This window comes from Lissotriton vulgaris, chromosome 2_1 (genome assembly GCF_964263255.1).
Source record: "Lissotriton vulgaris chromosome 2_1, aLisVul1.2, whole genome shotgun sequence".
NCBI lineage: Eukaryota > Metazoa > Chordata > Amphibia > Caudata > Salamandridae > Lissotriton > Lissotriton vulgaris.
Window position 1 is genome coordinate 421192831 of NC_141687.1, and position 576716 is coordinate 421769546.

Sequence of the window (576716 nt, forward strand, 5' to 3'; positions counted from 1 at the left end):
GTGCACAGATCTGGGTTTAATCCATCACTGTTCTTCAGCCCACTCTGCCACCCCAGTTAAGACATGGCCATATGCAAATCAGTCTGACCCTGAGCCTCATGGGAACAGTCCAGCTCGAACTGCCAAGCCATGCCTTCCCTGGACCGGATTCAAGCTTCCTAGGACCGGTTTCTGGCATTACAGCCGTCTTCAGCCAGGCTTGCTTGAATGCCACATTTCTAATAGCATCAGAGGGAAATGACATAACCACTGCCCCCGGAAATGAAATAGTACCCCAACTCTTGATTGGGGAGGGTAGGAGAGAAAAGGGGGAAATGGTGCAACAGCTGGGAGCTTGTACCCCCACTATGGCCGTATCTAGCATGGAGACAAGGGAAGGGAAAACTCAGTCAGGGACCACCACTAGGGATAGCGGCCCGCCACAGGAAAAGGGAAATCACCAGCTAAAGCTGGGTTAGTCGATGGAAGTATAAAAATCCTCTCTTGGAACATAGCCGGGTTAAAAAATAAATTGCTCACGCCTGAGTGGGGTTCCTTTATGGCATTACATGACATCTGCCTGATGCAGGAAACTTGGGCACTGGAGGAGAGAGTAAGTCCAGGTTACGCAACCTTTAACATCTTGGCAACAACCAGGGGTAGAGGAAAACCATCGGGTGGCCTATCGATTTGGGTGGGTACGCATCTGGGCGTACAGGCAGCCCAAATATCAACGAATTCCCCAGATGTTCAATGCGTGCTATTGACCCCTCGAAGTATGCCCCAAGTAGCTATAATAAATATCTATTCTAGGCCAGTTAGGAACGGGCAGGAATCGGACACAATCAATGCATTAAAACATTTCATCCAGGCACTTGACCCCTCGATGGTTATAGTCCTTGGTGGTGATTTCAATTGCCAGTTCGAGCCTCTGATCAGCCCAGAGTTGGGCGAACAGGATGATGAGGACTTGTTTTGGCATATCCCTGAGCTTAAGATCCCCGCTGTCAGGGCATGGACGCCGTTGGTGCTGCAAATTAAATCATTCTCCCTTGCAACGTCTCTGCGGGCGTGCAATGGGAGGCTGGATCCTGACCGACCGGGGTCAGCCACGTTTAATAGGGCAGAGAAAACCTCCCTCATTGATTTTATAATGATGGAAGTAAAACACTGGGATAGATTGATGGAATTTAGGGTCCTACCGAGGCAAAATAGCGATTATAATGCTCTTGTTTTAACACTTAAGCCAGGGAGCTTCGGGTTGATAAACCCTGATGCCGAATCTAATACACTTATCTTGCCCCTTATGGTAGCCAATAATAGGCGTCGGGTTAAATGGCCTTATTTCCAGGACTCCCCCAGCAGGCTCGCTAAAATATACCAGATTGCTGTACAGCTGATCACTGAGATGGGAGACTTGGGCTCCCACGGTCAAGCCGTGGAAATCCATAGGCAGATTGCTCTCGCACTGGTGGAGGTGTTTTGTCCGGAAGGAGGGAATAAAACACATCGGGCTAGGACACACCCCTGGTATGATGCCACCTGCAGGAAAGTAAAAAAAGACCTCCTCTTGGCAATTAAATCTAAAGATAGTGTAGGAATTGGGCTATCTCGATTGCTTTATAAAAAGGCAATTGTCAGGGGAAAGAGGGACTGGGAGGAAACGAGGTGGGAGGAGTTGAGATCTGCGCTCCTTTGCAAGGATGCTAGGTCGTTCTGGGCCATTGTCAGCTCAGGTGTGAATGGGGGAGGTGAGGCCGTTTCCCCGAATATTTGCGCCTTCAGTGTGGAAGGCACATTTTGGAGCGCTATACACAATTTGGAGCGAGGCGATGTGCCTCGTTCAGGTTCCAAACCCCCCCAAGAGCATAGTATGCCAGGGATGATGGACTAGTCCCTGGAGGGAGCTGTGGTCCCCCCTTTGTCCCCCGACCCAAACCCCCGCCATGAGTATCGACTGGTGGGGGCCTCGGCCGAGGGACAGTGGTTGGATCGCCGGGATGTCCCGTACGAGTGCCATTCTGCAACACCAGAGACCATCGCCCTGAGGGGGATAGAGCCTGCCACAGTAGGGGTGCTGGACTTGTCCCCGGGGGAAGCAATGGTGCCCCCTCCGCCCACCGCCCCAGACCCCCGCCATGAGTATCGATTGGTGGGGGCCTCGGGCGCGGGGCGGCGGTCGGATCACCAGGACGTCCTGGACGTGTACCATTCTGTAACGCCGGAGATCATCACCCTGAAGGAGGTAGAGTCTGCCATAGCAAGGCTGCTCCCCAATAAAGCCCCTGGCCTTGATAAATTGCCTGGGGACTTATTTCGTTCCTAACCTAAAATATGGCCACCATACGTGGTTATCCTGTTTAATGCGGTCCTTAAGGGATCCGATCCACCAGACACCTGGTTGGGAGCTGAGATCGTCCCCATTTACAAGAAGGGTTGTCCGCTAACCCCATCACACTATAGGCCCATTAGCCTTATAGATACAACACAAAAACTAATGGGCAGGATCATACTGGACAGGATCCAATGGTGGATGGAGGAATACGAAATATTGACTACACTTCAGGCCGGGTTTAGGTCAGGCATTTCAACCCTGGATCAAATATTTCGGCTCCAGGTCCTATTCTGGAAAACGGCAAGAGTGGAGTGTGGCAGCCTCTACCTTGTCTTTGTGGACCTGCGGGCCGCTTTTGATCTTGTCCCCAGGGAAAAATTGTGGAAAGGGTTGGCAGATCTGGGTCTCCCGTCCTATCTACTGAATATCTTGATTAGATTTCATGTTGGCAATTATGCCCAGGTTAGGTGTGGGAGAAATGGGGATCTCTCAGCTTGTTTCCCTGTCTCCAAGGGTGTGCGACAGGGGTGCGTCCTGGCTCCTACGTTATTTTGCCTTTACATTAATGGCCTCGTGGACGTCTTAAATGGTGTAAAAGACAATGATGCTCCTAGGTTGGCCACTGGGCGGGTGCCTGCTCTGATGTTTGCGGATGACACTTTGCTGTTATCCAAAACATCATCGGGCATCCAGCGCATTCTGGACGGGTTTGCAACATTCTGTGACTCGCGTGGATTGGAGGTTAACTTGGATAAAACCAAGTATATGATCTTCAACCCGCCGAGGCAGACCCGTCCAAATCCCGTCCTGAACATTATCCCCCTAGAACGGGTCAAGACTTTTGTCTATCTTGGAGTTACCTTGACTGAAGATTTTGACTGGGGCCACCAAATCACTAAATCACCCTTAGACTATCGCAAATAGTAGGGGGTATAAGCAAGCATCATAGAACATCAGATTTCAAACCGGTTGCCCCGGTTCTTGAAATCTATGGACTTCAGGCCAGGACAGCCGCAATGTATGGCACTGAACTCTGGGGACATAAGAACACATCCAGCCTCCTGAGGGTCGAGCAGTCCTTTATGAGGAATCTGGTGGGCTTCCCACAGAGCACACCAGTTCTCCCCTTGCGACTGGATCTGGGGCTGGAGTCCATAGAGGAATTGGTAGCTGCTCGGCCTTTGCTCTACTGGAAGAGGTTCTGGTCAGTACCGGAACTGGCCCCCTATAGAGCGGAATTTTTGGAGGTTTGGGGACAAATAAAAAACAAAAATATCCCCTGGCTATTCCACATCAAGATCCTCACCACCCAGATAGTCTTGCCCCAGCTATGGGAGACCCCCGAGCTGAGCTGTCCGAGGATGCCCAGGTCGGAGCTGCTAACCCTGATGAGGCGACAAAATTTACTTGCCCTACAGTGATCAACAACCCAGGCAGGTTGTCTGTAGAGTTCCTCTTAGTAAAATCTGAATCACGACTAGAGGAATTCCTAGACGTAATCCAACCTCCTCTTGCAAGGAAATTATATACCCAACTGAGGCATGGCTGCTTGCCAATCAGGGCTTTACCTCGAAATGGGCTAAAACAGAAAATGGAACCTGCCCGGCATGTAATTATATGCGAGAAGATGTTCCACATGTTATGTTTATTTGTCCAGCGTATGCAACAATAAGAAAATGCTGGTTGATTCTATTATGTAGGAATTTGGGCTTCAGACATTGCATGCAGGCGTGTAGAGTTTTAATGTATGATACCTTGCCTCCCATAGTTTTTGCTGTATCCCGTTTTATACATGGTATGTGGCGCAGAAGGAAAGGCTATGTTTAATACCAATGTTAATATCTTTGATCAATTTTTTAAAAATCTTATGCTACTAGGTTCAAGATAACTTCTTAGTTTAATCTATTTTTATGACCAATATTACCTGCTTACTATTTATTGTTTTAATCAATTGTGCTTTGTATGTATTTTATCTGCACTTTTATGGTCTCCGACCGAAATAAAGTTATCACTGACTGACTGACTAATGGAAATTCAAGGATTATCTTCTCAAAACCTATATGTGCATCAACAGCACACTTTCCTCACATTTAATATTACACCATCATGGTGTAATACTATGTCGGAGTAAATCTGGTCACATGGGTCGCAAGTGAATTATCAATGGTGGGGATGCCTTGTGATGATGGTGAAGACCAAGGGTATGTTCATAAAGTGTTGCTTATCTCTGTATTGTAAAGATAAGCCATGTTTTCAGGGCTTTAGGCATGTAATGAGCACAGTAATCAAGATGATCAACATCTGTATAAGACTGTGTTTATCCTCTACCCAATAAGATACTCTGTATGATACAGGCACATATTCTAAGCTAGGCTGTAAACTATTACATGTCTCCTTTGTTTCAGTGACTTCAAGCGATAGCGGCACATGAAATGGATCCAGAAAAAGAAGGTAAGTGGCACATATGTCAGGAAGTATGTGGCATCCTTCTGTGATGCCAGTGAGCACCTTCCATGAACACCTTTCACGTTTAGTTAGCTGTAGTGACTAATCTGTAACTTTTTCCCGACATATGTGTAGTGTGCCACCACACAATTCAGATAAACCGTTTGTATTTCAGCAGTGAAGTTGTGAAACGGTGTTGGGAGTCCAAGGCACCAGGTCAAGTCCTCAAGCATCGTGTGTTTAGGAGGATAAAACAGCGACTGCCATTCAAAGCCTCGCTGACTAGGCAATGGTTATGAATCCAATCCTTAGTTTGTCCCGCAGCCCGTGAAGTCATTTTAATGAAGTGGATGCGACCTTCCAATCCGGGTTTAACCAGAAGGCAAGGTTTGCGCTCTAGTTTGTCTATGTACTTTGGGGCCATATGTATCAAGCCTTTTGCGAATCGCAAAAGGCCTTTTTGCATGTTTTGGTATGTATGAAATATTCGCAAAATAAGGAAGAGCAAAGATTTGCGATTCCTTATTTTGCCATAGCATTTAAGGAATCACAATTTTCCGATTCCTTAAATGCTATGTATGTAGCATTTTTGTGCTGCAAATTATGGTTAAGAATTCACAAATTACCACCAACTTGTAGTTGATGGTAACTTGCGAATTCTTCAAAAAATGCACAAATTGGCATTTTTGAAGGTGGCATGTGATGCACACACATGCCCATAGGACATGTATGTGCGCCATATGCACACTCATGTACATTTCAGGGGTGCAGCAGGGTGTCTTTGAGACACCCCTGCACCCTTGAAATAATTCTCAAATTGAGATTAGCAAATTGCGAATTCGCAATTTGAGAATTATTTTGCAATCAATCCTATGGGCCTCCTCGCCCATAGGAATGCATTGGAAATTATTCCTTAATTGCGAATTCGCAAAATGCGAATTCGCAAATAAGGAAGATTAAGGAATCGCTAAAAAAAAGCGATTTTCTTCATATATACCATTTTGCGATTCCTAAATAGCTACTCCTTAAAAATCGCTATTGAGGAATCGCAAAAGGGTTTGTTGATACATATGGCCCTTAGTTCTGCTTCTGCGGAGAGCCCTTTGCGCGCCCCATTGTAGTAGATAATGTATGACAAGGCCCCAGTTAAGATAAGTGTGATTCAGCCTAGAGTTTGCAGGAGAGTAACATTATTTTTGTTGATGAAAATTAGTTCCATTTCAAACTGAACTCCAATATTTCTGATTGAGTTTCATGAGCGGAGGACCATGTCAAGTGTTTAACCGTGGGGTACTGTTGCAAGTCACGCTATCTCCTGAGTGACCAGGACCAACATTTTTTCTTCTCAACTCCATGTGTGGTTGTGTTGTGGATATTTCCTGAGTGACCTCAGTGGGAACAGTCAACTTTAAACCCACATTCAAGTAGCCAGAAAGTTGTTCGTTCATCTAGTGGAAATCTTTCAGCCAGGGTACCATCTTTTCAAAGTATTTATAAGAGAAGCTGCTAGATTACCCCATCTCTTCCTCAATGTGGACAACGGAATCCCACGACCGTACGTTAACGGCCAGGTTTTCAAATCCTCAAGAATCTTTGCACTTTGTCTGCTGGAAAAAGTGCCAAGAAAAGAAATATGGACTTGTTTACATTTGTTTGTTTTTAAGCTGTTTTGTGAAGTGCGCATGCCTCCTGAGAGCACCTTCTTCTACCAAATCCTGGTGGTCTCCTCTGCACTTGAAACGTGTGGGTGGTGTAAGTGCCTATGTCCCATCATTTTGGTACCAAAAGCCACTTGAAAAAGAATCATCTTTTATTCATACCTGAATATCAAGTAGTTATTTTCTAGTTCTAACTTGCCTGCAACTTTAGTCAACATTTCTTATTTTGCCAAAGGAAATGTGTTTTTTTCTGTTCTTTTCTAGTTTCCAAACATCACCTGAATGTGTCTTTACCATCCAAAATGACCATCTGAAATTTCAGAATGATAATTTAGTGCTTTAAAAAAAATCCCAAAATGGCTGTCCGTGGGTGCACAGGGCCAGTGATCCACTGGTGGCCATCTTAGAATAGTTTTTCTCATGAAGAAAAAACATTTTCATATTGCTGCCCATGAATGCACATGTATCGTAATGTACCAGTTGTCATTTGGAGTTTTCTTTCTTTTGGTAAGGCCACTGGTTTTTATGCTTACTGTCCTCCTGGTTCACAAAGAACCATTTGCACATTCATGGTCAAACGATTCCTGACCGTTCGGACATTCACTTTTGCTTTTGTCAATAACTCCTTTAAATAGCGCATCAACTGACCTGGTGCTGCCAATATCCTAAATGGTTCCAATTTCAATGCCCAGGTTTGTGGCCTTTGGTGAGAAATTAACTATATCTGTGTGTGTGCAAACCTCTTCCTCACATTGCCTAAGGCATGGATTTTCCTCATCTCTAAGGCCAACAAGTAATCTCTTTGACCAACAAAACGTCAGAGCCAAACAAAAAAACTATTGAGTGCCCACCCACAGAAGAGGTTCAGAGAACTTTGCCCCAACATCCGCTACCACTCCCTGAGTACTACAAAACGACATCAACAATAAAGAACGTTTACACCTAATCAGATAGCACCAATCACAATCATAATTAGAGATATAATTCCAGAGAAACAACGTCATCATTTACACACACATTCAAAAAAGGGATCAAGCATCAAAAACATTTGTAGGAGGTGAAGAAAGAAAACTGTGATAGGAGTGAATTGTAGGCTAACTTTTTTGGGTAGTTATTATTCCTAGCAAGGCTGACTGTGTTTGTCAGCAGCTTTTACAAGAGTAGAGATTTTACTCACAGCATGCACAGATGAAGAAGTGGAAATTTACAATGATCTTGAAACATTTCTTGGGGTTACCACCACTGTGCATATGTGAGTTTTTGTAAGTGCAAATTGTGCTTATAAATTCCATTATCTTCTTTAATTCGAAACCTAATTCCACCAAAGTTGTCTTGATGCATTTGTTGCTTGTTTTCGCCAACTGGTTATATGCTTCAGCGTGGTTCTCAAAAGTCCTTCAGACAAGAAGGACTACGGCACATTAAATTCTTCCTCTGATATGATCGAATGCCCATACAATGACTAAAGTAACAGGTGCCTGAACTGGCCAGTCTCCTTTTAAAGATCTTTGACAAATCTCATTACCAGAGTCACACAACTTCCAGAGTAAAAAGATGACCAGAATCAACTCTAGCTTTATAAGTCGTTGGCAGTGTACCGCACTGACACAAAAACATCTCAAGAGACGCAGGGCTGTCAACAGTGCACTTCCAAAGTAAGGTGCTGGGTCAGGGATCGTTTGTTAAGTGTAATGTAGAATGTTATCCTAGTAAAAGCACTCCGGAATTAGGTTCATCCGTATTTTTGCTGTTTTATTTATATATAATTCAATGTAGAGGCATCAACCGAGAGTCTACCAACTAAATGAATGAGTGTTGCCTCAGTGCGGTATGCAGAGCATAGGTTAACTATGGCCCGCAGTTACAGGCCAGCTTGTATTAAAACTGTTTTAAAAGCCCAATAACAGCTAGTTGCAGTAATCAAGCCAGGGCGGGAGTGCCACATTGGCTATCCTTTTAGGTTGAGCTTTGAAGACCTGTTGTATTCTCTTCTGTTGGCTTTTGGAGCACCCACTAATTGCCATTGGTAGTTGTATGTGGCATTCAAAAATGCTGGCATGTAGTTGGTGTTTGTCAGTGTTGGTCCCTCCTTTATCTGTCTGTTCCCACCCCATGGCAATTTCACTAATGGTTTATTTTGTTCAGTCTGGCCATTTCAGCCTTAGTATTCTTTTGGGTGTCCATAGCTGGTGCTTAGCTGGCACCGAAAACAAATCAAGCAACAGTAACGAAAGCGGCCCTTGACGGTCCTTTTACATGAAGGCTCAACAGAGTACTATCAGGTGTCTCCGTGCTTGCTGCGGACAGTTCCTCCTGTTCAGCCATTCATTTGCAAAGCAGGCAATAAAAGACGGGTGAAACTATTGTATAATTTTGCTGATCATAAGAGCAATACAAATTATGGCCGCTAGAGAACAGTATGCCCTTAACCCCTTCGCTGCGGGGTGTTTTCCCCCCGCTGTGCAGGGGGGCGGGGGGCCGTACATTGCCGCTGTGCTTATGACGAGCTCGGCTCGTCATGAGGCACAGCGGAGCTGCACTCGTGATGAGTGGAGCTCGTCACAGCCACACCCGTTTTTGATCGTTCAGCACAGCGGAATAATTATCCCCGCGTGTGAACGTTTCAACGGCTGTAACGAGCTCAGCTCGTCATGAGTGCAGCTGAACCGTGCCTCATGATGAGCTGAGCTCATCATGAGCACCCAACAGGTTAAAGATTATTGTAGAATTTCCAGATTACACCTCTGCATCTTTCTCTTGGAACTGCATTCCTTCTTCTTTTCATAGCATTTGACTTTGATAGATCCAATCCTGAACCTTATTTTTAAGGGATTGTTAGAACTGGGGGTCTCTAGTTGGAAGAGGTAGGTACCACTGTCCAAATAGGGACCCTTGCTTCTAGTCAGGGTAAGTAGGAAACACTCTTCAGATAGCCCCTGCTCACCCCCTTGGTAGCTTGGCACGGGCAGTCAGGCTTAATGAAGGCAATGTGCAAAGTATTTATACCAACACTCACAATAACACAGTATAAACTCCACAAATTGACTTCTTCAACAGTTTAGAAAAAATAAAGGTATTTAATCTAAACTACACAAGACCAAAACAACAAAAATCCAACATACACAGTTCAAGAATATGGTTTCAAAAGAGTTCTTAAGGTTGCGTTAAAATAATCCACAGTTACGTCACGTTTTAGCCAACAGTACCTTTAGATGCGACAAAAGTTCCAAGTGAAAGCTGTAGCGTAGAAAAGCAAGCGATGTGTCACTCCTGAGACCCTGGGGAGGTGTTGCGACAACCCCGCTGGACGCAGCGGGCGTGTTGCGATGACTCTGGTGTGTATGGGGAGAGATGCAATACCTTGCGTGGATTCCAGTGCACAGGTTTTGGTGGAAGCGGCTCGCAAAAGGTAGGATGCGACGATCTTCGGGCAGCGACGATCTTCGGTTCGGCGACGATGCGCGGCTCAGCTTCGATCTTCTCCTCTCACGGCCCCTCGATGCAATGGCTCTGCGACGACTCTCACAGCGATGTGATGCGGTCCGCAAGCGCGGTGCGACGATCAAACCCAGTGACGACAGGCTCTGCGACGATACTCGCAGCGATGGTAATCTTCCCGCACCTGCCTGGTGCCTCCCGCAAGCGAAGGATGCGATGACTCTGGCAGCGGCAACAGGCCGTGCGACGAGCTCGGCCTTCGCGGCGGCTCGAATTTCCTCGCAATGATGGGGTTGTGCTCCGCAAGCGAGCAATGCATTAAAACTTGCAGAAAGTCTTTAAAATCTTGGTTTCCAGCTTCCCAACACAGGTACAACTTCCAGAGGCACCACAACTGGCCCAAACACTCTAGGAAGGACAGAACTCTCTCAGCAGAGTTCAGGGAAGCTGGGAGTGAAGTCCTTTTGTTCCTGGGACTTCTTAACAGGGAGCCAGCTCTTCTTCAGGCCCTTGGAGATTCCTTCAAGCAAGGGAACACAGCACAAAGCAATGTCCTTCCCCTCTCTTTTGCAGCAAAGCAACTACAGGTCAGTCCAGCAAAGCAACAGCAGGACAGTCTTCCTTCTTCAGTCTTCCAGCTTTCTCCTTGGCAGAGGTTCCTTCTTGGTTCCAGGATGATCTAATTTTCTGTAGTAGGGGTCCTGACTTATACCCCTAAATGTCCTTGTTCCCTTTGTGCAGGAGGGCTCTGAGCCCGGTCTGAACCAGTTCTGGGTATTCCTTGAGCACTTTGTTTTCCTGGCCTCTCCTTTCCTTTCAGAGAGAGGGGCAGGGTCGTCAGCCACCCAGCAGGAGATGGAGCCAGCATTGTGGAGGGAAAGCACAGCCCTGGAGCACTTTGTTGACCTGATTCCTTCTCTCCTTTCACAGTGCAGGGCAGAGACATCAGACCCGCCAAAGGGGGTGGAGCCAACACTGTGGGGGGTGGGCACAGTCATATTCAGGTCCCAGGTGCAACTCCTCCCTCCCATCCAGATGCAGATCTCTCTATTCACCACTGGGTGGACTCATTCTGTCTCCTGGAATCCCCTAGCCTTGTCACTCGCAAACCAGACAGTCAATTCACAAACAGCCAAAGCACACAGAAAGGTCAGACAAGAGAACAGCCATTTTCTAAAAAATGCTGTTCTCAAACACAGGATTTAAAAAACACCCTTCCTAAAAGATGTGGTATTAAATTCTGAGTTCCATGATACCAGACTTTTATGTCCTATCTTGCTCCTATGGAAAGATATACTGGTAGCCACTGTAGCCAGCATTCCCCATGATAGCCTATGGGCAAGATAGCCTTACAATAGTAAAAAACACAAATGGCTGTAATTCACTACCAGAACATGTCACCTGCACCAGTACATGCTCTACCTTTCACATACACTGCACCCTGCCCAAGGGGGTACCTTGGGCCTTCCATAGGGGCGACCAATGTGCACAGAAAGGGAAGGGTAAGGCCTGGTCAGTGGGGACACTGACCAGGAGGACATGGCAGTTCACAGACTGCACACAGGCACTGCGGTGGCAGGCCTGAGACACCCTTTTAGGCTACTCATGTAGGTGGCACAATCAGTGCTGCAGGCCCACTAGTAGCATTTGAATCACCAGCCCTGGCACACTTGGTGCACTTTGCTAGGGACTTCTTGGTAATACAAATATGCCAATCATGGATAACCAATCACAATAACAATTTACACAGAGAGCATATGCACTTTAGCACTGATCAGCAGTGGTAAAGTGCCCACCACCAAGGGTCAGGAAAAATGAGGAGGAAGAAGCAAACAGTTTGGGGATAACCCTGCAAAAATGGCCATTTCCAACAGTGAGCAACTGCACCCACGCACTATAATAGAGCTACACAGTTTAAAGGTTGCGAAGTGAAAGTTAGAAATACATTATGTCCTGTTTAAAATAAAATTTGGGCAAGATTAAACCGACACGAGGAAGCACTAAAAAGAAGATTGTTATGAAAAGTGCTGGTACTGAAAAAATAAAGCGGTTCAAGCGAAGTGAATAACCTCTAGGTGCTCTACATCTTCACGCCGCCTTGTTCCTCTGAAGTTTTATAGCACTGCACTTCCCCTGAGTACTGGGGTGCAAAGCATTTACAGTGATGAATAGCAGAGAGGTATATTGCCTGGACCTCTTGTATCAGCTGTTGTAGTCCCAGTTGGGTTTATTGTGTTCAAACGTTTCCCGGCAGCTCGTACACCCGTCATCATGGGTGGGGAGGGGCAGTGCACGGCATGTGGTCCTCCGCCAGCATCCCCAGAGGTGGTCTTTTGTCAGCCACAGTAATGGCACTTATAGAGAATCTGAGCCAACGTGACATGAACCATAGTGCAAGAAAGAAAACTAGTCCCCCAGCTGCTCTTTAAATCATAAAATCAGCAATAATCAGGGTTCAGTTGGCCCCTCAGATTCTTTTGTTTTTTTGTCCTCATTTGCCACAATGGTTTTGTTTCCATGATGAAGTCGAGTGGTATACGAGCGGGATGCTGTCTCAGCTGATAATTAGCTGGTAGGGCTCAACTTTAACCCTTGATACTTAACCTTCAGCTCCTCCTTCTCAAACAAACTCTATTTCACCAGACAAAAACCAATCAAGAAATGAGTGGATATTTCCACAATGATATCGGGCCCTGGGTTGGGTCTAAGTGGCTTAATCATTGGACACGGGGAAAAAAAAATACAAAAAAAAAAAACCCCGGACATTCAATGCGCCCAATTTAATAGATGCCAAAACGCCTTTTTGTTTGAATTACCAGACCTACCCAGGTCTAATCTGGAGACAGTAAAGATAGAGGTGTACCAATCTTTGATTGTAGGGAACAAAGAGTCTTTCCATCTTCTGCATATCTCCCTCCTGGCAAGCAAGATAGAGTAAAAAACTAGCTTCTTCTCTGAACTTTGGAGACCCTCCAAAATACCAAAGATAATCAGTGGGAGATCGAGGACTATGTTCAAGTTCAAAGATAAAGAAAGAGTTCTTTTAATGTCATCCCAAAAAGTTGACAAAACGGGGCACTCAAAAAACATGTGACAGTCCGAAGCAGCTACCACACCACATTTAGGGCATGTTACCGGGCTCCCCTGGGTAAATTTCGAAAGCTTTAATGAAGAGTAGTAGGCCCTGTGGATGGTAAAGATGTGATTTCTACGGAGCCACGATGGTTTCACTACGTCCCACAACATTCCACAGGATAGGCTCCAGAGCACTTGCAGATTACACCCCATTATGGTAGATGACCAAAGGTCTTCTGGTAATGAGAAAGTGCCATCCCTTTCTTCCATAATCAGGTTATACCATGATGAGATTTCCTTTTTAACTGGAGGTTCATCGACTAAGGATGATATTAATTGGCTGTGACCTCCTAGGGGGAATTTATTTCCACGCTTTGTCCGAGAAACATATGCGTGGGACCAACTAGCTATTTGCATATACTTAAATCTAGCAAAGTTGGAGCCAATGGTGTTTCTAAGACACTCCCACGAGAGCAGCTCCCCTTCTGTGAACAAATCACCCCAAACAGCCAACCCAGCTTCCTTAATCGGTATTGCTAGACTGTCTCTCAACCAAGCGGGACTCTCGGGAAGATCCCAAAGCGGAGTCCTGCTATTGTAGTACCCTACCTTAATGGTTTTAGTTATCTGTGCCCACATTTTGGCCATTCCTTTCCAGAATCTTCAACTTAATTTTTTTTTAAACTTGGGGTCCCCAAACTTGAACAAAAACACTGATTGGCTAACACCTTCTCCTGAAAGCAGGGTGGAATACAAAGAACCAGCCCCATTCCCAGATGGATTTTTAAGAACACTCTAACATGGGATAGTTTAAATCTGATATTAACTCCTTTATTTGGAGTAAGCGCCTCTCGAGGATCTCCTGGAAAAAGTTGAGGAGGCGCAGAGAAAAGGGTGGAATCGCGGCCCCTCAGATTCTTGTGCCCCAGTTGGGATTTGCCACTGTTCCAGGTACTGGTCCCTGTGCTATTCGAAGCTGATTATGAGATGGAAATCTTCTTATAATATTTAGGGTTCCTATGTCCTCAAACGTTGAATGCGTGGTAGGAGGCATTATGGTAACATTTCTTTGATAATCAAGAGGGATTTATTCAATATCCTCTCCAAACTTACAAGCAGGCTGAGGCTTGTTTCCTTCACTAAGGGGCACTTTGCTGCAGGCAGGCCACCTCCTGTAGCTAAGAAGTTTGCTGGTCTTTGTTACACTCACTCAGGTGGCCTGCTTCTCTCCCTCTTTGCTGAACAGATCTCCGTACCTACAGGAGCATGTAAGAACCATAATGCTGGAGACTGAACCTGCCCCACGCTTCTCAAGGACGACAGCAGCTACTCAGCACTTCATGTACTCCCCAGGGGTGTACGATTTTACTTTATATTAGCCACCAAACTACCCCATGGTGTAGAATTTTAGAGGGGGCAGCATCTGATTATTTTTTGACGGAGCGCTTACACAGTGATACATTTATAGCCACGGAAATCTACAATGCACTAATGTGTGATATGCTGAATCAATAAACACTTATAAGGTCCCAAATGCGAGATAGATTGCATTCCAAAGGCTTGTTTGAAGAAGTTTTAGGGAAGCTGTGGCTTTGTTTCCACATGTGGCTTTGGGTCAACATGCTCTAGGGACTAGTTTTGAATTTTGTAGTGTTGGGGTTTGTGAGTTAATCGAGGATGTCCGGACATTTAAGGGGTTTGGCTCATTTCTATGGCTGATGACGATTGGAAGAAGGGGACTGCTCATTGGTGGCGAGGCTCAGAGGCCGGGCATGTGTTGTGTTATATGGGACCTTTGCATCATACAGAGAATAGCAGGCTACGTTACTGGCCTTAGCTAGGGGCACACAGGGATGCGTTCACAGGCAGAAGTGAGGCACAGGAGTCTATTGGAGCTCTTTGGGTAGGACAGCTGCAAGGAAAAATACTTCTGACATCGAGTTTGACAAAGAGCCTAATGACAACTGCTCCAGAGCAGTGGCTGTAATGCTGACTCCATCTCCGGGTTACTAATACAGAGGGACTCAGGAAATGGAGAGGTGGGGAAGCTGCCACGCGTCACATGTTGATCTCTGAGGATCAACTAGGAAATGGGCAATTTACTAGTGAGTATGAAACTGCTATCCCGGTATTTCTAATTTCCTACTCGTTTTTTTTCTCCTCGAGACCTCAGCTGCTGCTGCTGCTGGGTGAAATACTCTGGGTCCGTGGTGTTCCAATGGTCAGGGATTAGGCCTAGAAGAAAGCAAACACAAATCAAAACCTTTCCGGATCCGCAACCAATGATCTCAAACCCCTAAAGAACAGAAGAAGCCCTTAAAAGAAGGCATGGCCGTCTAAGAGAATGTTCAACTTTCCTGATCAGTACTTCTTTCCTTTCTTCTTTACAGGGCCTCTCGGTGAAATTGAGAATTCTGTGTACAGAACTGCTATGAAGCTGCGCGCAACTCAGACGGTCTGCCAGCGTGAGTACTACAAATGCTATATTAGTAACAAGACTAAACAAGCATTTGCAACGCAATAGCACTCCCATTACTTAAAGTTTGAGCTATTAGTGTTGCAAGTAAAAATGCAACTGCAAACTTTCAGTAATGCGGGACCTATTGCATTGCAAAGGCTTGTTATATGCATGAATGGATGATGTAACTCTGTAATGCCGGTCTCTTTTAAATTAAAAGTGTTTCATCTGATGATGAGAACAAATAATGCGCCTCGTGGAACGTTTTTTTAACATAAAAATATAACGAACTTTATTTTGAGTTCCCAGAGTTCTGTAAATTACTGAATCAAACAGGAAGTTAGTCAGTAGTAAAAGTGCAGCAGAAGGAGGACTAAAACGGTGCGAATCCATAGCATCGTTTTAAACTTAGCAGCCATGTAATATTTAAAGGCCTATAATATGAAGTAACTGTAAATAATGTTCTTTCTAAAACAAGTGAAATGTAATGTTATGTGATGTGAGGATCATTTATATAGCGCACTACCACTCCAAGGAGCATCTTGGCGCTTTGACTCGTACTGCTGAAAGATGGTAACAGCTTAACCGTCCTCAAACAGCAGGCAGAAGTTAAACAAGTGTTTTACAGACTGAGCCCGCCAGGCTAAGTTTTAAGAGATTTCCTAAACTTCTGTTCAGAAGTGATTGCGCGGAGTTGCTGGGGCAGTTTATTCAATGCCTTTGCAACAATTACTGCCAGTGTTTTTCCTCCCTTAGTTGCCAATCTGAATTTAGGGACAATCATCGATTGGCTGTTGCGGATCGGAGTTCTCGTATGGGATTGTATGCCTGACGTTTTTATACAGGTACCATGGACCATGCTTGTGAAAGGCCCAAAAAGCAATGTAATGTTAGTTATCAAATAGGTCCTGCAATTTAGGCTTGTGGAATAAGGCATAGAAACATGCATCATGCCCATGCGATCTCCTTTGCATTAGCCTTCTTGTCCCCAATACTGGTCCTTCCCCGCAAAACATTTTTAGCCATCATTCCCTCCCCGCCCCCGCCCCCCTACGAATTTTTGCCTACTCACCTTTCTTTAATCACTTGGTGGAGAAAAAAAAGGGAAAACGCCGAAGAAAAACAGAGATGAGACGCCTTTTCGCAGAGTGCTTTAAGTGCAGTAACATGAGTTACTGGCGTTGCAGTTTTTCAGGATTGGCATTCCCAGACCGCTCAGCAATAATTAGTCACGCTGCGCAAAATAAACAGTCAACACAAGATTTTATTGGAGAAAGTTTGCTGCAGGTTTATTACATACAAGGAGAATGCCAACTTGGTGGGCTAACTTACGGGTGATCCAAGGGCAGGCAGAGTGACTGGCCTAAGCTGCCCTGCGCACCTGATAAGCCAAAGTGTACCGTGGCCAAGCCATTCAGTGCTACCATTTGTGTGGGGGTTATCCCCTTTACATATCATAGACCACCAGTCCATTCCTTTTACTCACGCCTTTTTCGGGGGACAAAGAGGGTGGCCAGTGGGTAGGGGCAGGTATAAATACCTGTCCCCAGCCCACCGCGCACCAGAGGCGCCAAACCCGAGGGGGCACGCCCAGAAGAAGGGTTTCCAACGACAAGATACTAGGGGGCTGCCCTCTTAAGGGAACCACTGCGTGCACAGCGGGCAGCCGCATAGTACCTAATATTGCACCTCTCGCTACACACCATAGTGGGTTACTGAACGAAATATTTCCCTTTCCAGGACTGTTGGTCAAGAAGTTAGCTGCCTTGAGAGAACTCTATGCCACACATAAGGGACCAGGCCAGTATTGACTTTTGTCGGAACACTTAGGTGTGGCGGCCACTGGCACCAGTAGCAGTAGGGACGCAATATCATCTCCTGGTGACACCGTGAAGATCTGGTACTGACAGCGCAGTGTGACGGCCAAGTACCTGGGCAGCTCCCACCACGCACCAACCTGTGTACGAGGGCCAAAACCCAAAGCGGACATTGGACCCTGCAGCGCTATGGCGCCTGCTGTCAAACTGGACTTGGGGTTTGTGAAAGTTAACATCAGATACAGTGTTAAATAATCGGACAATCAAAACCCTTTTTTATATTTATGTTTGATATATTTGTTAGATAAATAAAAGTGGTGAAAAGAAATGTGATAATATGCAGACTAAAGATGGTGCCAGAGGGAGCCCCGTGGTAAGAGGTACACCCACCGCCTGCACCTTACAGCAAAACAGGGAAAGAGGCGCTATATCGCAGCATGCTGTAAGTGAAGGAGGTGCAGTACATGAGTCCTCGGCATCGCACAGTTTTCCCCGACCCCTACCCCTGACGAAAGCCACACCGTACAATTATATATCAAAAAAACCATCTTGCACTTTATTTATGTAGAGGGGGGGCGAATTAGATAGCGAAAATATGTAAAAGCAAGAAACAAAGGTGATATTGACACAGAAGAAGGGAAACAAACGTAAAAGATTTCCTCCAAACAACGGGTAAACACTGCAAGCGTAAGAAAACCGTACTTGGCCGGTGCTCCTCAGCTTGTAACGGAAGTGACGTTTCGGCTGCAGGAACCAGTTGGGAGGCAGTAATGAAAAATGACAGTGGAATAAATCTATGGTAAGCAGCAGGCAGGAGCAAAGTCATGTTATTGACTCCAAAAGGTCTTGCAAACAGCACATGCGCCCTTCCTGCGCTCAACCTAAAAAGCCTCATTTAGCAGAATTTAGGGCTATTATCATTGTTGGGAATAGTAACTCGCACCATTGGTCATGTGAAGTTTGATATGATTAAAATGACTTTCTGTGCTTCGATGCTCACTATTAAGCGCCAAACCTCTGGGATGTTAGTGATCTGAATGAGAAATCTTCAATAAAATCTGACCTTCTTCACAACCTTCTTTACATTATGGTCCTGTCTTTAAACCTATCCTAGCTGTTTACACAATTATGCCACTGTACTGTCCGTACATTGTGTCACATGTTGTGTCCCATTCCCAGGGGCCGAGTTAGTGAGGATATCGGTGCTGCAGGATTAAATAATACATAGATATCCTTGCTACAATTACATTATTATTTGGTTTCAAAGTTGTGCAGTACGCAACAGTGGGAAAACTTCAGGTACAGTATTTTGATTTTTTTAAACTTAAACGTTTTTTAAAACCTAAGCAGTAAGGATACAGTGTCAATAATGGGGCGCAAGTACATAAATTGCTCCCTGTGCATGTGTAAAATCCAAAAGAAGGACACTTTTGGCAATGGTTTTCTGGGCATGTTTTTTTTTCTTCCAATAGGGCAAGAATCTCCTTTTTAAATGACAGATGCACATTCACTGAATCGATGCTGGTGAATCTGTGGCCACAAGCTGAGTACATTTTCCAGAAGAAAAAAAATATATATATATATTGTTTTAATTAATTAATGACACGTTAAACAAGCGGAGTTCATTTTCATGGAATGAAGCTTCTCTCCCTCTGCTGCCGTTTCATTTCCTAATGCAGAAAATGCACCAGTGACCTGGAGCTTTGTCAAGGAGCATGAATCTTTAGGCCTCCATGCTGGGCTTGTAAAGGGACCTGTTCTCATGCCCGGTTTAAAGTGTAATTTTACTAACAGAACAACATACATGCAAATACGGTATTTGTCAGTGTGCCCTGACCCAGGGCAGTGATGCTACACATTGCATCTTACGTCTCAGTGTACAAACTTGGATTTGACAAGGGCATTTTGTTTTTCTTCCTTGCTCAGTACAATGCCTGGTGTAGGTTATGAAAGGTAAGTTGTTGACACATTTAGGGCCTCATGTTAGTCGGAAAGGCTCTGAACAGCATTTATATTTTCCTAACCCGCATCGGAACCCATGTGTCCGACCAATTCGGAAAAATTTCTGACCGACCGATTACAATAGAAGGTAACCGTTCGGTCTTTTCGGCTCGGTTCCGACCGGTATTTCAGAGTAGGTCAGAGCCAAATCATAGAGGTCTGTGGACCGTTTGTCCGACCGATGTATTACGATGTCGTATTTGGACAGCCTTTCCGAATCGGTCTGTCCGATACAAAACGGCTGTCAAAAACTGTCTTTGGGTGCCCGTAGCAGGCCCTCCTTCAGCAGGAGGTCTCCGGTTGGGGACCATGCGGGTACCCATGAGACCCCTCATTCCAGCCTTGCACAGATGGCAGGTACCATGGGGTGCCTGCGACAGGGTGCACGGTATTCCGCAACCACCACTTTTTTTAAATAGAAGCCTGTGTTTTTGTTGGAACACAGGCTCCCATTGAAGTCAATGGGAGAATTTACGAATGGTGTACAGAACCATTGTAATCGGTAGGACTCGCTGAACGCGAGTCGGTCGGAACCGATTCCGACAAGGAGTCGGTCGGAATGCTTTCTGACTGACATCGTAATGAGGCCTTAATGTATACTAAGCATCTTTAAATGATTAGTAAAGGAAGCTAGATAGGGGAGTCTGTAACATGATTCTGGTTGGGGGAGGAAAAAAATATAAATTCCTCACCAATGTGTGAGTCATGCATGCAGAAACGTTAAGTGAATTGAAAGGACCAGCACACCCCTGACATGCTGAAATGGGACTGTTTACACTAGTGCTTAATTTTTAAAATATTAAGTGCTAGAGCTCTGACCAGGAGGCCACTGCAGCTTGCATCACCCATCGCCCTTGTCCTTGCTGCCAAAACAACTACTAACCATCTCTCTTGCATGTAAATGCGACAGTTCAGATTATTCCAGGCCCCCAATGCTAAAGGAATGAATGGCTGGGGAGGCAGGTATTAGCAATTTTAATGTATATTATATTCCTAAACAACTGTTGTTCTGCTCATTTCTAAATTAGATGAGCAGCGCCACCATGTGGTAGACTGTTCAAAGTATGATGTTGACAGTTAGATGCAGAGCACCGGAAACCAATTAAGTGCCGGTGCGCAGCACCGGAAGGCACAAGTGCAAATTTAGCACTGCTTAACACCTAGAAATGTGTACCACAACACTGATGCATCTCTTGAGCTATTTTTTTAAACCAAAAACGGTAAAACTTATCTATTTTTTTGCAAAATTACCTTAGTGATGCAAAGTGGCACATAGATTTGATTTGGGATTTGCTTTCCAGTGCAAAACTTGTGCGATGGAAAGCAGCCTAAAGTAACCTGCAGCCTAAAGTAATCTTCATTGATTTATATCAAAGGGATGTCACATGGTGGCACATGGGTGTTCCTGTGCAACCACTCATGGTTTTTGATGCAAAACACTTTCTAGCATTTGTAGGCAAGGCCTTGCACCAAAAAGTATTCCTCCATGTGGCAGGTGCAATGTATAAGCAAAGTTTTTTTTTGGTCCAAATTTTGTCAACTTTTCATGTGTGCTGCACTCTACAGTACACATACAGTAGTACCCTCTCACTACAAAACCTATGCTAGACTCATGCACAGACCTTTACCGCATAGTACAAAGGTGTTTGTGCATGGTGCAAAGCAGCTATAAAGTGCACCAGTGCAAGGTAAGAGAGCAGCAGCACCATATCTTAGCAAATATGGCTTTGCATTGTTCTCTCTCTTTCACGCAATGGGCTGTGTTGTGTTAAAAATAGTACATTTGCCCCCAGATTTCCTTGTTACTGGCTTGTTCAGATTTACAAAGCACGGAAACCAGGAACTGACAGTCACTCTGGCCAATCACATAGGATGTTTCTTCAGACACTCTGAGAAACACAAGACTTTCAGGGGTCAAAGTGAGCCATGTACAGCTCCAGCCAGGTTACATGACTTCACCAGACATGACACGTGTCATTCATCACTCATAGATCCCCCTTGCAGTCAGTCTGTATAGGGTCAGTATGCAGGAGCCCTCTTGCGAGATTCAGCTGTTCTATTCAGAAATCTCTGGGTGTTATAGATCCATGCCCTTTGGCAAATTGACCAGATCGTTGTTGAGAGAAACAATTCGGAAGACAGTTTACTTTGGACACCAATTATACTTTACAAAAGTTCAGGCGTGAAATACAGCCTTACATATCCATTTATTAATTCCTAAGTTAGTGCACATTGCTTACACTGGGCTAACAACAATCATTTGTTTGTTCCTACTAATAGATCCTATTTTGAGTTTTAAGAAAGTCAGCAGAAGATCAGACGATGATCTGCTATGGTATGGCATGTATGTAACGTGAACTTAGCTGGGGGGTTGGGGGGGGGGGGTGGCACCAGAGCACAGTTCATATCATTGGAAGTAAGCAGTGATTCATTATTACATACAAACTCTAATGTGAAAGAGGTCTCATGTTGTTAGGCTTTATGCTGGTGATGAAGGATGTTCCTGACCAGAGGATGCTTTCTTTATTCTACAGTGCACTTGGTTGGGGTCCCACTCATTCAACTTGTCCTACAGAGTCACAGATCCCATGTGGAGAGGCAAGACTTCCTAGACATCCCACAGCTCACAGAGATGTTGATGGAGCTGTTCCACTGTGCAAAGTGGGAGAAGCCTGGACAGCTGGATGCCAGAGCCCCAGAACTCACCCTGAGCCTCCTGTTGGCCATGTATGACAAGTAAGATTGAAAACTACCTTGGCTTTGAGCCTTTATTTATTGATGCTGTGTTTGAAATATACCAATGGTTAGCCACAGACATTGCATGGAAATACATTTCTATCGCAAGGAGGATACATTTTCATAAGTGAAAAGGTTTATTTTGTTAAATTTTCTCTTTAGAAAACGCACACAACAGCTATGCAACACAGGCATTGAAGTCTCACACGGCATCAAGGAGACAAAGGCCACCTTGTGCATGAATTAATTTGCCAGTTGTGGCATTCCTCTGTTTGATGTTATACAATTGAAGATCTGTCTGAGTGCCAGCAAAAACAAGTACATTTGAGGCTCCTGATGCTTTTGCCAAACACAGTTCCTAATTTTGTGAGGGAAACAGGATGCACAAAAACAAGAAGCGGCAAAGTCAACAGGTCTCAGTTTAATCTGTAAAAGTGCAGCGGAAGCAGATTATCGAAGCCAGCCAAAGAAATACAAGATGTACTGTATTGATGGCTCCTTCCTCGATACAGTGCTGTTTTCGTTTATATGTCAAAAATTGCACGGAGGGCAAAAAGAACTTTTGTTATAGTCCTTCTTTAGTTTTTTTTTAAGTTTGATTTATTGAAAGATAACAAAAGAAACACATATCAATAAAAGTGACAAAATCCATCCTATTGAATAATAAAATGATTAATTAAAATAAGAAGACAATATAGGAATTAACTTTATATGTATATATAAATACGAGAAAAATATATTGGGAGAAACTAAAAAGGGGAGGAGGAAAGGGAGGAAGGAGGGAAAAAGGGAGAGGAGGAAACATAAAGTTGTCAATATAAAACAGTCAGAAATATCATATAAATACACAGAGAATATAACATTGTAAGCTTATTATTGAATGAAAAAGTGAAAAGAAAACTGTAATGAACTTTCATTAATTAAGAGGAATCAGGTAAACAGATAAGCATAAAAAAGGCAAAACGAGCAAAATTAAGGTGGTTCCCGAACTTCATCAGGTATATTTTTAAGGGCAGCAGAAGAGGAGGCAGAATGAGATGAATAAGTTGTTAAGGGGAGCCATAAAAGATCTCTTTCAATTGCCAGAGATGGGGGGAGCCATAATTAGTATCAAGTCTGTGGTGGAAACAAACAGTGTTCCACCATGCTCGAAAAGTGACTTTATCAGCTTGTTTCCAGTTAGAAGTTATTAAGTGGAAGGCAATAGCTATTAATAAATCCAAAAGTTTAAAACTTAGTGGTGTTAAGGCCATTGGGGAGATAGAGTGCCTACAAATATTTTAGTAAAGGAAATTCGGATTTGGTCCTTAAAAATTTTCAAGATTTGGGACCAGACTAATTGCCAAAACTGATGGATTGAGGGACACTCAAATAACATATGTTTTAAATCTTCAGTGGGACAGGGACATGACCAGCAAACAGAGGATGAGTCAGAGGAAAAAGAAGCTAAGGACATAGGGGAGAATAATAGTCTGTGGTAAATGAAAAAAGGCTTTGCATGGTATTTGCAGCTCAAGAGGTTTTATGGAGCTTAGACCAAATTTAACCCAAGTAGCAATTGGCCATTCTTGAGAAAGTCCTTTTCCTAATTGATGCGCTATTTCCCTTAGAAGTAACGTCTCCTCAATGCACTCGGGTTTAAGTTTCAAAAAATGTTCAATAAAGGTCCATATCTTTATCTTTGATCTTTTGGGTAATATCTTTATTTCATATCACTTTTTCATTCTTCATATTATTGTCGTCATAATATGTATTCATCATTTATGCCCAATGCATTTTGGGTTTATGCCCTTCATCAGGGGACTTAGTATCTGAAGACAAAACAAGTAAAGCAATATTTTAATACATCTAATGTTTCAAAGATTATTCTTATAATGCGAGTCTCTTAGATACATGTAGTTGAAATAACATGCTATTTAAGTGCATCTATATACTACACACAGGACTGAACCGGGGTAGTGAATGAACAAAACACATGATAAAACCTCTGGCGGCTACTTTAAATGAATCCCTTACCATCACAAAAGGGGATTCTGAAGTGTTATTGATGGTGAAGAATTCTACCAAAATTAGGGTCGAGTAATAGGGAATTGTTAAAACGCCATCTACCAGGGTGAGGGGGAAAGGGGATCAAGTCAATATCAACAAGAACAGGGGCATAGTCAGATATTAGAATTCAACCAATTTCTGAGTGAATGGCATGTTGTGACAGGGATTTACTTAAGAAAAGATAATTAATACGGGATTGTGAGAGGTGAGCAGCAGAATAGAAACTGGACTCCCTAAGGTCAGGATGGCATAATCTCCAAATATCAACTAATGCTTTACGTCGAATTGTTGAAATAAATTGAGCGTGCATTTTAGAAGGTGTAAACTTGGCAGTAGAGTGTCAGTCAAGAATGGGGTCTAAAATTTGATTGCAGTCTCCACCAAGTATAATGAAATCGTCGTCAAATGTAAGTAATTTGTCTGATAAGTTAGACCAAAAAATCTTGTCAATCGAAGTAAGACCATATACATTGAAAATAACAATAGGAATCTTATCAATAAGCAACTTAACAATAACCCAACGGCTCTCAGCATCAACTTATTGATGAACTACAGAAACATTCAATTGTGACATCGAATCAAAACACAATTTTTCTTACCTAGGGCAGGGGAATTAAACACATGGCCCACCCAGCATCTTTTTAACTTGGAAGCTTAATTATCAGAAATGTGAGATTCTTGAAGTAATGCAATGTCAGTTTTCAACTTTGCTAGGTGAAATAACACCTGTTGCCTTTTAATAGGATTGTTAAAAAAAATAGAGATAACAGACCAATTTCCATACCTTGGGATTTGTTTTCATAGGAAATCCACTTGGAAAAATGCTATTATAGCTAGAAAACTATCCTTTTCCAAAGCGATTGGAGCACTGCAGAATTTCACTATTAAAATTGGGGGTAGACCTGTCAAGGAGCTGACTGTTATCTATAAGGCTAAATGTGTGACCACGGCCATTTATGGCTCAGGGGTATGGGGGATCGACTCTGCACTCTGCATTCAACAAACTGAGAATCGTTTCCTCCGGTACCTCCTAGGGGTCCCAAAATCAACCCCTACCTACTTCATACATATAGAACTTGGTCTACCATATATCTCAGACATTATAATGACGGAACCCATTCTGCTATGGCACACGCTCTGGTTAACCCCTGAGACAACCTTTAATCGCAACACCATAACTGACTGTCTACAATTAGACGGTGTAAAGCTAATTAAATGGCTGTCTGTGGTAGAAAAAATGATGAATGACATTGGTCACCCGGAGTTTTTTAAAAACCTGCTTAGCATGGAATCAATCTCAAGGAAAGGGTTACGCAAAATGGTCATGGACCATCTAGAGAATAAAAGATGGAACATGGAGAAAATAAAAAAGTCTGTCCTAGCCTATCAACAGATTACTCCTGAACGGGGCCCCCGATTATATCTTATTAGTGATATTAATTGCTATGCTAGAATACTTTTAACTAGATTTAAAATGGGTACCTTTTTCCGATGAATCACATTCCCATCTTGTAACGATTGGTCGAGACAAATGTTGCCTTGTCCCTGTGACGATGTAGCCCCCCAATCAAATTTGCACTGCACTTTATTCTGTAAATGTTATCAAGTTCCCAGAAAAATTTTGCTTAGACCAATTCTTAAGGAGTGGGGTCTCTGTTCTTGTAGAGACGCATTTTTTAGACTACAAAGGATGGAAACCCCGGAAGTGATCTATACTCTAATCAAATTCTTGAAATTATTGGTAAAATTCAGAAACCCGATGTAACAAATAAACTGATTGTACATATTTTATAAACTGTTTTAATGCACAGGGTTCTGAGAACCGGATAATTTTTTAATATTACTCTATTTTTTTATCTATGAATGTGACCAATACTTTCCCTATTTTTATCCTAATTGAAATGGCACTGGCTCCTTGTGACTTACTTCTGTATGTGAATAGTGTTTTGTATGTATTTTAATAATTGTATGCTTTTATGATATGAAAAATGTATATCGAAATAAAGCTTATTTTGAATTTGAATTTGAATTTGACATCGAATCAAAACACAATTTTTCTTACCTAGGGCAGGGGAATTAAACACATGGCCCACCCAGCATCTTTTTAACTTGGAAGCTTAATTATCAGAAATGTGAGATTCTTGAAGTAATGCGATGTCAGTTTTCAACTTTGCTAGGTGAAATAACACCTGTTGCCTTTTAATAGGATTGTTCAATCCTTTAATATTCCAGGTAATAACCCGAAATGTAACTTACTAAGAAGAGTATGAATAAACATTATGCTTACAAGAAAGCAGTTAGATTGACTTTATAAGCGTAGAGGAAAATAAATGGAAGGGAAAAAAGTATTTACAAGATGAAAGAGAGTTTAGAAATATGTAAAGTATTAAGAAATGTATAGGATACTAAGTTTGAAAAAAAGAGCAGAGAAAGTGGAAGACATAGGTAAAAAAGATAAAGGGGAAAAGTAGAAGGGAAATCGGAACAGGTGAGAAGGGAGATACAAAAAAGAAACAGAAAAAAGAAGAGAATAGAGAACAAAGGGACAGTACATGTCTTACAAAGACGACTGAACATCATACCTACAAAACAGCACGACTTGGGGGAACTACACCAGGAGAAGACAACAACAGCTGTGAAGATCCATTGAATCTAGAAAGGACCACAATCAAAGATGTCAACGTTACAGGAGGATCAGGAGGGAACAAAATTGTTGAAGCAAAAACTCCTGTGAGTGAGATAAAAGAATTAATGAAAAGAAATATTCATAAGGTAAAAAATATAGGAAAATTATGAAGAGATAAAAGCGAAGAAAGAGAAATAACAGTATTACAATTATAGAGGTGTTACAAGTACATAAACAGAGCTAACAATCACTTAAACAATTTGAGAACAAGTTAAAAGAGAACAGTGTAACATGAAACATATATAATATTCAAGCAGGTCTTGAAGTGTCCATAGTATCAGCCCCATTAAGAGTAAGAAACTTCTGCTGTGCTGTGGGGTCATCAAAAGTTGTGGTTCCTTCTTTACACGTAACCTTGAAGATACATGGATGAAGGCGGACATATTTCGCATTGAGTGAATGCACTTGAGGACGAAGATCAAGACATTTTTTCTGTCGATCTGCTGTGATTTTAGCTACATCTTGAGAAAAGAAGAGACTATGACCTTCCCAAAAACCTGTTTCTTGGACTTGACCGCAGAAAGAACTTGAAGGAGATTGGTTTAGTTCAGAAAAAGCATGATCACACCACTAGGTTTTGCTGAGATTTTCGGAATAAGTCTGTGAGCTCTTTGAATATTGAGTGAATTGGTAGAATGTAAGTCCAAGAATTTGGGCAAGAAGGACTGAAAAAAGGGGGTGGGGTTGGAACCTTCAATGTTTTCAGGAAGTCCGTAAAGTTGGAGGTTGTTTCTACTATTCCTATTTTCCAAATCTTCTGCTTGTTTTTTAAGAAGAGACACTTCTTTGCAGTCCTGCATAGACACTTAAGAGAAAATCAAGACAAATAATGCAGCCTAACACTTACCAGGCTGCAATGGCCACCACTTAATCTAAACAGTGAAAAGGATAGCCAACAATGTCAAATTTTTTACACATTTTACCAAGTTTTCCTCATAGACAAAAACTCCCCCTCATCAAAATCCTTGAAATGATAGAGAGGAAGGGTTGTACAGACAAGCCCCCATAGGCTGCCATTATGTGTCCGGAAAAGGGATACCGTGCCTTTAAGAAACTTTCCAGAGACCCTCGGTATCCCAGCATGCACAGCCAAGCCCTTTTACTTTCAGTTCTTTTTTCCGGCTCCTGCTAGCAGGACCCTGGAGCATTAGATTTCAATTTTTTGAGTTTTTTTTATTCACTTTTAGTGATTATTTCTGGATTTTTACAGCTTCACTTGACGTCTTTGGCCTTTATGTACATTCTGCTGTGTTTTTTTTTGGCAGAATTTTCTGCAGTCTCCTTGTCTTTTATGCTAGTTCTAGCTCACATGTGACTGTGACTGCAGTTCAAATAAAGACCAACGCTGAAGCTCACAGAGTTGGTATTCTGTCTTTGCCTGTGTTTTGACACTTGTTTTCTCTGTCTATTCTTTTCCAGGAGGCTTCGGCTCCCAGGTTTGGAGCAGGGAAGTTTGAAGGCATTTTCTTCGGCCTCTGGGTAAGGAGAGGGTAGGTCCTCTACCGAGTCCTATGCTGTGACCTCTTGGGAACGCATCTGAAAAATGACGCGATTCCCGTCAGCGTCGAGGACTATGACGTCGAGAGCAGGATACTCTACGTCAACCCATAACTCCGGTCGACGCAACGTTATAGGTCGACGTCTAGGAGTGGGCCTGGAGGACCCCGAAGTTCTGGTGGTGATTGACGTCGACGTGAGGATCAACGTCGAGGTATGCTCGCCGTCATGGTATGCTCGACGTCAAAGTGCAGTGATGCTCGACGTCGAGGAGCAGTAATGCTCGACGTGGAGGGGGCAGTAATGCTTGACATCGAGGGCTCAACGTCGAGGAGCTGTAATGCTCGACATCGAGGAGCTGTAATGCTCGACATTGAGGAGTTGTAAGGCTTGGCGGTGATGCTCGGCTTCGAAGAGCAGTGATGCTCGGCACCTCAGTACAGTGCTGCTCGACGTCGAAGGGAAGTCGACGTCGAAGTGAAAGAGTGTTTGACGCTGTCGGGACGTTTCGACGTCGTGGTGGTCAATGTCGTAGAGACGGTCAATATCTTAGGGATTGTGATGTCGACATCATGGGTTACCGCCGCGGGGTCATTACCGCCGGCGCTTGACGCCGGTGTCCTGTTCCAGGCTTCGCTCCTCTGTGAGCCTTTCCTCGTCGGCGAGGATCTGGTGTTCCCGGCAACTTCGACTCTAGACGCCGAGCAGTGGATCAGCGTCAAGGAACTCTTCTCATGGGGAGTCTGAGGCTACTTACCAATCGTAAGCGAGGGACGTTGGTCCCTTTGCTTAGTTTTGAGTATTCGCATACCTACTCACTGTCTAGGTCGCCTCCTGCTCTGCCCCCACTGGTGATACCACCGGGGATGCCTAGAAATTCTCTCCGGCCCCTCTACCACCCACCGCTTCAGGGACTTTTTGCCCCTCAGTCTGCGACCCCCGTGGAACCTTGATGACCTAGAACGAGATCTGGAGGGATGCATCTTCAATGAGTGCGGGGAGGTGCTCTCCTACTCTTATATATTTCCCTCCTGGCGCGTTGTTCACTGGTTGGCGGTACTTCACTTTCGTCCACTGCCACCTGCCAGGAGGTTCTGGCTTCGAACCTACTCCTGACTTTGTCGCAGGGGTGGCGGCATGCAAACAGCATGTTGGGGCCTGCTCTTGCTGGGCCGTTGTGATAGATCCCTGTATGTGTGGGTTTCTTCACCAATTTGCGGATCTCCTGCCGAGAGACAGCAGAGACGCCTTACAAGAGATGGTCTAAAGGGCCTGATGGTTTCAGATCTACTCGTCAGCGCTGGAGCGGATATTTCTCTCCTGGCGACCCCCAGGTATTGCCATGGGTTTCGCTCTACAGGCACATACTTGTATCGTCTGCCATCTCTGCAGCCTGCGGCACAGCAGTGTGCTTCTAATCTCCCGTTCTTTGGGGCAAGTCCGGATGGCCGAGTGGTCTAAGGTGATGCGTTCTGGTCGCAGTCTCCTCGGGAGTCGTTGGTTCAAATCCCACTTCTGGACAACCCTTCGGATTCCATGCGGGTAGTGAGTAGTCCGCATGTGGTCTGAATTGAAGACAGTTGAAGGCTGTAGGTTTGGGAAAGCATGGAGAATGGCTTAAGGCCTTCCACCCTTTCTAGCGGCGTTTTTCCTTTCAGAATTTGTCTGTGGTCCCGGGCCGCCGATGGAATGATTCACAGGTATATTGTGCGCAGTGAGAGCTTGATGCTAACTCGGCGAACTAAGGCCCGGCCGGGTCTAAGCCCTGAGGGTTTACTTCCCCTCGTCCGTTACTCGCTCCGGTGGGGGGAACCATACACACTTACCGGGCAGAGTCAAGAACAAGTGGGTGCAGAATGTTGTTTGCGAGGGATACGTTTCGTTTTGTCAGCCCTCCTCCAGCAATTTCACCGGTTCGCTCACAGTTCCAGCTGCATGACCTCCAAGCAGAGGCTGTTACCCTGTTAAGGAAAAGGGCGATAGAAGACGCCCATCTGTCTCAAAGAGGAAAGGATCTTTCTTCATGGTTCTTTCCGGTGCGAAAGAAGGAAAAGAACGAGTTCAGGCCCATTCTGGGTTTGTGACAAGCGAACAAATGGATTTGCCGGGAGAAATTTTGCACGCTGTCTTTGCGCCAGATTTATCCTAAGCTGCACAGAGGAGACTGGCTTTGCGCTATAGATCTGCAGGATGCGTACTTCCATGTGCCCATTGCACCGACACACAGGAAGTTCCTGCATTTTCTAGTCAGCGCCAATCACTAGCAGTAGACTGTACTACCGTTTGGACTGGAGTCTGCACCCAGGACTTTTTCACAATGCACAGTGGTGGCTGCGCACCTGAGATAGTACAAGGTATTTCTCTACGACTGGTTGATCAACGCCTCCACCTTCCAGGAAGCGCAATTGCGCTTCAACAGAACAGTCGTTCTGCTGAACTAGCTGACGTTGCACATACACATGTCCAAATCTGTTCCAACTCCTGTCCAGTGCCTACAGTACTTGGGGGCCTCCATCGATGCTCTTTCAAAAGGTGTGCCTCCTTCGGAGGAGCGGCTCTTATCGATCCATCGGAAGGCTCAGCCTATCATGGCTGTTCCTTCTACAACAGTGAGGACGGTGTCTTCTCTACTGGGGTCGATGGCCTCTGGCATCTTCCTAACGCCACACGCATGCCTCCACAGGAGGCCACTGCAGGAATGTCTGGAGTATCAGTGAGACGGGAAGCGGGGGAGCTGGGACGGTAGGATCCCCTGTCCCTTCACGCTCCACAGTCCTTGAGATGGTGGTGCTCCGCAGAGAATCTCCTCCAGGGGATTCCATTCCACAAGGACATTCCCATTCAGAATATCGTCACGGATGCGTCTCTCCACGGCTGGGGAGCGCACTCAGATCATCTACAGATCCAGGGAATGTGGTCCCCGGCGGAATACACGTATCACATCTATTTCCTGGACCTTAGCGCTGTCCACTTGGCACTGCAGGCCTTTCATCTGTCCTTTCAGACCACCTCCTTGATTGTACAGACAGACAATACGACCACAAGGTATTACCTGAACAAGCAGGGGGGCTCGAGATCGCGCATAAGGCCACAGGCGATCTGGCACTGGCTGCTAGCCAGAGGACTGACGATAACTGCAACCCATCTGCCAGGTGGGCCGAATGCTCAGGTGGACTCACTCAGCAGGCTGGTACGAGTAAACCACGAGTGGGTCCTACACGAATAGGTTCTAGGAAACATCGTCGTTAGGAGGGGCACTCCAGATGTAGATCTGTTCGCCACCGCCTACAACAGAACATGCTGAGGCTTCGCCTCCAGGTCTTACCAACAGGGGAATATGGGGAGCGCGTTATGGATCAGCTGGTTGAACAGCTTTCTGTACGCCTTTCCACCCATTTCCCTGGTTTCGGTGGTAATCATCAAGCTGTCTCAGTCCAGAGCATGGATGATCCTCATTGCTCCGGAGTGGCCCCGGCAGTGGTGATTCACGGGCCTGCTTCACAGGGATTTCTTGCCTGTCCGGCTGTCACTGTGGGCCGTTTCTCTCTGCATTGGATTTCTTCTCTCCTCGTCCGCGGGTCCCGCTTCGTGAGGCGGGGAGAGGCGCCCTGTGACCGGAGGGGCTTTGCTGCCGGGCGCTTGTGCTGACTGAGGGAAGTGCAGGGCTGCGAGCGGACCCGCAGGGACTCAAACTTCCAGGAGTCCCTGCGTGAGGTCAACCCACAACACCTGGGTCCCTCTCCCTGCCTGCCCCACCCCCCGCCCAAGCACTAAAACCTGCCTTGATTCTGCACGTCGGGGGATTTCTTGCCTGTCCGGCTGTCACTGTGGGCCGTTTCTCTCTGCATTGGATTTCTTCTCTCCTCGTCAGCTTCTCGCCGGACCCGCTCCGCGGGTCCCGCTTCGTGAGGCGGGGAGAGGCGCCCTGTGACCGGAGGGGCTTTGCTGCCGGGCGCTTGTGCTGACTGAGGGAAGTGCAGGGCTGCGAGCGGACCCGCAGGGACTCAAACTTCCAGGAGTCCCTGCGTGAGGTCAACCCACAACACCTGGGTCGCTCTCCCTGCCTGCCCCGCCCCCCGCCCAAGCACTAAAACCTGCCTTGATTCTGCACGTCGGGGGATTTCTTGCCTGTCCGGCTGTCACTGTGGGCCGTTTCTCTCTGCATTGGATTTCTTCTCTCCTCGTCAGCTTCTCGACGGACCCGCTCCGCGGGTCCCGCTTCGTGAGGCGGGGAGAGGCGCCCTGTGACCGGAGTGGCTTTGCTGCCGGGCGCTTGTGCTGACTGAGGGAAGTGCAGGGCTGCGAGCGGACCCGCAGGGACTCAAATTTCCAGGAGTCCCTGCGTGAGGCCAACCCACAACACCTGGGTCGCTCTCCCTGCCTGCCCCGCCCCCCGCCCAAGCACTAAAACCTGCCTTGATTCTGCACGTCGGGGGATTTCTTGCCTGTCCGGCTGTCACTGTGGGCCGTTTCTCTCTGCATTGGATTTCTTCTCTCCTCGTCAGCTTCTCGCCGGACCCGCTCCGCGGGTCCCGCTTCGTGAGGCGGGGAGAGGCGCCCTGTGCCCGAGGGGGCTTTGCTGCCGGGCGCTTGTGCTGACTGAGGGAAGTGCAGGGCTGCGAGCGGACCCGTAGGGACTCAAACTTCCAGGAGTCCCTGCGTGAGGTCAACCCACAACACCTGGGTCGCTCTCCCTGGCTGCCCCGCCCCTCGCCCCACCTCTCCCTTCATTACTGTGCTTTGGTACCGCTGCGCGGGAGGGCGCCGGGAGAAGCCCGGGACAAGGGCGGGACCGTCTAAGGCCGTATAAGGACGGGCCGGGCCACCCCTCTTTCAGGTTGGAACTCAAGACTTGCTCATGATTATTAAGACATTTTTTGACATTCGTGTAACCTGGTACCATATTTAATTCTATTTTAAGTGGACATTCCTTAGATTATTGTGACCTGCATTGTATATATTTATTGTACATGATGTCCCTGAGATCTGGGAAGAGTAGACAAGTAACGGTGAAATCAAGCAGTGGTAAAGCTACAGGTACCCTAGACGATTTTATTATTAGGGCCACGGGGATTTTAGATAAAGAAATTGCATTAACAGAAAAACGCCTATCCTTAGACTTACTTACTGGGAGACGTTCCTCCTTGGGAAGGATTGCTTCATCAACCACCCCTGAAATTAGTATTACTGGTGACCTAGAATTCCCCGTTATTTCAGCAGTAATATTGGATACCCCGCCAACATTGATGGAGAATATAGCGGATTGTGTAACAGAAGATAATGCAAGTAGGAACGTTAAAAATCAGATCCCAAATACAGCCATCCCACAGTGTAGTCCTTCACCATCTCATGCTCAAGAACTTGATCCTATAGTCAACAAACAATGTAAACGTAAGAGAGGTGGGGGACACCTTAATGGAAATAGAACTAAAACGGCTAAGACTTCTGCCGTTAGAGGCGCTGCCAAATTTGCAAAACAAGGGGGGCCCATGTCGAAGGAATTTGGCTATTGGATACATTGCTGTGAAAATAATAATAAGGATCTCATGGCCAGTCTAGAGAAGCTGGTAAAAAGTCTGTTGACTCCCCTGGTGGAAAGAACCCAAATCATTAACTCAAAACTAGATCAATTAGAATTCTTAACATCTAAAAATACCCTTTTACTGGAGAGTCTTGTAGACAATAGCAAACAACTTGCTGCTACTGGGGGTAATATTATTACAGCAAAAAAGGGGGCCCAGAAAAGTCAGCTACAAGCTCAGCAAGCGAAAACTGCAGTATCTGCAGATTCAAACGGTATTACCCCTCGTATAGTGCCAGCTACTTTGTCTAAAACTACGCTGCCGACTACTGTGGGATCTCAGCAAAAGAACTCTTTGGCGGTAGCATCACCAGTGAACACAGTTGCCCCTGCCCTGTTAAATGCTACTGAGGGGAGAGAAACCCCAGTTAGCAAACCCTTAGCCCCCAGTAAAACACCCCTGCCTGGTAAACATATCTATGTAAATATACCCCCTGATGCTGCCCCCTACATGGCAATTTTGACAGGTGTTCCATTAATTGCAGCGAACAAATATGAGAAAATGGAGGACCTTTTAAATAAAACAAAATTCTGGCTAAATAATAACAGGCCCCTTTCCCAAGACACTGCTACAAAAATTTTAAGTGTGCGAAGGGTCCCCTGGGTTGGGCCAAGCAAGAAAGATCTGGAGGGGGATTGTATTCTGATTAATTTTAGAGACATCTGGGTGAAGGATATGATCTGCAGCAAAGCAAGGTTCGGTAGGATGGGGGACATCCAGTGTGTGGGACTTGAATATTTTTACCCAAATCTTTATCATACCATCTCAAATCCCAACCACCGCGGGCAAAGAACGCGCGGCAGTAATCATTCGGGTTGGGTACGTAGCTTGACCATGAACCAAGGCACACAAAATTATTGTGGTCCTTGGCATGAGATAAATGGCCCCTTTATGGGACCACCGAGTATGGGTCATTTCACACAAGCCCCGTATAACCCACGAAGACCAAGGTATCAAGGTGAGGAGTACCCAGGATGGATGTCAAATAATAATATCCCATTGAGAAACCGCTTTGACCCATTAATGGGTATGGAGGGTGTAGATTGACCATCAGCTAGGTCTGAGGACAACGCTCTACCCACGCTAGACTTGGGAAAGAGGAAAAACACAGGGATAGCCCGCAATGATAACCCAGTTGTGGTGACTGGTGATTGTGATATTGTGAGTATTGGCCCCCCATATGTAGAGAATGATGTTATTTATGGAGGAGATACCATCTTGGGTTGTGAGAATTACCCACTACTGTCTGGGCAAGACCCCTCAAGTATAAAAGACACTATGGGAAGCACTCATGGGAAACCGGGGCTGTCTCTAATATCTTGGAATATTGCTGGACTTATAGGCAGATTGGAGGATGATGCGTGGTTGGATTATGTAGGAGCCCAGGGAATCCTGTGTCTACAGGAGACTTGGACTAGGACTGCCTGTGACATTGAGGGCTTTCAATAATTTAATGTTTTGGCCGTTACATCGACATCTGGGAGGGCAAAGGGTGGCATAATAACAGCGTTGCCCATAAAACTACAGAAGTTGACAACTTCGAAACTAGTGGACACAAATTGGTATCAATTGTTGTTATTGGAGCATCTTTTCCCAGAACCTGTGTTGTTAGTCAACTGGTATCACAATATCTTTAATGGACGTGACACATCGATAATTCAAAGTCTGGAGGACGCAGTGGGCAAAGCACAAAGCGAGCATCCATTATCGTCTGTCATTTGGGTTGGCGATTTTAACTGTTCGTTGTGCAGTTTTGGAGGTTCGAATGTGTGCGGTCTGGAGGACTCAAACACACAGCCCTTGACTCACTTTAAACACACACCCCAGGGGGACGCCTTGAACAATATTATTATCCTGAATGACTTGTGTGTGGTGGAACCCTGGTCAGCCCCTAATATACCGCAAATACCAACTTTCCATGGTACAAGGGGAGAGATGAGCACCATTGATTTTGTCCTGGTGTCCAGTAGCTTTCTTAAATATGTTGACAAGCTCGAGGTGGTGGCCAATCCCGCAAGTGACCATAATCCCCTAATGTTGTCATTGTGCTTGCCCGTACAAGAATCATCAAATACTTGGGACCAGTCAATCAAGTACAGCAAGAATCAGGGTGTTAGTTTAAAATGTGGGAAGGTAGATACGATAAAATTGGAGTAAGATATCTTTGATAGTTGCAAAATGGAAATGTTATCATGTCTACTCCCAGTACCTGATCCTCACAAGGTTATTGAGAGTTTCGAGAAACTGTGTGGGCATGTAGCAAAGCACCTTAGGAAACCCAAGGGAAAGGGTGGCCAAAAGGCCTTTAGATGGTTTGATTCTGTGTGTTCTGCCACACATCAATCCCTAAAACTAGCCTTGCGCCAAAAACCAAGAAATAGAGAACTTGTAAGAACTAGCAGAAAGGCTTATAGGAAGGCTATTGTAAAAAGAAAGCAGGACCTAAAAAACATTGCTTGGGAAGACCTAGAAAAGGCTGCAGAACTAAGAAATAGTAGGCTCTTTTGGGAGGTCCTAAACCGCCCCCTTTTTAAGAATGACAATAAAGAAACTATAGTTATGCAGGTCACCGCTGATCAGTGGGAACTACATTTTAGTAAGATTTTTAACCCTAATTCTATTCCAATAATGGAAAGATCGGATAGCACAGGGGATCTGGCGATACCATCCTCGGCTTTGACCCTCAGCTCTTCACTTACACTGATAGAGATTGAGGAAGCTTTAGGGAAGGGTTTATCACTAAAAGCTCCAGGCCCAGATGCTGTCCCCTTGGACCTTTTTAAACATAACGTTAGTTTGTGGGCACCCTTATTATTGAATGTATTTAAGGCTGTTGTGGTCGGTCGCATCCCTGGTTCTTGGAAGGAGGCAATTGTAGTGCCGATCTTCAAGAAGGGTGATAGGTGCGATCCATGTTGCTATCGTCCTATATCCCTAATAGATGCCTCATGCAAAATCTTGGGCAGGGTTATCCTAGCCAGATTAGAAAGCTGGGCAGACTCAACAGGTCTTATAGTTGATTCCCAATATGGATTTAGGCGAGGAAAGGGGACTGTCGAGCAGTGTCTGAATCTGGCACTAATTATAGGCAAGTACATGAAGGCAAAAAAGTCTGCAATACATCTTGCCTTCATGGACTTGTCAAGTGCATTCGACACTGTTTGTAGACATAAGTTGTGGCAGATGATGGATGACATGGGCTTCGAGGAACCTTTGGTCACATTGCTTCGTAGGTTACATGCAGCAACAACTGTAGCAATTAGATTTGGTCCTGGAGGCGAAATGACAAAATCAATTCCATCAACTGAGGGTGTGCGTCAAGGATGCATTCTGGCGCCTTTTCTTTTTTTGGTATACACGAACGGGCTAGAAAAGTACTTATTAGACCAGGGTTGCGATTTTCCAAAAATGAATGGTAAAAGTATCCCCATGCTTTCCTACGCAGACGATACGGTCTTAATGACCCTAACTGGAAATAGCATGCAAGTATGTTTAGATGACTTTTATACTTTCATGCTGGACCTTGACTTAAAGGTAAACTTCACCAAATATTTTGTAATGTGTTGTGGTCCTAAAGGGTCAAACATCAGGAAGTTTGTGGTAAATAATCGCACAATTGGAAAGGTGGATAATTTTAACTATCTAGGTAATTTGTTTAATAACAAACTAAGCTGGACTCCACTTATGAAGGTTCGAGCCCAGAGTGCGACCCGGGCAATAGAGGGCATCTTCCGTTTTTGTAGCAAATTGGGCCAAAAACATGTTACGCACCTCAAAACCCTCTATACATCTAAATGTTTATCGGTGGCCACCTACGGGGCAGGGGTTTGGGGGACTGAAACACCAACTGTGATACAGGTGGTGGAAAATAATTTCACAGAAAGGGTTTTATCAGTCCCCAAAGGCTCCTCAAACATCTTTTGCCACAAAGAAATGGGAATGGTCAGCGTATCTGATACGATTCGTTTGTCCCCTTTATTGTTATGGGGCAAAATATGGCGATCTGAAGACTTGCAACTTACTAAAGACATCATTATGGATTGCATGGCCTTAGAAAATTCAAAACAGATCCCTTGGTTGTCCTATGTTTGCAATATGTTAAATAAGATTGGTTTGGGTTCCTTTTATGACAACCCAGAAAAAATAGAGAGAAACCAAAAGACAGACATAAAGACAATGTATTGGAAATCATTAAATTCACAACCTCTGGATGATGTTAATGTTCATGTTCGTAAGCCCCAACCTCAGTTCTATTTAACATTTACTCTCAATGTGCAATGGCGGTTCTTACTAACAAGGTTTAGATTGGATATTCTGCATTTTCTGCTTGCTTTTCCGAAACAAGGGGGGTGGTGTGAGAGGCTGCCCCCTTGCCCATGTAATAACAGGGTTAGCCAAAGCACCATACATGTGGTCCTTTTTTGCTCCTTATATGAAGAGCCAAGAATCCGGTTTATTAAACCAATTCTGAAGGGGCGTCAACCTTGTACTTATGAGGAAGGGTACGATTACCTGTCTTTACTATCCTCTGTTGAAACCTGCTGTGCCATGTTAAATTTTATTAGAGTTTCGCTAAAGATTAGGAAGGGCTATGGCTAGTACCAAAATGCATATAATGTTTTCTGGCCCAAAAATCTGCATATATGTTTACAATGGTCCTTTTATTATGTCTTTTATAAATTTGTGGAAATTGTGTATTTTTCTTTTATATGAGGTATGATGGTTTGTATGTTCAGCACTTTTATGATCCATTTTATGAATCGAATAAAGTTTTGAAACAAAATGAAACAAAACGTCTCCCCCACCCCACCTACGGATGCCGTGTCGGCCGGGCCTTCTTGCGAAGTTCGGGGGGCAGATGGTGCACCCCAACCTCTCATACTTGGGTTTGGCGGAGTGGCTCCTGAGATAGTGCAATATGGATACCTGACTGTGCCTGATGATTGCATTGGTATTCTCGAGGATGCTAAGCGACCTTCCACTAGGACTTCCTATACCTTTAAGTGGAAGAGGTTCTGCATCTGGTGTACGTCTGGGAACTATGTTCCGACGACCTGCCAGGAAGTTGTCATACTTCCATACCTTTGCATTTGGCTCAATCTGGACTTAATCTTCATTCTATTAAGGTCCACCTCGCAGTGTTAACTGCATATAGGAGATGCTTTTCACAGACATCATTCTGCAAGGTTCCTGTGATTAAAGATGTTTTGGAAGGATTGAAGAAAGTGTTTCCTCCTGTTCGGCATCCTTCACCTTTGGAGGAGCTGAATGTGGTGCTGTCAAGGTTGATGAGGGAACCTTTTGAACCTTTTCAGGAGGCTTCACTATAGCACTTATCATGGAAGGCGGCTTTCCTCGTGGCCATTACATCGGCCCGCAGGAAGGGGTGAAATTCAGGCATTGTGTTGCCTAAAACTGTATACTGTATTTTGTGCTGCTAAGGTTGTGATGCGTACTCACCCTTGGTTCCTTCCTAAGGCGTTTTCTGATTCCCATGCCTACCAAACTATAACTTTGCCTACGTTTTTCCAAAATCTTTCCACTCCAATTCAAAGGTTTCTTCATTCCTTGAATGTCAGAAGTTTGTTGAAATTCTGCTTAGACAAGATCAAGGTCATTCGTAGGTCAGACCAATTGTTTATCAATTATGGGTTGGTCAGGACTGGTCTTGCCACTTCAAAACAGTCCATCTTGGGTGGACTGTGCCCTGTATCCAGTTATGTTACCGAAAGGCTAATAAAAATTTATAGGTTCATTCCACCAGGGGCAAAGCGGCTACGACTGCTTTGCTACGTAATGTTCCCATTGCAGTCATCTGTAGGGCTGCCACGTGGAAGTCGGTCCATACCTTTGCTAAACACTACTGTCTGGACTCTGATGCCAGAGTGTATGCTCTGATCGGGCAGGCTTCGTTGAGAAATCTGTTTGCACAGTAGTGGTGTTGTCTTTTTTCTCCACCGCCAAATTGGTTTGTTGGGATGGGCTTGCCATTCTATTCACTAGATTATGACTATACATAGAGATCCCCTACTACAGAAGGAGTAGTTTCTTACCTGTAACTCCAGTTCTGTAGTAGGGGTATCTCTGTTATAGTCATAAGCACCCACCCTCCTCCCCGGTGGAGAAATTGATAATGTGCTGTATGCTACAGGCCTTGCTTTATACACCTTCAAAAAGAACTGAAAGTAAAAGGGCTTGGCTGTGCATGCTGGGATACCGAGGGTCTCTGGAACGTTCCTTGTTCTTGTCTGTCCAACCCTTCCTCTCTTTCATTTCAAGGATTTTGGTGAAGGGGAGTTTTTCTCTATGAGGAAAACTTGGTAAAATGTGTAATAAAATTGACATTGTTGGGTATTCTTTTCACTGTTTAGATGAAGTGGTGGCCATTGCAGCCTTGTAAGTGTTAGGCTGCATTATTTGTCTTGATTTTCTTCTAAGTGTCTATGCAGAACTGCAAAGAAGACAATTTAAGAGATTATTTTTGATTGCTCCGGAGTCCCGGCACATGGGCGAAACTATTCACTAGATTATGACTATAACAGAGATACCCCTACTACAGAACTGGAGTTACAGGTAAGGAACTACTCCTTTTGAAATAGCGCCTGAAGAAATATCAGGTTTTTGAAGGGGGAGGGTCTTCCATTTCAGAACCGTTAGGATTTGAGTCGAATCTGAACACTTAGACACCTTAGAAGCTTTAGATGACGCTGCTAGCTTAAGATTCCTCATCTTTCCCATAAAAGGTGCACTAAAATACAGTAAATATCTTTAAAGCAGTTGTGAGCGAGTGTAATAAGTCCATAAATAATTATCAGTGAAATAAATAAAACTAGTTGCAGGATGCAGGCTGTAAAATCCCAAAATATAAACTCAGCGGTGCACCGCGAAAAGCAGCAAGCAAATAAAAGTTACCATGGAGGTAGTGAAAATCAGCTCATGAAGAGAAAATATGCACGAGTGGAAATAAAGGCTGCTCTAAAACAAGGTACAAAGAGGAAAATATTTTCTATATTTTGAATCTAAGTGTAAAAAGGAAAGTTCCAATATTCATGAGAGTAGAAGCCTAACTGTGACAGGCATAATGACCCTCTGACTGAGAGGAACAAATATCAACAAAGTCTGTGTGAAAAAGATACCAACACTGATATCCTTAATTAGAAAATGAAAAAACAAGCAAATGGAGCTTGTAACAAAGTTCAGGGCATAACAGGGCAAAAAATGGCATAAAAAGAACCCTGACGCGCGTTTCCTGAGGCGTCATACAGGAATCTCCTCAGCGCTGCAGATCAAAGGAAATGGCGGCCATGTCTAAGACGGAGCCGCCTTGTAACGCATATCAGACATAATGCAGCTTATGAGTTGAACAAAAGACCGGAGAGTCACAACGTGTGCTGCCTCTCTTTACACGGCTATTCCCTCACACTGTGCCCACATGAAGGCTCATTGTCGTGTTAGGTATGTCGACAATTGCAGCCGTCCCCGCAGAGTCAGGGACCCGCCGCCATCTTCTCCGGGCCGTCCTTCTTTAGTTTTAACAACATAGAAAGAAAGGAGAGCTTATAATAAAGGTTCCAATGCCATTTGAGCTTCTTTTGATGTAGAACCAAAAAGAAACAAAAAGAAAATCCTATTTAAGCCATGGGAGCCTTCAGTATAGCCCGCCATTCTTTTAGCGAAATAGAGAAACACTGCAGAGATGGAATGGAGAGCAGGGGCAAACAGAGAGGGTGGCAGGCATGGGGAGCAATAATTTAATAGGGCTTAGAGAGGAGGAAGGAAGATACAAAAGTTTGACAGAAAGGGGGACCAAGGATTCCACACAGGAAGAAGAGAGAGGCGGGGGAGAAAATAGTAAGGAGTGGCAGGCAGGGAAGAGAGCACACTGGGAAGAGAAGCAGGGCCAGTAGGGAGGTGTGAGAGTGGGTGGCAGACAGGGAAGAGAGCACACTGGGAAGTGAAGCAGGGCCAGGAGGGAGGCGTGAGAGGGAAGGCTGGCAGGGAAGGGAGCACACTGGGAAGAGAAGCAGGGCCAGGAGGGAGGCATTAGAGGGAGTGGCTGGCCCTTGGTGTTACGAGGAGCAGCAAGAACACACACAAGAGGGAGCCAGCAGGAGTGGAGAGGGAGGGCTACCGTTATAAAGTAGTCTCTCTTCAATGCACCCACTGCAGTGGAGACGAAAAGATACATCCTAACAGCTAATGAATGAATGAAGTCATTAGTAAAGCGCTGGCTTTCACTCCAAAGGAGCATCTTGGCGCTGAAAGCGGGTAAGCTGAGTGTCAAGGAGTGAGGTCTCTGATAGCACAAATATCAGATGAGAGATAAAGCCAGACTGTCTGGTACTGCGAAGATCCAGGTTAGTCTTTTCTTAGACATGGAGTCCAGCTGTAAGAGTCTCAGTTGAGTGGGTAGATAGATCCATGCTTTTGTTCTCAGGACTGCCATAGACTTTCCTCCTCTGGACGTCAGATGGAAATGGGGGGGCACTAACAGATTTTCTATGGAGGATCTCAAATTGCGTGCATGTACATGAGCTTTTATTTTCATCCTGAGGTATTTGGGCCACTTTGTTTACAGCTCTGAGGGTTATTACCAGGATCTTAAAGAGAATCCTCTTGTGTATTGGCAACCAGTGGAGGATTTGGAGGACCTCTGAGGCAGATGACCCCCTTGGTAGTTTCAGTACCATTTGGGCTGCTGCATTTTGAGCAGTCTGCAGCTTTTTCAGAGTGCTCTTCTTTACTCCTGCATAGAGACTGTTACAATAGTCTAGGCATGATAAAATCAGAGCCACTCCCACGGTCTTACGAGCTGTAGCTGGAAGGAGGTCAAAGAATGTTTTAAGAGTTTTTATCCAATGGAAGCAGGCTTCTGCCACTGATAGGGCCAGCTGGTGAAAGGAGAGGGGGGTATCAAATCAAAACCCTAGGTTCTTAACAGTATCCACTGTATTAAGGGGGGACTGTATCATAGTATCAGATGGAAGAGATACACTACTTTATGCTGAGACAAGGTGTAATAGGAAAGTCTCAAGCCAGGAATGACAAGAAGAACATTAGCTATCAGCAAGGGTCAAGTCAAGTCAAGTCAAGAGATTTATATAGCGCGCTACATACCCAGAGGGTCTCAAGGCGCTTGAAGAAGGGTGGGGGATTACTTGTCGAATATCCACGTTTTAAGTTGCTTTCTGAATGCTAGGTGGTTCTGAGTAAGGCAAAGGTGAGTGGGAAGTGAGTTCCAGGTTTTAGCTGCCAGGTAGGAGAAGGATCTACCTCCCATTATGGTTTTGTTGATGCGAGGTACAGTGGCAAGGGCTTGGTTGGAGGATCGTAGCTGGCGGGAGGGGGTGTAGAAGGACAGTCGTGTGTTGAGGCATTCGGGTCCAAGTTCGTAAAGTGCTTTGTGTGCGTGGGTTAGGAGACGGAAAGTGATCCTCTTATTGACGGGGAGCCAGTGGAGGTTTTTCAGGTGACCAGAGATGTGTTCTTTACGCGGGACGTCTAATATGAGCCTGGCTGAAGCGTTCTGGATGCGTTGGAGTTTTTTCTGGAGTTTTGCAGTGGTACCGGCGTATAGGGTGTTTCCGTAGTCCAGGCGGCTCGTGAGTCGTGACCAGTGCGTGGGTGACCGTTTTTCTAGTTTCGGTGGGGATCCAATGAAATGTTTTTTTGAGCATGCGAAGAATGTTGAAGCAAGATGAAAAAACGGCGTTGACTTGTCTGTTCATCGAGAGAGAGGAATCCAGGATGACGCCCAGGTTCCGTGCGTGGTCCGTCGGGATGGGTGCTTTTCCAAGGGCCTCTGGCCACCAAGAGTCATCCCAGGCGGAGGGGGAGGTGCCTAGGATGAGGACTTCTGTTTTGTCTGAGTTCAGTTTCAGACGGCTGTGCTTCATCCATTCGGCTACTTCTTTCATTCCTTCATGCAGGTTGGTTTTGGCAGTGTTAGGGTCTCTGGTGAGTGATAGGATCAGTTGAGTGTCATCGGCGTAGGAGATGATGTTGAGGTTGTGTTGGCGTGCGATGACCGCGAGGGGGCTCATGTATACGTTGAAGAGGGTGGGGCTGAGTGAAGATCCTTGTGGTACGCGGCAGATGACTTCAGTGGCCTCTGACTTGAATGGTGGAAGGCGGACTCTCTGGGTTCTTCCGGTGAGGAACGAGGTGATCCATTCCAGTGCTTTTCCTTGGATTCCGACGTTTCTGAGGCGCTGTAAAAGGGTGCTATGACAGACTGTGTCGAAGGCTGCGGAGAGGTCGAGGAGGATGAGGGCGACTGTGTCTCCATTGTCCAGTAGAGTTCGAATGTCGTCTGTTGCTGCGATGAGGGCGGTTTCAGTGCTGTGTTTGGCTCGGAAGCCGGATTGTGAGGAGTCGAGGGATTTGTTGGTTTCGAGGAAGCCGGCGAGCTGGTTGTTGACCGCTTTCTCGATGACTTTGGCCGGGAATGGAAGGAGCGAGATAGGGCGGTAGTTTTTGAGTTCGGTGGGGTCAGCTGTGGGTTTCTTCAGAAGGGCGCTGAGTTCGGCATGTTCCCAACTTTCCGGGAAGGTTGCGGAGTTGAGGGAGCAATTGATGACGTCTCGGAGGTGTGGTGCTATAATGGAGTCTGCTTTGTTAAAGATGTGGTGAGGGCATGGGTCTGTGGGGGATCCTGAGTGGATAGAGTTCATCAGACGGATGGTGTCCTCAGTGGAGATTGGGTTCCAGTCATTGAGGATGTTCAAGGGGGGTGGGAGTCCTGCAGAGGGTTGGGTGGGTTGGTCTTCGGGTCGGTTGTCGAAGCTGTTGTGGATGTCTGCAATTTTGTTGTGGAAGAATGAGGCTAGGGAGTCGCAGAGGGCTTGAGAGGGGGTGATGTCGTTGGAGTTGGCTGAGGGGTTGGTAAATTCCTTGACGATGTTGAATAATTCCTTGCTGTTGTGGGCGTTGCTATCTAGTCGGTCCTTGAAAGCGGCTTTCTTGGCATTCCGGATCAGTTGGTGGTGTATGCGGGTGGCGTTTTTGAAGGCGTCCTTGGTGCTGGTGTTTGGGTCTTTTTTCCAGGCCTTCTCAAGGGAGGGACAGAGTTTCTTGGATTTCTTAAGATCATCGTTGAACCAGGAGGCCTTCTTGCTGCCTAGTTTGATTTGTCGTTTTTTCAGTGGTGCTAGGATGTCAGCGCTGTTGGATAACCATTGGGTGAAGTTAGTGGCTGCTTGGTCGGGGTTTGAGGAGTGGGCGGGGGGGTTTTGAAGAAGCGATGAAGGAGATCTGGTCGATGGTGATTTTGTTCCAGTTTCTTCGCAGAGTGGGTTGGGGATGGTTGTTGGATGTGGACTTGTTGTAGGTAAAGTGAACGCAGCTGTGGTCAGTCCAGAGGAGAGCTGTGGTGTGGCTGAAGGAGACATGTTTGCTGGAGGTGAAGATAGGGTCGAGTGTGTGACCTGCGATGTGGGTGGGGGTAGTGACAAGTTTAAGTCCGAGGTTGGCGAGGTTGTCCAAAAGGGTGGTGGTGTTGCGGTCGTTGTTCTTTTCAAGGTGAAAGTTGAGGTCTCCCAGAAGGATGTAATCCTCGGAGGGGAGCGCGTGTGGAGTGATGAAGTCTGTGATGTCTTCACTAAATTGTGCGCGGGGTCCTGGTGGCCTGTAGAGGAGGGTGCCTCTGAGTGTGGTCTTGAGGTCGATGTGGATCTGGAAGAGAAGGTGTTCAGTGTTGGCGAGATTGACGTCTGAGCTGGTTGAGATGCGGATGGAATTCTTATGGACGATAGCGATGCCTCCTCCTGTTTGGCCGGTACGGTCCTTGCGAATGATCTTATAGCCTTCCGGGATGGCAATGGTGATGTCTGGGGCTGATGTGGCGTTCATCCATGTTTCTGTTAGGAAGGCGACGTCCAGAGAAATGGTGTCTAGTAGATTCCAGAGGTCGATGGCGTGCCTGTGGACTGAGCGGGTGTTGAGCAGGATGCATTGTAGGTGGTTGGGGTCGGATATCTGTTGTGTGATCGTAGATGAGGAGTTGTTCTTGGTGCCGTTAAACTTGCAGGAGTTGCAAGAGAAGGGTCCATGGGTGTGTCCAGGAGCGGCTTGGACGCAGTTGGGGGAACGGCCGGGGTTAAGGGCTAGGAGGGTGGTGGCATCGTAAGTAATGCGGGAGGGGTGGGCATTACGAGGACCAGGGGGTCTGGCGCTGAGCGCGGTCCAGGCGCGGACGGGCGTAGACGGGCTTACCTTTGGCGCACCTTCGGCGCAACTGGGGCGCGGTCGCTGCGCGTGAACGCTGCGCGCAGAGGCATCTGTCATAGGTAGGTGGGTAGGGGGAGGGGCGAGGGAGGAGCAGCAGGGAGGCGGGTGCGTGGTGGAGGGGGCGGGCTCCGGGCACAACAACAACAATCAATAATGGCGGCTGGGGCTGAAACGCCGACCGGGATGGGGAAATGCCTCAATGGAATGAGTTGGTCAGCGAGGCGCCTGGGGAGCGGGGCACACTATGCAAAGGGTCATAGCAGCAGGTAATGAGGAAAAAAGGCGATCGGCAATGCGAGCGAGCACAGGCACTTGAGGTCGAACAAACAGTGCAGGCAAACAATGTAGGCGCGAAAAGTACACAAATCAGTACAGTTAATGCAGGCACGGAAAAGCGCTAGCGTTACCCAGGTAGAGTAGGTCCAGTGGGCAGAGGTAGAAGTGAGCGACCGTTTCTGACGGAGTCAGGACGGTCACAGTGCTTCGGAGGGCAGGTCGAGGAGGGTGACTTCCTTCTGCCAGCTCTAGGAGAGTCCGCTCAGCGCCTCCTAGAATGTGCTTATTCAGCCTGCCCCCACCTACAACCTTGACAGGCCTGACGTGCAGGAGCAACAGCTTGTTACATTTGTCAGACTATTTCTCAGGAGAACGGCTCTTACTAAGTGTAATGGTAGGTTTCTACTAATGCTGCAAGCGGACTAGGCCCCAAGATGGCGCCCGTCAGATCGTACTACTTTGTTAGTGAGAAGACGAAAAGCTAAATAATGTGTACGTTGATCCTAACGGCATTATATATGCAAGCTTATTATTAGTCGAACACTCACTTTAGTCTAGTAGGTACATCACGCTAATTTCTAACCATAATTATGCGTTTTACTAGGCCTCATTCAGATTTTGGTTCCTCAAACCCTCCTTTTAAGAGACATTTTAATCTTGGAAAAGGTCGTCATCAATGCCCATTAACTTACGAATCTCCTGTTGGAGCATCTGAGGCTTAGAAAGGGTAGTAGAGGGGACAAACATGGCTGTCAATTTGGTGGCACAGTAGGAGCAACAGGCTTGCCCACATTGCATGTAAAGGCAACAAGTGAAGAGGATACCTGGGGCTCCAGCAACTATCATCAATATTTTCCAACCCCAACTAGATAGAAGCCCCCAAAACCAACCAGAGAGTGACCAGGATCCATTCTCAGTGTGCATTTCTGCAGCAATGCGATGCAGTTTCTGAATAGCCAAATGAACCGTGGGGGCGGAGTCTGGAATGTAAACGCAGCAGGAGCTGCCGATCACCCTACATGCTCCTCCCCGATCAGCCAGGATAACGTCAAGAACCATCCGGTTCTGAAGAGAAACGAGCCTTGTCGCCTGAAGCTCTACTGTTATATTTGTCATAATGTCAGTAGTGATATTTATGACATTCTCCACTATCCTGGATAACCGTCTTATTTCTCTACTATTGAATATCGACCCCCAGAAAGGGACCAATCCTTTGGTAAAATCCGTAAACTGTTGCAAGGAAGTATCAGTTTGATCAACCTCAGTCATTCCGAGCTGCCTTCGTTGTCAATTGGAAACAATTTTCGTGTTATGCAGTTGATGAGTTTTGTGATAATCTGATGGTGCTATGTATACGGGAGGGTACAAGAAAGACAGGTAACATTGCCCAGCCCATCCCTGTGATAACCAGGTGTAAGCATTTTCCCCACATACAAAGTACACATTCGGTGGTGTCAACAGTGGAGCCCTGCTGAAAATGTTCATTCTATAGGTGTAATTACAGACACTATTCCCAACTTGCACATGCCCAATTCCTTGTACACAGAAAGCAGAGGAAGTATTCAAGATAGGGACGGGCATAATGCTTTCAAATGTAACGTTCCTTGTGACAAACTGCTGGAAATACTGAGAATGATTAAAATTAGCAAAATCATAAAGTTCATCTTTCAACCAAGTACTGTTTTCATTGGTAGTATACACATTCATACAAGCATCTGGGTCTAATGATCCCTCTCTCCCATTTCCCGTTGGATGGAACCCCTGGTGTGTTTCAATGTAAGCTAGAATCATGTTATAATCTTTTTCTGAGTACTGTTTGGGGTTTTCCACATAATGGTTATACATGGCGGAAAACATTTGGAACTATGCTTCACAGCTACCTAAGTAGGATAAGTGTTACATACATAGGGGTCCCAGTTGGAACAGAATTTAGTACACAAAGGAAATTACTTTTAAAGAAATCAAGAAAATCGGTATTGTATTTACAGAGAGATGTTTTTAATTCACATCCTCAGTTGTAGATTGGTTACACATACTTTTCTCAAAATAATACAAGTGCCCAAGGGGGGGCAAGGTGAAAGAGGGACAGAGGGGAAGGTAGTGCAGGTAGTGAGGATATAGACAAGTTGCAAAAGAAATCGTGGGTGGTCATTTATACATTTTAGAAATGATACCACAGAGGCATAATCATATTGCCATACAAATAATTACTCTCAGCCTTCATAATCCTATACCAACAAATTAACACAACCAAAAAATGAGCTGTTGTTATTGGCTAGGCGACAGTAGGATTGTGTCGACGTTTCGACCCCAAGGTTGTAGGCTGATTCTTGCCCTACTGCGGGGTCTTCATCAGGCCCAGTGGGGACAGGGTGGTGAAGGGTTAGGGCGGGTACCTGTGATTAAAAAACGTGATGTTTTAGACAGGGGGAGACATTATAGACTAATAAAAAGGTGCTACCTGTGTCCGAAATAATTACCTAAAAGCCACTTGAGTAGGCGTGGCCCCTTCTATGAACGTGCGGAGGGCCCGAAGGCTCCGGAGAACAAGGAGAGCGTCAACCTACAAAAGTTAGGTTATTGTCAATTGAGTTCTAGATTAGAATTTGGAATCACGTCACCCACAAATGTGAAGTACATATTATGTGCCAACGATGAAGATAGCATCCAAACATTACCCAGCCGGGTTAAAAACAACAAGGAGTTATAATCATATAACGAAGGGTGTCTCAACCAGAACACACAAAAGAGTTTGACCCACAAATTCAAGCTTAAGGGGTTAAATAGTCTTATCCTCTATCCATGCAAGTTAAGTCGGATCTAGGTTCAGAAGTCATATCTTAGTTTGTAGACACAAGATTACATTGGTAGAAAAAATCATTACCCGAGGGGACGACCCTGGATGTCCTCTTTATACTCTTAGATATATTCAAACGTTGAGTAGACCCACTCTATTAGCTGTTGGAACTATGGCCGGTATCCGAGCACAAATCTGTAATGAGCGGAGGGCCAGGCATTAAGTTTACAGTAATACGGGCGGAAAACCCTTATACCTATTCAGGAGAAAGTGGCGAGAGACTTACCACGGATTACTAGGCAGTATCATTCAATGCGCACCTCGTATGGAAAGGTCAGAACTGAGCATCTCGCTGTTATTTAAAGGAAATGACACGTGTCCCTGCAGCAGCTAAATGCCTGCTGCCGTGCTTTAGCAAGGCCAATAGAAGAAAGACTTAGCGTTTAAGAGCGGGCCGGTAGAAAATAGGCTCTTCTCTAAAAACACTATAACAGTTGTATTTGTTGCCCAGGGGTAACTCATAAATTGTAATCGACTATAGGGAATTCAATAAAAAGGGGGAGGAAGTTATTCTTGGGGGTGTTGGTGGGAAATCCTTATTGAGCGTGTCATCTGTAAAGAACCCATGGTTCCGAAATAACATAGGAGAGTCAAGGCCATAATAACGGCTTAGAAGACAAGTTGTTCACAATACTAATCATATAATACACATACATGAATACACATTACAATTGAAGACGGTGATGTTCATCTGTATTGGACCTGCAGGAAAATAAAAACAGCTCGAAAACAGAAGGAACTTCAGAAGTTTACAACGGTACACTCTTAGCATGTACCCCATCAGTTTAAACAAGCCAGTTGAGCATAACTAGTATCTTGTTCATTTAGTCCTTGTTGAATAGTATCCAAACGGGTCATCCATTTGCTTTCTCTAACATTAAGTACAGAAGCGATATTACCACCCCTAGGGCCCAGAGAGACTTTCTCTAGTACCACCCATTGGAGTTCTTCTACAGTGTGTCCTGCCCTTCTGTAGTGATCTACCAAGGGTGCTCCTGCCACTTCACACCTAATTCTGCTTTGGTGTTGGAGAATGCGTACTTTTACCTTCTGCTGAGTTTGTCCTATATATGCTAAGCCACATGGGCATGTGATGCAATATATTACACAGTTGGTATTGCAATTTGTGAACGTTTGAAGGTCTATTGTGAAATGTTTGTACTGAAACTGTTTGGTTTGTATGCAAAGTGGGCAAGCTTTGCAACTTCCACATTTAAAGTTGCCAACCATAGCAGGTAAATTCTACATAGCATGGATAGTGGGAGGCTCAGGGGTTTCGAGGAAGGAACGTACCACGTGATCTCTGATACTTTTCGATTTCTTGAAGGAATGCATCGGTAGTTGAGATTGTCCAATGTCATTAGCTACCAATAGCCAGTGTTTGTTGATTATTTTACGTATGTTGTTGCTTTGTGTGCAATACGTAGTTACACAGATCATCCTCTCCATATGATCCTCCTTTTTATCTTGTGGTGTGAAGGGGCCACGCCTACTCAAGTGGCTTTTAGGTAATTATTTCGGACACAGGTAGCACCTTTTTATTAGTCTATAATGTCTCCCCCTGTCTAAAACATCACGTTTTTTAATCACAGGTACCCGCCCTAACCCTTCACCATCCTGTCCCCACTGGTCCTGATGAAGACCCGCAGTAGGGCAAGAATCAGCCTACAACCTTGGGGTCGAAACGTCGACACAATCCTACTGTCGCCTAGCCAATAACAACAGCTCATTTTTTGGTTGTGTTAATTTGTTGGTATAGGATTATGAAGGCTGAGAGTAATTATTTGTATGGCAATATGATTATGCCTCTGTGGTATCATTTCTAAAATGTATAAATGACCACCCACGATTTCTTTTGCAACTTGTCTATATCCTCACTACCTGCACTACCTTCCCCTCTGTCCCTCTTTCACCTTGCCCCCCCTTGGGCACTTGTATTATTTTGAGAAAAGTATGTGTAACCAATCTACAACTGAGGATGTGAATTAAAAACATCTCTCTGTAAATACAATACCGATTTTCTTGATTTCTTTAAAAGTAATTTCCTTTGTGTACTAAATTCTGTTCCAACTGGGACCCCTATGTATGTAACACTTGACTACCCAGGTCCCAGTGCCGTTGGGTCAACCCTTTAAACATAACGTAAGTAGGATAAGGGCAGAGAGGAATAAGTCATGTTTATGCATATCTGACGGCAAGAGTCCACAAACCCAACAATCGGTCATATTAGTAGTACTATGGGTTTGGTGGAGCATTTCTACGAATACATTCTTAGCATAGGTCTGGCGGTGTCTCTCCTTAAGCGGTGCTAAAGTGAACATCAAATGCTCAGGCGGGGCAATGGTTGAAGGCATCATGGCTTGCATTGGATATCTATACTCTAAATATACGAATATGCTCATAAAAATGGCTAGTATAACCGTTATTACTAACACAAAAGCTACTTTTACACGTATGGTCCAGGCAGAAAACATTGGCTCATAAAATGGCAAATATCGTGGTGCAAAAGGACATTCTTCTTCAGGTATAATGCGACCAAAAGGGTACATTCCTAACTAAAAGTCCAAAACTAAACTCGGGCACAGCAGTCCGTCCTGCCAGAGAGGTTCTTCTCCCTGTGTCAATCTAGAGTCTCACAGGCAGACTCCTATTGTTCATCTCAAGAAAGCAAAACGTCGTCTTCAAGGAAATCCAATGTACAACCTGGCTGTTCACAAGTGACAGTCTTTCTTTCTGAACAGAGCGCAAGACCAAAGTTCCAGCTCTCAACTAGTTCAGTCCAGTGTCTCGCTCAGTACCTCAGACCAGAAATCTAGCGAACCCTGATTATTCAAGTCTTTCCTTATCTTCTAACCGTGGCATCTGAGGTACCGTGATGTTTTCTTGGCCGCAGGTTGTAACGTACATGACCCGAAACTTCCTGATCAGAGAACATCACAGAAGGTACGTTTCCTTCATCAGAGCCCCTGCTTACTGGAATATCGGTGACAGGTTGAAGGGCAATTGAGGATTCACTGGGGACCGTTCCGCCCGATCCAGTCACTCCTTCTTCTTGCCTTTGCTCTCTTTCACAGGCTTCGGAAAAAGGAACAAATGCAGTGGCTCTTTCACTTTCCTAGGTCAAAACTCCAGTCGGATGCTGCTGATCATAAGGGAGCGGGAGTGGTAACCGTTTGAGATGGGAAACGTGGATCCAGTGTTTCTTCCCCTCCACTTTTACAGCCGTCCACGGGGCAAGAAGGATTTGATATGGCTTAGACCATCTCGGAGCCAGGCTGGTGTCTCGTTCGTACTTTTTGACCATCGATTGGCCAGGTTCCAATCGATGTCCAGGACCCTCTGGCAGGGGCTGCAGTACAGATGCTATCTGCTGATGAATAGAACGGAGGTCTTTAGTCAAAGCATACAGATAATCAATTAGCATAGGATATTCAACATAAGTAAAGGACCGTGGTCTGGGCACCCCCATATATTGGCAGGTCGCCCAAAAATTACTTTGTAGGGAGAGAGACCAGAACGTGAATGAGGGGTAACTCGTAATGACATGAGGGCCAGGGGCAAGGTATCGGGCCACTTCAAACCAGTACTTTCCTGAATCTTAGCCATTTTTAGTTTCAAAATCCCATTATACTTTTCCACTAAACCTGCCGACTGAGGGTGTCGAGCTGCATGGAACTTCTGTCGTATCTGCAGTCCGTCACAGATATGTCTAACAAGAGCCCCAGGGAAATGTCCCCCGTTATCTGACCAAATCAAACGGGGCAGCCCGTATCTTGGGATAAAATCTTTGATAAGAGCTTTTGCTGTAGCCAAAGCAGTGTTCTCCTTAGTTGGGTAGGCCTCAACCCATTTACTAAAGGCACAAACCACTACCAGAACGTATTTTAAGCTGTTGACGCACTCCATACGGATGTAATCCATCTGGAGTACTTCAAACAGCAAAACAGGAGGTGCAAAATTCCCACTCAGAACATTTTCTCCTTTTCCTGGATTGTGTTGTAAACAGACCATACAGGATTGGACCAGATGGACAGCCGTCCTTTGGATGTTGGGATTATTCCATACTGGGTCCAACAAAGCACAAATACCTTTAGCTCCAATATGAGCTGGACCGTGAGCCATAGTTACGACAGTTTGAACCAAAGCATTGGGTAACAGCCATCTTTGTTTTTCCTTCAAATCAACCCAACCGTTATTTTCATCCAACCTTCCCACTTCCTGCTCTCATCGCACCAATTCAACTGGAGTGGCTTCCTTCTGTATTTCTTGCACACTCTCTATGGTATTATTGAACAAATCAGATTCTTCCACCCATCTTGCAGAAGAGGTTACAAACATAGCCGATAATGTGGACTCTGCCGTTTGCTTGGCAACCTGGGCAGCAAAGGCATTCCCCTCCCCTACTTCTTTTACCCCCGCCTTATGGGCACTGCATTTGATCATGGCTAGTTTCTTGGGTAAGGTTAGGGCAGCAAGTAATCGTAACACCAAGGGGCCATTCTGTATTTTCTGAGAGGTGAGGAAGCCCCATTCCCTCCACAGCGGCCCAAAACTATGGGCCACACCGAAGGCGTATTGGCTGTCTGTATAGATGTTAACCTCGAGTCCCTCACTTAATTCACAGGCTCTTAATAACACTACCAGTTCAGCAGCTTGGGCTGATCGATAGGGAACTCGAGAAGTCTCAACTACCGTTTTTAGTGTGGTGATTGCATATGCAGCTGTTGTTGTGCCATCTGCTAACTTGAAACAAGACCCGTCCACATATAATTCCCATTGGGGGTCATATAGAGGAATGTCAGTGAGGTCAATCCTCCCCTTCGTTTCTTCCTCAGTTCGAAATATGCAATCATGTACATTATTTGTAGTTTCACTTGAAGGGAGAGGTAAGAACGTGGCAGGGTTTAACGTGGCACATCGCATAATCGTAATATGCGGAGCAAATAGTGTCAATTCATAACCAGTGAGGCGAGCGCTTGTAAGATGCTGTGTTTTGGTTTTATTTAGCAATGCATCCACAGCGTGTGGCACCATCACTGTTAGGCTAGAATTTAGAACGAGCTCCTCCGACTGTCGGATGGCCATCGCAACAGCTGCAGTGGCCCTCAGACAGCTAGGAAGTGCTCTGCAACATTATCCAATGTGGCCGAAAAGTAAGCTCAGGGCTTTTGCTTACCACCAAATCCCAGCGTTAACACTGAAAGCGAGCAACCGTCGACCTCATGCACAAATAGTACAAAGGGTTTACGGTAATCAGGAGTACCCAAGACGGGTGCCGAACAAAGAGCAGATTTCAAAGAATCAAAAGAATGCTGACAATCATCAGTCCAAGGAAGAGGTTCATGCACATCTTTAGTGGTTAAATGCAACAAAGGTTTAGCAAGGAGAGAAAAATTAGGTATCCATTGGCGACAGTAGGAAGTGATGCCAAGAAAAGCACAAACTTCACGTTGGGTGCAAGGGACAGACATTTTAGAAATAGTAGTAATTCGTTCAGGAGTCAAACGCCTACCCTCCTTCGACAGTAGATGACCTAAGTAGGTCACCTCCTGTCAACAGTATTGAAACTTGGACAGGGACACCTTATTACCTTTCGCTGCCAGATGGTGCAATAATTTAACAGTGGCATCCTTACAACCCTCCTCAGTGTCGGACGCTATCAAGAGATCATCCACATATTGCAAGAGCACATTGCCTGAGGGCCAGATAACGGCCAGATAACGAGAAGCCGAAGATCTGCCGGCTGTCTAGATGAATCCAGATGCTGAAGAAAGCATTCTTCAGATCAATGACTGAGAAATATTGGGCAGTTGGTGGGATCATTGTCAGTATAGTGGTGATATCAGTTACTACAGGGTACTGTGGTACTACAATCATATTAACCTCCCGCAGGTCTATCACAAAACTATATGCATCGATATTCCCAGGAGATCCAGAATCAGAGCATTTCTTCAAAATCGGGAGGATAGGACTGGTACAAATATTAGCTGCTGTTTCCTCAACCACCCCTTTATCAATTAAGTATTGAATAATTGAGAGTAATGCCCGTTCGCCAGCCGGCGAAATTTTGTACTGGGGGATACGTGGCAATTTGGCACCAGGTTTCAACGTGATATGGACGGGAGGGATGTCTAATTTACCGACATCCGCGTCCCCAGTTGCCCATAAAGTAGTAGGGATGGCATCAAACTCAGGGGGAAGAGGTTCATTTTTGTCAAAGCACTGTTTCATATTATCAGGCTGGGGCTGTATCGTTAAGTAAACACCATCGGGGTAACATAAAATTTTCGCATTCAACTTCTTCAACATATCCAGACCTAACAAGTTCTCACCACAATGTGAGGTCAACAGGAAGGGGGAATCAATAGTTGCAGGACCAATAGTGAATGGGAGGCGTTTAGAGATGGGGCTCACCACCGATACTCCTGAAAATCCCACTGATAAATTATTTTGCCCGGACAGAGCCGCCCCTGGGACCAGTGATCGAGCAACAGTCTGGGCCGCCCTGCCCACGTCCCCGTCCCTGGACAGCTCCGTTCTGGGCAAGCAGTAACAGACACTGAGCTCTCGAATGTCCTTCCTGTTTACAATAAGTACACTGATTTATCCCTAACGGCGTGGCCGCGCCAGCACTTCTTCCTGTCCCCACCCCACGAGATGCTGGCCCTCGGACTCCTCTCCTTCCTCCTTGCCCTCAAATGACTTGCTGCAGCAATACTCTGGTCTTAAGATCCTTCGCCTTTTTCTCCACCTTATCCTTACTCTCATTTTCCCTATGCTCATAGTATTGGGCCATACTTAATATCACGGAAGGAGTAGAGGTAGTCTCAGTACTCTCGGCGCCTTGCAGTTGAGCAGAGATTTCAGGTATTAAGTTAGTCACGAAACGGTTCACAAACAACCGGACCCCACCTTCTGTGGCTAGGTCCTGCCCGCTAAAGTCAATGAAAGTACCTTCAAACCGAGTGAAGAAATTGGAGACACTTTCGTCTTCCTTCTGTTTGCAAGCAGTCAATTTATCTCAATCAACTTTGCGTGGAGGAATCAGGGTGTGCATGTAGGCAATTATTTTTGCGGGGAGGGCAGAAATTTCATCTCTGGCTTGTCCCCGGGTTTGCGGTCCCGGTCCCAGTCTTTCAACTGAGTCCAAGTCCCTCCTAGTTCCGCTGCGTGAATGGTGTCATGAACCTGTCGCCATATGTCTACAGGAACCAGCAATCCGAAAAACAGTTCGACATCAGCTAAGGTCATTACATCCAATGCTGCAGCTTCAGTTAGTTGTTTATAGTAAGCGGTGGGGTTCTTACGAGGGTCAGGCAGTTGTTATTTTAAAGCAAGAACCTTGCTTCGTTTCCATGGTGTATATACCCATTGTTCCTGAAACCGTGCATCCACTCGAGTTATGTAACTTGATTGTTAGCATCACGTGCTTCAGGCACTTCAGGATGGAAAATAGGATGCACTTCCCTCATGGGATGGTGAAAATCCCAGTTGGGACATTTCACGAACATTCTGCCCCGGTATTTCACCAAGGTTTCTACGTTTTTGTATACTTCCACCGTGCTCAGATCGAACTTAAGAGCTCGGTCCAGGATGTCATACAATATTTGAGGGGCTAATCTGTCCTGAAAGCATTGTTCCCAGGCGTCAATGAGATACCGGGACATTTTATGCAAAGCATGTTGTTGCATAACTGGTTCGAGGTCCTTTATGGTACTCCATAAATCGGCCACTGTATATACATCCTTCCGCATCCATTTGACTGCCTGGTCTGCTATAGCCTCCTTCTCACTGTAGCCCAGAGAGGCTCTTGTGAATAGTCGCCTAGCAGTCATTTCACCTCGATCCCCCAATGGAGTACGCTCCCTCTCCTCAGGGGTCGCACTAGCTGAATGAGACGTCCATATGGGACTCGGGTTGCCAGGACTATACGGGAAGTTTCCGGGGGTTGCCGTGTGTCAGGGATAAGGTTAGCCGTGTCTCTCACTGAGGTAGTGGTGACACAAGTAGTGCCTAGGAGGGTGAGAGACACCGCTGCCTCCGGAGCGGAGGCTAAAGAAGAAGTAGCTGGATGAAGAGGCATAGCGGGGTATATGCGCTGAGGCGCATTTGGTGGCGGGGCCGAACATTCAATAAATCCTCTATCTCATCTTCCGCCTCATTCCGAGTCACGTAACTCTTGTCTACCTGTAACCCGAACTGCCTATCTAAACATTCAATATTCTGCTCGGTCTGATTTTTATCGTAAGCAATGGCTTTCTGAGTCACAGTTTGTCCTTGCTTTATCTTTATCAATTTCTCTGCCCTGATACGTCTCCGCTTTGTCTCCTTCTGCCATTTATTGAGAGTATCGAACATGGCCTGCCTGCTGCCTTTAGCAAACAGACGGTCTTGCAAATACTGGATATTTTTCTCATCAAAAGATCCTGTCAAGGGCCACTGTAGTTCTACATTATCTTTGGTGTACTTATTCCATAAAGTATTAAATAGTAGTGGGCCAATCCCATGTTTACAATACATATCGTGACTGGGACTTCCCTCTGGAGGGGCTGGTTGGCTTTCGTCCAGTCTCGTTCCTCTCCGGCAAATACAGCCGAAGCATAACTTACTAAAACACGGCATTGCCCCCCCTCTAGAATCGAACTACTTCTAGCTGAAAAAGAAAAGGTTAGTTTACAACCCTCTCACACACATGGCCATGTTTTCAATCAAATTCAATTACACACAGATAGATCGACCACAACCTTTATATCGACATAAAACGACAAACAAACCTATATTCAGACAAAAGGTGGAGCCCCTCGACTCCCACCTATGGAGAACTCTTTCCAATATTTCCAACACAAAAAGACCCAAAATCAAGCATCAGAATCAAACAGTCTTGATAGCCACACAGGTTTCTGCAAACCACAGACCGACCTAAGGACCATCCAGCAACCTTCATGGTTCACCTCCCGGACTATTCTGGCTGAGCCCGCTTTTTCAAGCGCCGCTCCAAATCTGTCCGAGGGCTACCCAATCTCAGCTGCCAGCTTTTAAGAGAGCAGTCCGGCCGGGTGTACACTTCATAAGTTACACCACGGCGTCTGGTTCCAATCTCTATTACTCTCCAAAATATTCCAAGACAGGAGCGTCTGCCCGTGCAGCCTAAATACTGCCCCGTCAGACCCCCTTCTGAGTTCTCCGTGGCCTGAAACCACCAAATTCCAAATTCAAATCCAAAAGATATCCAACATAAAACAAAACAAAACAAGTCACTCACCTGGTGCATCTGATGCACTCAGGTTTGATTGCGCGTTCTTCACTGCCAACTTCTGTAGACCAACATGGTCTGTTCCTGGGTTACACCCATAGGACTCCGGCGTGAGGTCACTAGCAGCTGGGTCTCTCTCGATCGGGAGAGCGGAGTAACCCCCAAAGATTTTCGGTCAATCCCCCCCGATCAAGATCACCCTTCCCAATGTCCCGTTCCTTTCTGATTACGGAGGGACGACCCCAACGCGGAGTCCCGGCAGAGTCGCCAACTGAAGCACCGAAAATTTATCACAACCCAAATAGAGCTATACTTACAAATAGCCCTGATATCATTTACCAATAATCAGTCAGTTGGCAGTGCAGAAGGTCCAATTATTTATTATACAAACAAACTCTGCCAGAGGAGCTTCTCGCGACCTAACCCCTCGATGTCTGCCGAGAAGACTGCTGGCACATTATCAACAGATCACATATATACTGTTACATTTCGAAACCGTTACCTAAGAAGGAAAAATACAAGTTGGTACAGGTTGGTGCAAAGGAAAGACCATATATGGCACTCAAAGCATCCTTAGTTTTAGCTCAGCTCGTTATAGCAAGGTCGAGGAGGGTGACTCCCTTCTGCCAGCTCTATGAGAGTCCGCTCAGCGCCTCCTGGAATGTGCTTATCCAGCCTGCCCCCACCTACAACCTAGACAGGCCTGATGTGCAGGAGCAACAGCTTGTTACATTTGTCAGACTATTTCTCAGGAGAACGGCTCTTACTAAGTGTAATGGTAGGTTTCTACTAATGCTGCAAGCGGACTAGGCCCCAAGATGGCGCCCGTCAGATCAAACTACTTTGTTAGTGAGAAGACGAAAAGCTAAATAATGTGTACGTTGATCCTAACGGTATTATATATGCGAGCTTATTATTACTCGAACACTCATTTTAGTCTAGTAGGTCCATCACGCTAATTTCTAACCGTAATTATGCGTTTTACTAGGCCTCATTCAGATTTTGGTTCCTCAGTGGCCTAAACCTAGCTCCATGGTGTGCCCAATCAGGTTTTTGTGCAACAATTTTTTTATGCCAGCATGGCCAGTGCTTTCATTCTCAGCTTTATCACTGTGCCAAGTAAAACAGAGAAACAGGTTTGAGGAACCAGAAGTGCTTAATGCTTGAGCAAGTATACCTTATCACCCTTTAGTGATGTAGTGAGGCTGCAGGCTCAAGGTGTGTCATTGCAGTTGTTTCACTTGGGCTTGCTTTTCAAGCCTGAGGGCCTATCATGAAGGGTTGAGCTGGCTCAATACAGAGCAGAGCACCTGTTTTTATGTGCCTGCAGTGTGCGAAGTAAACTCATTTCTCAGAGGTAGGGCCTGATTTTTAGTCAGTAGAGCTTGAAAACAGCAAACGCTATTTGCCTCTTTCTGTTTCTGAGACATGATTTCTAAAATAATGCACTAAATTGTAAATTTTGAACAGCCTAAAGTAATAATGTTACTTATTCCTAAGTGTAAGAGTAAACTTTAAACATTAAAAGCATACTTTTTGGAATTTGTTGTAAATCAGTTCAGTATTTGTTTTTTAAATTAATGTTAAAAATTTAACGATTTCTGGACTGTTGGGCTAGAGCAACTAACTTATTATTCACTGCTTCCAGCTAGGAGCACCCCATAATGCCCTTCAAGGGGTAATTTTCTTTTTTGCATGCTTTGACTGGTGTTCAAATCTTGGCAGGGGCACCGTCAATATGCTACAAAAGTGTAGTGGGGGCTGCAGGGAGTGTAACAGCCCCCCAGAATTCATTTATTAAAAGTAACCCTAGGTTTCCTGGGGCATATACAATGTAACCCCCATAAATTATTATGATTACTTTAAGCATTTCTAGAGCTGGCGACTTTGCTCTTCATCTAAGGGCTGCATGGACTCCTTATGGTTGAATTTATGACTGTTGTATGTGGCTTCAAGTGTGTAAAGAAAAGACTCTGACAGTATTTACTGTTGTTGACAAAGCTAGTAGGATTTCCTTCACATACTGATATGGTAAACCCTTGACAAACAATGTTGTTACCTCTTGACAAAGCCAATATGCTTATTTTCATGCAATGACATGGTGACCCCTTGATAAAGCTCACAGGCTTGCCTGTGCTCACAATTTGACAAGGTCAATAGGCTTCTGGTCATATAATGATGTGGTGACCCCTTGATAAAGCAAATTGGCTTGCCTTACATATTGATGTGGCCTCCATTTGACAAGACCACCCCATTGGGCTTGGGTATTTTCACAAGCAATGAAGAAAAGACTGAAAGATAAGAACTTGGATGTGATCCTTGATATGTCCAGATGAAAGACAAATAACATGTTGAGGTGTTGCCTAAAACATTGCTGGCCCTGGGACACTAGAGATACTAAGGCTCTCACTAAATGACCCACTTGTTTTTAACATTGCTATGGTGTCCTTGAAATAAAACAAACGTATTTACATCTTAGACAATTTCAATTTTAGGGTACCCCCATAACTACCACATAGCTCTCTTGATTGTCAAGGTTGAGCCCATCCAGACACAGTAGGTATCTGGATGAAGATTATAAGATGAAGCATGCCACTAGTAACCCTAGTGGATGAGAGTCCTTGATAGACCTGGTACCATTGGTGTGAGTCTCCCTTCCATTTTTTTTGCAATGGTCTCCTTTGTTTTTTATATGTTTTGCTAGTTTACATGCTTTTGGCACTGTGCCACTGCTATCCCGTGCCACAGTGCAAGTGCTCCCTATTGTAAAATGATGTAATTGTAAATGTAAATGTATTGGCATTTATATAGCGCACTACTTACCCGTAGGGTCCCAAGGCGCTTCGACCGCTGCGAAACCCTTCCTGGCTTCCCTGAGAGATGGTCCCTTAATGGGTATCTCCAGGGTGAGACCAGGCATCCCCGGCGGTCTGGTGGGGCCGTTAGTGAAGATGAGGCAAGCTAATGCCCAGAGTTGCCGAGTGTGATCGCTGATCAGAGTGGGCACCGAGGCGAGAGAATTATCCAGTCCGCTGACCCTGGTCCAGAAACCTGCCGCGCCGGGAATCGAACCCTGGTCCCAGGCCGTCCTCTGCTCTCGGGTCTGCCGCCTCTAACCAGTGTGGCTAACCAGTGAGCCACACTACTTCACCATGTAATGAATTTGTGACTCCATGATTGGCTTGTTTAATGTTCTTGTCAGAACCTAGTACAGTGCACCATGTGTCCCCAGGGCCTGTAGATCAAATTCTGCTAGTGGGCTTGCTTTTTTTTTGGGAAAAACAGGTGATGACCATACAGAAAGTAATCTCCTTCTTTGGAGTGACAAATAAAGAATATTTCAGAATTTGTCTGGTATTATTTATTTTATACCCTTTTACTTTTTGTTTTTTAGATTTAGAAATTCATTTGTACGAAAAAGACATACCATATACATTTAACATACACTTATTCAAAAAACATATACAAAAGAATTTGCATGTGAAAAACAGAACATCAATCTGAACATTTCATATATACATTTGCACAAATGTTTGTGCATCAACATAAGTATTCATTGTTTGCACTATCTTTCTTTAGAAAGAAGTATATTAACATTCAAATAAAGAAGAAATCAGATGGAGACAACGGTAAATGTTCGAAATGATACAAGTAAGACTGAAGGACTTAATCTCAATATCAGTCAAACAAGGTGCAACTCATTGTTAGCTGCTGTCAGATACTTGTCTCCCTTTGGCCGACGCGTTTCGAACTCGCTATTTTACTTTGCGTGTTCTCGTCAAGGCTTTATGACTTTTTCCTTACAAAAATCGTCACCGGTAGATGGGGTTCAAATATTATCTATGGAGGTCCCCGTCGTAGTATCTTCTTTTGTGGTCCTTTCTTTGCCCATAAACTTAGTCTTAGAAACGTTTACCTCCAACTCATGTTCGTGACAGAATAGCTCGAACCTAGAGAGGGCCTGCTGGAGACCCTGTCTGGTTTTACATATTAAAAGGGTATCGTCAGCGAACATGAGTAGAGGTATTTTCATTCCCGCTAGTGACGGGGCATCTGTGGGGTGATTAGCAAAATAGTTGGCAACCCTATTAATATATAACGAAAATAGGGTAGGGGCTAAAACACAGCCTTGCCTTGCCTAACACCTTTGGCCTCAGTCACCTCCCCAGGTTTGCCCCAACGTACCTGGGCATAGGTATTCCTATGTAAGCTAATTATCAGACTAACAATAGGGGCTGGCATTCCCATGTCTAATAGGCACTTCCATAAACCAGCCCTCGGTACAAGGTTAAAAGCAGACCTGAGATCTACGAATGCTGCATATAGGTTGCCCTTGCCTAAAAAGACCGTCTTCCAGAAAAGTAGCATAAAACGATAGGCCTGGTCTAAGGTGCTTACATGGGACCTGAATCCCGCCTGTAATGGAGTTAGAATACTATGTGAATCTATCCATTCATGAATCCTAGCAAGGACAAGACAGACTATGATTTTTTGTACCGCGTCTATAAGGCTGATAGGCCGATAATTGGAGGGAACCGACCTATCACCTTTCTTATAAATAGGCAAAATTTCAGCCCCAGCCCAGGATTCAGGGACTCTGGCACCAGAGGCCAAGGCATTAACCAACTGAACCAGATATGGAACCCATTGATCTTGATCCCGAAGGAATAAATCGGCTGGGATGCAATCTGGACCAGGTGCCTTCCCTCTCGAGATAGAATTCAAGACAGATTTCACTTCTGTGGATGTAAACACTAGAGGATCAGCTGTTATAGGCCAACAAATATTCTCCAGTGAACTATCTGGACCCTTAAATTGATTCCCAAAGTAGCTCACCCAATGTTGTTGACCCACCGATGAAGGGCTCGGCCGATCATCCTGAGACAGGCCCCATCTAAGTAGATGCCAGAACTGCTGGAGATTCTTGGAGCTGCATGCATCAGCCAGAGTGGTCCACCTTTCTTCGTTCCATTTCACCCTAGCTCTATATTTCGCTACATTAAAAGCCTTCCTACATTCCCTTATGAGGCACAAATCCTTAAGTTTAAGGGCCTTAAACAATTCGGCATGGGTTCGACGACACTCATCATCGAACCAGTTTAACCTTTTCTTGCACCCCCTTCCCCCCCTTTTGGTGAGGGATTTAATGAAAAGTTTCTTTAAAGACCTAAACAGGAAAGTGTGAGTATCGGTGATCATAGAGTTAATTGCCTCCTGAGACTCACATTTAGAAATATTAACCAGGGAATCGGAAACCAAAGCTCTGATGGTCTTACAGGCTTCAGGATCCGCACTGATTTTTGGCCATCGTACTCTTCTTGTGTCATTAGTAAGAAGGACATTATCCAGTATGACGTTAGAAACATAATTATCTAGGCCTATGAAACTTGTGTCCCTTAGTTCCACCACTAGGGGGTCGTGATCACTTTCAGGGCGTGATGTTACCTCCATATCCACCAACAAGTGCCACAGTTTAACATCCAATAGTACATAGTCAATTCTACTACTATGTCTACCATTACTAAAGGTGTCTTTGCCTAACCTATCAGAGGCTGTTCTGCCGTTAAGGGCACGCAAGCCTTGGTCCAAACACATACCTTTAATGAAAATAGCCACCTGGGACCACCTTTTAATCGGAACTAAATCCAGTTGAGGGATCCCCCAGGCCTGGTCTTCAGACTCAGTGAGCGAGCCGTCATCCTGGCTTAGGGGTTCAAAACAAGAATTTAAATCTCCCATCACCACCTTCAGCCCTGAATTCGAAGCTTTACTTAGATAGTCATCCAGGGTGATAAGGGATGGAGATATCCTGCCGCCCTGAATACCCCTGGCATAAATATTAATCACTAAAATGTCCAAGCCACTTGTGGATTTTATGCTAACCAGTAGTATGTCCGGACTATCAATAAAAATTTCTTCAACTATGACACCCACTTGCTGCCTAACCCACACTGTCAGGCCCCCCTTGGCACGACCTTTTTGTCCCTTGACAGCCAATTTACTAAAGGACAAGTAGCCAGTAAGAAACAATGGTTGGAGTGCCCATGTCTCTTGGAAGGACCAGACATCCCCTCTGCGTATAAAACTAACCCAATCAGGTAAAGACAGTCTGGACTCCAGACCGGCAATATTCCAGCTAGCCAGAATGGTACCATGTCCACCTAATGAAGCTCTAGATATCCCTTCATCAGGAATACATTCAGCGTCAGTGGTTGGGATAGCAACTGTATGCAAAGGAACAGCTCCCATTTTAGCAACACTTTCACCCAATTCAACTATTGCACAAGAACCAGTGGGCTCACCCAATGTGCTTACTGCTAGGGTTTCAGACTCTATGGTTGCAACTGATGATAATACGGGTTCTAGCGCCAACATTGAATCCCCAGACCCATACAATTCGACAAAAACATCAATAACATTTTGAGCAGGTTGACCCCTGGGGTCTGAAACTTTACAGAAATCATTCAATTCGGAAACAGCAACCCCTGGGCAAACAAAGCTGCCCACTTCATCCCTCGTTGGCGAGGTTTGTCAATCATTATGATTCAAGTCTGATAGGGGCTCGTAAAGTTCAAAGTTTTATTATGTTTTGGCTCTCTGCGAGGGCCACATAAAAGTACATACAACAAATTCAAAAACAAATACAAATAAAATCATAATGTTCCATATACATATGTTACTCAAATCCATGAATCGTCCATTAACGGAGCTACAACAAAAAGCTGGCACAAATCAGTCAAGTGACGTATTAATAAATAGCTAAAAATCCTTTAAAAAAATTAAAAATGTAGAAGCAGAACATTTCATTTGGAGGCCAATATAAGGATTGTACAAAGATATTTACATTAGATATACCTAATCGAAGGCAAATTGGTTTTAGCCATTTAAGGCGCAAAGTGCGGAGTGCAGGGCAAATCAGCAGAACATGCATACGATCCTGTGTACTCAAATTACAAAAATTACACATTTTAGATGATCCATACCATTTGGATAGGAGTACATTTAAAGGTAATAGATCATAGCGAAGAAGAAACCATAGTCTTCTAATGCCATGGGGAATATTCCATAATACAGAGGGTTGGGCTTTCTTGGCAACATATGAGTTAAGGAGAAGATCACAACCCCCTTTTCCTTGTATTACATTTTTATCTGTTAGAAAGCATAGTTCCCACGATGCCTGTTTTAGCAGGATTTTTAGTTGAGATTGAGAATGCAGGAACAAAACACTTTCATCTAACTTCAGAAGAGTCACAGCTCTTCTAAAATTCTTTACAAGTTGTGAAAACTCTTTGAAGTTGCCTAATAATTCACTTTTGAGTAGGGCTCTCATCGTCCCCGGTTCTGCTCTGGCAAGAGAGGCCACCCATCGTACCAAGGCACATAATCCCTGCACCCAACTGCTCCTTAGCCCAAACTCGAGTCTGCAAGCAGCCAGAGAGCAATTAGTATTTAGGGAGGACAAGGATCTTAAAAGTTTCCCTTCAATTTTATGGCAGAAATCCCAAAGTTTTAGCTCTACAAGTTCAATACCATAAAGAAGGGTAGCGGGGATCTTAGCCCTATATACCTCAAGCATACAGGCAAAATGTCTTTTACCGGTCGCTGAGTATAGTGAATTTAAGCCTTTACCATGAGCGAGGGCTTTTCGAGAGCAATGTTCAATATGGGGCCTCTCGCTCAAATTAGCCGCGATGATTTTTCCCAAAAAGGTATAAGATTTGACTACCAAGCAAGAAAATAGACAATACCTCTGTGCGGGCCTATATTTCTTTTAACAATGAGTATATCAGAGCAATTTTTAAACAGATGCCAGCGAGAAACTATAAGGTATTATTCAAACATTTATTTAGCTATTTTTTCATTTTCAACATTTTTCAACATTTGACAAGTAGACATTTGTGCAAAAAGTACAGTACGTTATCATTATATGAAACACATTTTATATACAAATTTTAGTAATGGTTATCCTTTCGTTCATAAGGTGCCCTCTGGTAACAGTTTGTCCTGGTACCCATACAACACAGACTCATACATCATTCATACTAATTCTAAAAGGTAAAAGGTACAAATCTAACAACCTAGACACATAGACATAGTGGTGCAAGACATTGAATTAACATTGGTGTTGGCTCAGAGGTGTACTTAGTATGATACGTTTGAGAACCTAGATGGTATGGTTCTTGCTGGTTATGGTGGAATTAACCAGATGGTATCCTGGATTATAGATGGTAGGCCGACGTACGTTTCGGTGAAAGTCACCTTCCTCAGGGCCGAAGACAACGGACAGACAAATAACTAATACAATATATTTAAAAAAATTGAGGGCTTGGTACAAAATTCTATAGAGATTAAGATCTAGGCGTTTCATTGAAGACAACCTTGTTGGTTTCTATAAGGCGTTAGCTTAGTGTCCAAAATACGCTCATATTAGTTATCTTTAATTTATGAGCCAATTAGGGGACTTCTGTGTGGCGGTTATGGCTGAGGCATTCGTGTTGCACGATGATTTTATTTGCTCTGATATACTCATTGTTAAAAGAAATATAGGCCCGCACAGAGGTATTGTCTATTTTCTTGCTTGGTTTATCTCCCCCCTCTGGGCCTTAAAGTATTTGGGAGAACTCTCTTTTCTTATTATAAGATTTGACTACCTCCAGCTTTTGGCTGCCAATATTCCACCCAAAATTTTCAGAGCGGCACTTCTTTTTCCCCCCTATGCACATGATTTTACTTTTAGATATGTTAATCTTCATAGAGTGGGAAACTGCAAAAGCATGGAGTGCTTGCAACCTATTTGCCAGACCTTTAGGTGTTAAATCTAAAATAAGAATATCGTCGGCGTACATCAGACAGGAGATAGAGGCCCCCCTATCACTGGAGCGATACCATAGCAGACAGACACAGCTGCAGGTAAATCCTGCGTATATAGGGAGAACAAAAAAGGCGCCAAGAGACAGCCCTGTTTTAGGCCGTTAAGAGAGGGAATACGATCGGAGAGACCCCTTTCACCCCCCTGCAGCACCCTACACCAGGTTTCCGTATGTAACGTACGAACAAGATCTAGCAAGTACGGAGGTACTCCAAGGGATGTTAATTTTCTCCACAGCGTTCTACGATCCACTTTATCGAACGCTGTGGAGAAATCAATGAAGGCTGCATAGACAAACCCCCCTCTCACCTGCGTATACTTGTCCGATATCACGTGAAGGGTGGTTAAATTATCTAGGGTGCCATGCTCCCTACGAAATCCTGTTTGTTCGAGTGGCAAAATATTGTTCTCATCAACCCAGTCGGAAAGTAGATTTAAAAGACATTTCGCAAAAATCTTACCGACTAAGTCGAGGAGAGCAATCAGACGATAGTTACTAGGGATATCCCTTGCTCCCTTCTTAAAGATGGGGACCAAGATACTACCCCTCCAAGATGCTGGTACCTTTTTCGAATCAAAACAGGATTTAAACAGTGGATAAAGAATTTTACTCCAAAGGAGGGGCTCCTGCTTCAGGACCGTCATGGGGAGTTCGTCAGGGCCCATTGCGCCAGACGAGCGCATATTCTTTATGGCCGCTACTATTGTTTCCTCCGATGGATACTTAATTTCTCCTTCAGAAGTTAAATCCGGGCGACTAATATCCACTATGGTACCATTCCCTCCATAAAGCTCCCAAATGTAGGCAGACCAAACATCTTCGGCAATAGGAATTGGACAGGGGGTTAATCTATTGCCACATCCCTTCCCGATTATGGACCAAAATTCACGGATCTTACCATGCGCTACTGCTTCCCTTAGGTTAATCCAGACTAAGTCTTCCTTCTCCTTTTTTAGTTTCGCTTTTAATCTAACTCTCTTTCTTTTTAACCTCGATATTTCTTTTTCCCGTTCCCCAGATCTACTTAAAAATTGGGCTCGGACTAGTTTATTTATTTCTTTGTTCAGTGTGCACAAGGCACTGGGCATGAATACCCGCTTCGGGGGACAGCTAGCCTTTTTTACATCCAGGATAATGTTCCGCATAAAGTTTTCAAAACTAACAATTTCCGAACCATACCAAGCATTCAGATCTAATATAGTTTTACATAAGATAGTATGCACCCCCGATATTGCAGATGGGTTCCAAAAACATCTACCAGAGGATGCATGGAAAGCTGTATCTTTACTATTAATAGACCATGATGCCGTACTAGGAGGTTTTAAGGAAATAGTCAGGAGGATTATATTATGGTCACTCAATGTCGTGGGAACTATCATAAGGTCCAGGATGCGCGGGAACATGTCATAGTCCGAGATCGCATAATCAATAATAGAGGGCTTACAATGGGATTTATGCGTGAATTTCGCAGGTACGTCGGAGGGGAATCTCCCATTTAAGATAAGCCCCTCAACTGCCGATAATTCTTCAAGAAGAATCTTCCCTCTTTTACTAGTTACTATTTTATCGGGAAAGAGGGGTTGAGGTATAAAATGCGCCTCTTCTTTGGCTTTATTTCTAAAAAGGTTCATACTGGAGTTAGATATTTTGCAGTTTAAATCACCCACTAGTATGACTTCTGGAGAAGGTGATGTGTTTTTAATCTGGCCAATATATTGGAAAACCTGCTTCAATACACCATTAAAACACTCTTCTGGAGGAATATAAACATTGATAATTACAACCAACGACTTCTTTGGGAGTGTGGGAAGATTTGCTATGGTTATGGCTTGGAAAAGGTTACTAGGGTCAGTATACTGAGAGAATTTCCAGTGCAATTTATTCGATAACAGGCACGCGATTCCCCCTTTAGCATGCCCTTTCTTGGATGAGACAGCCGGGACTTCCAACACAAAGTAGTCATTTCTAACATCAATATTATTAATACACCAAGTTTCTTGAATACAAATCACGTTTGCTCCCAACGTGAATAGGAACTCGAATTTCTCTGGACTACTGTGTATCCCGGCTGCATTCCAAGAGATGATTTTCAGTTGGTTGTTAAAGGTGCTGAAACAATTTGGGATTATCTGTGGATTTAGATGATAGGGTGTTATGCAGCCAATTCCACCGATTAGAATCCTCTATTTGAGAGGAATTCTGAATCAGTGGAGGTGGTTTTACCTGGGAAACCAGACGTTTCCCTTTTGCAACCCAAATCTTTAGATCTTTAAGTGGTGAAACAACCCCAGTTTGTCTATCATCCTTTCGGGACATCCTATGAGAAGCATCTTTATATCCAAAATTCAATATAGGTAAGACATCAATACCTGTACGTTGGAAAATCTCTGCCTGTTGTAGAATCAAATTTACAATTATTTTAGAATAAAATTTGACCCTTATACGCAAAACACTATTTCCCTCTAACAAAGAGACTAGCTCAATATCACTTGATTGAATAAGATGTAGACTATCCATCTCACTAAAGCGTTTGAGTAACCATGCTCTATTTAGTGGTAAGTCAACATCAAATAGCGGAAGAAAATCCAACACACAAGTGTCCACATAAGATGTAACCTCTTTTCGCTCTGAAATGGGGAGTGGCGGCTCCCCTGCCCCAGCTGTGAAAGTAAAAGAAGAGGCCAGTGGGTTGAGTAACTCAAATTTAACTGGGTTTGCACTCCTTGTTTTCAATTCTGGGGAAGATTTTAAGCCCAAACAGTCCTTTTGTGTTAGATCTTCCCTAATCGTGGGTAGAGAATTTCCAGGAGTCTCAGGGGCACGATAGGGAAGACTGGATTCCAAAACCACCATTGCGGTCATTGGGATTGGTTCAGTGGCTTTGTCTTCCTTATCACTTAGGAATAAAGAGTTTTGGAAAATTATCCGCCTCTGTCTTTTCTTCTTATGTTTACGCACCGGTTTCCTTTTATTTCCTTTATACTTTTTGTATTTTCCATTTTTATCCTTTACTTCTAGGTTGTCCTCAGAAAGTACTTTTTTATTTTCCGAGCAGAAAATAGGAAATAGTTCTCGTGGTACTTGGCAGTCAGGGCTAGGCATAATTTCTTCCACTACCTCCAGATCCACATTCATGATACAATTGGGTGCAGCAGTTACAGGCAAACCCTTGACAATGTTGTCGTGTACTGGTACTAGTACTGGTTCAGGGACCTTTATCTTGGAGTTTTCTGTGCACACCTCAGTTTCCCCCTTGTTCAGATTAGTAGCATGCGTGAAGAGGGGGGTATTCCTCATTTCAGGTGCTTTTTGTACTAGGGTTTCCAAAATTTGTGTAACAGAGTCCAAGATACAGTCCGAGCTGCCTACAAATTTCCCCAGTAAAAATAATATAGAGGCTAACAGATGTTCCAATGCAATCAGGGATTCCGATAGAGGTTTATCTCCTGCCCCGACTGTAGGACAACTGCCGGAGAGATTGAGAATCGGACTCCTGGAAGTACTTAATAAGTCAGACATACCTTGCCTATTCACTGAGGGGGTACTACTATATAGTAGAAGCCCGGATGGAGTTGCCCCCCCAAAAGGTTTATTAGTTTCAGGAGCAACCGGGCTGACAGCCTTCACATAGCGACCACAGAGTTCGAGGTCAATGGAAAGCGGTGGTGAGGCTTGACCATCCATGCTGTTCAAGGGTGACTCTAAAAGGGGACCAGGAATATTTGCTTGTATGTCATTGATAGAAAGTGCGAGAGAATTAATAACCCCACCCTCCTCAGGATGCACAAGGGAGGGTGTGTCAATGATTTTCACTTGAGATGGCTCAGAAATCACAGGAAGAGTGTTGGTATCAACAACTTGGGTATAGTTCTCCTGGATGTCAGGGGCTATAATATCCTTTCCAGCAGCCATTAGGGGTTTATCCACCGGTTTTTCCCATAGTTCAAAGAGCTGACATTGACCCTTTAACAGCTGGTTATTCACGGATTTATTTCGCAAGGGATTAGAGGAGTGGCAGCAAATGGAAGAGCAATCTGCCGTGAAAGTGCTCGCAGTCCCCAGTCCTTGGCAGGTAACAGAAGGGGCTCGTACAAATTCCTCAACGGGATATTCCAATACTCATTCGGCTGGATGAATTTGCCAGGGTTATTAAAATTGGGAGGGTGGCTGTGATGTTGTCTAGAATTAGGGAAAACAGGTAATGCGGGGTAACCCGGGAACTGGGGGTTTGAATTATGGTTAGCCCAGGGCGGTGTATAAGTAGAGCTGTTATATGCTGATTGGGAATAAGCATGATACATGGCTTCTGGGTTTATCTGGGGCCCGTGGAATCTGGGGGTAAAGTTGGTCCATTTAAGGGGATAGGGGTTACTTGTCGGGTGTGGTTTTCCTTGTGAATGTCCTTGTGGTTTAACCAGGGACTCTGGGTAGAAATAACTTAGGTTCCTCGTGGATATTCCACCATCATAGTTTCCCACATACCAATCGGTCAGGTGGGAAACTACCCTGTGATCCCTGAAGTTAATAATCACAGTATCACCCTCAATATCTTTTGGGCGAGGACCCACCCACTTACATCTACGAACTGAAATAATGTCGCCATTGAGATGGGCCGGGAGTTGTCTGTTGGTCTTCAACCAAAAGATAACCTTGTTCTTTAAATTAACATTGCTTTCCCTATTGCCATTTAGTAGTGGAGGCACACCCGTCATAATAATAACGTAGTTAGCAGACTCGGGTGGAAGTTCTACTATATTCCTGCGATTTAAAATGGGTCTAGAGGTGGGATTGGCAGACCTGGCTACACCTATATTGGGAGTTGCCTTGCTTCCCACAGCTGATGGCTTAGTACTTGGTAGGCTGGACTTATCTTTAGCAATATTGGAAGCACTTTTTGGAGCGGTTGGCGCTTGCTGTGCTTTCAATATGCTATGTGTTATACTGTTACTGGAAACTCCTGATAGAGTGTTAGAAGGAGCAGCAGTAACGCTAGGCTTAGATGGGGGAGCAGGCTGGACGACCAGACTCGTTGGTAAAGATGTAACCCCAGTGAGTAAGAGCCGATCCATCTTTTCACCTAATAACCTTACTCGTTCCAGAAGGGGCAACATGTATGATTTCAGGAGTTTCTCAAAGATATCATTACAATCCTTGTTAAACCCAGTTGAGGTATCCACCGAGGGGGTTGGTAGCTGGGGAGACCCAGCGGGAACCTCAATTACAGGAAGTGCCGAAAAGTCAGTTAACTGAGTGATTGGGGTGGGGGGACAAGTTTGTTGAACTATACCTTTTCTTTTCACACCACCCTTTTTCCTTTTCTTCCTGGGTGGAGGGCAGGCAGCACGTACTTTTCTTGAAGAATTAGATTCAGGGACAAGATTAGAATGAATTAGCGAGTTCCCTCCCTGAACATCACTTAAACAAGATTGGTTGGTAAGGGTTGAATGTAACTCTGGGGCAGCAATCTGTTCAACACGATCAGTAAAATCAATGGAGCTAGACCGGGCAGGATTGGAACTATTAGTTTGACCCTCACTATTCATAAGGGAGCAAACAGGGGAACAAATAGGTGCACGAAAAATACTCGGAATTTGGTCAGTGCTTGTCAAATCCAAATCAATAATCGTTTTCCCTTGCACTGCCAGATCTTGGGAATCCGTGGATGCAGGCTGAGTAGTCAACAAAGTTTGTTTCAGGAGTTCAATAGAACGGCGACGCTCAGCCCGCTTTTCTGCTAGGAGAAGTTCTTTATCAATCTCCTTATTGACCTTATCAAAATATTTATCAAGGGGCCCCTGAAATAATGCACCCGCACTAAGTGGAAGGGAACTTGTCATATTTGCAGAATGGACAAAAAATAACCACAATGTACTAGACCCCCTGACGGCTTACACAGGAGGTATATATCAGGGGGAGATTAACACACAAATAATAGAAGGAAGATAGTTAGAGACCTGGCCCAGCCCGGCCTCCTTCGGCCCCTGACGGCCACAGACGGTCCCGCCCTTGTCCCGGGCTTCTCCCGGCGCGCTCCCGCGCAGCGGGATCACGTCTGCCTTTATTTAACAACAGATCTGATAGGCGGGTGGGCGGGGCCTGCAGGGAGAGCAGCCCAGCTGGTCTCGATAGGGCGCGCAGGGACTCCTGGTCCTCGGAGTCCCTGCTAGTGCTCGCAGCCCTGCCGATTGAAGGATACTGCCCCTTTATGGATGGTGAATCAGCGGTTGAAACCGCGCTGCGGGACCCGCGAAGCTGGTACGGCGAGGCGTTGCAGCAGTTGAATGCTGTTTCCACAAAAGGAAGGTGGGCCGTGTCAGCGTAGCATCCAGGTGAGAAACCCACTCGCTTACTAAGGAAGCAGCCTTTTAACACTGTTGGCGGGCGGGCGGGCCGGCAGGGAGAGCAGCCCAGCTGGTCTCGATAGGGCGCGCAGGGACTCCTGGTCCTCGGAGTCCCTGCTAGTGCTCGCAGCCCTGCCGGTTGAAGGATACTGCCCCTTTATGGATGGTGAATCAGCGGTTGAAACCGCGCTGCGGGACCCGAGAAGCGGGTCCGGCTAGGCGTTGCAGCAGTTGAATGCAGTCTCCACAAAAGGAAGGTAGGCCGTGTCAGCGTGGCGTCCAGGTGAGAAACCCACTCGCTTACTAAGGAAGCAGCCTTTTAACACTGTTGGCGGGCGGGCGGGCCGAAAGGGAGAGCAGCCCAGCTGGTCTCGATAGGGCGCGCAGGGACTCCTGGTCCTCGGAGTCCCTGCTAGTGCTCGCAGCCCTGCCGGTTGAAGGATACTGCCCCTTTATGGATGGTGAATCAGCGGTTGAAACCGCGCTGCGGGACCCGCGAAGCGGGTCCGGCGAGGCCTTGCAGCAGTTGAATGCTGTCTCCACAAAAGGAAGGTGGGCCGTGTCAGCGTAGCGTCCAGGTGAGAAACGCAACTGGAATGCAACCCGAGATCGATGCATCACCTCCTCTCCAGTAAGGTACAGACGCATCCCCTACTTTGCGCAAGCACTGAGGAACAGACGCACTGCCTCCCCCGATGCAAGGAACCAACGCATTGTTCTGCCTGCAAACCTTTTGTTTACCTTACGTGACGCATCCAAAGGTACTTTGTGAGAAACTTGTTGCATTTACCATCATCTTTGAACTAAGCTATTTCTCCCATCTAAGAGTCATTTTTCTTAATACTGTATTGTGGATTTTTGTCGTTTGAGTCTTGTGTTAAGTCTATATAAAGAATACTTATTTTTATAAATCCTGTGTGGTTTCCAGCTGTAGTATTGTCACTGTATTACTGTATGTGTTCACACATACAGGCTTACTGCCTCTAGGATAAGCCTTCCTGCTCGTGCCAAGCTACCACAGGGTTGAGAATGGGTTATTTTATGAGTGTAGCACCCTTACCCTGACTAGAAGCAAGGGTCCCTATTTGGACAAAGGTGCAAACCACTGACAACTAGAGATCCCCAGTTCTAACAGTTCTAATAAAAACATGGCCTGGTTTTGTTGGCTGGGTATAGAGAGATGAGGGACAAGCACTAAGGAGTTCTCTCCTGTTGATTTTTTTCCTTGATATGGGGGTGAGTAGACACCCTTGAATACTTCTCACTCCCTCGCTTTGGAGTAGTATCTAGTTAAATCCAAACAGACAGGGTCACAACATCAGGGATTGCAGCACTTCATTGGTTTTAGGAGACTGTGATTTTACAACTTTGTACATGTGTTTTACAACTAGAACCAGTGCAAAAATGATTCTTGATTTAAAAAGCATGACTTTACTGCATTTAAGTGTAGGAAATACCGTAAATAAGTCTAGATGTGAATATACCTTTAAAATGTGTGCCTTGGGCACAAGTGCGGCCAGATTGCGATCAGTGGCCATATTGAACCAGGAGCACAAGACGCAATTCGCTCCCTCTAATTGTGTCTGCATCATTTGGAGTGATTCTGCCTCCACCAGACCTGCTTAATCAGCATATGAGCCCAAAAGCTCCTGCCATTAAGTGCTTATGTCTCAATCTTGCCATCTTTTGGCAACACAATACCGCTCAAGTCCTCTGTGGCAGTGCCCCACTGTGCATTGCCAGTGCTGTTCCACACAGCATTCATTGAGAGAATCTCGGTTGCAGGACACTTCCTAACCTGTACCATCTTTGTCAAAGATCCTTAACAAATCCGGCCCTTAAGAAGTATTTGGGTCTAATCAATTAGTCTTTGCTACCATGGAGGGACAGATATTGATGTGACGGCTTCCTGATGAATGAACTTCTGCAGAAGCGTGCATAGTCTGTAAATTTTCAAGCTTTCCACAATATAACCTATGTTTGTGTTTAGGTACAGAATGACTAATTATGGTCTTTTGCCTTCAACTGCATATAACAAAAATTATTGTTGACAGTAGATGATGCTCTTTCTACTGTACTTACACTAAACGGCTTTTTCATATGCCCTACTGATATCCATTCATGTATTAAGGAATGTAAGGTCTATTTTTAAACAGCTGCTTATCAGATTTTCCAACTTTAGTATTTTTTTACATTGTATAAACAATAAAAAAACTATACTTTATACTTTAAATAGAAAATAAAAAAAACATGTTTATTAATTTGATCAGATTGTATTGTTTTGTTGTTGTATTGATATTTGTATGCCCGTTGAGTTATATAAAATATTCCTTGCTCAAGAATGTTTTCAAATTTGTAGTTGCCTTTGCTTTGCACCCTGTATTTTGTCTGAGTATTATACACTCTGTTCATTTATATTTTGATGTGCTCTCCTGTTTCAGGAAGGAGACAGGACGACTGATGCTGAAATCTGTTGGAGCTGCTCTGATAGCACTTGCAGGAGACAGCCTCACAACCAAATACAAAGGCAAGTCAGTGAAACATATGTGCAAACGTCCTTAAATCCTTAAACCTCTATGTAAATGTCTGACTTTCCTGAAAATGTTGTTTATTATAACAACAACAGAGTTGATTATAACAACAACAGAGTTGAGGTTCAGGAGTCTTATGTCACTAATATATTAACATATGCAGACACTCATGCACACAGACACACACACATACGCACACACACTTACGTTCTCTTTGTGTTTCTGTGTCCGTCTGTCTGTCTCTCTCTACCTCTCCACCCCACCATCCGTCATTATACATGAAGACCTGCCAATGATTGTAATTTGTATTTACTATTTGTTAGACCTGTCAGCCTTAGGTTGCTCTAACTCCAACCCTTTTGCCTTACTCCCCCAGTTTTTGCTGAAATGGTTTTGTTGGCCTTAGGACTCTGGACTATTCACCACTGCCAGGCAGTGCTAAAGTGCTTCTGATCTCTCCTTTAAGCATGGTGAAATTGGCTTACACCCAATTGGCGCATTTGAATTACCCTAATAAAGTGGTACTACAAGTATCAACTGCCTGTAAATTAAACGCTATTAGTGGGTCTGCCGCACTCATTGTGACACCCACTTAAGTGGCCCTTTAAACCTGTCTCAGGCCTATCATTGCAGCCTGCATGTGCAGTTTTATACTGTCACTTGACCTGGCAAAATAAACCTTTTGCTAGTACTAAACCTTCCTGTTTAGTATATTTAAGTCCCCCAAGGGAAGGTCCTAAACAGCACAGCGGGCAGGGTGCAGTGCATTTAAAAAGTTGGACATGTACTTTTAACTTTTTCATGTCCTGGTAGTGAAAACAGTTAAATTAATTTGTCACTTCTGCAGGGCCTGCCTCTCTCATATGCGATATGGTGCCTACAACCTGTATCCTAGGTCACATGACTAGGTGTAGCTGGCAGTTGGTCTTTACATATTACTTCTAGATAGTGAGACAAAGTGGGAATAGCTGTTGGCAGGATGGGCCATCTCTGACTTGATGAGGGGGAGGGGATGTCACCTACCACATTTGCACATTTCAAAGCTTTCCACCTTAGTCATGTGAACCCCCAGACAAGCTGGGGCCAGGGCAGAGAGAACTGGAAATTCCAGACATCTCTGTAGGGGGAGGACTCTAGAAGCTTCTCATACTTCAAAGTGGGTACCAGATATAAATATTGCACCCTCAGACCCAACTCTTTAGTACATCAATGGGCCTGTGGAAGATGCAGAAGGACAGCTGTGCTGCTGTGCTGCAAGTAGGACTGCTGCTCTGCTGTCCTACTACTCTGCTGCTCTGCTGCCTGAGTGAGAAGCGCTGGACCTCAGTGTTCAACCCAGGACCACCACACTGACTCCAAGTGCAAGTTGACTGGTCACCTGATCAGAGCCACATGGACAGAAATGGCTCCCTGAACCTGGACTCTGTCTGCTATGTGTCCTGCCCCCCCTAGTGGTGCGATTCCAGTCCTGGACCCTTTGAAGTCGGTCTGAAGGTCACAGCCCAGCTGTGAACTTGAGCAGAACCAACACAGTAATATTCACCTACTTGCGGCTTCGCATCAGAACCACTGCTGCGTGACACATCCCTGCTACAGGGCCCCACACCACCCTGTAACCACCGCTGCACGACACAACCTTGATGCAGGACTTTGCATTGCAGCCCTGCATTTCCTTGGAATAGCCACTTCGCCATGCATCCTCAATGCAGGACTTCGCATTGTAGCCCACAGGTCTTCGGAACCACCGTACACGATGCATCCTCTATGCACGACTTTGCATCTCAGTCCTGCAGCTCCTCTGAACCACTGCTGCACGATGCATCCTCAACATAAGATTTTGCAATGCTCTGTAACCAGGATTCAAGGTACTTTAGTCAGCAGGCCTAACTTGGTCCCTGTATCCAGCCAGTGATCCATTGCAGTCGGCCTGAACGTGTGACTAAGTACCCAGTCCGGTGCTATTTTTCTTTGAATCCTTAAAATTGCATATTTCTGGTTCTACTAATTGCATTTCTGTAGTTTTGATGTCAAATAATTTGTTACATTTTACTCTATTTTTGTTTTGTTGTGATTTAACTTTATTACTGTTTGATGTGTTGCATAAATATGTTACATATTGCCTTTAAGTTAAGCCTAACTGCTTTGTACCAAGCTACCAGAGGTTTGAGCGCAGGTTAATTTAGGGTTTTCTTGTGCTTTTGCCTTACAAGAACTGTGGTTGCTACTTGAGTATGGTTTCACCCCACCAACAAGTAACCCATTTTCCTACACTATTCTCACTCCAAGCGTACCTTGATACTGGGGTAGTTTGTTGAGTAGACCAAAGGAAATAACTACTCTTTTAGCATTTTGATGCACTCCCTCGAATCTACCTCAACACTCAATAGTGTCTGAAGCAGTAGTGGTGAAATAGGTGCAAAGACACTTTGTAACATTTGCTTTACCATTTGAAATCAGAATATCGCAACTGAAAGTAGCCTGGAGTAAAGCTGAATTAGGTATCTACAGGTAGCCTTGTTTTCAGCTGTCTATTTTTGTGTGTTTCCCAAGCAGGTCAGCTGCCTCCCTTCTTTCTGTATTCAGGGTGCAGGATTTGGCTGTGATATTATGCAGATTATTATCTTTGGTGTATCCCCACCAACAATGCTGACTGCTATATCTGGACCCACATTAAATGGTGCAGTGTGAAACAGAGTGAAACATATTTATTTTCTATTATAGGGATTCCCACCTCAAGGTGGGTCGTACGTTGAGCAGTAATTATATATATATATATATATATATATATATATATATATATATATATATATATATATATATATCTATCTATATATATAGATCTATATATATCTATCTATATATATATATATATATATATATATATATATATCTATATATATATATAGATATCTATATATATATAGATGTATATATATATATATATATATATTATTCACATAACTGTTTTAAATTGTTTTAAATCCGATTCGCCATTATGCAAATGGAAAAGGGTTGATAGATCTTCGCAAAACCCACTTGAGTTACTAGTACCTCTTCTGTTGATTCTGGTTGCTTTTTGATGAGGTTTGTACTACAGATGAGACCACCACGACTTGGGAATTAGTTACTTACTGATTATGATTTGAAATATTTTTTTTACTGGAAGCCAATGCACTTGGTGCAAAGCACCTTACACACAATCACATGTCACATGAAGACCCAAATACACGAAATTGACCAAGCCAGTTTAAAGGCATTCACAGACATGAGCCTCTGCGGAAAGGCCAACATGGAACAATTCTAAGAACTTGTAAATGTTAACACACATTTTGGTTGTAATTACAACACATGCCATTACCCTGCATGCCGTTGCAATTTCAAACTTTACCCCAACTTGCTGTCAGGGGTGCGCTGGAAGTTCAAATAGATTAATGTTCTATTCCAACTCCAGTGTGTGCAACAGTAGGGAAGGTGTTGGAGTTAAATCCAACACCTTCTACCCACTGCTACACACCTTTTTCGTAGCCTTCAGGGTAAATTCATGCATAGTAATGGTTGCAGTGTAAAGGCTGTTTCTCCTCTGGGCTGAGGTTGAGCGCCAAATCAAAAATTGTTCCAAGATTACTCACAGCGGGAACCTGCTGTGTGCGAATTCCAAGACTTGAAGACTACCAGTTAACCCGCGGTTAGGTTGGTTTTTGTGAGATAAGCTCCATTTTAGCCCAATTTACCCTGAATTGCCTCTAACACAAGGGATGTGTTACAACACCTCAGATTTCTCTCCCTGTAAATTGAACATCACCTGGCTGTATTTAGCTTTCAAATAAAATATAAGTCCAAACTCCAGAAGCCCCTTCTATGTAAATATATGTTAAAATGTAAACGGGACTCCATCAGAATCTGCACGACTCCTCACCACATCACTTTGAGTCCTGAAGTGCCTTTCATTGAAAACTCGCTGAGCTCTCAGATTAGTAGTTGCTTAGACAGATCTGCTAAAATGAATGTAACAGCACCACCGAAAGCCTCTGCAATTCATCTAGGCATGCTGCCATTTCAATGTAGCTTTGAGGCTGACCAAACACTGCTTTCGCTCAAGTTTAGGGGCCTAAGGTAGCTGTTAGAAATGGGGTCTCTAGTTGGCAGAGGTATCCACCCTGTCCAAGTAGGGACCACCATTCTAGTCAGGGTAAACTAGATATCCACTAAAAGATAACCTGGGCTCACCCTCTAGTACCCTGGGATTGAGCAGTCAGACTTATATAAAGAGGTAATGTGTAAAGTATTTTTGCAAAACACACACACATATAGTAGCACAATAAATACACCATAAAAAGGCTCCACACTTGGTTAACAAAATAGACAATTCTTTGAGTAAATCAAGACCAAAACAACAAAGATCCAATACGTAGAAGTTGAGTTATGAATTTTTATAGAATAAAAAGAGTTCTAGTGCTTAGAAGCAATAAGCATCTATTGGGGTTACCTGGTGGCGCTGGACCGAGGCAAGGTCAACAGTTCAAGCTGAATGCGAAGGAGTGCAGGCTGGGAACAGGAGCCACACAGGCCCGGTAAACAGAGTACTTTGATTCTGGTCGCAACAGCGAGAAGCGGAGTGCAAACAACCAATGCGCTGTGTCGAGCCCACAGTCCAGGTGATACGTCAATTTTTTCATGCAATGGTGGTGAGGCGTCAGGTCCAATGAGTAAGCCTGGGTGGTGAACTCCGCTCTGCTCGAGGTGTTTGCGGAGTTTTCCTCACTCCATGTTACACGGAGCTCGCAGAGTTCTGAAAAACTCTGTTCCGTGAAGCACAGCAGACTTTATTGACTTGCTTGCACTTGTCAACATCAAGTTGGCGAGCGCGAGCAAGAGAAATCATCCTCCTGGTGGGATTTCTCAACACGGGTGGTCAGATTGAGAAGACATCCGTTCTCGTTGAGAAAGCTGCAACTCGAGTAGAAAATCTACTTGAGTGGCAGAAAGGAAGCAGCACCCGCTTGACCCCACATGCTCTGTGCATGTTGCCGATCGCGAGATTTTCAAGGCACGGACAAACAACCGGCCCTGAACATTTCAGTGAATGGTATTTTTTGGAACACTCTCCGCCACTCGCGGAGCTCAGGGTAGCACGGCAGAGTTTTTTTGCACTTTAACTCCACAAACTCCATCATGGCTTACCGATGAGCAAAGCGCTGGTCCGAGTGTGGTGGTCCCAAAGGCAAAGCACCGGTTTAATGCACACTGGAAGGGCGATGCGTTGATCTTCTCCAAGCAGTGGCGGAGATGTGTTGGTTCCGAATTCCGGATGTGATGCAGCGGTTTTCAGTGCGGCGCACAGATTTTATTTCTGCAACCGGATCGATGCTCTGGTTCTGCTACACACAGACCTGAGATGCAACAAATTCTATGGTACAAGTATCTGGGTCCACTTCAGTGAACCAAGCACATGAGGAGGGGTAGAGACGTTGTTATCACTGAGTCTCACGCAACAGGAGGCAGGCAAACAAGCCCTTGGAGGGCACCTTGGTGCAAGGCAGAGGCCAGATATCCTAAGCATGGTCAGAGAGCAGCAGGGCAGCTCAAGAGAAAAGGAGGCCTTCCAGATCAGTAGTCCAGCAGAGTGTCAGTCCTTGATGCAACACAGAGTCCAGTTGTAGGTCCTGAAGTGTCTGACTTGGTGCAATCTAGGCCCCGGTACTTACAATGAGTGGTACCTTTGAAGCAGGAGAGACTTCAATAAAGGGACTTTGAAGTGCAGAGATGTCCTTTCTTCCCGGCTATCAGCGTGAGGACAGGGCATTGCCTATTCTGGTGTGTCAAACACTCCTTCCCTTCCTACCCAGGAAGAGCCATCAGAATGCAGATGAGTACTCAGACACACCTAACCTTCCTGTGTTTGTGGCTCTCTAGAGGGAATGCACAAAGTGTAGTTGTCACCCACCCCAGTGTATTGGAGACAGGCTGCAGGCGCACTGAGCTACAAAAGCAGGAAAAAGTCCACTTTCTAAAAGTGGCATTGCTAAAATAGTAAAGTCAAATCCAGCCTTACTAATACAGAGGATTTATTGTTACCATTCCATTGATATAAAACATGATAGAGCTACCCCTTTCTAATCCGGAATTACAACTTAAAAGTGTATTAAGGAATTTCCAATGTTAACCTCTGAGAAGAGTAGGCCTCACAGTAGTGTATACCCAATTTGGGTGCTGTCACTACAGGACATGCAAAAGTTAAAATTGCATGTCCTTCTTTTTATCTCACACAGCACCCTGTTCTATTGGCTACCCAGGGCCTACCTTATAGGCGACGTATGTGCAATAAAAGGGGAGTTTAGGCATGCCAAGTTGAAGTGGTAGTGAAATGCACATACAAGCCTTGCAGTGGCAGGCCTGAGATAGGTTTGAAAGGCTACTTGTGTGGTGGCACAATCAGTGCTGCAGTGATGCAGGCCAACTTGTAGCATTTAATTTAAAGGCCAAGGTATATGGTATTGGTGTACCACTTACAAGGGACTTACAAGTACATTAAATATACCAATTGTGTATACATCAATGTTATCATGTTTAGGGGAGAAGCACATGCACTTTAGCACAGGTCAGCAGTGGTAAAGTGCTCAGAGTCCTATGGCCAACAAAAAGAATTCAACAAGATAGGAAGAAAGAGGCAAAATGTTTAGAGTGACCCTTTAGAGGGGGCAATTTTCTAACAGTAGCAGAGACACTGGCCTCAAGTTAGACTGTTCGCTAGCATCCAATTATATTTTTTCACAGTTGAGGTGGAATTATTGAATTCAAGCTATCAACCAAGGATAGCGAGGTAACCATCTCCTTTGTTAATTCTTTAGGGCAGGCTAATCTGACTAAGGTTCAAAATAGTTCCTCTGAAGTTTCACACAATAAGCTATGTGTCTGAGAATAGAGCTGTTCAAGTCAAAATTGGGACACAAGGAGCATAGAATATGTGGGAGATACTATCCAACACACAGTCCCCAAAATGATGCTTCCCATATTCATCAGTTCTGCCACATACTAAAAACTTTAGCTCATCTCAAGCTCTCCCTGCTGCAGTTTTGTTTTTGCAAATCTTCTCTTGTTCACTACTCCTGCTTTGTAGGCTGGTCCTTTAAGATTCCATTAGACGCTCCCAGTAGCTTGCTGTCCTACCAGCTGCTGGTTTAGCTTAATCTTGAACAATACTTTCCAGAGCAATTGACTGTCTGACAAATCAATGTTGATGAAACAGACCTAATGAAATCTTCATTTTACACTACCTCTCAATTTTGTCAAATTATTTATGACATAGTATGTTTCTGATGTAGTGTATTGAGGTGGGAGACAAATTTATCACAGCTCTACTCTAACTCATACTCTTTGCACTTTTACCACAAAGCTACATGCCATCTCCTTTTTTGTGGACTTACTGTCTCCACTTATGTCTCCGCCTCCTGCTTCTCCTTTTCTTCCTATTCCTTTTGAACTTTAACTCTTATTTTTTGGTGGGGAGGGAGACTCCAAGAGTCCTTCATGCTTTGCATCATTCTCTCATCTCAGTTCATGACTAGCCTACTCTCTTCAACCATCCTTAATCGTTTTTTACATATCCGACCCTCAGATCCATCATGGACATCTATGAATCAAAATACCAAGGGAAGCAGACTAGAATTACATCACAGGATGGGACATCATAGGTCCCCGATATTAGCCCACGACAAGTGGTAGGGCTGGCATGGAGAGATGTTGATCCTAGGTCCTAATTCATGTTGTCATGTGTCTGTAACGTCTACATGGCACCGCTCGCCCACATCCCATGACGGCATGACCTCAACATCATCTCCTACGCCGATGACACCCAGATGATCCTCTTCCTCACCAAGGACCCCCATACCGCCAAAACCAACCTCCAAGAAGGAATGAAGGCAGTCGCCGACTGGATGAGGAACAGCCGACTGAAGCTGAACTCGGACAAGACAGAGGTCCTCATCCTCGGTCCCACCCCTCGGCCTGGGACGACTCCTGGTGGCCGACTGCACTAGGAACACCTACAACACCCACCGACCACGCACGCAACCTAGGGGTCATCCTCGACTTTATCCTCTCCATGATGAAGCAGGTCAACGCTGTCTCCTCCTCCTGCTTCAACACCCTCCTCCTGCTTCGCAGGATCTTCAAGTGGATTCCCACAGAAACGAGAAGGACGATGACCCAGGCCCTCGTCAGCAGTAGACTGGACTACAGAAACACACTCTACCCAGGAGCCCCGGCCAAACTCCTGAAACGGCTCCTTTGCATCCAGAATGCCTCCGCAAGCCTGATCTTCAACATCCCTCGCCGCAGCCACATCACACCCGACCTGAGAGACCTGCATTGGCTCCCTGTTAACAAGAGGATAACCGTCAAACTCCTCACCCACGCACACAAGGCACTCCACAACACCGGACCAGCGTATCTCAACAGCAGTCTCAGCCTCTACACCCCCACCCGCTAGCTCAGCTCCGCAGATCGCACCCTCACCACCATCCCCCCATCCGAATAGTGACGGCCTGCGGCAGATCATTCTCCCACCTCGCTGCCAAGACAAGGAAAACCCTCCCCCATCTGCATACGGCAGACCGAAGACCTTCTGATCTTCAGAAGACTTCTCAAGACCTGGCTCTTTGAACAGTAGTAGCGCCCCGCCCCCCAGTGCCTTGAGACCCTCACAGGTATGTACTGCGCTTTACAAATGCTATGATTGATTGATTGATTGATTGATTGATTGTAAACCAGTGAGGCACCCAACTGATATATTCCCCAGACCACTGTGTTTTGTACTAAATGTAGTTTTTTCAGTTGCTCTCTTAAGAAATTATTTTTGTAAAATGCTATCACAATTTTTGTATTAATATGGCCGCCTGTAGGTGGGCACATGTGGTCCGCTTCAATGCGTTTTGTAAAAACATTTGAAAATGGCAGCCTTTCCATGCACAAGTGTGTGCATGTACAGGGAGCAATTTGTTAATGTTTTTGAAATAAGAATTTATAAAAATCATTTCTAAATAAAACAAGCAGCGGCAAAACCAAAAGGGCAGCAGCCAAATCCCGACCTATTGGCTTTACCAATGCTCGTTGATTTTTGGGTCTCGCCTACAAGACAGTGCAAGGTGTCAGGCGGCGCATGACGTATTGTGAACTTACAGTGGTCTTCCAGTCGCCCAATGCTTATCATCAGTTGACTTTATGCCACTCTTATTTGCTTGCTTATTATTCAATGGCTTACCTTCCTTTTCTTATGTTTGTCTATTCGCTGGAGCATGGCCTCTTTGCAACCCTTTTGATTGGCTTATTTATATTCTTCCCCTGTTCATTTGTAGGGAACTACATTTTTTCTTTTTTATTCAGCACTGAATGATGATGCATGTGTTTGCTAGCTGTCTCCCTCGTGTGCTACTTCTCCCCTCATATACCGACCCAATCTGTGCTGTGTAGCTCCCCACCCTTACCAGCTAATCTGTAAAAGCACAACATAGATATTGTTTCTGGGGTAGGGCTGAAGAGCAGGCTGAAGGGTTGTTTTGCTTTTATCTCCTTCATTCCACATATTGCTTGAAAGCACACGTTTGGCACACAAAGACTTTTATGGTGCTGCAGGAAGGGAAATCTGCTGCACTTACCCTTCAGGTATCTGAGGCAGAAGGTGTACTTCGCATGAAACGTCTCCTAGAGGCTCCTACATCTGCTCCCTGGACTACTGCAGAAGACAAAATTGCTGAATTCTCTGGGAAGTAAAATAGGCCTTCAAAAGTGTTTCTCTTTACATTTTCCTTATTCTTTTTAAAATCTGTTCAGAAATTCTTTACTAAATAGTATTTGAAAAATGTACTATGCCATTTATGAAGATGGAAACATCGAATTAAATGTATAGATTTGCGACAAAAAAAAATACTTGATATACAATTATTGGCAAAGCCAACAGCTCAACACTTGCATTATAAACACATGAACATATAGGTTTTGCAATGCTTGCTGCAGTGGATATCAACAAGACCCAGGGCTCCAAACAAGGAATGTTCTTCCTGCCCTGCTAGAGTTATTTAAGTAGAGCAAATGAAACACATATATTCATCAGAAGGCACTTTGGTCTGGAGAAAAAAATCAGTCAGAGGTGCTCACTGCATTGCAAACCTTTGACAACAAACAGCAGGGCCTATTATCATCCTCTCTCCATGCCGGCCACATCCATTTTCGCAGGGAGGCCGCACACTCAGAGAGGTCTTCCTGGATTTGCTTTTCTACTCCTGTCATCACGAGAGAGAGAGAGGTCTAGCACTGCATTTAAAGTAGGCAGAGTTTCAAAACGAGGGTGTTTATTATGTCCCCTGCAGGATAACATTTAAAGTCATCAGTGTGCGCATCACATTTACTTCAGAATATGTTATGTTATGTTATGTTATTTAAGATTTCTATAGCGCACGGCTACTCCATTGTAGTATCCCGGCGCTTTAATTGGCGGCTCATAACAGCAGAAAAAGAACAACACAACACAGGTATCGAGAGAAAAGGAAAAGGGGAACAACCGAACAACGGAAAAAGCATCTTACAGGGTAAAGAGCATCTTACAGGGTAAAGAGCCACGTTTTAAGGTCTCTCCTAAAGGACAATAGGTCAGAGTTACCCCGTAGGGCCAATGGCAGAGCATTCCAAAACTGTGGTGCCCTTAACCCGAAAGAACGCCCCCCCCCAATACGGGCCTTCTTTATTCGGGGGACCTTCGCAAGAAACAAAGATTCAGAACGCAAAGCACGGGCCGGGCGATAGAAGCCTAGCCTGCGCTGAAGGTATTTTGCTCCTGAACCGAAGAGCGCCTTGTGTGTCAGTGCCAGCGTCTTAAAAACTATCCGTTTCCGGATAGGCAGCCAATGGAGGGACTGCAAAAGGCCGGACACAATGGCACGCCTATGAAGGCCAAAAATGGTGCGAGCAGCAAAATTCTGCACCACTTGTAACCGCTGTACAAGATAGTCTGGAAGGCCCAGATAAAGGACGTTGGAATAATCCAATCTGGAGCCAATTAGGGCTTGCACCGTAATCCTCCTATGTTCTTCCGACAGCAGGGGGAGAAACTTTCGGAGCATCTTGAGAATGCCAAAACATGTGCCCGTAAGACCGAGGATCTGAGATCTCATAGTCAAACCGTCGTCGATCTTAATACCCAGATTTTTTTCCAGCCGGGACGCATTAGCTGGGGGGAACATATTAGTCGGCCACCATGTCTGCCAATCAGGGTCCGAGGTACAGCCATATATTTACTATGGTAAACAAAAACATTCATAAGTGCGATGCAAATTCTAAAAAATGTATGTTTTCCGGTTAGAGTGTAGCAACAGAAAAATGTTGCTTCTATTCTTGGCACTGCCTTTGTTATTTAGAAGAGATGGGGTGGGAAGGGCGGGGCAGGATTGGCAAGGGAAAATGAGGCGACCCCTGGCAATGCCTAAATGACGCCCCTGAGCTCTATTTGTAGAATCCGCTCCATCACCATTTATAATCCTCCTCCTTGCTCTACTGGTTTTAGAAATGTAAACAACAAATGAACACATTATAGTTTTGTCTGGAGAAAGCTGCCATCTAAGGAAAGCACCAGTTGAAGATGACCGGCGTGTATCAAGTGGACTCACCTAGACATAAATATGCAACTACAATCGATACAACTAGTGGGGATACTGTATGAAGCAATTCGAGTTCTAACTTTTGAAGGATTTATTTAATATGATTAGCAATTGCTGTAGGTTGTTGGGTTTGAGCAGGTGCCAATAAAACATGTGGCTTACTCCCCAGTTTTCCATAGACAGACGTGGTTTGGGATGCGCATTTCTCCATGGTTTATCACATGGCTTGAAACCTAATCTATTCAAAGTAAGCTACAGGCACAGACTAGAAGAGTCATTGAGCACAACAAAACGGCATCCTGAAATTATAGTATTTTAACTCGTATTCTACAAGCGTGTAATGAGATTATATTTTACACTCAATATAATACTTAAAATGAATCCTGGTTACAACCAACCTGCCTAAGGTGCAAAATGGATCGTGCTGATTTGTAAGTGAATATTGATATATGTGGTTGGACTGTGGGGTGATTGCATCCTTTTGTGATGAAGGGGTTGCACACTTGATGAATTATGATTTACCTGGCAAAGGCCTTGCTATGAAAAGCGTACCTGCTGCTGGATAACCTGCTGGTGGTATTTGGGGCATGGACCCTCTGATCCAATAAATAGGTCTCGGCTAGAAGTGCTCATCTTGTGTATCACTGCCCCATGACAATCTCAATCCACAATGGTTAGTGAGACAATGCTACACGAGCATAACCTCACAATCTGGCATGCATGCAACATAGGGTTGCTGCTTTGCACTGAGGACCATTTTCAGCTCTTTGATATCCTGAAGCCTGAAGGCAAAAGCCTTTTCCTTTGTCCCCTGAGCTGCCTATGCCACTAGCACCTCTGCTACACCAGAAGGCAACACCATCTGCCCACCATTATATGCCCCTTTCTTTAGCAGAACCAGAAGTACTATGTGTTTGTGATTGCTGCATAGCGGGTTGATTTCCCGGGACAACCTTTACAAAAGTATATTCTTGTGGAAAGTTTTGCAGGTGTACGCCTGACAGTAGTTATAGCTTATGCCGATGGACTTTTCTGCTGTTTATATAATCCTGCCTCTGGTACACCTTCCAAAAGGAAGGTTCAGCCTCTGGCCTGAAAACATGTGTGCACAGAGAGAAGGTAGTGGATATCAGCTCTGTGATTGGTGGACTGACTCTGCCCCAAAAGTCACAGGAAATGATACAACTCATAAAGTACAGCCTAAAGGACGTCATGAGCTCCATTCCAGGACCACAATATTGACGACAAGATGGATGTGCAGATCATCAGCATCTGCAGCAAAATGATATGGAGTGTCTGTAGGGTCAATGACACTGAGAAATGGATAAGCAACCAGAAGACAATTTCACATACATTCCCAGTCATTTAAAGATTTGTCCAGAACCTGTGAATTCCAAAAGAATAATCTAAAAATCGCCTGAGTCATCATAATGTCCACCACACAGGCCTTCCTGAGAAGACTTAGGGCCTGATTTAGATATCAGCGGACAGGTTACTCCCTCGCAGTGGTGACGGATATCCCATCCGCCAAAATCTAAATCCCATAGGATATTACGGGATTTCGATTTTGGAGGACAGGATATCCGTCCCTGTTGTGACCCAGTAACCCGTCTGTCGATATCTAAATCAGCCCCTTAGTCTGGTAATAGGACCAACTTTATGAGCCATCTACCAAAGGAACTTTTAATGGGCCGAATACTTTATCCCTCAATGTCATTAATTGGATTAATTTGTCCATATATCAAATCCCAAACCTGGAGCTCCACCGCATGTGATTATGCATCACTATGCTTTTTACTACTACAATAAGAATATACACAGGCCGGCAATAGTTCAAAATATGTCTCCTCTAGATTCTCAATCATCTCAGATTTGAGCCAGTCCGTACAAAGAGAAGCCCACACTTTCCATTATGTAATGGTGGACATGAGGAAGCACAATTTCAAGTATGGCACACAGTTACCAGGTAATCTCAGGGTCTCAGTTGAGACCAGAGGGCATTTTTTCCTCTGCCCTTGCTGAGGCGCGCTCTTTAATAGATTCTCATCCCATCCTGATGAAACAGAGAATTACTACTCCCCAGACCAACTGGGGTTCGATGTGACTCTTGTTCTAGCTTTCTGTACCTAATCCAGTATGAAAGGGAGTTCAACAGGAAAGAAGACTTGGCTATCTCCTTCCTTTCTAAAATTTAAATGCAAGAGGGGGCGGACTCAATATGGAACATTTAATAGTGGGACATTCATCTCCTTGTCAAAGGTATGGGGTGTGCAATAAAATGCCTGCTATTAGGCTAGTTGCAAACACTCTATTGCTTTTTGTATGGTATGGTCCTGTTGTGTGGGAATGAAACCCTGGAGACTACATTCAGATCTTTCCTGCATCCTCAGGTCTCATCAAAGAATCAAATGAAAGACAGGCAGAATGAGATTCCTAAGATTCTATGAATAGCATGGTCGCAGGTAAGGAGTCATTGAAAATGGTAAACAAGCATTGGCATAGCCAATAGGTCTCGCCTTTGGGACCTTTATAAGTGTTAAACCATGCAACAGTTAATGTTGGTGCACCAAGGATATTGTGCAGCATAACTAAATACTTATAAGGTCCCAAAAGCAAGACCTATTGGCTATGCCAATGCTTGCTTCTTCTTCTTTTTAACAAGACCTTCAAATGGCCCCCCCGAATCCAAGAACACAGTCGCCAATGCTCTCTTCACCAGCAGGAGGGACTACGGACACACTCTCAACGCCGGAATCAATAAATCTCCCATCCACAAACTCCAGACTGTCCAGAATACTTCAGCCAGATTTGTCCTCAGCATCCCATGACATGACCACATCACCCAGCACCTCTGAGACCTCCACTGGCTCCCCGTCGAAAGAGAGTGACCTTCAAGCTGCTCACACATGCCTACAAAGCCCTCCACAACACCGGACCCCAATAAATCAACGAAAGAATCTCCTTCCACAACCCCAGGAGAAACCTCTGCTCCGCCGACCTAGCCCTGCCCAAAATCCTCTGCATCCACAGAGCAGGGACGGGGACAGATCCTTCTCATACATAGCGGCCAAGACCTGTAACAAACTCCCCCTGAGCATCAGACGAAGCCCTACACTGCAAGCTTTCAGGAAAGACCTCAAGACCTGGCTTTTTGGATGACCTCGGGCTGCCCTTCCCCAGCACCTTGAGACCCTTACGGGTGAGTACTGCGCTCTAAAAATTCCCTGATTGACTGAACATGTCCTATCTTAAAAGCACTTCATACCAGAACCCAAATTCAATAACTTATGAGAAGCTTTAACGAGGGAACTGTTAGTACTGTTCACTATATTTTCTTTGTGTAGGACTTCATTAGGATACATTGTGTAGTTTTTCCCTGCATTTTTATGTAGGTTTCAATCAATGAGTATTTATGTAGTGTCACAGTGTGGGTATCACATCCTAGACTCTACTCTTCACATGGGATCTCAAGTCCAGCATCCTGTGTTACCATCTCCTGCATTCTTTTACATGGGGTATCAGCAAAAGAAAGTTTGGCGACATTCTCTACATGCGGCTCTTTATGTGGGGTCTCAACATATGGTGGCTTGGCATGGTTCCCTACAGGGCTCATTCTGAGATGGCTAGTACCGCTTGACTGCATAACTGCCTATAACATGGCTATCAACCTGGAAGCTCTTATTACTGTTACCTCCATTTAAGTCTTGCATTTTCCTTACAGGGGGCATGCCCCGACATACTTTGAATTTGTTTGGGTCTATACACGACGTCTCATCCAAAGGCAGCCTAACACCCTATCTACATTTTTTACTTTATGCTAAGTTTCATACAGATACATTGTGGAAATATTTGCGTCCCAATCTAGAGGCTAAGAGCTCACCTCGAGGCAGCTTGTGATGGCTCTCTTCATTACTTTAGGAATGTTCACATTCAGAACCCCTGGCATGCTTATATATCGCTCTGCGCTTTAGATGTGCATTGTTGTATTCATTTGAATGTGGCTCACAACATGGAACGTCCTCCCAGTCAGCTAATCGAACGGCAACTGACTGATGCCATTCAAACCCCTTCCAGTGGACACTCCATGCGTGAGCCACATTCAAATTAATACAACAATGCACATCTAAAGCATCGCACACTTGCCACACGGTGTATAAGCATTAAACATAGCATTAGACATTATACCAACATTACAACACCTTAATTTAATAAGGTAAACAACAATAACAAGTCTGCCAGACTTATGAGACTAGTGTAAAAACTCCAAGAATATAATTTTGTGGTTAGACACATACACGGCGGGAAAAATTTCAGTGCAGACTGTTTGTCCAGATTGCTTATGCACAAGGATGATGAGTAAGATACCCTAATGGAGGACATTACATGCGTAGCTGTAGTGGACCCAGTACAAGAGTATGGTTCCGTGTTGTCCGAGGATGGTTGGAAGACAACTTGTGATGGTGATTCTGTTTTACAGAAGGTAGTTGAGTATACGACCAACAGCTGGCCTGAATCTAGATGTTTGAATGGTGATTTGCGTGTTTTTGCACAGGTGTCGTATTAAATGTCTATTAAAAATAATATGGTACGACGGGGTGACAGATTTGTGCCTCCCGCCAGTTTAAGCTCTTCAATCATTAACAAAGCACATCTTAGGCATCTGGGATCTACTAAGACTGGGATGAAGATTAAACAACATTATTGGTGGCCTTCCCTGGATTCCCAAGTTAAAAATACAATCGACAAGTGTCCTGAATGTCTTCTTTCCGATAAACATTGGCAGATGTTGAAAACCCCTTTATACCCAACATAGATCCCTAATGCCCCATGGGAAAAATAGGTTTCAATTTTTCAGGTTCATATTCTATACTCAACCAAGATATGAAATATGTCATCTTAGCTGTCGATTATTTTTCTAAATGGATGTATCACAGTTTTGTCGAGTCCCCTGATACAGAGTCCACCATTTCATTTTTTAACAAGATATTTTCGTTGAAAGGGACCCCAAAAGTTACAGTTACAGATAACGGAACACATTTTGTTTCTGAGAAGGTTTGTAAATTCTTAACATTCTAAAAGTGGCGTTATTCTCTCCCACATCAGCCGCGTAGTAGAGAGAGGGAAGTAAGTGGTGAAGGAAGGGATCCAGACAGCATTAGCATCCGGGTTGGATGTGAGAGAGTTTATCGATCAAAAAATTTGGAATTGGAACACGTCTCCTCACTTTCCTACGGGAATATCCCCTTTTACTTTGTTGCCGGGCAGAGAAGCACATACTCTTCTTTTTTTTTTGTTTAAGAGATTTTTATTGAAGTTTTACAAGAAATAGTACAATAGAATAGCAGTACAAAATGGAAATAGTAAACATAAAATATATGCAAAGATTAAATGAATACTAAAACAGATCAAATGAATACAAAAAATGATAAAATGAGAGAAGAAAGAGGAATATGTAAAAGAGAAGAGAGAGAAAGAGAGAGGGAGGAAAAGAAAAGAAGATAGAAAGAGGGAAAAGGCAGAAAGGAAGGGGGAGGGTAGATAACAGAAGAAAGGCAGCTAGGAATTAGAGGTAGAACCAGAAAGATAAGCAGTGAAAGGTAACCAAAGGAGATCAGATTTAATTTTGCTTGGGAGGGATAGGGAAGAGACAGTAGAAATCCTATGTTCGTCACAAACAAAATTCCACCAAGTTACTATAGAAACTTTTGATGTATCTTTCCAAGAAGATAAAATACCTTTAAAGGCAAGAGCAATAAAAAGGTCAAATAACAAGGAAATAGGAAAAGAAGCATTAATATCAGGTGATAGTGATCCTAAAAAACATTTTGAAAAGACAATGGCAAATCACAGTGAAAAACTTTCATACAAATTTCCCAAACTGATTTCCAAAACGAGAAAACATTAGAACAGTCATATAGTTGATGCAGTAATGTACCCCTAACGGTAGAGCATGGCCAGCACATCTGAGATAAAGATGGGAGGAATTTAGAAATGCAGACTGGAGTAATAACAGCTCTATTATAAATGAAATACATACACTGCGTAATACGTGCAGCAGGAGAAATGTTAAACAGCTTAGACCACAACTTATCCCAAATAAAAATAGAAAGGGAAACAGCTAAATCAGTTTCTCAGGCAAGTCCGTTCAGCAACAGTGGACAATAACAACTTATAAGCATGAGCCGCCTTAGGTCTGTGAGTAGGGAAAAGGGAGAACTAAGAATAAGAAGTAAGTGATGGTGTGTCTGCAGGCAAGTCAAAGGTGGCCAGATGAGACTGTAAAGCAGTGAAAATAATGGTATATTGAGCAAGAGAAGAGTCAGATAGAAGATAGGTAGACTGGAGGGTAGAAAAAGGGATAACAGAACCAAAATGCACCATTTGATGAACATACAGGATACCCTTTTCTTTCCAGTATTTGAAATAAAAAGATTTATCCTTGTATTTAAGGAATTTATTGAACCATAAAGAGGAAGATAAAAAACATTGTAGTGGTGATAAACCAACGGAAAAGCCATTGTATAATAAGTACTTAGAATATTTTAAGGTAGGAATTGTAGACAGAAAGGTACTGTTGGACATGAAAATCACATCCTGGAATGAGAATTCCTTAAGAAGGGAGCGTTCATACAGAATCCAGGTAGGGATAGGGTTATCTCCAAAATCATAAGCTAATGCAAAGGATAGTTTAAGTAGAAACGCAGAATGATACAATTTGAAATTAGGAAAACGCACCCCACTTTCTCCCTTAGGATGGATAAGCTTGTTAATGGCAATACATGGGTGTTTGTTGTTCCACAGGAATTTTGAGCATGGAGAGTGTGTACAGAACATGAGGGGAGATCATCATTTTAATGGTGTCGAGTCTACCTCACCAAGATAAAAATAAAGGAGAACAATTAAGTAAAAGAGATTTAAGTTTGGAGATTAGAGCAGTGAAAGTGAGTTTAAGGGTATCGTGTAGGGAGGGGGCAAGCCAGATGCCAAGATATTTAATTTTGGAGGGACACCAAGCAAATTCAGTATCGTCAAACATGAACTGGTAGCAAGAGGAGTTTAAAGGTAGTACTCTAGTTTTGGACAAATTTAATTTATAACCAGAAATACTGGAATAAAGTTGAACTTCATTCAAAAAAGGGGGGAGGGAGTCAGTAGGATTAGACATGTAAATAATATATCATCAGCATAGTCTGAGATTTTTGTGACATGGGAATTATGCTGAAAACCTTTAATTTGTGTGTTAACACGAATACGTTCTTAAAAGGGTTCAAGGCATAGAATAAAAAGCAAAGGGGGCAACCTTGTCTAGTACCTCTTGATAAAGGAAAGGATTTGGAAAAGTGGTTAATAACAAAAATACTAGCTCTGGGACAAGAGTATAATAGTTTAACAAGAGAAATGAAGGAGGGGCCGAAGCCAAACCACTGGACTGTTGCAAACATAAATTGCCAATTAATACAGTCAAAGGCCTTCTCGGCATCTAAGGAGAGGACAGCCAGGGGAAATTTATATTTTTTGGCAAAGGAAATAACATTTGCGAACATTCTAGCATTATCAGATGCCAGTCTACCCTTGACAAAGCCTACTTGATCAGTATTAATTAATAGGGGAATTATATTTTCAAGGCGGGTGGCGAGAATTTTTGCAAACATTTTACAATCATAATTTATTAGGGAAATGGGACGACAATTCTTACAATATGAGTGGTCTTTATCTGGTTTAGGGATGATAACAATTAGTGCGTCCATAAAGGAGCCAGAGGCCTTGGCATCAGCAATGAAAGAATTAAACACCTTAAGGAGCTGCGGGACAAAAATGGAGGAAAAAGTAGTGTAAAACTCAGCTGAAAGGCCATCAGGGCCCGGAGTTTGGGACTTTTTTAGTGATTTTATTGCATTAAGTATCCCTTGAGAGGAGATATCAAATTCTAAAGCATTGAATTCATCAGGCAAGGAGAGTGGAGAAGGACGGCCAGAAAAAAAATTATGTAAATTCTGAGAAGAGGGGAAGGTATCATCCAAATAAAGGGACTGGTAATATGTATGAAAAACATCAGCAATATCCTCATCAGATGAAACTAACTTATTAGAGGATTCATTCAGAATAGGCCCAATCGTTTTACATTCAAATTTGATCTTTAAATCGTTGGCTAACATACGACCGGCTTTGTTTTGACCGCCATGATATTTGGACTTAATTTTGAGAAGTACGTTGCAAGTTTCAGTTGTAGCCAGTTTATTGAGATCTGACTTAGCTTTGATCAATTGATGTAGGGCAGACGATGATTTAGAAGTAAAGTAAGAGTGTTCCAACTCCTTTATATGACAAAGATGATCCTCATATTTTTTCCGTGTTGCCTTCTTTTTATGGGACACAAAAGAAATGACAAAAGCACAAAAAGAAGCCTTGAAGGAGTCCCAATTATTAGGAATACTAGTATCCATAGGGTTGTTAAAGGTAAAAAATTCATTTATATGTGCAGTTGCCTTTTTAACAAAAACAGGATCAGATAATAAAGAAGTGTTTAATTTCCACCGGCTAAATTGGGAGGAAGTGAGGGAGAAATCAAATACAGCATGAACAGGGGCATGGTCGCAAATAAAAATAGAGCCTATATCAGAGGCTTGTATAGAGGGCAACAAAGATTTGCTGACAATAATATAATCAATTCGAGACCTCGTGCGATGCACATTAGAATAAAAGGTATATTCAAGCAAATCAGGATTACAGGTCTTCCAAACCTCATATAAAGGTCGAGAGGTGATGGCAGACTGAAAGGCTTAGTGAGTTTTGTCTGGGTTAAATTTAGATGTACATAGCCTGTCAGAAAAGGGGTCCAACCATTGATTAAAATCACCAGCAACAATCACATTGGGACAATCAAGTGAGGAAAGTAGAATTTTAATACTGTTCCAAAAATGAGGGTCAGGTTTGACCGGGCCATAAATAATCAATAGAACAAGGGTTTGTTTGTGTATAACAATTTTTGCCATCACCCATCGACCATTTTCATCAGCTTGAGTAGATAAAATTTGTACAGACAACGATTTATGAAATAATATAGCAACACCACCTTTTTTGTCAGAAGTGGAGGAATGAACAACCTGACCAACCCATTGTCTCTTCAATTTGAGAGATTCAGTATCAGAACAGTGTGTTTGTTGAAGGAAAACAATACAGGAATTAATTTTAGATAAATGAGACAGTTCCTTTTGACGCTTAACCGGGTTTCCAATACCACGAACCATCCACGAAACAAGCTTACACATGATGGAGGGTAATGGAGGTGGTACACGAAAGGGTGTGAAACACTTCAGGGAAACATCTGAAATAAAAAGCAAACCATGTGAGGGAAAGGTAGACAAAGAATACAAATAACATCTAAGCAAGATTGATAGTGCAGGACATGAAAAAAAAAATACACTTAAGAAAAGACCAACCAATAAAGAGACACACCAAATGAGGAAATGTACACATAGAGATACAAGGAATAGCGAAAGAGGCACAGAAGAAAGGGAGAAAGAAAAGACGAAGAAGTGAAAAGAAATAGAGGCGTAGCAAGACAGAAATGAACAGATCAAGGCAAGAGAGCCTGATCTGAGGAGAAAAGAAAAACCGAAGTAGCAGGAGCATGGATACGCCGAAGAGGAAGCGAACCCCTACGAGCAAGATAGAAGATGAAAGGGGAATCAGAACCTCGAGAGAACAGAGAACACAAATGGAGAAAGGAGTGTTAAGTAAAAACATCTAACACTGAACTCAACCGCCCAAGTCAAACAAAAAAAAAGGGGGTAAAAAAACAAAGAGAAAGGAATATTAATCATTAGTGTCCATGCCAGAAGGAGACGCAGACTGCAGGAACGAGTGGAGCTTCTGTGGTTCATTAAATGAACGAGTGCGACCATTGTGTGTGATTTTACAGAAGCATGGATGAAGGATACCATACTGGATATACAATTGTCTCATCAGAGGGTGAATATTCAAAAATTCTTTGCATCGAGCATTCGTAGCTCTAGAAAGGTCTTGAGAAATAAAAATATTGTGACCAGACCATATAAGACGTCTTTTAGTTTTAGCAGCCTTCAACACGGACATTAATTCAGTAAATTCAAGAAAAAGCACAATAATACCACGAGGTTTAGAAGCATGAGGTTGAAGACGGCCTAACCGATGGGCTCTTTGGATATTAAGAGGATGTGCTGAAGGTTGGAGTTCCAGAAGAGCCATCAGAAACTTCTGTAAAACAAAAAACACCATATCAGTCCCCCCGACATTTTCTGGAAGACCGCACAGGCGTAGGTTATTCCTCCGGATACGATTTTCAAGGTCCTCCGTGTGTAATTTCAATTTGTGAATTTCTTGTTCCAAAGAAGGGATCTTGTATATCTCTTACACATTGCTCCAACTCCAGGACTTTGCCATCCATAACCGCCAGTTTTGCTTCAATCTGAGAGAGTTTGACATTGTAGCCGACATGAATGGTTGAAGACTTCTTCTAGGATAGAGTCCAGGACGGGATTTGGCGAAGCAATGGGAGACGGCGGATCATTTTTTGGTCTTTTCACTTTAGTTCCAGTGGCAGAGTGTTTCGAATTTCCATGCTCAAGAGACTTGCAGCCTGATTCATCAAGCCGAAATCGGCTCGCAAAGGGCCAGATTCTGAGAATCTGGCCCTTTGCGAGCGCTATTTTTGCATTTGGGATTCATCATTCCCAAATGCAAAAATCGGTAATAGCGATTTCGCTATTTTGCGAGGAATTACATTTAAGGAATCTCTATTTGAGATTCCTTAAATGCAATTCATCATCCATTTAAAATTTGCGAATTCGCAATTTCGGCCCGCTATTTACCCCGAGGTCAAACCTCGTGGTAAATAGCGAAAACTCAGAAAAATGCTTTTAAAAGCATTTTTCTGAGTTGCATGTTGCACACACACATGTCCTTTGGACATGTGTGTGCGCAACACCTGTTTAAATTAGCATTTAAGGGGTGCTACAGGGTGTCCTCTGGACACCCCTGGCACCCTTAAAATCGCTATCTTATTTGCGATTAGCTAATTGCTAATCGCAAATAAGGAATACTCCCCATTCATTCCTATGGGCCTTTTGGCCCATAGGATGAATGGGGAGTTATTCCTTATTTGTGATTAGCAATTTGCTAATCGCAAATAAGGAATCTGTAGAAATCGCAAAAATGTTGGCTATTCCTACATGAATCCCGTTTTGTGAGTCTGGAATAGCGATTCCTTATGATTCGCTATTTCAGACTTGCAAAACCTCCCAATTATGAATCAGGCTGATATTGAAGCCTTCAATTGAGATAACAGGCACAGTCAAACAGGGGAAAAAAAAAATGGAAAAATGAAAAATAAAAAGAGTAGGCGTAGATATGAGACCAGGTCAGGCAGGGTCAGGAGGCAAAACAGGAACGGGCAGTTGAGAAATCCAATAGTATATTCCGACTGCTTAACTAAAGAAATAGAGAGGAGTCACGAATAGGTATGCATCTTCCAGGGTGAATTGGAGCAGTAGGTAGAAATAGGAAACAGTCAAAGCACGTTTCAAAACCAAATTGCGAAGTGTATTGAGCAATGGGCACTACAAAATGTGAAGAACAAGCATTAGTGCCAAGATTCAAGCAAGATATTGGTGACAACGCAATTTAGATGCAGAGTTGGTTGGTGACAGAATTTATCATTCAGCAGAGCTTCAGTGTATCACTATGTACACCACAATTCAGGTAATGAGAACCAAGTGGAGACGTGGTGTGATGAGTGAGTTAGAAATTAATTTAGTCCAACATTAGCCATTAAACCTAGCAAGCTTTTGAAGAAACCTTGGAAAAACATTGTTGCAGAAGCCCCAGAATAGGTTAAAAAAAAACGGGCATTCTCACCATAGCAACAAAATGGCGGCCGTTATCACCACATAGGTAAAAGTACAGGCAACAGAATAGGCAAATGCTCATATAGAGGAAAAAAAGGCATCAAAATTGCAATTTACACCACATTTAATCAAATGTAGGAAGCGGATACGCAATATGTCCAAAGCAGGAACAGCAGCATAGCTAAAAAAAAACAAAGATGCGGAATCTGGAGAAAGGACGCGGGCTCGGCGGCACAAAATGGCTGCCGCCCGTGTCCAAAGTCAAAGAAAGTTACCGGCTGGGATATTTGGATCCAGAGGCACAGCCGGTTGATTTCAAGTGCCTCGTCGGTCTCCCGACATCTTCACACAGCCGCAGGTATAAGCCGGAACCTCCACGAATCCCTCAGAGGTCCGCTAAAGTCACCGAAGGCTCGCCGTGACACGGAGCTCACAGGTGATGCGCCATCTCTAGCCGGCGCCTAAGCCACGCCCCCAGCACATACTCTTCTGTTCCCAACATGGTTGAAGGAGATGTCTGGTAGGAACACAATTAACTTTAAGGATGGGTCTGATAGGTGTACGTCAAACAGACTCATATGAAGGAAAGTGTTAATAAGAAATGCCGCTTAAATGGTGAGAACGTCATGGTTGGAGACTGGGTTCTGATTTAGAAACCGGTAAAAGTTAAGAAGGGAGAGTAAAAAATGGTGATGCTCGAACAGGTATACAAGGTCAGTCAAGGATCTGCTTTTGTAGGAAAAAAGGGGTGGCGGAACAAAAGACAACTTGCTAAAGTATCCCCTGAACAAGCCAAGATAATGTATCATAGATGGAAAAATATTGAGGACGATCTTGATTGGGGGCTCTCGTTGGATCCGGTTAGATCGGCGAGATCCCTTGTTCAATATACCCCACCTTAATTAGTTCCCCCACCTCAGATTGATGCTAGCTACCCAATCCAGGCTGATGTTAATTTGAGCATTAGTAGCTCGTCCAGGGGACGTGTCATTAAGGCACCAAAAAAGTTTGAGGATTTTATTAGATATTAAAATTCCCACTTTGTTTATGCCATTTTGTTTATTCAAGTTCTTTACTATGTAACTTTCCTTTTTGTTTTCTGTAAAGGGGGAAGGTGTTGTAATGTTGGTATAAAGTGCCTTCCTCTTTTAAAGATGCTCGGCTGATCCCCCTGCTAAAAAAACCGGGGGCTGACGCGAAATGTCTGAAAAATTTCAGACCAATTTCCCAGTTACAATTCTTGGCGAAAGTACTGGAGCAGCACGTCCTTACCACTCTGTCGGACCATCTGGAAAGCAACATGCTGCTAGAGCCGAATCAAGCAGGTTTCCGTGCTAACCATAGCACGGAGCTGGTTATGCTGTCAATCGTAGATGAGCTTAGGAACAGAGCAGACAAGAAAATCCCGGGGGCCCTGGTGCTGTTGGACCTCTCCGCGGCATTTGATACCGTGTGTCATGAACAACTATTGTCGCGGATGAGGGAATTCGGCATTCAGGGCACAGCACTTGCATGGTTCACATCCTTTCTTCAGGGGAGGATGCAGAGAGTGCAATTAGGTGATATGCTTTCTACTGCAACCTCGATCACCTGCGGAGTACCGCAAGGGTCTGCTCTGTCACCCCTATTGTTCAATATATACCTGCAGACTTTGATTCTAATGCTTAATCAAATGGACTGTCAGGTATATAACTACGCGGATGACACCCAGATTATCATCCAATTGGATGATAGCCAGGATGCTTTTGCTAGATTGCAAAACATCTTAAGAAGTACAGCGAACTGGATGTCCGGGAACTCCCTAAAAATTAATCCGGACAAGACCGAGGTGTTGCCAATTACCATCGCTGGCAACCCTTGGAGTGATCGTTTCTGGCCTGGGGAGTTGGGCATGCCTCCAGAACCGGCAGTAGTGGTCAAGAGCCTGGGCATCCAGGTGGACAGTAAGTTGTCCATGAAAAAGCAAGTTATAGTGGTGGTGGGCAGCTGTGTCGGCCTTCTCCGACAACTTAGGAAAATCTCCTTGCTGCTTTCTTTTTCTACTTTGAGGAGTGCGGTTTCTGCGATGATTCTAGCCAGGCTGGACTATGGCAATTCGTTGTACATAGGACTACCACAAAAACTTTTAAATAGAATGCAGACTGTCATGAATGACGCCGCCAAACTCATTTTGAAAAAGCCAAGGAATGCCCACGCATCCCCCCTCTTGCGGGAACTACACTGGTTGCCAGTTAAACAGAGGCTAATGTTTAAGGGGCTCTGCATTGTCCACAAGGCCCTCTATGGCAGGGCACCTACTTATCTGAAATCACGTTTGACCCTCTACAAACCAGGGAGGGTGCTCAGATCTTCCGAATCCAGTTTTCTTGTTCAGCCACGCTGTAGATTGACTACAGTGGGTGGGCGTGCCTTTTCACGCACTTTGCCAGCTATGTGGAACAAATTGCCGCTGGAACTTCGGAATGAGACTAATCTAATGTCCTTCCGTAAGAAATTAAAAACTGTTCTTTTCCAGCAAGCGTGGGGCGGCCTTTAATTGTAACCAGATGTATCCTTTATTTTGCCTAGCGGACCCTAACAAAGCGCTTAGAGACCTCTGGGTTAGAGTGCGCTATATAAATCAAATAAATAAATCAAATAAATAAATAAATAATGTCTAATGCTATGTTTAATGCTTATACATCGCGTGGCCAGCAAGCTATGCTTTAGATGTGCATTGTTGTATTCCTTTGAATGTGGCTCACGCATGGAGTGTCCACTGGAAGGGGTTCAAATGGCATCAGTCAGTTGCCGTTCAATAATCTTACTGGGCTTTGGGGGGGCTCCCTCATATGCCAATATCTATATGTCCAAATTTGAGACCGATCACATTTTGAACAATCCGACCTGGACAGTAGGCCTCCAGGTCTTTAAGCGTTACATTGATGACATATTTTTATTATGGAAAGGCGAGAAAGAAAAACTGGAAGAGAACATAGCTCTGTTGAACACACACAACGAACGGATCAAATTTACCCACACCATTGATAAGGAATCAATAGCTTTCCTGGACGTCATAGTGATGATGCATAACAATACTCTCAACACCAAAGTACACATAAAAAAGACTGATAGGAATTCTAACCTTTTGTTTCAAAGTTTTCACCCGGAGTCACTCAAGAAACATTTACCTACCTCCCAATACATCAGACTGAAAAGGATCACCACTCACAATATGGATTTACAAAAATTGTTTAAAGCACAAACTAACAAATATCGTCTAAGAGGATATCCTGAGGAAAATCTCAATGAATCCTTGAAAAAAGTAATGGCAAAACCAAGGGAGGCTTTACTCAAAGAAAAATTTCAGACCAACGAAAAGAAATCTGTATGTGTTCTTAAGCATTCCACTGAAGCAGCACGCATCAAACGTATTATCAACAATCACTGGTCACTGATCCAAACGGAAACAGATCTGAAAGGATTGTACAATGACAAGATAACGTTCGCTTTGCAGAGATCAAGAAACCTCAAAGAAATTTTGAGCTCACCCAAGAAAAAAAAACATAGCATAAGGGCATGTCAAGATGCCAAAATTGTATACATTGTAGTAATTTTATGGTAGGAAATCAATTTCCCCATCCTACCAAAGGCCACCAAATCGAACTGCATCACTTTAGCACCTGTGATACGAGAAACATCATATACGCCATCAAATGCCCCTGTGGCAAAATATATGTGGGTCAGACTGAGCGCAAAATAAAATTTTGAATTACCGAACACAAAAGCAACATAAGATCATCCAATATGAAATCTACCGTAGCCAGCCATTGGAAGGAACCTGCCATCAGTGGATTGGTGTGGCTCACTGGTTAGAGGCGGCAGACCCGGAAGCAGAGGACGGCCCGGGACCAGGGTTCAATTCACGACGCGGCAGGGTCGTGGACCAGGGTCAGCGGACTCAATAATTCTCGCCTCAGTGCCTACTCTAACCAGGGATCACACTCGGCAACTCTGGGCATTAGCTTGCCTCATCTCCACAACGGCCCCCCACATACGCCGGGGATGCCTGGTTTCACCTTGGAGATACCCAGCAGGGACCATCTCACAGGGAAAGCCAGGACGGGTTCCCCAGCGGTCCACAGCGCGGAGATACCCCATGTGGGGTGATTCATGCGCTTTACAAGACATCATTACAACATTACATCATTACATCATTACATCAGATATCCCATCTGAGATTTACGATTCTGGAGGTTATCCCACAGTGCCGGGATATGGATCCCGTGAAACAAAGACTGTAAGCTGAGTTTTTTTGGATCAAAAAACGTAATTCTCTACAACTAATGGGGATGAATGATCGTATTGAATATGCTTGTTTTCTGTAGTCATACATAAGATGAACTTCATTGGCTGATGAACTACTCTATGTCCCTGTCTTTAACACCATTTCCCATTCATGATATATTTACTTGCTGTTCAGGCATTATTAATTTCTGCAATAATGTATTCCCATGCTGATTAATGCATTAAGTTATCTTGTTTAGGTCTTTTCTTTGTATTTGTACATGCTGCACCCGCGGGTTCTATATTTTACACTGTGTGGTTATATTGTTTCTTTATAGCATGATTCACGCTGCAACTTTATTTATTTTTCTGTTCGTTAGATTTCCCACACTTCCTTGAAGCCTCTCTCCTCATATCACGTGATATGTGTCTGACGTGATTGCAGTTCTGCGGATTGGTTAAATCACGTTCACTTCCGGACGCTTGCACTCTGAATGTTTGTATTGAGACGCGGCTTGTTCGGTCCCATTGTAAGTCGTTCTGCCTTTCTTTCTATCATTTCACCCTGAGTTCCATGTTTGTTCTATAGGCACGTAACTATGGTTCGTATCTATTGCTTTCACGTTTGGGAGAAATCGCTATTTCATTTTCTGTATTTTGGTACTCGGCACCTCCAGTTTACTGCTGCACACGTTTCCTTGTATCAGCATTTTTGTTTCATTAAGTTGATACCGCACTTATGCACAGAAGTTTACGGTTTGTTTCGTTTGCTTTTCATCACCACTTGAGCATGTACACCTTTGAGCCACATGCAATTATGTATACTATTAATTAGCTTGAGGAGTATCTAAAGTGGTCCTGTATGACTTTTTTACAGACCCCTGATGAAGGGTCTTTGTCATAGACCAGAAATGCATTGGGTATTCTGAAGGACTGGAATTAAGGATGAAAGCATCATAAGATTGTCATTATGAAAGCTACCATCGTTTGAATAAAACCTGGATGTAATCACTGGAATTGAATTGATCAGAATTTGTGAACAAATGAGTTTGAACTGCTAAGAAACCACATGGTTTAATTTCTATGTGTGCGCACATCTCTGTGAGAAGGTAACCCTCCTCACTCCACGGCTAGACTACGTGCGTCAGATGTGGCGCCAACTGGATTGTGTTTAACTATTTAAGAGTACTTCACCGTAGAACCTCGAGTGCACAGGGATAACACAGCCTTGAATAAATGCCTTTAGCCACGTCAACCTCTGGCGAGTTACTGGCATTATCACTAGACGGAATCACCCTATGCTCCATTTTGGAAGCCTCCAGAGAACCTCCAGTGGCAACCTGTCTCCCTTGGTCACTGTCAACAATACATTTATCATAATGGTTGCTTATGGGTGCAGGCGCGGTATGTCGGTCGGCGTTTTCTGCAACATCGCTAATCTCCAGTCCAGCAGGTTGTTTACTTGCATCGAGAACTAGGGCACCCTCAGTAGATGAAACCTTTGTACTGCTGAAAGGAGGAGCAAAAACATCCTGAATGGACCCCGTGCTGTCACCCTGTGTAGCAAGCCCATCTTGTTCCAATGGCCTGTCTGGGTTGTTCTCTGCAAGTGTGCTGTTGTCCTCTTGAATGTTTCGTTCCCCGCTGGCCTCCCTTTCAACGCTATCCTCCTCTTTTTCTTGCTCTCGGGTGTCCCGGGATAGGCTACAATGTGGGTACACCCGGGTGGGAATTTAGTGCGGGCCCGCAGTTGGTATTCGCTCTTGTTGCCTCGAAGTCTCTTGAGATAGCGGCTCTTCATGGCCTGTGAGGTGTGTCTGGTGAGCTGCACACAGCTCATCTCCTTCCAGACCGCTGTGCCAGTGACAGCGGCACCGACAGGAGCATGGTCACGAAGGTACATGAGGAGGGCCATGTCTTCGGCATGGGTAAAGGAGCTGCGGCCGTTAGAGCGGCCCGGGACTAGCTCGTGAGAGCAGCATGGTTGTGTGGTGAGCGTTTCGGGGACCAAGCGGAAGGCATCAGGGTCTAGAAGTTCTCCGGCCCGCACACACTCTGCCACAAAGCGAACAGAGATGTAGACGTCAGGCCCGGCCTTGAAGCCTTACCCGTTTGGTGCCAGGAGCAGTGCCCTCGGCTGCTGCAGCCGGCACAATAACCCTCCCCTGTGCTATATGAGTGGGGACAGCAGCTGCTTCCAGGGCACCGGTGGCATGTAAAAATGCATAGGGCTACCATCCTCCTGAACAATTGGGTGCTGGAATGAGTGAGAGGTGCAGCAACTAGCTTTTCAAACTCTTTCAACGCCTCTGATGAGGAAGACTGCTTCGTAACTGGCCGGCCAAATGGGCGCGCCTGCCTGTCTCCAATTCAAACACAACCGTTAACGCTTGCGCTATGACCGAGCCACTACACTAATTACTGCAGGAGTTAATTGGAGACCAACAGAGTGCTGCCTGAAGAACAGAAGTGCTCCATCTCAGAATAAAACTCAAATCCCTTAATAAAAACTAAAAAAAACAGGACAGAGTAACTACTCTAACTACTAAAGGAGATGAATGGAGAGCTACAAAGTACAACTACCTGTAGAATAGAAGTGTCCCATCTCAGGAATAAAAACATCCTCAATGTCCTTAAAAATAGAAAAATCTCAAACTAAGTGGAAATTGAATCAAAAACAAACCAAAAACAAGCCAAACCCCTAAACGATGACAACCATTCTAAACAAGCGTGGCTGCGAATGCAGCTGCTTCGTCACACTGCTCTGGGCTAACAAGTGGGAGGGGTGGGGTGAGTGCAAGAGAACACACTGCGAATCCCTTGCGGGAGCGAGCACACATATGTTGCCAAAGCTCGCTCCTGCAAGGGAATCGCCAAACGTGCACGCATTGTCATTGAAAGTGATGCAATCCGTGCACGTTTTTGGCTGAAAAGCTGAAGTGATTTCTATAGATCTTTTTCCTATGCAGCGCATGCGCGCTGCGTAGGCGAGACCTACAAATGATGCACTATAGACAATGTTAAGTATGTTGGCAACTATGTGACAGTGGACCAAAGTAAGTAATATTTATAGAAGCATTGGCTACCAGATGCTGTACTAAATGGTGAAAGAGCTTGATGTTAGCTGAATACATAAAGAAAGAAATGCTAAAAAAGTGAAGTAGTGTGGCAAGAGATTGAAGATACATTTAAAAAAGAGTAGAATGTGGCGATGCCAGAGTCACATTCTTAAGAACACGTTGTGCTGAAGGCTGGAAGGTGGAAAAGCCATGTATTATTAGCCTCTGGAATGGCAAGTTCGAATCCAGGCAAAGCAAGCACTTGCTTGGAGATCATGAAAGTACCTTGGTGCTGGTGGAGAGTTGGTTAGTCAATGGTGTTAAAGTACAAAACCATATGTAAAAAGACAAACTCCTAAACATTAAATCATTGCCCTCAACCACGCCTTGTCCAGCACAAATGTACTTACAAAGTAAGTTCTCACCCTTTGTCTAAAACCGACAGAGTATTAGTCCAGAATGTCATTGGATTCGGTGTGAATTGTTTTCTTTTACAAGGATGTGACCGTTTTTTGTTTATGAATATTGCTAACAGACTTTTCTGCTGTTTTTAGCCTTCTATCAACTTTGCACTAACAGTGGTGCAGGAGGTTCCAGCCCTGCAGCACAGCTTACTCAAAGTGCACTTCGGAATTTGCTAATTGACCTTCAGCAGGTAAAGACAGCACCACTACCAGTACTACCTCCACCACCACTACTGTACATCATATTTACAGAGTTGCAGCCGTGCCTCTTTAGTTAAGATTGACACATAGATTCATAGTAAATCCAAAGTTTGCATCCATAATGACTTTGATTTTCCCTGACCCATCTGCACTACCCTTGGAGGAAAGAATGTATACAAGCATGTCTTACAGCGTGCCAGACTTTGTGACAAGGGCTCCAACAGTGCCGGGGGAAGGGGGGGGGGGGGGGATTTGTCCTACATTTGTTTTTCAGGATGCCGTACTAGAACATCACTGGCAGAATATTGTCTGCCACAAATATTCTTTTATAAATATCATCTATAAAAATGGTGTTCCATTGGAGTTAATATTAGCAAATCTCTACCCAATGGGGCAATACTTAGGGCACAATATTTACGAAAGCAGTGTTTCTATTCAATATTTTGACATACAATTGTTTTCCAATAACTAGTTTAATGACATTTCACATAGAAAACGTTTGTGCTATCATAATTGTGAAACTGCTGAACCAATGGTCACAAATCTTTTATCGCATTGAAGCCTCTCGATCATTTGCTAACTTAGGTGTGAGAGGCGTTTAGAAAGAACCCTCAATAGGTCTGATTTGCATTTTAAGTTACAAGTGAAGTCTATTGTCTTGCCAGTGTTGCAGCCTGGGAGAGGCGCACAGAGGGGCTACCAGGGCCTGACAGGTTGGATCACTGGGCATCATGAGAAGGCCAGCTGAGATGGGGCTCAGCGGCACACAGTGGCTGCACGGCAGGTGAGGGCACTTGAAGGGTCTACAGCGGATCAGGGCACATAGAAAAAAGTCCTCTAAAATAGAGTGCCTAGAGAGGGGTGGGTGCTCACATATACGGGCTGCATACACAAGGCGGGGTGGTCACGAATCGGACTGCGACGGGGGCACACGAGGACCACCAGGGGCAGGGCTGGGTAGTACACAGGGTCTGAAGGGGGACTGGTGCACACCGAGGGGATGCATGGGTAAGAAAGGATGGCACATGCGGGTGCAGGTATTTGTGAGGTGAGAGCATGTGTAGGGGCAGCATGGGCTGAACAATGTGTCTGTCATACAATCACTTCAGGATGGATAAGGGACTGCACAGGGTCTGCAGGAATCAGGGACACGGAGAGAGCTAGCCTTGGCACAGAGTGGCTACAGTGGAGAGCAGGGGATCACATAGAGTGGCTGCAGAGGTGAGGCCGGGTGGGAACACAGAGGGCCCGTGGAGGGGCAAATGAGTGCCAGTAGGGCCAGGGCTGAGAGGTACACGGGCTGCGTTTGTGACTGGGGCACACAGAGGGCAGGTTGGTGCACATGGACTGTAGGTAGGTGATTGTGTGGGGTGCACCAAGGTGCAGCCACGGTGGGATAGGGCATCATCCAGCAGCTGCAGGGCAGTTAAGGGTGTAGAGAGGCTATAGTGTAGGTGGGACATTTAAAGGGCAGGCCTGGGTACACACAACCGTTACTGTGGGACACAGGTAACACATAAAGATGCCGAAGGGGCGAGGCGGGGCAGGCAGTCAGAGGGGCAAGAGAGAGCCAGCTGAGGCATGGCTGGCTGATACAAACCGAGGGCCGGGGCACACCTAAAGGATACAGAGAAAGAATGGAAGAATGAGTGGATTCAGGGGAGGTTGATAACACACAAAAGAATGGCACAGGGTGGAAGGGCTCACAGAGGGACTGCAAGAGAAGGACACAGTGCTACATAGGGACTGCAATCAATAAATTTGAGCCCACTGCAGATTTATATGGGGCTGAGGGCACATAGAAGGGTGGTGGAGGCTAGCGGAGGGGCTGGAAGGGGCAGGCCAACAAAGAGGCGCTGTGGGGTGCAGGCACAATGGCACACAAAGGAGGTTGTACGGGGTTGGTGCTTCAGGACTGTCAGGGGGACACATATAGAGGTTACATGTAGTTAAAGAACACAAAAGTACAAGCAAGGCAGGGCAACACATAAGGCCTGCAGGGAAGACTGGAGCCCACAGAGGGATTTGAGGCGGTGGGGGCACAAAGAAGGGATGCAGGGGAGTCAGGTGACACACATAGAGGCTGCAGAAAGGGCGAAGGGGCTCAAGGGGCATATTGCCATATGGCACAATGGTGGCCCTTAACTGTTGTATTTCCTCACTTTTGGGGCTTGCGTTGTAGATATTTCTCCCATAAACTAAAACCTTTTAATACAATTTCAGTGCTTTTTTTGTTAACACAATAAAACAACAATTATATGTCATTCAAACATCTGGCAACATATAAACAAGACATAATATTAGTTACAGATATGATCAATTTGCAGCCACAATTGCATACAATCCATTTATTCCTGCATCCCTACGTGTACCAATAATCATAATAATAATATTAATATTAATAATAATCATCATGCTACTGGAAAATGCAAATAATATCAAAGCAGGATGAAAATCCACACAAATGCCACATCTGGGATATCAGCAACCAGGTCCCACATCCCTGAGCTTGTAGAAACGTGTTGCCTCTGTCAGTCAATGGAGCAGCGAGTATGATTCAGGTCTGTTAGCTAAGTACATTAATCACATAGAGGGAATGGCATCCGATTGTATGCATACTTCCGGCAGTGTAGATCCATGCCACCTTCTAGATTACACATGTGGCAGGCTCCAGAGTAAAGCCCATACATTTTGTGGTTCCAACCAGTGAATGTTGGACTTGGCCCTTTTTCCCCAAACATTTTCGCTTTTCACCCCCCTGTGTTAGGATGTCTCCCCACATGGTTGAAAACTGTATAGGTCATGTGTGGTGTGAGACGCCATGTTAAATGTAATGCGATGGTGTGCACTTGTTAACCCCCCCATTGTAAAAATGTACCATGGTAACATGCTGCGTTTAAAATGGATGCCATGGCTGTGTGTGATGCCACCTGACTGCAGTAGGTTAGCAATCTAGATGTTCGGTTCCCAGCCATCCCTGCTTAAGGAGGGGAAAGCCTGGCACCCAGGGTGCTCTACTCCTCCCTATGGACCAGTTAGAGCCAGTTCCCCAGAGGCTTCTAGAAGCTTCTGGCACTGCCTGGAAGGTGGGGTGAGGGGCGCATAAATAAGGAGGTTGTGCCACCATGTGCTCAAACAGTGCAGGGACATGAATGCGAGGGAACCTGCTGCCAGGGGTTTCCGCCACTTGGGCCTGTGTGCTGGACCCACCCAACTACAACCCCTCTGCTGTCCACAGGGCTAGTGGAAGCCCCACTGCAGGAGTACAGGCTGCTGTACAGGAGAAGTGCCACACTACAGTGGAGGATGGTTAAAGCCTACCGCCCTGTCTTGATGAGTACCCACTGACTGCTCTCCTTGCCCAGTAGTGCCTGCTGCTCTGCTCCCTGGCCCCGGAAGAAGCGCCATCCTAGGTCCCTGAGGCTGGCGGGAACTAGCGCCACGCGCCTGGAGAGAAGAGCGCTTTTCCTGACTGCCAAGGAGCACTTTTAACTGCGCCGAGAAGGACGTGAGGAGCGCTATAGGCTGAGGGCTAGTAAAGAAGAGTGCTACCTCCTGTCCCAAGCTTGCCTGCTGCCTAGCGCTGGGTGAGTGCAGCGCTATATTTCAAGCACCAGAGAAGAGGAGCTGGGGCCAAAAGCGTTGTAATCCTCTAAGCGATGTGCGGCCAGGAAGAACTGTTGGCTTAAAAGCGCCGCGGGTGCCTACACTGCGTTTTGGCGCTCTTGGACTACTTAATACTGGCGGGTGCCTACCCTGCTTCATGAATAATTTATAAGCGGGTGCCCACCCCGCAGGATTGCCACCTGGAAGCACCGCCACAGCCCGGGAGAACTGCCGACTTCCGAATTCCAGCGGGAGCCTACCCGGCGGGCCAGATGCCAGAGGAGCGAGTGCCTAGAAGCAGAATGCGGGATGCCACCCCGCATTTCTAGGATGCCTGAGCATAAGCACGTGTGAAGCGCTGATGAAGAACTCACCGCCACCCCTGGGGCGCGAAAGGTTCTGCCGCTGCTGTGTCTACGGATCACCGCTGCCTCCCAGGCTCACCCGAAGGAGGGGCGCGCTGGCAAGGAGGGCTGCAGTGGCGTTGCAGAGGCCCGCGCTGGGCATGTGAAGCCTAAAGTGCCGCCATCACGTGACGTGGCGCCGGCGACGTCATCGACCGCGCCCCCGCCCTGCCGCGCAGCCATTGGCTGCTGTGGGCCTGCCCCCAGAAAGTCACTCTCGATTTGGCTCCCGGGCCCAGGATCCAGCCAGGAGCCCGGAGCCGTCCAGACCGAGGAGGACGGGAGCCTACCCGTCTCTGTTTGTGGAGAAGTACCGTGAGGAATCTGAGGGGCCGCCCCCCCCTGGTGGAAGGGAGAGCCCCTCGTAAAGGCAGCGAAGTCCCGGGCCCCTTGGAGCGGGACCTGTGTGAAGAGGAGTGCCGCCGCCAAAGCCGGGAAGAACCCTGCCAGTGCCGTGCCTGTCGGGAAGGAGAGCGGAGGCGCGTGTCTCACTGAGGCACAGCCTCTGTGCCTGGGACCGCCGCAGGAGCTTCCCCGAAGAAGTGAACAGAGTCCAGGAGCAGCCGGTGAGTGGGGCTGTGTGAATGGGACTGTGTGGGGCCGTCCGAGGCACACTGTCGGTGCTTGAGGCCCCAGACGTACCGAGAGGACTTGCAATCATCCCTGGTTCCAGCGGCGCTGCAGTGCGGGCCGCTGCGACAGTTGTTGGCCACATCTGGGGCAGTGTTATATTGCTAGAGACCTGTGAGGGACTCCACCAGACCAGGGCTAATTTTACTTGTCACCACTGCCCCGCTGGACAGTGGGCAGGGGCCCCGATTGGGGCACCAGGTGTATGGGGGGGTCACAGATGACCAGTGGCACGAGGTGGTTGACTGCTGAGGTGAGTGCCCAGTGCCCCTGCACAGGGAAGGTTGTGCCTGACGCCTTTATGTTACACAGGTCGAGGAACTGGTCTGATGACCCCGTCCTGCCCCTAGGTAATGAAAGCCTATTGTTACGTGCCTTCTGCTAATGTTATGCATACGTTCGGTTAATTCTTTGATCCTCAAGCACAAGAGGGATTGTAAGGTTGAACCCAGACCTAGGAAATGTACACTCCCTGAGCCTACTGCATATCTGGGTTGGATATGTCCTCATGATGCCCAGACTGCCAGTGCGTTTATGCTAATGGAATGCCCTCATGTGGAAGGTGTTCATGCCAGGGAAGGTTTTTAGGCCCTGTGCCCTGCCTAAACTATTATGCCTGATGTTTTCCCCTAAGGGTGATGCCCACTGTTAATGTGGATTCTGCTAGAGCAAAGCCTATTAGGCTGTGTTAGGTTAGGCCTAGTGCTCCTGGGCCTCAATATCATTTATGTCTAAGCCTCATGATTGATGTCTACGGATGTTCTATGCCAAATGTTAATGCTTACATTTTAATTGCAACATTGGAACTGATGGACTTACTTTTTCCCCATTTTCCCCGTAAATAATCCCCCTGTATATATATTGCCCTGGCGCCACTTGGCGCCGTATGGTGACTACTATGTTTACGATTGCATATTGGACCCAATACAAAAGTTATTCTTTTCAATCAATCAATCAATCAAGAAATTTTGTATAGCGCGCTACTCACCCAGGGGGTCTCAAGGCGCTTGGGGGAGGGGGGTCCGCTACTGCTCGAACAGCCAGGTCTTGAGTTGCTTCCTGAAGAAGAGGTGGTCTTGGGTCAGACGGAGGTGGATGGGGAGGGAGTTCAAAGTCTTGGCTGCCAGGTAGGAGAAGGATCTTCCTCCCATGGTGGCTCTTCGAATGTGTGGAATGGCGGCGAGGGCGTGGTTGGTCGATCGCAGCTGTCAGGTGGGAGTGTAGAAGGTCAGGTGGTTGTTGAGGTACCTTTTCCATCTAAACTGGTGTGGAACAGTTAGAGCCAGTTCTAACTGTGGTGTGCCTTGTGTGTCGTCTTTGTGCACTGCGTGGATCCTTCACACATGTCCTTTGGAGTTTGGCCTGCCCGCTCTGCACCATGCTACCCCATTTCTAACAGTGATCATATAGGCGTAGAAAACGGAAATGTATTATTATTAGTTTAAACCACATGGTGCTGGACAATTTTGCACCAGAGACCAAAAAAGAAATGTAATTATCCATTTACTGTCACTTTGTACTTGCTGAAAACAGAAGCATGCATTTTAGTGGCAGACTACTTGTGGGACACCCCCGCGCCGCACGGCCACCAGCTGCTGCGTGTGTTCCCCCTCTGCCTGCCTTCTGCCTCGCCGCCGGCCTCGCTGACGCCGTGGTCGCTCCCCTCTGGTTTCCCAGTTGTTTTGCCCTAAATTTGTGCTTGTCTGTTTCTGCCGTCTGCTCGCGTATTTTGCTGTTTTTCCTTGTTTTGCCCTAAATTTGTGCTTGTCTGTTTCTGCCGTCTGCTCGCGTATTTTGCTGTTTTTCCTCGTTTTGCCCGTAATTTGTGCTTGTCTGTTTCTGCCGTCTGCTCGCGTATTTTGCTGTTTTTATTTGTTTTGCCCTAAATTTGTGCTTGTCTGTTTCTGCCGTCTGCTCGCGTATTTTGCCGTTTTTATTTGTTTTGCCCTAAATTTGTGCCTGTTAATTTCTTTGTATCCCCTGTGCCGTGTCCAGTTTCCTTCCTGATTGGCCGCCTACCTCGCCGCCCTCCGCTCTCGCTTCCCGCCACCGCCATTGGCCCCGCCCCTTTTTCTCTTCTGTTCCCTCCCCGCTCCCGCCTCCCAGCTGCTCCGCCCACCCGCGCACTTCGCCTTAAATGGCGACCGTGCGGACGCGCAGCGGTCACGCGCAGCGGGCGCGCCGATTGTGCGCCGAAGGCGCGCCAAAGGTAAGCCCGTCTATGCCCGTCCGCGACCGGATCGCGACCAGCGCCAGGACCCCTGGCCCACGAAGACCCCGACCGACCCGCCTGACGTACTCCGCCGCCACCCTCACCGCTCTCAACACCGGCCGACTCCCAGAATGCCATCAAGCCTCTCCACGACGTACCCACGGACCCTTCAGCTGCCACGCCTGCAAGTTCACCTGCATCCGGACCTGCCTCGCACCAGCACCCACCAAGCCGAACACCAGCAGTACCCACCTCAAGTGCATCCTGCTCAACACCCGCTCCATCCACAGACATGCCATCGAACTCTGGAACCTCCTCGACACCACAGCTCCAGACGTTGCCTTCCTCACGGAGACCTGGATGAACGCCTCTTCAGCTCCCGACATCGCCATCGCCATCCCAGAGGGATACAAGATCGTCCGGAGGGACCGAAACACCAACCAGATGGGAGGAGGCATCGCCATCATCCACAGGAGCACCATCCGTCTCACGACCAGCACCGACAACTCCCTGACCACCGCCGAACACCTGCATTTCCAGATCCACACCAACTCGAACACCACCCTCAGAGGCACCCTGATCTACCGACCCCCTGGACCACGCACACAATTCAGCGAGGACATCGCCGACTTCGTCAGCCCACATGCCCTCCCCTCCGCTGACTACATCCTCCTGGGAGACCTCAACTTCCATCTGGAGAACAACAACGACCGCAACACCAGCACCCTGCTCGACAACCTCACCAACCTGGGACTCAAGCAACTGGTGTCCACCCCCACCCACCTCGCCGGACACACACTCGACGCTGTCTTCTCATCCAGCAAGGACATCAACTTCAGCCACACCACAGAGCTTCAATGGACGGACCACAGCTGCGTCCACTTCACCTTCAAGAAAACAACGACCCACCACCACCAGCAACAGACCGCCCGCAGAAGCTGGAACAAGATCACAGCAGACCAGCTCGCCACCTCCCTGAGCCAGCACCCTCCTGCCAGCTCAGCGAACCCCAGCCAGGCCGCCGACAACCTCACGAAGTGGATCAGCAACTGCGCGGACGAACTCGCCCCACTGAGGACCCCGCCCAGCAGACCCGGCAGCAAGAAAGCCCCATGGTTCACCGACGAACTCAAGAGCTCCAAGAAGAACTGCCGAGCCCTCGAGAAAGTCTGGAGAAGGGAACCGACACCGGACAACAGGACCTCCTTCAAACTTGCCACCCGGAAACACCACCAGCTGATCCGCGCCGCCAAGAAAACAGCATTCAAGGACCGGTTGGACAACAACGCACACAACTGCAAGGAACTCTTCAACATAGTCAAAGAGCTTTCCAACCCCAGCGCAGGAAACAACGACATCACCCCATCGCAAGACCTCTGCAACTCCCTGGCTTCATACTTCCACAACAAGATCGCGGACATACACAACAGCTTCAACAACCAACCAACGCACACCATGACCAAACAACCACCCCCCACCACCACCCTCCACGCCTGGACCCCGATCAGCACCGAAGACACCATCCGCACGATGAACTCCATCCACTCCGGATCACCGACCGACCCCTGCCCTCACCACGTCTTCAACAAAGCCGACGCTGTCATCGCACCCCACCTGCGAGACATCATCAACACATCCCTCGACACCACCATCTTCCCCGAGAGCTGGAAACACGCCGAACTCAGCGCCCTACTCAAGAAACCAACAGCGGACCCCACCGACCTCAAGAATTCCCGCCCCATCTCGCTCCTCCCGTTTCCAGCCAAAGTCATCGAGAAGACCGTCAACAAGCAGATGGCCGCTTTCCTCGAGACGAACGGATCCCTCGACCCCTCACAGTCCGGCTTCCGAGCCAACCACAGCACCGAGACCGCCCTCATCGCCGCCACCGACGACATCCGAGCCCTGATGGACAATGGAGAAACAGCGGCCCTCATCCTCCTAGACCTCTCCGCGGCATTCGACACGGTCTGCCACCGCACCCTAGTACGGCGCCTCAGCAACGTCGGAATCCAGGACAAGGCGCTGGAGTGGATCACCTCCTTCCTCGACGGGAGAACACAGAGAGTCCGCCTACCACCGTACAAATCAGAGGCCACCGAAGTCATCTGCGGCGTCCCCCAAGGATCATCTCTGAGCCCCACCCTCTTCAACGTCTACATGAGCCCCCTCGCGGCCATCGTACGCAAACACAACCTCAGCATAATCTCCTACGCCGACGACACCCAGCTGATCCTCTCCCTGACCAACGACCCCGCCGCCGCCAGAGCCAACCTGCACGAAGGGATGAAAGAGGTAGCCGAGTGGATGACGACCAGCCGCCTGAAACTGAACTCGGACAAGACGGAGGTCCTCCTCCTGGGCTCCTCTCCCTCCGCCTGGGACGACTCCTGGTGGCCTCCCGCCCTGGGCACCGCACCCAAACCGACAGACCATGCACGCAACCTGGGCTTCATCCTGGACTCCTCCCTCTCCATGACCAGGCAAGTCAACAACGTCTCCTCGGCATGCTTCAACATCCTACGCATGCTACGGAAGATCTTCTGGTGGATCCCCACCGAGACCAGGAAGACCGTCACCCAGGCCCTCGTCACCAGCCGACTGGACTACGGCAACGCCCTCTACGCCGGGACCACCGCCAAGCTCCAGAAGAGACTCCAGCGGATCCAGAACGCCTCAGCCAGACTCATCCTCGACATCCCACGAACCAGCCACATCTCCGGACATCTGCGAGACCTTCACTGGCTCCCCGTCAACAAAAGAATCACCTTCCGCCTCCTCACCCACGCACACAAAGCCCTACACGACCAAGGCCCGAGCTACCTCAACAGCCGAGTCAACTTCTACGCTCCCAAACGCCACCTCCGATCAGCCAACCACGCCCTCGCCGCCGTCCCCCGCATCCGAAGAGCGACTACAGGAGGAAGGTCCTTCTCCCACCTGGCCGCCAAGACCTGGAACTCCCTCCCGACCGACCTGCGCCTGACCCAAGACCACCTCTCCTTCAGGAAGAAGCTGAAGACCTGGCTGTTCGAGCAGTAGCGGCCCCCCCCCCCCAGCGCCTTGAGACCCCACGGGTATGTAGCGCGCTTTATAAGTGTCACTGATTGATTGATTGATTGATTGACTACTTCATTTTGTCTTGACTTCAATGAACGACATCCTCTGGTGCATTACCTGTATACAGTCTGGGAAAAATGTCAATTTATTACAATCAGAACTCCTCCCGCCAGTCTGTGGCATTGCAGTGCATGATCCCAGTCTCTATAATTCAGCAGCTTTGCAGTTATGAGTTGGAAAGGAGCAATAGGAAACAGTGGAAATACAGAGTTCCTGTGGGCCTTTTTTACAGAGAAACCCTAAGAAAGCCCCTTATTTTCCACCTTCTTGGAAATCCAACTTGAGAGGATGCAACCAGTGTCAGGGCCTTTCACCAATTCAGGCAGACCCACTACCCTTAGGTTATTGCACCAGAACTGGTTCTCCCCATCTTCAACCTGAAATTCTAAGTGCTTGGTGCAGTCCCGCTACTTCCCTATCTGGTGTTTCTGTGTCTCAATTGCAGTTTGCATTTCTGCAATAGATAACACAGTGTTATTCTCCCTTTCTGAAACCTTCCACAGGTCTACATGCAGGAGGCCAACATCTATAGTGAAATAGTCCACTTTGTCCCCCTAAGCCATAGGTGTGTTCTGATAGGTAAAAGAAAGTCTCCCAGTTGGCTAGTACATATTGCCATAGCTAGCAGACAAACAGAGGATTCCAACAGACATTTTACCTTTATTGGCTTTGGTTGAGAGGCATTCATGAATTTTTCCAGTTTGTGTTGGGATGGTGGATTGGCTTATTCTTGTTAATCTCAAAGCAGGTCAGGTTAAGACACATGTTAATTTTAACTAAAGAAAGAAGTCACTTTCACTTGGTGTCAATATCCATTAGTGGTGCAGGTGCTACTCCTCAGGGCCATATGTGAGTCCTCCACTGTCAAGTGGTGCCACCAAGTCATGGACCCTTGAAGTCAACCTAAATGTGCTCGCTCTGCCAGCCCTTCTGTGGATCCGGCACAATGGACACATCTCCTCTGCTCCATGTGACAACCTCGAGCAGAGCCTCTGCTGAGATGGTTCTTCCATCGCAAAGGACTCTGCAGCGGCATCAGAACTTCTGCCAGTGTGAAGCTTTCGCAACGCAGGTCCCGGCATCTGTTGTCAACAGCAGCCTCGACAACATGGGTACTTGCATCGCAGCCTCACTGCTCCTCGGAACCAAGGCATCCTCTTGACTGCGGGGTGCACCCTTCCATTTTGAACTTTGCATTGGAAGCCCTCCTCGATGGGATCCTTGGCGACGATGTGGAACCTCGCATTGCAGCTCCTCAGCACATCGGGTCCACCTCAACGCCTCTGCTGCACTACGCATCCTGGCTGAAGACGGCTGATAGCCAGAAACCGGTCCTAGGATGCTTGATTCCGGTCCAGGAAAGACATGGCTTGGCAGTTCGGGCTGGACTGTTCCCATGAGGCACAGGGTCAAGGCTGATTTGCAAATGGCCATGTCTGAACTGGGGTGGTGTGGAGAGCAAAAAAAGATGGATTTAGGCCCAGATCTCTGTACTGGGGTGAATGTATGATATTGCTCTGCATCTGTCCATCAACTGTTGTTTTGCATTTCTCACCCTGAGTGGGATGGGTATGCTCAGACGTGAGTCCCATGCTCTCCACACCACTGGAGTCAAACTAGCCTGGCTGAAGACAGCTGATAGCCAGAAACCGGCCCAGGATGCTTGATTCCGGTCCAGGAAAGACATGGCTTGGCAGCTCGGGCTGGACTGTTCCCATGGGGCACAGGGTCAAGGCTGATTTGCATATGGCCATGTCTGAACTGGGGTGGTGTGGAGTGCAAAAAAACGATGGATTTAGGCCCAGATCTCTGTACTGGGGTGAATGTATGATATTGCTCTGCATTCTGTCCATCAACTGTTGTTTTGCATTTGTCACCGAGTGGGATGGGTATGCTCAGACGTGAGTCCCATGCTCTCCACACCACTGGAGTCAAGCTATCCTGGCTGAATACGGCTGATAGCCAAAAACCGGTCCTAGGATGCTTGATTCCGGTCCAGGAAAGACATAGCTTGGCAGTTCGGGCTTGACTGTTCCCATGTGGCACAGGGTCAAGGCTGATTTGCATATGGTCATGTCTGAACTGGAGTGCTGTGGAGTGCAAAAAAACGATAGATTTAGGCCCAGATCTCTGTACTGGGGCGAATGTATGACATTGCTCTGCATTCTGTCCATCAATTGTTGTTTTGCATTTGTCACCCTGAGTTGGATGGGTATGCTCAGACGTGAGTCCCATGCTTTCCACACCACTGGAGTCAAGCTATCCTGGCTGAAGACGGCTGATAGCCAGAAACCGGTCCTAGGATGCTTGATTCCGCTTCAGGAAGGACATGGCTTGGCAGTTCGGGTTGGACTGTTCCCATGAGGCACAGGGTCAAGGCTGATTTGCATATGGGCATGTCTGAACTGGGGTGGTGTGGAGTGCAAAAAAACGATGGATTTAGGCCCAGAACTATGTACTGGGGTGAATGTATGATATTGCTCTGCATTCTGTCCATCAACTGTTGTTTTGCACTACGCATCCTTGGCATGGAACCTCGCAGCACTCCGCACTCATTACTTAAGGTACGTTGTTCAGTAGGCCTAACTGGGACCCTGTACCCAACCCTCACTCCATTTTGGGTGGCCTGAACTTGTGACTGTGGTCCCGTTCGGCACAACGACACATCAACAGTTGGTGCTTTGTGCAATTTGGTGCTATTTTTAAAGAGATTTTATAACCTGCATAACTCTGGCTATACTGATTGAATTTGTGTTGTTATGGTCTTGTTTTATTTTTTAGAAATTACTATATTTTATTAAACCTGTTGTAGGATCCTTTTCTGGGGTGTTGTCACTGTGTTACTTTTTAAAATGCTGCACAAATACTTTGCACATTGCCTCTAAGTTACGCCTGACTGATCTGGGCTAAGCGACCCGAGGGTTGAGCATACGTTAATTTTGGGTTTGCTTGTGACTTCACCCTGAGAAAAATGGGGATTCTCCAATTAATGCAAAGAGAATCTTGATTTCATTAAAGACAACAGAGGCTAAAATTATGCAATAACCTTTTATTGCTGCCCCAACATGCAGCATTTAAAGAACAATAATACATCACACAGCATTAGAATGTCCAGACAATATATTGAGGGAACATATTCATCAGCCTCTTTAAACTGCGACGAAGCAATATAAAATATTCATCTTTTTCCAAACTTTATAATAAGTTGTCTGCAAATAAAAATTCAAAATTAATCCACAAGCACTTGACGATATTACCATTATGGTCTTTTTCTTCTTATTCTCTCCTCATAGAGTGAGAAGGATGGGACAATGTTAGCCTCCATTGTTTTCAATGAAATCAAGATCCTTCTTGCATGTTAATTGGATAACCTCCATTTCATTTCAAGACCGGAGGATCCCATTATGCATGTTTAAAGTCACCTAGGATCACACACCTCACATGCTCCATGGGTCTTAAATAACATTTTGCGAAAGTATTTGCAGTAGACCAATCTGCTGCTTTTAAAATTTCTATTAGCAAACCGCCTGCCGAGATAACCTTACTAGCCACTGCACCTCTTGTAGAATGGAAAGATATATTCCTGATTCACTCATTACTGCTTTCACCCATTTAGCTAAAGTAGCTGTTGAGACTGCTTTTTAAGGTGTGACATAAGACAGTAACAACTGTTGCTCACTGTTGGACTTGTGTCTTTTTGGCTAAAGTTCCTTAAACTTTTTGCCTTCCTCCTAGACCTTTTTCTGACATTGTGTTGCAGACTTAGATGCTTTGGGCACTTTGCCACTGCTGATCAGTGTCAAAGTGCAAGTGCTCCCTACATAAAGTGTTATGGTAATTGGTTGTCCATAATTGGTATGTTTGTCTTACTAGTAAAGTCCTGAGTAAAGTGCAATATGTGTGCTAGGGGTGGTAATGCAAATGCTACTAGTGGGCCTGCAGCACTAATTGTGCCACCCACACAATTAGCCCCGAAAAGAGATCTCAGGCCTGCAACTGCAGTGCCTGTGCACAGTTTGTTAACTGCCTTGTTGTCCTGACAAGTGCACCCACTTGCCAGGCCTTACCCTTCACTTTTTATGCACATCAGACACCCCGATAGTAGGCCCAAGTCAACTCCCTGGGCAGGGTGCAGTGTATGTGAAAGGTAGGAAATGTACTGAGGTGTGTATCATGTCATGACAGTGAAATACTGTCAAATTCGTTTTTCACTGTTGCAAGGCTATCTAGCCCATAGGACAGAATAGGGAATGCTGTGTCACATGTTTCCAGCATATATCCCCATAGGCATAAGATGGAGAGGTGGAGTTAGTGTGGCTGAACTCAGAATTTATTAACACATCTTTTTGTGAAGATGGTTTTTAAATTGTGGGTTTAGAAACCACGCATTTCTAAGTGGCTGGTTTCTTGTCCTAACAATCCTGTATGATTCTGCCTGGTTGTGTATTGAATGTCTGGGTTTGGATGTGCCAGGGTCTGGGGAGTGACCTGACACCAGGGAGGAGGAGGTGGGACAGCAACAGGCTGACCTGCATTTTGTGGGGTGGGAGGAGTAGCCCCTTGGATGCGAAGAGGGCTGTGCTGCTGGCACAAAAGAATCGCTCCACCTCCTCTGGAGCATCTGGGGCCCTGACCCTCACTAAAAAATAAAGAAGATGTGCACTGGCAGGAAGACACCCAGGTCTGGTTTAGACTGGGCTCAGAGCCCCCTGAACAGAAAGACTTCAAAGGCATTTAGGGGTATAAATGTGAGAGCTGAAACCCCTGAACTCAAGACTGAACTCAAGACTGAAAAAGGATTGAAATTACTCTGTGATCAAGAGGAACCTCTGCCAAAGAAGAACAGCGTAAGAGACTGAAGAGATGGACTGCCCTTGCTGTGTGTTCTGGGGCTGGCCTGCAGTTTGCTGATGTGACAAGGGAGAGGACAAGGGACTGTGCTGTGTCCCCCTGCTTTGCTGTGTGCTGTGTCCTGAAGTAACTTGTCTCCAAGGGCCCGAGGAGAGCTAGTCCCCTGTTGTGGAAACTCAGGAACATCAAAGTTTCCAACTGTGTCTCAGCGACGCTTGGCGTGTGTGCTTTTGCACGCCCGAGACTGCCTTATGGTCTGTGGTGCTGTTTACGAGGTGCCCCGTGACCGCATTTACCCCGCAGCGTGAAACATCATCTACGCTGCTGCATTGCTGTTTGTGGACCAAGCCGCAACGTGCTAAGAGATTTCTTGAAACTAAGGAAGCTGCAAGGTGAAAGGGATCATGTTCATTGGTCGCCAAGAGAAATCTGCCCAAGATCGCCAACGAAGGAGAAGGAAGCGCCGTAACCGGTCCAGCTACAGCGTCGCCTAGCAACGGATTCGCATTGTCATCGGGACCACCCAGCAGGACATCCGACGAGCAGGGAGACAAAGTGAGTGAGGCAGCACGCCCCCCAGGTAAGGCTTGGACTTCAGTCGGGAGCAGCCGGCATGTGTGGCCTGGGGAGGCGTGCAGGAGGAGTACAGGAGTGCTCCGATCTCTCTCCCGCTGCACCGTGTTAGACGTGCTGAGTCCCCAAGCGGATCGTACCTGCCCAGCAATACCGGGGCCGCCCCTTTAAGTTTACGACCATTGTCTCAGTTGTTGGGGCCTAGTGGTGCCAGAGCTGACTGTGCAGATTGGCTTATAGCATTATTCCTTCCATTACAAACTGCCTTATGCTTGCATAAAGAACTACCTTATTCTTGCATTAAGAACTGCATTATTCTTGCATTCCAACTGCATTATTCCTGTGTTACGACCTGCATTAGTACCTGCATTAAGGATTGTCGTATTTGTACGTTACGAACTGCATTAGTACTTGCATTAAGGACTGTCGTATTTCTACGTTACGAACTGCATTAGTACTTGCATTAAGCAGTCTTATTTCTACATTATGACATGCATTAGGACTAACCCTGGGCGTAGTTCACGTAGTAGCGCTACGCGTAGCTACGCAAAGTGCACTTAGCACTATGCGAGCTACGTGTAGCTTCGTGTACTGCATAGTGCACTATGCAAAATGCTGTTCGCACTGTTTGCACAGTGCCGGATGCTTGTCCGCACTGTGTAATCAGTGCAAACCACATTTTGCACAGTGCAAGCGGTCGTTTTCTGCCATTCAAGTAGATTTCTACTCGAGCGGCAGCTTTCTCAACGTGGACTGGTAGTTTCTCATCACGAGCGTTCGCGAGCATACGCGACCACTCGCAATGAGAAACCTGACCTCCCCACGTTGAGAATTCCACTGGGAGGTTTATTTTTCACGCTCGCGATCGCCAACTTGATGTTGCTGATCACGAACGAGGAAAAGTCACGCCGGGATTTTTATTTTGCTCGCTCGCTGCCGCCAACTTGACGTTGAGGACCGCGAGCAAGCAAAAAATGACTGCTACTCATGTTTGCACTGTGCTACGTGCAGTTCGCGTAGTGCGTAGTAGCGCAAACTTCGCAAACTATGCAAGCGTAGCATAGTACTTTGCCCAGGGTTAATTAGGACTGCTAACTTCAAAGAGATCTGTCTAAGAGAAAGATAATTATTACCTGGCCATGAAGTGAACAACCTGAACAGTAGACTAACGTCCCATAATGATTCTTAACTAGCCCTAAGAGGTCTCTTTCATCTTACATCTTTAATTACTCTCCTGATCAAAGGGTTATTCCCTGTTGCAAAATTATTACCTAACACATGTGCGGCAGAGACAGATGATTTATAACAGTTAACAGTCCCATATAAGAGGTCAAAGTTGAACAGATCCACTAGATACTTTGCCACCTCCGCTACAGGAGTTTCCACGGGATTGAAACCCCTTTCCATGCACCAACTACACCACTACATCGCACCACCTTCACCACTTCTTCCATACCCCCTTGTAGCTCTTTCTAGTTCCTGGGGCACATGATTCACCCAATAGATGTTTAGCCTTTCCTGAAAGCCTTGAAAATCCATTGGTACACCTGAAATCTCCCAGACAAGAAGGTTAATTTTCCCTTCTATAACCAAAGGTTGCTCCTCTCCTTCTGAATCCACCAAAAGTCCCAAAGAAACCGGAACCAGATGGAATATTGCTACAGCGAACTCCATCACCACTGGGAACCTAACTTGGGACTTCCAAAAGGGTGTCACTAGGATGATACCGCATCCATCCAATCTGACCTTCATCAACACTTTCACGATCATCAAGAAGGGGGTAAGGCATAGCCTCCCTCTCTTCCTCAACCTTAGTGAAAGGTGTCTACCATCATTGCACCGGGGTCTGGTCTCCAAATGAAGTAGTTGGGTACCTAATATGTTCAACTCCTTGCAAACAGATCCACCAGCACTGGACCCCATAGTCTCTGAATCAGACTGAAAACCTCTGGATTTAACTTCCAGCCGCTGAAGCACCTAAAGTACCTTTACATTCTGCTGACTGACTATGGGTGTATTTTGCTCTCATAAGTATCTTGTAATTCCAACAAAAATACCAAATTTGTTTTGCCAGATCTGCCAAAGGTTTTGATCTCGATCAGCCCAAGCAGTTTATATAGTAAAGAACTGTAAAATAGTCTAAACGTATCAGTGCCACTGTGTTCACCAAAAGGTCCTTGATGCTCATCAAAGCGTTCAGGCCTGCCAACATCTCAGAAAAATGTATGTGAAATGATTGTTCCTGCTTGGACCATCTTTCTCCTATCCCTAAACTATTCAAATGTGCTCCCCGGCCTAAATTGCTGGCATCCAATTCTAGAATCGATTCAGTAACATTCCCAAAGCCAGCCTTCCCATCCCAGGCCTCTATACTTTCAACCACCAGTCCAGATCCCCTTAGGCATCCACGGACAGGGAAAGTGAGTCTCCATACGTGAACCTATCCTCAGACCCAAAGCCTTCAGCCTCTGAAGGCCCCTGTAATGTAAGGGCCTGGGGGACTGGCCTGAGTGAAAGACGACAGTAGTCCCAAAACTCTTGCTAGGTCTCTCAAGGTGATCTCATGTCTCGATCCCTTACCAAGACCACCCTTATCTCTTTCCTTATCTTTGTTACCTTCTTCTGTGTAAGAAACAATTGGGATAAGAGATTATCCACCTAAAACCCCAGAAATACTATGTTATGTTTGGGGACAATAACAGACTTTTCTATATTTATTATAAATCCCAAACGCTCTAGGAGGTCACTTGCACAAGCCAAATGTTTCAGTAGTTCTAACCTGCCCTGGGACATTAGCAACATGTTGTCCAAATACATTATTAGTCCAACTTCTCTTTCTCTTAGGAAGGCTACAACCGAGTGCATCACCTTGGTGAAACACCACAAAGCTGAAGACAGCCCGAAGGTTAGGCAGAGGAACTGTTATAGGGAACCTCTCCATCTGAATCATAAACATCTCTGACTGTCCTTCGCCATAGGTAACATGAAGTATGAGTCCTTTAAATCCAATTTCAAATACCAATCTTTTGCCTGCAAGGTGCCTCCCAACAGGTGAATTACTTCCATCTTGAAATGTCTGTAAACGAGAAACTTGTTAACGCCCTTAAATTTTTTACAGGACGCCAACCCTTGTCTTTTTTCACAAGAAAAAATGCACTAATTGAAAATTCCATCTCTCCTGACTACAACTTGAAGCAAAGCCCCCTTGTCTAACATCGTGCCACCTCTGCATCTATCAGTTCCATTTTTTTGCATCTAAGGCCAACTCAGTTGGCTGTTTGTGTTGTACAGTTGTTCCCCAGAACTCTATCTTAAAATGGTCTCTAAATGCCCAACCTTCTCCTGGTATTTTCTCCCAATTGCGGGTGAAAAATCATAATATTCCCCCCAAATCTTGCATGAAAAGAAACAACTGTGGAATTTGATCCTACCTTGGAATCCTGCACCTTGAGGTCTTTATCTTCCACCAAGGGACCTTCAATTTCCCCCTCTCTGAGGATAGAAGCTTGAGTTGGGGCGGTAATCCCTGCCATAATTCCCATTGTTTTTTGGGATCATGGGAGTAATAATGGGACTTAAGTCTATGGCTGACAGCCAGTTCCCTCATGTCAGCCCTTCCAAAAACAGCCCTTGAGCCGGATATGCATCTCATATTATTCTGAGCCTTGCTAAAAGCTGTAAAGGTTGAGACATACTTCCCCAAAGATTTGACAAAACTCTCCCCAAACAGAAGTCCCTTTGGGCCCCCCATTTCTCTCTGGTGGTCACATCGGCTAATTTGGGGGGTTCATCCTCATTAGGACTACTTTCCTTTTCTCAGTAATCAGTCCTGTCTTTGCATTCCCTAGCATGCAAATGGTGCGCTGTGCCCAGACCCTCAAAAGGTCCATGTTGACCCTGTTACTTCTGCTTCTGACCTTCTCAGTCATATCAAGAATGAGAGTTAAAGGACTCAACATATCAAGGACTTAGTCCTGACAAAGCAAAACATTAATTCTTCTTCTAGGCAAAGATACCCACTTGTGGGGCGACCAGTGGTGGCCTCCTTCCCTTGGGTTTCCTTCTTGTCCCAAGTCAGTGTTTAAAAACCTAGGTGTCTGGGTGGACAGAACTTTAACTTTTGAAGCACAGGCAAAATCTGCGGTAGTCATTTGTATCAGGCTTTTATGTGGACTCAAACCCATTCTGGGCATTTTTGATCCCCATATTCGACAAGTCATCATTCAGGCAGCAAATCCTCCAGGTTGGACCATTGTAGCTTCTTATACCTGGGTACTAACAAGTCTGTGATTAGAAGACACCAGTTGTGGCTAGGCTGTTGTTTTCTCTCCTGAAGCATTGCTCAGTCTCTAGCCTTATTCGCAGATTGCATTAGCTCCCTGTGGATAAGCATGTTCAATTTAAGACCTTGTGCCCAGCTCATAAGATCATATTCTCCTAGTGGCCCCCATTTTTTCCAATCTGCTATTTCTGTAACTTACTTCTCAGCCACTGTGCTCTGCTGATCTAAACTTGGCTTCTGTTCCTTGTGTTAAGAGAGTAAGAGCAGGAGGTCACTCTCCCCTGTCCTTTGGAATGCACTCCCTTTATCAATTAGGATTATTCCTAACCACTGGTCCTTTTGGAAAATTCTGAAGACCTGGGTGTTTTCATCTTAAGTGTGCCTTTCAGGCACTTTTGTTTGGTCGTTCTGTGCAGACTATTCTTTATGAGACTATCACTGAGACGCCCCTTTGCTGGGACAGGCATGTACTCTCACACATTTTATAACACAACATAACATTGCTTAAGGCACTTCTCAGTCCCCTTCCTGGGTTCCTTTCCAAATCTGAACAGGAAGGTTATAAGTACAGGACTTAAATTGGGTGTACTATAGGTTTTATCTCCAGTGGATGGCCTTGGGTAGTTAACCTTCAACAAATTGTAGGTATCTTTATCCAAAGACTTCCTGACCCACAGTTTCAGAAATTTTGTTACTTGGTCCTTTGGTCACCACTCCACACTCCGCGGATGTTTTTATCATATTAGGATTAAACATAACCCCCCCGAAGGTGTCCTTTACCTCGCCAATGCAGATTCCTGGTCCAAATCATCATCCAGGCTCTAAAAGAGCTCTGACCTCATATGAAGGCCATCGACATGTTCATTCAAATCTAAGTCATGTAAATGTAAATGTAAATGTATATGTATTTATGTAGCGCAAATCACCGACCCCGTATCTAAGCGCTTGCTTAGGGAACCCGTCCTGGTATTCCCCTGTGAGATAGCCCCGGCAGGGTATCCACAAGGTGAAAGCCAGGAATCTCACCGCGAGGGGCCGTTGTGGAGATTAAGCAAGCTATTGCCCAGAGTCGCAGAGTGTGAACCCGTGAATCGAGTAGGCACCGGAGCGAGAATTGTCGAGTCCGTGGACATTTTAGGACTCAAGATCCCGCCGAGCCGGGAATTGAACCCTGGTCCCGGGCTTACCTCTGCTTCCAGGTCTGCCTCCTCTAACCCGTGAGCCACACTTCTTCACCAGACTTAATAGTTTCCTCCTCTATCACGGAACTCAGGGGCATATTATCAAGAACAGAGCTAAAATTATCTCCACTTTAGCGGCAGAATACTGCTTCTAAAGCGGCGATAATGGGCCTTGAGAATTCCCATAGAAGCCCATGTTCACACCAGAACATGGACTTCTATGGGAATTCACAACAGCATATTATCAATCCCATTATCGCCGCTTTAGCTGCACTTTTCTGCCACTAAAGAGGCGATAATTCTAATGCTGTTTCTTGATAATATGCCCCTCTGTCCATCCCACAACTCTTTGTGCCAATAAGGTCACTCTTTCTCATCCTGTTGCTATGGAGAAACTTTCCCAGTGCCCCAGCAAGGTGGCATTTTCTTCTTGTGCTGTTGCAAACACCATCATTTAATGTAGTGCTCAGGCTACCACTACCATAACAGTTGGTTTCTGCCTTCTGAAGGTGCTTCCTATTCTGGGAAGCTTTAACCCTCTTATGGGTATTAGAGGCGGAAGGGGAGTACCCCTCAGACAAGGACATTTCATTTTCATCCAAAAGGGGTGTCCCTCTCCCTCTTCACAAGTTGTGTGTCCAACACCTCTCTAACAGGGGATCATAGTTCTTCCTTCAGACATTTCTTGATAAAGTCCTCTGCTAGTTCAACCGCAGTGTGAACCAGAGAATTTGACACCTCTGGTTATGATCATAGTTCATTCAGACTCAGCTGAAAGAGTACCTTAACCAGGCCAGCAGGGGGAGCGTAGGCACTGCTGTAGACTTCATTTCGATATGAGCCCTCTGAAAAGCTCCTAGTTAGTATAATTAGGCCGGAGAGAGAAGGCCAAAATGCTGCCAGTCACTGCTCATCACCTCAAAGGGATCGTTACAATGTATTTAATCAAACACCGGCTGCTTGCCTGGCAACACACTCCTGCTTGTTTGTGCTGCCAAGTAACCTTTGTACCAAAACAATGGAAGATGCGTAGTTCCAATTGAGTGTCAGTGTGGTTACCTGGCAACGCACTCCTTCTCAAGATTGCTACCAGGCAACCTTCCCAAAATCACTGTGGAGGACACCTAGGGCCCGATGTAGGTAGGCCGTTACCGATCGGTAACGGCCGAAAATACCGATTTTGGGCCCTTACCGATCGGTATACTGCCATCGAGATGTAGGGAAAAAAAACGTCCAAATCGGTACAAATACCGAATCGGAATGACTACCGAATCGAAAATAATCCGATACGTACATACCGAAAATCGGAAATGTAACGATTCGGTAACACACCAAATCGGATTAAAATACCGATTCGGTCCATGTACCGATTCGGTAGTGACACTGAATCGGAAAATATCCGAATCGGTCCATATACCGAATCGGTAGTGACACCGATTCGGAAAAGATCCGATTCGGACCATGTACCGATTCGGTAGTGACACCGAATCGGACATAAGCCGAATCGGATAACCTACCGAATCGGTAGAATTACCGATCGGGAAAGTCCCCGATTCGGACAGATGGGGAGATGTAGGGAAGCACAGAAATACCGATTTTGCCTCAAAATCGGTATTATTCACTCGGTATTTACCATGGATTACAATCAGGTGGTAACCAACTCCAACCCATAAAAACAGACCCAAAATGCATTGCAACTTGCAGGATGGCAGCTTTTTATGTCATTGCGAGGCGGCTACGGCTACAGCAGGAAGGACAGAGACAATGGCAAAGAGAGGAACAGGTCTACAGACAGAGGATCACCCTGTTCATGCTCACTGAGGCAGAGATCCTACAGAGGTACAGGCTGGACTCAGACACCATTCTGGAGCTCATCAGGGACCTCAAACCACTGTTGAACCACCCCACCCCAAGGGCACACGCCATCCCAGCGCACGTCCAGGTGCTATGCAGCTTACACCTGCTTGCGTCTGGCGTCTATCAAAGTGGAGTTGCAGCGGTAGGAGGGGTGACCCAGAGCAGCCTGTCAAGGTTCTTCCACACATTTCTTGACGCCATGATACACAGGATGGACCAATACATCTCTTTCCCTGCAACCCACGCAGAACTGCTACAAACTAAAGCTGACTTCTACCAGATGGCACAATTTCCCCAAATCATTGGCTGCATAGATGGCACGCACATTCCGATTTGCCCCCCAGCTGACACAGAATACATATACCGCAATCAGAAGTCTACGCACACCATCAACGTGCAGGTGATCTGCAATGCGAAGTGCACCATCACAGACCTGGTAGCAAAATTCCCAGGGAGTACCCACAACTCCTACATTTTTCAACAGAGCGGCATCTATGCACGGCTGATGGCTGGCGAATTTGGTGAAGGATACCTCCTAGGTGAGACACATCATCAGACCCCCATAACACAAAGTAGCTAGGTGTAATAAATGTATGCATGTGAGTAATGTTACCCCTTTTCCTTCCAGGCGACAGTGCATATGCCCTCCGCTCTTTCATACTCACCCCCTACCTCAACCCCTCCACACCCAGCCAAAGGAGGTATAACCGGGCCCACAAAAGCACAAGGAATGTAGTTGAACGGACCTTTGGCATCTGGAAAAGTAGATTCAGATGCCTGCACAAGAGTGGAGGTGCAAGGCAGTATACCCCCATGACCCTGCTGCAAGATCATAGCTGTCTGTGCAATGTTGCACAACCTTGCGGTGAAGAAGGGCACTGAGGTCGAGTTGTCTGACTACGAGGACCATGACGACGACGATGCTGTGCCACTAACACAACCTGCTGGGGTGTCTACGCCAAGTGATGGCAGATACAGACGTGAGGAGATTACAGAAAACTATTTCTGAGTGAGTACAGATGCACAGACAGGTAAATGGTTGTGGTGAAAAGCAAATTTTAATAATGTTGCAACACCGTTACTGCACTGATGTGCAACAAAATAAAATGTCTAAGTAAAGAAAACAAATGTCAAAGGTCCGGGTTGCCTCACCCGCGTTGGCAAGCCTACTTTTTGGGGCGTTTGGAAGCCCCACTGGGGTGTGCCTCACCCCCTTCCGCATGTCCTGCGGCTTCTGCGGAGCGCCTGGTGCTCCGGCGCGGCTCCGACACAGCGCTGGCCGGGCTGCTGCGGCTGCTGCTGTCCCCAGCATCCCCCAGGTCCAGGGCTGGATTGGCCGCAGTGTTGGAGATTATCATTGCCTCATGGCTGTTGTGATGCGGGCCATTCCCCTGGTGACCTCAGCGGTGTTTTGTGTCAAACTTGCCTCCATATTAGCCCCACGTTGGCACAGCTGCGCGGTTGCAGCAGCAAGGCGGCTAATAGAACGGTTGTGCACGCGGGCATCCCGCCTGCGCGATAGCTCGTGCTCGTCTAGTCTTCCGCATAGCTGTGTTATGGCTGTGGTCAGCCTGCCAAGACCTGCAGCAACCTCCTTGTTTGTGTCCACAAAAGCTTTGAACCCTTGCACCATCTCGCCCATCTGCAGGTTGTGCTGGCGGAGCTGGCAGGCCATGATGGACTTTGCCTGCAAGCGTTGGATTTTGACCATGCTGCCTTCAAGCCCCTGGAAGACGCTGGCCTCCCGTGCCGGCGGTGCACTGCTGGAAATGGCACGCCTCCGGGTACTGCTGCTGCCGCCCTGCTGTGCGGGCTGGGGTGTCACTGGTGTCGTTGTGGTGGTGGCCGGGGCCTGACCCGCTGCTCCCTGGATAGGGTTGAGTGGAGCCACAGCCATACTCCCGGCAGGAGGTGTTGTAGGTGCAGGGTGGGCCGTTGTCGGAGAGTTCTCAGGGGAGGACCGCAAGGGGGGTGTGCCTGACATCTGTGGGGAGTGAAGGAATGTGTAGTCGATTACCAGGTCTCCCTCATTTCCCTGGCCAATGTTGTTGTCCTCCTCCTCCTCCTCCTCCTCCTCCAGGGCAGCCTGACTTGTGGTAGGCCCTGCCACGGCACTGGTAGTTGGTGCTGGTGCTGGTGCTTCTATAGCTTGTGGTTCTCCGCCTGATGGTGCCCCTATGTAAAAAGAAGCATTTGTGAATTGAGTGCCGATGTATTACAGTCACTACAATTAAAGCATTGCACATGTCCTTGCATCTCCTTTGAATGTGTTCTACTGTTTTCTATCTTGTGGTTCTGCACTGCCATATTTTGTTAACTTCTGCTGACTACATGTACCATGATGCTTTTCTCTTGTATGTTGGTTGCAGTACTGGGCTGGGGTTTGGCTGTGCATTGTGTCTAAAGGGGAGGTGTCTGGTAGGGTGTGTCATGATGCGCATGCTTCTTACCTGTAGCTGTAGCTCTGGCTGAGCTGTCCAGGGTCCCGATTCCTGTCACACACTCCCTCTCGATGGTGCTGGACACCAGTTCCTCCAGCTCAGTGAGGGGTGGCGCCGGGTTCCTGCCTCCACCTGTCAGTCCAGCTTGCCTCTGCAGCTCAGCCATCTTGCGTTTGGTCAGGCTTCGGATGTCGTAAAATCGTTTTTTTAGGTCATCAAGGGACCTGGGGGTGACACCTACTGCGTTGACCTTTTCACCTATCTCGCTCCAGAGCCTCCTCTTCGTGCTGTCCGGCACAGTGAGGGACAGCCTCCCAAAGAGCTGCCTGTGCACCGTCACCACCTCCTCCACCAACACCTGCAGCTCCATGCTACTAAACTTGGGCTTTCTCTTCTGGCCAGCCTTCTTGCTCTCACTGGTGCTTGCCATCTTGCTATCCACAGTTCTCTGGCTCCTGCTCCCACTGCTGCTCACTGTGAGTGTTCAGCTCAGGCTGGCTCTCCAGAAAGTTCTTAATGAGCTGCACCTGCCTGGGTAGCCACTCCCTGCTTGGGTGGGGGAGGGCGGATACACCTCATTGGCTATAGCGGATTTTACCGAATCGGATTTTACCGATTCGGATTTTCCCGAATCGGTTATTACCGATTCGGATCGTTCAATGCATTCCTATGGGCATTTTGGCCATGGGGGTGTATTCCAACCACCGAATCCGTAATTGCCGATTCGGTATTTGCCGAATCGGCATTTTCTGATTCGGTGGTAGCCGAATCGGTACATCCCGATTCGGTCCGTGCCGATTCAGTACGTATCGAATCACAATACCGATGCCGACCGAATCGTTTTTTTTTCGGTGTTTTTTTCCTACATCTCGTTTTCCGATTTCAGAATACCGATTCGGCCCGCCTCGGTATTTTGAAATCGGAAAAACCCATTTACCTACATCGGGCCCTCTGTCCTCTTTCTTCTACCACTAGTTGCTCAATCGCAGAGCTGATGCTTCTGCAATCGCGTGCTCCTTACTAAAGCAGAGGGGGAAGAAGATGCAGCGGAAAAAACAGCACTACTCCCAGATTCGCTGATGGGCCGTCTGAAGAAGCAGATCAGGGGTTAATGAAGCCGATGGCAGGCTGGACCCGTGCACTAATGAAAGCAACAATTTGCAAGATGACAAGCGGTCGTCTATGATACTAGGTTTTAAACCATAGCAAAAAAACAATTAAAGTTGAACGTGGTTTACACTTATCCCTAAATACTCACTGGGCTGAACCATAAATTGGAAGGGCAATCCCACACCCAATACACCAGGTACCAGGTCAAAAGCCAAACAATAATTTATTATCAGCAGACAAGAGAAATAGAAGAAATTCTTATCTGTAAGGGAGCAGCTAATAAACAAGGATGATGACTGCGTGACCTGGATATAAATATATATATATTCACTGTAAAAACCACAGGTTTCAGGAACATTACAGTTAGAAATGATCAATTAAAAAATCTTAGAAATTCACAGAGAAAAACACAGGTTTCAGGGACGTTACAGTTAGTTTGACATTTCACTCGTACAAAACTAGAGAAATTTGGCATTATAGTTAGTTAAGCCAACTATAACTCGCGCCCCCGCAATACTCTGCTGATGATGTCACATATTACATCATTCATGAGATGGACAGTGACATCACTGATGACATCTCAAATGACATCACTGATGACATCATCCAGTGACTGTGTCAAGGTGTATTGACGAATGAGTGGGTGTATAAGTGTCTTAATGGATTATTTAGAAGGTGCATGACTGACTGTACAAGTGAGCAATTGAACGTGTCTTACTGAATGCATGGGTTAGTGACTAAACTGTGTGAATGTCAGTCTGTCAGTTGGTGTGTAAGCAGCTGCTTGAGTTGGTGAGTAGCTACATGAGTGTCTATATGTTTATTGATTGGTTGTATGAGTATCTGTATGGGTCCTGAGTGTCTGTGTGGGTGGGTAGCGGGTGAGTGACTCTGTGCATAGATGTGTGAATGGGTGATTCACTGGGTGTATGGGTTTAAGAGTATATCTGGGAAGGGCTGAATGGGTGTGTGAGTGTGTTTATGGGTGTGTTGGTGAGTGAATGGATGTCTCAGTGGTACATGTGTTAGTAACTACGTATGTGAAAGGCAGTGTATGTGAGTGTTGGAGTATATAAATGACTGTATGTGAGAATGAGTGATTGTGAGAGTGGCTGTATGGATGAGTGTGTGCTTGTATCAGTGATTGTATAAGAGAGTAAGTATGTGTTAGTATCTGTATGAATAAGTGAAGTGGTGTATGTATAACTGTATAGGTGAGTAAATGGGAGTGTGATTGATTCTTTGCATGACTGACTAGATGTATGAGTAACTCTATGGATAAGTGACGGTGTATGAGTGTCTGTATAGGTGTATGAGTGCTGTATTGGTGAGTGACTGCATGGATGAGTGACTGTATGGGTGAATAAGTGGATGTGTGTGTAGACCTAGGAATCAGTGAGTGCGTATGGTATTGGTGTATCTATGATTTAAAAAATGGTAATCTGTATTTTAGAGTGGGTGTATCAAAAGTTATATTAGGGTGTGAGGAGGTAGATCAGATTATCACATGGATGATGTCATCAGTGATGTCATTTGAGATGTCATCCGTGATGTCATAAGTTATGTCACTGACCATGCCATGAATGATGTAATATGTGACACCATCAGCAGTGCATTGTGGGGTTGCGAGTGATAGTTAGCTTCACTAACTATAACGGCCGAATTTCTCTGGTTTGTAGGAGTGAAATGTCCAACTAACTTTAATGTCCCTGAAATCTGTCATTTTTTCAGTGAATTATTAAGGTTTTTTAAATGCTAATTTCTTACTATAACGTCCCTGAATCCTATGGTTTTTTAAATGCTAATGTCTGACGATGCCTACAGAGATAGGAAAGAAAGAAAGGCACAGAAAGAAGCAAGAGAAATAAAGAAAGAGGCAACAGAAGTCCGGAAAGATGAAGAAAAGTACAGAAAGAAGCAAGAGATATGCACAAAGAAACAACAGAGGTGCAGAAAGTGGCCTTGTTTCAAGGTCATCCTGTGCCCCCAACCTTTTGCTGATTGGTACTGGTGGTAACTGACTCTGACTAACCAGGCCCGGTGCCAGTACCATGCTGAAATACACCTAAAATACAATGAAAACACCTACAAATACTAGGGTACACTATGGGTTGGGGTGACCGTGTGATTGGCATGCCTTCCCCTGTAAGGCCCTAGTACATAATAGGGCAGGGGAATTAAAACTACCTCTAACTCAGAGGTGCAGAAGGAGGCAAGAGAAGTACAGAATAAAGCCACAGAGGGGCAGAAAGAGGCAAGAGAGGTTCAGAAAGAAGCAAGTGAAGTGCAGAAAGAGGCAAGAGAGGTGCAGAAAGAGGCAAGAGAGGTGCAGAAAGTTGCAAGAGAAGTGCCAAAACGAGCAAGAGAGGTGCAGAAAGAGGCAAGAGAATTGCTGAAAGAAGAAACAGAGGTGTAGAAAGAAGCAAGAGAAGTGCAGAAAAAGGCAAGTGAAGTAAAGAAAGAAGTAAGAGCAGTTTAGAAAGAATCAGCAGAGGTGCAAAAGAAGGCAAGAAGGGTACAGAAAGAGGTAGGAGAGGTGCACAAAGAGGGAAGAGAGGTACAGAAAGGGGTATCAGGAGTGCAGAAAGAAGGAAGAGAGGGGGAGAGAGATGCAAAATGGGTGCTGAAAAAGGTAGGAGTGGTGCACAAAGAGGCAAGAGAGATACAGAAAGAGGCAGGAGGGGTGCAGAAAGAAATAAGAGAAGTGCTGAAAGAAGTACCAGAGGTGCTGAAAGAGGACCAAAGGGTGCAGAAAGAGCAAGAGAAATGCAGAAAGAGGCAAAAGAGGTACAGAAAGAGGGAACAGAGGTGCAGATAGAGGCAAGAGAGATACAGATTGAGAAAAGAGGGGTGCAGAAAGAGCAAGAGATCTGCAGAAGAAAGCAGCAGAGGTGCTGAACGAGGCAATTGAGGTGCAGATAGAGGCAAGAGAGGTGCAGAAAGAGAAAAGAGGGGTGCAGAAAAAGAAAAGAGGCAAGAGATCTGCAGAAAAAAGCAACAGAGGTACTGAAAGAGGCAATTGAGGTGCAGAAAGAAACAAGAGAGGTGCAGAAAGAGGCAATAGAAGTGCAGAGAGAAGCAGCAGAGATGCAGAAAGAGGCAATTGAGGTACGGGAAGAGGCAATAAAAGTGCAGAAAGATGCAGCAGAGGTGTGGAAACAGGCAATTGAGGTGCAGAAAGAGGCAAGAAAAGTGCAGAAAGAGGCAACAGAGCTGCAGAAAGAGGCAGGAAAGCTGCAGAAATAGGGAACAGGTGTGCAGAAAGAGGTAAGAGATCTTCAGAAAAAAAGCAACAGAGGTGCTGAAAGAGGCAAGTGAGGTGCAGAAAGTAGCAAGAGAGATGCAGAAAGAAGGAAGAGAAGTGCAGAAAGAGGCAAGTGAAGTAAAGAAAGAAGTAAGAGCAGTTTAGAAAGAATCAGCAGAGGTGCAAAAGAAGGCAAGAGGGGTACAGAAAGAGGTAGGAGAGGTGCACAAAGAGGGAAGAGAGGTACAGAAAGGGGTATCAGGAGTGCAGAAAGAAGGAAGAGAGGGGGAGAGAGATGCAAAATGGGTGCTGAAAAAGGTAGGAGTGGTGAACAAAGAGGCAAGAGAGATACAGAAAGAGGCAGGAGGGGTGCAGAAAGAAATAAGAGAAGTGCTGAAAGAAGTACCAGAGGTGCTGAAAGAGGACCAAAGGGTGCAGAAAGAGCAAGAGAAATGCAGAAAGAGGCAAAAGAGGTACAGAAAGAGGGAACAGAGGTGCAGATAGAGGCAAGAGAGATACAGATTGAGAAAAGAGGGTGCAGAAAGAGGCAAGAGATCTGCAGAAACAAGCAGCAGAGAGTAACAGAGATACTGAAAGAGGCATGTCAGCTGTAGAAAGAAGCTGGAGAGGTGCAGTAAGAGGCAATAGAAGTTCAGAAAGAAGCATCACAGGTGCTGAAGGAGGCAACAGAACTACAGAAAGAGGAATAGAGTTGCAGAAACAGGCAAAAGAGGTGCAGAAAGAGGGAAAAGAGGTACAGACTAAGCATGGGCGAATTTTGCGAATTCGCAATCCGCGAATTTGTGGATTTGCGAATTCGCGATCCGCAAAATTCGCGAATTTTTGCGAATTGGCGGATTTTTGTTTTTTTGCGTCTTCGCGAGCCGCTTGCATAGCGAAGTTACCCATGCAGTCGTTTATGGGAGAGGGAGAGAGAGATAGATAGATAGATAGATAGATAGATAGATAGATAGATAGATAGATAGATAGATGGATAGATAGATAGATAGAAAGAAAGAGAGAGAAAGAGAGGGAAAGAGAGAGGGAGAGAGAGAACGACAGAAAGAAAGAGAGGCCGGATCTCTGAAGGGCCAGATTCCTGAGTTGCCCCTACAGAACATACAGCTTTTTATTTTTAGCAAAATGCATATGAAAATTGTGCTCCTAAAGTCTCTTTTAGTTTAACCCCTCCTGACAACTCAAAATGGGTGTATTTGCCATCCTCTCCCTACTTCCTGTTTTTTATATATGTAAGTGCTTCCTGATGAGGTTTAATTCCTTGGACAGGTGCCTCGTTGCCTACTTGTAACTATTCTCTGACCCTGCTTCAAGGGTCAGAGCAGGGTCAGAGAATAGTTGCAAGTAGGCAACGAGGCGCCAGGAAGCAATTAGCAGCATGTGTCCAAGTTGAAGTTAATTTGTTTGTAGCCCTTTTGTAAAAGGTTACAAAGAAATTAGGTTCAACTTTTGCACCTGCTGCTGTAACCCTTGCCTGGCTGAAAATTCGTCCCCGCTGATTCGCGGATTTTACCGCGATTTCGCGAGATTCGCGGATCGCGAAATCGCGGAAAATCCGCAAATTCGCCCGCGAAACGGATTTTACGCCCACCCTTAGTACAGACAGAGACAGAAGAGGTGTAGAAATACGTAAAAGGGGTGTAGAAAGAGGCAAGAGGGGAGCAGAAATTTGCAAGAGAGGTACAGAAAGAAGCAAAAGCAGTGTAAAATAACCAACAGAGGTTCATAAAGAGGCAAGTGAGATGCAGAAGGAGGCAAGAAAGCTGCAGAAAGAGGCAAGAGAGTTGCAGAAACAGGCAGAAGAGGTACAGAAAGAGGGTACAGGGGGGCAGACTGAGGCAAGAGAGGTGCAGAAAGAGGAAAGAGGGGTGCAGGAAAAGGCAAGAGTGATGCAGAAATTTGGAACAAAGGTGCAGGAAGAAGCCAGAGCAGTGCAGAAAGAACCAATAGAGTTGCTGAAAGAGGCAAGAAAACACAGAACGAAGCAAAAGAGGTGCAGAAAGAACCAACAGAGGTGGGAAAACAGGCAGGAGGGGCATAGAAAGGGGTAGGAGAGGTGCACATAGAGGCAAGAGGGGTACAGAAAGAGGCAGGAGGGTGCAAAAAGATAAAGAAAACAGCAAAACGAAGCATCAGAGGTGCTAAAAGAGGCATAAAGGGTATAGAAAGAGACAAGACAGGTGACGAAAGAAGGAACAGAGGTACAGAAAGAGGCAAGAGGGGTACAGAAAGAGGGAAGAGAGGTATAGAAAGAAGCAAGAGTTGCACAAAGAGGGAAGAGGGGTGCAGAAAGAGGCAAGAGAGGTGCACAAAGAGGAAAGAGAGTTACAGAAAGAGGCAAGTGAAGTGCAGAAGGAGGCAACAGAACTGCAGAAAGAGGCAATAGAGGTACAGAAAGAGGCAAGTGAGATGCAGAAAGAAGCAAGATAAGTGCAGAAAGAAGCAACAGAAGTGCAGAAAGAGGGAAGAGGGGTAGAGAGAGAGGCAAGAGGGGTGCCAAAAGAAGCAAGACAGGTGCAGAAAGAAATAAAAGAAGTATAGAAAGAAGGAACAGAAGTGCAGAAAGAGGCAAAAAGTGTACAGAAAGACATAAGAGGGGTACAGAAAGAAGCAAATGAGGTGCAGAAAGAGGCAACAGATGTGCAGAAAGAGGGAAGAGAGGTGCAGACAGAAGCAAGAGAAGTGCAGAAAAAGAAAGAAATGTGCAGAAAGAAGCAACAGAAATGCAGAAAGAGGCTAGAGGGGCGCAGAGGGAGGCAAGAGTGGCTTGCACACCATTAGTACCAATTTAAAACCCACATTTAGCAATAAGTAACATTTGACCATTCTAAGTTTGCGAAGGGCCTTCTACCATGCTGTAACAATTGTTGCTGCATTTTTGGTAACGTTTGAGCCATTTGGGCTAGAAACAAGGCTTTTTTTTGTGTACATCTGCAGATTAGGGAGCAGATGATGAATTATGTGGCTAATGCAGAAAATGTATAATTGTGTGAAAGTTGGTGCAGCCAAACAGTCACATAATTCCAGTGGACCTGCTGTTTCATTGAGTTCTTGAGTTCATAGTTGAGCTTCAATGGAAATGAGGAATACTAAACCTGAGGTTACCAATCCACAACACAGACTACCATACCACATAATTACTCTCCAAAACACATAATCCCACTCTTCATAATTCCTATACACTTAATACCACATACTTTCTATCCACATAAATTCATTGCACAACATACCACATAATTCCACTACACACAACGTACATCCACTCCACCACACTCCAAAAAACATTGGTAAAACAACTTTTGCATTTACAACGCCAATCGCTGTAATTCTCGCAAATGCAAAACCTATTATATTGCAAACACTTCTTTAACTAGTTGTTTCGTGTACAGAGTAGTGGAGAAAGGGTGCTGGGCCTCCGACCAGTGCTCAGGAATTCCGCTTGGTAGGACTTACAGGAGGTGCCAGGAGGGCTTCTTGGCCGCCATTGTCCCTCAGGAGTAAATTGAACTTCATCCCCATTCCTTAGTCTGCTAGGAGGCGCATATGCAGAGTGGAGAAGAAAGAGGGGCATGGTCTCCGAAGATGTCTTAGCATTCCCACTGTGTGGGACTTACTGGAGGTAACAAGAGGGGTAGTTGGCCCCCAAGGACATCTTCGGGGTCCAACTACCACTCCTGTTACCTCCAGTAAGTCCCACACAGCAGGATTGCTAAATTCTCATAGCAGGCCACACCCACTTTACCCACCACTCTGCAAACATGCTCCATGGCATGCTCTTGGAGGGGGATTGAAGTCCTCTTCGCTGATGGGGGTCGTTTAGGGGGCAACTAGCCTACCTCTTACCTCTAGTAAACCCCACACAGTGGGATTGCTGAGTAGTGGACAAAGGCCAAACCACCTTTCCCCACCACTCTGCAAACACACCTCCTGGCATGTTCTAAGTTGGGGTATTAAGTAGCCTTCATTCCTGAGCCCACCAGGTACCTCCAGTTAGCGCCACACACCTGGATTGCTGAGAGTGGTACAAGTCCATGCCCCCTTTTTTGACACCACTCTCCAAATGCGGTTCTTGGTGCACTGCTGCTCAAGGGATGAAGTTCACTTGTGTCCTGAGGTCACAAGTGGACCTCATCATCCCACCATCAGTGTGCCAAGAGCAGGGTGGTGGAAAAAGGGGCGTTGCCTCGGATCACTTCTCTGCAATTCAGCTGTGTGGCGCTTACTGGAGGTACCTGGTGGGCTAGTTGGCCCCCTGGGTCCCCCAGTATTCAAGGGGACTTAATTCCCCAACTTAGAACGTGCCAGGTGGCGCATTTGCAGAGCGGTGCAGGGAGGGGGCGTGGCCTCCAGCGAGATGGCAGCTTTTTTTTCATATATATTTTTAGAAAGGGGGCTGTGTCGACCTCTTCTACTATTTTTGAAGCCCTTGGGACCCCAATTCCGAGGGCCCGAGCCTTTTAGAAAAAAAAATATTTAAACAGGAAGGGGGCTGTGGGACTCTCCTCCCGAGGCCCTGGGGCATGGCATCCTTTAAAAAAAATATTATTAGGGAAGGGGGGCCGCTTGGCCCCCTTTGCTTAGGCCACTTTTGGGCCCGGGGACCACATCCCGATTTGTGTGTTGTGTGTTATAAAACAGAAACAGCATATTCCCTAACAAGCCTGTTACAAAGCACGCCCAAAAAGCAAGTGCTAATGATTAGGTGCCCAAGTGCACACTGGTAGACCTCGGTTCAAACTAAAGAGTAGTTTAAAGTCTAAAATTGCCAAACCGATGTAGCAGCATGGTTGCCCGCTCCTAAAAGATAAAAGGCAGAGCGCTAGAACACGTGGTGTCTGCAGATTGCTCTCTTCACACTGAGCTGTCCGTCCATGTGGGCTTGTGTCTTAGCAATATTAAATTTGCCGGTTTGTGTGTTGTGTGTTATTAAACAGAAACAGCATATTCCCTCACATGTCTGTTTCACAGCATGTCGCAAGTGCTAATGATTAAGTGCCCATGTGCAAATTGGTAGACCCCGGTGCAAATTAAGGAGTAGATTAAAGTCCAAAATTGCCAAACTGATGCAGCAGCATTGTTGCTTGCTCCTAAAAGATTAAAGCCTGAGCGCTAGAACACGTGGTCTCTGCAGCAAGCTCTCTTCACATTGAGCTGTCTGTCCATGTGGGCTTGTGCCTTAGCATCATCCCACTCACCGGTTTGTGTGTTGTGTGTTATAAAACAGAAACAGCATATTCCCTAATGAGTCAGTTAAACAGCAAGCCTAACAAGCAAGTGCTAATGATTAAGTACCCATGTGCGCACTGGTAGACCCCGGCGCAAATGAAGCAGTAGTTTAAAGTCTAAAATTTCTAAACTGATGTAGGAGCATGGTTGCCTGCTCCTGAAAGATGAAAGCGCTAGAGCATGTGTTCTCTGCAGCAGGCTCTCTTCACACTGAGCTGTTCGTCCATGTGGGCTTGTGTCATAGCATCATCACACCCGCCAGTTTGTGTGTTGTGTGTTATAAAACAGAAACAGCATATTCCCTAACAAGTCTGTTACACAGCATGCCCAAAAAGCAAGTGCTAATGATTAAGTGTACATGTATGCACTGGTTGACCCTGCTCAAATTAAGCAATAGTTTAAAGTCTGAAATTGCCAAACTGATGTAGCAGCATGGTTGCCTGCTCGCCTGCTCCTAAAAGATGAAAGGCTGAGCACTAGAACACGTGGTCTCTGCAGCAGGATCTCTTTACACTGAGCTGTCCGTCCATGTGGGCTTGTGCCTTAGCATCATTACACTCACTGATTTGTGTGTTGTGTGTTATAAAAGAGACAGCATATTCCCTAACGAGTCTGTTACATAGCACACCAAAAGAGCAAGTGCCCCCCTTCCCTAAATCACTTATGGCCCCAGGAATCCCATCCCCCAGTGCCGGCCCTTTGCATTGGGGACTGTGGGGGGAGCCCTAATGCCCCCACTCTCCCAGCTGGCTCCCCGCCTCCTGCCAGAGCCGGCATTGCTTTTGCACAAGGGCAGCTGCTAACATGCTCTGGGGTGTGGTGGTCCCCAGGGCCATCAAGGGCTCCAGGAGGACAAAGCCCGGGGTAGGTGGTGGTCCCCAGGGTCTGGGGGTCCATAACGCATCCCCGTATTTACATACAGAGTGCCCCGAGGAGGTGGTGGTGGGCTCAAGCCCCCCACACAATTATTTATTTATTACAGCCCCAGGGAGATGGCGGTCCCCGGGGCTTGCGGGGCCTGTAAGGCCCCAACCCTTATTTGTATAAAGCACGAGAAGGTGGCAGTCCCTGGGGCTTATGGAGGTCCGGAAGACCAGCCGCGCTTATTTTAATGATGCCCCGGGAGGTTGCTGTTCCTAGGGCTGCGGGGGCCCCTGTGGGCCCCCGCTACATACATCAAAACCCGGGAGCTTTTAAAAACAAAGTGCGGGAGCCTGTGCCCCTAAATCACAAAAAGAAATGCTTTTTTTGGGCCTGGGGGTCCCTGTTTGACCCCTTGAGCAGGCCTGGGGGTCTGGGTGTTTTTACCCTGCCCTCATTTGTTATTTTTTAATGTTTCTCTCACCATTATGATTTTCACTCAATGCGAGGCACAAGATGGCTGCCAACTTTTCCTGGTTTGGAGTGTTAGCAGCCAATTAGAATGAAGCTTGTGCTCGGGAGGAGATGTGTGGTTAGGCTCCGCCCACATATCTATATTTCTTTTTCCTTTAATATTTCAAAAACTACTGAACGGCTTTACACCATTTAAAAAAAAACAAGAGCTACATTTTTGCCAAATTTTCTGTAATTCCGTTCAGCAGTTCGGGCTATAGCTTATTCCAAAATTTCCTATGGAAATTAACATGGAGAAAACACGCTTTGGGACCCTTCTTTTTTCTCGACCCCCGCTTCACGAATCACCCCGAAACTTTCAACAGAGAAACTAAGAGGGCCGACCTATTCGTTTTGAAAATTTAACAAAGATTTGTCAAATGGCGCCAAAGATATTGGCTAATCAAAAAATGCGTTTCCTATGGAAACTAGGTTCTAACTACAACTACCCACTAGTGATCTCCAGTATATATATATATATATATATATATATATATATATATATATATATATATATATATATATATATATATATATATATATATAAATATTTATATATGTATATACATATATATATATATATATATATATATTACCAACTGGCGGTCGCCAGTAGGTAGTTATAGTTAGGACCTAGTTTCCATAGGAAATCCTCAACATTCTATTTGGAATAACTTTGGCCCTGGTTGAAGAATCTTAGCGAATTTCTCAAAGAAGATGGCTCAGTCCGCTGCGCTCCTTCCCTAAAAGTTTGGGGGGGATTGGTCAAGTGGGGGCTGAGATAAAAGGGGGGTCCCAAAACGTGTTTTCTCCATGTTATTTTCCATAGGACCTTTAGACTCGGCTACAGGTCGAACGGGTGAATGGATTTATAAGAAATTTGGCAAAACTGTACAGTCCGGCTCGCAGATTACGCTTTTTTTGGAATGGTGTAAATCCGTTCAGTAGTTGTTGAGAAAATTAAAGTTAAAGTCAATTATATATCTATAGGCGCGCACACGTGCGCACACTCAAGCGGCTGCGCGTGAGCGGTATTTTTTTTGGCTGCGTGACGTCTGTTAACGTTCGATTCGAAGGAAATCAGGAAGTTTTGTCCGCCATTTTGTCACTGCGAGTAACTATATTGTTCATTTCAAAGCGTTGAAACATGGAAAGGGGAGAAGGTAGAGATTGTCTTCCTGCGTAGGTTTTCTCAGGGTGTGCAATAAGGCCCTTAAACGCGAAAAGATATAATTTTTCTCTGAAAAAAAAATACGGGGTGCGCGCACTCGGTCGCGCACACCTATTTACAAGAGTGTGAAAATGGAGGTAAATCAGAAGTTTGAGTGCTTAGATATAAGGTGGCTCTGAAAAGAGCCCTTGTGTTAATTGAGTGTTTTCTGCATTTATAAGTAAGTACCGATGCAGAGCCTGATGTTGCAGAGGAAGATTCTGTTTCCCTCATTCGTGAAATGAACACCGTCTCTCCTATAGACGTCTTGCATGTGGTAGCGCAAGTTGTTGTGGTAAATAGAACCCATGCTATAATCTCTGAGGAACGCAGAAACAGATTTATTTACATGTCTCCTTGCTTTCTCAAATTGTGCACAATGGTGATTGGACCAATTCCATTTCTGTCTTTGGCATATATTGGAATATACCAAGGCAGATCGAGGAAAAAGTGTCATCAATTGTCGAAAGGTGTCTTTTAGAAGCATTTCCAGACCTACCCCAGTGATTGTGCCTAGATCGTTCCCACCACAGTGCACAATTATAAGGTCTGGTTCTGGGAGATGCATAAAAGTTTTCACCAATGGAATTAATTGGTGACATTTCAATCCTCTTTTGGAAATCCATGTTATGTGTACATTTGGTAAGCTGAGGTTGCAAATTCGTCTGCTTACTGCATATTTTTCACTCCAGTGAATATAACTGTGTCCTATTAGCCAGCCCTTCATTTTCAAGGGATTTGTAGTCGTCCTCCGATCGGTTCTGGAAGTGGAATGGTAGTTAGAAGTTGAAATTTTAAATAAAGAAAAAGGAAGAGGCTGGGTGTGGTTAAAAAAATAAAAATGATTGGTTGATTGTAACAAGTGGAGAGTGAACAGGTCAATGTTTATGTTAAACGAAAAGTACTATTGGGTGTGAAAAAACAAGACATGTAACAGAGTTGTGGATTGGCAGGTGTTTCTGGAGGGAAAATAGTGTTATTAGTTAGCTGTAGAACGTTGAGAGATGAACTTTTGACCTGTGCCTTCAGCAAGGTGCAGAATGAGGTGTAACCATGGAAACAGCCGGAGATGGCAGTTGGTGATGGGTTCACTCTTTGGTGCCTCTGCATCTGAGTCTTTTCTCTGGTGGCTGGAGGACAACTGTTTGTTATTGTGGAGATGAAAGGGTGATAAGGAGAGAAATACGACATAGCGTCTGGCCTGTAGAAGCGTGGGAGCAGTGATTAACTCTGAGTAAAGCGGAACTGTGTCGGTGCTTAGTAACAGTAAAAAAAAAAATGTTAACAGTGGTATAACTGTCTTTACGGTGCGCGACCTACTAAGAAAGAGTTCACGGGCCGTAATTGGCTTGGAGGTTCTAGTATCAGTAAGTGAGTTCAAGAAAAGAAAACATTCAGGACTTTATTTATGAAGGCCTTGCGCCACCGGTGCGTTACTTTTTCCCATTTTAAAAAATGAGGCCCCGGCGGCGGAAGGTCTTCATAAATAAGGTCCTCAGTGTCTACAGTTAACGTTATGTGGAACCCATGAATAGTTTTTCAATATGAAATCATTTCAGTTGAGATTATGGATTAAAAGAGAAACCGTGAATATTTGAAATGTTTATTTAGAAATGTACTATTTTAAAGGCAAATCATTATGTAATCTGAGTACAGAAATTGCAAAAAACACAGTAATTGGTATTGTCAGTAGTACATGGAATACAAACGCTATAGTTGAAGAAAAATGAATATAGTTGGAAAAAAACATTGTACAGTCTTATAAGGAAGTATATTATATTTTAATAAATGGAAGAAGGTTTGTGGCCTTTCAGTTTAGGAACGATATATGAAAATGCAAGTGGTTATACATCATTACTTTATGAATCAGCTGTCTAACAACATGAAATCATAATGTCCACTGTTAGTAAAGCAAATAGGTCTGTTCTTCAAAAGAAAATATGGAAAATAACGTGAAGAATATAGAAAACCAAAAGGAAATGAGGACGTCAATGGGTTGTTTGAGAGTTATTGAAGCATTGTTTAGGCAAAATAGGTAGTTTCTGCTTGTAACAGGAAATCAGTTTTATCATTTGAAATTATGTCAGCTATCCAATGGAAAAGAGTAAAGCAGTACTGATAATCTCTTATAATCGGAGCCTCTTTTACCATCAGAGTGCAGGTCGGTGGGTTTTCGATGTAGCTCGCTGTTAGGAAAGAGTTAATTGTCCATTGTGTAGGCAAAGTATGCAGCAAGTGCCTCTAACATGAAATCACTGTTATCATCTGAAAACATGTCAGCCATCCAATTGAGAAGATCAAAGGAGCATTCATGATCTGTCATTATTGGAGCGTCTTTTACCATTATTGGGCAGCTCGGTGGGTTTTCGATGTAGCTCTCTGTTAGGAAATCTTGCGCCGCTGCGAATATATTCCAATGACCCAGAACTCCTTGTATCGCTGCAAAGGCCATAAACCCTCCGTTGTAACAAAGCTGTTCATGATCAAGTAACGGATTCATGAGGTGATTGTAATTCGGTTCAGGAGGTACCAAATTGCAAAGACATAAATCCAGGGCCCACTTGAAATCACAGCTCAGGCAATGAAATACAGGCTGAACACAGGTGAAATACGAATATCGAAATGATAATCGATATGATGCATTCAAAGTCGAGAGTGGTAAGATGCCGTAGTAGTCAAGCATCCTCTGGCGAAATAGTTCTAAGTGGCCCGGCTCGTTTGCGAAGGCAGGATGGACATCCATTTTGAATTTCCCAAGATGGTAAAGGAAACGGCGCAGCACCGCTGGTTGTATAGCAACTCCACAGAATTAGGTCGCCGGCTATGCAGTGGAGAGAAGCAGAATGACTTGATACATTTTCTAAGAGTCTAGTCACTTATATATTGCTTAGTGGTTATTAAAAAAGTAGCTTTTTTTTAACTGGAGGATGCGTTAAAAAATAAGGGAGTGATTTGAGGGAGTTGTAAAGCAAGGTCAATTTTTTTTTACATCAATGCTGTTTTCTGTGAATGTTAGCTTAGTGAAAGATATGTGTGTGAGCAGATGCAACGTTCAGTTTTAAATGTGACAATGGCGGTCTTGTTCATGTCTTCCGATTCAAGGTTGGTATTCGCTGCCAAATACAAAGATTAAGAAACGCATGCATGGGGTACATAGTGTGCATTCTTAAAGGAAAGCAAATGAAGGGTTATTTTTACCGCGTTAGCATTGTCGTACAAAAAGTTATAGTGATTTCTATTATATGTGAAGAAAGTGTCACTGATGAAGACTGAAAATAAATCCTTATAAATGATACGGACTGGTGTATTTTAGAAAAGGTTTGTAACATTACATGAATTGTGTAAAAAAAATAATGTAATTGAAAGTGTATGGTTTGAAAATGAAAAGTAGAGGTTTATAGTTCATGTTTTGAAAGCAGTTCTAGAGGGTCAGAAGAAAGTGTATGGTTTGAAAATGAAAAGTAGAGGTTTATAGTTCACGTTTTGAAAGCAGTTCTAGAGGGTCAGATGCATGATAGATTTATTAAAAATAGAACATGTTTTTAAATAGTATTTTGGAAAAAATATGTGCCTTTATGTACTATTTACATTATGTGCCTGTTGCGTATTCTTTGAGTTTTAGTAATCCTGTGTCTTATAAGTTTTCTAGGGGCGGTTTGAGGTTCATGGTGGGTTTGGGCAGGGAGGGTAGGTTGGGGGTTTGTAATAGGGGGTTCGGCTGGGGTGGAGTGCGGAGTTTAGTGAAAAGTGAGGGGGGCGGGGAGTTACGGTGTTTGGTAATGGAGCAGAGTCAGAGGATGCCACATTTGTGTTATGGGCTGCCACGGAAATATGTATTTATTCTCAGAGGTTTATTATATTAAGGATATATATTAGCATGGTGGCTCTTGTCGTTTTGTGGTTCTGTGTATGTTTATAATGCTGGCTCTGTAGTTTTTGTTTATGGACCTTATTGCGACACACAGGGGACCTACGTTGCACAGTTGGAGATCAGAGACTTAGGAAATAAAACTTTATATTTGTAAGGGCTGTAAGCGATAGAAATCGCCCGTTCTCGGTGTAAAAAATATCACCGCTATTGGTGGTATTTTCTACGGTGTTAGTACTCGAAGGAGACTAGTAACATATATGTGAAAAAAAATTATGTAATAGGCTCAGCATTTTACATTATCTTGGAAAACAAAAGTTGCTTTTACATAGCAATAAGTCTCTTATAATTAAGGGACGGAGTGTATATAGTGCTATTTAGTACTCTGCTATGTGATTGATGTCGAATATTTCATAAGAGGAGGCTTTAAAAGTTTTACGATAAACTGGTTTTCTAGGGAAGTGGGTGGAGTGTTCCGTGTAAATTGCAGAATAGAAACTAGTAAGAACCAATTGGAAGTGTTGTTTTAAAGTCACATGACTGCACATGCGTGTCTCGACGCGATAGGTGGGTGCGCGCACCCGGTCGCACACTATAAGAAAGCGGCGAGAAAATATCAGCTAATATGCTCTTCAAGCTTGTTTTGGTACAAAGAGTTAGTTCTGAAAAGAACTTTTTTTTTATTTTTTTTTTTATTGGAAACAAGTGTTATGATGCTTTTGATTTCTTAAAGTTGCGACGACATTTTTCAGTATGTCATACTATCCAAATAAAGTGAAGAAATTTAACTTTTCTTGGAGCATTTATGACTCTCAATTATTTGTTTAATTAGAGTAAAGCTTTGCTCTCCGTATACAAGAAGTTCTCCACAGTTCGTGCATTTCATGTGCACGTTCGCCAGATATGGTCTCAAGTCCATCTCAGCACTCGATGGAGATACAGGTCGTCCACCGGAAGATGTGTTGATTACTTCTGATGGTAATAGCGTGGCCTCCGTTTTTCTTGTCAAAGGTGGTCGCTCATTTTCATCAGATTCGGAAGATGAATGCGGAACGGTAGCCATTGTACCGAAGTCTTCGGGAAGATGTTCGACGTTGTTGTCTTTTGAGAGTAGAAAAGAAAGTGATGGTAGTGGGTGGAGTGCTGCGTGTAAATTGCAGAATAGAAACTACCAAGAACCAATTAGAAGTGTTGTTTAGAAGTCACATGACTTCACATGGGAGTGTCAGGTCCTGTACGCGATAGGAGGGTGCGCGCACCCGGTCTCGCACTAAAATAAAGCGGCGAAAAAACATCTTATAATATGCTCTTCGAGCATGTTTTGGTGGAAAGAGTTAGTTCTGAAAATAACTTTTTTTTTTTTTTTTTTTTGGAAACAAGTGTTTTGATGCATTTGATTTCTTAAAGTTGCTATGATATTTTTCAGTATGTCATACTATCCAAATAAAGTGAAGAAATTTAACTTTTCTTGGAGCATTTATGACTCTCAATTTTGTGTTTAATTAGAGTAAAGCTTTGCTCTCCGTATACAAGAAGTTCTCCACAGTTGTTGCATTTTATGTGCACCTTTGCCAGACATGGTTTCAAGTCCATTTTAGCACTCGATGGAGATACAGGTCGTCCACCGGAAGATGTGCTGATTACTTCTGATGGTAATAGCGTGGCCTCCGTTTTTCTTGTCAAAGGTGGTCGCTCATTTTCATCTTATTCGGAAGATGAATGCGGAACGGTAGCCATTGTACCGAAGTCTTCGGGAAGATGTTCGACGTTGTTGTCTCTTGAGAGTAGAAAAGAAAGTGATGGAAGTGGGTGGAGTGCTGCGTGTAAATTCCAGAATAGAAACTACTAAGAACCAATTAGAAGTGTTGTTTGGAAGTCACATGGCTTCACATGGGACTGTCAGGTCCTGTATGCGATAGGAGGGTGCGCGCACCCGGTCTCGCACTAAAATAAAGCGGCGAAAAAATATCTCATAATATGCTCTTGGAGCACGTTTTGGTAGAAAGAGTTAGTTCTGAAAAGAACTTTTTTTTTTTTTTTTTTGGGGAAAGAAGTGTTATAATGCTTTCGATTTCTTAAAGTTGCTACTACATTTTTCAGTATGTAATAGTTTGAAAATGAAGTGAAGAAATTTATCTTTTCTTGGGGCATTCATGACTTTCAATTTTGAGTTTAATAAGAACGAGGCTCTGCTCTCCATACAAAAGAATTTTTCCACACTCGTTGCATTTCATGTGCACCTTCGCAAGATATGGTCTCAAGTCCATCTCAGCACTCGATGGAGATACAGGTCGTCCACCAGAAGATGTGCTGGCCACCTCTGATGGTAATAGCGTGGCCAGGGCTCTTGTCGATGCTTTTGCATAATGTTCAGGATGCCTTTGTTTAACATGCCGCTGCATAGTGTGTGCAGAAAAGGAATATTTTCTATTTGGATTTCCCCTTGAGAGCTCCGAATTGCATATCGTGCAGGTTACTTTTGGCGCATTCACTTTCTTTTGATCTTCAGGATAAGTGAAAAATTGCCAAATGAAAGATTCCTTTTTTCTTCTTAACGGTGGTCGCTCATTTCCTTCAGATTCGGAAGATGAATCTGGTAGGGCAGCCATTTCAGCAAAGTCTTCCGGAAGATGCTCGACGTTGTTGTCTCTTGAGAGTAGAAAAGATTGTGAGGAAAGTGGGTGGAGTGCTGCGTGTATATTCCAGAACAGAAACTACTAATAACCAATTGGAAGTTTTGTTTTCAAGTCACATGACTTTACATGCGCTTCTCAGGACGTGTAGGCGGTGACACTATCTAGTTACGAACGTGATTACATACTTAGGAACTAGCATTCAAAAAAACTATGAAATTCACTGAAAAAACCATAGGTTTTACACACGTTATAGTTAGGAAGTAGCATTTGAAAAACCTATGAAATTCACTGAAAAAACCATAGGTTTGACACCAGTTATAGTTAGCTGGAAATTTTACTGACATAAAACCAATGAAATTCCACGTTATAGTTAGTTGGACTCACTATAACTTGCGCGTGTAATGCACTGCTGATGACATTACATACTACATCACTCATGACATGGTCAGTGACATCACTTATGACACCATCCAGTGAATGTGTGTTTTTCTAAAAAATAAATATGTTTTATATATGTATATGTAAAGGTCGAGGGAAGAATAAATGTTTAAATTATTGTCTTAATGAATGTTTTTTTCAAAAAGAAATGATTGGATAACTGGCTTATTAAGTGTACCTTAGTGAATACATATATTAGCGAGTAATGTTTAAATATTTGATTATATGTATCAGTGTTTCACTTTGTGAATAACTGGTTGCATGGATTGATGAGTACCTACATGTGTAGGTATTTGGGTTCTTAGATGTTTTTTTAGTATCAGTATGAGTGTTTCTATGGTTTTATGGGGGTATTACTAATCACATAGATGCATGAATGACTAACTCTCTTTTTGTATGTGTTTAGAAGACACCATATGTGCAGGACTGTATGGGTGGTTGAGTGTGTATAGTTTTATATGCAAATAAATGGATGTTCAATAGTTTATTTGCATGTGTGAGTATGTGTGTGAGTAACTTTTGGATGATTGTCGGTGTGTTACAGGATGTATAGGTGTATCACTACATATGATGAGTGAGTATATGTATGAGTGACTATATAGAATTGTTGGTAAATGAGAGAATGTGTATATAGATGGTGGAATTACTGAATTGGTTGTTGTAACTGGTATGGGTATCTCCATTTTTTTGAAAATGTTAATTTCTATTTTCCAATATGTGTTTTAAGGGTTACCTTACACTGAAAGGAGGTCTGTCACTCTGTCACAAAGATGGTGTCATCAGTGATGTCATGAGTGATGTAATATGTAATGTCATCAGCAGTGCATTACACGCGCAAGTTATAGTGAGTCCAACTAACTATAACGTGGAATTTCATTGGTTTTATGTCAGTAAAATTTCCAGCTAACTATAACTGGTGTCAAACCTATGGTTTTTTCAGTGAATATATATATATATATATATATATATATATATATATATATATATATATATATATATATATATATATATATATATATATATATATATATATATATATATATATTCCAACGTAACCCAGTTTAGGAAAATAAATAAATCCACTGGTGCCGTGGCCACATTTCATGAACGGTTTTTATTTTAGGCTTTCGGGTGGACCCGACGCGTTTCGCAGTTACCTCACTGCTTTGTCATATTTGTGTGTGTGTATATACTGAATTTCTCTCACCTACGGCTTAGGTGAAGAAAGCAAGCCACTCCGGTTTGCAGTTTTTCATGAAGATATATTTACTCTGGACATTCTAATGCTTTATGATGTATTATTGTTCTTTAAAAGGCTGCATGTTGGGGCAGCATTGAAAGGTTACTACATAATGTTAGCCTCCAGTCTTGTAATGAAATTATAGTTGCTGCTTGAGAAGGTTTCACCCCCCACCAGCAACCCAATTTCTTACATTGACAACAATAGACATTAATACATACGCCAATAACACATATGAGTTGATTTATTAAGGAATCTGGAGCATCATCTTTGAGGACCTGATCAGTGTATTGAGGCAATCTGTGGTTGCATTGCTGACCACTGGTGGCAAATGTAAACAGTTTTAGGTGCAAATGTAAAAGTAATGACTCTTCAATGGGCATTTTTACAGGGATTGTTTAGTTTTTTTTTACAAATTGCTCTTTTCTCATCTACTTAACCATAGCTTTCCTTTAGTAAACCTTGTTCTGTATACATTTGGAGCTTTGTTATGATATTCATTGACCCTTGAAAAAAAAGCAAATAACCACCATTAGCATCCTTCTCCAGTGTAGATTGGAGATTAGTTGTGGGGAATGGACTACACCTTTGCCCACTCTCCTTTGAACCTAGCTCAGTGAGCAAAGGCATCGGCCTTGTGAAGGGCAGGCCCTGCGCTCAGCCCCTGGATTTACCATACAGTCTCCAGCCACACATCTGTTTTATTTTAATTAAATCTTTTCATTTTAATTGTAGGTTAATTAATGTGCAAGTAATAGATTATTGTACAATTGATGCAAGCACATTCACAGAAAGCTATAAAAGAAAGACATTGTTCTATTTTTTAACCAGACCAGACGGCTCTGGCAAGAACCTTTTCTATGTTCTGTGTTTTATATTTCTTCTGGTTTGGTTTTGTCCCACTAATAACATTGGTAGTAAACAACCACTGTTAACAACTGTAACAAAAATTATTGATGGAAGGTTTTCAGGTCTTCATCCTCAAACTGGGATTGTCTGCATGGCCCATTGTAGTTTCCCTCTGTTAGCATAACTGTGCATATTGTAGGCCACTTTCATTTTGCACACATTACTACATAACCAGTTCTTTTTGTGCCACATTGTATTTTCACACAGAATCTGCACACGTTTTCGTATTTTATTATTCTCCTGGGATGTAGTCTGAACACACTAGACAAGGTCAAACAACAATGCCCCTTGTTATTCTCTCTGGTCAGACACTAGCACTTATACATAACAAGAAGGTGCAGCTGCTGCTTGTAAACAAACACTTCTTGTCAGGATGATCCGCCCGCCATCCTTCCAGCAAAGACCCCACGCCATATTACTTGTCGACCGGGCGGAAAAGCGGCGGACGGTCTTTCCGTCGACTGGGTGGAAAAGGGTTCAATATGGTGGCGGTGTCTGTTAGACACCTCCAGCCATATTAGTATGTGTGCTGAGACATGCCTTCCGTGGGGCAGCGGAGTCTGCCTGCGGGGGCCCGTTGCGGGCCCCCAGGGACTCCGGGGGTTGGGGTGCACATGTGGGGTACCTATGGTACCACCCAGCAGTTCCATGCACAACATGGCAGGCACCGCGCGGTAGAATGGAAGAACACAACATGCCTTCCTTGCATTGTGGCGGGCGGTGCTGAGTGCACCACCCGCCACAATGTCAGGAATGCAGGATGCGCCCGCCACAGTGGCGGGCGCATCCTAATGGTCCCCACGGGACCCCCGACCTTATGGCGGGCGATCCCATTTCACGATAGGATGGTAGGCGGACAAAGTCCGCCAGCCATCCTAATGACCCACTAAGAGTGCTTTATTAGCTGAAATGTACAGCATCCTCCTATGAATGCTAAGGTACAGGGACCGCCACAAAACCCAGATATCTATAATATAAAATCATTTACCTCTAGTTAAAGGGTGGGTATATGCTGATCTTCTTATAATATGACAGAGATTTTTATGGTTATATGTTAACTTTGCTATTGATATTTTTGATATGCCTTTGTTTTCTAATTGTGGGGCAAATATAGCATCTTAGAGCATGATAGTTTAAGTAAACATTATAAAATTCCTTTGTGTCTCTTGCTTATCTTGCTGTGGACAAGTATGAGTGACAGAGCGAAAGGGATCGTCCTGTTAGGTTAGGAGGGCAAGTGAGGCACAATAACTAGTTGGACTCTGGCTCATAACTACTGCGGGGGTATGGAGACCTAATCCCTACATGCTGATGTTCTACGATCCCAAGCATAGTTCTGTTACTAATCTGAACCCCAGCAACAGTATGCAATGCTTCTCTTCTTTTCACCTCACCATGTTTTTAGGTCAAGCCTGGACAGCACATGCACTGTCCTGCGAGGCATGCTGTTCCTAGAATATGTCTTTCAAGCACTGCCGATCTTTTCAATTGGCTCCTCTTACTGTCCTTTATAAATGCAGGTTTGTGATTGGTGAATAGGTTTAGTAGTCTGTCCTTTTGAACTTTTGTACCCTCCCATGAAGAATGCCCAAGTTACAAGCTTTTACGCTTCATGTTATTTCCTGAACTTCAAGAGCACTCTTTTTTGATTGGCCTGCCTCTGCTCACCTGAAGTGTTTTGTTTGATTTACTTCCTACCATGACTCTTTCATGGCCGCTCAGTCTTTCAGCTTGGCCCACTACTTATTCTATTAATCTCCCCGTGCCATTCCCCACACCATTTGACCCCTCCAAAAACAGGGCATGACTGCCCTCACCACGCCTCCGAGGTCGCAGCTTGTTTCCTATCCATGATGGTGCTTCTTCAGCATGGGCGCCCGCTGTTTAAAAAGCCTTTAGTACTTTTGTTCAAACTCAACATAAATTGAAAAGGGTTTTGCTGTTCACAATTGGTGAGCTAGATATCATGCTTAAAGTATGTTTACATAGCAGAAGAGAGAGGTGAGAGAGCGGGAATTATTTGAGTTCGTACAGTGAAAGATGTTAAAAAGTCACGTCTTCACTTCAAGAGAATAAGGGATTATGTTACTAACATACTAAGGTATGGAAATGGAAATACTTTCTGGTGATGGTTGCATCAAGATTGGGGCACAAACACATCCGAAAAGTGGGGAAATTTTTACCTTGTGACAAAGTGTCGAAGGGTCGACAAAGGAGCGGTCTGTGGTGAGACAACAAACATGGACAATTTTACTCTGAAGCGTCTCTTTTGCAAAGTGTGTGTACAAAGGTGTGGTTTTTTATGCTGTGACATTACACGCATGTTGTCAAAGATGAAACAAAGACAGTGGGAGCAAGGAGCGTACTGAGATACAGATCATCTTATGGTCAGACAGTTTAATTCAACTTTAAGCATGTGGGTAACAACTGAACTGCTTGACCTTAAAATGGCAGGCAGCTACTCTCGAGAGCCTTTGAGCCCTATCCACATTCTCCCTCCCCCAGCAATACGGGAGATTCCTGTTTATGCTACCGTATGGACTGTAGTAATTGTAAACGGTAGCATGCCAGAATGCTTTTATAAAGAATAGAGCAAAACCAAAGGGGATGATGGACGGAGTGGTGAATATTGCAAGCACTCACCCCCAGTCAACTAATCTGGGTTTAATCCATCATCATTCTTTAGCTCCCGCCGCCACCCCAGTTCAGACATGACCAGATGCAAATCAGTCTGACCCTGTGCCTCATGGGAACAGTCCAGCCCGAACTGCCAAGCCATGTCTTCCCTGGACCGGAAACAAGCATCCTGTGACCGGTTTCTGGCTAATCAGCCGTCAACAGCCAGGCTAGCTTGAATCCAGTGGAAAAGTGAGCAAGGGACCCACGTCTGGGCATACCCTGCCAACTGAGCAAAACCAAAGGGGATGATGGACGGAGTGTTGAACATCGCAAGCACTCACTCCCAGTCAACTGAACTGGGTTTTTGCATTTTTTTGCATAAAGGGTACAGCATTGCTTCAATGCAGCATCATCTGTGGGTTGTTGCACTGGGGCTCCTTAATTCCATGCAATGCTGCTCCATATTTCACATGTATACATCATTTTCCATTATTTGTGTCTCTGTTATTTCCTGTGAAATGTGAGCTTCATCCTGCTCAAGATGGTGGCATGTGTGTCTTGTTGTTTTTGACAGTTCACCACTTCTCTCGAATACTTATTGACTTGTTATTCTGCAAGACGCATCCCCATGCTTAAGGTTCTTAACCAGTACATGCATGAATGCCCAAGGATGTGTGCCCGGCTACATAATTTATATGTGACTTTTCATGCAATCTTGTGTTTCTCCTTGAGATAATGCAAAAAGAAATGCCATAAAATTGACTACTTGGAAAGTTCTCATGATTTGTTCAAAGACTCATCCACAATGAACACATCTTTATCTACTTCTCATTGTACCACTGAAGACTGTAATGGTCCAGCGGTATCCTTCTCTGAAGGGAATTTGTCATTTTCACCAGTACTAGCCATAGAGTTCTCAAACTTCCAAAAAGGTGGCTTATCTCTCTCGTCTATAGCAGAGAATATTGATATTGCAAAAGGGGCAAGGACATTTTAAGAAAGACATTATTTTCTTAGATGGTGGGATATTTAACCTCTTAACCAATCATGTATTTAACTTTTAACTACCAGCAGATCCTTACAAAGATCCACAGGTATTGTTTGTGTACAGAGGCTAGGCATCTTGCCAAAGCATGCCGCACATATTTGTGAAGGTTTTAAAAAATGTTTTTTAATTGGGTAACATTCAGACTCATGAAATGCTGTGGGCTTCCAGCTTTTTTTCACATCTTTGTAGTTTAGCTATATGAACAAGGAGCCCTTTGCTCAGAAACGCATCAGGCTGTTTTCTGCCATTGTTTGGCGAACCATTAAAATCACGCTGATAGTTGCACAGGATTGGCGGCCTGTCTCCTTCTTTCGCCGCATATGTGGGGGATTCGGTTGAGGAGTGACTTCTGGAATATTTAGAGGCTCGTGACCCTGCCGTACACTCGCTGCATACATCCACACTCCACACTCCAAGAAAACATTGCTGGGCACTCACTTGGTTTTTTAAAGCCATATATTAAATACAGATGCATTTCGGTGAAAAACCACCTTTCTCAATGTATTAATATATTGTCCACTGCAAATTGCATCCTGGGTTCATTTAAATATTATTCCATCACTGGTGGATTCCCAAACATGATAACAAAGAAAAGACTTTAAAAGTTTCACCAGCATTGCGGCCGCCATGCTGGTGTAAAGAGTATACATTATACTGTTGCTTGGGCTTAGATGCTGCACTACCCTCACATCAATAGGTAAGTAAAAAGTCCTCATAATATTTGCCACGTTGTTAATTAGCAATATATGTATATATATATATATATATATAACCTACTGGCGTTTGCCAGTAGATAGTTATAGTTAGGACCTAGTTTCCATAGGAAAAGCATTTTTTCTTTATGTCAATATCTTTGGCGCCGGTTGACGAATGTTCGTTAAATTTGAAAAACAAATGGGGCGCTTCGATCAGCTCGTGTCTTAAAAGTTTCAGGGAGATTCGTCAAGCGGGGGACGAGAAAAAAGGGGGGTCCCAAAAGGCATTTTCTCCTTGTTAATTTCCATAGGAAACGTTTGTTGAGGCTACAGCCCAAACTGCTGAACGGAATTGCACCAGAGATAGCTCTTGGTCCAGAGGCACTCTTTCTTTAAAAATTACAAATATTGATATCTGGTGACCACAGTGGATCCGCAAACCCTCCCAATCACGAGCTTCATTCTGATTGGTTGCCAACACTTCAAACCAAGAAGTGTTGGCAGCCATCTTGTGACTCTGTAAAACTGAGTCCCAAGCAAAAAGGGAAAACAATGATTAAAAAAAAGAAATTGACAGTGGCATAGTAATGGGCTGCACAGATATGGGGGCGGTGGCACTTCACGTGAGGTGAGCAATTTCGACAAGCGCAAGGTAAATCGTTCTCTTTTAAAAAAATGTTATTTTCCCTCATCGTCGTCTGTCCCTCCCCCCGCTCCATACCAGACGTCACAGTGCGGCAAGCTCAGGGACCGCCCTGGGTAGCAAAAGCTCTAGCTATGCCACTGCTTATTGGAAAAGGACAATCACATTTGGGAACACAGAAGTCTTCAAAAGGATGTGGGGGTTCATCTCATATTGTTTTTCCTCAACCAGACCCTTAAGTATTGAATGAGCGTGGGGGGGGGGGGTGGGGGGGGGAGCCAAACACATAAGATTTCGCTGCCCAACCACAATGTCAGTTTTTTATACAAGAAAATATGGTTTGAAGGAAAGGATACAAGAAAGTTTATGAGTAGAGTATATTTAATTACCCTCTCCGAAGATAAACTCTTCTTAATGCATGTATCGCAATATATTTACAATGCACATAAACAATGTTACCTAATCAATGAAGAAGACAGAGAATGACATACATCACAACATTATATACATCAACAAAAACACAGTTATACATTACAAAAACCCTAGAATATAGTTCTAACTAGTGTCCACCCAGCAATTCTGGGCGAACCACTCAGAGGAAGTCCGGGTGAAACACCTAAGGCCTAGGAACTTATTTTCCTGGCTCTATTGTGTCACTACACAATTCCAAGGATAACCAAGGTTCCAGGGACTCCTCCTTAGAAGTGTCGGCGTGACCACGTTTCAGCCTTTTCTTCTTAGGCCTCCTCAGGACAAGGGTAATAAGGCATTAATCATTATAATGAGACCAGAAAACTAGGCTTGTAGCGCTACAATCTCGTCTCCAAGCTCGAGGCCCAGTTACCTCCCTCTCCGTGTAGTATAAAACAATCCCCACTCTATCTCGGATGTACGCCGTCCATCGTAGTCAGAACCAGTCTCCTTGTCTTCTTCTCTACATGTAAGGGATATAATCTCCTCACTACGCACGACCTGCTTATTCCTTAGTAGCCGCGGCCGCCCGAGTATGTCAGCTTCCACAAAGTCAGGCCATAGGGTTAGGAAGACCCTCCGGTGGGGGTGGTTCCTACGTTTGCCTGATTGGCTCCTAGCCCTTGGGAAAAGCTAGAACCATTATGAACATCCAAAGACCTAAATAGTAAGTGAGCAGACCTTTGCCTTTGTTTAAACAAACTCTGTCTCTATTTCTTGACCAAGTGTTCGGGAAATGTTTGCAAGATTTACGAATCCCTCAATAGTCCATTAATGCACAACACCAGAAACCAGTTCAATGTGTTTCTCAGGAACCTTGTTTTGTTTAACGTGATGGTACAGATGCTTTCTGTTTGTGTTTCAGATTCCAGCGGCAGTGGGGGAATGCTATGATCAGCACTGTATAGAAACTGCTGTCCGCAGTTGTTTCAATGGGGTAGGTTCTTAATATTGTGTTTTGATTTTTTGGCACTGGAGCATCATATTCTAAACAGAGTTAACCGTGTATTTATTTACAGGTGTATTAAACTTACATCACACTAGAACACATACAGTTGTATTATTTCGCAAAAATCACAAGCCCCTGATCGCACATCTCGTTAAATGTAGGAACAAGACAACCACTTACACCCCAGTGTAACTGTATTGAAAACCCAAGGTTGCTGGAGATTCAAAATAGCAGCGGCCAATATACCCGCAAGTTTCAAAGGATGTCCATCTTGGCTTACTCATCTCTGCTTCCTGAGTGAATTCTTCGGTCTGTCTAAAAGCTAGATATACTTAGTGAATCTGCAGGGTGGGTGCCTGTGGGCATGTACCATAGGAGGTACACACTTGTGTGTGATTGCTTTGCATTTTATTTAATGTGTTAGGCTTGACCATGTATGGCATGGTATTCCCTCATTTATTTTGCCTTCACTACCCTATGTTGTTGAACTTCAGTTTGGGAGCAGATAAAAAATGCTTCTTCCACTCATTTGAATTGTAATGTGTAATCGTCTTTAATGATAAAGTCATATTTTAAATGAATATTCTGAAAATACTACTTTTGAATAGTTAGCATATTTCTGCCTAAACCAAATGTGCTTTTCTGCCAGTATCCAGGGTCACATACTGTCAGTGGCTCACCTATAGTGTGATCTGTATTCCTTCCAGCCCTGGGTTATGACGTTACAGTTTAACTGACATTTTCATCCTTATGCAACATGGGTCCGTAATAAAAATGTCTGGGCTTTTGGTGGCCTGTGTTAGTATTACTGTGTCTGAGTGAGCTGTGGGGTTGCCTCGTGGTCTCAGTACAGCTTTAGGCAGGCCAGGTAGCTAAGTCCTGGAATTGCATTGTTGCTGTGGGCATGGATGGTGAATAGCAGTAATGTTCGTCTGCCACATAATTAATTCAACTGCACTATAAAAAAAGTGGGTTATTTGTTGCATAGGATGTGGGTCCTAACCAAATAATAATTACAAAATCTTGTTAGTCCAACACAAAAGTTCAATCAATAAACCTGTGGTCTCAACCTTGCTAGTAGTTATGGCGTAGACACAATGCAATAAAAATCCTTCAACCAATTTCTACCAATAAAGAAAACTTTTATCAATAAAAATTATACAAAAATGGCTAAAATCCAATTAAGGGTAGCAGACTTATGATTTTTAAACGTTTTAAGGTAAAAGGTGAAAGAAAAAGTAAAGCACTAATCAGAAGTCCCAATTTGTGACTGCTCAGAACCTGCATGTGAATTTAGGCTGATTGCAATGGAGCGGAGGTTGGATACACCCAGCGGCTCATTCCTGTCCAATACTTTACCTTCTGGCATATGAAGTGAAGCTTAAATGAAATTCCAAATCCTCCAGCAGGGCAAGGTTGAAAGCTGTATCTGGCTGGGTCCTCTCGAAGTTGGATAGGCACTGGAATAGGTCCTGCTGAAGCCATTTGTTTTTGTCAAGATATTCTCGGATTGAGAATAATCAAATTTTGTGCCTGTCAAACTCCTCTCATTGGTCCGATAGTTTTTGCATTTTTGCTCGTCAATATTTCTACCTTTGAACTTCGTCTTTCTAATTGAGGTCAAAATCCTGTAGGGGTCAAACCTGAAGCTGCATCTCACTAAGTCCTCTTGAAATCGGATACCTTGGCCCCGCGGCCCCACTGACTCTCAAGAGGTCTTGAAAGTCCGAAATGTTTCCAATTCCCAACTTTTCGGACTTTTCAGGGCAGCTCCTCTTTGTCTCTTCTGTGGCCCCCATGATATATGGGGCAGCACTTCGGACAAGGAATCACTTCAGCAGAAGTCCCCAACACCTTCCAGTCCAAGTCCAGTTTTTATTGGTCAGCTAGTCACTCCATGAAAAAGGCCTCTTGAGTTTGAGTTTAAAATATTTGTAGAGCGCACCTACACCTGGCGGTTTCATGGCGCTATGAAGTACTGAGCCCAAGAGGGCAGGAGCGTCGGGGAGGAGGGGAAGAGTAGGACGATTATGATGGGAAGGCCTGTGAGAAAAGCAAGGTTTTGAGCGCCTTGCGGAAGTGCGGGTATTGAGTGGAAGATCTATGGTGGGCGGGCAGAGAGTTCCAGAAGGCAGGGGCAAGTGTGGAAAATTTCGTGCCCCCCCACTTTCTACGCCTAAAGCGGGGAACTGGCAGCAATTGTTGAGAGGATAAGCTTAATTCCCTGACGGGGGCGTAGGTTTTGATTTCCGAGGAGATGAACGCAGGGGCTACGCCAGCCCGAGCTTGAAAGGTGATACATCCTATCTTGAACTGAACTCATTCTCGAATAGGGAGCCAGTGCAAGGACTTCAAGAGCGGAGTGACATGGTGGAATTCAGCCAGATTGTGAACCAGGCGGGCAGCCTGGTTTTGGACCAGTTGTAATCGGCGCATGCTGTAGGCGGGCATGCCGCAGTATAGGGCGTTGCCATAGTCTAGGCGGGAGATTACCATCGCCAGGACAATGAGTTTCAGGGCGGAAAAAGAAAAGAAACGGGAGACTTTGCGGATGGTTCGGAGTGAAAGAAAGGAAGAGGAAACCACGGAGCTCTGGGGGTACAGACTGAGTTGGTCGTTCAGTTTGATCCCTAGAGTTTTCACGGAGGAAGAGGGAGGAGGGGGGGACCTAGGGAGGGGGGCCAGAAGAGCGGGGTCCAGGGACTGGAGCAACCACCTGTCAGAACCAACTCAGTTTTGTCGGGGTTTAACTTCAGGTGGTTGTAATTCATCCAGTCCCGGATAAAGATCATAATAGACTGGAAATTCGCCATGGACTCAGGGGAGGGGGACAAAGTAAAAATAAGCTGGAGGTCATTTGCGTAATTGTAGACGGAGACCTCCATTTGCTGAAGAGCAAAGATGAGAGGGGCAATGTACAAATTAAATAGAAGAGGAGAGAGGGAAGAACCCTGGGGGACCCCGCATTGCACCTTCCGGAAGTCCGCCGAGTAGTCGCCCAAGCGGACAGCCTGGGTGCGGTCCGTCAGGAAGGAGGACTGCCAGACCAAAGCTGAGCCACCGACCCCCGCCGCTCCGACACGAGAGAGTAAGATGGAGTGATCAACCGTGTCAAAAGCGGCGGAGAAGGTCGAGGAGTACCAAGGCCTGGGGTGGTTAGTGTCCATGCCATCTCTGAGGTTGTCAAGGACCGATAGCACTATGGACTCCGTGGAGTGTGCGGGGCGAAACCCGGCCTGACGGGGGGCTAGCACTCCATTTTCCTCCACAAAGGAACTGAGAGCTCTGGTGACATGGCGCTCCAGCACCTTCCCTAGGAAGGGCAGCAATGAGATGGGGCGATAGTTAACGAGAGCGAAGGGGTCGGCGCCCGGTTTTTTGAGGATAGGGACAATGATGGCCGATTTAAGAGGTTGAATGACAGTGCCCTGGGACAGTGAGCTATTGAGAAATTTAAGAGGAGGCTGCGCACAGACCGAGTAAATGTGCCTCAGGATGTGGGCAGGGCAGGGGTCTAGAGGAGAGCCTGGTTTAATCAAAGGGAGAATGGAGAGAAAGGCTTCCTCAGTCAAGAGAGGGAAAGAATCAAGGCGTGCCGCGACTAATGGACACTGGGGGTTGACGAATGAAGGGGGGGGGAGAAGGGATATTAGCTTTGATGTTAGAGATTTTGTCCAGAAAGAAAGAGTTAAGAGAGTCACATAGATCCTGGGAGGGGGTGAGTTTGAGGGTGGCTCTGTCGGAGTAAGCAAGGTCATGAACAATAGAGAAAATTTCTCTAGGCTGGTTTTCAGCAGCCATGATTTTAGAGGAGAAGTAGGCTGTCTTCGTAGCCAAAATAGTTTTTTTATATTGAGACAGGAGGATGGTATACTGGATTATGCAGCTTATAGGGTTCATGTAGGCACAAAGGCGGTCAGCCAACAAAAACAGATCCTATCCTCTTCAGTTTATCCACAGATTCAGATAGCGCGTGATGAGATGGGGACAAGTGGACGCTTTTGTAGGATTTACTAGCCAGCGGGTGGAGGTGATTCCAGGACACTAATCAATGGGAAAAAATTTCCCAGTGGCACATTTTCTCCACTTTTCAGTACATCATGTTTGCCTTAATGTACACTATCCAACAGTGCACTATTCTAAGTGAAATCCAGAATGGCAGAAGCCTTCTGCCTTTGGTTTTGGCAGGTTCCCATCCAGGGGTGTGTATGGGGAGAAGAGGAGTCCCTTCTTCAACAATACCAAATTGGTTCTGGGACCAGCTCTCTATTGCATTAGGCTGGGGCCAAGCTAGATGTAGTTGGCCCAGGGAACAAAAGGCTTCTCTTCTCTCTTCTCATTGACTATGAATTGGCAGGCCTCACCCTGGTCTCTTTAAAGTTACTATAATTCCTGAAGCCTCCCACTTTCATAACTGAAATGAACCATGCACCTCACACCCAGGTTCAGGTTAAAAGGCATAAACCATTGTTTCTTTTCTGGGAGCTGTTTTCACACCTTAATAAGGCGAAAGACTACCAAGGCCAAGCTGCTGGCAGACTTCTGGGAAAGTCTAAATTTTAAAATGTACTTTTGCTGTATAAACAGCTTTTCATTGAATTGTATTTATAATAAATATTTAAAATAGTGGTTGAATCATTTCTATAGTTTCTTTCAAACAAGAGTTAAGAAAAAGGACAGACGGACCAGCGGTCGGTGGTCTCGACCGCCTGATTAGGATGCGACCGAACAGCACTGCCGTCCATTTGGATTACAGGCTGGTTCCGAAATGACCCACCAGTTTCAATTCCAACAGGCTGAATCAATATCAGCTGGTCGGAATTGAAACCGCCGATATCGGTCGTAAGGCTTCCGACCTGAAGTTGGAGGCCTTACGACCGACAACGAAATAAGCCCCAAAATGTATCCTGTGCAAACAAAAAGACTTCGTAACGGCTGCTTCTTTAGTCCCAAATATAGCTAGATGTTTTGTTCCATATTTTAAACAGAATGCCACCTACAACACCAAGAATCCCTAAAATAATTCCATGACATGAAATGTGCATTTTAATTACATTTTCTTAATGTGGGCAAGATCAATGTGCGCCTGCAGTGACTTTCACAAAAGGCTTATACATCAAAGTCCACATTTCTAAATGATCAAATACACAAACCCCAAGTAGATCAACTTTCTAGAAAGAATTTTAATTACCAAACTACTTGAAACCTTCTGACAGGAACACTTTAACAAATCTATATTTATTTTCTCACCTTTTTTTCCTTATATAATTTATTCACCTATAAATGTCTAGATTTACCGAAGTGGCCATATCCTTAATAGTAGGAAACATTTCCTGGCTGTGAAGGCAACATTTGCATCTGCTGTCAAATGTAATGTTTGTTTTCCATATATTTGCAGGATTTTATTTAATAAAATATTATTGGCAGAGGCCAAATTTGGAATCTTAACAAAACTCAAGAAATAGCTCTGGACTTATGTTGAAATGAAAGGATGCCACAAACTGAAAATGAAATATTTTTTTGATGTGTAATTAGGTAATTCTAATACGCACCTCTCCTCAGACCCGATGAACAAAGCATTTTTGTTATTACAAATGGACCAGTTTGCAGACTCTGCTGTGTGCAACCACAAAAATGCTTTTTGAAATGTGCAAACACCAAACCAAATTGAAATTTGTGTTTGGGAACAAATACAAATTCAGTCTTTGAAAGGGATGTCAATTCCAAATAATGAATCATTATGGTATGTATTACAGTTTTGTGACCTAATTCTGGTCGCAAAACAGTAATAATTTATCACCTCCTCAAAGAATGTGGTAACCCATTTGTAAACTGGAAATGGGGTCCCCCTGGAATCACCTCTCCTTTGAGAATGATAAAAACATATTTTTATGAGCCAGCAGTGGACCTAGGGACCACAGACTGCTCTTTAAAAATGAAACTTACAAGTTTCATTTTCAGTTTTTTAAACACTTCCCGTTTTCCTGTAAGTAAAACTGGTTGCATATAAAATATGGCCGAGATACCCGCCACCCCCTCTCAACACACTCCCCAAGGATGGGAAACCGGAAACAGTTCTGAACTTTTGGAAGACGGGAGGGAGTGACCCTCCCGGCCGTATTTATTAAAATATGAAACAAAATTAAAACATTAAAATAACAGTTTCATATTATGTACAATTTCATTACCACATTGCGATGTTTGGCTAACCTTAACATATTCTCTAATACAAAGGTTCTCCTAGCCGAACTAACATCCTACAAAACATTAACTTGAAATTTTGAAATTGTACATCCTAACGTTTAAGGGCCAACGGCAAGGTCGTAACCGGTGTCAAGATCCCTAAACCAGAAATATCCCCCTCACTTGTGAGGGGCGACCGCACAGAGGTGTACCTCAAGTGCAACTACCAATTTCCCTTGACTTGACGGGGGCCCCAATAAACTCGACGCCACTTAAAGGTCGTCCGAGGACTCGTGTGAGGTATCTAGAAGGTAGCGTAGACCCCCTCCCAAACCCCACACAACTTACCACATCTGCCGTCGCAGATATCCTGGCCCCGGGAAATTCCCCAGGAGGGGGCTGTAGCCCCTCCTACCCAGGAAGGGGCCTTGACCGCCTTTCCTTTCCTTTCGGCGTCCCAACCTTAGAAGGGACCGCCTACCCGTTGAGGGGCCAATGGCCACCTCCCTCGAGCGCTCCCATCCGTAATGGGTGACGCCCACTCATAGGGATCTGCCAATTAGTGCTCACCGATCATGACCTTACCGCCCGACCAAAAATAAATACGACAATTTAACTAAAATCACTCAATTACAAACAACCATAAACCATTTCACGTATGATTACTGATCAATACTAGTGCAGAATTACTTTATTTGAAAAACGTACTGTAGCTGACCATTCTTTATTGCATACTCAAAATAACACGACAATCACCACAACCTGCAAGAAATAGAATTACCACATCAAAACTTTATTCAAAACAACTGGCTGTCCTCAGGGGCTGGTGGGTGGGTCAAAATTGGCTCTTCGTTCCGTCTCAAGCTCACGTGCAGCGAGGGGGTGCAGCTTCAGAGCACAGGAACAAGAGGATGCGTTCTTGGCTTGTTGCTCCTTTTATCCGTCTTCAGGGCGGGCGTAAACCCGCCCCTTCCTGCCCCTAGGGCGTGGCCGGCCGCGTCAGTGTCTAGGCCAGCCCACTCTAGGGCGGGAAAAAACGCGCCCCGGCTACGCCGCTTCGGGCATACCAGCCGAGGCTCGCCTCCCGCCCAAAATTGGCTTCCCGGGGGGCTCGTGGTACTCAGCCATACGTTCGGGGGGACCGAATGGTCACCCCTTTCCATATGGCCGAGATACCCGCCACCCCCTCTCAACACACTCCCCAAGGATGGGAAACCGGAAACAGTTCTGAACTTTTGGAAGACGGGAGGGAGTGACCCTCCCGGCCGTATTTATTAAAATATGAAACAAAATTAAAACATTAAAATAACAGTTTCATATTATGTACAATTTCATTACCACATTGCGATGTTTGGCTAACCTTAACATATTCTCTAATACAAAGGTTCTCCTAGCCGAACTAACATCCTACAAAACATTAACTTGAAATTTTGAAATTGTACATCCTAACGTTTAAGGGCCAACGGCAAGGTCGTAACCGGTGTCAAGATCCCTAAACCAGAAATATCCCCCTCACTTGTGAGGGGCGACCGCACAGAGGTGTACCTCAAGTGCAACTACCAATTTCCCTTGACTTGACGGGGGCCCCAATAAACTCGACGCCACTTAAAGGTCGTCCGAGGACTCGTGTGAGGTATCTAGAAGGTAGCGTAGACCCCCTCCCAAACCCCACACAACTTACCACATCTGCCGTCGCAGATATCCTGGCCCCGGGAAATTCCCCAGGAGGGGGCTGTAGCCCCTCCTACCCAGGAAGGGGCCTTGACCGCCTTTCCTTTCCTTTCGGCGTCCCAACCTTAGAAGGGACCGCCTACCCGTTGAGGGGCCAATGGCCACCTCCCTCGAGCGCTCCCATCCGTAATGGGTGACGCCCACTCATAGGGATCTACCAATTAGTGCTCACCGATCATGACCTTACCGCCACAGGCCGGATAGTTGACCGGCTATCCGGACCCCCCACACACTCCTACCTAAAGGTCATGTCTTAGAATCCCCAGCCAAGCTATCAGGTCTCCTATGAGTAACTCGTTCCCCACCCGGGACAAATGAACACCATCACCCAAATACATACTGTCCCCTTTAATACAACCATGCGAAATAGAATGCAGTGTACTTGAACGGAACAATCGACTCACTTTATTATTAACCTTCCTTACTGAATGATTCAGAGCAGAAACTGAAAGAGCCCCCCGCCACACTTTTCGCGGGATCATATGGGACCATGCAATTGTGCACCCTGGAACTCTTCTCGCTAACCAACTTACAGTGGAAAGCATTGCCTCAAGAAGTAGTCGTCTACCAGTGGACACCAAATCGTTGCCCCCAAGATGTACTATGACTATAGCCGGCGGTGACCTCGTCCGCCCTAACAAACCCTCAAAAACTTATTGAAACTGGTCAATACAGAGCCCGCCCTTTCCGTAGAAGGACACACTGTACCCGTATTCCCCAGCCACGTGAATCATGTCACCTGCTTTGAATACGTCCGCGGCCCGCCTCACGTATGAGTGGCCCACGACCCACACCTCCTTTTTCACAGCCGGTGATGTCTGACCGCTGACCCGGTGTTGGGTCGACTGCACAGTCCGCCCCGCCTCGTAGGCTTGCGCAACTGAAAACCAAACAAAAACAAGAAGCGTGAGTACATCATTACAGCTTCACAACATGTGCAACCGCACATACCTTTTATAACAGTTCGAGGACCAACGCCCCACACGTTTAACTTGTTCGACATTCAGACCCCTGGCTGTAGCCTCCGTAGCAGCCCCTATCCGAAAGGAATGGGTCCCAAACTCGCCGGGGTTCAAGCCCGCAGCGGAAATTGACATGGCAAGCACCCGCTGAAACTGAAACCTCGTCAGTGGGGTGGTGTCAGCGTGTCTCAACAAGGTCCCCCCCCATGATGCCACCCTTTGCGCTAAATATTCCTCTACGCAACTTACCGGGCACATGGAGGACCCGGGAATCCTTTGTATGATTATGCAGTCCCCCATCGCACCCTGGTCGGTCTTGGACCTGACAAACGAGATGGACATTGTCTCCCCTCTGACCTGAACGTGCTCTCGGCACAGTCCCCCCGTCACATCCCGCTTGTTCCTCGCCACTAGTTCGCTTACCCGCATAGCCCCTTGGAATGCCAGCGCAAAAGCGGCTCGGAATAACACTGTTTCATACTGGGATGAACACGTTGAAGGGAGTACAGATAATAACAGGGCCAGCCTATCCAGACCTATCGGGCGCCTTTCATCTACTCTGCGACCCTCAAGGCGTTGCCACCCACGTAGTGCTTTTTGTACAACGAAAGACGCTGTCGGGTCCTGGATCCCATAAGCCCTCGCCACAAAGGAAATGGCTGCCCGATGCCTCTGGGCCGTAGCCGCAGATTTGCCTGCCTGATGTAAAGACAGCAGGAAATTTACTACCCACTCCTCCTGGCCCCAAAGCTCCCCTCCAGCAGTCCCCAAAAAGGCCAAATAGGAACGGAACGCCCCTTCATATGCCTTCCTTGTCCTGGGTGCTAAACTCTCTCCCACGAGGTTTCGTAGTTCGGGGCACCGAGAGACCAGAGAGCTTCGGGAAAGGGTGCCGCCACCGGGTCCGCTGTGGGCAGAAAACCCCAGAAGGCCTGCATACGGAAACGAGAAAGCGCATCAGCCGCTTGGTTCATCACCCCCGGCACATGTCTTGCCTTAAATAGGACATTCAATTGCATACACAACAAGACAATTTCTTTGAGCAGCCTCAGTATCCATTTGCATCGTGCCGCCTGGCTATTGATACACTCAACCACGGTCATGTTATCAGACCAGAATACCACAGAGTGATCTCTAAACCCCTCAGGCCAAGTTTTCAGGGCCACCAGAATGGGGAACAGTTCAAGAAAAGCAATGTTACTCGTCAGCCCACCCTCATGCCACCATGACGGCCATTGCTGAGCCGACCATTGTGTGCCAAATATGGCACCAAAACCAATGCTCCCTGCCGAATCTGTCCACAGCCCCAGCTCCTCGGAGGACACCGCCGGTTTGTTCCAGACAACTCGACCATTGAAATCCGCCAGAAATGCCAACCAAATGCGCATGTCCTGGCGAACCTCGGCCGAGAGCCTCGTGCGATGGTGACCCTCCTTCAGGCCGACCATGGCCTGAGCGATCGAGCGGGAGAAGGGGCGGGCCATCGGTATTACTCTCAGGGCAAAATTCAGCTGTCCCACCAATTGTTGTAATTGCTGCAGCTTAACCTTAGACTGACTAATACACGTTTCCAGGGATGCCCTGAACCTTAGCACTTTTTCTCTTGGTAAACGAAAACAACCCTCCTCCGAGTCGAGCTCGATCCCCAGAAACTCGAGGCAAGTCGAAGGACCCACAGTCTTACCTGGTGCCAATGGCACACCAAAATGATTCATTAAGACACAAAATTCATTCAAAGCCTGACCACATTCCGGATCCCCGGCTGCCCCTAGAAACAAAAAGTCATCGAGATAATGCATAACCTGTTGAAACCCCGTCTTCCTTGTGAAGACCCATTGCAAGAAACAACTGAACTGCTCAAAATAGGTACAAGATATAGAGCACCCCATTGGCATACATCTATCCATGTAATAGTGTCCCTGAAACATGAAACCAAGAAGACGCTGATCGTCTGGATGTACCGGGAGCAACCGGAACGCTGACTCGATATCAGATTTCGCCATCAGCGCACCGGGCCCTAGGCGATTCAATATGGCTACGGCCTCATCGAAAGATGCATACCGCACTGAACACACTTCCGGGTCTATCGCATCGTTTACGGAAAGACCGCGTGGGGCTGACAAATTATGTATCAGCCGAAACTCACCCGGGTCCTTCTTGGGGACCACCCCTAAAGGGGAACAAACAAAGTTAGCAACCGGTGGCACGTTAAACGGACCGGCGACTCGACCTCGAGCCACCTCTTTCCCAATCTTCTCTTGTACCACGGTCGTGTGCTGCAAGACTGATATTTGGTTTTTACATTTCGCTAAACCCTGAAATTCCCCCACTGGGATGCGGAAACCATATGAAAACCCGTTCCGCAACACCCCAGCGGAAGCGTGATCCGGGTATTCGCTGAGCCAAGGAATCATTGCCATGGTATCAATCGGAGTAGGTAAAGGCGCCCCTCGGACTATTTCAGACCTGTTTGGCGCCTCCTCTACCCCCGTTATCACCCGTTTTGGCTCTGCACATGGACTCAGGATGGGACGCTTGCCCACACCCACTACATTCGTGCCTAAATTTGCATGACCCCTGGGGCCTCGTACATTTACCCCTGTTAAAGTTCCAACAAATCCCCCTTTTACCTGTGGTGCCGTTCGGCCTGGAGTGGTAGTCGTTACTCGCACCTGATCGAAAGGGCGTCCCAGCATATTGGCGGGAGGACTCCCCCACACTACTCCCTACCAATGGCAAATTCAACATACCAGTATCCTCCATTTTCGACCATGACACAGAATCGTAACAATCCCACGTTAAGTTTTTATCATGTTCTTTCGCTTTTCTGAAAATATTATCGTAACAGAACCACTGATTGCCCCCATATGACACAGAATACCCCATGATCCGTGACTGATAAATCGGCAATTCAGACAGCAATTCGGGCCTACGTTCGCCCAGGATGGATGTAAAAATCCCCCACGCCTTGCCCCAATTGCCAATGTTTTCATTTACCTTGAAGGCGGCCATCTTTGCGCGCCAAACACTCGGATGCATGAGCTCCTTTTGGCTCTTAACATGCTCCATCTCATAATGATCGGTAAGCAATGAGAAGATGTTTACATACTCATCTGCCCATATCTTCTCCTTAATAGCTAGAGGGACATGTTGACCCAACTTTTCCCTTCGTGACGGGGCAGACTCATCCCTCGCAATCGGCAATGGCCGCTTACCTGAACCGGAAGCTGTATCTGCGGCTGAGCCTATCCCAGGTGGCTTTCCTCCTGCCGCAGCCGGCGTGATAACTGGCGATGCTGCCTTCGCCGCCTCCCTTGTTTCACGCAGTTGCCTCATCAAAACCCGTGCGTCGTCAGCCGTGGCGCCCTCGTTATTTTTACCCAACCACGCTGCTAATTGTGCTGCCAGCTCTGGCGGCATATCCTCCCCGGACACGGGGGTGACCATCACGGGAATCGGATTCCCCTCCGCCGGCACCGGAGTTGGCTCTTCGAGTGGGGTACAGGGAACCGGGATGTCCTCTCCAGCTGCTCCCCTTCTGGGCCTCTTGCCTTTTCCTCCCGGAGCTGCTCCAGCCAACGGACGTTTCGGTCCCTCTTTCTCCGCCATTCGCTTCTTTAGGTCGGTCACCTCCTTCATAAGAACACGCAGCATCTGGTCGGTAGTCATTCGCTTTCCAGCTTTCTTAGGCATTCCCCAACAGAGTATCTGTAAGACAAACAAGAAAGATTACCACACTCAAAATTGGCTCTTCGTTCCGTCTCGAGCTCACGTGCAGCGAGGGGGTGCAGCTTCAGAGCACAGGAACAAGAGGATGCGTTCTTGGCTTGTTGCTCCTTTTATCCGTCTTCAGGGCGGGCGTAAACCCGCCCCTGCCTGCCCCTAGGGCGTGGCCGGCCGCGTCAGTGTCTAGGCCAGCCCACTCTAGGGCGGGAAAAAACGCGCCCCGGCTACGCCGCTTCGGGCATACCAGCCGAGGCTCGCCTCCCGCCCAAAATTGGCTTCCCGGGGGGCTCGTGGTACTCAGCCATACGTTCGGGGGGACCGAATGGTCGCCCCTTTCCACAAGCATTGGCATAGCCAATAGATCTCGCTTTTGGACCCTTATAAGTGTTTAGTTATCGAGCACAATGTCCTTGGTGCAACAAAATCAACTGTTGCACGGCTAAACACTAATAAGATCCCAAAGGCGAGGCCTATTGACTATGTCAATGCTTGTTGTGAGATGTAGTGACCAACACACATCAGTAACTCACTCATACTTGCCAACACTCTGTGACCTCACTGATAGATCACCAGAAAGAACATCACATGACCTTTGGTATGATGACGACGTCACAGGAAGTGACACGACATGAAGATGAATGGAATGGACTATGCGCATATGACCTTTGGATTGATAACGACATCACAGTACATAAAATGACATGAAACTGAACCAAGATCAATGCAACGGTCTATGTGGTAGATCACACTTGATGTATATGGCATGACAAATGAGTGGGCGTCAATCACTACATGCGTTAACCACATTGATGGGGGAGTCAGTACCTCCATAAGCAGCAGGCATTTCCACTACACGGCCTTCAGAGGGTGTTGGTGATTTCATGACAGAAGAGATGGAGACCATTAGGTTTTGAGTAATCTACGCCATAATTTACCCCAATCTCTCATAAGCAGAACTTTCCCCTTGACACATTGGTGACCCAGCACTGGTCCAGCTGATCTATTTCCAGAAGCAGGAATCAATCCTGAGTGTAAGTGTTCGATCGAGCTGTTCCCTTGGACTGTATCCTCATGAGCTCCGACCAGTCCACCTCCCCAACATCTATCTTATGCCCAACCCATCTGGGCCTATACCAGCCATTGTCACTGAACATAAACAACCTATCACCAGTACTTAGCAGGACAAGAGCTTTTAAGAGGCCATATAAAAGTCAGATTATAGGCATATTTGCCAAACTTACCCTTGCTGGCAAAACTCCTGTAGCAATCGCCGGGAAAGTAAACAACCTCCTGGTGTCACTCTTAGGACCCTAGCAAGACAGACAGAATCAACATGACCATAATAATGGTGGGTTTAATATCTTGAAGGGTAGAGAGTTAACACAGGTGAAAAAGAGGTGCCCCCGCAAGTAGCATTTCTTGCTGGTCAGGGACCTTGCTATAAAGACCCCTGGACAGAGTACGGCCAGCGGTTGGGCTTGTTTAGGGTGTGATAAAAGAAGAGGCCCTACATTTTAAAAGGGCTGGCTGGCAGGGACAGCACCATGCCAAGGAGGATGCTGAGCAGAAGTACCATGCCTAAGAAAAGGATCATGTCAAGAACACAAAGAGAAATACTGTTCATCTCCAGATTCACCCTTCGACCTCAGCATCACTGCTCCTCTGTGCTTAGCATGAAGGGGGGGCCTCAAGGCAGTAGAAGCAGCTTTTTGCCAGTGAAATGATGCATTGTGGTCAAAGGAAAAGTGTGATCAGATTAAATTAAGGATTTCTGTGCTGGAAGGTGATAGATGGGGAGCACCCAGAGAGGGGTAAGGGGCCAAGAGCAAAACTTGGGGTGTAAGGGAGAGGTGCAAGTGACCCTTAGTAATGGAGACAGTAAGAATGAGCCAACGATGAATTAGAGGCGACAAAAGGACTTTGTGAATGGACCAGATCCATTTTCCTGATTGCCCTTTGTTGTTCGCTTGCATTACTTGCAGTCCATTTCAATAGTCAATAAAGACTGGAATGAGGCTTTCAAATGATGCTTCACCTGAGCGTCCTGCCGGCGGGCGGAAAGATGCTCCTAGAATCGATGCAGGAATATAGTGCTAAGAGGACAGATGGGTCTCCAAAGGGAACAGGAAGACGTGAAACAACCACTGTCTACCCCACCAAGATTTCACAGAGGCTTCTACAAAAGGGAGAAAGGGTAAACTGGGGGAACAGACTGTGGGAAGGGGTCTAACAGGAGTTGAAGGGACTGTCCTGCTAATCCCATTTCACCTCATACACTGGCCTCAAACAACGCCAACTGACAACATCACCCTTTCATTTGCATTGCGTTCACTGGGAAAAAATGTTTTTGTTTGAAGAGTGTCTGATGCAGCGATGAACTGCAGGGCCCATCCACAATCAGTGAGCGTGTGTCCACACTTGCCGTTTTCGGCTTAATTCCAGGGTTGTAGCGAACATGGCAAGAGTAAAAGTGTGTGGGGGGGCTTGAGGTAGGAGACAAAGTGAATGTCTTGGTACTTTGTGGGGTGGGGTAGGCATGACTTCTCAAAGGGGATTTAGGGAGATACTGCATTCGCACCAGATGCATTTGTAAGCACAGCAGGCCATTAACACAAGTCAAAGTGTAATGAGTTAAAAAAAATAAAAATACTGGGTATGACTGGTCACCAGATATGGTAAATGTCATCAGAAACACTATATTCCATTCTATCTTAACGCTCTACAAATCACTGTAGTTTAGTAATTTGATACAGCTGGCTCAGGTGAGTGGAAACTAGAAGTCAATTCCCCGAATGAATTGGGTGCCATATAAATACCTTTTACAATGGCCACAAGATGTCCCCAGAGCACTATCTTATTCTGTCAGTACCGTCCCATGTCAAAGTCCAAGAACCACGGCCTGCACAAGGGGGTAGAGACACTGTGTGGGAGACACGCGCAGTCACGCTAATTAAAACCAGATGGCATCCATGTGTGCCGCTGCTGGCTCGGGGAGTAACCATGTCACAAGAGGCTGGGACCATCACACGTCTTTGGCCAGTTGCGTACTAAAGCCAGACACAAAGGCCAATTGCGTGTGAGCACCACACGCATGAGCTTCCACACAAGCTGAAGTGGTTCCAAGAGGTCGATTTCCTAAGCAGCGCATGCACGCTGCCATAGGCTTAACATAAAAAAACAAAAGATTGCTTTAAAAAGCAATCACAGACATGATGGGTTGCTGACCCCATTAGGCCACCATCCCTGTGATGGCTGCGATTCCTAGTGGGTCAAGTTGCAACCTACTAGGAATCGCTATTTGGGAATAAAACAGTTCATATATTAGAAATACCGATTTCCTAATTGCGATTCTTAGAAAATTGCAATTAGCAAATAGGTAATGGTAGTACATATAACCCTTAGTTTTTAAATCTAAGAAATTAGAGTATTGTCCCTGTATTTAAATATTTTATAATTTATTTGTGAATATCAAAGGCCCCCTGAATTCTAAGTTAGAAAATTCCTAGGACAGGGAAAACAACAATGTGAAAAAATATATTTCCTAGGCAATTATGAATAATGATGACAGTGCTCCATGGACGGCTCAACAAAAAACATGAGAAAACAAATGTCTAAAAAGTACAGCGTGTTTTATTATATGTTCTGTACTAACTGTAGTATGTAGGATAGATAAAACAAAACAGATAAAATCTCATTTTCACATACAATAGATAATATCCACATAAATATTTTATAGACAGATTTAAAACAGCGATCAGGGTTTTCTATGGGTCTTGTGCTACTTGGCATGAAGACTGGTGCAATAGCTGGGAAAGCAGAAATCTGGTTTAACTAATTATTTGACTACAATAAATTACTACTTGTTTAGAAAGAAGAAATTGCCTGAGCCTTGATAAAGCAAATATTCAGGAAGGATCATGAATTCACCAGAGGACATCGCCTCCTTCCTTCCTGGCAGAATACCACCCGCCATACTTAGAAATCCCCACCAGCAAGGTGGGGATCTCTCTGCCTTCAGTAGAGCTGCTACTGTTGCTGCTCTATTAGAGGCAGTAAAATGTACTGAGTGGATATATTTGAAGCACTTGCTTTGCCAAGTTTTTTTGTTTTTCAAGAAGAAACTCCAACACAGTAGTTTTATCTTGAAAAATTAAAAAAAAACAATGATCTCCACAGACAGGGAATCTTCTCCCTCCACTTTTGGGCCATTTGCAATTTTCATGCCTCTCAGGTAGGGAAATCGAGTGTTGGTCGCCTAACCCTGCGGTAATTAAGCTGGAATGATTATCAGTATTACCTGACAGCCCTCTGTTAAAGTGACTGTCTGTTCAAAGGTTTTTGATGACACAGCTAACTTGGCTCCACTAATGGAGAACTAGCATTTCCCCAACACTGAATAAAGTGGGAGAACCAGTAGTATGGTGGGACAAGAGAATTGTCAATTATGGAGGTCCCTTGATGTATGTTCTATTATTTTGTCAGATCAGATGAAATATTGATCTACTTTGAGCAAATTAAACTGTGAATAGAGCCAAAGACATACAAGTCATGAGGTTCACTGACAGAATATCAGAATTAAAAATATCATGTGGACAGATTATTGTGTCCGAAATTATATATATATATAGTCATGGTACAAATATGTGGAGTTATATATATAGTAAAACTTTGCTCACCAATAGAAATTTACCTTTTTATAGTCTCAATATTCTTGACACAATATTTAGTTCCACTATATTTTTGGTTCCAATATTCTGTCTCAATGCCTTCTTAGGACTTGCCTTCTTATTATATAGCGTATAATCTAATAATGTTGCTTTATATATTTCAGGTGCTGGATCCAGGAATAAGTGAAGATACATTTTTGCTCTGGCTTCGTTCTGAACCCTACGTTCTCCTCTGGCTTTCTACCTGCCACAGACTGTCTATAACAGAAACTATCACTCACAACATCAGATGCGGTGTATGCAAGAATTTCCCCATCACTGGCTTAAGGTGTGTCCCACTTGCAGTGATTCACGGTGGAGTTTCCCTGTCACAGAATGTTAAGGACTTTGATTTCCTGGCTACAATGGGCTCATAGCCCTACTGCCTACTCATCCACGAGCATTAGTATTTATATATTGCCATTTTGGTTCGACACCTCAATGAAATACAGAGAATCAGAAAACCGATAAGATTGTCAAGGAGGTTTCCTCCTTTTCATTGCAAAGAGAGTCAGTGTGGTGGTTGAAAGAGGAAAAGATGTGTATTCTTAAAATAGACATTCTCCTTGCTAAAACACACTGGGGTATAGAGGCTACCGCATTCGGACAGTATACTAGAGCAGACATTTGAAATACATTACATTGGATCATACACTCATTGAAATGTTTAGGTTAAACTTGCCTGTAACCCAGAAACCTCCTCCATATGACAAGTCCTATGACCTCCCTTTCTGTAATGCAGTTGAGCGCAAGGTTTCTATGAAGAAGAGGAATGCTCATGAAATTCGCATCATTCACAGTGGGAGGCGGGGTGCAGTGCAGTTCCATGTTATTGCCTCATTTCCTTCCTGCTTAATAACCTAATTATCTTCAAAGTTGATCATCGCTGGTGCTTATGATCCTTTGAATTCTCTACATATTCGTGTCTGTGAGACTTTTTCTCAGGTAGTCTCGAAGGAGCGAGGAGACGCATCAGGTGTCCATGACACTCGACAGGAACAAGCATCAACCCTCCAATGCTAGAATATGTAGGAGCACTCGCTAGTGGCTGAGAATAATTCAACTATCTATTCCATCCACCAGCTGTAGTTTGTTGTTGTTCACTCCATGAGTGCGACGGGCATGCCCAGACGTGAGTGCCACAGGACTCAAGTTATATCTCACTGATGAGGTTTATTTATTTTTATTTATTTGACTGGCTAGACCCGGAAGTATCAGAGCGCTTTACATAAGGATCCACAAAGCTACAAAATTACATCAGTTACAAGTTACATTAGTTCACGATAAAATTTCCAGAGCGTCTGAAGACGAAGTAAAAGGAGCTGGAAGGGAAATGGGGTGGGGTGGGGTCTAAGAGGGGAAAAGGATGGAGATAGAAAGGATGGAGATAGGATGGATGGAGAGACGAAGGAAAGTCTGCCCAGAGTCCAGCTGGGTAGGTGACGGCTGAGGGGGAAGTCCACAGCCCATCTCCTCTATAGCTATCAGGTAGCTCCATCGGGCATCAGTCAAGCGGCTAGGTCTCAATGGGAAAACAGTTAGAGAGCAAAGAGGAGGAATAAATGGGGCATAAAGGAGAAAGTGAGTGGAGTAAAGGGGTAGGGGGAAGAGTACGATGGAGAGATGAAGTAAGGTCTGCCCAATGTCCGGCTGGGTAGGTGAGGGCCGAAGGGAAAGTCCACAGCCCATCTCCTCTATAGCTATCAAGTAGCTCCACCGGGCATCAGCCAAAAGGATAGGTCTCCACGGTCAGAGGTAGGTTCACAAATTTGGTATCCTGAAGGGTAGGACGGATGGGGGATGAGTTTGAGGACTGGTCGAAGTCCGGTTTATTGTCAGAGAAGTAGCACAACGTGGTAGGGAACACAATGACAGCCATTTTGGGGTCAGACAAGGGATCAACAGGTAGTGCCAGGGAGGGCAAAAAAAACTTGCTTGCCAAAAGATCATGGTGGTCCCCATGCCCTTCACCACTACCTGACTTTGGGGCACATCCACCGAAGAGCCAGAAGTATGCAGCAGCAGCACAGCGCGAGGAACACAGACATGCTTGAAACTTACAAAATAGATGGGATCCATCGTTACCTCAAGATCGAATGTGGGTATGAAGCACTCCGGGCCCCTTTTGTGCAGAGTCCGATGATCAGGCATGATTAGTCAACGGGCACCACTTCCAACATGGCAACCGGGATGACCGGGGTAGCAGCGTGCTTTCCACCAGTCATGGCCAGCGATCTCTGCTTCCGAGGGTCCTCAATGCCTCCCAGGGCTATCCCTAGAAATTCTTTTAGGGCCTTATCAGTAAATGCCTGCTGATTAAGTCTTCCTGAGCACTTGAATTTGGAGACTGGCAGAGGTGATAGTATTGCAATTTTCACTGCTGAGCGCTGTCGGTGCTTGTAGGTCTATGGGGAAGGCCCCTTCCACTTTAAACCCCTCTTGCTGTGCTGAGGTATTGGATGTTGCTGGGGCACCTAGTGCAAAGCCCCTTTCATTTATTCAGTCTTCTGCCTAGTGCCAGCCACCATTTTAGGGTCAGGCAAGGCTCCGGTTCGCTGCCGTTTTCTAGCCAGTCGGGTACTGAAATTGCTCCTGCTGCCATTAAACCACACCCAGTCATTTAGGTGCACCCCGCCTCACCAGATGTAAGTTGTACCTTCCAGGGGACCATTTGTCTGCAACGAGGGTCCCGACCGAGCTCCTCCGGTCGCGGTGTATAGCGTCCCGCTCACCGTTCATTCAGGGATCACGATGGGTGTGCAGCCACCACAAAATCTCTCAGTCCGCTCCGGCAAGGCGTATAGGGATCAGCGGCTCTTCCTCCCTCCGAGTGCTACGGTCGCCATTTTGTGCCAGCGAAACCCACTGCGGTGGTTGCGTTTCCATCTGGAGAGAACCTGGTGTGGCAGTTTGTGTTGGACTTTTTCAGGTTGAGAAGGATCATCATTCATTTGCATACGCCTGGTGTCTTCTAGACTGGCGAAGGGGGTAAAAAACAATGGTCTGGAATGTGTCCCGAAGCGATTCCTGAGATTGTCTTATACATTCCTCCTTCACTTTGTTCTTTATTGTCCTGATAGCAACATGCATCTTTAATAAGTTCCACCCCACCAGGAGCAGCTCCCTTGCTGCTCAGTCCACATACTCCAACTGTCTCTCTGTCACCCAGACCAGGCTCTCCAGCATTCCACTACCTCATCAAGCATTCCAGCATTCCACATGCATCACATTCATACTGGCTGAGCAGCAGGAAATAGGTAACCAAGAGAGAGGATGCATTAAGGAGATTTCGAGTATGACTGAGCGAGTGTTTGACAGCAAAAATTAATCTTCAGTACTGTTATCACAATAAACTTTTAACAATATTTAGTTTTGAGGGGAATAATGACTGAAAGGTTTTTGTCTCTTCTTACAAGAAACATGAAATATATGTATTAGAAAAATGTCAGATATTCTATGCTTGACTTCAAAAACAGGTGAGCCGACAGGATGGGTGCCGATTTCACTGAACGTGGGGGCAGGCTTTGTTGCTGGAGACCTGCTAGTTTTGTTCCTATTTTCAGCGCTTCTAAATAAACAATGCACAAAAACATGGTTTTAAAACATGCTTTAAGTACACTTTAAAACCATGGGGCATATTTCCAAGGAGGTAACGCCACCAGAACGTCACTTTTTCCAAGATTCTGGAGGCGGTTAGTCCGTCGTCTTATTTATAAATAAATAATGCCCCTATTCACACAGCACTTAGTGTGAAAGGGCGTGCAATAGGTGCTGCATTGGGCATTATGCTGCAACACCCATTGCTTTTTGATGCTGCCTCATATTTACAAGGTATGAGGCAGCACCAAAAATATTGCCAGGGAATACCTGGTCTTAAGCAGGCGATACGAGGAGAAATGGTTAATTTCTCCTCGTATTTTGCTCTTTCCATGCGTGCTGCCTGCATAGAAACAGCAAATCGCCTGTAAAGATTGATTATGTATAGGAAGGTGCAGTAAGGTGTCCCTTCCTGCATATAAACAATCACCCCTGCAGCACAGGCACCCTTGAAACATGGTGCATGGGTGCCTGCTCTCGGTGAGGCAGCTTCTATAGCACCAGCATTAAGGGCAACGGAGGGGTGCACCACATTCTTGTAAATGCTGGGCATCTTTGTGCTTTGAAACTGACTGAGCGCGGTGTTATCAATTTTGGTGTAACACTGCACTCCACCAGTTTCTAATAAATAGGCCCCCATTTGTCTCTGCTGTGTTTATATAGAGGTGCTGCAAGTAGGAAAAAAGCAGGTAGGCTCCAGCAACAAACACCTTTCCCTCCCCTGCAAGGAAGCTGGCTCTCATCTTGCTAGCACGCCAAAGTGCCCAGTAGCCAGTCCGGCCTGGTAGAATCAGGAAAAGAGCACATCCACCAACAGACAATACTATTCCATCCACCGCAACACTCAGCCAGGGCATAGGGCACACAGGATACTACACCATCCTATGAAATTAACATTCCTCTCCCACCAGTTTCTAAGTCAACGCACACGCTAATAAAAATAGACCCTTTGCTAAATGAATCCATTCAGCTAAAGAAATACCACTAGATGGAATGTCCTACCTGAACACTGAATGCACGAGCGCCAGCACTGCCAATTCCAACAAATCATAAATATGTGACTTTTCAAAAGCTCATTCTAGAACCAAGAAGAGTGTTTTAAATTTATCATATGTGCCACCGCCATTCCTCCACAGTTCCCCCTTCACTTAAGGACTCCACGCTCAACTACAAATTGACTGTGCTGTGAGACTTTGGTGGTACATTGGGGTGTGAAAACCCTGCCCAAATTATTACATACATGAAACTTTGAGATATTTTCAAGCCTGAGAGTTAATTCCATCTTTTTTGTTCTATGTAACAGGTATCGCTGTTTAAAATGTTTGAACTTTGACCTTTGCCAGGTCTGCTTCCTTACTGGCCGTGGTGGTAAGCAGCACAAGAGGACACATCCAGTTGTAGAGCACTGCCTGCAGGTACAGAAGCAACTGGCTGGACCTTCTCATCCCCTTTCCTCTTGCTGCTTTACTTATTTTATACAACAATGCCGGTCGGATGCCACATAATAGGGCCCCTTATCTACCTCTAACAGCTATATGTGAAATACTAGTGGGCGTATACCTATGAGCTTGGGTTGAGAAGGATGCTAAATTGCAGTATGTTCAAAAGACCATAATACTGTTGAAAATGAGGTAACACATAAAGGGACAGATGTAGGAGCCCTAATACCGGTCGGAAACGGCCGATTTCGGCCGTTTCCGACCGGTATTAGGCTTTTCAGATGTAGGGGACCTACTGAATCGGTAATTTTACCGATTCGGTAAAATACCGAATCGGTATATTTACCAAATCGGTAAATCCATATGTAGCTGACACTCCTAAGAGTGCCACAGGCCCTTAAGAGTCAGTATTTTACCACACAATCCTATTGTGTGGTAAAATACCGAATTCAGGTGTGCATGCACATCTGTGCATGCACACCTGTGCCATGTGACACACAGACATGCCCTTAGGGCATGTATGTGTGCCACATGTCACACAAGCCTGTACTTGGGGTGCTAGAGGGTGTCAAAGTGACACCCCCTGCACCCTTGCAGGATTCGGTATTTACCGATTCGATAAATACCGAATCGGTATTTCCCATTGATTGAATCAATGGGCAATACCGATTCGGTATTTACCGAATTGGTAAATACCGAATCTTACAGATTCGGTATTCCTAAATTCGGAATTACCTAAATCTGCCCCCTTCCCATTTACAAACTCTTAAATACCGATTCGGTAAAATTCGGTATTTAAGAGTCTGTAAATGGGAATTACCTACATCTAGCCTAAAGTGTTTGTTAGAAATGGGGGTCTCTCCAGTTGGAAGGTTGTTATCCTGTCCAAGAAGGGACCCTTCTTCACAGTTGGGGTAATGTAATATAACCCCGGCTCACTGCTTTGGTAGCTTGGCACAGACTGTCAGGCTTATCTCAGAGGCAGTGTGTTAAACATTTGCATATAACCAGCAGTAATACAGTGAAAACATAGCAAAAAGATACAACACCAGTTTTAGAAAAATATCCAATATTTTATCTATGCATAACAACACCAAAAAAATAAAAATCCACCATACAGTTCTTAGAAATTCTAATGAGAAAAATAGACTTAAAATTACAGTTCCTTGAAGTCAATTGCTCCGTCTGGGACTATCATGGCACCTTTAGAAATGCAGGGAGTCGGTGACCTCGCGATGACCCTCAAAAAGCTGGCGTCGTCAGGCGTCCGTTCCGGAGGACAGTGCAGGAGTCATCAGGCCCTTGAATTCACATGTGTTACAGATCGAACTCTTTGTGGTTGCAGTCAGGAGCCCTCAGGTTGCGGTGCATGCATTGGTGTGACCAGGACTGTGGTGTGAAGTGGGGCGATGCTCATTGCAGTGCTAGCAGGTCTCGGTGCAAGCAGTGGCATCATCATTGCTGAAGCGCTGTCGTCGGCTGAAGAACTGGAGTCAATGGCGCCGGTGTCAGTAGGCTAAGGTTTCAGTGTGGGGTGGGGTAGTGCGTCATGTATCTTACAAGCAGGGCCCTCAAACGACGGTGCAAGCAGGGGCGTCGCTATCAGCATGGATCATTATCGTCGGGGATACTAGGGCGGCGGTGGGAAGCGGGCAGTGTGCACTACTGTGTCCACAGTTCACAGTGCAGGCAGCAGTTCGGTAGCGGTGATGAGGATCGTTGTCGGTGAGACCAGGGTTGTAGTGCGAAGTGTGGCGGTGCCCTCTGTGGTGCTTTCAGTACACAGAGCTGGATGCGGGGTTGTTGATAGCGTCAGGTTACTTTTTCTTCTGTTGCAGCACAAAGTACACAGTTCCCAATGCTGGTAGCAGATAAACTTGAAGTCTTTGCTGTTCCTGAGACTTCTTGAACAGGGGCCAAGATCTACCTCAAGCCCTTGGAGAAACTCAAACAAAAAAGTTGCAGTAAGTTCAGTCCAGTCCTTTCTCTGCCCATGATAGAAGTAGCCACTGCAGACCAACACAGTAAAGTGGTAGTTCCTCCTCACAGATTCTACAGCTCTTCTTCTTGGCGGGTTCCTTGATACAAAAGAGTTCTAAAGTCCTGGGGCCAGGGCACCAATATTTATACCACATTCTCTCTTTGTTATTTTGCGGCAAGGGTTGCTGAGCCCAGGACAAACCATTTTTGCCCTCTATGGCCCAGCTTCACTACAGGAGGTGAATACAGCATTGTGAAGAGGAGACACTGCCTATTCAGGTGCTAGTGAGAACTCATTCCACCACTCTAAATGCAGACCAGGCCTAATCAGCCCACACAGGAAAGGCAGGACACACCTCAATCCCCCCCCCCCCCCCCTTGTGGCTGTCTACAGTGACTGCACTCCCAGCTTCTGTCACTCCAAAACCAGACAGTCTATACACAAACAAGCAAAGGCACAGAGAATGGTTAAATAAGAAAATATCTACTTTCTAAAAGTGCCATTTTCAAACACACAATTTAAAAACTATCTCCCTAAAAAGATGTGTTATTAATTTTTGAGTTCAGAGAGCTTAAACTCAATTTCTCTATCTTATCCCTATGGAAAGTTAAACATTCAAGATGTTATAAAGCAACTCCCATGTTAGCCTATGGGACAGATAGCCTTTCAATGGTGAAAAATTAAATTGGCTGTGTTTCACTATCAGGACATGTCACACACACCAGGACATGTCCTACCTTTCACGTACACTGCACCCTGCCCATGGGGGTACCTTGTGCCTCTCTAAGGGTTGCCTGACATGTAAAACAAAAAGGGAAGATTAGGGCTTGGCAAGTACGGGCACTTGCCGAGTCGACTTGGCAGTAAAAACTGCTTGCAGACACTGCAGTGGCACGTCTGAGAACCATATGAAAGGCTGCTTGTGTGGGTGGCATAATCAGTGCTGCAGGCCCAATACCAGCATTTGATTTACAATTCCTGCACATATACCGTGCACTGTACTAGGCACTTAGTAGTAATTTAAATAAGCTAAACATGGGGACACCAATCCATAAACACAATTTACAATAGGAACAATTGCACTTTAACACTGAACAGCAGAGCACTAAACCAGCAAAACGAAGTCCAACGTACCATTAAAAACAGAAGGCCAGAAAGCAAAAAGAGAGGGGAAACATGCCAAAACATGCCAGGTCTAAGACTGATTGTTTTTTCAGCTGCTGTGCACCAGTATGAAAATAGCATTAAATCAAACACTAATAATGAGAGAGGAATCTCAGTGCTTCCTTTGTAAATACAAAAATGAAAATATATAGTAACCAGTGCCAGGGTCCAATATTTTTCTCATGGAACCTCTGCAGCATTCACCTGCCCCCGTCATTACAAGGGCTGCCAAATGGCAGGAACAATGCTACATATTTACTATCACATTACTATAAATATATGACATTTTGAATTATTCCTGCCCCTCCAGAGCTGTTGGAATGGGCCTGATGTAATGGCATTATTATTTTCTATAATATGTATTGAATTGTTAAGCGATCTGCGAATGTTTAAATGTCAACAAACGTCACTACCATGGTATAGCCTCTTAAATTAAGCACTAGCACTGATATAATAAAAAGGAGTGAAAGTTGCTCCAAAAGTCACACTTTTGCACTATTTTCTTTTATCCCTTGCTCTAGATAAGGATTTTAGATGGAGTTTGTATATTTTTTTGTGAAGCCGCATTTCCGGTTTACCGATCTTGGCAGTTTAATCAATTAATGCTAGGTATGTACTGCACAATTGGTAATTTGGCAGTTTAAGAAGTGATGCTATATATGTACTGAGAGTGCATCTTGACAACAGGAGGGCTCTCTTCCCACATGCTATTTAAAGAATGTTATTTGGACATTGATTGGGCTGCCAGTCAAAGTACCTCAGACTGCCTAAATTATTTAGGGCTGACGTTCTGACATTATTTTTTCCTGTTCAGGACAGCTCAAGTATCTTGCATATATTACGAGGTAAACAAATTAATTACCAACACAAACTGAGAGACCATTCCCATGTTGTCAGATCATTTGTTTTTCAGTAAGCACTCGCGACTTTAGGACTTTGTTCTTGAAAACAAAAAAACTTTGCTGAGCAGGTGCATAGAATATGACAGGCGCATCTTCAGTGGTTGCAGCAGTGCTGCTTTGGTGGCAGCTCCTATAAAGACACCAAGATGCCCGCCTCCCTAGCAGAGATCTCTAAATATGGTGGGCAGTCTTCCACCAGGGGAGTGGAAGACGTCCTTGCACTGACCTGCCCACCAAACACAAATAAGCCACTAAATGGACTTCAAACGTGGCTTATAGTGAAGTAGTGTGGCTCACTGGTTAGAGGTGGCAGACCCGAGAGCAGAGGACGGCCCGGGACCAGGGTTCGATTCCCGGCGCGGCAGGTTTCTGGACCAGGGTCAGCGGACTCGATAATTCTCTCGCCTCGGTGCCCACTCTGATCAGCGATCACACTCGGCAACTCTGGGCATTAGCTTGCCTCATCTTCACTAACGGCCCCCCAGACCGCCGGGGATGCCTGGCCTCACCCTGGAGATACCCATTAAGGGACCATCTCTCAGGGAAGCCAGGAAGGGTTTCGCGGCGGTCGAAGCGCCAGGACGCCTACGGGTAGCAGTGCGCTATATAAATGCCTACACATTATAGATGCTACTGTGGTACTTACAGTTTGCATTAAGCACTTCACTCTAGATTTACTAAGATTTGGCGTTGGGGTTGCATAACTTATTTGGTTCAGCTTCGATGCAAAATACATTTTGGGATTTACAAAGCCATGCAAATCGCAATTTGTGTGACTTTAAAAAAAACTAAAACAATGCAGCGCAAAGTGCTGCCTTGTGTTACCTTGCGTTACATGGGTGGTGCATAAGCATTCCTATCTATGTATTCGGATGGAGACCCATATTTACATAGATTTATGAATATGAGCTTGCACCAAAATGGTGTGCCTACCTGAGACTAATTAAATGATTTTCCTCGATATTTCCCCCATGCATGGGTGCTGCATTCTGCAGCACACATAAAAAGAAGAAATAGCCTCAAAGGATAGTTTTTGTGCAGGTAGATCTGCCTTCCTGCACATAATCTATCTTGGCCACAACACATCTACCCTTACGCCATGAAGCAAGCATGCCTGCACTGGCACTAGGCAGCTACAAGTGCACCAGCACTGGAGAGAGCAGAAGTGTGCCATATCTTTGAATATATAAAGCTGCCCTGCCCTCTCTCTCATGCAGTGTAGTGTAGTGCAGTGCAGCAACATCTTTTGGTGTACTGCGTTGCTGGAAATGTAGTGAAAATATGACCCGTAGAACTGTTGAATACCAGCTGCTGTGGTGCAATGGAGGCATGGCCACCGCTTAGAGTCTATAAGAAGCTACTTGGCGGTGGGGCAAAAAGCCTGGTAGAGGGGTGAAGGAGGAGGGTGATTGGGGAGGATTCTTTGCTGCTTAACTAACTACTGAGACTCCTTACCCTTTACAGGGCCTCTGGTCTCTGAACTTACAGTAATTAGCCAGTGTGCCAGTGTGAAGGTGTTGGTTGACCCTTTTTGCAGGGTCATCCCTAAACTACTGTGTAGGCATTATGGCTTTTCCTACTGAAGATGCCAAGGCCCAACATCAGCCAGAGCACTACAAATTACAATACGATTCTGATAAATTGATTCACTGGAAGTTTGGACAGGGAAAGTCCTGAGATTTGTAGATGATCATGGGACTGAATACAGAGGAGAATCAAGTGTAGGAATGTCATCCATTAAACCATCCCTACGGCGAAGGAAATTCCATTAGTTAATTTCCCTACGGATCTAACACTTCCATCCACAAACTGGAGCAGTTTCGTTTACTACCCAACTCTGAATCAGATCTAGAAATGTGTATGTTTGTGATATCCTGTCACTACTCTGTCATTGTTCGTTTTTACATCTTCGTTCGTTACTGTATGTCACAGCATTGTTTGTCCGTGTCCTTCATTTTATATTTAAAAAAAATGATTAAGAAACCTGTAGCACAAAATAAGTAACATCCTTATATCTATCCAGCAGGTGTCAGCAAAGGAGCGCACTAAGCTTTTTCTCCGCACAGTGAAAAACAACCTCCTCAGAGGACGCTGCGAAGGAAAGGAAGCAGAGAGGAGGAAGCAATCATCACTCACAGAAAATAAGGCCAATGCTACAGCTCTTCAAGAAGTGTAAGATGCACGTGTGTGTTTGTGTGTGTTTACGCGTGTGTGCTCGCGTGTGTGCGAAGTATTTTATGAGACGTGTAGAATTTTAAATTGTGGAGGAGTGCCTGGTTGCACTGATCCTGTGTGGGAAGTATTTGGTGTCATGCATGAGCAAGCAGTATCTTTCTTTGGGTTGCAGCACCTCGCAGTGTTATGGAGGAGTAGGTGTAGGAGATAGATGTGCAAAGGGACCAGGAAAGGAGAAGAGAAGAGACAGGTGAAGGAGGCAGGGATCTTCCTCACACGCTCTGATCTGTACTTCCAAGGGCATCACCGACCTGTGATTGCTTGATCTCGTGTAGTTGCACCTACTTGTTCCTCTAAGAAGTTAAACACCAAGCACGGGGGGGGGGGGGGGGGGGCTGGTCACATACCTACTTAGCACTTGGGAATAGAGTCTAGGGTAGGGATGTGCCCAAATTGCGTCCTAATCAGTTTTCTCACTGACCACCAAGAGGGAACTGATTAGGATGCTATTTGGGCGCCTCCCTACCCTAGACTTTATTCCCAAGTGGCAGAAGGAGGCCCAATCCAAAGATGCACAGTGCTGCTTGTGTCGGCAGGCAAAATAAACATTTATCCTTGTGCTTTGTGTGTGCCCTAGTACACCGGATGTCACTGATGTGCAAGGAGTTTTTATCCTTGGATGTTAGAACCTGTAGGGCGGCACCCATAGAGGCTTTAAATTCAAAGACCTCATGTTGAACGCCCGCTTGGGGCAGTTTTTTTCAACTTTTATCAAACAGGCTAAAATGTTATCTTGGATGTCCTGCATGGGTTAGACAGGCATATATACCATATTCTCATTTTGCTATTTGCACGGTGTATGTTTTCGTCGCACTGCTATTTTTATGGATGCACCAGGCACTTTAGCCTCTTTGGCAGACAGGTGCACATTAACAAGTATGTCTTTTTCGCAACCCTGTCACTAACATTTTTTGCATTGCATTTGCCTTTTTGCACAGCAGCTACTAGATTCTTGCATGCTTCACAGGTAGCATGATCCCTATCAGCTCAGTTTCATATATAGTTACAAGTTATATAACATATTCATAGTAACTTTCTTGTACTTTCATGCACAATATAGGAAAGCCAATGGCTTTATACTTGTCCAAACTTCCATACTTTTACCTTGTTGTATGCTTGTTTCTTTAGACTAGAATCGCGATGGTTACACTGAAAGTGCAATCCTAGATACCAGTTGTCTCCTTTGTACATATGGACTGTATTTTTCTATTTTCATGTTTTCTTCAACTCACTTTTTGCAGACAGTACAGCAGCTCTCCCCTACTCGTCCATCGTGGCCCAGCTTCATCCTCCAGAATGGTTAATTCAGCCCCGAATACCCCAGCATACACCAAGAAGTCTAGAGCCCAGCAAACTGTGTCCAATGTGGACAATACACCAGTTCAGCTAACAGCCCCAAACCAGGTAAGGATAATATCTTGTTATATGCATACTCACTAAAGGAGGGAGAGTCCTTGAACCCCTAGCAATCATATGGGTATTGGAAAATAGCTCTATGGATCCATTGGATCATAATAAAGATTGTGCGGCGAAGAGGTCTGTCTTAGTCTCTGTGCTTCTATGCAGGTCATAACATGTTCATCCAATTTTCTCATTGCCTTGTTTGATTCTAGGCTGCTCAGGCCTTGACACAGACTTCATAGTGACCGGCAGACAAGGAAAACGATTTATTTTTTCATAGTTAATTCATCCCTGGAAGCAACATGGTGAGATACTCTTCCTTTGACCCTAAAGTAGCACAGTGGTGCTCGTCCAAAAAAATAGCAGCTCTGAGCTGATGTTTTGCATTTTTATTGTAAGGGAAATAAAGACACAGTTTGATTAGAGCAGGTTGAGGCCTTCCATGTTCCAACATGCTGTGCCGTAACCTGTGGGTACTAGCAGACTGCCTTAGCTGATGGAGCCAATGAAATGTTGAATATCCTCCACTCAAAGGGCAGTACTAGTTTAACATTATGCCTTCAGGTGAAAAGATGTCCCGTTAGCCTCTGACCACTCTACAAAGTTTGGTGATCCAAGCACTGGTTGGCAAAGATAAATTCTGACTTGCATAGTTGGGTCAATATGCATAACTTAGTACTGGCTGGGATGCCCATTTGGTATCAGAAAAATACCATAGGTGTTCCTGAGGACTCCCATCACTATCACTGCCAATTAGTGCCAGTGAGAGCCACCAAGTGGAGAAGGTAAAATCTGATATGCCTAGTCTAAAATTGGGGATGGGTGGTGTTTAGCGGTGGTGAGGGCTTGTAGGACTCAGGGTTGGGTGGAGTTTATGGGCAGAAAGAGTTTTAGGGTTCAAGAATCAGTGTAATTTAGGGCGGTGAATGATTTTAAGGTTCAGGGAAGGGTGTTGTTTAGATGCAGGCAAGGGCATTCTGTTAAAAGGACTCAGTAACACTAGATACATTCAGAAGTAGGTTTTAATGAAGACACATCACCAACAGCTCTCAACGACTCTGCCAGCTCCTCCAGGCTCCAAGACTCATCTGAGCATGGAATCACAAGGAGCAGAACAGAATGTACAAGGAAAAGGAATGGCAGCATGTCATAAGATAAAGAAGAAGAAACAAGCATATGTACATTACAACACATCCCCTATACTAAAGGAAATGAAGAAAAGAACAATAATAAGAAATAAAACAAAAGCACAATATTTCACCACAAGCAAGGAAAAATACCCAACAGGATAATAAGAGTAAAAGAAATGACCTAGACGTACTCTCTGTAGCGTACAGGAGCCTGATGAGTTCTCTGTGGAAACCTTCTAGAGGATACAGCACTTTGACCATCAGGAGGGGAGGAAGGGAGAGAACAATCCAAACTGGAAGAAGAAGAAGGAAACACAGGAGAGAACTTAACAAGCCTGGACATGCTCCATTTACATCCATTTTGCAAAGTAATCACATTACTGTAAATCTTGGTAATCTTGAATGGACCCATGAACTCAGAAGAACCTTTTTTAGAAAACCTTGGTTTTTTAACCAGAACCCATTCTCCCACACTCCACAACACAGGTTTGGTAGAATTCTTCACATCTTAACGTTCTTTATATTTTTGTTGATAAGAGAAAATTCTGTCCTCCACATTCCCCTTATCCAAAGGGAGAAGGGATTGAGAAGGAAGCCAAGGGGGATTCAATTTTGAACAAGCTTGCCTACCCCGTAACAAAAAAACGGGGAAGACTTGGAAATGTAGTTGATGGTGGTGCGATGTCCCCACCAGGTATCAAGTAATACATCTTTGAGAGAACTTTTCATCTCAATAGCCCTCTGCACGCACCCCTTGACAACACGATTCATCCGGTCCGCAAGACCATTGGCCTGGGGTGAATAAAGTGCAGTTTTAAGAGGAGATATACCATGGTCATTCAAGAAAACCTCCATATCAGTGGAGATAAACTGCACACCATTATCTGTAATGATGCACTTGGGAATGCCTTCAGACACAAATTCATCACGCAAGAAATCAATGACCACTTTAGAAGTGACTGAGGCTACACACTTAGTGGACACCCATTTTGAAGTATAATCAACAAGAAGAATCACAAATCTTTCAGAAGGCATCAACAAATCAAATGGACCCATGATGTCCAAACCCAATTTGAACCAAGGTTGGTCAGGAACCGTTACTGGTGATAATGGGGCCTTGCTTACTACCTTAGATTTGTCATTAATGGCACACTGATAACAATCTTTAACTACCAACTCAACCTCACTGTCCATATTGGGCCACCAATACCTTTCTCTAAGACGTGCTTTGGTAAAACTCCTACCCATGTGTCCATCATGAGCAAGATTGATAAGTTTCGATCTCATTACAGAAGGAGGAATTAACCTCTCACCACGCATCACAATGTCATCAACGATAGTAAGTTCATCTCGAACTGACCAAAAAGGCAAAAGCTCATTGCTAATATCTCTACTGTTACTGGGCCAACCTTTAACCACAAAATCCTTTACCAAAGGAAAAACTTGATCACCAGCTTGAGCAAGTACCCAATCTTCCAAAGAAATGGCAGTTTCACAAACCCAAGACACCTTGATAGTACCCAAGTCAAAATGTTCATCCTGATCTTGTAAGGGTAAACGTGAGAGACAATCCGCAGTCTTATTCAAAGACCCAGGAACATAATGCACAATGAAATTAAACTCTTCTAACCCCTCACTCCAACGTTTAAGTCTAGGGGTTAATCTCTCACTCTCCATGCAAGAAAACACCTGAATTAAGGGTTTATGATCAGATTTTACAATAAAAGGAATTCCCCACGAATAAAACTTAAAATGTTTAATAGCCCAAACCACAGCAAGAGCTTCTCTTTCGATGCAAGAATAATGTCCCTCAGCCTTTTTCAGGGCTCTAGAAGCAAATGCCACAACTCTTTCCTCACCATTGTCCACTTGAGAAAGAACAGCACCCAAACCGGATAGGCTGGCATCAGTGGAGAGAAATGTCTTTTTCTTGGTATCAAAATGACCCAAACTAGGCAGTTGACTGATAGTCTTCTTTACAACATGAAACGCATCATTGCAACCATCACTCCACTCAAAATGAACACCTTTTTTAAGAAGGTTCCTAATAGGCTCCACAACAGAGACAACATTTTTTATACATTTAGCATAAAACTCGGCTAGACCAAGAAATTATCTGACTTGATCCTTATCAGATGGGGTGGGAGCCTCTGCAATACTCTTTGCTAATTCCAACTTAGGCTGTATTCCTTCATCAGAAATTACATGACCAAGATAGGTAACAGAAGTTACACCAATCTTACACTTAGCTTTGTTAACCGTTAAACCCTTATCAGCCAATTTCAATAAAACTGCCCTCAAAACATTATCATGTTCAATATTGTCCTTGCCAAAAACCAAAATATCATCTTGGAAGAAAATGACATTAGAAACATCACCTACAACCAATTTCATAATTCTTTGAAAGCAAGCTGCTGCTGATGCCAAACCAAAAGGCATCCTGACAAAACGAAACACTCCAAGAGGTGTGACAAAAGAGGTAAGGTGTTTTGAATCATGATGAAGTGGGACCTGGTGGTAGGCTGAGGACAAGTCAAGAACAGAGAATATTTTAGCCCCAGCCAGCATAGTGATAGATTCAGGCATATTACGCAGAGGTTGTTGATCCACCCAAATACATTTGTTTAACCCCCTAAGGTCCACACACATGCGAATGTTCTTTCCACCATCCTTGGGGGCCAAAACCACTGGGGCCAACCACTCTGATGACTCAATTTCTTCAATCAATCAATCAATCAATCAAAGACATTTATAGATCGCGCTACATACCCGTAGGGTCTCAAGGCGCTTGGGGGAGGGGGGGTGCCGCTACTGCTCGAACAGCCAGGTCTTCAGCTTCTTCCTGAAGGAGAGGTGGTCTTGGGTCAGGCGCAGGTCGGTCGGGAGGGAGTTCCAGGTCTTGGCGGCCAGGTAGGAGAAGGACCTTCCTCCTGTAGTCGCTCTTCGGATGCGGGGGACGGCGGCGAGGGCGTGGTTGGCTGATCGGAGGTGGCGTTTGGGAGCGTAGAAGTTGATCCGGCTGTTGAGGTAGCTCGGGCCTTGGTCGTGTAGGGCTTTGTGTGCGTGGGTGAGGAGGCGGAAGGTGATTCTTTTGTTGACGGGGAGCCAGTGAAGGTCTCTCAGATGTCCGGAGATGTGGCTGGTTTGTGGGATGTCGAGGATGAGTCTGGCTGAGGCGTTCTGGATCCGCTGGAGTCTCTTCTGGAGCTTGGCGGTGGTACCGGCGTAGAGGGCGTTGCCGTAGTCCAGTCGGCTAGTGACGAGGGCCTGGGTGACGGTCTTCCTGGTCTCGGTGGGGATCCACCAGAAGATCTTCCGTAGCATGCGTAGGATGTTGAAGCACGCCGAGGAGACGTTGTTGACTTGCCTGGTCATGGAGAGGGAGGAGTCCAGGATGAAGCCCAGGTTGCGTGCATGGACTGTCAGTTTGGGTGCGGTGCCCAGGACGGGAGGCCACCAGGAGTCGTCCCAGGCGGAGGGTGAAGAGCCCAGGATGAGGACCTCCGTCTTGTCAGAGTTCAGTTTCAGGCGGCTGGTCGTCATCCACTCGGCTACCTCTTTCATCCCTTCGTGCAGGTTGGCTCTGGCGGTGGCGGGGTCGTTGGTCAGGGAGAGGATCAGCTGGGTGTCGTCGGCGTAGGAGATTATGCTGAGGTTGTGTTGGCGTGCGATGGCCGCGAGGGGGCTCATGTAGACGTTGAAGAGGGTGGGGCTCAGAGAGGATCCTTGAGGGACGCCGCAGATGACTTCGGAGGCCTCTGACTTGTACAGTGGTAGGCGGACTCTCTGTGTTCTTCCGTCGAGGAAGGAGATGATCCATTCCAGCGCCTTGTCCTGGATTCCAACGTTGCTGAGGCGCTGTACTAGGGTGCGGTGGCAGACAGTGTCGAATGCCGCGGAGAGGTCTAGGAGGATGAGGGCCGCTGTTTCTCCGTTGTCCATCAGGGCTCGGATGTCATCGGTGGCGGCGATGAGGGCGGTCTCGGTGCTGTGATTGGCTCGGAAGCCGGACTGTGAGGGGTCGAGGGATCCATTTGTCTCGCGGAAGGCGGCCATCTGCTTGTTGGCGGTCTTCTCGATGACTTTGGCTGGAAACGGGAGGAGCGAGATGGGGCGGTAGTTCTTGAGTTCGGTGGGGTCCGCTGTTGGTTTCTTGAGTAGAGCGCTGAGTTCGGCGTGCTTCCAGCTCTCAGGGAAGGTGGCGGTGTCGAAGGATGTGTTGATGATGTCTCGCAGGTGGGGTGCGATGACAGCGTCGGCCTTGTTGAAGACGTGGTGAGGGCAGGGGTCGGTCGGTGATCCGGAGTGGATGGAGTTCATCGTGCGGATGGTGTCTTCGGTGCTGATCGGGGTCCAGGCGTGGAGGGTGGTGGTGGGGGGTGGTTGTTCGGTCATGGTGTGCGTTGGTTGGTTGTTGAAGCTGTTGTGTATGTCCGCGATCTTGTTGTGGAAGTAAGAAGCGAGGGAGTCGCAGAGGTCTTGCGATGGGGTGATGTCGTTGTTTCCTGCGCTGGGGTTGGATAGCTCTTTCACGATGTTGAAGAGTTCCTTGGTGTTGTGTGCGTTGTTGTCCAGCCGGTCCTTGAATGCAGTTTTCTTGGCGGCGCGGATCAGCTGGTGGTGCTTCCGAGTGGCCAGCTTGAGGGTGGTCCTGTTGTCCGGTGTAGGTTCCCTTCTCCAGACTTTCTCGAGGGCTCTGCAGTTCTTCTTGGAGCTCTTGAGTTCGTCGGTGAACCACGGGGCTTTCTTGCTGCCGGGTCTGCTGGGCGGGGTCCTCAGTGGGGCGAGCTCGTCCGCGCAGATGCTGATCCACTTCGTGAGGTTGTCGGCGGCCTGGCTGGGGTTCGCTGAGCTGGCAGGAGGGTGCTGGCTCAGGGAGGTGGCGAGCTGGTCTGCTGTGATCTTGTTCCAGCTTCTGCGGGCGGCCTGTTGCTGGTGGTGGTGGGTCGTCGTTCTCTTGAAGGTGAAGTGGACGCAGCTGTGGTCCGTCCATTGAAGCTCTGTGGCGTGGCTGAAGTCGATGTCTGTGCTGGAGGAGAAGACTGCGTCGAGTGTGTGTCCGGCGAGGTGGGTGGGGGTGGACACCAGCTGCTTGAGTCCAAGATTGGCGAGGTTGTCGAGCAGGGTGCTGGTGTTGCGGTCGTTGTTGTTTTCCAGATGGAAGTTGAGGTCCCCCAGGAGGATGTAGTCAGCGGAGGGGAGGGCATGCGGGCTGACGAAGTCGGCGATGTCCTCGCTGAATTGTGTGCGTGGTCCCGGGGGTCGGTAGATCAGGGTGCCTCTGAGGGTGGTGTTCGGGTTGGTGTGGATCTGGAAATGCAGGTGTTCGGCGCTGGTCAGGGTGTTGTTGGTGCTGGTCGTGAGACGGATGGTGTTCCTGTGGATGATGGCGATGCCTCCTCCCATCTGGTTGGCGTTGCGGTCCCTCCGGACGATCTTGTAGCCCTCTGGGATGGCGATGGCGATGTCGGGGGCTGAAGAGGCGTTCATCCAGGTCTCCGTGAGGAAGGCAACGTCAGGGGCTGTGGCGTCTAGGAGATTCCAGAGTTCGATGGCGTGTCTGTGGACGGAGCGGGTGTTGAGCAGGATGCACTTGAGGTGGGTGCTGCTGGTGTTCGACTTGCGGGTGCTGGTGCGAGGCAGGTCCGGATGCAGGTGAACTTGCAGGCGTGGCAGCTGAAAGGTCCGTGGGTGCTTCGTGGTGTGGCTTGGTGGCATTCTGGGGGTCGGCCGGTGTTGAGTGCGATGAGGGTGGCGGCGGAGTACGTCAGGCGGGTAGGTCGGGGTCTTCGTGGGCCAGGGGTCCTGGCGCTGATCGCGATCCGGTCGCGGACGGGCGCAGACGGGCTTACCTTTGGCGCGCCTTCGGCGCACAAACGGCGCACCTGCTGCGCGTGACCGCTGCGCGTTCGCGCGGTCGCCATATAAGGCGAAGTGCGCGGGTGGGCGGGGCAGCTGGGAGGCGGGAGCGGGGAGGGATACAGAAGGCAAAAGGGGCAGGGCTTAGCGGCGGTGGCGGGAAGCGGGGAGGGAGAGCGGAGGTCGGCGAGGTAGGCGGGCAGACAGGAAGGAGAGAGCAAAAACACGGGCACAATTTACAACAGAGACAGGCAAAAAGGAGAAGCACAAGTCAAGGGAAACAATATAAATAAACAATCAGAGCAACCGGCAGGCAGGCACGGACCGCGCCTCTCGGAGGAGGGGGCGTGGTCAGCGGCAGCGCGACAGGCAGCGAGGCAGCTAGGCAGGGCAGAGGGGCACACGCAGCAGCTGGTGGCCGTGCGGCGCGGGGGTGTCCCACAAGTGTGTCTTCTATAACATTCAATTCAATAAGCCTAGAAAGGTCCTGTTTAAGAGGAGCAAGCATCATGTTAGGAACCTTTCTAACCTTATATACACACGGAACAGCATTTTTAAAAAAAATAATCCGATGTTCAAAGTCTTTCAGTAAATCCAATTTGTCAGAGAAAACATGGGGAAATTCATCAAAAAACATGTTGGAAGAAGAGATCTGATCAATAAGCATGACCTGGTCAGAGGGTTTGAGGGCATTAGGATTAACAATAATACCTAAATCCCTCTGGTGCCTCCAGCCTAAAAGATTGTCACCCCTGTAAGCAACATAAATCTTACCAACAGTTTCACGACCTTTGAAATGAATTCTCATAACAGTATAACCTGATACTTCAATACGGGAACCATTGTAACTGACAGCATTAATATCAGGCTTAAATAAGTCAACTTTAGGAAAAGTTTTGTTCCAATTCTCATTTCCAATTAGAGTGAAAGGCGAACCAGAGTCTGCTAAAACAATGAAGTCTTCTCCTCCAATTATTACATTACACTCAGGCATGAAGATAGGATCAGCATCAATGCTGCCATCACTTGTGACACTTGAAATTACCAATCTGGGAGCATCTAAAGAAGATACTGGACATTCAATAGAGTGTACTTTAGTAGTAAATTTGCAAACTCTGGCATAGTGTCCTTTTATACCACATTTGAGACAGGTGGAAGACTTGGCATAGCAGTTGGGAAAGGAAGAAGAATGATTGGAACTGCCACATCTGTAACACTTGATCTTACTACGATCAAAAGAAATTTTAGGCTTGGTGCTTTGCATAACCTTACAAACGCTATCATCTGAAGTGGAAGATTGAGTAGGGCTCGAGGATTGAGTAACCTCATGAATACTGCTGGAGGTGGAGGAACCGTCAGATGAAACTTTGTGTTCCTTCAACGCTTTAGCCCAACCAGAAGTGTTTTCTATACCTTCCACAATGGCTAACGCCTCCCTCAGAGAAGGATTTTTAGACAAGAGTTTCTCTTGTACCCTTGAACTATTCGTGCGTCTGACCAATTGATCACGAATCAAAGAGTCAGTGAGTTCGCCAAACTCACAAGTACGTGCCAATGTTTTTAAAGAAGCTATGCAATTTCCAACCTTTTCTTTAGATTCTTGTACTCTCATAAAGAACTTATGGCGTTCTAAAACTAGATTAATTATGGGACCAAAATAATCTTCTAACATTTTCAGAGACATGTGGAAAACATCTGTATGTGAATCACCAGAATCATCATTTATGGGTATTTCATCAATACTGTCATATATATTACGACCTTCAACTCCTAAGTTGTGTAGTAAAATTGCTTGTTTTCTTACAGCTGAAAATATTTCACCACCAATAGCCAGTAGATAAGAGTCAAAAAGATTTTTCCACCTTTTCCAAGGGAGAATGGGTTCACCCTTTTCGCAAAGAAAAGCAGGGGGCTGTGTCATGGAAGAAGATGAACTCATTTTGTGATATGAGAACAGTTTAACAACAACAAACACAACAAAACAAATGAAGAAGAAAAACAAAGTGTGTGTATCACTGAAGCAAGGATGATACACAGTCTCAAATTTAAGTCAAACCTGAAGAAATCGATGTAGAAATGTCAAAGTTAATCGTAAAAACAAAAATCCAAAGTGAAAATGCAAATTTCCCACAGTCCGGCGAAGACGCTGATGATTTGACTCCGGTAGGCAGTGTAACGAAGGGTAACCAGGCAACCAGTGAGGGCAAGATGGCGGCACGTATGCGTGTGACGTCACTACGTCTTCACATCACACGCAAAGCCAGCCGGGAATTCCACACGAAGAATGAAGAAGAAGAAGCGCTATGGCGGGTGAGCGAGTGGTCACCAATTGTAAACAAGGGCACCGTTTCCGACGAGTGAGAGGAAACAAACAGGGGAAAACGGCAAAACCACTTGAAAAAAAAAAAGGTTACCTAGAGTGGAAAATTAAACGCCAAGGCATGTAGAGCAAATAAAGTCCAATGTCAGTAAAGAAAGAACGAGTTTGTAGGTTAAGATCCAAAGAAGAATCGATCCAGAGAAAAACGATCCAGAATAGCAACAAAGTCTGAAAGTCTTAAAATCCTAGGAAATCTTCATAAAGAATCCACAAGGAAATAGTCAATAAATCCAAGAAAAACATATAAATCCAAAGTCCAAGAACAAAAATCCAAATAGGTGGGTTCAGGGTTAAGTGGTGATGTGGCTTGTCCCTTCCAAGCTGCCAATCGTCGCCAGTGTTAAAAGGACTCAGTAACACTAGATAAATTCAGAAATAGGTTTTAATGAAGATACATCACCAACACCTCTCAACGACTCTGCCAGCTCCTCCAGGCTCCAAGACTCATCTGAGCATGGAATCACAAGGAGTAGAACAGAATGTACAAGGAAAAGGAATGGCAGCATGTCATAAGATAAACCAGAAGAAACAAGCATATGCACATTACAACACATTCTTAAGGTACTTTTAGCAAGAGGCAGGGCTACCGAAATGTGATTTAGGCTATGGATTTCCGGAAGCTGCAGTGCTATGGCCAGGACTGTCTTCTTTTACCTGGTGCCACTGTGTTTCCATATGAAATTCCATTAGTGCTTTATTTGTAAACAAACAAGTACCAGGGTCCAAGGCCATTTTCAGGATGCCACCGTAACTGGCACCAACCACCTCCCAAACCAGAACAGACCGTTGTGTATGTCAGTGTTACCCAGAAACCATCCCACTCATATAAGTGAATAATTTTAGACTTTTGCTATAATGATGCAGTGAATTTGCTGATTTTATTATAACTGTTTAAAGTATGTGGAACTATTAAGTGCTTTGCCTTGTTCAAAAGTAGAAATGCATCACCACCATGTGGTGGACTGTTATTGTTACTTTTAACATCTTTATGACCCCTCTGGCGGCATCGGCGGAGTCTTTTGGGGCCAAGATCGTATCCTATGCCGACGATACCCAGCTCCTCTTTACGTGCAGGAAAGGAGAAGATTTTGATGGAGAGAGTATCCGTGAGTGCCTTGGGGCTGTTTTTAAATGGTTCCAGCTTAACAGCCTCAAGTGCAACTCAGACAAATCTGAGGTACTCTTCTTCGTTTGTCCATTTGACCCAGACTGGCAGGAATGGTGGCCTGTTAATATGTTTCCTCCAGTGCGCTCGTCCCAGCTAGCAAAGAATTTGGGGATCAAGATTGATAATGGTCTGACGTTAAGATCTCAGATCCTTGGTCTTACAGGAACATGTTTTGGCCTCCTCAGGATGCTCCGTAAGTTCCTTCCTTTGCTCTCAGAAGATCATAGGAAGACGACGGTGCAGGTCTTAATTTGTTCAAGACTGGACTATTCCAACGTCCTATACCTTGGCCTGCCGGAATATCTCCTACAACGGTTGCAGGTGGTCCAGAACTCGGCCGCGCAGGCCATTTTTGGCCTGTATAGGCGAGCCAGAGTCTCTGGCCTTTTGCAGTCGCCCCATTGGCTGCCTATCCGGAAGCGGATAGTTTTTAAGGCCTTGACCTTGGCCCACAAGGCTCTCCATGCCTCGGGAGCAAAATATCTCCAAAGGAGGCTTGCCTTTTACCATCCGGCCTGATCTCTGAGATCTGAATCATTGTTCCTTGCTGTGGTCCCTCGAGTAAAAAGGGCCCGCATTGGAGGTCGCTCTTTTAGGCTGTTGGCGCCACAGCTTTGAAATACTCTGCCTTTGGAATTACGCAGCACCTCTAATTTGCTGACTTTTAGGAAGGGCCTTAAAACTTGGCTTTTTGCCCTTTAGTTCGCTTTTCTCTCTTTCTGCTGGGTCCGTTTTATTTTACTGTGTTGTGTTATTCTGCTACAGGCTTTCAATAAAAGCGCCAGGACACTCTTTGGAGTAGCCGCGCGCTATAAAAGACTAAATTAACATAACATAACATAACATATGCATAGATGCCAGTGTTTAGAAATAGGTGTCAGTGCCGGGCACCACCAAACACTTGTACAGAGTAAGCCCTTGATTGCACCAGTAAAGCCCGTCTATTCCCAGCCCCTTAGTAAGCATGTCTCTCTAGCTCCTCCTATCGTTGCTTATGTTTTCAGTTGTTCACTTGTTGAAGGCATAGTTCATTCATCTTGAAAATATTGTTTAATTATGCTGCTCTTAAAGAAGCCGAATCCGAATCTAAACTCTGTGATGAAATATGAGGCATGCAGTGCTGTGAGTCAAGTTTGCTCTCTCCAATGTTGTTGACTTTAGGATCACCCGATCTAAATTGATTGGCTGTCCACACCTTTGAATAATGCGTCCCAAAACTTTTGCCTCCTCTGAGGCCAGTGGTCACAAAGGAATAGCCAGGAGTAACAAGAATCAATCTAGAGGTCACAGCTGCGACCCCTGACTACTCCTAAATGAATTCCATGCTGCACGCCCATCTCTATTATAGACTCGGGGTTAGTACATAGGGCCATCAATCACTGATTTTCAACAGACGAGGACAAGAAGCATAAAGTCCTGCCCAAATGCACTGATTTGACAACTCTAGTGTCAAGGCTTCTTGTAGCAGAGATGAAAAAGAGCGCACGCAGTGAAAATGCATTTAAAATAAGTGTCTCAGGACAGGGATTCCAGGCTATTGTGTTTATTTGACTGCATTCACAAGCTCCTAGTGAGAACTACCAGGCCCAGGTGGGACAGGCAGAAGCGTAGCCTCAGAGGGGGTGTTTGAGGTGTTGCACCCTTTGCATTCTTGGTTTGGTAATTGTGTCTTGGGGCCCTGAGTCAGGTTTACTATGTCTTTGTCATATTTTATCTTTGTTCGCATTTCACTAAGAGATTTTAACTTGTTCATTTTTTGGATGGGATCTTATGAATTTAAAGGGACTGGTTTACCAAACAGTAGCAAATCTGCACCCAAAGAAATACTTGGATGGGTTAAAAATGTACTATGTTTGGGAATTCACAAACATTTGCAGTAGTAGGCTTGGAAAGTTGTACCAGTTTCAAGTTTCCAGGCATGCTATTGGCAATCATCACCCAAATAGGGATGGTATGAATGCTTGCACATAATCCTATCATTGGCAATCAACTGGGGGTTTTCCACCCACTGTGTCTCTCTAGAGGTCCACCTAAAGCAAATCAGCACTGACCTTGTTACTCATGGAAACAGTCCATCCCAACCCTTGGTCATCTCACCCCACTACCCTGCAGCTCAATGCTTTTATTTTTTTGTGGAAATGTGAGATTCACATGCCGAACCTCATTGACTAAGCTACACCCAGCTAATTTATTTGAATTAATATTAGCTACTCTAAAGAAAGTATGGCATGTGGGACTATGCCAACGCCCTTTGCCTTGGTCTCCCAGCGTACCTCCTTGATAGGCTCTATATTGTAATTAATGTTACAATATCATAGGGCGGTAGTGATGGTTTAAACAGTTGCACATCCCAAAAAAGTGCCAATAACTCAACGTTGCCCATTTCCAATGTTTCTATGTTAAATAAATTACAGTGCCATTCGAGGTAACAGATGTATCACACCACCAATGGTGCCAGGTCAACAGAAATGGGGTACCTGTTATTGAATATCATGAAGATAGGTTGAACCTCGGCACTCTACAATGTAATTTTAGAAATATGCCATTTAGATTTAACTCAATGGACAATTACCAACGATTCTTGCAACAAAAATTGCTCCCGTTGTGGAAAACTCAACCACTTTGCCAAAGTGTATCGCAGTGGTAGAGCAAGAACCAACGCCTCAGGGCAGCGTGGAATGTCAACTGCAGATAGACAGCTGGTGCTGGAAGACCCACTGGAGCAGCCAGACTCCACCCTGCCAGGGTATGGCCTAGACGCAGATGATGATGACGTGTTCATTGTATCATTCGTAAGCCGAGATGGCCTGCAACCCACGCCCATGTGCTCCATCACAGTGGTAGGCTCCCCAGTCACCGAGGGGTAAAGGGGGACACTCCTCAGCTGCCATACTGTGAGGACCTGGAGCAGGTCTGTTTTGCCAACCAGATACATAACCTGCATGTCCACAACATTCTCAAGGAGTTCCCCATGCTGTTCGAAGGGCTCGGGTGCCTGAAAGGAAAGCTATTCTAACTTCACATTGACCCAACGGTCAAGCCCATGGCGCTGAGACACAGGAGGGTACCGTTCCACTTACGTACCCAAGTGGAGGAAGAACTACGAAAGCTGGAGGAACTGGAGGTGATTGAAAAGGAGTCGGACCCCATCTCGTGGGTGTCACCCTTGGTCCTCGCCCCCAAGCTGAAGCAACCCAGAGCTATTCGTCTAAGCATCGATATATGCCTTCCAAACCAAGCAGTGAAGCGGGAGCGGCATCTCACGCCCACCATGGACAACATTGTGGCGGACCTCAATGGGTCAAGTGGTTCACGAAACTCGACCTCACTGCCAGCTACCACCAGCTCGAAGCCCATCCATAGAGCAGGAATATCACAACATTCTCCACAAATGTGGGTCTGCGAAGATACAAGAGGTTGAGCTTTGGGGTATCGTCCGCCGCTGAAGCGTTCGAGAACGCTATTCGGGAAACACGCACAGGGCTACAGGGGTCATCAACTTGAGCAACAAAATCCTGGTCTTCTCGAAGATGCTGGAGGAACATCATATGCACCTGAGAAACACCCTTCAACGACTAGCGGAAAGTGGGCTGACCCTTCACAAAGCCAAATGCACATTCTATCAAGAGTTGGTGGAGTTCTTTGGCTACATCTTTTTGAGAAATGGCCTCCAGGTTGACCCAAAGAAGGCTGCTGCCATACGCTCCGCCCGAGGCCCACATCGCCTACTGACGTCCGCAGTTTCCTGGGCATGGCCACTTATTGTGGCTGATTCATTCTGACCTTGGCGTCGCTCTCAGAGCCTCTCCGGAACCTCTCAAAAAACAACAAAAGCGCGGAAATGGACCACGAAAGAAGACACTGCATTTCACGCCGTGAAAGAGGCACTCATGGACAAAAGAGTCATGGCATACTTCCAACCCAGCAGACGTACCGGAGTGGTGGTAGACGCTAGTCCGGTGGGCTTAGGGGCCATCCTCCTGCAAGAGACAACTGCGAAAGAATTGGTCCTATTCACCTTCGCCAGCAGGGCCCTAACAGAGACTGAAATGCGATATGCCCAGATAGAGCATGGAGCACCGGTCATCAAGTGGGCTTGTCATCACTTCCACCTCTATCTTTATGGACAGGAGTTTCATGTGGTCACGGACCACAAGCCATTGATTCCCCTCTTCGCCGGCACCACCAGTTTAGCACCATCTTGGATCAAGAGATGGGCGGTACAACTGCAAGCCTATCGCTTTGAGGTAGTCTTTCGCCACGGAGTAAACAACACAGCAGATTTTCTATCCTACCACCCTGCCAAGACTACCTGGACAGAACATCCCGCTGATGAGGACAACACGTAAGAGTTTGTCTGGATGATATCCCAGGAGGCATGTTGTAGAGTGCTCACACTGGAAGACATCTCAAAGTCCACTGCGGCCGATGACGGCCTGTCGAAGGTAAAGGCAAAGTTGGCTGATCGGAGCTGGCAACACTTCCTCAACGGGGCTCGGGCCCTAACTGAAGATGAAAGAATGTCACACCAGCAACTATGGAGAGCCTGCAGTGAGTTAAGTGAAGGGCTGCACGGTGTAATCCTCAGCGGCACAACCCTTGTGATACCTCACAGCCTCCAAAAGAGAGTGGTTGATCTGGCACATCAAGGGCATCAGGGGATCACCAAGACGAAGGCCTGTCTCCAGAACAAAGAACGGTTCCTGGGCATTGACACCATGGCTGAGGAAACCATCTGCACCTGCCACTCGTGCAACATCACCAGCAATGACCCGGCTCCCCAGCCAGTCATCACAGAAGCCTTGTGCCCGGAGCCATGGACCCAAGTTAGCTTCGACTTCTGGTCATTCCCGGATGGGTGAAATACACTCGTCCTCATAGACTCTCATTCCAAATTCCCTGTGAAGGAGGTAGTATCATCAACAGCATTTCCACAGGTCAAAGCTATACTGGACCGCGTTTTTGCAATGATAGGACTCCCGGAAGAAGTCAAATCAGATAATGGGCCACGCTTCCAAGGGAATTATGTTTTCCTGAAGAAGGTGATAGCTGTAGATTATTTGCCCACCGAAACGCGTCGATGCTTTTGAGAGTGGAAACTACTTTAAGTCTGAGGAGACAATTATATTGAATGAAGATTGGAATATAAATTATAATTGATCCATGTTTGACTACTGTAGCTTCTCTCCATAAATAGGAACTATTTCTTCCTTATTGTATTCCCAATTGTGTACAGTTTTTTATTATGGTTTCTTTGTGAATGTTATATTAATTAATTTTTCTGTTTGATCAATATTGTCACTGTTTTTTAATGATTAGAATTGTATCTATGCAAGGGAAAGTCCACAAGGACTTGATGATAACATTATACACTGTGCTCTATATGTTTTTAATGATTTTCAGAAAAAACCTGTATTTTTTATATTTTGTATTTTTACATTTCCTTCTTGTTCATCTTACTGGTGTATGAAGAGTGTCTGTGGCAAATTGATGCTTGGCGTGTGACATTTACCCAAAGGGGACCTCTTTTCAGACTTTCCCTTTTGCAAAACATGGCCCGGTCGGCAGGTGTTCTAGACCGCAGTTTCCGCATGCGCTCTTCTGCAGTGATCTCCCGCTTCCTCGTGCTGCTGCTGGCCCTCTTTGAATGACGTATACTTTCTCCTCCTTTATTGTTAGGGGTCGAGGAACTTCAGCGAGGTTTGGGTGGCGGTTGAGGGCCGCTTCCATTTCGTCAGCCTGAGCGTTCGATAACTCATGGGATCATGCGAGCACTAGGATCTCATCCAATTATATGCCCGGTTGCCTGAGTATCAGACGGCGCAGTGTTACCGACCGGAATCCTGGTATCACTTGCTCCCTGATTTCCTTCCTCTGATCCCAGTGGCACGAACTCGCCAGTTTTCTTAGTCTGGCATAGAAAACATCTATGGTCTCTGCCTCCTCTTGCCTCGCTTCACGGAGTTTAAACCGCTTGAAATCAGGATTGATTTGAGGGTCGAAGTGTCTGTTCAAGGCAGCCACTGCTTCGTCATAGTTGTCGTCAGCTCCTGTGTTCGGTAGGGTTTTAAACAGGTCATACAATTCACCTCCGTCCTTGGCACATGAGGAGTGACCGTTTCACTTTTCCGTCAGTCTCTCTCATCCCAACAAAGTAGTGATCTAGGTGACCAATCCATGACTTCCACAGGGCCGCTGCCATGGCCGGGTCCGCCAGTTTGCTAAACGGGGGCAGGGGGGCCGCCGTGGCATTTCCTGGCTGCAGTGGAGCATGCTCTGGTGCTTGTTGCAGGGCTTGCCGCGGAGGTGCTGGTGCAGCCGCACAACCTGGATTGGGGACGCTCATGTTTTCTGGTGAGGCCCATGCGCATGTCCGGCTGCCTTATTTCTGAGCCGTGCTCGCATGTCTGGCTCACCCTGATGACTGTTGAGGCGGTGTGTGGCGCGCTCTGTTGAGCGACAACATGCTGCTACTGCTGGGTATGCGGTGATGAGAGTGGTGTGCCTGTGTCCCCCTCCTCTCTTTATGTATTTTGTGTTTGATTGTCCGTGCCTTGCACTGTTCACCTTAAGTGCACTCGCCAATGCTTGTTGGAGTGGGGCCTGTGTGGATGGCCTGCCTGAGACTAGCTTCGTGCTCGAGTTTCCACAGTTGCACTTGCCAGTGCTTGTTTTTCTGGGGCCTGCACTGGATGTACTGTATGAGGCTGGCTCTGGGCCGTAGTGTGGGGGTGAGACAGGCATCATCTTACGATGCATCCCGGTCATGGCCACGTGTGGTTGTCATCGCTGCTGAGATCGGGGGTGGGCGTGGACATGCGAGCAGGCCTTCTTTCCTCAGCGTCACACTGCTGACCTTGCTTGCGTTACTTGCCTGGCACCTCCGGATGTTCCGCTGCGCGGGATGGGCACCTGCCATCCAGGCCTGCGCCAACACTTCTTCTTACCTGGGGCGTCACCGCTTATTCAGCGACGCACAGCGGCGGTTGCGCTCAGCACTCCTCATCCTCCGGCAAGGCGACAGATCAGGTGAGGTGCGGCAGAGGTGTGGGTAGGACCCACCTCATAACCAATGTAGAGTTCAGGCCTGGCCGAACCCAGATATCACTGGACACACTCTGCAAATACGATATACAATGAATGCACTCTCACACTGGTGTACCATGCATCAGCCGCAACATTGTATAGTGCGGGCCGGGTGGTATCGTCACTACACTGCGTATATAGTGCAAAGTTGTTTACCATGCAAAGATGTACATTATCTGGCTTCGGGAAATGTAAACATAGGGCATAATAGGCTAGGAGTATTATTCTGAATAGCACTGAAAAGAGAGTAACGTGATCACAAAAAATAAGTTAAAGACAAATAAATATACTGAGAAGAGTGTGTACGTGTGTGTGTGTGTGTGTGTTAGTGTGCGAGAGAGAGAAAGTGAGAAAGAGAGAGAGAGTGTGTGTGCGAGAGAGAGAGAGTATATGTGTGTGCGTGTGTGTGTGTGTATATATACACACACACACACTATCATGACTTCAATGTGGGTCTTATACATTTCATTAACATCTAAAGAGGGCGCATTTTGTGTACAATGCAGTACTTTCAGTTGCACTGAACTGAAGGTGGCTTTGTGGCCATTAATAGATTTCAAGGGTCTGCATACCTTTGCATGACATTCATGCTTAACCAGCTCACCTTACTAACTCGCCGTAGTGTCCACAGTATATTCTGTGGCGCCCGGAATTGGCAAAACGTGTGATCTGAAATTCAAAAACGTCAGCGCTCCCAAAGTACTATGTGACCAGTATTTATTTTCTTTAATCAAGGCCTACTTTTTCCACAAACCTTTTCCTTCGGTGTTGAATGTCTTATTCTATTTAATGCTAATGGCACTATTTGTTGTTTTTTGTAATGTTTCACAATGCCCCTTATTTGGTGTTAAGGAAGATGTGAGTCTAGAATGTAGTTGAAAAGTTAATCTTCTTGCTTCATTTCCCTAGGTGCTAATAAGCATTAAGGAAGAATTGCTAAAAACACGTGAATCAATCAAAGCCCTGCACAGTGATCGGAGGTCAGTCCCACTTTTCAAAACAAGTTTTATATTCTGATTTTACTTTGGGGTTTATTTGCTCTTTGGCCATTTTTTCCTCCCAATCTCTTGTCTCTGACTCTTCTCGTAATCTTTCCCTCATCACATCACACTAGATGCAGCTCAGTAGGGGTTGCCACGGCGTAGAATAAATTGTGTTTTGCTCTCTCGCTTTAATTTGACATATGCTTGCGGATCTTGAGAGAGATTCTAATAAATAACATTGCACGCCACTGTAGCCAAAGGACAGAGAGAACCAACGTTATGAAAATGGAAATGAAAAAAAGAAGCAAAAGAAACAAATGAAGAGAGAGAAAGAGAAAACAGTAAAAAGAAGAAAAGCAGAAAGAGAGGTAGACGTTAAGAGAAGAGAGGCAGGAAGGAAAACAACAGTAGAAAGAAAGAAGTAAGGCAGATGAAAGAATAGTAGAAAGAAAGAAGGAAGGAAGAGAGGAAAGGAATGGAAGAAGAAAGGAATGAAGGAAAGAAAGATGGAAAGAAGGAAATCGTTCAAGAATGCAAGGAGAAGGGACGAAGGAAGGGAAGGGTTGATATAAGGAAAAAGAGAAGAAGAAATAAAAGAAGGAACTGAAGATGGATTATATTTACCAATTAAACATTTATATAATTGATATAGTGATCATTTAATGCCAATTAACATATTTTGTACTTTAAAACTACCTACCCAATTCCTTTATAAATATATCAACTAAACATTTATTTTTGAAAAATATTTTTAAAATAATGAAATATGTAAACAAAAAAGAAAAACGAACAATTAAGACATACATAATTAACATATTATTCAATTAACACTAATTTATATTTCAAAAAGAAACATTAACCATCCAATGATCTAATCTGCCCATGGTCCACAAAAATGATCAACTATTGGACGTTAATTAATAATCAATTTAAAATAAAATGAATGTAAAAACAATTACTGAAATAAAAACATATAACAATTGTTAGAAATGGGATTTCTGGTTGGCTGAGGCTTGTGCCAAAGCCAGGCAGAAACCACCACTCTAGTCAGGGTAAGGGGGATACACACACTGTTGATAACCCCAGCTCACCCCCTTGGTAGCTTAGCACTAGCAGACAGGCTTATCCCCAATGCAATGTGTAAAGTATTTGCACCAACACTCACAGCAACCCAGTGAACACGACAAATGGACACTACACCAGTGATTATAACAATGTACATATCTTTATATAGCTTAGGAAAATCACAAACACCCAAAAATGCACATACATAAATTACTCATTCCTCAGAAATGGTCTTTTGAAAAACGTTTACTTTGGTAATGTTCTTTTAGTATTCTTATGCCTCTTTAATCAGTTCCTTGTTATGTTTCTAGACAAAAGAAAGGCTCACTTGAGTAATGCTCCTTGTGCTCACCCAGTTCCTCTTGGTAATGCTCTTTGTGCTCGCACAGTTCAATTCACTTTAGTAACACAAACTTGGGAAACAGATGCCACAAATCAACCCCGGGCTGAACAGGCACACGGGAGCCGTGATACTACAAAACTCGGGTTGCCAGAATGGGGAAAATCACTTCCCCACAAGGTACTCGACTAAGCAGTAATTGCTGGTATGATTCCTTCCCTTTCCAACTGGTATTCCCTTCTCACCACTGCCCCCACTGTCTCGTGCGCGCGTGCCGAACTACAGTAGCGCCACCTCTGAGCAATTTCCCCTGGGGCCGGCTAGCTATGCTGATGCGCTTCTTAATCGGCTAATTCCAGGGTCAGCACTGTCACACTATGTCCCCCAAACGGTGAAAAGCACATAAACTCCTTGGAGCGGCCCCGGTACCGCAGCTCTTCTGTGGTGCTAGTTCGTGCCACTCTGATGACCTAAGGAGGGAAGCGTAGTTACTGATTAACCTGTAGTTCCCCGGAGCTCCTCAACTTAATGGTGACCCCACACTGGCCCCGTTATCACACTCTACATATGGTGCGAATACGGGCCAGCTGACACAGCTCCGCAGCCAGCAAGACACAAGCCGCAGGTAACACTCCTGCCACCATCAGTCTCCGGCCACAGCCAGCAACCCGCCCCCAGGCAACACCACACACTGTGCGGTACCGGTTTTCGGTCCGGCTGTTACCTGGGGTGTTTGGCCTCTTCCTGGTAATCTTTCTTGGGACGGCCACCCGGACTCTCAACAGTTTCCTGTATGACACAGGTCTCGGCCTGCGAGAGAGAGCACACTCCGCTCTCAACTCTCCACAGTTACCGGGGCCTCGGACGGCCCCTTTCCAGCTCTTCCAGTCCTCACAACAATTCCCAAGGCCTAGGACGGCCTCTCCTCTCGCAATGCGCGCCGGCTTCCCCCACTGCAAGGAGTTCCCTCGTTGCCTGGCAACGCCTTGCTGTGGCTCCGGTCAGCGTGCAGCTGCATTCACCACAATGCCTCGCACCTGATCCCGTCACAGCGGGGCCTTTTTCCCGGACTCGGGCCATGAGCGGTGATCCAGCAGATGACTCCTCACACCAGCGCCGAATGTATGCAATACCCTGGGGAAATGTAGACTCCCCCCAGGTCTCCGACTACGCCAGTTTGCAGTTAATGTTGAAGGGATGACTCTGGGGCAGCACGACAGGCAACAGCTGTGTGCCGACATGCACACCGAGTCCCAGAGTCGATCCGAGGGGTGAATCACGCACAGTCCTGACAGACTTTTACAAAGGGCCCAGGCTGTGCGCAGGGGCAAGCACACAGCAAATAAAAACGATGATGTTGTGGAAACTGGTATGACCCTGTGTTTCCAATAACAGGAGGCCAGCTCTCTTCTGGCCCTTGGAGACTTTGTTCTTCTTTTAGGACACAGCTCACAGCAAAGTACTTGTTGCAAGATGGGGACACAGCACACAGCAAAGTCCTTTGTCCTCCCTTTATTGTAGAACAGCAACTGCTGGTCAGCCCCAGAGCCCACATCAAGGGCAGTCTTCATCCTCAGTCTCATTCACTGATCTTCTTCGGCAGGGATTCCTCTTGACTTCAGAAGTTGTCTAATTTACAGGGGTTTCAGGGGTTACTCTTATACCCCAAAAGTCTTTGTTCTACATGTGTGAGGGGCCCAGGATCCAGTCCCAACCAGTTCTGGTTGCCCTCTGCCAGGGCAGGTCTTCTTCCTTTGTGAGTGTGGGCCAGGGCTAATAGACGCGCTGCAGGAGGTGGAGCCAGCATTGTGGAAGGCAGGCACAGTTCTATTCAGGCCCAGGTGCAACTCCTCCCACTACTCTAAGTGTAGATAGGTCTATTCAGCCTAGGGCTGACCCCAGCCACCTGCAGCCACCCCCAGCCCCTGTCACTCACAAACCAGACAGTCAATACACAAACAGGCAGAGGCACACAGGAAAATAGCCACTTTCTAAAAGTGCTATTTTCAAGCACGAAATTTAAAAACCATCTTTCCTAAAAGATGCATTATCAAATTCTGAGTTCAGGGATACCGAACTTCAGCTTCCCATCTTGCTCCTATGGGGAGATATGCAGGTACACATGGGACACCGCATTCCCCATTCTATCCTTTGGGCAAGATGGCCGTTCAATAGTGAAAAACGAAATTGGCAGTATTTCACTAGCAGAACATGTGACCCACACTAGTACATGTCCTACCTATCACATACACTGCACCCTACCCAGGGGGGTACCTTGGGCCAACCATAGGGGTGTTCAATGTGTAAGAAAAGGGAAGGGTCAGGCTTGGTTAGTGTGTACACTGGCCAGGTCAACATGGCAGTTCACAGACTGTGCACAGGCACTGCGGTGGCAGGCCTGAGACACCATTTTAGGGCTACTCATGTGGGTGGCACAATCAGTGCTGCAGGCCCACTAGTAGCATTTGAATTACCAGCCCAGGCACACTCAGTGCCCTTTACTAGGGACTTTACCAGTAAAACAAATATGCCAATCATGGATAACCAATCACAGTAATAATTTACAGGGAGAGCATATGCACTTTAGCACTGATCAGCAGTGGTGAAGTGCTCAGAGTCCTATTGCCAACAACCACAGTTCAGGAAAAACAAGGGAGGAAGAAGCAAAAAGTTTGGGGATAACCCTGCAAAAAGGGCCATTTCACAACAACAATACATTCAAAATATTGTTAAACACCATGCTGTAGTGAATATTTGATACTTCGATATTATTGTGACTAACTAACAATTATATATTTCCATTTATTAGTTTGGACCACAGTATTTTTACTGCAATGTTATGCCCAGATGATATTTTTGAATCTATATTCTGTAGGAATACCCATCAATCGTGATACAGACGGCCACATCATGGGAGAGCGGAAAAACCAACATACTACCACAGTGTATATGGCAGTACAGTAATACGTTTTGTGGCAATTAGGAGTGCTGGGAAGTACCAGCTAATATTTGGGAGGGATGCAGTTTCCAGAGTCATCCTGATAGAGAGAATTCTTCTTCCGTTAAGAGGAGAAGTGGTGGCTGGTGGCATAATTGGATAACAATAGGATGTAGATGGCATGAAGTTATAAAGCTTTAGACAGAGGCCTGCCACAGGGATCTCTATGCCCTATTTTCATCAACTAATCTAGGTACAACTGTTAAATGGCCTAGCTCCCTGCATTGTTTTTATTTCAATAACTGACCTATTTGGATTTCATTTGTCCGCCAATTTTTGTAAGACCACCTCAGTATTATAAACATCTGCGACCTTCTAACACTTTACATGGTGAGAGTGTTGAGTATGGGATATGTAGTTGTTGAACTTCACTATGATGATGCCTATGGGTGTTCTTTTAGTTTTGATAGGCGGTTTACCAAGGGCAGGCCATGCTACGCAAGATGCCCTCTAATATCACAGTTGGCTGAGCAAGCTAAACACTTTATAATGGCTCCCAAGTGACTGGCAAATCCAAACCATTCGGTACTTGACAAACTTTGCATTCTTGCAGAATATTGCTGAGCTACACTGCCTAACATAGCTACTGAAAAACAAATGCTCACAACATGCAAACAACACACCTCTGCAATTAATACTCTGGTTGGCGCAAAACACAACTGTACGGAAACACAAATTCTAGCTGTGCCCTAACCCTAAGATGCCAGGACAGCGGCAAATGTGCACTGGAAAAGACAGCAGGTCTAAAAAAAACATAATGTCCAAGTAAAGAGCATGCGGTCATCCCTGGACGCAAAGGCAGTAGAAACAACCATTATTACTATATATGATTGCCCCTCAAGAAAACACAACCATCCATTATTATAGTTGCAAATGCTCCCGTATAACACTGTTCAAGTTTAACCATTAATCTACAGCGACCTGTCTCTTTATCAGGGTTTTAAGAAAGCAATTGAACAAGTGGACCGACAAGGTGCAGTTCCTGCATGAATCTCAGGAAGGAAGGAACAGCAGACTGGAGGCAAAGATGCGGGTCCTTATGCAGAACAATGAACGTCTGCAGACTGAGCTGCAGAGGCTGAGCCAAAGCATGCAGGTACAAGCCTCAATCCATGCTGGTTATTGAATGTGTGCTCATTTCAGTCTGTGTGGTTGGGTGTGATGTTGCTGCGTGTGCAGTCATTCATGAGGGTTCCTGTGCCATTTTTCTCTCTTACTCATTCATTCAGTCTCTCTCTAGTTGAGTTGCACAATGAAATTCATTAATTGCACCATGAAAGTATATTTAACTCACGGGCATACACTCACATTGACACTAACTTAACACTCTGGTTCATCATTACTCATTCACTCAAATTGTTTATTAATTCTTTTTATTTTCAATTATTAAAGAGTAATGAATGTTTCTTTTTTAATCTTTTGGAATGCTTTGATAAGTTACTAATTCTGTGTGCTGGTGCATTGTAATTAGAGTCCACCAGGTATATATAAGTGGGAACTCTCCCAACATTCTTCAATCACAACTCATTGTCTGTGGGTAGCCCAGTTAAAAGAAGCCTAAAAGAGTTCAGAATTGAGGTGTTTTATTAAGAGCCTATAGTTCTTTCTGTCCTGGGGCAAGGGTTTAGGGTATTCCACAAGTTTGTAGTCACAGGCTTACAGGTTTGCACTGTTTGCTTTTTCCTGCTTAGGTGCCACCCATTATTTTGCATTTCATTTATTCATCGATGTACATGCCTCATTGTTAGAAATTGGGTTTCTAAATGACTGGGGTGTGAGCCCTGGCCAAGCAGTAACCTCAAACCTAGTCAGGGTAAGACATCAACTAACCTCAAATTAACCTGCGCTCACACTATGGTAGCTTGGTACAGAGCAGCCAGGCTTAACTTGAAGGCAATGTGTAAAGTATTTGTGCAACACTTCAAACAGTAAAACAGTTTCCAGACAAAATGATTCCCACACCAAGTTAGCAAAACATAGCTTAATTTAATGAACAAAGCTAGACCAGAACGACAAAAATACAATCAGAAGAACCGGATTTAGGAACTTTTAAAGAATAAACTGCAATATATTGCTTACTTGCATAAAGCTCCAACTGGTGATATCTGGTCACACTGGCCCAGGTCAAGTTCAAACTTTCAGGCTGATCGAGATAAGCCCAGCTGAAAGTTTACCTTCTAAAGTTCTGTGCTGAGAGTCCCGTTAGTGTAGAAGAAAGTCACCGGGAGCAAGGAGAGTGTCGCTGGCAGTTGTCGGTGTGGCACGAGGAACAGGCCGGCTGTTGTGAACGGGTGGGTTTGAGCCTCGCGTTGGCGTTCCACACGAGCAGACGATGGATGCTGTGTGAAGAGAAGAACTTGCAACGACTCGCGTTGATATTACTTGTGAGCGGTGTGGTTCCAGTGTGAACGGACCCATTCACAGTTGGAAAGAGCCCAAAAGCCTGAATGAATTCAAGAGCTCAAGAGCCACATCACACAACCAGGACCTGAGAGATGCATCTTAGGGCATTAGGAAACTCATTAAAGACAGTCCAGGAGTTGTGAGGAGCCTGTTATGTTCCTGAGATTCATATCAGGAGGTCAGCAGACTAGCCCTTTGAGTCACTCTGGGGTGCTGGGTTTAGGATGGAGTTGCAGGTCCAGTTCTTCTTCTCAAGGCAAGAGAGCAGAAGGCAGCAAGTCAGCACAGGACAATCTTCAGAGTAGCAGCCCAGCTGAGTAACAGTCCGTTCAGCAGTACAGCAGTCCTTCTGCCTGGCAGAGTATCCACAGGTCCAGAAGTGTACAGAAGTGGTGGTGTCTGAGGTTCTTTTTTTATATACAGGTGTGCCTTTGAAGTGAGGAGAAGCTTCTAGAGGCATGCCTTTTAAGTGCACAGATGCCCTGCCTCCCCTTTCCTGGCTCCAAACTGGCTGGAGTGATAATGCAGGTGTGTTAAGCCCTATTGTGTGTGGACAGGACACAGCTTATTTATGTGTCAGCAAGGCTAGGTCTAGCTCCTCCCTCCCATCCTGCCTGGATGGCCCATTAAGTCAAACCTAAGCTTCATGTGACCAGAGACAGGCTGCAGGCTTCAAATAGCCAAGGCAAGAAAATGCCAACTTTCTAAAAGGCAAAGGCAGCGTTGTGATTGGTTGGGATGCTGAACAGCCAGGCGCCTATGGGGAGGCCGTTTTCTCCATGGAGAAAACACAGAGTGCACATGACTGGTTTAGTCGGCCCAAGAGGGCCAACCAAACAGTCAGTGTCCTCAGCAGTGGGTACGCAACTCCTCCCCTGCCCTGGAGCAGCCCCGCCCCCAACCAACACTTCTGCTTTCTCACAGTGCGAAAAGCAGAAACATAAAATGGTAGTTTTACCATTTTATGTTTCTGCTTCTCGCACTGCGAGAAAGCAGTTGGGCGATGCTCCTATGCCCTAGTCGAGGAGCCGCCTCTTCAAAGACATCTACAGTGAGAGACAATTTCAGATTTTACTGGGAGCTTCAAATGAGCTGCATGTTTACAGAACTCTTAGCTGAAGGCCACTGGCTGGTGCAGCCAGCTTTATCTGTGCTTTTCACAGCTCAGAAAGCCACAACAGAAACAAGCTAAGGTATTCCCAACGTGCAGTTGCTGATAAAAAAAAATACCTTAGTATGCACCAACGGTATGTGTGTTCGAGGTAGAGGTTAAAAAGGAGGTTTTTGTTCTTTGTTTCTATTGACTGGTTTCATCATGCAATGCTTTGATTTGATTAACACTGTCTACATACCATTAATATGTTGCCATTTTTTCATATATTGTTTTATCACATATTCTATTTTAGCCATTATGCTTATTTTTGCAATAATAATCTGCTCTAGGTTAGTGCAGTAATTATTAATAAACTATTTTTTAATATATACTGTGGATTTCTGCTGTTTGTTCATCCATGGAATAAGGGGTTCTCCAACTCACTAATAACTAATTCTATAGTTTCATAGGACTGACCATTATAGTAGAGACATGTGGGAGGTACTTAGATTACAGGCCTCTAACTTCCTGGCTTGAGGTTGTAAATTGGCTTCAATGTGTGCTTGCCAGAAACCTTTGGTGTCTAAAACTGGGCTGTATTTGCTTATGAACGTGCATATATGCACCATGGCATCCATTCATTGGCCAGAGCTTTGAGTACTTTTGGTTGAAACATACAATTGTACAAATTATTACATATGAGAAGATGTCCGCTGGTATCCTCCCTCTATTCAAACAGGAGCTCCGTACATGCTGAAGGGTTTTTCAGGTGCTAGGCTAGTAGATCATTTTCTCCCCAATTGATTGCATTTAGAATTTATTGCACTGGGCCCTTTCTGGAAGGTCACCCCAAAACTTTTTGTCTTCCTTTTTTCTGACCTCGTTTTTGTTGGCTTTAGGACTCTGGGCACTTTACCACTGCTAACCAGTGCTGAAGTGCATGTGGTCTCTCCCTAAAACATGGTAATTTTGGCATATCCACAGTTGGCATGTTTAATTTACTTGTAAGTTTCTAGTAAAGTGCACTATATGTGCCCAGGGCCTGTAAATAAAATGCTACTAGTGTGCTTGCAGCACTGATTGTGCCACTCACTTCAGTAGTGCTTAAACATGGCTTAGGCCTGCCACTGCAGAGCCTGTGTCTGCAGTTTTCAACTGAAATTTCGATCTGGCAAGTTAACCAACTTCCCAGGCCCAAACCTCCCCTTTCATCATATAGATGTCACCCCCAAGGCAGGCCCTAGGCAGCCCTATGGGCAGGGTGCAGTGTATTTAAAAGGTAGGACATGTACTCCTGAGTTTTACATGTCCTGGTAGTGAAAAACTGCTATTTTACAGTACTGCAAGGCCTATCTCTCTTATAGATTAACATTCTGGTTGCCTTAAGACATCTCTTAAGTGTAACTTGTAAAGTGTAATTGGTAAAAGATAGAGATTTGGAATTTGATGTCTCTAGACTAACAAATTAAAATCACAACTTATGGGGAAGTTAGATTTTAAATTGTATGTTTGAAAATGCCACTTTTAGAAAGTTGGCCTTTTCCTATTTTACCTATTCTGTACCTCTGCCTGTCGCTGAATGCATGTCTGGGTTGGGTGACAGCTGGGCCTTGTGCATTCCCTCTAGACAGTCACACAAATGGAACAGGGTGTGCATCCTGATGGCCCATCACCATGCTGATGGGCCTTCCTGAGGTAGAGTGGGAAAGAGGAGCAGACACTTGCAACTGAATAGGGCTAGGCCTGACCCCACACAAAGAGCTACATACTCCCCACATAGTGTGTCTGGAGCCACAGCAGGAAAATCAGGGACCCAGTGATCGTCAAAGGCCTCTTTGATATCTCCCCCACTTCAAAGGCACATTTAGGTGTAAGTACTGGACACCTGACACCACCAAATCAGAACTCTACTGGAACCAAGGACATTTTTCCTGGAAAAAGGGCTGCTGTGCTCTAGGAGGGACCACCACTTTGCTAGCTGCTCTGCTGTGTTGGCTACTGCCTGCTGCTTCTTGCCTGAGAGTGAGAAAGACTGGACCTGTTTTCTACGGTAGGGTGTTTAAATATCAATTACAAAAATGTAGTTGACAAAAATATAGTTGCATAAATATTGTTTACAAAAATATCGACACCCTATACCTAAACAGGTAAGTACATAAATATCTACTCAAAAATATCGATGTAATAAATATCGATGTTAAAAATATCGACTTTTTAAATTAATTAAAATTACATTAAATAATTAACAAATATAAGTACTATTAACATAATACATTACATTACTTTTATAATTTAACTATTTATAAGAAATTAACTACACTTTTTCATTATAAAGTTAATAATTGTGTACATATACATCTATTTAACACATAAAATTATATAACAACAATAATACATACATTTAATTAAAATATAAAAAATATTATTAGTTAAAACATTTGATAGCGAAGGAGTAAAAATTACTATTCCCACTCCAGAGGGTGCAACAGTAGGGAAACCGTTGGATAGCGTAGGGGTAAAAATTACTATTCCCACTCCAAAGGGTTCAACAGTAGGGAAAGCATTGGATAGTGTAGGGGTAAAAATTACTATTCCCACTACAAAGGGTGCAACAGTAGGGAAAGCGTTGGATAGTGTAGGGGTAAAAATGACTATTCCCACTCCAAAGGGTGCAACAGTAGGGAAAGCGCTGGATAGCGTAGGGGTAAAAATTACTATTCCCACGCCAGAGAGTGCAACAGTAGGGAAAGCGTTGGATAGCGTAGGGGTAAACATTACTATTCCCACTCCAAAGGTTGCAACAGTAGGGAAAGCGTTGGATAGCGTAGGGGTAAAAATTACTATTCTCACTCCAGCGGGTGCAACAGTGGGGAAAACGTTGGATAGCGTAGGGGTAAAAATTACTATTCCCACTCCAGAGGGTGCAACAGTAGGGAAAGCGTTGGATAGCGTAGTGGTAAAAATTACTATTCCCACTCCAAAGGGTGCAACAGTTGGGAAAGCACTGGATAGCGTAGGGGTAAAAATTACTATTCCCACTCCAGAGGGTGCAACAGTAGGGAAAGCGCTGGATAGCGTAGGGGTAAAAATTACTATTCCCACTCCAGAGGGTGCAACAGTAGGGAAAGCGTTGGATAGCGTAGGGGTAAAAATTACTATTCCCACTCCAAAGGGTGAAAAGGTGGGGAAAACGTTGGATAGCGTAGGGGTAAAAATTACTATTCCCACTCCAGAGGGTGCAACAGTAGGGAAAGCGCTGGATAGCGTAGGGGTAACCATTACTATTCCCACTCCAGAGGGTGCAACAGTAGGGAAAGCGTTGGATAGCGTAGGGGTAAAAATTACTATTCCCACTCCAAAGGGTGCAACAGTAGGGAAAGCGCTGGATAGCGTAGCGGTAAAAATTACTATTCCCACTCCAGAGGGTGCAACGGTAGGGAAAGCGTTGGATAGCGTAGGGGTAAAAATTACTGTTCCCACTCCAAAGGGTGCAACAGTAGGGAAAGCGTTGGATAGCGTAGGGGTAAAAATTACTATTCCCACTCCAGAGGGTGCAACAGTAGGGAAAGCGCTGGATAGCGTAGGGGTAAAAATTACTATTCCCACTCCAGAGGGAGCAACAGTAGGGAAAGCGTTGGATAGCGTAGGGGTAAAAATGACTATTCCCACTCCAGCGGGTGCAACAGTGGAGAAAACCTTGGATAGCGTAGTGGTAAAAATTACTATTCCCACTCCAGTGAGTACAACAGTAGGAAAAGTGCAGGAACTCAAAAAAACTAATAAACCATCTGTCAAATTTAGTATTAAATTTAATGTAGATTATACATTTTTTTAATATATACATTAAAATATATTACCTACACACCTATAATTAATTACTCAATTACATTTATTATTTACTAATTAATTATTGATTAGTATTGTATTTTCAAAATATTTACATAATTAATTATTTGACAACTTTCACACCATATACACTTATAAACACCACAACACAAACTTAAATTTATTTACTCGTTTAAAAATAAAAATTATTTAATTATAATTAATTAATCATTAATTAATAATTATTCAATTAAAATGTAATTACTTCACTACTTTTTCTAATTAAAATTCCAGGACACACACCTAAAATTAAAAAAACAATTAACATAATTAATTACCATAATTAATTATCAATTAACTAATTGAAATTAATTAACTAATAATTATTAAACTATTTATATTAAAATAACACATTAATTAATAAATTATTTTATTATATTTAAATTACTTCCCACCCTATTCCCTTATAAACCCACAACCCGCTACGGAACTTTTAACACAAAATTCTACTTAAAATACATTATTAACTATTAAAATGCTAACAAATATACTATTTTGACAATAAATACTCATTAAAAACACTAAATTACTATTCCCACTCCAGAGGGTGCAACAGTAGGGAAAGCGCTGGATAGCGTAGGGGTAAAAATTACTATTCCCACTCCAGAGGGTGCAACAGTAGGGAAAGCGTTGGATAGCGTAGGGGTAAAAATTACTATTCCCACTCCAAAGGGTGAAAAGGTGGGGAAAACGTTGGATAGCGTAGGGGTAAAAATTACTATTCCCACTCCAGAGGGTGCAACAGTAGGGAAAGCGCTGGATAGCGTAGGGGTAAACATTACTATTCCCACTCCAGATGGTGCAACAGTAGGGAAAGCGTTGGATAGCGTAGGGGTAAAAATTACTATTCCCACTCCAAAGGGTGCAACAGTAGGGAAAGCGTTGGATAGCGTAGGGGTAAAAATTACTATTCCCACTCCAGAGGGTGCAACGGTAGGGAAAGCGTTGGATAGCGTAGGGGTAAAAATTACTATTCCCACTCCAAAGGGTGCAACAGTAGGGAAAGCGTTGGATAGCGTAGGGGTAAAAATTACTATTCCCACTCCAGAGGGTGCAACAGTAGGGAAAGCGCTGGATAGCGTAGGGGTAAAAATTACTATTCCCACTCCAGAGGGAGCAACAGTAGGGAAAGGGTTGGATAGCGTAGGGGTAAAAATAACTATTCCCACTCCAGCGGGTGCAACAGTGGAGAAAACGTTGGATAGCGTAGGGGTAAAAATTACTATTCCCACTCCAGTGAGTACAACAGTAGGAAAAGCGCAGGAACTCAAAAAAACTAATAAACCATCTGTCAAATTTAGTATTAAATTTAATGTAGATTATACATTTTTTTAATATATACATTAAAATATATTACCTACACACCTATAATTAATTACTCAATTACATTTATTATTTACTAATTAATTATTGATTAGTATTGTATTTTCAAAATATTTACATAATTAATTATTTGACAACTTTCACACCATATACACTTATAAACACCACAACACAAACTTAAATTTATTTACTCGTTTAAAAATAAAAATTATTTAATTATAATTAATTAATCATTAATTAATTAATTATTCAATTAAAATGTAATTACTTCACTACTTTTTCTAATTAAAATTCCAGTACACACACCTAAAATTAATAAAACAATTAACATAATTAATTACCATAATTAATTATCAATTAACTAATTGAAATTAATTAACGAATAATTATTAAACTATTTATATTAAATTAACACATTAATTAATACATTATTTTATTATATTTAAATTACTTCCCACCCTATTCCCTTATAAACCCACAACCCGCTACGGAACTTTTAACACAAAATTCTACTTAAAATACATTATTAACTATTAAAATGCTAAAAAATATACTATTTTGACAATAAATACTCATTAAAAACACTAAATTACTATTCCCACTCCAGAGGGTGCAACAGTAGGGAAAGCGCTGGATAGCGTAGGGGTAAAAATTACTATTCCCACTCCAGAGGGTGCAACAGTAGGGAAAGCGTTGGATAGCGTAGGGGTAAAAATTACTATTCCCACTCCAAAGGGTGAAAAGGTGGGGAAAACGTTGGATAGCGTAGGGGTAAAAATTACTATTCCCACTCCAGAGGGTGCAACAGTAGGGAAAGCGCTGGATAGCGTAGGGGTAAACATTACTATTCCCACTCCAGAGGGTGCAACAGAAGGGAAAGCGTTGGATAGCGTAGGGGTAAAAATTACTATTCCCACTCCAAAGGGTGCAACAGTAGGGAAAGCGCTGGATAGCGTAGGGGTAAAAATTACTATTCCCACTCCAGAGGGTGCAACGGTAGGGAAAGCGTTGGTTAGCGTAGGGGTAAAAATCACTATTCCCACTCCAAAGGGTGCAACAGTAGGGAAAGCGTTGGATAGCGTAGGGGTAAAAATTACTATTCCCACTCCAGAGGGTGCAACAGTAGGGAAAGCGCTGGATAGCGTAGGGGTAAAAATTACTATTCCCACTCCAGAGGGAGCAACAGTAGGGAAAGCGTTGGATAGCGTAGGGATAAAAATGACTATTCCCACTCCAGCGGGTGCAACAGTGGAGAAAACGTTGGATAGCGTAGTGGTAAAAATTACTATTCCCACTCCAGTGAGTACAACAGTAGGAAAAGCGCAGGAACTCAAAAAAACTAATAAACCATCTGTCAAATTTAGTATTAAATTTAATGTAGATTATACATTTTTTTAATATATACATTAAAATATATTACCTACACACCTATAATTAATTACTCAATTACATTTATTATTTACTAATTAATTATTGATTAGTATTGTATTTTCAAAATATTTACATAATTAATTATTTGACAACTTTCACACCATATACACTTATAAACACCACAACACAAACTTAAATTTATTTACTCGTTTAAAAATAAAAATTATTTAATTACAATTAATTAATCATTAATTAATTAATTATTCAATTAAAATGTAATTACTTCACTACTTTTTCTAATTAAAATTCCAGTACACACACCTAAAATTAATAAAACAATTAACATAATTAATTACCATAATTAATTATCAATTAACTAATTGAAATTAATTAACTAATAATTATTAAACTATTTATATTAAATTAACACATTAATTAATAAATTATTTTATTATATTTAAATTACTTCCCACCCTATTTCCTTTTAAACCCACAACCCGCTACGGAACTTTTAACACAAAATTGTACTTAAAATACATTATTAACTATTAAAATGCTAAAAAATATACTATTTTGACAAAAAATACTAATTAAAAACACTAAATTACTTATAATTATTTAAAAGACGATATTTTTGTAAACTATGTTTTTGTAAACGATATTTATTACAACTATATTATTGTTATCGATATTACTTACCTGTCTGTCGATATTCTTGTCAAACTATATTTTTGACATCGATATTTCTTCTTGTAGATATTTTTGTGGCGATATTAAAGTTACTCGATATTTTCCCGTCGATATTCTCGCTCTACACCGTTTTCTACATCCTTGAACCTAAAATTCTCCAAGGGCTTGCTGGCTTGCCTGCTGTTTTCTAAAGTCTCAGGGACACAGAACACTTCTTGCAACTCTGCTGGTGCTGCTGGTTTCTGCCATCTGTGAGTCCTACCCTTGCCTGATGTGCGCCCTTCAGTCCCCAGCCTCAGAAGTGGGTTCTGCAAAAATCAACTCTGTGGCCCATTTGTGCCGATTGTAACTGACACAGTGCCCTCCGAAACAGTACCGATTCTGCTACAACGTGGGTTTCGACTGTAAGGTTTGCTGACGAGGCAGAGCTGATCATGAGACGCTGCCGAGAGGCTCAACTCCAACACAGCGCCAACCCTATGACACAGTCTGCGATGCTCGCCTTTGATGCATCAACCCGACTTGTGTGACTTGGAACCATTGCAGTGAAGTCCTCCACTCCGACTCTTGCTCCGTACAAGGTACTGCTGTGTAAAAGGTGCTTTTTCAGTGGGCCCTGCATGGGTTCTGTAGGTGTCCTGCCCTCCATCGTGGCCGGCCTGAACTTTGGACTTACCCCTGTCTAGTGTGACCTCAAGTAACCTTTTAGCACTATTGACTTCTAAGAACTATTTTGGGATTTCATCTTTAAAAATTCATATCTCGACTTCTACTTATTTTTGTTGTTTTGGTCTTTACTCAGATACATATTCCAAATTTTTCTAAACGGGTGTGGAGTCTTTTGTGTTTTCACTGTGTTACTGTAGTTAAGTGTTGCACAAATACTTTACACCTTGCCTCTTAAGTTAAGCCTGACTGCTTTGTGTCAAGTTACTAGAGAGTGAGCACAGGTCAATTAAGGTTGTGAATCTGACTTACCCTGACTAGAATTGTGGCTCCTGATTGGACAGGGTGTAAACCAGAAACCTCAATGTCTAACAGAATTTAATTCTGAATCTGTGAGAAAATGGCAGCTGGGCCTGCACTTATAAAGACACACTTTAGGGGTCTGTTGACACACTACCTAACAAGACCGAGGGAATTCATACTAATAGATACAGCCCATGCATCATGCCCTCTTGAAATATTTTACTCATGAGTAGAGTATGATCCTGTAAATCCAAGTATGAGGTTTTTAATATCTATTTGGGTTCCCCTATAATATATTGGAAATTCCTATAGGGTTTAAACAACATCAAACATTGTTTGAACAGCAACTACCACATGTAGTGGTACTTGGTTCCTTTGGTCTTCCAGGAGCATCAATCAATCAGTAGATTGCTAGAGAGCTTCTTGACACCCATAAGGATACAGGCACCGGCAGGGTCCAATTGATTAGGTGAATAGTCACGTCTTCAGGAACTTTCCAACCTGTGAGAGAGATGGGGAGGTCCATAGATGAAAGGGAAGCTCCTTTGATGTGTTTGCTGATATGTTGGAGAAGGAGCGACCTCCGCATCTGCCTCGTCAGTTGCGGGGGTGAGGATTAGCAAAAGGGACGCAGAATGGAGGTTTCTGGGGGGCTGATGGAAGTTCGGGCATTGGTTCAAGTAGCCAGGTCCACAGTTGTATAAAGCCTTGCATGCGTGGGTCAGAAGATTGAGCTGGTATTTTTTTGTACAGGGAGGCTTGGAGTTCCCTGAGGTAGGGGAAGATTTGGGTTCATTTAGGTTCTTGGTTGATATTGTGTGCATACCTAGTGCACCAGAACTATGACATTTCTGGAATGAATTTGTGAATACAACTTTGACAATATGTGCTAGTGATGATAGCAATTTGCATGTTGGTTCTTCCTGCTGCAATCATGACTGCTCTAGTTCAATCATACTGTAACTTCCAGAAAGCATTGTCAGACCTGCTGTTCAAACCCTTGCACTCTTACATTTAGATGATGGTTATGCCTAACACCATGGTCCACCATACTCCACTCTGACACCCCCTAGGGTTGTCCTACATGCGGCAGCACTTTTTATCCAGGGCCTTATGAAATATGATCACCTCAGCCCCATCCTGATTGAACTCTATTGACTCCCCTTGCCAGCCCCCACCATCCTCAAAACCAGCTCCATCATTTACAAGCCTCTTATGGTCAGCACCCCCGCTTATTTTGCAGGTAAGCTCACCATTTCTGATCTCTCTCTGCATGTCTGCAACTATATCACTATGAGACAGAAGACTTAGAACTGTAAAATGATAGGCCTTTTCTTTCTATGCACCCGGGATTCAGAACAACGTCCCCAAATCTGTCAGGACTGCTCCAATGCTGCTCTAATTTAATGAAGTCTGGAAACTCCCCTCTTTAAAGAACACAACATCACGATACTGTAACCTTCCACAAAGCAACTTTCTCTGCTATTACTTGTTCACTCTATACTTATCTTTGACCATGTACATGGCTCAACTGCCTTTTGGTTAGGCTTGCGCTATAGGAATATCATATGCATACATGCACGCAATTAGTCTACAGAATATATATGTGGTTATGGGCAAAACACTCATTAAGCCAGATTAAATCCTAAATACGATTATTCTCAAAATTAACAAATTGAAAGTGTCTGTCTTCACAAGACACCCCAGTTTAAGCATAAAATACTGACTAATTGTTTTTGTCTTAGTATGGCACCACCCTTAGAGGAAGGTATGACATGGGAAACTGTATATGCTATTATTTCCTACTACTTATGACACACCCTCTGAGGTGTTAGAGTTTTGAAATAAATACAAACAGAGCACGGAGTTGGCCCAAAGGTTGATTTGGGTATGTGGTTGATTAACAACTTTGAAACTGCCTCTTTGATAGTTGTCAATAACGTTCTGTGGGAGGTGGCTTGTGGGCTGTACACCAACATTTGGCTGCTGTTCCTGAACAAGATCATGAACATGAAGTACCTAAAATTAGGTATATACCTGTGTAGGTCGGGATACCTTGGGTACTCATGCTCAAAACCATAACTCAAACATTAAAATAAGTCTGAGGCAGACAAGCTCCAGAAATCACGAAAACGCAGGAAACTAAACAGAAAGCTAGGTCTGGATCTTATCCGCAGAAGTGGTCTGGAAGGGGTGGGTATAATATGAGAGACCATAAAAAATCTAAAATGCCAGATCGGTATCAGTATACTGATGGCTGTTTAAGATTCTGGAAAAAGTAAACAAATACAAAGGAGTGGAAGAACTGAGTATTGTAGGAAAGACAAATATGTCAGACTGAGGAGTGGAAAATAACAAATATGACATGGAGATTAATGTAAAGAAAGAAGAGAAAATTTAGGAATCAAAAGCCCATTTGAAGAAGAAGAAAGTAGCTGTTTTACAAAGAAAAATACGCATGCTTCAGAAACTACAAACACTCTGTGAGACAGGTCAGGGGCAATAGTGCTTCTGGACAGCACCTCAGAGGTAACTATAGTTTGCCAGAGTTTCATAGAGCATCTGTTGGTGACACAAACGAAAGAATACATTAATCTAGAAACACCAGATAGACATGTAAACTCTCCTGATAGGATTTATAATGTAGAAAGAACTACAAGTAGAGAAGGCTATATTGTGCTCAAACAAAGCAGTCTTCTGGTTATATTTATCGGATGCCTGTGACATCATCATTGCTGAGGATAATTGGCCCCCATCCTTTGAATGGAATGCACCTCGTGCAGAGGAGGTAATAATGGAAGCATGCTTGTCCTTTGTACTTGAGCATCTCAGGCTCAATATCCAATTGAAGGGCGTGAGAATGCTTTGTCGCTCAACAATGCTTCCTCCTCTTTTTCTTGTGCTAAAACCAGACAACTCCTACAGAATAGTTCTAGCCTTTAGATGTTTGAATGTCCATGCATGCATGTATGTGGTGCAAAACGCTCACAGTATGACGAATGTAATTATAAAGAAAAAGAAAACAACTGTAGACAGTTCAGATGTATTTTATAGTAAAATAAATAGTGCCTGAATCAAAGTAACGAGCCACTTTCTTGTTCAACGGAATACAATACGCCCACACCAGATTGCCACATTGGTATATGAGTAGCCCCGGACTGTTTGCAGATATGGAGATCTTAAAAAAACAATGCTGGTGTTGCTGTACATCGATGACATCTATTGTCACCGGTGATATCTTAAAAGAACACTTAGGGTGGACAAAATAGTGACTCTCTAAGCGTGATATCGGTATAAAATAAATTTTCACAAATCTAAGATTGCACATCCTAACCTGATTTTTAGTATCTGAATTATCGAGTGTGGGTAAAGTACTGGCATCTAAAGTCTTACAGAAGTGTGATACTTTACAGCCTCCAAATAAACTGAAAAAGTTGCTGGAGTTCTTAAACTTTGGACGAGCTTGCTTTCCACATTATGATGAGTGTGTAAACCTCTTTTTTTAATTAATGACTGTACACACATTCTTCTATTTTATGTGGACTATAGGTAGACACGTTAGAGAAGAAATATCTCCAGGCGCAAGACAACACCATAAACATAGTAATTAGGGTTGTTCTCAATATTTCTGGCGACACAGATGTAGTTTATAATGAGGAACATATGACTCCTATAGATTACACATCTCATTTGTATTTGACTGCTGATAAACAATTCAATTTGAATGACAGCATTCTCGTAGTTGTTCAGGAAGCCATTTTGAAGGGGCATCCTCTGGCACAGAGAAAAAACACTTGAGGTGGCTATGAAAGCCGGCATCCCACTTCAGCATGTTTGCACCTGCGCTGGGTGAAATGGGCATCGAGCTAAAATTCTGGTAATGTGGAATTTGAGTTTGATCCTACACTTAAAACACAGGAATTCATATAATATCAGCAAGTAATCCCTCAAGCTCATATGTATTACCATTACATGACAATAAGAGCAAGATATAGACAGTGGAACAGCATGCCATTGGCACTAAGCCAATGGCGCGAGAGAGAGAGAGAGGGAGACGGAGAGGGAGAGAGAGAGTCAGAATTGATGTAAAAGTATACTCTGGAGGAAGGACAAGTATGGAATAGAATAGAGTGTACATATGTCAAATAAGAAGGAGGAGACTGGGGTAGTCAATAAGCTATCTATTCACGAACATAAAGCTATTCTGCATACTTTATTGTAGACAAGATGGTGTTCGACTTCTTAGGTGAGTTTTAGGCGAGACCTAAAACGGCCCAGCTAGATTTCTCTTGTAACTCATTGCTTGCCTTTGAAGATGAGAGGTAACTACCATTCCAAGTTGATAGTCTGGATACTTTGAACTTCCTTCCATGGTCATATAGTCTCCGATACTCCATGCTTCCCATATACAGCCCACATGTTTCCTTGTGCCGTTAACATACACATTACTTTGCTAGCAAACTAAATTAAATCTGCGGTCTCTAATGCATACTTTTTAAGTAGCGGAAGGCTTCTGTTTCTTATGTACCTGATGGTAAAGGGTTGTATGATGGAATAACACATGCCAAAAAAAGCATGCTTTTAGAAACGCCGTAATTACAACGCATGCATCTTTAGCACCCATGCCTTTACAATAAAAAAGTTTAATGGTAAGTATATATTTATATATTTATATACATTGATTTCTGCTTCATGTTCCACCCGTGACCAAGGCTATGGCTGAAATGCATCGGGGAAGCCATTCAATAAACAACATATTTTGCATACAAGAGAGTCTGAGCAATTCTCCTCTTTATGGTGAGAAGTAATAGTTTTTTATGTTCAGGGCTTCCGGAGTACTGACCACTGCAATGTAAGCCTCGCAAACTCTGGGATTTGTTTATGCTTTTTAAAGCTACCTCAGATCATCGCATTCAAATTGAAATAAAATGCAATCAAATAAAATACAGTGAAATGCACATAGTCTTGATAGCAGGCCAAATGGTCTCGAAATACGGACTATTGCCAATCATAGCGTCTCTGCCAAGATCACAGTGATGCGGCTGTGGTTCCACTACAGAAATTTAATGTGGAACCTCAGGTCGATGTCTCTTTTTACCTGCTGGGAGAAACAATGCATCACTATTTAATTTCCCAAACCAATCAGGACTTAAGGACCACAGACTCCAACTTCAGTTTAGGGGCTTTATTAGAAAGCCAAAAACAACAGAATATATAAGCACCTCAACACAAGGTTGTAGAAATACATGGGAACTAATACAAAACCGAATCTCCTGATTATTCTGCTCCAATGGATCATGAAGAGAATAAAAAACTCCAAAAATAAAAAACAAGCAAGGACCGCTCCAACATTTAAGTCAGACTTCATCTGTCACTAATAGGAAGAAAGAATGTTTAGACTATCCCTACACTATCTCTAAGATGACATCCCTACATAGAATTTTTCAGGCAAAGTCAGTAAAAAAAGGTGTCAGCTTGTGAAGACTTCCTAAAAAGTACATTCAGAGAGTAAATCAGTAGCCAAAGCTACAGAGCTCGTTCTAAGATGCTCCTTAAGTTGATCTCCTAACACCTAACTCATCCTGTCTCCCTCTACCGCTCTGAACCTCTCTCTCTCTCTCTTTCTCTCTCTCTCTCTCTCTCTCTTTTTCTCTCTCCCTCTGCCTCTCTAATGCTCCTTCTTCTGCCTCTCCTCCCTCAGGGCGCTTGCCCTAATACAAAATACGAAAAATGTAGAACACGCCCACAGAGCACCTCACTAACGGACACCTCTCCTAGGTAGTTTTCCACCATCTTCTCCTCAGGGCTTCAGTTGACCTTGATTCTTAGGCCTCCTCAGTGAGAAACAACACTGGCTCCCAATTATCGACCTTCTGTTTACAATGCTGCACATCTCCTCCATGCCAAACTCCCCAACAAAAGGTGTTAGTTCTAACAAAGGCAGCTTCTTCCACCTGCAACTGAAATGCGAGAACAGAACATCCTTGCATACACATGAATATTGCTGACTACCTCTAAATGCGAGAGCACACCAGGGTAAATTACATTTTCAGGCCTACACTGTTTGGTCAATGTAAGACTAAACAAATAGGACTTTCATATTCCAAAGCAAACATTTAATTTAAGCCTTTACACATCAAATTATACACTTTAGTTAATAATGCTTTGCACTACAGCATCTACAGTCAATACACGTTAAACATTTCACAATATTTCTTCGTGCAATCTTCATCTTGGTGCACCTTTAAACCAAAATGCATTTCATTACACAGGAACTTTTCGTTAAACGACTACTGCACACTAAATGTTGCAATTTCCGTCATGATTGTCATTTCAGTTCTCTTTGCATAACACAAATAAATTTCTACTGTTTAACATCACATCATTATTACCCCACGATCTAATAATCACCCGCTAATACAAACATGAGTATATGTGGCTGCCGACTATGCATGATTATAATGCACCCCTACAATTTTACAACACCATCACGCTCTATCAACTGGTATTATCCACTCATATATATATACAGCACGCCAACCATGTATGCTTGTAACACAGAAGGCCAGTGAATGCGAGAAACATAAACATTTGCACCTAAACACCTGGTAGTGGTAGTAGAGGGCATTTATTGCCCCATTGCCAAGGCCATTGTCTACTTGTCTGACTAACATTATCATGGGTAACTGCGGGGACTTGACCCTCCATGTCATCCAGTGTGTTAAGTATTGTGCAAGCACTGTATTATCAGTAAAATACTGTACAGGTTGGAGGGGTCACAGATCTAACTCCACATAGTGAAAGTGCCCCCTTACACTTGCATGCAACTGAGCCTGCATGTAGTGCACATTAAATCATGCCCAGTTTGGTGAAATACGGTACAGGTCGTGGGGGTCTCAGATCTAACCACACATAGTAAAATACTCCCCTTCAACTTGTGCGCAACTGAGCCTGCAAAAAATGCATATGCCTTTACCAATTGATGCCTTTACAATGAAATTTGCGGTAAAGGCATGCAAAAGGCATATTCATTGTAAAATCCTGCGTAATAAAGGCTTGCGTTGTAAAGACACATTTGTGGTAAATCTTTTGTTGCAAAGGCATGCATGATTCATTCATCCTTTGCTTTAAAGGCTGTTTCCCATGGTAAAGTGAGTACAGAGGAAAGTGTCTTAATTGTTCTTCGTCCCTTAGGGCCCTACATTCTCGGAAGACCAGATCTAAATGAACTTTTGCTAAGGTGTCAATGTCTTGCGTGATTTTAACTCCGAGGTAGCGGATTGAGGGTGCCACCCCAACGCCCGGATTAGCAATATTCCACGTCATGAGCTCAGTCTTCTCAGCGTTGATATCGTAGCCCGATATGTTTCCAAATTCTTTAGCCTTTTCAACCACAATGGGGAAGGCATTTGCTGGGTCACTGGTGTAAATTACAATATCATCGGCGTAAAGCCCTACCCTTTTTTCCCAACCTCCGAATTCGAATGAGGAAATTCTTGGATCAGCCCTGAAGGATTGTGCAAGTGGTTCAATATACATGTTAAAAAGTAGCGGGGACAGGGGGCACCCCTGTCTTGTTCCCCTACTGATCTTAAAAGGCTGGGTACATGAACCATTGACCAAAATGCTTTCACTAGGGTTGGCATACAACAGACCTATTGATCTCCGAAAGTTTGGCCCAATTGCAAATTTCTTCATGACCTCAGCTAAATATGCCCAATTTACTCGATCGAACGCTTTTGTAGCGTCGAGGGTCATAATGGCCAGAGGAAGGGAGAACATTGAGGCGATATCCACTGCCCCAATTAGGTCATACGTAAGGTCTGAGAGTTGTCTACCCCGTATGAAGCCTTCTGGTCAGTGTGTATTATTGAGCCAACCTCGCGTCCCAACCGATTCGCCAACACAGCCGCAAAGAGCTTATAATCGCTATTTAAAAGCGAAATTGGCCTGTAAGAGCCACATTTGGCCGGGTCTTTCCCGGGTTTTGGGATCAAGACGATAGTTGCCTCCCCCCATGATTTAGGTGGGGTAGCACCATTGACTAAGATGTCATTAAAGAGTCTTGTAAGCATGAAGACTATTTCGGGTGCCAAGACCCGAAGTAATTCACCGGGAAGACCGTCAGGGCCCGCTGCCTTACCCCGTTTCACCTTTTTAATAGCTTCACTCACTTCTTCCTCTGAAATAGGTCTATCAAGCCGGTCACTTTGTTCCCAGGTGAGAGTGGGAAGAGTAATCTTCTCTAACCATCTAAGCTTAGACATCGGATCGTCCGAGTTCTCCTCCTTATAAATTTGCTGAAAGAACTCCAGACATGCTTCTCCGATATCTGTGATAGAAGATCTATCGTGAGTCTCCCCCTCTACGCTGATGTGCTTTATGTGTTTTTTGGCCTGGTCAGATTTAATTTTCCATGCGAGGACCTTACCCGCGGATTCACCATATTCAAAGTTTGAGAGCTTACTTGCTGCCCATCTCAATGCAACCCTCTCTTGAAGAATACTATCTAGCTTCTCCTTTAATTCCTTACGTTGTTCCTGCTCTTTATTAGTCCCATTTACGGAGCCAATACGTTGGTCAAGGAGGGCGATTTCCTTTTCAATGTTAGCAATCTTTGCCCTGTATAGTTTCCCTCGATAAGAGGCCCTGTTGGTTATATGGCCTCGCAAATTTGCTTTATAAGCCTCCCATACTATAGATAACTGAGTAGAATTTATGTTGGTGTCCATAAAGAATTTTGTTTCTTGGATGAGGAGGTCAGTTTCCTCTTCCTCTAAAAGAATCGTACGGTCAAATGACCAAGAGGTATGAGAGGATTGCTGAGCTAATTGTAAGGAAAAAGATATGGCCGAGTGATCTGATAAGTGCGAGGGCAAGTTCACTAAGTCCTTCATGGGGTCTCTTAATGAATAACTAAAAAGAGCGTAGTCAATTCTCGACTTATGATTGTATTTATGATTGTGATATGATACGCCAGATGCATTGCCTGCTCTCTCCCTCCATGGATCCGCCAATCCAAGCGTTGACATGACAACCCCCAGCGCCTGCCTGGATTTCTTATAGGTTAGTGCCCTTGAGTTGGGGGATTTGTCCAATTTTGGACTAAGTACTAAATTAAAATCTCCCATACAAATTATTGGATCGTGAGTTGTTAAGAGGTGGCTCTGAATTTTGTTCAAATATGAGGGGTCGTCCTGATTAGGTCCATAATAGCCTACCAGATTATATGGTCTGCCCTCTAGACTTACTTTGACATATAGCCACCTACCACTGAAGTCTTCTTCATAGGCAAGAATCTGTGCTCTAACTTGCCTTTTGAAGATAATAAGGATACCCCGGATATTCGCATTATGATTGGTACAAATAAAACAGTCTACCCATCTAATTTTCCTCAACATATCCTTCACTTCTTGTTGAAGAAGACATGTTTCCTGAATGACAATGACCTGCGCTGGAGAGTCCCTCAAATATTGTATTATTCTATACCTCCTACTCTTGACACGCAGGCCATTGACATTCCAGGACAAGAATTTTATTCCCATCATCTGATACCCTTACTCCTACACCGACTCATTGAGTCAATATAAAGAAAACAATTCCCAAGGCAGGTTAAACAAAACTGAGATGTGTTTAATGAGGTTTGTAAGTGTAAATCAGTGTCTGACATATGAGGATATTTTGCAATTGTTTTTTCATATCCTTAAGTGTGTTTCTACCATGCTAATCTATTAAGTAGATCTAATAGGTGAGGTTGTCCCCAAGAGGAGGGTGATATGGAGTGATATAGGGACCTAGAATATCTTTATCTCTTTATCTCTATATCTGCCTCCAGAGGGGAATGGAAGTTGTGCATTTTGTTATTATACATAACCCTCAGGAAGGCAGGAAACCTCATCTGGACAGTAGCTCCCAGAGCCCTGAACTTCTCCATTCTCTGGCCTAATTCCCATTGCCTATCAAGACACCCTAGCAAAAGTTAATTTAGATCTGGTCTTCCGAGAATGTAGGGCCCTATTGAAATCCTGGGCGGGTCTTCGATTATCAATTTTTGGGAAAGTCAACATTGTAAAAATGTCTATCCTTCCAAACTGACTTTTATTTTTAATTCTATTCCCTTGGCTTTTGACTCCAAGCAACTTCTTAAGTGCCAGCAAGAAATTAATTCTTTCATTTGGGGCAATAAAGCTACTAGGTTGGCCTGGAAAAAATTAAGGAGGAGGAGGGAAAAAGGTGGGCTGGCCCTCCCAGACTTGCAGTATTACTCTTGGGCATTCCAGCTCTCCCACTCAAGAATGCTCCTGAAGTCACCAGATCTCTCTTCAAATGGGAGATTGTTTAAGGCAATGCTGGTAGGGGCAAACCTCCTGCTAGATGGGTTTCTATTTAAGTTTGGAGACCGAAAGTACTTCAAGAAGGTGAGGCTCAAGACTCTTTTAACACTATTGAAGTCATGGGTGCAAATTAAACGTAGAGTGGGGCTGGCATACTTTTCTAACTACGCTCAGATATGGGACTCTCCTGGGCTCCCATTGGGCCTGCAAGACTCCCTGGCAACCCCCCTAATTACAGCTGGGTTCTCAAGATGGGGCGAATTGATATCTGGAGGCATCTTGATAGAGTGGGAGGAGCTTAGGGAGAAAGTAGGGCCGACTCTGTCAAGATTTAAGTACATACAAATCAGTAGTTGGGCCAGAGAATTAATTAGGAAAAATCCTAATATCGGGAGACTTAGCCACCTAGAACAACATCTAGTAGAAAAACAGACAGGAGGTAAGGAGGTGGCTTTTTGGTATTGGTCCATATTGGAAGAGATAGATGGGGATTTCAAGCTCCCAATAGAGCTATGGGGAAGAGAAATTGTGTCATTAGATGAGAATTTGTGGATAAAATCCTTTTCCCTTTTGTATAAACTAGTTAAACCCGCCTGGCTTAGACGAAATCATCTGTTTACCCTACACCGGGCGTATCTTTCCCCTTTACGTCTATCTAAATATCAGGACGGGAAATGCTGTAATAAATGCCAACTACCAGCAGCCTCAGATACACATATGTTTTGGGAATGCCCCCACATATCCGCTTTTTGGAAGGAGATTAAAGTCACTTTAGATTCAATTCTCAAGACCAACATTCCTTTAACCCTACCACTTGTCATCTTCGGGTTTGATCAGTACATCTCTGGGGCAGCGCAGTCCTTCCTTTTCTATTCTATCCTGTTGGCAAGACGGCAGGTATGTATGCAATGGGTGGATACCATCCCTCCCACTCACTCCGCTTGGCTAACCTCACTCTATGAAAAATCTAAGGTAGACTTGAAAAGAACGTGTAGAGTCCAGAGCCTCACATTTTGGAAACTTTTGATAGATTGGAAGTGAAGTTTTCTTCGCCTCCTTGGGGTTTTTTCTTTCCCCCAAAGATCCGATGATTATGCCCATTTACTCCATGGCTCAGTATTGTGGTCTGCCCCGACTCCGCCATTTTACATACTGGCCTTACAGGCACGAAGTTGCCTAGAGGAGCGTTAACAAGGTGCATTGTATCTCCTACCAACTCGTAATAACTTCTGCCTAGTTTGTGTAGCGGCTCAATTTACAGGGCCTTGCTCCCAATGGCAGTGAGGTGGTTGGGTTGTCTTCTTTGCATCTAAGGAACGTGTGTCGGGCAGATGAGGATTATAAAAAAAAAAATAAAAAAAAATTGTTCTTCGTCCCTCTTCGTACAAGTGTACCTTGAGTCCTTTGATGCTCTTGTAGAGACTGCTAGATGCCAGGGACAGAGAGTTTTTTCTAGTAAAAATAGTTTTTGTTGGTGCTCCTTAGGTGAGTTACCCGCAATATGCTTTTGCAATGATCAGATGCCGATAGGGATAGGTAAATACTTCATCCACTGTCCTGCAGAACTGAACTGACTCACCCTTCATATAAGGAAATCCACACCTGAGAATCCACACGAGACAAACTTCAAAGTATAAATCATGAAGGTGTATTTCAAATTTAAAAGAAGCCACTACAGAAGGGAAAAGATAATGAATTCAAAATACTCAAATGCAAATAAAGTTAAAATATCATTGGCATTGTCATTGGAAGCTAAGTCCTAATCAAATCAACATCCAGAACTGGTCATGGTCTAACACAAGACAAATGAGAACAAATTATCATAAGGACTGCTCAGTAAGGCAAGAGAGCGGAGAAATATGCAAAATACTCTTAAGTACTGATCACTAAAAAGTATTAATATGGAGTTTGTCTTTAAGGAGAGCAAGAGTAAATCCTGGCTCATGTTCTAAATGGAGAGATTTAATACACTTCTAGACAGGGAGATCATGCAGTCACCATTACATGACGTAAAAGTTACATTGAAATATCTAGTTATAAAATAGCAAACATCACATGGTAAAATTACAGGACATAAAGCTAACGTAATTATGTACAATTAATAAAGTACTGAAGGTCACATTTGAGTTTTTTTTACGTGCATTGGAAGAATGAAAGAAAACAAGACACTGCCTGATAGATAGATAGATTGATTTACAGGCACACAGACAGTCCAATACACCTTATTATCAATATTTAAGAGACACACTGTTCGATGTACGTTATTATCAATATTAAAGAGACATATTGGTAAGTAGGCAAACAAACAACTTGTCAGGATTCTGGCATCCTGCCACGAAATTCCACTCATATGGGCCCTTTGAGAAAAAGACTTACATCAGTATAGGAAAGAATACACATCTCCACTTAGCATACTTAGTTTCTCTTCTTACAGTACAGGTTTTCATCTCACTTCCCTGCTGCATTATGGTCACTGTGGTTCCCTCTATCTTCGAACCCCTCCTAGATCACATCCTAGTGGTGGATTCCTCTTCATTAAACGTGTTCCTGGAGCAATGGTTAATCTGACACCATTATTCTGGACCATTCTCTGCGTTTGCTCTGATCCACACTCCATACCAAGCTTTCCTATTCCCTTTCTGGGGTCTCATGTTCACCTGGTCTTCACTTCTCCTGGTCCCAGTTCAGCCTTCCCTTCATTGCTGGTTCCCTGATTCCTAGCACCTGGTTAGATCCTTGACATGGCTTTCTCCCTGCCCCTGTTCTCCTCCCCTGAGTCTACAAATAGGTCAGCCCTGTGAGAGCAGAGTGCAGTGGCTTGAAACTGACTTCCGTTCAGTCTCCTTGTGCGCTGTTGTGTTCCTGCTGCTGTTATTACAGGCGTGCTCGTTGATTCTGTTTCTCCTACCTCTACCCATTTTCCTGTTGTTGGCTATTTGTAGTATCTGTTTCTGTCCAGTGTTTTCCTGCATCTCTGTTCCTGTGTTAGCCATAGATCATAGTCTCCTGTCTGCACTCTTCTTAATCTGCCCTGTTATAAGCAGAGTCCTTGCCTTGTGTGCTGTGTTCCTGTTTGTCTGCATATTTCTGCCTTGCCTTGCTCGAGTGTAGATCTTTCCTTGCTTTGCTTTCAGTATTTCACCTCTGTGTTTTCCAATGCTGTTCCTGACCCTGATTCCAGTCCAACTTTTCGCTGAGTCCAGTTTCTGTTTTGGTGTTCCTTCTTCTGTTTCCTGTTGTTTGTGGTTATATTGTAATTTTGTTTGTACTAACTTTCAAGGGTGTTAGTTAAACTCCAAGGCTTGTGCCTTTGGCACTGAGGACCGTCATGCCCTCTTTCTGCGTAGGAGCTGCTGGGTGTCTCCCTTATCTATGTGAGATTAATCTGCTCGTTGCCTTCTTGAAAGATCTTTTTCATCTCACAGAGAGATTGCGTCCAAGGCGCCTACAAACCATTATTTATGATAGTGTGTCTATTGTATCCCTGATTTACCTTCCAATTGGGTTCACTTGTGTTTTCCCTGCAAACTTCCAGTGCCCTATTCACAGCCTGTTCCAACCTTCCTTTGTCCTCAGCTTCTGTCCTGTTTCCATTCTAGCCTTCAGGTATTGTTTTGTTTATATTATACCCCAGCTATCCAGGCCCCAGTCTCACCTGGATAGTCCCCTGTCACAGCTTGAAAAAGACAGGTAGAAGACTGATAGACGGGTAGAGATAAATAGATCTACAAAAATGATAAGGAACTAATACACAAATACAACCATTGGGAGTGACTATAAATGGACATATAGATATTACATTGTATGCTATCGTGTGGTTGTGAAAGGCATTATATGTATTCCTGCATTTGATAATGCAACCATTCATTTTTGTCCCAAACATCTTTTCAAGAAAATGTTTTTTGTAGATTGTCACGTTCTTTTTTGACTTGCTCTGTGATATACTGAAAAGTAGTATCAGACTAAAAAGGTGCTGAACAGAATGGATTGAAAACAGAACCCAATATAATTATACCACCTGCCTAATGAAATAATTCGTTTGTTGTTGGTGAGGTTTGGATTGTTTCCTAACTCTGCGATGCAATTCTATAAACTAGACAGCAATGCATCACAAAGGGCTCGTTTATTTAAATACTGCTGTATGACCGAGTGCATAGACTACACAGGGCACATGCATAGAAGAATATGAGAAACCTCATTAGAATACACAAGGTTTGGTTTCCTCTCCCCCCTCTTCACCACCCACCCATTGCTGCTTTCCTACATGTGCCGCTGGTGTAATTTGACTTTCTTTCCCCGTTCTGCTCTCATCTTTCACAGTGTGAGGTATTGTCATGTGATCGCCAACTCCCTATGAAGAGCATGTTTGCTGTGCCATGCTTGCTCTCTCTTCTCATGTACCTGACATCCTACCCCTCTGTCATTCTACTCCATTCATCTCTTTTTCAAACTCACTGAATCGAGTTGTGTGACTAAAGAGAGAATGTGGGTGTGTGTTGTGAGCAGACTCAATGATCCAGTCGACAAGGTTAGAAAGGAGTGGTGGTGTTGAGCACAGCATTTCTGCGATCTACACTCAGACTGGGTGAGGACTCTGGATCATCGTGATATATTGCATGAATCCCTGGCTAAGTTGGAAACCTCACACTCTCGCTGAAAGCCTGTGAAATGAGGCAAGTGGCAACAGAGGTCATGTGCAATTTATAGCAAACCTCATTGTGATACAGAGATGTGAAGGGGGGGGGGCAGTAAGATGGAGCTGCAGCAATGGTCTTTGCGAAGACCAGTTCTTCACCCTGGAGTTAAGACACCGAAGCTTTGTCTAAAGCCAGCCTACTCTGCTGCAGGCGCAGCAGTGGATATAATTATGTCGGTGATTCTAGTTTCACTCTTCTGCTGATCAAGGCAGCTTTCTTGATTTGCATTTTCTCCACTTCATGAATCATAACATTTCCATTTTACCTGCACGCTTGCTCCTTACTTGCTCTTTCTCCTCGTAAGTTGATGGGAATCATCCTGAACTTACCCGTGGTTCAAACCATGCATTACTACAATAGCCTTCCAGTATCTAAGCCCATCGCATGTTCATTCCTTATGGGCCCTTTAAGATAATATGTCATGACAGCATCCCTCACTAGGTTAATTAATATTCTAACCATTACACCATTTTGCAATTGTCTGCTTTGTTGCTTCATCATACACTGTAGACATTTGGACTTTGCTATTTGATTAGTTTTGCCACCGGTGACGCAGTGTCGCTATTTATCAATTGATTTGAATGACACATTAATTCATAACATGTATTACCATTGCTTTCCTATATTCACTAGAAATTTCACATTTAGGTTCCCATAATGTGTGTGTTTTGCAATGTTGCACGTATGTGCTGGACAAGAGCAGGGAGATCAGCAAGTATGTGAAAAATATCACAAGTCTGTCGAAAGACTTGAAAGAGCTGGGAAAGGATGTTCTGCTGTAGGTAAATTACTTAGCGGGATTGGTAGTGGACTTTTTGGTGGTATATGTAGGCCTGTTTTGATGAATGCAGTTTGTATGATTTGTTTGTGCTTTATGGTAAAGGGCTTCAAGCTGATGAATGGGAAGTAGGGTTCAGAACAGCGGGGAGGAGAGAAATGGAAAGGGAATGAAAAAACATTCAGTAATGCAAGACCTATTGCATTGCAAATGCTTGCTTATTTTGTATTGAATGATTACACTGGATGTTCGGTCAAATAGTAAGACCAAATATAGCAAAGAAAATCAAGCCCCATAGACCTCTGCACTTTTTTCCCCCTTTTGAATGAAGTTCAGTTTCTTATAAAAATTCGTAGGGAGAGTGCCACGGTCTTGGGTAAGCATGATTTTAAGTTAGTCTCTCTTTTTTCTTTGAACTTAGAGTGTAGCATATGGGCACAGGATAATCACACTTGGAACTTTTTGGAAAAGGTCTCATTTGGCCCTTACAAAGCCTCAATGTACAAACCCTGAGCTTATGGTACCTTTCTTCTTGGAAATAAATTAATATAATGGCGAAATTCAGCCATTGTTCTACAAGCATCATCTTATGAGATCTGAAGATACAATCAGAAGCAGGTAAGTGACTTATGACCAGAAAAATATCCAGTCAGGAGCAAAGGGCTGAATCAAAGACTGCTCTACATTCAGCAGATTATTAACTATTAAGGATAGCAAAAAAAAGGTACATGGGATACAAAAGTGTTACGACACGGACCTTAAATATTCAGAATCCCCAGGGACTTCTTCACATTTTCTGCTGATGCCCTAATAAAGTACTCTAGGTGTGCATTATACATTTTTCTGCAACGCAAAACCCTGGAACTAAAATCTACTCAAATCCTTACTTTCAGTTCATCCACTTGATTCTTTGAGCGGGGCTAGAATACATCTCGCAGAATGCCGTTTTGAGGATGATGAAAGTCCGGGGTGTAAACAAATTGAACAAAGGTGTCTGGTAACTATTTAACAAAGACCGAGAGGCCCATTACGATGGCTGGGGGCAATCCGCCCGACATCGTTCTACTAAAGACCCCCGCAATATTAGGATGGCGGGGGGACCGTCCGCCGCTTTTCCGCCCGTCGCCTTGTGGCTGGGGCGGAAAAGGAATAATATGGTGGCGGTGTCTATCAGACTCCGCCAGCCATATTAGGATGGGCTTCTCTGAATGCCTGGAAAGCCATGCGGAGAATCCCTGCGACTCCGGGGGCGTAGGGGGTGCACATGGGGGGTACCTATGGTACCCCCCAGCAGTTCCATGCACAGCATGGCAGGCACCGCGCGGTGCCTGCCATGCTGTGCATGGAGGTGGACAGCATGCTTTCCTGCCATTGTGGCGGGCGGTGCTGAGTGCAACGCCCTCCACAATGGTATGAATGCAGGATGCGCCCGCCACTGTGGCGGGCGCATCCTAATACTGGCGACGGGACCCCCGCCCTTAAAGCGGGCAGTCCATATTACCACAGGGATGGCGGGGGGGGCCAAGCCTGCCCGCCATCCTAATGAGGCCCCGAGTGTCTCTCTTGGTTTTTGACTCAAACTGCGTCAAGGGGCATAGAAAACATTCATCCCATTCTTTATAATAATGTAAATAAAAAATATTAAAAGATCACAAATAAATGTACGAATCTTAACTGAATGTTTAAATGGGAATCTAAAGGCCGTGGAGACCATGTGACACAAACAAGTTCTACCTCGATTCTGTGGAGATATTCTTCACTCCGAGGACTTCGGAATCGGGCGTGAGGTGCACACTTAAATGGACAATCACAATTTATTGGATACGATTAATCCACATCTTTCACTAGTGGATTTTACAATTTTTTTCTATTTAAAACAGTAAAATAAAATAAACGCATTGTTTGAGTATAAAGATAATGCGCCTCTGCAAACTTGTACAGCCAGAGATCGGTAAATAGTTGTTGGAGTGTATGAATTTACTGGGTGCGTGTCATTTTAAATGTTAAAACTCATTAGAAAAGTAAATAAATACATGATCACACCCACTACTAGAGTGGAAAGTAGTAAGCAAAAAAAAAAAAAGTAAACAGTTTGTAAACGGGGATTCGAGAAGAGTAAATGGGGAACCATTTCACAAACTAGGCGGCAAACGTTTCTACTACACACAAAGGCACGGGGAGGCACAAACAGCAACTACTGGAAAGGGGCGACCAATCGGTCCCCCCGAACGTATGGTCGAGTACCACGATCCCCCCGGGAAGCCATCTTGGGCGGGAGGCGAGTCTCGGCTGGTATGCCCGAAGCGGCGTAGCCGGAGCGCGCCTTTCTCCCGCCCTAGAGTGGGCTGGCCTAGACACCAACGCGGCCGGCCACGCCCTCGGAGGCAGGCGGGGGCGGGTTCACGCCCACCCTGAAGACGGATAAAAGGAGCGGAAGCCAAGAAAGCATCCTCTTGTTCCTGTGCTCTGAAGCTGCACCTCCCCGCTGCACGTGAGCTCGAGACGGAACGAAGAGCAATTTTGAGCGTCGTAATCTCTCTTTTTGTCTTACAGATATCCCGTCTAAGAATGCCCAAGAAGGTCGGAAAGCGGGTCGGTACCGAGGAGATGCTCCGCATACTCATGAAGGAGATAGCCGATCTGAAGAGAAAGGTTGAGGCTAAGGACGGGGAGGGAGGACCGAAACGGCCTTTACAGGGAACAATTCCCGGTGAAAAAAGCAAGAGGCCCAGAAGGGGAGCACTTGGGGGGAGACCCCGGTTCCCGAAACCCTACGAGAGGAGCCAACCCCGGCGCCGAAGGAGGGGAATCCAATCCCTGTGGTGGTCACCCCTGCGAACAGGGAGGATATGCCCCCTGAGTTAGCGGCGCAATTGGCAGCGTGGTTGGGAAACGATAGCGAGGGCGCCACGGCTGACGACGCCCGGGCAGTGATGAGGCAACTGCGGGAATCTAGGGAGGCTGCGAAGACGCCATCTTCTGTTCCCCCACAGGTCCCGGCGGTTGGAAGTACAGCAGGCCCAAGTTCGGCGACAAGCGTGGGGTCTACTTCAGGTAAGCGGCCATTGCCGATTGCGGGGGGGGAGTCTGCACCTTCCCGAAAGGAGAAGATTGCCCAGCACGTCCCACTAGAAATCAAGGAATTGATTTGGGCGGATAAATATGTAAATATGTTTTCATTGCTTACCGACCATTACGAGATCGAGCATGTGAAGAGTCAAAAGGAGCTCATGCATCCGAGTGTTTGGCGCGCAAAAATGGCCGCCTTTAAGGTCGACGAGACCATTGGTACTTGGGGCAGAGCGTGGGGAATTTTTACTTCCATCATGGGTGAGCGCAGGCCTGAGTTGTTGACCGAGTTACCCATTTATCAGTCACGTATTATGGAGTATTCTGTGGCATATGGGGGCAATCAGTGGTTCTGCTATGATAATCTGTTTAGAAAAGCTAAAGAACACAACCCGTTGTTGTCTTGGGATTGTTACGACTCTGTGTCTTGGCAAAAAATGGAGAGTACAGGGATGTTGAAGGTGCCATTAGTAGGGAGTAACGGGGGGGAATCCTCCCGCCAAAACTCTGGGACGCCCTTTCGGACGGGTGCAGGTAACGAGTTCCACACGAAGCCGAGTGGCAACACAGGTAAAAGGGGGATCTGTTGGAATTTTAACAGGGGCAAATGTACCAGGCCCCAGGGGTCATGCAAATTCAGACATGAGTGTGGGGGGTGCGGGCAGCCATCCCATCCTGAGTCCATGTGCAGAGCCAAAACGGGTGATAACGGTGGTAAGGGAGGCGCCAAACAAGTCTAATATAGTCCGAGGGGCGCCTTTAACGACCCCGATTGATACCATGGCAATGATTCCTTGGCTCAGCGAATACCCAGATCATGCTTCCGCTGGGGTGTTACGGAACGGGTTTTCATATGGTTTCCGCATCCCAGTGGGGGATTTTCAGGGGGTACCGGACTGTAATAATCAAATCTCGGTCTTACAGCACACGGCGGTGGTACAGGTAAAGATTGGGAAAGAGGTGACTCGAGGTCGGGTCGCCGGTCCATTCGATTTGCCACCAGTTGCTAATTTTGTGTGTTCTCCTCTAGGGGTGGTCCCCAAGAAGGACCCGGGTGAGTTTCGGCTGATACATAATTTGTCAGCCCCACGTGGTCTTTCCGTGAATGACGCGATAGACCCGGAAGTATGTTCGGTGCGGTACGCATCTTTCGATGAGGCCGTTGCCATGTTGAATCGCCTGGGGCCCGGGACGCTGATGGCCAAATCGGACATCGAGTCAGCGTTCCGGTTGCTCCCGGTACACCCAGACGATCAGCGTCTCCTTGGTTTTCAGTTTCAGGGTCGCTATTACATGGATAGATGTATGCCAATGGGATGCTCGATTTCATGTGCCTATTTCGAGAAATTCAGTTGTTTTCTGCAGTGGGTATTCACGAGGAAGACAGGTTTTCAACATGTTATGCACTATCTCGATGACTTTCTGTTTCTGGGGGCAGCCGGGGATTCTGAGTGTGGACAGGCCTTACATGAATTTTGTGTCCTAATGAATGAATTCGGTGTGCCATTGGCGCCAGGTAAGACGGTGGGTCCCTCGCCCTTGATCGAGTTTCTAGGGATCGAGCTCGACTCGGTGGAAGGTTGTTTTCGATTACCTAAGGAAAAAGTGTTAAAATTCAGGTTATACCTTGAGACATGTATTCGTGCAACGAAAGTGAACCTGCATCAATTGCAACAGGTGGTGGGTCAGTTGAATTTTGCCCTAAGAGTAATGCCGATGGCGCGCCCCTTTTCCCGCTCGATTGCACAGTCCATGGTCGGCTTGAAGGAAGGACATCATCGTACGAGACTCTCGGCAGAGGTTCGCCAGGACATGCGCATTTGGATTGCATTCCTGGCGGATTTCAATGGTCGAATTGTCTGGAATAAACCAGCAGTGTCTTCCGAGGAGTTGGGGCTATGGACAGACTCGGCGGGGAGTATGGGTTTTGGCGCCATATTGGGTACACAATGGTCGGCTCAAAAATGGCCGTCATGGTGGCATGAGTGCGGGTTGACGAGTAACATTGCTTTTCTCGAACTGTTCCCTATTCTGGTGGCTTTGAAAACATGGCCAGAAGGGTTTAGGGATCACTCTGTGGTGTTCTGGTGTGATAACATGACCGTGGTTGAGTGTATCAATAGTCAGGCAGCACGTTGCAAACTGATTCTGAGACTGCTCAAGGAAATTGTGTTGTTGTGCATGCAACTGAATGTACTGTTTAGGGCGCGCCACGTGCCGGGGGTGATGAACCAAGCGGCTGATGCGCTCTCTCGTTTCCGTATGCAGGCCTTCTGGGGTTTTCTGCCCACAGCGGACCCGGTGGCGGCACCCTTTCCCGAAGCTCTCTGGTCTCTCGGTGCCCCGAACTACAAGACCTCGTGGGAGAGAGTTTAGCACCCAGGACGAGGAAGGCATATGAAGGGGCGTTCCGTTCCTATTGGGCCTTTTTGGGTACTGCCGGGAGGGAGCTTTGGGGTCTGGAAGAGTGTGTAGTGAGATTCCTGCTCTCTTTGCGTCACGCAGGCAAGTCAGTAGCTACGGCCCAGAGGCATCGGGCCGCCATTTCCTTCATGGCAAGGGCTCATGGGATCCAGGACCCGACAGCGTCTTTCGTTGTGCAGAAAGCGCTACGTGGGTGGCAACGCCTTGAGGGTCGCAGAGTAGACGATAGGCACCCGATAGGTCTGGATAGGTTGGCCCTGTTATTTTCCGTGCTACCGGTAACATGTTCATCCCAGTACGAAGCAGTGTTGTTCCGAGCCGCATTTGCATTAGCATTCCATGGGGCTATGCGGGTAAGCGAATTAGTGGCAAAGAACAAGCAGGATACGATGGGGGGACTGTGCCGGGAACACATTCAGGTCAGGGAGGAGACAATGACGGTCTCGTTTGTCAGGTCCAAATCCGATCAGGATGCAATCGGGGACTGCGTAATCATCCAAAGGATCCCCGGGTCTGCCATGTGCCCTGTTGGGTGCGTAGAGGAATATTTAGCGCAGAGGGTGGCAGCATGGGGGGGGGTCCTTGTTAAGACACGCTGACGCCACCCCAATGACGAGGTTTCAGTTTCAGCGGGTGCTTGCGATGTCGATTTCTGCCGCGGGCTTGAACCCCGGCGACTTTGGGACCCATTCCTTTCGGATAGGGGCTGCTACGGAAGCTACAGCCAGGGGTCTGAATGTTGAACAAGTAAAACGTGTGGGGCGTTGGTCCTCGAACTGTTATAAGAGGTATGTGCAGTTGCACATGTTGTGAAGCTGTAATGATGTACTCACGCTTCTTGTTTTTGTTTGGTTTTCAGTTGCGCAAGCCTACGAGGCGGGGCGGACTGTCCAGTCGACCCGACACCGGGGGGCCAGCGGTCAGACATTGCCGGCTGTGAAAAAGGAGGTGTGGGTCGTGGGCCACTCATACATGAGGCGTGCCGCGGACGTATTCAAAGCAGGTGACATGATTCACGTGGCTGGGGAATACGGGTACAGTGTGTCCTTCCACGGAAAGGGCGGGCTCTGTATTGACCAGTTTCGATCATTTTTCGAGGGTTTGTTAGGGCGGACAAGGTCACCGCCGTCTGTAGTCATAGTCCATCTTGGGGGTAATGATTTGGTGACCACTGGTAGACGACTTCTTCTTGAGGCGATGCTTTCCACGGTAAGTTGGTTGGCGAGACGAGTTCCAGGGTGCACAATTGCATGGTCCCATATGATCCCACGGAAAGTGTGGCGGGGGGCTATTTCTGTTTCTGCTCTGAATCATTCAGTAAGGAAAATTAATTAATTTATTAATTAGTGAAGTAGTGTGGCTCACTGGTTAGAGGCGGCAGACCCGAGAGCAGAGGACGGCCCGGGACCAGGGTTCGATTCCCGACGCGGCAGGTTTCTGGACCAGGGTCAGCGGACTCGATAATTCTCTCGCCTCGGTGCCCACTCTGATCAGTGATCACACTCGGCAACTCTGGGCACTAGCTTGCCTCATCTTCACTAACGGCCCCACCAGACCGCCGGGGATGCCTGGTCTCACCCTGGAGATACCCATTAAGGGTCCATCTCTCAGGGAAGCCAGGAAGGGTTTCGCAGCGGTCGAAGCACGGAGGTACCCCTTCGGGAGTGATTCCAGCGCTATATAAGCACATAATTAATTAATTAATTAATTAATTAATAATAAAGTGAGTAGACTGTTCCGTTCAAGTACACTGCATTCTATTTCGCATGGTTGTATTAAAGGGGACAGTATGTATTCGGGGGATGGTGTTCATTTGTCCCGGATGGGGAACGAGTTACTCATAGGAGACCTGATAGCCTGGCTAAAGACTTTATGACATGACCTTTAGGCAGGAGTGTTGTGGGGGGTCCGGATAGCCGGTCAACTATCCGGCCTGTGGCGGTAAGGTCATGATCGGTGAGCAGTAATTCGAAGATCCCTATGAGGGGGCGTCACCCATTACGGATGGGAGCGCGCGGGGGAGGTGGCCAAATGGCCCCTCAACGGGGAGGCGGTCCTGTCTAAGGAGAGGCCGCCGGAAGGAAAGGAAAGGTGGTCAAGGCCCCTTCCTGGATAGGAGGGGCTACGGCCCCTCCTGGGGAATTTCCCGGGGCCAGGACATCTGCGACGGCAGATGGGTAAGTTGTGTGGGGTGCGGGAGGGGGTTTACGCTACCTTTTTAGACACCTCACACGAGTCCTCGAACGACCGTTAAATGGCGTCGAGTTTATTGGGGCCCCCGTCAAGTACAAAGGGAAATTGGTAGATGCACTTGAGGTACGCCTCTGTGCGGTCGCTCCTCTCACAAGTGAGGGGGGTATTTCTGGTTTAGGGATCTGACACCGGTTACGACCTTGCCGTTGGCCCTTAACGTTAGGATGTACAATTTCAAGTCAAATGTTTTGTAGGATGTTAGTTCGGCTAGGAGAACCTTTGTATTAGAGATCTGTTAAGGTTAGCCAAACATCGTAATGTGGAAATGAAATTGTACATTATATGAAACTGTTAATTTAATGTTTTCTTTTGTTTCATATTTTAATAAATACGGCCGGGAAGGGTGACTCCCTTCCCGCCTTCCAAAAGTTCAAGAACTGTTTCCGGTTTCCCAATTCTTGGGGATTGTGTTGAGAGGGGGTGGCGGGTATCTCGGCCATATGGAAAGGGGCGACCAATCGGTCCCCCCGAACGTATGGTCGAGTACCACGATCCCCCCGGGAAGCCATCTTGGGCGGGAGGCGAGTCTCGGCTGGTATGCCCGAAGCGGCGTAGCCGGGGCGCGCCTTTCTCCCGCCCTAGAGTGGGCTGGCCTAGACACCAACGCGGCCGGCCACGCCCTCGGAGGCAGGCGGGGGCGGGTTCACGCCCACCCTGAAGACGGATAAAAGGAGCGGAAGCCAAGAAAGCATCCTCTTGTTCCTGTGCTCTGAAGCTGCACCTCCCCGCTGCACGTGAGCTCGAGACGGAACGAAGAGCAATTTTGACCCACCCACCAGCCCCTGAGGACAGCGATTCGTTGTGAATACAGTCGATATAGTATCTTTTTGTTTTCTCTGTTTTCTTACAGGTTGTGATGATTGTCGTGAAATTTCTTAAAGATGCAATAAAGATTGGTTATTTTCAGTATGTTTGGTAAATAAAGTAATTTCGAACAAGGATTGATCAGTATTTACGCTTGATAATAAATGTTGTTTTGCTTTATAAATCTGAGTAACTTAGGTAGAACTGTCGTATTTATTTTGGTCGGGCGGTAAGGTCATGATCGGTGAGCAGTAATTCGAAGATCCCTATGAGGGGGCGTCACCCATTACGGATGGGAGCGCGCGGGGGAGGTGGCCAATTGGCCCCTCAACGGGGAGGCGGTCCTGTCTAAGGAGAGGCCGCCGGAAGGAAAGGAAAGGTGGTCAAGGCCCCTTCCTGGATAGGAGGGGCTACGGCCCCTCCTGGGGAATTTCCCGGGGCCAGGACATCTGCGACGGCAGATGGGTAAGTTGTGTGGGGTGCGGGAGGGGGTTTACGCTACCTTTTTAGACACCTCACACGAGTCCTCGAACGACCGTTAAATGGCGTCGAGTTTATTGGGGCCCCCGTCAAGTACAAAGGGAAATTGGTAGATGCACTTGAGGTACGCCTCTGTGCGGTCGCTCCTCTCACAAGTGAGGGGGGTATTTCTGGTTTAGGGATCTGACACCGGTTACGACCTTGCCGTTGGCCCTTAACGTTAGGATGTACAATTTCAAGTCAAATGTTTTGTAGGATGTTAGTTCGGCTAGGAGAACCTTTGTATTAGAGATCTGTTAAGGTTAGCCAAACATCGTAATGTGGAAATGAAATTGTACATTATATGAAACTGTTAATTTAATGTTTTCTTTTGTTTCATATTTTAATAAATACGGCCGGGAAGGGTGACTCCCTTCCCGCCTTCCAAAAGTTCAAGAACTGTTTCCGGTTTCCCAATTCTTGGGGATTGTGTTGAGAGGGGGTGGCGGGTATCTCGGCCATATGTATTTACAAATGATAATAAAATGAAATTCCCTGTTTTGGACAGCGTGGGCTTGGTTGGCCCATGCACCTCGCCTGGCTCAGAGACCTGAACATTAATCCATGAGTGTAGAGATTTTAAGATATCTCCCTCCAGTCGACGGATCTGAACGCTTTCTGTCGTGGAGATACATCCTGCGCCTGTCCTGTCTGACAGAAATCTGGGATTTCCCCAGGTACAGAGCGATCTGAGGTGAAACATAAAACGAATTTCGTTGCGTGCATGGCATCGCATTTGGTGGTGCAGTGCACGCAACGAAAATCATTATATTTATTTATATGTTTACTTACCTGTAAAACTCCGTAATCCATACATTACTACCCCCCACCCTGCCCCTCCCCCTCCCCATGTCACCGCCCTGCAGGTCATCCCACTACCGACCGCGGCTGGTGAGCAGTGCACTGCATCGCCAGGGGTGAGCCCTAAAAAAATGAGAGGAAATAGAACTGAACAAGAGGCAATTCTGTATTTATGATGGGTTAAACGAACTAGACGAGTCTAGACTTAAGCACAATAGGTCAACAAATGGTATCTGAAACAGGCATGGTGGGAAATTGTGAATGTTTTGTGTGATGACTCTGTGAGTGATTAGAGAGGGGAAATGGGTGGAAATTGTTAATTGAAACCATAGGGCTCTGCACACTTTATTCCTGCTAACCAAATGTAAAAGTGCCTTTACTCTCCTTTTCAAACATGTAAAACTTGGTATACACCTGACTGGCACATTTAATTTACTAGTAAATTCATCTGTTTTTAATGCAGTTTCAGAATAGAATTCCAGTGGAGTCACATATATGTGAAACCGATGTCCAGCGTAAAAATACATTGTGCACTTTGTGACGATTCTGTAGATATGCATATATCATAGTTCAATAAAAAATAATTGGACATTTTCAAATTTTATTGAAAGATTCAGCTTATGGTTGTTGTTATGACTGTTAGCTGTTGATATGAAAAAAATCAATCAGTGATGGTACATAACTAAACTTATTTTATTGTAGTTGATGCTGCAACCACCACAACATCCTTCAACTAGACTTCACCAAGCTATGGAACCAAATAACTACCCGACGCCACAAAAATATCTGTGTAAAGAAAGCGAATCTGCTGAAATTATCGGGAATCAACTTGCAGGCAGAAAAGACAACCAATGTATGACATCTATCAACAGTTCTCTCAATACGCTCTTGAACAGACATACGGGGCATAGCATCATCAATGCAGCACCAATAAGTGCCACGTCAATCCCGGCCTTTAAACAGGATCAAAGTCAGCCATTGGCCCAGCATGAGATGTCAGGGTCAAGAAACCATTTACATAAACACCAGTTGGTGAAATTGCACTCTCAGAAGGACCTTGCCAGTATAATTTGTCAGAAAAACCTTGCCGGTGTAACTTCCGAGAGGAACCTCGCCAGTGTAACGTCTGGGAAGATCCTTGCTGGTGTAACTTCTGATAAGAACCTTGAGAACAACTTTATCAGTGTAACCTCTGAGAAGAACCTTTCCTGTATACCTTCAGCTGCAGCCTCTGGACCAAGTGCAAACATGTCAATTTCCCAGGAAGAGGAAGCTGAGAAAAATGCTGAGGTAGCACTTCAGCAGCTCGTGGAGAAACTAAAGGATGCCTTGTCGGTTCAAGTACAAGCAGGTAAGGGGCACTCCATCAAAGATACCTCCAGCTAGCTATTCAATGTTACTTCTTCCAGTAACACCTATCTATTGTAGCATTAAAGGGACACACTAATACTGATCAGTATTAAATATGTTTTCAGCAAAATCAGTTTAAATACTTCATGTTCAGTCATTTATTGATTCTGTTGACAATCCGCTTGCTACCTGATTCAAAGACCAGGTATCACGTGATTATCTGTAAAGTCCTCCTAAAATCTTTTGAGAAATTTGCTTTGTCTTCAAAAGTGGCTCGAAGATTACCAGGCACCAGGATAAGTGCTCCTCTTATTGTTAGCCTTCACAGCGAGAGCCACCTCCTCCATCACTCTTAGGAAGTACTAACATTAGAACCTTTACACCTTCTTGGGTTTTGAAATGTGCTTTCAGCTAATCAGTGTAAAGAAATCGTTCACCTGCTTCTACCTTGTGCATTCTTAGATGGCTTAGAATGCATGATTCTTCCATAGTTTGTGTGCACTGAAGAGATTAGCTTGATGGACGGGCAATTGTAACATTGTACAGAATACTAATATAATTATATCCTACCAGAGATGTAATGAACTTTTCGTTCTCTCTAGGTAACCCTTCCCATATGACGCAGGACATGCTGTGTGCAGCGGAACATGTGAGCAGGACTTTCTCAGAACTCATCAACCAAGCAGTTCTGCCAGCTTGCAAATAAGAGGGTGTTATGCACTGTATTTGATTGTATCAACACTTCAGATTTTGTTTCAAGTTTTGCTTATTTTCTAACAATTTACTGATAGCCTGCCTCTGCAACAAAGATAGATGGATATTCCTGTCTACTTTGAGCCAATCATCTTGAAATACTGCGGCAAGACATCTACATGTTCATCAAAAGTGTGTGGAAGTCAACTATGCCTTCTTGGATCCATTACTCTATGCACTCACGTTTGTGATCCTGTGTGTTTGGTTATATCTACACTGTGCTCTTTCCTCCACAATAATTCTTCAACCCCATATCCCTTTTAACTTAGTGCCCATGTCTCCCGTGTATTATGCACGGGTTGCTACCTTAAGGATGTATTTCATTTCCTCCCAGCTTCTCAACATTACAGGTCGGATCTTGGTGTCACTGTGGAATGACCCCTGTACTTTTGTTTTGATCTGTTCTCTGACCCATTCTTGTGGCTTTAAAATATCTAGGGGCATATTATCAAGGGGGTTTATCTCCGCTTTTTTGGCTTTAAAAGCCAAGAAAGCGGAGATAAAATGATCTCCCTATTACCTAGCTGTCGCTAACACCAGTTAGCGCCAGCTAGTAGGAGATAGCGACCATCTTGGGCCCCACGTTGCATGTCAGTGATATTTATCACTAATGACATGCAAAGTGGGCGTGCCAAGATGTTAGCGACTGGAAACAGTCGCTATCATCGCTATCTCCTATTACCAACTTTTGGAGATATTCGCGCTAAGCGTGATTATCTCCAAAAGCTAACACCTGCCCCTGAGCAGTTCTTAGCCATGTTATCCAATGGAGGTGGATAACATGGCTAAGAGCATTAGCTCAGTAATGCATGAATATCGCTGACTTTTCAGCAATATTCATGCATCGCGGCCGTTTTTTATCGCATTTGCGATAAACCTTGGTAATACCAAGGTTTATCTGCGATAAAAATCGCTGCAGGTCAGCGATAAATTTTTGTCTCTAACCAAGCAATAGCGATAATTATCGCTATTGCTTGGTAATATGCCCCCTAGTCTTTACGACGTTGACTTTGCCTCTTCTTTGACACTGATAAAATAGTGCCCTCACTGACTTTCTTCATCTTTCTTGCTGCTATCTCCTAAAGTGCAATCAACCCAAGCTTTTGTTGCTCGTTATCTCTAATACCTCTGGTTAGCAACATCTGCCCAGTCTTTAGGCAGCTTTACAGCCTTATGATTGACACACACAACCTTTCGAGATGTCTGTGTCATGTTAATGTATCCCTTCTGCCTCCAACAGTGCCAAGGATACAGAAACATTTTCATATGGAATTATAGATTGGTAACAGTAGCTTACGAGGATATTTTTCACTGAGGGTCTCCAAGTGACATCAAATGGACGATGAGAGCAAAGCTGAGTTGACTATGATGTCATCCAGCACCTTGAAGTGAAAAACATCCCTATGATTCATTTTTACCCATCTATAATTTTAGGTCACGCATGGCCTCCAAAATCATCTGCTCCTGCTTTCAGCGGTTATGCAGGGAGCAGAGAAGTACCACGGGAGCCATACATTACATGACCTCTCCTTGCTGAGTAAAATGTAAAAAAATACAGTTCTGGCCTATCTCCACCGCCTACCCTGTCTACTTCCTCCTCCTGCAACTGTCCTATCTGCTTTTAGTCAAAGCATATGAGCAATGCTGTACTGACATGCTCTCGGTGAGCCCTATCAGTCTGGCCTGTAAGACCTTTATGATGTAGCAATAGTAGGTACATTTATTTTATTATCAACTGTTTCTGGGTCATAGCAGTAACTTATGAGGTTTAGAATCTGATGTAAATGATAGGGGCTTCTTATGCAAGCCATCCATATTATACAGAATTTCGGATGGATAACTGTGTTTTACAGGGATGTCTTTCACCAAGCGATTTCTAAGTGACATGAAATGGACAACAAGAGCAAATCTCGAGTTGTCGATGAGGCACTCAGAACCTTGAGGTGAAAATATTCACATCATTTTGTTTAAACTATCTATAATTTATTATGCATTGGCCCTTAAAACGATTTGCTCCTGCTTTCAACTACTACAGAGGGGCGGAGGAGTAATAGGCAAGCCATACATCACATTTTCACTAACAAAATTGCAAATTGAATTTATGGGTGGGACCTTGTGAGTGGCAAAGAAGGAAGAAAAATTGCAGATGAGTTGTCGATTGAATTGAGTGAGCAGAAATTTCAAATTCTTTAGCTGGATACCACCAGACGTATGCATAACATAAAACTGTGCTGCCCGCAGAATAAACTTTTTTCAGGTTGTGTTGGTCTCTTATTTTTTATGAGAGGGATCGACACGGAGATGCCCACGGATGGTGAAGGGACACATGAAGTGGAGCAGTCAAAGGATCTGGGACTTTTGGACAGAAGTTTCAGAGGAACCGGATCTGTTGCTGGGAGGTGCAGCACAATTTTATAGTAAGCTTACTCTAAATGTTTCTAGCTATAACCTGAGCCAACTGACTTATATACAGCATAGATCCAGGAATAAGTAATCTGTGCAAAACCGAAAAATGCTACAGTACAGTGAATCTTTTACAAATCATCAATGGAGAACTGGATAATCTTGTAAATTTGGTTAGGAGCCGCATTTTATAATGGAATTAAGATAGAAAAAATGTCAATTTTTCCATACGTTTATGGATCTCCAGTTTAAGAGAAAAGCTACTTTTCGTTTTGACTCCTATCTGATTGATTACCATTACTATGTGTTTGTCTTTCCCTGTTTGTTCTACATAAATGGTGCCAGAGATTAGTTTATGGATGAAAACAATACAGTACTGTAAGTATGAAGTTCTCTACACGAAAATATTTTCTACACAAAATTGTTCTCCTACTAAAAAATATAAAAAAGTGTAAATTAGTTTTGTTAATTTTTAGAATTTTTTTTGCAATCAGTACTGATGTTGACACTAGATAACGGAGACAGTTCTTTTCTTTTAAAGCAGTATTGGCCCTTCTAAAATATTCAATTGACCGCCACTTTTACAGAGGCCCGAAATTCTCTGTTGGGCATTCTATTATTGGCATGTGGGCATTCAATTTGCAAATCTGGTTTTCCCCTCTGCCACAAAATATTTTTCTATTAAGAGTTGTGTGCCACTGGAAAGAAGCACCAGGGGTGCAGACTGTAAAGGCCCAGGAGTTGTGAGACTGTTTAAAGAGGCAAAGTATAGTCTCACAGACCCTATTGGTACTCCACCATGGGGGCATTTAGTCAAGGACTGACAGATCCCGGGGCCAGTAGATAGGGGAAGATTAGGGGCCAGATGTAGGTAAGTAACATTTACCGATTCTTAATTACCGAAAATTACCGATTCAGTAATTAAGAATTGGTAAATGTGAGGGGTGGGTATGTAGGGAATCCAGATGTTCCCTTTTACCGAATCGGTAAAGCCTATTGATTCCTATGGGCTTCAAAGCCCATAGGAATCAATAGGCTTTACCGATTCAGTATTTATCGAATTTCACAAGGGTGCAGGGGGTGTCACTTTGACACCCCCTGGCACCCCCTAAACAGGATTGGGTTCCATGTGGCAGGCATACAAGCCCTAGGGGCAGGTCTGCCTGCCACATGGCATAGGTGTGCATGCACACATGTGCATGCACACCAGAATCGGTATTTTACCATGAAGTTGGATTTCATGGTAAAATACCCATTCGTTAAGGCCTTTGAGACTCAGAAGAGTCCCACCTACATATGGAATTTACAGAATCGGTAAAATTACCGATTTGGTATTTTACCGAATCGGTAGTTTTACCAATTCTGTAAATGTAGAATTACCTACATGTGGCCTTGGATTTTGGCCCCTACATACCGATTGGCCATTTACCGGTCGGTAACGGCTGAAATCGGCCGTTACCGGTCGGTAAATGGCCTGAAACGGCCACCTACATCGGGCCCCTAGTCTACTCAAAAATCCAGGTGAGGGCCTTCATGGAACCATCACCCACAACACTTTTGGAGTCCTCTATTCGGTTAGCCACAGGCTGCATCTGTGGTCTATATAATCACATTCTTTAACCCTCAGTGGACCTCAAAGTTTAGGGACCTCCTCAGCATCGCTCAGAGTGAGGTGAGATTTCTGTGCTGTGAAGTGTGAAGGGGAGAAAACCAATACATTCAAGCTAATCCAGTAGATCACTCATCTCAGATTCTGAAGAACCACTAATTCTGAATTAAAATTTAGGGGTTTTATTACAACGCCAAAAATGACTTGACATACAGGCACCTCATGACGAGGTTAAAGAAATACATGGGCACTAATACAAAGTTCATCCTCCGAACCAGTCTAATTCGGATGAAAAGAATAAGTAATTCTAAAAAAAGATCAAACTAGCAACAACTGCTCCAATATCCAAATCACTCTTCTTCAGTTGTTACAGAAAGAAAAAATAATCAATTCATTCTGTCCCTACTCTAACTCTAAGGTGGCATCCCTACTTAGCATCACCCAGGCATCTTCGAGAAAAGGTGTCACCTCGTGAAGACTTCCTAAGAAGTGCACTCACATTGTAAGGGTCATTAGCCAAAGCTAAGTCTTCCTTCTAAGAATCAATCTCTTCTTCTCCCCTCCTAACGACTCTACTCCATCTGCCTCTCCACCCTCGGGGCACTGTCCCTAATACAAAGTGCACTTAAGAATACAACATGCCTCTGGCCATCACCTCTTGCAGGTATCCTTCCACTGAAACTTGTATTCGGTCCAGCAACGGTTGGTGTGTCCTTGGATCCCAGGCTTCTTCAACGGGTGTTCTAATTATCGGATTCTTGGAAACTATGTAGCAGGTCTCCTCCATGCCGAACTCCTAAAACAAAGAGCATCATCTAGCTAACGAGAACGATGTCCCTGCACTTGCAACAGAAGCATGTGAACGAAGTAACTGTGCACACACAAGAAATTTGCTGACTGTCTTCAACTGAGAGCTCTTCCAGGGAAATACATTACGGGCCTACTAAATTCAGCTAACATAAGAAATACAAATAGGCCTCTCAATTGCAAAACGTGAACACTCATTAAGGACTTTACACATCAAAGAGTACACGCATTAATAAACATTACATCTATAAACGTTAAATTTCTTCACCTTAAGGCACATTTAGGCATCTCTACACGTGCAGACTTTTGTGAGGCAGGTTTAAATCTAATGCATTACATTGCACATGAACTAATTTGTTAACCGTTCTGCAATACATGGTTACTTTAGATGTCGTTTTAACTCTCCATCTAACACAATCTAAATGTCCTACCTTATACACACACTGCTCATTATTAATTTTACATTTCTAATGATCATCTGTTTTTAAACGCAGTAATATATGTGGGTGCTTAATATTCGTGATTATGATGCACCCCTAAAATTTTCAGAATATCATGAGCTCTATCAGTTGAAAGGTTGAGTCTGGTTCACTGTGGTATCAAACCTGTAATATGCAAATTGCACACAGATTCGAGCTACAGGATCACTTCTCACTGTGAACAAGTTATACAGACTCCTAATTTCCCAATGTGTCCAAAGTAAGACACTCGTGATTGATTTGCAAGGCCGACTCTAAATCCTAAAGGTCTCAGGGACAACCGTTGGGAGCTTTTCACTGTGGGTGAGATATTAGAGGCTGTTAAATTTGTTCAAATCCAGCTCAAGCTCGTTACTCCAACTTGGTTTAAAATACATATGAATACTTTACTTAGCGTTGTAATAGCTACATTTGTTTCTTGTCCAAGAGGTCACATCATACCACTCTTCTAGAACAGAAACAGTTGTGCATTAATGAGATGATCGGTTTTGAGTCCATCCTTTCAAGACGAAGAATCTTATCTTGAGTGCGTGCAGGAGAACTCAAGATAAGATGCTCCGGTATACACCTGTTACAACGCATTTGTTACAACGCACTACTGTTACAACGCGACTTTTACAACGCATACCATTACAACGCATTGCGCTGGGGGGCGCTCTAGGATAGGGAATAAGTATAATTTACTATCCAACACCTTCCCTAGGGTCCACGGGGACTGGAGTTAGAATAGTAAATTATACTTACCACTATCCAGCACCTCAAAGCGCTATGCGTTGTAATGGTATGCGTTGTAATGGTCGCGTTGTAACAGTAGGTAGTTGTAATAGTATGCGTTGTAACATGGTACATCCAGATGCTCCATCATAAAAGTACATAACCTACTGGGCTGCTGATAGAGTATGACTGCTTTGCAGCACCAAGAAGGAAAGTTAAGAGGGAACAGGTGCCATGAAGTGCACAAAGAGAGCGGTCCAACCCATGATACACTACAATATCCACTGTGAAATGTTTGAGACATTACTTATTGCTTCTAAACTTCTAATGTATTGAATTGCCATCTCCAGTCAGTCTCACGATGTGTGTTATCACAGATGTTATAGTTGTATCAGTACAGAGTCTGTTAGAGCCTGTTCAAGGAGGTCTTCCCAGAGCACCTCATGACTTTTATCAGATTTACAGTATCATATTTTTAGCACATTGAATGTTTAACCAGTGGATGATTAAAATCCCTCCACCTACAGGAGGTGTATGCCACCAAATCCCAAACTGGATCATCCATCTTCTTGGAACATTCTAGCTGCATAGAGGTCCATGGCCATATTTAGGCATTGCTGGTCACCTACCCCCATTGTGACTGAATCTAATCTTCAGGCAGGGGCATTTTTTTTAACCTTCTGAACCGTCTTTGGATTAATTTGCTTATCCCCAGGAAGGCTAAGTTCCCAGTTGTGAGAAACCAGGGCCTGGTTGCAGTGTCCTCCCACGTGTTGCCCCAATTGTGACTACTAGATGCTGGTTTTCTGACTCTGTGCCCTGGGCTCTGCTAACCAGAGCCAGGGCCTGTGCTCCAATTAAAATTACATGGTAATTACATGGTAATTATGTATGAACGCAATTGGTATTGATCACCTACCTCCAAGCCCCTACTATATGATAGGGTTAAAGGCCTGGTAGCCTTAATGCACTTAGGTGTGTGCTACTGTAGTTCATTTTAAAAGCCAGCCCTGCCTAGGAGGCTGCATTTCAACTTAAATTATATACAAATTCGACTTTGGAATTAAAGGTACTTCCAAAGCCCAAAACTGCCTTATTTTTACATATACATCACCCCTAAGGTCTCCCCTAGATGCCCCAGGGATAGTGTGCATTGCAACTATAAGCAGGGACAGTACAAAAAATTATAAGCCCCGGTGAGGGGAAAATTGCCAATTTTGTTTTCCCCATTGTAGAAAACTAGCTCCAAAGGCTAACATGGTAATACTTTATGTAAGTATAAATATTGATAGGAGCGAGTTCGAAGTGCCATCAAAGACTCAAAATGATAGTTATGATACATCCAATAACATGCCAATGTTAGATTTATAATAACTATTACAGAGAAGAAGTTTTATACCTTTCTTTTCTGTCAGCCAAAATCCAGCCTTCCAGCTGCCCTCTCTTGATTGGCCAGCCTCTGCCAGGCTCAGCAAAGCTGTCTTAATGAGGTGTGAGGTGGCATGTAAGAGAGACAGAGGATTTCATGTGCGTGGAGAACTATAGCTGCAGAAGCAAAAGGTAGGATGGGTGTGGAGTAGCCAAAAAGGTCTTCAATGGGAGAATGACAATTTAGGACAGCACATGCTCACCCCCACATCCCGCACCCTCCAGCCAGACAGGAGCCCCTAAAATTATATTAGCAGAGGATTTAAAAGGAGAGTGTTAGAGAATTTTAGCCACATCAGTGGGTGGGCTCAGCCAGATCCAACCTTCCATGAGAAAGTTTCTTCATTTTGGATTTTGAAAGAATAGTGCTTTTTGGGACAATAATATGCCACATTTTAGAGTATAAGGTCATACCCGAGAGTGACATCCAATTGGTCTGAAGTGCCCCCCCTTCTTGACACACAGGAACACTGAATAAACATAGGAGAGTTGCCAAGCAATTCAGATTTACTGCCTGAAACAACAAGGAGAAGAAGGACTGCCCTGCTGGTAATCTGATATGAAGGACTGCACCTGCTGCACAATCTGGTACTACAGCCCTAAATACTTTGCCTGGTTTCAAAAGGATTAAGGAGTGGTCTCCCTGAAAGCTACAAATTAACAGAGCCCACCTGCATCATCCCCAAGAAGTTCACATCCAGTGGACATTTAAGGATTTGTCCGGGTGCATTGTGAGAACTGTATTCCCAACCTTTTAAGGACCATCCCAGAGCTTCTAGGCCCTTGGAATTTTGTTTTGGACACTTTGTACCCACAAGAGGAACTTCAGGCAGACATTCCTGAGGTTTGGAGAAGTTCGGAGCAGCGTTTGTAAAAAGCTCCATAAGATGACTAGGTGCATGTTGAGAGTTGTAGTCCCAGACCCTAAGAGGCAAATCAGAGCATATGAACCAATGGCTAATGCTGTGGCCTATTTTGCTGCATCAAGAAATACTTCTGGATGTAAGTGTAAAAGTGTTACATCATGGGAAGCCTGAACTCTGAACTTTATTCTGGTCCAGCATGACCTTTGTTAATCCTTTGAGCCCTATTCACTTCTAAGCAGTAGTTTTACTTGTAATCATTAAAAAAACATATCCCTGGTACCTACATTGGATTTTTCTAATTTTCGTGCCATTGTAATCATAAAAATAAAACCTATATTCTTTTTTTTATAAATTAGTGTAGGATTTTTATTGTGTCATGTGTCTTCCTGATTTAATGTATTAGTGTATTCAAATGCTTTACACACCTGACTCCTTAGTTAAGCCTGCCTGCTCTTTGCTAGCTACCAAAGGTTGAGCAAGGGAATACTTTATTGAGACCTTGATTAGACCTATTGTTGTCTTTGTGGCTTTATTACTTGTGGTAAGTCCCTACTTATCCCTACTAATAAACCACTTTCCAACACCAGTACACCCATTATACCACATAGCCAGGATGTATTCACTTCTGTGTTAAGGCCTGAACAGCTCTCACATTAAGAGACCATAACTTCCCTTTTCAGGCTGTATTAGTGTTATTTAGCTTAGAACTGCACAAGCTTCTAACTTCCACAAGACCCTTGGGATTGTAAAAGGATGTGTTACTGCTGCTCTTTGCTCAGTTGCACACTCTAACCCAAGCACTGTGTGATAAGTATGCCATATTCTTGAAAGAAAAATTAAAATGATCTATTGCAGCACTAAAACTGGAGAAGGCTGTGTTGTAGTGATACACATGACTCTGTCTTGGAACTTATCCTATCTTTCCAGCCAAGGTTAGGCTCTGTCCTCATGTCATTCAAAGCAGTTGGAAATCTGCTGCATTTTCTACATACAGCTGCCCTGGTCCTCCTTTAGTATGCATAAACTAAGGGTGGAGAACTATTGTCCAAACCCTAGGGAAAGCAGTGGGAAAATAAGAGGGCAGTCAGACACATTACTCTCTTGAACTCCGGCAAAAGCTAAGAAACTCATATGGGGTGTGATGGAGGGGCCCCCTGACCACACATGAGTTGTGCTCCCCAGGCCCTTACCATTCTGCGCGCTTTAGATAAATCCCTTACTATTCTCTGCACGCTCGTTAGCAGTCCAGAATTTTCAAGCCCCTTTCTCATTGCAATTTCATGACGAGAAATGGGTGGGAGCATGTGAGTACATTCTCCGTGGCCACATGTTTGTTTTTTGGCTCCACAGTCTCTGTGTCATGTAAGTGAGCCTAGCTATTTCATCTCACCGGGGGACCGTTAATTTAAATGTATAATGACATGCAAGTTGGAGCATCCGGCTTGATTACACCTTTTGGTCACCCACCCTAAGTACAAAGAGTGAAACAAATTATAATAGGTTTTGAATTCAAGGTGAACAAACTGCAAGTGCTAGGTATGAAGTAGCTCACTCAGAAAATAACATGTCTTAGCGACTCATATTTGTTTTCTCTCTCAAATTGTGGTTAGTGAGGAGGTTCAAGAAATAAGCTGCTAATATATATTTTATAACACTGGATTGTCAATTGCTCCAAAACTACGGCACATACGATCAGCTAACTAGAAATGGTTTTCTAATTGGACCAAGTAGTTCCTACCTGCCATCACATCTGTAATTCTGTTTGGTGGTTATCGTTTTTATCAAAAAATACTTAAGGGACTTTGAATAAGAAACACATATGGCCGAGATACCCGCCACCCCCTCTCAACACAATCCCCAAGAATTGGGAAACCGGAAACAGTTCTTGAACTTTTGGAAGGCGGGAAGGGAGTCACCCTTCCCGGCCGTATTTATTAAAATATGAAACAAAAGAAAACATTAAAATAACAGTTTCATATAATGTACAATTTCATTTCCACATTACGATGTTGGCTAACCTTAACAGATCTCTAATACAAAGGTTCTCCTAGCCAAACTAACATCCTACAAAACATTTGACTTGAAATTGTACATCCTAACGTTAAGGGCCAACGGCAAGGTCGTAACCGGTGTCAGATCCCTAAACCAGAAATACCCCCCTCACTTGTGAGAGGAGCGACCGCACAGAGGCGTACCTCAAGTGCATCTACCAATTTCCCTTTGTACTTGACGGGGGCCCCAATAAACTCGACGCCATTTAACGGTCGTTCGAGGACTCGTGTGAGGTGTCTAAAAGGTAGCGTAAACCCCCTCCCGCACCCCACACAACTTACCCATCTGCCGTCGCAGATGTCCTGGCCCCGGGAAATTCCCCAGGAGGGGCCGTAGCCCCTCCTATCCAGGAAGGGGCCTTGACCACCTTTCCTTTCCTTCCGGCGGCCTCTCCTTAGACAGGACCGCCTCCCCGTTGAGGGGCCAATTGGCCACCTCCCCCGCGCGCTCCCATCCGTAATGGGTGACGCCCCCTCATAGGGATCTTCCAATTACTGCTCACCGATCATGACCTTACCGCCCGACCAAAATAAATACGACAGTTCTACCTAAGTTACTAGGATTTACAAAGCAAAACAACATTTATTATCAAGCGTAAATACTGATCAATCCTTGTTCAAAATTACTTTATTTGCAAAACATACTGAAAATAACCAATCTTTGTTGCATCGTTAAGAAATTTCACGACAAACATCACAACCTGTAAGAAAACAGAGAAAACAAAAGATACTATATCAACGAATCGCTGTCCTCAGGGGCTGGTGGGTGGGTCAAAATTGCTCTTCGTTCCGTCTCGAGCTCACGTGCAGCGGGGAGGTGCAGCTTCAGAGCACAGGAACAAGAGGATGCTTTCTTGGCTTCCGCTCCTTTTATCCGTCTTCAGGGTGGGCGTGAACCCGCCCCCGCCTGCCTCCGAGGGCGTGGCCGGCCGCGTTGGTGTCTAGGCCAGCCCACTCTAGGGCGGGAAAAAGGCGCGCCCCGGCTACGCCGCTTCGGGCATACCAGCCGAGACTCGCCTCCCGCCCAAGATGGCTTCCCGGGGGGATCGTGGTACTCCACCATACGTTCGGGGGGACCGATTGGTCGCCCCTTTCCATATGGCCGAGATACCCGCCACCCCCTCTCAACACAATCCCCAAGAATTGGGAAACCGGAAACAGTTCTTGAACTTTTGGAAGGCGGGAAGGGAGTCACCCTTCCCGGCCGTATTTATTAAAATATGAAACAAAAGAAAACATTAAAATAACAGTTTCATATAATGTACAATTTCATTTCCACATTACGATGTTGGCTAACCTTAACAGATCTCTAATACAAAGGTTCTCCTAGCCGAACTAACATCCTACAAAACATTTGACTTGAAATTGTACATCCTAACGTTAAGGGCCAACGGCAAGGTCGTAACCGGTGTCAGATCCCTAAACCAGAAATACCCCCCTCACTTGTGAGAGGAGCGACCGCACAGAGGCGTACCTCAAGTGCATCTACCAATTTCCCTTTGTACTTGACGGGGGCCCCAATAAACTCGACGCCATTTAACGGTCGTTCGAGGACTCGTGTGAGGTGTCTAAAAGGTAGCGTAAACCCCCTCCCGCACCCCACACAACTTACCCATCTGCCGTCGCAGATGTCCTGGCCCCGGGAAATTCCCCAGGAGGGGCCGTAGCCCCTCCTATCCAGGAAGGGGCCTTGACCACCTTTCCTTTCCTTCCGGCGGCCTCTCCTTAGACAGGACCGCCTCCCCGTTGAGGGGCCAATTGGCCACCTCCCCCGCGCGCTCCCATCCGTAATGGGTGACGCCCCCTCATAGGGATCTTCCAATTACTGCTCACCGATCATGACCTTACCGCCACAGGCTGGATAGTTGACCGGCTATCCGGACCCCCCCACAAAAGACTCCTACCTAAAGGTCATGCTGTAAACTCCTTAACCATGCTATGAAGTCTCCTATGAGTAATTCGTTCCCCACCCGGGACAAATGAACACCGTCCCCCAGATACATACTGTCCCCTTTAATGCAACCATGCGAAACAGAATGCAGTGTACTTGAACGAAACAATCTACTCATTTTATTATTAATTTTCCTTACTGAATGATTCAGTGCAGAAACAGAAATAGCCCCCCGCCACACTTTCCGTGGGATCATATGGGACCATGCAATTGTGCACCCTGGAACTCTTCTCGCCAACCAACTTACCGTGGAAAGCATCGCCTCAAGAAGAAGTCGTCTACCAGTGGTCACCAAATCATTGCCCCCAAGATGTACTATGACTACAGACGGCGGTGACCTTGTCCGCCCTAACAAACCCTCGAAAAATGATTGAAACTGGTCAATACAGAGCCCGCCCTTTCCGTAGAAGGACACACTGTACCCGTATTCCCCAGCCACATGAATCATGTCACCTGCTTTGAATACGTCCGCGGCACGCCTCACGTATGAGTGGCCCACGACCCACACCTCCTTTTTCACAGCCGGCAATGTCTGACCGCTGGCCCCCCGGTGTCGGGTCGACTGGACAGTCCGCCCCGCCTCGTAGGCTTGCGCAACTGAAAACCAAACAAAAACAAGAAGCGTGAGTACATCATTACAGCTTCACAACATGTGCAACCGCACATACCTCTTATAACAGTTCGAGGACCAACGCCCCACACGTTTTACTTGTTCAACATTCAGACCCCTGGCTGTAGCTTCCGTAGCAGCCCCTATCCGAAAGGAATGGGTCCCAAAGTCGCCGGGGTTCAAGCCCGCGGCAGAGATCGACATCGCAAGCACCCGCTGAAACTGAAACCTCGTCAGTGGGGTGGCGTCAGCGTGTCTTAACAAGGTCCCCCCCCCATACTGCCACCCTTTGCGCTAAATATTCCTCTACGCACCCAACAGGGCACATGGCAGACCCGGGGATCCTCTGGATGATTACGCAGTCCCCGATTGCATCCTGATCGGATTTGGACCTGACAAACGAGACCGTCATCGTCTCCTCCCTGACCTGAATGTGTTCCCGGCACAGTCCCCCCATCGTATCCTGCTTGTTCTTTGCCACTAATTCGCTTACCCGCATAGCCCCATGGAATGCTAATGCAAATGCGGCTCGGAACAACACTGCTTCGTACTGGGATGAACATGTTACCGGTAGCACGGAAAATAACAGGGCCAACCTATCCAGACCTATCGGGTGCCTATCGTCTACTTTGCGACCCTCAAGGCGTTGCCACCCACGTAGCGCTTTCTGCACAACGAAAGACGCTGTCGGGTCCTGGATCCCATGAGCCCTTGCCATGAAGGAAATGGCGGCCCGATGCCTCTGGGCCGTAGCTACTGACTTGCCTGCGTGACGTAAAGAGAGCAGGAATCTCACTACACACTCTTCCAGACCCCAAAGCTCCCTCCCGGCAGTACCCAAAAAGGCCCAATAGGAACGGAACGCCCCTTCATATGCCTTCCTCGTCCTGGGTGCTAAACTCTCTCCCACGAGGTCTTGTAGTTCGGGCCACCGAGAGACCAGAGAGCTTCGGGAAAGGGTGCCGCCACCGGGTCCGCTGTGGGCAGAAAACCCCAGAAGGCCTGCATACGGAAACGAGAGAGCGCATCAGCCGCTTGGTTCATCACCCCCGGCACGTGTCGCGCCCTAAACAGTACATTTAGTTGCATGCACAACAACACAATTTCCTTGAGCAGTCTCAAAATCAATTTGCAACGAGCTGCCTGACTATTGATACACTCAACCACGGTCATGTTATCAGACCAGAACACCACAGAGTGATCCTTAAACCCTTCTGGCCATGTTTTCAAGGCCACCAGAATAGGGAACAGTTCGAGAAAAGCAATGTTACTCGTCAACCCGCACTCATGCCACCATGACGGCCATTTTTGAGCCGACCATTGCGTACCCAATATGGCGCCAAAACCTATACTCCCCGCCGAGTCTGTCCATAGCCCCAACTCCTCGGAAGACACTGCTGGTTTATTCCAGACAATTTGACCATTGAAATCCGCCAGGAATGCAATCCAAATGCGCATGTCCTGGCGAACCTCTGCCGAGAGTCTCGTACGATGATGTCCCTCCTTCAAGCCAACCATGGACTGTGCAATCGAGCGGGAAAAGGGGCGCGCCATCGGCATTACTCTTAGGGCAAAATTCAACTGACCCACCACCTGTTGTAATTGATGCAGGTTTACTTTCGCTGCACGAATACATGTCTCAAGGGATAACCTGAATTTTAACACTTTTTCTTTCGGTAATCGAAAGCAACCTTCCACCGAGTCGAGCTCAATCCCCAGAAACTCGATCAAGGTCGAGGGACCCACAGTCTTACCTGGCGCCAATGGCACACCGAATTGATTCATTAGGACACAAAATTCATGTAAGGCCTGTCCACACTCAGAATCCCCAGCTGCCCCCAGAAAGAGAAAGTCATCGAGATAATGCATAACATGTTGAAAACCTGTCTTCCTCGTGAATACCCACTGCAGAAAACAACTGAATTTCTCGAAATAAGCACATGAAATCGAGCATCCCATTGGCATACATTTATCCATGTAATAGCGACCCTGAAACTGAAAACCAAGGAGACGCTGATCGTCTGGGTATACCGGGAGTAACCGGAACGCTGACTCGATGTCCGATTTGGCCATCAGCGTCCCGGGCCCCAGGCGATTTAACATGGCAACGGCCTCATCGAAAGATGCGTACCGCACCGAACATACTTCCGGGTCTATCGCGTCATTCACGGAAAGACCACGTGGGGCTGACAAGTTATGTATCAGCCGAAACTCACCCGGGTCCTTCTTGGGAACCACCCCTAGAGGAGAACACACAAAATTAGCGACTGGTGGCAAATCGAATGGACCGGCGACACGACCTCGAGTCACCTCTTTCCCAATCTTTACCTGCACCACTGCTGTGTGCTGTAAAACCGACATTTGATTCTTACAGTCCGGTACCCCCTGAAAATCCCCCACTGGGATGCGGAAACCATATGAAAACCCGTTCCGTAACACCCCAGCGGAAGCATGATCCGGGTATTCGCTGAGCCAAGGAATCATTGCCATGGTATCAATCGGGGTCGGTAAAGGCGCCCCTCGGACTATATTAGACCTGTTTGGCGCCTCCCTTACCACCGTTATCACCCGTTTTGGCTCTGCACATGGACTCAGGATGGGATGGCTGCCCGCACCCCCCACACTCATGTCTGAATTTGCATGACCCCTGGGGCCTGGTACATTTGCCTCTGTTAAAATTCCAACAGATCCCCCTTTTACCTGTGTTGCCACTCGGCTTCGTGTGGAACTCGTTACCAGCACCCGTTCGAAAGGGCGTCCCAGAGTTTTGGCGGGAGGATTCCCCCCGTTACTCCCTACTAATGGCACCTTCAACATCCCTGTACTCTCCATTTTTTGCCAAGACACAGAGTCGTAACAGTCTCAAGACAACAACAGGTTGTGTTATTTAGCTTTTCTAAACAGATTATCATAGCAGAACCACTGATTGCCCCCATAAGCCACAGAATACTCCATAATACGTGACTGATAAATGGGTAACTCGGTCAACAACTCAGGCCTGCGCTCCCCCATGATGGAAGTAAAAATTCCCCACGCTCTGCCCCAAGTACCAATGGTCTCGTCGACCTTAAAGGCGGCCATTTTTGCGCGCCAAACACTCGGATGCATGAGCTCCTTTTGACTCTTTACATGCTCGATCTCGTAATGGTCGGTAAGCAATGAAAACATGTTTACATATTTATCCGCCCAAATCAATTCCTTGACTTCTAGTGGGACGTGCTGGGCAATCTTCTCCTTTCGAGAAGGTGCAGACTCCCCTCCCGCAATCGGCAATGGCCGCTTACCTGAAGTAGACCCCACGCTTGTCGCCGAACTTGGGCCTGCAGTACTTCCACCCGCCGGGACCTGTGGGGGAACAGAAGATGGCGTCTTCGCAGCCTCCCTAGATTCCCGCAGTTGCCTCATCACTGTCCGGGCGTCGTCAGCCGTGGCGCCCTCGCTATCGTTTCCCAACCACGCTGCCAATTGTGCCGCTAACTCGGGGGGTATATCCTCCCTGTTCGCAGGGGTGACCACCACAGGGATTGGAATCCCCTCCTTCGGCGCCGGGTTTGACTCCTCTTGCGGGGCCTCGGGAACCGTGGTCTCCCCCCCAAGTGCTCCCCTTCTGGGCCTCTTGCTTTTTCCACCGGGAATTGTTCCCTGTAAAGGCCGTTTCGATCCTCCCTCCCCATCCTTAGCCTCAACCTTTCTCTTCAGATCGGCTATCTCCTTCATGAGTATGCGGAGCATCTCCTTGGTACCGACCCGCTTTCCGACCTTCTTGGGCATTCTTAGACGGGATATCTGTAAGACAAAAGAGAGAGATTACAACGCTCAAAATTGCTCTTCGTTCCGTCTCGAGCTCACGTGCAGCGGGGAGGTGCAGCTTCAGAGCACAGGAACAAGAGGATGCTTTCTTGGCTTCCGCTCCTTTTATCCGTCTTCAGGGTGGGCGTGAACCCGCCCCCGCCTGCCTCCGAGGGCGTGGCCGGCCGCGTTGGTGTCTAGGCCAGCCCACTCTAGGGCGGGAAAAAGGCGGGCCCCGGCTACGCCGCTTCGGGCATACCAGCCGAGACTCGCCTCCCGCCCAAGATGGCTTCCCGGGGGGATCGTGGTACTCCACCATACGTTCGGGGGGACCGAATGGTCGCCCCTTTCCAAAATCCTCGCCCCCCCCCACCACCCACGGACTCCATTATAATGTATGCCCTTTTATCTAATCCAGCTGAAACTTTCAGCTTTCAGTCTTATGTAAATACTTTCTGGCAAAAGGTTTTTGTAGATTTGTTAAAAGGGGAAAGTTAACAGTGATTAAAAAATGTTTTTCCTCTTCCACGAGCCCTAACTAAAGTCACCACTTGCAACGCCTAATATGTTGTGAATATCTTAAGATTCTAAATAGAACTGGTACTTACCTCAAGCCACACGCTGAAACTGTGATTGCTTTACATTGATGACGTCTTTTCACTCGGCTTAATGTCCATTTAAAATCATGTCCTTACTTTCACTTCAGGCCAAAGCCAACACCTGCACCATGTGCTGCTCAATTAGTGAGAACTCTAATTGGCTGTTTAGAAAGGCGACATCTCTCGCAATGACGTAATACTCCATGTTGGCAGGGTAACACAAAAATACATAATGGATGTATGGGTTTCTTTTTCTGGCATTCACCGCAGATGTGAGAACATGAGCTAAATGATCATAACACTACGAAACAGAGGGGGTAAAACCATACAAATTTACAAGAAAGTTAGAAATTATAACTACTATGCCCCAAAGACAGATGTAGAAATTCACAGTAAAACATATTAATGAAGTTTTCTATTACAGCGGGTAGAAAGAATATTAGACGTGGACAAGATAACAAATTTATAGAGCTGAGCCAGGGGCCTGGTTTGGCCCTGAGAGCCAAATCACAGGCAGAGCTATCGAAAGAATAACCATGTAAATCCCCGAAAAATGTCATGTAGGATATGATGAAGACGCTATAATTCTTAAAAGTTCAAAGAAGGATGTAAGTTGAATACATTAGAGTAAATATAACTTCATTAAATGCCATTTATAGAAAGTAATAACAAAGGGGACAACTTAGTTATGAACTGCAACAAAACCAAAGTCGGCGTCGGTACAAATAATTTTAGACTGATATGCAGATAGATGCGGATTAGACGTAGTAAAATATTAACAGTAAAAATAGTTAGCCATCTACTTTGAGGACACTTCCAAAATTTCTCTCTGAGGCTTGAGAGGTGTTGCAAGGGACGGGCACAATTTAAGAGATAATAATCTCCTTAGACGAGTCCACCTTTACTACAAGTGTTCACTACCGAAGTAGTATCAATGTGCTGTATTATTTAGCAGTATTCAGACATAATGACAAAGAACCACTAGATATAACTTCACAATTTATCTTCTTGAACATCTCCAGCATGCTAAATTTCACTATCAATTGGTAGGTTAAGTGGAAGACGTTCATTATAGTTTATGAGACCATACCAATATGTTTAATTTAAATTCTAAGAATGCGCATTTACATAAATTGTCCATTGTTGGAGCATGGACTATTGGTATTTGTGGTGCTACGTATGAGTACCAAGTGTTCTCTCCCCTTATATAATCCTTCCCCAGTGCTTTAGATACCTATTTTGTTTCCTCTCTTTAAGAATCGTCGTAGGCACTTGTAAAGGTTGTCGAGGAACACCCAACCTCATGGCGGGAGACCTACTTCCAAAGCTATTCAGAAGGTCCTTTAATGGCGTACACTGTGTCTCAGACCCAAATTAAGAACCATTGGTCCTTGCTGGACTTATCTCGTCCACAGAGATGAGCACCCCGGGACTCTAGCTCCTTGTTCGGCCATGCCAACTGGTAATCACCCACTTTGGTCCACTAATGTTTAGTTTGGCTAGGTCTGTTGTACCAGAGGAGGCCACACAAGTTTGTTTAACTTGGCATTTTTCTTTGTAGTGATTGTGCACTTTCTAGTGTTCTGGGTGTGTGTGATTGGGCACTGTGAGTCTATTTAGGTGTTTATGATGTAAATTGAAACTGCAGACAGTGGTGGTGAGTCCAATCAATATAATCTAGGATGAGATCATTGCAATGTAGAACATTAATGAAAATTCACTTTAATAAATAGTTTTTGGCATCTGTTGACTTTTCGACCAATTAAATAAGGCCTAACAAATTGATGGTGTGGATGAGGATAAAGATTGAGAGTTGTTTTCCGCATTTGCCCTGAGGTTGAAGGTAGGCAAGTTATCTCAATTAATCAATCGATGAAACATTTTTTAAGCACGACAAATAACCCATGAGGGTCTCGAGGCTCTGGAGATGTTTGCTGCTGCGTAGTGGATTGTTTATTTGAAAACCCGGGTCTTGAGTTCTTTCCTGAAGAGCTGGAGCTGTCTTAAGATCTGTAACTCAAGTCCAGAATTCCTTTTTGGAGTTTGGGTAAGCTTGGAAGGGGTCTTTCAATACAAGTGCTGTTAGTACAAGTTAGGCATTTGGAGGATTTGTGGAATGGGACGAGCACCGGGTTGTAGCTAATAAAGCTGTAGTAATTAATAGACATACTAAGTAGGAAAGTAGGATACTGGAGCTATCCAGAACTCTGAAGCACAGAATCACAGCATTAACACGCTTCCTTTTCCTGAGAAACAGATGTTAAAAATGATAGCATAAAAAATTATAAAATCTTAATAATGTGATGGAAAAATACTTTTAAAGAATCTTTTACAATTGTAATTGTGAGAGAGCACAGCCTTGAGACAGAGAACACTTAGCGGAGGCGGAAAGGGCACCTTCACCAGAAGTCCCGCTGGGGGTATGTAATGAGCTAAACTCAGTAGGAACACCCTTTACCACTGGGATACTATCAACACACAATTGCTCCAGGCTCAGGAACCTTAGGCGTGCTACACAGGAGACCATTCTCCCAATAGAACAGGTGATCGCCAACGGTGCCACCAGCTGCACTATGGTCGTTCACCATAAGTCATCAAGAGTAGGGGATGCTCTTTTGGGTTTGCAGAACTCTACCCGAGGTGACACCCTTCAGTTTGCCAGCCAGCCAGCTCTCCTACGTTCTCCAGTTCAGCAATATCCTCTCCTGTAGGTTCCAGGCTGTCACCTTCAAGTTCAGCGCACGGTACGTGTACCTCGTGACAATTTTTAATGTATAAGAAGATATATCTATGTATTTAATGTAAATATTAAGGCAAGACATTATCTGAGGTAATCGTGAAAAAAGGGGTTAAAAAAGGGAGGGAGCTTATGCAGGCATATTCTAGGTTGGCAGTGTGCGTTGACTAGGGTTTGGCTGGTGGTGATGGGGAGCAGATAGTATTTCTCCTCCTCGTAGTTTTGTGTACCCCCTAAGTTAAAAGGGAGCTTATGCAGGCCTATTCTAGGTTAGCAGTGTGCGTTGACTAGGGTTTGGCTGGCGGTGATGAGGAGCAGATAGTATTTCTGCTCCCCCTATTTTTGTTTACCCCCTAAGTCAGATGGGAGCTTATACATGCCTATTCTAGGTTGGCAGTGTGGGTTGACTAAGGTTTGGCTGGCGGTGATGGGGAGCAGAAAGTATTTCTGCTCCCCATAGTTTTACAAACTATTTTAAAGTATGAAGAAGCCAGTGATGTGTTACCCCCTTCACAGTTCCTTAAACATTCTAACATATATTTTCTGCACGAGTGTTATCCCAGTTTCTTTGTCATCATGTATGATATCTTTTTCAGCTTTTCTTTATTTGAACTCCGCTTTTTTTACAGTATCTTTCTACCTCTCATCGAAATCCATTCCACAGTGTAGCGTCCGTTCGTTCCTGTGTTCTTAGCCTTGTTGTTCTTTTGCTGACTTACCAGTTTGTGTACAAGATCTGCCGTCCTTTTTGTGCAGCCTTCTTTTGTGCAGGCTTCTTTTGTGTACCTTCTGTTATATCTGACCTTGGTTCTTCAGTGCTTGATCCAGTGTCCTGAACATACCAGTACATCTGTAGACATGTACTTTACTCCTTTCCATTCCCTTCCTCCACCCTAGTTGACAACGTAATGGGGGATACAAAGTAAGAGGCTCTAATCGTCACTGTGGCTTAAGCTTGCAAAACAGTAGTAAGGACACGGATTAAGAAAGCCAGCCTCCACCACCCATGGACTTTCCTGCCCCTTGTTGCCACCTCCTTTGCTATGCCTTATCTATTAAATCTCTGCACTTGACGTGATCCTCCTCCAGTGTATTCTCATAATCCAAGCACATACAATCCATCATTTCATCCGCCCTTGCCCACTATGTGTGTGTGGTGGTACCACCACCAGATATTGCACATTATTATTATTATTATTATTACTATTTCTGAATTTGTATAGCGCCTGGTTACACTGTCAGTGTGTCCCCGCGCTGTCAGAAGAGTCAGTTGCTCCGTCAGTCAGAACAAGACGGGCTAATCTTTAGGAAAGAGGAATGTTTTAAGTTTCCTGCGGAAGATGAGCTCCGATGTTTCCACTCTTAAGCTCAGGGGGAGAGAGTTCCATTTGTGTGCCGCCAAAGTACGAAAGGATCTGCCTCCCATTCTGGCTTTCTTGTGTCTGGGGACAGCGAGAAGGCCTGCTCCTAGTGAGCGAAGTTGACGGGTGGGCGTATAGGGGCATAGCAGGTTCCGAAGGAAGGCCGGACCCTTGCCATGTACGATCCTGTGGCCAATACAAAGGGCCTTGAAGTCGATCCTTTCATTGATCGGGAGCCAATGTAATGTTTGTAGGGATTTTTTTGAGGAGGCTCTTCTGGGCAGCCGGAGGACCAGGCGAGCGGCAGCATTTTGGATTGTCTGCAGTCGCCGCCGACTAGAGGCGTTGGCGCCTAGATACAGGGCATTTCCGTAGTCCAATCTTGACGTGACAAGAGCATGGACCAGGGTCTTCCTTGAGGATTCTGGGAGCAGGTCGATGGTTTTGCGGAGTTTCCGTAGAATCGAAAAGCAAGTACCAGCTACCCGTCTGGTGTGGTAGTCGTAGTCAAGCTTTGAGTCCACCCATACTCCAAGATTTTTGACCTGATCACTGGGGGTAGGGAGGGGCCCCAAGGTCTGCGGCCACCAGGCAGATGACCAGACTGAGGGGGGTTTTCCCACAATCAGCACCTCAGTCTTGTCACCGTTAAGACGGAGGCAGTTCTTCGCCATCCATCCAGCCATCTCCTGGAGGCATGCTGAGAAGTTCGCAGCGGCTTGTTCAGCGGGTTGGGTCAGAGCGACCACCAGCTGGGTGTCGTCTGCGTATGTTACTACTTCCACCCCATAGCGTTCCGCAGTAATGGCCACGGGGGTGACATATAAATTAAAAAGTGTTGGACTGAGGCTTGATCCCTGCGGCACTCCTTGACCGAGGTCAAAGGTGTTGGATCGAGCTCCTCCTTGCTGCACCGAGAAGCTACGGTTGGTAAGAAAAGATTCCAGCCATAGCCAGGCCATGCCTGTCACTCCTCCTTTCTTCAGACACTGTAGCAACGTATGATGTGCCACAGTGTCGAAGGCTGCGCTGAGGTCCAGGAGCACTAGTGCCGCCACATGCCCGGCGTCCACGTGCTTCCTCAGTGCCTCAGTCGAAAAAAGGAGGGCTGATTCTGTGGAATGGCGGGCCCGAAAGCCCGATTGGTTAGTATGCAGGAGGCCTCTGGACTCTATGTGTGCTGAGAGTTGTTGGTTGACCAGCTTTTCTGCCAGTTTAGAAAAGAAGGGTAAAAGCGAAATGGGGCGCAGGTTGCTAAGCTGGGACGCACTGATGTGGGGTTTTTTCTTAAGAGGTAGCACGACTGCCTGTTTCCACCCGTGGGGGACCTTGCCAGTGTTAAAAGAGGTAGACAATATATGGCCAACATAAGGTGCCAGAAGACTCATGGCACTGGCCAGGAATTTGGCAGGGGCAGGATCGTGAGGGGAGCCTGATTTGATTCCTTTAGCCATGGCTACCAGGAGGTCCTCCGTCGGAACCTGGAATACTGTGAGGCAGTCTTCGATCTTTGCCTCCCAAGTCGCTTCTTCCTGAGGAGGAAGAAGGTTGGAGCCCGTTCTGGCATCATCAGGGAAACTGGTGTAAATGTCGCGTACTTTTTTGTAAAAAAATTCCGCGATGGCGTTACAAGATTGTGCTGAGGTGTCAGCCTGCTCTGAAGAGGGGGGAGGTGTAGTTATCTCTTTATAGATCCTAAAGAGTTCCTTGGATGAGCAGTTAGCATTATCTATTCGGTCAGTGTAGAAGGTCGCTTTGGTTTTCCTGATTAGGAGGTGATAATCTTTTAAGCTAGCTTTGTACACATCTCTTGCCTCTGGTGAATAGTTCTTTCTCCAGGCGCGTTCGAGCCTCTTACAGGCTGCCTTGGTTTCTATAAGAGCTGTGCTGAACCAAGGTGCAGTTTTAGTTTGTCGCTCCGGGCCCTTATTGGCCCAAGGGGCAGTGCTGTCCAGGGCTTTAGTGATGTTTCCGTCCAGGGCCGTGGAAGCCCTGTCAACCTCTACTCCTAGGTCTATGGGAGAACCGTTTAATAGGAAGTGATGTTCGAAAGAGTCCATGGAGAAACGGGCCCATTTCCTCTGTTGTTTATTGGCGCTATGGTGGATTTTTTTATGATGAGTCTGGATTAGGAAGTGAAAGGGGACAAGGAAGTGGTCGGTCCACAGCAAAGGAATGGGAAGGTCCTGCTTCAAATCCTCCAAATTGTTGAAAATGGGGTCAAGTAGGTGCCCCTGACGATGGGTGGGGAGGAGGGAGGCTGTTCCTAATTGTAAGGTTTGCAGCTCTTGGCACAATTCTTGAGCAGCTGAATTATTGAGGTCTTCGAAGTGGAGGTTAAGATCCCCTAGTACTAGGAACTTCCTGTATCTCATAGCCAATGGGGTAACGTTCTGGATGAGACTTTCCGCAAAGTTTCTGCTACCTCCCGGGGGTCTATAGATTAGTAGGCCTTTAATTACCGTATTTTTGTCGATCTCGATGGAGAATGCTCCAGTTTCGCTATCTGATATATTTGCAGGTTCGAGGGAGCATGTCATATTCACTCTATAGATAATGGCGATGCCACCTCCCCTTCCCTTAGGTCTATCCTGCCTGCAAATTGCATATCCAGGGGGAAGGGCCTCTCTGACTTCAGGGTCTGAGTCTTCGTCCAGCCAAGTTTCCGTGCGGCACAGTATGTCCCATTTGTTGTCTGTAATAAGGTCGTATACCTCTAGTTTGTGCTTTTTGAGGGAGCGACAGTTAAGCAGTGCACCACTGATTTTCCTACTGTGCTCTGGTTGAACGTTGTCATTGGGCGTACTTGTTTTAGGATGCTTATTAAAGATGAAGCCACAGTATTCGCAGGGATACGTAGGACTACTTATACTGAGATCAATATTGTGCTCACATACCTTTAAGTATTTGTTACGAAGGCTGAGGAGCTCCTCTTTGTCGTATCGGTTATCTGGGAGGTGCGGACCAGGGGGTCTGGCCCCGTGCCCCGGGCTGCCGCGGACGGGCGCAGACGGGCTTGCCTTAGGCGCGCCTTCGGCGCGCAACCGGCGCTCCCGCTGCGCTCGTCCGCTGCGCTTCCGCTGGCAACACATGATATGGGCAGGGGAGGGCGTGGCCTTCAAAGTGGGCGTGACCTGTGCGTCGCCGGGGAGGCGAGCTGGGGGTCGTTGCAGCCGTCGCGAGGGACGCTGTTTGTGCTACGTTTCTGGTGAGTGAAGTAACAGGCTTCTGGTACAATGTTTACAGATAAAAAGCAATTTCCACAAGAATTTTTAAAAAGCGTGTCTCCCGGCGTCTGCCTGCGGAGCTCTGAAACTTCAGGAGGCGGCGCTCGGCGCGCGCGCTTTTAAATGATGTCCCAGAGGGGGCGTGGCCTTCAAAGTGGGCGTGGCCTGTGCGTCGCCGGGGAGGCGAGCTGGGGGTCGTTGCAGCCGTCGCGAGGGACGCTGTTTGTGCTACGTTTCTGGTGAGTGAAGCAACAGGCTTCTGGTACAATGTTTACAGATAAAAAGCAATTTCCACAAGAATTTTTTAAAAGCGTGTCTCCCGGCGTCTGCCTGCGGAGCTCTGAAACTTCAGGAGGCGGCGCTCGGCGCACGCGCTTTTAAATGATGTCCCAGAGGGGGCGTGGCCTTCAAAGTGGGCGTGGCCTGTGCGTCGCCGGGGAGGCGAGCTGGGGGTCGTTGCAGCCGTCGCGAGGGACGCTGTTTGTGCTACGTTTCTGGTGAGTGAAGCAACAGGCTTCTGGTACAATGTTTACAGATAAAAAGCAATTTCCACAAGAATTTTTAAAAAGCGTGTCTCCCGGCGTCTGCCTGCGGAGCTCTGAAACTTCAGGAGTCGGCGCACCGTGCGCGCGCTTTTAAATGATGTCCCAGAGGGGGCGTGGCCTTCAAAGTGGGCGTGGCCTGTGCGTCGCCGGGGAGGCGAGCTGGGGGTCGTTGCAGCCGTCGCGAGGGACGCTGTTTGTGCTACGTTTCTGGTGAGTGAAGCAACAGGCTTCTGGTACAATGTTTACAGATAAAAAGCAATTTTCACAAGAATTTTTAAAAAGCGTGTCTCCCGGCGTCTGCCTGCGGAGCTCTGAAACTTCAGGAGGCGGCGCTCGGCGCGCGCGCTTTTAAATGATGTCCCAGAGGGGGCGTGGCCTTCAAAGTGGGCGTGGCCTGTGCGTCGCCGGGGAGGCGAGCTGGGGGTCGTTGCAGCCGTCGCGAGGGACGCTGTTTGTGCTACGTTTCTGGTGAGTGAAGCAACAGGCTTCTGGTACAATGTTTACAGATAAAAAGCAATTTCCACAAGAATTTTTAAAAAGCGTGTCTCTCGGCGTCTGCCTGCGGAGCTCTGATACTTCAGGAGCATTATACACCACCTTGAGTGTACCCGGCCTCAAAACGCCTCCACTGGCCATTGCACATGCAGACCTTAGACCACCCTTTTCATCCATTCTTGTATCCTGAGATGTAACCTCCAACCTCTGTTCTTCGCCTCCTACTTTCCCCTTTCAAATATTCAAATCCTCTTGGAAAGACCGTACCAACCCTTTAAGAGAAAAAGTAAGAAAGTTCGGAAATCACTTTATATGTGAGCTCTGTATGCCATCCTAATACCCAATCATCAAATTACATGCTTTGTACCATTTTGTAATGCGCTTGAGTTGCACTGTTCATTCTTGTCTGGCTTTGTGTGTCATGACAATGAAAGGGGCCATATTCCTGCAAATCTTAAATAAAGCACTTGACACAATGCATAGTGACACTGTATTTATTTATTATATTTATTTATTGAATGTTTTGATAATAATTTCCACTCAAGTTCACTTTGTTCCTTCATTTCCAAAATAAATATTAAATACATTACTTTGGAAGCACCACATACGCCGATATTACAGTAAAGAAGTTGTAAAAATAATTTCAATGTGTCACAATTATTTTCTGTGAGCACCTCAAACACTGATATTACAGTTAAGAAGTTTTTAAAATAGTGTCAATGTATCACAAAATATTTTATGTGAGCACATCAAACACTGATATTACAGTAAAGACGTTCTTAAAATAGTTTCAATGTATCACAAAACATGTTATGTGAGCACTTCAAACATTGATATAACAGTAAAGAAGTTGTAAAAATAGTTGCAGTGTAGCTCAAAATATTAAACGTGAGGACCACAAACACTGATAGAACAGTAAACAAGTTGTGAAAATAGTTTCAATGTATCAGAATAACTCGTTTCACTTCACTGAGAACATGTTTCTTTACTACTGACAGATCTTACATCTTACAGATGGAAAATGCCACTTACACAGTAAGCATTTCTTCTTGGCATGTAGTGCTGTAGGTTTCTATAGTTCTGCCATCTAGTGTTGTGTTAGGATGTTTGCAAGCTGTTTTTCTTTGAAGAAGTCTATTTAGTCACGTGGTAAGGCTGTCTCCTCCTTTTGATGATATTGTGCATGGGAATTGACTCTATTGTCAGGGAGCTGCCTGACTTAATGTCATACAAACAGCATCTCACCCATCCCACTTGTTCTCAATGGGGCTCCCTTATAGACTTTGTAATCATCCCTTAATGTACCTCAGCGTAATTGTTACCACCCCATCAACTTCCTGCCCTCCTCCCATCATCCTCACACCTCCTCCTTTCACACCATGAATAGGAGGGAGCACATTACATTAAGTTCAGCGTTAGACATGGATGATTTTTGAGAAAACAGGCCAGGAACGGCATTGTTGCACAGGATTAAATATGAAAGTCATGGGAGGATTAATGGATTGGCCCACCACAGAGCTAGGATTACACCTTACACTACGATTAAATGTGAGGAAGCACAGGCACATGGCGCAGCACAGAAATACGACACAGAAAGTGAACATTTCGCTATTATTTGTGAACAAGATCTAATAAGGTCAAGAAGGTGTGAATCAATGTGAATAAAGGTCTGCAATTTTGAATGTAAAATCCTCATAAAATGTAGAACTTATTAAAATATCTGGTCTGGATGTTGAGTTATGTAAGAATCTGCAAACTGGGGCACAATCGCAAGTCCCCCTGAAGACGATGATACGTTCCGATGTCTCCTCTATCAACTTTCAATGCTACTTTCTGTGCCTACCATGGTGAAATATGAAAGAAGATTTGAGAAATTGACAACTTGTTACAAGAAATAAAGTCTGTTTGTTGTAGGGTGTTTGGATTTCCAGGCCATTACACAAATGTGCCCAACATGCGAGGTATTAGTCGATCGGCGTTGAGGAGTACATACAAAATACATATGTATATGTACAAAATACATACTCTAGATAACCTCGGGACGATCGCAAGTCCCCCTGAAGACGACGATACGTTCAGATGTCTCCACTATCAACCTTCGATGCTACTTTCTGTGCCTACCATGGTGAAATATGAAAGAAGATTTGAGCAAGTTGACAACTTGTTACAACAAATAAAGTCTGTTTCCTGTAGGGTGTTTGGATTTCCAGGCCATTACACAGATGTGTCCAACATGGGACGTATTAGTCAATCGGCGTTGAGGAATAGATACAAAATACATACGTTTATGTACAAAATACAGACTCTAGAAAACCTTTGGCTGATCGCAAATCTCCCTGAAGACGACGATACGTTCAGATGTCTCCACTATCAACTTTCAATGCTACTTTCTGTGCCTACTATGGTGAAATATAAAAGAAGATTTGGGCTAGTTGACAACTTGTTACAAGAAATAAAGTCTGTTTCCTGTAGGGTGTTTGGATTTCCAGGCCATTACACAGATGTGTCCAACATGGGACGTATTAGTCGATCGGCGTTGAGGAGTAGATACAAAATACATACGTATATGTACAAAATATACATACTCTAGATAACCTCGGGACGATCCCACGTCCCCCTGAAGACGACGATACGTTCAGATGTCTCCACTATCAACTTTCAATGCTACTTTTTGTGCCTACCATGGTGACCACGGGTAACAGGGATTCAGGGTTTGATTGTGGAGTGGGAGCCTGAGAAACGGCTACCACATCCAAGGAAGGCAGCAAGCGCGCAAATTACCCACTCCCGACTCCGGGGGGTAGGGATGAAAAATAACAATACCGGGCTCTTTCCACGCCCTGTAATTTGAATGAGCAAGTTCACCTTTCCTGTCGCTTAACTTGGAAGAAGAATTAAAGTGGCTCTGTGAGCTTTTTAGTGTACATGAATGTTACAAAATGTAAAAAAGGACATGTAAATTACGCTGCCTTTTTAAAAAAAGTGAAATCTTTTCAAATGTAGGTGTGTGTGTGTGTTAAAATGGAAAGATGAAAGAAGATTTGAACAAGTTGACAACTTGGTACAAGAATTAAAGTTGGTTTCCTGCAGGACGTTTGGATTTCCACCATGGTGATCACGGGTAACGGGCAATCGGGGTTCGAGTCGGAGTCCGGAGTGGGAGCCTGAGAAACAGCTACCACATCCAAGGAAGGCAGTAAGCGCACAAATTACCCACTTCCAACTACGGGTGGTAGGGATAAAAAATAACAATACCAGGCTCTTTCCAGGCCCTGTAACTGGAATGAGCAAGTTGACCTTTCCTGTCGCTTAACTTGGAAGAAGAATTAAAGTGGCTCTATTAAGCTTTTTAGTGTACATGAATGCTGCAAAATGTAAAAAAAGACATGTAAATTATGCTGCCTTTTTAAAAAAAGTAAAATCTTTTAAATTGGCAGTGTGTGGTAAAATGGAAAGATGAAAGAAGATTTGAGCACGTTGACAACTTGGTACAAGAAATAAAGTCTGTTTCCTGTAGGATGTTTGGATTTCCACCTTGGTGATCAAGGGTAACGGGGATTCAGGGTTCGAGTTCGGAGTGGGAGTCGGAGTCCAGTGTGGGAACCTGAGAAACGGCTACCACATCCAAGGAAGGCAGCAAGCGCGCAAATTACCCACTCCCCACTCTGGGTGGTAGGGATGAAAAATAACAATACCGGGCTCTTTGCAGGCCCTGTAATTGGAATGAGCAAGTTGACCTTTCCTGTCGCTTAACTTAGAATAAGAATTAAAGTGGCTCTGTTAAGCTTTTTATTTTACATGAATGCTACAAAATGTAAAAAAGGACATGTAAATTATGCTGCCTTTTTTAAAAAAGTGAAATCTTTTCAAATGTAGATGTGTGTGTGTGTGTGTGTGTTAAAATGGAAAGATGAAAGAAGATTTGAGCAAGTTGACAACTTGGTACAAGAAATAAAGTTTGTTTCCTGTAGGTTGTTTGGATTTCCACCATGGTGACCACGGGTAACAGGGAATCAGGGTTCGAGTCCGGAGTCAGAGTCCGGAGTGGGAGCCTGAGATATGGCTACCACATCCAATGAAGGCAGCAAGCCCGCAAATTACCCACTTCCAACTGCGGGTGGTAGGGATAAAAAGTAACAATACCGAGCTCTTTCCAGGCCCTGTGATTGGAATGAGCAAGTTGACCTTTCCTGCCGCTTAACTTGGAAGAAGAATTAAAGTGGTTCTGTTAAGTTTTCTAGTGTACATGAATGCTACAAAATGTAAAAAAGGACATGTAAATTATGCTGCCTTTTTAAAAAAAGTGAAATCTTTTCAAATGTAGGTGTGTGTGTGTGTTAAAATGGAAAGATGAAAGAAGATTTGAGCAAGTTGACAACTTGGTACAAGTAATAAAGTCTGTTTCCTGTAGGATGTTTGGGTTTCCACCTTGGTGACCACGGGTAATAGGGAATCAGGGTTCGAGTCCGGAGTCGAAGTCCGGAGTGGGAGCCTGAGAAATGGCTATCACATCCAAGGAATGCAGCAAGCACGCAAATTATCCACTCCCAACTGTGGGTGGTAGGGATAAAAAATAACAATACCGGGCTCTGTCCAGGCCCTGTAATTGGAATGAGCAAGTTGACCTTTCCTGTCGCTTAACTTGGAAGAAGAATTAAAGTGGCTCTATTAAGCTTTTTAGTGTACATGAATGCTACAAAATGTAAAAAAGGATATGTAAATTATGGTGCCTTTTTTAAAAAAGTGAAATCTTTTCAAATGTAGGTGTGTGTGTTAAAATGGAAAGATGAAAGTAGATTTGAGCACTTTGAAAACTTGGTACAAGAAATAAAGTCTGTTTCCTGTAGGATGTTTGGATTTCCACCTTGGTGATCACGGGTAACGGGGAATCAGGGTTCGAGTTCGGAGTGGGAGTCGGAGTCCAGAGAGGGAACCTGAGAAACGGCTACCATATCCAAGGAAGGCAGCAAGCGCGCAAATTACCCACTCCCGACTCCGGGTGGTAGGGATGAGAAATAACAATACCGGGCTCTTTCCAGCCATGTAATTGGAATGAGCAAGTTGACCTTTCCTGTCGCTTAACTTAGAATAAGAATTAAAGTGGCTCAGTTAAGCTTTTTAGTGTACATGAATGCTACAAAATGTAAAAAAGGACATGTAAATTATGCTGCCTTTTTAAAAAAAGGGAAATCTTTTTAAAAGTAGGTGTGTGTGTGTTAAAATGGAAAGATGAAAGAAGATTTGAGCAAGTTGACAACTTGGTACAAGAAATAAAGTGTGTTTCCTGTAGGATGTTTGTATTTCCACCATGGTGACCACAGGTAACGGGGAATCAGGGTTTTAAGTCCAGGGTGGGATTCGGAGTCCGGAGTGGGAGCCTGAGAAATGGCTACCACATCCAAGGAAGGCAGCAAGTGCGCAAAATACCCACTCCTGACTCCGGGTGGTAGGGATGAAAAATAACAATACCGGGCTCTTTCCAGGCCCTGTAATTGGAATGAGCAAGTTGACCTTTCCTGTCGCTTAACGTGGAAGAAGAATTAATGTGGCTTTTTATACTGGCTCTTTTTAAATATTGTTAGACTTTTGTTAAGCTTTTCATTCTACATGAATGCTAAATAAGGTAAAAATGAATTGTGAACTATGCTGCTGTTTTAATTTAAGTTAGATCTTTTGAAATGTAGGTGTGTGCGTGTTAAAATGGAAATATGAAAGAAGATTTCAGCAAGTTGACAACTTGGAGCAAGAAATAAAGTATCTTCTAACGTTTGAAAAAGATGGAAGCCTTGGCCATCACTAAGACAACGTCCGATAACTGTGCAGTTTTATTTGAATAAAATTAGAACTTTTTAAATGTAGGTATGTTTGATTGTGTAGCTGCTGAATAAGATGAAAAATGAAAGCTGTTTCTTGTGTACTTTTCAACAGAATCTAAATGTAAAATAGATGTTCATTAGCACATCTTAACTGCTATTGTAAAAAGTGTAAATTTAATTTGGGCTATTTGGAACATTGTTTTTAAGTGTATTCCAAACCAGTACATATGATTATTTGTGGTTAGGTCACTGTGTACAGGCCTACTCTCTGTAGCATGGTGAAATTCTACAACCGTCGCCAGGCTTAGCGTTCAAAGTGTTTGCCAACAAACATGACCATGTAGCCATTCTAAAGTTCCGATTAACCACAGTAATGGTCTGGCTGCATCCCAGACCGCCTTAGAGTAGGGATTCTGAAAAACTCCTTTTCCTTTCTCTTTTTTGTTTTGTCAACACATCTGACCTTGTGCTACAATGGTAAAAAAACAACACAAAAGTTGTCATTGGTGCCGAATAGTTACTGGATTTCAAAGAGCAGATAAATTATTAAGGTTTAAACGAAGTATGGCCAACCTCTAAATAGCTTGTGCAAGGCGTAACAGCTGAAGGCAGTGTGTCGCTACATTCCTTCAATAACAGTGTTGGTAGAACGGAGTGAATAAAGGCATGTAATTTTGAATGTAAAATCCTACCAAAATGTGCAACTTCAGAAATTGTCTGGTTCTGGCAATTGACTTATGTAAGAATCTGCAAACAGGGTCAATATCTGGGGCATTTTCTGTGTCAGCATCTATTCTTGGAATGTTCAGCTATTGATTCACATGTGCCCTCCTGCCTACCCCACCAACACCTGTGGTTGTTTCATGATATTTATTTTACATACACATTGACAACTCTATATTATACTTACATACTCCATTAACAACATAATGTGTGAATAGATTCTAACAATGGAGTCGATGCCCAAGCAGACTAATTAGAAAAGGAGGAATGACCTTACTCCCAACTTAAAAGACTTGTTGAAAGAAATACTACTTATGATAACCCTGACACAACGTCAGATGGCAGGAGTATGCAGAGCATGTGAATGTACAGCTGTCATGAGAACACATCTTTACCAAATAAATAAACTTTCTTAATAAATACATTTGGTACATTCGTAACCTGAATAAGGTAACCAGGATGTTGCATTTGTTTCAATACATTCAATGTGGACCCATTGGCAGCACTCTTGACATAGCGCCTGTTTCTTCCCCTGTTGGGAAGAAAGTGAAAATTGATTTGTTATTCTATTCAGATTGCATAGAGGTCAATAGTTTTTTGTTGTGCTAAGTTACATAGTAAACATAGTGCACTGTCCCCAGTCAGTGGCAAAGTGGTAATGACTCCCTTAATAGGAAGGGTGCATAGCTAGTGAACCAACATGGATGACGCAACTCCGAAAAGACCCTCGCAAATCCATTAGTTATAATGAGATCCACCCTGCATCAGACCCTTCCGCAAAAGTGTGAATTGGAGATTATCTGCCACCAAGAACCCAACAAATACATATATCAGTTACTTTTTAACTCCTTAAACTAGTCATATTGAGGGTATTTACCTCAACGTTCTCCGTAAAAATTCTTGAATCTTTTTCGTTGCATACACCGCAGAAATGTTTGACAGACTCTAAATGTAAAAAAATTTACATTATCACATCATAACAGGAAAAGTAAACATTGTAAACTTAATTTGCAACATTTAGTAGATATTTCCAGGTGTTTTCCGATCCAGTACATAAGTCAAGTCAAGTCAAAAGATTTATACAGCGCGCTACATACCCATAGGGTCTCAAGGTGCTTGAAGAAGGGTGGGGAGTTACTAATCAAATATCCATGTTTTGAGTTGCTTTCTGAATGCTAGGTGGTTCTGAGTAAGGCGAAGGTGAGTGGGGAGTGAGTTCCAAGTTTTAGCTGCTAGGTAGGAGAAGGATCTACCTCCCATGGTGGTTTTGTTGATGCGAGGTACAGTGGCGAGGGCTTGGGTGGAGGATCGTAGCTGGCGGGAGGGGGTGTAGAAGGATAGTCGTGTGTTGAGGCATTTGGGTCCTATTTCGTAGAGTGCTTTGTGTGCGTGGGTTAGGAGCCGGAAAGTAATCCTCTTATTGACGGGGAGCCAGTGGAGGTTTTTCAGGTGATCAGAGATGTGTTCTTTACGCGGGATGTCTAATATGAGCCTGGCTGAGGCGTTCTGGATGCGTTGTAGTTTTTTCTGGAGTTTTGCGGTGATGCCGGCGTAGAGGGTGTTTCCGTAGTCCAGTCGGCTCGTGACCAGAGCGTGGGTGACTGTTTTTCTAGTTTCGGTAGGGATCCAGCGAAATGTTTTTTTGAGCATGCGAAGAATGTTGAAGCAAGATGATGAAACGGCGTTGACTTGTCTGTTCATCGAGAGTGAGGCATCCAGGATGACGCCCAGGTCCGTGCGTGGTCCGTCGGGATGGGTGCTTTTCCAAAGGCCTCTGGCCACCAAGAGTCGTCCCAGGCGGAGGGGGAGGTACCTAAGATGAGGACTTCTGTTTCACAGACATAATGAAAATGTCTTACTATACTAGGTTCAAAATTTAAGCTGTTCCTTTTCATAAAAAATTTCGACGACAAAACAAAATACCAAATAATCCGAAGTTTATGACAACACTAGGGTATTATACATTTTCTATCATGAAATGTTAAAGTCAAACCTGATGACTCTATTAGGTCCATTGCAATTTTCAATTTATACTTCTCCAGAAATCTGTCATTTATTAAAAGCTCGGCAACTGGCTACTGACTTATGTAACATTCTGCAAACTGAAAACAGAGTTAAAAATGAATATGTTGTAAAAAAGTCCAAGCTGGATTTTAATGTACATAAAAACAATTGTTCTCAATAGGATTGGGGTTGAAAAGCAATCAGAGATTTCAGAACAACCGTGAATACCAATGTGCTTCCGACAGGCACTATGGACGTGTCCGTAGGCGTTCACAAGTGTCATCCCGAAAAGCCCTCTTTCCTATTTACAACAATTCTAAAGAAGTAAGCTATCAACATAAAGTAATGTATCTTAAACAAATTGGGGGCCATATTATCAAGAAAGGCGATACATCATCGACGCTTTTATCGGCAGGAAACTGCCGCTTAAGCAGTGATAATGGGCTTGATAATATGCCCTTGTGAATTCCCATAGAGGCCCAGGTTAACACCAGAACCTGGGCTTCTATGGGAAATATCATTTAGCGGCAGTTTCCCGACGATAAAAATGGCGAAAATGTATCGCCCTTTCTTGATATTATGGCCCTAAGGTTTTAAAAAACCATAATGGAAGTATCATTACCAGCATGCAAAATATTTTGCTTTGATTAATTTGATAAAGAGAAATCATACTGACATTTTTATATTTTTGAAATATAAGAAATATTAAAGAGAGAATGGAAAGTATTTAAGGAAAAGGTTACCTCCAGCTATGTAAAAATTCTTGGTAGATCCGAATTTTCCTACTCAGTGAATCATAAACTATTATTGTCTTTGTTAAAGGTTTCAAAATCTGGAAAAAACATATTAAAGAAATACGATTTTTAATATGGAGAGTTTACATTTTATTGTAGAGATGTCTGCTCTTGATACATTTCAAATGAAAATCCTTTGAAAAAAATGACAATTAAAATTCTTTTAAAAACAATATTTAGGCACTTTAAACTATTACAACCACTCATATTTCTCAACAATAACTTTCACTTACCAAAAGTATCCAAGGACAGCCAGTATTTGTCGGACAAAGATCAGTGTCCATTTTCTCAAAAGGTACCTGTAGAGTTAAAAATGCAATCATGAATAACTCTACATTGCATCTAAAATCCATACGTTTATACTTTCAACAACTCCGAAATGTGAATGTCAATTCAATCTATATTCCAAATCAACAAACTTCCCTGGAAAAACATCTCAAATTTGTCACTCTTCAAAACGTTACTCTGAATCGATTTTACTCTCAAACATTAATTCAAAGAATCAGTAACATTGAATATTCCTTTGCACCAGTAACAGTGAAAAGTCACATAAGAGATATGAATATTTACCCGAAAAGCAGAAGAACGATATTTGCCCAGGAATATACAGGTCGACACTTTTGCTGAGATTGCTAAACACTTAGGTTAAAATAAAAGGCTTTCAGTACACACATTGATGAAGAATTATTACTTATGGCTAAGTAACTGTGTTATTGATGAAAATATACGTACATTCGGTCTTGACATACATATTTTTGATAGGTAGGCATCGATTACCTGTAAAAATATATTACAACACATGAGCTACAACAGAGGAAACACCATGTACATCCTACACCATTAGCCATACTAAACACAATTTAGATGTTGTAGAAACTAACCTCATCAACTGCCCATTGGTCCGTTTTTATTGAACAAAAAGAACTACCATATAACTTGAAGCTCAACACTACTGCCTCCAATCGTCCTTGGGCTGGTTTCCTCCATACATTCAAAATGTTTTCATGGATTTAGATGAAAGATATACTGGAAATGGAGGACATGCTGTAGATGGGAGAGGTGCTGCTGGAGATGGAAGAGGTGCTGAAGAGGGAATAGGTGCTGTAGATGGAAGAGGTGCTGGAGATGGAACTAATGCTGGAGATGGAACAGATGCTAGAGAATTATCACTGGTCATGCTTCCTGCAAAATAATTTTGGAAACTTTATAAAATTTAACATTTCTTAAAGAAAAACAAAGTACTCAAACAACCTCCCGCAAACCTTAATCAAACAAAAAAAGATATTCAGAAATCAATTTCTTAAATTATTGTACTTTGCAAAACATATCATGTGCAGAAAGTCAAAATCACATACTCTTGCTCAACCTACTAACTTCTCACCTGTTAAGGAAACATTTCAGCAAGCCAACAGAACATCATTACACCACACATCCAAATTATGTCATAGTACTTACAAAAAAGGTACCCTTTCATAGATTACCTTTGTTGCTCCATTTATAAGGCCTCAACATGTCGAGATTATAAGTTCTTCGTAAAGGCATGTTGCTACCTTTGACTAACTTTACACGCTTTCCTTGCATTTCGGCAATACAGTAGGGTCCAGTAGAGTTGTGTTCCAAAATCCCTCCTTTCCTCGTTGTTCGCCTGCAATTTTTCAAAAGCACTAACTGTCCTTCTTCGAAGGTGCACGGCTTAAATTTCTTGGAAACTCTTTTTATATTTTTCTTTCTGCTTTTCATGGGCAACCTCAACATTCTGCTTTGTCTGCTTCTGCAACTTTGCTTTTCTAATGTTCTTTTCTGCAATAATGCCTGCATATTCGCTTTCTGTTGGTAGTACAAAATCAAGCAAATAAAGGAAACATAAAATTCAATCACTGATACTTACCATTTAAAAATATATACACTATAAAAATTAAAATAACTAACATTTTTATAAATACATTTTATGCCAAAAACAGGAAAATTAGCACACCGAAAAATATACAAGTTAAAAAGTATTCCAACAAGCAAATGTATGTATAAATACATAACATAAATTTGCAGAATAAAATACACATTTCAATACTCAAAATTTCATACCAGATCATCTGCCACCTCACTAGGAAATCTTGCTTCTCGGCCGTACATAAGTTAGAAGGGGGAAACTTTTGCTGTTGTTGTTGTGGTATGTGGCTTCGATCGTAAAGCCAACAATGTATGGTCCAAATATAGACAACGTGCTGTAAAATTACAAAAGATTAACATATGGCATGACTGTTGATTAATCAGATCAACAATGTGACACACACAGACTTCAATTTGTATGAACACAGGCCTACTTCCACTCACATTCACAACGAGCGCCTGGGACGGTCGCGTGGCACCGTACAAAAAAGCAACATAGACATACACAGCCTCGTGGAGGATTACGTGATTTGCGGATTTAAATGTGAGGAATGACAGCCACTTGGCACAGCTCAACAATGCGACGCATACAGACTACAATTTGTATGAACACAGGCCTACTACTGGGAAGGCCACGTGGCACACAAATAATTAAGTCACATGAGGATTAAGTCATTTGCCCATCTCATCATAAGTTTCAATAACAGGGAACACATTCCATTACATTCAGCCTCAGACATGCACGATTTACAAGACAACAGGAGCCTGGGACGGCCACGTGGCGCAGTACAAAAAAGCTACACAGACATACACAATTTGAAATAAAACAGGCCTGTGCCTAGGACGGCCACGTGGTGCAGCAATAAATAAATATAACACAATTAAATAATTAAGTCACATGAGGATTAAGTCATTTGCCCACCTCATAATAAGTTTCAATAACAGGGAGCACATTCCATTAAATTTGGCCTCAGACATGTAAGATTTACAAGACAACGAGCGCCTGGGCCGGCCACGTGGCGCAGTACAAAAAAGCAACACAGACATACACGATTTACGGCCTCGTGGGTCAGCACAACGAGTCAGTCAAGGGAGGATTACGTGATTTGTGGATTTAAATGTGAGGAATGACGGCCACGTGGCGCAGCTCAACAATGCGACACACACAGACTACAATTTGTAAGAACACAGGCCTACTCACTGGACGGCCACGTGGCACACAATTAATTAAGTCATTTGCTCACCACATAATAAGTTTCAATAACAAGGAGCACATTCAATTACATTTGGCCTCAGACAAGCGCGATTTACAAAACAACAAGCACCTGGGATGTGGTGCAGTACAAAAAAACAACACAGACATACACGATTTAAAATTAAACAGACCTGCGCCTGGAATGGCCACGTGGCACAGCAATAAATAAATAAAACAAGGGAGCATTAAGTGATTTGCCCAACACATAGTAAGATTTATTGAGAGGGAGAAAACTTCCATTGAGTTCGATTTTTAAGAAAACAGGCCTGGGACGGCCTCATGGCTCAGCACAAAAATGCGACAGAGAAACTCACAACGAAGTACGGGAAGTTACAGTATAGTCAATTACAAAAGCAATACTAATTTCTAGCAAAAGACAGGGTTTTCGGTTTGAGGGAAATACCGGGCGCACTGCTTGGGTTACACGTAGAAGAGATGCTGTAATGTAGAAGGTGCATGCAGGTAAGGGGCAAGTCCCTGAAACCCCTCAAAATTTGCTTAGAAAGACACACTAAATACAATGAAAACAAGACCTGCTGCACACTTGTGTATCAGTTCAAGCAAAATAGATGTCACAATGGACATAAAGTTCAAAATCCATGAGCGAAGATGTGGTTCCTCTTTTATTATTCAAAATAAGCCAGTCGACACGTGTTTCGTCGCCAGAAAACACAGTTTCAGCGACTCCTCAGGGCTGTAGGTAATGGATATGAAAACCACAGGTGGCGGTGCCGGTGATAATTCTGACCCGGCTCCGCTCGAGACTGGGTAAAAGTAACTGGCGGGATATAAGTTGACTTGTCCAGAAGAAAAATTCTCCAGCGGGTATGCGGAGACTCTTTATTGGGTAGTATTATTGCATGTTTGGATCGTTAGCGTGAATACATCAGGGGTGCGTATCTGTCCGCGTGTATACAGCATATATATATCATTCATGTGATAATACGATGAACCTCTTCAGACTCTAATATAACCTTGGATACAATCAGTGTAAACAGACACTCACAGACTGTCACTCATCCATGGAGTTACTCACACACCTAGTCAGTCATGCAAAGAATCAATCACACCTCCATTTCCTCAACTATACAGTTATACACACCTTACTTATTCAAACATATACTAACACATATTTACTCTCTTATACAATCCCTGATACAAGTTCACAATGATCCATACAGCCACTCACACATTCACTGGCTCTTATGCACAGTTATTTATATATGTCAACTCTCACATGTACTGTGTTATACATATGTACTTACTTTGACATGTAGCACTGAGATATCCATTCACTCACCAATACACTCATGCACACAGTCAACCACCCATACAGCTGTTTCCACATGCACTTTTGAACCCATACATCTAGTGAATCAACTGCTCACACATCTATGCACAGAGTCATACACCTCCCAGCCACCCACACACACACTCAGTCTCCCATACAAATACTTGGGCAACCAATCAATAACCCATATAGTTACTCATATAGCTACTGATCAACACATGCAGCAGTTTACAGAACAACAGACATAATGATGCACAAATTAAGACAGTTTAGTCACTAACCCACGCACTCAGTGAGACACATTTAATCACTCACTCATACAGTCAGTCATGTACCTACTAAATCCTTCATCCAGACACTTATACATCCACTCATTCTTCAATATGTAAGACATATTTTAACTTTACAGAAACATACAGTCACTGGATGTTGTCATCAGTGATGTCATCAGTGATGTCATTTGAGATGTCATCAGTGATGTCATCAGTGATGTCACTGACCATGTCATGAATGATGTAATATGTGACATCATCAGCAGTGGATTGCGGGTGCGCGATATATAGTTAGTGCAACTAACTATATATGCGAATTTCAACGGTTTTGTGCGAGTAAAATAAGGTTTTGTAAATGCTAATCCCTAACTATATATGGTCTATAACCTATGTTTTTTTCAGTGAATTTTTAAGGTTTTGTAAATGCTAATTCCTAACTATATATGGTCTATAACCTATGGTTTTTTCAGTGAATTTCAATGGTTTTTTTAATAGCAAATATTAAAAGCTGTAAAATGTTTTATTTTAATGCAAAAATATATTTTATATGTTTGTAATATAATTTTTTTGTTTATATATATTTTTTAATTATTTTTTTTTGTTTCGCTACCGGTCCACGCACCGGGTAGCTTCCCGTTAGCTCAATTTGGTTCCGCGACCCGGTCCCCGAACCGGTAAACGTTCCGTTAGCGCAACTACCGCGTTAGAAAACAACATCGTGACGCGGCGCGCAAGCGCGACGTATCGCGTTGCCACGTAATGCGTCTTACGACGCGTCTTATGACGCGCCACGTTAGCTCACCCGGAAGTGCTCCGGAGCGCGAAACGAGGCGCGAAGCGCAGCGCCCCGGAAGCGCTCCGGGTGCGTAGCGGGACGCATAACGTAAGCATAACAGGTCATGTGACTTGTTTATAAAACTTTTCATTGGTTCATTTTACTTTTGGTTTCCTAATGATGTAAGGCTTGGTCATATGACCTATAAATAACACTTTTCATTGGTTTAGAACATTTTTTTTTCCCAAATGATGAAAGCCCCACCTTTTTTCCTCACACTGACTTTCATTTTTATGAGAGAAAGACCTACTTTGATTCTTTACCAATGGCTTCATTAGTAGCTGCAGCTGGTGGACCCCCACCACCACCACCACCTCCTAGGAAGAGAGGACCACCTCCTCAGGTTATCCTTCAGCAAGAGGAGGAAGAAGAGGAAGAAGAGGAAGAGGAGCAAGGGACGAGGAGGTTTTTCCCTGAACAGCCGAGGAGGTCCCATGTAAAAGAAAAATATATATGGCAATTTTTTACATTTCCCCAGGGCCAAAAAAAGGTAAATGCCCGCTAGGTTACCTGTCTGATCTGCAAAAAAGATCTGTCCAGAGGGACAGAAAAGAAATATAGCTATGGCAATTATACCATGCATCGGCACATGGACAGGTGTCACCCTATAAATTATAGTGCTGCACAAGTACGTGTCCTGCAGGATAACCCCCCACCTGTGGCCAGTACATCCAATGAAGAGGCAGTGACGGGACCAGAGGTGAGGGAGATGGTCCAAAATATCCAAATGAAGTTTGGGAATGTGAAGCACGTGTGCATTTTTTGTGGCCAATTGATTTGCTACAGGGAGAGTAGCATACATTTAATCAACACAGCTATTGACAATCACAAATGTCCAAAACACCCCAGAAAATAAATTATCTTTTTTTTGTTCCTGTTGAGCCCTTTATAATGAATCATTTTCGTTTCCCCCCCAAAAAAACAAAAAAAATATAAAACCGTTCAAAAAATACAAAAATAGTAAAAAAATGTTCAGAAAAAAAAAAAAAAAAATATAAAACAACAAAAATAATTTAAAAAAAAGTTATTTTCAGAACTACCTCCCCTTTATAAGAAATTGCTAGAATGTTTAGCACTCTGGCAACCTCGATTTCTTTTGATTCGCTTCCCGGTTCGCGCGCTGGTACGTGAACCGGAAGCGAACTAGAATTTTATTTTTTTTTAAAAAGAAGAGTAAGTAAACAGAGAGTAATGTTAAAAGAAAGACAGCTAGAGGGAGTAACACAGAGATACTGTATAAAGAGGGACTGAGAAAAGGAGTGGAAAGAGTAGAGTAACTAAGTAATAGAAAAAGGAATGAGGGAAGTAGCAAAGGCAGGAAACTGAGGGTTAAAGAAATGAAGCAGTGGAACTAATAAAAGTTAAATGTGAAAGAGATGTAACGGAACGAGTACTAAACACTTACCTTATAATTATCGTTAACTTAGTCACTTGTTATTTTTATACTTTCAATCTGTGAATGAGAGAACAAACATTTTAAAATTGATAGAAAGTAGTAAAAGATGAGTGAGCATGAGAGAAGATGAGTACATATTAAAATCACAATTCAAAGTACAGAATTAATTATACATATTAAATGGTTTATTTTTGCTGTTCTCAGAATATATCAAATTTCACTAAAAACAGTGAGTTGAAGGTATTCATCATATAACAGCGGGAAAAAAACACAATCAAAATGATTGTGTTTAAAAAACCCATGTAATATAATCAATCAGAAATCAGAACTCCTCAAAAGTAACTTACTTTCCATGACGTCAAAGGATGTCCTATGAACAGCTTATACTCTATTGTGCTGTTATTATTTTCTGCCCGCCACTTTCTGAAAGATAAGCTCCATCGTTTTAAGAAAAATGAGACATACAAAGCAATTTAAAACAGCACACTAAATTACAGCAACACCTAGAATCATTATAATCCAGTTACCTACCCTAAATTCTCACTTCTGAAAACAAGTCAAAAGGCAACATTGCTTCATAGTCAAATACTAATCATTGCCGAAAGACCAGCCTTTTTTACATTTCAAATAAGCTGTGTAATATCCTGATGTTGTTAAAGGACCATCATGTCATATAATAGCTGCAGTTACAAATGTTCTTCCTGAAATCGACGACTGTGCAGCCAAAACATTTTTAATTAGACTTGACAACTTATTTACATCCGGTTTATATAGTTGGAATTGAAAAATGACATTTCACCGATAAGTTTCCATAAATAATGTGGACAGCATTGCAGACTTACATTACCTTTACTCCTTCTTTTGATCTGCTGCTTGAATTAGCTTATTGAAACAAAAATTTTCGCTCTGTGCTACACTTATCCACAAGGCTATATAGTGTAGGAGCCATTAGAACCTCTTGAAATTCCTCTGAACAAATCCCGAGATTCCTTCCCTAAAATTTTGGTTGTAAGAACACCAGGTAAGAATTTTGAAGGTGAAAAGGCAATCTTTTTTTGAAAGTTAAAACAGAATCATTGCAGAATGACCAGCTGTTTCCAGACTTCAAATAAGTTGTGTAATGTCCTGATGTTGTTGAAGGACCCTCATGATATATAATTGCTGCAGTTAGAAAAGTCCTTCCTGATATTGACAACTGAGAAGCCACAACATTTTTAATTAAAGTTGTCAATTTTGTTCCATCAGGCCTACATCGTTGGAACATTAAAATTACATACTGGCCATATCTTCGTATAAATAATGTGGACAGCATTGCAGACTTACATTGGCTACACTCCATGTTTTGATCGGCTGCTTTTACTAGCTTATTTATTCAAGGATACTGATTTAGTGTCTGGCAAAGTTAAATATATGAATCTTTCTGAGTCTACACCAGTAGTACTTGATAACGTACAATTCTCGCAGTCATGCTGCCATTGATAAGAAAGGCCAAACAGATGATCTACATCTACACCTTCATCTTGCAATACATTAAGCATATACATTAAAACTCCTGACAATCTTGCTGAATATTTTGAGAGAATTGTGTTTGACCTGAACATTTGTCTAACAGATTTCGAATTTCAGACACACTTTCTACTCTTGTTCTATCAGCGCTACATTTCTCTAACACAGAATTCAACAAACAGCAAAAACTTTGATCCGAATTGATCACAATCTGTTCTTTTAAAGTTTCTAGAGAAAAGACAACATTAACCACTACATTAGCATAGCAGTTCACACCAGAACTATTTTAAAATTGAAAACCAACAACATCTTCAACAGAATTCATTTTCTTTCTGCTTACAATTTTGAGTTCATCGACTTTTGGTCTTTTTGCTCCAACCTCCCTACTATTAGTGACATTTCTACGTTTCAGGCCTACCACACGTTTCTCAAACAAAGGATATTGAGGCAAATGTGGCGCATACTCTCTTCTTAACCTATTGTATTCCATAACACAATCTAGATCCGCACAAATGTTTGTGACATCACACTCAATCAAGTACAAACCCGATAAAGTTCTGACTCGTGACAATGCTACATAAGCCATACCCTCCTTGAACACAGAACTGCCAATATTCACCAAAGCACTGTCTACACTTCAACCTTGTGATTTATGGATTGTCACCGCATATGCCAAGCAAACAGGAAATTGCTTACGGCGAACATATAAGTCTTTTACAAGCAAAAACCTAGCTGTGCAACGACCAATTAGCTGTACTTCCTCAATGCCATCAAATTTAATTTTTAAAAATTCAATTCCATCTCTATTTCTGTATTTCTCAAAATCAACAACATTACCCATTGATCCATTTACCAGACCTCTTTCAACATGTAAATTCCTTCTCAAAATGATACGGCAATTTAAGCACACATTCAGAGTCTTTTCAAAACCAGCAGTTTTAGATATAGTCTTCTCTAATGAATCCAATTTAGATTTCAAATTCTCAGACAAAACAATTGTTGCACCCACATGCTCTATTCTGTCAATAGCTTCCAGTTTCACAATCTCTTGGTTTTCTAAATTCAACATTTTGTTGTTGAAGATGGAACATTCTGCAAGAGTTGGCATCAAACATATTCCCGATTTCTTCTCAGTAATTTTATGAAAAATATTCTCTGGCAGAACGTCTTCTTCTGTATACAAATTTGACAGTAATCGTGCATGTAAAGCTTCTTTCCCACGCTCAGTCACTTTCCCGATTCTAACATCTTGTAGAATATTCTTGTAATCTTCATCCTTCGCCTGACACATATTTTCACACAGCTCAGCATAATTGAAGTTTAACCATATGTTAACGTTGCCAATGCTCCCTAGGCACTTCCTGGTATCTTCATGCGTAAGCAGTTTAAACACTGGTTGTCCTTTCACTGGTGTCAGCTGCAGATGATCACCGAAAACAATGATGTGTTTGCCACCAAATAACACATCATACTCTTTTTAAGAACTTCCTGCATTCTCAAATGCACAAAGGCAAGCATGACATTGGAAACCATGCTTACTTCGTCAATGATAAGAAGTTTCATCTTCTTCAGGACTCTAGATACTTCACACCAAGCATCTCCCGATAACTTGTGGTATTGTAATTTGTTATCATGCTCCACTGGCAGCATCAGTAGCCGATGCAAAGTAATACCTTTAATGTTATGTGCTGCCAGTCCAGTTGGAGCGGTGACAACACAAGACAGTGATGACTCAGTTCTTTTCTGCAGATAACATGAAATTGCTTTAATGAGGAAACTTTTTCCAGTTCCCGCTTCTCTACTCACATACAGTCGGACAGGCTTCAATGACGTACATGAGCACTCTTTCTTCTCATGACTTAATCCATGATCAATTTGGCTGGTAACTTCATCATATATTTTCCTCTGCTCAACGTTGAGTTGTCTTTCCAAATCTTCTAAGTTAACCACATCCTCCTGAGCATGTGCCATGGCTCTTTCCACTTCAATCATGGCAGTGGCAGCTTCATTTTCGATAACTGGTCCTCCTAGTGGATCCTGACTCAATGAAACAGAACTCTGACTGTCCTGAGAACTGTCTCTAGCAATCTCGGCTGCTATTGTTGCTTCCTGCTCGATTTCTGCATTCAACATTTCTAGATATTTTGGGAAAACAGGACATTCTATGGACTCCTTGGCTGCATTGAAAGAGTCTTTGTAACAGAGGAAATCTCCAAGCAGTTCCTCTTCTGCACGCCAAGGCTTGAAAAGTTGCAAAAGAGCTAAATAGAAAAACTCTTTTCTTTCTGGAGATTCGCAATTCAATTTTCGATGATTTACCAATAGACATTTTTTTTGCTTGACCAGACATCCCTCACTTCCAATTACAGCATACACTCCTTTATCAATATCTTCTGTGATGTTCCTCTTGAAAATGTAATTTTGTAGAACCTCATACAGACAAATATTCTCCAGGTGACTGCTTCTATTTGGATAATATGTATCCAACATGTTGATCTTCAAAATATCTGTACTGCTTGGCTCCTTCTCCGCCAAATACTCAATTTCCCGTACAGGTTTCAGAACTCGATTACGCGTTGCAGCAAGACTAAGACTTGCCCAAATGATACTCCTAGATTTGGCATAGAGACTTGCTGAAGATAACCGGTCAGAAAATTCGTAAGCTCCGATTTCTCGATGCGACAACATCTTCAGACTGAAACTGTACAACTTCTTACTGAGGCTCTTTTCATGGGAAATGTCCTCCCACATATCATTGAGTTCTGTCTTTTCTTTTTTTGTGGATGTAAGACGTCACATACCGAGCCACAGCCATACAGTTGTCAGCCACAAACTGTATATCCATGTTAGCATTCCACATGGACAAAATCACTGGGTTGTAGTCATTGATGTTCTTGGACTCTTCGTTTCTCTTCAAATTGTATGTATTTTTGGGTGATTTCCTCGTCACATTATGTCGCAGCGAAGACATCAAATTGTTCACTCTTCCTTTAGATATCACCGATCGTGGAAATCCAAAACAACATTTGGTATAGTACTTGTTCTTGTTTCTGAATTTACGACGACAGTACTTTCCACAACAATGGCTTTGAAACCGTAAAACTTGTTCTCTTAGACTTTCGTCTTCCTTTGTCTTTGGAACAGCACATGTAGAATACTGTTCTATGAAATTCATCACTAAGTCATCCGGATCTGTTCCAAATTTGGGTGCATCTTTGATCCATAGCAGCATATGTATATGAGGAGCACCTCGTGCTTGATACTCCTTTCTCCAGAAGAAATCCAACACCTCTCCAAGAGGTGGATTTTTCTTGTTCGTGATGAAAGACATCATAGCTTCAAATCTATGATTGAAGTACCTGCATACATTCACTGGATCCAAAGAGCACAGTTCTCCGGGTGTCTTGAATTCAATATTTTCAATGTTTCCATTTGCCTCTCGTAGAAATTCAAGTAAGTCTTCCCAGCCATACTCAGCACAGCTGAGAGTAAGGAACCATGTGGGAGTTCTTAAGTTCCTCAGCATACATTTTAAGTCACCATGACGACGGTACCAATACTCATTAGTACCACGCTGACATGCCATCAGATTAATCAGGTGAGAATCCAAAATACTGTCTTGCACATTGACTTTATCCATAAAGTCCCTTGCTGAGATATTTCGCAGTTGTAGACCACTTTTCAGGATATGGTTCACTGCATAAGACAGTCCAGACAGATCACTTTCAACAATAGATGAAACAAATAGGGAATGCATTGACGAAACCTAGGATCTTCTGCATACAATCGTAAAGTCCGGTATTCAGAAGCAGGAATTTGATCAGGTCACTCATCATATCGTCCTCCTCGACCTGTGGGAAATAACTGTGGAAAACACCGAGCTTCCAAACTTTCCTCCCAAACACTAATGGGACTCCCTTTGGCTTGTTTCATTTGAAACAACTCAATAGCATTCCCCATGACTTCCTAGGAATGCAAAGGATGAACACTATAATGTTCATATATTTCTTCATTTTTAGAGGCTTCTACTTTCTCAATTTGTCCAGCACACAATTCGCTGTCTTCTTCTTCACTTAGTTCCTCTTCTGCAACACATACATTCTTGTAGTACTCATTGTTTTTTATCAAATACAATGTTGCCTTTTTGACTTTCCTTACATCCACTAAATCTTGCCAGATTTTCTTACTCTTTGTCGGAACCCCATTAACTAGGATAACCAGAGGTTCCTCTTCCACTTTCTCTACTCCAATTGTATTAATGTTTTTCTTCAAATCTAAAGGTAAATAAACAACTCTTCCCTTTAATCCTCTCTGTAAATCTGATGGAGGCAATTTCCCCGTCTTTGGCTCCATTCGTACAATAGCCTGAAAGGGATGCACACTTTGAATCAAAATAGATTCATAAGTATTTAAATCCTTCAATTCAGAAGGAATGTCAACCAATTCCAGATTATTATGAACCGCTCTAGCAGGCATCCGATTTTGGTTTAATTTGTTAAAACAATAAGTACACATACGTTGGTCCGATCCCAAATCAAAACAATTTTCTACCATCAAGTATGTGGTAAAATCCTTCCATTCACTATTGTTTTCCATTTCACTTTTTGCATATAAATCCACTAACTTAGTCTGATTCTTATAATAAGTCCGTTGACAACACACACAAGTGAAATTAGGCCTCTCACTTGATTTCACCTGAAAGATGAAAATTTCCTTGTGAAACTTATCTATATTAGAAATCTGTACACTCTCTTCCACATTACCTTCTTCTACTGGGTCAATTTCAACATTGTTCTCTTTACTAGCAAAGTAACAGAACTCAATTTCTTCACAAATATTTTTCACATGTTGTTCTGAACCATGCAAAAGAGCACTGCTCAATTGTTTAAGCATAATTGCTGGACTCTTAGCATAATACAACATTCTCACTAATTTCCTCACTTTATTATGATGCACTGCTAGCATCCTGAAATGATGAAAAACACTCTGGCATACTCTTCTGGAAAGACAAGCCAGTGAATGCCCATGCAAACCTGTTACTTCTCTCACTCTGCAAGGATCTAATTCTTGCAACAACTTCATTTTCTGTTTTAAACTTTTCTTATTAAATGTACGTACAAAATCACAAAACAAATTGATGGAATCCTGTCGCACACTACAAATGCTACTACATTTCCAGGTGTAGACTGGTCCCTTAGGACGTCTTCCTAAAACCTCATCACCCAACACCTCTTCTGCATCTGCAGACACAAGTTTTTCTTTTTCAACCGGACAACCATCTTTTACCTCATATGCTCGACCACTGGTGTCAACTGCATGCACCAAATCATTGTCCTGAAAGTAACTCTCCTCATTGAAAAATGCCTCACAACTTGAACTATGCATCCATTCTCCTGAGAATACTTCACAAAAATTACTTCGATTAACTACTCTCTTCCATCTACTATTTGATTTGAAATCAGAAATTACCTTGTTTAGTTTCCTAATTCTATTGATTACCAAAATAAATAACTTTCGCTTAATTTTGAAAGCCTGATCAATAATTTTCTCTACATTTTTCTTTTTCTTATAAAATGTCACTTCCTGTTGGCCTTTCTTAAATTTTTTTAACAAATTGACAATTATCCTGTTGCAGAACATTCGCCTACGAATGTCCCTGAATTGATTTTCCCTTCTACTGCCATGCACAGACTTATCTCCTGCTCTAGCAGAAACTTTTTTGACGGGCCTTTCCTTTTCCTTTAAATTGTCTCTTTTCTTATGCACTAAAACATGTTCAATACTGGTACTTTTTTGTCTGCAAATTGTTTTAAAAAAGGATTTTATTTTCTTACCCGGAGCTTTTTTGGCGACTTCATATGATTTAATAGTACAGAACTGCTGCAAATCTTTACCAAGATGGAGTGTAAGTCGCTTTGCTTCTTTTTGTTTTCTCTGCCTTGAGGGCATTTTTAAAGTTTTCTAAAGATCTTCAGTTAAATCTGTGGAAATATTTTTAAAAAATTGATATTAACCACTATTACCAAACAGTAAACCAATAACAGTAGGCAAACAATTAACACACTAGTTGTCAATTCTATCTACAGTAATTTAACAACATAGACAAAGGGGGCATATTTACAAGGCACTTGCACCATGGGGGAAGTGAGTTAAAATTCCAAGAACACATAGGGTCGTATTTACAAGGACCTTGCACCAGGGGAAAGTGACTTAAAATTGCCAAGCAGACATGAGGGCATATTTACCACACCCATGCATCAGAGGGAAGTGAATTAAAATTGCCAAGCACACATGAGGGCATATTTACAAGGCCCTTGCACCAGCAGGAAGTGACTTAAAATTGCCAAGCAGACATGACGGCGTATTTACAAGACCCTTGCACCAGGGGGAAGTGACTTAAAATTACCAAGCACACATGAGGGCGTATTTACAAGGCCCTTGCACCACCATAAGGTGTGGCCTATCCAGAGGTATGCTGGATTGTCTGTTTGCCATGGTAAAACCAAGAAATATCTAGGAGCAAAAAGGCAGGTCTTGCAGTCACAAAAGTTTGTTTGAGGTGAGGCCTACTCAGGGTTGCAGATGAAATTTTGGCTTGTTGAAGAGTACAGAGGACATAATACATGTGCAGGCCAACAGATGAAGTGAGTCATGTCCACTGCAAACTACAACAAAGGCCAGACCTCCTCTGTCTCCCTGGACAGGCCTAAACCTCATCTGCACAATGTGATTAGTAATGTTAGGAAACACAGGTGTTGTAATTGAAAAACGTGCAAATATTTTTAATCATTTCACAATCACATCACCTGTGTTTCCTCAGCTTAGGTATCTCATTGAGCAGATATAGTCTAGCATATCCAAGAGTACGCAGAAGGTGAGGACTGTATGCAGCAGTGCAATGTACATAATTCTCCTCCAATGACAATTACAGAAGCCTCAGCATATCCATGCCCCCTAAACAGTCCTAAATGTATATCATAATTATCATAGTGACTATGAAACTCTAGCAGTACATATTGTGAAACCTAAATGACTTCAAGAAACGAGTTTTTAAACCATCAAACAAGCAAATTATTCTCCCATATTCATGTTGAGAAATGAAATATTTATTTAAAAAAGCAGACCCCTTGTTGTCCTTCTCATAAATGTGAAAAGTATTTCTTTAAAAAAAAAAAGATTTTCTGGTCATAATTTCAAAACACAGCACAGCTCCTATGTACAAGCACACCCTAGCTGGCTTCCTTATTTTCTACAAAAAGCATACTAATCTCTTTCTAAATTAAAGGAATCTTTTCTCACCTTAGCACGATTTTTTAACACATCATGTAAGCAGATTAGTCTCCCAGATTCATGGGAGAAGTACCTTAAAATTGTCTAGCACACATAGGGGCGTATTTACAAGGCACATGCACCAGGGGACAATGACTTAAATTTGCAAAGCACTCATGAGGGTGTATTTACAAGGACCTTGCACCACCTTTAAAGTCACTTTTAAAATGGGGAAAATGACGTGGATGTGTCTCATATGCCTTGTAAATATGCCCCCATGTTGACTATGTAACTCTTGCAAAACATATTGTGAAACCTAAATGACTTCAAGAAACGAGTTTTTAAACCAACAAACAAGCAAATTATTCTCCCATATTCATGTTGGGAAGTGAAATATTTATTTAAAAAAGCACACCCCATGTTATCCTTCTCATAAATGTAAAAAGCATGTCTTTTTGTTAAAAAACGATTTTCTGGTCATAATTTGAAAACACAGCACACCTCCTATGTACAGGCACACCCTGTCAGTACTAATACTTCACATTATCTATAATTATAATTTGTCAAAGAAGCAAAATCTTTTTGGAAAAAATAATGAAAACACTTGACACAAAACAACATTTTAAATGTACAGCTGTCTTCCTTATTTTCTCCATAAACTATACTACTCTCTATCTAAATTAAATGAATTTTTTCTCACCTTAGCAATTGCTTTTTGAATTTCAAAACAGTCTCAGAAACACACCAATTTTTCTTTAGCAGAGCAAAAGGTATGCACTCCAGAGGCTGCAACCAACAAAGGCACTGAAATGCTGAAATTCATCACACATTCCTCTCATGTGACCCAATCAAAACTCTTCCCTCACTTTTTTCAAATCAACACCCTTCCCCCCTCTGCCCTTTCTGGCCTTTTTCCATAGCAACTACCTCCAAATGAACTCTGAACTCTCAGTACACCTGCTAATCCACTGCAATGTTTCTTAAAATCATGTTTTCTTAACCATTCAAATTGCATGTTTCAAAGAACACATCCATGCACCCTAACTTTCTGTTTTCAGCAATGGAAATCCACCAATCACTGCTACTGAATCATTAGCACTGAAACTCCACAGTTTTTTTTCTTTACAAACTCCTACTGTTTCACCTGCCATTTCATTCCCACACTTCATCTGACTGCAGCAGAACCTCTTCTCACCATGTTTTCTGTCTGGATTGTTGGACATAGTTACATTCACTGGGCTCACAGGTATGCTAATAACAGAAATTTACACAACCTCAATTTACAAAATGTGGAAATCAAATGGATTGGCTAAAGATGATTGAGATGTCACCAATTGATACCATTGGTGAAAACCTTTTTACATTTGCCAAACCCTGACCTCATAATAGTGCACTGTGGAGGAAATGATTTGGGCACTTTGACTGGGGTAGGTCTGGAAATGCTCTTAAAGGACACCTTTGAGCAATTAATGGCACTTTTCCCTCAAACTGCCTTGGTATATTCCAATATATGCCAAAGACAGAAATGGAGGTGGTCCAATCAAATTTGTCCACAAATTGAGAAAGCGAGGAAGCATGTAAGTAAGTCTGTTTCAGCTTATATGAGAGACCATGGAATGGGCGCCATCTACAACAATAACTTGCGTTACTACATGCAAGATATCTACAGAGGAGTTGGTGTGCACTTCTCAGATGAGGGAAACAGAGTTTTCATACAAAATTTAAGACTGTGTATTGGTACTTACTTATAAGTACCTAGAACTTACACAGAACCCAAAAGCTCTTTTCAGAGCTACCTTAACTATAATTACTCTTTTAAAATTTCGAATGTACCTTTTTTCACTAATTTTCACTTATGTTCGCTTCCCGGTTCGCTACCCGGTTCGCGTACCGCAGCTAACCGCACGAAAAATAAAAATTATTTTTCGACATATATGAGCCTCCTCACCTACCCTCAGAAAACCTAGGGGGTCACGATACGTCTCCCGTGCCCCCTTATACCCATTTCCCACATTGTTATTCCTCCATCTTGTGATTAAATTTGTCCAAAACACAAAATGGCGAACTCCCGTTACGCTACCGGTAAGCTACCCGGTTTGCGTACCGGGTAGCGCTTCTACCGTGAAAAATCGAAATTTTTATTTTTTTATTTTTTACCCCACGGGACCCTTTAATAACCCCCACATCATTCCTAGGGGGTCAGGAAGGGTCTACCTTGCCCCCTTTCATTAATTTTCCCCCTTCGTTTTTCTCCACCTCTTGTCTCTCGATCCTACCGAGAGACAAGATGGCGGCCGATCCGGACTGTTTAGAATGTTGACAGACACCAGAGAGCCAATCACTTCACTTTGCGAAGTTCCGTTACGCGTCAGGTACGCGAACTGGGGCGCTAACCGGAGCGCTGTTACAGATATATTTTTTTTTTTAAATGTTAATTTCTCAAAATCCACTGGACCACATATATTGAGACATAGCGAAGGCACGTCGGGCAAACTATATCTACAATTTTGCCAAGTTTCGTGTAAATCCATTCAGCCGTTCGAGCTAAAAGTGATTCCAACCGCCCTACGGAAAAATGAATGGGAAAACGCGTTTTGGGACCCCCTTTTTTCTCAGGTCCCCCTTGACGAAACCCCCCCCCCGAATTTTTAGGGGCTGCTCAGAAACAAAATGTGCCATTTTCCTGAAAATTTCAGCCAATTCCTTCCACAAACGCCAAAGTTATTCGACATAGAATTTTCAGAAATCCCATAGGAAAAAAATCCTAACTATATATACCTACTGGCGACCGCCAGTAGGTAATACATATATATATATATATATATATATATATATATATATATATGGGCTGGTGGGAGGAGCGGGTGCTGATGACCCAACACCAGGAGACAATGGAAAAGAATGTCATTGTTTATAAACGTTTTATTGACGATATCTTTATTTTGTGGGAGGGCAGTGTGGAAAGTGCGAACAGCTTCACAGACCAGTTAAATGAAAATTCACTAAATTTAAAATTTACTTGTAATGCCAGCAGGGAGAACATTCAATTTCTGGATGTGGAGCTATTTGTAGAAGATGACAAAATACAAACACGCATGCACCGCAAGCCCACTGCGGGCAATGCAATCCTCCACGCCAACAGTTTTCACCCCACACCACTAAAACAATCCATCCCGTATGCAGAATGTCTCAGGATGACTCGCAACTGCAGCACAAGCGAGGGGTTATCACAAGCCAAAAATAATCTCTTCACGAGATTAAAACAAAGAGGATACTCTGAAAAAACATGCAAGGCTGCAGAGGCAAAGTGTAGTTCCAAAACCCGCCATGAATTACTATTTCCAAAAGAACCGGAGTCTGGGGCCTCCGCACTAGAAAGACAACCACCCAGGTTAATCACAGGTTTCAATCGCCACCAAGCCAACCTTCGCAAAATACTCAGAAGGCATTGGCCGCTGGTCGGAAATGACACAACCATAGGAAACTTAGTGGGTGAAAGACCACTAGTGTCTTTCAGGAAAGCGAAATCCATGCGGCAGCAATTAGTCTGTAATGCCCCAGCTATACCTAAGCAAAAAGTCTGGTTCCAGTCACAAAAAGGCTTTAGGAAATGCACGAAATGTAAGGCCTGCATTCATGGCAAAAATACCACCAGCATTACAGTACCCTTTCGCAAGCAACCTTACCACCTGAGGGACCACTACACATGCAAAACAGACCATGCTGTATACATGCTGACATGTGTATGTGGCAAAATATATGTAGGGTCGACCATTCACCCAGTGCATGTTAGGGTATTGCAACACCTAAGGGCAATTACAAACAAGGACCCAGCCTACCCTGTAGCTAGGCACATCCACGAAGTACATGGTGGAGATGCGAAAGGTCTAACTTACTGTGTCTTAGACAATGTCCCAAAAAATGTTAGGGGTGGCAACCGCAAACTTGCATTGCGCCGCCTGGAATCCAGATACATTATTCTGCTGAATTCCAAGATTCCCGCAGGGCTGAATGCTGACGAAGCCCTAAGTGTGCATATCTAGAGCAGCTTACCTCTTCTTTCCCTAGTACCCTGTAACATCGCATACCAGTTTACGCGATAAATTTTAATTAATCACGCTTTCTGTCACATGGTCACACAGCACCCTGAGTAGATGTCAAACACCTCACAGGCTTTATTGGCACACCTTGTATTCTATACGTGAGAAGAATCCTTCCCATCTAGGAGAGTAAATGCGCACTTGCGCGGGATCGCACCTCTCCTTTTGGTTCGATATTGACGATATAAGTAAATTGTCTTTGGAGGCTCACCCTGACAAACAGTGGTCTAACTTACCGGCTGCACGAGGATGAGTGGTACAACTGCAACATGTTCTGCCTCTGCCGCCAGGCCAGCAAACCGATTTCCGATGAAACGGAGTCCATTTGTGTGAACCGTGGTCCGTGAAGCAATCACGGACAGTGGTTTAACACACCTCCCATCTGATACGCCCGATCCTCTATGACGCAGGTCAACATGCAGGGTGTCACGTATTACGGGGGTTTTGTCTTCCAATGATTAAACTTTCAAACTAATAATGTATGTAAAATACAAGGTTCACAAACGCAAAGAATATGTATATGAACATGATGTAAATGTTAGATTAATACATGCCAATGAACGTGACATATAGAATGTACCAAAACGCCAAAGTATGTCAGAAACAATGTAAGCAGTCACGTAATTGTGTGGGTGTAACTCGTAGTCACCATGGCAACAAACCAATGCCAATTAGGGGTGACAATTATGACTCATGTGAAATTTGAACATGTATAAAAAGCGTTACTTTGTCTGGTCAGATGTTAGTGAGCAAGGCGGAGGTTGCCGCCGAAACGCGTCTGAGCAGAAGTTGATGTAAAATAAACACCCTTGAACTAAGATACACGGAGTCAGCGCCTTCTTGGATGGTGAAGTTTGGTTTGGTGTCAATATATATATATATATATATATATATATATATATATATATATATATATATACATATATATATCTTAGGCGTTATTTGCCCAATCTTCATGAAAATTTCACAAAAAAGTATCAAACTAGGTTCTGTGTGTCATAGAAAATTTTGGGGGTGAGCAGTTGAGTGGAGACTGAGAGATAAGGGTGTGAACAAAGGGTTTGTTTGTAGTGTTAATTCCCTTAGGAACGCGTTGTTGAACCTACAACCCAAACCACTGGACGAAATTATACCAAATTTGGCGGAAAGGTAGATGTTGTTATGCAGATTGTGCTTTTTGTTATTTGGTGCAAATCCGTCTAGTAGGTTTTAAGAAAATTTAAGCTGAAAATGATAGATATATCTCTGGGCATGAATATTTTGCGATGATTTCAATGTGATTCACAAATGCATACGCCAACAGCAATGTACTGATTGGCTGAACGCAACCTGAACAGAAAGTAGCGGCTCCCGTTTTATCACCAGGGAACAGTTCCTGGGGCTGAAAATCTGTTGGAAAGCTATCATAAGGGGTAAGGGTGGACATACTCTGACCCCATGTGTGAGAAATGTATGTGTTAGTGACAAGTTACATGTCCAAAATAGATTTTTTTAATCATGCGCAATATTTGCAACAACATTGCGACTGCCAGCGTGCTCCCCCATGTACCACTGCAGAGTGTGATGGTCAGAATTTTTTATATAGGTATAATTTTCAAATGTGGTGGTGGCTATTGAATTCCTGCTTTTGCTTTCTGCTTTTGTGCTGTGTCCGCAGGGATCGCGATTATGTTATGTTATGTTATAAATTTTGTAGAGCGCTCAGCTAACACAGCAAAGTGGCGTCCCGGCGCTATGTTGGAGAATAACACAACCAGATAGAAAGACCAGATAGATTACCGATGTAATCGCAATCTCCTGCCTCACTGTGAAAACCGAAAAAAAGGTTTTAGAGATGGTTGTTCTACAAATACAGTAGAAAAGCATGAGTTTGAAGTATACAATAATAAACCGCTAGTGTTTAAAAAACTGCAATGTGTTTGCATATGTGTGTTTTCACATTATGGAAAAGGAGCTATCATCGCAGTTAGCGGCTTCGTCGCGATTCCCGAATAACCCTAAAAATGGGAAATAGGTCTAAATGATGGATGTTAAAGAAATTTAGTACCAAAACATGTGTTTCTAAAGAAGCATGTATACAGTAATATGTTCATCTCAATGTTTAGAATGGATTTTTTTACTTATTATTTTTGGATGTTATGGTGGCTGTTGAATATCTGTTTTTGTTTTCCATTCTCGCGATGTAGTTGTGAAGATTCCTAAAAACTGAAAAAAAGGATCTTTTTAAAGAAAATAACAATTTTTCTGGCTGGTATTAGGGGGACCCTGGCAAGAGCCCATGTATTGATTGTGTGGTTATGACAGTTATACATAAAACCGGATGAAGAGTTTCACGTTACTTAGATACACCCTGTTGCTTTCGTCTGTAAAGTACAATCCATCATTTCTGTAAATTCCATGCATATCAAAACACAGATTGTTGTTATCGATACAGCCCATGTTAAGGTCTCTGAGGAAAGCAGAAACTGTTTTATTAACATGTTTCCTGGCTTTGTCAATCTGTGGAAAGAATTGATTTGACCACTTAAATTTCTGTCTTTGGCATATATTAGAGTACACTTAGACATTGAGATGGAAAAGTGACATCAGTTCTGCAAAGGTGTCTTTCATCATGATTTCCAGCCCTACCCCAGTCAATGTGCCAAGGTCATTGCCACCACAGTGCACAATTATGTGGTGAGGAGCTCGGGAATCCACAATAGATTTAACAAAAGCCAGCAACTGATGAAACTTTAACCCTCTGTGGCCAAACCAAGTAATCTGGCCAAACCAAGTAATCTCCACATTTGACAAACCCAAGTCCCTGTCAATACCTCTCTTTTTTGCAGCCTCTTTAGCCCACTAGATATAGCTCTGGCCCACAATCCACAGTCTAAGCATTTTGAAGTGAAGGAGAAATAGCAGCCAGGAGAAGGCTCGAGCTGAATGAGGTAATTTTCCAAATGAAAAGCAGTTAAAATAGAGTTGTTTAAAAAAAATCTTTTAAAGATATATTTCATTGGATGCTTTCAGCATGAAAGTGACGGATATTATGTAGTGTGTTGGATGCCTAAGCAACAAGTCCTATTATCGGCTGTTGTTTAAAAAAATGTAATACAGACTTGGATAGGCTTTTGAATCAGTGGAGTAAACCACACCTGCTGTGTCTTATTTGGAAGTTTCATGTTTCTTGTAGAATGTGCTGTGAACTTGTGACCAACGGGTTCCACTGGGTTACTAGGTACTCTGAGCTAAGAGTGTACTGGGGGGAGGGTGTTAAAGAGACAGAACATTTGTTTTGAAGTTGAAAAGTTATGACACAATTTAATTGATAGCAAACTTCGACTCAGGACTTTGAACTAAACTGTTGTTCAGTATTAAAATTTATAAAAACTGAAGCTAAATATCTGCTTGGACTCCCGAAAACATTGTGAACACGAAGAGACAAGAGCCTCGTTTTGAAATAAAGGGGAAGGGTTAACACATGCTAACCCATCACAAGTAGAGATGCAGCAGTCTAAAATGAAAGCACTGATTTCATTTGCTGCCTTTCTCGTGATCATAGAGTGGAAATTTGAAGAGTTTGTCAATTTATAGTTGCTTTCTATGAGAGTGGTGTGCCATTCTTGTGCTTAGTTTTTACAAATCTTAACAGCGTTAAAACTACCCAGAAATAGCTAAAACAACATTATAATCTGCAAACTCACTTCCCTGTTATGCAGATAACTTTTTAAATATTTAAAAAATGTAGATTAGCAATGAAGATGTTTATGGGAGTTTGATTAAAAAGCATATCATAGTGATGTGAAAAAAAATATATCAGATGAACTGTAACTGGCACTGGGTATGTGTTTAAGATGCTAGAACTGTTGAAATACAATGATTAATGCCTTTAAAAATGTCAATGTCAATGTTTTAAATGTCTAAGCATTATGTGCAGAACATATACATCTATATTATTTGCATTCTGGGAATGTGGTTGTTTTAGTAACATTATTAAACAGGAGTATTATTATTATTATAGTCGGATTTGTATTGTTCATGGCTACCCCAGCGATGGGGCATCCCAGCGCCACCAGAGACCATAAGCATGAGCCAAGAGGGAAAAGATTAAGAAGTTAGGCCAGGAAAAGCCAGGTCTTTATGGCTTTACGAAAAGAGAGATGGTTCTGGATCACTCTGATAGAAACAGGGAGCGAATTCCAAAGTTTTGCAGCAAGTAGTGAAATAAAAGATAAAAATAATGTGCTGCATCTTTATATAAATTATATAGTAGTAATAATTGTTAGCTATGTATTAGGAAGTATTTGTCAATGTGGTTTTCACCTTACATGACTTGTTTGCATATACTTAGATAGTGAGATATCGATTTTGTAGTTGTAGATAGTTATATGTACGATGACACTCTTGAGTTTACTTAAAGATGCAGAGAACTATTTATTTTTGTAAAGATGGACTAAAGGTGTATATTTATTATGAAATCACTTATATGTTTACATGGTGATCTATGCTCCTTAAGGCTGTTGAAAATGTCATGTATATGGTGAGGGTGGTGTATTTCTTTAAAGGTGCTATGATTGAGGAGGGTAAATAGGTTAATAGTGCAGAATGTCTCTTGAGAGTTCTTGTGCTTTATTCACTAGGCATGTAACTTTTCTTTGAGCAATGCTGAATGTATGTTTTGAAGAAACAAGAAATAATTGCAAAATGATGTAGATATGCCATTAAGAAAAGGTTTTGTGCTTCAAAAAACTGAGAATTGTTGTTTTCAGTTTCAGAAACTTACTGATGCATGTACACAGTGAGTAACAGAGCAATGTATGCTCTTAGAGAGCCATGTATGCAAATATATCAAGTGTGATATCTAGACTTATTCAATTACTCAGGCACTAAACATGCACTCTTCCAATCACGCAAGCATTAAATATGTACTCATTGAACTACGCAGGCAACACCCATATGTTCGTCCAATCACCCAGATAGTAGCGATATAGTCTGGTGAATATAAAGCCACTGACTATGCAGATATGGAACCACTGATGTAGATTCTACAGCCTCTGGGAATCATGCAGGCATTAACTCTATTCTGGGAGAATCACCTAGGCACTTTCTATGCGCTCAACCAATCATCCAGGGAGTATTGATGTACTCAACCAGAAACAAATGTATTTACAAGGTTTAGTGAGGAATATGTAGTCTTTTAGAACCATTTGAGTAATTATGTATGTAACCTGTCACACACTGTTTGTGTTTACTCGGACGAATTAGTGAGCTATATGCTGTGATACATATTAATGTGCATATTTTTATATGCTGTGTTATTCAGCATTTAAATCTGACACATCTAAGTAGAAAAGTATTGAAACACTAATTATAACTGCAACACTGTGGTAGAGAGGCACAGGAATAGCTCTTATGTTTTATTTATGGATTTACAGTATTGCAACACTGTATGCACTTTTACACTTCGGTTGATGTTTATTTTAAAATTGAGTACATAAGGGATAACGTGGTCTTTTAACATGTATAAGTAAGAACTGAGATACGGTGCAGGTATTTTGTAGGAGAGGGTGTTATATTATTAAATGCTAACCAATAAATTAAGTTTTGTGATGTGGTTTGGGTTTGGTACATTGAAGTAAGGGCTCGTAGTTAGGTAGGTAGGTTCATTTGTGGATTTAAAACTGCAACATAACATAAAAAAAGTTTTTGTATTATGTATAAGGCCATAGTAAAGTAGTTGGTACATTGGCTAGAAAAATAAATTAAATATAGTTTTACATTACATTATCTGCATAATTACAGACAAAATGCGTACAAAAAATCGGAGGAAAAAGGAACAGAAGCAACTATAGTATCTATGCAGAACTGAGACTCGAAAGGGTAAAATAAAAAAAAGTGGTAAACAAAAAAAGAGCTATTAGTGAGAGGACAAAATCATTTCTTAAAAATATATGTGGACATTTCCAAAGAATATTAAATAATGAATGGAAAAAATGTATATAACAAGAACCGGAAAGAATATAACAAAGATGGACACACCTTAACCAGGAGACAGAAGCAGTTTAAGGAAATCAGAGCGAGAATATTTTGTAGTAGAGTAGTTATAAATCAAATGAGAACTGTGAAAAAGTATGAGAGAAGGAGAGAGGCACTGAAACAAAAATAACGAGCTGAGAAAGTAATTGAGAAGGCCTTTGCTTTTAAGAGGAAGCTTTTCATTTTGATTATAAATAGAATGAAGACTCTTGACAACATTGTGCTTTGCATGGGAAGACAAAACCAGAAAAAAAGATTAGTGAATAGAAGTAACTTTAATACAGTTTTTAGTGGAGTATGCATACATATTTCTAGTGCAGAGTCTTTCTTTAATGAAGAAAGATAACTCTAGAATAATAGATTTGTTCATGCTATTCTTTGCAGAGGATGATGTTATGAAATGAAGAATGGCACTCCTATACTGAATATGGTGATGGTACCTACAAATGTAGAACAAGTTATTGGCGAACAGGTACCTGGAAGGCAGAGTCAGGCGCCTGTATACAAATGGAAGTGTATAAGTATTTGTAGCATTTGACAGCAATCCATTGATGTATAAGGAAATTCCTACGTATCTTTCCAAGGTGAAGTTTGACTCACAAAAGTAGTACTTTACAAGAAATGGATCCTTGCAAGATTAAAAGCATAAAAATATGCAGGGACACTCACTAGCTTGTTTATCAAAGAAAGTGTGCCAAAGAACGTTTCATAATTTCAGGATGTTAGCTGTTCATCACTCAACAATGCGTACTTTCTAAAAACTCCTGCTTTATGTTTAGGAGAAATGAATAGAGCACTTTTGCATAGTACTGTGGAAGACGTAGAAAAAGTTTGTGATGATGTGCTTTTTTGTTTCTTTTGTCCTGAGTAGGATTCTAGGGAAAATTAATAGTTGTTAAGAGGAGGAATTTAAGAAAAGGACACAGATATTACAGTTGATAGTTTTGAAAAAGAGATTATAAAATGTAAAACAGTGTGGTCTCAAAAACTAGAATATGTTTGTATATGTTGTTGATTCAAACACAGACTATTGACTTGTATTCAAAAAGTGAAAATGTAAAGAATGATAACTGGCAAAAATTAGGTATGTATTTATTTGTAGAGGAATGCTTTGACTTGTCAATACGACAAGTTATATGTAAGTGGTGTTACAATAAATTGGAAGATAATAAAATGAGGACCACATAGATATTAGACACCCATCAGAAAATACATAATCTCATTATTCAAGATGAAAACTTTAAAACTGGAGGATAGCTCAGATAATAAAATACCTGCTAATGTAGAAAAACTATGAGGGACCAGAAATAAAAAAACATTAGCATTTTCGATTCTTGCAGCATTGCAAAGGGCTGTTCTGGACTGCTCTCCAGCACTCACTACAACTCCACAATCCATGCAGTATGAAGCCATCTGGAAAAACTGTGAAGCCAAATCTTAAAGTTGAAATTGGACATCTGAAGGGACTCTCTGCCCCTGTGTTGCTGCGTTTGCCATCAAAGTTGACAGTCCTTCAGCCTTGTGTTGCCTTCTTCCTCCTTTTGCACCATTGCTATGGATTGTTTTTAAGGTGGTGACAACCAATATTCTTTCAAAATGCCCTGAATATGTGGAACTTTTCCACAAATATGTATCTCCCAGATAAAAAGAAAAGGTTAGAAAAAATGCTTGTGTTGCCTTCTTCCTCCTTTTACACCATTGCTATGGATTGTTTTTAGATTGTAAAGCATGGACGTAGTCCAGCAAGAATGTTTTTCATTTGTACCCTTTGACAATGTCTTGTGACATAATGTGCATTGCACAAATCTGCTCACTATGAACTCCTCTTAAAGAATGTTCAAGATAGAGAAATGGGCGTGTTCTTAGTTTTTTAGTTGAAAAGGTGTATTATTCAATTATATTCCTTTCTTGCTCAGTGACATGATTTTCTGTTTTGTTTTTGATTTTTTTTGTGTGTTTGCAAAGATAAACAAAATGTCATTTGTCATAGTAACAACAATGGCATTGTGCACAAATATAAAAGGGGAGAGCAAAATAGCATGCATAATATTTTTGCAGCATTGCGAATAGCTGTAACACACTGCTCACCAGCAGTTATAACAATAAACAGTCCATGGAATACGAGGCCATATCTATTATAGTAGTGTGCACCTCTGATGCAATTTTCTGGCTGAGTATTGTTGCTGCTTCCACTGATGTAGATGGTCCTCCAATTTCCCTATGGTAGTTCGCCAGTTGGAGACGTTTTCTATGATAGGTTTTAAGATAATATAAGATGGACATCGTCCCACATGAATATTTTGTGTTCATCCATCTAGAGAGGGTCTTGTCACACATTGTACATTGCACTAGTTTTGCAGCAGTTTTTGATTCCCCATGATTTTGGGGTAACAATGTATAGTTTGATGTTTGTTTGGCAGTTATGTTGTATTCACAAGTTCAGATGTTGCAAGTTATTTTTTGAACACACACTTACACACTTACTTACCGACCTATAAAGCCACTCACACACTCAGTCAGAAACCTACACAATGACTCCCTCACTTGCCCTCAAATTTTCATGTTGCAGTTAGGAAATAAAATTAAAAATACCTTCGAAATTCTCAGAAACAAACAAAGGTTACAGGGACATTATAGTTTGGAAATATATTTTGAAAAAAATCTTAGAAATTCACTGAAAAAACCAAGGGTTACAGAGACATCATAGTTAGGCTCAAGTTTCACTCATAGAAAACAAGTGAAATTCAACAGCTATAGTTATCTGAACTAACTATAACTTGTGCCCCTGCAATGCACTGGTTATAACTTCACATATTACATCACACATGACATGGTCAGTGACATCACTCATGAGATCACTTATGGCGTCTCTGTAACCTTTGGTTTTTTCAGTGAATATATATATCAGTAGATGTAATGCCACAGAAAGAGTGTTGCAATGCTCAATTTCGTGCACTTGCCTCCATAAAGTTGTGGTAGTCAAAAGTTCAGTGATGAAAGTTTATTCTAGCATAGCCGAAAAACCCAATGCGTTTCGGCGTTACAACACATTGGTCACGTGTAGGAAAGACATGTTGCCGGCAAAGTTTAAACACAAAGTTAAGGTAACAGACATAGATAAAGGACAATGCCAAGAGAGAGAGTAATGAGGCTGGTGTTTGTTTCGGCCATCTTAGAGTGTATACCAAAATATAACTATGAATGCAAAAATATATCACACAATGCCCCATATGACATGAAATGGCAATTGTACACTAACATTTTTCACAAAAATTCTAATAAACACATTTGTCCTTATTGAAATGGATTACAACTAATAAATAATGGACCAATGGTATAAAGGTCCATTTGGGTTATAAGGTGGATAGCACATATTTAGTAACAAATATCAAATATACTCATAAAAATTGCATTTTGAAAAAACATTAACCACACTTAAGCCCTAGTGAGCTAGTATATCATGTACCATAATTCTATGAATTCCTAATTTCTGTTAAAGTAGTGAAGCAATCTAGATCACAACTCAACCAGTCCATAGGAAATAAGACTGCACAAACAAAAAGGAAGTTGAAAATCAGAAAAAAGAAGAAGAGAGAAGGGGGTCAAGGGTGAAAACAATGAGGCCTCAGTGTTTAAAATTTGATTTAAGCAAGGAGTGCATGTGCTGGACCTTTATTGCTCTTCTTTACATATATTCATTCATAAAGCCTTATTTCCCACCATTCAGAAAAGGGGGTGGTGATGAACAGAGTGTCTGAATTAAACAGACCACTCTTACCCAGTCCAAAGATCAGGGCTTGATCCATCACCGTTATTTATCTCACTGCCCCATCCCAGATCAGAACCTGGCTATATGCAAATCAGTCTGTCCCTGGCCCAGTGCATCATGGGAACAGGGCAGACTAAACTACCAAGCCAATTCTTCACCAGAAAGGAGACAAGCTACCGGGGACCGGTTTCTGGCATTTCAGCCGTCTTCGGCCCGGCTTGCTTGAATCCTGATGGAGCAGTGAGAAAGGGACTCATGTCTGAGTATACCCTGCCACACCTATAGTGGCCAAAAACGATTCAGAAAAGGGGGTGGTGATGAACAGAGTGTCTGAATTAAACAGACCACTCTTACCCAGTCCAAAGATCAGGGCTTGATCCATCACCGTTATTTATCTCACTGCCCCATCCCAGATCAGAACCTGGCTATATGCAAATCAGTCTGTCCCTGGCCCAGTGCATCATGGGAACAGGGCAGACTAAACTACCAAGCCAATTCTTCACCAGAAAGGAGACAAGCTACCGGGGACCGGTTTCTGGCATTTCATCCATCTTCGGCCCGGCTTGCTTGAATCCTGATGGAGCAGTGAGAAAGGGACTCATGTCTGAGTATACCCTGCCACACCTATAGTGGCCAAAAACGATTCAGAAATGGGGGTGGTGATGAACAGAGTGTCTGAATTAAACAGACAACTCTTACCCAGTCCAAAGATCAGGGCTTGATCCATCACCGTTATTTATCTCACTGCCCCATCCCAGATCAGAACCTGGCTATATGCAAATCAGTCTGTCCCTGGCCCAGTGCATCATGGGAACAGGGCAGACTAAACTACCAAGCCAATTCTTCACCAGCAAGGAGACAAGCTACCGGGGACCGGTTTCTGGCATTTCAGCCGTCTTCGGCCCGGCTTGCTTGAATCCTGATGGAGCAGTGAGAAAGGGACTCATGTCTGAGTATACCCTGCCACACCTATAGTGGCCAAAAACGATTCAGAAAAGGGGGTGGTGATGAACAGATTGTCTGAATTAAACAGACCACTCTTACCCAGTCCAAAGATCAGGGCTTGATCCATCACCGTTATTTATCTCACTGCCCCATCCCAGATCAGAACCTGGCTATATGCAAATCAGTCTGTCCCTGGCCCAGTGCATCATGGGAACAGGGCAGACTAAACTACCAAGCCAATTCTTCACCAGAAAGGAGACAAGCTACCGGGGACCGGTTTCTGGCATTTCAGCCGTCTTCGGCCCGGCTTGCTTGAATCCTGATGGAGCAGTGAGAAAGGGACTCATGTCTGAGTATACCCTGCCACACCTATAGTGGCCAAAAACGATTCAGAAAAGGGGGTGGTGATGAACAGAGTGTCTGAATTAAACAGACCACTCTTACCCAGTCCAAAGATCAGGGCTTGATCCATCACCGTTATTTATCTCACTGCCCCATCCCAGATCAGAACCTGGCTATATGCAAATCAGTCTGTCCCTGGCCCAGTGCATCATGGGAACAGGGCAGACTAAACTACCAAGCCAATTCTTCACCAGAAAGGAGACAAGCTACCGGGGACCGGTTTCTGGCATTTCAGCCGTCTTCGGCCCGGCTTGCTTGAATCCTGATGGAGCAGTGAGAAAGGGACTCATGTCTGAGTATACCCTGCCACACCTATAGTGGCCAAAAACTATTCAGAAAAGGGGGTGGTGATGAACAGAGTGTCTGAATTAAACAGACCACTCTTACCCAGTCCAAAGATCAGGGCTTGATCCATCACCGTTATTTATCTCACTGCCCCATCCCAGATCAGAACCTGGCTATATGCAAATCAGTCTGTCCCTGGCCCAGTGCAAACGGTGATGGATCAAGCCCTGATCTTTGGACTGGGTAAGAGTGGTCTGCTTAATTCAGACACTCTGTTCATCACCACCCCCTTTTCTGAATTATTTCCCACCATGGCAGCAATATACCGACTGTTAAAGGCCTACGCCAAAGAGGAGGGCTCTAACAAGGGAGTGGGCCTTCAATTAACAGTACACCCCAGCTATGGAGGGCTATAAGGCTATTAAAACATTCTGGAACTCTCATGGGAGAAGGATCTTGGTTGTTTGTAGTCTATTTCCACATGGGATCAGTTATGGTCCAGAACTTTGAAGACTTCTCGCTCTGCCTCCCTCACCCAATCTCTCTTTTTCCTTCATCATAGACTTTATCTCTCCCCCCTATCTCTCTCTCGTTTCCTTTCTTCTTCTACTTCCCATTGTTCGACATGTAATATGCCTGATGCTGATCTTCTTCATCTTATCTTTTTCTGTCCCTCTGTTGTAGCTTTCTGGAAACAGGTTTGGTCTTTCCTTACACGCATTTTCACAATCTCTATTCCCTTTTCCAATACACTCATGTTTTTGGGGAGCATTTCCGACTCTTTACACCTTCCGCCACACTCCCGAGGTCTTTTTGACCTCATGATAGCTTTGGCATTCCAACATATTGCATCTAATTGGAAATCCCTTACCAAACTTTCCATCCGTTGTTGGTGGAATCTATTATGTAACTTCCATAGACTTGATGTTGCTTTCGCCTCCTCTTGCAAACCTCCTTGCAATGTTGAACTATATTGGCTACCTTTTACCTTATATTTAGACCAATCTGCCAAACGAACCTATACTCCCTTCTCCTCAGAGAACTTTAAACCCCCTTGAATAATTTGTACTCTCGCTTTTAGCGTCATTTTCTTGACTTTCACAGTTTACGTTATATTATACTGTTTATCTAGAAATTATACATTCCTTCATGTTATTATGTGCCTTCTCTCTATGCCGTTATAGTTTATATAAGCATTATTTATACTAGTATTGTTACTATTTCCCCATCCTCCCCTGTTCTCCTCCCCTCCTGCATCCCTCCCTTAAAAATTAGAAAATGCTTTTATTTCTTAGGTTCATCAGTAGTCTGTATACCTTTCTTGTATACTTCCATATTTTGATTCTGATATGCTACTGTTGTTCCATTATTGTCATGTCATTATATTCTTAATAAAGCTTTCGAACATAAAAAACATTCTGCCACACCTGTGAATGACAAACAATGGAATATTGATGCTCCGGCCTTTTATCAGCCATTAGAAGCCCGGAACACTCCATTGTCTTCAATAGAGCTCCCAACATTCCAATGTTCTAATAAGCTTTCCATTGTATTTGATTATTCTTTTATTTAGTTTGTTATTTTTTATATTGATATATTGTGATTGGTTGAGGCCAGTGTCATTTTTTAATTGTATGCTTACTACATGGGTTTAAAGGAGGCAATGTTGTTCTCATGACTAGAGCCAAGTATACGAAAGAAGCACAATGGCAACTCAACGATCCAATGTGTTATGGGAGAGTAGATACAAAATATCCTACTGATATTAAAACCATGTACATGGGTAAGTGCCAGACTTTGCACAAGAATGGTCTACTTTCATGGGATGAGACACACTTTATTAAAAATTACAACCCTACCACACACATTTTGTACCTTCTGCCAAAGGTCCAAAAATGTCTGTGACCCACTAGGGAGACCCATTGTGTCCTCAAAGAATAGCCTCCTTGAGAACACCAGCAGATATGTTGTTCACTTTCTCTTCCCCTTCATGAAAAACCTTTTATCCTATCTTAGAGACACCACACATTTCCTAAAGAAGATCAGGGATTTCAACATGCGTAAGGAGCATTGCTGGTAAGCCTTGATGTAGAGGCATTGTTCAGAAGCAGAAGGCATGATGATGAGATTAAGGCTTGTCAGTTCTTTCTGAAACAATGCAGGGTAGAATTGTTGGAACACACTCTCATGCTCTTAGACATGATAGCAATATGTTTGAAAGAGAATGTATTTGTTTTTGAAATACAACATTACAAACTGTTACATGGGACTTCCATTGGCACCTGCTTCGCCCAAGGTACGCTAATCTCATGGTGGGCTGGTGGGAGAAGCAGGTGCTCTGGAATGATCAGACTGAACATTGGATTTTTAATGTGTCAATGTGGCTTAGTTATATTGACTACATTTTCATTGTGTGGAAGGGGTCTGAAACTGGACTGAATCTTTCATAGATTGTCTAAACATGCATAATGTGAATCTCAAATTTACTAGACACTACAGCCAGAAATCCATTGACTTTCTAGACCTCAAACTGAGTGTAGAGGGGAGTAGAATCAGCACCAACCTACTCAGAAAGAAAACAGCAGGAAATTAAATTCTTCATTATGCCAGTTCCTACCCTCCCAGCTTTAGGTGGGGGATTCCCTACAGTTAATTTCTCTGGACTAAACGCAATTGCAGTCACCCCTCGTCCTATGGAGATACTAAACAAGAAATGAAAACTAAATTTACGGAGAGAGGATACGCTATAAAAGCAATTGCACAAGCAGAAAAGTGAGTTGAAAGTCAGTTCAGGGATGACATACTAAACCACACCCAACAGAACCTACAAGAATGCTACTAAAAAGCAAGTCAGATTCATCAACAAATACTGCAACCAATCTAACCAGATATGCAGTATCCTCAGAAATAGATGGGACATCCTTAAACGTGATCCCATCCTTCCTAAGGAATAAGAGAAGCCCAGTCTTATCAGTGACATACAGGAGAAGCTCATCCCTGAGAGATATGCTGGTATACAGCCATCTCCAGCCCAAGGAAGGTAGCTGGCTCAAGCAAGCCAAGGGTTTCCACAAATAAGGAAAATGCAAAGCGCGCAAAAATAGCAGCAATGTGATGGAGGTCATCTTAGAAAGAACCAAGATCCACTGGAAAATTCCCAAATTCATCACTCGCAGTACTGACTTTGTCATATATGCTATAGTCTGCCCATGCAATCTCTGGTACATTGGTTCAACCACGTTCCCCCTCAAAAAACAAATCTTAGAGCATTGGTGGGCTATTACCAACTGTGACCAAAGCTATAGCACAGCGAGACATTTCTGGACGGAACATGGGACTGACTGCACCTAAGCCAGATTTTTGGACTGGATACGGTCACACCCAACCTGAGAGGAGGCAATTGCATTGCAGCCCTTCGTAAACTTGAGTCACGCATCATCCTTTTACCAGGCACCAAATTCCTCAGATGGCCTCAACCAAGATGAGGAATTATATTCCCACTTGTAAATCTGATCACTTCCTAAATTACACTTCTGCCTTGGTGGATTACTCACACCCCACCTCTCCCTCCCTTTTCTATTGTAACAAACAATCATTTTCAGGTATTTAGTTTCCTATTTTTGTTTTCGGACACAATGCTATTTTACTGAAATGTTTACGAATATTTTATAGTCTCATTTAGATATGCCAAGTCTTGACATTACAGTGAGGTAAATGCACTATATCGAAACAAGTTTCATGTTTCTAACATTTTTATATCTTATCTAACTTAATCACCCAGAATCACACATTTGAGATAGAAAATAGGAGCCCTGGAGTGTGAAGGACTTCCCATCCTACTCCTAGTCACCTTTAGCACTTACCTGGTACCATACCCGTACTGCCATGAAAGAACAGTATTGATCATAGCCACAAGGATTATCCTCTAGTCACTTACATGACTAGTACATAGGACACTGGACCCCTCATATCCTCTGCTGAATTAAGCAATGATATTGAGTTTTCTCTAAACCAGAAAGCCACTTTGTCACAATTACTTATTACAAACTGTCTCAAGATTTAAACATGCCAGGCTATATCAATCAATCAATCAATCAATCAGGTGTTTGTTAAGCACAACTACTCTTGCGAAGATGGGGAGCGATGTTGTCTGGCTAAGGAGGAGCGGGAGGTCATTCCAGGCTATAGCTGCCCGGAAGGAGAAGGAGCGACCTCCCGATCTGGTCTTTCTGGTGCGAGGACCACACCGTTGGAGAGCTGGGCTGATCATAGGGTCCTTTGGGGTGCGTGGAATTTGAGTCAGCTGTTCAGGTATGCTGGTCCGGTGTCATGGAGGGCCTTGTGAGCTTGGGTTAGCATCATGAAGGTGACTCTAGCTTTGATGGGGAGCCAGTGGAGTGTGCACAGGTGCTGGGTGATATGGCAGTGTCTTGGCAGATTGTTGACTAGTCTTGCGGTGGTGTTTTGGATTTTTTGTAGCTTGTGGTGAGGTTTTTGTTTATTCCAGCATAGAGTGAGTTGCCGTAGTCAAGCCTGCTGGTGACTAGGGCGTGAGTGACGGTCTTTCTGTGTTTGAAAGACCGGAGTAGGAGGCGGAGGGTGTGGAAGCAGGAGGATGAGACGGAGTTGATCTGGTGGTCCATTTTGAGCTCTGAGTCTAGGTTGATTCCCAGGTTACGTGCGTGGTCCCTGGGGGTGGGCGGGCTGCCGAGGGAGGAGGGCCACCATGTGTCGTTCCATGCGTCAGGGTTGGGGCCCAAGATGAGTACTTCTGTTTTGTTCGTGTTTAGTTGTAGGCAGCTGTTTTTCATCCATGTGGCGACGGCTTTAATGCCTTCTCAAAAGTTGTGTATAGCGGTTTTGGGTTTGATGGATAGAGAGAGGATGAGTTGGGTGTCCTCTGCGTATGACACAACATTGAGTCCGTAAGTTCTGATGATGGGAGCGAGCGGAGCCATGTAGACATGAAGAGCGCAGGGCTGAGGGAGGACCCCTGGGAGACTCTGCAGGTGCTAGGTGTAGGGTCGGAGAGGAAAGGGGGAGTCTGACCCGCTACGTTCTGCTGGAGAGGAAGGAGTGGTTCCAGTCGAGGGCCTTGTCCTGGATCCCTGAGTCATGGAGTCTGCGATCTGCGTATTAGGGTGAGGTGAGAGACTGTGTTGAACAACGCTGAGAGGTTGAGAAGGATGAGGGCTGCTGTTTCTCCTTTGTTCAGTAAGGTGCGGATGCCGTCTGTTGCGGCGAGGAGGTTGGTTTCCGTACTACATGTACTAAATATATGCAAACAGCTGCATCTGTTTTTCTTTTGAGTTATAGTACTAAAACATTTGCCTTAACATTTCTTTTATGTTCATATTTTTTTAAACGCATGTACCTTTAAAAATCATGTCATGGAGGCGGTGGTCATGTGACCAAGACCACGGACGTTTGCTGTACCGAATAAACTGCTGAAACGGACCGAGTGGGTTCGTGTGGATTCTTTCACGAATTCCACTTTGCTTTGGTATATATATATTTATATATCAAAGCTCCAAGGTTCCCACCTGTTGGAGACGCACTCTGACATCCACTGCAGCAACCTTCATGAGGTATAAGCCGGAATGATTATTACGCGGCCTCCTAGTTGCGGGAGATGCACCACCTGGAAATTTGGGTCCACGAAGCTCCGTATCACGGAGTCTCAATGTAGAGGCATCCATGGAGGATTGACAAGCCGGATGTGCGAGTGGAGGCCCATTGGTGGGCTTGAAACATTTCAGACAGCGGCACATAACTGAAGGACACACTACAAAACCCACAAACCAACGCTGACTCATTTGAGTCGCCCATTAGAGGGCTCACATTTTTAAGTGGGAGGTGTGACCTCTATGCCAAAATGACTGTTGGGCCCCTGAAGAGTGCAATGAGCACGAAAGGTGTCCGGCGTGAATCGACAGGCATGCTGTAAACTGGATCCGCCCGCCATTCCGGCTTTTACTTCATGAAGGTTGCTGCAGTGGATGTCAGAGTGCATCTCCAACAGGTGGGAACCTTGGAGCTTTAATATCTATATGCCTATATATATATATATGCCTATATATATATATATATATATATATATATATATATATATATATATATATATATATATATATATATATACTCACTGAAAAAACCACTCACCAGTTATAGTTAGGAATTAGCATTTAAAAAACCTATTAAATTCACTGAAAAAACCATAGGTTTGACACCAGTTATAGTTAGCTGGAAATTTTGCTGACATAATACCATTGAAATTCCCACGTTATAGTTAGTTGGACTCACTATAACTTGCGCGCCTGCAATGCACTGCTGATGACGTCACATATTACATCACTCATGACATTGTCAGTGACATCACTCATGACATCACTGATGACACCATCCAGTAAATGTGTGTCTTTCTGAAAAATAAATATGTTTTCTATATGTATATGTAAAAGGTCGATGGAAGAATAAATGTTTAAGTAAGTGTCTAAATGGATGTTTTAAAAAAAAAATTGATTGGTTAACTGGCTTATTAAGTGTATCTTAGTGAATACAATATTAGCGAGTAATGTTTAAATATTTAAATATATGTATCAGTGTTTCACTTTGTGTATAAGTGGCTGCATAGGTTTGTGAGTAGCTACATGTGTGTGTATATGGGTTATTAGATTTTTTTTAGTATCAGTATGAGTGTCTGTATGGTTTGGTGGGGGTATTACTTAGCACATAGATGCATCAATGACTGACTCGCTGTATGTGTTTTGAAGACAGCATATGTGCAGGACTGTATCGGTGGATGAGTGTGTATATGTGTGTGTTAGTGAGTGAATGACTGTCTCACTAGTGTCTTTCTCAGTAACTACATTTGTTTTAATGTAGTATATGTGAGTATTGATGTATATAAGTGAGTATATGTGAGAGTGAGAGATTGTAAGAGTTCCTGTTTAAATAAGTATGTCTTTCTATAAGTGATTGTTTAAGAGAGTAAGTATGTGTAAGTTTCCTTACAAGTAAGGTGGTAGTGGGTGTATAGCTGTATATGCAAATAAATGGATGTTCAATAGTTTATTTGCATGTGTGAGTAACTTTTGGATGACTGTCGGTGTATAACAGGATGTATAGGTGTATCACTACATATGATGAGTGAGTATATGTATGAGTGACTATATAGAACTGTTGGTGAATGAGTGGATGTGTATATAGATGGTGGAATTACTGAATTGGTTGTTGTAACTGGTATGGGTATCTCCATTTTTTTGAAAATTTTAGTTTCTCTTTTTGAACATGTGTTTCAGGGATTACATTACACTGAAAGGAGGTCTGTCACTCTGTCACAAGGATGGTGTCATCAGTGATGTCATGAGTGATGTCACTGACCATGTCATGAGTGATGTAATATGTGACGTCATCAGCAGTGCATTGCAGGCGCGCAAGTTATAGTGAGTCCAACTACCTATAACGTGGGAATTTCAATGGTTTTATGTCAGTAAAATTTCCAGCTAACTATAACTGGTGTCAAACCTATGGTTTTTTCAGTGAATTTAATACGTTTTTTAAATGCTAATTCCTAACTGTAACTGGTGTGAAACCGGTCAGCGCAATCTTGCGGCGCGCACCACCACCACCACCACCACCACCACCACAACGACCACCACAACACCACAGTGGTGGAGATGAAGAAGAGGAGGAGGAGGAGAAGGAGGAGGAGAGGAGGAGGTTCCTGCCTGAAGATACTACCCCATATAAGCCAAAGGAGCACATTATCTGGGAGTTTTTTTCAATCCCAAAGGACCAGAAGAAAGTTAAAAATGGGGTTGGGGTCGCACACTACTCACACACCGGCGGTGTCGCCCCTAAGGACTCTGGTCAATGTAGTAAAGTGTTCGCGATGCATCATCTTTCGATCTTCTGCTATCTTCGCTGTCTTCGCCATCCCTGGACACGTGTTTCGGGGTTTCACCCCTCGTCAGCAGGGATAGGCAGTGTTCTGGGGTTGCTGATGGCTGCCAATATCTGACAGGTATAGTACCACTCTGGCGCGTAGGTGTGGGATCCTAGGCTCGCCAGCCCGCTGCTCAAGGGAGCTTTGAAGTTACAAATGGGGGTGGGGTCGCACACTACTCACACACCGCTGGGATTCAACCCAAGAACTACCATGTCGCCGGAGTATTAGGAGCAGAGGGCATCAGCCTTACAAAAGAATGTTTTATTTCTGAAGAACTATATTTTCATACTTTGGATATTGAAATTATTTGGAAACTACAACCATTTACGTCATAAAGTTAAACTAGCCTTGAGAAAGCCCTGGCGCAAATCGCCAAGAGGGGGCGAAATACGTGTCGGCTGTCCTTGTCCTATGAATAATAATAAAGACACTTCACTGCAATCAAAAATAGTTCTGTCCTTTATACTATGATCTGGAATGAACGGATACTAATCCTGAAAAACTGATGTGAATTTCTCTGGGGTACACACTTACCATTTCTCAAACTTGTTTCTTTACTCGAAGCCCAAGAGGTCCAGAGCTTCGAGTGTGTCTCCGCTCACTCACCAACACAACTTATTTAAGCGTTGTTCAAGCCTTGACATCCTTGGACCTTTTGCTACTCCATTTACATTCACACACCGGCGGTGTCGCCCCTATGGACTCTGGTCAATGTAGTGAAGTGTTCGCGATGCATCATCTTTCAATCTTCTGCTATCTTCGCTGTCTTCGCCATCCCTGGACACGTGTTTCGGGTTTCACCCCTCGTCAGCAGGGATAGGCAGTGTTCTGGGGTTGCCGATGGCTGCCAATATCTGCCAGGTATAGTACCACTCTGGCGCCTAGGTGCGGGATCCCAGGCTCGTCAGCCCGCTGCTCAAGGAAGCTTTAAAGTTACAAATGGGGGTGGGGTCGCACACTACTCACACACCGGCGTTGTCGCCCCTAAGGACTCTGGTCAATGTAGTAAAGTGTTCGTGATGCATCATCTTTCGATCTTCTGCTATCTTTGCTGTCTTCGCCATCCCTGGACACGTGTTTCGGGGTTTCACCCCTCGTCAGCAGGGATAGGCAGTGTTCTGGGGTTGCTGATGGCTGCCAATGTCTTCCAGGTATAGTACCACTCCGGCGCGTAGGTGCGGGATCCAAGGCTTGTCAGCCCGCTGCTCAAGGGAGCTTTAAAGTTACAAATGGGGGTGGGGTCGCACACTACTCACATACCGGCGGTGTCGCCCCTAAGGACTCTGGTCAATGTAGTAAAGTGTTCGCGATGCATCATCTTTCGATCTTCTGCTATCTTCGCTGTCTTCGCCATCCCTGGACACGTGTTTCATGGTTTCACCCCTTATCAGCAGGGATAGGCAGTGTTCTGGGGTTGCCGATGGCTGCCAATATCTGCCAGGTATAGTACCACTCCGGCGCGTAGGTGCGGGATCCCAGGCTCGTCAGCCCGCTGCTCAAGGGAGCTTTGAAGTTACAAATGGGGGTGGGGTCGCACACTACTCACACACCGGCGGTGTCGCCCCTAAGGACTCTGGTCAATGTTGTAAAGTGTTCGAGATGCATCATCTTTCGATCTTCTGCTATCTTCGCTGTCTTCGCCATCCCTGGACAAGTGTTTCGGGGTTTCACCCCTCGTCAGCAGGGATAGGCAGTGTTCTGGGGTTGCCGATGGCTGCCAATATCTGCCAGGTATAGTACCACTCCGGCGCGTAGGTGCGGGATACCAGGCTCGTCAGCCCGCTGCTCAAGGGAGCTTTAAAGTTACAAATGGCCAGAAGAAAGTTAATGCGCTAAAGGTGACTTGTTTTATCTGTGGCATTCAACTTTCAAGGGGGAACCCTAACAAAAAATACTCTTTTGGCAACAACACCATGATTCGCCACATGCAACGCCGGCACCCTAACAACTATGCTAGGGCAGAGGTCAGGGAACTGGCCAGAAACCCTCCCCAATCTTCTCCCAGCACCTCCCAAAGTAAACAACCCACTCCATTGGGTCCAGAGACAAGGGAGATGATCCCAAACATCCAACCCAAGTTTGGAGAATTTAAAATCGTTTGCATATTTTGTGGAGGGACAATTAGCAATGGTGAGCAAAGCATTAAACTCATCAACCGTGCTGGTGACAACCACAAGTGCCCCAAAAATCCTTCATTATTTTCTGATTTGTTTTGCTCCAGTTGAGCTGTTTACAATTCCCTGTTTTCTGTTCGTCCCCATAAAAATAACAAAAAAATATAAAATTGTTCATAAAAGCCAAAAAAAGTAAAAAATGTTCCAAAAAACAATAAAAAAATATAAAACAACAAAAAGAATTAAAAAAAACTTCTTTTTAGAACTACCTCCAATTGATAAAAAAAATGCTACATTTAAAAAAAAATCTGTAATTCTTTTTTCCTCATGGTACGCTCCCCGGTGCGCGTATCAGGCGCTCCCCAGCGCAAATCGAAAAAAAAGGAAGGAGCTGAGGAAAATTACAGACAGATCCCTCAATCAGCGCAAAGTAATTCCCAATAGAATGTTGCGATTTCCCTATACAAAATAATCCTAACTATAACTACCTACTGGCGACCGCCAGTAGGTAATAGATAGATATATATATATCTATATATACATAAACATATATATATGAAGATAGTATAGAAATATATGTATATGCATATGGCGCCGGTTGAGGAATCTGCCTGAAAATTTCCTCAAATTTGCCTCGCGGCGCTCCCGTCCTTCCCTGAAAGTTTGGGGGGGATTCGTCAAGCGGGGGCCGAGATAAAAGGGGGGTCTCAAAACGTGTTTTCCCAATGTTAATTTCCATAGGGCGGTTGGACTCACTTTTAGCCCGAACGGCTGAATGGATGTCCACCAAACTTGGCAAAATTGTAGGGACTGGTAGCCCGATGTGCCTTTGCTATGTCTCAAGATATGTGCTCCAGTGGATTTTGAGTAATTTAGGTTAAAAAAAATATATATATATCTGTAAGCGCGCCCCAGTGCGCGCACCAGGGTGCGAACCAGCGCGCTATGCGAGTTCCCATGCGGAAAGCTGAATGGCTCCCGGGTGTCTTTCAACATTCCAAACAGTCCGGAGCGGCCGCCATCTTGTGTCTCGGTAGGATCGAGACACAAGAGGTGGCAAAAACAAAGGGGGAAATGACCATAAGGGGGCAGAGTAGACCCCCCCTGACCACCGAGGTTTGATGTGGGGGCTATAAAGGGGGCCTTTTTTCCTGATTTGCGCGGGGGAGCACCCGGTACGAGCACCGGGGGAGCGGACCGGGGAGCGTACCCTGGAGAAAAAATAATGACACCGTTTTTTAAAAATGTAGGGGCATATTATCAAGGACAGGCGATACATTATCGCCGCCTTTATCGGCAGGAAACTGCGGATAAAGCGGCGATAATGGCCTTGATAATATGCTCTATGAATTCCAATCGAAACCCATGTTCGATGTGAACACATCTAACATGGGCTGATAATGTATCGCCTGTCCTTGATAATATGCCCCGTAGGTTTTTTTAAATAAATTGGAGGTAGTTCTAAAAACAAATGTTTTTTTTATTCTTTTTGTTGTTTTATGTTTTTTATTGTTTTTTGAACATTTTTTACTTTTTTTGGCTATTCTGATCAGTTTTATATTTTTTTCTGTATTTTTTATGGGGAGAAACAAAAAACAGGGAATTATAAATGGCTCAACTGGAGCAAAAAAAAACAGGAAAAAAATTAGGGTTTCTTCGGGCACTTGTGGTTATCACCAGCAACGTTGATGAGGGTAATACTCTTCTCACTATAGGTAATTGTTTTGCCACAATATATGCAAACGAATTTGAAATCTGCAAACTTAGTTTGAATGTTTGGAACCATCTGACTTGCCTCTGGACCCGATGGAGTAGGTTCTTTGGTTGTTGAGGTGCTGGCAGACGATTGTGGAAGGTTTCTGCACAGTTCTCTCACCTCTTCTGAAGAACACTTATTGGGGTGCAATCGTTGCATGTGCCGAATCATTGTGTGGTTCCCAAAAGAATATTTTTTTCTAGTACAGCGCCACAGATGAGGCAGGTCACCTTTGCAGCGTTTACCTTCATTGCACCCCTTGGGATTTCAAAAAACTTCCAAATAAAGTGCTCCTTCGGTTTATATGGGGCATTGTCTTCAGGCAGGAAATGCCTTTTCTGCCTTTTCTCCTCCTCCTCCTCCTCCTCCTCCTCCTCTTCTTTTTGACCACCAATGTGATGTTGTGGTGGTCCTTGTGGTGGTGGTGGTGGTGCAGATGCTCCAGCTGCGGCTGCTACTGTAGCCATTTCTCTAACAATAGAAGCAGGTCTTCCTCACTCAAACAACAAAGTGAGAATGAGGAAAAGAGGTGGGGGCTTTCATAATTTGGAAAACAAAACTGTTCTCAACCAATGAAAAGTGTTATTTTCAGGTTACATGACCCGAGCTTTCATCATTTGGAACCCAAAAGTTTTCTGAATCAATGAAAAGTGTTATTTTCAGGTCACATGACCTGACACGCTTACGCTACGCGCCCCAGTGCGCACCCGGGGGGCGCGCCCGGCGGCACTTACATTGCGCGATCGTATGCGCTCGGGTGCTTCCGGGTGCGCTTAGGCCGTGCATCATAACACGCATCACGTGGCTACGCGATACGTCACGATGATGTTTTCGTTTGCGACAATAGCGCTAATGGGACGCTCCCCGGTACGTGCACCGGGGTGCGCCGCAAGATTGCGCTGACAGGCAAAAAAAAAATAAAAAAAAATAAGAATATACATATAAAAATAGTATTACATAAATATACAATATAGGATTCATTAAAAAAATATTATATTTGATAGCAAAAGAAATTTGCTATAAAAAAAAACCTCTGAAATTCACTGAAAAAACAATAAGTTTCACATCAGTTATAGTTAGGAATTAGCATTTAAAAAAACTATGAAATTCACTGAAAAAACCATAGGTTTCTCACCAGTTATGGTTAGGAATTAGCATTTAAAAAACCAATGAAATTCACTGAAAAAACCATAGATTTCACACCAGTTATAGTTAGGAATTAGCATTTAAAAAACCTATTAAATTCACGGAAAAAACCATAGGTTTCACACCAGTTATAGTTAGCTGGAAATTTTACTCACATAAAACCATTGAAATTCCCACGTTATAGTTAGTTGGACTCACTATAACTTGCGTGTGCAATGCACTGCTGATGACGTCACATATTACATCACTCATGACATGGTCAGTGACATCACTCATGACATCACTGATGACACCATCCTTGTGCCAGAGTGACAGACCTCCTTTAACTGTAATGTAACCCTTGAAACACATATTCAAAAATAGAAACTAAAATGGTTTTAAAAATGGAGATACCCATATCAGTTACAACAACCAATGCAGTAATTCCACCATCTATACACACATCTACTCATTCACAAACAGTTCTATATAGTCACTCATACATATACTCACTCATCATATGAAGTGATACACCTATACATCCTGTTACACACCGACAGTCATCCAAATGTTACTCACACACATACTCACACATGCAAATAAACTATTGAACATCCATTTATTTGCATATAGAGCTATACACACACTACCACCTTACTTCTATTGAAATTTACACATATTTATTCTCTTAAACAATCACTTATAGAAACACAAACTTATTTAAAAAGGAACTCTTACAATCTCTTACTCTCACATATACTCACTTATATACATCAATATTTACATATACTAGATTAAAACATATGTAGTTACTGATAAAGACACTAGTGAGACAGTCATTCACTCAGTAACATACACATAAACACACTCATCCATCCATACAGTCCTGCACATATGCTGTCTTCAAAACACATACAAACATAGAGTCAGTCACTCATGCATCTATGTGCTAAGTATTACCCCCACCAAACCATATAGACACTCATACTGATACTAAGAAAAACATCTAATAACCCATATACATACACATTTAGCTACTCACCAAACCATGCAGCCACTTATACACAAAGTGAAACACTAATACATCTTGCCATCTTGCCATCTTGCACGGCGAGAGTTTGACAACGTGAGTACGTCATAAAAGTCTGCGACGGCGCGCAGCTGAGTTCGGGCGGGAGATTTGAACAGCTTGCGTTCTCAAAATTGCAAAAATTGCAATTCTGCACAAGAAATCCACCACAGGAAGCATAAACCTTGTGAACATGATGATTTTGATAAGAATAACTCCTCAGATTGACATTTGACTGCACTTTTTTGGTGCAGGAGTCCATTTTTTGGGGTGGGGTGGGAGGAAGGAAGTGCCTCAGAGTCTCCAACTTCCTGTTCCTGTCCAGCACGCTCCTCCCAGTGCTTTGTGCATGTACTGGTCACTTTTCATTTGGCTGTTGAGCTGGAAGGATTTCTTTCTGTGACTGCTGCTGGATTTGTATTTGAGGACTTTTTGGACTTTGGAGTTTGGATCACTTTGGGACTTGAGATTTTACAAGTAAGTTGATGTTGTTTGTTTGGGGTATTGCAGTTGAGGCAACTACAGTTCTAAAACTTTTTTCACAACTTTAACAAAATATATATTGTGGTGGGTAGCCACAGTATCCAGTAGGCCCAGGGTTATTCATGGGTGCATGATACAACTGTTTCTGTGATTTGTTTTTTAACTTAATTCTTATTTATGTCATGGAATTTTAGCTCACTGTTATATGTTGATTTTTTTTAAAATGTTGGGGTGCCTGTAAAGCCTCAATAGCCAGTAGGGCCAGGTGTAGTGAGTGGTGCATGGGCCTAGTCTTTCTGTGGGGTGTCTTGAATTTAAACATCATTGAGGGTATGGATGGCATGGGATTGTGGTGATTTTTGAGTGTTTTTCGACTTTTTGGGGTGGTGTTGGGGCCTGGCCATGTGGGTGGGGGCCATTTTGAGGCCTGGTACAGGCAGTGCCTGGCCATGTGGTGGGGGTCAAGGGGCCATTTTTAAGCCAGGCAGTGTGCTCAGGCCCGCACCCAGTTTCCTTGCTTTCAACCATTATGCCCAGGGGTACTCAGTAGTGCATGGGCCTAGTCTTTCTGTGGGGTGTCTTGAATTTAAACATCAGTGAGGGCATGGATGGCATGGGATTATGGTGATTTCTGAGTGTTTTTCGACTTTCTGGGGTGTTGTAGGGCATGGCCATGTGGTGGGGGTCAAGGGGCCATTTTTAAGCCAGGCAGTGTGCTCAGACCTACACCCACTTTGCCTTGCTTTCAACCAATATGCCCAAGGGCTACTCAGTGGTGCATGGGCCTAGTCTTTCTCTGGGGTGTCCTGAATTTAAACATCATTGGGGGCATGGATGGCATGGGATTGTGGTAATTTGTGAGTGTTTTTCAACTTTTTGGGGTGTTGTTGGGGCCTGGCCATGTGGGCGGGGGCCATTTTGAGGCCTGGTACAGGCAGGGCCTGGCCATGTGGTGGGGGTCAATGGGCCATTTTTTAAGCCAGGCAGTGTGCTCAGGCCTGCACCCACTTTGCCTTGCTTTCAACCATTATGCCCACGGCTACTCAGTGGTGCATGGGCCTAGTCTTTCTCCGGGGTGCCTTGAATTTAAACATCATTGAGGGCATGGATGGCATAGGATTGTGGTTATTTTTGAGTGTTTTTCGACTTTTTGGGGTGGTGTTGGGGCCTGGCCATGTGGGTGGGGTCCATTTTGAGGCCTGGTACAGGCCAGGCCTGGCCATGTAGTGGGGGTCAAGGGGCCATTTTTAAGCCAGGCAGTGTGCTCAGGCCTGCACCCACTTTGCCTTGCTTTCAAACATTATGCTCAGGGCTACTCAGTGGTGCATGGGCCTAGTCTTTCTCTGGGGTATCTTGAATTTGAACATCATTGCGGGCATGGATGGCATGGGATTGTGGTGATATGTGAGTGTTTTTCTACTTTTTGGGGTGGTGTTGGGGCCTGGCCATGTGGGTGGGGGCCATCTTGAGGCCTGGTACAGGCTGGGCCTTGCCATGTGGTGGCGGTCAAGGGGCCAATTTGAAGCCAGGCAGTATGCTCAGGCCTGCACCCACTTTGCCTTGCTTTCAACCATTATGCCCAGGGCTACTCAGTGGTACATGGGCCTAGTCTTTCTCTGGGGTGTCTTGAATTTAAACATCATTGAGGGCATGGATGGCATGGGATTGTGGTTATTTTGACTGTTTTTTGACTTTTTGGGGTGGTGTTGGGGCCTGGCCATGTGGGTTGGGGCCATCTTGAGGCCTGGTACAGGCAGGGCCTGGCCATGTGGTGCGGGTCAAGGGGCCATTTTTAAGCCAGGCAGTGTGCTCAGGCCTGCACCCCTTTGCCTTGCTTTCAACCATTATGCCCAAGGGCTACTCAGTGGTGCATGGGCCTAGTCTTTCTCTGGGGTGTCTTGAATTTAAACATCATTGAGGGCATGGATGGCATGGGATTGTGGTGATTTTTGAGTGTTTTCGACTTTTTGGGGTGTATAACTGATGTTCCTCTGGCTTCCATTGCTTTTAGGTGCACAAGAGAACCACCAGTGCCAGGAAGAAGTCCTGCAGCGGTGTGTGCAGCACAATGTCACGTGACATCACGTGTGGCCACAGACAAGACAACTCTGCAACTCGTGCAACTGCGGCCTGCTGTTCTGACATCTCAAGATGATGGCCCCAAAGAAAGTTGGCCGTAGTGCCTCAGCGAAAAAAGTCACCAGTGCCACTGCCAGTAAGAAGGAGCAGAAGAAGCAAGTGGCACCACCTACCAAGGAGACTGGTGTGCCCACCGAAACCTTTTTTGGGAGAAAAAAAACTACGCCTGCAGCAGAAGCGGTGTCCGCCGGGGACCAAGCTGGAAGCAGCACCTCCGCTTCATTGGGCTCAGTGCCACCACGCCAAGTTAGGTCCAAGACCACCATGAGTGCTGCTGCGGCAGCCACTTTGGTTGTTGAATCACCATCGACCAGTGATCTTGGCTCATCACAAGAAAGTACCATCCAATCAACACTGGGTGTAACTCAGCTGACGAATGTTCAACAACCACAGCCACAAACACAGGTGCAAGTACATGGGCAAGGAGAGGCGCAAGTACAGCCGCAAGGAGAAGCGCAAGTAGAGGCGCAAGTACAGCCACAAGGAGAGCCGCAAGGAGAGGTGCATGGAGAGGTGCGACTAGAGGTTCATGGGGCGGCACAACTGCCTACAACGCTTGTTCCTCCAGAAGTTGGGGCACATCAGGAAATTGCTATTCAAGAGGAGGTATCACCCGAGGAAGCCACTCCTCCTGATGATGATTCATTGTCTCCCAGATCCCCAGCAAGAAAAAGGTCAAGGAGGGCTACTACTACTACAAGTTCTTCTTCAAGCCCCCTTCTTTCTGATGACCTTGATCCTGATTGGAAGCCACAAATGCAGTCTGAGAGTGAGGCACACCATGATGAGTCGACAAAGGTAGCTAAGCCTAAAAGGAAGGCTCCCACGAAGCTTCGACTTATGGCTGATGACGACGAACAAGAAGTGGTGTCTTCTGCTGATGAGCAGTCTGACGATGACCCAGTCATCACAGTCGTCACTCCAGCCCCAGCAGGCATGCAGCAGACAGACATTTTAACCCTAGCCCAAATGGCTGCTGAGCGGGATATGGGCTGCGTGGCACTGGTACCTCCACCGTTAACTACAACACCAACACGACCTACAGCTTCCATCTTTTTTAGTCAGAAGGGCCGGTATGGACCTCCATCCAGCTCGACCTCAAGTAGTGGTGCTGTAAGTGAACAACAGAAACAAATTCAGCCACGCCTATCCTCCACTTCATCTGGCATTGAAAGTCAAAGTAGCACCTCCACCTTCAGCAGACATCACCAGTCCCCAGTTTGGGACTTCTTTACTGTTAGCGCAAAGGCGGAAAACATGGTTGTTTGTTCGATTTGTAAAGTATCCGTTAGTCGGGGTAAGCTTGGTACCAACTATGGTACCGGAGGCCAGAGAGGTCATCTCAAGCAACACCACACTATCATTTGGGAAGCACACATGAGGAAGATCAAGGAAGGCAAAAGAAAAACAAATCCAAATGTATCCCTTTATATTGCATCTGATGATGACGAGAATCTAATCATGCAGGGGGGAAGTGAAGAAGCGACAGAGACTTTTTTCTGCTACACCCAGTTCTGCTGGCAGCAGCACTGCAGTGGTATCGCCCTTTACCCCTGCAACATCTATGAGGCACACTAAGGGTGTTGTAGAGACACCAATGCAAAAAACTACATCAATGGGCCTAAATGGTTTGAAGAGGTCATCATCATCACATAAAATGATCCAGCCCACCATTAGCGGAATGTTCTGGTCGATTGCGCCATTTGAACTCAACCACCCAACGATACGTCTATATAACGCAAAGCTGGCAAAAATGCTAGCGCTGGACCTTCTCCCTTTTTCTTTCATGGAAGGGGTGGGGTTTCTAGAATTAGTGGCAACAGTCTGCCCTAAATGGAAGGTTCCTAGCCGGTCCTATTTTGCCAGAGTTGCGGTTCCAGCTCTACATCAAGATGTGCTGGAAGTGATTGGGGCAGCTTTGCAGAAGAGTGCTGTTCACACTATCCACTTGACAACAGACATGTGGACCAGTTGCCAGCCCTTGATTACATGTGCATCACTGCACACTGGGTCTCTTTTGCAGGGTTAGAGACAAGTCAAGTGCAGTTGTTGACCTGGACACAGTTTTTCAAGCTTCTCAGAAACATACAACATTATCCATGTTTGCCATGGAGAAAACTCATACTGCAAAAAACATTTTGGATGAGTTTAACAGTAAGGTCTCTGAATGGCTGCAACCAAAAAATCGTATAGTTGGTTATGTTTCCACGGATAATGGCAGTAATATAGTTAAGGCCATGCAGGACGGTGAATATTTCAAAGTGCTGTGTTTGGCGTACTGTATAAACCTGGTTGTTGAAGATTTCTTGAAAAATGAAAACCCAGTCAAGAAGTTACTGACCACCTGCCGAAAAATCTGCACACATTTCAGCCATTCTTTTAAGGCCCAGAAGCAGCTGAGGAGCATTCAACATGTTCGTAAAGTGCCAGTCAAAGGACTCATCCAGGAGGTGGCAACACGTTGGAACTCAACCTTTTACATGCTTGAGCGTCTGTTTGAGCAGTGCATGGTAATCAATGACTATATCTTTACAGTAGGTTCTATTGACCTGAGGCTAGAGTTGGAGGAATGGCAGCTAGTTAAAAGCCTGACAGACATGCTTCGTCCTTTTGAGGTCTTCACACATGAAGTCAGCAGGGAGGACTGTTGTTTGAGCAAAGCTATCCCATTGCTGCGCATGCTAGAGCACCAACTGAAGGCAGTGTCTTCAACGTTGAGAGATGATGGTGGAAAGCATGCTGCATATCTGTTGGCGGAGAACTTATTAAGCCGCCTAGTTGCCAATGAAAGGCTTCAAAAGATACATACAGAACAACATTACATTTGTGCCACTATTCTGGATCCACGGTACAAAAAGGCAGTGGCCAGCAAAGCATTCATTCCTTTTGATGAGGTAGATGTTTCAAAGTACAAAGATTGGATAGCTGTGTCAGCCAGTCAGTTCAAAAAAGATCGGCAGAAAATTCAAGGAGCCGTCAGTAGTCCAACTGAATCAGCAGGCAATCCAGTGTCAAGTTTCACTTCTGAATCTGTGGGCGAAGGAAGTAACTTTCCCTCACAGCTGTTAACGACACCAGCAGCAACCCTATCATCATCCTCACCTGCACCAGGCCCAGCCATAATATTGTTGGAAGCGGATTGGCTAACTCATCAAGGGTTTGTTTGTTCCAGTGCTGAGAAGGCCACAGATGGTACGCAAAGTGGAGCAACCATGGAGAACCTTGAGTTGATGGTGCAGGCCTATCTGGATGAGCCAACACAGGTCTTTGTTCATACGAACCCATTGCTGTATTGGTGCAGAAAAATGGCTCTATGGCAACTGATCAGCAACATGGCTCTAAATTATTTGTCTTGCCCACTCACAAGCGTGTCTTCTGAACATGTTTTCAGTGCTGCTGGTGCCATTGTAACTTCAAAAAGGTCCCACCTCTCGGCCAAAAATGTGGAGAGGTTAACACTGATTAAGATGAATCAGCACTTGATACCACCAGATTACAAAGTACGTGAATGCACGCAGGAAGAAGAGGACACCGACTTAGGTGACGGAAGTTCTTCTCTGTTACCTGACCTACTCCCGTCTCAATTCATGGAGTTGGAGGACGAGCTCTACTTCCCTGACACCGAGCCCTGAAAATGACTTCCTTTTTTCGTCCTTATTCACTTTTATTCCTGAGTGTCTTTCTTTGTTTTGCAACTTTTACAACAACAAAACTCTAATCACCTTATCACAACAAGTCCATCAGCAGCACTGTCTTCATCTTATATTCCTTATTGATTTGAAGGGGCCGCAGTCTGCATTCCTGAGGTTCACAAGTTCACAATTCAATCATGCTCCTTTATACTCCTCCTCCAGACTCCCTCTATCCATTTCCCTCAAGACAGATGGATGGATGATGACAAGTCCCCTCAAGTGGGACTGAAATTACTGACTGACTATGTGCTTGCTGATTGCTGACAGATTTACTTTCGATATTGATAGGAGAGGCTGCCCTGTGGGCCCTCACTTTCTGAAGAAGATGCGGACAAAAAGTAGAACAAGTAATGAATAATTGAGAAGATGGCATGCACTGGACAGCAATGGCTGTCTGGCTCTGATGAAACCAAATGCTGTTTGTTTTTTGTGCATGAAATGATGATTCATAAGTCTTCTTGTCTTAGTTATTATCTAATCTTTCACACAGTAATTGTAACTCATGTCAACAACTCTTTTTGTTTACCTTGTTTAATTAAAATTGTACTTCAAATTCAGGGGCCACTATATTGCATTTCACAAAATATGCAAAATGTCCTTGGAGCGGACTCACTTGCCAATATTCCATGATGATTGATTAAATAATATATCTTTTTTCTTTACAGTCACTCACTGGGATGGATGGATCATCAGCGTCGATTTACGGAAGAACTATGGCCAATTCGTGAGTGGCAAACAGGTAAACCAGTCTACAACAACTACTACAGAAGGACTACATGTCTGTCTATTCGTGGTATGTATTGGTCGAGGGTGAGGCAGTGTACTGTTGTTGTTATGCCAGGCAGAGTCCACTCCAGACAGCAGTTCATGTAAAATTGGGGCTATGTGGCTTGCTGCATACAATTAGATATGCTTTGTCTCTCTGACAAAGAGCCTAGGTATGCTACATCAGGTTGCTTCACTCAGTGGTGCCTGCCTTGACCCTCTGCATGGCACTGCCTCAAGCTTGGGCCAAACATCCGTTATGTTTGCAAAATTTGCTGTTTTTCGGTATTTCGCAAATCTCGCGAAAGTACAGAAAAATCGCAAATTCTTGAGCGGAACAGATTTTTGGCCCATGCTTGCGGCAGGGCCATGCAGACGGTTAAGGCAGGCACCACTGAGTGAAGCATCCTCCTGATGTAGCATACCTAGGCTCTTTGACACAGACAGACAAAGCATATCTACGGTTTAGGGTTCAGTGCGTTTTACTAGGGTTTTTGGGTTTAGGTTGGTATGGTTCACGCTTATTCTAGGGCTCGGCCCCGATGCAGGCTAGTTCATAATGATGTTGGCAATGTTTTAGGGGGGTTTGGTGTTCTTTGGTCCAGAATTGGCAGAATTTTGGTCTTTTTGGGTGTTTTGCGGGCGCGTGTGTTTGGGTGAAAACTAAGTGAAAACTAGTCGTAGACCTTCTTCTTCTTCTTCTTCTTCTTCTTCTTCTTCTTCTTCTTCTTCTTCTTCTTCTTCAAAGAGCGCAGTGGTTCCATTTTGTTCTGCTTTGCTGAGATTCTTGTGAATCGCTGGAACAAGTGCCTGTCCAGGTGAGTTTCAAGAGGATCAAAGTAGTGGAAGTGCTGAAAACAGCAATGTTTTGTGAACAGCGCAATTTGCCAAGTTTTGAATATACCAGTATTGCTTGTATTTGGGGGGCTGTTTGGGGGTGTTCTAGATTTGTGGGGGAGGGTTTTGGGGTCTGGGAGCACTGCTGGGATAGCATAATTTTTATTTGAAGTGATTTGAAGAAAATCCATGGTGGGAAAGAGGAGTTAGGGCCTAGCTGCAGAGCGCATTTGGACCGATGTTGAATGGTTGGCTTAAAACGTTCTAAGTATGAGTTATTGCATTTTTGATTTTTGCCTGTTTAGGGATGTTCTGCTTTTTTGCGGGTGGCTTCAGGGGTCTGGGGGCATAGCTCGGAAGGTCTAATATCAGAATCAAGTGTTTTGGACCAAATCCATGGTAAAAAGGTTTTTGTGTTTTTGCTCACTTGCCTGTCTTTGGGGTGCTGTTTGGGGGGCTTCCAGGTTTTTGTGGGTGAGTTTTGGGGTCTGGGAGCACTGCTGGCACAGTTTAATGTTGATTGCATTTGTTTTTCAGGAAATCCATGGTGGAAAAAGGGAGTTAGGGCCTAGCTGCACAGCGTATTTGGACTGAATTGAAGATAGGCCCATTTTTGTTTTTTTCCTGTTTGGGGGTGTTCTGCTTTTTTGCGGGTGGCTGCAAGGGTCTGGGGGCATAGCTCGGAAGGTCTAATATCGGAATCAAGTGTTTTGGACCAAATCCATGGTGAAAAAGTTTTTGCGTTTTTGCTCACTTGCCTGTCTTTGGGGTGCTGTTTGGGGGGCTTCCAGGTTTTTGTGGGTGGGTTTTGGGTTCTGGGAGCACTGCTGGCACAGTCTAATGTTGATTGCATTTGTTTTTCAGGAAATTCATGGTGGAAAAGGGGAGTTAGGGCCTAGCTGCACAGCGCATTTGAACAGAATTGAAGGTAGGCCCATTTTTGCTTTTTGCCTGTTTGGGGGTGTTCTGCTTTTTTGCGGGTGGCTGCAAGGGTCTGGGGGCATAGCTCGGAAGGTCTAATATTGGAATCAAGTGTTTTGGACCAAATCCATGGTGAAAACGTTTTTGCGTTTTTGCTCACTTGCCTGTCTTTGGGGTGCTGTTTGGGGGGCTTCCAGGTTTTTGTGGGTGAGTTTTGGGGTCTGGGAGCACTGCTGGCACAGTTTAATGTTGATTGCATTTGTTTTTCAGGAAATCCATGGTGGAAAAGGGGAGTTAGGGCGTAGCTGCACATGCCATTTGGACAGAATTGAAGGTAGGCCCGAAATCTGCTGTCTCAATATTTGCGGTTTTGCTTTTTGCCTGTTTGGGGGTGTTAAACTTGTTTCCACTTGGGTTGACGGGTCTGGGGGCATTGCAGTGAAGGTCTAATACCGGGTAAAAGTGGTTTGGAGAAAATCGGAGGTGAAAAAGTTTTTCCATTTTCAGGAATTTCGCTCACTTTAGCGTTTTCTGGGGGCTGTTTGGGGGGGTTCCTGGTGTTTGTGGGTGGGTGTTGGGGTCTTGGAGCAACGCTGGGTATGGATACTTTTGATTGCAAGAGGTTTGAAGAAAATCCATGGTGGCAGAGGGGAGTTAGGGCCTAGTTGAAGAAAGCATTTGACACTATTTTAAACTTAGGGCTCGTTAGGGTTAGCAGTATTGCATGTGTTTGGGGGTGTTTGAGATTTTGGCAACTACGTTCTGGGGTCTACTCTTGGAGCCCTTTCGAGAAATGTCTACTTTTGGTTGCAAGTGGTTTGAAGAAAATCCATGGTGGGAAAGGGGGGATTTGGGCATACTTTACTTTCAAAGTACGTTTTGTCACCATTTTCCACTAGGCCTCAGACAGGTAGCAGTATTGCATGTTTTTTGTGGATTGATTGGTGGTATTCTACATTTTAGCATCTGTGTTTAAGGGTCTGGGAGCACTGCTGGGAAGGTCTAATTTTGTTCTAGAATCGCAGTTTACACTTGAGGGGAAAGATCTGCAAAATTCGCTCATACTTATTTATCCTTCAAAAGGAGACTCAGAGTACGCCCTTTCGAAACTATTGTACTGTCGATTCTGAAACTGAAAGTGTGACTTTTTGCACTACACAGCATACGTACTGTTAGACCTGACATCTTTTGGCGTGATTACCCCTAACTTTTTGCCTCTGCCTCCTGTATTTTTTGATGCTGTGCTGGATTCGTTTTTGCTGGTTTAGATGCTTTGGACACTCTGCCACTGCTGATCAGTGCCAGAGTGTAAGTGCTCCCTATGTAAATTGTTATTCTGATTGGATATACATGTTTGGCATATTTGTATCACCCTGAAGTCCCTAGTAAAGTGCACTGGGTGTGCCAGGGCTGGTGATGACAAATGCTACTAGTGGGCCTGCAGCACTGATTGTGCCACCCACAGGAGTAGCTCCAAAATGGTGTCTCGGGCCTGCCACTGCAGCGCCTACGGACAGTTTAGAACTGCCATGTCCTCCCGGTCAGTGTCCCCACTGACCAGGCCTAACCCTTCCCTTTTCGTGCACATCAGTCACCCCTATGGAAGGCCCAAGGTACCCCCCTGGGCAGGGTGCAGTGTATGTGAAAGGTAGAGCATGTACTAGTGCAGGTACCATGCTCTGGTAGTGAATTACAGCCATTTTCGTTTTCACTATTGTAAGGCTATCTTGCTCCATAGGTTAACATGGGGGATGCTGGCTACAGTGGTTAACGGCATTTCTTCCCATAGGAACAAGATAGGACATAAGTATCTAGTATCCCTGAACTCAGAATTTAATAACGCATCTTTTAGGAAAGGTGGTTTTTAGATCCTGTGTTTGAGAACCGCACTTTTAGAAAGTTGCCGTTCTCTTGTCTGACCCTTCTGTGTGCCTGAGACTGTTTGTGTATTGACTGTCTGGTTTGTGAGTGACAGGGGCTGGGGAATCCCCCCAGAGGCTGGATGAGTCAGCACTAGGCTGAGTGGAGCAATTGCTACCTGAGTGGTGGGAGGAGTTAGCACCTGGGCTGAATAGGGCTGTGCCTGCCTGCCACAATGCTGGCTCCACCTCCTGCTGGGCGGCTGAGGACTCTGCCCCTCACTCTGAAAGGAAAGATGCAGCCAGCAAAACAAAGTGCTCAAGATCCACCCAGAACTGGTTCAGACCGGGCTCAGGGCCCACATGCACTGAGAGAACAAAGACTTTAGGGGTATAAGTACAGGACCCCTGACAACAGAAAATTAGATCATCCTGGAAATCAAGAAGGAACCTCTGCCAAGGAGAAAGCTGACTCTGAAGAAGGAAGACTGTCCTGCTGTTGCTCTGCTGGACTGACCTGCTGTTGCTTTGCTGCCAAGGAGAGGGGAAGGACTTCGCTGTGAGCTGTGTCCCCTGTCTTGAAGGAATCTCCAAGGGCCTGAGAAGAGCTGGCTCCCTGTTTTGAAGTCCCAGGAACAAAAGGACTTCACCCCCAGTCTCCCTGAACTCTGCTGAGAGAGTTCTGTCCTTCCTAGAAGTGCTTGATCCAGTTGTGGGGCCTCTGGAAGTTGAACCTGAGCTGGGAAGCTTGAGACTAAGCTGAGAAACTTGTGAAGCTGAAAAGTGTCGCATCGCTCGCTTGCGGAGCGCATCCCCGACAGTGCGAGAAGTTTCCCGCCGCTACGAAGGTCGAGATCGGCGCAGCGTCTGACATCGCTGCCGGAGCCGTCGCACCCCTCGTTTGCGGAACGCACCAGACCGGTGCGGGAGAATCGAACATCGCTGCGAGTGTCGTCGCAGAGCCTGTCGTCGCTGGGTGAGATCGCCGCACCGCTTGCCTGCGGACCGCATCACGTCGCTGCGAACATCGTCGCAGAGCCCTCGCATCGAGGAGCTGCGAGAGAGAGGGTCACCGCTGGACCGCGCATCGTCGCCCCGGAGATCGTCGCAGCCCCTACGAGATCATCGCATCGTACCTTTGCGAGAACAGACTTCCCACGGAACCTACGCCCCGGAATCTACGCAAGCTGCCTTCCTCCCCATACAGACCGGATTCGTCGCAACACGCCCGCTGCTGCAGCGGGGCTGTCGCATCGCCTCCCCAGGGTCTCAGGAGTAACGCATCGCTTGTTTCCACCGCACCAGCTTCCTGCTTGTGGAACTTTGTTGCATCTAAAAGGTACTGTGAGTAAACGTGACGCAACTGTGAACTTTTTACGCCTCTGTGGATTATTTTAACGCAACTTAAAGAACTTTGATTGCAACCTGAAGAACTCTTTTGAAACCATATCCTTGAACTGTGTATGTTGGATTTTTACCGTTTTGGTCTTGTGTAGTTTAGAATAAATATCTTTATTTTCCTAAACTGTTGTAGAATCAGTTTGTGGTGTTTTCACTGTGTTACTGTGAGTGTTGGTACAAATACTTTACGCATTGCCTCTGGTTAGCCTAGACTGCTCAGGCCAAGCTACCTTGAGGGCGAGCAGGGGTTATCTGAGAGGGTTATCTCCTTGTCCTGACTAGAAGCAAGGGTCCCTATTTGGACAGTGGTACCTACCTCTGCCAACTAGAGACCCCCAGTTCTAACATTGGTGGTCAGGCGGTGGGATTTGAACTTGTATTTGTACTTGACCCACAGTAATTGGTGTACATCACTAGTGAGTGCAGACCATTACGCCACCGCATACTACTGGTTTTTGAGTTTTTGAATTCTGTTGTTGAGTAACTCTTCGAAAAGCATCATGTCTCAGAATGGGAAGGCACCCAGTGAGAGGGCAGAAGCAGAATTAGAGTTTTGCATTGAAGATTTGTGTTCATACAGAGTTGAGCAACTGAAGAAATTCTGCCTTGAGTTTGAGTGCCCCATAAAAAGCACCTACAGAAAGGAGGAGCTACAGAGAATCTTGAGAGCCCATTGGGAGGCACGAGAGGAAGATGATGTGGATGTAGAAAATGCTTTTCAAAGCACAGATCTGCCAGTGGGCAGAGTAGGCTCAGGAGCTGGCAGCAACCACTCCGGTAGGGGCCTCACCCCAGAAGAGTTACAGGAAAATCAAAGAATAAGAGAATATGACTTGGAAGTCATGAAAATGAAACTGAGGCAATTGGAGTTGGAGAAAGAAAGGGCAGCGGAAGACAAGAGAGAGGCCCGCGCCTTAGAGGAAAAGAAATTGCTTTTGGATCATGAATTGAGAATAAAAGAGCTGGATCTGAAAAACAAGGAGGTGGATGCCAGTTCTAATGGTGGCAGCGCGCAGCCAGTGCATGGGGGTAAAGTATATATTCCCAAAGACCTGGTACAGAATTACCATAGGAGTGAGGATATTTATGCCTGGTTCACTTCGTATGAAATTGCATTGAAGATGAATGATGTGCCTGACAAGTATTGGGGGGCGGGCCTGTGGAAACATTTTGAGGCGTCTGGGAGGAGTGCTCTAGAACCTTTAGAGTTGACAGGTGCCATGACCTACCCCAATATGAAGGAGGCCTTATGTCTCAGGTATGGCCTTACTCCAGAGCAGTACAGACTGCAGTTTAGAAACTCCAAGAAGAAAGAGTCGGAGACTTGGATGGAGTGTGTGAATGGGTACTCGCGTGCACTGGAAGGTTGGATGAAGGGCAGTAAAGTAACTGATTTGAAGGGGTTGTTGCATTTAATCAGTTGGGAGCACTTGAGTAGTCTTTGTGTTCCAGAGCTGCGCCAGCATCTTTTAGACAGCAAGCTGACAGACCCCATTGAGCTTGCTAAGGAGGCGGACCGCTGGACCAGTACCAGGGTCCACAAAGGAATTGTGGGTACCACAGCCAAAGGTGGGCAGGGTCCCCAGCAGAAGAGTGGGGGGGACAAGGGTAACCAAAAGGAGTTCTCGCAAGGGCCCCAAAGTAGTTCCCAGGAAAAGGATTCCCAACCCCCCAAGCCTAAACAGCCATGGCCCTCTAAGGGTAGGCGGGACAAGAGAAATAACCAGGGCCCCCCTACCTGCTATCACTGCAACGAGGTGGGCCATATTGCTCCGAAATGTCCCAAGAAGAAGCCCGCACCCACTGGTGCTCCCGCCCCAGCGTTAGCTAGTGTAGCTTTGGGTGGGGAGTTGGTTTCTAGTGATTGGGGAGAGCTAGCAGTCATGACCCTTGTCTCGCTAGGAGACCAAGAGGTGGTCCAGGAAACCTTACTGCCCTCTAACACTAAGAAATATGGGCAGAAGGTGACCATCAATGGGAGGGAGGTTGAGGCTCTGAGAGACACCGGAGCCAGTGTGACATCCGTGAGGTGTCAGTGGGTGTCTGACGAGCAAATCATCCCTGGTGTACTCCGCCCTGTAGTGGCCGCTGACAGCTCAGTGCGCCTCTGCAAGATAGCGAAGGTTTCCTTTGAATGGGGAGGAGTCTCTGGTCTTTTGGAGGTAGTTGTCAGTGATGCCTTGCCTGTGGACTGTCTGTTAGGCAACGACCTGGAGAGTTCTCCATGGAAAGACATAGAACACCGAACTCACTTGGAGATGTTGGGTCTGCCTGCGTGGATCTGCGTGACCACGCGTGCTATGGCAGCCAGTAAGGGTGAATCAGCAGAACTGGAGCCTGAAACAGTGGCCCAGAGACCTGCCAGGAGAGGAAGAGGCAGAGGGCGCGGGAAACCAGCCCCAGCCGTTCCCACGGTCCAGGAGGAAGCAGAACCTGAGGGGGATGCCCTGGAGCCTACGGGGGAACAGGTGGCCGAACTGGGAGACCTACCTGAGCTGACCCATTGGCAGCAAGAAGGTGGTCCCTCCAGGGAGGAGTTCTGCCAGGCGCAGAAGGAATGCCCTTCCCTCATTGGTCTGCGGCAACAGGCTGTAGATCAGGCAGCAGGTGGAGCAGTCAAAGATCACTATGTCTACTGGGAAGGTGACCTACTTTATAGCGAGCCTAAGTTTGCTGAGCCCGGTGCAGCCCGTGTGCTGGTGGTACCCGAGCGCTTCAGAAACTTCCTAATGGGTCTGGCTCATGACGTGCCACTCGCAGGACATCTGGGGCAAGACAAGACCCTAAACCGGCTTGTCACCCACTTCCACTGGCCCCAGATGAGGAAGCACGTCGGTTCCTTTTGCAGATCTTGCCAAACCTGTCAAGCTAGTGGCAAGACTGGAATGAAGTTGAAGGCCCCCCTTCAACCCTTCCCAGTGGTGAGCACCCCTTTCGAGCGGGTGGGCATAGATATCGTAGGGCCCCTGGACCCCAAGACAGCCTTAGGCAACAGGTTCATCCTGGTCTTGGTGGACCATGCCACCCGGTACCCGGAAGCAGTCCCTCTCAGGACAATCACAGCACCCGTGGTGGGCCGTGCATTGATGGGGATCTTTTCCCGTGTGGGGTTCCCCAGAGAGGTGGTCTCCGACCGGGGTACCAACTTCATCTCTAGGTACATGAAGTCTCTGTGGGAGGAGTGTGGGGTAACTTATAAGTTCACCACTCCTTACCATCCTCAAGGAAATGGGTTGGTTGAAAGGTTCAACCGGACCCTGAAAGGTATGATTATGGGCCTAGCGGAGCCCATGAGACGTAAGTGGGACGTCTTGTTGCCATGCCTTTTGTTTGCCTACAGGGAGGTGCCTCAGAAGTCCTTAGGGTTCAGTCCCTTCGAACTCCTGTATGGCCACCCTGTCAGAGGACCTCTCTCGCTGGTGAAGGAGGGTTGGGAAAAGTCCCGTGGGAAAACCCCCCAGGATGTGTTCAGCTATGTGCTGGCCATCCGCAACCAGACACAACGCTTCAGGAAACTCGCTCAGGCGAACCTGGAAGCAAGCCAGGAAGAAATGAAAAGATGGTACGACCAGAATACCACTCTGGTCGAATTTCAACCTGGGCAGAAAGTGTGGGTGATGGCGCCAGTGGAGCCTTGCGCGCTCCAGGACAAGTGGTCTGGGCCATACGAGGTGGTGGAAAGGAAGAGTGAGGTAACCTACCTGGTTAACCTGAAGACTCCCAGGCAGCCCCTGAGAGTTTTGCACGTGAACCGCCTCAAACCACACTTTGAGAGGTCTGAAGTAACCATGCTCATGGCTACAGATGCAGGAATGGAAGAGGATAGCGATCCTCTCCCTGACCTCCTGGCAGTTAAGGAGCACGATGGGTCAGTGGATGGTGTGGTCCTCTCGCCCACCCTGACCCCAGAACAGCAGAATGACTGTCGCCAAGTGTTGGGTCAGTTCTCCTCTCTGTTCTCCCTGACCCCAGGAGTCACCAACTGGTGCGTCCATGATGTGGACACTGGAGACAGCCTGCCTGTGAAGCAAAAATTTTACAGGGTAGCTGACAAGGTCAGGGCCAGCATCAAGGAAGAGGTTTCCAAGATGTTGGCGCTAGGGGTGATTGAGCCCTCCAGCAGCCCCTGGGCTAGCCCAGTGGTCTTGGTCCCCAAGAAAGCTGCTACCCCCGGTGGCCCGCCAGAACTCCGGTTTTGCGTGGACTACCGTGGGCTCAATGCGGTCACGAAGACTGACGCACACCCTATCCCCAGAGCTGATGAGCTCGTGGATCGGTTGGGAGCTGCCAAGTACCTCAGTACGTTCGATTTGACTTCGGGGTACTGGCAGATTGCCTTAACTGATGGGGCCAAAGAGAGGTCAGCATTTTCAACGCCAGAGGGGCACTTCCAGTTCCGTGTCATGCCCTTTGGGTTGAAGAATGCCCCTGCCACGTTCCAGAGACTGGTTAACCAGGTACTGTCCGGGCTGGAGGAATTCAGCGCCGCATACCTGGATGACATTGCTGTGTTCAGCTCCACGTGGGAAGAACACTTGCAACACCTCTGCGAAGTGTTGAAGGCTCTGCAGAAGGCAGGCCTCACTATCAAGGCCAGTAAGTGCCAGATAGGGCAGGGATCTGTGGTGTATTTGGGACACCAGGTGGGGAGCGGCCAGGTGGCGCCCCTACAGGCAAAGATTGATACCATTCTGGCTTGGGAGCCCCCCAAGACCCAGACAGAGGTGAGAGCCTTTTTAGGACTTACCGGGTATTACAGACGGTTTGTCAAGGGATATGGCACCATTGTCGCCCCCTTGACAGAACTCACTTCCAAGAAGTTGCCCAAAAGAGTTGACTGGACTGACGCCTGCCAAACTGCTTTTGAGGCCCTGAAGACTGCAATGTGCACAGCACCGGTGCTCAAGGCACCTGACTTTTCCAGTGAGTTCATAGTTCAGACGGACGCTTCAGAGCATGGTGTGGGAGCAGTACTCTCACAGGCCACTGAGGAGAATGGAGACCAGCCAGTAGCTTTCATTAGTCGGAGGCTACTCCCCAGGGAACAGAAGTGGAGTGCGATTGAAAGGGAGGCATTTGCTGTGGTCTGGGCTCTGAAAAAGTTGAGACCCTACCTGTTTGGGACTCACTTTCGTGTTCAGACCGACCACAGGCCCCTCAGGTGGTTAATGCACATGAGGGGTGAAAATCCAAAACTGTTGAGGTGGTCCATCTCCCTACAGGGAATGGACTTTACGGTGGAACACCGCCCTGGTACAGAACACGCCAACGCTGATGGTCTGTCCAGGTTTTTCCGCCTTAGTGAAGAGAACTCCCAAGAGGGTGGGTAGTTCTCCCCACTTTCAGCTGGAGGGGACACGTGTTAGACCTGACATCTTTTGGCGTGATTACCCCTAACTTTTTGCCTCTGCCTCCTGTATTTTTTGATGCTGTGCTGGATTCGTTTTTGCTGGTTTAGATGCTTTGGACACTCTGCCACTGCTGATCAGTGCCAGAGTGTAAGTGCTCCCTATGTAAATTGTTATTCTGATTGGATATACATGTTTGGCATATTTGTATCACCCTGAAGTCCCTAGTAAAGTGCACTGGGTGTGCCAGGGCTGGTGATGACAAATGCTACTAGTGGGCCTGCAGCACTGATTGTGCCACCCACAGGAGTAGCTCCAAAATGGTGTCTCGGGCCTGCCACTGCAGCGCCTACGGACAGTTTAGAACTGCCATGTCCTCCCGGTCAGTGTCCCCACTGACCAGGCCTAACCCTTCCCTTTTCGTGCACATCAGTCACCCCTATGGAAGGCCCAAGGTACCCCCCTGGGCAGGGTGCAGTGTATGTGAAAGGTAGAGCATGTACTAGTGCAGGTACCATGCTCTGGTAGTGAATTACAGCCATTTTCGTTTTCACTATTGTAAGGCTATCTTGCTCCATAGGTTAACATGGGGGATGCTGGCTACAGTGGTTAACGGCATTTCTTCCCATAGGAACAAGATAGGACATAAGTATCTAGTATCCCTGAACTCAGAATTTAATAACGCATCTTTTAGGAAAGGTGGTTTTTAGATCCTGTGTTTGAGAACCGCACTTTTAGAAAGTTGCCGTTCTCTTGTCTGACCCTTCTGTGTGCCTGAGACTGTTTGTGTATTGACTGTCTGGTTTGTGAGTGACAGGGGCTGGGGAATCCCCCCAGAGGCTGGATGAGTCAGCACTAGGCTGAGTGGAGCAATTGCTACCTGAGTGGTGGGAGGAGTTAGCACCTGGGCTGAATAGGGCTGTGCCTGCCTGCCACAATGCTGGCTCCACCTCCTGCTGGGCGGCTGAGGACTCTGCCCCTCACTCTGAAAGGAAAGATGCAGCCAGCAAAACAAAGTGCTCAAGATCCACCCAGAACTGGTTCAGACCGGGCTCAGGGCCCACATGCACTGAGAGAACAAAGACTTTAGGGGTATAAGTACAGGACCCCTGACAACAGAAAATTAGATCATCCTGGAAATCAAGAAGGAACCTCTGCCAAGGAGAAAGCTGACTCTGAAGAAGGAAGACTGTCCTGCTGTTGCTCTGCTGGACTGACCTGCTGTTGCTTTGCTGCCAAGGAGAGGGGAAGGACTTCGCTGTGAGCTGTGTCCCCTGTCTTGAAGGAATCTCCAAGGGCCTGAGAAGAGCTGGCTCCCTGTTTTGAAGTCCCAGGAACAAAAGGACTTCACCCCCAGTCTCCCTGAACTCTGCTGAGAGAGTTCTGTCCTTCCTAGAAGTGCTTGATCCAGTTGTGGGGCCTCTGGAAGTTGAACCTGAGCTGGGAAGCTTGAGACTAAGCTGAGAAACTTGTGAAGCTGAAAAGTGTCGCATCGCTCGCTTGCGGAGCGCATCCCCGACAGTGCGAGAAGTTTCCCGCCGCTACGAAGGTCGAGATCGGCGCAGCGTCTGACATCGCTGCCGGAGCCGTCGCACCCCTCGTTTGCGGAACGCACCAGACCGGTGCGGGAGAATCGAACATCGCTGCGAGTGTCGTCGCAGAGCCTGTCGTCGCTGGGTGAGATCGCCGCACCGCTTGCCTGCGGACCGCATCACGTCGCTGCGAACATCGTCGCAGAGCCCTCGCATCGAGGAGCTGCGAGAGAGAGGGTCACCGCTGGACCGCGCATCGTCGCCCCGGAGATCGTCGCAGCCCCTACGAGATCATCGCATCGTACCTTTGCGAGAACAGACTTCCCACGGAACCTACGCCCCGGAATCTACGCAAGCTGCCTTCCTCCCCATACAGACCGGATTCGTCGCAACACGCCCGCTGCTGCAGCGGGGCTGTCGCATCGCCTCCCCAGGGTCTCAGGAGTAACGCATCGCTTGTTTCCACCGCACCAGCTTCCTGCTTGTGGAACTTTGTTGCATCTAAAAGGTACTGTGAGTAAACGTGACGCAACTGTGAACTTTTTACGCCTCTGTGGATTATTTTAACGCAACTTAAAGAACTTTGATTGCAACCTGAAGAACTCTTTTGAAACCATATCCTTGAACTGTGTATGTTGGATTTTTACCGTTTTGGTCTTGTGTAGTTTAGAATAAATATCTTTATTTTCCTAAACTGTTGTAGAATCAGTTTGTGGTGTTTTCACTGTGTTACTGTGAGTGTTGGTACAAATACTTTACGCATTGCCTCTGGTTAGCCTAGACTGCTCAGGCCAAGCTACCTTGAGGGCGAGCAGGGGTTATCTGAGAGGGTTATCTCCTTGTCCTGACTAGAAGCAAGGGTCCCTATTTGGACAGTGGTACCTACCTCTGCCAACTAGAGACCCCCAGTTCTAACACGTACCTTATATTTTTTTCTCAGTGGTGTTTTAATATCACTCCCTGTTTTTGCATCAACATTTACAGGGCGGCTTTCACCCTGTGCAATGTAAAAAAGGATTAAGTCAGGCTTCACATTAGCGACCCGCAATTCAGCATCCGCCAGGCAGGCAGTGGACAGGGTGTCTTCTGGTCACCAACATTGATCGACGGAGCGTCAGATGGAATGGAGGAGTACCGCAAATAAGGGGAATGGCTTGATGCATGCAACTTCCCAAATTCAACAGGACATGTACAACAACATACAGTAACAGTATCCATTCATTTCTACTTATCTTTTAAGTAATGTAATTGCTGTGAACTTCTATGAGTGTGACTCTGCATTTCTTTGCTCTCTGCTTCTAAATCCATCCCTCCAGTCATTGTATAGTTTTACTTTGCTATTTTTCAAACTAATTTCATTAACAAAGTGTTTCTCTGAGTGCTGAGATAGGCAAACACGAATAATTAGTGCAGGCCTGTACTGTCGCATTCTTTCATTCATTAGAAAATACTACTTAGTTTAAGTAACCTAACCATCCATTGAGCAATCAACTTCATGCCTGCAGAAGTGCATGCACTTCCTTTATGTCCCTTAAAATATTTATGGATATCTTCATATCCAAACATTTGTTTATCTTCATTTGTTGTTTCTCCATGCTGTGCTTTTTTTCCTCTCTCAACAACACTTTCCCAAAATAAACCATTCCCATCCAATTTCAAAACCCTAACCCTCTTCCCCCGGGCTGTGTGGTTTTCATTGATGTGTGAGTAAATGACAGCAATAAGTCCACACACTTGCTGGGGAGGATAAGGTCATAGCAACTGAAAATGAAATACATTTCAAGGCTGGTGAAGGAATCGAAGGATATATTCTTACTCAGCTTGACACAGACCCATGACTATTGGCAAATCAAAGCAGATTTTCATGGGCGCCATCAACTGGATTGATCATGAAGAACATCTTCCTCCTACACGTGGCAAATGATTACGCTGCTGTGTCCTTCACCTTCAGTACTATTTCTTGTAGTAGTAGCCAATGCCAAATTCCACGCAAGTAGTAGTTATACTTTCAATACTTTAGCATTTGTAAGGCTACATTTTGGCACTGTTCTAGTGTACTGTCACGTGCTATAGTATCTATCGTACCTTTATAATGCTCCGCTCAGGCCAATCAAGGTTTCAATTTTGTTTTTTTCATATGCTGCAACTGCCACTGTGTACCACCACTAGTACCACCGCAATTATGCCATTTCAACCGCCCAGGATTGCCATCCTTAATCGCCATTTGCCATGCAGCCAGCCCTGTGCCTAGCCCTATTTTCAAACACGAATTACAGGTAAGATAAGCGTTCGGGGGAGGATGAATAATGGAGTAGTTTGAGAGACAAGAGACTGGCGGTAATACTAGTAAAGTCCTAGGACAATTGAATTCACTGACTCTGTGAGAGGCACTTACTTTTGTAAACATTTGGGCAATTACTTACACAATTTGAATCAAGAAGCCACTTTCAGGAAAACAAACTTACAGTTAACCCCCCCTCCAGCCTCAACTGCAGTAAAAACACGTATGCTATGTTTAAGTTGAAAGTAATCATTTTTATATCCCTAACAAAAATAAACTATCCCGCAAGACCCGACCCACCCCCCCACCTAACCCCAACGAATGTCTATGAAATAAAAAAAGTCCCCAAAGTCCAAAAAACCCAACTCCAAATTCCCACCCCCCAAATGTCTTTAAAAAAGGGGCAAGGGACAGTCTCTTCTTCTCTAATGCCACCAGCGGCGTACTTTTTGGGCCAGGTGGTCATGCTCCTTGCGGAGGATCTTGAGCAGGATTCTCAGTTTCTTCTGCTCCTGCTCAAGGTAGGACACCCTGAGGGTTAGGAGGTGCACGCGTGCCTTGCACCTGCTGTGGGGGGCAGCTGATTTTTCTGCTGCTTGACGGTGGCGGGTGGCTGCGGTACCACGGCTCCGTACCGCTGGAGGCCTGCGCTGACTGGCTGACCCAGGGAGCTTGGAGGAGGACGCAGCTGTCCATGTGGATGTTGTGGTCGACTGCGTGTCCTCCTCCTCCTGGGCCACCAGCCACCGATATTCAGCGACAGTCGCCTCCAGTTTCCGTTGCCGGGCCGGTCTAGCCATCTCCTTCTTTGACAGTTTGGAAGGAGCATCTATATGAAGAAAGAAAAACATAGTCTGTAACCAATGCTCTTTAAGATTAACACAAAATAATTCAGCAGAAAGTTGTGTCACAGTAGAACTAGCAACTTGCAAGCACAGTACATGACATTTGTGGCCTGTATCTATCTAACATCCCACTTCTTCAGCCTTGCTCTAACATTAGTGGGAGTTTCAGGAACTATGGACTCAGTACATTAGAGTCCACTATGACAGTACACCAGTCTTATTCTTCTTCTTCTCTCTTGTTTAGCGAAATTGGTACGTAAACTTCTGGAAGCCAGCATAATGCCAGCGCAGTCAACTTGCACGCCATGATGACACAGGCTTGCGTTACTGTAACAGTCCAGTACATGCAGGTGGTGAAGCTCTTACTTTTCTATTACTGGTGGCACTGAGAATACTCTGTTACAAGGGCTACTGATTAATTAATTTAACTTTCACCCTACAGTGCCAATGACTACTAGAAAAGGAAAATGAAGAAGATAAGTAAAATGATTATATATCCCTTCACAGGATATGTATTTTATTACATATGGGATGACTTTAGTTGCTTTGTTTTTTATTGAGTGAACACCGATTGGCCACACATGAATGACAGAGTTGTACAAAAATTATTAACAGAGGTAGTGAGCGGCCCCCGTAATCGCCGGATATATGCTGTGCTTGCAATACAAAGTACTGCTACTATTCTTGGTAGTATTTGGAAAAATTACAACTTCTTTTCCTTGCCTTTCCTACACTGGAACAGACGTGCGGTTGCGGTGTTACATGCTCTTCAAAGTAACACTTAGTTTATCCAGTGACCGTCTACTCTCTCTACATACACATATGCTATCTATGAGTCAAATAGTACCATGATCCAGGCATCCATCCATTCAAAGTAAATGTCAATCATTCATCTTAATGTCTCAAGTGGACAAACCTTACTTTTTCTCATGGGAAAAGAACATTTTCATTTTATTTTGGAAACCGCAATCCATGCATCCCTGCTTGACTTGCTTTTCAATTTCAACCAAAAGATATATTGCGCCGACATACAGTTTCTGTTTCACCCACCCAGGCAGTCCTCTTTCCTTTCTCCTTCCACCCATCCTTGCTTTATCCTTCAACCGGACATGCATCATATTCTCAGCCATCTCGGGCAGCATTCAAAAACACGTATCATTCTTTGCCAGTCATCATTACTTTTAACTCGCTCGTCCTTCCACACTTACTTACACCCTTCTTTCCCTTTTTGTTCATATCATCCATTAAGTTCATCTCTGATCTGACTTGGATTCTCCAAAAAACGTTCACAGCTGAGTTGAAGTCAATTGAGAGTAGGCTGCTACCTGGTTAATAAAAACTTAGTTCTAAATTTGTAAGTCTTCTTATTCTTAACAGTATAGTATACTTGTACTGTACAACATATACTACACTCGTGCGGAGAGCCACTCTGCAGTCTGCTATCTCAATAAGTAAGGAATAGAATAGCTTACCACTGTCCGCCACTACCGTGGCATCCCCCACAGCAGCTTCCGCTGGCTGTTGCACCGCCTCTGCCCCAGGAGTGCCCACCTCCGCCCTGGCCCCGGCACTGGTGGATGGTTGTGCCGATGTTCCGCCTAGAAAATACATTTCAGATTCTTAGATGCCATATACACCACTCCCTAGTAATTTGTCTAGGAATGAAAAAATGTCACAACAACTACACAAACAAATGTAATACTTTGTGACTGTCTAGTCAAAACTAAAAATTTTACTTTTTTTTTCAGGGAAGGGTGCTGTCTTGCTACACTTTTTTTGCACAACTGATGAATGCTTGCTTTTTAACATGCACCGTTTTTCTCATAACAGACAGAAGCTTCCCTTCTAAGAACAAGAGCAACATCAGATCATCATCAGTAGGACGGAGTCAGCAACGATTCAGCACCACAAAGAAGATTTGAAGTTCCAACCAGGTGAGGGCTCGCCCACAATTAATGTGTGAGATCACTAAGCACTTTTCCATTTTCAATCCACCGTTTATGTTGTATGATGAACTTGATTTTAATAAATGTTTTTACTTTTAATAAAGCTTTAAAACTTACATAGACTCTGTGGTTTTTAGTCATGGGTGAGTGAGCGAAAGGGTTTGCAATTTGCAAGCATGAGTCCGTGGCTCTGACAGTTCTGGACTCTGACTCCGTAGTCTTATGTCCTGGGTTGGATAATCATCATTGGGAATCAATCAACGATGAATTAGGAAGCTAAATGACTCTGTCACACTAGCTAGTCAGTAAGGAGATTGGGGGTTCAAATTCTGTTATGACTGAGGTATGTGGAAAGTCTAACTGCGCCTATTATAATTGATAAACAATGCACTATTTAGTGTCCATAGTTCTGTTTGTGCAGAATTGTCCCTACAACAATAGTAGTATGGATTGTCTTCCTATCCAATCAAAAAGTAAACTAGTATCTTATTCTCTCTTTGTGGTCATTGACAGTTTATTGTTAGGAATTGTCAAAGCATAAACATTTAGAAGACTTCAAAAGACATTATGGACAACCCAGAGGACTGCACTCAGTGCATAGAGCTATTGCTGAATAGAATGGGAGTTTCGTTTAACACCTTTTGCCAACTGTGCAAGCTTAGTTAGCTACACAGACAGACTAATAATAAAGATCTAGTAGTACCACAGGGAGTCATAGTAGAGGCAGGATAAGAATTTAGAAACAGTCTACAAAAAGATCAAAGACGATGTAGGAAAAATCGAATGTGGAACGTTAGTAAAAAATAGGTACTCTAAAAGATAGGGAAGTATAATTAATATTATTAACATGAAAACTTACTGGGGCCTGCAGAGGAGCCCTCACCTGACCGATCCTGGCCTTCCTGGTCCTCGTCCGTCGGCGCCGCTACCTCCTCCGCTGTCCTCTTGCCCCTGGGGGAGCTGATGCACAACATGAAAGAAAGACCCAAACATGGATGATTGTTGTCAACCAAATAAAAAATTTCAAAAGAACAATAACAAATTATTTCGGGGAAATAGCAAATAGACAACAATTGCACTACATTTATTGACCTATCTGATGTGGTCTACTAGGATATTAGTATTGCTGGATTCGCGGACCGTCGATTTGGAGCGTTATGTAACTCACTAAACAAACTACAAAAAGGTTCGACTAGGACTGGCAGGCAGCACTACGCAGCAGCGAAGTGACAAACAAAGTCCATCGTGATAGCAGACCAGTGAGAACACTAAAAAGTAAATTTCCTACTACATAACCAGTCATTAGAATACTCAAACTATCAATCTACCACCACTGTCTCTTCTTAGTGGCAGGTGTACAAAGGAAGGACTGGACTTGAGTCTCTAGGGGCAGATTTACAAATCCCTTGCAGCTCTTTTGCTCCATCGCTGCATGACTTTTATGACGCAGCGGCAGCGCTAAAGAGGCGCCATGGTGCGGGGTATATTAACAACGTGACGCATCTGGGAGATGCATCACGTTGTAAAGCCCTGCGCCATCAGGGGGCGTTCCGGCGCAAGGGAGTGTGTTCCTGCGCAGGAACGCATCCTAAAAGTGGCTGAGTGAAATCTACAAGATTTCACTCAGTCACTTTTAGGTCAATGCAGCGTCACTCAGTCAAAACCCTGCGCCTGCTTGAAGCAGACGTACGGCTTGATGCAGCATTTGGGAGATAGGGCACCCCGGAGCATTGCTGGAGCTGCGTCGTGGTTGCGACGCAACTCCAGCGATGCGCTATATTTAGGGCACAGATGCGTGACGCTTCTGTGTCAATTTTGCCCCATGGTGCGCCGCATTGTAAATGCGGCGCACCATGGGTGGTGGAGGCGTGGCGCACAATTACTGGTAAATCTGCCCCTTACTGTCTAGCATTACGCAGTTCTGTAAAGTACACTCATACATAATTACTCAGGCCAATGAAATGAGCAAAAAAACAAAAACAAATAAGCATAGTAGCACCGCCACTGAGCAGGAGAGCAGTGCACCTGAAATGCAATTACAGAACATTTTGAAACATAATTTACCTACAATCTATTCGGCAGCATTATTTCTCTTCGGAAAAAACAAAAATTTGCAATATGATAACACATAGAGCAGGAGAAAACAGAATAGTGATTATATAGCTACTACTATTCACAAAGCCCGGGGATCTCAACGCCTAGCAGGTCGAGCAGGTCACGTTCTCGGTCCAGGCGGTCGGACTACCGGTTCGTGGCCTGGTTGTAGGTGCGTCGGAACCGAGAGCGTTGATACATGGCTTGGCACACCTTCTCCCACTGCTTCCGACGCTCCCGGAGCCCGTATCCGCTAGCGATCCTGCCGCCTGCCGCAATGGTCTTGGGGAGGTGGCGCTGCACATAGTAAACCAGTGCGGCCTCCTCCTCCGCGCTGAAGATCTCCAGGGCTGTAACTAGCTCCCACCGCAATCGCCCGCATGGGAGCCGGGTACGGGGTGCGGGACCCTTCCCCTTCTCCTTCCCGGCTCTCTTTGCCATGGTCCTGTACAGCAGAAAGAAAAAAACAAGGAAAGAATATGGAAAAAGTAAAGTAAAAATAAAAGTTTTAAAAAGTAGCTTTAAAAGTAACGAAAAGTTGAAAAAAACACAAAATATAGATATAGAAAAAAAGAGGGATAGATATAGAGTAGAAAAGATCAAAAAAAGTCCAAAGAAACAAAGGATTGCACAGATGAAAGGAGGATTAGAAAGCATGCACAGAACCATAGCAATGAATGAAAAACAAGATGGTTGCACCCATTGAGGACCGCGTGGGTAAGTTCGCGCGATTTTCCCAGTGCGAGTATGCAAAAACACGTGCGAACTGGTAATAGCGCGCCGCACACAACGCGACATTGTCAATAGCGCCCGGAAATGGAAATACGCAACGTGCACAAGATGGCCGCGCCCATATACGACCGCATGAGCAACCTCGCGGTCGGTGTGCTGCAAGCGGTCTGCGAATAAGCAAAAACACCGGGCGAACACGCAAAAAAAAAGAAATCTGCAAATTCGCTCAAATTTGCGGATTTCAAGATCGATTTTGAGCAAATTCACGCCCAGCGAATCTCGTGAAATTGCAGAAAAACTAATTTTGCAAAACTGAAAGCACTTAGCAGGTGCAAAAGTTCAAGCTAATTTGTAACCATTCCCTGTAGTGCGTCCTGAGGGGCCCCTCCAGAGTTCAGTTGCCTACTTGCAACTATTCTCTGACCCTGCTCTGACCCTCAAAGCAGGGTCAGAGAATAGTTACAAGTGTGGCACAATGCTCCTGTAAAAAAAATTAAACTGCAACAGGAAGCACTTACAGCTAAGGAAGCAGGTGGCAGTGGTGAACCACAAGGTGATGAACCAGAGGATAGCAATGATGAACCAGAGGGTGGCAGCCTTGAACCAGAGGGTTGCAGTGATCAACCAGAGGGTGGTAGTGATGAACCAGAGGGTGGCACTGGTGAACCATAAGGGGGCAGTGATGATCCAGAGGGTGGCAGTGGCAAACCAGAGGGTGGCTGTGATGAACCAGAGGGTGGCAGGGATGAACCAGAGGATGGCAGTGATCAACCAGAGGGTGGCAGCCTTGAACCAGAGGGTGGCAGTGATCAACAAGAGGGTGGCAGTGATGAACCAGAGGGTGGCAGTGATGATGCAGAGGGTGGCAGTGGCGAACCAGAGGGTGGCAGTAATGAACCAGAGGGTGGCAGTGATGAACCAGAGGGTGGCAGTGGTAAACCACAAGGTGATGAAACAGAGGATAGCAGTGATGAACCAGAGGGTGGTAGCCTTGAACCAGAGGGTGGCAGTAATCAACCAGAGGGTGGCAGTGATGAACCAGAGGGTGGCACTGGTGAACCATAAGGGGGCAGTGATGATCCAGAGGGTGGCAGTGGCAAACCAGAGGGTGGCTGTGATGAACCAGAGGGTGGCAGGGATGAACCAGAGGATGGCAGTGATCAACCAGAGGGTGGCAGCCTTGAACCAGAGGGTGGCAGTGATCAACAAGATGGTGGCAGTGATGAACCAGAGGGTGGCAGTGATGATGCAGAGGGTGGCAGTGGCGAACCAGAGGGTGGCAGTAATGAACCAGAGGGTGGCAGTGATGAACCAGAGGGTGGCAGTGGTAAACCACAAGGTGATGAAACAGAGGATAGCAGTGATGAACCAGAGGGTGGTAGCCTTGAACCAGAGGGTGGCAGTAATCAACCAGAGGGTGGCAGTGATGATCCAGAGGGTGGCAGTGGCAAACCATAGGGTGGCAGTGTTGAACCAGAGGGTGGCAGGGATGAACCAGAGGGTGGTAGTGATGAACCAGAGGGTGGCACTGGTGAACCATGGTGCGTCCTGAGGGGCCCCTCCAGAGTTCAGTTGCCTACTTGCAACTATTCTCTGACCCTGCTCTGACCCTCAAAGCAGGGTCAGAGAATAGTTACAAGTGTGGCACAATGCTCCTGTAAAAAAAATTAAACTGCAACAGGAAGCACTTACAGCTAAGGAAGCAGGTGGCAGTGGTGAACCACAAGGTGATGAACCAGAGGATAGCAATGATGAATGATCAACCAGAGGGTGGTAGTGATGAACCAGAGGGTGGCACTGGTGAACCATAAGGGGGCAGTGATGATCCAGAGGGTGGCAGTGGCAAACCAGAGGGTGGCTGTGATGAACCAGAGGGTGGCAGTGATGATCCAGAGGGTGGCAGTGGCAAACCATAGGGTGGCAGTGTTGAACCAGAGGGTGGCAGGGATGAACCAGAGGGTGGCAGTGGTGAACCAGAGGGTGGCAGTGGTGAACCAGAGGGTGGCAGTGACGATCCAGAGGGTGGCAGTGGCGATCCAGAGCGTGGCAGTGGCAAACCAGAGGGTGGCAGGGATGAACCAGAGGGTGGCAGTGCGGAACCAGAGGGTGGCAGTGATGAACCAGAGGGTGGCAGTGATGATGCAGAGGGTGGCAGTGGCGAACCAGAGGGTGGCAGTAATGAACCAGAGGGTGGCAGTGATGAACCAGAGGGTGGCAGTAGTGAACCACAAGGTGATGAACCAGAGGATATCAGTAATGAACCAGAGGGTGGCAGCCTTGAACCAGAGGGTGGCAGTGGTGAACCACAAGGTAATGAACCAGAGGATAGCAATGATGAACCAGAGGGCGGCAGCCTTGAACCAGAGGGTGGCACTGGTGAACCAGAGGGTGGCAGTGATGCTCCAGAGGGTGGCAGTGGCGAACCAGAGGGTGGCAGTAATGAACTAGAGGGTGGCAGTGATGAACCACAAGGTGATGAACCAGAGGATATCAGTAATGAACCAGAGGGTGGCAGCCTTGAACCAGAGGGTGGCTGTGGTGAACCACAAGGTGATGAACCAGAGGATAGCAATGATGAACCAGAGGGTGGCAGCCTTGAACCAGAGAGTGGCAGCGATGATCCAGAGGGTGGCAGTGGAAAACCAGAGGGTGGCAGTGATGAACCAGAGGGTGGCAGTGATAATCCAGAGGGTGGCAGTAATGAACCAGAGGGTGGCAGTGATGAACCAGAGGGTGGCAGTGGTGAGCCACAAGGTGATGATGAACCAGAGGATAGCAGTGATGAACCAGAGGGTGGCAGCCTTGAACCAGTGGGTGTCAGTGATGAACCAGAGGGTGGCACTGATGAACCAGAGGGTGGCAGTGATGATCCAGAGGGTGGCAGTGGCAAACCAGAGGGTGGCAGTGATGAACCAGAGGGTGGCACTGGTGAACCAGAGGGTGGCAGTGCGGAACCAGAGGGTGGCAGTGATGAACCAGAGGGTGGCAGGGATGAACCAGAGGATGGCAGTGGTCAACCAGAGGGTGGCAGCCTTGAATCAGAGGGTGATTCAGAAAAGGGGGGTGGTGATGAACAGAGTGTCTGAATTAAGCAGACCACTCTTACCCAGTCCAAAGATCAGGGCTTGATCCATCACCGTTTTTTTAGCTTACTGCACCATCCCAGCTCAGAACCTGGCTATATGCAAATTAGTCTGCCCCTGGCCCAGTGCATCATGGGAACAGGGTCTGCCAAACTACCAAGCCAATTTGGTGATGGATTCAGACCTGATCTCTTGACTGGGTTAGAGTGGTCTGCTTAATTCAGACACTCTGTTCATCACCACCCCCTTTTCTGAATTGAATCAGAGGGTGGCAGTGATCAACCACAGGGTGGCAGTGATGAACCAGAGGGTGGCACTGGTGAACCAAAGGGTGGCAGTGATGATCCAGAGGGTGGCAGTGGCAAACCAGAGGGTGGCAGTGATGAACCAGAGGGTGGCAGTGATGATCCAGAGGGTGGCAGTGGCGAACCAGAGGGTGGCAGTAATGAACCAGAGGGTGGCAGTGATGAACCAGAGGGTGGCAGTGGTGAACCACAAGGTGATGAACCAGAGGATAGCAGTGATGAACCAGAGGGTGGCAGCCTTGAACCAGAGGGTGGCAGTGATCAACCAGAGGGTGGCAGTGATGAATCAGAGGGTGGCACTGGTGAACCAGAGGGTGGCAGTGATGATCCAGAGCGTGGCAGTGGCAAACCAGAGGGTGGCAGTGATGAACCAGAGGGTGGCAGTGCGGAACCAGAGGGTGGCAGTGATGAACCAGAGGGTGGCAGTGCGGAACCAGTGGGTGTCAGTGATGATCCAGAGGGTGACAGTGGTGAACCAGAGGGTGGCAGTAATGAACCAGAGGGTGGCAGTGATGAACCAGAGGGTGGCAGTGGTGAACCAGAGGGTGGCAGTGATGATCCAGAGGGTGGCAGTGGCAAACCAGAGGGTGGCAGTAATGAAACAGAGGGTGGCAGTGATGAACCAGAGGGTGGCAGTGGTGAACCACAAGGTGATGAACCAGAGGATAGCAGGGATGAACCAGAGGGTGGCAGCCTTGAACCAGAGGGTGGCAGTGATCAACCAGAGGGTGGCAGTGATGAACCAGAGGGTGGCACTGGTGAACCAGAGGGTGGCAGTGGTGAACCAGAGGGTGGCAGTGGCAAACCCTAGATTGGCAGTAATGAACCAGAGGGTGGCAGTGATGAACCAGAGGGTGGCAGTGGTGAACCACAAGGTAATGAACCAAAGATAGCAGTGATGAAACAGAGGGTGGCAGTGGTGAACCAGAGGGTGGCAGTGATGATCCAGAGGGTGGCAGTGGCAAACCAGAGGGGGCTATTGGTGAACACGAGGGTGGCAGTGATGAACCGGAGGGTGGCTGCGATAAACCACAGGGTCGCAAACAGCCTGGACATGTAGAAACAACATGGTCGCGACCGTTGCGACCACAAAAGTAAGTTCGCGTTCCCGAACTTGTAAAAAACCCTCGCGAACTGGCAAAAACAGCAAATTTGCAAATTCGCACAAATTTGCGTATTTTGCGAATTGCGAGTTTGCTTTCGCAGTAATTCGCGGATCGCGAATTAGCCAATTTCGCCCATACTTAAATATTACCCTATGGAAGAAAATTCATTTAGCAGGTAAGTAGTGTTATCGTTACTTTTTCTTACTCAGTGGTGGATCCTGGATCCAGTACTGGTGCATCTCCTGTAAACAGTTGAAAGAATGCATTTAAGTCATACAGGCGATTTTTAAGGAATATTTGAAGTTTGTGAAAATAGACACTTAGAAACTTTTCTGGTGAAAACCAGACAATGGATTCCTATGGAAGAAAATACAAGTTACTGGTAAGTATGGTTAGAATTACTTTTCAGGGTCAGTGCTGGGCTAAAAGATGCAGCACTGGCTTCTCTCCTGATAACAGGTGAGTACATGGGAATTCATTGTTCGGATGATTTTAGGTGAATATTTTAAAGTTCCAAAACTCCACACTTAGAATAATTTCCAAGTGAAACCAGTCAATGTTAGCCGAGAGAGGTGTAAAAAGGGGCCTGGCCTTGGAAGACCTCTCCGCAACAGAGCTCCCTGGGGCATACTGGAGGTACCTGGTGGGTTAGTTGACCCCCAGGGACCTCCAGTATTCAAGGTGAATTTGTTCCCCCTCTGCAAACACGCCAGGGGGCATGTTTGCAGAGTGGTGCAACTAGGGGGCGTGGCTTCCGGCCGTGATCCCGTTTTTTTAATTTATGTTTTTTTAAGTAGGGGGGCTATTTAGCCCCCCTTCTTTTTCTATTTTTTTTAGTCCGGGGGACCCCATCCCCCAGGGCTTGCCCCCAATTTTTAATTTAAATTAAAAGAAAATAGGGAAGGGGCCGCATGGCCCCCTCCCAAGGCCATCATTTGCCGCATGGACGCCATCCCCCAAGGCATGGCCCATTTTTAAAAAAAAATATTATTTTGGAGGGGGGGCTACCTTGCCCCCCTCCTGTGGCCAGTTGTGGCTCCGGGGACCCCATCCCCCAGGGCCGTTTATTTTTTTAAAATATTTTTTCGGGGGGGAGGGGGGCCACATGGCCCCCCTCCCGGGCCACTAAAAGCCCCGGGGACCCCATCCCCCGGGGCTGGCCCACTCCATTGGGGACTGGGGGTGGGTCCCCAATCCCCCCACGGTCCCAGCCGCCTCCCCGCATCCTGCTTGAGCCAGCATTGTTTTTCCATATGGGGAGCAGCTAACATGCTGCTCCCTGTATGGAAAAGCAATCTGCTTTCCTATTTGGAAGAAAGAGCAGGGTTCCTAATAGGAAAGAAGTTTGCAATGGCTGGGTGGGAGCCGCGAAGCTCCCGCCCTGTCATTGCAAACAGCAGTTTCCTGAAGGTGGGCACCCAGGAACACTTTAGGAGCCGGCCCTGGGGGGTGGTGGTCTCCAGGGCCATCAAGGCTCTAGGAGGGGTGTCACGCGGCCCCCCTCCCATCATTTGAAAAGCCCCGGGGGTGGTGGTCTCCGGGGCTTAGGGGTCCGTAATGGACCCCCAAATAAAAAATGTAGTAAAAGGGAGGTGGCGTGGGGAGGCTCAAGCCCTCCCCACACATGTTTTTTTATTTTAATAAAAGCCCCGGGGGTGGCGGTCCCACAGGCTGTGGGGGGTCGTGAGCCCCCCGCATACATTTAATTAGAGCCCCGGGGGTGGGGTCCTGGTGGCGTGTGGGGGGGGTCAAGCCCTCCCCTCACAGGTTTTTTTATTTAAAAAAAAATCCCCGGGTGGTGGTCCCCGGGGCTGTGGGGGCCGTGAGCCCCCGCATACATTTAATTAGAGCCTGGGGGGTGCTTGTCCCGCGGCTGGGGGCGTCTTAGAGCCCCCCACCCATTTCAAAAAGCCCCGGGGGAACCATCTTCAAACACAGGATGATGTCATCAGTGATTTCATTTGAGATGTCATTAGTGATATCATCAGTGATGTCACTGACCATGTCGTGAATGATGTAATATGTGATGTCATCAGCAGTGCCTTGCGGGGGCGCAAGTTATAGTTAGCTCAACTAACTATAACAGACGAATTTCTATTGTTTTGTTGGAGTGAAATGTCCAACTAACTATAACATCCCTGAAACCTATATTTTTTTCTGTGAATTTCTAAGGTTTTTTAAATGCTAATTCCTAACTGTAACATCTGTAAAACCTATGATTTTTTCAGTGAATTTCAAAGGTTTTTTAAATCCTAATGTCTAACTATAATGTTCCTGAAACCTATGGTTTTTCAGTGAATTTAAAAGGTTTTTTAAATGCTAATTTTAATTATAATGTTCATAAAACCTATCTTTTTTTCTGTGTTTTTCAATTATCATCCCATTCTCAACCTGGTGAAAACTGCAAATCTCACCACTCTTCCATCAATACCTTCTGCCAACAAAATCACCACAAACGAGAGCTACAACTAACGCTAATGATATGCAAAGTAGTCGTTCCTGTGCAAAAAGAACCCACAAAAACACCACTTCTCCAAATTTTCAACAACAAGCCAAATCTGCACGGCGGTCCAAAAAGCAGGCGATAAGCCGAGTTAGGAGTAACAACTTAACATCAACCTTTAACTGGTGTAAGGAGGTTGACTATCTACTGCGTGAATTAGACCCAACTCACAGTCACATCTAAAGACCAACACCTGATAGAGCTACTGATCATGCAGCTCCGACACCCAACAAGACCACAACACCCAGCGCCACCAATACCAGAACCTCCTACTGGATCACCCCCCGCTTCTACCACCAAGGCAGCGCAAAATAGGACAACGGCCCTTCCCAAAATATCATGGCCCCTCAGCAGCACAATAGCTAAATGTTAGGAGATGTGGCAACCGAGTATGTGTGAAGGAGGCAAGTCGCCCATCAATAATAATGCACACAATGCCAAGTGTACCAGTGATGTGCTGCGCAGACCTCACTATGCAAACCACAAACCTCTCCATGTGGAGATATAGTATTGATACTTGTAGTGTAGTTCACAGTGGACACAACCATGTTACCTCAGGCAGTGGGGAAGATCTCGGTCATGTAGCTGTGTTGTGCCCCTTGGAAGCGGAAGAGGAGTTGTCTGATCCAACGTACACCACTACAGCGTAGGAGTATGAATAAATAGGCCAGGCCCTGGGCGTTTATCACTTCTGGGAAGACCAACGAGTGCCAGAGCGGCAGCCCTCACCCTGGCACGTGCCTGCCGCCATGACCGCAGGCCTCCTCCACACAAGCCCCCTGCAAACCCAGCAGCACAGCATTGCAGACTTATGTCTATACCAACTACTGCCTTCAATCTACACTGCGGACAGCAAGGTTCGCAATTTAAATTCAGCCTGGATTTACTAATTGCTCAGAGAATTGTACTCCATGTCCTTGGATTTTGTCAAGAAGTGACAAAAAGCATTCCTTGAATGTCTATGCCAACTACTGCCTTCGATCTACACTGCGGACAGCAGGGCTCACAATTCAGATGCAGTGGCGTTTGCAGATGACGCAGTCCAGTTTGCAAGAGATGTTGCTCCCAGTGCGGACCACCGGGATCACGCATCATCTCAGGATGTGCACAAGCTGTGTGCTTCAGGTGCTAGTAACTCACTGCACCATAAGTCATCTCTACGTGGCCTTATCAAGGCAAGACATTGAACCCAGCGCAGCCCGCTGGGAATACGTATCATCACAGGGTGCGGACACGCTCAATGCTCCAGGTGCTACTATTTGTGCAGCTCAACTCAACGCCACGTGGCTGTGCGCCCATCCTGACCACTGCCTGCGCCCTACACTGGGGTTACATGGTTCACAATTCAAGATTATTAGCGACATAAATTGTGTAAGAGACTATAATGGGTTAAGAAGACCAAATGCTCCCAATCTGTTCAGCTCAAGTCAAAGTCACCTGCCTATGAGCCTTTGGTGACCACTGCCGCCGGTCTACACTGTAGAAGATCGGTGACATGTGGTGCCAACTAACCCTGTTTAACGGAAGCCAATCCCACATGTGTAACTGGTTCCTGAGTTCTGAATGACAGCGACCCCAACTTCTTTGCAGAAACCATAGCACCAGACTCCCTTCAGTCAGTGAGGGATATTTGCATATGGAAGGCCAGCGACACGTGCTGCCACTGAACCTGCTCTACGCAGGCCAGTGGGGCCACCAACGTATGCACATGACTGTGGACCCTTGCTCACTGCTACCTCTGGCTTACACTGTGGAACACCGGCGACACATGGTGCCACTAACCATCTCCAATACAAGCCAATCCCACATGTGTAACTGTGTCCTGAGTCCTGAATAGCAGTGACCCCCAACTCTGTGAGACAACTACAGCAGCAAACTCTCTTCAATCAGTGAGGCATATTGCCATATGGAAGGCTGGCGACACGTGCTGCCACTAACTCTGTTCAACACAAATCTATACATGACTAAGATTCTTCTTTCTCCAACCGCACAAAGACACTTCCGGGTCCAAGAAGGTTGTTGGGGGTATGTTTATAATGTGAGGAGAGGGAGCGTCAAAGGGGTATCACTCACAGAAATAACTCTGATATCTTTTCACAAATGCCTCAGACAGATACCATCACAAAATAGTTTTTCAATACTTATATAGCGTGTGTTACAAACAGTTCAGACCCAGGCTCGCAGAGAGACAGCTGTGGCCCGTCCGCTTGATTCCCAGATGCAGTACTACAAGCCGTCCACGTCATTGTGTCTATCCCTGCCCTGTTCCGTCGTACGCCACGCCACTTCGATCACATTCCGACATTGGCCCCACATAGGTACCTGTCGCAGGCGTACTTGCTGTTGGTGTGCAGGTCAGTGGTCTAGTTCTCAACATCTCACGGCCACTCCCTGAGGGCTGGTTTACATACACACCACACCACACCCATCTGGCACATGGGGCACTGGCCATGTGACCACGCAAATATAATAGAGTGACAACGTCACATCCTTTATTACCGGTGCTGAGTAGCTGGCGAACTCTCCACGGGTCTCAACCATAAAGAGTCCCTGAAAAGTTGGCAGAAGGTACGTCGCACCCTCAGCTGTATGGCCAACAGCGGCCTACCATCCCCTTGGCGTGGATTTCATATACATAGGGTTAGTACCACCACAAATTTATGTGGCCATCAAGAGCTTACCACCGCGTGGCAGGAACTTCAGTTCCACAGGCATAGCGGCACCAATCCGTGATTTGGTCCCCGCCATTGACTACTCAGGACTCAGTGATATGTCTGAGATCTTCTGGGCCGCAGAGAAGCTGTAGTGGTCTCCACCGTCCAGGACTCAGCGACATCTGTCACATCCGCAGAACAGCTAATGTGGTCTCCGCCATTCAGGACTCAGGACTCAGCGACATCTATAGGATCCACACAGAATCTCATGTGGTCTCTGCCATTCAAGACTCAGAACTCAGCAACACATCTGAGATTGGCGGAGTATCTGATGTGGTCTCCGCCTTTCAGGACTCAGGACTCAGCAACACATCTGTGATTGGCGGGGTTTTGAGGGGCACGTGCAGTCCGCCCACTGCAGCACATTCCGCCGGCACCAGGTATATGCTCATGGATCATTTGCTCTCTCTCTCTCTCTCTCTCTCTCTCTCTTCATTCCTTCCCCCTCTCTTTCTCTCTTTCTCTCTCTCTTTCTTCATTCCTTTCCTTCTCTCTCTCTATCCCTTCTCCCTTTCTCACTCCCTTTATTCATTCCCTCTCTTTTTCTATCTGGCTTGTTTTTCCTTCTCTGTTTCTTTCTCTGTCCTTTGATATGCGCATTACACACAACCTTATTTGGTGCTTTATTTTCCAGGCTGTCGTCACCATCAATGGACCCCACAGGAGTCTTCCACCTTGTTATTTTCTATGACTTTTGTTTCATTTTTTTAGATTATTTTTTATATATGTTAATAAAAAATGTCAATTTGAAAATAGTTTATGGTTTCTATACGTTTATAAAAAAAATTAAGTTTCACCCCAAAAAATTATTATCCTTTTTCGTTGTTTTCTTAACTGCTGTGTGACTCTTTCTTGTTCTTATTACTGTTACTTAGAGTTATCCACCATAGTGTTAAATTTTGGGGCACTTATCGCGGGAATACTGGTGATGTCTGCAGTTTGCACCAACTTCTGAATACTGTGTTATATTTATCTCAACTTTAGTTGTATTAAAGTGCTGATAATGAAATGCAGAGGAGCCGTTCCCTTGCAAAAAGACACGAGGTGCACCTTTGCGATTTATTCTAAATACTAAAATCCTGTATTGAGTTGTACTGAGGTAGTGGCTGCACTTACACTGTACACACAAAATCAATGAAGAAATCTCATTGTATTTATATTGATTGGGAATAGTGTGTCAGGTGCTGGATCTTGACGGGATAAACTGCCCAGTTCGTATACTGCTCTGCACATAAAAAAATCACATCACAACTTTCACAACAACTGCAATGCGAAAGAAAGTCTGGCAATGAGCCACGTTGCCACCAAGGATTTTACACCTGCTTTCTGCTAGTGTTAAGCAGGACGACTACCTGCAGCATAAAAGGAAACACAGCCAAGAGCCACACCAGAAAACCCATAGGTGCCACGGACTCAATGAGCACGATACAGGGGTACCCATGAGGGTCACAATATTCATCGCAACAACCCCAGGACCCCCAATGCCCCCTGAACCCACATTTGAGCAAGTGTGTCTGTGTGGTCATTGTGTTACCATGTTACTGTTGCCGGATGGGCACGAGCATTGCAACATCACAGTGTGCTGTTTTCAGCAGCCGTTACCATGTCACCTCAGCGTTGGCAGTGTCCCTAGACATGTAGCTACGCACCCTTCCTCCTGCCAGCACAACACACGTGTGCTGGTCTGGCGTACACAGGTCAGTGCAGGGGTGTGCCTACCCGGCAAGGGAAACACGGTGTCTCGGACATGTCAGTGTGCAGGAAGTGCGGTAAGTGTGTCTATGTGTTCTGGTGTGGCCTGCCACAAGGGCCACAGCAGACAATGTTGTAAAGTGGCATACACCACCACCAAATGGCACTCTCATGGGGTAGTTTGAATACCGCAGGACATGTCAGAATAGGCATTACAATGCTGTGTTGTACGATTGCACAGGATACAACAGCACACCGTACAAAAGTGTGGGGGCTCGTGGGAGGGAGGAGCAGCTGTTTGGCAATGTAACACACAGTGAACCCGCCCAGGTGCCACGTGCTCAGCATCTCATCCATGATGACCACGGTCTCACACATTCCACAACACCCACGACCGGCCTTTGTACACATCCTGTATGAATGCAGCGTGGTTTTCACTTCTATGCTCATTCAGTGGTGTGATGTGTCCGGATTGTGTGACTTATGCGCCTTATTGGTGTGTTTCATTTTGGCTATTATTTGTCTTTACTTTTGCTGTACTTGATTGTACATGTGTGCCATTGTGCCCATCTCCCCTCGTCCCCCCACTCCCTGCTTCTTTCTCTTCCTGCTGCTGTTGTCTCTATAATTTTGCTCCTCCACACATAAATACATGTAAAGAACAAATTAGAATACTTCCTTGATTCTTTTACATTTCAAAACTTATCTCTATTAGTTTCTTTTTCTTTTTCCATATAAAGTTTTTTTTATATTCAACGACACATCAAAGTAAGCAGTGCAATGTATTCTATCCACACTTTCTAGAACATTCTACAACACGTGAAGGTTCAAAGTTCATCAATTTTTTTAAACCTAACAATATTTTTTGCAACATTTTCTCTGACATTTAACGGCATGTGCAGGTTAAAAGTTCACGATTGTTTTAAGTTTGAACATTGCCTTCCAAATGCAAGTAGCAGGTGTGGTTGAGTTGAGCACATTTTAGCCTATAATATGGACTCCAAGTTCAAACTGCTTTTTCTTAACCAATCACAAAGATGCTTTTCCACAAAACAAATGTGCACCCTACTTTTAAAATACAAAGATTTTCATCTCCCAATCAGGTATTGTTTTGTATTTGAAAAAAAAATGAGTTATCCATCTTTAAACATATCTCTTATTCTACGAAGGAACTGTGGAGCATATTAACAAGGACCAGTGTTACAATTATCGCCGTTTTATCAGCTGGAAACTGCTGATAAAACAGCGATAATGGGCTTGATAATACACCCTTGTTAACTCCCATAGAAGCCCATGTTAACATCAAAACATGGGCTTCTATAGGAATTCACAAGGGCGTATTATCAAGCCCATTATCGCCGTTTTATCAGCAGTTTCCTGCCGATAAAACGGCGATAATTTTAACACTGGTACTTGATAATATGCCTCTGCATGTGCTACAGACATAGCTATGTTTTCTGGTGCAAGAGGTATGCAGAACAGAGACATATTGACTTAGACCTAGGTTTACAAAATGTGGACATTAAATGGTTTCCACAGAGAGGATTGAAGTGGCACCAATTGTTGCCTTTGGTTAAAACCTGTTTGCATCTCCAACACCCTGACCTCATGATTTTGCACTGTGATTGAAACGACCTAGGCCCATTGACTGGTGTAGGTTTGGTAATGCTTATGAAGGACACCTTTAGGCAATTGATGTTACTTTTGCCTCAAACTGTCTTTGTATATTCCAATATATGCAAAAGACAGAAGTGGAAATGGTCAAAAGAATTTTGTCCTCAGATTGAACAATCGAGGAAGAAAGTCAACAAAGCTGTGTCTGCATACCTCAGAGATCACAAAATGGGGTCCATCTACAACAACAACATACGTTTTGATATGGCTGATATCTACAGAATTAATGAAGTACACTTCACAGATCAGGGAAATAGAGTTTTCCTGAATAACTTGAAGCTGTGCATCCGCACTTATATGTAGGTCCAACTAATGAAAACAAGGGCTCTTTTTAGAGACACCCTTTAACTTACAACTTAGGTCCGCTATTTTAGGGCCAGGTAACGGCAACTCCTGGACCCTCGCTAAAATGTATTCTCCACACAGCTGTGGCGCAGTGACCAGACCATCTCACTTTGCAACACAGAGCTCTCACTTTGATCACCGACTCTACTCACCCATAGGGGTGGGTAGTTTGCACTTTACAAATACTGTATTGATTTACCTTCACACTCCCTAAACAACACCACCTAAGCACCATATACAACTTGGACAGGTATGGCACAGCATCCGGAGCACATGACTTCACAGCATAGCACACACCGATGAAGCTCACGGTTTCATCTCCGAGTCCAGCAGGAGCTCAATTTAACAGCATGACACTCTAGGAAATACATCACTTCATTTCCGTACCCCACACTTTCAGATCGATAGGGGTCAGTAGTTCAGAGACTTTACCCCGAGTTCGTCAGCAGCTCAACTTATGCCCGCAGCACCATCAGACCCGTAGGAGTGAGTAGGTTCCACTTCACTAATACCAAATTGATTTGATATGCGCAAATTTACCTTCTCACTCCCCGTATAACACCCCTAAGCACCATACACAAGTTACATTGTTCAAAACAAAAGTTAATCCAAGTAGGTATAACTACATGCTCACACTACTTTGACAATTTGTTGCACAGTGACCAGAGCACATGACTTCACAGCATATGACACACATTTTGGGCTCACGCTTTCATCCCCAAGTCTGCCAACAGCTCAGCTTAGCACCATGAGACTCTGGACAATACCTCACATATTTTCCGTACCCCAGGACTTTCAGACCAGTATGGGTTAGTAGTTCATCCTAGTAGGTGTAAACACATGCTGACACTATTTCCACAGGTGTAGTGCAGCGGCCACGGCACATGACTTCACAGGATAAGACACACAATTTCAGACCACTAGGTATGAGTAGTTAGCTTTGCACCACCTGTATAGCACACCCTAAACACCCCACAGAGGTTACAGTGCTCCTACCCTCCTCTTTCCTACATTTTCCTCCCTTTTTTCCCCTTACTCACTGCTACGGAATCACAAAATGGCGGCCAACACTACCTATTTGCACAAGACTCTAGACAATACCTCACATATTTTCCGTACCCCAGGACTTTCCGACCAGTACGGGTCAGTAGTTCATCCTAGTAGGTATAACACATGCTAAAACTACTTTCACAGCTGTAGTGCAGTGGTCAGGGCACCACTTGACCGCATAAATCACAGAGTTTGGGCTCACGCTTTAATCCTCGAGTCCTGCACCTGCTCACCTTAGCAGCAACATACTCTAGGCAATACCTCACTTAATTTCCGTAGCCCACCACTTTCACACCAGTAGGGGTGAATACTTTGCTTCGCCCCCTCTATAGCACACTGTAAACACCCCACAGAGGTTACAGTGCTCCTACCCTCTTCTTCCCCACTTTTTTCACCCTTTTTCCCCTTACTCTCTTCAAAGGAATCACAAAATGGTGGCAACACTTCCTACTTGCAACCGCTTGCAGCGCTCGCAGCCAATCAGCAGCAAGCTTGTGCTCATAACGCCTCAGCCAATCAGATTGCAGAATTCCCAAATATCGATATCTGTAAATTTCACTATTTCTCAAAAACATTAGGAACGGAATTAAACTAAATAAACAAAAGCGTGCTTTCTAGGCCAAGACCCTTTCCCCTGCCAAATTTGGGGTAATTCCGTTCACCCGTTCGGCCTGTATCCTTGTCTAAAATTTCCTATGGAAATTAACATGAGAAAACAAGTTTTAGGACCCCCCTTTTTACTCGGCCCCCCTTGATGAATCAGCCCCAAACTTTCAACATAGGAGCTGATATCAACAAAGAATTAGTTTGATAATTTCATGAAGTTTCATTAAACAACACCAAAGTTATAAGCAAAACAAAAAATGCTCTTCCTATGGAAACTAGGTCCTAACTATAACTGCCAACTGGCATATCCACATATAGTAGACAGTCACAGACCATTAAAAAGATTATCAATACCCAGTGGCCGATAGTTTTAACTGATGTTGTTCTTCTAGGTGTTTTACCCAGTAAACCAAATTTTACATATCGCAAGGCGCATTCTATGCGAAGTGATCGAGTGAAAACAAGTAATTGGCTCTCCCCCAAGAAAGGCTTTTTCAAGTGCAGTACATGCCTGGCCTGTAAGTTTTGGCTGAATACCAACTCGTATTTCAATGCTTTTTCTGATGCCCCCATTAAAATTGGTGGGCATTTTACGTGCTGGACAGACCACGCTATGTATGTCTTTAAATGCATCTGTGGACTACAGTACGTGGGGAGCACGAAGTTCCAGTTGCATGCTCGAATCTTACAACATCTGAGGGCTACGGTTAACTCGGATCCATCTTATCCTGTTGTTAGACATATCAAAACAGAACACATTAACAACCTAATTGTTCTACAATATTATGTTATTGACAGTGTCCCACAAAATAAACGGGGAGGTAACAGGGAAAGAATCCTCAGACAACTTGAAACCAAATATATTATTGAGCTCGATACGAAGAATCCGAGAGAGCTCAATACCTGTGAAGATTTGCACTATTTTCTCTAGACCACTTGACAAATAATGTTTTCAGCAAATAGAATCCATTTATAATACTTAAGCACTTTGGTTGGATATCACCTTTTACCTTCATTAAGACATGCTTTTAGTTCTTTTTTACGGAATAATTTTAGATCTTTGTAGTGTGACCGTTTGATGTGTGTTTTACCATTTATACTATTTATTGGCGCATTTGCACAGATTTATATCTTATATGAACTACCTTGATACCACAGTATGTCTTAATTGTGAAGAGTATGGCTCCTTATGAGATTCCACTTCGTGAGTGTCTGCATACCTAGACCTTTGGACATACAATGGATTCACGCTTAATGTATTGCTACATTTTGTATTTAGTTTATGAATCATGAAGACGACTACAGAATACTTTGTTGACAAGATTTTCACTTGGATGAAATATTGATAATGGATTTTGTTCTTATCTCTTTCTCCCTGTCTAACATCTATAATCACATATATAGGTCCCGGATGGGACCTTTGGATCTTTCAACATTGCAAAATGTTTTACAATTTATATGTTTTGTAATGCTATATGCACTTTAGCACTTGCACTTTTTGGTGGTCGTCTTACTGGTAGGGCGTTCAGCATACGATGAGAAACAATTTTGTTTAATAATTGGCATGTCCTCTGCTTTTTGAGTTTTCACTTTGTTTTAAAATATAGCATCTAGTTTGAAATTATTGGGGCATGATTATCAGAAACACTAGAAGGGACATTCGCCGATCCACGGCCAGATTTAAACTCTGCGGGAGATTTTAAGTTGTAGGCATAAGTATTATCTATAGATGAATACATTTAAATGTATCTTACATTCTATTTTGTAAATGCCTTATGCTTATGACGTAATTTCAGCAATTGTTCTATGAGATGTATCAGAGAGTTTCTATGGGAAAACTGTAGGTATTTGTCCTCTTTAAAATGGCTCTTATATTTGCAAGAGGAAATATGTCCCTTCTCTGTTTGAATGCCCCCTTTTGAATAATGCTTTATAAACACAGTCTTTTGTATGAATCATTGACACAGAAGAAGGCTCTACGCTGAAACGTTTGTTTTCTGTGTTGCCAAATAAAAGTTTTGCGTGAGCCCCCCCTCCCCTGACTGCGGTATTTTCTTCGAAAATTGGAGAAAACAGAGCGTTAATATATATATTACCTACTGGCAATAGCCAGTAGGTATATATAGTTAGGATTGGCTACCAAAGGAAATCAGCAACATTCTATTGGGAATAACTTTGGCGCCGGTTGAGGAATTTGCGTGTAATTTTCAAAAATTTTGGCCAGCTCCGCTCCGCTCCTTCCCTGAAAGTTTCAGAGGGATTCGTGAAGTGGGGGCTGAGAAAAAAGGGGGATCCTAAAACGTGTTTTCCCCATGTTAATTTCCATAGGACGGTCTGACAAGTCTACAGCCCAAACCGCTGAACGGAATAACGCCAAACTTTGCAAAATTGTAGGGACTGGTACGCAGATGTGCCTTTGCTATGTTTGGTGAAAATTGCTCCAGTGGTTTTTATGAAAATTAGGTTCAAAAAGACATATATATCTATATGAGCTTACGGGTCCGTGCAACGTACGCGTATCGTACGCATATGTGCGCGTACCCTTACGTGTGCGAGCGGGATCCTGATTGGCTGGCAGTCGACTGTCAACATTCCAAACTGTCCAAACCAGGAAGAGTTGGCCACCATCTTGTTTCTCAGGAGAACTGAGGCACAAGAGAGCCCAAAACTAGAGTGGAAAACACGAAAAGGGGGCAGGTTAGAGACCCCCCAACCCCCTAGCCCTTCTCAGGGGGTCTCAGAAGAACCCCCAAGGGCAAAAAAAATAAAAAATTGAAAAATCACGGGGTACGCGCACGTTACGCGTACAGGTGCCCGTACGTATGCGTACCGAGCGCGTATCGTGCGCGTACCCCGTGATTTTATAAAAAAAAAATAATAATAATTTTGCCCTTGGGGGTCCTTCTGGGACAACCTGAGAAGGGCTAGGGGGTCAGGGAGTCTCTACCCTGCCCCCTTTTTGCGTTTTCAAAACTTGTTTTGTGCTCTCTAGTGCCTCAGTTCTACTGAGAAATGAGATGGCTGCTAAGGTGGTACCAGAAGGATATTAACATATAAAAACATTATTCGCTAATAGAATTTGCATTTACAAAACCTTTGAAGTTTTTTGAAAAAAATATAGGTTTCACGCCAGATATAGTTAGGAATTAGCATTTAAAAAACCTTGCAAATTCACTGAAAAAACCATAGGTTTCAGGCCATATATAGTTAGGAATTAGCATTTAAAAAACCTTGCAAATTCACTTAAAAAAACCATAGGTTTCAGGCCTTATATAGTTAGGAATTAGCATTTAAAAAACCTTGCAAATTCACTTAAAAAACCATAGGTTTCAGGCCTTATATAGTTAGGAATTAACATTTAAAAAACCTTGCAAATTCACTGAAAAAACCATAGGTTTCAGGCCGTATATAGTTAGGAATTAGCTTTAAAAAAACTTTGAAATTCACTCAAAAAAAGTTTTAGGAGTGTTATAGTTTGCTGGACATTTCACTCATACAAAACCATTGAAATTGCTCCTATATAGTTAGTTGGACTAACTATATTTTGCGCACCAGCAATGCACTGCTGATGATGTCACATTTTAGACAATTCATGACATGGTCAGTGACATCACTGATGACATCTCAAATCGGTCGGTATGCGGACAAACAAAAAACAGGGAATTGTAAACGTCTCAACTGGAGCAAAAAAAATCAGGAAAAAATTAAGGTTTCTTACTACAGTTGTGGTTGTCTCCAACACGGTTGATGAGTTTAATACTTTGCTCTCCATAGGTAATTGTTTTTCCACAAAATATACAAACTATTTTGAATTCTCCAAACTTGTGTTGGATGTTTGGGACCATCTCCCTTGTCTCTGGACCCGATGGAGTGGGTTGTTTACTTTGGGAGGTGCTGGGAGAAGATTGTGGAGGGTTTCTGGTCAGTTCTCTGACCTCTGCCGCAGCATAGTTGTTAGGGTGCCGGCGTTGCATGTGGCGAATCATGGTGTTGATGTCAAAAGAGTACTTTTTGTTAGGGTTCCCCCTGGAAAGTACAGTGCCACAGATTAGACAAGTAACCTTTGGCGCATTTACTTTCTTGAGGTCCTTTGGGATTGAAAAAAACTCCCAGATAATGTGCTCCTTTGGCTTATATGGGGTAGTATCTTCAGGCAGGAACCTCCTCTCCTCCTCCTCCTCCTCCTCCTCTTCTTCATCTCCACAACTGTGGTGTTGTGGTGGTCCTTGTGGTGGTGGTGGTGGTGGTGGTTGAGATGCTCCTGCTGCTGCTGCTACTGTAGCCATTTTTCAGTACAAATAGGTACAAATAGGTCTGCAAACAGGTCTTCCTCACTCAAAGTACAAAGTGAGAATGAGGAAAATAGGTGGGGGTTTTCATCATTTGGAAAACAAAACTGTCCTGAACCAATGAAAAGTGTTATTTTCAGGTCACATGACTCAGGCTTTCATCATTTGGAAACCAAAACTGTTCTGAACCAATGAAAAGTGTTATTTTCAGGTCACATGACCCGAAGCGATTATGCTACGCGACCCGGGGCGTGCCCCGGGGCGCGCCCCGGGGCGCTTACATAGCACGTTCGTATGTGCGTGGGTGCTTCCGGGTATCACGCGGACGCGGCTACGCGATACGTCACGATGATGTTTTCGTGCGCGGCAATAGCGCTAACGGGGTGCTCACCGGTACGCGCACCGGGGCACGCCGCAAGACTGCGCTGACCGGCGCGCTCACCGGCAAGCACACCGGGAGCGCCCCAAGGAAAAATAAAAAATAAAAATGAAGAATATACATATAAAAAATAGTATTACATAAATATACAATATAGGATTCATTATAAAAAATATTATATTTGATAGCAATAAAAATTTGCTATTAAAAAACCTATGAAATTCACTGAAAAAACCATAGGTTTCACATCAGTTATAGTTAGCAATTAGCATTTAAAAAAACCTATGAAATTCACTGAAAAAACCATAGGTTTCACAACAGTTATAGTTCGGAATTAGCATTAAAAACCTATTAAATTCACTGAAAAAACCATAGGTTTGACACCAGTTATAGTTAGCAGGAAATTTTACTGACATAAAACCATTGAAATTCCCACGTTATAGTTAGTTGGACTCACTATAACTTGCGCGCCTGCAATGCACTGCTGATGACGTCACATATTACATCACTCATGACATGGTCAGTGACAAACGATCCGCTCCAGAAGGAAAGATCAGAGGACACAGCAGGGGAAGTTCAGACAGCCGTTTATTCACAGAGTGCAGGGCATGATGCATTTCGGCGGATGTGCCTTCCTCAGATGCTGTTGCACTGAGACTCACTCTGTCCCTTCTTTGAATGCTACACAGCCCTCCCATGGGCGGGAGTCAAGCTGGAATCACTATTGATTGGTAGCAGCTGCAGCCCTTATGTCCCGGACTCCAGTTCCCATAATACATCACTACAGTGAGTGTCAATAGTGGCTCCTTGTGAGCTGATGTCAGCGCTATGGTGCCTGATTTGAAAGAAGGGAAAGGTTTGATGGCAACCTAGCAAGTCCCAAATTCGAAGTGTTCCCGGTTGCCTTGGGTCCCCAAACACCTCAGTCACAGTTCTGGATCCAAGGTAGGGCTGTGATACGCAGGTAAAGTTACCGCGCACCTCCGTACAGTGACGGACTGTTCCTAACAGCAGCCGTATTCCCGGAACCTTGTATGTGGCGGACCTGCAATCTTCCAATACCTTGGATGCTTCGCCACGTTGCCACTTTTGTTTGCAGGCCACTTGATGAGGCGGGTCCTCTTACACGCGCAATTGGCCAGCACGTGAAAATATGAACAAACGATCCGCTCCAGAAGGAAAGATCAGAGGACACAGCAGGGGAAGTTCAGGCAGCCGTTTATTCAATGAGTGCAGGGCATGATGCATTTCGGCGGATGTGCCTTCCTCAGATGCCTGTTACACTGAGACTCGCTCTGTCCCTTCTTTGAATGCTACACGGCCCTCCCATGGGCGGGAGTCAAGCTGGAATCACTATTGATTGGTAGCAGCTGCAGCCCTGATGTCCCGGACTCCAGTTCCCATAATACATCACTACAGTGAGTGTCAATAGTGGCTCCTTGTGAGCTGATGTCAGCGCTATGGTGCCTGATTTGAAAGAAGGGAAAGGTTTGATGGCAACCTAGCAAGTCCCAAATTCGAAGTGTTCCCGGTTGCCTTGGGTCCCCAAACGCCTCAGTCACAGTTCTGGATCCAAGGTAGGGCTGTGATACGCAGGTAAAGTTACCGCGCATCTCCGTACAGTGACGGACTGTTCCTAACAGCAGCCGTATTCCCGGAACCTTGCATGTGGCAGACCTGCAATCTTCCAATACCTTGGATGCTTCGCCACGTTGCCACTTTTGTTTGCAGGCTACTTGATGAGGCGGGTCCTCTTACACGCGCAATTGGCCAGCACGTGAAAATATGAACAAACGATCCGCTCCAGAAGGAAAGATCAGAGGACACAGCAGGGGAAGTTCAGGCAGCCGTTTATTCACAGAGTGCAGGGCATGATGCATTTCGGCGGATGTGCCTTCCTCAGATGCCTGTTGCACTGAGACTCGCTCTGTCCCTTCTTTGAATGCTACACGGCCTGTGCATGTACATATATATATATATATATATATATATATATATATATATATATATATATATACTACTATTATAAAGAGAGAACTGTATCCTTTGAGCCAGGTAAACTCGAAAAGTACACAACCAATCGCAACACCCAATACAGCGTTGGAAAGGGGGGGTCCTGTAGATGGACATAGGCTATAAAAAAATAAAAATAAACGTTATTTAAAAAATAAACAATAAAAAAAAGTAGTCCCTAAGAAGTAGCGCCGGCCGTGTGAGCAAACAACGTGGATGTGCGTGCTGACATCATCTAGCGTTGGGAGGAGGGCTGGACAGCAGCGGTGAAGTCGGGCTGAGATAGATGAAGCGCGGGGAGGAGAGGAACGTGTGCGGCTGACTGAAGCAATGGGAGGAGGCGGAACGAGGAGCGGTGAAGTCGGGCTGAGGTAGGTGCGGCATGTGTGTGGCTGACTGAAGCAATGGGAGGAGGCGGAACGAGGAGCGGTGAAGTCGGGCTGAAGTAGGTGAAGCGCGGGAGCGCTGGGAGGAGGCGGAACGTGTGCGGCTCAGTGTAGTGCTGGGAGTAGGCGGAACATGTGTGGCTAAGTGAAGCGCGGGAAGGAGTGGCCCGTTAGCGCGGGGAGGAGCGGTGAACTGTGTGCGGATGATTGGGGGCCATGAAGGTGGCGGTTTTGCTGAGTGGGGGCCCTGAAGGTGGCGGTTGCGCTCCAGGGAACACCCAGACAACGTCGGGACGGGCTGCGGCCCTGAAGCAGCCTTTTTCTCCCGGACAACGTCGGGACGGGCTGCTAGTATATATATATATATACATATATGCAGAGAACTCCACCTGATACTCCAAATGGTTTTAGAAAGATGAACATCTTCCTCTTTCATTAAGCCTGTAAGCATTTCCTCACATTATTTCTTCTCCATATCAGAAGGGTCAATTTTACCGATTTCTTCGTTTAGGTTTGCAAGGTGACATGGTCACTCTCTGCATATTTCACCAAAATCCTCACTAATTTTCAGGATGACTCTAAGTTGCACTCTGCCCACTCAGATAACATGTTGGGGTCCGGATTTTCATAACTGGGTGCCAACATGATGCGCAACTCACTCGGAATGTGCCCCACCACCAGATAGCAGGAAAGGGAGCAATGCTCCCACCATTTAGACTGTTCTGCGCGCATCATTTTCTCCAGTTTCTTAAACAGCTCTTTAAGATCAGAACTCCCAGTTTTGGATACACCGGGATGCGCATTTAACGAAGACTCGATAACCAGTGAGTCAATGAACATTTCAGCTGCCGCCTCCTCATAGCTCCTCACAGCGTCGGCAGCCATGGTGCGAAGTGAATGGTGTAAAGTTTAATGTTGTAAACAGACACTTGGGTAATACCGCTAACTGCGCAACAAGCACACTCCTTCACCGGATTTATGAGCCAATGCTCCTACCTTTGCAGACTTCTAGGTGAGGCTCGATTCCTTGAATGCAAGCACAATCATCTGTGGCAGTCGGTAGAAAGATAGCCGGCTGTCAGAGGGCTTCTGCGGCTGAACCCTTCAGGAACGAGGAATACTTCTGGGCCAACAGAAGGTACCTTCCTGCCGCTCGCCCCTGGATTGAAGGTGGGGTCAGTGGAACACTGAAGAAGCAACTCAGTGAAATTGATGCAGAGAACTCCGCCCGATACTCCCAATGGTTTGGGAAAGACAAACACGGACCCAAAGACTCGTGCAAGATTCTTTATTCCACAAGTACACCCAGCACCCCCGCCATGAGGCGTTTTGTCCTTCAGGATGCCTTGATCACATGACGCCATGAGGAGTGACCCACAAATTTAAAGTGACAGTGCAATACCACGTGAAATAATACAGATAGACATAGAAGAAATATCACTTCTAATAATTAGCTTTTTGTATATATATATATATATATATATATTGTCGCTCCAAGGTTGTCCACCTTTGAGTAGCACACAAGCAGCAGCTTGATTTATGTGTAGGTGAGGACGGAAATCCGCTTGTAGATGCCGCTCTGTAATGGATCTGCCCGATGCGTTTCGAAGCTGCATATGCTTCTCTTCAGGGGTTTTATATATATTTATATATATATATATATATATATATATATATATATATATATATATATATATATATATATATATGGTACCTAGTTCATCGATGACGTCATAAATTATGTCATATAACATGTCAGGGGGCGATGTCATCTGTGAGGTCATTAGTAGTGCATGGTGGGGGCACGCGGTATAGTTAGTACTGCTAACTGTAATTGGTGAATTTCTGTTTTATTTGTTCAAAATATTAATGTTGACATTGACAAATTCACCTAACTATAAAGTTACGTTAACCCTTGGTTTTTTTCAGTCTGTCTATCTATCTATCTATCTATCTATCTATCTATCTATCTATCTATCTATCTATCTATCTATCTATCTATCTATCTATCTATCTATCTAGGTAGCAATCTATCTATCTGTTATCTTAAAATTTAATAATAGAAAATTCAAATTAGCAATAATTATTAAATACAAACAAAAATGTCAGTGAGGGCGGCCATATTTTAAAATTGTTTAAAAAGAATTCACTATTTAAAATATTTATTTTAATTAATGTATTATGTAATACACAGCGAAGTTGGTAGATTAATGCACTGTAACATTTTATTTTATTAGTTTTAGAGTAAACATAAATTCCTTTAAAATGGTTTAATAATTTGTTAAGTAATTTCAAAACTCTGTATCTTTCCTTATACACTCACATAGGTAGATCTCCACCTACATCTGCAAACTTTACATTTGTAAATCCTGCTGCATGAAGACCTCCAATTTAAGGGGATGGGGACATGTGGGTCTACACATAGGTCTCGTAAACTGCTTCTCATAGTCTTGTGACTCTCTAATGAGATTCCCTATGCACTACAAAGATAGATTGAATTATAATGGTGGTCACTGCCATTTTTATTGAATTGGTAAAAACATTGCAGGCATTGACAAGTTCAGGGTGTTTGGTTAATCATGTGGTTATGGTATTCTATATTTTGGACCTTTTCCTTACTGTCACACATTTAGTTTTTATAAACCACACATTCTTTTGAAACACTTTAAAATTCAGTACTATTAATTACACAAATAACTACCATATTAATAAAGGTTTCTGAGCAGTTTAAGAGTTGCAGTTCCAATACTTAAGCAGAATAGTTATAACGAGGTACAAAGGTAAAATAAAGCATCCAGTATTCAAGTTGGAAGGATGCTGTCAAACCCGAGTGTGACAAAATAGCGAAGGACTAATATTTGCACCTGACCCACTAACGTCTACTTTAGTAATTATTAGTGGGAATTGGCACTATGGGTAAGATTTATGAACGTTTTGCAACTCTCAAATCGGTTGCAAATTAGTTTGGATTGCAACTGTTCAAAAGTAAGTTTGCATGTATCAAAGTGGTTTTACTCTCCATTTCCAAGTATTGTGATGGTAATCTTTCAGACTCGCAATTTCTGTGACTTGGATTGGCTTTTACCTCTGTCTGATTTCCAAACTGCGATTCCTTATATTGGTGTACTATTGGTTTGCTAATTGGGAATTGTCACAAAATCATGAATTTCCATGTGCAAATTAGTATCGTCAGAGCAAGTAGTAATCAGATGGCAACTATAAAAGCAGTGGTAACTTTTTATGTACATAATGAGTGCTCGGTATGTTATGGCAAAAAGGATGAGGCTGTTTGCTCCACACCACCACAGGAGAAAGCAAAGACAGGAGTGCATTTATTTTCAAAATGAGGGTACTTTTGCTTCAGCAAACTGAGGAGATACATGTCAAGTATAGACTTAGCAGCATTGTTATTTTAATTTTAATTGCTGAGTTAGTCCCTATTTTTGGTAGGGATACACACAGGAGTGTTTCTATATTACCTCACATTCAGGTTCTTTGCTGCATACACCTTTTAGCCTCCGGAAGGTATAAATGGGTTGTTGCCACATCGGAAGGGGTTTCACAAAGTGTTCTATCATGTGGTTTTGCAATTGTTTAGATGCAATGCTGATAGATATTTTTCTTCCTATAAATTTTCCCCTCACAACAAGACTTGCTGCATTCAAAATTGCAGCTCTCACATATTTATTCAATAATCTGTGGCAACAAGCAGGGGGGCACCCATGTCCATTGAGGTGCTGGATGCAACCCAAAAGCATGACAGCTTCCTCCAAAGTGTGGTATATTTTTGTCCCACAATGCACTGCACTTTAAAATACAAGTTGGAGAATTCCTCTCCTTGGGAGTAAGACCTGGCTAAACTGACCTACTGCTGTGGCTCATTTCCATTAACACTCCCCATACAGACCGCCTGCAAATTCAATCTCTTGGGCTGCGATTTGGCTTGGGGGGCTCAATGTGTGGCTCATATGTAGCTTTTTTTTCTGATTGTACTTTTGAGAAAAGTGAAAAATATAGTCTAAAAAAAGATATATATGCAATCCACAGTACTACTTATTGAATAAGGTTATTTAATTAAGTCTGTTCTTTTAAGGTTCTTTTTAATTTTTATGCTTTCCTCTCCCCTCTTTACCTTTCCCCCACTACTTTCCATTCCCCATATGGCGTGTGTCTTGGATATGCTACGCGCTAATATCTTATATTATTGTGTAAGCTCACGTTTTTCTCCAAAGCATATACTGATAACTGCAACTGTAACTGTAATGTATGTAACTATGTAACAAGGTTCTGATGCAATGTCATATCTCATGTAAAGCACTCTGATACATCCGAGTCTAGCCAGCGCTATATAAAACTTTTCAAATAAATAAATACCACTGTTGAGACATTTTGAAAATATACTAGACAAGATGTTATATGGCATCAATTTTTAGATACATCTTTGCAACAGTGAGACATTTTGTTCTGAATATATATGCACCAGTGAGACATTTTGTTCTGAATATGTATGCTGTGATGACTGAGTATTTCTGTTGAAGTAGCTGATTTTTCAACACTTCTACCTAAGGTTCTATTTTAAATATTGTGGGCCTGATGCACAAAGGTAAACTTTCACTTTTGTGTAAGTTTACGATTCTTTGCTATTCACGAATGGATTTACGAGTGCGGAGTCTCCGCACATGAAAAGATAAGTATTTTTTTATGAGCAGACTCCACACTCATAAAGATACTACTCATGAATCCCTTTATAAATAGCAAACAATCATACATTTACACAAAAGTGTGTTTACATTTATGAATCTGGCCCAATATGTTGATGACATCTATTTTGTTGCAGTATCTCTTAAACAACCACACCTATTAGAGACTTCATTGTTGAATTTTAAATTTTCTATGCTATTTATCATAGCTTACATGCCTTCATCCATGCCCCCTGTAAGCATCTCCTTGTTTTAAATTGTTTGGTTTTTATGTCTAACATTACTTTTTCAATTTTGACAAATTCTGCTCTAGATGGTGTTGTGTTAGTATCATAATAATATCAACAAGAGAGATAGGGCGCGAGTAAACACTCCTGTACCCCAACAAGAATATCATAAACAACTAAGGAGTGATTCAGTATAACGTGAAACTTGTGTGATGAGAAAAAAAAAAGAAAATAAAAGTGTCAGAATATTCAGAGGCCCCTACCTGATTAGAGCAACTATAGGATTGGGCAATTACAATCTTAGTAACCAGGAGGTAGCAACCCAGTGGACCGGAATGACTGCATCTAACAGGGAAGAACAAGTAACCTCTTGTTAAAGAGGACCCTTACTAACCACTAGTTGGTGACATGCTTCATCATCGGGTCCCCGCTGGGGTGGCCGAATGCCCCCCAGCGCGCTACAATGCCTGAGTTACAGCGGAGAGGGTTGGTGGTGAGTGTAATAGTGATTTAACTCAAAAAAAGTGCAGAATATGTGAGTGCAGAATTAAAAAATACTCGGTTGGAGCCCAGACAAAATGTTTAATGCGGGCCAACCTGTATTAGGGTTAAAAAACGTGAAAGGCGGACAATCATAGGTTCTGTATTAGGAGACCTGTGTCCTTAATTAAGATATCTGGTCAGCATGTTTCTGCTGTGAAAAAGCAGGATCGCACAGCATTCGTCAGGACCACAGCCAAATTGCACTCCGGTGGTATGTACGTGCTAAGGTACACCCTCCCGTGAGGCACTTAATGTGAAAAATAGAAAAAATCGTTCAAGTGTAGTTACTCACGGATATTACCCGTGCCGGCACACTGTAGATCACAGCAGCCAAATTTACAGATTGAAGGAAGAAAAATAACTTCCTGGGTCAGAACGGTGCGGGAAATGTTCACGCGGCGTACAATTTTGTCGCTCGCGACTCCCCGCCCGGGACCTATGTTCAAGGACTGCCGTCTGCCCGAAGTTGTGTTAGTATCACCATGTCTGTTTTGAAATTCTTGATGGAGTGGTAAGTATCTTTGACTCCGGAGTCTCTGTAGCAAACAAATTTGTTTACATTGTGTAGGTGGGCCAAGATTTCTCCTTAATCTAGGTGTGGTTCTCCATGCAGGAGAAGTTGTTTCCCTTATTATTTTTGTTGGAGTAATGTCCATTGCATCAACCATTGAGAATAACAAGGACCCCCTGGGTAGTGAAAATCTATAGACTCCTAGGGCAGGGTAGCAACAGATGCGAAAAAATTCCTAGGACGTCTAGGTATGTCAGTGTACATATAAGTTGGGCCAGCTATCAAGAAGGGACAATGGAAATAAATGGCAAAAGTATATAAAAAGTATATTTTTATTTTTTATGTATTAAAAACCATATTGAAACTGACCAACGGTCACACAATATGGTGAATAGATAAAAGTATCTGTGACAGCATTACAGGCAATAATCATAAAAGGTTCACATAAATTGCATAGTACACAAAATAAAATCAAACAATATATAGACAAAAATATACAGATAATCATAGAAATAGAAAAAGCATTAAAACTCGACGCGCGTTTCGGCAGGGGACCGCCTTCTTCAGGAGACACAATATAATTCAACAGTAGGACTCTATCCATGCAGCAAAAAGCATCCGAGGAGAATCTTCATGTGATACAGATACGATTACTCAAAATTTTTTTGGAGGAGGAATTCCTAGTGGCTTATGTTTCCACGTGCAATGTTTGGAAGTTCTGGATGAGGCTTATTCTTTATATAGCATGCGGTGACCATAATTAAATTGTCTCATATCAACGGGTGCAGAAAATACACTTCATAAAAACGCTACATAGGCTGGTAAAGTTATTACTTGAGGCAGAGTGGCTTTTAATGGTGCTCTTGCTCATCAATCACGAACTTAATTTAAGATGGACCAGCGCTTATATTAAACAAACTTCGTAAATGGTCGACTTGGACAAGCGTCTCGTGATGTACAATTACAAGGTAAACTCGAGAAACGAGAGGTTACTCGCGGACAGCAAGATGTAGCTGCTCCGTGTTCCAGCGTGCGGGGACTCGTCCTCCTTCAGGATAAAAAGTGAAGGAGGACGAGTCCCCGCACGCTGGAACACGGAGCAGCTACATCTTGCTGTCCGCGAGTAACCTCTCGTTTCTCGAGTTTACCTTGTAATTGTACATCACGAGACGCTTGTCCAAGTCGACCATTTACGAAGTTTGTTTAATATAAGCGCTGGTCCATCTTAAATTAAGTTCGTGATTGATGAGCAAGAGCACCATTAAAAGCCACTCTGCCTCAAGTAATAACTTTACCAGCCTAAGTAGCGTTTTTATGAAGTGTATTTTCTGCACCCGTTGATATGAGACAATTTAATTATGGTCACCGCATGCTATATAAAGAATAAGCCTCATCCAGAACTTCCAAACATTGCACGTGGAAACATAAGCCACTAGGAATTCCTCCTCCAAAAAAATTTTGAGTAATCGTATCTGTATCACATGAAGATTCTCCTCGGATGCTTTTTGCTGCATGGATAGAGTCCTACTGTTGAATTATATTGTGTCTCCTGAAGAAGGCGGTCCCCTGCCGAAACGCGCGTCGAGTTTTAATGCTTTTTCTATTTCTATGATTATCTGTATATTTTTGTCTATATATTGTTTGATTTTATTTTGTGTACTATGCAATTTATGTGCACCTTTTATGATTATTGCCTGTAATGCTGTCACAGATACTTTTATCTATTCACCATATTGTGTGACCGTTGGTCAGTTTCAATATGGTTTTTAATACATAAAAAATAAAAATATACTTTTTATATACTTTTGCCATTTATTTCCATTGTCCCTTCTTGATAGCTGGCCCAACTTATATGTACACTGACATACCTAGACGTCCTAGGAATTTTTTCGCATCCATTGCATCAACCATCTCATGCTCGCTGGTCTGATGATCAGCTACATCTTCAACATTGCGAGCCTCATGTTCTCCTGTTACATTATAGTCTTTCTCTGCATGTAAAATTTTATAGGATTAAAATGTATATGTATGCAATCCGAAATCAAACAAATCAGGCTACGTTTTAGTATTAACTTATTAGGTCTGTGATGCACTATTTGTTTTTACTGAATCATGATACACATTTTTAGCAAACAACTATATTAGTTATGTGATTTCACAGTGAGACAATGTTTACCTTTGTCTAATCTTAGGCTCAAAAAAATCACTAAGACTGTCACAGGACTACATCACTCCTGATGCAAGTTTTTGGACTCAACAAATCTTAATATATTGAGCTTGTGCATCAACCTGATATACAATATATATGTTTGCATCACATTTTAAAATATGACAAAATGTATAGTGTCATTTAAAATAAGATCTAATGAAACAAAAACAAACCTGGGTGCTGTTGAGGTGGTTTTGAAGTATCAATATCAGTAAGTCCAGATATAGCCTCATTAGTGGAGGTGTTTTCAATGGCATCATATATTGCTGATGGTGGGTGCTGGGTAGAAGGACCCCCTTAAGTGCCTGCAGCTCCCTTCTTCCTTGTGGTCTGATTCTCCGTAAAACGTAAATGAAGGTTTTTTAGCACTTGCATATTTCCTGGCTACCACAAGTTGTTATTTCAACAGTATTGATTCGTTCTTGGGTTCGATTTCAAATGCACTTCTTGGTGGCTTCAGGCAGAGTTAGGGAGGATTACCAAACAATTGGTCTGTGTGTAGCACACTCTTCAACAAGGATGGCCATCTCAGTGACTGTAAACTTCTACTTCCACTTTCTTGCAGACACCTCTGTTTCACCTTCATTAGATGCCACTTCTTGGTTGTGATGTCATCAGTATGTGTTTGTGTGCAGATTGCTATTGCACCAGTGAAGAAAATTCAATTTGCGATTGAACATTTTAACAGGGTGATTCCTAGAAACTGCTAATTTGAACATGGACTTGATAATACAAGGATCAAAAATCAGAAATTGGTCAATTTAAATGCAGTACATCGGGCCCCAAGTTCCCAAGAACATCTGGAAAAGAAATTGGCATTTATCAACTATTACCGTATTTAGGTGTAGGCTTGATCAAACTGAGGCAATACCCTCTCTTTGCATCAACCACCCTTGTCTATCCTGTGATGCTTGTTCTCCCAAATGCCCATTCATGGAAAGTGTGAATATTTTACACCATTTCAATAATCAAGACAGAAAATAATCTGCAACTGTAAGTGAAACCATGTTTTTATTGGTTATTTTCGCATTTAATATAATTGTCTCATCGTGTCAGCTCAGTTGTTGCTTGTGCTTCATCGTGTTTACAAAAATAGATTTTCACAAAGGGAGTACAATGTTCTTCCCAGATCATCCGACCTATCCTTCCACAGTATTCAATGATTTAATGTTGACCAACCACAAAATCATAGCAATCATATGGTTAGCAACATCTTGTGAAGGTAAGCAGATGTGGAGTTATTCATAGTAAATCTATAGTTCCCTTGGTACTGGAAGTGAATATCAAAGATAAAACATTCCGAAAGGTCAAGAATAAAACCACAATATTGTGACATACGTCTTCTCCAGCGATCCTAGCTCAGCCGCAACCACTCGTTCAGATCATGTTAAAAGGACATGTATTCACACAGGGGTGGCCAACTGCGTGGAAATCATGCAGTTTATTTGACAGGACAACATAATGCTTTCTTTGTAATAAAAATGAACAGTGGTCGGAGAAGGCCAAGGTCACAAATCATAAAACATTTAAGTACAGTATATATACAGATAAGTTGAAAGCTTGCAAGGAGAGGGAAGGCCGGAAAGGCAGAGCATCATAAAGTAGAAAATTAATCCCAAAGTACACAAACAGTATAAGTGCTTGATCACATTAGTGACATGTCTCCAAACCATAAGCACAATGTAGTCCAATCCTGGAAGTAGTATTCTCCCACATGTGAAGCAAGTGGTCTCAAAGTACCACAACACCCACGATGGAATAAGAAGAGGGCAGAAAACTGAACAGCATTTTCAGTGACTCAGAGACAGATGAAATCTTCAACTTAAACCTGTTTCTTTTTGGTAACCAGGTCTGTGATTATCCTCTGGAGCTTTCGAGATCCACTATGCTGTACCTGGACAGTGATCATGTCTTCATTCACTTCTCTCTTCTCAGGACGTGTTAATCTATGATCTTGAATAAATGCATCTGTCAAAATAAAGGAAACATAAATTAGAATCTGCAATCCTTTGGGCATAAGACAGAGCATGAATATGCTGGAGTTATTTTCATATTGGAAAAAGTTTTGCATTTTTAGCAACATTAACCCACTCACGCAATTATATTTACTGTGTGTGTTTCACGTTTAGGTTGACCATATAAATGTAGGCTTCATTTTAAATTTGGTTATATTTTGGCTGTTATCCTGCTTTCCTAACATGTCTTTTTATCTCTGCAGAACTCAACACCACATATATTAACAATGTGTCCTTGGTGTTCTGTTTCATGTGAAAATGTTTTCTTTTATGTGATCTATGTAGAATGTATTAACAAACTGTTAGGGGCACCTGCAAAGCACAGCCTTGGACAAATGTATCTAATTCCGTTACAAATAGCTGCAAGTCTGACAAATGTTTATTGTGTGCAGTAGCTAAGCATGGGCGAATTTTGCGAATCTGGCATTCGCGAATTTGCGTATTTGCGAACTCGCAATCCGCAAAATCCGCAAATTCTCGCGAATTTGAGAATTTTTTTGTTTTTATAGTGTTCGCAAGGGTTTCTGCCAGTTCGCGAGGATTTTGTACCAGTTCGCAATTGCGAACTTACTTGTCGGCACGCAACGGTCGCGACTATGTTGTTTCTACGTCTGGTTCATCATCACAGGTTCACAGCACCCTCTGTTTCAACACTGCCACCCTCTGTTTCACCCATGCCACCCTCTGGTACATCAATGCCACCCTCTGGTTCATCATCATCACTGTAGATTATGGGGGGAAAAAGCAAGCACACCTGCCCTGCTTCAACTGACATGAATTAATTTGGGGTTGATTTATTAATGTGTCACTGTTTTAAAATTCCAGTCTGGCACCTGCTTCCTTATCTGTAATTTGCTTTCTGTTGCAGTGCAATTTCTTTTTCCAGGACCTTTGTGGCCTACTTGTAGCTATTCTATGATCCGGCTGTGAGGGTCAGAGCAGGGTCATACAATTGTTGCAACTAGCAACTGAACTCTGGAGGGGCCCCAGTCAGGAAGCACTACAGGGAATGGTTACTAATGATGAATTTGAACTTTTGCACCTGCTGAGTGCTTTCAGTTTAGCAAAACTCGTTTTTCTGCAGAACAGCAAATGTAATGCCCCAAACAAACTTACTTGTGAAAGTTGATTTCGAATCCAAAAGTGATCCAAAGAAAGTCAAAAGGCCTCAAATCCAAAAAAGGGCAGGCAAATGTCAACCTGAGGAGTTATTCTGATAAAAATCATCATTTTCAGAAGGTCTATGCTGCTTGCTAGTGGATTGCTTGTGCAGAATTGCAAATTTTGTAATTTCGCGAGTGCGAGATTGTTGCTGCCCGCCGCACCTACATGTTCGCAATTGCGAACTTACGCCGCACGCCGCAAAATTGTATCACCAAGAAAAAAAAATCCGCTGCGTGCGAATTTGCGGATTTTTGGTAAATTCGCGAGCGTTCCCGGATCATGAATTTACCGAAAATCCACAAAATCCGCGAGCGGAACGGATTTTCCGCCCATGCTTAGCAGTAGCTTGGGAAAAGAAATGAATGCAGTTATCAATTTGTGCCTTAACCAGATTGGTTGTTCATCTGAAAATCTTGTATGCATATAAAAAGTGTGAAAACTCAGTGATTTAAGCAATGTAAGTGCAGCTTCAGAAACATTTCCACTAGCCTTTAGAGCAGATGCCTTTTCCACTTGCTAGCAAAAGCTTCTTTGCCTGGCGCTTAGATAGGGTTCCACTTTCCTAACTTGGCAGTATCAGATGTTTAACCCTACAAGGGCATACACAAAATGTGTCCTTAAATTGCTAACAAGAATCCTCTTAATATAAAAGGTTATGTATATATGTTAAATAAATATTTACTCTCATTAAATTAACATTGTTTACATTTACAATAAAATTTCAGCAGAATCAGTCAATATTCATTTTATTGAAAATGACTATTCGAAATCCAATCTCAAATAGGCATTTCCTGCAAGTAATAGTGGGTGAAGGAGCTAAGCAATCAAGTAAGTCAGAATTTACTGTAATGATGTTTCAATTTCCGATTATCAGTTTTCTCAAACCTGTGCAGATATTAGTATAGATGATATTGAACCTATTATTGGAAACATACATTTTCTTAATTTCACTTCAGTTAAACTGGTCTTCTTTTCTCAGATTTTCTGCTTGCACATACATTGTAGAAGCCCACTTCTTTGAACACACTTTAGCAACAAAACGTTCCCCCATCTTACCTACTTTCATCATCTAATTCATTTTGTGGAGTTTCAGGACCTCCCCAAAAGGTTTGATTTTCTAATGCACAGTGGTCGGGAATGTTTTGTGCGCACAGGATCAGGTTAGTGAGTTCATGTCTCTTTCTTGTGTAGCTTTGTTTTCAGTCTCTCATTGCCAACATAATGCTTTGTTGATTCAACTATATTTTTGACACACTTTCAATCTGAAGTCATTCTCCTTGGAAATATTTATACATCTCTCAATCTCTGTCTTGTTTTTGACCTTCATAATCAGATAGCCATCAATACACCTTAGCCAGAATACAGCATGCAGCATGACTATGCCAATGCTCATAGCTGTTATTCCAGACTATGCCAGAACCAAATTACTAGGTTGGTATAATTTGGCACCAAACATGAGCCCATGGCTGTGCAATGCATGTGTGGGTAGTGGCTGCCATTGAACATATAGGTGTTATCATACAAGATACATTCTAGCATCTCAATTAGCATTTTGCTGTAAGAAAAATAGAATGTCAAATCATACAAAAGATAATACCTTGCTACTTTTATTTCATTAAAATGTGTCATCCTGGCATAAAAGGCAGCAATATCTAAATCTATAAAATTGTAGAAAATAGGTAATATATTGAAATACAAATTTCTTCGCATAAATCAAAAGATTCTCAGTGAAAGTGTCAATACTTGATAGTATAGGTTTTTAAGGAACGTTTGTTAATGGTTTATGGACTCTAGTGAGGATATGAAAACTCAGGGTGACCATAAATTAAGTTTTTAGAAAAATCAAATCATCCTGACTTAATATCCCTGGAACAAACAATTAAATCAGCGGAACTTACAGCTTTGACATGCTCACCAATGTTGGCTCAGTCTTCTATGGCAATGATTATCTGAAAGCTAAAATTTGCATTTTCCACATACTTACATGATCTCCAGATAGGGAGTGACCCCAGTAAGTGCTTTGCATCTGTAAACCCTTTAAGTCAAGCCATTATTCTTTTGATATATTGTGACATGATGTATTAGACTTAGTACCCAAAAAAGTTTGACAGCCTACTCTCAAATCAATTGCTAAAAATGTTCACTGATGCATCTTGAATAATTATTTGGCACAATACAGAGCATGGCTTCTGACCAATTTGAATATAAGCATTAGAGTCTACACCACAGCTTCCAAAATCACCATTTACTGGTGTGCAAAAATCACATCGTTTGCTTTTGCGTAGTTATGTGAAATTATGGCTAATTACCCAAAATTAAGTGAAATGCAAATCCATCTTTTCACACAGTATTTTAGTATGAAATGTGACCTTGCTTCAATTTTTGCAATGACAATGTATTTAAAAAAAATCCCCATGAATAATAGTCACCGCATTCTGCTGTTCCTGTGTGTTTGCTGTAAAGTTTCACAGCGAATGATGCATAATTACGCAAAAAGGCATAATGGCATAATTCAGGAAGTTTGAAAAACTTGCAGAACAAAACATTCACATCATTATGTTAATTACCCTGGTGTAATTTAAATTTTGCCCAGGCCTAATAATTTTCTGGTGCAACACTCTTTAGTTGATCCAATACAACCAGTGTGTCAATATCTCTGCTGGTAAAATTAGTGATTTGTTTTTATGTTCCAAATCAATCAGTCTTAAGATCCGTGAGATTTGTGTGGTATATGGCAGAAAGACAATCCAAGCTTCAAAACACCTCCTTCATGTTTAATTAGTACCTTTTTATAGTGTATAGGCTTTTAGTTGTACAAGTTCTCATGGTATACAAAACAGAATTTCTTAGACTGTTTGCTAGCAAAAAGAGTTACAGGAATCTAGATGAAAATCCCACACAAACCTTAAGTGACAAGTTGTGTCATTAGTTGATTAGGCAAAAATGGAACGATGAATCTCAAAACAATAGCAGAGGAACCTATAGTGCCATACATTTATACCTTACCAAAATTCACAAAAATGAGACTCCACATTTTAGAAGGACTTTCATTTCAGGCATGGTTTTCTTTTAAGGACCATTAGCACTATTGATGTATTTGTTCTTGTAGCCCTTGTAGATCAAAATGCCTAGGGGCATATTAACTACAAACGTCGATAAACATAGCTAAGCGCGCTTAGCGCTATTATATTTATTGCCGTCTATCGCTGGAATTTGTCGCTGGGATAGTGCGTTATTAACAACGCATTTCTCCAAGGCGATAAATATTTCAGCAATAGCGGAGAAATGCAGGAATATCGTTGAAAAACCAGCAATATTCCCGCAGTGATAGGGAAAACCTTGATGATAGGGAGATGTGGATTCAGCCATAGAATCAGCTCCCATTATATGTGTAGCTAAGTCTGGATTTTTGCAGACGTTACCTTACGGCGATATCCGCGGCTAGCGCAGATTTTTGTTATTGGTATCCCGGGCCAGCTTCATAATAGGGAGAAGTGCAGTTGGCGATGATTCCCGTGTTGTTGTGGGAGGAAACGCCTACTTTGTATCTCATTAGAGATGTGAAGCGAGGCGTCGGGAAAACAGCTGCTAACATGCGCTAATGCATGTTAGCACCGACTTGTTAACAGGGCGAACATTTTATCTCTGCTTTTTTGGCGTTTAAAGTAAAAAAAGCGGAGATAAGGCCCTCGATAATATGCCCCCATAATTCGTGAAAGACACCTAGACAACCCCGAATCTTCTTAAGGACCTTTGGTTTATTCCAGCATTGTGGATACTCCTCTCCTTCGATGCTGATGCAATATCCCACAAAAAGCAACTATAAGGCCCATTAACATGCTACTACGTAATACGTAGTGGCCATACCACCCCCTTAAAAAGCTTCATAATTGAATATGCCAGATTTGTTCTTACAGATGATTACCTCCAGTATAAGAAACAATTCTTGCACATTTGCGGTACAAGCTTGGGTTTTTCTTATTCTCTAATCATGGCTAGTTGTTTTGAACATAATTTTAAGACTTAAGCAATTCTCCACTATACTAACACATTCTTAGGAAATTTGAAAAAGTATCAATAGTACACAGAAGATGTTGGTAAAATACTGTGAAAGAATACTGACAATATTGCACATACTGCTATCACATACAGATGTCTTCACTTGCAACTCCTGCAAGTATGACAGCACCAAGACTAACTCCTCATCCACGAACACCAAACAGAGATCTGACACCAACCACCTAAAATGCATCCTGCTCAACACCCGCTCGGTCCACGGACACGCCATTGACCTTTGGAATCTACTAGACACCATCTCTCCGGACGTCGCCTTCCTAACAGAAACATGGATGAACGCCTCCTCAGCCCCAGACATCACCATTGCCATCCCGGAAGGCTACAAGATCATCCGAAAAGACCGCACCTACCAAACAGGAGGAGGCATCGCTATCGTCCATAAGAATTCCATCCGCATCTCCACCAGCTCAGACGTCAACCTCGCTAGCGCCGAACACCTTCACTTCCAGATCCACACCGACCCCAAGACCACACTCAGAGGCACCCTCCTCTACAGGCCTCCAGGACCCCGTGCACAATTCAGTGAAGACATCACTGACTTTATCACCCCACACGCCCTCCCCTCCGAGTACTACATTCTATTGGGAGACCTCAATTTTCACCTGGAAAAGAGCAACGACAGCAACGCCATCACCCTTCTGGACAATCTCGCCAACCTCGGACTCAAACAACTTGTTAATACCCCCACTCACTACGCAGGTCACACACTCGACCCCATCTTCACCTCCAGTAAACATATCTCCTTCAGTCACACCACAGTTCTCCATTGGACGGACCACAGCTGCGTTCACTTTGTCTACAAAAAGACCACAACCCACAACCATCCTCAACCTACTCTGCGAAGAAACTGGAACAAAATCACCATCGACCAGATCTCCTCATCGCTTCTTCAAAACCCCCCTGCCCACTCTTCGAACCCCAACCAAGCAGCCATTAACCTCACTCAATGGCTAACCAACAGAGCCGACAACCTAGCACCTTTGAAAAAACGTCAAATCAAACTAGGCAGCAAAAACGCTCCCTGGTTCAACGATGATCTTAAGGAATCCAAGAAACTCTGTCGCTCCCTTGAGAAGGCCTGGAAAAAGGACCCAAACACCAGCACCAAAGACGCCTTCAAAAACGCCACCCACACACCCCACCAACTGATCCGGACTGCCAAGAAAGCCGCACTTAAAGACCGACTAGACAACAACGCCCACAACAGCAAGGAATTATTCAACATCGTCAAAGAATTAACCAACCCCTCAGCCAACTCCAATGACATCACTCCCTCTCAAACCCTTTGCGACTCCCTAGCTTCGTTCTTCCACAACAAAATCGCAGACATCCACAACAGCTTCGACAACCAACCCGGAGACCAACCCACCCAACCTTCTGCCGTACCCTCACCCCCCTTGAACATCCTTAATGACTGGAACCCAATCTCCACTGAGGACACCATCCGCCTGATGAACTCCATCCACTCAGGATCCCCCACAGACCCATGCCCTCACCACATCTTCAACAAAGCAGCCTCCATCATAGCACCACACCTCGGAGACGTCATCAACTGCTCCCTCAACTCCGCCACCTTCCCGGAAAGCTGGAAACACGCCGAACTCAGGGCCCTTCTGAAAAAACCCACAGCTGACCCCACCGAACTCAAAAACTACCGCCCCATCTCGCTCCTTCCATTCCCGGCCAAAGTCATCGAGAAAGCTGTCAACAACCAGCTCGCCGCCTTCCTCGAAACCAACAAATCCCTCGACTCCTCACAGTCCGGCTTCCGAGCAAAACACAGCACTGAGACCGCACTCATCTCAGCAACAGACAACATTCGAACTCTACTGGACAATGGAGACACAGTCGCCCTCATCCTCCTTGACCTCTCCGCAGCCTTCGACACAGTCTGTCATAGCACCCTGTTACAACGCCTCAGAAACATCGGAATCCAAGGAAAAGCACTGGAATGGATCACCTCGTTCCTTACCGGAAGAACTCAGAGAGTCCGCCTTCCACCATTCAAGTCAGAGGCCACTGAAGTCATTTGCGGCGTGCCACAAGGATCTTCACTCAGCCCCACCCTCTTCAACGTATACATGAGCCCCTTCGCGGCCATCGCACGCAAACACAACCTCAACATCATCTCCTACGCTGATGACACTCAACTGATCCTCTCACTCACCAAAGACCCGAACACCGCCAAAACCAACCTACATGAAGGAATGAAAGAAGTAGCCGAGTGGATGAAGCACAGCCGTCTGAAACTGAACTCAGACAAAACAGAAGTCCTTATCTTAGGTACCTCCCCCTCCGCCTGGGATGACTCTTGGTGGCCAGAGGCCCTTGGAAAAGCACCCATCCCGACGGACCACGCCCAGAACCTGGGCGTCATCCTGGACTCCTCACTCTCGATGAACAGACAAGTCAACACCGTTTCATCATCTTGCTTCAACATTCTTCGCATGCTCAAAAAAACATTTCGCTGGATCCCCACCGAAACTAGAAAAACGGTCACCCACGCACTGGTTACAAGCCGCCTGGACTACGGAAACACCCTATACGCCGGTACCACCGCAAAACTTCAGAAAAAACTCCAACGCATCCAGAACGCATCAGCCAGACTCATACTAGACATCCCGCGTAAAGACCACATTTCTAGTCACCTGAAAAACCTCCACTGGCTCCCCGTCAATAAGAGGATAACATTCCGCCTCCTAACCCACGCACACAAAGCACTTTACGAACTTGGACCCGAATGCCTCAACACACGACTTTCCTTCTACACCCTCTCCCGCCAGCTACGCTCCTCCAACCAAGGCCTTGCTGCTGTACCTCGCATCAACAAAACCACCATGGGAGGAAGATCCTTCTCCTACCTGGCAGCTAAAACCTGGAACTCACTTCCAATTCACCTTCGCCTCACTCAGAACCACCTAGCATTCAGAAAGCAACTTAAAACTTGGATATTCGACAAGTAATTCCCCACCCTTCTTCAAGCGCCTTGAGACCCTCTGGGTATGTAGAGCGCTATATAAATTATTTGACTTGACTTGACATGGTGTCTAGTGGAGGCATTGGAAACAACCGGCTAACTCACAAGTGATCCCTGGGGGAATTTGGGCAAAATCTCCCTTTATTCAAGCAAATCATTTAATGGCAACCAAACTAGGAAAACAGCGATAAGGCAGGAAGCCTTAGAGCAACTGTGTGATGCTAGCCTAAAGAACAATACTTGCCTTTCCTGAAAAATGGTCAATACCTCCTTCTTTGGTGAATGCCATAAAATCTCCCATGATGTTACCATCTTTTTATATATAAATGGGTTGAACACTTTCAAGGGTATATGATAATAATGCTGAATCAGATACACATTCTGGCATTGTAGTGTTCAACCCTATAGGGTGCTGTTTGGATTTGTCTGCCAATACACTAGGGAATGTTAGATCTGCAATAGAAGAGAGTGCAAGGCCTAAGGCCATGATGGGGACCACTCGATCGTCTTATTGACAATATCGATCTATGTGCTCCACTTATTGTCAACGTGTTAAGGAGTTCTGTTGCTGTGAGCCCACCTACGTCATGGTTAAACTCCACCATTGTCTCTATCTATAAGAGGGGTGACAGAGCCGACCCTTGATGTTATCAGCCCATCTCCCTAATTGAGTCAACAGCTAAAGTACTGGGTAGGATGCTATTGAATTGGTTGAAGGCCTGGGTGGCAGAGAAGGGCAACTTCTCCATCATTCAGTATGGGTTTAGGCAGGTACTCGGAACAGTTGATCAATGTTTGAAACTTCACTTAATCCTTAATAAGTGCACCCAGGCGAAGAAGAGCTGTATAAAAATGACCATTTATGGATCTGGGTGAAAAGAGAGAGACTCGGGGGAAAATGTTAGAAATGGGGAGTGGAGGCTTCCTGCATTGTTATGCATAGTTCAAATATTGAGAACTGGTGTGGGACAGTTGAATAGATGTGTTCTGTTCATGAGTGACTTGGGACTAACATCAAACATAAACAAGTCACATACCATGGCCTATATGCGCACTTCCTCAAACCCAAGGTCTCATTTTATTAATGGTGCTAAACTTCTTTGTGTTCCAACCTTCACATATTTCGGGGTAACCTTTAATCTCAAAGGCACCTGGATGCATGTAATCAAGGTTAGAAAATCCCAGTTGAACCAAACTACAGAGGCACTTTTCAGGTTCGCTGGGAAGTTGGGCTCCAAACCATTGGACACAATGGTCAACATATACAAATCCTGTTGTTGTTCTGTCATGACAGAACAACGTCATGGGATTTGGGGTTTTTGTAATATGTCACTCCTACAGGCAAGTGAGAAAGTGTTTGTGAAAAGACTTTTGTCTGTACCCGACAGTGTGCCTATACTTCTTTGTCATACAGACGTGGGCCTACCGTACTTGGAGGATTGCATTAAATTAGACCCATGTATGTTGTGGTACTCTATCTGGTCCAAACAAGAACCTTTTTTCAAATCAGGAGGTAATCAATGACTGTTTAAACCTTGACCATGTTCATATTATCTTGTAGCTGAGATATGCCAAAGAACAATTTGTTTTGTTAGGAAAACCAGAATGTTTTTTCAGCCCATGGGAGGTAATTACCCTATCTAAAAGCTGACTAAAGACAGAATTTGTAACTATGTAGGGTTGGAGAAGAGAAACCCAAAAGCTAGGAAAAAAGATGGTATCTGTTAGTAACCACAGACTGTATGGAGCTGTGTCTCTATTCTCTACCACGTCATTATCAGAGATTTCTTTATTTTTTTATTTTTTTTGTAGCAACATTCAGTCAAACAATATAGTAATACATAATTATCAAATGTATTTAACATATTTCAGAAATATTAAGACTCAAGGCAGAATAATTAGGCATATTAATAACTAAATCAGCTGTTCTCATGAGGATAGAATAAATAGGGTATAAAGGAATAAAAGAGGAGAAGAGAAAAAAAGAGACAAACTGGAAAAATCAACATATCCAACATTATATACTCAGTACAGTACTTTAGACAATATAATCTTAACAAATCAAGATATAATAGTCAGGGTAGGCGACTTCACATTGGAAAACCAATTAGAAATTGGGCCCCAAATCTGATTTCCAAGAAGTCTAGTTTTTTTACCCCTAGTGCCAAAAATTGAAATCTCCTGTTTATATGTGGCCAGGAAACGACCAAGCCACATCTGAAATGTAGGTGGCTCCAGGTCTTTCCACCGAGCAGCAAGAACGATACCTAAACTTGCGGTTGCTAAAAACATGGATCTTTGCTCCTCAATGCTATGCCCCAAAGAATCGTCATGGCCAATCACAAAAAGGGTTACTGAGTCTTTTATATTCCGTCCAAAAACCTGGGCCCAGAATCTCATTATCATCGTTTTTAATAGGTCTAATTTGGGGCATTCGGCGAACATGCGGATTAAGTTTGCTTGAGGGTGTTTACATCTTGGACAGTTGTCATCAGCCCGCAAGCCCCATGAAAACAATTTTGCTGGTGTATAATACAGGTCATATATAACTCTATAATATTGAGCTTTAAGGTTGGAAGCGATAAACAACTTTGATGATAGAGCTAAAGAAAGATCAATGTCTACATTTGGATTAGTCAACCTTAGAGCCCAAGCTTGCTCTACCCGCTCCAAATCATCCTTAGCATTTTCCATCAACAATTGATACAGGCTACCTATACTGATAGATTGTTTCCCAATAATTGAAAAAAAATGAATGTGGTTTAATTCAATTCTGGGAACACAATTACGAATATATGTAGATATTTGAAAGTATTTAAGAAAATCAGTAGCAGGAATGGTATATTTCTGTTGAAGCCATTCAAAGGTGGTAATACCACATGGATTTAAAAAATCTGCTACTGTCTTAATACCTATATTTTCCCATCTCCGAGAGGTACTATCATTAAGGCAAGCCGGAAGAATTGAGCTATTTCACAAGGGAGTGTATTTCATAAACTTAGGGATCTTTAGTTGTTTTGTTATAGATTTCCAAATCTTCCAGGCATCAACAATAACTTTGAACTTAATTTTTTTTAAATAGGATGGTTCAACCTGCCTCAGGAATAGCCCCTGACATTTGGTCCCCAGGCTAAGCTCATAGATAGAAGGGATATAATGTTCACTATTACGTAGAGTAAATTAATTTAATAGAGGGCCCATGTGTTGGATAAGTGTTGCCCATAAATGTAAGGTTAATTTAGGGACAGCTAAGCCCCCCCTTCCTAACGGTAGAGTTAGATATGGTAGGGCCCTTCTAATCTTACCAAAACTCCAAATAAACTTAGACATGGAGGAGTCAAGAGTCTTTATATAACTACCCCCGTCCAACAGCGGTATTGTTCGAAATAGATAGAGTATTTTTGGAAAGATGTTCATTTTTAAGTAGTTGGCCCTTCCAATAATAGACAAATGTAAGTTGCCCACTCTTCTAAGATCTTCTTTTATCTTCTTAATCAAGGGGGTATAGTTAAGATGGTTAATTTCATTCACGTTGGGGGATATACATACCCCTAATAATGTTGCCTGTTTAACTTTATAGGGGCTTTCAAATATCGTATTATTTGTGCATAGGACCATTGTTTTATCCCTGTTAAGGGAATAGCCTGAGTAGATACCAAAAGTATAAGTAATTAATTCAATTTCGCTAATTGCCTCAGTTGGGTTTGTTGTTAATACGGCCACGTCATCGGCATAAGCCAAAATTTTTGTTGAGAACCGATCCACCGTAACAGGTTTAATAAGAGGTGAGGAAAGAAATTTTAAAATAAGAGGATTTATATAAAGGGCAAATAATATCGGAGAACAGGGACAGCCCTGTCTTGTGCCTCTTTGTATCTCAATAAACTCCGACTCTGAACCATAGATGTTAAGTTTAGCCTTTGGACCTACATATAGGGCCTTTACAGCATTGATAAATTTATACCCGATGTTATTCACCTCCAGTATGTTCCACAATAATTGCCAGGAAACACGGTCGAATGCCTTTTCGGCATCGAGTAGGATCATCGACATCCTACCCCCGTGGCGCCCACGATGTCAAAAAGGGCAATGGCTCTGCGGGTATGATCTGTGGTACCCTTCCCCAGGATAAAGCCATGTTGCCACGGGGAGACAAGACACTCGATGACCCGACTCAACTGATTAGCTAGAACCTTGGCATCAGAGATTTCTTTTGCTTAGGTTTAGGTTCAACATAGCTAATTTCCTGGTCTCCTACCAATGCTAATCCTACCATGATTGAAGTATTGAACTATGTCCTTGTGACTCTTGCTCTGCTCAATCTATACTTCATTTCTTTTTTTTCTGTAGACCAGTTTTATTCAATCTGTAGCTGCTTTAAACTGAATAATATTTTCAATGGTTCATAGGTTTATTTCTGCTGCTGTAACATTGAGAAATATGGTGGAGAAATAATATTTAAATGATAATCTATTTATTGAGCTGATGAGAGGTTGCACTTATCTTCTGTTCATTCTTGCATGATCTACTTTATGGTTTTAATTGTTGCAATTGAGCATCTGGCTATTAATAAAATGTAAGTCATGTGCTGCCGAGGATGTTTTACTTACCTGTTTTTATAATACACTTGCTATTGTGTACTGTAATATGATGGATTGTTATGCCATGTATTCTGTTATGTTTTTTTTCATTTTAAACAAATAAAAACTGACTTGACTTGACAGCCAAACTAATAGTGTTTCAGGAGTAGTAATAAGGTTAAGTGTTAATGACCAAGCCTCCCTGCCTTATTCAACATGAAGAAACTTTTTTTATAAGTGGCGTATTGTTGACTATTTTGTTGGAAACAGGATACCCATGCCATTGGTTATATTGGTGCAAAATAAGTGTCCAATTCCTGTTTTACTTAATCGGGCCCTAAATCTGAAAAGGTGGAGCGCTGCAACAGTGTCAATAGGCCAAGTTAAGAATATTTGTCCGTGTTCATCATCATCATCATTGTGAAATTAGTTTGCACATCTCCCAATTAAAAGGTCACAATAAATTAAGTATTAAGTATTAAAAACATTCTATATTTGCATATTGAAATAACTATCTCAGAGTGCATCTCTTTTAGTTCATATTTCACTGATATAGTAAGCATAAAATGCTTGTCTTGTTACCACAACAGCATGAAGATGGATACAACATGATGAGGAAGTGGCTAATATTGTTTTTCATCCAGGAATACTGGTTCTGTATTTCCTAACAGACATCCTCAAGGGAGCTTCCTTTTCATCTGGCATCCCTGTTGTCATGTAGTATAGGCTAACTTACTGAAAATTGATGCATATATTCAGTTCTTTTTAGCTTCCGTTGTCATTATTAACATTCTTGCATTCAGGATACACAATAAGCACTTAATCCATTTTCTGACAACTTTTGATTGCAGTCAAATTCAATACAAAAAACTTCTAAATGTGCATTAAAACAGTGTGGAATCATTGCACTTTTAGTAGCCTGTACTGCTATCCTTTTAGAGAACGCCAAAATGATTATTAATATTTTTCAATTTTAGTTCAGGGAATAATGTAATATTTTTAAATAAGAAACATATAGTAGAAAAACAGAGGTTCAGAGTTGGCCTGGGAAGGTCCAGTTGCATAAAGCTTAATTTATTAAATGAGCCAATCAATTCAAGGAGCACGTTTTTCAGGGCAACAGGTGGATATTTAATAGAAAATAATACAATGATAGTTACTGGCGCTCACATAAGTGACAGGTGTGCATAATGTGACTGAGTGAGGGTGACATTACAAAACATATCACACATAACAAAACATCGAAATCCTAGACAATATGTACAAGGGGAGGATTTTCAAAAGGGGGTCGACGACGTTTCAATCTTTTTAAATTTTAGATCACCATCAGGACTGTGTGAGCATTTCTGAAATAAATTGGGAAAATCTGATTCTGTATAAGGACCTTTCTGCGAGGGAAGGCATCTACATCTTAGATAGTTTGGTCTTTCTTGTTTCGTATTTGTAACCTCTAAACGATGTAGGCTGGTAGTTTGAGCGAGTAATGAGAAAATTATTGAGCTCAGTTCTTTCTTCAATTCATATAATTTTAGTGTAGTACGGGACAGGGAAGGCGTGCTTGGTTTTTTTTCAGCGTATCTAATGGCAGTCTGTTATGTTATGTTATGTTATCTGTTTTGTAAAGCGCAAACAGCTGCCCCAGCAACGGGGCGTCCCGGCGCTAGAACCATAACACAACCAGCTGAGACAAGAAACAAGACCTACAAGGAGGGAAAGAGATGGGTTTTGGTCGCTCTGCGGAAAGCTAGCATATTGTCAATGCATCGGATGTGAAGGGGAAGGGAGTTCCATAACTTGGCCCCCAGTAGTTTGAAGGAACGCCCTCCGACACGGCAGAGCTTTGTGTGGGGTACCATGGCTAGATGTTGCCCCTTGGACCGGAGATTCCGTTTGGGATTATAGGGGGTCAACAGCGAACGGAGGAGCTCTGGACCTTCGTTCTTCAGGATTTTAAAGGCGAATGTGAGGGCCTTGAATTGGATGCGGGCTTCGATGGGTAGCCAATGTAGTCTGTGAATGGTCGCTCTCGCCGAGCACCTTCTAGGGAGACCTACTATAGCCCTTGCAGCCGAATTTTGGATCCGTTGGAATCTCTTTATTTCAGATTTGTTTGCTCCTAACAGCAGGACACTCGCGTAGTCCAGCCTGGACAGGATGGTAGCTTGTACGATAAGTTGTCGCGTTTTGGAGTCAAAGTAGCCTAAGATGGGGTTCAGACTTCTCAGTAAACCAATACAAGTTGCGGCAACTTTTTTGGTGTGCGACTGGAAGCTAAGAGTAGAGTCCAGCCAAACTCCTAGATTTTTTGCTATAGTTTTCGGGGGGGTGCTGGGCCCAGTGATTGGGGCCACCAGAGGTCATTCCAGTTGTCATAGTTTTTCCCCATTATCAGCACCTCGGTTTTGCCACCGTTGAGCTGGAGGCAGTTTGCTGTCATCCATTTCGCGACGGCAGTCAGTCCATCCCGGAATCTCGTGGCCTCGGGAGAGGGGGCCTCATTGAGGCTGATAACCAACTGAGTGTCGTCGGCGTACGATACTATTGTGAGGCCCCATGTCTTGGCAACCTCCGCCAAGGGTTGCATATATAGGTTAAACAAGGAGGGACTGAGGGCAGAGCCCTGTGGGACTCCTTGTCCTATGTCTTGGGGTTGGGAGATGAACGGAGGGGCAGATACCCTGAAAGATCTGTTGGTTAAAAATGATCGGAACCATTGAAGCGCCGAGTCTACGATCCCGATGTTTTCAAGGCGTTTTAGTAGGATGGCATGGGAGACAGTATCAAAGGCCGCGCTGAGATCGAGCAGTGTCAGCGCAGCACTTTTACCGGTGTCCATGATTTCCCGTAGGTTTTCCGTGGAGGTGAGGAGCGCGGATTCCGTGCTATGGCCCGGCCTGAACCCGTGTTGGGAGGGGTCCAGGATGTTGTTTTTTGCCATGTGCTCACTGAGAATTTTGTTCGCGTGGGCTTCCGCTAGTTTCGCTACCCATGGGAGCAGTGAAACGGGGCGGTAGTTCTCCGGTTTAGAAGGGTCTAGGGAAGGTTTTTTTATTATCGGTGTTACCCAGGCCTGTTTCCAGCAGGTAGGTACCGTGGCTGTGGTAAAAGAGAGGTTAAGGAGTGAGGTCAGGGATGGGAGGAAGAATTCCAAGGCTCCCAGGAAGTGAATTGGTCTCATCGGATCTGTGGGGGCACCAGATTTCACCTTTCTACAAAGTTTGGTGAGTTCTTCGCCTGAGATAGCGGGTAGGCAAGTGAGCCTAGAGTCTCCAGAGGTGGCGTTGGGTGGGCTGATGTCGTCTGGACTATCCTGGGTGAAGGCGTTGTAAATTTTCTTCACTTTTTCCGTGAAGAAGGTGGCTAGGTCTTCGCATTGCTGCGTGGAGGTGATGTGAGAGGCTGGTTTGTCACCATTTTGCAATTTTTGCACAATTTGGAAGATAGTTTTCGTGGGGTTGGGGCTAGCTTTTATCTCATTAGCGTAGAAGGTAGCGCGGGCTACCCGGATTGCCTTGTGGTATGTTCTGAGAATGTCCAAGTATGCGCTTTTGTCCTCCTGCTTGTATTCCTTCCTCCATTGCCGTTCCGCTTTTTTACAATTTTTCCTCATCGTTTTAAGGTTCTCATCATACCAGGGGTTGGAAGGGGTGTTTCGCCCTTTTGTCCACTTGACTGGTATAATGGCGTCCAGTCCCTTGGTGATCCATTCCTGGAAGGACGCATATGCTGTTTCAATGTCGTTTATATCCTCCAGGTTAGGTTCCCATAGGCTGACCGCTAGGTCACATTGTTGGAGTTTGTGCCAAGGTCGTTTTAGGCGTGCGGTGGGTGATTTTTTTACGGGGGGGGAGTTGTTCGGGATTGAAAGGGTTATTAACGAGTGGTCCGTCCAGGCCATGGGTTTGGGGTCGTCAGCTTTGGCCTCTGGTATGTTAGTAAATACCGGGTCAAGCAAGTGGCCCGCGACATGTGTGGGGGTTCGGACGAGCTGGATTAGCTGCAAAGCAGCTAGGTCTGCCACGAAGTTGCTGATTTTGGCATCAGAAGAATCGTCTAAGTGGAGATTGAGGTCTCCTAAGATCGTGAAGTTGGCCAAGCCAGTGATCATGGCGTGTGCTGTCTCAATAAGCTCTTCAGTGAATTTCGTAGAGGGCCCTGGGGGTCTGTAAATAAAAAGGCCAGAAAGAGTGCAATGGGGACTTGTGGAGATTTTGAAGCGAGCGCATTCGCTGTCCGCAATACTTTCCTTTTGGAAGGAGCAAGTAAAGGAGGATCTATGGATGGCTGCAATGCCACCTCCTCTTAAGTCTCTATTGATGCAAGTCAGAGAGAACCCGTCCGGTATAGCTAGATTGGGGATGCTAGTTAGGTCGTCTTTAAGCCAGGTTTCACACAGAAACATTATATCTGGGTTCTCATCCATTAAGAGCGTTCTTACCTCCGCATGGTGTTTGACCAGGGATCTGACGTTCAGCTGCATGATGGTAAGTGACATTTCCTTTCTTTTGTTCTCTTTGTGGCTGATAGGACGTGGGTCAGGTATGACCAGATTACAGTTTTTGCAGTGGAGGGCGGTACGGCCCATGCATCCCTCTGTATTGTTACATCTAGGGCCAGGGTTGAGCGACCTCAGCATCTTGCTGTCATATACGTATGATTTTTTGGCAGGGGTTCTGGCGAGAGGCGAGGACTTGGCGAGGACGGGCGCAGACGGGCTTGCTTTAGGCACGCCTTCGGCGCGCAAACGGCGCTCCCGCTGCGCTCGTCCGCTGCGCTTCCTGTGTAAGCACATTTGTAGGTCGAGGGAGTGGGGGTGTGGCCTCCAGTGGGCGTGGTCACCGCGCACGCCGCAGGTGATGGCGGCTGTGAGCGAGGAGCTGGGGGGCAGCGAGCAGCTATCACGATCAGCTGAGCGCTGAAGCGCTAACAAGTAAGAGCGAGAGAGCGCTGAAATTAGGGCTTCATAAGTGAGTTTTAAAATACAATTTTTAGTAAGTGACACCACACAAAAAGCGAGCGTGGTGCATGAACAGTTGTTTTTTTTTTTTAAAAGCAAAGCAAATGAGTACCTCCAGCCCCGGCTTCCGCCTCAGGACTGGGTGAAGGGTTGCTACCTGACCGCTAGAAGTCAGCGGTTAAGTAGTACAAGAAGGGGGCGTGGCCTCCAGTGGGCGTGGTCACCGCGCACGCCGCAGGTGATGGCGGCTGTGAGCGAGGAGCTGGGGGGCAGCGAGCAGCTATCACGATCAGCTGAGCGCTGAAGCGCTAACAAGTAAGAGCGAGAGAGCGCTGAAATTAGGGCTTCATAAGTGAGTTTTAAAATACAGTCTGTTCAGCTGGAGCTAGTAGATGAACAGTATTGATATGATTCGGGGTGCGGGGATGTCCGAGCAATCATCGGGCTATCCGGAAACTTCCGGGTGTGGATAGCCGGGTCCGAGTTGCGTTAATTCAAAACTAGCCGGAGACTGTGACATCCCGAGGGGTGGCCTTTAATTAGCAATTTATTCTGTCGGCAGCCTGTATTCAGGGGAAGTTCAATCGTACCATCATCAATTTTGAACAAGGGTGATGCCAGGGTTTTACTTCCTGGTGCTTAGTCGGACTCGCGGCTGCTCGCGCTGTTTATGCTTCTAAATGTGCATTAAAACAGTGTGGAATCATTGCACTTTTAGTAGCCTGTACTGCTATCCTTTTAGAGAACGCCAAAATGATTATTAATATTTTCCAATTTTAGTTCAGGGAATAATGTAATGTTTTTAAATAAGAAACAGTATGCCTAATAAGAGATGGGTAAAGGCACAGTCATGGTGACCATGTGTGCTCTGTTTACACCAACCTATCAGTGTTGTAGTTTGAGAACGAACAAGGCCGCTAAGCATACAATTAACCTTTTGAAGCACAGCACTCAGTTCTATACACGACTTGCTACTATGTTGAATTCTACCTTTCAACAAGGGGATAACAGAGAATTTTGTTTACGTAAAAAGAGAAACAGATGGATTCTCTCTGTAAAAGGTGCGACATGTTGACCCAAAATTGACAATATAAGTAAATCAGTTACTATTCATTGAAACAATAAAGATTAAGAATAATTTATAGCTGTTATTATAGGATGTCATGTAGAGTTTCTTCAATACAGTGGTGCTTGGTTCATGTTTTTTTTTCTCAATGGCCAATACAATTGATTAGTACCTATTTATGAAGTGTACAATTAAATGTGTTTCACCTTTTAGTGAATATTAAAATATATAGCGTGCATAAGACCATTACAGGCTGACCACAGGACTGTCTGAAAAATGATTACATACTCTAAAACATTTGGCTGTAATACCAGTATTACATTCCCAGCGACCGCTGAGCCTCCCCTTAGGCGAGGTCGCCCCATGCTACACTGCCTCCTGCCTCCTGCCTCCTGCCTCCCGACCTTCTTCCTGGATTGCGCCTGATTGCCGCAGCTCCTCGTGGGAGACCCAGCCTCCGCTGAGCCACCCACCTCCGCTTTTCCCGCCGATTCCGGCCGATTTCTTTTTCCACCGCTGCCCCCTGCGGCCCGCCCCCCCTCCTGCCCATTCGCCACCCCGCTGACCCTCCCTCCCGGCTCCCTACTTATGACGCCCCATCAGCGAGCGCGTAGCGGATGCGCGCAGCGGGAGCACCGTATGAGCGCCGAAGGTGCGCCAAAGGTAAGCCCTTCTGCGCCCGTCCGTGCCTGGACCGCGCCCAGTGCTGGGACCCCTGGCCCCCACCGATGCAAGACGACCCGACAGACCTACGTCACCGCTGCCCTCAACGCACTCAATGCCGGCCGAAACCCCACCTGCTGCCGGGTTGCCCCGAAACACATTCACGGACCCTTCACCTGCAGAACCTGCAAGTTCACCTTCCTCCGATCCTGCACCGCACCCGCCAAGCCAAGCACCAGCAGCAACCTCAAGTGCATCCTGCTCAACACCCGCTCCGTCCACAGACACGCCGTGGAACTCTGGAACCTCCTCGACACAACATCACCATACATCGCCTTCCTCACGGAAACCTGGATGAACGTCTCCTCAGCCCCCGACATCGCCATCGCCATCCCGGACGGGTACAAGATCATCAGGAGGGACCTCGTCAACCAGACCGGAGGAGGCATTGCCATCGTCCACAAGAACACCATCCGCATCACGACCGACTCCAACGACACCTTCGCCGCCGCTGAGCACCTCCACTTCCAGATTCACAACAACCCAAAGACGACCCTCAGAGGCACCCTCATCTACAGACCCCCGGGACCACGCACACAATTCAGCGAAGACATCTCGGACTTCATCAGCCCACACGCCCTCCCCTCCGTCGACTACATCCTCCTAGGGGACCTCAACTTCCACCTGGAGAACGACAAGGACCGCAACACCGCCGCCCTGCTGGACAACCTCGCCAACCTCGGACTCAAGCAACTGGTCAACACCCCCACCCACTACACCGGCCACACGCTTGATCCCGTCTTCTCATCCAGCAAGCACATCACCTTCAGCCACTCCACCGGACTCCACTGGACCGACCACAGCTGCGTCCACTTCAGCTTCAGAAAAACCACAACCCGCCACCACCCGTAACAGGTTCCTCACAGGAGCTGGAGCAAGATCACCGCCGACCAGCTCACCACCTCCCTCAGCCAGAACCCACCTGCCAGCACAACGGACCCCAATGAAGCAGCCCGCAACTTCACGCAGTGGCTGACCGCCTGCGCCAACGACCTCGCACCACTGAAGAACCCTCCCAGCAGACCCAGAAGCAAGAAGGCCCCCTGGTTCCCTGACGAACTCAAGGACTCCAAGAAGACCTGCCGCACCCTCGAGAAAGCCTGGCTCCTCGACCAGACCAGCAACAACATGACCGCCCTCAAACACGCCACCCACAAGCACCACCAGTTCATCCGCACCACCAAGAAGAAATCACTGAAGGAGCGACTGGACAACAACGCCCACGACAGCAAGGAACTCTTCAACATCGTCAAGGAGTTCTCCAACCCAGCACCGGCAACAACGACATCACTCCTTCACAAGATCTCTGCGACTCTCTCACCTCGTTCTTCCACCGCAAGATTGCTGACATCCACAGCAGTTTCGGCGCTCCATCAACGCACCCAACCGTCGAACCAACGCACCCCACCGCCACCGTCCGCACCTGGACCACGGTGACCACCGAAGACACAGCCCGCACGATGAACACCATCCACTCCGGATCTCCAACCGACCCCGGCCCCCACCACCACCACGTCTTCAACAAGGACGACTCCACCATCGCACCCCAACTCCGGGACGTCATCAACACCTCCTTCAACACCACCACCTTCCCGGAGAGCTGGAAGCATGCCGAGCTCAGCGCCCTACTGAAGAAACCAACAGCGGACCCCACCGACCTCAAAAACTTCCGCCCCATCTCGCTCCTCCCTTTTCCTGCCAAAGTCCTCGAGAAGATTGTCTACAGACAGCTTGCCACCTTCCTCAAGACGAACGGATCCCTCGACCCCTCGCCGTCCGGTTTCAGAGCCAACCACAGCACCGAGACCGCCCTCATCGCAGCCACCGACGACATCCGAGCCCTGCTCGAAAATGGGGAAACAGCGGAACTCATCCTCCTGGACCTCTCTGCAGCGTTCAACACTGTCTGCCACCGCACCCTAGTCCAATGCCTCAGCAACATCGGCATCCAAGAGAAGGCACTGGAGTGGATCATCTCGTTCCTCGCCGGAAGAACACAGAGAGTCCGCCTCCCCCCGTTTCGATCCGAGGTCACCAAAGTCATCTGCGGCGTCCAGCAAGGATCATATCTCAGCCCCACCGTCTTCAACGTCTACATGAGACCTCTTGCTGCCATCGCACGCCAACACAACCTCAACATCATCTCCTACGCCGACGACACCCAGCTGATCCTCTCCCTCACCAGAGACCCTGACACCGCCAGAACCAGCCTACACAAAGGCATGAAAGACGTCGCCGAATGGATGAAGAACAGCCGCCTGAAACTGAACTCAGACAAGACGAAAGTCCTCATCCTGGGACCATCGCCCTCCGCCTGGGACGACTCCTGGTGGCCCCCAGCCCTGGGCACCGCTCCCAAGCCAACAGACCACGCACGCAACCTGGGCTTCATCCTGGACTCCTCCCTCTCGATGACCAGACAAGTCAACGCCGTCTCCTCATCATGCTTCCACACCCTTCGCATGCTTCACAAGATCTTCCGATGGATCCCGACCGAAACCAGGAAGACGGTCACCCAGGCCCTCGTCACCAGCCGACTGGACTACGGAAACACCCTCTACGCTGGAACCACAGCCAAGCTACAGGATAGACTCCAACGCATCCAGAACGCCTCCGCCCGACTAATCCTGGACATCCCCCGACGCAGCCACATCTCCGGCCACCTGAAGGACCTGCACTGGCTCCCCATTAACAAGAGGATCACGTTCAGGCTCCTCACCCACGCACACAAGTCTCTCCACGACCTGGGCCCCAAGTACCTCAATGACCGCCTGACCTTCTACACGCCCACCCGCCAGCTACGGTCTACTAGCCTCGCCCTCGCCGCCGTACCACGCATCCGAAGAGCCACTGCCGGAGGCAGATCCTTCTCCTACCTGGTGGCCAAGACATGGAACTCCCTCCCCATCCACCTTCGGCTGACCCAGGACCACCTCGCCTTCAGGAGACAACTCAAGACCTGGCTGTTCGAGCAGTAGCGGACCCCTTCCCCCAAGCGCCTTGAGACCCTTCCGGGTGAGTAGTGCGCTATACAAGTGTTATGATTGATTGATTGATTGATGGCTAACTATTTACCACTGTAAATGGGTACAAATTACAAGAACAAAAACATCAACATTTGACCACAGAGACATCATGTAATTTTCAAAAATTGTATTAGATTAAGCATGACAAACAATTAATCATTCAATTTTCTTGATGTTAACCGTGGACATTTATTCTTTTACATGGTCACATTCCAAAGCTTTATCATGCTGTTTTCACTTTAATCTGACAAAGCACACAAGTCTGAAACTGTATTGGCTTTCTGAACAATAGTGTTGTAATGTAAACTAAAAAAATACTAGTGAAATGGCAAATATTAATCTGAAATAATTTAGAAAGCTGGCACTGAGTCCTTAATGTTCACTGCTGTGGGTGGGGGGAGGGAGGAGCAAAAGAACAAAGGGTGGATACTTGATGGTTTCTCTAGAAGTGGTTGTGGTTGAGCTCAATATCGAGACCTGCTTGAAGCTAATGTTGAGAATGGGAGAGAAACTGGAAAAAGGTAGCTCTGCCACATGCAGAATGTTTTTTGAATTCATGTACCAATGTAAAAAATTGCACTTAAAACTCAGAGAATCCTTGCAATAGATACTTTTTGTGATTTGGATGTTTTCTCTTGTTTTTTTACATTTCCTTTTAAATAGACTACTTGGCCAAATCCCATGCTTGAGTTTCAAGGCAACAATGTGTGCTGCATGCCGTTTGTGTGTGTGTGCTTATGTGTGTGGGTGGGTCAGTCAGTGTGTGTACATGGACATGTGTGCATGTCGGTGTTTAATGTAATATTAGATATTAAAAAAATTGTCATTGTATCACACAAAATCACCCTACTTGGCATTGTGGTGTTTGGGAACACCCCACTAACTAGATACATGTGGTGTGTTCTACCCCCAATTGTACTTTATAAAGACATTTTACACGTTACAGAAAAGTAATTTGATCATGCCTTTAAAAAGTCCCAAAAATCTGAAGTCGGTTCCAATAAAGTTTATAAAATTCAGCTAGATATTTAGAAGCTTGTTTGTCGTTTTGATTGCTTAGTATCACTTACTTTTATTGCGATTCATTTATGAATTATGTGAAGGTATTTTACCATCTATGCTGAAAAAACGTTCTATGACATCACTATTTCTGTCTGAGGCCTGAGGGTGTAAGGAAGGCTGGTGTAAGTAGGCAGCGGCTGTCTAAGATACATTGTTTGCATTGACATTTATTTGCTAATTGTACAATAGTTATTACCACAATATTGTGTTAAATTAAATGAAAAATCATTGTTGCCTGGCTCGAAGATTGCATGTTAAATGACCCGACAAGCTATAGATCATGAGGCATCAAGTAAGTGTTTTTTGTCTCATTGCGTGGACTCAACCCCTTCTGGCTTGGTTCCGGCTAAATGAGGGAGGGCTTTATTTATTTGGAGTTATGATCCACCATTGTCTATCTTTGCCTAAAGCAAAAATTCATATTTTTCAGTCCTAATCCCTGCAAAAATAAATCCCACAGGACATTGTTTCTCCTCTGTTATTCAGAAATCCCAGCCCCGAGTGAAAGCGAGTAAACCACATTGGCTGCCACCTGACGAACCACAGGGCATATTATCAAGAACGGCTTTAAATATTCGCCGGTTTAGCGGCAGAAAACTACAGCTAAAGCGGCGATAATGGGCTTGATAATATGCCCTGGAGAATTCCAATAGAAGCCCATGTTCACACCAGAACATGGACTTCTATTGGAATTTTCGAGGGCGTATTAACAAGCCCATTATCGCGGCTTTATAAACCGGCGATAATTATTAACGCTATTCTTGATAATATGCCCCCACATACTTTCTATTTCCAATTTTCCTATGGCAGTAGACCTGTCCTGGGACTTCCGTCAACAGGGAATAGGACATGCCTGGCTCGTGTTGTTGCAACAATCGTGTACCTCGAGGCAGAAAGTTTTGACATAAGCAAAGTTTGCAAAATGATATGCAAAGTTTTGAAACACTAAGCTGTACAAAGCCGCACACCATTACCTATGAACGTGAAACAGATGGTTTTTGGAGTAAAAGTCTGAGTAGGGAAAGTGTTTCTCAGTTCTTAAAATCTTGAGGGCACAAACCACAACATTATTCAGCACGTGTGTTTCATAGATATGTTCAAGCGCTGTTCTAGCTATATTCTGTTTTTGGCATGTTTCCCTTTGCTTGACAATGCCATTCCAATGAGGTGGTTAAATGTGGAATTATTGCTTACCCCATGAGAACAGGTATGGAAGTGCTGCACTTTTTTGTTGCGCCAGGGCTAGCTCCCTCCTGCCCAAACCGTGGGTTCTAGAAAGCACACAGTCCACATAGATGTCCCAAAAGAGCTGTGCAAGGTCCCAGAAGAGAGCCCCATGCTTTAGGTTCTCAGATGATTTCAGGTAGATCATAAAGTCCCAAAAGCCAGGAACAGTGTCAGAAATACGGGGCTTTCTCATCTCCAACAGAATAGCAGAGGAGGACTCCCAGCACTGGGGATCAACACGTCCCAGGGCTAGAGGGTCAATTTGACTAGACGTGGGGTTAACAAAGAACATGCCCAGGAATATAAGGGAGCAGGTGATCCGCATACCACGGTGTAGTAGTCCTCTGTTCAGAAGGTCCATGCTGTCACTAAAACAAAAACAAAAAAGAAACACGAGCTGTCAAAACACCTGCAATATTTTAGTCTGGAAACAAACCACAAATGCCTCCTATGTCAGAGCCTGGCATGGAAAGGCAATCAATATTTTGGCAACATTAATTGCCCTTTCATAACATACTCTAAAAAGATTCAGATTAAGAGCCTGATTTAAAGTATGTACTCTGTCCCAATCATGAGGAAGCAGCCTGTCTCCCAAACTCTTGCCCCAACACTCCCCCTTTAGAGTCAAGCAGACAGTCAATTTTCCAATGGTGGTGCCCCCATAGGCTCTATCAATGGCAAGCTTACGCCGATGTGAGGGAGTGCTGGTGATCCGAAAAAGGGCATCACACTATATGTCCTATGAAGGGCTGACTGACTGATCTCCTTTCTTTTACTCTGGTACCTCTATAAAAATGTGATAAACAGACAAATGAACAGAAAAATAAAAAGAATCCCCTGACACCGAAGGAGAAACTCTAGGTGTGACGGGTCATTAGATATTTTGTTTTTTCAAAAACAAATTCCCACTTTGGAAGTTCTTTGTTAAAAAATAAAATATTGGTGAACGGCCTACAAAACTGATAGTGGCCATCCACCAAACTTTCAGGCCTTCAGAAGAACACATAGTAAATATAGAAAGAGGAAAATGTCTTTAAGGAATGTTTTCGTGCAGGAAGGTATACATTCCTGCACAAAACAATGCCTTTAACCCAGGTACTATTGCACTTGAGAAGCCATAAGAGAAAGGTAGAAAGTTAATTTATTGGCTTTTGCCACTAAAGAATATTGTAGTTCTGTGTCTCTTTCCAATGAAATTTCTCTACTGTTTGTTAAAGTAGTGAGAAGTATTGCCCTTATACTTATAACTTGAATGAATGGGTCTAGGCAAGAGCCCCAAAGTTAAGAATGATGAAGATAAATCAGGAGACTTTGCTTTAGTATGTTCTTTTTGCAAGAAAAATGTACCTATTGGAGTCTACCGTGACACCCAGGTATTTGGGCTGTTGTTCCATATTTATTTCACTGATGTTAATGCACCACAGTCAAGATTTTCTGATTGTCTTTCCTAAAATTACCACTTTGGTTTTCTTGATATTGATCTTGGGTTTACTGTGTACTTGTAGAGATAATTAATTAATCTTTGAAGGCCAATGTTAGCTTTACTGAACAACACCAAATGGTCTGCAGATTGCAGGTTCGATATCTGTCTTTCCCCAATTTAGGTGCATGTGTGTTTATGGTTTCACGGTCTTGCGAGAGATCAGAAATGTATAGATGTTGCAAAGCCATCCTGTGCTGTTAAGTTCCATATCGGTACTCTAACATAGGTCCAGGGAACATCGTACCCTTTCCCTACATCATCTCCCATACATTTCACATGAACGAGCCCTATAAGGCCATAACTTCTAAAAAGGACAGAACGCCTTATAGGGACAGAACACCGTATAAGGATTGATGCCTTTTATGGACTAAACCTTTCACCTAGTTCCATGCAGAGGGAGGGTTTTTCCCAATCATTAATGCTAAGACGTCATCCTTAGCACATATGGATAACTTATGAGGATTTTGAGGACACTACCTAGGGGGGTATACTTTACCTCTCCAATCTACGCACAAGGTTTAATCCCATATGTCATCCTCATACTAAACAATGGCTAACACACGCACAAGAACTGTATAAATACAGCACCTCTTGCCATCAGTAGTTGGAGGGAACCGAGACTTCAAGGCCCACACACTGACCAGAGATGCTGATGCTCCTGCATGCAGTCACTCTAGCTGACAGTGGTCTAAACATCCTGTGCGGGGTGTCCAACTCGAGACCAGGACGAGGTCCCACACTCTCATTATTCAGGTAATGGGGTTCGACTAAATCCTAGTGGGATTCTTGGCTCCTAGGCTTATTAGCTCTTTCGCACCTACTCCCATGCTAGGTACACTTAGGTACATATAGACTGGCATCGAATGAGTATGTGTTTTATTTTATAAATGCATTTTATATTCATGTACTTGTTCATGACTATTGCAAAATGGTAGAACTGTACTATTCCTTTTTATTCACTGTACTGCCGATCCTATATCTCTGCTACTGTGTAACAGTTGTAGCAGCAAATATATTTTACACAAGAAGAACAACGGTGCAATAAATTCTTATTGTAAACACGCTTGACTGTTTCTTCCCTGTATCTCTCTGAGACCAAATGAGCAAGCACGAGTGACTGGGTGAAAAGTAGTATATTGTTTCCACTAGTCTGAGGAATCAGGGTTTATTGTGTTTTGAGGTTGCAAAAAATAAATCTCTCTGATAAAAGGAGAGTCTAGTGGCACTGTGAGCTTTGCTAATGCAAACAAAGGCTAACATATGCGGTAGGGGTGCACAGAGTCAGTCTACCACCAGACACACAGTGTATGTTGTCTAAAAGCGCAGTTTCTGCATAAGGGTACTATAGGAATTACACTACAGTGCCCTGGGCACCCCCATATTTTGTTTGCTGACTGACACTGGTGATAAGTTACTCTGACTGTCCCTAGGCTCTGCATGCCCAGGGCAATTGCTATGCTGAAAACACACTTAGAATACAGCAAAATCACCTACATACACTAGGGTGCACTATGGGTTAGGGTACCCCTATGACTGACATGACCTCCCTTATAAGGCCCTAGTACATAATAGGGTAAGTGGATCAAACCTCCCGTTAAGTCTCTAGTATATAATAGGGCATGGCAGTTTAGAGGCCTGCAGAACTTTCTACACTTGCATGTGTGCACTGCTGAGGCCTGAGATAAGTTTAAAAGCAGGACTCCTTTTAAAATGTACATTTTGCCCAAACCCAACTTTGGTGTTTGGGGCACTTACAAATTAATAAACCACAATTTTTCGGTATATTAAAACCCTCAAGGTCTCCCCTAGGAGTCCCAGTGGTGGGGAGTCAGGTATGTATAAGGAGGACCCTTATAAAATAGGTGTTATATGCCCTGTGTTTAGTGAAATTGCACAATTAATTGCCCACTTTGTAGTAAAGTGCTTCCCAAAATCGACTTTTATGCTAGGAGCACTGTGGAGTGGGATCTGAAATATTTTGATATATTCAGAACCCCTAAAGTCTCTTCTAGGTGTTTCATGGGTAGGTGGTACTGTTGATATAGGCAGGGACCTTATAAAATATGTTTTGTAAGCCCTAGGGTTGGAAGAATTACCCAAGTCATTTTCCCCATTGCAAATCTCCAGCCACATAGGTTTACATGGCAAGTTGTTATTCATTAATAATTCCCACCAGGAGAATCGGAAAATATCATTCAAGGACTTCCTAGAATGGTATTGACAAATCCACCAATATACTATTGGTGAGTTCATCCTAAAATGTACAGATGAGAAGTTATAAGACTTTATTGCCTGTAAGCCAAAATTCAGTCTTCCAGTGATCTGTCCTAATTGGTCAGAGTTAAGTGGATTAGCCATGCTGCTTTGATGAGATGATAAGTAGCGCTGGGGTGCAGGTGCCATTCTGGGAAGAGAGGGTTCTGCTACATAGGAATGCCAGACCAAGAGGAAGGGTCGTAAACAATAATCTTCAATAGAAGGAGGAGACTGACAGTTTCATTTACACCCCTACTCTTTGAACCCAGCCTGATGGCAGGCTTAAGGAAGAAATTTGCAGATGCCAGGGGAGAGAGAATATGGAGATGAGCCATCCTGAAGGTTGGTTTAGCCAGCTCTTGCCTCTTTGATTTGCACCAACAAGGTCCTGAACTCTGACTGCCTGCGCCTTCTGCACAATCTGGAACTAAAGCCCTGTGGATGTAAATTGCTTCAAAATGATGAAAGTGTGTCCTCCCCGCAAGCTACAGGTTAACAGAACTCACCTGGACAATCACCAATAATAATCCCCAGCCTGGAGAACTACCAGTGGATTTGTAAGGGTTTTGTCCAAGTGGATTGTGGGAATTGAAGTCTCAAACTTTCAAGGACCATCTTGGAGCTTTCAGACCCTGGAGTAAGTTTTGGACACTTTGGGGCCCTCAAAGGAACTTCAGGTCGAAGTTCCAAAAGCGTGAAGAACTTTGGAGTAAGTTTTGAAAAATGCTTCAAAAGTGGACCAACTCGATCTGGCCAGCCAAGTCGGCAATCCTCAACCGCGAGCCGGCCTGACCTCCAGGTTCATCTCACTGAAGATCTCCAGAGGTCCGACTTCCAGAGTTTGACCGGGAGTTAGTGGTAACCCAAGCCGGTGAACCCTCAGCAAATCCGGCCTGATAAAGAGCATTGAGGAACCCTGGGAGAAAAATCTCCCTAAAAGTTTCTAAGTCCGAAAATAGAAAAGGTGACTTGAACTAACCACGAGAGCCAAGCCGCCCACCTTTAACCGCGAGTCGGCCTGGATATCTGGTTTGCCCCTCTGGAAATCTCTGGAGGTCTGACTTCCATTAGCTTGACCGGGAGCTCGTCGCAAGGCAAGCCAGCGATCCCTCACCGAATCCGGAATGGCTGAGAGCTTCAGGAGACTTCAGGAAGAAATACTCCAGAAAAGTTTCTAAGTCAGAATGCAAAACCTTTGACTAAGACCTACTTCAAGGGTTAGCTGCACAGGGCTCCGTCGCCTGAAACTTTGACATTGTCCTGGTCTAGCGCGACCATATGTCCCAATAGGCGCTATAGGTTTCTATGTGCTATATTGTGCTAAACCTTTAAAAAACATATCTCCAAGTACCTACGTTGTTTTTTTTTTATTTTGGTGTCATTTTAAAGATACAAATATTTCCAATTTTTAAAAATTTGTTTTAGATTTTTATTGTGTGTTAAATATTTACTGAAATGGTGATTTTAAATGCTTAGCATACCTGTCTTTGAAGTTAAGCCTATCGGCTCGCTGTCAAGCACTCAAGGGTTGAGCATGGAAATAATTAAGACCGATACTGAGCTTTAAACCGTCTTTGTGACCTTATTATCAGTGGCAAATATATATTCACTACTACCAATAAGCCACTTTCCAATAATAGGTTAACAAGCATGGGTACTAAAAGGGATTCTCGGCTCAAAATGATTGTGCTATAGATTTTCCTAGAGAGGTGGATGCCTTCAACAAGTTTAATTCGTATCCAGGTGTCTGTAAAAAGAAGCTAGATCTCTTTCAGGAAATTTAGTGGGATTTCCCAAGAGACCAGTTTTTTTGAGAGACGTTTTCCGGGGACCCGATCGAAAGCAGCTTTGAAATCCACAAAACATGTGAATAGAAGCGTATGAGTCGTTTGAGTAACAACTTTTTTTTCCAGAAGTAGGGATAATGTCATCAGGTTTGACAGTGTCCCAGTTTTCTGTCGGGACCCTGTTTAGTTTCAAGGGATTATCCCACTTTTGTTCATCCAGTTGATTAAGTCTTTAAGCAGGAGACTTGCAAAATATTAAGCCTTATTATGAAGTAAGACTGTCAGGTGGTATTTACCTGGGTGTGATCTCTTACCTCCCTTGCAAATTGAATGAATTAAGGAACCCTCCAGGACTCAGGTGTGTCTTCTCTGGAAAGAATAAAATGGAAAAATTGGTATAACTAGTTGGACCAAAAAACTCAGGTTTCATTTATATGATTGCTGCAGTAGTCCATTGTGTCCAGGGATGCCATCTGACTGCAAGTTGTTAGCTTCTTCAGTTGGAGTGCACAGTATTCAAGACTGCTTTCATTCATCTTCTGGAGTAAAGCGATGCAAATCATTGAGATTTTCCTCCCCAGCCACCACAAAATTTGACATGTCTAGTCAATTCACTGTCACTTGACCAAAAAATCTGTTTTCATTGAATGATTGAAGCTATTTGCATTACTCTGGCCTTGTAGTCCTGCTTTTGTTGACTAGCGGGTATGGAGAAAATATAACAATTCCAATTCAGTAATGTTCACTCCTGTAAGGATCCATTTCCAGTTTCATTTACTGTTTGACCTAAGGTTTTTGAGTTCCTATTTTTTGCTGGCTAGAATAGGAGTAGTCTAAAACATGTTGTAATGAGCTTGCTTTACTGCCCAAACTGCCTTTTTTTATTTTTTTCCGACATGTTTTTTACCCTATGGACAAGGAGATTGTTAACCCCTCCCAGGTAGTGAGTTTGCCCCTCTTTGTCGGCCTTGTCATGCAGCATTGCCTTCCACCTTAAATCATCCAAAGGACAACTGATTATGGTGCATTAAAGGCTGCAGTTTATTTTCAACACATGGATTACACATCTCGCAACTTACTGGTTGGTCATTTGCAACCCATGCTCATTCCAAATTACATTTTTGTGTGACACATTGCCCTCCCCACTGGTTTGTCTCCGTTCCTGGTTGACAGCACTACCCTGTATGAGGGCTCCCCTTTTGCAGGTGTCTCAGTGTTCTGCACGCTCTAGGCTTCCCTTGCTACTGATTCTGATGGCAGCTATCAGGCCTGGTCTGGGCTGCAAGTGCTGTTCAGCTTGCCCTGGACCCTTGCTGGCCATTCACCTGTCCGAGTGACCCTGCCATGTGGCATCCCAAAGACATTGTCTGAGCAGTTCTTCTACTCTGGCTGTGGTTGTGTACTGGAACCTACTCACACTGTGTCCCTGCCGTGAGGCATCCCAAGGACACTGCACTGGTCCGTGTGGGGTGCCAGCTCCCTGAATCTGTCCCACTGAAAGCAAGAGATTGCGTCAGCTATTGAGTTCTGCAACCCTGCAATGTGTCTCACCCTAATTGCTATGTTTGCTCTAAGCTGGCAGCCGACTAGATGTTGCAAGAGTCTAATCACTGCCGGGCAGTTTGCTGTTCCCAAGTTGATTGCCTGGACCACTGCGTGATTATCTGACCAAAGTGTGATTTGCCTGTTGGCTTGTTTGCTTCTCTATATGTTAAAAGACACTATTATGGGGAAGAGCTTTAGAAGCGTAATGTTGCCCTTAATCCCTGTCTAATGCCAGCTGTCTGGCCACTGTTATGACGACCATGCAATCCCCAGGATTGCCCCAAAGCCGTGGATGCCTGCAGCATCTTTGCAGTTATATAAATGCCAATCGTTTGGTTGTCATTAGTCCCTCATGGTAGTGGGGGACAGTGGTCTATGTAGCACTCTGTCTTTAGAAACTAAAGATTTTTCAGTCATCCAGTACTTTTGTTCATCCCATTATTATTTGTGTATGTGCGGTCTTTTCCAATTTGGATACACCACTGCCGATTTCCTTGTGCATCTGCGTAGAGCTCCAATTGTTCCGCAGGTACCCAGGTTTTGCACCACATGAGGGTGCCATTGAAGCCAGCCAGGAAAGCATCCCACTGCTCTAAATCCTTATTTACCCCTTGCGTAAGGCACACCATCTCGTCTCTTTTTGATATCCCTTTGGCCAACCAGGCTAGCTACCTGGTGAATGGTCGCCCTGCTGGGATCACTCTGTTAGTGAAGTTCAGTTTTCCCAGTAGCTGCTGGATTTTCCACGGCGTCACCTTCTTTCTCTGCAGCAATTGCCCTATGATTTGGCTCAGATCTGCTACCTTGCCAGGTGGCAGCTTGCATATCCCTTTTACTGAATCCAGCTCAGTCCCCAAGATTGATAGTTTGGTGGCTAGGCCCTCTGTTTTTTCTGGCTTATGGGACTCCTCGCTCCTCCAACAGCCCTTCAAACTGACAGGGGAGGTTTGCACATTACCCTGATCCTGGTCGGCCAATAAATAGGAAGTCGTCCAAATAGTGGAAGTGCCCTACCGCCGGTTGCCACGTGCCCAGCACCCACTCCAGGAAACAGCTGAATGACTCAAAATAGGCACATGATATAGAGGAACAGTTAGACTTGGCTATTTCAGTGGGTTTACCCCCAGATTAAATTTTATTTGGCTTCCTGTTTATGATCCTGTTTTTGTTGGTTTTACAACTCTGGGCACTTTAACACTGCTTTTCAGTGCTAAAGTGCATGTGCTCTCCAGGTAAATTATGTTATGGATTGGTGAATCCATGATTGGCATGTTTGCTTTACTGATAAGTCCATAGTAACGTGCACTGTGTGTGCCAGGGCCTGTAAATCAAATGCTGCTAGTGGGCCTGTAGCACTGATTGTGCCACCCACACAAGCAGACTTTCAAAATGTTTTTGGACCTGCCACTGCAGTATCAGAGGGCAGTTGTGATTGTCATGCTGGCTTGGCAAGTGCACCCACTTGCCAGGCCCTTACCTTCCCTTTTATTACATGTAAGATACCCATATGGTAGGCCTAAGCACCCCTGTGGGCAGGGTGCAGTGTGTGTGAAAGGTAGGACATGTACTGGTGTAGGTGACATGTCCTGATAATGAAATACGGTGTATTTCGTTTTTCTCTATTAAAAGGTTATCTCTCCCAGAGGATAGAATGGGCAATACTCTGTAACATTTCACTTCACGAGTATAACTTCCCTTTGGGGCAAGATAGAGAGATGGAGTTTAGTATGCCTGAATTCAGAATATAAAAATGCATCTTTTAGTAAAGATGAATTTTATATTGTGTGTTTGAAAATATCACTTTTAGAAAGTGTGCATTTTTATTTGCGTAAACATCCTGTGTGCCTCTGCTGGTTTGTGGATTTACTGTCCGGCTTTGGAGTGAAAGAGGCTGGGGGTGGGCATTCTCTCAGACAGCCACTGGGAGGGGGGGTTGATATGTGTCCTGCCTTTCCCCAATGAGTCAGGGCTGGGTTGAATAGACCTGGTCTGCATTCAGAGTAGTGGGAGGAGTTTCACTAGCACCTGAATAGGCCTGGTCTGCCTTTAGAGTGGTGGGAGGAGATTTCACTTGCACCTGAGCAGGCCCAGTCTGCCTTGGACAATGCTGTCTCCACCTCCTGCTGGGAAGCTCCGCCATAGAGGACCAAACTGGTTTGGACTAAGCATAGACACTCTCTGCCCCAGAGAACAAAGTGAAACTGAGAATAAATACTGGGGCCCAGACCCAGGTGTTGAACCCCGCCGCATTGCGTGCCTGGCCCAGCACATGGATTCCAGAGCATCAATCAATCAATCAATCAATCAAAACACTTGTATAGCGCGCTACTCACCCGGAAGGGTCCCAAGGCGCTTGGGGGAGGGGGGCCGCTACTGCTCGAAAAGCCAGGTCTTGAGTTGTCTCCTGAAGGCGAGGTGGTCCTGGGTCAGCCGAAGGTGGATGGGGAGGGAGTTCCATGTCTTGGCTGCCAGGTAGGAGAAGGATCTGCCTCCGGCGGTGGCTCTTCGGATGCGTGGTAAGGCGGCGAGGGCGAGGCTAGCGGATCGTAGCTGGCGGGTGGGCATGTGGAAGGTCAGACGGTCGTTGAGGTACTTGGGGCCCAGGTTGTGGAGAGACTTGTGTGCGTGGGTGAGGAGTCTGAACGTGATCCTCTTGTTGACGGGGAGCCAGTGCAGGTTCCTCAGGTGGCTGGAGATGTGGCAGCGTCGAGGGATGTCCAGGATGAGTCAGGTGGAGGCGTTCTGGATTTGTTGTAGTCTTTTCTGTAGCTTGGCTGTGGTTCTGGCGTGGAGGTGTTTCCGTAGTCCAGCCGGCTGGTGACGAGGGCCTGGGTGACCGTCTTCCTGGTTTCGATCGGGATCCATCGGAAGATCTTGCGGAGCATGCGGAGGGTGTGAAACATGAAGAGGAGACGGCGTTGACTTGTCTGGTCATCGAGAGGGAGGAATCCAGGATGAAGCCCAGGACCATTCCCTACACCTCTGAGGCGGAAGCCGGAGGCTATTCTCACTCGAGAATTTTAAAAACTGTATTTTGTGTTTACTGTGTTTTTTTAACTTACCCAACCCTCCCCTGAGTGTGACAGCACCTTAAGCCTACCAGGACACCCCACGAGCAGCGGAGCTAGCGCTGCATCGCGGGACAGACAGTTGAAGGGCCGCCATCGCTGCTTTGCGAGGCCACGCCCATCTCTCTGGCCACGCCCACTCCCCCGCCTATATCTAGCGCTGACTGAAAGCGCAGGTGACCATTCCCTACACCTCTGAGGCGGAAGCCGTAGGCTATTCTCACTCGAGAATTTTAAAAACTGTATTTTGTGTTTACTGTGTTTTTTAAACTTACCCAACCCTCCCCTGAGTGTGACCGCACCTTAAGCCTACCAGGACACCCCACGAGCAGCAGAGCTAGCGCTGCATCGCGGGACAGACAGTTGAAGGGCCGCCATCGCTGCTTTACGAGGCCACGCCCATCTCTCTGGCCACACCCACCCTTTCCCCAAATGTGCCATCCACGCAAGCGCAGCGGACGAGCACAGCGGGAGCGCCGTTTGCGCGCCGAAGGCGCGCCTAGGGCAAGCCCGTCTGCGCCCGTCCGCGACCATCCGCGGCCCAGGCCCCGTCCCCCTGGCCAAACCATCTCAGACCAACAGGGGATAGTAACCTATACGAGGCAGGCATTACTTCAGCTGCGCAGGAGGCTGCCACCGGAATGCTATCACAAGCTGCAGGTGGAACAATGGCCCCTTAAATGTGTGAGCTGCGGCCATACTATCCGCAGAGACCAATCGATGAGGAAGGAAGGTAAGGAACTATCTGCCTTATTACTGAACTGCCGATCAATGAAACGGCATAGCCGGAACATCTATGACCTACTGATTGACGACAAACACGACTTAGTCTTCCTGACCGAGACATGGCTGGATGAACAATCCATCCCGGATATCGTAGAGGCCCTCCCTCCTGGTTTCGACATTCTTCACATCAACAGAAGGGACCAAAGAGGGGGGGGGATAGCTATTATTCACAAAAGCGACCTACCAGTCTCTCTTGAACCAACTTCCATTAATAAATGTGAAGCAGGACTCTTTTCTATCACGGTTAGCCCCAACTGTACCATCAAGGGCTACCTTATATATCGTCCTCCGGGTGTGGCAACTGCGTTTATTGAAAGCCTCCTGCATGTTCTAACGCAATCTGCTCTACGCCATAATAAGTTCATGATTGTAGGAGACCTCAACGTGCATTTGGAGGATGTCAACTGCAGAGAGGCCGTTTCCTTAATCAATGAACTCAGAGCTCTTATGTTTGATTTAGCTGACAATAGAGCCACCCATCAAGCAGGACATCTACTGGACCCAATTTTTACTAACTGGGACGATATAAGTGTCTCCGCTCCGACTAAGATCCTTTGGTCAGATCATTATCTGATCCCATTTCAACTCAGAAAACTGCCCAACAGGGGGCCCTTACAGAAACCTCCCGTTATTAGACGCAGGGACTGGAGGAAATTTAGTCACGATGCCTTCAGTCTAGCCCTAGAACAGGACCCCCCAAAGCTTAGCGACAATTTGGTGGAGGCGTACAAGGTGTATGAAGAATGGGTTCAAGGTGCGCTGGACAATGTAGCCCCATGGACTCACAAACCCATTGCACTGAGCACGAAATCCGCTCCATGGTTCACCGCTGAGCTACGCGCCGCTAAAACCAAATGTAAAACCTTGGAGCGTAAATGGAGAGTGGATTACGACCCCTCACTACGCGAAGTCTATAAGAGTGAACTTAGAGTCTACCACAGCCAGATCAGGAAATCTAAAAGAGAGTACTATAACAACAGGATAGACTGTGCAGAGAATACATCGAAAGAGCTCTTTATGATTCTGAAGGAACTCTCCGCCCCTCCAGCGAGTTCAGGGGAAGTCCCACCCACGACCGAGTCATGCAATGAGATCGCAGACTTCTTCATAGGGAAGGTAGAAAAGATCTATGCGTCGTTTCAGACTAATTCGGATGCTACTAATGCCCAACCCTAACCACGGAAATAAGGTCAGAAAAGAACTTAGGAATTTTGTGGTTCCCCAAACTGAGGAGCTTATCAACATCCTATCGAACATTAACTCAGGCTCTCCCCTGGATGCGGTACCAGCGAGAATTCTTCGAAGTCATCTTCCCCAGGTAGCGAAGCACATAGGTAATATGGCCTCACTTTCATTCCATGAATGTCTAGTTCCGGAGAGCTGGAAGCTGGCCCAAGTCGTCCCAATAAAAAAGAAAGCCCACATAAGCATAACGCAATTAGACAACCTAAGACCAATCTCCCTTCTCCCCTACTGTGCGAAGGTAGTAGAAAAATTGGCTAACCGACAGCTGGTGAGCTTTTTGGAGGAAAACTTGCTCCTGCACACGTCTCAATCGGGTTTCAGAGCTAAACACTCGACAGAGACCGCCCTCCTCCTATCTACAGAATTGCTGCGGAGCAAGGCGGATGAAGGTCACACGGCCGCACTGGTCCTATTGGACTTAAGTGCGGCGTTTGATACCGTATCACATCCCGTTTTACTGGACCGCCGAAGTGAAAAGGGAATAACCGGACCTGCTCATGAGTGGCTGGTATCCTTTCTTAAGAACAGGAGATTTCAAGTACATTGCCCACCATGTAAATCCAGTGTAAGGTGTCTTAGGCAAGGGGTTCCACAGGGCTCGATTCTGAGCCCTACATTATTCAATCTGTACATGGAACCCCTTGCCAAACTGGTGGAGTCATATGGTGTGGCAATAGTCTCCTATGCAGATGATACACAACTGGTGATCAATCTGTCCCGTGATCCAGTTGTGGATGCTGAGAATTTCTCGGCTTGTCTTGTGGCACTTGACGGCTGGATGAAACAGAACTGTCTCCGCCTTAATGGTAACAAGACAGAAGTTCTTATTGTAGGTCCATGTCCTTCCATCTGGACCTCTGCCTGGTGGCCCACTGAACTGGGCTCTGTCCCGGCCCCAGTAGACACAGTTAAGAACCTTGGCTTTCTTCTAGACTCTAATCTAGCCTACACCAATCATGTTGGTAAGGTCACGGGTAAATGCTATGGACTTCTGAAGGTCCTAAGGAAAATCCTGGACCTATTGCCCCCCAGCTCCAGAAAAACTATGGTACACGCCTTGGTCACCTCCCAGTTAGATTATGGGAATTCCCTCCTATGTGGACTTAGTAAAAAGGGCCTAACACAGCTACAACGCGTCCAGAACGCAGCTGCTAGGCTGGTCCTTAACCTCCCTAGGAGAGCCTCTGGGAAACATGCATTACGCTCCCTGCATTGGCTCCCAATCAAGGAAAGAATCAAATTTAAAACTATGTGCATCACCCACCGTATAGCGCACAAAAAAGCACCTCCATATCTTCAGGACCTGCTCCCAGTCTACCGCCCTTCACGTCCTCTGAGGTCGATGGGTAGCATGCTATTAGTGGTGCCTCGGATACATAGAGCAAGGGTGGGAGGACGTTCATTCAGACACCATGCCAGCAACGACTGGAATAACCTACCTATCGAATTGAGGATGGAGCCGTCTGAAACCAGGTTCAGACAGAGGCTGAAAACCCATCTTTTCCCCATGTTAAACTCAGCATAGTTCACCCGTGTCCCTTTACTCACCCTCTGTGAGCTAAGCTGAAGAGATGTAGGTAGGGTTGTCAGCGCGGGGACGCACTGTTCTCTGTGCAACCAAGCGCTTAACAAATGTCATAAACTAAACTAAACTAAACTAGGTTGCGTGCGTGGTCTGTCGGCTTGGGGGCGGTGCCCAGGGCTGGGGGCCACCAGGAGTCGTCCCAGGCGGAGGGTGATGGTCCGAGGATGAGGACTTCCATCTTGTCTGAGTTCAGTTTCAAGCGGCTGTTCTTCATCCACTCGGCGACGTCTTTCATCCCTTCGTGGAGGCTGGTTCTGGCGGTGTCGGGGTCTCTGGTGAGGGAGAGGATCAGCTGGGTGTCGTTGGCGTAGGAGATGATGTTGAGGTTGTGTTGGCGTGCGATGGCTGCGAGAGGTCTCAAGTAGAGGTTGAAGAGGGTGGGGCTGAGTGATGATCCTTGCGGGACGCCGCAGACTACTTCGGTGGCTTCGGAACGAAACGGGGGAGGCGGACTCTCTGTGTTCTTCCAGCGAGGAACGAGATGATCCACTTCAGTGCCTTCTCTTGGATGCCGGTGTTGCTGAGGCGTTGGACTAGGGTGCGGTGGCAGACAGTGTCGAACGCGGCAGGGAGGTCCAGGAGGATGAGTGCTGCTGTTTCCCCGTTGTCGAGAAGGGCTCGGATGTCGTCGGTGGCTGCGATGAGGGCGGTCTCGGTGCTGTGGTTGGCTCTGAAACCGGACTGCGAGGGGTCGAGGGATCCATTCGTCACAAGGAAGGCGGCAAGCTGTCTGTTGGCGATCTTCTCGATGACATTGGCAGGAAAAGGGAGGAGCGAGATGGGGCGGAAGTTTTTGAGGTCGGTGGGGTCCGCTGTTGGTTTCTTCAGTAGGGCGCTGAGCTCGGCATGCTTCCAGCTCTCCGGGAAGGTGGCGGTGTCGAAGGAGGTGTTGATGACGTCTTGGAGTTGGGGTGCGATGGTGGAGTCGGCCTTGTTGAAGATGTGGTGGGGGCAGGGGTCAGTCGGAGAACCGGAGTGGATGGTGTTCATCATGCGGGCTGTGTCTTCGGTGGTCACTGCGGTCCAGGTGCGGAGGGTAGTGGTGGGGTGCGTTGGTTTGACGGTTGGGTGCGAGGATGGTGTGCCGAAGCTGTTGTGGATATCGGCAATCTTGCGGTGGAAGAACGAGGCGAGGGAGTTGCAGAGATCTTGTGAGGGGGTGATGTTGTTGTTGCCGGTGCTGGGGTTGGAGAACTCCTTGACGATGCTGAAGAGTTCCTTGCTGTCGTGGGCGTTGTTGTCCAGTCGCTCCTTCAGTGATTTCTTCTTGGTGGTGCAGATGAGCTGGTGGTGCTTGCGGGTCGCGTGTTTGAGGGCGGTCATGTTGTCAGTGGTCCGGTAGAGTAGCCAGGCTTTCTCGAGGGTGTGGCAGGTCTTTTTGGAGTCCTTGAGTTCGTCGGTGAACCAGGGGGCCTTCTTGCCTCTGGGTTTGCTGGGAGGGTTCTTCAGTGGTGCGAGGTCGTCGGCGCAGGCTGTCAGCCATTGCGTGAAGTTGCGGGCAGCTTCGTTGGGGTCCGGTGTGCTGGCCGGTGGGTTCTGGCTGAGGGAGGTGGTGAGCTGGTCGGCGGTGATCTTGCTCCAGCTTCTGTGGGGAACCTGTTGCGGGTGGTGGTGGGTAGTGGTTTTCCTGAAGCTGAAGTGGACGCAGCTGTGGTCGGTCCAGTGAAGTCCGGTGGAGTGGTTGAAGGCGATGTGCTTGCTGGATGAGAAGACGGGGTCAAGCGTGTGGCCGGCGTAGTGGGTGGGGGTGTTGACCAGGTGCTTGAGTCCGAGGTTGGCGAGGTTGTCCAGCAGGGCGACGGCGTTGCGGTCCTTGTTGGTCTCCAGGTGGAAGTTGAGGTCCCCTAGGAGGATGTAGTCGGCGGAGGGGAGGGCGTGTGGGCTGATGAAGTCCGTGATGTCTTCGCTGAATTGTATGCGTGGTCCCGGGGTCTGTAGATGATGGTGCCTCCGAGGGTCGTATTTGGGTCGGTGTGGATCTGGAAGTGGAGGTGTTCGGCGGCGGTGAAGGTGTCGTCGGTGTCGGTCGTGATGCGGATGGTGTTCTTGTGGACGATGGCGATGCCTCCTCCGGTCTGGTTGACACGGTCCCTCCTGATGATCTTGTATCCATCCGGGATGGCGATGGCGATGTCGGGGGCATCCAAGCTGCTGGGTGAGGGTGTTGCTACTGAAAAGGTGTATGCCCCCATGCTTCCCCTTTGAACTCCCTTTCTCTCTGTCCACCCATCTGGTTCGCTGACCAGGGGTGATGAGATCCTCACGGCCCCTGTGCTGCATGGTTATTCACCCCCAGCTAAGTTCCATAATTAGCAATGTTCCTAGCCCCCCAACCTAGGGCTCACCTCTGTCCATTAATGTGCAACCCGCCCCTTTCCCTGTGCTCGTTGCTCACCATTCCTTGTTGCTGTGTTGTAGCTCGCTGTGCTGTGTGTCCCTTTAGGGGCCACCATCAAGGCAGCAGGCCCCTCACTGCAGTCTTTGATGCTGTACCCCTCCATTTCATTGTTCTCTTTTTCCTCCAGTGGTGTAGTTGCCTTGTTCCTGCCTCTTCATGGATGTCTCCTAGGCTGGGGCTTGCAGTCGTCCATCTCTGTGCTGTGGGGGGCTGCTGTACTTTAGCCCTTGCCCCCCTTCTTGCCTGACCTGTTAGGGGCTGCCGTACTGACTGCATGTCCCTTCCAACTGGGCCCTGGAGGGCCACCGCCATCCCTGCTTGGTGCTTCGTGGGCTTCTGGGATTTCCTAGCTGTTTTCTCCTCGAGTTCCCTGCGATGTGCTTGTCTATTTAGTCTTTGCCTTCGGGGGCTACTAAGGCCCTCGCCTTTTCCAGCATAGCCTGTAGGTCATCATCGAGTTCTAGGCCAGAGTCATCTAGCCCCCCTCCTCCCCCACCCCCCTTCCGGGCTTCAAGTGCCTCCTCCGTTGTGGCCCAGACTCTTCCCTGTCCCCTGCCTTCTGGAAGTGCGACAGCCTTTTTCTTTGCTTGCCCTTGGTGCTTTGTTTCCCTGCCATGGCCTTCTATCTGATCCGGCCTCACGCCAGCTCGTTCTCCTCTCGTGGGGGGGGGGGGGGGGGGGGCTCTGTTTACTTGCACTATGGCCTTAATCCTGGTTTTGTGCAGGGTCTATTTATGGTCACGATGCAAGAGCTTTGAGGATGCAATTTCTGGTTCAGCATTATATCAAACCTTCGTTTTTTAGCTAATTGGTGCTCTGGGTCATCTGGAGTTAACTTGATCAAATTGGTCATCTACAATATCTGGGGGCAAGAAGTTCACTCGTCTGGTAAAACTCAACTGATGCCTTCCAGGCGATGCTTTAAGTTCGTAGGTGACTCAACCTGTTCTCTTGAACATCTGTCCATCGATGGGTAATTATCATCTTTTGATTGATCTCTATTGGGCGTGGTGATAATCGATTGAAATGTTATTCTACTTCAGCATGGTTTAGCAGTGTTTTCTTATCTGCCTTACTATCCCAGTCAGAAGAGATTGGAGTGAACCTGGACTCCTCTTGTGCCTTTTCCACTGTGTTTTTAATTATATTAAGAGATTTCCTCTCCCCAAGAGCCCTAACCTATTTGTCTATTACTGTTGCTTTGACTATATTTGCAGCAGTTGACATGAGTTGGGGTTTTAAATCCGTTCGTTGCCTCATCAATGAACCCAATTGCACATGTGGGTCTTTGTCACTTTATTTGAATTTGTTTTTTGTGATAAGCGAACTTAATGTGGGTGTCTGTTAAAAATCCCAGTCGCCCAGGCCATCTGTGCCAGTCAAGCTGAGGAAGGGCGGCTGGATAGTGGTTTTAAAAATGTGTAGCACTGTTCGTGCGCTTTGAGGGTTCTCCACTCCTCACAACTGGGGAGTTTTTAAAGTGTATTGTGTTTCACCTATTCAATTCAATTCAATTCACTTCAATTAATTTTATTATGATTTGGAGCTCCGAAGAGTTCCACATAAAGATATACATCCAATGTATCAAATCAAACAACACTTAAAAAACAAACTAATACAATTATAAAGCATCAAAAATTCACTTTCCATAAAAGGATAAAAAATTCATAATTGCGTGTTAACTGGAGAGAGGTGCAATATAAGCACAAAATCGATTTCAGCGTCCTTTCAAATACAAAGCTAGCAAGGGCTGGACATGCAAGACAAGTTATACCGTTAGATCCTTAGACGACTTCAACTGTGTTACCGAAGATGCCAAAAATGTATTTGTAATAATACAATTGAGTCAACAAGCATTAGGGATTAAAGTACAAAGGGATTAAGAGATTCTCAGAATCCAGCCACGGCCTGTGGAGGGAGTTCCGTGAGGCAGAAAGGCGGGGTGGGGGAGGGGGTACTAAACACCGAAATATGGATAATTGGAGGTAAGTAAACAATGAAATAAATAAAAAAAAAATCGTAGCGTGCGCTGCATCGCATTTTGCAATGCAGGGTGAGCTACGAAATTCGTTTTATTTATTACATTGTTTACTTACCTCCAATTATCCCTATTCCGGTGGCTGTTAGAATCGGTGTACAGTATGCAGTAACTAGCAGCATAAAGGGTACCAAAAAAGTGCAGGTGCTCGAACATAATAACGGATACCAAAGTCTTGGCTGATGGATATTCAATTGTGCATGACAGTATTTGTAGCAGCATACATGGGGATAAAAGTACAAACGCACGACTATAGCACCAATAAAAAAAAAATCCTTTAAAAATTTGACCATAAAGCAATAAATATAAAACATACCATACCAATAACTCTTTAACAGTTACAACCTTCTAATAAAAACTACCCAAATATACTACTTATAAAATGTCATTACATTTTGCTCTGAAGGGAACCTATGCAGCCTACTACGGATAAAGGGGCAACCTATTCCTTCTCTAAAATATATTTTATTTAAAAATTGTTTTAAAAAACGATTTTTTTTAAAACAGATTGGTTCGGTGGGGGGGGGGGGCATCGGGGAGGGCGGAAGAAGACACATTTGTGCCTCCTCAGCTGTGGCAATATTATACTTTAAGATAAATGACAGAGTCTTTCCTGCCTAGGGAGACCCTCCTAAGCTCCTATTACAATTCTTAAGGGAAGTCAATTCAACCAAAGCAAGAAAATTGTTCCGCACACTCCGTGAGGGAGATTCCATATAACATAAGGTTGCGTCTTTTTGCAAATACTACTCCCCACTGTGAAGTCATTATTGATTAATCTATATTTTCTGAGTTTAACAGTCAGTGGAGCTGGGACTTTTTTAACTCATCAGCAATTGGAAGTTGACGTGATTTTGGTCTTGGAAGTGCCCTGATTTTTCTCCTGTGATTCACTTGAGAACACTGTGACAGATAGGGCCACGGAGCACTGCTCAGGAGGCTATAGCTACCTAGTTTTCCCAGAAATTAGCGCAGTGTCTTGTCGTGAAGACCAGACCATGCCAAAATTTGCCATAAGCCACAGGCTGAGCTAGGGCCACCTTCTTCAAGGGTTGCTACCACACAGACTAATCCTGGGGCCACCTCCATCATCAACCACACAGCGTCTACTGTCTGCTACTTGACTCCAACAGGACGAGGTGGTGGAGGGAAAGGTCGGGGGGGGGGAAGCCCCTGCAAAGAGATCTGCGGAGACGCCTACCGACAGATTCATACAAAGAGTTTCATTGGTCGTACACCCATTGTCTACCAGTATGGCAATCTCATTAAGTATGGATTTACTTTTCCCTGACTAAAACAGAATGGAGAAGGACACCCTTAAAGAATCCGCTGTACTGCAGCTGACTGTGACTAGTGTTTGATATCTCCTCCTAATGACCTCGAAGAGGTAGTCTTTTGTAGGCACCACCAGCAATTGCACAGTTGTAGTCTCTGATGCTTGGACAATCCCCAAGCAGGACTACTGCATCTGAGTAAAACAGTTGTGGCATGGGATGGCTGCTGCATTTTTTCACTTCCAGTGATTGAGAAACACACGGACAGGGTTGGGTACACCTTTTGACCATGGTTCACAACTATTTCACAGCTTCCTTGACTCAATTAGCTGGTCTCTGGAGAACTCTCCCTTGCTGAACATCTGCGTTTGGTGCTCCTTCAAGGTACTACATTTTTCAGAGCTCTCTGATATCCATCTCCAGTTTAAATATTGTTGGTAGGCAGGGTGATCCCGATCAGCATGTGTGCGTGGCACTGGCACCAGGCTATAAAGAACCCTTCTCCCTTGAAGACAGCAGTGGAAGCATGTGCATCAGAGGAGAGCTGTTATTCGTTTACTGATCCGGCAGTGCATGATGGTGTTGCTGAGCAACTGGAGACAGATTGAGGTAAGTCAATCCATTAGGTGTGTGTTTGTATGTTTCTAAGTGGGTGCATGCATCTGTCTGTAACTGCATCTGCGTGCGTGTCTCCCTTTGTCTGTGGTTGCGTGTGTGAATGTGTGTTTGTGTGAGGAAGTGTCTGTCATTGACTGTTTTGTTTGGATTGCATCTATACATGTGTGAGTACTGCGCTTCTGTGTCTAGACACATGTATTTTTGTATCTGAGACAAGGAATCCACTAGCTTCGATTGTGATGGCTATTATCAGGCATGTGCAGCGAATCACATTACATGATGCCAGGTGGTGAGGAAACATTACATGATGCCAGGTGGTGAGGAAACACAACAGGAAGGACAACCCTGGCATTTGATTGATTGAGTACTTAGCACCACAAAGGGAAAGTATGGCATGTAGTAGGAGCGTCTACTCATATGATGTTAATTCCAGGCATAGATGTTGTATTTAGTTCTATGACCATAACGCCTGTCATGGTATGGGGTATCTAGGAAATTATTTAAATGACAGTTGTGTGGTAGGAGAACATAGGAAACAAGATAGCAGAGGTCGCATAAGAAAAAGTTACCTATCCAGTCCTATGATTCCAAAATACAGCATGCTATGACCCAGCCTGGCATAACATGTGGGTACCTCCAAGGGCATATGATAGTCATTAGGTGCATAAACCGTGATGTGTATACGGTGTCAGTGTGTTCATATTACTGAGCAACCTACTTGGGTGTATGAAACAGGCCGGCACGTGGCAGGGGCACCTGTATTCGTCTATGAAGCAAACAGCCGGTATGTGTGTTTTAGAGCATATGATGGCAATGCTTTGCATATAATGGGGCAGCTGCTTGTACACACAGGCACACACAGGTGTTCATTGCAACTCAGTTTGTAACTGGACGACTTAGACATTAGCTACACATGTGAGATAGTACTCAGGAAAACTTGGCTTCATTTACTTAAAATAAAAATTTGGCATCTGTTGAATAAATTATAGATTTAAATGAAAACCACAAGCTGAGATAGCTCAGGCTTGTCGTTTTAACATTCAACTCTCATCCAGTCTCTTGGCGTTATTAATTACAACTTACACAGTAACAGGTTCTATGATGAATGCATTTGACGCCTAAGAGCGAGTGAGACCTAAAACCGAGGGAGTCCCCTAAGAGCCAAATTTGTTTAAAACAAAACCTGGTTTAGCGCATATGCTTGGACATTTTCCCAGATGGTGACCATACTGAGATGTCATCAGCAGCAGAAAGAAAACTTATGTGTAAGACCTTACTCTTAGAATGTAAAAGTTGGTGTCCCAAAGGAATAAGTGGGGAGGTCAAAGATGCAGTTTTCCTTCATTGCAAGAGATAATAAAATTGATACTATCTGATAGATTGACACACGCCTCACCACCATGCATGAATCAGTGGTGGTAGGAAGTGATTGAAAGCTTCAACATGGACTAGACAGAGAAACAGGCAATCTATGAACAAACGATCATCACTAATGTTTGGGAAACAGGCATAATCGGGGAGATTCCAGAGCTCTAGGAGAAGAACATATTGTATAGATAAGTATTTTTGTGAAACACTGGACTCGATATTTATATACGGAACATCTGCTGAAAGATTGCTTTGTTTTTATTTGATTAATCTCCAGTACATCATTAAGGCCTTCGATTTTTCAAATTCAAAAAAGGGCATGATGATATTGCGGGGGAAAAGGAGTAACTTCACTGAAAATGAAGACCAGCAGGGGAAATTGGAATATTTCATTTTTTTTAGCATTCTTTTCATTTTGTTTTTCTACAAGAAAGGAAACACAAGGTGACCCTGAGTTTACATCGTTGAGGATAACAGTCAACAGCATCAAGTAGAGCTAGTTTCTTCCATACACGCCAAAGCGATCATTCGTTGTTGAGCTACACAGTGGATGAGATACGTCAATTTTCTTCACGCAACTGCAGCACTGCATTGGTTCCAAGTGTGACCTCTGGTTCTGGATCCAATGCGTGGCTGTTGTTTCCTCAGCAGGCGATGCATTGATGCTGAAGGCAATGTGCTGGTTCCGAGGACGGTGCTGAGTCTGCTCCATGCAACGACGAGGAAGCCCTGGTTCGATGACGATGCATCGGGTCCACTCCTCGCATTGACGAGGTTGCACTGGTTCTGATTCACACAAACAAAAAGATACCCCAGTTCCAATGAGGTTGCGTGGGTTCTGGATGAAGAAGCACCTTTGGCTTCACTTCCAAGCGTCCAGGACTTGGGTGACACCACTTGGAAGGACAGACTTACAACTTGCAGAGTCCATCTGCAGTTGCAGGAGGTTTACATCTTTGATATCCCTGAGACTTGGGAACAGTAGGCAAGCCAGCAAGCTTTGTAGCCACTCTGGGTTCAAGTGATGCAGGTCCAGTCTTTCTCACCCAGGCAGGAGAACAGCAGGCAGCAGGGCAGCTCAGCAAGGTACGTGCACAGCAAGGCGGAGTTCTGAAGAGCAGCAGTCCAGCAGAGTAGTAGTCCTTTCAGCAGCACAACAGCTCTTTTTCCAGGCAGAGTTGTCTCGGGTCCAGAAGTGTACTGTTTTGGTAGTACTTGAGGTCTAGTACTTATATCCAGTGGTGCCATTGACAAACTTATACCCAGAGGTGACTTTGAATTAGGGGAGACTTCAAAACATGTTTTGAAGTTCACAGAGGTTCTCCCTTCCTACCCTGGCTCAAAACACACTACTGGGGTGCCTTTGAAGTATTTATACCCAGCGGTGCCTTTGAAGTGGGGAAGACTTCAAACAATTTTGTTGAAGTACACAGAGGTTTCTCCCTTCCTACCATGGCTCCAAACACAGTACACGGGGCAATCGCTCCACAATTGGCAATAACACTTAAAAGATGTAACACGGTAATCCCTGTGTTATCATTTGGGAGGGATAGGGCTTGCAGTAGTGAAACACAAAATTGAGAATCATTTCACTACCAAAACATGAAAAGTAAGTACATGGACTGGCTTTTAAATACACTCCACCCTGCCCCCTGCCCTGTGGGTTATATACCGTCTACCTTAGGGGTGACTTATATGTGTAAAAAGGGGTGGCTTGGGCCTGGCATGAGGGTTTGCTTGCCAGGTTGGCATGGCAGTGTCAAACTGCACACACAGGCTCTTCCGTGGCAGGCCTGAGACATGGTAAAAGGGGCTAATTTTAATGGGTGGCTTAATCAGTGCTGCAGTTCCACTGGTAGTATTTAATTTACAGGCCCAAGGCACATGTAGTGCACTTCACTAGGGATGTGTAAGTAAATAATTAAATATATAATTTGGGTGTGAGCCTATGTTACAATGTTTTGAGGAGACAGCATATGACCTTTAGCAGTGGTAAAGTACTCAGAGTCCTAAAGTAAAGAAAAAAAAGGCTAGAAAAATTGAAGGAGTCAGGTGGAAAGTTGGGGGAAATCCATCCTAGGGCTGTCAGGTGTAACATTCAGTTTGGATAACAATTGTGTGTGCACTGAGGGTTCCCTCTGAAATAGAGCAAAAGAACAATTGATGGACGGTAGGCTGAACAATGTCAAGCTTTCACCCCCAGTACAGAGATCTGGGTCTAAATCCATCATTTTGCTTGCTCACCATGCCATTCCAGTTTTTCCCAGCCACATGCAAATCAGTCTTGACCCTGCTCCCCATGGGAACAGTCCAGCCTGAACTGCCAGGCCAAGTCCTTCCTGGAATGGAAACAAGCATCCTGGTTCGGGTTTCGGGGTATCGTCCCTCATTAGCCATGCTAACTTGACTCCATTGGCATGGAGATCATAGGACCCAAGTCTGGCATACCTGTCCCATTCGGGGTGACAAATGCAAAAAGAACAATTGATGGACGGAATGCCGAACAATGTCAAACATTCACCCTAGTACTGAGATCTGGGCCTAAATCCATCGTTTTTTTTGCTCACCATGTCATTCCAGTTTGTTCCCAGCCATATGCAAATCAGTCATGACCCTGCTTCCCGTGGGAACAGTTCAGCCCAAACTGCCAGTCCAGATCCTTCCTGGACTAGAAACAAGCATCCTGGGACAGGTTTTGCGGTCACACCACTCATCAGCTAGGCTAGCTTGAATCCAGTGGCACAGCGAGCAAGAGACCCAAGTCTGGGCATACCCATTCCACCTAGGGCGAAAAGTGATGCGGAAATAAATGATGGATGAAATAATGAATGAATCATACGTTCACCCCAGTCAAGAAATCTAGGTTAAATTCATCAATTTTTTGCTCACTACGCTACCCCAGTTTGACCTGGCCATATGCAAATCAGTCTTGACCCTGCTTCTCATGGGAACAGTCCATCCTGAACTGTGGAGCCTGGTCCTGGGGCCCATTTCTGGTCCAGAGAGGACCCGGCTGGCAGTTTAGGCTAGACTGTTCCAATGAGGAGCAGGGTCAAGACTGATTCGCATATGACTGGGTCCAAACTGGGGTGGTCTAGTGAGCAAAAGAACGATGAATTTAACGCAGATCTCTTGACTGGGGTCAATCTTTGATTCATTCAGTATTCAGTCTATCAATTTCTGCTGCAGCACAATGGAATACAACAATGAGCAGACCTGTGTGGTCTGGAGGGAATCATCACGTGCGTCCTCCTTTACCAAAAATGAGTACCATCACAGGGATTATAAGACTGACAGTAGTGGGAGCAATTAATTACAGTAGCAGGACATACCTTTTTACCTATTGCCTCCCAAGAAGAGTTGCCTTCCGGCTTTTCCCATGTTTTTAATTGGCCTCTGCTACAAATTGGGTGTCTGGTTGGCTGAGGTGTGCACCCTGTCCAAGCAGGAACCAAAATCCTAGTCGTAAAAAGTCAGTAACACACTCTAAATTCACTTGTGCTCACTCTCAGGTAGCTTGTCACAGGACAGTCAGGCTTAGCTAAGAGGAAAAGTGTAAAGTGTTTGTGCATACAAGAAACAGTAACATAGTGAAAACACCACAATAAGACTCTATACCAGTTTTGCAATATAGAGAATACTTTTATAGATAAACAAGATCAGAACAACAAAAATCCAATCTGTAGAAGTCGAGATATGAATTTTTACAGATTAAATGCAAAAATAGCACTTTGAAGCAAATAGCACTCAATATGGGAAACAACCATCACAACACAACTTTTACAATACACTACCATCACAACACAACTTTTACAATGCATGCCATTACAACGTAAGTATGGGTAAGTATTTATTTAAAATAATATTAATTTATTTTTAAATTATTTTTTTTAAAATAATTATAATTTAATTTATTATAATACATTTTAATATTTTAATTTAATTTTATTTAAATTAAATGTATTCTCATTAAACCCCCTGGAGTTAGAATAGTAATTTTAACCCCTACACTATCCAGCACTTACCCTACTATTACACCCCCCTGGAGTTAGAATAGTAATTGTAACCCCTACACTATCCAGCACTTACCTTACTATTACACCCCGAGGATTTAGAATTGTAAATTAATTTTTATTAAATAATAATACAAATTATTTTAAATAAATTATTTTAAAAAATTGTAATTAAATTAAAATTAAATTATTATTAATAAAATTATATACTTACCTATACTTACGTTGTAATGGCATGCATAGTAATAGCATCTGCGTTGTAATGGCATGTGTTGTAATGGCATGCGTTGGAATGGATCTTGCGCTGTAAAAGTTGCGTTGTGATGGTATGCGTTGTAAATGTATGCGTTGTAACGTCATACATTCCTTAAAAAACATCCTTACTAAAAGGATGTGTTATTCAATTCTGAGTTCAGGGATACCAGCCTCCAATTTTCTATCTCACTCCTATGGGAAGTTATGCTTGTAAAATGTCACAGAGTATTCCCCATTCTGTCCCATACACAAGATAGCCTTTCAATAGTGAAAAACGAAATTGGCAGTATTTCACTATCAGGACATGGTACACACACCGGGACATGTCTTACCATTCACATACACTGCACCCTGCCCAGAGGGTACCTTGGGATTCCATAGGGGGGGTCCTCTGTGTATGAAAAGGGAAGGTGAAGGCCTGGCAAGTGGGTACACTAACCAGGTCAAAATGGCAGTTAGCAAACTGAATGCAGGCACTGCGGTAGCAGGACTGAGACACCTTTTTAAGGCTACTCATGTGGGTGGCACAATCAGTGCTGCAGGCCAACTAGTAGCATTTGATTTACCAGCCCTGGCACACTCAGTGCACATTATTTGGGACCTCTGGTAAAACAAATATGCCAATCATGGCTAACCAATCATAATAACAATTTACACAGAGAGCATATGCACTTTAGCACTGATTAGCAGTGGTAAAGTGCCCAAAGTCCTAAAGCCAAGGTCAGGAAAAATTAGAAGGAAGAAGCGAAATGTTTGGGGCTAACCCTGCAAAAAGGACCATTTCCAACACACCAATAGATGTATCAAGGATCCCCATGCAGATTTCTCCACACAATTTCGGTGCTGTGCCAGTTGCATTGAGCGAAGCATGGATTACGAGGGCTGTGGTCCGAAATGCGATGAGCCGGGTTAATCCACAGTGGAGGAGAGATGTGTCCATTTTCTACACGCAGTGGCACGTTGGTTCCAAAGCAATGGTTCAGGATCTGATGATGCAGCAGTTCTAGTGGCGGCCCGTGAAGGGAGTTCTGTGGGGCAGAAAGGCGGAGACGGAGGAGGGACAGGGTGGGGGGGTGCTAAACACCGGAATATGGATAATGTGAGGTAAGTAAACAATTTAATAAATAAAACGATGTTCATTGCGCCCTGCATCACATTTTGAGATGCAGGGTCCGCTATGAAATTCATTTTATTTATTAAATTATTTTCTTACCTCACATTATCCATATTCCGGTGTTTAGCACCCCTCCCCTGAACCGCCTTTCTGCCCCATGGAACTCCCTCCATGGGCCGCAGCTGAGCAGTTCGAGTGCAATGCACCAATCTGGTCTTGCAACAGCAGGAGATGCGTTTGTTCGGATCGCGCAACGGTGTTGATGCTTAAGTAAGAAAATGCCAACTTTCTAAAAGTGCCATTTTCAGAACTGCAATTTAAACACAAACTTCACCATCAGTTGTGTTTTTAAATGTTGAGTCCAAAGACAATAAATGTGGGTTTCCCATCTATCTTCCCATTTGGAAATTACACTTATAAAATGTAATAGGCAATCCCAATACTATCCTGTGGGAGAGATAGGTCTTGTGGTAGTGAAAGGTAATTTAAGAGTATTTCACTACCAGAACATGTAAAACTAAAAACTACATGTCCAACTTTTGAAATACACTGCACCCTGCCCATGGGCTGTCCAGAGCCTACCTTTGTTGTGACCTATTTGTAATTAACCCCTTAAGTGCTACTGACGGCCAATGGTCGTCAGCAGCGCTACCTCCCCAGTGCTGCGCACGACCATTGAACGTCCATTCAGCACTAGTTCTAATGGACAGCGCAGCACTGGGGAGAAATGTTTACACGCAGCTAAGGTGTTAAAAGGAAGGTGTCGGCCAGGCAAGTAGGTTAAATTGCCAGGTCAATAAGGCAGTTACTTAAAAAACCTAACTGTCCCTTCACTCGACGAAAAGGAGAAGAATGAATTAAACTCCGCCATTTCTAAGCAGGAAATCAAACATTTAATTAATGACCTAAAAACGAGTACAGCTCCAGGGCTAGATGGCTTCTCAGCCCTTTTTTATAAAACAATTGCAGACCTACTCCATGACCTCCTGCTTTGTGTATGTCTGTCTAGAGGGAAAGCAGGAAGTCAGCTCTACCCACCCCAGACAAGTATTCCAGAGACATGTTGTTCAGATTAGAGGGCTCAATTGATTAAATACAGTTTTGTATTGCACGTCAGAAGAAAAACTATTTTTTTCCTAATTAAAAGCACTGGTTGGAACATGGCTTACTGATTTAGAATTGATGTTTCATTAAGTTTTGAGTTTCTATAACACCACCTTCCTGCATCACCCTGCTAGTCTTGGGGCCAAGAATGAAAAAATTGCAATTGTTGGGGTGGGGGAGTTTTTGCCACTGTGGGTTAAGCATGCATGCACCTGGTGAGATTTTCTCAACACTGGTGGTCGCGGGCGATCGCGACCATTCGCGTTGATAAAGCTGCCACTCAAGTAGAAAATCTACTTGAGTGATAGCAAAGAAGCAGTACCCTCTGGTCTGCCACCTGGTGCCGTTTGCAATGATTTTGCAGTTCGTAACAAGCTCCTGGTGCTACAAATCAGCGCGAGAAGCGTGCATTGCTGATTTCTGGCCATTTGCATAACTCTGTGGAGTTTTCATGTAACTGTGCAGAATTCTGTGAGGTGAAACTCTGAGAGTTCCGCCCACCCCTATGTAATTGGTGTTAATAAATGAGTAAATTAGCAGGATACTAAGTGGTAAATGTCTCTGATTGTTGCAGTCTGAGTTCAGTAAGCAGGGCCTGCCCTGGAACTCCTGAAGTGGTTCCTGTTGATTCAATTGCCTTTGACTGCTCTGCAGGTCTCAGGAACGAGTTCTCTTAAATTAAGGATCCCAGAGATACTCTTCAACTCTGAACTTTTACTTGCTCCATGAATTGGCAAAGGAGTCAGAGTATTAACATTTAGCTATCCATATAGCAAAAATACCCTTTCTCTATTCCAAACTAATCACGGTAAGAATCCCTGAGATACTCTTCAACTCTGAACTTTTGTTTGCCCTATCAATGCAGCAGTCAGAGTATTAACATTTAGTTTTCACTGCGCCAAAAAAAGTCTACCTCTATTCCAAACCGATCACAGAGGGTAAGTGACAAAAGCTTTTGTCTTGCCGGGCTTGATTATAGCAACATCAGTCGCATTAACCACCACAAAAACCTCATTGCGCCTAAAGATACATAAGCTACATAAGAACAACTATAGCAGACCCATTCTAAGAGCACTCCACTTGCTCCCTGAGGATGTGAGAATCACACTAAAGGTCCTCTGAACTAACCACAAGGCATAAAAAGGTAAAGGTCTAAACACTTACAGAAATTGGAACGTACCTTGCATCAGTCAGGAACTACTGTTCCGTGTCCACCTATCTGATAAACCTATGTCCCCTTGAAAGAAGGAAATATGATTGTCAGAGCCCATTCAGAAACCACAGGGCAGACAGACTATTGATTTTGTTTACTACTGGTGTCCTATTATCATTCTCCAAACTGGGCTAAGTAAAACTCTTTTTGCTCTTGACTCTCGTGGCAGTGAGGGCAATCAGCCACTGCCTCCTCTGGGAGGTAGATGTAGCATCCTGCTACAAAGAATCACAGACACAGGTTCTTACATCTAAGAGCTTTATTTCTTCCAACTAGTCTCGACCCTGTCCCTACTCTAACTGCCCTCATCTTGTCCTGACTCCTCCTCTTCCCCTCAGCCCACCTAGCTCCGCCCACCCCAGCCACTAGACTGTCAACTATATTACATCTCCCCCTTCTTAACAAAATGAGCTTAATGTCTTCAGTGTTCGCAATTCTTCAATCCACCACACGGGTCGGCGGACAGCCTGTTCTTCAAGCCTCAGTAGTGTCGAATCAGTGGTGGGCTTGGTTTTGGTCAATCTTTCCGTTGCCTTAATCATGGCATTATTGACCACGTTGCGTGTGAACTGTTTACTCCCACACTCCACAGTCATCATGTTCCCTTCCTGTGGTGTAACTGTTGGTTCATATGCTCGGTCCCTTTCATGAGTGGATAATGTTCTGGTCCTCTTCTGGGCACCTGCATCTACTTTTACTTCCTCTTGTCTTGTCCGGTCGAGGGCAACACTGTCCTCCAATTCAGGGTTATGTATACCAGACAGTATGGTACTATCTGACGAGACTGTCTTGGTTTGGTTCGGTAATTCATTCGCCGCATTTACTTTTACTTCTTTTTATCTAGTCCGGGCGAGGGCAACACTGCCCTCCAATTCAGGGTCATGTACACCAGACAGTACGGTGTTATCTGACGAGACTGTCTTGGTTTGGTTTGATAACTCATTCACGGCCTCGGGTTGTCTGGCGAACTCGTGGGTTATCTGTGCATAGGCATGTTTCTCTGTCATCTGATGATCTCGCTCTACTGACATGTCCGGCTTTCCTTGCGGAGTGACTGGCTGATCCCTTCCCGCCCGGTGACTAAGGTCCACTGTCTCTGTTTTCCTTTTGTAGGTCCTTTGAGTCAGCCTCGCGGACCCCTTCAGGGGTGATGGTGTCTGATCTATGTCCGGATATACTTGTGATTGACATGACAGGTTGTCTTGTAGCGTGACTGAGTATTCAGAGACCTTAGTGTGTGACATGTTGCTCTTGACGGGAAAGATGTCCTTTGGTTCCATGGTGCGTTCGGGTGGTTGACACCATGGCTGTTGTCGGGACCATGACTTGGTCGACTCACGGGATCGAACAGACATGCTCTCTGGGTCAGAGAAGTATCTTGTCGACTTCCAGGATCGGACAGACGCGCTCTCTGAACTAGACGAGTTCCTGGCCATAGACGTGCTTTCTGGGTCAGAGAAGTCTTTTGTCGACTTCCAGGATCGGATAGATGTGCACTCCGCGTCAGAGAGATCCTTCCTTCTCAAACGTTTCTTTGAAACTGTCTTTGGTAATGGATTTTTGAATTCCGTAGTCTTCCAGGATCGGATAGATGTGCATTCCACGTCAGAGAGATCCTTCTCCCCATTCCTTCTCAAACGTTTCTTTGAAACTGTCTTTGGTAATGGATTTTTGAATTCCGTAGTCCGTGACAAATTGCTTTTCCCCTTTGAATTGTCTTTGAGATGCTTCTCCGTGTGCCTTTGTTGGAACATCTTCAATGCTGTCTCATTTGGGAGGTTGTTTGATGATCCTGTGCTTGTTTCTTGTGCTTGATCCCAAGCTTTTGCCTCTTTGTCCTTCTCGTCTGAAGTTAACAATTTCCTCTCCGTTTCTTCGTTGTCGCAGGAGCCATGGATGCATGGATCTTTTCTGGTTTGTTGCTGTGGAGGAACAGTCCGTCTTGTGCGACCTGTTTCTCCTTCTCGCTTGTTTGATGCTCTAACACCTCTGATTTGGGGGTGATGTGTTCTCCTGCCAGATGTTTCCTTGAACTCGTCTTCACTGCTTGGCGACTGATGTTCTTGCGCCGACTTCTGGTGTTGACCAGTGCGACCCCTTCTTCTATGGTTTGTCTTTCTCTCCCACTTGTTGTGCAGGATGCCCTCTTGTCCAGGAGTGCGATCTCTCCCACTTGACGCTCTTTCCTCATCAGAGTACTATGTGTCATACTTTGAATGACTCCTTGAGGAACTCCTGGGGGGTGAATAACTCCTTGGAATTGTCTTTTGGATGGTTGACTCTGAGTCATCTGACTCCGAGTAATCCTTGGTAGACTTTGAGTAGTCGGACGCTGAGGAATCTGACTCTGAGTAATCCGTGCCACTTTCTTTGTCACTGTATCTTTCCCGTTGTCTTTTCGCTGGCCTGCCTTCCCTCTCTCTCCTTTCAGTTCTGTTTGTTTTCTGAGTTCTATCTTCCCAGGTATCTTGATGGTTTGCTCTCAGGTGCACGTCCTTCAATCCGTCTCTTGCTTTTATTTGCATTCCAATTTCGGCCTTCTTGATGATTTCCTTTAACGACCAATGCCCTTGCATGATCTTGCGCTTTGTGTCAGGGTTTGTGCAACCTTCAACTATCCAAAGTCGAACCGCATCCTCATTTGTAAAAGTGTTGAAGTGGCAGCCTCGTACCAGACTTTGCAACCGAGTGATGAAATTTGGCAACGGTTCGCCTGGTTCCTGCCGTGCTGTATTGAAAACCATGCGATTATGATCCACATCTGTCTGTGCGTTGAGATGGGCACAGAGCTCCCTCTGGAGTCTTTTATAGATTTCTGTATCCTCTTTGGAAAATGTCCTGATTGGGCATCGGCCCTCAGGACCCACCAGATGGAGAAGTAGTATCAGACATTTTCTCTCTCTTTGCTCCCCATTGGCTTTTAAGAAATCCTTCAATGCTTCGAGCCACCAGTGTCGTTTGAGATCCGAGATCCAATCATCAGTCTGCACCGCTGAGGATGGTACTTCAATGTATGGAGTGACCCGCTGTGTTACGTCTCCTCCCGCCATGAGAGAGGGAGATTCTGGTTAAGGTCTTTGGTCTGTCGTTTGCTTAGAAATTGATAGTCTTTTTAACCATCACAGTATGCGCCGGTGAATGAACTTGGATGGTTCTACTCCCTCCGGGGTCCTTTGTAGGACTGCCCTCCTCTGGGTCTTCTGCAGTTCTGCCCAGCAGCTCTTCTCTCTTCGGCGCTCTTCGGTTTGTGCTCAGTGTCGTCTTTATCTGTCTCTTGCATTTGCTTATGCTTGTTCCATTGTGCTGTTGTCTTTGCTTGGTCCTTGTGTTTGCTTGTGCCTCTTTTATTTTATAGACACGTGTTACTTCATTACATTCGCCACTGCGCATTCGCTTGCGTTTCTCAATGTTCGCGTTTCCACCCATGCTGACATTTGTTTTTGTCAATGCATGTTTGGTAAGTCACTCTTGTGGTTGCCCGTGCTTGTTAGTTGATTCCCTCTCGTGTTTACATGTGCTTATTCTGTTTTGGTTGTCAAGACTTGTTCATTGTTGTTCACGCGCCGTTATCCACGCTTATTCATTTGCCTTACCAATGCCTATTTCTTGGCATTTACCAGTGCATGTTTATTTGCACATACCAAGGCTTGTTGACTTGCATGTACCAATGCTTGTTTATTTGCATGCACCAATGCTTGCTTTTGCTAATGTTTGTTTGGTCTTCGCCAATGCTTGTTTGGCCTTCGCCAACACTTGTTTGGCCTTCGCCAACGCTTGTCTGGTCTTCGCCAATGCTTGTCTGGTCTTCGCCAATGCTTGTTTGGTCTTTGCCAATGCTTGTTTGGTTTTCGCCAATGCTTGTTTGGCCTTCACCAATGCCTGTTTTCTTCCTTTGCCACGATTTATCCAATGCTTGTTGATCTGCATGTATCAATGCTTGTGTCTCTTTGCATGGATCAATGCTTGTTTCTTTGCATGTACCAATGCTTGTTTACTCTTCGCCAATACTTGTTTCCGTTTGTCCAATGCTTGTTGATTTGCATGTATCAATGTTTGTCTATTTGCAGGTATCAATGCTCGTTTCTTTGCATGTACCACTGCTTGTATGCTCTTCGACAGTGCTTGTTTATTTACTCTTGCCAGTGCTTGTTTATCTCCATTTGCCAATGCTTGTTTATCTTTTCTTGCCAAGGCTTGTTTGTTTGCTTCAACCAATGCTTGCCTATCTCTTCTTGCCTGACTTAAAAATGGCCGCTCTATGACAATCAAGGGGTCTGTCCTGACGAGCGCCTGACTTAAAGATGGCCGCCGTCACTGCAGTCACACACGAGGCTTTCTCTCCTGATTCATGCACTGCCAGCTCACTCTGGACTCACCGGCCGGCGACCCCAGGGGCAGCACACATCAGGATTCACTCTTCTTTGGCCGTGGCAGCTACCAGGTGAGGTTGGGGTGGGCTCCCGCCTTACTTTTCCAAGGTCCCGCGCTCCTTCATCGGCGCCCTGCTAAAGCTCACGCATCGGGGGTGAGGTTTTCGGACATCGGACCACCCCCGGGCTCAAACTTCAACGCGCTCAGCAGCGCTAGGCAGTAGACCTTCGTGGGGGCAACAGACTTTCGTGGGGGCGATGTCCTCCACGCTGAGGCACTCTTCTTCCACTTTTGGGGCTTGGCAGAGTCGGAGTGGGCTCCCGACTTCTGCTGGCGCAGGGCTCCCACTTCTTGCACGCTTCACGCGTGAGTCGCGTTTCGGCACGAACAGCGTCTCTTCTGCGAGCGTGTCAGCGCTCGGTGCTTCGGCTCCCTCTTGGGTCCCTCTCGACTGTTGAGGGATAGGGTCACCTGCTGCTGGCTTCTTGTCTCGGGCAGCAGCTTCGTTTCCCTTGGGCAGCGTTTTCTTCTCCTCGAGGCTGCCTGGGACAGGGCTCTCTTGTGGGGTTCTGTGGGCTAGGTTCATGCCTATCCAACCCTCGTCGCCAGTTGTAGCATCCTGCTACAAAGAATCACAGACACAGGTTCTTACATCTAAGAGATTTATTTCTTCCAACTAGTCTCGACCCTGTCCCTACTCTAACTGCCCTCATCCTGTCCTGACTCCTCCTCTTCCCCTCAGCCCACCTAGCTCCGCCCACCCCAGCCACTAGACTGTCAACTATATTACAGTAGAGTGGGAACAAGAGATTACATTTGAACAGCCATCCAGCAGACCCATTAATGTAATGTCCAGCCTAGTGAAAATAAAAGCACTTAAATCTCAAACCAGAACTAGATACCACACAATCCAAGAGATACATTGGGTGATGCACTTCACATCCCTTTTTAGGTCTTGTCCTATTAATCACGCAAGCGGAAATAGGACGAGAGTATTGAGGGCAAAACAAGCTCTAAATCCACTAGGCGGATTACATGGAGTGCATGTGCTCGTGAACCCGCTTACCATTTGCTCCCGAGCCGCCTGCCTCAGAGAGCTTCACTTCAAAGGCTTCCCCCCCTCTGCCCATTACTTCACACTTCACACTTCACACTTCACGGCCGCCAGGCCGTGTCTCGCATTTCTTCTCCCACCCTCCCCACAGCAATGCCAAGAGCTTGTTCATATAGTATTTGCACCTCTGAAAAAAAAACAGAAACCCTTCGGATTTATATTTCTTTTACGGCTCACACCGCCCAACACCAACACAATCAGACAGCAGACATTATTTTTACCACAGATTCTGAGATCCTGCAGCGCGAGTCCGTCCATACAAAGCGCCTAGACCCATTCTCACTCTAAACATCTGCATTTTACTTCCATCCACCTCGCCGCCTGTAGGTTCCTGGTGCCCCCTAGATTTACATATTATACCCTTGAAAGGATGCCCAATGCACAGGATCAGCCTCTGCCATGTTTGTAGAGTCACACCGAACTGATAATGTTTCCGCTCATCCCACATTCACGCCACATCTGCCCGAGCTGATCTGGACATTAGTTGCCAGGGTGCACTTTACTTTTTCTTCCAATCAAAGTACCTGCACTCCGTTTTTTTGGTAAAATGTCCCTTATTTAAACTCCCCACAAGCCACGGCTCACAACAGTTCCTCTGAAACGCCCAGAGGCATATTGAGGCACATGTGATGGTTTCAAGCTTTGTGTTGTGGTAAGTGCATCGTAGCACTTTAAATGTACATAGTGTTGCAATGTTGCCTTGTTTGTATGACTTGCATTCATGCTATGTACTTTTTTTTAGGCACGGAAATAACTTTGTTTAAAAACACTTTATCTAAGCCTGTTCCCTTGGCAAATCGTTAAAAGTGTACTAGCAACACTTTATTTTTTGGTGTAAGTAGATTAGCGTATTTTTTACCAGAATAATGTGAGTTGGCAGCTCAGCTACTTTTGGGCGGCATTGATTTTTCGATTCGTACATTTCACATGTAAAAACGAGTTTACCTGTTAAGGAAACCCAAACGGAAAATGTACATTACGGTTACAAAAGGGTACAATTTACGATGCTAGCTGCGCCCTAAAGTTATTCTGGGGCTTGGTTATGGGACGGGACGCTTATCTGAGAAATGCATTTAAACATGCACATTTAATATGACAATATATGGTGTACAACCATGCCATGTTTTATTTAACATATTTTTATTTCTTTTGTTACCCGTGCTTACCCTTACCTCAGCATGTTTATTAAGACTAAGCGAAGGGCATGCGCAAGTGTTTTCACGATCGCATGCGTCTATCACAGATCTTCACAGTTTCTGGAGACCTTTCTCTTTTCAGTTTGACACGCACCCGACTTGGACACGTGGTGATTTATTCTTAGCTTTCTCAAGCATACTCATTTTAACTTTCATGTTTGCAACGCTGAGACTCTAACTCAATTTACCAGTCACAATGTCGGCAGCTCTGAACATTATGCCACACACTCTGAGACCACTAACTTGTTTAGTGTTTATGCACTACAGAGGCACATGCAGACTTGATAGCCAATAGGCATGTCCCAGTTCTGTGCAGAGCCCATAGATTGGCTGTGGTAATATGATCTCATAACACAGTAGTTCTTTGATTTTTTGTTCAACCTGGAACAGCACAAATGCATTCTTCGTTTACCTATTAAAACTGCTACTGGTGGTTTCCTATCTAAGATGGCCACTATACTAGTAGCTCTCTCTTTCATTTGCATCTTAAGCATTTAATTCAACCGTTTTCGGTTCCAAACTGCAGCCTGTCTCTTGTTTAGTTTGCTCTGGGTGTGTTCGAAATGTCGGCTGTATGCATTCACCCGTCCAATTGCCTTTATTGCTTTTAAACCTAATGCATTCGTTTACAACTTTCGCCATTCTTTTATTTACATTTTTCGGATGGTCATGTCCAGGTATTTTTCTCTTTTTTTTTGTAGACACAGGGCCAACGCTAACTCGAACCTAGCTCCCCAATTCCAAAGTCGTCAACTCTGGATGTTATCCCACATCCTCTCTGTCTAATAACAATCAGCATTTTTTTAGGGCTGTTTGTCTCCGTTTTCCTCACTGAGTTACCCTCCCACTATGCAACCACCCTTAACCCCTTGGTCCCTTTTCTTCCCCCGAGCACTCCCACTAGAGTGTTGATGTGCAATTATTACCTGTTTGACCTGCTTTGACCCCCGTGAAGCCATATGTTTGAGCTCTGTGGAGAAATATAGGGGCATATTATCAACCACGGCTTTAACATTATCGCCGCTTGTGAAGAACAAACAGTGAAAGTGATGCAGGCAGTGTTAAAAATGAACGCGTAACTGGAAAGGGTTCACTTTGAGGTCTGCAAAACATATACAGGCCAACACAAACAATAGTGCACACGCAGCACTACATGGATCATTTCATCCGTTCTCAGTGCACCCGTGACGATCACTCTCTCAGTGTGTGACCTTGCGCCACTGGACGGGCCTGTAACCAGGTGCCATCAGTGTGCAGGATGTAATGGCCATATTTGTTCTGGGGGTTTATGTGCCTGTTGCAGATATCTGCATGTAATTTGAAGGTCAGTGGTTTGAATCTCTCAGCTGGGTCATCATAGACCTTCATCCTTCCGAGGTTGATTCAATGAGCACTGTTGAATTGGGTCTTTTTGTAGCAACTGTTATCAAAGAAAGATGCTTATGGAATAAATTGAGATGTGAAATACAAATTTCATTTGACATGAAAAACCTGAAATGGAACACGTATGGTAAGTTAATTTGCATAGCAGAATTTTACCATTTGTATGGCTCATGCCACTTAACACTGTAACAATTGCAGTATAGACAAATTTATTAGGTAATGATGGTTTAAATGCAGGGCCACTGGAATCATGCTGTTCAGTGGCTGCGGTCTTTTATGTGTCATTATGGAGTTTCTGCACTTGCCACATAATCTATCAACTCACTTGTAATTTGCAGATTTTAACAAAAATAAGTTTCACACTCAAACAAATCTAAAGTTACTTAAACACTAACACTTGAGTTGCCTGTTGCATCATTCAAGAGTCCCTGATTGCATGTGATATTGGCTGCTACCTCATGGTTGTCGTCTGTGTGGAGCATTTTGGGCATAGACCGTGTGCAGAAAGGATTTGTGTCCCTATGACCACTCCATTTTGTATCAGCAGAGAGCATTCTACTCACTGAGCCATGCTACTATTCACTGTGTTTTATAAAGCAATAACCTGTTTGTGCCTTTCTGCCCTCTGTTAGACTCGGTTTTTGTGCCTTTCTGCCCCCTGTTAGACTCGTGTTTTGTGTCCTTCTGCCCTCTGTTAGACTAGTTTTTCCCTTGTTTTTCTGCCCTTCTGCGCTCTGTTAGACTCGTTTTTTGTGCCCTTCTGCCCTCTGTTAGACTCGTTTTCCCCTTGTTTTTCTGCTCTTCTACCCTCTGTTAGACTCGCTTTTTGTGCCTTTCTGCCCTCTGCTTCACCACATCACCACTCAGCGCTACCCCAGCATCACTCAGCGCTACCCCAGCATCACTCAGCGCCACCACAGCATCACTCAGCACCACCACATTATCAATCAGCACCACCACAGCATCACTCAGCAGCACCACAGCATCACTCAGCACCACCACAGCATCACTCAGCACCACCACAGCACCACTCAGCACCATCCCAGCACCACTCAGCACCACCCAAGTATCACTCAGCACCACTACAGCACCACTCAGCATCACCACAGCATCACTCAGCACCACCACAGCACCACTCAGCACCACCACAGCATCACTCAGCGCCACCCCAGCATCAATCTGCGCAACAATTCAACAACAACTGGTTCAAATTTGTTCTATCAATGTTTCAAGCTTTATTACAAATGTCACAAAAAGATGTTAATATTTCACTTCTGTTCTTGGATTTTCGTCACAATAAAATACACTGAACATAATCTTCACAAAAGTTATTTACAAAAGTTTAAGCTATTGCCATTATAAATTACAATCACTTTTATTTAAGTATTAATTATTTAAAAAAATTAAAAGCCATTTTAATTTGTAATATCAATACATCTAAGTCACGTAAATACAAAACATGTTGCATTACAAATGCTATAGGTGTCATATTAGCGAAAGTTATAACTATTGGCACTGTAAATGACAAAGCTATTAATTTAGCTATTTTCAAAACCAACACATAAATAAAACAATTGTCATTTACAAGACCAATAACTCAAACTTTCCTAATGCGAGACCTATTGCATTGCAAATGCTTGTTTTATGGGTAAAGGTACTCCTCCCAAAATAGTTGGTATCCTGTTATTACCACTCCTGTTAGACCTGGCATCATTGGTGTGGGTTTCCCCTGTATTTTTGCCTTTGCCTCCTATTATTTTGCAGTGTGTTGGACTTCGTTTTTGCTGGTCTAGATGCTTTGGGCACTTTGCCAGTGCTGTTCAATGCCAAAGTGCAAGTGCTCCCTGTAGGACTTGGCCTTTTTGGCTAAAGTTCCATAAACTTTTTGCTTTCCCCCTAGACCATTTTCACGACATAAATTGCCAAGTTAGATGCTTTGGGTACTTTGCCACTGCTGATCAGTGTCAAAGTACAATTGTTCCCTAGGTAAAGTGTAATGGTAATTGGTTGGTCATGAGTGGTATGTTTGCTTTACTAGTAAAGTCCCTAGTGCTGTGCACTGTGGGCCCAATTCACAGAACTAACTTAAGACAAAATTCTAAACTTACTACCATTTTGGTATTCACAGAAGGCACTTACTCATTTTGGTATTCACAGAAGGCACTTACTCATTTCGGTATTCACAGAAGTTAAGAGTCCTAACTTTAGGACTCCTAAATGCCTTTTGTGAATGCCAAAAGTCTTAAAGTTAGGATTTTTCTCAGTTTAGGAGTCCTAAAGTTAGGAGTCCTAACGTTACTACTGCTAAACTGAGAAAAATAATGCAGCACTGTGGAGACTTATTTTGTCTGCGTTATTTCTCCCTTGCAGAGTACCTGATTGTAACGGGGCGCATTGTATTACTTTTTCATCGCACAGTACCTGAGTATAACGTGGCGCATTGCATTATTTCTTCATTGCACAGTACATGATTGTAGCATGACGCATTGCTTTGTTTCTTCCTTGCACAGGGCATGCTGGTAGTGATACGCATTGCATTATTCCTTCTATTGCAAAGTACATAACCATTGTTTCTCTATTGCACAGTACATTAGTATATCATTACGCATTGCAGTATTTATTTTCTTTTGCAACATGTGTGATTCTAGCAATACGACCTGCCCAACCTTTTGGAAATGGTTAGAAGTAAGCTTAACTGTTGGTTAGAAGCGGTGGTTTGGTTTAGAACCTACCAATCCACCAGAAGAAATACTACCCATTATTATATGTTAGTTTTGTATCGTGTTGTTATATTGTGTATCTTCTTATATAAATATTATACTTGTTTTATAAAAACTCATGTGGAGTCTATTTGTGGTGACATCATTGGAGTGCTGTGAGTGTGTTTGCACATATTGTACACCTGTACACCTTGGCACGAGTAGCCTGGCTGCTCGTGCCAAGCTACTAAGGGGGTGAGCAGGGCTATCTCAGATGGTGTCCTTACTTAGCCTAACTTTGAAACAAGGGGTTTGGATCTCGCACCTGGCAACACCAGTGTGGGACAGGGACTCCCGCCTCCAGCATTTAGTGGCAGAGGTGAGGGATAAGGACCCCAACTTCCAACACTACCTTTGTAAACTGTTGTTATGGATTTATATTTCCATGATTGGGTTATTTGGTTTACTGTTAAGTCCCTAGTACAGTGCACTCTGTGTGCCCAGGGCCTGTAAACCACATGCATGCTGGTAGTAGTAAGCTTGCAGCACTTATTGTACCACCTACATAGGTAGCCTTGCAACAAGGTCTCAGCCCTGCCTTTGCTGTGCCTGTGTGCAGTCTAGTACTGCCATGTCGACCTGGCAAATGTACCCACTTGAGAGGCCCTAACCTTCCCTTTTCTTACATGTGAGTCACCCCTAAGGTAGGCCCAAGGTACCCCCGTGGGTAGGATGCAGTGTATGTAAAAGGTAGTGCAATCCCTGATGTGTGTGGAATGTCCTGATAGTGAAATACTGCCATATTCGTTTTTCACTATCTTTCCCATTGGATAGAATGAGGCGTTTGCTCATAACATCCTATGAGTATTACTGCAGATGGGAACAAGATAGGAAAATAAAGTTTGATATGCCTGAACTCTGAATTGTACGATGCTTCTTTTAGTGAGGGTGACTTTAACATTCTGGGTTTGGGAATACCACTTTTAGAAAGTAGGTATTTTCTTGCCTAACCATCCAGTGTGCCGCTGCTGGGTTGTGTATTGACTCTCTGGCTTTGGAGTGACAGGGGCTGGGGATGTGGTGTCTGTTCAGACAACAATTTGGGGGGTTGAGGTGTGTCCTGCCGTTCCAGAATAAGTCAGAGCTGGGCTGAATAGCCCTGCGCTGCATTCAGAGTAGGGGGACGAGATTTCTTTCACAACTGAATGGACCTGGCCTGCAAGAACAATGCTTTCTCCACCTCCTGCCAGGAAGCTGCACCAGAGAGGACAGATCAGGTTTTGGCTGGAAAAAGAGCTTCTCTGCCACAGAGAATAAAAGATTTTGTATTATAAAATGAGGGGTCCAGACCCCATGATTTTAGATCACTTCTGGGAATCAATAGGAACTTTTGCCAAGGAGAACAGCTGGAGAAACTGAGGAGCAATACTGACCCTGTGCTGTTTGCTGTGTAGTGTTGACCTGCAGTGGCTACTTTCTGTCAAGGAAAGGAGAAGGACTGTGCTGTGTCCCCTGCTTGAGGAAGATCTCCAAGGGCATGAAATTGAGCTTCCCTCCTGTTCTGACATCACAGGGACACAAAGACTTCACCCCCGTCCTCCCTGAACTCCTTTGCTGGGAGTTCGGACCTGCTTAGAGGTGCCTGCCAGTGTTCTGGGCCCCTGGAGATTGGACACTACAAGAACTGTGAAAATTGATGCACCATCTGTTTCTGATGCATCGCATTGGTGTGGGAAGAATTTTCCGACGCATCGCCGCCGCTGAGGAATCTTCTTTGAGATTAATCTGTGCAACAATCTCTGATGCCTGAGATCACTGCACCGATTGTGACGCAGGCCCTGTTGTGGAGAAACCAATGCTTCAAGGGGACGTGGCTGAAATCATCGCAGCGTATACTGGGAAGGGACGCATCGCATCGTACCGGATTGTCACGCATTGCATCGAAGCGTCAAGTGTGTAGATCATTGGGGGACCAGTAAAATACTGATGCATCACCTCTCCACGTTGTAAGAATCCGATGCATCACCTCTCCTGCGCAGCAGTAAAGAACCAACACATCACCTCCCCAGATCAAGGAACCGACGCATCACCTTCCCTGAGTTTAAGGAACCAATGCATCACCTTCCCTGGGACCATTTTTGCGGGCATTTTTCGACGCATCCAAGGTACTTTGCGTAAAAGTGTTGCATCCAACCTTTTCTTAGAACAGAACTGTGTCTACCCTTCTAAGTATCAAATTTTCAGTACTGTATTGTGGATTTCTGTAATTTTGGTCTTGTTTTGGTTTAGATAGAGGTAACTTATTTTTCTAAACTAGCGTGGTGTCCAGTTGTAGTGTTTTCACTGTATTACTGTATGTGTTCACAAATGCTTTATACACTGCCTCTGAGATAAGCCTGTCTGCCTGTACCAAGCTACCAAGGGGGTATGTGGGTGTTATTTTAGATGTGTATCCCCCTTACACTGACTAGGAAGATGGGTCCCTACTTGGACAACAGTGTAAGCCATTGCTTGCTAGAGACCCCCATTTCTAACAGTGGTGGTCAGTGGTGAGGATCTGGACTTGCATTTTTGTCTTAGATACAGTGATTGGTGTACATTACTAGTAGAGTGCAGACCATCACTCAACCACATACAATTGGTGGAACTTCTTCGTTGGAACTATTTTACTTTCTTGCAACTGCGAACTATCAATCTTCATCATGTCAAAGCCAGCATCACTTGCATCTGTGGATATTGAGTTTGAATAGGAATGAGTTGAAACCTACAATGTACCACAAATGAAATCTATTTGCAAAAAGTTTAAAATCTCTGTAAGAGGCCTCTCCAGAAAGGAGGAATTCCAAAAGGCGCTGAGGTCCATGTTGGATTCAAGGGATGTCAGTGAGCATGATGAGTAACCTATGGATGAGGTGGAGCATTTAGATGGACAGCAGGATAGGGTATTGGGTCTGCGTAGGGGAGGTTACCTTCCAGGGGGCACAGCAGTGCATCTTCAAAGGGGCTGTCTCCAGCAGAAGAGCTGGAGGACAAGGAGAAAAACAGGGTGCATGAATTGGAGGTCAGGAAGCACAGGCTGGGGAAGGAGGATACGGAGTTGGCATTTCAGAGGGAGAAATTAGCCCTGGAAGACAAAAAGATGCTCTTAGAACATGAAAGAGGTTTGAGGGAACTGGATCTAAATGCAAAAAGTATAGAATCCAGTGCCAATGGTGGCAGCGCACCATCAGTACCTGGATAAGGGAGGCTATTCATCCCCAAGGAGGTTATTAGGGATTTTGTAATGATGATGTCCTACAGAATCCCTGAGAGAGAATGGGGAGCGAGGTTGTGGAGCCGCTTTGTCACTGAAGGAACTAACACGTTGCTTGCATTACCCACTGAGGACCAGATGTCTTATGCCCCCATGAAGGAAGCCTTGATAAGGAGGTATAGGTTGATCCCAGAGCTATACAGGCACAGGTTCAGGGCCAATAAGAAGCTGGAGTTAAACACGGGTGGAGTATGTATCCTATTTCAGCAAGCACTGGATGGTAGCCAGGTAAATGATTTTCAGGGGCCTTATGGTTTGGTTGCATGGGAGCCCTTGTCAGATAATTGTTTTCCAGAGCTGTACCAGCACTTGATTGAAGGTAGGCTGACGGACCCCAGGAAGCTTGCTGTGGAGGCTGATGGCTGGGTTAGTACCCGGGTCCAAAAATGTTATGTGGGATACTCCGCCAAGGGTTGGCATGGTCCCCAACAGACGAGTGGGTGGGACAAGTGTGACAGAAGGAAATTCAAATAGGGTCCCAAACTAATTCCCAAAGGAACCAAGGGAAAGGCTCCCAGCCTCCCACTGAAAATAAGCCATGGATCCCCGCAGGTGAGCAGGCCCAGAAGGGCTCCAGCGCATGTTATGTTGTTGTCAGGTGGGTCACTTCCAGGGGGACCTTAGGTGTCCGAAAAAGGATTACCACTGCACCCACTGGTGTACCACCCCGGAAGATGGCTAGTGTAGCCTTGGGGAGGAGCCAGGCGCCCAAGACTGGTGGGGGCCCGCAGAAATGACCCTGGTCTCTTTATGAGAGAGAGAGATGTCCCAAGAGCTCATCTGCCTGATAACACCAAAAAATACAGGCAGTGGGTGACCATCAATGGCCATAGTGTGGAAGATCTGAGAGACACTGGAGACAGTGTGACAGTTGTAAGTTGTTGTCTAGTGTCTGAGGAGCAAGTGGTCCCCAACACATTCTACCTAGTTTTTGCAGCTGACAACTCGGAGTGCCTCTGCAAAGGGGCACAGATTCCCTTTGAGTGCAGGGAGAGTCTCAGGTACCTTAAAAGTAGCTGAGAGGCCAATCTTGCCTGTTGACTGTCTGCTAGGCAATGATTTGGAGACGTTCCCTTGGGAGAAGGTGGAGTGTAAGTCTCATTTGAGTCTGCCTGAGTGTGTGTGTGTGTGTGACTATTGGTTTATGGCAGCCTGTAGGAGTGGTCAAGAGGACCTGGAGCTTTAAACGGTGGCCCAGGTAACTCACAGAAAGAGAAGGGACAGGGGGTGTGGGAAACTGGCCCCCCTAGTTCCCACGGTCCAGAAGGAAGCAAACCTTGAGGGGGATGCCCTGGAGCCTACAGGGGAGCAAGTGGCCAAACTGGCAGACTTGCCCGAGCTGACCCATTGGCAGTAGGAAGGGGGCCCTCCAGGGAGAAATTCTGCCAGAAGCAGCAGAAATGCCCTTCCCATGTTGGTTTGCGGCAGCAGGCTGCAAACCAGGCAGCAGGTGATCAGTCTGTATCAAATCGAATGTACTGGGAGAATGGTCTCCTGTATAGTGAGCCTAAGGTTGCTGAGGCTGGGTAAGCCTGTGTGCTGGTGGTACCCCAGCACTTCAGAGCCTTCCTACTGGAGCTGGCTCATGATATGCCTTTGGCAGGGCATTTGTGGCAAGACAAGACCTTTGAAAGGCTTATCACTCACTTTTACTGGCCCAAAATGCGTTAAAATTCTGACACACATTGTAGGTCTTGCCGGACATGCCAAACAAGTGGTAAGAGTGGGGGAAAGTCAAGGGTCCTCTCCAACTTTTCCTTGTAGTCAGCACCCCCTTTGAGAGAGTGGGTATTGACATTGTGGGGACTCTGGATCCCAAGACAGCCATGGGCAACAGGTTCATCCTGGTCTTGGTAGAACATGCCACCCGGTACCACAAGGCCATCCCTCTCCGGACTGTGACGGCCTCCGTGGTGGGTCAAGCATTCATGAGGATCTTCTTCCATGTGGGTTTTCCGGACTGGGATGCAAACTTCATATCCAAGTATATGAGTTTCTTGTGGCAGGAATGGGGTGTTACCTACAAGTTCACCACTCCTTGCCACCCCCAAGGTATTGGGCTGGTTGAGATATTCAAACAGGACCCTGAAGAGCATGATTATGGGTCTATGTGAACCCATAAGGCATAAGTGGGATGTCCTCTTACCATGCCTGTTGGTTGCTTAAAGGGAGGTACTGCAGAAGTCACTAGGGTTCAGTCCCCTTGAGCTCCTGTATGGGCATCTCGTCAGAGGCCCTCTATGTCTGGTAAAAAAAGGCTGGGAGAAAACTAACAGTAAACCTCACCAGGATGCAAATAGCTACATGCTGGCCTTCAGGAACCAGACTAATCTCTTAAAGCAACTCGCTCAGGTAAATCTGGAAACCAGCTAGAAATAGATGAAACGGTGGTATGATCAGAATGCCACTCTGATTGAGTTTCAGCTTGGTCAAAAAGTGTGGGTCTCGGCCCGAGTGGAGCCTTGTTCGCTCCACGATAAGTGGACAAGGCCATTTGAGGTGGTTGAGCGTAAGAATAAAGTCACCTACCTGGTGGACTTGCAGTCGTCAAGGAACCCTATGCAGGTCCTACATGTGAACCGCCGGCTTAAACCCCACTTGGAGAGATCCAAAGTGGGCATGCTCCTAGTAACAGATGCTATAATGGAGGAGAAGACTGAACCTCTTCTTGACCTCCTGTCTGCTAGGGAACATGATGGGTCAGTATACAGTGTAACCCTTTCTACCCCCCCTGACTCCTGAACAACAGAGTGACTCCCGCCAACTGTTGGGGCAGTACGCTGCTCTGTTCTCTCTGACCACCGCTGTCACTCAGTGGTGTGTCCATGATGTGGACACTGAGGACCGTCCTCCTCTGAAGCACAAAATTTACCGAGTGACTGGCAATGTCAATACTATCATCAAAGGATGTTATCCAAAATTATAGAGCTAGGAGTGATTGAGCCCTCAAACAACCCTTGGGCCAGCCCACTGGTCTTGGTCCCAAAGGCTGCCGCTCCCGGTGCCACGCCACAACTCTGGTTTTGTGTGGACTACCATGGGCTCAATTCAGTCATCAGGACTGATTCACACCTTATCCCCACTGCTAATGAGCTCATAGATCAGTGGGGAGCTGCTAAGTACCTCAGTATGTTTGACTTAACATCTGGGTACTGGCAGACTGCCTTGACCGATGGGGCCAAGGATAGGTCCGCATTTTCAACCCCAGAGGGGCACTACAAATTCCTGGTGATGCCCTTTGGGTTGAAGAATGCCCCTGACACCTTTCACATGTTGGTCAACCAGGTGTTGGCTGGACTGGAGGATTTCAGTGCTGCATACCTGGATGACATCGCAGTGTTCAGTGCCACTTGGCAGGAACATCTGCACCACCTCTTGGAAGTGTTGAAGGCAGAAGGCAGGCCTCACGATCAAGGCAGGGTTCTGTGTTGTACTTAAGACACCAGGTAGGGAGTGGTAGGTGGCACCCCTTAAGCCTAAGATTGATACCATTCTGGCTTGGGAACCCCCCAAGGCCCAGACAGGGTGAGAACCTTTTAGGCCTCACCGGATATTACAGGAGATTTGTCAAGGGGTGTTAGAAATGGGGGTCGCTAGTTGGCAGAGGTAGGTACCCTTGTCCAAGTAGGGGCCCTTCTTCCTAGTCAGGTTAAGGGGGGTGTTAGAACTGGGGGTCTCTAGTTGGCAGAGGTAGGTACCACTGTCCAAATAGGGACCCTTGCTTCTATTCAGGGCAAGGAGATAACCCTGTGAGATAACCCCTGCTCACCCTCTAGGTAGCTTGGCACGAGCAGTCTAGGCTAACCAGAGGCAATGCGTAAAGTATTTGTACCAACACTCACAGTAACACAGTGAAAACACCACAAACTGACTCCACAACAGTTTAAAAAAATAAAGGTATTTAATCTAAACTACACAAGAATCCAACATACACAGTTCAAGAATATGGTTTCAAAAGAGTTCTTAAGGTTGTAACCAAAGTTCTTTAAGTTGCGATAAAATAATCCACAGATGCGTGAAAAGTTCACAGTTGCGTCACGTTTACTCACAGTACCTTGTAGTTGCGACAAAGTTCCAAAAGCAGAAGCTGGTGCGGTGGAAAACAAGCGATGCGTTGCTCCTGAGACCATGGGGAGGCGATGGGACAGCCCCGCTGCAGCATCGGGTGTGTTGCGACGAATCCGGTCTGTATGGGGAGGAAGGCCACTTGTATGGATTCCGGTGCGTATGTTCCGTAGGAAGTTTGTTCTCGCAAAGGCACGATGCGACGATCTTGTAGGGGCTGCGACGATCTCTGGGGCGACAATGCGCGGTCCAGCGGGGATCCTTTCTCTCGCAGCTCCTCGATGCGATGGTTCTGCGACGATGCTCGCAGCGACGTGATGCGGTCCGCAAGCAAGCGGTGCGGCGATCTCACCCAGCGATGACAGGCTCTGCGACGACACTCGCAGCGATGTTCGGCTTCCCGCACCAATCGGGTGCGTCCCGCAAGCGAAGGATGCGACGGCTCTGGCCGCGGCGTTAGGCGCTGCGACAATCTCGACCTTCGTAGAGGCAGGAAACTTCTCGCAATGTCGGGGATGCACTCCGCAAGCAAGCGATGCAACACTTTTCAATTGCAAAAGTCTCTCAAGCTTAGTTTCAAGCTTCCCAGCACAGGTGCAACTTCCAGAGGCCCCACAACTGGATCAAGCACTCTAGGAAGGACAGAACTCTCTCAGCAGAGTTTAGGGAAGCTGGGGGTGAAGTCCTTTTGTTCCTGGGACTTCAGAACAGGGAGCCAGCTATTCTCAAGCCCTTGGAGATTCCTTCAAGACAGGGGACACAGCACACACAAAGTCCTTCCCCTCTCCTTGGAAGCAAAGCAACAGGTCAGTCCAGCAGAGCAACAGCAGGACAGTCTTCCTTCTTCAGATTCAGCTTTCTCCTTGGCAGAGGTTCCTTCTTGATTCCAGGATGATCTAATTTTCTGTGGTCAGGGGTCCTGTACTTATACCCCTAAAAGTCTTTATTCTCTTTGGGCAAGTGGGCCCTGAGCCCGTTCTGAACCAGTTCTGGGTGTCTCCTGAGTACTTTGTTTTCCTGGCTGCTTCTTTCCTTTCAGAGTGAGGGGCAGGGTCGTCAGCCACCCAGCAGGAGGTGGAGCCAGCATTGTGGCAGGCAGGAACTGCCCTATTCAGGCCCGGTGCTAACTCCTCCCACCACTCAGGTTGCAAATGCAGTCATTCAGCCTAGGGCTGACTCAGCCAGCCTCGTGGGTAATCCCCAGCCCCTGTCCCTCTCAAACCAGACAGTTAATCCAAAAACAGGCCAAGGCACACAGAAGGGTCAGACAAGAGAACAGCAACTTTCTAAAAGTGCTGTTCTCAAACACAGGATTTAAAAACAACCTTTCCTAAAAGATGTGTTATTAAATTCTGACTTCAGGGATATTAGATACTTATGTCCTATCTTGTTCCTATGTGAAGAAATGCTGGAAGCCACTGTAGCCAGCATCCCCCATGTTAATCTATGGAGCAAGATAGCCTTACAATAGTGAAAAACGAAAATGGCTGTAATTCACTACCAGAGCATGTCACCTGCACCAGTACATGCTCTACCTTTCACATACACTGTACTCTGCCCAGGGGGTACCTTGGGCCTTCCATAGGGGTGACTGATGTGCACAAAAAAGGAAGGGTTAGGCCTGGTCAGTGGGGACACTGACCAGTAAGGACATGGCAGTTTCTAAACTGCCAATAGGCACTGCAGTGGCAGGCCTGAGACACCATTTTGGGGCTACTCCTGTGGGTGGCATAATCAGTGCTGCAGGCCCACTAGTAGCCTTTGTCATCACCAGCCCTGGCACACTCAGTGCACTTTACTAGGGACTTCTACAAATATGCCAATCATGTATATCCAATCAGAATAGCAGTTTACATAGGGAGCACTTACACTCTGGCACTGATCAGCAGTGGCAGAGTGTCCAAAGCATCTAAACCAGCAAAAACGAAATCCAGCACAGCATCAAAAATACAGGAGGTAGAGGCAAAAAGATAGGGGAAAACCACACCAAAGATGCCAGGTCTAACAGGGGGACAGTTTTCAAATAACCCCTGCTCAACCCCTTGGTAGCTTGGCATGAGCAGACAGACTTATCTCAGAGGCAGTGTGTAAAGCATTTATGAACACATACAGTAATACAGCGAAAACACTACAAATGGACACCACACCAGTTTAAATAATAAATATTTATCTAAACCAGAAAAAGACCAAATGACAAAAATCTACAACACAGTGATAAAAATATGACTTTCAAATGGTAGAAATAGTTTGTTAAAGGCAAATTGCATATGGAACACATTTCACACAAAGTACCTTGGATGCGTTGCATACACAAACAAAAAGGGCCGCATGGAAGGTGATGTGTCAGTTCCTTACACTCAGGGAAGGTGATGCGCCAATTTCTTGCTCAGGGGGAGGCAATGCGTTGGTTAATTACTGCTGCGCAGGGGATGTGATGCGTTGGTTCCTTACCGGAGAGAAGGTGATGCGTCGGTTTCTTACTGCGTGGGGTGGTCATAAGTCAGTTTCTTAGTGCATCCCCCATCAATGCGACAGATTTGGCAAGTTGATGCAATGCAACAATCTGGGACGATGTGTGGATTGTGGCAGCCGCACAGGAAGGCTTGCGTGAGAATCGGTGCGGTGATCTCGGACTTTGGAGATTGTTGCACTCGATGCAGCATGCAGCGATTTCTTGAGCCGCGGCAGGGGCTGTGACGGTTTCTTTGACAATGCATCAGAAACAGGTTCGGATGCGTCACTGTTCTCGAGGTTGCGTTGATTTTTTCATCTCCCGCAAGAAGTGATCTAAAAGTCTGGGATTGGGGCTCCTCTTTTTATACAGTAAAATCCTATGTTCTCTGGTGGTAGAGAGTGTCTGTGCCCAGCCAAAACCAGTTCTGTCCTCACTGGTGCAGCTTCCTGGCAGGAGGTGGAGACAGCATTGTGGAAGGCAGACCAGGCCCATTCAGGTGAAGGGAAATCTACTCCCCTACTCTAAATGCAGCCCAGGTCTATTTGGCCCAGCCCTGACCCATCAGACTCTCTGGAGCCACAGCACCTCTCTAGCACCTGACACTCCAAACCCAGACAGTCAATCCACATCCTAGCATTGGCACACTGGATGGCTAAGCAAGAAAATACCTACTTTCCAAAAGTGGCATTTTCAAACACGGAATGTTAAAATTGCAGGAAGCTGCCCCAGTGAGGACAGAACTGGTTTTGGCTGAGCACACACACTCTCTACCACCAGAGAACATAGGATTTTACTGTATAAAAAGAGGAGCCCCAATCCAAGAGTTTTAGATCACTTCTGGGAAATTGCCAAGGAGAAGAGCCGGAAAAGCTGAGGAGGAATACTGCTCCTGTGCTGTTTGCTGTATGGAGTTGGCCTGCTGTGGCTACTTGCAGCCAATGAAAGGAGAAAGGACTTTGCTGTTTGCTGTGTCCCCTGCTTGAGGAGGATCTCCAAGGGCATGAAACTGAGCTTGCCTCCTGTTCTGAAGTCCCATGGACACAAAGACGTTACCACTAGCTTCCCTAAACTTCCTTGCCGGGAGTTGTGATCCACAAAGTGGTGCCTGCTGTTGTTTTTGCCCTCACTAAAAGAAGTATTTTAACATTTTGAGTTCCGGCATGCTAAACTTAATTTTCCTACCTTGTTCCCAGGAGTAGTTATGTTTATGAGAAGTTATGAGCAAACTTCCCATCCTGTCCTATGGGAACAGGTAGCCTTGCATTAGTAAAAAACGAAATTGGTAGTAATTCACTATCAGGATATGCCACACACATGAGGGCATGTTCTATCTTTTCCATACATTGCCCCCTACCCACAGGGGTGCCTTGGGCCTGCCTTAGGGGTGACTAACATGTAAGAAAAGAGAAGGTTAGGAACTGGCAAGTGGGTGCATTTGCCAGGTAGACATGGCAGTACCAGACTGCACACAGGCTCTGCAATGGCAGGCCTGTGTTACATTTACAGGTTGCCTATGTTGGTGGCACAATCAGTGCTGCAGCCCACTAGCAGCATTTGATTTACAGGCCCTGGGCACACACAGTGCACTGTACTAGGAACTAACTAGTGAATGAAATATGCCAACCATGGAAACACCAATCCATAACAATAATTTGCAAAGGGAGCACTTTCACTTTGGCATTGAACAGCAGCAGCAAAGTGCCCAAAGCATCTAGACCAGCAACATGGAGTCTAACACACAGCAAAAACACAGGAGGTCAAGGCACAAAATACAGTGGAAACCCAAACCAATGATGAAGGTCTAACACGAAGTGTGGCACAATTGTTGCCCCCTTGACAGAGCTGACTTCCAGGAAGGTGAACTGGACTAACGCCTGCCAAAAAGCTTTTGATGCCCTACAATCTGCCATGTGCTCAAGGCACCCAACTTCTCACAGGAATTTGTGGTGCATACAGATGCTTAAGAGCATGGTTTGGGGGCTATGCTCTCACAGATTCGATTATTTTGTTCAGTTGGAACAGGCTGGAGTCATTACACTGATATCGGAGATACAGTCCGGCTCCCCATCAGACCTCTGCCCAGTTTTTGTGCTGAAAGCAGTCCCAGATATTATCGGGGAAGCTCTCACTCCTTTGTTTGCTTCTATATTGAATAATGGTCAGTTGGCAGGCCTCTGGAAGACTGCTTCCATCTTGCCTCTAATTAAAAAATCCAATTTGGACTGTACAGATCCGAATAACTATAGACCTATCTCTCGTCTTCCCTTTCCGATTAAGAAGATTGAGAAGGCCATGAATAGTCAACTCAGTCAGTTCATTCAGTCCCATTCCCTGCTCGACTCCACGCAGTTTTGGCTTTCAGCCGGAACACAGCACCGAGCTGGCGTTAATCAAATCTACTGATGAAATTAGAGAGGCTCTTGATCAGGGTGGGGCTGCCATACTCATCATGCTGGACTTTTCGGCCGCATTTGATACGGTCCATCATAAGGTTTTGATGGACCGTTTATTGGCGGTAGGAGTCGGTTGCAAAGTATGGGATCTTTTGCATTCCTTTTTGGCGAACAGGATACTAACAGTGGATCTTGGTAATGACAGCTCCAAGCCTTTCTCTCTTCCCTGTGGAGTCCCACAGGGCTCCTTGCTCAGCCCGACCCTTTTTAATGTGTATGTTGTCCCACTGGCACTTCTGGTTAGATCTTTTGGCTTTCCGCTAAGCTCATACGCCTATGATACACAAATTGTGTTATCTATTCAAAAAGGCGATGAGGCAGAGGCTAGCTTAAAATGCCATAACTGAATGCAGGCAATTGCTGCTTGGATGGCGTCAAATTGCCTGAAAATTAATGCAGGGAAAACAGAGGTTATCCTCTTTGGGAACACAGAACACCGGTGGAGCCCTGACTGGTGGCCAGATACAATGGGCGCACTTTCTACGCCGGTTGGCAGGGTGGAAAATCTTGGAGTGATTGTGAACTCTAAACTGGCATACTGTGCTCAGGTCAGCAAGGTTGTCTCCTCCTGCTTTCTCATCTTCCGTATTCTGCGCAAAATAAAATTTCTTCTTCTATGCTCAAAGCATGAAAATAGCCGTCATGGCACTCATTCTATCACGTCTGGACTATTGCAACGGCCTCTTCATAAACATCCAGAGGAGTTGGCCAGGCTCCAGACTGTTCAGAATGTGGCAGCCAGATTGCTATTGGGGACTCCTAAGTTTGCTTCGGTTAGGGCAGGACTTAAAGCCCTCCACTGGCTCCCTTTTAAATCCCGGATCCAATTCAAGGCTACGGGGCAGATTTATGTTAACTGGCGCATCCCCAGGGATGCGCCAGTTAATGTGCGCCACAGTGCGCCACAGCTCCGCCACCCATGGTGCGCCGCATTTACAATGCGGTGCACCGTGGTGCAAGGCAGGGAAGATGCGTGACGCATCTTTCGGCGTACGGGCGGCGCATTGCTGGAGTCATGTCGCAAGTGCGACATGACTCCTGCAATGCACAGGGGCCACCCCTACATTGCATGGTGCATCACCCTTACGCCTGCTTCAAGCAGGCGTAATGAATTGACGTAGAAAGTGACTCAGTGAAATCTTGTAGATTTCACTGAGTCACTTTCCAGGGGCGTTCCTGCGACGGAACGCCCCCCCCCCTGCACCGGAACGCCTACATGAAACCTGACGCAGGTTTCATGTGGCGCAGGGCCTTACATCGTGATGCATCTCCATAGATGCGTCACGTTGTAAATGCCTCATAGAGATGCGCCACATTTACGCCGCCTTGCGTGACGCAACAGCGGCGTAAACGAGGGCCTCATAAATCTGCCCCCATGTGTTTAGACTTTAAGACTCTTAATGGTCTTGGCCCTGACTTTCTTAAGCAATCCATTCAATGGTATGTCCTGGGAAGAGCCCTGCGCTCCATGTAGGCTAAACAAGTCTCACTTCCCCGCTTTATTAAACAGAACTGGGGCGGTAGGAGCTTCCATCATTGTGCCGCTAAAGCTTGAAACTGCCTTCCTTTTTCCCTAAGGAATTCGACAGAGTTGCTGTCGTTTAGGAAAGGACTAGAAACCTGGCTTTTCCGTTAACTGACTCCCACCCACGGGGTTTGCCACAGCTTCTTTAGTAGGTAGTTCATGGCGCCAGGACACCTCAGGGTAGCAGCGCGCTCTAAAAGTCCCATTAACATTAACATTAAAATTAACAGCTAAATGAAGAGGGCCTAGCCCAACCTGTAGCCTTCATTAGTAAGAGGTTACTTCCACGAGAACAGAGCTGGAGTGCAATTGAGCATGAGGCTTTTGTTGTGGTCTGGGCACTGAAGAAGCTGAGGTCCTATTTGTTTGGGACTCACTTCCGGGTTCAGACCGACCACAGGCCTCTCAGATGGTTGATGCAGATGAGGAGTGAGAAACAAAAGTTGTTGACGTGGTCCATTTCCCTGCAGGGGATGGACTTCTTGGCGGAACACCGCCCTGGTACATAACACGACAATGCTGATGGTTTGTAAAGATTTTTTTGCCTTGGTGAAGAGAACTCCCAAGAGGGTGGGTAGTTCTCGACACATTTCAGCTGGAGGGGGCACATGTTAGACCTGGCGTCATTGGTGTGGGTTTCCACTGTATTTTTGCATTTGCCTCCTGGTGTTTTGCTGTGTGTTGGACTTCGTTTTGCTGGGGTAGATGCTGTGAGTACTTCACCACTGCTGTTCAGTGCCAAAATGCAAATGCTCCCTTTTTCAATTGTTGTTATGGATTAATAATTCCATGATTGGTTTGTTTGGTTTTCCGTTAAGTCCCTAGTACAGTGTTCTGTGCGTGCCCAACGCCTGTAAACCAAATACTGTAAGTAGGCTTGCAGCACTTATTATGACACCTAAACAAGCAGCCTTGCAACAAGGTTCCAGGCCTGCCATTGCAGTGCCTGTGCGCATTCTAAAACTGCCATGTCGACTTGGCAAGTGCATTGCGTTCCCTTTCCTTTTTTTTGTGGAATGTCCCAGAGGTTGTGGTCCACTTTCCATGCAGCAACTGCAATGTATGCCGACTAACAAAGGCCCGTAAAGAGATTGACCTGGGCTTGAAACGTCTATGGGAACAAAGAACATTTTACAATTGCAACAGAAGCAAAGTGGTGTGCGTCATCACATGCAAGTGTCACTTGAGGTACATCAGTATGACGAAACGTAAAATAAAATTACAAATCAATGAACACCACAGCACATTCCGATGCGGTAAGGCAATCACAAAAATGATGTGCCACTTCCAAACAGCAGGCCATGGTGTAAACGATTTTATCTGGTCGGACTACTGACCACAGTCAGTGACAAACAGCTATTAAAATTGGAACAGAGGTGAATATACTGACGCTCGAGCTCAACACACGGGATGAACGGAGACACAACTTGGACAATGTTATCTTAATTAAACTGACATTTAACAAAATGTGACATACAAGCATGATTTAGGAACCACGCAGTGTTTTTTGTTTTTAAAAAGGTAATACATCAACAACATCTTGACCAACATACAGTAAAATAAGATACAATAGATAGTTAATCCAGTACTAATAACAGCTTGCGTATACACTGTCGCAAATCTAGATCGATCAGTGTGTACATAACATTGATCAATGTCATGAGACATCATTTTTAATATCCTCAATAAAACTATCCTGCAATATAATGGATTGGACCCACAGATGATTCCCTTACCATCATCCCCTTAGGTCACTCGTCATTTTGAATCACACATCTTAATTGATTAGGATAGCATCTAACAGAGTACCAGCGTCGGATTGGTAAAGTGGTCATTCGGGCAATGCCCAAGGGGCTGGGTGTCTGAAATCCTGCTGTGGGCTGCTTTTTTGAGCAGTCTGGGGGACTGATTTGGTCGGTGTCTCCATTGTTCGAACAGCCAGCGGCCCAGTGGATGTCTGAGTGGCCTTTCTAGAGGCAGATGCCGCTCATTACCTCCTGTTTAGCAACAGGCAGAGGTATCACTCCCTTTGTCTAGCTGGCCGGGCCATTAACGTGTGCACATATTGAGCGGGGGCAGGGGCCTGAGTAGAAGTGGCCTCACTTGTTTCCAGGTGTGTTTCAGCAGTGTAAACTAACTTGGGCATTATTTAAACCCCCATGATTTTTTTAATAAGATTACGCCGAAGCAGTCAGTTGAGGAATGGCAATATGCAAATGTGGGACGATTTTTTTTTTTTTGCGTGCCCCGGCCGATTTTCGGGGCAGATTTATGTTAACTGGCGCATCCCCAGGGATGCGCCAGTTAACATGCGCCACAGTGCGCCACAGCTCCGCCAGCCATGGTGCGCCGCATTTATAATGCGGCGCACCATGGTGCAAAAACGGCACAGATGCGTGACGCATCTGTGCCGGAAATGTGGCGCATTGCTGGAGTTGCGTCGCAAGCACGACGCAGCTCCAGCAAGGCTCGGGGGTGCCCCATTTTAACAATGCTGCGTCAAGACCTACGCCTGCTTCAAGCAGGCGCAGACTTTTGACGCAGCATTGGCTTAAAAGTGACTGAGTGAAATCTCGTAGATTTCACTCAGCCACTTTTGCGAGGCGCACCTGCCCCGGAACGCCCACCCTGCGCCGGAACGCCCACAAGCGGCGCAGGGCTTTACAACGTGACGCATCTGCCTAGATGCGTCACGTTGTAAATCGTTCGTAGGGATGCGCCACGTTTACGCTGCCTTGCGTGACGCAACAGCGGCGTAAACGTGGCGCAAGGGCCTCATAAATCTGCCCCTTCATTTCCAATCCAACCCTGAAGAGAACCGTAGCTGGGGGTCCGTAATCGGGTTTAGAAAGGGGAACAATGACAGGAGTTTTGTGACATGATGTTTTGTCAGCATTCATGTGATTTTGTTCAAGAGGTGACAACATCCAAAGTCAAGTTGTATTAATCTTTTAAAAAACAATGCACAGAGGTAGTGACACGCGCGAAAGAAAACTCAGTTTCCCAGCATGCTTGCTTCTAAAGGCGCTCGCACCGCATGGTGATAGGTGACACGTACACAGTCTCGGGAGCACTTACAGACCCGCCCCACAAGCTCCAGCACTCGGCGGCGGACAGAGCGAGATACAGAGGTACTCAAATGGTGCTTGTAGTTTGACAAAGTAAGTTGGTTGTGTTTGGAAATGTGTGATAATATTCACGAAGGGGGAGAAGAGGGATATTCGTCACCCCAGATTATTAGAGAGAGTCCCACATCACGAAGGATGACTGTGACAGGCGTTTTTAATTCTGTGGTAACCATTATGCTAATCACGAGTGAACGATAGCAAACTTCAACACGCTGCCAGGTACGATTGATAACCAAAGGGAATGAGCACAACCCTGGAACGAGTTGATACAGTGACCACCAGATATCATTTATTAAGATCACTTAAAAGTACCAGGCGAATTGGGAAAATAAACATTCCACGATAATGAAAATGTTACAAACCGTGCATGCATTATACAATATTAATTGATGCGGGGCAAGGCTATTGGAGCTTTCTCAGCCCAGTAAGCTCATATCACACTTAATCGTCAGGAATGCATGCTATATACTTTTCTTTTTGCTCACAGTGTGTGACTATAAGGCAGCACCCACCGCCTGATTCGCATGTTGCCAAATAATGAAACCCAGTAGGTAAGCATGAGATGTCAAATATACAGGCCAGACTGGCATGTATACTGTTTCATATATATATCTACACCTGGGTTTGACAGCTGGACTTAGTGTACTCGGCACAACTAGAAATAAGTGTAGAAAGTATGGATTAAGACCAACACAATCAACATTGTTTATTAACCAAATAAATCTTTACAAGCTTCAAGATAACCATTACTTAAGTAGAGCTGCGAGGGAATTGGCCCACATAACACACCACCCAGGATAGTTGTTGAAATTATGACCACATGGTCCAATGTATAGAAATGGAGGAATCACGGTGAAATCAGCCTGTCTTAAACTAGCTAGGTATGACATCCCCCTCTTTTTGTTTTTTCTCTCTCTTTTCCTTTGAAAATCTACTGAGGACACAGTTAAGACAGGTGAGCACGTTAGGCCTCATTTTAGTGCATGGAATACGTGCATTTTTCAGAAGCAGGCAGGGATACTTAGCAGTAGATAATGAGCCCTGAAGAAAGCCCCAGACCCACGTGGGCTCATAGTGCTGGCTGAAACATGTTGGCACTTTAGAAGGGGCATAATTAAACAATTACATTCAGAAATCCCCAAATGTTATACATTTTTATTCATGTCCCAGGTACCCTCCTAATAAACATATTGTTTGGGTATACCTGAAGGCATTTTTATTATCAGTCATCTGGTTCCCTGCATGACCAGTGCTTGCTTTATATAGGAACTCCTATAACACCTTTGGTTCAGTTCGCCCAGGTAGTACCATCTTACCTGGGTGTGAATAGATGCCTATGATGAAGTATGTCACGAAAAGTGAGTGAGGTGTCTACTCCAATATCTTTGGATACCACATCGCCCAAAGATTAATCAGAGGGAGACTACCATACTCCTGTGGGACCCGATTCACCTCTTTCTTCCTTTCCACTAGGAAAGGCTTGATATCCTTTTGGAAATTCACGTGGCAGCAGTTGCTTTTATTTGATGCAAGTGAACCCAGTTGCCAGGCCCTAACCTTCCCTTTTCCTACATGTGAGTCCCCCCCAAGGTAGGCCCATAGTACCCTTGTGGGCAGGGTGCAGTGTATCTAAAAAGTTAAGCATGCCCTGATGTGTGTGGCATGTCCTGATAGTGAAATACTGCAATTTCGTTTTTCACAATTGTAAGGATATCTGTCCCATAGGATAGAATGGGGAGTTTGCTAATGGCATCTTATGCGTATTACTGCCCATGGAACACGATACGAAAATGAAGTTTGCTATGTCTGAACCCAGGAAGTTAAGACACATCTTTTAGTGAGGATGATTTTTACATTCTGAGTTTGAAAATTCCACTTTTAGAAAGTAGGTATTTTTTTCCTAACCATCCAGTGTGCCTCTACTGGGTTGTGTATTGACTGTCTGGCTTTGGAGTGACAGAGGCTGGGGATGTACATTCTGTTCAGACAGCAACTTGGGGGGTTGAGGTGTGTCCTGCCTTTCCAGGGGGAGTCAGGGCTGGGCTGAATAAACTTGGGCTACATTCAGAGTAGGGGGAGGAGATTTCTTTCACACCTGAATGGTCCTGGTCTGCCAAGGACAATGCTGCCCCACCTCCTGCCAAGAAGCTGCACCAGAGAGGACATAACTGGTTTTGGCTGGGCAAGAAGCTTCTCTGCCACAGAGAACAAAGTATTCTTTCTTATAAAAAGAAAGGCCCAGATCCAGACTTTTAGATCAATTCTCTGAATCAAGAGGAACCCTTGCCAAGGGGAAGAGCTGGAAAAACTGAGGCGGAATACTGTCCCTGTGCTGTTTGCTGTCTGGGGTTGGCCTGCAGTTGCTACTTTCTGCCAAGAAAGGCAAAGGACTTTGGTGCATGCTGTGTCCCCTGCTTGAGGAAGGTCTCCAAGGGCATGAAATTGTGCTTGCCTCCTGTTCTGAAGTCTCAGGGACACAAAGACGTCACCCCTAGACCCCCCTGAACCCCTTGGCTGGGCGTTCTGACCTGCTGAGAGGGGTCTTCCAGTGTTCTGGGCCTCTGGATGTTGTTTTGGGACTGGAAACTACAAGAACTGTGAAAATCAATGAAACCGGCAGACAAAGGCGGGGCCACAGTAATTATGGATCTAGAAGCTTACCGTTCAGAATGTATCCTCCATTTGTCTGACCCGAGGACCTATCGGAAATTGATGGAGGACCCCACCGACTTGATTACTAGGGAGAATATGACTATGGTGGAAGAGGCTAGACTAAATGATTGGATCACTGAACATGAAGCAGAGTTTTTAATTAACAAACAACCGAAGACTCCGTATTTTTACGTCCTGCCGAAAATTCACAAAACAGTGAGACCCCCTCCTGGGAGACCGATTGTCTCCTGGATGGGGTCCTTTCGCAGTTTTGCGATTTTTTCTGAAACCGATGGTGCAGAAATTGCCCACCTATCTGAGAGACACCTTGGACATTTTAAACTTGTTGAAGGATGCCCCTTTTGATCCAGACACTGAATTCCTTATAGGGCTTGATATAGAGGCCCTATATACCAACATCCCTCAACTGGAAACCCTTAGAGTGTTGGAGTCACTGCTCTTTGAGGGAGAATGGCCTTATGAAACACCACAAGCTTTTGTTCTACATCTGGCTGAGATAGCCCTCACAAAAACTTTTTTGAATTTTAGGGGGTAATGTACCTCCAAACCCATGAAACATCTATGGGGAGCGTGTTTGCTCCTAGTTTAGCTGGGTTATATGTGGGGGCTTTTGAGAACTTGACGATTTTGGACATCAATGGTCCTTGGGCTTCACAACTAAGGTTGTGGCGACGTTATATTGACGATGTCTTGGTGATTTGGAGAGGTGACAGAACATCAGTCGAACACTTTCTAGAATGGTTAAATGATCAGAATCCGTTCCTCCATTTAACCTCGACCATCACAAAGACCAGCCTTCCCTTCCTGGACCTAGTAATAGAGCCGTGTGAGGGTGCTCTGAAAACCAAGGTATTCCACAAGCCAACTGCCAAAAATGCCTTGCTGGCATTTGAGAGTTTTCATCCCCGAACTTTACGGGAAAATTTGCCGGTTGGCCAGTTCTTCCGAATACGTCGGAACTGTTCCGATAGAACTGATTTTATTGCGGAATCCGACACCCTGACGCAGAAATTGCAACAGAGAGCGTACCCTCCTAGGGTCATTAAAAGACCAAGGAAAAGGGCACTCAATGCAAACAGTGACTCCCTTCTTAACAAAACCATTAGACCCCAGTCTAATAAACCGTTTTTTATGTCAACATTTTATACGGCGTCACAACAGGTCAGACGACTAGTATTAAGAAACTGGAAAATACTGAACTCAGGGTGCATGAGTATAGAGAAACCCCTCTTTTCCTTCAAGCGTAGGCAGAATCTAAAAGATCTTCTTGTACATATGAAACCTAGGGACCTGGCGGTCACGAGGGGTACGACTACTGTGGCAGGCTTGCCCAGACTGATGGGTCACACATGATGTGGCTCATGTAGCGTATGCCACCTTACGAATAACACTCAGTCTATTGACCTTGGTCTACAAAAACCCTGGGAACAAAGATCCCACACGAATTGTAATTCCCAGGGGGTTATTTATTTGATCACCTGCCCCTGTAAGAAAATGTATGTAGGGATGACGAGCAGGAAGGTGCGCATGAGAATAACTGAACATCGTAGCACAATAAGGTGAGGAAAAAAGAATACAAAATTGACAGCACATTTCCTAGAACAGGGTCATAGTAATGAGGATCTGAAATGGACTGTCATAGAGAGAGTACCACTAGGGAGGCACCAGACGGATGACCAGAGAACCTTGCTACTTCGGGAGCAGAAATGGGTCTACCGTCTGAGGAGTCACTTGGTTGGGTTAAAAGATGACATACCGTGGCAGTCATTGGGAATACAGTAGAGATCAACATTGGAGACTGGATTACTAGAGTCACTCTTAGTACCTCATCTGTATGTATAAGCGATCTTTCATAACCTACTGCACCCCTTGACATCGTAATTACATGTTTTCAATTCGCTTTTGAATGAAATCACATTTCCCATTATTCAAATTAAGAGAATTGAGCTAGTCATAGGATTCTCTTTGTATACATGATTTGCCCCTTTTTTACAATTTCCTGCCTCCTTTGAGAGCAGCATTGTATCGCCCGTAATTGAGTGTAACTACATTTCCCATCACTCATACCCCTTACACATTCCTTCCAGAATGTCATGACTCCCCGGACCGGCCGATCATGTGGGACGCCAACGAACGCGATTGAGGAAGTGAACAGCCTTTTTAAGATCAAGCTTACCTCTCGAACGCTGTCTTCACGGTGTCACGGAAAACAGGCCGGTACGGCAGGGCAATCCTTCGGAACAGTAAGGAGATGGCAGTAAGGGGGAGGGGGTACTACAGACAATGGCGTCAGGTGCCTAACGGCTTTACTTTGTTGTCCTGATGCTAGGAGCGCAGACTAGACCCCTGGTTCAACATTTGAACACGGGGGATCACCGCTATATCCCTCTTTTTACCATTGTGATTTAGGCTGTGCTCCGGGGATACCCTGCCGGACACCAGTTCGAGTTTATACATTACATAAACTCGGTGAGTACTGATCATGCCCAGTTTCATTAACGACATAACTGAGAGTTGTGTGATTTGGGGAGGCATGAGGTGTTACAGAGTATGTGTGGACATATGCAGCGTTTTGTGTATAAACACCGTAATACTATTTAACGAGTGTGTTGGGCTTCGAGACCCGAGGAGCCATTTTCCAACCCGGGCCAGAAGTCAGGAGGGTGCATTTACACTGCTCTGACCATGAAGGAATTTTAATAGATGGTTTTAGAAATATGGGGATGAGAAGAGAACATCTGGGAATGTAGCATGTCTATACTATCTCTTTATGTTCCCCACTAGTTAATGTTATCCCTGACTATTGGGAACAATCTCAACACGTGACAAGAGGAGCTATGATCTAAGTAGATCCACTCGAACCTCGTGGCACACTAACCGAAATACGGTAGGGCAGAAGTGGTACTGAAAGCGACAACAGTCCTGAAGAAGACCGGGTGACCTTTCGAGGCACAGTAAGTCGATCGAAACATGTTGACCACAGCAGTACCAGGAGGAAAGTCTAGAGAAACCTAATTTTCTCACTAAGACATTACCCATCCTTTTCTTTTTAATCCTGGTGGGGGCACCTGGGAACAATAAATAAAGAACTTTTTTGGTTGGTACCCTCAAATCAGTTTTAAATCACTTCCTATTAGCTGCACCTTGTTTGTCGCACCACTAGTTTGAGCCACTTGTTGATTTGCACTGCTTTATCACATTATATGTTACGTGTATTATGTGTTGAATTTTATGGTTGTACGTTGTGTTGTGTGGAATTTATTATTTTTTTCCCTTCCCTTATGCTCCGCCCTCAGTGTGGCTACACCAGGGCGTATTGCAAGCAGGCCCCATGATGAAGCATGTCACACACTTCGGTATGTGAGTGAGGGCAGTTTTTTCAAACAGATGAGTTTGTCTGTTTTGTTATTAGTTTTGTTGTGTACTCTCCACCCCCTGTGTGTGTGCATTTGAGTTTGTATGGGGGTCTGGGTGGTTGAGTATAATTTTTGGCCCTCTCCACTTCTTTGTGTAAAGTAAAATCAATGCATCGCCTGTTTCCGATGCATTGTGGCGTGCAAGAAGAATTTTCTGATGCATCTCCGCCGCCGAAGAATCGCCACAGCACCTGCTTGCGGGTAAAGTGTCTGCTGTGCGACGAATCCTGTGCACCAATCACCGACGTCCGAGATCACTGCACAGATTTTGACGCAGGCCTTGTTGTGGAGAAACCGACTAATCGAGGGGATGTGCCAGAAATAATTGCAGCACATCTCAGGTATTCACGCATCGTATCGGATTGTCATGCATTGTATCAAAGCATAAAGTCTGTCACATCGTTGGGAGATGCAGTAAGAAACTGACTCATCACCTCCCCACTCAGTAAGAAACCAATGCCTCACCTCCTCTCTTGGTAAGGAACCGACGCATCACATCCCCTGCGAGGAAGTAAGGAACCAACGCATCACCTCACCCTGGACAAGGAACTGACACATCACCTTCCTTGAGTGTAAGGAACCAACGCATCATTTTCCCTAAGACCCTTTTTGCTGGCATTTTTCTACACATTCAAGGTACTTTGTGTAAAAGTGGTTCATCCAACCTTTTCTTGGAACAGAATTGTTTCTACCTTTTGAGAATCATATTTTTAGTACTGTATTGTGGATATGTGTCGTTTTGGTCTTGTTTTAGTTTAGATAAAGATTACTTATTTTTCTAAACTGGTGTGGTGTCCATTTGTAGTGGTTTCACTGTATTACTGTATGTGTTCACATATGCTTTACACACTGCCTCTGAGATAAGCCTTTCTGCTCAGGCCAAGCTACCAAGGGGTGAGCAGGGATTATTTTAGAAGTGTATCACTGTTCCCCTGACTAGGAAGAAGGGTCCCTACTTGGACAACGGTGCAAGCCAGTGCCAACTAGAGACCCCCATTTGTAACAACTCCCATTGCACAATGGCATAGGTTGTGCATACTGAATATCGAAGTCAGAATATCGATGGAACTAAATATCTAGGACAGAATATTGAAACAAAATATTGACATATAAGCAAGTTTAGATTTTCGATACCTAACTCCACAAATATGTACCTACACAGTACATGTATCTTCAAGGGATGTAGATGTGGACTTGGGAATAGTAAATCAATACTTCCTTGAATTCACTTATCTTGTGATATTTTCTCCCTAAATATTCTGTCCGAGTACGATTTATGCTTGGCAAGGAATAGGCTCGTGTTGAGATGGCTCAAGAGATTCTCATGAGATAAATGAGAAACTCCCTTTAAGATCTGCTAAAGTTCTTTTGCAAAAAGTCTCAAGTTAGTGCAGCAGCTTTACTCACATGCCTCAGTCTACAGTCCATAGAGCATACTATATACTGCAATTTACGTGTTGGTTGTCTGTGGCAGTCTGGACTGTGCAACAATGGTGGGTTACATTTCCATCCTCATGGCTTTGACTCTTATTTTGGAAGATAGCACAGCCGCTGTTCCACTCAGGGTGGTCTTTGCAGAACAGACTCTGGCAGGCAGACCTGTGCTTTTGCACAACCATTCTGAAGTCCTCTGTATAAGCTGCAGACCATCATCCAGCTATGACAGTTACAACCACCAGACAGATTCTCTTTTAGTTGTAGCATTGGGGCTGAGACAGCCTCCATGCCAATGAGGGCTTTACGCTTTGGTGGTGACTTCATCTCCTTGATAATGTCACGACCAGAGAGTAGGAACACAATTTTCTCTCCGCTGTGATTGTGAAGGCAGCAAGAAGTCAACAATCTTTCAAGCACACCTGATGGTCACTGAAGGTAAGAAACAGTAACCAATTGAAGACAACAAGGGAAAGGGATTTGAGAACAAACAATAAACTAACAAAATAAACTAAAACAAAGAAAGACAAAGATGTGCGTGGTCAATAAGTTAGCTTCAAATAGTCAAAAACTCAAATGAGCATTTAGCTGACGGTCGTCTTTCTCTCCTTCGCCACTTGGGAGACCGGTCACTAGAAAACACTGAAAGCTGCCGTCAAAAAAGGTAATTTCAATGCAAAGAATCACGACTTCTGAGGGTGCCGCTCGTAGTTGCGTGGGAAGACCGAGGAGCAGTTTGCCAGCATTCGGATTGACCCCAGCAGGAGCAGAGACACCTGGAGTGTTTGCGTGTAGCAGGCGGCAGGAACGGAGGGACTGCGAGTCCCAGGAACTCTAGCGGCGTTTCCAGCTGCTGCACCTGGAGGCTCTTCCCCCTTGACCCCGCCCACCTCCCGGGTCAGCAAAACTGCGACTGGCGGCCCCCGCTTCGCGGGAGCCGCTCGTAGTTGCGTGGGAGGACCGAGGAGCAGTTTGCCAGCATTCGGATTGACCCCAGCGGGAGCAGAGACACCTGGAGTGTTTGCGTGTAGCAGGCGGCAGGAACGGAGGGACTGCGAGTCCCAGGTACTCTAGCGGCGTTTCCAGCTGCCGCACCTGGAGGCTCTTCCCCCCTGACCCCGCCCCCATCCCGGGTCAGCAAAACCGCGACTCGCGGCCCCCGCTTCGCGGGAGCCGCTCGTAGTTGCGTGGGAGGACCGAGGAGCAGTTTGCCAGCATTCGGATTGACCCCAGCGGGAGCAGTGACACCTGGAGTGTTTGCGAGTAGCAGGCGGCAGGAACGGAGGGACTGCGAGTCCCAGGAACTCTAGCGGCGTTTCCAGCTGCCGCACCTGGAGGCTCTTCCCTTCTGACCCCGCCCCCATCCCAGGGGTTCCGCCCTACCAGTAACTATAAGACTAACAAGAGGAACGCGCGGGCGGACGCCGGGCTAAGCCCGGGCAAAGGGCGGGCCGTTTGAGGCCGTTAGAGAACGGCAGAGACCGGACCGTGCCACCCCCCTTTCATCCCCATCCCGAGGCAACTTCCAGGAGACTTACTCATCATGGGGAGCAGAGAAACCAGAAGTAAGTCTGTCACTGTGTTTACCGGAACTATGGACAAATTCTTACGCAAGGCCAACCTAGTGACCACTAAGGGTATCACTCTGGTCGACAAAACCAATGAGGGTGGGGAAAACTCATGTTTTTCATCACCAGGCCCTTCATTGTCTACCAGCACACCACTCTTGCTTGACGCTACCCACCTATCCCTAATGGATAGCATAGACCAAACAATAGAGTCTGTACTCCAACAGTTGAGGACACCGTCATCCTTGCCTAGAGACAGAGACACATCAGTAATCGTTAGCGATGTGGATCCCTCCCCTGGTGCAGAGTCTTTATCCTCTGGGGAACAGGGTGTGGTAGACAATTCACCGAAGAGCACGGACCCAAAAGAGGATCGTGTAATGAAAAGGAAAAGATCCAGAAAGCCCATGGGTGCTAAAAGGGCTAAAACTGACTCTTTTCCACTGACTATTGGCGAACAATTGGGCCCACAAGATACTTTGGGGTTGGGGAAGGAGAGGGCAGTCCCATGTGTGCCCTCCTCTGTAGCCACTCCCCCACTTTCCCAGCCATTTATTTTTGGTGGGGCTAGCCCAAATGCTACAGATTCCATCATTGCCTCACTCACTGCTGCTTTCGGTGCTCTGTTGAATCCTATGTTACTCAAATTGGAATCAATAGAGTCGAGATTAGCTGCAATTGAGAGTCTCAGTGAAGGTAGTCAAGGCCGGTCTGGGACAAGAGAAAGTATAGAAGGGCTAACCGCAGGGGGAGTCGGAAACCTAGATCCCCCCCCAGGTTGCCATGATTCAGGTTACCCAATCCTCTACAACATCTAATGGGGAAATTAGCACTCATAATACAACTGCAGTGCCCCAAATAGCACCAGTCCCACAGCCCAGGCTATTGCCTTCGGTTCCCCCACCTAGGAGGTCGAAACAACCAGTTCCTGCTAATCCTACCACACCTGGGATTCCATCAAACCCCCTAACTGGTAGCTCGGCCCAGCGGCCTAGCCCCAAAACATGGCATAGGGCAGTGAACTTGCCCCCTGAGGCAGCGAGTTACACCGTTATACTGATGGGGGTACCTGAATTAGCTAGTGGGGTAACTGAGTCTTTTGAATCCCTACGAAATAAGGTCATTAGTTGGCTCAATATACAAAGGCCCCTTCCATCCAGTCTAAAAGGAGAAGTTCTCATGGTTAGAAGGGTCATGTGGGTTGGCTACACCGCCAAGAAAAGTGTGGGGGACTGTGTAATTGTCAGTTTTAAGAATCCCCTGGTTGTTTCTTACATCTGCAGCTGGTTTGGTAGCACCACTAATACATCAATCGAACTCGTCCCTCTTTCATATTTTTATCCCAACACTAGCAAGACATCTACGAGAAGGGCGAAGGATGGACAAAGGTGGGCTTTGCAGTGGATGGGTCTAGATATAGGCCTAGGTATAACACCCATTTTCCCAACACAAACTATGTACATCCCAACAGGTTTAATTGCCTTGACGAAGTAGATTGACTACGAGGGGTTTCTCCCCCACAATCTTACCAAGTCATTGACCATGAACCTGTGGGGCAAGAGTTGGGAACAGAAGGGGCTGACTTTTCAAACAGACAATTGGATCTACATCAGGGCTGGGCGTACCAACCGAGCTGCTGCATGCCATAATCAGGCTGCACGATGGCAACTATGCGCAGGTCAGGTATGGGAGGGATGGAGCGCTCTCCGCAAGGTTTCCTGTTCTCAGGGGGGTTAGGCAGGGTTGCGTCCTGGCGCCGACCCTGTTCTGCCTCTTCGTGAACAGCGTTATATCCCACCTTGATGAAGTAAAAGATAATGACGCGCCTTCTCTGGCAGGCAGGAGGGTGCCAGCTATCATGTTTGCTGATGACACCCTCCTGCTTTCCAAAAGCCCAATGGGGATCCAGAGGATTTTGGATGGATTTGGTCTTTTCTGTAGACAACATGGTCTAGAGATCAATACAGAGAAGATCAAATTCATGATTTTTAATCCCTCGCCAAAGAGCAGACCAAATCCCACTCTGGGTACAGCCAGTTTAGAAAGGGTCACAACTTTTCAGTATCTGGGAGTGACCCTGCACGAGAATTTATCCTGGGAACCCCAGATAGTGAAATCTCGGCTAAAGTTGACCCAATTATCTGGTGCAATCCTGAAGGTCGCAAATACTTCAACCTTCAAACCCATAAGTCCGGCACTAGAACTATACAAAACGCAAGCCAAGATGGCTGCAATGTACGGCAGTGAGCTTTGGGGGTACAGAGCAGGTCGGGATCTTGCAAGAGTAGAAAACATCTTTCTCAGATGCCTACTGGCTCTCCCCCATGGCACACCCCTGATTCCTTTGAGATTGGACGTGGGTTTACCCTCTATCGCTGCTGATCTGGAGTCTAAAGCAGTAAGATTCTGGCACAGGCTCTGGTCCACCAGCGAGCTTGAACATTACAGGAGTGATCTCACCCATGTATTGGCCCTAAATCAACGAGATAGAATTCCCTGGCTGGCCTTTGTTAAGAAGGAACTGTACCATTTAAATCTGTCTGAACTATGGGAAGCCCCAGAAGCAGGCTGCCAAAGGCTATCCCGGAAACGACTTGTCCAAATATACAAGCAAAAAAGCCTCGATTTACTTATGACATCGACTAATAACGGCACCCTAACTGAACGTTTCCTGCAATCCAAAAATTTTTATGAGTTTGAGGATTTTATGGACATTATTTTCCCAATCCTTGCTAGGAAGCTGTTTATACAGTGGAGGTTTGGCACCTTACCGATCAAAACTTTTACCTCCAAATGGCTTCAGAGGGATGATAAATCTTGTCCAGGCTGTAATTCCCACGATGAGGAAGAAACCCATCTTTTTTTCTTTTGTCCTGCATATTATAGACCTAGGAAGTACTGGTTGGTCCCCCTTTGCAGGAATTTGGGTTTTAGGAGCTACATAGATGCCTACAGAGTTTTAAAAACCAGTACTCTGCCCCATGTAGTTTTTGCTGTGGCGAAATTTATTATGGGTATGTGCCTCATCAGGAAAAAACTGTTAACTGCACTAAACCCCCAAGTGTGAACTTGTCGTTATATTCATGGACTGTGCTTTTTATTAATTCATGTCTATTTTATTCCTGATTATGAAAGACTTTTTCCCTCATCGTCCCTGGAATTACGCGTTATTCTTCTTTTTTAATGTAAATGTGCTTTTATAAATGTAACTTTCTTTTTTTTAAATGTTGTCAGTTTGTATATAACATGTATCTTTTATGGTCTTATAGACCGAAATAAAGAATTTTTGGACTTGGATATATTTGGGGCAATAATATTACCACTGAGACTTCTGCCATTCCAGCAATATTACAGCCATGCAGCCCCAGCCACTAAGTGCTATAAATATGCAGCCCCAGCCCCTGTAAACTGGCCACAGGGGTTAAGTACTTCTCTTCAATGTGATGGTGGAGGCTGTAAGAACCCAACAATCATTCAAAGACACCTGATGGTTATTTAATGAAGGAAGCAGAAACCAACTGATTACCCCGAGGAAAGGGGGTTTGGGAACAAACAATAAGCAAGCAAAATAATCTAAAAAGAAGAGAGAGAAACAGGTGCTTATTTTTGCCTGATGAGGAAACAAACACAGAATTCACTGACCTTGCCTTTGAACTATCACTATGACTACAAGTAGATTTACCCATCTAACCCCTCTACACTGCCTGTCTTGGCTGTTTTCACTTGGATCTGGCAAAGTGATATTCACTCCAGATAATAGGCAATGCCTGAGCCTGGCTGGTTGTTTTATAGAGATGACCCCATAGGACCTTCCTGATGGGAAAGTACCTAAATGTAATCACAGATAATGTGCTTCCTCAAAGATGTATCCCTTCCTTGTAACCGTTAACTCATAGTGCCCTCCTCTTGCAGAACCATATGGTTCTCCAAAACACCATTGTTTTGTTGAGTCTAAAAGCACTGTTACTTCACAATTTGCTTTATACATGACAACTCTCTTTTAAGCAAGTAACACAAACCTCTCTTCAGAGATCAACACTTCACTTGTAAGTGGACCCCTGCTAAGCTGTTAAAAATCACGAAAGCCTTAAATGCAGGCAATTCATATATGCAACATTAGCCATAAAGTAGCTGGAAATGTATGTGATTCATTCAAATAACATTCATCATTCAGTGTTAAGTATTGTATTTCCCCATCCTCCTTGACAATCTCTCCTCTTGCAGGGCCAGGCACACTCCTTCCCTCTCTGAGCAAGTAATCAGGTCTCTAGGCTCTTCACACAGTTCCTAGGTTATTAAAGCAGAAACTGTTGACTGCAGGTGATGTCCCCTCACCTCTTGAAGACAGGATATCAGGCAGGCATGAGCCCAAGTTGTACAATAGCTATGTAAATACCCTTGTGGACCATTCCCTTCCTTGGTCAAGAAGAACCTTGGGCTGCAACAAAGTGAGCCAGTTTGGTTCCCACTTTCTTTTAAAACACATTATTAAAAGAAAAGATATGGCTCCACTATCCAAAGCTTCTGAACCGATTTTGGTTGGTTCTCTATCAACTGTCGTTTCCAGGCTGCCCTCCAGGCATAGCCTTTTTACATAGCGATGACTTGCTTAGTGGGTAACAATGGGGATGGCTCCAAGCAAGAGTGCCCAAAACAGGGGCACAATGAAGTGGGGGTCTCTGCACCAGGATAACATCAGTCTTCCTAAAGCAGCAATCAGAGATAGACAAAAGGACAGACTCTACCAAGAAACACCCTCAATCGGAACAACAGAAACTGTTGTCGCACCCCTCGCCCTCATCATCTACCAAATGGCAGGTCTCTGCAAGAAGTATACAGCAGTCCATTGCTAATAAGAACTTCATGGAATTACTACTCATTTTTTTAATGAAAAGAAATTGCCTCTTTGGAAATTGATCAGTATTTCACTTCTAAATAAAGAGAAAAAAACGAAATGAAAACAGCAAGGACTGCAGCTACCACAATGCTCTAATACTTTATTCAACGCATGTATTCAGAAGACACACACTTTTTAAAAGTCCTGTTCCACTTTCCCTGAGCGCTCTCAAAAGTCTTTGGATCGTGTGGTTTCTAGGGCCAGTGGTCTGCTCCGGGTTTGCTTCCTTTCTCGAACAGGTACTCGAGCATTTTACCATTGAATTGTTCTGCAGCATACATAGCAACACTTACCAAGGTTACGTTCCTTTGTAGACTTTTAATGAAGGTGACAATTAATCAGTTCAGGAGATTACCTCAGTGACGCTACGCGACCTGCCTTTTTATCCTTCTGAGGTGCCTCTCATTCACCAAATTCTAGAATGTATCTAATAGGGGTGAATACATGGTAAGGTTGTCGGAACATCTCCTTTTCTTCTTAAATTATGAACGAAGGAATGCATTGTGTATAGCTGTTTAAAATCTTAGGATCTAAAAATTCTTGCAATATAGTAGTGTTGATTTAAAAATACCCATTGATATTTAGAGTGCCAAAAATGCAATAATTGCATGCTGGAACTCCACTCTGCTCTGGTACTACATACTCTGACACGGAGTCTGTGCATCATTCTTGTGCTGGTGCGACAGCCCTGCCATTACTCCTATGCCCCGGACTCGCTCAAGACTGACCTTGACTGTGGTTGTAACAAGAGAGGCAATCATCATAACTTCCCGGACACCATCCATAAGCGGGTTGCGCCTAAGAGGCCAGGCCCCCCCATTTGGAATTACTCTGGGTTTCTTATTAACACCCGCTCGTTAGTCAAAAATAATGTTACTTTCAGGGAATTTATTCTGGAAAAAAAACCCCACCTGGGTCTTTATTTTTGAAACCTGGGCGACGGATTCCTCCGAGCCCGACCTAATAAATGCGATTCCTGAAGGCTATGCCCTGGCCAGAATGGACAGAGTCGGTCGCAGGGGGGGGGGGGGGGGGGGGGGCTGGGGATCTTACATTACAGCTCGACAAGATGTCGAATCGATCACCTGTCCTCCCCGTCTGACCCCCTCCAGGCCTTATATTTTGCCTTAAACCCCTCCCCCACTGTGTCTCTCACTGGGATCCTAATATACAGGCCCCCTGGCCCCAGGTCCGCTTTCAGTCTCGGACTTCTTAAAACCTTGGAACCCTACATAGATAGACCCAACCTCACTATTCTTGGGGACTTCAATTTTCATTTGGAGAATTCTGATTCCTCTGATACGGTCCACCTGTTGGATGCCCTCGCTTCCTGTGGACTGCCTCAGCTAGTGGGGGGCCCGACCCACCTAGCTGGGCATACTCTGGACGGGGTATTTACCAATGACCCCCTGCTTCAGATTGGCTCTCCCCTTCCTCTGTCCTGGTCAGACCATCTGGCCTTTCCCCTCAATCTCGTTCTTCCCCTTTCCCCTGTACCCCAGTCGGATAACAACAAGTGGGAATCGAGGAGGAACTTCAGGGGACTAAACAACGATACACTTACCCCCTTTATGTCCAAAATCAAGCCTCCATTAGGAAGTGGTGCCAATGCCGCGGCCCTTGATCTGCTAAACACTTTGGCAGGTGCCGTTGAATCCCTAGCGCCGGCTAAGCAATACTACTCTGTCAGGAAACGACCCTCTGCCCCCTGGTTTTCAGACTCTCTCAGGGTCCTCAGACAGGGATGTAGGAAACAAGAAAGACTTTAGAGGCTACACCTGGACCCCATAGAGAAGGACAAACACAAAAGACTTCTCAAGGCTATAAAGCCGCGGTTTGGCAGAAAAGAAGGTGCATTTTGCCAAACTTACGGCTTCACTCAGCTCCCCTAGGGATCTGTTTAAAATAGTTGACACCTTGTCCCTCCTTCAGTCACCCGACCCCATAGTCGCCTCCCAAGATCTGTGTGATCAGATCTCCACCTTCTTCCATACTAAGATCATGGACATCTACACAGACTTGGAAGCTCTAAACCTTAGTCCTGGGAGTTCGATCCCGATCGTCGTACCCCTGTTGGAAAGTCAGATGCCTGAATCCTTTTGCCTCCTCACTCACTTTCCCCTCCTCACACCTGAGCTTCTTAGTCCGCTCCTAGACAAACTTAAGTCTGGATCCCCGCTTGACCCCTGTCCTTTGAAAACCTTCAAAGAGTGCAGGGAGGTAATATTTCCCCCCACTTGCTGAGGTCATGAATCTGGCAATCTCTGAAGGCGTCTTTCCCCTTCCCTGGAAACTGGCCATTGTTAAGCCCTTGCTGAAGGGCCCTGGGACATTGAAAAACTTCCGCCCCATTTCTCTCCTCCCTGCCCCTGCCAAGCTACTAGAGGCACATCTAAATCATCATCTGAGTGCCTTCCTGGATAGCTCCAGCTCTCTGGATCCCTCACAGCACGGCTTCCGGAAGGCTCACAGCACTGAGTCGGCACTCACAGTGGTTGTCAACAGTATCCGCATGAAGGTCGACAGTGGCCAGATTGCTTTACTGGTGCTGCTTGACCTTACTGCGGCCTTCGACACCCTATCTCCTTCCATCCTAGCTAGCCGACTCAATAAGGTGGGAGTGGCCAGCCCAGAACTCAGCCTCCTAACATCCTTCCTTGACCAGCGGAAGCAAAGGGTGAAGCTGGGCGATTTTCTCTCGCAAGTCAAGCCTGTGAAGTGTGGGGTACCCCAGGGCTCCTCCCTGAGCCCCACGCTTTTTAACATCTATGTGGCCCCACTCACCAGCCTTGTAAGATCCTTTAGGCTGGAAGTTCTTTCCTACGCCGACGACACACAGATTGTGGTCTCCATATCACAATCGGTGAATATAGCGGCTTCGAATTTCAAAAACTGTATGGAGGCAGTCGCAGGCTGAATGGTTCAGAACTTCCTTATGCTGAACGGGGAGAAAATGGATGTCCTCATTTTTGGAGGCAAACACGAGACCTGGTCAATGGACTGGTGGCCTTCTGCTCTTGGCGCCTGTCCCACGCCCTCTACCTCGGCCCAAAATCTGGGTGTTATCCTGGACACTACCCTTACCCTTGATAAACAGGTTTGCAGGACAGTTTCTACCTGCTGTGGTGCCCTAAGAATTGTAAGAAAAATCTCACACTATCTATCCCCAGAAGCACGCAAACAGGGCGCGGTGGCTCTTATAGCCTACCGGCTGGACTACTGCAATGCACTATATCTAGGCATTAACGCCGGCTTGGTCCAACGCCTTCAGATTGTGCAAAATGCAGCGGCCTGCTTTGTTGTAGATGCCCGAAGCATGCGTCAGGCACTTCCATCAGGAAGAACCTGCAGTGGCTCCCCATTCAGGCCAGGATTAATTCTAAGGCCCTCTGCCTTCCGCACCATGCCCTAATTGGAACTGGGCCAGAAGACATTCGTCCCCTCGTGTCTTTTTATGTCCCCGGCAGGGCTCTTGGCTCTGCCAATAAAAATCTTTTGACTGTCCCCCAAGTCCTCAAGGCCAGATGGGGTGGAAGGGCCTTCCGTTCCCTCGCACCCAAACTATGGAATGACCTCAAGGGGCTTGCCTCTCACGCCCTTTTCCGCAAAGCACTCAAGACCTGGCTTTTCCTAGAAGCCTACCTATGATCTGCCCACCTATTGCTCAAACAGCTATACCATCTCTTAGCACCTTGATGCCTTCGGGTTTAGTTGCGCTCTATAAATTCAAATTCATTCATTCATTCATTCACAATAAACCGAAAAATATAAAACACACCACTTATTAATGCTAGACTTTCAATAAACAGCACACCGAGGCACAGATCGGCATACACCGCTTGGATCAGTAACGCCGGCAACAGCGACTATGTTTATTATCAATGTGTGCATTCATTCGTGCGCGCACCCACACAGGCCTTCACTCTTCCTTCATCCGTCATCCACCTTCACCCGACAACATTCCTTTATTCATTCGTGGTAGAGGTAGGAAAGTCGCGGAGAGAAAGGGAAGAGTGTTCCGGGCTGAGGCGCATGGGTATCTGAAGGATTCGTACCAGCAAATATGGCAGAGAGGGTTTGGGAGGGCTAAAAACAGGGAACGCGAGGTGGACAAGGCGGGTCAGCTGGAAATTAGAACATAAGGGAGTTTGTGCTGTGTTGTATCCGCGCACCTCGAACATACTGGGTGCCGTTAACTGCTCAGAGTGCAGACATGGAGCGGTAAACATCTGCTTTGCGGCACCCCGGCTCCTGGAATGTTGAAAACCGTACCCACATTGCCCCCCGACCGCACGTCACATCGTCGTCGGAGATTGGGTCTTTCTAGGAGCTAGGCTATCGTTCTTAAAGAGCCAGGACGCCAGACGTCTTATCTTCGTTTCTTCACAGGGTAAGCATGGTGGGAAAAAAATCGTATTGCTCGCTAATAATGCCCGATGTGCCCCTTTTCGCTTTCTGGCCGTAGGGGAGCGGGGTGGGGTTACTTAAAAGCACCCTGAACAGCAGCCCTCAGAAGCGAGACAATCCAGCGCCCCTGTACAGTCAGGTGGTCACTCGGTTCGCTGTTGTGTGATGCGCGCATCTCGTCACTCCGCTCAGGGAAAGCCCACGAAAGTGTAAACACCACGCAGCGCTGTCCATGGTGTTGAGCAAGTAACCGCGGCGCTATCCTGAGTGCTGAACAGAGAACCACGGCGCTGACCACTGACCCACGGCGCTGTCCAGGGTTCTGAACAGAGAACCAAGGTGCTAACCAAGGTGCTGTGCCGGTAAACTATATACAGTTTTATGGTACCCTCTTGCAGCATATTCGCGTGTTCACGCCTCCTTAGCGCACGCTGCTTTCTTCCATTTGAACCACCCGCCTGGGTGTAGACATAGTATCATTTGCAGCCCGCCTCCCACAATCACCCCAACACGCTTCCCCAAACCTTTCCGTGCTTTAGATTCCTATTGAGCAATTCACCCAGTTGGCATCCAAGCAAAAATATAAAGAAGATACAATAAAAGGAAAACAATAAACGCAAATAGAAGCATAAGATGGGGTACATGGCAGTAAATAGCATAATGGCACTGGACAAGCGTGGGTTATTGGGTTTGCTTCGAGAAGTGCACTATCATTGAATGGAAACTCTCGGAGAGGGCGGAAGTAGAAATAAATACTCGCACTTGTGAACAATTGCACAAATGTGTTACAACAACTAGGGCCGTATCATGGGCTTTTCGGGCACAGTGCAGAGCGGAGCGCATGTTTTATTCTCCTGCAGGTCATAAAGTGAATTCGGTTAACCCGATATTTCTTAAAGTTGGTCCTTCAGTTTTTTACAGCATAGTTCGGAAACAGAAGAGGCAAAACTTGCTCACTGTGTTCGAGTTCTAATCTCTGAAAATCAAATGTTAACTCGGAAAAATAGCGGGTTGAATGAAGTAACTTTAGAACTGCCGGCGCATAAAACAGGCGCTCGGTTTTGCGCTGTTGAAAGATGAGCGGCTTTAGGAAGTTTTTACTCACTGAGTTGTTCATGCTAAGTTTTTAGGGAATTCAGTCCATGAGCCCCTGCAGGTGAACATACCTTCGTTGGATTAGCGTTACGTGTGCAAATTTGTGTACAGTGATTGTGTCGCATTAACGTTTAAATAAACACATACATGTACATGGAAAGACGTATATAAACGCATGTATGAAAATGGCAGCAACGCCCACTGTTGATAACATACGAGTTTGAATTCAGTTTAGCCATGAGATATGAGAGGAGAAACATATATTTTTTACAAGCGCTTTATTTTGCACAATGTATGGTGATCGTGAAGCACTTTCATTTTCCGGAATGGCGAAGAAGTGCTGAATGAGCACTTTCTAAAGTAAATGAGAACAGCGCCTTTCTACTGCTGGGGAATAGAAGCAGATGATGTCAGCGCGAGCATACCTACATAATATATATATTAAGAGACAGATATCTAGATAGATAGATAGATAGCCTCAACAATCTACGTACATGCCTACATTTGCATATATGCACATACAAGTAAACGTATATAGTCACATATATGCTTAACCCGTGCACGCATATACAGATATCTCTAGTCCCAATGCACTCACACACGCACACGTAGATATTTACAAACGCAATTGATAACATTTATAAAAAGTCAGGTCCTAACTTCCTCTTGAACACCTAGTCACTCCTGGCCTGCAATATACTTCATTGTTGGCCCGCCACATGTTTTACGCACCAGCTGAGCCGATGAAGCACAGCCGGCTCGCGGGGGCTTCAGTCTGTAATACTTTAGCAATGCTCTGCCCCTCTTCTGGAATGTGGGCTCCGACGTTTGTCAGAGTGTGCGGGAAAATTCAAAGCCTCTCAAACAGATGGAGCAGCAGCCTCTGCTTCACGTGCCCCACAGTACGGGGGACGCAGCGGCACCACACCCTTCCCCCTGCCCAAGGGGGACCCACTGCTGGACTCAGCCCGCCTCTAATAAGACCCGATTGACCCCTTGGCCTGCCCCGACCCCGCGCGTGGCGACAGCCACCTACCTCATCCACTGACAGAGAGCACGCTGTGCACGGTCCGAGTTGATCCACTGCGCGCGCCTCTTTCTCTCCCCGTCAAGTCCCTCAGCTCTCCAGTGGGTCTTTTAACAAGTGGGAGTGCACGGAGACGCCGGCTGGATGGCACGTCAAAGCTCTGTGCCGAAGCCCCCACCCCTCCACGGGTGCCCGTGTCAGACTCTCCTTCAAGCAGCACTCCAGTTGTTTTTGCACGTGTCCCCCGTTTCTCAGAAATTGCTCTAAAATGCCAGCAATCTCTGCCAAACGGCAGCATCTCTAGCCGTCAAGTTTTATTTCAAAGGCGTACTCGAGTGTCCCCACTGCAGCATTGTTCCCAGTGCACGGACACTGCTTGCACTTGACCTGCCGGGCGGATTGTCGACGCGAACCCTACTTTCAGTATTTTCTAATACGGAACATTGATTTTAGAACAGGTTAATATGTGGATGACTCTTAGTTTAACGATCTACCCTTTAGGCAAATGGAGCTTATAATAATCTTCAGCAAAATGCGTGGACATGGCAATAACAGCGAGTACTGTCGATAGGGACACGGACAATCTAAAAATACACACAGGGAATGTGCCAGTCAAGATAAATTACATGCCCTTATATTTGCATATTTATACAGTTATATATGACATCTGCATAGATATGGGGCGCATAGGCAAGAGATTCATGCATACGTGTACGTCATCGATTTTTTTTCTGCATGCATATGTATTAGTACGCCTTTGTAAGTGTATATATGTACACATATATAGCATGCATTAATTTCTTTATTTTTATGTTTCAACAGACATGTCATGTCTAGATCATGACAGCCACCTGTATGCTGGGGAGACTCTTTTTACTAAACTCCAGAGAATCCAGAATGCAACCGTCAGACAACTTCTTCATGCATGTACAGACACTTCTCTCCAGCCATTCAAGCTCTATACTTGATGCTTGAGGCCAGGTGCATCACATTCAGAGCTCACTGCTCCGCCCCACTGGAAAGCCTTGTCATCAGATCATGGACGTCGAGTCTCCAAATGGCAGGGGTAGCAGAATTAGCACCATTCACCCTTTGACCATAATTACATCATAGGAAGTGACATCATATGATCTTTTTTTTTAAGTTTGAAGTTTATTGAAGTATAAAGAAGCAAAGACAGAAAATGAAGAAACAATCATAAGTTACAAAAACAAGAAATCTCTCTTACAAAAAAGTAGAGTTGATAAATAAATCTATACATAAAATATGGCAAACGATACTATTCATGAAGATAAGGTAATTGAGGTATAGCCTGTAGAATAAAACACATAAGTGATATGAAAAATTAAATGCAAGGAAGAAATGCAATTACAGTGGTTTTTGGACTTCAACAGTACGAACTTGAGTGGTAGGTGGGATCTGGGCAACTCTGGATAAATACTCAGTGAGGGGAATCCATAAAAGATCACGTTTGATTGCAAGGGAAATGGGGGAAACAAAATTAGTGTCCAGACGGTGATTAAAACAAACTGCGTTCCACCAGGCATTGAAGGAGACATCATTAGCCTGTTTCCAATGAGATGTAATTTGGTGTAAGGCAACGGCTATCAGAAGGTCGATTAATTTATGTTTATGGGACGTAGTGGCAAAAATAGGAGAAAGAGAACCTAGAAAAGTGTTAACAATGGAAAAGGAAGAACAAAAAATGAAAATCTTTTGAAACTGGGACCATACTTGTTGCCAAAAACGAAAAATGGGAGGACAATCAAACAACATATGCTTCAAATCAGCTGAAGAGCAGGGACAGGACCAACAAGTGGAGGGAGTGTCTGAGGAAAACGATGACAGAAGTAATGGAGTGAATAATGTGCGATTATAAACAAAAAATAAGGGGGGCGTGGCTTACGCGCCGGCGTGTGATGGCGCTTCCTCCGTGAGCTCCGGAACGACGCGGGAATCCTGACTGTTTTCTTGCTATTTTCTCCGCACACGGAGTCCGGCAAACGGCATCCCTACACGGCGGAACATGGTCCCCGTGTCTTACAAGCAGCAACGGCGCTCGTAATTGCCGCTTTCTTATCTTTTTACCGCTGCATCTTCCCCAATTGTCACGGGACGCGGGCGGCCGCCATTTTGTGCCGCAGCGCTCGCGTCCCGTTTTCTGGCATTTCTACCGCCATAATGGCCCGTCTGCTGCACCGAATGCTCATCTTGTGACAAGGTATGTGCCAAGATATGCGCCTCATGCTACCATTACGTTTTCTTGACTTTTGGCGCCAAAGTTCTCCTCAGGACTTCTAATTCAATTAACAGTACTTCTCGGCGGCCATTTTGTGGTGCTCCTTGCGCAATGCTCCATACCTTCCTTTCCTATGCTGTTAATCCTTCGTGGCACATCAAATAATTCCCTTGGGTCCCATATTTCATGGACGCTTTGCTGTTTCTTTGATGCCATATTCCTGGATGGTTTCTTTGGCTACGCATAAAATTGATTTTTGCTGCATCTCGACGCATGCCATGTAGGTTTGAGGTATTGCTTCTCCATTGCTACGTGTTACCTCTTATATGACCTCTTCTTTCCAGTACTTCTTATACCTCTGCTTATAGGGTCTCAACACTTTTACTATTACGGTGTGGCTTCCATCCCTGCGGTCCTCCTAGTTTGCCCCTCTGTTGGCATCATGTCTCAGGACGCAGGCCATGCGAGATCGTCTGTCACTGGAACCAAACCAAAACGCCCTAAAAATGACCCTCCATCTCCAATTCGCACCTCTCCAAACCCCGTGCTGGATTCCATTCTAGAAGAGGTTCGTGGCTTACAACCTTTCATGGTGGCAACTAATGAGAAGCTCAAGCAGATAGAAGACAGATGGGTCGTCATGGAAAACAAAGTCCTGCAATTGGAACAACGCATCAGTGACGTCCAGGATGTCTCTACGAAAATTCCTATTCTTGAAAAGGAGTTACAGCAGTTGAAACTTCACACAGAGGACCTTGAAAATCGTAACAGGAGGAATAACCTCCGTATTTATGGTGTTCCGGAGTCCCTTGGGGAGGGCGATATGGTGTCCTTCATCCGCAAATTCCTCTACAAACTTTTGGAACTCCAACCAGAATCTACTCCTCTAAACATACAGCGTGCTCATCGTTTGGGACGTCCAACGTCTAACCCGACCAAACCTAGAGGTATTATCCTGCTTTTTCTTGAATTCACTGAGTTGATGACTGTTCTTAAAGCTGCAAGATCAAAACGTCGCCTCATTTGGTCGGGCCACACCATCTTTATAGCCCAGGATTTATCGAATGCTACGAATGCACGTCGTAAGGAGTTCCTTAATCTGCGTCCACGTATGAGGGAATTGAGCATTCAATATGGAATCCTTCATCCTTGTCTCTGCAAAATAACCCACAATGGTCGTTCCCGTACCTTTGATGATCCACAGAAGCTTCGAGAGTATCTCCAAACCGTCTCTACTTCCACGATGGACACTAATGACTGAAAATAACTCTTTTCTATTTTCTGCATTCACTTATCTTCTGTCTTGACAACTGTTGTGGCCTTGTCCCGGTCTCTTTCTTGTCATTATTTGCTACAACTTTTCTTCGTGTTGATTATATCCTATCTATATTCCCGCGTTTTCCTCGCTCTGTAGGGTAGGCGCCCGCGTTGGCGTCTCCATGCTCCTACTATCTAGGTATTCTCTTTTTTCTCAGATCTGGCGTCTTTGCCGTGATCTGTTTCTTATCTATTTCCTTCTTTTTCTTTCATTTCTTTTTCTTCCTCTTTTCACAGGCCATTCATGTTTATCCCTTGCTCATTTATGTTCCGTTCTCTTCTTTGTATCGCTTATTTCTTTTCTTATTATTAATTCCAGTACTCCTCATTGCTCCTTTTCGCTTTTCCTCATGAATGTGTTGCTTCTTCGTCTAGCGTTTCTTTATATTTACCCGTTTTGCCTTGCCTTTGTTTATATTTGGTATTTGATTCTCATTTCTAACATGTCTGTCTCCATTGTCTCTCCTTGTAGTTCCTTACCTGCAGTGTATTGGACCCAGTTGTTACCCTCCTCCCTTGCCTTCCATCATGTGTAACTTTGTAACGTGGAATGTTCGTGGTCTTGGCAACCCTGTTAAACGTCAAAAGGTATTGTCCCATTTATCCAAGTTAAATGCTCAGATTGCTTTTCTCCAAGAAACTCATTGTACAGATGTCGAAACGTTTAAACTTAAGAGGGCGTGGGTGGGTCAAGTTGTATTTTCTCCTGCTATTGATAAAAAAGGTGGTGTTGCTATATTATTTCGTAAAGGTTTGGATGTTCAAATTCTATCTTCACAATCGGATGATGAAGGTCGTTGGGTTATGTCAAAAGTGACTATACAAAACAAAACTATGGTGCTCCTCAATATTTATGGCCCTGTCCGACCAGACCCTAAATTTTGGACTGATGTCAAAATCCTCATCTCCTCCATTGACTGCCCTAACATTATCTTAGCTGGTGACCTTAACCAATGGTTAGATCCCTTTTCAGATAGACTATCTTCCTCCAAATTCCAGCCTGATAAGACACATAAATCCTTCCAATCAGCCATTGCCTCCCGTCCCCTTTTCGATGTGTGGAAAACATGCAATCCGAACTCACTCGAATATACATTCTACTCTAATGTTCACCACACCCGGTCCAGGATTGATTATATTCTAGTCAGAAAATCCCTTCTCCCTGCGATTCAGAAATCTGAAATTGGTTCTATTTTTCTCTCGGATCATGCACCTGTTTATGCCGCTTTTGACCTGGCCCAAACCTCCTCCTCTTTCAATCGATGGAAATTTAACACTTTCCTTCTCTCCGATTCTGTATTTATGTCTAAAGTTAAAGGTTTCATCTCTAAATACTTCTCCCTCAATTTACCCCATGAAACGTCAGTTTCAAATAATTGGGATGCCTTTAAAGCTGCTTTACAAGGTTTCACAATTTCTTATGTATCTAGGAAAAAGAAACTCAATCGTGACAAATACACCACCCAACTCTCCAACATTAAGACCCTAGAACACTCTTACTTTTCGTCCAAGAATCCTGACGCTCTCCTCCAACTTATCAAAGCCAAATCTGAACTCAATCAAATTGCCACAGTTGAAGCCTGTAACACCCTCTTGAAGGTTAAATCTAAATTTCATGGGGGTCAGAATAAAGTGGGGAAAATGCTAGCAAACTATCTCAAAATTAAAACTGAGCGAAAATCAATTGGCTCTATTCTCAATGAAGTAACCAACACAACGGTTTCCTCTGATGAGGATATTGCACAAGTATTTCATAACTACTATAAACTCCTGTATACTGACGATACGCTCCCTGATGATGATGACCTCTCCCGCTTCTTCAAAGACCTTCCTCCTCCCCCTTCTCTCCCTACCGAATTTCATCAACTAGAGTCTGAAATTACCCCTCAGGAGATTCTCAAGGCAATTACCTCCCTCAAGAAAGCGAAAGCCCCTGGTCCAGATGGTCTCCCAATTGAATTTTACGCCAACATGCATTCTATTTTTGTCCCCCATCTTTTACAACTTTTTAACTCCTTTATTGCGAATGCTAAAGCCTCTGGCTCATTTTTGGATGCCCTGATAATCATAATCCCCAAACCTGACAAAGACCACTCCCTGTGTAAAAACTATCGTCCCATCTCCCTTATTAATTACGATTGTAAAATTTTTGCCAAAATTTTAGCGGCCCGCCTTGAATCCCTTATTCCTCTACTAATCACCACCGATCAAGTTGGCTTTGTAAAAGGTAGACTTGCTGCTGACAATGCCCGTGTTTTTGCCAATATTATTTCCCACAGTAAACAATTTAAAGCCCCCTAGCTGCCCTATCCCTAGACGCTGAGAAAGCGTTTGACCGAATTAATTGGAAATTCATGTTTAAATCATTACAATGGTTTGGGTTCGGTCCCCACTTCATTTCCTTAGTTAAACTACTTTATTCTGCTCCCCGTGCAAGTGTTTTTGTTAATAATCAATTCTCAAAATGTTTCCCCTTATCCAGAGGAACGAGACAAGGCTGCCCTCTTTCCCCTTTACTTTTTATTCTTTGTCTTGAACCCTTCCTCATTAAAATCCGCTCTAACCCCCTAATTCAGGGGTTCAAACAGTCATCGATTGAGACAAAAATCTCAGCATATGCCGATGATGTTCTGGTTTACATGGCTAACCCTGTCTCTTCCCTTCCTCCATTTTTAGAAGAAGTCCGCTTATACTCCTCTGTTTCTGGTTATAAACTTAATCTCTCTAAAACGGAGGTCCTACCCCTTAACTCATCTTGTTACCAATATATGTTTGCATCAACTGATTTTGCATGGTGTCCCTCCAAGATCAAATACTTAGGTATTTGGTTCTCCTCTACTTTACGTGAAACACTCAAACTGACCTTTACCTCCCTTACTCAAAAAATTAAATCGCTCCTTCAATTATGGTCTCCTCTTTTCCTTTCATGGTGGGGTCGTTTAGACACCATCAAAATGATGATTTCCCCACATATTTTATACACTGTATCCATGCTTCCTGTGAAAATTCCTAAATTGTATTTCAATCGGCTGAACTCCATCTGCTCCAAATTTTTGTGGAATAATAAAAGACCTCGTATTGCCTTACATAAACTTATACGCCCCAAATCTGAAGGTGGGGTTCGCTTTCCTGATTTCCAATCGTACCATTCTGCCTTTTTAATAAAACAAGCCTTCTCATTAGCGTTCGAGTTCAATGATACCCCTCTGCCCAGATGGATTGCTATCGAAAGGTCCTTGTTAAAAGATTTTACTTTCCAACAATCTCTTTTCATGTCAAATTGTTCATTCCTGACTACACACCCTGTACTGAAATACTCACATACTCTACTGCACAATGTATTCTCGAAAGACTCGTCCCCCATACAAATTTTTCTTTCTTCTAGTGTATGGTATAACAAATACCTTAAGTACAAGGGTAAATCTTTTTATTTCAAGTATTGGAAAGAAAAGGATATTATGTTTGTATACCAGTTTTTCTCTGATTCCTCCATTATTTCATTCGATGTAATGCAAACTATGTTTGATTTGCCTGTACATTTTCGCAAAGAATATGACATCATTACTTCTGCCATTTTATCTCACCTATCTACCCTTCTTGCTTTTGATCACCTTCCTTCCCTTACTCCTACCACTCCTCTATATCCTATGTTTCCTCTACAAATCCCCAAAGCAGCTCTAATTTATAAACTGTTATTAGAGAATGTTAGCATTAGACCTAAATCACTTACTGAAACTGTTTGGGAAACTGATTTATCTTTTTCATTATCTGTTGATGTATGGGATCGCTTATGGTGTAAATTGTTTAAGACTTCAATTTCTGCCCGTATTACTCAGTCACTGTTTTTTCTTTACCATAGAGCTCTTATTACCCCTGTAAGCATAACTACATTCTCCCCTTCCTCTTCCCCCCTTTGTTGGTCCTGTTCCTCCCACCCTGGCACACTCAAACACCTCTTGTTTGATTGCCCCTCTGTTCTTACTTTTTGGAGCTCAGTTTGGGATTATTGCATGCGTATTTTTCAATTTTCTGAACCGTTTTCACCGTTGCACACTTTTTTAGGTTCTCTATCTGATGTTCTGGACTTACACTCGTATAATGCTAAATTATTTGATCTTTTCATTGCAACAGCTTTCAAAGTAATTTTGTCTTGCTGGAAGGATAACACTAAATTGTCTGTGCATACATGGTGGAACTTCATATGTGATGAGCACAGAATTGCAATTGCATCTTCTTCTTCTGTCTCTTTGAAAATTAAATCTGACCTTATCTGGCTACCTTTCTCTACCTTCTTATCCTCCTATCCCCCTCCCTGACCCTCTCTTCCTCTTCCTCTTTCTCCCTCTTTTTTCTTTTCTTTTTTTTCTTTCTCTTTCTTTTCTTTTATCCATTTCTCTTCCTTTTCATATTTTATCTGAACCATTTTTCATCTTCATTCCTCACTCATGGTCTTCTCATATTGGTTCTGTTTTTTGCCATACTGTTATATTATGCTGTACTATTCTTCTTAAACAAAATAAAACTTTACTAAACTGAAAAAAAAAAAAATAAGGTTTGGGTAGTGTTTGCAGCTCTGGAAGTACTATGGATTTTTGACCAAATTTTGTCCCACAAAGTGAAGGACCAAACTTGAGATAAGTCTTTTTCCCAAACCAACTCAACCCTGGATTTGAGACGAACAGTAGAAGACTGAATAGATTTATAGAGAAAAGAGGCAGAAGGGGAGTGATCAATGGCATTGGAAATGAGAAGATATGCTGTAGGAATAGAATTTGTAGCAGGAACTGAAGAGAGGTATTGGATGAGAGAGGGAATCAGTGACATATATCGTGTACGAGAAGAGGAGGGCAACGAGAACTGTTTTTGGAGGTCTTGAAAAGAAGGAGGTTGATTATCCACAAGAAGTTGAGAGATCCATTTTAGACCAAGAGAGTGCCAGGTCTTCCAATATAATGAGCGATTGCAAATTTGGAGGAGTTTATTATGCCATATAGGCTGAGTATGAGTGGAGGAAGTAGAAGGCTAAGAGGAGGACAGGTATGGTAAAAGAAGAGTACGAGAACGGGAGATAATGGGGAACGAAGAGACGTTACATTAGAAGTGAAGGAAAGAATCTCATTAAAATCAAAAGGATGAAGGAAAGAAGATTCTAGCTTTAGCCAAAGAGGGGGATAAAAGGGGAGGTCCGAAGAGAGCCAACGCAAAGCTTGCTTTAATGAAAAAGCGGTATGATAAGGTTTGAAATTCGGAAATTTAACCCCTCCTAATGTTTTATCTTTCTTCAAGGCAGAAAGGGCTATTCGAGATTTCTTACCTTTCCACAAACATTTTTGCAAAATAGAATCTATCGACTTGAAGTAATAGTCCGGAATATGAATGGGAATCATGGAGATAGAGTAAAGTACTAGAGGTGCCAACATCATTTTAATGGAGTCAAGACGTCCCCACCAAGAAAGGAAAAGAGGGTTCCAGCGAGTAATAGCCGCATTAAGTTTAACAGAAAGGGAGTCGAAATTAAACTTAAGAGTATCTAAAAGACGAGGAGCAAACCAAACACCCAAGTACTTAATCTTGGAAGGCTGCCAAGAAAAGCCAGAATTGTGAAAGAGATGTTTTTGACAGAGAGGGTTTAAGGGTAAGATTTCACATTTATCAATATTAAGACGGTAGCCAGAAACTTTAGAAAAGGAGGAAACTTGATTCAAAAAGAACGGTAAAGTGGATTGCGGGTCCGAACAATATAACAAAATATCATCAGCGTAGACGGATTGGTGTCGTTACAACGCAGGCTATTACAACGCCTGCTGTTACAACGCGGTTTTTACATCGCATACCACTACAACGCATAGTGCTTTTAAGCGCTGAATAGTGATTTATTTAATTTACTATTCCAACTCCAGTCCCCGTGGATAGTAGGGAAGGTGTTGGATAGTAAATTAAATATATTCACTATCCTAGAGCGCCCTCCAGCGCAATGCGTTGTAATGGTTTGCGTTGTAATGGTTGCGTTGTAATGGTAGTGCGTTGTAATAAATGCGTTGTAAGTGATGTTTCCCGCGTAGACTGATAGTTTAACTTGCTGTTGGGAGCCGTAGCGAAATCCAGAAATATTCTCATCAAGTCTGATCTTAGTCAAAAAAGGTTCTAAAGCTAAAACAAACAAAAGAGGGGATAAGGGGCAACCTTGACGCACGCCTCGTTGAAGAGGAAAATAATCAGAAGTTATACCGTTTGCAAAAATTGAAGCATGGGGGCTAGAATAAAGTAATGAAATAAGAGAAATGAATTTAGGAGAGAAACCGATCCAACGAAGAGCTTGAAACATAAAGTCCCATCCTATTCTATCGAACGCCTTTTCGGCGTCAAGAGAGATGGCAGCCAAAGGATAAGAAAGGGAGGGAGCTTTACTCAAAATATTAAAGAAAACTCAGGAGTTATCTGATGATAAACTACCTTTAACAAAGCCTGATTGCTCAGGGCCAATAATATTTGGTAAAAGGGGGTCCAATCGAAGAGCTAATATTCTGGCGAAAATTTTATAATCGGTATTTACAAGAGAGATGGGGCGATAGTTTTTACATAAGGTATGGTCCTTATCTGGTTTGGGAAATATCACGTCAGAAAGAACATGTATTAACAATACCAGAACTTTAGACGGGGGCAACATTGGTAAAGAAAAGTCACCCACCTGACTGTGCACCCTATGTAGTTGTTTTAACTAACGTACCACCTTCATACCACCTTCTGATCCAAATTCGAGCCAGCCTCAGCAAGAATCACATGAATCCCCTAAAAATAAAACAGTTTCTTGGTTGCATAGGCAATGTGGGTTCCCAATTGCCTAGTCTGACCAAATACTTACTACCAGAAGGGTAAATTGGATTGGCAATTCAAGTAAGACTTACAGGGGTGACTGCGTTATCGTCAACTTTAAATATCCCCAACATGTCGCAACTGTTTTGTTAAGAGCGGCCTCTCTGATATATGACGAGACCAGTGTATACGTACGCCCACTTGGCTACTTCTACAGTCATCTTATCAAAGCACTACATGCTAACAGTAGAGGTAGACCTTTTACTCCTACCTTCGTACCCACTCAGCTCCCAATTTTCGAGGGTCCGGTGCAGAATAGGTATCAAGCCCTGTGTTCCTTGGATATGAACGATTGACATACACAGGATTGTGAGCCCCCAATGTATGTGATTCCTAATAACCAGGAATGAATTAAGCGACAAATGCATAGAGACGGAGCGAATTATGACGGCTGATTTAAGTATGATTGATAAAGGGGACAAAACTGTTTTTATTACAGAGAGGGTGGCAACTGATCAAGGTCCCACAGGTGTGGAAAATATATGTGCTGGTTTAGACAAGGTAGGGTATAGAGGAGATGGCATCAATTGTTTTATTGCCCAAGACCAGTCCAACTGTTGCAACATGAGGGGGATATCAATCATTAGCTGGAATATAGCTGGCTGGGCTTCTAAGAAAAAAATGCTGGGGTGGACAGATTGGATTAGGTCTTATGACATCCTCTGTTTTCAAGAAACCTGGTGCTCTACCAAACCGAGCCCTGACGGGTTTGTAAGTTACCATCTAGAAGCAACCAAGTCGCGGTGTGGCAGAGCCAAAGGTGGTTTGCTTATCCTACTGTCTCTGAATCTAATGCTGACTGTTGTTAAACATTTAACTGTAGGGGCACACTCGCAAATCCTATGGATACGAGAGAAGAAAGGCAAAGTGGTGCTTATAATCAACTTTTATAATAATACTTTTGATAACACATGGCACAAAGCAATAGAAGAATTCAGAAAGTGCCTTATTGAAGCTTTTACCACAGGCAAAAACCACTTTTGATTTTATTTGGCTAGGTGATTTTAATTCCTCGATCTGCCCATTGTCGCTTTCCAGGGTCTGTGGGATACAAAATAACAGGGGTGATAATGCACCACATTTCCTGCATAATAAGTACGGGGAGGCAATAAACAATTTGCTGTCAATCTATGATTTAGAGCTCTTACAGCCTGCCAAAGATGCTAAGGGCCAAATAATTCCGACCTACACAGGCAGGAACAGTAATTCTCATATTGACCATGTTATAGTTTCATCAAGTATTGTGCCATATTGTCTGACCCCGGTTATCGATGAATCCCCCTTAAGTGACCATAACCGTATCATAATGCAAACCGAGATCTGGAAACATAGCACTAAACGGATCTCTAGAACTGTAGACAACATTGAACCGCATAGATTAAACGGGACAAGGTTAAGGTGGAATGGGGAAAAATCTGAGAAGGTAATGAGCCTAATTGTATCAAAATCCATGGTAGATATTAATGGTATCCTGACACCAGGGAGTGCTCCATTTCTAATAGTAGATCGTTTTATTAATATTAAAAAGGCTGTAGACACCATATTTACCAGGACCAGTTAAGAGAAAACCGCCCCAAAAAATGGATGGTTTTAACATGCTTGTACAGCCCTCCTTTCCCAACTGAAACAGGCTCTAGCCCCTAGACCCAGGGACAAGGATAGGGTAATACTTCTGAGACACGAAAATAAAACAGTCCTCTCCAAAAGGAAGAGGGAGTTGCAGCTAGAAACCTGGGACAATTTAGTGTAGGCAGCGGATACCTCTGATTGCTGCCTGTTTTGGGCTACGGTCAACTCCCCCTTTCTTAGGGATGATAAAGCCCCTCATCTTGCATCCAATGTCAGCAGTGAGGCTAGGGTCACTCACTTTTCAAATATATTTCAGGCAGTTGGCCAAAACAGCAAAAATCTAAGATCTTGGCCTGTAGACCCTTTGGACATTACTTTAGCTGAGGTGGAATGCAGTATTAGGGCCAGCAAGGGAGGTAAGGCCCCGGGATCGGACGGGGTCCCTATTGATGTTTAAAGGACTCTCCTGTTGTTATGGGGCCCTATACTTACTTTGGTTCTTAATGTCGCAGTAACAACCATGATTTCACCAACATGGGGAGGCTCTATTATTGTCCCTATCTATAAGAAGGGGGACAAGTCTGCAGCATGTAATTACTGCCCAATTAGCTTACTCGACTCATCAGTGAAAATTATGAGCAGAGTGTTGCTGACCAGGTTGGAAGTGTTGGCTGACGAGAGGGGGATTCTGGCGTCCTCACAGTATGGTTTTAGAAAGGGCCGTGGTACATTGGATCAATGCTCAAATCTAGAATTACTAATTGGCAAATACACCAAGGCCAAGCGCAACGCCCTATATCTTTGCTTCGCTGATTTAAGCAGCGCGTTCGATTTGGTCAACCATTCTATTCTATGGCCTGCCCTAAAGTTTTGTTACCTGGGTGTGACCTTCTTGAGTGATGGTAGCTGGTCCAAAGAGCTTGTTAGCGTAAGGTCTAAAAAGTCAAAAAGTACATATGGAGTATTTAAATTCGCCTCAAAAATCGGTGATAGACGAATTAATGATATGATGCAGATTTATAAGGCAAGGAGTGTCTCGATTGCATTATACGGGGAAGGGTTGTGGGGTTATTCCAACATAGGCAGTCTACAAATGGAAGAAAATATCTTCCTTAAAAACAGAGAATCAAGGTGCTAACCAAGGTGCTGTGCAGGTAAACTATATACAGTTTTATGGTTACCTGCCTTGACGCAACTTATTTGATCCACAGGGAATTGGGGGCTGCCTAGCTGTGTGACCTTGTTTCATTAAGGCCCTTAATGATCTGGCGTGCCATTTGGCACAAGGAAGAGACACTTTTTAACCAACATGTTATTAGGGACTGCCTTAACCTAGGTAACTATACCAATATCCCTCGGCTAAAATATACCGTAGATATTTTTCGGGCTATTTATGGTCTGGACATAATCGAGGATCTGTGTGCTGCAGGAGACATCCCTAAGCAGGAATTGAAAAATAAATGTATGTCGTATCAAGCGGAGAGGCGCCTAGTCAATAATGGCCACTTGACTACTGTCAATCTCTACAACAAATACATTGACTGCGAAGGCCCTCAGTTGTACTTAAGCCAGGCAACTAGACCGGCTCACAGGTTTGTTCTTACAAGACTCAGATTTGGACTGGCTCACGATCTGGTGGCCTTTCCTCATCCTAAGAAACATCCTGTTGGCCTCTGTCCATGTGACGGGTATTCGAAACAAAGCACACTGCACTTTATGTTAATTTGTACCTTATTCTTGAATCTCAGGTTGGTCTATCTCAAGCCAATGTTTATAAAATATGGAATCTACAGCGTTGATGAGGCCATGAAATTGATTTATAATGTGAACTCGTCGGATATATGTATTTTTACTGCTACTTTTATATGTAAATCTATTTATTACCGGAAAAGTATGATGTTTTAACTTTGTTCCTTTTTATCTGTATACTATCATGTAATTGTTTTTGCCTGTATGCTTTTATGGTCATTTGTATAATATGAACCGAATAAAGCTTCATGAAATGAATGACAGAAGTTAAGGGGCCATCAGGCCTCTTTTTGATCTAGTATCAGGCTGGAGGCGTCCTGGAACCTTACAAATGCAAATGCCCCAGTGAGGAAACAAAAGCACACAGCTTATCTTTTCACAGGTACTTCAGAGATTACATTTCAGTTGGCACATGTTATAACATACACATATCAGAGCACTATTGCATAATTAAGTGGTACATTTATGCTCGTATAAGATGCACACCATGTGTGTTGCGATATCATGAATAACAAACCAGAGGAAGGTAGCAACAAAATAGAGGTTCAACATTCCCCAAATGCCACGCTTCCCCCTCCCCCAAGAACAGTGGGTGATTATGTTTTGCAGGAGACAAGAATACATCTCAATCTTCTATACTACTTTGATTCAAATTTGGGACTACACAAAACACAGATCGCTCCAACAAATGCGTTAAGCTCCAAAGTTATCTTATCATTATTATTATTCCTGAGATTTACTGGGCACCTATGCAGCAGATGCCTTAACCCCATAAAATATTTTAAATGCAGAATTTGCAACCAATTAAGCAGCACTTCTACTGCCATGCTTTTCCTTGTTGCCAATTACCTTTGTGGCAGGGTTTAAAAAAATGTATTAATTGAGTCATAGATTTTGTGTCAGGATTGCACCACTTTTTTGGCGCAACCTCAACTCCAAATCTCATTTGTTAAGCATCACAATGCACTTAAATGTATTCATGATGCACTTGATTAACATATGTGTGAGATCTTAGTATCTGATATCATATCTTGTGATGTCACTTCCAGTGAGGTCACTTCCTGTGATGCCACATGGAATGTCACACGTCATGACATCATCTGGTTTGATGGCACGTGTCATAATGACACTTGCATACTCGCATCGCAACAGATCTTTTGTGACTGGGGGGTGAGTAAGCACATTGAACTGATTTACGCAGATTTTGGGTAACCCTTTGCATTTTATATGTGAACTGTGAATTGAATTTTAGTATTTTTTAACTGTGGGAAAACCTGCTTTTTAACTTCTTTTCGGGCAATTACACTTGTATTTTCAGCCTGCTGTGACACGAGGAGACACCATTTTGGTTAGCGCTCCTGTGTTGGAACATGTAGACCACCCACTGGATGCAGGAGTACCTTAAATACAACTCCACCCTCATCCTTCGCCTTGCTTTTAACGCTGCCAGAGGCCCAAACAATAAAGTAATCTTTTCTGGGATCACTGGACAGCTTTTAACCTTTCACTTTTTCACGTCACCCGCATTGCACACTCAGCAATATACCTGCTCTGCTGTAAATAATGCATAGAAGCACACCCGGGACACACTTGGTGTCATCGGGTGTGCCCAATGATGAAGCATGCCACCAACTAGGTTGGTGGGTGTGGGCTTCCTAAAAGGGAATACACTTTCCTTTTACATACATCATACAACATACACCCTAGCGACTTCCCCACACGTCTAAATAGACTAGTTCTCACTGATTGTTTTAAACTCAAACATGGCTTCACAAGGAGTCTGAACCCGGCCTTGTGCAAACTCTCCCTAATGGCTATCATATTCAGCAGAAAGACCGCGAAAAAGGAAAAGGTGGAGGTATTGCTATTGAACTTAAAGATTTGTTTGAATACCATATTGAACCCAATCCCTTACCTGACTGCGAAAATCTTTCATTCGTAATCACATTCTCACCCTCCCACACTTTTTCGGACATCTTAATATATAGTCTCCCTGGAGCCTCTGGGCAACATTTAAAATTTCTACCTGAAATTGTTGGCAATTTGGCTAGTTACTCCTCCAATTTCACTCTTTTATGGGATTTTAATTTACATCTGGATGACTCATCAAATTCGGTAGCCTCTGATCTCGTTCAAGATCTATTAGCTATTCAGATAAATCAAAAAGTCATCGGCCCTACCCATAACAAAGGTCATCTACTAGACCCTATATTTACTAACAACAATGCGCTCCTAGTGGGTCATCCTACTCCTCTGCCTTGGTCAGATCACTTCCTGATCCCTCTGTCCTGGGATACTTTGAGGCAACCTTCTTCTACTAGAACCATTAGTGGCTGGGAACGCACTTGGTCTAAACTCCCTTTAGAACATTGGATCTCAGCTCTTAAAGATACAAGGCCTATACTAGACTCTGACCATACATCTTCTAATGAAAAATGTAATCAGCCGCCATCCCTGCAGTGTTGGGACCGACAGCCAGACATGGAGCAGTCACGCACTGCAAATTAGGATGCGATCGTCACCTTGGCAGTCGCATTCCGCAGTTTAACATTGCAGCGGGTGCTGCTTACAACACCACCCGCTGCAATGCCAAATTTCTATGTTGTGCATCTCCATGCACAGCATGGCAGACATAACACGGTGCCTGCCACCTTGTGCATGGAAATGGAGGGGGGTAGCATGGTTGCCCCCCAAGTGCACCCCCCCATGAGGGCCTGCAACGGGCCCCCATACCAAATCCCCACCAGTCTTTCCATGGCAGCGATGCCGCCATGGAAAGGCCTTTACATCCCAGCATCCTAATATGGATGGCGGTGCCTGGTATGCACCACCACCATATTGTGGGCCAAGTCTGCCCGGTCGGCAATCTGAATGATTGCTGACTGGCGGAAAAGCGGAGGATGCACTTTGCGTCCACTGCGAAACCCCCGCCATTATAATATGGCAGGTGGTAAATCAGGTTACGATGGCGGGTGGATCGCCACCGCCAGCTGGCGGTGGCGATTAACCCACCATCGTAATCAGCCCCTTAGTCACAAAAGAGTCAGAGAAAACTCATCTCCTTGGTATTCTCCTGAGCTTCGCAAGTATAAACAAACCTGTAAAAGATTGGAAAAGAAATGGGGAAGGGATTATAATGAACAAAGCAAACCAAAATACAGGTACTCTATAAAACTTTATCAATCAGAAGTTAAAACAGCACACTTTACTATGAGGCAAAACATCAATCTAGCTTCTAACTCTCCTTGGAAAATCTTCTGTATTACAAAGAATCTTCTGAAGCTTCCCCCACCAGTTGTTTCTCTGGATGCTTCTCCTGCCTGTTGCAATAACCTGGCAGAATTCTTTCACAAAAAACCCAGGATATATATCCCTTCTCCTGATCCACTAACCATCTCTTCAGGGAAATTTCCCCCTCACACTGAGCACCTGTAGAAAGAAATTCCCACGATGAGCCTGGACACTTTAGTATAAATTTTCACCCAAGTAAAAACTGTCTCTACTCTTGAGCTGGTATCTCCTTACTTTTTGAGTCAGGCTGTACAAGTAGTCCTCCCATTTACACTTGAGTTGTTTAATCTATCTATCTCTACCGGCTAGTGCCATTACCCTGGAAACAGGCACTGCTAAAGAAGCCTAATTTAAACCCTGACACTTTGGGAAATTATCGTCCCATTTCCATTCTCCCTGGGTTAAGAAAGATCCAAGAAAAATATATTAATATAGTTCTATCAATGATTTTTGAATACCACAACCTACTACATTCCTCCTAAACTGGATTCCGACCCCAACATGATACAGAAACTGCTCTTCTTGCGGTGGTCGAAGAGTCCAAGAAAATTTTCGACCAAGGAGGTACAGTGGCAATTATCCTTCTTGACCTCAGCTCCGCATTCGACGCTGTTAACTATGACATCCTTATTAACAGACTTTGGAATGTCGGAGTCTCAGGTGGTGTTATCACCTGGATGCAGTCCTTCTTGGAACACCTCTAAGAGTAAGTCACTTAACTGCGGAGTGCCTCAGGGCTTTTCCCTGAGCCCTACATTGTTTACATTGTTTAATATATATATGAGACCCCTTGCAGATATTGTTCTTCCACATGGCATTAATATAGTCACGTGCGCTGATTACACTCAAGTAGTTGTTGCTTTAAATCACTCCGAGAACTTGCCATCCTGTTTGGTATCCTGCTTAGAAAATGTGGGTAATTGGATGGAACTCTCCTGCCTTAAATTCAATGAAGAGAAGACGGAGCTCATGCTCCTGGGTAATCCTTCCATCTCTGTCCTTGCATTTGCCTAGCCAAATTGTCTGGGCCCTGCTCCTGTCCCTAAGACACAGATAAAAAGTCTAGTTGCGTTTGGTTGGAGAAGTCACTCAAATTTGATCACCAGGCGGTGAAACTTGCTATGTCATTCTCAGGATGCTCAGCAACAAGTTTCCTCTCCTCCCCACTTTGGCAAGGAGACTCATTGTCCAGGCTTTAATTCTTTCTTGCCTGGACTATGGAAATGCCCTTTACCTAGGGGCCCCTATGTCTACCACCAAGAAGCTGCAGGACATTCCGAACTGCGCAGCTTAAAATCTCCAATAACCAATCTGCCAAGCCCACATTGAATGCTTTACATTGATTGCTAATCTTGGAGAAAAAAAATCAAATACCTGTGCATAGCCCACAAGTCCTTTTGGGGAAGAGGGCCCTCAATCAACCCTACCATCATTTGCTCTTACTGTCCCAAAAGTTGCCTACAATCAACCAACCTCTGCCTAGACTCAGTCCCTAAAATTAAAAGGGTAAGATGTGGTGGTCGCTCTTTTTCTTATAATGTTGCTAAACTATGGAATGCTCTTCTTCCTTAACTTCATGCAGTGACCAATCATTTTTCTTTTCGTAAGCTTCTCAAGACCTGACTTTTCCAAAACCCTTCCCATTAACCATCTAGCCTGCCATTCTGTTGCTGTTGCTAGCGATGGGATGCCTTTGGGTAGCTATGCGCTCTATAAATATTATTAATAATAATAATACTGCCTAATTTGGTCAGTCCACCCACTTCTTTTTTTAGGGCGTGTGCCCTGGTGTTGCATGATCTGAACTCTGAAAACATCACAATAATGGACCCTGCTGAAGCTCTGTAATAACTGCATGATCAGTATAACACAACACAGACAAATAACCATTTTCAAAACCACCTACTCAAGTGCTGACATGATCTTTGAAACTGGTGGGATCTAATACTTGCCCTGATTTGTAGTGATCCAGATCTCTTCTTTGTGGGTATGGAGGGGTTCTCACAGTGAGAAAATGTGAAAAACTAAATGGGGGCAAATAGTGTACCAAAAAGCACAATTTTCACATAATTTGCTAAAAAGCCATAGGCTCTGAAAAGGCAATTATTCATATTCAAGTCCTTTCAAGGTATGCCAAGTCAATGAAACCTGACACTCTTGAGGAGTTTGCCCCACTGTTTTCAATGTGCCATGGAAACCCTCTCATGTCAAAAATCACTTCCATTGTGCCAGAGCCCACATTTTGTCAGGGATGTCCCTCAAATACTATGGGTGCCCTCTTATGTCAAAAATTACCTACAATTTCCCAGTGTCCGAATTTTACAAATAATGTCATCATATATTCTGGGTTACCCTTATCTGAAAATGTATCCAGTACATCAGGGTCAGTATTTAGTCATGGATGTGCCCCTCCCATATGTCATGATTTCCTCCCTTATGCCAAAAGTATCCCCAAAGAGTTGGCACCAGCATTTTGCTATGGATGCCCCCTATGCCATTTCCTCAAGCGCAACAGTGTTAATATTTTTCCATGATTGCCTATTATGTCAAGAAGTACCCAACCATTCCACTATCAGTATTTTTCACAGGTGCCTGTCATGTTAACAATTGTCTCCAGTATGACAACAGCAGTATTTTTCCATGGGTGCCTCTAAGCCAAGAATTGCCTTCAGTTTGCCAGGGCCAATGGCAAAGTAGCAAGCATACCACCACATTCTCACTCTCACCCACCTATGTTTCAGTGGCAGCTCCTCCGCTAAGGTGGAGAAGCATCACCCCACTGAACAGAAAGAAAAAGGAAAAAATCAAATGATAATAACGAGCTATTATCATTTTATTTTTACCCTTGCTCAGCTGGGTAGAGGAGGGGCTGCTCTGTTCACAGAGCGGGGCAGAGGAGGATTGGTTTGCCTGCTTGAAGTGCGCAGAGCGCTTTGGCTGGTCATCTCAGCAGGTTAAACCGTCATATGTACTTTGGATGTTCTCTATGCAGGCTGCATTACAGCATACATGGAGAACATGCCCAGCCTCACATTCTCTGGCTGAGCGCCGAACCACGGCACTCAGACCAATCAAATCAATCAATGCATTGCAGCATTGTGATTGGCTATTGGGAGGCTAGGAGCCGGGTGCATCCTGCTTCCTGCCCTGGAAGCGAGTGAAGAGGACCGAGAGGAGGCAGCGGCGATGGCAGGCGGCAGCGGTGGAGAGGTAAGTGTGTATTTTCTTTTTATTTTAATTCTCTCCTGACCTCACCCCCGCAACCCACCACATGGCCTTCAAATACCAGCCACCACTGTTACAATCACTCACTCACACCCAGTCGCACTCACACTTCATAATTCATTCCCATAAACTCAATTATTCTCATTTATCATCTTGAACTTACCCTTTCACTTATTCTCACTCTGACTCAATCATGGTTACTCATAATCACTTGCTCTAACTCTGTCATTTTTCTCATGCACACTTATTCCCACACACTTTTATTCACTCATTCTATGTCCTTCATTTACACTCACTCTCACTGACATTCACTCTAACTCTCACTGACTTGCACTTTCTCATGTGCATTCCCTTCTATTGTTACTCATTCTGATTCATTCATAAGCAATGACACACAATCTCACTTATCCTCACTCACTACCTGTCACTTACTCTCACTCACTTTTAATCACACGCACACATGCTCACACCTACAGACACACACCCACAAACACACATACTCTTTTGCACACACACACTCTCACCCACAAGCAAGCACACTGCATACATGCATTTAAAAACTTTTTTGCCTACATCTGCCACTGCAGTCTTGTTCTTGCTTCTGGTGCTCCATTTTTGATTACACTACTAGTGGAAAATAAAGTATTATTTTATTATTACTACTAACAATCCCTTTTTTTCATTGTTAGTGTTATGATGGTCAGACTGGGACCAAAAATAGGGCAGGGCCTCAAAATATAACTGGACCCCATAGTGAATTAGATAGCTAAATAGTTGTCTATAGTTGCAAGTTGGGGCTGTTTTGAACCTGTGAAGACACACTGTAAAAATATTTTGCAAGGTATGGAAGTCTACATAGATTGGATATTGCTACAGTTACTGTTTTAATATCAGTAAAATCCAACCCAGCAGACCACAAAGCAGGGTCATAAACAGCCAAAACAATGGTCCTGGAGAACAACAACGACAGCAACACCACTACCCTGCTGGCCAACCTCGCCAACCTCGGACTCAAGCAACTGGTGAACACTCTCACCCACTACGCTGGCCACACGTTTGACCCAGTCTTCTCCTCCAGCAAATACATCTCCTTCAGCCACTCCACCGGACTTCATTGGACTGACCACAGCTGCGTACACTTCAGCTTCAGAAGGACCACGACCCACCACCACCCGCAACAGGCTCCTCGCAGGAGCTGGAACAAGATCACCGCCAACCAGCTCACTACCTCCCTCAGCCAGAACACGCCCGCCAGCACAACGGACCCCAAAGAAGCAGTCAGCATCCTCACACAGTGGATCACCAACTGCGCAGACGACCTCGCACCACTGAAGACCCCTCCCAGCAGACCCGGCAGCAAGAAAGCCTCTTGGTTCACCGACAAACTTAAGAACTCCAAGAAGAACTGCCGCACGCTCGAGAAAGCCTGGCGCAACATCCAGACCACAGACAACATGACTGCCCTCAAGCACGCCACCCGCAAACACCACCAGCTGATCCGCACCACCAAGAAGACAGCATTCAAAGAACGACTGAACAACAATGCCCACAACAGCAAGGAACTCTTCAGCATCGTCAAAGAGCTCTCCAACCCCAGCGCCGGAAACAATGACATCACTCCCTCGCAAGACCTCTGCGACTCACTCACCTTGTTCTTCCACAGTAAGATCGCCGACATACACAACAGCTTCGGAACACAGACCACGCACCCAACCTCCGAACCAACACCCCCCACCACCACTCTCCGCGCCTGGACCCAGGTCAGCACCGAAGACAACACCCGCACGATGAACATCATCCACTCCGGATCACCAACCGACCCCTGCCCCCACCACGTCTTCAACAAGGCCGACTCCATCATCGCACCCCAACTCCGGGACATCATCAACGCCTCCTTCAACTCCGCCACCTTCCCGGAGAGCTGGAAGCACGCCAAGCTCAGCGCCCTCCTGAAGAAACCAACAGCGGACTCCACCGACTTCAAAAACGTCCGCCCCATCTCGCTCCTCCCTTTTCCCGCCAAAGTCATCGAGAAGACCATCAACAGACAGCTTGCCGCCTTCCTCGAGACGAACGGATCCCTCGACCACTCACAGTCCGGTTTCCGAGCCAACCACAGCACCGAGACCGCCCTCATCGCAGCCACTGACGACATCAGATCCCTGCTCGACAGCGGGGAAACAGCGGCCCTCATCCTCCTGGACTTCTCCGCAGCGTTCGACACTGTCTGTCACCGCACCCTAGTGCAGTGCCTCAGCAACATCGGAATCCAAGACAGGGCACTGGAGTGGATCATCTCGTTCCTCACCGGAAGAACCCAGAGAGTCCGCCTCCCCCCGTTCATATCCGAGGCCACCGAAGTCATCTGTGGCGTACCACAAGGATCATCACTCAGCCCAACCCTCTTCAACGTCTACATGAGCCCCCAAATAGCCATCGCACGCCAACACAACCTCAACATCATCTCCTACGCCGACGACACTCAGCTGATCCGTTCCCTCACCAACGACCCCGCCACCACCAGAACCAGCCTACACCAAGGGATGAAAGACGTCGCCGAGTGGATGAAGAACAGCCGCCTGAAACTGAACTCAGACAAGACGGAAGTCCCCATCCTGGGATTATCGCCCTCCGCCTGGGATGACTCCTGGTGGCCCCCTGCCCTGGGCACCACTCCCAAGCCAACGGACCTCGCACGTAACCTGGGCTTCATCCTGGACTCCTCCCTCTCGATGACCAGACAAGTCAACGCCGTCTCATCATTGTGCTTCAACACCCTGCGCATGCTCCGTAAGATCTTCTGGTGGATCCCCACCGAAACCAGGAAGACGGTCACCCAGGCACTCGTCACCAGCCGACTGGACTACGGAAACACCCTCTATGTCGGAACCACAGCCAAACTTCAGAAAAGACTCCAACGCATCCAGAACGCCTCCGCACGACTCATCCTGGACATCCCCAGACACAGCCACATCTCCGGCCACCTGAGAGACCTACACTGGCTCCCGGTCAGCAAGAGGGTCACGTTCAGACTCCTCACCCACCCACACAAGGCCCTCCACGACCTGGGCCCCAAGAACCTCAACAACCGCCTGACCTTCTACACTCCCACCCGCCAGCTACGATCAACCAGCCTCGCCCTCACCGCCGTTCCACGCATCCGCAGAGCCACCACAGGAGGAAGATCCTTCTCCTACCTGGCAGCCAAGACATGGAACTCCCTCCCCACCCACCTCTGGTTAACCCAGGACCATCTCTCCTTCAGGAAGCAACTCAAGATCTGGCTTTTCGAGCAGTAAGTACCCCTCTCCCGCAGCGCCTTGAGACCCCTCCGGGTGAGTAGCATGCTTTACAAATGTCATGATTGATTGATTGATTGAATGGATCAGACAGTGACCTGGCAGACAAGCCCCTTGGACATTGCCTGATTGCCCTATAGGCCAGTCTAAACCTGAATGTAATTGCCATAAAAGAAGGTGGAGCACAATGCTCTAAAGGGCGAGATGTCTCTGGCTGCTTGTCACTGAGTTTGCCAAATCTGAGGCCAGGGGTCATAAAAGTAGTGCCAGGGGTTGCCAGGGGCAAGCTAGGGGTTGCAGGTGTGACCCCTAAAGATGTCCCTGCATCAGTCTCTCTCCCACTAAAATATTGGACATAGTTATAAGAAGGATGCTGTGCAGTCCTTAATTTGAGCTAGGGGTTTCCGGAGCTCAGCATCAGCACTTAATCACCAACACCTGTGCTATAATTTCATTCTCGTTTTTGGTAGTCACTGAGATATAGGGCCATATGTATCAAGCATTTTTGTGTTTACAAACGGGCTGATTAGCAAAAAATGCTTTTCACATGTACCAAACCCCACTTTGTGATTCAGTAGCCTGTTACCAAATCACAAAATGGGTTTCCGATTCGCTATTTTGAAGGGGTGTGTTTAGGGCATCCCTTTCAAATGTCAAATCATAATGGTATGTATGAATGTTTTGTGACAGTGAAATTAGTTGCAAAACATTTGCATTTTACCACCTACTTAAAGTAGGTGGTAACCCATTTGCAAATGGGAAGGGGTACCAAAGGGACAACTTCCCCCTTGGGAATGGAAGCAAAAACGTTTTTCGAGAGCAGGCAGTGGTCTCAGGGACCACTGCCTGGTCTTAGAAAATTAAAAGAGAACATTTCATTTTTTTTTTTTTTAAGCATATGTGACTGGCATGCACAAACATGTAATTTACGAAAAGTTGGTAATATAGTTTGGGAAAGTCACAAGTGAAGAAGTGCGGTTTAACAGTTCCTCATTATTAAAACACCGGCTAGCCAGGCCACTAAAGTGAACTTGGGTGCATTAAAAAATGGATTTCTTACAATTTGATATTTGATATTTATTGGAATTTGTATAGCGCGGCTATCGCTCCGGAAGGAGCATCTTGGCGCTGAGAAAAACAGAAGAACCAGCAATGGGAGGCGAGGATCAGATGGCTGCGAGGACCAATGGGTCAGACTGAGGGAAAATCCAGGTCTTCAGAAGTTTCCTAAAAAGGCTTTCTGTGGGGGCGTGCCTAAGGCTGGGGGGGAGACCGTTCCATGCCTTGGCAGCCAGGAAAGAGAAGGTTTTTCCACCTTTTGTTTTTAGTTTTATTCGAGGTACAGTAACCAAGTTGGCTCCTGATGACCTCAAGCAGCGCGATGGAATATAACGCAGAAAGCGCTTAGCCAGGTAAGAAGGGCCAGTGTTCCTGGTGGATTTGAAGACCGTGACGAGAAGCTTGAAAATAATTCTTTTGTGGAGGGGCAGCCAATGGAGAGTGTTAAGGGCTGCAGAGGCCGAGGACCTTCTTGGGAGTTTAAGAACGAGCCTGGCCGCTGCGTGTTGGACGCTTTGCAGTTTCTTGAGGGAGGATTTCTTTATTCCTGCCAGGAGGCCATTACAATAATCCAGCCGGGAAAGGATAAGAGCCACTGGCTGAGATGGGGAGGAAGTCGAAGAATTTCTTCAGCTGTCTGATCAGACTAAAATAGCACCCTGCAGTGATGCGCACATGCTCGTCGAAGCTGAGGGACGAGTCAAATTGGACCCCTAGATTGCGGGCTGAGGAGACCGCACTCGGTGGTGCTTCAGAGTTTTGAGGCCACCAGTCTTTAGGGGAGAAGAGGATGTCTTTGCCTAAGGGTATTATTTCAGTTTTGGCGCTATTGCACTTGAGGTGGTTCAAGTTGAGCCAAGAGAAGACTTGGGAGAGGCAATTTTGAAATCTCAGGGCAGCGTCAGGGTGTATTTTATCTATGGTGACGACAAGCTGAGTGTCGTCAGCATAGGAAGTCACGAGGATACCGTGGGATTCGATCAGTGTTCGGAGGGGGGCCATGTATATATTAAAAAAGAGAGGACTAAGTATGGACCCCTGGGGCACACCGGATGTAGTGGGTCTTTCGCCAGAGAGAAAGGGGCCTAAAGAAACAGTTTGTGATCTATTGGATAGGAATGATGTTATCCATGTTAAAGCAGTACCCGACACACCGATCTCACGCATTCTGTTGATGAGAATGGCATGTGAGATGGTGTCGAAAGCTGCGGTTAAGTCGAGCAGGATGAGCACAGCCTGTCTTCCCTCATGCTGCAAGAACTTAATGGTATCCGATAGCTCAATCAGTGCGGTTTCAGTGGAGTGGCCCGGGCGGAAGCCTGATTGCTGTGGGTGCAAGATGTGATTGTTTTCCACAAAGATTTTTAATTCCTCGTGAACTAGCTGCTCTGTGATTTTGCCTAGTGCTGGGAGTAGGGAGATTGGGCGCATGTTGGATAGATCAGTCGGGGATTTGTTTTGTTTTTTCATTAGGGGCTTAACTATGGCCTTCTTCCATTCAGCGGGGACAATGCCTGAGTTGAGGGATTCGTTAACAATGGCATTGATTGAAGGGTTGACGACCTCAATGAGATGGTGGAGAATAATCGGGGGGCAGGAGTCCGTGGGGGCTCCCGATCTACAGGTCATGATAGCCTTTTGTGTTTGTGACAGGGAAACTGTTGTGAAGTTACTCAGAGAGGGTGTAGTAGTGTCGGTATCTTGTATGTGAATTGAGGGGGGGGGTGGAAATTTATTTATTTATTTATTTATGGTTTTATAGAGCGCGTAGTCACCCAGTGGGTATCCCAGCGCGGAACATTTTTACTCGCAAAGGGGGTTAGTCAGGAGAAGTGACAGCTTAGGGGAAGAGTAGAGTTTTGAGGGCTTTTCTGAACCGAAGGAGGTTGGGTTCTGCTCTGAGGCTCAGAGGGAGTGCATTCCATTTGATTCCTGTGTTGACCGAGAAGCGGCGGCCACCTATGCGGGCCTTCTTCACCTTGGGGATCGTAATGAGGTTTCCGTGCTCCGAGCGAAGCGCTCTCGTGGGTCTATAGGGGGTGATCCAGTTGTTTAGTATGGGGGGCCGGTGTTGTGAAGTACCTTGTGGGCCAGACAGAGGGCCTTGAAAGTGACCCTTTCCCTGATAGGGAGCCAGTGCAGCTTCCTAAGAGCGGGCTTAGCAGATGACCTAGCCGGGGTGTTCGTTAGGAGTCGGGCTGCGGCATTTTGAGCTTTTTGCAGAGTTTGAAGAGTGGATTCTGGAGATCCCAGGTAGATGGCATTGCTGTAGTCCAGCCTGGATAAAATTAGGCCCTGGATCAGCATGAGACGCGACTGGAAAGGTAGTAGCGGGATTACCTTCCTGCAAGATTTAAGTAGGCCGTAGCATATGCCGGCCGTCTTTCTTGCCTGTGTCCTGAAGGTAAGGTCGGTCTCCAGCCACACTCCGAGACTCTTGACCTCCTTCTTGGGGGTGGGGGGTTCACCCATGCAGGCGGGCCAGATGTTAGAGGGGAGGTTCGTGGTTTTATGTCCTAGGAGCAGGATCTCCGTTTTGGAGCCGTTTAGTTTCAAAGCAGAGTCACTCATCCACTGATGTACGTTGGAGAGGCAGTCGTGGAGATTGGAGGGCTCTAGCTTGGGGTGGGAGAGTGTCACCACCAGTTGTGTATCGTCAGCATAGCTGACGATAGTGACTCCGAAGGGTAAGACGAGTTCCTCCAGTGGGGCCATGTAAACGTTAAACAACGTGGGGCTCAGGGATGAGCCCTGAGGCACGCCGCACTGGAGGGGGATGGAGGGGGAGCGGCTTTCGCCTTCCCATACTTGGTAGGAGCGTCGGGAGAGAAAGGACGATAGCCATTTCAGCGCTCTGTCTTTAACCCCAATATTCTCGAGACGTTGGGTTAAGACCTGGTGACTGACCGTGTCAAAGGCCGCGCTTAGGTCTAGGAGGACCACTGCCACTGATCCTCCTGTATCGATGATTTCCCTAGTTCTTTCTACTGCTACGAGGAGAGCAGTGTCCGTGCGCTGACCTGGTCTAAAGCCTGTCTGTGAGTCGTTAAGGAGATGATTTGACTCTAGGTAGTGTGACAGCTTTTTATTCGCAAGTTTTTCGGAAATCCTTATGAATGTTATTGATTTTTTCGATGAAAAAATCAGCTATTTGGTCGCAAAGGGTTTGGGATGGAGGGATTTCAAGTGCCAGGGCCTTGGAGTGGGTGAAGGACTTGACTATATTAAAAATAGTATGTTGTTTCTGTTTGGCTTCCTCTATGGCTGTGGCAAAGAATTCCTTTTTGGCTTTTTTTTATATTGGAGAGGTATTGTTTTCTCTGCAGGATGTATAGGGATCTAGAAGTGTGATCGTAAGTTTTCCTCCACTCTCTTTCAAGGACCCTGCACTTAAGATGACATTCGGTGAGGGCCTGGGTGTACCAGGGGGCATTGGGCTTTCTTTTGCATTGAACTGATTTTTGATTGGTGGGGTTGGAGTTGGCAGAGACCACTCTGTCAATCCACAAATGAAAGTTTTTAGAGTCTTGCGATACCTCTCCGACGATAGTAGGGGGGGGCAGGGAGCTGGGGGTTCGACTTAATGCGCTCGGCCACTTTCTTCCAGTTGGTCGGGAAGGGGGTGGGGGGGCATTTGGTGTACGGTAACGATAGGGGTTTTGCCTTGATGGAAAAAGGAATAAAACAGTGGTCTGTCCATATTTGAGGTATCGGGGGAGAAACATCTAGAGAAGCTGAGTTTGTGCAGATGCCGTCGAGCGTGTGCCCGGCCCGGTGAGTGGGGGGGGGGGGGGTGACCCGTTGAGAAAGGCCAAAAATATCAAGTGAGTGTAGGAAATTAGAGGTGTGGGGGTCTGTGCAGGATTCCAAGTGAAGATTAAAATCACCGAGGAAGGTGAAGGTAGGATAGTGGGTCATAAGTGATCCCAGAGTCTCGTCCAGGGAGTCCAAGAAAGGTGTGGCGTTCCCAGGGGGGCGGTAGACGAGTCCTCCTGAAAAAGAGGAGGAGGAGTTAATTTGGATCACAAAGCCTATGCTCTCACAGTCCTTGAGAGAGGCCAGATCGAATGTGTGACACCTGAAGGATTTCTTAACGATGATAGCTAACCCCCCTCCCCGACCGCCGGGTCTATCCCGCCTGAAGATGGTAAAATCGGGGGGTAGGGCGGTTGCCAAGTCAGGGTTGGAAGCATCGTTTAGCCAGGATTCAGTGATGAAAAAGGCGTCAAGGTCGTAAGAAAGAATTAGGTCGTGGATATCTTGTCCATGACATGCTAAGGATCTGGCGTTGATGAGTCCGCAATTAAAGGTGACCAGCTTATGTGGGGGTGGGGGAAGTGGGTGAGGAATTACGCTAGTAGGTCCCGGGGATGACCATCTACAGGAACGGCATGAAAAAGGGCCCCAGAGACGATCAGTGGGGAAGTGATCTTTACAGCTATGGCTTGCTGTTGTCAGGCGCATTGAAAGCAGTGCGTTGGAATCATACCTGAGGACTGGAAGGTTTTGGGCAGCATGGCCCGCGCCCGGCGCGATCCTGGCGCGGACGGGCGCAGACGGGCTTGGCTTAGGCGCGGCTTCGGCGCGCGACCGGCGCGCCCGCTGCGCCAGCCCGCTGCGCCGTCTGAATGGATAGCACATTTATAGGAAGGAGGGAGGGTGGGAGGACGGCGCGACTAGAGCGCTGACCTCACCTGCCTCGCTCAAGATGGCGCCCACCGCCGAGTAATGTTGATAAAAAACGGCTGGGCTGAAAAGAGAGGAAGAGTAGGTGTCAAGAGTGTCAGAGTGCCTGATTCTCAATTCCCCTTAATCTAACAGCCCCCAAAGGTAAAATACGGCGGTTTTAAAAGAAGTTTAAAAACGCTCCAAATGTAGTGCTGGAAAAGCTAAAATCAAGTTGCCTCAAATCGCAATTTTCCAGTCTTCAGCAGCTCGCAGCCCCAGTTCCCCTCACCAGGGAGAGCATCTGAAAGGCACAGAGTGCTGGGAAGGGCTCACCTAAATACAACGGGAGGGCGGGAGGACGGCGCGACTAGAGCGCTGACCTCACCTGCCTCGCTCAAGATGGCGCCCACCGCCGAGTAATGTTGATAAAAAACGGCTGGGCTGAAAAGAGAGGAAGAGTAGGTGTCAAGAGTGTCAGAGTGCCTGATTCTCAATTCCCCTTAATCTAACAGCCCCCAAAGGTAAAATACGGCGGTTTTAAAAGAAGTTTAAAAACGCTCCAAATGTAGTGCTGGAAAAGCTAAAATCAAGTTGCCTCAAATCGCAATTTTCCAAAGTCTTCAGCAGCTCGCAGCCCCAGTTCCCCTCACCAGGGAGAGCATCTGAATGATTCTCCATATATTTCACTTGAAAGTGGGGGCCTTACTCAAGGACCTGTGTCCTTTCAGAATGAGGGAATCCTGGGGGACAATGTGTGTGCCTCGATTTATACATGATGTGGACACTAGGGACAGCCTACCTGTCAAAAACAAAATTTACAGGCATTCTGATCAAGTCAAGGAGAGCATCAGAGCTGAAGTCCGCAGGATGTTGGAATTAGGGGTGATTGTACAGTTGTCTCGGTCCCCAAACCTCATTCCAAGGTACGTAAACCAGAGCTGGGATTTTGTGTGGACCACAGAGGTCTCAATGAACTCACTAAGACCGATGCACACTCTAGTCCAAGAGTTGATGAACTGATTGATACGCTGGATACTGCAACATTTCTCAGTACATTTGATTTGACATCAGGGTACTGGCAAACTGGAATGACATCAGGGTACTAGCAAATTGGACACCTTTGAGCCCAGGAGCCAAAAAGAAACCTGCATTCCCCACCAAAGAAGGGCGTGCCCTTTGGTTTAAAGAATGCCCTTGCAACCTTCAAAAGGCTAGAGAACAAAGTTCTGGCTTGGCAGAGTCTTTTAGTGCAGCTTATCGTAATGATATTGATGTCTATGCTCTAATTAGCAGGATCACCTGATGCACCTTGGATAGGTCCTTGAGGTTCTGAAGAGTGCAGGTTTCACTATTGAGGCAAGCAAGTGGCAGATAGAGCAGGACTCAGTTGTATTCTTGAGCCATTGTGTAGGTGGAGGATACGTTCAATCCTTACAGCCCAAGATCCAGAGTATTCTGGCCTGTGAGGCTCCAAAAACCAAGACTCAAGTCAGGGCATTCCTTGGCTTGATTCAGTACTACAGGAGGTATGTGAAGGGGTATGGTACTATTGTGGCACCCCTCACAGAACTGACCGCCAAGAAACAACCTAAGAAAGTAAACTGGACAGTGAGCTGTCAAAAAGCTTTTGACACTCTGAATGAAGCAATGTGTTCAGCATCCATTCTAAAGCTTCAGAATATACAAAGCAGTTCATTGTGCAAACAGTTCATTGTGTACACAGATGCCTCTGAGCATGGGATAGGAGTAGTCCTATCATAGAGCAACGATGATGGCCAGGACCAGTCTGTTGCTTTTATTAGCAGGAGGTTACTCCACATAGAACAATATTGGAGTACCATTGAGAGGGAAGCCTTTGCTGTAGTTTAACCCCTGAAGAAGCTGAGACCATACCTGTTTGGTACTCACTTCCTTGTACAAACTGACCATTGGCTTCTCATATGGCTGATGAAAATGAAAGGGGAAAATTGTAAACTATTGCAGTGGTCCATCTTCCTACTGGAATGGACTTTACAGTGGAAAGCAGACCTGGGACTGAACATGCCATTGTAGATGGCCTATCCATGATCTTCTACTTAGACAATGAAGACTCTCTTTGGAAAGGTTAGTCTCATTCCCTATTATTTGGGGGGGGGATTGTGCAGGAAAGTGCCCTTTTTGACTTGATCCTTGCCACTTTTTGCCCTAATACTGTTGCTTTTTGACTGAAAGTGCACTGGGTCTCCCCAGTGCCAGTGCTCTCTACCTTAAAACAAGGCAAATGTTTAATTGTAACCCAATTGTCAAGGACTTATGAGGAATTAGTATAGGGAAATTTGAAATTCATTTGAGCGGTGGACATGTTAGTCTGTTAGTTGGATTGAAAAGGATAGTGGAGGGATAGAAGAGGGTAGGGTCTAGAAAGTGTTTTTTTCTGGAGCTCATAGTAGTAGGAGGAGGTTTGGGATGAGTAAAGGGAAGGGGAAAGAGTCAGAGAGAAGGGTTTAGAAAGGCTTGTTTGAGAGATCTGAATAGTAAAAGACAGGGGCAGCTCATCCATTGCGGTGGATGAGCATCTCCCTGCCATCTGTGAGGGCAGCAGGCACACACATTAATAAAACAGTAATAAATACTATTTTTAAATGTGTGGCATGCTCGCGCATATGCAGCGCAAGGGCAGGGGTCGGGGATGATTAGTGCAATTGCACTATTACTTCAGCCAGCTGCACATGTCAGATTAGCTTGCTGCCTACAGCTGGCCAATCTGACTTGCGCACTTCAGAGCCTGCAATCCAAGGGCCGAGGGATTGCACCTGCAGGCCCACAGCCTCAAAATGAGTGCTGGGTTAGCCTGCTTATTAGTTGGTTTCAGATTGTACAAGGGAGAAAGTCCTACCCTTTCCCCCCGAGTCAGTGCAGAGGAGATCAGAGCGAGATGGCAACCTCCAGCAATGCAACACTTATATGGTGATATGGTGAGTTTTGTGGGTGTCGCACCTCACCATAATTAAGTGTTGCCAGCCGCTACTGGTTATGTTATGTTATGTTATGTTATGTTAGGAGGTTCTTTTAAAGCGCACTGTCACCGTGAGTTTCCTGGCGCTGATTGGGATTCAGTGAGATAGCAGATTAAAGATTAACCAGATTGGGGGAAAAGCCAAGTTTTGAGAGAATTGCGGAAAAGGATGAGTGAGTTGACAGATTTGAGAGAAAGGGGAAAAGAGTTCCAAAGTGTAGGGGCAAGATGTGAGAAGCTCCGACCTCCAACCCTGCGAGTTTGAAGGAGGGGTGGCCAGGAGATGAAGATGGGAGGATCTGAGATTACGCGGGGGGCAGTACGGAGTGATGAGGGATTTCAGAAACCTAGGGGAGGGACCAGTCAGGGACTTAAATACTAAGCAGCCGATCTTAAAGGCTGCCCTAAGATTGACTGGGAGCCAGTGCAGTTTGGCAAGGAGAGGCTTGGCCGACTGCCATTTTGGAATCCTGAAGACCAGTCGCGCCGCTTGGTTCTGAGCGATCTGCAGCCTATAGAGCAAGGTTTTGGGCAGACCATAATATAAGGAATTCGAGAAGTCCAAGCGGGAGAGGACCCGGCATACTTGCACTCTCTGGCATTTCCTCAAACAGCGCGCTGACGCTGCAACGAATCATCTCTTCCTGGTCGCCATTCTCGAGGGCGAGGTGTGCCACGTGACACGCCCCCTCGGTTGGCCACGCCCCCTTACCAGACCTATATATAGTGCGCGCAGCTCTCATAGCACGACACTAACGCAGGACTCCTGAGGCGAAAAGCCGGGAGCGTGAAACTTTGCATTTTAATTATTTTGTGTGATACTTTGTTTTTAACCTACCTGGCATACTTGCACTCTCTGGCATTTCCTCAAACAGCGCGCTGACGCTGCAACGAATCATCTCTTCCTGGTCGCCATTCTCGAGGGCGAGGTGTGCCACGTGACACGCCCCCTCGGTTGGCCACGCCCCCTTACCAGACCTATATATAGTGCGCGCAGCTCTCATAGCGCGACACTAACGCAGGACTCCTGAGGCGAAAAGCTGGGAGCGTGAAACTTTGCATTTATATTATTTTGTGTGATACTTTGTTTTTAACCTACCTGGCATACTTGCACTCTCTGGCATTTCCTCAAACAGCGCGCTGACGCTGCAACAAATCATCTCTTCCTGGTCGCCATTCTCGAGGGCGAGGTGTGCCACGTGACACGCCCCCTCGGTTGGCCACGCCCCCTTACCAGACCTATATATAGTGCGCGCAGCTCTCATAGCGCGACACTAACGCAGGACTCCTGAGGCGAAAAGCCGGGAGCGTGAAACTTTGCATTTTAATTATTTTGTGTGATACTTTGTTTTTAACCTACCTGGCATACTTGCACTCTCTGGCATTTCCTCAAACAGCGCGCTCATGCTGCAACGAATCATCTCTTCCTGGTCGCCATTCTCGAGGGCGAGGTGTGCCACGTGACACGCCCCCTCGGTTGTCCACACCCCCTTCAACGCCCCGACCATCCAGCATAAATTATGTGTCTTGGGAGGAAGCGCAGCGGACGAGCGCAGCGGGCGCGACGATTGCGCGCTGAAGGCGCGCCTAAGGCAAGCCCGTCTGCGCCCGTCCGCGACTGGCCGGGACTAGGGGCACGTCACTCCGCCCCGCTCATCACCTATACCCCGGACCTACTACGCAGCTTCCAGGGTCCCTGGCCCATCACGGCCTCCATTTGCTCTCGCATTTCCTCCTTTGGTCTCTCCCCCACCGCGCCCCCTCTCCTCCCTCTCTCTACAGTTGACCCCTCTCTCTCGCTCTGTAACATTGTCCCTTCATCAACCCCCAAAGCCCTCACGGCTCTTTATCTTAATACCCGGTCCGCTGTCGCCCATGCGCATGAACTCTCGGTCCTGCTGGATCTTCATGCCCCAGATCTTCTTTTCCTAACTGAGACCTGGTTCTGCGATGACTCCCTCCCTGCCCTACTATCCACCTTACCGGCCACTTACTATGCCCTCAGGGCGGACCGCCCTTCAGGCAGAGCCGGGGGTGGCGTGGCGGTCATCGCACGTGCCGATCTTCCCTTTCAAATTCTATCCCTGCCTGACATTGCGACCACCGAATTTTTGGTGATTCGCACTACCTCCACCTCTCCCCCCCTGACTTGCTTTCTTACCTACCGCCCTCCTCAATCCCCCCTACAGTTTCTCCCTGAATTCTTGGAAGTCTTGTCCACTATTACAGTCAATAACTCCTCCATTCTGCTCCTTGGCGACTTTAATTTCTGGCCCTCCGACCCCGCCGAATGTCCGTCCTCTAAGGAATTCTCCGAAACCCTTCAATCCCTCAACTTCACATCCCACGTTCACTCCCCCACCCATATCAAAGGTCACACGCTTGACCAGATCTGGTCCCTGAACTGCCCTGTGGAATCTCTCTCCATTTCACCTTGTTCTTGGTCTGACCACCACCTGATTTCATTTTTCCTTCCTATCCACCCCCCAGCTAAGCTCCCCCGCCCCAAAAACACCTGGGTAGGCTCATGGGGTCGAGTTAACCTGGAAAATCTTTCCTCCCTTCTCACCTCCTCCCTCCCTTCCCTACAGGGCCTTTCCACCTTCTCCCAGGTTGATGCCATAGACCAGTGGCTCTCCTCTGGCCACGACTCCGTTGCCCCGCTCAAGCGCATCACCTCCAAACGTGAGAAGGACGCCAATCGGTGGTTCAACGAAGAGCTTAAGGCCACCAAACTAAAAGTACGCCGCACGGAGCGGGCATGGAGGAGAAACTATTGCCCCACTTTAAAACTGGAGTATACCAACACCCTTACCCAGTATAAAAAAGACATCTTGGAGGCCAAAACATCATATTTCTCCTCCAAAGTTCTAGCTGCGGAAAACCAGTCTAAGGAGATATTCACCATCGTCCACAACCTGGCGTTCTCGGACAGAACAACCCTTAAGCCCGCCCCGTCCGAAGAACTCTGCCTTTCCCTCAACAATTACTTCATTCATAAAATTGCTACCATCAAGGCCAACATCCCTCCCCCCTCTCCCTCCTTTGTTGACCCCCAATGTCCCCCTCCCAAGGGTGAACTCACCACCCTCCCCTTCATCACTAGGGAATGTTTGACCTCCTTGGTGCCTCTGGTCAAGTCTGGTTCTCCGCTTGACCCCTGTCCGGCTCACATTCTCCGCCATATCTTTGTCTCTTGCCCAGACCCCCCCCTTCACCTCCTTAACAGCTCTCTTGCTCAAGGCGTAGTTCCCAACCCCTTGAAGTCCGCGGTTATTGTGCCTATTCTGAAAAAACCCGGGGCAGACCCTTCTGTCCCTGCCAATTTCCGCCCCATCTCCCTTTTGCCATTTTTGGCCAAGGTGCTCGAGCGCCATGTCACCTGCGCTCTGAGCTCCTTTGTGGAGAAGCATGGAGCCCTTGCCCCTCGCCAAGCCGGCTTCCGCCCCGCACACTCTACGGAGTCCGTTGTCATTTCGGTCCTGGACAACCTGAGGGAGGGTATGGATACCAATCAGCACCAGGCCCTTGTGCTCCTCGATCTCTCAGCCGCCTTTGATACGGTGGACCACACCATCTTACTTTCCCGTATCAAGGCGGCGGGGATCGGGGGGACCGCCCTGGTCTGGTTATCCTCCTTCCTGAGCGACCGCACCCAGGCCGTTCGCCTGGGTGACTTCACAGCGGACGTCCGGAAAGTTCAGTGCGGGGTTCCCCAAGGTTCTTCCCTCTCCCCCCTTCTGTTTAATCTGTACATCGCTCTTCTGATTTTCTCTCTCCAACAGATGGAGGTCGCCGTATTTAATTATGCGGATGACTTCCAGCTTGTTTTCAATCTATCCTCTTCCCCCTCTTCTGTTCTAAACTTTCAATCTGTCATGCTCTATATCAGGGACTGGATGAACCACAATCACCTCAAACTTAACCCCGACAAGACCGAGTTGGTGTTGACGGGCGGTTCATCCAGCCCCTGGTCCTCTCTTTTCTGGCCTCTCTCTCTTGGCCCCTCTCCTGCACCCTCCTCCTCTGTCAAAACTCTAGGCATAAAACTCAATTCTCAACTCACCCTTCACTCCCAGGTTAGCTCTGTGGTATCTTCTTCTTTCCTTTCACTGCGCACTATACGCAGGGGGTCTCGTTTCTTCACTTTCTCTGCTCTCAAACTTATCATCCTGGCCATGGTGGTGTCCGGCCTGGATTACGGCAACGCCCTGTATGCCGGCATTCCTGCATATAGCTTGCGGCGCCTACAGCAGATACAAAACCAGGCGGCCCGCCTGGCCTTCAAACTTCCAAAATTTCACCACTCTACCCCTCTTCTGAAATCTCTACACTGGCTCCCCGTGCGAGCCAGAATTCAATTCAAGCTCGCCTCCATCACTTTCCTGGCCCGACTTGGCCTGGCACCAGCGTTCATCTCCTCCGAGATCGTTCCATACGTTCCCACCAGGGAACTCCGCTCGTCTTCCCAATCCCTCCTCACCATCCCACGCTACCGGAGAAAGAAGTGGGGAAGCTCTAAATTTGCCACCCTTGCCCCAACCCTTTGGAACTCCCTTCCCCTTGAACTTCGTACCATCACTCTCTACTCTCAATTCCGTAAACACCTCAAGACCCACTTATTCACAAAGTCTTTCGAATAACACTCCTTTAGCTCTCCTAGCCTTTTAGCCCCGGATCCTGTTAGCTATAGCGCCAAGAAACCGCTGGTATACGTGCGCTCTAAAAGTAATTTTAAACTCAAACTCAAACTCAAACTCAAGGCCAGGATGACTTGGAGCAAAACTACGGGGGACAGGAGATAAGCGACCTTCCTGATCCTGCGGAGCTGGTGCATAAAGGAGGAGACCACCACCCCCACCTGGGCCTTGAGTGAGAGTTCAGAGTCGATGATGACTCCCAGACTATTTACGGATGCCACAGGGGCGGGGGGAGGGCCAAGCCCTGTGGGCCAGAAGTGTGGACCCCAATGGATGGAGCTCTTGCCTGGAAGAAGGAGCTCCGTCTTTCCAGGGTTCAATTTGAGCTGGTTTTGGCTCATCCAGAGGAGAATGAGGGACATGACAGCGTGAAAGTTGGAGACAGCGGAGGGGGTGGAGAGAGGGAAGATGAGTTGTAGGTCGTCAGCGTAGTTGAAGACGGTGACGTCCCACTGCCTCAGAGAGAGAAGAAGGGGGCGAAGATAGAGGTTGAAAAGGAGGGGGTACAAAGAGGAACCCTGGGGGACACCACAGGGGGAAGGTACTTTGGGTCCACGGAAGGTGCCCAGACTGACCGACTGAGACCTGCCGGACAGGAAGGAATGAACCCAGGCCAACGCCGGTAAAAGAGGTATACAATGATACAAGGAGGGGTAGAGGAGGCAAATGTCTAAAAAGGGTTAGTTTGGAGATCATAGTAGTAGAATGGGTTTGGGATGAGTCAAAGAGTGGAGGTAGAGGATATACTGAGAGAGAGATAGGGTGAGAATAGGGTAGTGCATTGGGGAGAGTGGTAGAATGAGGTTTGGGATGAGTCAGAGAGTGAGGTAGAGGATATATTGAGAGAGGTATAGGGTGAGATACAGGGTAGTGCATTGGAGATGCTGAATTAGAAGTAACGTGATAAATATAAAGATACATAAGCACATGGAAGGTATATATGAATAACAAAGGTAATATATGTAGATTTAAGTTGTATTTAATAAACTCAGATGCTTAATTGTTGCTGTACTTTAAGTTAATTTATTTGTTTGTAATGCTTGCCTATATGTGTGTACACCCAAGTGATTAAAGTTGGGGCACAATAGGGCCCATTGCTCCTTTATAAGGGTAGGGTAAAAGCAGATGATGTGGATGATGGCAACTCAGGGCAGGACAGCCATGAAGCAGAAAGGCATACAGGATTCCTGTGGTCCACTTTAGCCTGAATGCTTCCTGTCAGTGGAGTTCTGCAGAGTGCAGTGGCATGGAGTGCAGAGTAGATTGGCATAGAGTTTATTGGCATAGAGTGCAGTGGTGTAGAGTGGTGTATAGTGCACTGACATAGATTTCACTTGCAGTAGAGTAGAGTGGTGGCATAGAATGCAGTGACGATTAGTACAGTGCATTGGCATAAGTGCATTGTCGTAGAGTTTGCATAAAGAGCAGTGGCCTATATGGCAGTGGTTCAGAGTACCGTAGAATTCCGTAGAGTGAAATGCTGCAGAGTAGAGTGGACTGATGTAGAGTGTGTTGGTGTAGAGAGTTGCAGAGTATAGTGTTGTAGAGTGCATTGACATAGAATGAGGTGGCGTAGATTAAAGTAGTGCACTGTAGAGTGGAGTGGTGGAGAGTAAGTGGCAGTGGCATAGAGTACAGTGGCATAGAATGCCGTGGAGTAGAGTGCAGTGGTGCAGATTCGAGTATAATGGCATAGAGTAGAGTTGCCAAGTGCACTGGTGTAGAGTGCTGCAGAGTAGAGGGGTGTAGACTGCAGTGGTGTAGAGTGCAGTAGCATGGGGTAGATTGGCATAGGGTATAATGGCGTACAGTGGATTGATGTAGAGTGCAGGGGCATAGAGTGGAGTGGTACAGAGTAGAATGAATTGGCGTAGAATGCATTCCTGCAGAGCGCAGTAGAGTAGAGCGCAGTGTTGTAGAGTGGTGTAGAGTGGATTGGGGTATAGTGCTGTGGCGAAGAGTGCAGTGGTCCCGAGTAGAGTGCATTAGCATAGAGTAGAGTGGTGCAGAGCAGAGTGGCATGATGTGGAGTGGTGTAAGGTAGAATGGTGCAGAGTAGTGTGCATTGGTGTAGATTGGAGTATGTATGGTGTGGTAGCACACTACCATTACAGACAACTCATTTTTAATTGAAATGAACATAACATTTGCACAAACATACAGTTTTACTAATACAACTATACAGCCCCAAACGGTAATGTGTGGTAATGGCATCACCTAGGGGGATATTCACAAGGACTCAACTCCAAATTATCCCCACCTTAACGCATCAAAAGTGGAGATAGATTTAACACCCTATTCACAAGCTGGTGCAAACTGCAGACATCGCCTGTATCCCTGCGATAACTGCCCCAAAATTAATCTCCATGGTGGACACCACCAACTAACCCTAATGAGATGCAGAGTAGGCGTTCCCGTACAGAAACACACAAAAAAAACACAACACCACATTCACAACGAACTGCCAGATGTGCGATGCAAACCAAAACCAGGTGATAAGCCGCAGTAGCAGCAGGGAATTAACACCGACCTTTTGCTGATGTTCAGCAGGTCAACTACCTGCAGCATAAAAGGGAGCCCAGCCAAGAGCCACACCTGAAGACCCACAGATGCCATGGAGACAATGATCATGCAACGTGGATACCCATGAGGGCTACAACACCCACTGTAACCCTCCAGCCCCCCTGGACATACACATACCGTGCACGACACAAGAGCCACAACAAACGCATGATGACGCAAAGTGCCAAAATAAATACACACATTTGTGGCCAGAAGAATGGAGCGCTGTACATTAAATACAGCGCATCCATCCTGTAGCAAGGAGAGTGCAGTGAAAAATGTTGCATAGCTGTTTTCACACAGCGATGCGGAAGTTTTCATAAATGAGGGCCATATTTTGTATTAAAGCCTCAAAGTAAATGCAATGAAACACTGCTCCCAGTAGCTGGATTTTAATGTTCCAAATTTAATGATTCACACAAGCCAAATGTCCAAACACTATGATCTCAGTTATGTTAATGTTAATTACAAGACTCAAATTTTCCAAATATTTTGTAAACTAGTTTCTCTTATTCTGTAGACTAGATGGGGTAGACTCAAGTAGAACAATGTAATTTCTTTACATACGTTGATTCATCTTTCTACCACTCACAGTAAGTGTATTGGAGTCTACTAATTCTGGATATTGTAGAAAATCAGCAGCAGATAATGACAATAAAAGAAGAGCCAAGTTGCATCCCTGCTTCAAAAATGCTGATTAACTACAGCAAGCAGTGGAATACTCCAATTAGTTACATTGGCTGCAGAGAAACAAAACAATCAGAGGAAAAGTAGAGACCATTGTTGCACACAATAGATAGATGAAATCTGGGATAGGGTGCTCAATTTTGATCTGCTGTTTCTTTGTGATAGAAATTACATAAATAATTGGCATGCTCCATGCTCTCCATTAAGCCCTGACTGACATCGCTGAAGTCATGATGCGGAGAGAAGAACACCTGTCTACTCAGACTGGCTCTAGCGATCTCAGCCATGAGCTGGCACACATGCGGAGGCTCATGGAAGACATAGGGTGGATGGAGGTGGAAAGGATGGCAGCCACCACTGCACATCAGCAAAATGTAGCTGGGTTCTACCATGCCCTGCAGATCCTCATCATGGCATTGCTGCCACTAGGCGTGGCGTTGATGAATGCTGCTGCCCCCACACCGTTCACATCCCCGCCCCCTGGTGTGTCAGTGCCTCACAGTGCAGCAGGCGTATCCACTCCGGGACCTGATTTGCCACTGCCACACAGTGCGGCCGACAATCCTCCTCTGGCCCCTGATGTGTCAGTGGCACACAGTGCCGCAACCGATACTGCAGGCATATAACTGACACATGCCCTTTCACTTGGGGCTTGGCTCATGTGAAAGGACATATCAGTAGAGTTGCATCTGTTTTCAGACATACCCCAGCAATGCGCCACTTTTCCATCTACAGATACGTCAGAAATATTGACGTATCCGTAACTCCATGCGACATGGAGCGCTGTACATTAAATACAGCGCATCCATCCTGTTGCAAGGAGGGTGCAGTGAAAAATGTTGCATAGCTGTTTTCACACAGCGATGCGGAAGTTTTCATAAATGAGGCCCATATTTTGTATTAAAGCCTCAAAGTAAATGCAATGAAACACTGCTCCCAGTAGCTGGATTTTAATGTTCCAAATTTAATGATTCGCACAAGCCAAATGCCCAAAGACTATGATCTCAGTTATGTTACTGTTAATTACAAGACTCAAATTTTCCAAATATTTTGTAAAATAGTTTCTCTTATTCTGTAGACTAGATAAAGTAGACTCAAGTAGAACAATGTAATTTCTTTACATACGTTGATTCATCTTTCTACCACTCAAAGTAAGTGTATTGGAGTCTACTAATTCTGGATATTGTAGAAAATCAGCAACAGATAATGACAATAAAAGAAGAGCCAAGTTGCATCCCTGCTTCAAAAATGCTGATTAACTACAGCAAGCAGTGGAATACTCCAATTATTTATGTAATTTCTATCACAAAGAAACAGCAGATCAAAATTGAGCACCCCTATCCCAGATTTCATCTATCTATTGTGTGCAACAATGGTCTCTACTTTTCCTCTGATTGTTTTGTTTCTCTGCAGCCAATGTAACTCTTATTGCCTCCTCTAGGCTACAATACCTGCCATAACCTGACAGCACAGAGTTATTAAATTAAAAGGTGACGAGCGCAGTGGGCTGTGCTCACACTACTTGTAAGATGGCCACCAGCTTTTAGTGCTTCCAAAGCACTAGAGACTGCGGAAGAAGCCTTGCCATCCTATGCCATCCTCTACTTATGAGACATGCCATGACAGCTTCTGAATGTGGAGAGAGTGGGTAGGTGCTATTTTTAGAGCATGCTTTGGTATAGTCACTACTCACTTCATTTCTTCAGCCCGTTTTTTTCTGTCATTTTAGGCATGTACAAAACAGGGTCGGCATTTATGGTGCTTGCCCTGCCTGTTGGAGGAGATGGTTAGAGGGCTCCTGTGTATGGGGACTCTTTTATTTTACTCATTGAAAGGTAGGAGAGAAGCGACAAGAGAAGGGGGAAGCAGAGAAGGAGATCAATAAGATAAGAAAAGGAAAGGGAGAGATAGAGCGAAGGAAGTAGAAAACATCAATATTGCCTGCTCTAGTAGTTACAATGAATCAATCTCTTCTTACCTGGCCCTCCCTATGCAGCATTAATGCTTAAACAGGGCCCGCTTTGTTTAACGAGAGTATGGATAAGGTTGTTCTGTGTATTGTCCACCAATATTCAAAGCTGGAGATTCCTGTGTTACTTATTGCTTCATCTTTACTAGTCTATTTTCAAGGCCTTACAAATAATTTGTGCTGCTAATAAAAGAATTTCATCTCCTTTTCTGGTCATTGCTTGCTCTCGTCTATCCCCTGTTTTAGAGCCTACATCTTCATATACAATAATGCCTCTTTCCTGCAAGGACTCCAGTAGCAACAATGATAAAGGGCAAAAACAGATCATTCTCCTCCAACAAAGTCTCCCTTGCCGCTGACACTCGAGGACCTAATGGGGGAAAAACATTTAAAGCCATTTGTGATGGATTTGAACACAGCGCTTCAGAAGATTGAGGAGAAATGGTCAAGCCTTGAATCTAGGGTGATCAAGGTGGAAGAAAGAATAAGTGATGTTCAAGATGCGATGTCCAAGGTTGAGATGATTTCCAAAGAAATCACTCTTCTCAAGCAACAAACAGAGGATTTGGAAAACTGTAACAGATACAACAACCTGTGAATTTATGAAATTCCTGAGGGCACCAATTTGATATCCTTTCTGAAATTACAGATTACAATAATTGTTGGTCTTAAGGAGGCAACTGACAAACCCACCATGTTGGCCCGAAGCCATGGATGCCATCAACTTTAGATTGACCTAGCGGAATTATAGTTCTTTTTCAACAATATTCTGATTTGATAATGGTTCTGTTAGCAGCCAAACAAAGAAAACAAATGTGATTGGAACAGAAAGTTTTCTTCACGCAGCATGTGGCTAGAGAGACAGCAAACAGATAAAAGGACTTTCTTCGCTATGTCCTGCCCTACTGTCCTTTATTGCTCACAACGGCCCTGTGCAACCTTGAATCTTCAAAGTCACTTACAAAGAGATAACTTCATCTTTTGACTTCTCCATTGATCTAGAGAAATGTTCCTCTCTTCTTAAAGGAGAGGAAGTAGACCTTAGGAAGATTTTATTCTTGATAAATTCTAGTACTTTGTCCTATCTGTTTATTGAGGTTTGCTTGTTAGCTTTTTTCTGCTGTGGTTCTCTCTACTTATCATCTTCATTTCATATTCATTTTTTCCCCTGGACTCTCTTGTATTGTGACAACTAGATCCATTCCCCAGATGTGAGAATGTAACCAATGTGAAGGTTGACTTATATGGATTAGCTCAATTACCACTTCTGGTTGGAGCCATTGATGGCACTCATATAGCCTTAGTACCACTGCACGCAAGGGAACAAGTTTACTGTAACAAGAAGCACTTCCATTCTATCAATGTGCAAGTTGTCTGTTACCAGATTTGTATATATCAAACATCTGTGCCCATTTCCCTGGATCAGCCCATGATTCCTTTGCACTGCAGAGCAGCACCATACCCCAACTAATGTCACAACTCCTACATGAGAGGATCTGGCTTATTGGGAAGCATGATCTGTCCTAACTTTGTATGGGCAATGTCAAGTAGTAAAATCTAAAAGTGTGTAACTTATTGTTGTCTGTCTTCCATCTAAGAGACTCAGACTATCCCAACTGGCTGGGGGTGTTGGCACCACTGGAGAATTCAACAATGCCAGGTAAAGTCCACTTCAGTGAGGTCCATGGAAGGACACATGGCCAGTGGAGCGGGCTTTTAGGCTCCTGGTTTCGATGTCAGGACAATATTGGGGGAGCCCTCACCTACTTACTCAGGAAGTTGTGCCAATTTACTGTGGGTTCTGCATGCTCCATATCGCCCTGCGACGGAACACCCCTTATATCGCAGAGGATGGAGGCCATGTAGTGCCACCGGGTAAGGATCCTGAAATGTCAAAAGAAGAAGATAGTAGTATAGAGGAAGGGCGCTGACTTACGTCAAGATCTCATCAGCAACTTCTTATGAGTGTAAGTATTTCGTCAAATTTTATAACTTTTTTTGTGTTGAATTTTTTTATTAAAGTTCGCAGATGAATATACAAATACAAATGTAGTAATGAATCAGAATAATATAATGGTAAATGCAAGAAAATACAAGTGAAAAAAGTTCTCACATAAGGTATAACAAATATGAGGAAATAAGCACAGCATACATTCCATTATCCTACATGTGGTAACAATAGGAAGAGTAGTAGGTAAATGATACTATAGAGGGAGGAATAAAGAAAAAAAAAAAGGGAAAAGAGAGGGAAAGAGAAAGAAAGAAAGAAGAGAAAGGAAAAGAAAAGAATACCAGAGTAACAAGAACAGCTAAGAAGAGAATCGGTACGAAGGAAGGGGAAAAGACAACAATAGTAAAGTAGCAGGGAAAGGATCATGGAAAGAGTAAAATCAAGCAGAAACAGTAGGTGTAGAAGAAGGAGTAGGAGTTGAATCATCATCCACCGTGGCTTCCAGGAAAGGGGACCAAATTTGGAGAAAAATGGAAGCCTGATCTTGTAAATTGTAAATTGTGCGTTCATGTAAGGATGTTTGCATCATTGCCACCAACCACTCTTCCTGAGAAGGAGGCGAGGGGGATTTCCAGTGACGCAGGATACAAATTTCATAACTTTAACTGTTACAGCAAGTCTTGATGCGATGATGAAAGGAGTATGTTAAGGTTAAATCTTAGGAGGACGGTGTTTGTTAGACAAGGTTTAGGCACATGGTCATTTCGGTTCTGTTGCATTGGTTTGCTCCAATGTTTATCATAGACTGTGTTCTCTAGAAGTTTAGCATGGGAATTGTCTTAAATGTGTTGTTGGATAGCTCATTTATTTTTGTTTTGGTCAAATTTAGGTACCTTCAGCGTGTCATATTTATTTGGACATTTCAGAGTTGTGACATTTGTGGGGATCACTGACAGAATATCGACAGTCAAAATATCGACTTGCCAAAATATCGAGGTAAAAATATAGAATGCCAGAATATCGACTTCCTATCTACAAACAGGTAAATACAAAAATATCGACTCCAAAATATCGATAGGAAAAAATATAGACAGTCAAAATATCGAATTTTTTAAATATCTTAAAAGTAATATAATAAAAAATATAATTAAATATACTTAAAATACCTAAATAAACTTAAAATTAAGAAATAATTAATGTAACTTAAAAAAAAATATTTAATTTTAAAACATATATATATATATATATATATATATATATATATATATATATATATATATATATATATACATATTATTAACAAAACATATACAATATTTTTTCCGTGGGATAGCGAGAGGGTTAAATTTACTATTCACACTCCAGAGAGTGCAACAGTAGGAAAAGCGTTGGATAGCGTAGGGGTAAAAATTACTATTCCCACTCTAGAGAACGCAACAGTAGGGAAAGTGTTGGATAGCGTAAGATTAAAAATTACTATTCCCACTCCAGAGAGGGCAACAGTAGGGAAAGTGTTGGATAGCGTAGGAGTAAAAATTACTATTCCCACTCCAGTGAGTGCAACAGTAGGGAAAGCGTTGGATAGCGTAGGGGTAAAAATTACTATTCCAACTCCAGTGAGTGCAACAGTAGGGAAAGTGTTGGATAGCGTAGGAGTAAAAATTACTATTCCCACTCCAGTGAGTGGAACAGTAGGGAAAGTGTTGGATAGCGTAGGAGTAAAAATGACTATTCCCACTTTAGTGAGTGCAAAAGTAGGGAAAGGGTTGGATAGCGTAGGGGTAAAAAATACTACTCCCATTCCAGTGAGTGCAACAGTAGGGAAAGGGTTGGATAGCGTGGGGTAAAAATTACTATTCCAACTCCAGAGAGTGCAACAGTAGGGCAAACGTTGGATAGTGAGAGGGTAAAAATTACTATTACCACTCCAGAGAGAGCAACAGCAGGGAAAGCGTTGGATAGCGTAGGGGTAAAAATTACTATTCCACTCCAGAGAGCGCAACAGTAGGGAAAGCATTGGATAGTGTAGGGGTAAACATAACTATTCCCACTCCAGAGAGTGCAACAATAGGGAAAGTGTTGGATAGCGTAGAAGTAAAAATTACTATTCCCACTCCAGTGAGTGCAACAGTAGGGAAAGCGTTGGATAGCGTAGGGGTAAAAATGACTATTCCAACTCCATCGAGTGCATCAGTAGGGAAAGCGTTGGTTAGCGTAGGGGTAAAAATTACTATTCCCACTCCAGTGAGTGCAACAGTAGGGAAAGTGTTGGATAGCGTAGAAGTAAAAATTACTATTCCCATTCCAGTGAATGCAACAGTAGGGAAAGCATTGGATAGGGTAAGGATAACAATTACTATTCCCACTCCAGTGAGTGCAACAGTAGGGAAAGCGTTGGATAGGGTAGGGGTAAAAATTACTATTCCAACTCCAAAAAGTGCATCAGTAGGGAAAGCGTTGGATAGCGTAGGGGCAAAAATTACTATTCCCACTCAAGTGAGTGCAACAGTACGGAAAGTGTTGGATAGCGTAGAAGTAAAAATTACTATTCCCATTCCAGTGAATGCAACAGTAGGGAAAGCATTGGATAGGGTAAGGATAACAATTACTATTCCCACTCCAGTGAGTGCAACAGTAGGGAAAGCGTTGGATAGGGTAGGGGTAAAAATTACTATTCCAACTCCAAAAAGTGCATCAGTAGGGAAAGCGTTGGATAGCGTAGGGGCAAAAATTACTATTCCCACTCAAGTGAGTGCAACAGTACGGAAAGTGTTGGATAGCGTAGGAGTAAAAATTACTATTCCCACTCTAGTGAGTGCAACAGTAGGGAAAGCGTTGGATAGCGTAAGGATAAAAATTACTATTCCCACTCCAGTGAGTGCAACAGTAAGGAAAGTGTTGGATAGCGTAGGTGTAAAAATTACTATTCCCACTCCAGTGAGTGCAATAGTAGGGAAAGTTAATACTTCATATATAAATATAAATAAGATAAATATTAATACCAATTACAAAATAATTAAAACATTTTACAATTTTATAAAACATATTAATTAATCAATTTAAATTACAAAGAAAAATTAAATAATAATAAAAATTAACTACTAATACTAATTATTTAACAATTACCAATAAATTAATTTACAATATAAAAACAGATAAATATTAGACACAAAAAATATTTAAAAAATGTAATTACTTACAATTAAATTACTTCCCAAGCTATTCCATTATAAACACACAACCCACTACAGAAAATATTGTAATAAAATTAACATATTTATCAATTAGTCAATTACAATAAATTACCAATTATATTTTAATTATTTACCAATTAATAATTAATTAACAATTAATTCTAAATAAATACCAATAAATAAATTAACATATTTAATTAATTATAATTAAATGACTTCCCACCCTATTCCCCTATAAACACACAACCCGCTACAGAAAATAAATTACTAAAATTAACATATTTATCAATTAATCAATTAAATCTAATTACCAATTATATTTTATTTAATTACCAATTAATAATTAATTAACAATTATTTCTAAATAAATACCAATAAATACATTAACATATTTAATTAATTATAAATAAATTACGTCCCACCCTATTCCCCTATAAACCCACAACCCGTTTCAGAAAATAGATTACTAAAATTAACATATTTATCAATTAATCAATTAACATTAACTACCAATTATATTTTAATTAATTACCAAGTAAAAATTAGTTAACAATTAATTCTAAATAAATACCAAGAAATAAATTAACATATTTAATTAATTATAATTAAATTACTTCCAACCCTATTCCCCTATAAACCCACAACCCGCTACAGAAAATAAATTACTACAATTAACATATTTATCAATTAATCGATTAAAATTAATTACCAATTATATTTTAATTAATTACCAATTAATAATTAATTAACAATTAATTCTAAAAAAATAACAATAAATAAAATAACATATTTAATTAATTATAATTAAATTACTTTCCACCCTATTCCCCTGTAAACCCACAACCCGCTACAGAATTATACTACACAAAAATTTAAAATTAATATTAACTTACCTTAAATTCGATATTTTTGTTGTCTATATTATGTCTATCAGTATTATGTCCATTCTATTTTTTTGATTCGATATTATGCCCATTTTATTCGATATTAAATTTTTCTAGTCGATATTTTGGTAGTCTATATTATGTCTAGTCGATATTTTGTCTATTCTATATTTTTTACTCAATATTATGGCTAGTCGATAATTAAAACTCGATATTTTGTCTCTATACCATTTGTGGGTATACCATGCTGTTTGCAAATACAAAGGGAATGGTGAATGAGAGACACAGACTTTCGGTGTACAAATCCTGCTCCAAAACAGTTTGCACAGTAATAGGATGGAGGTTTTGAGGAATCCATTAGACTTGTTTACTGTTGTGTGTTGGCCTTAATGCAATATGTGTGGAATCAACATGTGTTAGTGGAGCCAAATCATGCTAATCTCCCTTCGCATTTGCTAAATCCTCGTTGTGTGTAAAGTGTATGTATCTGTTGATGTGTCTCCTCATTGTAGGCCAAAGTTCTTGTGGCACACCACTGAAATTTGTTTGTGACATTTCACTGGAACAATGGATTGGAATGAACCTGTGATCACAAAATGTAGAACTGACATGTGTTTGTCAATTGTGTTATTTATGTGCGATTCCTTTTGTGAGTTAGGTGATATGGCTACAGCTGATGACTTAGGCCAATTTTAATTTGCCTATTCAATAGGAAATTGTCTGATGTATCCCCTCCTTTCATGTCTTTAAGGTCTAGAACTGAATATGTGATAACTGACACAGAATATTGGTTTAATGTATGATTTGGTATGTTTCTTACATGATGACAGCCTATTGTTGGTACGATGGAATAAAGATGGTATTTGAAAGCATACTTGTTTGTACATTTGGTGAGACATGGTTGTGAACCTGAGCTAAACATTGTGCCCATACAAAATATTCATGCTTACACAAGTTAATATTATTGGCATTGTAAGGTTCAGATGGGAGTACATGTATACATTGCTAGATTTGTGATATACTACAGCTGGCAATGAGTTTATGATTGGTGGAATTATGTAAGTGAACAAGGAGAAATTAAACATTGGTAAAACCAAACAGAAAAACACAAAAGTGAAGAAGTGAGTCATTGTGAATGAAACCTTAGTTGTAGATGCCAAATTCTTTGAAGTCTAATGTCCAAAATACTACTGCCATCAGAAAGATAAATGTGTCCAGAAATAGTCCGCAGATTAAATATGTTACACACACTGGAAGAAATTAGGTGTGAGGTTTATTACTGGTGGTAGTTGAGGTCTAGTCATCCGCATCTTCTAGAAATCTGTGAGGATGCACCTACCTGTCAGTGTGGAGGAGATCTACAGATACAGGTACAGAGGGGTCTGTAGGTGTGTCTTCCTCAGGCAGGGCCTCCCTTCTCGTGGCTGCAATTGATGCTGATGACCCTGATGTTGCTGAACCACAGGAAGAGGTGGAAGGTGCTGGAATATCCCTGACCAGATGGGCGTGAATGTCACACAGAACCCTATTGAGGAAGCCCATGTTAGAGTTATGGACCTCCATCTGATGGTGTATCTCCCTTTGCAACTGCTTCATCTCCCTGATTTTGGTGAGTAATTGATCCTTCATGCCTTTGGGACACATGATAGACTCCCAAGTCTTGGTTTATGGTGACCTGGGTGTGAGTGGCCCTAATGGCCTCACTCTGCCAGCCCAAAGTATCCCCCCTGTGACCCATAGCCTGTGCCTTTCACACAGGGTGCCCTGTGTCACTGGGCCCTGGCTCTTCTGTAACTGGGGTGGTGATTCTCACATCCGTATCTATGACTGGGGGCACACAATTGGTGTTCCTGTGCTAGGTACACAGGTTGTGGGGGCTAAGGTTGACTGAGGTGTTGCAGCTGGGGTGGGAGGTGTTGTTGTGGGCTTAATGAGACTCACTGTTTCTGTCTGTCCAGTCTGACCAGATAGACCGCACCGTCATCCTCATCCGGATCAGCAGGAGTGTTGTCATCATTCCTGGTGGAGTGGAGTGGTTGTCTCTTCTGTGGCTGAGCTCTGGCCAAGTGCTGTGCCAGATAGATCTCTTGCAAAATAGAGAACATTGTTATTGGTGGAAGTGTGGTATCTATATCCACATCTTTTGTGACAGAGAAAGTAGAAACATAGGACAAAACAAAATAGATAGAGATTACTATTGTGATAAATTTCAGTGGTATTGAACTTGTTAACCAGACATTGTGAGATTTTAAACACATGTACTTGAATTAAGCCGATAATTAGATGTCCTGAGGTATTGCATTTTGAATGAGGAAATAAACATGCCATCTCCCAAATATTCAAGCCAACACAGTGGAGAAGTGACACATATTTGTCCATTGCAAGGTCTAGCTGTGTGTAAAACAGGTGATGATACAGCTTGGTTGTATATTTGGCATTAGTTATCATGTGAGCAGTGCAGAGTCAAAGAGTCACCTGCCACTTCAAATCAGCCGAGTTAACTTCATTCTTTACAAATATTGGAAAAACACACTTGGTATGATGTCACTTATGCCTCAATCATTTCAGTTAGGAGACCTGGAGCACATGCATGAAAGTAGGTAGACATGTCTCTGAGGAGAGCATTGAATGTAGATTGTTCACTCCCTGAGAACTGAACATCTGTTGTAATATGTCAGACGTGTGACAATAAACAAAATCACATTTTCCTTTTGTTTTGAGTTACAGAAACAGGGCATAATGATAGTAACTGCAACAAATGACGGATGGAATGATGAATGAGTCAAACATTCTCCCCCAGTCAAGAGATCTGGGTTAAATCCATCGTTCTTTTGCACACTACACCACCCTAGTTTGTACCCATCCATCTGCAAATAAGTCTTGACCCTGTGCCTCATGGGAGCAGGCCAGACACAACTGCCAAGCCAGGTCCTCCCCGGACACTAAACGTGCATCTTCGGACCAGTTTCGGGGTATGTCACCCTTCATCAGCCAGGCTAGCTTGAAACCAGTGGCACAGTGAGCAAGGGACTCACGTCTGGGCATACCCACCCACCTAGGGCGAAAAGTGTAATTGCAACAAATGATGGGTGGAATGCTGAATGATTCAAACATCCTCCCCAGTCAAGAGATCTGGGTTTAATCCATTTTTCTTTTGCCCACTATGCCACCCCAGTTTGGACCCAGCCATTTGCAAATCAGTCTTGCCCCTGTGCCTAATGGGAACAGTCCAGACCGAACTGCCAAGCCAGGTCCTTCCTGGACCGGAAATAAGCATCCTGGGACCCGTTTTGGGGTATGTCACCCTTCATTAGTCAGGCTAGCTTGAATCCAGTGGCACAGTGAGAAAAGTACCCACATCTGGACATACCTATCCTACTTAGTGCGAAAAGTGTAACTGCAACAAATGATGGACGGAATGCTGAATGATTCCAACATTCTTCCCCAGTCAGGAGATTTGGGTTGAATCCATTGTTCTTTTGCACACTACGCCACCCCAGTTTGGACCCAGCCATATGAAAGTCAGTCTTGACACTGTGCCTCATGGGAACAGTCCAGACCGGACTGCCAAGCCAGGTCCTCCCTGGACCAAAAACAAGCATCCTGGGACCGGTTGCAGGGTATGTCACCCTTCATCAGCCATGCTAGCTTGAATCCATTGGCACAGTGAGCAAGGGTGCCACGTCTGGGCAAACCCATCCCACTTAGGGAGAAAAGTGTAAACGCAAAAAATGATGGATGGAATGCTGAATGATTCAAACATTCTCCCTCAGTCAAGAGATCTGGGTTAAATCCATCATTCTTTTGCCCACTATTCCACCCAAGTTTGGATCCAGTCATATGTAATCTGACTTGACCCAGTGCCTCATGGGAACAGTCGAGACCGAACTGCCAAGCCAAGTCCTTCCAGGACCTGAAACAAGCATCCTGGGAATGGTTATGGGGTATGTCACCCTTCATCAGCCAGGCTAAATCAATCCCCATCGAACAGTGATTGATGCTCAAGTATTGAATTCCCCCTGCACTGAGACCTCTTATGATAAAGCCAAAAACCCAGGGACTGGGACTACCACAAAATGCTGTACTGGCCTTATGGGCGCAAGGCGTGAATACTGATATCTAACCCAGTGCCAGTGCTCAGAAAACCTATTATCTTCTCAGACTGCCCGATTCACATTATGTTTGGGAGTGCAGTTGAATCTGAACAGGATCAATAATTGTGTCTGAAGAGGGAGGAGGAATGCATGCCTAGTGTAGTCTTAGCAGTGGATCATAGTGGCCCGTACCTAGAAGAGGAGGTTAATGGATTTCCTCTATTCTTTCTAATAGACACTGGATCTACTCGTTTAACCGTTAGGAAAGTGGTGGTCCCAAACCTACCCCTTTAGGGAAAAGAAAAATTGTTGGCATTAAGAATCAGCACAGTAGGAAAGTGCACCTTTTTGACATGGTCACCCCCACAATTTTCCTGTTATTTAATGCAATTATGACTAAAGTGAACTGTGCCACCTTAAGGGACCGACCAAATTCATGCAAACTGCCATTGTGAGCTGTGTTAAGTGGTGCAGACAAACGTGAAAACACAACATGGCACACACCCTGTGTTCCAAGCCCACAAACACTGCATGCACTATAGGTTAGTCACCCCTACAGCAGGCCTCACAGCCCTTAGGTAGGCTGTATTACATTACATGTGAGGACATATCTGCATGAGCAGATATTCCCGCGTGCTGACTAGTTTCATTGCTAGATAGTCGAAGTATAAAGGGAATGTACAGTATATGCACTTGGCACTGGTCATTATGAGTTCACCAGCTTTATGGCTTCACTGAAACCTATGGTGTTTAGTATCAAACACTTTGTCCTAATAAATCCATACTGATGTCAGTAGTGGATATCTGAAGGTATGCACCCTCTGGACATCCTAAATGTGCCCCCCTAAAGCCCACCAGCCTCTTAGTGTGCTGGCTGACTAGTATATTCCAGCCTGCAACCACAGATGTGTTTCTGACCCCCTGGAGGTTAGAGCCTGCCCTCTCAGAAGTCAGAAACAATGCCTGCCCTGGCAGGAGATGTTTACTAAAGACCCAGTCTTTAGTAACTGCACGGATTTGAAGGTGGGGCATTCCATCTGCCTCCCTTGGACTGACCATTCACTTATTCCCCTTACATGGTCCACATGGAAGGCCCTCCCCCTGCCTCCCACTGTGAGGAACTCCAGGAATTGGTCCAGACTCCCAGTTGAACAATGGTGCAACAGCCTTATGTCCTCCATACCCCCTCCTAACGGGGATCCTCTTGTAGCCAACGAGGAATTTGAGGGGTGGATTTCGCACTCTCTTGAGACCATACTTCCTCTCGGCAAAACTTCTATGAAGCGATCCCGGAAAACTGCCCCCTGGTACTCTGGGGAACTTAGGAAAAAAAAGCGGCATTGCAGGAAACTGGAAAGAAGCTGGTGCCTGGAATTCGCCCCTACTAATAAAACCCTATATAGAGATCGATCAGAGCCTATAAAGAAGCGATAAAAAATGCTCAATCATCCTATTTCTCTAAGCAAATTATTTCGGCGAAATCAAAACCCAAAGAAATTTTCCAGATTGTAAAAAAGCTTACCAAACTCTCCCTCCCTTCCACACCCAGCTGCCAAACGACGGCCTATTGTAATGATCTGGCAGACTTTTTTTATCAAAAAGTGCATCAAATGTATATCTCATTCCCTGCCAAGGGACTCACCCCTTGCACTCAGGTAGGGCCAAGGCTGTCTGACGCTTCCACTCGGATCCTGCAAAGCTGGATCACTTCCCGTTATTAGAACGGAAGGCTTTGGAATCATTGACACGACAAGTAAAATCAGGCTCGCCAAATGACCCAGCCCCACCAGACGTACTGGTCTCAGTAAGCCATGTGGTTCTCCCCACCATCATGAACCTCCTTAATGCCTCCATCTCCTTGGGTATAGTTCAGTCTCCTTGGAAGCAAGCCATGGTGCGTGTACTTCTGAAGAAGCCAAACCTAGACCCAGGAAATTTTAATAACTACCGCCCCATTTCCCTGCTCCCCTGGGTGAGCAAACATCTGGAGAAACATATCAACACGCATCTTATGGATTTTCTTGAAAGTAATCAGTTGCTTGACGCCACCCAGATGGGTTTTCGCCCGAAACACGGCACAGAGACTGCCTTATTGGCAGGTACAGAGGAAGCCAGAAGGATTTTGGATCGAGGGGGATCAGTAGCAGTGGTCCTCCTCAATTTGAGCGCAGCATTTGATACGGTCATTCATGACACGCTGCTGTGCCACCTTGCCGAGCTCGGAATTTCAGGGAGAGCTATGGTCTGGCTTAAATCCTTCTTGAGCAATAGGACCTTTCAGGTCTTTGAGGGTGACATTGTTTCCTCTAGTAAACCTTTGAGCTGTGGGGTACCCAGGGCTCATCTTTGTGCCCTGCGCTATTCAATGTCTACATGAGACCACTGGCTGATGTCGTTCGCCCCTTTGGTATTAAGATCATTTCATGTGCGGACGACACACAGCTAGTGGTCTCCCTCGCCCAGAAAGATGGCCAATCCAAACAGTCAGGGTTAATGCAATGTCTGGAGGAGGTAAAAAGCTGGATGTCAACATCTTGCCTTAAACTCAACGGGGACAAAACCGAGCTGATGCTCCTGGGTCCCCCTGCTGCAACTAATATTGACTCCCTCTTTAAGTCTGGGCACTCTTCCTATGCCCAAGGACAACATTAAAAGTCTGGGGGTGTGGCTGGACAAAGCCCTCACCTTTAACATCCAGGCCACCAAGCTATCTGCAACTTGTTTTGGACTTCTTAGGATGCTGAAGAAAATCTTCCCTCTTCTTCCTAGGGAAGCTAAGCAGATAGCGGTGCAAGCCTTGATCCAGTCTTGACTGGATTTCAGTAACTCGCTGTACCTGGGGGCTCCTGGCTACTCACTGCAGAAATTACAGATTATACACAACTGCGCGGCGCGCACTCTTCTCCAGCTACCGCGTAGAATGTCAGATAAACCCGGGCTGAGGAGCCTACACTGGCTCCCGGTGCGGGAAAGAATCTCCTTCAAGGCGATGTGTATAGCTCATCAATCTTTCTGGAAAAAGGGCCCAGAGATTGGTCGTGAGCTAATCACCCCGTATCTTCCCAGCAAACACCTCTGCTCTAGTCTGGCCTTTTTGGCGATAGTCCCCAGAATCAAGAGGTCCAGAGCCGGCGGCAGGATGTTCTCCTACAATGCCGCCAAGCTGTGGAACTTGCTTCCCCTTCAGCTTAGGGCCAACCCTAATCTGTTCTCCTTCCGTAAGGAATTAAAGACTTTCCTCTTTAAAGCCTACAACTAGTCCTTCTATCTGCCTTCCTTTGATGAGTGGCACCTCGGTCTTGCAGCGCTTGGACGCCCCAGGGCAGCGATCGCGCTATACAAGTCCCCTTTTCATTTTATTTCATTTCATTTCACTACCTTCAGCAGTCTGGCTAGTGAATCTGTATACCAAGGCCAGAGGCTTCAAAGCTTCGACAGCCTTTGATATGCCACCCCAGCTTCCCTCAGACCTGGGAGTTGCCACCCCCTGCCCTGAGGTCCATTCGGCACCAGGACAGTTGGGAACTTAGGTATGCAAAGTAGGCGTGGTACAGTACCAGGCCAGTCACACAGCCCTTAGGTGGGCTACCAGATGTGCCCCACGAAAGAAGGGTTCCACCATTTTGATTTTGGTGGAAATAGGAATTCTGTGAAAGAGTTATACCCACCCCCCACAGCACTTGATCATATCGGGGTTGTAGTGACCACAAGGATAAGTAGCTCATTGGCTAATATCCTTCCCTCCCCTTTATACCCCTAAATTGAGTATTTAGGTGGCCCCCTGACACCAGGATCTTAGATTTGTCAGACTGAAGAAAGAAGAGGACAAAGAAGAGCTGAAGAAGCAAGAACTGCAAACTACTGGTGGACTCTGGCACAAAACTCTGCCTGTCTATCTGCTCCTATCCCAACAATTGCGACAACCCGACTTGTCCTGCAGCTGTGCTATCTTCAAAAGCCTCAGAGGGCCTCCAGCACTTCGCCAAGCCATCAGTATTTCCCTCGAAGTGGAGAAGCTACTATTCTTCAGCCTGCAGGCACCAACTGTAACGTCTGGTTCACCCTTCTGCTGTTCATCGGGTTTACTGACGCAGCAGTTGCCTAGGAAGAGGTGACCGTAATTCAACAGATCAGATCTCTCTCTCTCCACAAAGTGAGAAGACGCCAGGACAACCGGAACTGCACTGCACCAATATCCATGGTACCATACCACTTGCCTCAACAAAAGCTTGCTTGAGTCCAATCCAGACTCCAACACTACAGCGATCGAGCAGCTGATGAGGGACATGAGCATTGAAGAAGTCAGCACTGAGAGGGGACCAGCTGTCCTGACTTGTCCCCCTTTGCAGATGTATCTGAGAAACATGGGTGCCACAGGCACCAGCCCATGAAAACCCTTTCCACCTGAACTCCCTGGCCCAAGTCCGAGACAACCAATGGTGCTCTCCTGCTCCCAGGATCCCCATGAAGCGAGCCCCCCATTGGGAGCTTCTGGACTTGTCCCCAACACCCCTTCTGCAGCCTGTTTCTAGGTGCTCCCCTCTTTTTCTAAGGTGTAGTGGGCAAGGCTACCAACCCGTCCAGCACCTCTGCACCTGGACACTCCTGGCAGGTTAACTCAAACTGCTGGTGGTACTTTAGACCCTGGCCCCCTATCACCTTAAGTACTAAAGGGGACCCCAACAAACAGTTTGCAAATTCTGTATGCTGTATATACCTTTTTCTCCATAGGAAAGCAATAATGCGTAAAAAAGCATTTGAGTGACATTTTAACTGACCTGCCAAAATTGCTATTATAAAAAGTACTAACCCAATTACAAAGTTCTTGGTGTTAAACTAAATGTATAAATGCTTGTTCTTCTTCTAAAATGGTCTTGAGTTTCTTCTTGAGAGTGTGTCTCATTTATTGACTCTGTGTGTTCAACAAATGCATTAACATTACCCTCTGGTAAACCTAAACTGTTCGCCTACCCTACCATAAAAGAGGGCATTTGTGAATATAATTTAAGCCCTGTAATCCAATAAGGGTCATCTGGACTTTCTACATAGTATTCCTTGTTTTAGTATACTACATAAGAAGCCAGCTTTCTGCAGGCAGTATACAAATCAGGTCATAGCCCGTCGCAGTACAAATTCGGACAGTCAAAGAGCACCACCAGCTCGTCATTTGTGATTTATGCCCCATAAACTTGTTGGGCAGAGACCAGCTCTGTATTTCAAATTGGGTGATATATTGCATACTAGAAGTAGTGGGGTAGCAGATGCAGAGTTCAAATTGCAGGCACAATAATCATTAATTAGATTATACCCTATCCTTACCAATGAAGACTTACACTTAGATCTAAATAATCGGTTTGAGAAGAACTATGGAATTTCACAGAGAAGAGGATTGGCTTGATTATGGGTGTGAAACCCGAAAGAATAATCCTCAGGTCTACAATGATTTCCCCTATACATGTCCTTACAAATTGACCCCAGAAGCCATCGCAGGAGCAAACCCCCATCATTGTATGGTAGAACAGGGCATTTTGAAATATGTCGTCTGGAGTCCTTGCAATTGTCCAATATGGCTTTACAAAAAACAAATAAAAATCCAAGATTCAAGAGAAATAAATCAAATAATTATTCAAAGCTATCCTGTGGTACAGAGTTTTTCCGTAATCTAAAAGCATCATTGACTTGTGTCAGTCATTCTTTTCTGTTCCCCTTCACTAAGAGAGCCATTTTCTCTCTGCCTTCAGATTCAATAGAAAACTCTCATGTGGTGTTGAACTCCTCAGGGGTATACAGAGAGCCCCTAAGATTTCAATCAGATATTCAAGAAGAAGTTGGAGAAACTGCAACTATCATGCAGTTCTACGTTAAGGCAGAACTTCATTTACCTACTCGTTACATCACTGACCATGAAAACTTGTAGGCAAGATACCATTACCCTACTCAACTGTCTGATGTAGAATGGACACAAGGTTTCCTTTGGAAAGCTACATTATTGTCAAAAATAAGGTAAGTATCTGAGACATTAAGTCAAAAAAGGAATGCAGGGAATTAAAACTTGGGACCTCATTGGCATCTCACAGCTAGGGGATGTATGGGCTAAAGGCCATATGCTTTCCTTCCAAGAGCTCCAAACCCGCTACTCATTACATTTGTGCCAATTTTATAAATATTTGCTGATAAGACGTTCCCTTCATATGCACATCGTGGACAAAACAAGACTCCCCGAATATAGCCCCACTAAGGCCCAGACGATGATGCGAGACTTAGGTAAGGGGGGTATCTCCCGCATTTATCGCACTTTAGTTAACAACACCCCCACCTCCTTAGATAAGTTGAGGTATCCATGTGTGGAATGGGTGGGCCCACCGATGAAGTGGATTGGCCCGACGCCCTCATGGCCCCCAGAACAGTCACTGTCTCCGCCAAACTTAAGCTGATTAAGCTCTACTACCTGCATGCTGTGTATCTCACTCCCCTGCGCCTTTTAAGAGCGGGCTTGCGCCTGGAAGCGTCATGTGCGAAATGTACGCCTCAGCTGACTTCCTTCACATTGTTTGGTCATGCACCCCTCTTGGAGCAATTTTGGGGGTCTATCGAGGTGAAACGTACAGAGGTATTGGGTTGGGAGGTTACTCATGATCCACGTCATTTACTACTGGGGATCACGGACGGGCTGGATGGGTCCAGAAATTAAAGGTTATTTTTTAATTCAGCTAGGATTGTGGCCAAGCGGGACATAACAGCGGATTGGAAAAGTCCTGATCCACCTGATCTGTGGAGGTGGCGTAGAGGGGTGAACTGGTGCGCGACCCAGGAGAAAGCCCTTTACATGGCCAAGGGGTGCGGCAAAAAGTATTGTAGAGCGTGGGGGAAGTGGTTGGGTAATGTGGAGGGTTTTGATTAACCTGATCCCATACCTTGTCTGTGTATGCCTTATGGGGTTCGTGATTGTGAGATGCATTGCTTATAGGATTGTATTTGACTAAATGATTTCTGTGTATCTGCTGATTTGTTTCACATGTTTGAAAACAATAAAACTTGATTATCAAAAAAATGAAATTTCTAACCACACAGAGAGAAGTTCCAATTTTTTTGGGCATGATTGTCTATTGCCGACAATGGATCCCAAATATTTTCATTGTGGCAAAGCCTTTATTGAGGCAGGCGCATGCTGATGTCAATAACTTGTTACCAAAGGATGACAGGAAAATGGAAGCCTTCCAGGAGCTCAAAATTATACTCTGCAGAGCACCCACTCTAGGAATGCCAGACTCCACCAACCAAAAAACCAAAGAGTTCATACTATTTTGTCATGAGCGTGATGAGTGTGCTTTATCTTTGGTGACACAGACCCATGGATAGGCCAAAGACTCCTTGGGCTATTTTTTGGCAATCCTTGATCCAGTATCCACAGCATTGCCTGGTAGGTTCAAGGCAGGCACAACAATCAATCTGACCATTCAGCAGACAGAAGGATTTGTAATGGGTCACCGACACATTGACATGGTGCCCCAAGCGACTGAAATTCTTATGACCCGCACTCACAATTGTCAAGCAGCTGACTAACCCGCTATTAGAAAACTATTTTGGCTGTAGACAATGTTTCTTTAAGTGGGAGAAATTCCTTAAATCCTACCTCTCTATTACCTGTCCCTGATGGATATGAGGAAAGTGAGTTTGACCACAATTGTATTGACAGCACTGACTTATGCAGAAACCCGAAACCAGATATACTAGATGTATACCTTCTTGAATCCAACCATACTATGTTTGTTGAAAGCTTTTGTCTGCGAGAAAGAAGTAGAATTTGGAGAGCTGCATATGTCGTTTGAAATGCCCCAATTTAATCAACTGAGGTACATATTGGTCATTGTATGCGTATTCCCAAGCTGAGTGGAAGCATATCTCACTAGGAGATGTTACAGTCTGACAGTTGTCAAACTACTGCTGTGAGAGTTGATCCCACGATTCGGAAAGTCAGTTCACCTTGAATCAGATAAAGGAAGGCAGTTGGAAAAAGAAGGGATTTAGTTGCTATGTATGATGTTAGGGATCAACCAAATACTCCACTGTAGCTAAAGACCAGATGCTCAGGTGTAGTTGAAAGAGTGAATGGAACGATCGAAGCAAAATTGTCCAAAATTTGTCCGTCAATATCTTTCCTTGGTACTGATGAGCATTCGAAGCACGTCATGCAAAACAACTTGACTATGTCCTCATGAGGTATTGATGGGGAGAACTATGATGATTCCTTCTGTTCCAGCTGCTGCTCTTGTGAATATCACTGATGAACTGGTTCTTGATTACCGCAAGGGACTGGCTGATGTGGTACATTCTATCTTCCACCAGGTTGATATTGCGACCACATCTGAGTGAGGAACTCCATGCCATGACCTGAGCCCGGGTGACTGCATTCATGTGAAGAAGCACGTTAGCAAGTCGTGCTTGAAGGAGCATTGGAGTGGCCCATGCCAAGTGATCTTGGTCACCAATACGGCCATAAAGTGTGCAGGAGTACCGATCTACATACATGCCTCCATACTAAGAGGCTGAGATGAGCAGAGGAAGAAGCGGGCCAACATTGACTAATTCCTTGAGTCCACCTAGGTTTGAGGTTTCTGAGGCACCTGAAGAGGAATAACAGGGCTAGTCTGATGTTTCCTAGCCTTTAATAGCAGAGCATCAACAGAGACAAGAGCAGAATGGCAGGACAGACCTTTCAGTCGTGACCAACAGTCAAGACTCTAGATTGAAGTTATGCATCCACAGAGAAAGCAGGAACTCGTGGAAAGCAGAAATGTTTGTGCATGGGGAAAGTGCCACTGAATCAAAGAGCGGTGTTGACAGAGAAAGTACCACATTGAGCATCTCCTGAGCCCAAAATCACAAGTAATTCAAGAGAACAAGTGCAACTGGGAGAAGGATGGCAAAAAACGAGATAAAGAGACTGTTGACAAAGACTAGGAGGCTAGAAACAATCAGGGAAGTAAGTGAGTTAGACAAATAAGATGACCCAAACCAACAAGACATCAACGATGAGTGTTTAGATTTGACTATACCTAAAAAATCCAAAAGAAAGACACTGATCAATCACAAGTATTCAGGTCCCGACTGGACATACTTTTCCAGGATTGAAATTGAATCTAGTGAATGTCGACTGACATCGATGAACCTCCATAAGTTGAATACAGAAACAAAAAGGCTGAATTTATTGAAGAGGTTGAAAAGGAAGGAAAGGTATTTAGAGTAACAGTCAAAGGTTATAGAGCCTTAGGCAGCCTGTTGATGCTGAGTAAAAATCACTATAACTTTTGAGATAGGGTAGTAACTACAGAATAATTGTAGAAGAACTAATCTCTTCACCTGATGATACAGTTTGTTCACTTGATCTGATCCAAGCTAACATGGCACAGCTAAGCTGCAAAATTGTATTCATAGTTGTGATAGTTCCAATTGTTATTTCTATAGTTGGGTACCAGGATCTAGATGTCAAGTTTACTTCCCCTAGGACAGCTTCACCTTTGAAAATCCTATTAGGTGGCTTCAGGATGAGCAGGCTCACGATCTGAGGAGCAAATAATGCACCCCTGAAGTGTTCCAAAATGCTTGTGTTTTTTTGAGCAATACCAGTTCTTTTAAGGAACATGGGCTGATTTAAAGAAAAATACAATTTTAGGATGCAAGCACAGACATGGTGATCTGCTGTTCCTTGCAGACCAAAATCTGGAGGTCTCAAATAGCAGCCTGCCTAATAAAATATCATGACCCCCTTTTACTGGACATTTTGTGACATGACCTAGAATTCTTGCAAATTAAGGACTGGTTCCAAAAAGTTGGAGTGCAATTTGTAATCTGTTTTTTGTACACCTGACCCATAGATCTGTTTCACCCATAGTGTGGGGAGACTGTGAGGAAGAACGGAAGAAGATGAGAGAGACCAGGATCTAGAAGTCACGTTTATCTGTCACATTTTTGTGGTGCTGCAGGAAGGACACAATTGAACAGATATGACAAGAAAAGTCAGTGGTATTTTTCTGCTGGTGCTCACACCAAAGAGGAAGTATGATGACAGGATTATTTATACTTTGATGAAGAAGATGGATGGTAGGTGGGAGGGAGAGGAAGGCTGTCAGTGGGAGACTGGCGTAGATGGCAGCAGTGACCATTTGGTCTTTATACCTGGCAAAGAGTAATGAGGAAAGAACACAATAGCAATGGTGGTGGAAGATCCTCGGCACAGTGTGATGTTTTCCATCTTGAGATGCCAAATGTGTCTCAAACAACTTATTTCTGATACAATGTGTTCTGCTGTTGCTGCCAATGAAACTCATGTAGCTTATCAGAGGCCAGAAGGCTACTTGATTATTACTCACTGTCTAATATGATTATGTCACAAAAACCTAGAGCGGAGTAATGAGCTCATTCAACACCTATGCACTTGCACAGGAGGAAGCTGTGCACCAATTTTTGAAGAAATCATGCTTTCTACATCACCTACAGTACTTCTGTACTACTAGCAGTTAGCACATGTGCTGGAGGCTGTGCAGCCAGGGAACATAGAAAGATGGCTGTTTTTAATCCTTTCAGTAAGGGCTTTAAACATGACAGGGGCAGGGGGAGTGAAATTGCATACTCTTTGACCTTAATGACATCACAAGCAGTGAACTCTTATGACATTTCACCTTCAATTTTGTCAGGAAATGATGTCACATGACCTTTACATTGATGACAACACAATAATTGACATGGCTGATATTCCACAATAACTGCACATTTGTTATAACAACACAATACAGACTGATGTCTGTTTTAGATTCTACCTATATTAGGGTGTTGCATCATATGCCAGGGGAACATTTCCCATTTCTCTTTCTATCACATGAAAACTGATGTGTTTGTCTCAACAGGATTCAATACCAGAAAATACAGAAAACACTGGGAACTAACTAGCTTACAACACAAACTCATGATTTTATAGTTCCCCTAATGTATACCGCAACGAGAATGTATTGATAAAGTAGGCCTGGGCGGAAAATTCCGTTCCGCTTGCGGAAGTTGCAAAGTTTGGGCATTTTCATGTTCTGCGGAAAACGGTACACAGACAAAATATCGATTTTTAAATATCGATATACAAAAATATCGAAGTTTAAATATCGATGGGACAAAATATCGAAGGTAAGTAATATCGACAGTCTTAATATCGATATTGGTATGATATCAGTAATATCGAAGTTGTAAATATCGATGTCAATAATATCGAAATTAATAACTTTGATGTTACTAATATCAATTTTAAAATAAATTTTGTGTATATTATATTGTATTTATTATGTTTTATTATTTATTTTTAATGTAATTTAATTAAATATTGTCTTTTACTACTGTAGCGGGTTGTGGGTTTATAGAGGAATAGGGTGGGAAGTAATTTAATTATGTTAAATTAATTATTAATTAGTAGGAATTATTAATTAATTAATTGAGAAATAATTTTTAATTATTTTTAATTAATTGATTAATTGATAAATATGTTCTGTAGCGGGTTATGGGTTTATAGGGGAATAGGGTGGGAAGTAATTTAATAATAATTAATTAATTGATATATGTTTGTACATATTTTAATTAATAATTAATTGGTAATTAATTTCTATTAATTAGTTAATTAATTAATATAATTTTTGACATATTTATAATTATTAATTAGTTGGTAATTAATTAATATTAATTATTTAAATTACATTAATTATAGTAATGTTTTTTATATATAATTTATTGTTATTCTTAATTAATTAATTGGGAAAAAATAATATTAATTATTAAATTAAATTAATTACAGCAAATGTGCTAATATATTTACTTTATTGTTATTGTTAATTAATAATTAATTGGTAATTAAATAATATTAATTAATTTTGGGTAAAGGAGTATTTTTAGGGTTCAGGGTCAGTTTTCAGTTTTTGGGTAAAGGGGTATTTTTAGGGTTCAGGGTCAGTTTTCGTTTTTTGGGTAAGGGGGTATTTTTAGGGTTCAGGGTCAGTTTTCAGTTCATGGGTAAAGGGGTATTTTTAGGGTTCAGGGTCAGTTTTCAGTTTTTGGGTAAAGGGGTATTTTTAGGGTTCAGGGTCAGTTTTCAGTTTTTGGGTAAAGGGGTATTTTTAGGGTTCTGGGTCAGTTTTCAGTTCATGGGTAAAGGGGTATTTTTAGGGTTCAGGGTCAGTTTTCAGTTTTTGGGTAAAGGGGTATTTTTAGGGTTTAGGGTCACTTTTCAGTTTTTGGGTAAAGGGGTATTTTTAGGGTTCAGGGTCAGTTTTCAGTTTTTGGGTAAAGGGGTATTTTTAGGGATAAGGGTCAGTTTTCAGTTTTTGGGTAAAGGGGCATTTTTAGGTTTCAGGGTCAGTTTTGGGTTTTTGGGGTACAGGGATATTTTTAGGGTTCAGGGTCAGTTTTGGGTTTTTGAGGTACAGGCGTACAGGGTAAAAACAAAAAAAATTACATTAAATCAAATAAATTACATGAAAAAAATTAAAATTACTTTAAATTATTACGTGTTTTATTTATTTTAAATGTATATGTATTAGTTTTATTTTTTTTTTATATTTTTATTTAATAGTTGTAAAATTATATGTATTTTAAATTTATATATATTTTTGATTCCGATATTTTTGTACTTCGATATTATTTTTTCGATATTTTTGTACTTACCTTAATGAAGATAGGATTCCGATATTTTTGCTGTCGATATTTTTGCTCCGATATTTTTGCATATCGATATTCTGTCTGTCGATATTATGTCAGACATTTGCGGAAAACACGGAGATGCTGAAACTAACGCGATACGCTTCGTAGCCGAAGTTTTTTCTTGTTTGCGCTTTAAAAATGCGTTCTCGTGCACGCGATAGCAACTTACCTGATCCCTGCATTCACCAACGAGTTTTCCTATCCGTTTGCATGCGCCACGAAATGTTGGATTGTTGGTAGCCGGTTGCGCTAGCCCGCAAGAGTTTGCGATCTCGAACACGTCAATCGACCCGGAACAGGAAATAAGCATCGCAAGCAAGATGGCCACACCCATTAGCGACCACATGGGCAAGTTAGAGATATATTTCCCTGCGAGCATGCAAAAACACATTGTGAACGGACAGGAAAAGCAATCTCCACGTCTTTGGGAAAGTTTGCATGCTCACAGAGATTTAGAGCAATTTCGCGATAATTTGCATAGGGCAACTATGCAAATCCCACCCACCCCTATTGATAATTCATAGGTATAGGAAAAAAAAAGATTTAATAAAGACAACAGTAGTATTGTCCTCATGTATTAGTTCAAATGAACTCGGAAGCAAGAGGCTGTCCAAAGATTGTATCCACCAAAATAACCCCAATATCAAATAAACATTCTGGACATGAGAGAGGTTGTAAACATTATTCAATAAATGGTGTGCGTTTCAACAAAAAATATGGAGGCAAACCCTCACACACCAGTCTAGATGGCATGCTTCATCATCGGATTGCTCTGCATCTGCACCACATTTTTGGTTGAGCCCACGGACTCCAAGATTGTACGCGCTCATGGACGAAAGCCTTTTTCAGTATGTCTCTTATAGTAATACTAGGACAACAACAAAATATGTGACTGGTTCTAAATGCCCGTAGTAAATTTATTTGGGGGCGCTATGGAAATAATAAAATCATAATAAGTAGGGATGGTGAGGATAATTAGTAGCTGTAATAAACTGTGTTTGTTGAGGGGGTTAGGACCCACCTCAAATAATATTCGGCTCCATCGGTGGAGTTAACGGAGTGTTGTTCTTTCTGCATTACACTTGTAATGCAGAGTTACTATCAAATTCTGCCAACCACTGCATGGTGGATCTTTCCCTCATGTGGCTTGCCAATGGTAAGTTGGTGAGTATGAGTGAATTTGGTATTGACAAATGTGATTTTCGGTCACTAGGACGTCACATGGCTAGATTTCTCCAAAGCAAGTGGTTGCAAGAGGTCTCAACAGTTCATGTTCAGAAAGCTGCTGTTCAATTAGAAAATCTACTTGAGTGGCAGCAAAATCAACTCTATAAGCTGTGCCCCCAGGTGTGCTGTTTGCACTGATTTTTCAGTGCAGAATGAGCTTCCAGCACTAAATCACAGCATGAGCAGCACAACATGCCTATTTCTGCCCATTTGTGGAATTCATAACTCGAAAGAATTTCACAGAGTCTGCGACTTCCACCCAGGCATATTAATCACAATACTTGGCAGGTGAATCACTAGAGTCACTAAATATATAGTGGTAAAGTGAAAAAAACCAAGAAAAATCTCAAACCAATTTAGGAAAATAAAGACTAATTTAATAAACAAAATGACCCCAAAATGACAAACATCCAAACAGTAAAACCATAGGCATTAATTATTAAAACTTGAATCAATGATAGCATCAAAAAGCCCAAAACAGGAATTGAGGTTATCTGGTTGGGCTAGACTGGCTAAGATGGATCGCTGATTGGATACAGAGATCAGATTTGTCCAAGTGGAAATTTTACCTTCGAACTTAAAAACATTATGGAGAAAAAGTGGTTGTTGACAAGTTGGCATCAGAGCAAGCTTTAAGCTGGATCTGAAGTGGACCTTGACAATGGTGGGATGCTGAAGAGAGGGGGCCTGGCGCAGTCATCGACAAAGACTGTGTCCAGAAAGACCTCAACGCTGATTGGATAGTGCAAGGAGTTGGTCCAGATGAATCCCTCTACGTTCAGACTTAGAAACTTTTCTGGAAATCAGATGTCCTTCAGCGGGCAAACCAACAAGGTAAGGGCCGACTGGCGATTTGATGTTGATGGGTGCGACTTCGAAAGCAGTCGTAGTGTCCTTCAGTTCTCCAAGCAGAAAGTTGCCAAAAAGTTGTTAAGTCCCACTTCTTGCAGTTTTGGCACAAGATGACACTTTCTAACACCACCTAAGGGTCCAGAATCTGGGGGGGCACAACTGGGGAAATCACTCCAATAGAGGCCAGCAGCAGGATCCAGGGCAGGTCCGGTTGGAACTGGCCATCTGGGCAGTTGCAATAGGAGAGGCTTCTGGAAGCTTGCTGTGTCCCTGTAGCTCAAACAAGAGGTCAGCCAACTCACCTTGTTGTCATTTGTGGGGTCCTGGGTTCAAGCAAGCAGGCCCAGTCTTCTGTCAGGCTCTTCAGACCGAAGGGTACTTCTTCTTATTCTTCACAGGTCCAGGAGTGTTTTGAGGATAGATTTGTTGGGTCCATTTTATGCACTATCAGCCTGTAGGTAGAAGCCAAGCCTTTGAGCACTCCCTAAACCAGTTTTCCTCAGTTCCTCGTTTCCCTCTGGGTTTTGGCCAGCCAGATTAGAGAGACAAAAGAGAGACAGGCTGAGGTGTGAGCTCCATCTGCAAATGATGAGGTCGGCATCCTTTAAAGCTGAGGGCTAGGCGCTGCCCCCAGGTCAAGCTGTCAAGGGGGGAGTCCCCCTCTCCAAACCCAGAGCCCTTTGTCCTCTGTCTAGGAGCAATACACATCTCACCACAGGAGAGTTAACAGGGGTCAGGTGACAGCTGGACACTGGCAGACAAGACATTTAGTTTTAAGCAGGAAAATGACAGCTTCATGAAAGTGCCATTTCGAAAATAGTAATATAAAATGTGACTGGACCATTAAGTTGGATTTTTAATTTCTATTAAAATTAGTCTTTGAATCATTTTTCGCACTACTCTCAAACTTAGTTTAGCACTTACTAAATGCAGCTATGGGAGAGCAAGTTTTGCCACAGCTTAAAATGATGTTAGAGGTTTTTCACTGCTAGAGCATTTAAAACATTGAATATACATGCCCTACATTTTAAATAGTATGGACCCTGTCCTATGGGCATTTAGGGCCTACCTTAGGGGTGACTTATAAGTATTAAAAAGGAAGGTTTACACCTGGCAAACGTTTTTGCCAGATTGAAAAGCAATCGAAAACTGAAGACCCATGCTACAGTAGAAGGACTGGAGACATGTTTTACAGTGCTACCTTAGTGGGTAGCAAACACAAGGAGATGTTGGACAGAGTGCTGACACTTTTCAGACACTCACCCCCAGTCACAGATTTGGGTGAATCCATCATTGTTCTCTAGCTCATTTCACTGCCCAAGTTCAGACCCAGCCCTATTCAAATCAGTCATAACCCTGTTCCTTCATGGAAACTATCCAGCCCAAACTGCCAAGCCATGCTGTCCCTGGACTGGAAACAAGCATCCTGGGACCGGTTTCGCAGTAACATCCCTTAAGCCAGGCTAGCTTGAACCCAGTGGCAAAGTGAGCAAGGGACCCACGTCTGGTCATACCCTGCCAACTTAGGGCGAACAAAGCAATCACAAGGAGATGGTGGATGGAGCGCTGAAACTATTCAGACACTCACTCCAGTCAAATATCTGGGTTGAAGCCATCATTGTTCTTTAGCTCAATTCACCATACCAGTTCAGAGCCAGTCAAATGCAAACCAGTTATTATGACCCTGTTCCTCATGGGAACAGTCCAGCCTGATTTGCCAAGCCAAGTCTTCACTGGACAAGATACAAGCATCCTGGGACCGGTTACAGGGTAATGCCCATCATCAGCCTGGCTAGCTTAACTCCAGTGAGCAAGGGTCCCATGTCTGGTCATACCCTGCCAACGTATGGCAAACAAAGCAAACACAAGGAGATGATGGATGGAGTGCTGAAACTTTTCAGACACTAACCCCCAGTCACAGATCTGGGTTGAATCCATCATTGCTCTTTAGCACACTTTACCACCCCAGTGCAGACCCAGCCATATGCAAATCAGTCATGACCCTGTTCCTCACGGGAACAGTCCAGCCCAAACTGCCAAGTGAAGTCTTTCCTGGACTGGAAACAAGCATCATAGGACTGGTTTCGGCGAAACACCCCTCATCAGCCACGCTAGCTTGAATCCAGGGGTAAAGTCAGTAAGGGACCCTACATTAGTGGGTAGCTCAATAAGCCCTGCAGCCCACTACTCGCATTTAACTTGCAGCCCTGGTTACATGTGGTGCCATGTATTAGGGACTGACCAATCAATTAAATATGCCAATAAAGGGTTTGACAATTCAACTTGTTTAGAGAGGAGAGCACAAACACTTCCCCGCTGCTTAGCTGGAGTAAAGAGCACAGAGCCCTGAGGCCCCACAAACGGGTTCCTCAAAAGAAGGCAACATCTGGGGGAATAACATGCCAATTCAGACAGTATTCTTCCATCCCACAGGTCAACATGTTTCAGCTGTATCTCACTGGCCTCATGGGAGGTCCCAAGCTTTCCTCTGGACCTGGAACCCTTCCTTCCTTATGGGTGTTATAAGGTCTATAGGTATACCCTATTTTCAATAGGATTCAAAAGAATAATCTTTTTTCTCTCCTGACCAAATGCAGCGGCTAAACTCATCAGTGATCCTGTACTTCGATTCAGAAATCCATTTACATATGATAATCAATAACCCAATAAAGCACTATTGTGCATGTGACTCCTTCACATTCAAACGCATGCATGCACGCTTATGCACAACAACATTATACTTGCGTCTTAGGCAAAGTCTTTATAGGAAGCCATAATGGTTTAAAATTGGGGCCACTTGGAGGGAACACAGTGGGAGTCCTCTGTAGGCACACATTATTCAATTGAATCTCCCACCTGTGTGCATACAGATGCAGTATTACACGGCATTGTTTGGATTGTTTACTTGATATTGTGGTTATCCCCACATATATCATTGTCATAGACCATATATTGACAAGGAACTATGTTACTGGCTTAAATTATATTGTATTGATAATACATTTTAATTCATGATAATGTTGAAGGCACTATCACTTTGTGCAAAGCACAGAAGGAAAGGTTTTACTTAAACATATCATTGTTCATGTATTCACAATATTGAAACATGGCAACAACATGATTAAAATGTGTTTTTTAGTAAATTTTTTAGCAGAACATGCATTGCAGTGGAAATCTTCTTTATTTTATAAAACCTAAAACATAATGTCCCGGTCCAAGTAGAAGATGCAGAAAGTCAGCAGTGTTCATCAGTACACCCTTTACCTTCTGTTCTTACAGTGGCAGCTAGAAGTTTTTTTTTAAGTGGGGTGGTGTACAACTTGCCCTAAAATGTAGCAAGTGAAGTGAGTGAACCTAATTTATTTAATTGAGGGATTGGGGGAGGGTAGGAGGTTCTTCCCCTGAAAAAAGTTTGAAAACAAATGGTTCTCATTGTGCATTTTAAAGTACAATATTCACATACATTTCCTAAAAAACCACAGGCTCAGAAAGGGCACTAATTAAATATTAAGTTCTATGGTTTGAAGAGCCAATGAAGCTGGACACTCCAAGGAAGCGTGCTACAGAGCGGCCCTTATGTAAAAATGACTCTTTTGCCAGCCACGATCCGTGCAAGTAACAGCGGTGGGGCGGTGCAGTCAGGTGCATGGGGATTACAACGGACGATGACGAGTGAAAATTAATTCTTTATTTAATTTTCCCTCTGTGTCGTCCCTCGAAATCCCCCCCTCAAACGGCCCCCACCCCCCGCTGTTACCTGCATGGACTGCGGCTGTCTTTTGCTCCAGAGACATTATTTTGTCTTGGGTGCCTCACATGTGTCATGGGTAGACTTGGGACAAAAGTTACCAGTGCCAGATTTTTCCTAATAGTGCCATCCGTATGCATTGTGTCACTTACATCAAAAAGTATTTCTAGTAAGTCAGGGCCAGCATGTTTTCATGGTTGCCCCTCTCATATGCCAAGATTTAACTCTAATTTTTGAGCACCAGCATTTTCCTATGGGTGTTTCCATGCCTTGAATTTACTCCGGTTTCCTACGAACAGCATTTTCCATAGGTATTGCTATGCTAAAACTTACCTTCAGTATGGATGTACATGTTATTTGCCATGGATGTCCCTTATGATGAGTATCACTTCCAGAATGCCAGCCCCAGCATTTGAACATGGGTGACTCTATAAAACAAGAATTTCAACAGTATGTCAATGCCATTGGCAGACTCGAAGCATAGCATCACATTTTCACTCACGCTAACTTATATCCACTCAACTGCACTCATTCTCACTCACTTATGCTCTCGGTCCTTCGTTCTCTCTCTTGAACTCATTCATTCTCTCATTTGCACTAACTCACTCGTCTTCTAACTCACTCCATTGCACTTTTTTTTTACTTTACTCACACTCACTTAAGCTCTCTTATTCTCACTCACTCTGACACACTCACTCTCACTCGCCGTTACAATCACTCACTGTCCCTCACTTTCAGTCACTTTTAAACTCATTTTAGCTCACATTCTCTTACACTTTCTAGCAATCTCTCACACTCATTTTTATTCATTCCCACTAACTCGCAGTCACTTTGACTCTCACTCCTTCATTCCCACTCACTCTGATTCACTAACACTCAATCTTATTCAATCTCACTTTCTATCTGTCACTCACTTTCACATGCACACACTTACATACATTTACACAAAGCCACTCACAAATAATACTCTCTTTCACACAAAAAGACTGTCACCTGCACATACTCACAGCATACATTTAAAAGCATTTTATTTTACTTACCACAGCTCAGAGACAGGAGTGGGAAGAAGGCAAGGAGGGGGATCAGAAGGGCAAAAGTATTCAATTCTCTCAACTTTGTGTCCTCTTGAAGCGTATTAGAGATGTCCTGGGCATTGGAGTAAAACCCCCGGAGAAAGAGGGGCTTTATTCTCAAAACAGTGCAGCTCAAATGAAACATGTGTCATCAAACAAATTGTATTGAAGGAATTAAGGAACTAGACAAAACGTCCTTGCCATACTCTCTGAATCTCTCCAAGATTTTGTAGCTGAATTTGCACAGACCCCTATGGTAGAAACCTCTGGCTTCAATGGCTTCAACATCATCCTTGGCCTCAGATGAATCTTCCTCATCGAAAATTGTGGCTAAAAAGGCGGAGGGCCAAGGCATTGTCAGCAAGGGCAGCAGTGGGTGGGCGTTGTCTTCTGTGGATGAAGTCCTGGAAACTGGATTCAGTTCGAAGATCCTTGGTACAAAGGTTGCCATTTATAGGTACGAAAGTGATTTGGCTCTGAATTAGATGGAATGTTTCAGAATGCTGCAGAAGAGAAAGAAATGTAAAAGCCCTTTAAGCTAATCTGCGGCAAGAAGTCTTTCTTATCAAAGCAGCAGCAACAGAAATCTTATGACAAGCATCCCTTTTGGGATCAAGCTCGTGGCAGGGGGACTGCATTTCCCCACAACCGACCAGGTACTTCCCAAGATCAAGGTCAGTCTCAGAAACAACTATGCCAACGTTGGAGCGAGACGGAGACAATTTGTCCATCAGTGGGAGGAATGTTTTTTGGGTGCCTGAGCCCTGAGCTTTGTCAAGGGTCACACTTTTTCTCACCGACCTCTAGCAGGTGGTTTTCTGTCTCCCACAGCTCGAGTTAAAGAGGCAGTGATTGTTACTGGGGACTCAAGACCAACTAGAAAAAGGTGTAGAATTTCTGGTACCAGAGGATTATATTTAATTTAGTTCGAAGCAGACGGCAGATACCGCCCTGTCTTAGACTTCTAAGCCATAAACTAGTTTATCTTGGTGGAAATATTTCAGATGGTCTCACTGGAGTCAATCATTTCAATAGCAGTGTATACAAATTTTCTCATGACCTAGACTTACAGTATGAATGCCTATTCACCTGGGAAGACATATATTTCTATGGTTTTCAGTAGGAAACAAGCACTGGCAGTTCTGTGATCCTCCTTTCAGCCTAACTACATCACCCAGCATCTTCACAAAGGAATTGGCACCTATTATAGCATCCAAAAATCACTTGAGGAAGTGTAGAGGCAATGATAGAATCACCCTCCAGAACGTTATAAGCAAACAAGTAGATTCTATCAATGTGAATGCATGAATAATTTTTAGTGTTTTTTTATATATAAATAGGTGTAGACTATCTATCTATACAGTGGGAAAAAGTGCCTGTCTGCAAATGGCAGAAAGAGGGCACTATGTGTTGTTAAAATACCCCTCACACACTATGAATCCCATAGTGTCATTCTCCCATCATTGGGGTCTTCCCGTCCCTCTACGAGGCGGGGCGTGCTACAACCTACGTGATATGCGGGAGCACTTAGTTATTTGACAATAGGCTATGTGATTGGTGCAGACAGTGGTGAGTGATAGGGAGTGTAGGGACCTATATAAGTGAGTGTTAGTGCAAAAAAGGGTTTAAAAAATTCCCTGGCTAGTCAAAAAAATTAATTTAATGGCTTCGCCGGCTGGGAACGTTAAAAAGGGGTTAGTAAGTAGAACAAAACGTGTAGTCTACTTATGTCAACAAGACATGTTTCGTAGGCAGTCCCCTCCTGCCTACTCATCAGGACCTCTGTTTATCCCTACAGACAAGTACTCAGTTTTTGACTAAATGTAGTGAGCCTATTGTCCTAGGACTCGGCAGCAAAAATCGTCTGTCTGGTCTTGCTTCTGGGCTTGAGTTGGCCCAAGCGAAGCTGTTTTGAAAAAAGACCTGTTGTGGCCTCTGTAAAGCAAATGGGGGGAAAACAAAACATTTAAGACAAACGATGTTGTGGATTCACTGATTGCGTGAGTCACAATGTGGCATAGTACCCATATATCAATACACTATATATGCCTTCAAATTCATATTGAAACAGTGAGATATGATTTATACCCCTTGGTTAGTTGGTAAATACTTCAACACGAGTCGGAGCTCACACTTCGACCCACATCACACACACACATTCACACTATCGTCAAATAACTAAGTGCTCCCGCATATCACGTGGGTTGTAGCACACTCCGCCCCGTAGAGGGACGGGAAGACCCCAATGATGGAAGAATGACACTATGGGATTCATAGTGTGTGAGGGTATTTTAACAACACATAGTGCCCTCTTTCTGCCATTTGCAGAGAGGCACTTTTTCCCATTGTATAGATAGATAGTCTACACCTATTTATATATAAAAAAACACTAAAAATTATTCATGCATTCACATTGATAGAATCTACTTGTTTGCTTATAACCTATTATAGCATACCTTCTGTTATCTACTGTTACAATCTTTTCACATCTTGACAACTGGTTGTTTTCTGCTTCTTTTCTACACAGCAAATGTGGAGAAGGTGACTAGAGTACTACAATATTTGAGATTCATCATCAACTTTCAGAAGTTGAACCTTCCACCTGTCCAGATCCAGGCTTCTATAGTTACGTTGAGTCTTTCTACTGCACACAGATTAATTGCAAATCAGAGAAGTCTTTCCATCCTATTCAGTCAACCTTGGATTACAACCAGGGATTGGTTAAAGGTGCAGGGGTTGATGGTGGCAACTATGGCGGCTGTCCTGTGGGCACATTTCTAACTGAAGCCTTTCATAAATCAACTCCTACAACAATGGTAACCAAGTTTACAGATGTTCAAGCATCAAGTTCCAGTTATCCTTCAGGTTTGACAAGCATTGGCATGGAGGTTGCAGGAAGACAATCTCTCAAAGGAATTTCCACTCCAGCTTCCTCCCCTCAACAACTGGATGCAAGCCTGTGGGGCTGGGGAGCAACATTGGGGTATCAGGAGAGAAAAGGGTTGTGTTCAGAAAGGCGAATCTACACTCGTCCAAGTGGCAAGAGTTAGTAGAAGTTCTGGGGAATTTACGGACTTTTGGTCTCCAGTAGTGGGTAGGGGGTGTCAACCAGGTCACAAGACCCTATCTGACTCGGCAGGGCTTTGCAAGAAACAAGGAATATAAACCTCTTAGCAACACAGATATTTTCTTGAGTTGATTAGTACCTTCTTGCCCTAATACCTGTTTACATCCAAGGCCAGTTGGAATAACAGGCAGACAGTCTCAGCTAAAATCTTCCATCATCATTGATCTGTCATCTGTCTGTCCAGGAGTTCTGCCAAACCTGTGCACAGTATGGAACACCAAAGATAAATTTGTTTACATTGCAGCAAAAAGTGATGCTTCCAATGTTCTGCACAGAAACATGGTGACCACAAGCTTGGGCACTAGATGCCTTCTCCGTCCATTGGCCAATAGGTCTTCTCCATTCTTTTTGTCTATTCCCCTTCTCATGAGTGTGCTTTAGATGATTCTGGAGGAAAAGATATCAGCAAACCTAGTGGCATGTTTTTTGCCCCAAAGCTCTTGGTTTTTGCTCTAATGCCCTTGTCCAAATCTCCAGTTAGACCTACATTCTTTCCCTCTATAGTTTCATCTTGAGCTGACAATTCTACTTTGACATCACAGGCTAATGACTTGGAACTTGAGAGGGCATTATCACAACATGTGGGGTAGTCACAGCAGGTGGCCAGGGACAGTCAGCCTTCAAGATGTCCTTCCAAGTTAATTTCCAACAAAAAGATATGGAGTTAATTCCAAAGGTAGTATCTTTCCAATGGTTCTGATCCTCTATTAGTAGACAATTTTGGAATTGGAAATGTGGAGACCTTAGTGTCTCACTGGCAGCAATAAAAGCCCTAATATTAGATTGGAATGGGGTAAAGGCCATTATGGGTAGACCATTAAAGACCTTTAGACTAAAAAAAATGCAATTCTTTCCATACTCCAACTTGGAACCTTTCTTAAACAGGATTACAGCAATCTCCATTTGAATCCCTCTAAGAAGCCGACCTAGGATGACTATCTGCTAAGACAGAATTCTTAATTGCAATCAACCCATCAAGGAGGTTGGGAGAAACTGGGGGCAATAGTCATTTCCTACCCATACTTAAGGATTTTTCCCTCATTGAGTATGTCAGAAACCATGACGTGTTTGCAGCCCCCCCCCCCCATTTTTGCCCACATTGTGACTAATAGATGCTGGTTTTCAGACTCTGATTGTGCACTGGGCCCTGCTAATCAGACCCATGGCCTGCTAGACAGACAAAGAATTTCCTGTGGGAGTAAAACTGAAACTGCAGAAAGAGGGTGGGGGACCAAACTGGGCTTCACAGAGGGATTTCCAGTTTGTTCAGAACACAGCCTTACCCCCATATCCTGTACCCCTAGCCAGATAGGAGCCCCAGTAATTAGATTGGTGGGGGGTGGGGGCAGAAAAGGGATGTTAAGGAATCAACCACAACAGTGATTAATCCTCCAGGAGAAAGTTTATCCATTTTGGATTTTGGAAGAATAGTGCTTTCTGGGACAATGATATGCCACGCTTTGGAGGAAGTAGTCATACCTGAGGGTGGCACCCTGCATCCCATTCGCCAGGACTTCCACCTGCTTGAAACCCAGAAACACTGAATAAATATGGGGTAGTTGCCAAGCAACTCAGATCTGCTACCTGAAACAACAAGGAGAAGAAGGACTACCCTGCTGGAACCCTGAACTGCACCCAAAGGACTGCACCCTGAAGGACTGCACCTGCTGCACAATCTAGTACTACAGCCATAAGAATTTTGCCTGGCTTCACTAGGATTAGGGAGTGGTTTCCTTTAATGCTATAGGTTAACAGATCCCACCTGCATCATCCACACCAAGACGTACCCATCCTGGAGTGCTTCCAGTGGACTTTTATGGATTTGGCCAAGTGCATTGTGGGACCTGTAGTCTAGACATTCCAAGGACCATCTCAGAGCTTACAGGCCCTTGGACTTGTGTTTTGGGCACTTTTAACCCACAAGAGGAACTTCAGGAAGAAGTTACAGAGGTTTGGAGGATCTTTTCTAAAAAGCTCCATAAGTTGACATGGGGCATTGTAGGAGGCTTAGGCCCAGACTCCAAGAGGAAATCCAGAGCATCTGAACCCTTGGCATTTGTTGTAGGAAAAGAAAATCAAGTTTTTCCTCTCAGCCAGCAACCTCAGGACGGTTGTTACGGCTCTGATTTTGTCCCTATCTTAATGTACAGAAACAACACATGTACAAGCTGCAACAGGTACAGAATGCGGCAGTCAGATTACTGTTGGAAACCGCAAGGTTCGCTTCAGTCAGAGGAGGGCTGAGGAAATTACATTGGCTCCCAATTCCACTCAGATCACGGTTTAAGGCACTTTGTGTGGTCTTTGAAATGAAATGAAATGAAATGAAAATGGATTTCTAAAGCACATGGCTGCCCTTGAGCGTCCCAGCGCTAATTGTACACTCAGACGGAACTCCTCTGATCAACACCCTGAGATGTTAGTCGTTATGGGGGAAAAGAAAAGTTTTCAGAGTTTTTCGAAATCTGGCCAAGCTGGGTTCTTTCCTCATTGCTGTTGGGAGGAAGTTCCACAGCTGGCCAGCATTTATTGAGAAACAACGTCCCCCAGTCCTTGCTCTTTTTGCTCTCGGGATTACCACCAGGTTCTCCTCGCCAGAGCGGAGCGTTCTTGATGATTTGTAGGGGCGGATCAGGTCTTTTAGGATCGGAGGACCAGTCCCTTGGAGGACTCTGAACACGGTACAGAGCGCTTTGAATTTCACTCTCGCTCTTATGGGCAGCCAATGGAGCGCTTTCAAGGCCGGTTTAGCTGATGCTCTTCTGGGTGTATTCGTCAGCAGTCTGGCGGCTGCATTCTGTGCCCTCTGGAGCACCTTCAGGGTGTACTCTGGCGCTGCTAGGAAGAGGGCGTTGTTGTAATCCAGTCTTGACAGAATAAGGCCCTGTACTAGTAATTTTCTGGATTCTGGGGGAAGAAGGGGCATGGCTTTCCGTATTAAACGGAGCAGACCGTAACAGCTCTCTGCAGTTTTTTTCGCCTGAGTGTGCATCGACAGTTCCGGTTCTAACCAGACGCCAAGACTTTTTATGGATTCTTTCGGGGTCGGGGGCTCCCCTAGACAAGAAGGCCACATACATTTGGGGAGGGAGGTACAGAGATTTCCCAGAAGCATCACCTCTGTTTTAGAGCCATTAAGCTTGAGTCTCGAGTCTGCCATCCATGCCATGATGTTGGTAAGACAGGCGGCAAACTTTTCTCCATGGCTCTCTGCGAGCGATAGCGAAACAATCAATTGGGTGTCATCTGCATACGTTGCGAGTTTCACTCCAAAGGGGGCAACCTCCCCCTCCAGTGGGGCAAAGCAGCAAATGGTATTGGCCCGGAGTTTCTCAAGCATAGACTCACATGGTTTGTCCCCAGCAGAACTCTGCGTTCCTCTGGATCTAAATTAGTTCAAACTTCCATGTTTGAGAAAACCAACTGGGGAGGCTAAAGTTTCTTTCACTGTGCCTCTAAAGCATGGAATGAGCTTCCATTCCAACTAAGAAATGCTCCAGATCTTATCCCCTTCTGGAAGGGTTTGAAAACTTGGCTTTTCTCTCAATAACAGCTCACCGTTTCCCCAGGTAACCAGTACTCAGCGCCAGGACACCTCAGGGTAGCAGTGCGCTTTATAAGTACAAATAACATAACATAACTTTCTTGCATCAAAAAACACTGCTGTAAGTAAGGGTGAAAGGGGTACAGCTTGAATGGCCAGATCTCTGGACTTTGTCCCAGTCCAGTGTGACCTTTTATAACCCTTTGAGGGTGAGTTGCTTATAACTGTTAGTTTCACCTTTAATACTTAAAAATCGATATTTCTGGTTCCCTACATTTTTGTCATTTCGGTGTCATTTAATTCATAAAAATATAACCTTTTTTATAAATTGATATTGAATTTTTATTGTGCTTACTTATTTAATGTATTAGTGTTTTTAAATGCTTTACATACCTATCTCCTAAGTTAAGCATGTCTGCTCATTGCCAGCTACCAAGGGTTGAGCAAGGAAATATTTTATTGAGATCTTGCCTGAACCTTAATTGTGTTTATGAACTGATTACTTGTGGTAGGTCCCTACTTATCACTATTAATAAACCACTTTCCAACAGAGGAATTCTGAGTTTGAACTCTAAATGAATATCCTTATTTTTTTTTTTTGGAGATTATCCTACCAGTCTTGCACTATGATGAGAGTTCTCAAAGTTCTCCTTCCTTGAATTGTCATGCATACTTTGTCCATCTATCTATCCAGAATGTATCAAGGATTACCGGCTCTGTAATGCACAACTCATCTCTTATGGTACACAAACAATAAGGGTAAGAAGGTAGCCTCGCAAACAATCATTAGATGGATTTGTCAGGCAATTTCTCTATTATATATGATGCTACAGGAATCCTCTACATCTGCTATTAAGGTGAGGTCCACGAGATCTGTATCAGCCTACTGGGAGAACTAGGAGAGTCATTGTTTCAAGAAATATGAAGATATGTGCAATAGTTGTCTCATCAGATGTTTATTAAGTGCTATAGATTTAAGCTGCCTAACAATGATGTCTGTAATTTAGCTTAAAATGTCTTGACATCAGCAATGAAATAATTTTTGATAGAATAAAATGCATTGATTCCTGTATCAGTGGAGTATCAGTGTAAGTTTTGTTTAATATTGGTAAATCCAAAACTAGTAATGCCTGGGACAAGGAGGACAGAGATGAGGGGTTAATGGCATAATGACTTATTTGCATAGAAATCAGATGAGCTAGGGCTCATTGAACATTCAGATAGTTTGTAATGCGTTCTGTAATTACTGACCCTCTGGTTACATTTCCAGATTTCACCCATAACTCCTGTATCTTACTACACTGTGCCCTATACAACCATTTAGCAATTGTATTTTTCATTTTTATCAAGTAACAATGCTAATGAATATGCGCATGAATTTTCACCCCACACCTCAATACAAGCACATGGAATGAACGCCATTACAACATTGCTCACAAGTAGACAAGGGCAGTCATTGAGTGTGGACTGCTGAAGTCAAGGTTTCGCTTTCTTCATAAGCGTGGGGCAGCCCTTCAGTATTCACCTCCAGTTGAATGCGAGATTGTGGCAGGGGTGTGCTATGCTGTACAATATTGCAACAGGCAAGGGACTTCCACTACAGCCAGAGGGGGACATCTCTGTGAAGAGGAATCACACCCACCACCAAACACATCGCAAGATACAGAGCAGCAGATGAAAGTGACGGATTAAAGGGAGAGAATATGGCGTAACAACCATAGCTGCTGATGTTGGAGCCTGGGAACCAGATTCGAGCCTCAGCCTTTACTTAATATCCTGTCACTCGGGGCAAATCACTTAACCTCCCCATTCCTACAAAAAAATGTATGCCTCCTTGCGTAGTGTAGCTGGTACTCATGTAAAACGCTCCTATACCTTCGGGTCGACCATGCGCTATATAAAAAACCTGCATTACCAAAAAATGTTTCTAAGTAAGTTTATCACAAGGAAACCATGAAATGCATAATGCGATAGCCACTCTCAGAATGGTGAAAAGTTATTTACATTTCTATTTTTTATCATATGATAAAGCAAGCGTCACAACGACTTTTTTCTTTTTGTTTTTCTCATATTATTTAAACTCATTTATCTCAGGAAATTAACATCTGTTTTTTGTTTTTTCACTAAACATAAATTCATTGTCTTCTTTTTTTTGCTGACAATGGCCCTTTCATCCAATTTTATATCTTCAGCTTGACTGCTTGTATGTCTTGCACTTATGGTATCGGAAATACAGCTACTACTTCAGCTAAGAAGCCTCCTCACTCTCCATTGCTGGGGGTGCCATACCACTGGACTTTTTTGGAAAGTTTGAACAATTTCTAGACAAGATATTATCTGACATAAACTTTTCACTACATCTTTGCAGCAGTGAGACCATTCATCTGGATCTGTAAACTGCAATGATTGAGTATTCCTGTTGAAGCTGCCAATCTTTCAACATTTTAACTTAGTAACTTAGTATTTGAAATACATGTTGATGTCTTTGATATTTTTGCTGTGTCTCTTGAACAATAGCATTAGTTAATTTCTTCATTGTAGCATTTAAATTGTCTGTACTGTTTATAATAGCTGACTTACATTCATCCATGTTCAATTGTTTCAAATTGTTTGATTTCTATGTCTAACTAAAGACAAGAGGATGCCAACGGTATTTTTTAAGGAAAGGTTATTTGTGGGACAGATACTAGTAATTATCTATCTCATCACATTATAAATTGTACTGTATCAATCTATGATCATATTCAAGCATTCATCTAGTAGCTATTAACAACAACTGAAAAGAAGGAACACACAGACAATAGTTACGATTTGTAACTTTCTTTTAGAAGTCCTTTTTCATTTTTACATCATAAATACAAATAAACTCATCACACAATATTTAATATTGTGTGGAAGCACTCTTCAAGATCCAAGAAACAAAGTATCTTCTTGTTAACCCTTAATCCATGGGTTGTGTATGAAGCCCAATAAATTATATACAAGGAAAATACTGGCAATGTCTTTTCTTGGCCTTATTTCCGTTTCGAACACCAAAGTAACAAAGAGCATAAGAAGCAAGCCATTCAGGCTATGTATTCATCACCTATGGCAAGAATCCAATTAATGGGTGAAAGATCGGGTAAGATCAATATAACAAGGGGTACGAGACAGGGCTGTCCATGTTCACCAATCCTTTTTGCGCTTTATATAGACCCCTTAATTTAAAAAATAATGAACAGTGTGGCCATTAAACCAGTAGTCACTAATGGGTATCAGACCAAACTTCTCGCATACGCGGATGACCTGGCAATTATCACCAAAGACCCAGAGTCAGCTATGAGGGAAGTAGTTAATATAA

General features: G+C 44.7%; 2 protein-coding genes across 2 annotated transcripts; one reads left to right on the forward strand and one right to left on the reverse strand.

The window, feature by feature from the left end:
• Positions 1-4746: 4746 nt before the first annotated feature.
• On the forward strand, positions 4747-252995 carry DYTN (dystrotelin). The gene is made up of 15 exons (XM_086954076.1): positions 4747-4765; positions 15321-15395; positions 21741-21942; positions 28097-28156; positions 76023-76108; positions 107525-107625; positions 160407-160478; positions 177924-178087; positions 182699-182810; positions 188908-189053; positions 190358-190520; positions 209050-209120; positions 214463-214622; positions 251642-252290; positions 252892-252995. Exons 1-15 carry the CDS (start codon positions 4747-4749, stop codon positions 252993-252995), a joined length of 2184 nt encoding a protein of 727 aa, XP_086810202.1.
• Positions 252996-392327: 139332 nt separating this feature from the next.
• On the reverse strand, positions 392328-417740 carry FAM237A (family with sequence similarity 237 member A). Its single transcript, XM_086958564.1, has 2 exons — positions 417347-417740; positions 392328-392473 (listed from the first exon to the last, which is right to left on the reverse strand). The coding sequence occupies exons 1-2, from the start codon at positions 417738-417740 to the stop codon at positions 392328-392330; spliced, it is 540 nt and encodes a 179-aa protein (XP_086814690.1).
• Positions 417741-576716: the final 158976 nt, after the last annotated feature.

Bases quoted from the DNA above. Each gene is read 5' to 3' on its own strand.
- DYTN (XM_086954076.1), top strand. The intron at 160,479-177,923 runs GTAGGTTCTTAA...TATATATTTCAG, and splicing joins TCCGCAGTTGTTTCAATGGG to GTGCTGGATCCAGGAATAAG. The intron at 182,811-188,907 runs GTACAGAAGCAA...TCTATCCAGCAG, and splicing joins TTGTAGAGCACTGCCTGCAG to GTGTCAGCAAAGGAGCGCAC.
- FAM237A (XM_086958564.1), bottom strand. From the start codon at position 417,740: ATGGACCTTCTGAACAGAGGACTACTACACCGTGGTATGCGGATCACC. The intron at 392,474-417,346 runs GTAAGCAATAAT...TTATTTTGACAG, and splicing joins TCCATACCTGTTCTCATGGG to ATGCATTTATTCAAGATCAT.